We start from the raw sequence: 450,061 nt of genomic DNA, 5'->3' as shown, positions 1-450,061 counted from the left end.
TTGAAAATTCGAATGTGGTATATCGCTGTACAATAGAATTTTATGGTTTAAGCGTGAAGAACATGATATTTAATAAATAAAGGTAACACACAAAACGTTAAAAAACGCCCCTTTGGGCGTAATTTAAAATCTTAAAGCTTACAGTTTTTTTTTTAATTTTGCTGTGGTGTCAAAATCTTCATTTTCAAAATCAACTTGATACATGTGTAGCTTAAGCTAAGACATTAGATGAAAATCCAACTGACAAACAGAACTTAACTTCCTAAGTAAATTTGTGAATATTTAAATTGGAGAACAATGACTACCGACGAAACGGAGTTTCTAACTACGAAGACATTGTAAACCTAGAATATGTTTTTAAGATTTCGTTCTTTTAAAAAAAAAATGTTTCTTTATTAAGCAGTGTGGGCTTATTTCAAAGAACAAACAACACAGAAATATTCGATATTTAAATATTTCGAAAAAATTTATATTCTCTAACTAATTGGGTCTAATATGAAAGAAAAGTCAATTCTCTTGTAAGTAAGATTATTTTTTATCTAAGAGATATCATATTTAACAGTATTATCAAAAGCAATGGTAAACAGTAGACAAATTCAAAAATCTCAAATTAGAGAACTACGAAATTTAATTTTTGTAATGCGGATGCTGTCTCTCAAATATGTGTTATGCAATGGTACATTGCCTTCATAAATAATAATTGTAACGTTTAATCATGAATATGAAAAACTGTAGTCGAAAAACATTAGTCCGGTGCATTTCATTATTCATTTTCAGAGCATGGGGCTTCGTTCTCATACTGACAACAGTAGCAGGCTTTTTTCTCTTTGCCAATGCATGCATACGCCTTACGTCCTATATACATGCAAGTCTCTTTGCACGCTTGCATGTCTTCATAACAGGGTTTAATTTCTGCCTGGATGAAGCCTGTAAAATATTTCATCAAATTAAACTGATATCAAATTATCATAGAAAACAGGAAATCATCAACTGTTTTAGAAAAGACAGAGTAAGAAATGGAGTACATAATTAAAATTTAAAGATAAAATTCAAATCATATGATTTCATGGTAGTAACCTCTTTATTCAAAATAAGAAAACTCTAGAGATGAGGAATGAAATTCGTTCTAACTTCCTCTTCTTCAAGAGTACAAATATTTTCAAATATTGGTAATAAAACATCTAGACAAGCAAACAACCAGTATATAAAAAAATTAATCAGCGAAACAAGAGAGAAAACAAATGTATCGCCTAATTAAAAAATATTCCATAATTTCTGCCCACAAAAATTAAATACATGATTAACAGACCAGCAGTGATAAGTATGAAAGTTTTAAATAGCAAGCAACCGGATTTGGGGGCACGGTTTCTTTTGCCAGGGACAACTTAACAAACCTCGGATAGGAGAGGGATGAAAATGATCTATCAAAGTAAGAGCGGGAAGATATTGTTATTTTATGAAATGGTTGCAGTTTTCTTTACCTTTTTTCCTAACAAAACGTTCTTAAGACTTTCATGGCGTAAATTCTTAATTTGAGATTACTTATTTCTTCTTGACATCCTACATTTTTTCAGACCTTCATGTTTTATTCGATGTTTTTTCCGCTTAATTTCCTTTTTAGGTATTCTGTAGGTCTTATGAATCATTATTTAGAATCTTTTTTCATCAATGTTAATTTCATTTGCAATGTTTTCTATCTCTTTGTCGTCCTGATCTATTGATAAATTTCTTTTAATTTTATTTGCATTTTATGCTTTTTACCCCAAAAGGGTTAGTAACTTCGTTTTGGCATTTTGCGTTGATTCACTATAAATGTCGGTTCACTTTTCAAATTGTTGCCACCAAATATTATCGTCCTGTGTTATTTTTAAAGAAATTAAATAATGAAGAATCTGCATAAATGTATGTATGTTTCTCGCATTGTGATAAAACAACGGTACCTAGAGACATCAAATTTTGAATAACGTAATCTTCCATCCGAATATAGGCATCTGGTAGCCCAAATTTGGAATTTGGAAATTTTTTTATTATACATTTCATATTTTGTAAAACTTAACAAATTTTTGATTAACAAATTCAAAGATTCGAAAGCGAGCAATGGCAACGAAAGCGAGCCGGGGGGGGGAACATCTTTATCTCCAGGGCGCGAGATTGTGTATCGGAAATTCTAAAGATATGCTCATTTTAAAATTATTCTGCGATATTGCTGTCGAATTGAATTGTATGGTTTAAGTGCAAAGAACATGATATTTAGTACATAAAGGTAACATACAAAACGTTAAAAAAAGCCTCTTTGGGCCTAATGTAAAATCTGAAAGCTTTAGATTTATTTATGTTTAGTTTCTGGTAGACATTATTAATTTTAGAATGATAGCTAACACATATTTTCACGTATTATGCTATTGTTAGATGTATATTTAATATTTGCATTTCTTTTTTCCTTTAGCCGTATCTATTTTCTATTTAATTTTATGTTATGGTTTTTACTTTAATCTTGTTACTGGCAACATGCTTTATTTTATTATTGAGTTTGTGTGAATGGTAACATGTTGTTCCAACAGTTGTTCATGTTTATATTTTAGTAGAATAGCGTTCTTAGCCGCACTGTGCTTCAGGCAATTCTGAATATGGTTGCGTTCAGCCAGCGATTAAATGCTAAATCCTCTAAACATTGGTAGTTCGACCTGGTTTCAAATTCAGCTGAACAGGCTGACTGCATGGGAATATTTGCGGTTTAAGGTAAATACGATTTAGTTTCCTTAAAACATCCTGCACGAAGATAACCCTCCGCTTAGATAGACAGCCCTCGTATACTTTGCCGTGAACTAAATAATCTCTAATCAACATGGTTGCATTTTTATTGTTTAGTCATACTATTTCAGGTTACTTTTCCATTTGAAGAATCTGTCAGATTCTTTCAAGCGAAAAGCGTTTTTCTTAAAAGTGCTACTTGTGATAATAATCATGAAATGAAATTGTATTTCGGAGACGAAATTCAGTGGCGCTGCAACCTTTCGATTTGTCGCAGTTAGAAAAATATTCAGAAAGGCACATGGTTTGAGTAATCGAAATAGTTTCTTGAAGTGTGTGAGGTTTTTTTATGATTGGAGCGAAAAATTAACTTTAGTTAAATGGTGTGAAAAAGAGTCACTTGAAAACTGGTCACGGAGTAGTTGTCGACTGGAATAACTACATGCGTCAAGGTTTGTGGGAATTCTTTGCTTAAAAGTAAATAACGGAAAATAGGAGAATCTGATATGATCTTCGAAGTGAAAGGGGTCCACTTAACCGGCACCAGTTAGCCGACAGAACATTTAGCTGAAACGGGCATTTAGCCGACAGAACATTTAGCCGACAGGACAGTTAGCCAACATGGACTCTTAGCCGACAGGTCATTTAGCCGACACGAACATTTAGCCGATAGGGACACTTAACCAACAGGACATTTAGCCGACACGGACAGTTAGCCGACAGGGCATTTAGCCGACCCGGACAGTTCTTCGACAGGACATTTAGCCGACACGGAGAGTTAGGCGACAGGACATTTAGCCGACAAGGACACTTCGCCTACAGGACATTTAGCGGACACAGAGAGTTAGTTAGTCGTCAGGACATTTAGCTACGGTACATTTAACTGTCAAGGCATTTAGACAGCAGGTCACTATACATACAAACTTTACATTTGGGAAATATTTGTGTTTCGCTCTTTGTAAAACGTTTACGTCACACAGCTGTGCCTAAAATAAAAATATTATATGAAAATAAAGTAAATGATTTGACAAAAATGGGAATAAAATATTACCATGGTGTACAAAACAAATAAATACTTATACTTGACCATGAAATGTTATTATAGTACTTAAAACTGAAACGGACTTTAAAGATGAAGTATGCACTTCTAATTTATCAAAAATTTAAATATTTAATATTTAATTTATCAAATATATTTAAATATTTAATTTATTAAATAGTTAAAAGTTTCTTAATTTATCAAAAATAAAAGACATTGTAAAGATATATTTACGGTTTCGGTTACATACATCAATGATTATTTTTTAAATTAAAATTTTGAAGAATAATATCTTACCAATCATGGTTATAAAAAAGCATGCAAGAAATACAACGCTTAATTTCATCTTTTTCAAGGTATACGCAACTTTAGCAGACGTCTTCAATGCCAAGCAAGAAAGCTGAAATTAAAATTAAATAAATAAATAATCAAATAAACAGAAAATACAATTAGTTCGACTTTCTTCAAATATCACAAACAAGACAATAAACATATAATAACAACGAATTAAATTTCATTAACTTCAAAACGATATTCCTATAAAATGAAACATGAAAAGCAAAATATTTCTGCCATAAATCTCAGTATTTGTTGTCCAATGATATTTTACGCCCTCTGGATCTTGGAATGGCCTCTTTTTGGTATATACCTGTGATTAAAAAAAATATCGGAAATGATTCATTTAAAATGTGCATGTGGAAGAAACCGCTTCTGGAGTTTCTCAGAAGCTTCTACGACTTTTATTGACATCTAGTAACAATCCACGTTTCGTTTCCTTGCATTCTTTGCAAATATATTTGTTTCTAATGAGTAAACTATTTTTGCTTTGGAGATTTCTCAAAATGACAAAGATAATTTGAAATAAAATAAAAAAATACTCCATTAAAATTAGTTTCCTTACTTAAACTAAGAAAGATCATTTAAAATATATTTGCCACGGAAATGTTACTACAAAAGCATTTAAAACTTCAACAAAAAGTCAGCAAAGCTGGAATTAGAAATGAAAATTTTCAAATATAATCTAAAAACGTTCATATTGCCTAAAAGGATTTATTAGGAATTTAAACGTTGCCACAGAGCCCGTCACACAATATTTGATTCAACAGCAAAATCACAAAATATTTAAAAGCAGCATATCTTTAGAATTTCCGACAGACAGTTTCGCGCGCTGGAGATAAAAATATTTTATTCGTACAGTGTTGCCACTGTTTTCTATCAAATCTTTGAATTTGTTACTCAAAAATTCCTTAACGTTTTTCAAAATGTGAAATACAAAATTCAAAATTCGGATGTGCAGGTGCACATGTTCGGGTAACGCATAACGTTATTACAAATTTAATGGCTCTAGGTACCGTCGTTTTTTCACAATGCAAGGGAAATGCATACGTAATGCAGATTCTTAAATACTTAATTTCTTTAAAGATAATACAGTATTTGGTGACAAAAATCGATAAATAAATGTTAATCGATTGTCGTTTAATCGTTAGTGATGCTATTAAAATATTTCCATATTATTTGGATAAAAAAATTTAATATTTGGATAATATTTGGTTTAATAAATCGTTTTCAAAATTCATTTCACTATGTCGCTTTTCGAGCTGTTCCAAAATAAATGAACTTTTTTTTACAAAGAACAATAGCTCAAGAGGTCTGAACATACACAGGGTATCATTTATTAGGGAAAAATCACAAAAATGATGATTACTCAAGAAGTTACATAAAAATTTAAGAAAATTGAACCACAGTATACAACACATAGTAAGGTATGAAATAACATGAAACGAAATTAGCAAACAATTATGGTGTTATAAAATTTCCATGTGCATAAAATGAACAAATGAGATGCATCTTTCAAAAAAATTAAAGGATTACCACTGCCTGCTAAAACAGTGAACGATAGAACAGTCAAAATATATTCGGATATAACCAACCAGCAAGTAGATCTTAAATTGGTTTCAGCTTTATCAATAGCACTTGATAAGTATAGTGACATAAATGATGTAGCCCAAGTGTCACTTTTTGAATGATTTATTTCATCTACAGGTCCTAAAGAACTTTTAGGATTATTTCCACTTAAACGTTAAACACTCCGAGAAGTTATAGAAAATGTTGTGATTGGATGCATTAAAAAGCGCCATATTGTACTCAACAAATTTGTCTTAATTACAACGGATGGGAGAAAAATATTACTATCGTTAAAAAACGGGTTTGTTGACATTTTCAAAGAAAAAAATATGATGTGTACACCACATGACCTCCTTGCACGGAATATTAAATTATACGCATTTTTTCTTGCACTTCATTTAAACTTATTGGATTTAATTAAATCTGCTTCGTCGATGCAGTGCATAAACCACAATAAAATAAATGCACTCTTTAAAATTCACTATATTTGTTTACCATAACGCCAGTCTGGCGCTAAGTTAGCTTAACAGCGTTACATTTCGTTCATATTATAACTCAAAATGCATATAAATTTATATCATTTGAAGAACTATCTAATCGTTGGCACATGTTCTGTTCAAAAACTATAATAAATCTAAAACGATGTATAAAAGAAATTAAGCAAACAAAACAAAAAAGAAACAGTTTTTCACAGACGATTCAGTATTTCTCATTCAATTAATTCAGTTCTCACTTCCCGACAAGGCAAAAATGCACAAAAACTCAAAAAATCAATATTAAAAATTGCGAAGTAAATCTTAAACACTTATTTCTTCGAATAAATTCCAGAATGGATTAAACATGATTTAATTCGCAATAATAAAAGAAAGCGTTGTCTTTGTTGTTGCGAGCGTTAGGTTCTCTACATTGGCAACAAATCCGCTATTTTGCCAAATTTGAAATGTAAACCAACATGTCCACCATTGCAAAATTCATTAGGCTTAGCTGCACTTAAACAACTTTTAAATTGTTGATAACTCCACAAATATTGCATGCAGATTTACTAAAGGCATAAAAACCTTAACCGGAAGATAACAGCAACATAATTCAATCATTTTTAAAGCAAAAAATGCACAACTTACAAACATATAAGAGTAAGGAGACTGAGATCACTGAGCTGGTTAACAGAGTGGATATATATATCCATATATTTATATACGTTTGGTGCGGCCGATTGCAACCAAAATATGAGGCGCACATCTACATGTTATAGCAGTCCTCTATACAAAATTTCAACGTTCTGAGGCTACTCGTTTTTGAGTTATGCGAGATACGTACGTACGTATAGACGCCACGAAAAATTCTCTTCAGAATTCATTTTTAATTAGTTTATAATTCTGTGCGTGGAAAAGAGTCTTTTATCCTGTCCTTGTGTACAGATGTCATGCAAAACCATCATTAAATTGCATTCGATAGAAGTCAAAATGGATATTTTCGTTGAAGTTTGATGCCTCAAAATTTTCGCGATTACAATACTTCCTTTTTTACTTCGTACAAGGAAGTAAAAATCAGTCACGAGATCCTTACTTACCAGTATCTTTCATCAAGAGGTGCTTTGTGCCCAGAAAGAAATTTGCAAAATTAATGGAATTCTTGATAAAATTATTAACTCCATTATAGCTAAAGCTCTTTATCATCGTCTGTTTAAAGAATGTTTAGTTGAAATGGAGAGTGAGTATGCAGATCTTCTGCTGTATAATAAAGTACGTTGGTTATCGCGATACGTTTCGCGTTTCTTTAACAGAAATTAAAGCATTTCTCTTTGAAAAGGGTGTTTATGGTCCAGAACTAACAAACGATCAGTGGATCCAAAAATTTATTTCCTGGTAGACTTCCTTCTCATATAAGTCATCTTAATAAAACACTACAGGGTTTTTTTAGAAGAAGTTATTGCATTTGAAAACTCATTATCTCTTTTTGCTCAAAGATTTTGAAAGAGAAACTTTGATTTACTTTGAAAGCCTATTGAAAGATCCCCAAGAAAGCAATTCTGATATTGACATTTGCTATTTCAAAACAACAGTTTTAAATATGAGAGAAATTGTTCTCAGCAGGTTTCAGGAATTCAGAAACAACAAAGCGATGTTAGCCTTTGTTGGAAAAAAAAAAAAAAAAAAAAAAAAAAAAAAACCTTTTACTACTACTGCAACAGAATTAAATTTACTTCAATTAATATTGACACTGGCAACTTTGAAATGGGCTGGTTTGTGTTGAGCTGCCATCTACTATAAATAAAGAAGGTTCAGAGTAACCTATATTAATCTATAAATCCTTTTTCATTCAATTTTTCTGTGCATACAGAAAGAAATTTTTATATGTATTCAGACCGGACAAACTGTACTGCAAAAGGTTAAAGAAGCATACTTTTAAAGAAGTGCCTTCATTTGTTATTGAAAATAAATGAAAATTAACAAAGTATCTGTTTGTTTCGTTGACTGCAACAAAACTCACTACGCTATCTCTAAAAAATGCCATCAAGAACGTTTCAAGGATGTCTGGGTCAAGTCTTTATTATTTATGGAGAGAGGTAAGGAAACGCTAAAGTAGCTAGTCTACTCTTTGAAATTCGAATCCACATCGGTCTCCCAATATTCAACAGCTTTAATCATGCTACCACTAATAGGCACTATTTGGCAAAGATATAATAAATTATTGTAAGTAATGTTCCAAACATTGCTACTACATAAGCACTTCTTACCTTTCTTTTCAGTAAGGGACCAGATCTTAAAAAAGCATAAATTTTCTGCTTCTTCGTGAAGGCATTTCCAGTTTTATAGGACACTTCTTAGCTCCTTGCTATTCACTTCCTTATTAGATTGCATGAGTATTGCTTTTGAATAAAAAACTAGTCAATTTTTTATATTTCCTCAAATATTTTCGTCTTTTCTAGAATTTCGCATTATGAATAGTTCTTTATCTGATGTAATTTATCCTCCTCATGCTGTTTAATTAGAAGTTTTATGCATTATTAATTAGATTTGATGATAATCATTCTCCTAGAGAAACAAATAGCCATACTTTTAGTTAAAATTCGCGAATATGTGTGTTTTTAAATTATCATCATTGTAACGAGAGTTTCTTCAATGTGTTCTTCGATCAAACTGGATATATGCATGGAGGTTTTCATGATTTTTCTAGAGTGTAACGAAAAATAAAAGGCATTTTCACATAGGAATCCTCATAGCAGCAAACATCCACTTAGAAGGAAAATATATATATATATATATATATATATATATATATATGAAGTTACTCGCCTAGATATACATAATTATAAAAAGGTATCTGTTAATATTCCGTTGATAAGTAAAAATATTATTTGGCGACTTTCAGGGCTTTTGAAATGTGAGCACAAATATGTGGAAAATCGACAAGCTGATGGACTCAATTACGAAAATAATGAACAAAGGAAATGTAAAATAATGAACAAAGGCAAAAAATTAAAAGAAACATATTTTAGCCTTAAAAATACACAATTTCAAATGAAAAATTAAATACGTTACGTGTAAATTAAAATGTTAGGTTTAAATTACAAAAAAAAAAAGTTTGAAATCATTTTAGTCTAAAAAGATACCTTATACTTTTGATATTTTAGTATGAATACAAACTATATACATTTTGCATGATAAGAAATAATCTGACCAGATTTTCAATATATAGTACAATGAAATACGAGAAGAAATGATTAATGTAATAATCTGGTTTACGTCAGATGCAGTCAGCGAATTGAATAAAATTATAAAATTTAAGGCTTGAAAGTCCTCTAGCCGCTGAGAGGTAAGGAAACTGCATGTAGCTTATTCGATGAGAAGCCTGATCACTGTCATAGGCGCTGGTAATATGGGTGTTTTTGTGGTTTTCTTTATGGGTAATGTTAATAGTATCCCACTTCCGTTAAAAATCCCATCTTTCCTTTAAAGTAAAAATGCTATAAATTCTTCAGCTGCTTAGAATACATTACAAGTTGTCTATCTGAGATGTTTCGTGATCCTCTTTCATGTAAAAAGTGACTATGACCCAATTTCCTTCAGAAAATCTTTCAAGGTATTCCTTCTCATAGGCGGCTAGCCCCCGTCTGCTTTGACATAATCATGTAACCCATTTTATCCAAAAATAAAGCTCTACAATCATAGAGAAAGTTCCAGAGCATATGTTGGAAATGTGAAATTATTTAAAGATTTTAGAAATGATGCCACTGAAAATCATTTCCTAGCCTAAAATTTTATTCAGGTATCAGTAGTTAAAGTTATCATGAAACTACTAATTGATTCATGATCACGTAGTTAAACGTTTTTAGAAGACCCTTCAGGTAATATTTTATTCAGTGTAATAAATTTTCTCTTCAGAATTGAAGGCTGCCAATTTTCACTTATTGGATTACCCTTCGAGTTCATTAGGTCGATGTTATTTTTTTTACTCGGGACTCGAGACCCTAAGCGCTTAAAGGTTTTGAGCGCCCCCATATATACAGGGTGGTTATAATTAAAATTCCACATTCAAATGGTCATAAAAGGAAAACTACTGAACCAAACGGTTATCAAACTTGGTAATTATTTAAAGGAGGTTATGGGAATTTATTGCCCGCGGGAAAAAAGTTTAAAAACTCACCATCAGGGCCGAAATGATGATGTATGTAATATTGTTAAACAAAGTAAGGGTCAGAATGTAACTTAACCTTTTGTTACACGGGTTTAACATGTTGCATACCCTTAAGAAACATTGACCTAAACAAAACTACCATTTAAAGACGAAAACATACGAGTGTGCCATCCGTGTAACGGAGAAATTCGTCCGTGAGAAACCACAAATTAGCGATTAGAAAATGAGAGATGGCAAATCACTGGCAAAAGTGTGCAAATTCTGAAAATCGTTTTCTTAGATTAGAAAGATTTCTTAGATTTCTTAGAAACAGATCGCTAATTTTGTGATTTTTGAAGCCTGAATTCTGTTCTAAGACGTGAACATGTCGGTTTAAAACGTTTTTAATCGTTTCTAAAACGAAACTGTTTTTGGGGGTGAGGCAAAACCGCAATGGCTTGTAATTGGCTTAAGGCAGGAAGAAGTCAATGATCTATGCAAATAATATATACAAGTTACCGTAACTGAAAGATGCGATACACCGACATGTCTGTAACATTTGTCGTGATATGCTAAATGCTGCTATTGAGAATGTAGTAATACAACTTAATTGGCTTTCGGAAAATGGTGGACGCCATATTGAAGATGCTTTGTAACACGTTTCAGAAACGATTAAACACATTTTGAACCGTTTCTGAAAGTCAGTGCAGTCGTTTCCTAAACCCTTGTTGATCAGACAAAGGAGCCGTTGCTGTACAAAACTGAAAGCTCTACAAATATATATTTAGAGATTAGAAAATTATTCAAAATATACTGAATTCAAAAATTTATTTTAATCTTCTACGTTTTTAATAAAACATGTGAACCTGCAATTTGTTTTCTGTGCTCTAATTCTATTTTAGATTACTTCACTGCTAAATTTTCAGTTCTTGTGTGTGTATATATATATATGCAGGAATTGAAAATATGTATATATACATGAAGTGAAAATATATATGTAAGAAAAATAAAGAATATGTAAAATATTAAATTAGCAGAGAAATTTAATTCCCTTCTGTATTCTAAAAATAGTAACCTCTATTTGAACTGCGTCATTTCGAGAAAAATCTATGTCATATGACTCTTACATAATTCTGATGATATAAACGAAACTAAAACTCAAACAGCCAATAACAATTTTACAGCAATATTAATCATCCAATCAAAATGCATTGAGAACCAAAAACTAACACGGTCTAAATTAAGATTTCACTCTGAACATAACGCACTTGCTTTCAACGCTTTGGCCCAGCTGGACTGTAGTTTGTCCTTCTGTCTTCCTGCAAATTTATCTGAAATGTAACGTTTTTGGGATAGACACAATTAATGTTCCAACTTGATTGTGGCCACAACATGTTTACTGAAATAAAAGCTATACCTTGATTGCCAAATTTCTTATTCCTTGTGGATCGGCGTTTCAGCATTCTACGGAATCAAAATTCCAACTGTGCATTGTGGATACAACCACCTGCGTTCTACTACAAAATCTATTACATGTATATACATGAACTGAAAGAAAATTAATATACAATATTTTTAAATCAGAAAATTTCAATTTTGTATATTCATATAAATTTCATTTTCATTATGATAACAGCAATGTTTCAACAAAAGTTAGTACATAAATAAATAGTTTACATATTTAACACATATCGCGATAAATTTCATGCATACCTTTTGCATTTTCCACATAAAAACTATTTAAAAAAATCTTTTTTAGTCCAAAGGGATTTGAATCCCGAAGGACTATTAGTTTCGTTTTGGCATTTTGCGTCGGACTCATAAATGTCAGTTCACTTTTCAAACTGTTGTCACAAAATGTTAGAGTCCTGCATTATATTTGAAGAAATTAAATAATGAAAAATCTGCATAAATGTATGTATATTTCTCGTATTGTGATAAAACAACGGTACATAGAGTCATCGAATTTTGAATAACGTAATCCTCCAACGAATATGAGCATGTGGAAGACCAAATTTGAAATTTGAAATTTGTTTTATGATCGATTTCCTATTTTTTAAAACTTTGACGAATTTTTGATTAACAAACTCAAGGATTTCAAAGCGAGCAATGGCAACGTTGTGCAGAAAAAACATTTTTATCTCTAGTGCGTGAGTCTCTGTATCGGAAATTCTAAAGATATGCTCGTTTTAAAACTATTTTGCGATATTGCTGTTGCACTGGATCTTATGTTTTAAGAGCGAGGAACATGATATTTAATAAAGAAAGGTAACACACAAAATGTTAAAAAAACGCCCCTTTGGACGTAATTTAAAATCTGAAACATTTCAGATTTTTTTTTTTTTTTTTTTTGTTATTTTTTAATTAATTCTTTTTTTCAGGTTTTATGTAAAGTTTATGAATTAAGTAACAAATTATATTTACTTCTGTATTTTAATTAGCATATCATTTGCTTCATAGTGTTTCACAATAAAATTATAAATTCAATAAACTTCTTAATTAACATGCTGTAATATAGAGAGAGCATAAAGTTTGTTTTCTGTTGTCACATGTTTATTTTACTTTATTACCGTTTTCTGAATTAAAAGTTTTGCTTTCAGTTTAAACATGAACCAGAGACGAGATTTTATTATTTGGCTCATAATTCAATTAAATTCATTCCTTGGTATAAATTATAAAGTCATCTGTCCGCAGACGAGAACGGAAAGTTGTAGAGTTGAGTTTGCTTTGAGAGCATAAATTAGCTTCAAACTCCTAACAGACGCAAGAGTATTATCCCTGTGCCTGAAATTAATTAAAAGTTTTAGAAAGGCTTTAAATAAACCTTTGTTTTTAAAATTTAAATACAAGCTTTTACTTTAAATGCATTTTCTCGTGCTAATAGAATAAAACACGACATGTAGCGATGCATCTAAAATAAGAGTGAAATTCAAATTTAAAAGTAGTCCAGTAGTTAAAGACTACACAATTACGGTGAGCGCAGGAATTATTCGTATAAGAGTGGTTTTGCGAAAGAAACTATTGTTTCGACATGCTAATTCTCTCCAAACGTCTTCAAACTGCAATAACTTATAAAACGCGTTTACCAAAACAAATGGTAAAAACAGTACGGAAGATTTTTGAATTAGGTTTTTAATATATTCGATATTAAAAATACTCTTTACGTTATTTACATTTCTCATTACATTTACAATTTCAGGCTTTTACACTGATTTATATATTTTGTATATTTTAATTTTATAACAGTTATTTTAATTTAGATAACTTTTCCTATCAATCCTTGTTCCCCACTTACAATATGCTACCAGAATGAGTTTTTAGAATCGCGTTGAATGCAAATGAGTAATGTCCTAATCACATTATCTTTCGGCTACTAGAGACTCGACGTCAAAAGGGACAATTCTCAGAACCCGCCTATTTCCAGAAAACCCACATAGCTAGGTTACCATTTTCACTTACTACAAAGCCCATTTTCACTTACTCACAAGGACTATTTTCACTTATTACAGAGACTTGAACGGCAAATAGTAATTTATTGTCACCCAGATTAGGATCACGTGATCCTTCAGAAGCAAAACTTTCGTCTCATTGGTTGATCGCTACGCGAGTCAGAGCTGCAGCCAAAACATTTTCGGCGAGGTTTCAAAAATTCCCGCGTAGCTGGTACATTGTTTACGTAGCTAGGCGGGACTTCGCTTCCAGCGGGGTTCTTTTTTTCTAGGCACCCTCCCGTTTAAACTAGTGCTCCCAAAATCTCGTTTCTCAGGAAAGTCCCTTCTAGCAGGGATCGTCGCTAGATGTGACAAACTCTCAATCACATTATGTTTCGTCTGCGCAAGACTTGACGTCGAAAGGGACAATTCTCAGAACCCACCCAATTCGAGGAAACCGACGTAGCTTGGTTACCATTTTCACTTATTACAAAGACTTGAACGCCAAACACTAATCGATTATCGCTCAAATTGGGATCACGTGAGGCTTCAGAAGCAGAACTTTCGCCTGATTAGTTGTCATTACCCGGGACTGAGGTCCAGCCGAGACATTTTCGGTGAGGTTTGAAAAACTCCTGCTTAGCCGCAAAATTGTTTCCGTAGCTACTCGGGACTTCGCTTCAGGCGGGGCTCTTTTTTCTAGGAATCCTCCCGTTTAAACCGGTGCTACCAGAATCTCGTTTCTCAGAAAAGTCCCGTCTAGCAGGGACTGTAGCCATGTGTGATAACCTCTTTAGAAGTAGTATTTAAGGAAGGTTCAACTTCGAGAGAGAGGGTTAGGAATCCTGACTAGCGCATGTCTGCCTTCGGGCTAAAACTCTCTCGAAGCTGTTATGCTAGGCTCTAAATTACGTGCCTTTTGATATTCACCGGCTAGTTTAAATTACGTTACTACGTTACATTTGGGTTAACTTTGGCTAACTCTCTTTTAGTCAGTCCTAAGTTAGATCTTATCTCTTATTTTTCAGTTTAAGCCCAAGTGGAGGCTTTGTTGTAAGCCTAAGAAAGGGGCCCGACTGTTCATCTTATTTTGAGCGAAATAACGGGTAGTTAACACTACTTGAGTGTACGTCTTAGTTATTTGAATTCAGCTATAAGTCGCTAACAGGTTCACTAGGCTCCTCAACGTTCATTTTAGTACAAAAAGAGTGATGAACTCTATAACATATACATGAGAAAAATAAGCAGAAGTTATAGCAAAGGCTGAAATTATAAATAACTGGTTAATTTAAATAATAACCTTATGAAATCATAATAATATAAAGAGAAAAATTGAATATATCTGATGGAGAGTTTAAAAAAAATTAGGTCCTCATAAAAATAATGTTGGAAATAATTTCACTCCAAAATGTTGTCTCATATTTTATTCATTTACCCGGGATGCAAATAATATAATTTTATGTGACAATAAATAATCTGATTACTTTCTGAACGTTGTAAGGTTATATCCTAATTTTATAACAGCTGTTTTAAGTTTATCAACCTATACTATCTCTTCCAGCTTCAGCTTACAATTCCTTACCAGAATGAGTTTTTAGAATCGCATTAAATGCAAATGAAAAGTAGAAAGTATTTAAGTCAACGTTTTACTGATTTCGAGAGAGAGAGAGAGGTACATTTTAAGTTAGTGGAGCTTTAGCTATACGCCCTGAGAAAGGGCCGTCTGTATATTTTTATTGGGAGGGGGAAAAAAAAAGATAATTAACCCTTCTTGAGTTTACGTTTCTGTTCTTGGACTTAAGTGATTATTCGCTTAGTAGTTCAGTACGCTTAGTTTAGCAGAATAAAAGGGAGGAACACTACAACATATAATACAGCAAAGTACAAGAAGAAATTATCAAAGTAATAATCTTCTTCACATCAGATGCAATTAGCAAAAAGGAAAGGGAAACATAAAATTACTATTCTATGATTTTTTCGCTGATTGGCCTTTTTTGGCCCCGTTTGAGGATACTTCATCAAAGAATTTCTAAAATAGTAGAATTTATTTTACTTTTGTGACACTATTCGATTCGTTTTTAATTTCGTAGCTTTTAAAGGTTTTAATTTCATGGAAATTCTTTTTAATACTTCGAAGAGGTACTCTTGCTTCTGTTAGAAAAAAAAGTATGCCTATTTCAATCTGTGATGCGTACGAACTTTCAATTTTCTTTCTGCTTTGTTCATTATCACAAAATTATTCACTCGAAATTAAAATATGGATGAATTTCTTAATACCATTTTTAAATAGTTAATATTTTAAAAGATAATTTTCATATATGAAATATAATTTCATTATCTTACAATGGGTTCGATTGCAAAATTCCTAATTCTGCTTCTTTTCGACATGATTGTCTTGTATCTAAATAAAATCTAATGGTTTTGGTGAAATTTCGCAATAACGTAGAATTTTAAACCTGTATATATATTATTATGATAAAAAAGTTTCCAGAATGTTTTATTTAATATATGTGCGAGTATATAACCACTAGTAAATATTTTTCAGAATTTCGAAGAAATTAATTACAACTTTCATCGACATTTGGTAACAATCCCTAGTTACTTTCTTTATCGTCTGCAAATAAATTCCTTTTTAATTAATGAAGAATGTTTCCTTCCGTTAAATCTTAAAATGGCAAATGTAATTAAACATGCGGTATATTTTGCTTCTGTAATGAAGAAACGAAATTTCTGGTAAAAAGGGTCCTAAATCTTGAAAAACGCTCTTTAGGACGAAACTGTTGTAAAATTAATTTTGTTGGAAATGACCAGGTTTCATTCTAAATGATTCACAACCTTGTTCAGCGGTGTGAAGATTGTCAGATGCTTTACCAAAGAACAATCATGGAAGAAAAGAAGTAATGACTACGGCAATTAATATTACTGCCCAGAAACTTCATTTAGTTTTCTTGAACGGTGCTTGCATAATACATCATATAAATTACGCAACTAATGATTACGTATTCGATATCATTTCTAATTTCGCTATTTTAAAGCGGCGAATTATGTGATGATCATTGTCCTCAAAACTGCTTCCTAATTGAAGTAACTTCGATTATGTCGTCGCATGATTAAGGTCTGTTAATGAAAATCTAGTCAGCGTTTATATAAATCGACTGAATATATTTATGAGGAATCGGTTTTATATTTTTAGTTTTGTTTTACATTGTAAGTTTGATCATGTGTCGTTATATAAATAGGAAATGGGAGCAATAATTAGGCATTTAAAACTAACTAATGCTGCTGATAATAATAATATGACTATGCATTATGCGAAACAGATTATGTGTGTGTGTGTGTGAGTATGGCAAAGCCTCGAGGGCTATCAAAAAAACAGATTATGAATTTCGAATAATAGAAATATAATTATATATCATGGACATATGCTATCATGGACATATATTTATAATATCATGGACAGCTTTGTTTTGAGATTCAGTAATTGCATTTACCGTTTTAAAGGAAGAAAATTCAAAATAAGGAAATATTGCAATAAGGTAACCATTAAAATTTAATTAAAATCACCTGAATAGGCAGGCAATCTTTTTTAGAAAGTATGCTTCCATTTAAACTAGTATTCTTATTTTTATAGTATTTTGAAACAGGTGTCTTGATTTTATAATTAAGATATAAAATTGTGTCCTTAAAAAATAAAATGCGCATATTACGAGGCATCATCATGCCTCGTAAATTATCATTAAATCTACAGTGATAGCAAGCAACCAGTAGTAGCTTTTGTCAAAGGTTACCTTTTGCGAATGTTGCGAACAAAAGACATTGATCTCTCGCCAGCCCCAGATCATAATATGTTCTCAGAGTTCTCCTTCGGCAAAAAATAAAATCTTTATTGTACACTGCGAAAAAAAAATTGCACAGTTTTACGACTCCTGTTCTACTGGGCCGATTGGCGAAATTCAACTTGTGTTTTTCATGTCTCGAAAGCGCGACTTAGGATATAAATTAGATTTGTATGTAACATTGTTCTAGCATTAGTATTTTGACACAAAATTGGACTTTTTCTGAAATAAAATACCAATTATTTTTCCATATTTCGATACTACGACTTAAATTATGACTACATATTAAACTTTGTCATTTTTGGTGAGAAATTTATGGAGAAATTTAAAAATTTATCTTGGCGCATTTTTTTTTCAGTTTGCGCCATACTTGGCGCAAACTGAAAAAACTTGGCGAACTTGGCGAACTTCTTAATTTAAAACACCCCATTCTCTTTTCCGTTTTTTCATTGTAAAGGAGCGGGAAAAGTCATCCTTCATACTTTCAAGTAACTTTAACACAATGCCTAAACAATATTTGGCGTTATTATCGCTTATAAAAAACATGTTAAATTTCAAAACGCGCCAATGTGTAAATTCAGGTATATCTTAGGAAATTTTGAATAAAAAACTCTAATTTTTTGTAGGTATGCTTAGAAATACATCTACTTTAAGATGATGGTAAAAATTTGATAGATTGTAATTCAAAATGTTTTTGGAAAAATTTATTAAAATTATTTAAAAATACAAATTTAAAAAATAAATCATAAAAAATGGATGAATTTTATTTGGAATAAACCTAAATTTTCATATGTGAAAGGAATAATCAATTAAGTTAAAAAAAAAAACAGAGATTAATAAATATATACCAAATTTAATTAACATTGAGGAGCTAAAATTTTGAGAGCTAATTTTCTAAAAACTACTCGTGCGATTTTTACAAAACTTGGTAGTTTGGCGTGACTTGAGTCCTAGAATCGAAATATGGAAAAAATGGGTATGTTATTTCAGAAACAGTCCGATTTTGTGTCAAAAAACCTATATTAGATCGATGCTATATATAAATCTAATACATATCCTACGTCGCGCTTTCGAGACATGAAAAACGCAAGTTGAATTTCGTCAATCGGCCGAGGAGATATAGAACTGGCCCATTTTTTTGTGCACTGTACATTTCAGAGCACGTAAATTTTTGATAGAACCTTCAGTCACTGCACGTATATTCTTCGCTACTGGTAAAAGTAATGTTCTGAAGCCTTATTTTTAGTCATATAGTGTTACTAACACCTTAAAAGTCTGTTTGATCACCACTAGTTTCGACGACGCCCAAAGCAATGCAGAAAGTCATGAAAGGCCAATGCTCTGACCGACATTGAAGGAGGTGAGGCACCTAGGAAGGTGCAGACCACACAGGTTTGTTATGAGGAAGGGCTTCGGAAGAGCCTTAAGTTTTTATGTATATGTACCTATATGTAAGAATATAAAAGAGAGACTTTTATTCTGGGAGGATAATTAAGTGTGCCTTATTCATGTCAGAAGCGCTGATGCTACTTATCAGATACGAGCAGAGCAGTTTCGCAGCTACTTAGTGATGCACCCGCCCTTATATGGCTGCCTGGTCGGTAGATATGGCTTTCTTTATGTGCAGAATGCGAATAAGTAAGCATGTGTCAAAATACTGTTACAAGTTGAGCAAGTTTAATAATCTTCCCCTATATTTAAGGAGAAGTTAGACGTTTACAGCGATGGCTCGCTATCAATGTAAGCCTTTGTAAAGGATGGTCGAACATCGAATCTGCATTACCCAGTCATCGCAAAACTGTCTGAGTAGATACTGAAGCAGTGAATACGGCATATTCAATTTCAAAAATGTCACTAGTTGTGAATTGTCTCTTTTTGCCACAACTAGAGACATTTCTCCAGAGCCAGCGTGACGTCGTCGTATGTAGAGTGTAATGCGCTTGACTTCTTGCTCTGGTCGTCCAACTATGCTGCAAATTTTCTTCTTTGGTGTATTTTCGTCAAATCCAGCCATCAACTATGGCAACAAGCTGCGTTTTATCGTATTATGGTGCAAAGACCCAAGAGTGGTACTGACGCATAATGTGTGGGTTGTTATTGAGTTACTTCGCTTGATGATGCTGAGTGCGGCAGCGTTCTTAAAGATATTGGCTTACCTTCTTCCCTTACCAGATCCTTATTATCGAAAAGAGATAAAAACCTTCCCTATTATAGCCCTGACAATACCGAAATTGACGTCTTTAGGCCTTGTTTTGGTGCTTTTATCATGCGTGCTAATCATCTAATTGGACAATCATTGCACAATTGGACAATAATGCAATCATTGCATAATTTGTATGCGTAAACGTTCTCGGAAATCTGCATGGGCAATCCGTTTATTTCTTCGTTGTGTAACATTTCTTTGTTAGGCAGTATATATATTGCTTCAAAAAGAATGAAGTTAAATTTAATTTTAAATAATTCTCTTGCGCCATTGCTCAAAGGACTGAAATTTGAATTTATTTGTTTGCATTAAATTTTCTTTTAAATTTATTAACTTTAAATTTGCTTTCTACGAATAGAGTTTGTTAAATATATTTCATTCATTTATATATATATATACATAAATATATATATATATATATATATATAAATGATTATATATTCAAATGAATGAAATATACCGAAAAGGTTTACCGAATTTTGGTTTTCTTCGGAAAAAAATAGCATATTATGTAAAAGGTGCCTTTCCTTTGCTTATACATTTTACTGAAATTTGATAAAAGAACATATTTTGCCGTTTGTTTTATAGAAAATACTTCAGTTCGAAAGTTTGTAGTTTTTTTTTTTTTCTTTCACAGGCCAAACGAATGTGGTATTTCAAAGAAAATAAGCTCATATTCGGGTTACATATGGGGAAAAACCACGGAAATATTCATGCCGCTAGCCCGTTCTCAGGAATTCGAATGGGTCGAACTGCTTTTATTCAGCAGTCTTATATTGTTGTTCACTGGACGGCACAGACTTCACTATTTGGAATTTAAGAAACATCAGTGCTTCAGATATTGGAATATTGGCTGATACTAACTTACATTTGAGTACTGTTTATTGTCTTCTAGCAGCAGTAACAGAGGAATGAATCTAAGTTATGGTTTCTGGCTTTAGTGTATATCAGTTTTTTTTTTTTTTTTGTCTTTAGTGTATATCAGTTAGTAATGAATAATGATTTAATGTTTGAATTTTGGAAATAAGAATTTAATAGTATTTATTTTAGACTTACCTACAGTTTTTGCAAACTCCTATTCAGTACAATGAAGAAATCTCTTATTTTTTCTGTTGAAGAGATCCTTAGATTGCACATGCATTTCCAGAAACATAGAAGATTTGCTTCCGTTTTCGTTGACTTCAGATTTATGAAAAACACTAAATATTTCAACTCATTCAATTTTTATAAAATAATAATGCATTTCTGCTACAACATTTTCCTTCTATTCCCCCCAACCTTCTTCTAACACCTTCGACGACAAAAAATAATAAATATATAAGATATTTCTCCTGCAGTCTTAGCATGCCTTCGTAGTGTAGTGGTCAGCACGCTGGGCGCGTATTTCAGAGTTCCGTTTCAGAGGTCTTCGACATCTTAACAACCATGCCGTGGGCAAAAGGTAAATTTAGTAATAAAGCTTAAACATTATTTAAACAATAACATTGAATCAGGAAGAAAAATATTACAGTTTAAAAATGTGTCATCTGTAACGTAGATATATCGGATAGACACGTAATATACATAATTAGACGTATTTAAAGAGGTATTGCTACAAACGAGGACGAAGTGATAAGACCCACTAACAAAGGTACAACTAATACACGATATCAATGAGTCTCATACAGATGCATCTGGCAACACATTCATCGGTGAATGGCGTAATAAAATTGCGAATAGTTGGTTAATTTATTTTTACTTGCTTACCAAAAATTACAGGGAAGTCAAAACCAGACGGTACATGAAAGACTATCCGGACATTGCTTGATAATAACTGCTACTCTGGACAAAATGTTTGATAAAACATAGTATTATCAGATACAAAGAGAAGTGGTAAACCAAAAGGTGACTTCTGAATTATATTCTCAGCCCAGCGGAAGCCACAAGCTTATGATATATTTCTGAAATCTGTATCTTTGTGTTTCTTATTCTGTGTGCATTTTCTTATTCTGTGTGCATCTTTGTGTTTCTTATTATGTGTGCATTCTTATGTGCATTCTTTAGGAATTTTCCAAATAAATTTTCTTTACTCATGATAGGACTATTTCTTCTCAACCCACTACGCCTTAATTATTGCCATGTGTGATATAAATACAAAATCGTTCTCATTAAAATGTCTTCCACGAAACTTCCTTCGCATCATGTATGTAACCTTCAAGTTCTTTAGTTAGACAAAAAGGTAAACGAAAACTATTCAGTTAAACAAAAACTATTCTTTGGCCGTGCCTCTCCGAAATGTGTAAAATGAGGTGCTTTATTAGGCCCTGATCTCTGTTTGGCCTGTATGGTGCTTTATGAGATCGGAAGACTGTCTTAATCTCATGTGGTTTCTATATCTTTGTGTATCATAGAGCAATAAACACTTCCCGTTTTGAATAAAAGTTCTTCATCCACCTTCCTCAATTCTTTTTCAAACATTTCGATGCCGTCTAGAGTTTACAGAGCACAAGAAAACTTTTTGCTTTTTTTAAACATCTCCATTTTTTGAGATAGTCTAGTCAGTGGAAGTATATGGCATTCAGTTCCTTTAATTTCATTGCACGCGAAACTGTGAAAAAAACCTTTTAAAAAGTTTTACTCCTGCATATTTCGCCTTTATATTAAAACGTTTAGTTTAGTTTCATATCGTAAAACACCTTCACTTGTGCTACAGAAGTCGTTTCGTTGAAACGACAAAGAACATCATTTCTGCAGCTTTATTTCACGTCTCAGTCTTAGACAGTCAAACTTCTCTTAATTATTCAATAATTTCCAGTTTAATATTGCCCAGCTTCTTAAAATATATTTATTCAGCCATTGGAATAAAAAGAAAGTCTTCCCAAACTTTATGATAATTTATCCAAACAATTAACCCATTAAGTGTCATCTATTTGGACTGAAGAGAACTTTTCTTTTATTATTAACGTTTCTTTTATTCTTAGAAAAATTGGAAATTAAGTTCATGATATAGTCCAATGAACACGAATTTCTGCTGTGCAAGATGTATCAAGTATGTGCTCTGATCTTCCTAGAAATCCCTGGATTAAAGTCGAAACGCAAATGAAATGTGAAGGCGAAAATAATAGAACTTTTCCGCCTTCACTAAATGGACAGATATTTATATCTAGATTACTAAATTTAATATATCTATATTATTAACTTTAATATGCGTATTTATATCTAGATTACTAACGTTAATATGGATTGCTTTAAGGATTGATTAGACGTGAATATGGATTACTTTAAGAGTTCTTTAGAAGTTAATATGAATTATTTTAAGATTTGTTTAGAACTTAATATGGATTACTTTAAAAGTTGCTTAGAAGTTAATATGAATTATAAGAGTTGTTTAGAAGCTAATATGGATTACTTTAAGTATTGTTGTAAAATATATTACGATACGGGATTCGTTATAAAAGATTTTGATAGTATACGCTTCCTGTAATATGAAGTATATTAAACTAATATGTATTTATGATTTTTACGAATATGCTTTATGTCTCTAATGGTATCTAATACTTTGGTAATGCAGAAATTTGATTTTCGCATGTGTTTTACAAAAGAGAGGAGGGGATAACAGCGCAAAATTATTTTCATGATTTAATTCAAAGAGTCGAATGATTGCTTAAAAAAATTTCATCGGTGATCCTAATGGGTGAATGAATACCAAGAATTCTTATTTAAGTAAGTGCTATTATGGATTTTAGATAATCAACACAATATTAATTTCTGCTGCGCATTAAACAAAGGATAATAGCTAATAAATATTGCCTGCTTAAATTCTGTAAAAATATTGAATTAAAATTATTTACTTTGAATTTTGGGAATAGTACAATAAATATGTGAAATTATCTTAATATTTGTTTAAAATTTTACAAAACATTTTTTCTTGAAAAAAAGGGTCTTTTTCCCTTTTTCTTCAGTAATCGTAAAAGAAAATTTTATGCGCGATGGTAAACTATGGTCTTTAACATTTACAATGCAAAAAAAAAATGTTCTTTTAATAATAATAATAATTCGAAATATAAAAAATTACAAGAATTTTCAAGAAATCTATTTTGTAATAAGCTGTAAAGTATTCATTTATTTTGATTAACCAGTTATTTTATGTTAATTAGCTATCCTGTCCTGCGTTTCCCGCTTTCCATTTTCCTGCCAGATTGCGTATTCAAATGAGCTAGAAAGAGATGGTGTTTAAAGGAAAGCTTTGAATGCTAGAAACAGAGCGTGTTCCGCCTGCTGAAGACTACGTTTGCTACTTGATTCTCTTGAGAGCAGTTTATCTACGGCTTTGCGTTATTCTCACCATTAACGTCGTCATGCCGATATTAGGTCAGATCCAACCTGCGCGTTTTCTGTCTATGAATCCTTTGGGCTAACTTACGTTTTATTCAGTTAAATTTGAATTCATTACGTTTTTGATTTACGCCATAAATGCAAGCTTTCTCTGTGAGCACTGGCAGTGCCTTCGGTTAACTTTTATCGGATTTAAATAAAAGGCTCTTTTACACCCTTCACAGGCTCTGCTGTAATTTCCAAGACATGGCGGTAAGTCGCTTGTGTCTTATATAGATTTCTCATATTTTATGTTACCAAACGACTAAGACTCTATAAAGAGATAGTAAGTAATCTTTGTTGTAAGCGATTACTTACTTTTTGCAACAGTTCAATACCTAGTGTAACGTTTGTCTATTGACAATTAGGAAAAAATTTCCTAAATGATCTTTTACGGTAAAACGATCACCTAACTAAAAGTGACATAATAACACATACATACAACTACATACTAACCGTGATAGATGATCTGTATCTGTCTATATTACACTGTGGTAAAGTGAACACTGCTCTCATAAATTATTGCTTTCGACTTCCAAAAGCACATTATTTGCAGCTTGCTTAGCAGTAAATCTTTGAAAAAATTTACTGTATTTTGTGATTGATAATTTGTGTGTTAAAAATGCAATATACGTTGAAACATTTGCAAAGTTTTTAATAGCATTGTAACACGTTTTCTACTGAAGTAATTCACAACGAATAGTGATCGTTTCATATGTGAAGGAAATTCGAATGCTGGTCACATTTATATGTCCACTCACATTAGAACTGCGCTGCAGACCACCTCCAACAGAATCATAACAAATGAAAATAACTGACTAGAATAGGTCTCCTCAGTATGAAAATAATAAATAATATGAGACAAATTACTTCCGTGAGCAGCAACACTTTGTAATGGGAAATCTAGCAGCTAAATGAATTGATTTTAGAGACTCTTAACCTAGTACGCTTCACAGAAATAAGCATCCTAATTCGCAACCTATCCTGTCCATTTTTAGTGGATTCCTGTTGCATTGAAATGTCATAATCAAATATTTTATTTCTCACCGTGAAATGGATTATTTCATACAAACATCACTAACGTACTCACTGCACAGAACTTCCTACACATTTGTTTAGACTATTCCATGAACTCTCCTCTTCTAAATAGATAGTTCTAGGGAGCAAACATGAGAGGTTTATATTCGACGATAAATGGTACAGATTTGGTGCCCTACGCCTGTTAAAATCAACATTACATCGTTTTTAAACACATATTTTAAATAAGAATTTTCTGCAAGTACTGTCAGATTAATTAAATGAAACCCATACTCTAAAGCAAAAATGATCCCAGCATCACCTATTGTATCACAAGCATATGCTCAATGGATTAATGCCATCTGCCAAACAATAAAAACGTATGTAAATAAAATGTGTTAATAAAAAATTGTATTTCTAAATGGGCTCAATCCACTTCTTATCGACCTTAAAGATGTATAGACGTGCAAATTAGAGGCCGTGGCCCAACAAACTCTCCATCCATATTTTTCTCTGTAGAAAATTTGATGCAATCAATTTAAGTTATAATAATGACTAGTTTTTAACTTTTTTGTTGCAACTTAAATCATCTGAATAAGCTATACGCAAATTTTTGTTCACTAAGTCATCTTGGACTAAGCAATTTCACTAACTAAAGTTAAATTCTAAGGAATGATTGCATATAAATATTTGAAGGCAAAATGTTCTTTATTTCATAATGATATTAATTAGTTTGGTGTGATAAGTGTGTTAGTGTATAAGTGTATAATTAGTGTCTCAAGTGAAATTTTTACAGTTTTTATTTCATTAATAAGCATTTACTGAAACGAAAGAAATGTTACCAAAGGAGAACTGCAACATTTTATGGGCCTTATATTAAGCTTTTTTTAGCAACGGGGAATTTAAATCAAAGATCCTTGGTCATTTAATATCTGAGATACATAACGGCTTTTAACTTTTTAAATTAAAAGAAAATTAACCGACTAACAAACTTATGTTTTAACTGTTTGATTAAAAATATAACTTAAAATTACAGATTAATGAATTGAAAAGCCTAATGGATAAATGATAACTTCTTATATTACTAAATTGTTACTAATTAAGGTTTTTACATTTCCTTCTTCCTTCTTGTCTTCTTTAAAAATAATTCATACATTTCCAAAATTTATCATAATCTCAAGTATGCAAATGTAGGCTTAAATATTGCTGTTTGCTAATTTATACTGGATTCAAATGAGATTCAGACTTTATGAAGGGTGCTTGTCACTTTTAGAAGTTTGCTTTTTTTAGAATGTCGGAGGCTAAGAGGTAATTTTAAATTACTCATTTATAATGTTTCTAAGTATTTCTTCTTTTGAAAAATGTTAAATTAAATGATATTAAATTATTTTAAATTAGATCAAACATTCAAATAAAACTTTTATTATTGTTAATTCAGATATGCTGTAAATTCGTTTTTCTCCTAATAGAAATAAACTATTTTTGTAATTCGTTAGCCTAGTTTCTCAAAATAATCATTACAGTACTGTATTAAATTTTTATATCAGATTACTCAAAAGATGCGGAACTCAAAATATCATAGAACACACATTTAAAAAATGGCAACTGAATGGAGACCTCGTATTTTGTTTCCATAACAATATATTCTTTCGCAACTCTAAGGATGCATTATCTGCCACGAGCATACGTTTTAAATGCGCAAGCGCTAACAATACTTATGTAACGAAAAATTGATCATCGGTGAAAGTCACGTTGACAATAAGAATTTAAGAGCTAGATTATTTCTAATTTGATTAGCAGAAACGATTATTCGACATAAAATACAATTTTTCTCTCTGTTGTGATTTTTGTGTTTAATGCAGCCTTCTAGTAAGTTGAAGAATCCTAGCGAATTTTCCAATTTCTCGCTCTGAAAAGGTCTGATAATCTTCATCAAGTACTTTCCAAGAAGCCGAAAATTTATCGAATTTTACATGTTTTATCATCAAATTTTAAGAACATTAAGTCATATTACATTAAATACACATTATCCAACTGCGGTATATTACACTGACGAGAAAAATTAGAGAAAAAGCTGTAAAAAAGACCTTTTTGTTAATTCTTTTAAATGTAGTCCAACGATAGTTGGCTAGTAACGCAAAGTCATCACGTAGTCCAATGTAATTTACCTTCGTCACACATAAATTTCCAAATTTTTACATCTGTTATTTTGGCAGATGATATAATTTAAGCTCTAATTTCAAGAACTGTACATACCTCTAAGAAAGGTTTAAAGACACTGGTGACGTATGCCAGGTATTGCCAGCTTTTCAGCCAGGTTAAGATCGAAAATGTTTTGCTGCAGATTTTCAGGATCTTTATTTGGAAACTATTGCTAAACAAAGCAAACAATTGACGTGAGATCAGTTTGCTGCAGCTTCCGAAATCCAATTATCCACATATATGATCATGGTGTGGGTGGACGACCATTTTGAATGACCGCACTGCATGCTGTATATATTGAAATTTATAGAGATGTGATCGTAGATGCTTATCTTCAAGAGTTGTTTAGGGATGCAGTCGGTAATCATTTCATCCTCATAAACGAAAACGCTCATTGCTGTTGCGTTGTATTAGTGACCAATTATCTTGAAGGTAAAGGAAACTTCGTCTGGAGTGGTGGCATTCTCTGTAGATTCAAATTGCATATAATATTGGTGTGGTACGAATAAGGATGCCGACTCGTTTCACTGCAGCCCCTTCTTCACCTAGTTGTAACTTCAGGAACTTCAAGATGTTATTCATCGTGAATGCATTTTATTACCACAGAACTCATCGATAATATTTCTAAATCACATGGAAAGTTGATGTAAAGCTTGTATTTGTTTCAAGGATGTCTGCAACTTTTTTCTACGTGTTTCTAAAATGTAGTAACACCAACGTTTCCGTACCCCACTTTGTGTCATATTTCCTGTTTACTTTTTCAAATTTATCTTTTGCAGAAATAGGCAGTTCTGCATTTTAAAGATATTTTAGCATGCCGAAATAAAAATCATATGCGAGTGTTCCGTGTTAATAGCTGCAAAATTACTCAAGTTATGTGAGTTTTTTTATATTTGCTCTGTTAAGTTTTTCGAAAACGTATTTTCTTTTCTTATGTGTTCACTGAATATTTAGAGACATTTTTGTTATAAATGTTGATTGAAGCATTTTGAGATCTGCCTACATGCACGTTAATTATGTTAAATCTTTTTACTTATTGTCCTTTTTGTTGTTTACTTTAATCAGTAAAAAGTGTAAGACAATTTACAGAAAAAACATTTGATTGTTAAACGGTTAAGAAAAGAGGAATAATTTTAGCCATCAAAACTGTTTATTCTTTTAATGAAAATCTTTCGCCATGTCAGAGGTAAAAAAATATAAGTATAAATATCGATTTTTATAATATAATTTGGCATTTGAAAGACTACCAACCTGAAATATTTGAAGGCAAAATATTCGTAATTGCATAATGGTATTAATTAGTTTGACAAGTAAAATTTTATGGTTTTGATTTCATAAATAAGCGCTAACCGAAACGAATAAAATGTTGGGAAGTTACAACATTTTTATGAGCCTTAAATTAAGCTTTTTTTAGCGACTGAATCTTTGTTACAAGTAAAATGTATATCAAAGTTCCTCAATCATTTAATATCTGCGATACATAATGTTTTTTAAATTTTAAAGTAAAACTTTAAAACATTTTGTATGTAAATGTGTATATATGAATTTAGAAGACTAACGGACAAAACATGACTTCTTATTTAGTTAATCTCTAACTAATTAAATTTTTTGCATTTTCCTGTTTCTTCTTGATTGCTTTAACAAAAATACATACATTTCATGTAAAGGGGATTTAAATAGTAATAAGCGTGCAATGAAAGGTTTAAATAGTAATAAGCAACATACTTCCCGGTATTTTGATTTTCGTCACGGCCTACTACCCGAAGGATGGAGGAATGACCAAAGGGTATTCAATCTAAGAATTACAATTCTTTTGATTATTATATACATTGATACTACTGGTATTTTTTTCAATTAATAACCAGCGGAAATTTTCCGAATATATCTTATATTTGAGATCATGTGTTCCAATTTTGATTAGTCATTCATCTGTTTAAATCATTCCACAATTCAAAGCCATTCAAGTAAAGTAAATTTCCTTATATACTCATTGATTGACTGATAATGTTATCGCTTACTAGTCGCTACGCGGCCAGCCTTCGTCTGGTTTTTAAATGTACCGTAAAAATGCCTAAAGGGAACACCAAACATTAAATTTAAAACCTGCATAGAATCTCACTCTGCAGAACAACTTTATCAGAAGAAATTTCAATAAAAATATATCACATATTAAAAAAATTACAATGAAATAAGCAATATCCCTTAATACAAATATTAATTATTCTAAAGGATAAATTAACCAACTTCCCGTTGCAAAATCTTATGAATTCAAATGGTATAAAGGAAGTTAAGAACATTTTTCCTAAAATAAATCATGAAAAACGTTTTATATAATTACAATTATATATAATTAAAACATAATTAAAAAATTACAATGAAATAAGTCTCATATTTTCAGGAGAAGACAGTCAGCAGTCTAGTATCCAAAGCAATGAAGGAAAAACTGTTGCCATTTATGTTTCTTTGTATTTTATTTTTTGCCATCATTGCTCATTATTGGACGTTTCATTTCATGTATCTTAAGTTATTATCATTGGCTATACATTTAATTGTGACTGCAAATTTTTAAATCATTTGCAATTTTTTACTTCTATTGTCTGATTTTCAAAAGTATGTAAATGTGTATATATGCTTTGACTTTAATAAGTAATTCATAGCCTTTCTGATTCTGATTTGCATATTCAACTTGTTTTATTTAAATTTATAATGTGTTTCTCAAAATCATTTATTTATTTGTTTTTCTTTCTGTTTATTAATGTTATTTAGATTTGCTTGAATTTCTTTAAGTGATTTTGAATCTATTAGCTGAAAGTTCCTTTTTTCTTTATTTTCTTTTACTTATTCAATTCTTTTTATTCGCATTTAATTAATTTATTTCTATCTTAGCTATGCTAAGAATTTCAAATAAAATTTCGGTTTTTATGTTACATATACTATGTTTCATTTATGTTTTTAGGTTCTATCTTTAACATTAAAAATCTGCTTGAAAAACTGTAGTCTAAACCGTAGTCTTGAAATCATTTCCCGATTTAAAAGAAAATGCTAGTGTTGAGCCACACTGTAAGAACGAAAGCATTTTATTTTCTTCGGTACAGACTTAATCGAATTGGAAGAGATAATTTTATACGATGTTTTTTATTTTGTATTCGATGTATAATTATTTCATCCAGATTACATTGTCTGGCATTTGAGACAGAACGTCATGAGTATTAATACGAGATTATTTTAGCAACTCTTGATTAACTGTACGATTCGCTAATATGGTCTTTTAATTATAAGGGACCGAAATAACATGCATATTTGCTTGTAACAACAAATTCATTCTTTCTAGTTGGTTTTAATATTCTTATCGTATTGTCTTCTACTTTTTTTACTGAAATGTAATGTGATGCCGCCTCCATTGCCTAGTATTTAGAGTAAGTTAAGTTACGTTTATTTCACAGAAAAAAACTACATACGTACTACGGTTTTACTGTAAACCTCAAACAGATTTATTACAAAAATGAATGATAAATAAATTAAAAATCACTGTTTTCCATTTCTGTAGAATAAATGTATCTTATTTCGACTTTGATAAATAAGGTTCAAACTCTATGACTGACGCATAGCCAAAGATGAATCGAGAAATGAAATATTTCGCATGACATGGTCCTGAATTTTTATTGCAGTGGGGTGTCTAGGCGCATATCGATTTTAATACGGAATTTTCAGATTTCCATTTCAAAAAGGGGGGAAATATTATCCTTTCCGATTAACCGATTTAAGTCTAATGTTCGGGATTAGTTTGTGGCACTCTGTTTTATTCTTTATACATGCTGGGTATTCAAAAAGGATGCTACAAGCGGCTTGCAGAATTTTATGACAATATTTCTAAAGCTGTAGGTAGAAGTATTATAAAAAATTAAAGCTAAGTGTTATAAGATGTCTGCAAAGTAAACTTTCCATTTCATAAAAATATCTGTTGCACTTATTTAAAAGCAAAAATCTTTACTTTTTTTATACTAAAAAATTTACGATGTTCGTAAGATTTTAAACTGGAATGGCATTCATTTAATTATAAATACTTTTTCTTTAAGACTGATTCATTAATCGTCAAAACAGTGTCTGCCGCTCGATCGGGATAATGGTTAATGACTCTTACCAACTGTACCAATGGGCCCGTGTTTGAATCCTGGAGAAGGCATGGATTTTGTAAATGTAGCGTTTTTGCGGCACTCTAAATATATGGTGAGGCGAAAGTCCACTCGTGTGGTTTGGTTGTAGTGGAAGAGAGGTGGAAGAGCCTCCGACTCACTCTCCAGTGTGCTTTTTCTCAAAATTGGGGTAGAACTGGACAAAAGAGTTCAGGCACCTATATGTTGCCCAACGATAGACGTAGTTCTTGCCCGAGAAATTTCGTGGATTTGTTCTGATTAAGTCAGACAAGTGAGATTAGTGTCACAAACAACAACAATAAAAAAAGTATCTTCTTTTTTTTTTTTTTTTTTTTTTTTGCTTGCTTGCTTGCAAATGTTCCTTACATTTTCTCTCAAATTCTTGAATTTATTTACATAAATCGAAAAGAAAAAATGATTTAATTTGCTCTCGAGTATTCCCATGGCGTTTGTACAATAAGATAAAAGGGAAGTTTTGTTTTTTGTTCTTCAAAATATCTTGAATATTTCTTTAAGTGAATTTTTTGCGAAGAACATATTTGATTTTACTTTACCTACAATGTTTTCATTAATGCTATGTAAAATACAGAAATTAAGTTTATTCTAAAATATTTTTATCAGCAGTTAAACACATGTATGTTATAAGCCAACTTTTTCGAACGCAGTGCATATAATATAAACTACATATAAATATGCTGACAAACTTAGTTTTTATTACGAACAAGAAAAGATCGGATTCAAGGAATGATAAAAGTGTGCATCTGTTTTCAGGTATTTATAGTAGCTCTTAGATTTGAGAGGTTAGCAGCACCTGATTAAAAAAAAAATATGACCTTTCCTAGCGGCAATGGTTGCGTTGCACTATCTGTCGATATTCAACACCAGATTAAAAAACAGTTCTTTTTGTAAGAGTTCCCATTCTTCAACGAGTATCTGTTTCAGTTTTCTGGTGTTCTCCGTAAAGTAAGATAAAGTAAGGATTCCTGACACATTCTGTAGAGACATTAGGTTATTTCGAAGCAGGAGATGTGAAAAATGAGCAATGCCCTCACCGGGACTCGAACCATCGACCTCTCGAATACGCTTCCAGGCTGCTGACCAATGCACTACGAAGGTATGCTAAAAAGGCGAGAGAAATGCCTTATATACTTACTCCTTTAAAGGATGACTGGGGATTAGGGGGCCCTATCGCCAAATCTTGGGAGTGAAGAATCATCATCCACCACCCTTTTAGTTCGGGCGCCACTATAGAGAAATTATGTTATTTGGAAGCAGGACAGATGAAAAATGAGCAACGCCTTCGCCGGGACTCGAGCCACGGACCTCTCGAATTCGCGTCGAGACTGCTGACCACTACATCACGAAGGCATGCTAAGAAGGCGGGGGAAATACCTTATATACTCCCCCTTTTTTAAAGGGTGACTGGGGTTTTAGGGGACCCAGTAGTCAAATCCTGGTGGTGAAAAATCGTCATTCACCATCTTTTTAGTTCGGACACCGCTATAGAGATATTAGGTATTTTGGAAGCAGGAGTCATGAAAAATGAGCAACTCTTTCGCCGGGACTCGAACAACGGACCTTTCGAATACGCGCCGAGCGTGCTGACCAGTACACTACGAAGGAATGCTAAGAAGGCGGGAGAAACACCTTATAGCTGAATTTTATTAATTACACTTAATTTCTATTAGTAGTCAAGCATCGGGTTAAACTCAGAAAAAGTGTCTCCACTCCATTCTTTATTCTATATTAGCCTCTTTGGAATGATTTTGATTGCGTGAATCAAGTAATAATATAAAACAAATTCTAAGGCCGGAAATTACTCTCTCACGTAAGCTCACTATTTATTTATTTAAGAGGTTATTTAATGGAGTTATTGCTAAGTCTGACATCCAGACCTAAGCCATATAGAAGATATTTGGGACGGTCTTGGGAGAGCTACTATAACTCGCCATCTCCTTCCAGAACCTGAAAACATCGTTGCTGTAGCATTGGCTGCCATAAGGACTCAAAAACTGCTTCATTTCCATTTCAGCAAGTTTTGAATGTTTTGATTTTCAGTGTGAAGTCTCTATCTGACAGCGGTGTGACAGTTAGATGGGGTCATACCTTCTATTTGAAACCTTTTTTGCTCGATTTTGTAACGCCCCAATGAGACTCAAGCACGATAATGTGCGTGCATTAACCACATACTCTTATACGGCATATTTTATTGTCATATACGGTTATATAATGCATTTTCTTGTATTATATTAACCCAAGCCTATACCATATTTCATTAAAACCTATCTATCAGTTCTATAGATAATGGACGAACTATGTAAATTCTTTTAACTTTGAACACCGTTATAGATGAGTAAATTGAAATTAAACATATCACTCGAAAACTTCAATCCTGAAAATAAATTCTAGTGAAAATTTCCGAGATGCTTTGAGACGCCAAGGTTACTAAGATACCTCTAGCCTTTTCTCCGGAGCAGTGAGGGAATATAAATCCTGTTGGATTTCATTATAACTCCTGTAGGATCTCACTCTAATTAATTTTATGGGTATACATTAGGATGTCCACATGTCAGTGTGTAATGACCACATGACGTAGTAACTAAATCTGTCTAGTTTATTTGGAAATATCATGATTTATATTTTTAATCATTATTTCCTCTTTAGGGTTTGCTTTCAAATAATAGAAACAGCATATTATGCCGTTATCAGTAATTTTTAAAAGAACAAAAGTTTCCTTTTCATACATCCTAAGCAAGATTGTAGAAACATAAGATTATTTCGTAAATGAAGAATGTGCAATGCCCTCCCCGGGACTCGAAACTCGGACCTCTCGAATACGCACCGAGCGTGCTGACCATTACATCACGAAGGCATGTTAAGAAGACGGAGGAAATACCTTATAGGATAATCGAAATTCCGAAATACGATGTCATCTATGTTTATATTGTAACTGCTACATAAAGTAATGTAATTCTCTTAAATCTTGTTCTTTCATTTCTCGTGTTCTTTGCACAGTTGTTCATTTGTTCATCACAATGATGTTTCCGATCCTGCATTGCTATCTCATCCAGATTCGTTTTTCAACAACATACCCCTCCCAGACGTTTGTACACGCAGTAGCAAATCTCCATGCAAATCATAGAAGGATAGATAAAGTGTAAAATAAAAGCAAAATACACTATTAAACAGGAAAAAAAAACGACGCACCAAGAAGGAGTTATCTGAATGGGACGAAAATCGGCAGAAGTGATGTACATATACAGAAAAACAAATGATTACAGTTTGAGAAAAATTGGATGATTTATTGAAGTGATAGAGCTTCACAAAGTGAAAAAGTCAGTAACGCGTTTGTCCACCGCACCCTTATGCAAGTAGTTATTCGTCTTGGTATCGACTGATAGAGGTTGCGGATGTCCTCCTGAGGGATATCGTGCCAAATTCTGTCCAACTGGCGCGTTAGATCGTCAGCATCCCGAGCTGGTTCGAGGGCCCTGCCCATAATGCTCCAAACGTGCTCAATAGGCGAGAGATCCGTTGACCTTGCTGGTCAAGGTAATGTTCGACAATCACTAAGGCAAGCTGTAGAAACATGTGCAGTGTGGGGATGGGCATTATGTTGCTGAAATGTAAGCCCAGGGTGGCGTGACATGAAGGGTAACACAACGGGCCTTAGAACTTCGTCGACATACCGCTGTGCTGTAAGGTTGCGACGGATGACAACCAAAGGGGACCTACTATGAAATGAAATGGCACCCCAGACCATCACTCCTTGTTGTCGGCCTGTCTGCCGGAAGGCAGTCAGGTTGGTATCACACCGCTGTCCGGGGCGTCTCCAGACTCGCCTTCGCTGGTCATCGGGGCTCATTTCAAAGCGGGACTAATCAAGAAGACTATTCTACTCCAGTCAATGACATTTCAGTGCGAATGAGCCCGACACCATTGCAAACAGGCTTGACGTTGTACAGAGGTCAATGGTAGTAGGCGCAAGGGGTGCCGTGACCTCAGCTCCCTTTCTGTGAGCCGTCTGTGAATAGTCCTTACAGTCACTGAAGCACTAGTTGCACGTACAATCAATGATAATGATGCATCTGGGGCTGTGAGTGCCACTCTCACGATTGCTCGGTCTTCACGTTCTGTCGTTTCTCTAGGCTTAAAGCTTCCTTCTTGACGCTGAGTGCGGCCATAGTTCACCCATTCCTGAAAACATCGTCTAATAGTGGCATCACTCCTGCTCAAATGTCGAGCTATTCGCCGATAAGAACAACTGGATGCTTTGAGTCCAATTACACGACCTCTCTCATATTCTGACTTCTGCGCATATCGTTCGCGCACCTGTATGCGAGGCATAGATACTGTTTACCAGAGTACATGGAATGAAATTCGTAAAGAATTTATGACCTGGAATCGTAATTTCTCCTCTTAAATATCCTGCCAGTTGCGCAGATCAGATGCGCTGTATCGACAACCGTTCATTCACTGGCAGCCAAAATGTAAAATTTTGCATTTTCCGTCGAAACCTGTATGAGATCAATTTGTGTCCAATTTGCTTTATATTTTCTCGGTGCGTCGTGGTGGGACATTTTTTTTTTTTTTTTACTCTAAGAGTGTATATAGAACTACTATGAAGATAAAAAATATCCGATAAAATATAAGCAAATAATAAATTTGCAAAACTATTGCAGTTATCCTATTGTGGCTGCAAAAATAAGTGGAATGGTATTGAATTTAAAAAAAAAAAAATCTGCTGAAATGGTATTCAAAACATTTTAAGCAAATCCCGCATCCCCTTTGATATGTAGGTAAATTTGTTTGGTTACATATCAGAAATTTCAAAACAATTTTACTGTACAACAGAATAAATAGAGCCATTCTGAAAGTTCTAAACATATCGTGTAATGGAAAAACGTAAGCAATGTTTTCTAAGAATAAGTGATATTGTCCCGTTCCCCGTTTGTAATATTTATTTTATCTACTTGAATTCCAAACGATATCACTAGAGAGCTAAAAAATAATAATAGTATTTTTTTTTACCTGTAAGAAAATACTTTCCACGGTATTATCAAATTTTTTTGGAATATCTATCCTCCTAAAGAATAATACTCAACAATAGATTTTTTTCAGAAATACCTAACTCTCAAAAACTAATACCTTTTCAAAAGCGAATTTCGAAAAAAGGAAAGAAAGTGTTTTCTTTTTATTTGGTCAGGCGTTTTGCCAATAGTATTTGCAGCGGTGTTGTCTTTTTTTATACGAAATCAATTCAGTCAATATTTGTGGAACGACAAATATTTATTCCTGCGAGTTCTCTAGACTTTGGGTTTTATAAATTTCTACTCTATAAAATTCTTTGGTTAAGATTTTTTTCCCTTACTCAAAGGGCTGAGTAAAATAGAGTTTAGTGCCCCGTAAATGGTTTTCTATAACAATTTCTTTAATAGTTTAGATAGAGAATCATCTCCAATATTTGCGCTCAGTTTAAAGTATAAAAATGCCTGATCCGCTGTTTATATTTTAACTAACTAAAACCATGTTAAATAAATTTTCCCTTTATTTTATTATGTAAACGTGCACTGTTATTCCCATCATCCAATTCCGATCAACCAATGCCCAACATTATTCAAAGCGAGTGTGTAACATTCATTTACCAATTCATTGAAAGGTTTCCCTTGAAAACGTTATAGAGAACATAAAGGTTCCATGTTAGTTTCTCTACTCAGATTAAAGTACTACCAAAACGTGAGTTTTGCTTTACAACTGTTTGAATATATTACAGGGATAACTGCTAACCAAAAGAACATACTACAGGGGGATTCTAAATTACTTTTACAAATTAAGAGGGGTGATAGTACTCATCCAGGTGAGTAATAATTACCATAGAACATAGAGTCGCATTCCACTCTGAGAGGCAGATAAGAATATTAGAATTCCAATCTGAACCTACAACAGTGTTGGGAGAGCGAATGGCGAATGAACGAGACCAAATGTTGCGCAGCCAGTTTAGTGACAAACTCACAGAAAGTGCGCAAAACGGATAAAACAGAAAACTTGGCGTTCGAGCTCTGATTTTGATAGCAAACACTCAAATGCACATCTTTGGTTGGCAAGGTCTTAACTTCGCAAACGATGCAACAAGTTAATTATCTAATCAAGGGCAGAATATTATCAACTAGCTCCAACATCCGCTGCATGCCGAGATTAGCATGCAAATTTCATGCTGCGTTCCGGATGTCAGAACTTCGTGTCCCATAGAAGGGCGCTTCAGGTAGAATGAGCGCAGCAGAGTAAGTCCAGGAAGACAGGATAGAAGACGGCAAAGAGGGGAAAAAAAAACTACTACCTTGGTACTTGATGTCAAGGTAGTTTCCCCCCCCCGAACAGATAATTTTCCCTTAATAATTTAGATAATACCTTGTTGCAATCATTTGCGAGGTTGAGACCTTGCCAACCAAAGATGTGCATTTGAGTATTAGCCATCAAAGCCTTAGCTCTAATTAACACTCGAACGTCAAGTTTTCGGTTTATCCGTTTTGTGCACTCTCTGTGAGTTTGTCACTAAACTGTATGTGCAACTTTTGGTCTCGTTCATTCACTTTCCCAACACTGTTATAAGTTCGGATTGGAATTCTAAAATTCTTCTTTTCTGCCTGTCAGAGTGGAAAGCGACCCTATGTTCTATGGTAATTATTGCTCATCTGGATGACTTCTATCACCCCTCTTAATTTGTAAAAGTAATTTAGAATCACCTTGTATATCTCATCACTCAGCGACCTGTATGTTAATTTGTTAGAGTGGCTTGTATGTTAATTAGTTAAAGTTCTTGCTGTGGTGAATTACTGCAGATAATCGTTCCTTTACTAGAAAATAAAATTTTGTGAAATTCAAACAGAACAAAGACAATATTTATAATTATTTATTAAGTAACTTTTATTGTTGTGGTCAGCAAAAGGATATAATATCAACCAGATATACAGGGTGGGCCAAAATTATTGAGGGCATTTCACATTTGAAATACGTGCCACACATAAACCTCATGTAAAAGTTATTTAATGTTTATAATTTGTGTCAAACTATTTTAAATTGCCTTTCCAAAAAAACAATAAATATCTACGCACTTCATTTTGTTCTATTTTTCCCAACATGAAATGCGCTCAATAACTTTGGACCACCCTTTATTAAACTGAATACATAAAACCTATTTGCTAAAACTCTTGCAAATAGTCTAACGATAATTGTCAGGATTAAAAACCATCACTTCCAAAACCTCTTACTCTAAAATACAAAGCCAAGTGAAACATAGTAACATATATTTTAAATGCACTTTAGAGAACTGAAACTAAGTGCTAGATATGAGTGATGTCACGAAGCACTACCTGTTGATCACGTGAGCATCATGACCGCTATCTTGGTAAATTTTTCCGAAGGGTAAACGGACATACGATGCAGCAATTTTATCAAGAACTCTATCACAAGTAGAATGGGGTATTTTGTTTCCCGACGTATTTATTTATAAGGACACAATGATGAATGAATTTGGAATTAAAGTAATATTAATGATTGTAATTTCTTTAATCTAAATAATCCAGGATGGCACTGATCATTCAAAAACGAATTGAGAATGGCTAGAAAGACCTCTTTTGCTGTTTCTGAGGATTTAAACCTTTACCTCAACCGAGTTAGCGTTATTCATAGCGCTGCAGCCAAATTATAAAATTCGTAGAAAAATTTGTTAGAAACCGTATCTGAGCATGGCAAAACCACAGTAAACGCCGACTAGTGCAACAGCCAAAGCACCTTAAGGCTACTTTTGTGACGAATTATCAATGACGAAGTCGTCCGATGTTTTGGGGAACAAGTTTCGGCTAAAACCGGTTTTAGTCTTGCAATGCACGAATTAAGTGATATCCATGCAGCTTTCACCGAGTCCACAAATTAAAAGGACATGACAACAGAAGAAGTTTTCAATTCGTAAAACAGATTGAGGAAAGAAATCTTTCAAACGAAGGATTCCAGTATATGGGACTATTTCTTCATTTCACTGTGTAGAGACATTAGGTATTTTTTTTAAAGCAAGAGAGATTGAAAACTGAGCAACGCCTTCGCCGAGAATAGAACCGTGGACCTCTGGAATACGCGCCGAGCGTGCAGACCACTACACCACGAAGACACGCTAAGAAGGCTGGAGAAATACCTTATGTACTCCCCTTTTAAAGGGCGGCTGGGGATTAGAAGACCCAATTGCGAAATCCTGGGTGTGGAGAATCAGCATCCACCACCCTTTTAGTTCGGACGCCAGTGTAGAGACGTTAGGTATTTTTCTGAAAGCAAGCGAGATTGAAAATGAGCAATGCCTTAGCCAGGAATTGAACAGCAGACTAAAAAGGCGTGAGAAATACCTTATGACTGTTAATGAAGTTATCAAACAGAAATTCAGTTAACAAAAGAAACAGATATTATTAGATTAAAATTCTATATCAACAAATTCACCAAAAGTGCTAATAATGCGAAACTCATCCAATGGAACTTTCTCCACAACTCATTAAGACGACAGTAGCTTCCTGGATTTTCAGTATCGAGATGGGTAGCTTCAAATAAGAGAAAAGATTATTAATAATTAACTTTCATCATTTTCACATATATATTCCTAATAAATAAAAATATTAAAAAAGTAAATGAACCATTGCATTTTAAGACAATTTTATAATAAATCCATTACTACATGCTTTCTTTCTATAATTCTAGCAAGATTTTAATAAATCTCTTATTATCTGTGTTCTGTTATGTTGTGACATATTTCACTTGTCTGACAGCAACATCAAGATTTCGCACCCTTCTTCCACAATCACCAACCCCTCGACAAGATTTTCGGGCCGCCGCATACTTAGAGGACCACTCTGCCGCACAGACACTATACATTTACAAATATCTATGCCTTCTCTGGGATTCAAACCCTAGCCCTTTGGTACGGCAGTCAGCGTCGCTAATCTTTATTCCGGTTGGGCGGCTCGTACTATTCTAGACTACTGTACCTGTCAACTCCTAGAATCGCACAGAAAGACAGACAATTCGTCTTCCCGTCATAAATTCTGAAGTACAGTAAACATTAACTCAGGTGAGGGTTTAAAATAAACCTCTTCATTAGCACGTTAGCGTTATCGTTACATAAGCTATAACTAACAGGAACTTAAAGCTGCTACATGCAAAGTAACACGCACCTACTAAGTTTATAAGGTATTTCTCCAGCCTTCTTAGCGTGCCTTCGTGGTTTAGTGGTCTGCATGCTGGGCGCGTATTCCAGAGGTCCGTGGTTCAATTTCCAGCGAAGGCGTTGGTCATTTTTCATCTTACCGGTTTCCAAAAATCCTAATAGCTCTACATTGGCGCCCGAAGTAAAAGGGTGTAGGATGATGATTCTTCCGGCTTTCAAAAAATCCTAATATCTCTACAAGTTTCATGAAATAAAAAGCAGCTAGCTTAACTAAAGCCGATAAATACTGTAGTAATAGGAAGGTGTAACAGAGTAACCGGTCTAATAGACGAAATTTGAAGTAATAGTAGGATCTAAAATAATAATAATATTGGGTTAATTAACATAACACCTTATTACACTTATTAGTAAAAAAATGGTACAGGAACTCTACGATAGAAAGTCCGCTAATAAAGGTCAAAGAAGCTATTAAAAAACTCGTTTTCGGGAAGGATAGCCATCCCGAATGTATAAAATTATCATATAATATATAAAGTTAGCACTGGAAATACAAAGTTAACCTTTTTACATTGCTTACATTATTATGTGCAAAAAATACTTCTGTGGTCCGTAATATGAAAAATTATGGAAAATAGCCAAACTGTGTTGCTTTGATTACGTTACCGGATGAACAAAGATTGCGCAAAACTGAATTATGTGAAATAAAAAATTTAGATCTTAAGCATATCTACAAGTAGTAATTTGAAAAAAATAATTCTGAAATAAAATTTATGTAACTTAAAAAGCATCTCTAAGAATTACGTATTTAGAAAGTTAACATATATTTCTATCTTTAATAATCGTTTCTAACTTAAAACGCATCTCTAAGAAATACGCATTTAGAAAGGTAATATCTATCTTTAATAATATGTTTTTAACTTAAAAATATCTCTAGTAAATACGCATTTTGAAAGGTAATATCTATCTTTAATAATATGTTTTTAACTTAAAAGTATCTCTAGTAAATACGCATTTTGAAAGGTAATATCTATCTTTAATAATATGTTTTTAATTTAAAAAACATCTTTCAGAAATACGTATCTAGAAAGGTAGCATATATTTCTGCCTTTAATAATACGTTTCTAAATTAAAGGACATCTCTAAGAAATATCTATTTAGAAAGGTAACATATATTTATATCTTTAATAATGCGTTTCTAACTTAAGAAACATCCCTAAAAATACGTATTTATAAAGTTAATATATATCTTTAATAATACGTTTTTAACTTAAAAAAAATCTCTTCAGAAATACGTATTTAGAAAGGTAACATATGTTTCTGCTTTTAATAATACATTTCGAACTTAAAAATCATCTCTAAGAATACGTATTTAGAAAGGTAACATATATTTCTGTCTTTAATAATAAAGCATCTCTAAGAAATATGTATTTAGAAAGGTAACACGTGTTTCTGTCTTTAAATAATATGTTTATACGGTGTTTTGAAATTTTAATCAAGGATGCAGCGAATACGTTTGAACATTTGAATATTGAATTTGTTTTTCGGATTTGACAAATGCTATTTAAAATTTTGATATCGGGTACTTTCAAAGGGTCAAATGATTAATTTCTTAAACTAGAATCATGATTATGCGACTAACTGTTCAGAAGAAAAATTCGGAAAAAAAAAAAAACACTCGAAAACTCTAATTGTTATTGTAATAAAAACTACATTGCAATTATATAGCCCATATACATTCACAGCAGAAATAGGCAACTAAAAAATATTTTAGTGTAATAAAAATTACAGTGCAATTATATAGTTCGTATACATTCGCAGCAGAAACAGGCTGCTAACAAAGCAGATTGATTTGTTATTGGAATAAAAATTACAGTTCAATGATATAGTTTGTATGGATTCACAGCAGAAATAGGCTACTAACGAAGTATATGGCATTGTTATTGTAATAAAGATTACAGTGAAATTATATAACTTGCATACATTCACAGCAGAAACAGGCTACTACAAAGCAAATTGCATTGTTATTGTAATAAAATTTACAATGCAATGATATAGTTCATATACAGTCACAGCAGAAACAGGCTACAAACAAAGCAGATGGCAAAGCAGATGGATAGTAAAAAAGCAACATTTTTTCTCATGGTACATCTGCTCTACTATTGAAGTGATTCATAGCAAGTTTCCAAAAATATAAAACTTTACATTCAACATATTTTCTCCCTAAAGTTCTGGTAGAGACGTCTACATTTTTATTGCAGTTTCTTGCCAAATCAATATTTAAAAAGTAACATTTTTCTTTATGTATATAAAATGTAAGCAATAAAAAAATGGCTGAATATTTGTTTTCGGTCGTTTTTTATTCCATTAGTCCAATGCGTATACTTTATGAATCTCCGATCAAACATGCTAATTATTATGTGCCAGTCTCATGACTATTATTTTTCGGAAGAAATTCCACTAAATTAAAATTGTATTTCAAATGTTCTGTGTATAGAAATAATACTTTCGTTTAGGTTAAAATTTTCAAGTCGCTTATAATCAAAATTGCACATTTGAAGCCACTTAAGATGCAGGACTACTGAATAAAGAAAACAGACAACGAGCAGATAAAAGTAAACAAATAAGAAAAGATATCCAAAAGTTTAAAACATCAAAATAAATTCTTCTTATAAATGTTTACACGTCTGGTATTATTTCACAATCTTTTCGTAATTATGCTTCAACAACAAATTATTCCTTCTTAATTTAGGAAAAAAATTAATATTAGAGCGCAGTTTTCTGAAATTGATAATTTATGCATAGACACAATATGTAATTACCTAGAAACAAGCTATATCTTTATAAAAAAACTCCTCGCGATCTTCGAAAAGATAATGAAAAATGTTAAATTAGCTATGAAATGTAAAATTAACTGAAAGAAGACTTTAGTGGCATTAGTGAACACTAGTCAAATTATATCATAAACGCGCATAAACTGGAAGTCAAATTGCTGATGTTTTTCTTTTAATGGAAGAAGAATAAATAACACATTTTAGAAAATACTAATCTTTTCGCGAAAGATTAAAAACTTAATGATTACTTTAGATAATACTTCATGAATAATTAATTGTTCTGACAAAGAAATTAATGAAATAACTGAGAAATAAATATTTGATCAAGAAAATTTTGCCGTCAAAAAGCACTGTGATCGAGATTAAAAAAAGACCTGATTTAATTTTATTCTCCTAAAATTCGAGAGCTTTATTTTCAGAACATATTAATAAAACAGAACTTTACTGGTTCTGAAAACATATCAAAGTGCTTAAGCCAAATATCAAAGCTTCTGCAGCGATATTTAAATATAATGTCGCCTGTTGACAGTGCAAGAGGAGATTACAGCATTAGCATCGCCTTAATACTGATATGGAATCCTAAATGAAAAAATTTATATTTTTGAAGTACAATAAAAAGTTATATAGGTATGAATTTAAAAGAGAATTTTAAATCCCACTTTGTACTTTTCAGTTAAAATGTTATGCCAGTAAAAGTAATAAATAAAAAAAAGTAAACAGTATAATGTCTAGTTAATGTAAACATATGTGGCCGCACAAAAAACCTTGCTTAACGCGGATTCGATGTGCACGGATTTGGGTTTATTGGATAATATTCAGTAGGGTTATCTGTTCATGGGGAAGAACCCTTCGTGTAGGAATGTTTAAGAGAAATCATCTGACATCCACATAACGCATGGGAAATCGCGAAAATTCTCATGCAATCAGCTCATTCAATCGCAAACCTGAAAACCAAATAAATAAATAAAATTACTTATTTCAATTTGCAGCAAAATAATGTGTAGTAATAAATTATAACACAAAAGTGAGAGACATGTGCCGAATGCATTACTGAGTTCCCAAATTTATGGTACCAAGAGCAGGTAACCAGTACGAGTAAGTGCGTTGTTTCAGTCTTTGTGAGAACTTCCTCGGGATTTCTGCCTTGGGACCAAGTGATTTATGAGGGTAAAACAATAGTTTAGGACAGTACCGATCTTAGACATGTGGCCGCCCACATGGAAATTAAAATTCGCCGCCCCTTTTTACAGTATTATAAATATGCTTGATAATCATTTCGCCGCCCACGTGCTGTACACCATCTCGGTCCCCGCTAGGATCGGCCTTGGTTTAGGGAACGATGAATGCGGAAGTAAAGATAATATTTAAGCCATTCTCCTCTTGCCGACAAAGTGGGAATTTCGATGTTCTCCTGCTACAAGATCCGAGTTTTCATGTCCTTCATGTAAATGTCCTTCATGAAAAGTCATGTCCTTCAGGAAATCTCTTCGGTTACTGGGAAGTACTGCTATCATGCAGTAGAAGCCCAGTATAATCACCCAACTATCTAAGAACAAAGCGGTGAACAATACATGCAGAAATAACTGATCTCCTGGTGGTTTATTATTTGCTTTAGTTCTGTTATATATGTTGTATATATGTTTGATTTATGTTTTATGTTTGAGTTCATAGATACAAAGATAATTTTCTGGGAAAAAAAGAAATAAGGTTATGAAGAGAAACTTTGCAGAATATAAATTTTTACATTAAAAGTCTGCGAACAATAATAGTTGGTCCAAGATTCATCAATGCAAAAGCTGTGCTTTAACATTATTGTTGCGTGCGTGTGGGATCTTAATAGATTGAATGTACACAGCCCTGATGATAGGTTGATAAGTTTTATTTTGTCAAATGAAACTCTTCAGAGATTTGGAACTTTCCACAAAGAGAATCCACCAGTTCTTCGCAATATCATAAAGCAAAATCAATAGTTACACTTCAAACTGCTATGAACGTTAAACACAACGCGATGCAAAGCGCACCTCTAGAGAATGCCACCCGGAGATATTTCAGTACTCCGAATTCACGCTGAGCTAACAGCTAACAACAACTGAGAGCAGATGCTCTCTCCGGCCTTATATAGTTTTCCCCCGATCACCGAGATATTTCTAGTAATTTCTGCTTCTCGAAATTACTGGAAGATAATATGAGGGTCAAATTACGATTACAGCTAATATGGTGATTAATTACATTTATTCGAGTACAATACCTATTACGGTGATACAAGGACCGGACCAAAATGTTGCCAAGTGATTGCCAAATTGGCGATAAAAATTAGTTGCCGAAACAGTTGCCCACTTGGCGATATCTCGCCAAATTACCGAGATACCCATTTACTGAAAGTTAAATAGACTTACCCCTGTATTCTTACTTTTCCGGCATAGCTAGTCATTTAAGAGTTTTCTCGTTGCATTAAGCAAAAAAATAGTAAAACTTCACATATAACTGCGCTAAAATCATCCATCTATGTACAGAATTAGTAACGTTATTTGTCTTCTACGCTTAGGATTTCGAGAATTTTACATGCCTTTTGTTGCTCTCTCTTTGTGTGTGCGAATATCAATGCCATGTAAACAAACTTAAATTTTTAGCATGTCTTCAAAAAGGAAATCAATTCAAAAGAAATCATTGGAATTGATAATCATTTAGATATTTTGGTCCCCTTACAAAATATCGAAGGCAAGTTAAATGAAACTGGTTACGAATACTAAGTTCTCATACCAGTCAGAATGACAGTTGCTTGAAAGTAAAAAAAAAATGTACTTTCTGGTAAGCAATTTCGATTTCACCGTGATTTATAAATCAAGTCAAATAATAACTTTGATGGTAACCTCACTGTAAAAATTACAGAAATCTTTTGAGCATTCTTTTCTGAAAAATAGTTAAGCAAATAATTTAATAACACACTTCCTAATTCAGTAGCCGCACGATTTAAATTACAATTAATAGCTCTAAAAATAAGATTTTAAAATATATGAAATTTAAGTAAAATAGTTACTTAAATATCACGGATATAGAATTATAATTACAGCAGTAATATAGTTAATTACTTATAAATAGTTGCTGATTAAAATGAATTAAATATTTTAAATTCAATACAATGTTATTGCATTTGAAATCATTATGTGTGGATTTATTATTCAAAGTGTCTATTTATTATGCAGTTTTTATTACCATTTTTCTATTCTAGGATCTATTTAATGTTTTTCTTTACATCTTAGCAGCTTTAGTGTTATGAATCCCGAAATAAGATAATAGAACATCGTGTTTCCTTGAGAAATTTTCAGTGTCAGAAATCATATTAGCAGTCCATATTAACCGGATATGATTGTAGTTTCTTTAACATAATTTTCTATTTATTTGCCACCTTTATTTATATATTTTGATCGCTTCTCGTTAAGTCTATTATTAAAAAAATGAATTTAATAGTTAAATAACATTTTCTTGAAGGAGTAACTTAAAATAATACATTAAGTATTCAATTTTTTTCAATATCCAACAATTTCAGTGTAACGCAGATGATCTCATAAACCCTGACTTAATTTTACCTCCACGCTGTAATAATCTTTCGAAACATTATTTGCTTTAAATCTCTCTATTTGGAACATGTGACTGCTTGAGAATAGTTTTTTAATAAGTCTGAAGCTTATTTAGAAAAGGGCTGTCTTTCAGAATGCAAACAATGGAATAAACATTTCGTCACTGTAATATCTGCTACTTTCACTACATACAAATTGACATTGATGGACAAAAGGAAAAAAACATTCTTGGAGTAATTTGGAAACTTTCCATGTTTAGTCAATAATACCACAACTAAGTAGTCCAAGTCATCAGTCTCTCTTAGAGAAATTTCTGGACAAACACCAAATGTGGAGCGTAACTTCGGAACCAGGACTTTAGTTCGAAGAGTTACAGTGTCATTGATTAAGTTACTAAGCATTATAAACATTTCGCAATAGGAATGTGAGTTTCACGTTGCAATACATTCCTAACAATAATCCAAAATTTATAATTACTGTTTAAAATATTACAACTCTATATAACCTTGAAAAGTGTGATCGTAATTACTTATTTTAGAAATTATTCATTTTAGAATGCATTCTTTATTTTTATTCGGAACAAACTAAAGCTCGGTTGTTTGATATGTTAATCGTTATTCTGTCTTTAAACAGTCAATGCATTTCCTTTAAAAATTAAAAGCTATCGTCTTTAAAAATCTCGCCGCTATTCTGTTTTATATTTTATGCAGTACTCTTTACTTTAAATTTTTAAAAAAAATGTTACACTATCTTACACAGAAAATACAACACTGTGAAATAGAAGTAAGAATGTGACACACTTACGGAGAGCCCATTTTTAAACAGCTGATTTAGATTCCAAGTATGAATGATGGATCAGTAGAGGCTTCATTCAATTGCGATAGTGCAGGATCCTAGGATGATCTGGGAAATAGAGCCACATTTTTCGAAGTGATATAAGCAGCAACTCTTTATTATGCAAGTTCAATCAGCCTTTAGATATTATTGAGGCTTGAATTGGCTTCCACTATTGTGGGTAGTTCGTATTCCATTTGAAGCTGTAAAATATTGAAACGAGAGCCAATTATGTCGTATAGATGTTTCACTGGAGACGGATTTGAAGATTACGATGGCTAAGAAAGCATATGGAGTTTTTAGAAAGCATGCATGCTGTTCCTTGCTGTGTTTTATTGCAATTAGATTTATAGGCTGTCAATGCTTATGTCACCTTAAACCACGATCCCATGTTGATTAACAGGCTCGTATTCAACAATCATAGTAGGATTCAACAGTGTGCAGGTAGCATCCAGACTTTCACTCAATAACTACACATTTAAGTGATGCTTCTCGTTTAGGAAGGCATAAATGAGAAGCATTACTATACACTGCTCTGTGATATTCATTACACTAAGAGGGCTCGATGGTCCAGTATCGCCATTGTGTCGGTGGTATAGTATCAAAGGTCATTTTCACAAAGTATGGTTCAACTGAAAGTCGCTTTCAACTGGTCTTGGAGAAAATTGTTCTCGCTGATAGTGGAACATCCAAAGCTCCCTCGAATGCTACGCAGAATGTCTACAATAGTGGATTGTAAGCCATCAATTTATGTCTAAGAATGCATTCTCGCAAAGCCTTCTGAGGTTCTTCTAGATGCATCTATACCTCTCTAATGATTCATATATCCTTCTTCACTACATCATCTTTAAATCTTGTGCTCCGTAGAACATACTGGAGTGTTACTGCAGCGGTGCGACATTATGTCAAACCACCAGTACGTAGGCCTAAAATGAAACTCTCTTGTGAAATCGTCAGGTTGACGAAAATTTTTTAGTCGTCGTCTCTTGGATATCTCTTTACTTCAGCTAGTATAAAAAGAAAAACTGTTCAAAATGGCTTTCCTCGGGCGAGATAAAATGACAAGTGTATGCTCCTCTGGTTTTTTTTTCCTTACCTTTGGTTGTTAATTATGTGACCAACTTGAATTTTAAATTATTGCCATGAAATCGTGGGCATGCGCAGTTTTATCATTTTTCAAATGTAAAGGGAAAATCTTCGGGTTTATCTGGTTCAATATAATTTCGCATTTTATATATCAGGTTATAGATTATCAAATGCAAGAAAAACATTTTTATTTTATTAACTTTCATTATCACGTTCAAGTGGAATTAACATCACTTGTCAGGTTATAGGTCTTTCCGATTTTAAGAAAGTAAAATGTCCCTGTAAATTTTTCTCAATCCAAAATAGCGTAAAATGAGGAAACAATTGCCATTAATTTATACGCTTTTCAATAATTGGCATAAATCACACTGTTTGGCGTTAATTTCACTGTCTACAGGATAATGAGTAAATACCAAAAAATGCTAAAAATGGAGAGATTAAAGAAGAAATTGCAATCTGACCTTCCTGGGCATATTTCGGTTTAATTTCTGAAATAATTTTCATCTCAACACTTGATGTAGTCCTGTTAATTTTAAAATTAGTCCCCAAAATTTATTTATAGATATAACGGGCGATTGAAAATCTGCTGAATTCTAAAGAGGGGTTATGGGGATCAAAATAAGCATTTTTTACTGTAGAATGTTGTGTCTGGAAATGACGCCTTGAAACGCGAATAGATGGCAAAAGTTATGACAATTCAAAAGCAGAATCTGGTTCCTGCATGTTAGTACACCCGCATTTTTTAGAACTGATGTCAAGAATTACTGAACGTTAGGTATACAGACCGTCGGGTTGAAACTGTTCGTTGGCTACCACTATCACGAGATTTGTTATGCCCGGATATTTCTTGCAGAGTATTTGAAAATTTCCTTGTTCGTTACCTCCAGTGACTTCGAATGAAATCTCGTCCACAGACTGTTTGCTGCCGCTAAATATTAGGGACAAGCCTAGAATGTTTGAAAATGTACGACATCCATGTGTCGATGCTGCGAAGCATGTGTTTGTGTTCGTGTTGGTGGTCATTCATCTGAGCATGTGTTCTGGAACATAACTCATTAAACTGGATGTTAAATTTCTTAATAATTTAATTCTGCATAAAATAGCCAGTCATTTTTTTTTTTTTTTTTTTTTTTTTCATTTTTCACATCTCTCTTCATTATCAAAGCCATCATTTCTGGACAGGCATTCTATTTCAAAAACATGCAAATTTTGTTCCCCTGTACCACCCTTTAACAATTTACCACGTATTTTCTAAGCACCCTGTAGAATATAAAATCTTATACGTCCACACAAAATGAATTGTTCAAAATGAAACCAAAGGTAACAAAACTTAAGGGGATTTTGCCTTATTATTTCATTGTAAATTAATACCACTCAAGGACTTACCAACTTATTTAATAAACAAAAGCTTTATTAAAGAACTTTCCTGTTAATTTATTTTTCGGGATCTCCTTCGCACACAGCTTGCAATAAATATTTTCGTCAAGTCGCAATACTTTTGTTTTTGATAGTGCAAGAAACCTGGGGATTGAACGTAATAAATACCTCGGGTTTAAAAATGTCAATAGAATAACTAATTATTGAGTTATCTAGCTAATAAAATATCAAGTTTTAGTACATTTTCGAGTTTTTATTTTAAATAAAGTGAAAAAATTTAAGTATAACAGAATTTCTGCACTCCTTGTTTTTATTTATCAGATAAACGTGATCTTCACTTGATTCTACGAAATACTCTTTTCCCATTATAAATGTGCGTTAGGTAATAAGATGACGCATAGAAAGAAAGAAGAAATTCTAGATCTTAGTTTCCAGTGTTTGTTAACAATATCTGCTTTCGAATGGTAAAACAAAGAAAGTTGACTTAAGCTGAATGTTTAATGAATGTTTTGAACGCATTTTTGAGAACAACTTTCCCGAGAAACTACTCAATTATCTTTAACATACAAAAGGAGGATTACATTGAAGAATAGAGGTGTGAAATCTTTTAAGCTTGAACAGGGAAGTTCCGAACTACTTAAGTGAAGACTTGGCCTGCTTAATTTCTAAAGCAGCAAAGCCAATTGTTGGAACAAAAGAATTTTTTTAATCTCAAAATATATCATAGAGTTTGCCAAATAGCGCTTGCTAATCTCAACTCGGTTTCTGTTCATAGGTTTGCTCTTAAAGGAAGTTTTCAATACTGTAAGAATAGAAAATAATTTATTTCTTGGATTAAAAGAAAGATGTCACATGTCGAATAAGTGAATAGATTTTATCGAAGAAACGCTTGTCTATCCTGCAAAATTTCTCCTAAAATTTGCTTTAAATTTGAACAGCTTTCTATCTACAAAACTGGAAGCTCAAGTACCGTTCCTAATAAAACAGATGCCACTGATACGTATTATGTATATTTCATGTAAATTACATTTCCTATAAATTACTTCGTGAGATAATCTTATAACTCGACACTTTTTATTCAGAATTATTTAAATGCAAATGTACTTTTAACCGATGGTATGCTTGTTATGTATATTATTTATATTCTCCTAATTATGTACATTATCGATATTAGGTATATTATATTTTCATGGTTCCACTGAGTCTTGTATAAAACAGATACACAATTCAAAACAAAATCCGAATAGTTTAATGAAACATTATTAATTTTATTAAAACTTTAATTAAATTACATAGATAAAAACCAAATTAATACAAATAAGTTTTTCATTAATTCTTTAATCAAGTTTATCAATAAAATGTAAGAGATAAAACAATTTACTTTCATACGTTAAAACGTTCTTTCACTTCGTAGATCATTCCGTGGTATTTTAAGTCCTAGCCATCATTAAAATTAATTCTGAAACTGTTTAAAAACATATCATCTCGTTCATCCTAAATCGTATTTTAATAATCTACACTTTCAATTGAAAACAAATTGCGGTTCTTTTTCTTATTTTTCAATAATTAGTTCGAATAGAGGATACTTCAGCAAATTGAGTATTCTAATATTCAGTTAAAAAATAATTTTCTTTATTTTTCAATGATTAAATAATAATAATTAATTCGAATGAAAATACTTTAGCAAAATGAGTATTCTAATAAAGAAAGTTCATTACAGAAATATTTTTTATTTTTCAAATATTAAATAATAATAACTGTAAAGACATTAGGTAATTTTGGAAGCCGGAGAGATGAAAATTATGCAACTGCCTTCGCCGGAAATCGAACCACGGATCACTGGAATACTGGCCCAATGTGCACAACCACTACACCACAAGAGCACGTTAGGAAGGTGAGAGAAATATCTTATATACTCCCCCTTTTAAAGGGCGATTGGGGTTTTTAGGGAAGCCAATCGCCAAATCCTGGGTGGGGAGAAATCATCACCCAACACCCTTTTAGTTCGAGCGCCACTATAGAGACATTAGGTATTTTACTATAGAGACATTAGGTACGAGAATTTGGAGGTTCTCTAAGAATTGTAGGCTCGATCCCCTCGGAAATCCTTTGAAGCTTTAGGAACATGTTCATTAGTGTTTGAATAGATAAGACACTTAAGCATTAGGATTTTTCAGTCCATTAAATTCAAAATAATGAGCAGGACATAAATGAGCAGGACATTTAAAATAATGGACAGTTTTCAGTCCGTTAAATTCAAAATAATGAGCCACGAATACAAAAAAAAAGCATGTGTACCCAACTGATACTCTTCTTTCACAACGAAAAAATTCTTTAAAAGTGGCACCATGTTTCTTTCCACAAACAAAAAAAAAACATTTAATGCTCTTCAGAGACATCCCGCTTCTAATCATTACACTTTTACTCCCAGCAACGGTGTAGTTGCGACAACTTCCCGGAGACTCAATTTGTGCGCATAATTTAAGGCTAGAATGGTTTTTCTAATGAAACGTCATGTAGAAATGTTCTACATCGACTCAAATCATACCACAGGATCACGAACATGTAACAATACGGGCCACATGAGCAATATCATCAAAACAAGGAACCAAAAAGATTAAAAGGCATTTTACGAAAAAGGTAGCTCCGAGCATAACCGGACAGAAGACAACAAAGTCCGTGTGATAAGTGCCCGTGAAAAGCAGTATCCATTTTCAGAAAGGGGTGTGATCAACCCTGACTGGAATTACAGTCTCTGTCTAGCCTGAGGAGTAGGTTGTCAAGGAGCTGCCAAACCAACACTTCCATTTCTCTTGTAGCTTAAATTTCAGCTGCGAAGTAGCTGCTGGTGGCTAGACATGTACTGCCAAGCTTCTCCTGAGAAGTCTACTTGTGTCTTCTTACTACTTTTACTTGGGTCTTAAAGTGGGATATCGGACATAGAGTAGCCTGTTGCATGGGCTTTGTGATTTTTCCCGTTGTCTGTCACTTGTTTCTTCTCACCTGGTCCCTTCCTGCCGTTGCTGCTCGTAAACGGTCACTGCTGAACGCTCGGACAGCTGTTCCTGCAGTGTGAGCGATCCAGAACTCCTCCGCCATAGTTGTCACACTCCGACATTCTTCCAGCTTCCCTATCAAGCTACCTCGGATAAAGTCATCTAGATGATGTTTCCTGGATTATCTGTTCACCATATCACACGGCAGTAGCAACTCGACATCGTTGAAATCATTCTTTACTGTGCAATAGGTTTTACCAAATTGCTGAGCGAGCACCGGCCGTGTACTTTATAACCTTCCGACATACCTCCCCTAGGTCATGTACCATTTATGCGCATGTCCTCCTATGTACTATCTATCTCCTGATTGGCCTTTCGATCCGTTCTGTTGGCTTGCTTCTCTTTTTTATGCTAATTTCTCTGCCTCAATGTTAAGCTGGTCTACTACCACTACACATACGAGTTGAAGAAGAGGCGGCCAGACAGATTATACTGCAACTCAAAAAGCCAACTGTGTTTGACGAGGAATGCTTCCATCCGGAAGAATATGAAGTCATTGATCGACCACTGCATGTCCACCCAGCGAGCAAAGGAACTGGTGTCAAAGTCACCATCAACCCGTCTACGACTAATTCCCCAACACTATTTAACATCTTCACCGACGGCTCCAAAATCGATGAAAAAGCGGGATGCTCATACATAGTCATGCGACATGATACAATTCAAGCAAGATGGAAGGCACAACTGCGGCAGCATAACAGTGTTTTTCAAGGAGAAGCGATAGCAATTGCCCAAGCAGTTAACTATTTGCTCTCCTCTAACATCCATAATGCCACCATCAAAACCGACAGTTTGTCGTCGTTGCATGCCATCATGAACCCCAACCATGTCAGTAAAATAATACAGGGCATTCAAGCAAATCTGCGCCAATGCAACCTGCACATCAAGCTTGAATGGATCAAAGCACATGCGGGTCATCTCGGAAACGAGATGGCGGACCAACTTGCCAAAGAAGCGGCGTTAGGCCCGACAGACTTGCAGTTCAATATCCCATGGCCGGTCACATTTCTAAAGAAGTCACTACGACTTAAAGCCATTGGCAAGTGGCAACAAGAATGGGATGACAGTACCGCTGGAAGACGTGTCCACTACCACATCAGCTATGTGGACACAGAACGGAACATTGCCAATACACAGCTGGTTAGGTACATTTCGGGACATGGACCTTTTCCTGTATACTTCTACCGATTTAGCATCTGTTCCTCAGATCAATGTACGTGTGGACACACAGGCTCCCCGGAGCACTACCTAACTTCTTGTCCACTCACAGAGGGACAACATGTTCCTATACCAACGACTAACAGACAGTCATTTTGTAAATTCCTTATTAAGCAGCGCCACTTAATCCAAAAAATTGGACGTATGATGGATAAGCTGGCAGACCTAAACACAGACTTATGCCAAATATAGCAGTCCGCGCAGCCTAAGCACACTTGCATATACTCAATGCAATATGAACTGCATAACGTTACAACAGTTACAGTGAAATTTGTAATGAATGGACGCCTAAACTCTGCGTCTGATTTTACACCCAATATGCAAACCACATAGGCACATGTAATATTAAAACGCAATAGTATCTGTAAGTTTGTTCCATATGTAATCTGCAAATTGCAAACTGTGCGTATGTGTGTCTAAGACAAAATGTGCTATACTACAGTTCAAATATATTGATGTAACTCCAACATAGTAAGCGAAGCTATAATGTAACCAGTGTTCAAGTCATTGATTTATATGTAACGTGTGTTTAATGTAAATATAGTGTCTAAACTATTGATTGTACTCAGCATATGTTTTTTTTATATTTATGATATTTGTGTATGTTTTTTATATTTTAGCATGGTTTCTTCATATAACTGTCCAATGGTTTATTGTACCGATTTTATGTAACATATGCTTACTGTACCCATGATATCAGGGACTGTATTCTGTATTGTAGCATGCTCCCACATATGGTTATCCTATGCAATTTTGTGTAACTGTCTTCCATGCTTTACCCCTGTATGTATATAACTATGTTCCATAGCATATTCTAACACGCACCTGTGAGGCGCAGTAAGTGAAGTTTTAACGCAACCAGAGTTTCAGTCCTTGATATATATATATATATATATATATATAATGTTTGTTTAATGTAGACAAACTCAGTCATTGATTTTCATGTAATGTATGTGTAATGTATATATGATATCAGTGTTTGTATTTTATATTTAAGCATGTCTCTACATATGACTGTATCATGCATTAATATGTAATTGTTTTTCATGTTTTACCCCTGCATGTACATGGCTATGTACCATGGAATATTTTAACATGCTCCAGAGTAGCGCAATAGCATCTGAGTCTTTGATATATGTCAGGTTAATGTAAACATAGTATCTCAGTCACTATTTTTTATGTAACATATGTTTAGTGTTTATATAATATTGTTTCCATAATCGTTATGTAACTCTCCACAAGTTTCATCCCTGCATGTAAATAACTATGTACATAGATTATTTTAACGTGCCCCTGTGTGGTTCAGTTAAGTGAAGATTTAATGCAACCAGTGCCTTCATGTTTTGATATTTAGGCTACGCCTTTTTAATGTAGATATAGTATTTTAGACATTAAATTTCATGTAACGTGTGTGTAATGTATGTGTAATGTATCTAGATGTTTCCATGTAATGTATGTGTAATGTATCTATGATATCTGTGTTTGTATCTTATAATTCAGCATGTCTCCACATATGATTGTCTTATGCATTATTATCTAACTGTTTTCTATGCCTTACTTACCCCTGCACATATATAACCTTGTACCATAGAATACTTTAATATGTGGCTGTGTAGCGCAATAAGAGAAGCTTAAAGCACAGCGTCTGAGTCTGTGATATCCATACAATGTCTGTCCAATGTAAACATAGTATCCAAGTCATTAATGTTTACGTAACAAAAGTTTAATGTATTTAGGATATTGGGTGTTAATAATTGTTAAATAACTTTCTCCACAAGTTTCATCCCTGCATGTAAATAACTATGTACCATAGAATATTTTAACGCGCCCCTGTGTGGAGTAGTAAGTGAAATTTTAATGCAACTAGTGCCTCAGTCCTTGATATTTAGGTAATGTTTGATTAATGTAGGTATAATAGTATGTTAGTTATTGATTTTTATGTAACATATGTTTAATGTATCTATGATATCTGTGTTGGTATGTTATATTTCAGCATATCTCCACATATAATTGTTTTATGCATTATCATCTTACTGTTTCCATATCCTACCCCTGCATGCATATAACCTTGTACAGTAGAACATTTTATCTTACGCCAGTCAGGCGCAATAAGTGAAATCTAATGCACCTAGGCGTCCGAGTCCTTGATATTTATATTGACACTGGGCAACAGGCATTTCTATAGCTAAATTGTCAGTTTTCCTAGTCACTCAATTACTGCTTTCATAATAGACCTTTATGCTATTATTACGATTCGCTCATACAATAAAGTACTTTATCTCATCTAATTTGTAGATCTGACTAGAACTATGATTTCGCTCAATCAACATATCGGAGCGGGCTTTGGCTGAGTGTAAGTTTACCTTAGTTAGGAATTACACTGTGCAAAGAAAAGGGGGGACAGTTCTACATCTCCCGTTCTACTGAGTCGATTGACGAAATTCAACTTACATTTTTCATGCCTCGAAAGCGCGACTTAGGACATTTATTAGATTTTTATATAGCATTGTTCTAATATAGGCATTTTGACACAAAAATCGGACCTTTTTCTGAAATGGCATGACAATTTTTTTGTTTCATATTTCGATTCTACGACTCAAATTATGCCAAACTGCCAAGTATTATAAAAATCGTGCGAGTAGTTTTTCAAAAATTAGCTCTAAAATTTTAGCTCCTCAGTGTTAATTGAGTTTGGTATATATTTATTAATATCTCTTTTTTTACTAAACTCATTTGATTCTTCCTTTCATATTTCGAAATTTAGGTTCATTCCAAATAAAATTCGCCCATTTTTTATGATTTAATTTTAGAATTTGTAGTTTTAAACAAATTTTATAAATTTTTTGAAAACCTTTTTTATTAAAATCTATAAAATTTTTACTATCATCTTAAAGTAGATGTATGTCTAAGCATACCTGCAAAAAATTAAAAATTTTTATTCAAAATTTCCGAAGATATACATGGATTTATATATTGGCGCGTTTTGAAATTTGGCATATTAGTTGAAAGCGAAAATAACATCAGATGTGGTTTAGGCACTTTCTTAAAATTATTTGAAAGGAGAACGATGTGATTTTTTTCCTAGTCCTTCACAATGGAACGGAAAGAAAAATGGGTTGCCATGTATTAAGAAGTTTGCCAAGTGAATTATTCTTGGCGCAAACTGAAAAAAAGACGCCAAGATAAATGTTTGAATTTCTCTGTAAGTTTCTTACCAAATTTTGTAAAATTTAACAGTTAGGCATAATTTGAGTCGTAGAATCAAAATATGGAAAAAATCAATATGTCATTTTGACAAAATACCTATTTTTGTATAGTGCTATATTAAATCTAATCCAGATCCTAAATCTCGATTCCGAGATATGAAAAGCACAAGTTCAATTTTACCAATTAGCCAGGAGATATAGAACTGTCCCTTTTTTCCTTCTCTCTCTCTCTCTCTTTTTTTTTTTTTTTTTTTTTTTTTTTTTTAGAGTTTACAAACCATACACTGAGGCGCAATTTTCCAATTTCATATGATTTTTTAAAATGTGCCGGTATTGAAAATGTCTTGTGTATCTCAGTTTATTAATAAAAAGACTGTCACACAAGAAGAAAAAATAAGAATTTATTCATAATATCATATACTCAGAGTCTTACTGCAGTTTCTTATATTTTAGTTATAAAAAGTTTAAGCTTTATTAATACACGAGGTTGCAGGTTGCGTATTAAAGCAGCTTAGAAGGTTTATGGATATTACATGCTTTCAAACAAGCTTAACTAACCGTATCCTTCTTTTGTCGAAGAATAAGGAAATAAATAGTTCCCCATTGGATGTCGTCAATAATTCTACGAGCGGTATTTTAAAGAGGGAAAAATAAAATTCCGCTGTTTATTGTCTTTTTATTCTTTTTCACCTCGCCTTTTCAATTTATTGCAGACCTTCAAGAAAGCTTTAATAAAATCAATATATCTCTTTGATCTTTCAAAGCTTTTATCTTAGTTAAATGCATGTACCTTTTATCAACACGTAGATCAATGATGTATCAAATTTTATCTCCAATAGAGTAAAATTTTGGATAAAAGGCTAACAGAAAAACATTTATCAAAACACATCCCTCCTGGATTTCCTTTGTCTCTCTGTCTTTCTCAAGAAAAATAAGACAATGAAAGCAGAGAAAGTGATTCTTTTTTCGAAGTATGATAATGCTGCGAATATCTATAATTATCAGTTATCTATAATTATCAGTTATCTATAATTATCAGTTAGCTGTATTATAAGTGAATGTATCTTAAATTATATTATTCAGATGTATTATCAGATGGTTGAAATGAAGATATAAATTGTTAAGAAATGTGTTTATTGTTCAGTTTGTTAAGCGGTACAGTTATAATTTTCTAGATAAACTGAACGCTTTATGCCCCAGACGCTATTTTAAGAACTGGCTATTTGTTGGGTGACGTGGGATATAAATTAAAGGTCTTACGTTTCGAAGAACAGCAAAATTTGCAAGTCCGCAAGAATATTGAATGCTAGAATAACATAACATAAATTGAGAGCCCAAAACTGGATAAATAAAAGAACGAAATGTTCAGAAAGTCTTTATATGGTGTTATTACTTCTATTTTGGTCGCCTGCATATATTAAATAAATAACGTGTAAATAACTTAAATTTAATAAATAACATAGCAGTTTCCGTCTATCTATAAGAGTAGTCTTACGATATTTCACTTATATTCTGAACTATATAACAGTGCATTGAATAACAATGGCACAACGGAAATTACTTAAATGTTGTTTGCGCTATTAGCAATGTTTTGATATTTTTCGGTTTATGCCATTTTACGTATAAAATAAAAAAAACTCTCTAAAATGTGTTTGAACATTTTAAAGCTGCTTACTTCTATATCTGTATATGTTTTGTTTCTTATTAGAGAAATGTATGTAATGACTGTACCTTTGTGTCCTCTTGATTACGGTGACTTCTGTGTATATCTTGAACTGACAAGAAAACTGGTAACAGTAAGATCCCCTCACTGCCCGGATCAGAGACATTGCTTATGAAACTATTTAGAGAAGATATGTCAGTAATTGTCTGGACCCATGTTTCCTAGATGTATCCATGATTGAGCGAGGTACTGGAGCTGATGCAGGAATCTAGTGTAACCATTTTGCATTCTATAAGGCAGTGGGAAGAGATACTACCATTTTTGGTGGTAAATAAGAGGTTAAATTATTTCTCTGAATCAATTAAAAGCTCGGAAACGTAATTTCGCTCTGGCTCTTACTTTGCCCGATAGCAAAGCCGCTTTTCAGGCTATCTTCAACGATAAATTTTGCACTTTCGAACGAATTTACGAATGTAGGAAGATTCTCAACACTCTGGCAGACTCAAATGTCTGCTCATTGTGGCATCGAGGGAAATAAAAGAGCAGATTTCTTGGCAAAGAAAGGGACGACTACTCTACAAACCACTCATAACCATAAGATTTTTAATTCTGCAAAATTCCTAATAAAATTAGAATTTAAGATAAGGTTCGCCTACTACCTATCAAATGAAGCTAAAGGAAAGTCCTAAGAATGTCTCGCTAGTTCAAAGCCAGTTATTCCAGATTTCCTCGTCCTGTAGCGGTGGCGTATTTCCGCCTTTTGACGGGGCACGATTGTCTGAATGCCCATCTTTTTAAAATTCGACTTAAGGACTCTTCTGTCTGTACTTTTTGTAACTCTGGACAGTCCGTTTATAAGGAGCACATTGAAGAATTCACTGCCTTATTATATTTTAATTCTATTGTTTTTTAAGTTTTGGGAAGCAAGATCAAGGCTAACGGTTTAGTGGCAAAATGGCTGGCATTTGTATAAATAAATAAATACATGTAGAATGCGCTACCCAAATCGGTGCAGTGGTTAGCGATTTTGGCTGTCGTGTCGTTGGGCCCTGGCAAGAACTTCAGAAAAAGCTTGGGCTGGTAAGCATATAGTGTCTGTGTGACATGGAGGTACTTAAAATTCTGGCGAGCCAAAAGTCCTCTCAAAAGGCTTGGTCGAACGTGTTGGGAGACCCTCGATCCGTATCCTGGGACATTCGGTTTCAAAATTAAGACACAATCTCCGTCCTTCTGAACGTAAAATCGGTACCCTCTTTGTGGTACACTTTGAGCAAAGTTCTCTATAAAATGGCTATATGATTGAGGAGTATTGGTCATTCACGATGAAAGCAAATTGCAAATATCCGGCTATTTAAAACAACAGTATGTATCAATGATGTTGCAGGAAGTCATCGGTAATTTTTTTTTAGTTGCAACCTTAGGTCACAAATGCTTTGGGCAACTCCATTTATGAACAAATTTCTTAAACGAAAAGTGTCTTCGGTGGTAAACAATATCTTGAGATATCAACAAGTGAGCGGCAAAAAGTGATACTCCAAAATCCAATTAATGCGATAGAGGAAATGTCTTCAGAAGAAGAAGACGGAAGTGAGGATGTTCCTAATTAATTGACTCGCGAAATTTGTGAAACATGGAGGTAAGGTGCAAAGATTCACAGGATGCTATTATCTTGATCAAGCAGTGCCATAATGTTTGCAATGACAATGCATTCTTTAAGAAACATTTTAAATAAATCACACTGAACAAATTTTTAATGAGAGAAAGTTTCAGCGCTTCCGAATTAGAGGTTAGCGGTGTTCAAGAGAAAGAAGGAAGAAAACAGAAAGACAGCAATTACCTCATATTTTTAAATAACAGGATTTTCCTTCCAAACAGTGATATTTTTTCTTCTATCGTTTCTTTTTACGCCCTCAACTTCCTTTCGCAGAGATAAGGTAATTTTTAATTTAAGTTTTCCTGTTTTTTATATGCTTAATATTGTGTTCAGTATTGTGTTTATATTAATATTGTGTATGTGACAGATTTAATAATTTACATTAGTTTTGCATTAAGAATTTATATACGAAATATTTTTTGATCAATTATTTTGGAATCCGGGAAATGATTAGTACATTCTACGTTAAATCCTATGAAGGAAATTGTTTCGGCTTACGAATATTTTTTCCCCAATGACGGGCCCTCAGCCGCCTTCGGCTTGGCTACAACTAAGGACAGAAGTAGTGGTCACTATGGAGGCACATAATAGGTGGTCTCTTTGTTCCCTATAAAGGGACGGATAGTTATACCCATGCATCCTTCGGGATTCGAACCCGGGCCCTTTGGTATCGCAGTCAGCGCTCCTAACCACTATACCGTCTGGGCGGCGGCTTACGAATATTAAAGGCGACGAAATGTATTCAGGAATAAATTAATTTCGTGATCAAAGTTTTCATTGTACTACTATTGCTTTTTCGCTTTTAATTTCAGGTTCAATAACTGTAAAAAAAATTATTTTTTCCGAATAATATTTTAGTCTTAGTAGATTACTAAATATTTAAATGTATTTCCCTTGAATTTCATGACAATGAAACTTATATTAGTTCACAAAAGTGTTGACATATTTTTAATGGATTTCTGGTTTTATTTAAAGAATTTTACTATCCAAAACGAGTTTCAATAGGTATATTTCATTTCATTGCCTCCACTGCAATATTCTATGTCGGAAATCTTTCAGGATCATAACTGCAAAATAATCCAAAATGCTACATGATCTAGGGCATTATGAACATTAATCTAACATATGCAAGCCAAGGTTAATAATGATATGCACTGAATCATTATTTCATTGTTTTTTTTTATATTACTGCAGTTATTAATTCTTTCTGACGAAAGTGCTTGCAATTATCAGAGATTTCTTATAGTAGAAAATAAGCAATAATAGACAGAAGAAGTAAAAAAGCCATATCCTTTGCTAAGATAATTAAAAATGTCTAAATAGAAGCCTCCAAAAGTGAAAATTAAGTAACATAGAAATGGCAACCGTATCTGAACAACTCCGTAAAACCATTCCGAAAATAATTGCCAAAATAAATATCTGCAGATTAATTTAATATTTCCTTTTAAAAACAATTATACGTAAAGCGCATTTGCGAAAACATTAGATGGGAAAGAAATGGGAACTATTTAATTAATTTAATGTTTCCATTCACAAGGGAGAACTTAAATTAAATCTATTATTTTAAGATTCTTCTTCTATCTCTTTAGTAATTAAATCCACATTTAGTTCTATTTCTTTTCAGGTATTCCTTCTGTGTCTTCCAATTCACGAAGTGCTCTCTCTTGGTATTAAAATTCTTAAGAATGTCTTTAATCTTTTTTAATGCTGGAAAACTTCTTTCTACCTCACTTGGAAACCCAATAAAAAGTATAAAATATTGAAAACATTTGAGAAAATTTCTTAGGTATAGTAATAGAGCTTTTCTTTAAATGATTTGCGTTGAATTGAATGACAATTTTATGTTCCTTCTTTGTGACGAAGTATATTATGACCTGCACCTACTTTTTTGCAGCTGCAATTGCCAGAATAAAATTTAGGGGACTTTTTTAAGATAAAAATCTATTGTCGTTTTTGAAAAGAACGTATTATTTCAATTGTTAAAATTTTTCATCTAAAAGACTATGTTTATTTGCATCATCAACAGGAATAAAAGTAATATTTATTCCACATGTACTGCCAGCTTTCATTCCTTTTAGATATCAGTCATATTGAATATGAAATACAGTACTCTAGTATTATGACGCTCTCAATATACCGTTGTTTCCTCGAAGTATTTCAAAACGAAGATTTATGACTGATCACAGGAGTTATCAAGTTCGTTCCCACCCTTGTATGCAGTTTTTGACTGAATTGAGCCAGTTAAAAACTCCATAGAATAAACTCCATAAAGGATAGCAGTTATCCTTTATCAGAAATTAATCCTACTACAAATAATTCATGTTACAATGGAAACCTTGTAAGAAAATTGAAGACTCGAGATGGCTTTGTCGAGGATGCATTACAAGAGGAGAGAATGTTGCATTTGCTTTATATTCTTACTCTACCAGTTTTACCATGGGAACATCTAGATTTGAGAATAAAATTAGATCGTAATAAGAAAGTGAAAACTGCTAGATTATAATTACATCACTGTTGTGGAAGCTGTTGATGATCCTTTCTTCTCCAAAGACTGGCTTCACATACTTGTAGGTCCATACAGGACAGCTGTTGGGACGTTAATGCTGATGTACCCCCTGTAAACATTTTCAAGTCTATAACAGAACTTTTTCTACTGTATTTAATAATGAAGTGGAAGTTATTTCTGTAGCTATTTAGGAAATTTCTTTTAAACTGGATTCCTTTAACAAAACTGCTGTCTGACTCCAAATCTGCGTTGCAGACGGTTTTTTCAGAATTATGACTGTGTGAAAATGCATGAGAAGTTAACAGTCATGGACTGTTGACTTCTCATGCATTTTCCATTCAATATTTTTTCTTTTGCGTCCTGCGCACTACGGCATACACGATAATGACACTGAAGAACTTTGGACAAACCGGTGGCTTCATTGTCTCTGAGACCTTTTAGAAGCTTGTCTCTCCTCTCAATAAAATTAACAATAAATATAAAATTTGGAGGGATTCAAGACTAAATTATGCTATTGTCTAAGGACTTAATGATAAAGCTTCTGTTAATTCCTAATGTTCCTAGACGGGCTGTTTTTCCTACTTCAGATTTCTGACTAGACAAGAGTGTTGGCGAGTCCATCATTTTTCATTAGGACTGTATCTTATTCTTCGAAATATTTCACGAAGTTTTACATTTGCAAGCAGCATATGCTGCGTTTTTATATATTACAAGAGTACAGTCTAAATTCAAACGCTAACACTAATTCCATTCTGGAATAAAGCACAGACCTAGCAACAATGCAGTAATTTCTTCCACAATAGGATCTCTTTCAATAAATAACACTGCTTGATAATAAACTGCTATCTAGCAACAATGCATAAATTACTCAAGCGTTAGAATCTTTTTCTGCTGTGTATTATTGGGTGTTACTTTGGTAGACGGTTGCACGGATTTTGGCGATTTTTTGGCGATTTTTCTTTTGGCGAGTAATACGACTTATGGTAAACCCATTGCTGGATAAGTTATTTATGGTAACCGATACTTTGTTGACATTTTATTTAAAAAATAATGCGTGTTATTATGCATAAATTCCGTGTTTTAAATATTATTTATGGCTTCTAAATATTAAAAATCAATTTAATTTTGCATTTTTATTTGGAATAAAAATTTTATTCTTTATCATATTTTATGAAATTTTATGCTGTGGATGATGTAATCAGTGACATCACCTTACTTTAAAAGTAATTGGTTTTAATATCTATAAATTTAATCTAATGTTTTAAACATTATTTATGGCTGTCAAATATTAAAATACAATTTAATTTTGCATTTCTTTTTAAAAATGATTTTATTACGTATGATTATTTAAATAATTTTAATTCTAGACGTGATGTAATCAGCTCTCTGATTGGTTATATATAGAATATTTGTGCATTAATGAGCTGTAATCAGCTCCCTGATAGGTTGCTGAAACTTTGTGCATTACCGCGCCATTTTAAAATTTAATTCATATCTTCGAATTCCTTCAAAAATGTCTCCTTCAAAGATGAATGTTGTTTTTGATAAGTACCAAGAATTTTTGGTTTCGGAATCAAAAAATTGTCCTTTGAGACCTTATTTTCGCCAGCCTGGCTTTCCTAATCAAAGATTTATTTATAAATTCTTACAAGGGTCAGAGGAAATTTATTTTAAATTTTTGAAGGAAACGTCGTTAATTGTTTCTTCAATGAAGTGCGAAAATGTAGATCACAGATGAAGACCGTTAGAAGAGCCGATTCTGAGACGGCCGTATATGATATTGTGGTCATGTTGGAAGAAATAACCGCTGTAACGGTAAGAAAATTATTAGACATTCCTCCTTTTTTACAGACAATAAACTAATTGCTGTCATTTTAGCTCTAGTGTACGAAGCGTTCTTATTTACTTATTTTAAAGTATTTAATTTAAGTAATATTTTAATTCTTTTAAGCGTTGGTATGATGGTTTTTAATTCGATATTCAATTTACGTAATATTTTAATCCAATTAAACGTTGGCGCAATGTTTTTATAGTGGTATTTTTGTTCTATTTCTATGCTATATGAAAGTAATAATTTAACCTTTCTTTAGTATTTTATACTCGTAGTAAATGTATTTATTCTATAACGTATTTTAAAGTATTTAAATTTAATAATATTCTAATTCTTTGAAATGTTGGATGATGTTTTTTATTTCGATATTCAATTTCAATAATATTTTAATCTAATTAAACGTTGGCACAGCGTTTTTCAAGATGGCTGACGATTGTAAAAATCGCGCCAACAATTGCGCCAACGTAAATCGCCAAAAATCCGTGCAACCGTCAACCAAAGTAGCACCTATTATTGTTGTGACTTATCTCACTTGTCTGACAATAACATCAGATTAAGTCCACGAAATTCATCGTGCCAAAGAGTGCAAGCTTGTGGTTGTGGCTGTCGTTGGCAAGAACCTTGAGCACCATACAGTTAATAGTGAGTGAGCGAGTGCACCGCTATGGTGGCTTCCGACCGCGGACATGAACCAAACGGATTTATATACCATCACGGCGGGGGAAAACTCCAAAGTAACAAAGTTGGATATTACATACTAATAACAGTTCTATGGTTTGATAACTGCAGGCAGCAAGCGTTATTCTGATTATCTGCCTTAAATTCTGAACATTTGAAACATAATATTATTCACGGTTATTTCTGCTTACGCAATGTCTTGATATTTTCTCTATTTCATGAAGGGCTATTCTGTTTTTGAGTGTGTTAGACGTCCACATTGCCGAGGCGCGGTCCGCTGGTTTCTTTAAATGCCGGGTTCTTGTATGTATACAATGAAAGTAATAATGGTCCGTGTCGCCTTCCTCTCCGCATTCGCAAAAAGGAGTATCCCTAAATCTGAATCTGTTGCGGTATCTTGGGAATGGTCTATGACCTGTCAAGAGTTATGTTAGGTTAGCACGGTGGGTGTTTATTTCCAAGTTAACTTTTAGCAGTAAGCGATATGTCCTTCTTCCTACCTCAGTACGACTTTTCTCAGTTCCGCCCCCAATTTTGATGAAACGCACCTCAAGGGGACGGGTTCGAAGATTTCCAATCCCTCTTTCCTGCTAGCGACCTCTCGAGAGAACTTTCTTCTCGCCGCATATTTAGAGTGCCCCCATCCATACAGGCTGTATACGTTTAGAAACATGCATACCTTCTCCGGTATCTGAACCCGGCCCTTCGATACGGTAGTCAGCTTCGCTAACAACTATTGCCGTTGGACGGCTCTTTTCCTGTGAATAATACTGCCTGAAAGTAACGTACTTCCCAGCTTAGTAATTCAAAAAGTTGATTCCATTAAAACTGTGAATCATCCAGCGCGCTGCGCATTACGGATTAGTGTAAATATTATTCATGCATTAAGATTTGAACGTAAAACCGCAATCTGCAAAGTTTGGGGGTATTATGTTTATGTGTGTGTGTGATTATGGCAAAGCCTCCAGGGCTATCTGCCTAAGGGGAGGGATGCCTTCGGGGAGAACTTTCTAAGGGAAACTGGTTCATATACACGTTACACATAGGGAAAACCACGAAAGCGCCCATGCAGCCAGCCCGTTCGCGGGATTCGAACCTCGGACCGAACTACCAGTTATAATACTCAAGGTAATGTTCAGCGACTTTACCGCTCGGCCGCTGGTGGGCCTGCAAAGTTTGGGGGAAAAAATTACAAAATTACGTTTGTTATGTAAGTATTAAGAAACTATATATACTTTACTTTGTTTATTGCAAATGTTTCTTCCGTTACTTCTTTATTATGCAATTGCTCGACGAAATACATAATGTCGTTTGTAGGTTGCAATTAAAAATGCGTGCACATTGCCCTTTGAACATTATTTAACATGCATTTATTTATTTCGCAGAGGTATCTTTTACTTTCAAGATAACGCTGATGACCACGTACATAAGTGGATTTAAGCCCGTTTAACTCTGTATTATTAGTTTCTTTATAATGATGTAATCATGTACATTTGATTTCATTTCAGACGAATTCAGTTTGATTTATTTTAGTTTAAAATTTTAAGCATCTATACAAAAAAATTGTGCCCTTAGTTTTTCATCTTTTAACACCATACTTTTAAACATGATGAGTTTCCACAATTTTTAATGTTACTGTCTCAGCGTCTTCTTTAAAACCTCGCGCTTGTTAAACAAAACAGCATTTGTTAACATATCACTAAGATATGAAAAATAAATTAACCTTGCCAATGTGTTTTCGCTACTAGAGTGCAAAAATAAAACTAACTTCGGATAAATGAGTTGAGTATTAAGAAAATATTTTTCTGAAAGTTTTGACAAAACAAATATTCATTTCTTTATCTGCTTGTTAAAGAAAGTTCGAAATTGCCATTTAATATCGCAATCTTCATAGGCATTTCCCAAGTATTATTTAATGTAGTATTTCATACCCTGTGGATGATAGTATTTACAATGTTTTCAAAACCAACACTTTCGAAAGATAAAACCGAAAACAAAAACAATTATAATACTCAAGGTAATTCATTCATAGACGTAAAGAAATATATATTTATGAATAATCAAATAAGTTTATAAACCTTTTCTTACTTTATCTGGCCCATTAGTTGCTGATTAATTAAAACTGATAAATACCAATAGTTCGACTTGGATTCGAATCCCAGTGAATAGACTGGTTGTGTATATCTTTCTGGACTTTTTCATTAGATGTAATTTAAATACGAGCCAGTTCTCCTGAGAAAGCCTTCCGTAAAGGCATTCTTACTTCAGTTCATTTCAACTGACGACGAATGGAATACCTGGTCTTTACCAGCGATTAACAGTTTTATTTATTCATTAATTAGATTTATTTTAATGTTAAATAATAATGATCAAATTAATTACATTTTCCGTATTACAGTACATGGTTTAAAAGTATAATCTCGGATACATTTCATGAAAGAGGAATAAAAAACTAAAAATAAAATCCAAATCTAATTAAAATAAGATTCATAAAGACTACATTTCATGGAGTTCATAAAGATGAATCAAACGTTCAGAAAATCGATCGCACAAAAAATAATAATGTCTTAATTGAACCTTGAAACCTTATGCTCATAAAATACAGTTACTATTTGTAAGCTTATAAACAAAAATGATGAAACTTTAAAGAATAAGTAAATATGCTACTATTTTATGTTCATATTTTTAAGCGAAATGGCAAATACGTTTTCCCTCTGCCGAAAGTTGACTCATGATTTTACAAATTTTAAGAACAAGATATCTGTGCTGAAGAAAGAATATTTTGAATGAAATGACATTACCTATAGAAAATTTAAAATGGTATTGTTTCGTTCAAAGGCATTCCATTATATAAGTGCTCTGGAGATTCACGATCCATACAGACTTAATCGTCAGAATTAGTAAATGCATGTTTAAAATAAAACGTTACGATGGGGCTACGTCCTGTTATATACCTTGGTACCTGAGAAATCTGAAATTTGCGATCAAGGTCAGCTGTTGGTAGGTAATTAAAGGTGCACCTACCTTGATTACCTTTTCCTTAATGAGATTGTGAAGAGATATTTTTTAGGATATGATCTAGACCAAGGAATGAGAGCATATTCCGCGTTATAATTTTCAGCCACTTCTCTTGCTAACTGATTCATCAACTCATTGCATGTTATCTAGCATGAGCTTTTATCCAACAAATATTGACACGAATTCTTAACAATTGCTGAATCTTGTAAATTAATAGTGTCTATGAATACTTTAAAGTTGCAAAAATTACTGGCATACTGGCAATATAGGTATTTGAATGAACGGTATTAGTGTTTACAATATATTCAATTGCTATAGAGTTCAATTCTGCTTTGTCGAATTCGTGTGAATTAACAATTTTAATTTAAATAAATATATTGTTACGTTTTTCTTTCTTCTGACACCAGTTGTTTCTTCCTTCACGTTCGCACGGGTTTGTAGATTTGGAGTGAATAACGACGACATTTGATGAAGTATCGAAACACACTTTATTTAGCCAATATTAATCAGGGCAGCTCCAAAATCACGTTTACAGTCGTCGAACTGTTATAAACACGCTGACACGATCAACAACACAGCTTTCAGGTTATCAAGCTATCACGGTGGAGGCAGCTTCACTGCAAAGCACCAGAGTACAGCTCCCGACTCTGCTCGGTCGTTCTCGGAACTCCACGTACTCTCGAGACTCTCCACGCTACAACTCGCGATGCACTCGACGACACACAGAGCACGGCTCCCGACTCTTCGGTTCAATCGTTCCCGGAGCTTAACACGCTCTCTCGACGATGCACTAACCGCGATACACTAAGAGACTCTTCGATGCAATCGAGGACCCACTCGGCACTCGCTGCCCGTCTGTCAACTCGATCGCTCGAACAGACTAACTATCTCGCACTCGACGAGGCACACCAACTCGATACTAACTGACTGCGGACTAGCAGGGTTTATATGACTGGTGTTCGAGAACATTCTGGGCTAAATCGGTAAGAATTCGTTCCAGGGGGTTCTCCATCCGTCCATGGTATATCGCCAATTTTGTTGCCAAACGGGCGATTTCTCACCAAATGTGGAAACCCTGCCTTCCTTTGCCATTTTATGGCAAACCTAAAACTGCTTTGAGGGGAACCTATCTTACCGCTTCTGGACATTTCGTAACAATATTAATAATATATACTGCTGGCTATTACAATTGCTAAATTATGAAGGAAAGCAATTTGCAGAGTCATATATAATTTACTAATGCATTATAACGGAAGGATGAAATGATTAAAATTTCAGATAATTTTGTGATGTAGAACATGCAGATATCAATAAATTCAGCATCCGCCTCTAGCAATAATAGTACCTTCGCTCTACGACTAGGCAGTCCGAATGAAAAATAAGGATTTTAGTTTCCCTTTTTTTACATACTCTTTCGAAGTATCATTACTCTTGCCTGCAATATGCGCGTGTCGTGAAATGTTAATCATTTCCGTACTCCTGCATATTCTGCTTTTCATGCAAGTATCAGATTTGTTGTTAAGTCCTACATTTACGGTGCAGTAGTTTTAATGGCTAGCAATATATATTATAATTTCAGAGAATATTCATATGCATAGAAATAATTAGTATTCAAATAAATAGTTAATAACAACTAGAAACATATTTTACTCGTGATATATTAACCCACGTCTATTCACATGATGAGCTCCCACCTTGGAAAGAAATTTATACCAAAAGCGTTGTAAATAGGCTTAGCTTTAAGGAGAAATTATTGAAGCTTTCAACTACTATTTATTTTTAAATAAAACTTCGGAATTAATAAACTAAAATTGTAATATGTAAATGTGTTGTTCATAAAGTAGTAACAGAAGACCTTAATTCGACCTTGACTGCACAAATCATCACAGAATCTAAGTAAAATCTGTAAGAACTCTTACTTCTAGTAGTCGCGGTAATTCACGAAATTGAAATACAGAAGCTCGTGATTTCTTTCCAGTAAATCAAAAGAATTTGCGCTCGGAAGTCATATTAGTTCTGCAGACAAAATGAAATGAGTTTGCAAATGCTCTCCTGCTAATCAAATTAAACTATCAGTCAATCCTATCATTTCATCGAAATTATTAACAGTTATATTTCAGTGCTCACTCTAACGAAATTATGAAGCAAGCGAGTAGAATAGACGGGAAGCTGAAAGACTGAAATGTCGCAGAAATTATGAAACCAAATGATTGTATACCAGGTACGTAAAGTATATAACACTGCGAACGTAATTTATTCATTACGGCAATTTATTTTAATTTACATTAGGCCCACCAGCGGCCGAGCGGTAAAGTCGCTGAACACTGGTAGTTCGGTCCGAGGTTCGAATCCCGCGAACGGGCTGGCTGCATGGGCGTTTTCGTGGTTTTCCCCATGTGTAACGTGTATACGAGCCAGTTTCCCTTAGAAAGCCCTCCACGAAGGCATCCCTCCTCTTAGGCAGATAGCCCTCGTGGCTTTGCCATAATCATACACACACACACATTAATTTACATCAATTAGACATGTTATAAAAATAAAACCAAAGCTAAGATTATTTAATAAATGCGTTAATTACTTTTAAATAGCTTAATTTATTAAGCAGTTACAGATTGATTCATTAAAAAGATAAACTACGAATTTTGAGGCAATTCTTTAAATAAACTACGAATTTTGAGGCAATTCTTTAAATAAACTACGAATTTTGAGGCAACTCTTTAAATAAAGATAAACTACGAATTTTGCGGCACTTAACCAGTTCTCAACTGAGAACTGGTTAACTGCAAGACGAACTTGAGAAATACGCATTTTTATTATTATTAGTCCAAAGGGATTTTGTCCCTGAAAGACTATTGTTTTCGTTTTGCTATTTTGTGTTGAATCACTATAAACGGCGAATCACTTTTCAAAATGTTGCCACCAAATGTTTGAGTCCTGCATTATATTTGAAGAAATTAAATAATGAAAAATCTGCATAAATGTATGTCTATTTCTCGCAGTGTGATAAAACAACGGTACATAGAGCCATCGAATTTTGAATGACGAAATCCTACTACGAATATGGGCATGTGGAAGACCAAATTTGAAATTTGGAATTTGTTTTATTATAGATTTCATATTTTGTCAAACTTTAACGAATTCTTGAGTAACAAACTCAACGATTTAAAAGCAAGTAATGGCAACACAGTACGGGGGCGGGAACCTTTTTATCTCCAGCGCGCGGACTGTGTATCGGAAATTCTAAAGACAGGCTCATTTTAAAATTTTTTTGCGATATTGCTACTGAACCGAATTTTATGGTTTAAGTGCAAAGGACATGATATTTAATAAATAACGGTGACACACAAAATATTAAAAAAAGAACGCCCCTTTGGACGTAATTTAAAATCTGAAACCTTTCAGATTTTTTTTAAATCTTTTTTTTATATATAATTGCATTTATTTATTTATTTAATATATTTTGTGGGCTAATTTCACGTTACCTATTGCGCATTTTGTTTGATATCATCTTTGTAGCCATTTAGATTGCTAATCTGTTGTTCATATATTATTTTATATGTTAAAGACATTTTATTTATATTTCGAATGACGTTTGAATGTAATAATAACACAAGCAGAACGGAAGGTAAAACAACGGAGTGAAAATTTCTTATTCCCCTTGGTCAAGTTAGTGACATTTGGAGATTTCTCGCCTATTTGGCGACATTTTGAAAGGTTTAAGATATTATTTTTTCATAGCCTAGGTTGAACTTTCTCAATGCTTCCAAAAGTGCTTATCCTTCCTTTGAGCAAGGAGTGGCATTCGGTCAATCAGTTGAATAGTTCGTTTTAGATTTACGCGACTATACCCAGTTTCTGCTCAATGATTACTGCTGTGAATTTTGCTTTATGAGTGATTCTGGTCATTTGCGATATTCTCGCACCTTTTCTCCTTGGTTACTCACTGGTAGTTCGGTTCGAGGTTCGAATTCCGCGAACGGGTTGGCTTCATGGGCGTTCTCGTGGTTTTCCTCATGTGTAACGTGTATACGAGCCAGTTCCCCTTAGAAAGTCCTCCACGAAGGCATCCCTCCCCTTAGGCAGATAGGTGCTTTGCCATAATTAAGTAAACCAAACCAAACCTTGGTTACTTATAGAATTATCTTTCTCTAACAAATGTTATTTATCTCAATAAAGATTCGAGTTTTCTTATTCATCTGGTAGAATTATTTAAAGAGCTTTCTATGAACCAGTATCAAGCAATAATAAAGATTCTTCTGATATGAAAACACGGAAATGAGCGTTCGTACGAAATACTAAATGTTGTAATAGTAATATGAGATAAAGTAATACATTTTTTTTTTTTATTTCGAGAAACATGTATGTTTTCTTCGAGATCACAGATGATCTCTCGGTCCCGAATTTTTTAAATCAAAATATAAAAGTCGCTTTCAGTTAGCTTATAGCATTGCTCCTAAGTGCAGAACAACTTTCCACTAATCAAGTTAGAGCGCTATCGACGAATTACATAAAATGGCGCCGGAAAACTATATTTTCAAAATGAATGCCTGGAGATGCAACAATTGACTGAGAGGGCATAAGATTTTCATGCACAAAAAAAGCCAGTATCTGTGAAATTATATTCCAAAATAAGCTATTAGCAAAATAAGAAAATCTCAAAAGTAAGTTCTCTTTCTTAAGAAATTTTCTAAGAAACTAACTATGCTTCATTTTTAAAATTTGTAATATTGTAATTGGCAAAAGATAATTACAGCAAATGCAAGTAGAAATCTGGCATAAGACCTTTACTACGAATAATCGGAAAATATATATCAGGTTAATTCTAACTTACCGAAATTCAAACAAAAAAAATTATTTCTATTTGAATTACTTCGTTTACTTTACTTAAGCTTACTTTGTTTCGAGTTTCGTTTTTTGTCCATTCGGAATTCGATGTATAATAATTTATTTCCTAACTCGCATTCAAAGGTATGAAAACACTTTATAGTTTCGTCAACAATATGAAAACATTTGTCTAGTAACCGTTGGCTTGGAAACACTTGAGTGAATATAAGAAAAGAAAGATTTTTTGATCAATAATACATATAGGAGAAGACCGGTACTTTCAAAAGAATGAATTACCCATTTTGGACAGTAGGTGCAAAAGATTAGTAATTGTTGGGTGCGTAACGGGGGGACGTAAAAGATTGAATGCCCACAGAAACGACGATAGTTTGATAAAATTTATTTTACTCGAAAGAAGGACTTCACAGTTCTCGAACTTTCCACAAAAATATTCGTACATCTCTTCACAGTATCACAGAGTACTATCAGTAGTTACACTTCGAACTAGTAAGAGTGTTAAACCAAAGAATCTCTAAGGAGTAAAACCAAAGAATCTCTAAGGATGTAAAATCCAAGCCCAAGCATACAGCATTTTTAGAATTATTATATGTATAGTGAAGGTGGAAAGTAGGAATTTTTTTTAATTGCTACTTAAAAGAATTAAGTTCTAATTTCATAATTTAAAATAATCTTCATCAGGATGAGCTGCAACAATATTTATTTGATTCAGTGGATTATTTACAAAACTTCTTAATACCTATAGGTTTGATTTTCAAGTTAAGTATTTAATCTTATATTAATAAATGTGAGAAGTATTGAATATTTTATGAACCAAAAGAATGGAATTAGTTACTTTAATAATTTTTGTGCAACTTTTATAAGACTTTTTTAATGTAATCTTGTATTTGTTAATTTAAGTGAAATGCTTTTGACTCTTGGTTTTCATAATGGTCATTCCAAATAATTAAAATTACTTGGTATTTTTTTTTTTTTTTAGTTGAGGTCAGATAATTATAATGAATTCAGTGTTTTCAATTTATTTAGGGGTACTTGTAATTGTTTTTAATCTTTTTTTTTTTTTTTTGTTTCAGTTAGTTATTCTGCAAATTTTGCTTGTAAAATTTTAAATATGGAGTTATAAAAATTTATTATGAATTGTATGGTATGTGTTTTTTCTTTTTTAAGCATACAGAATTAAATGTACTCATTGGTCGAATAATTCGGGATTAAATAGATTTTTGCAAAATTAAAATATGATATGTAAAATCCAAGCTACAGCATTTTTAGAATTATTATATGTATAGTGAAGATGGAAAATAGTCATTTTTGTAATTGCTATTTAAAAAAATCAATTTCTAATTTCATAATTTGAAATAATCTTCATCAGGATGAGCTGCAACAATATTTATTTGATTCAGAGGATTATTTATAAAATTTCTTCCCAGGTTTTAATAACACCTGGAAGGTTTGATTTTCAAGTTCAGTATTTAATCTTATATTAATAAATGTAAGAAGTATTGAATATTTTATGAAAAAATAATGAAATCACTTATTTTAATAATTTATGTGAAATTCTTTAAAAGCCCTTTTAAGTGTAATTTTGTATTTGTTAATTTAAGTGAAATGCTTTTGGTTCTTGGCTGCAAAATTTGCTCATTGTTTTCATAATGGTCATTCCAAATAATTGTCTAAAAACTTTCTTGGTATTTGTGAAGATGCTTAAAATTATTTTGCATATGTATATTCAAAAACTTGAGAAATGTCAATAAAAATAATTTTTTTACCTCAAATGTGTTATTCTTTGTTTGAATATTTAATAATATGCTTGATATGAAAAGATTTACATTTTCATAAAAATATGAAACGATTTACATTTTTATGCAATTAATTACATAATTTATTTTAAAAAATAGCGTTATTTATGTAATTAATTGCAGATTTGTTAGAAATCTAACATGACGGCAGTAGTTAATTTTGTTTTCTATTAATTCTGATGTTAGTTATAAATTAATGCTAGATATTATATCAAAAGAATAACAATTATGTGAGTTTACAGAAAGAAGGGTTAAGGGGAAAAAATAAGGAATATAAAAATAATAAAATTTATTTTTTTATTCATCTTTTTTTCATTTATTTTGCAATTGAATTTTAGGATGTTCTATGCGAAACATCTAGACGATTAAAGATTAGAAGATAAAAGATCAGCTACACAATTTATCTGAAATGTATGAAAATAAAACATTTTGAGGAATTTATGACAGTATCACAGAGTACTATCAGTAGTTACACTTCGAACTAGTAAGAGTGTTAAACCAAAGAATCTCTAAGGAGTAAAACCAAAGAATCTCTAAGGATGTAAAATCCAAGCCCAAGCATACAGCATTTTTAGAATTATTATATGTATAGTGAAGGTGGAAAGTAGGAATTTTTTGTAATTGCTACTTAAAAGAATTAAGTTCTAATTTCATAATTTAAGTAAAAAAAAATTACTATCTCCTCGGACTGCGCTATTTAAATTCCACCCTGCGCTGCTGTTTCACTGCATAGCCGTGGCTCCTCGATATAGCGGCGCAGAGGCGAAACAGGTTTACATTGCGTCTATGGAAGCTTTCATTCTTTCCATAGAGATTCTTTGGTTAAACACAACGAAATAGAAAGCCGTCTAAAGAGCGAAGCTAACACAGAGAATTATCAATACTCAGAACTCACGCTGAAATAAACAACAGCTGATAAACTGATGCTCTCTCCGGTCTTATATAGCTTTCCCCCCCCACCGCCTAGTATTGTCTAGTACCTTCCTTCTTTCTCGAGATTACTGGAAGGCATATGAAGGCCGGATACGGCTACCGTTACATATAGAGATCAATTAAAGCTATTCAGTTAGGATACCAATTATACGGGAGCAGGACCCAAATGACGCCAAATAATGGCCAAGTTTGGTGACTCTTGGCTATTTCTTGCGAAATTTGGCGATAAAAATTAATCGCCAAAACCGTCACGAGCTTGGCGATATCGCGCCAATTTAGTAAGGCAGCCAACAAGAATACAGAGGCAAGTCTATTTACTCAATGTTAAATAAACATGCCACTGCATTCTCATTTTTCGGGCAGAGCATCTTCTCATTGAACCACTTCATTATTACATTATACAAAAAATATTGCAATTTCATATTTAATTTCACTAAAATTATTTACATATGTACAAAATTCGTAACAATGTTAATGAATGATCAAATGTACTCCAGTTAAAGGCCAAGGGGCTACATATTTAGTTGAATAATCATATACTAGGAAAGGCGAACAGAGAAAAATGTGTGTGGCGTCGAGTTACTCAGCTATTTAATGCTTAGTAATGCTACTCATCTGATCACTTTTTAACAATATTTTTATCCTAAACTGTGCACTGTAAAGTTCTTGATTAATTTCATGAGTTGCTCATTGCTGCACAAAGTTTGAGCTATGTTCCAAAATAAAACAATAAAGTAATTTATCCATCTTCTTTTAATCTTTATTTAATATTACTTATTTATTATTTAATTTCATTTCATCTTATCGCTAAGTCTCAAAATGTATATAAAACTTTAAATTTAGATTTGTTCTCTACTTTTTAATTCTCCCATTTTTATTCACATTCAGCCCACCAACGCAGAGCGGTAAAATCGCTGAACACTGTTACTTCCGTCTTGGATTCGATTCCAGGAGAACGGGTTGGTTTCACGGGCGTTTTTGCGGTTTTCGCCATGTGTAACGTGTTACCAGCCACTTTCACTTAGTAAGTCCTCCACGAAGTCATCATTGCTCTTAGGTAGATCGCCCTAGTGTGCTTTGCCTTAATCTATCAAACCAAAAACAAAACAAACAAAAAAAAAAAAACATTCTCATTCAATCATACCCTTAAAGAGTTTCACGCATTCGCTTATTGCATTCATTAGAGAATCAGACCGCCCAACTGGTATATTGCCTAGCGTCGCTGATTGCGCTGCCGAAGGCGTAATGTCAAACCGCACATTGAGTTGATCAATGTTAACGAATTTCGCTTAGTGCACATGCTCAGTAACGTACTATTGGCGTGGGAAGAAATAAATACTGGCGACTAAGCATAAGTCTGTTTGCCATGTAGATCTTATCGACTGTTTATAATACTATGAAAATTTGTTTCTGTTTATTTCATTTGCTTTCTACTATTATACCATATATTTTTAACTGCGAAACAAATGCAAGTTTAAACGTAAGCAACATGCACGAAGATTTAGTGTCACAAGAATAATAGAAGCTCATTGGTCCATTTTCGAAACCCCTCCCTCAGTGGCTACTCTGATGTGCACTTGTGAAATATGCATCCCGGAGAAGGCATGGATGTTTTTAAATGTATAGTGTCGATGCGGCATGGCGGCACTTCTAAATATGCGTCGAGCAGAAAGTCCTCTCGTGTGGTTTGGTGGAAGATAAGAGTGGTGGAAGACCCTCGAACCCTTCCCCCAGGGGTGCTTTCCTTCAAAATTGGGGGCGGAACTGAGCTAAATCGTACTGTCACATGAATGGTGCTCCAGGCTGTTGCCAATGGCAGGCGTAATGTAGCGCTTCTTGCCATGAGGAATTTCGTGGGAACAACATTAGGGAATCGGAGGTGAGATGGATTTATTAGTTTGTATTGATCTGCTGCAGCAATATGCTGCGCAAGATTAATTTTATTTAAAAGAAGAAGGAAAACGAAATATATAATGTAATATATAGATATGGATGAAAGCATAAACGATTTCTTATTACTCACAAAAGATAAATTTCACAAAACTGAGATTATAAAGATCAACAAAAAAGTTCTGCACCGAAAAGAAATAAAAACACTCTCTCAGAATCGTGATACATGTTACAAGTAAACGTGGTGCAATATACCAGCTAACCGAAACAGAAGGAAAAAACACAAACCACAGATATTTTCTAAGAAAGGGCAAATACACAGAAGGTTCTTTTTACGGATAATTGATTTCTGTGCTGGACATCTTATCCAGTTGCTGAATAAAATACAGTCGGATAATGGTAGAGAGGCGCATCTAATTTATGAATTAGAATCAGAAGAGGAATGCCTTGGGCAGTTATTGATTTTTGTTATTGTAAAATACAGCTTAAATTAAACGAAATTCAAAAAGTTAATCCTTTATATAATTGAAAATGCACGAAATAAAATAACTAATTTAAAATCGGTATTTTTTATGCGTGAACGTAACTTATTGCACATGAGATGGTAAACAGAACAACGCATTTTACCCTAGAACTGTTCTATCCCATATTGAAATTAACTTATGCAAATATATTTGTAAATATTAAACGTGAGTCACGGCAAACATACGCAATCGATAATTTCCAAACCTTTCCATTATTTTTTTTTTTTTTAAGACAGAAAACTTGCAGTTTGATTTTTAGATATTTTCTATCACTAACTAAAATTACTTTTTTAATTTAGATTGATTTCCTCACATATTATTTAACTTTATTAATCATTATGTATTATTTTATTTATTTCAGTTTCTTTACCACTCCTAGCAGCTTTCTAGACTTCTAATTTTAGAGATTTCTAATTTTAGAAAGTGAACCGTGTCTAAACGTGACCAGCATATCCGAGACATAAGCATTTGTTTTAAATATCACCGAATAATCATGTTCCCTAAAGCAGCTATTTCCACAAAGGCAGTATGAAATCATTTGAACTATGGCTGCTCATCTCAGGCAGGTTTACGTGCCTAAAACTTTTTTTTCTTTCCAGTATACCAGATAAAAATAGAAAAATCTAAAGAAAGAAGGACAGGGGAATTGATGACTGAAGAGGGCTTGCAAATTGGTCTGGTTCTGGAACCTGATGGATTCAACTCGACAAACATAATGAACTCACCCGATAATGATTTCAAATTAGTTAACTAAAGCATAATGCTTCATGATCAGAATGGTTTCTGCTTCTCTTATTCTACCACCAGCCTATCCACAAGAATTCGAGATCCATAGATTTTCAGTGGCCCCTTTCTACAAACATGATATGAGCGGTAGTCTGTTGTCATCAAACATACATCTCATCTTCGATTTAAATCCGAGCGCAATTAAAAGTAGCCATCTTTTTCTAATCGCTTCGTTACTTATTACTTTGCATATAAGGTAAAAAAATAAAAGTATCTGATCGTAACTTAAAGAATATCGTTATCTCAGTATTTTGTTTTAATAGCAAAGAAAGGTATCTAATATTGTAAAACAAACAGTATCATTTTTAAGTTTTTTAAAATAATTACTTGCTTATTTTAGAAGTTAAAAATACCTATGGACTTTTAATTCTCCCCATCACATAACTTCACACTGAGGCATCAGCATTCCCAATTAACTGACAAATCACCGTCAATCAAATCTGCTATTCATTAAGGCATAAGATCTTTTATTTATGGTTAAATTTACAGGACTTAGCAACGAAAAAAAAAAAAAAAGAGTTTTTAAAACTATATATGTAATTTTACGTATTTTATTTTATATTCTATAAGAGATATTTTTGTAAGTCCTTTTACTATTAGCGTAACTAATAAAAGATATTTCTTACATTTTGTACATGGGCTACAAAATAATAGCTTGCGCTTTACCTAGCATCAAATTTGCTCCATTTTTTACTTCCTTTTACGAAGTTAAGGAAGTATTGTAATCACGAAAAATTCCGATATTCATATTTCAACAAAAATATCCATTCGGACAGCTATCGAATGCAATTTAATTGTTTTTCCAGGACATCTGTACGTAAGCAAAGAATAAAGGTCTCTTCCCCCTCCCCAAACGAATTATAAAACTAATTTAAAATGGATTCTGAACTGAGTTTTTCTTGGCGTCTGTACGTACGTACGTATGTATGTATGTATCTCGCATATCTCAGAAAGGAGTAGCCTCAGAACATTGAAATTTTGTATGTAGTAAAATGTAGTTGTGCACCTCTCATTTGAGATGCCATCGGCCGCACCGAAAAGTACATATATACCTACTCTGTTATTCTGCTGGGGGAGCTCAAGTTTTTTTCTTCTTATATGTCGGCAAACTGCGCATTTTTTGGCTTTAAAAATGATTGAATTATGTTGTTCTTATCTTCCGCTTAAGGTTTTTATGCTTTTAGTATATCTGCATGCAATTGCTATAGAATTATCGGCAATTTGAAAGTTGTTTAGGAGCGGCTAAGCCTAATTTTTTTCTTAAAACCATAGTATCCATATTTGTTTATATTTGAAACTTAGCAAAATAGTGAATTGCTTGTTTATGCGAAGAAACTGCAATTTTCTTTTCTAATTGTATTTGTTGTTTTATATCTCTCAAATTTAATGACGTTTAAATTTTTATGCATTTGTGCCTTGCCACGAAGTGAGAACTGAATTAATTGAATGAGAAATCTATCTCTAATGAAAAGGAAATAGATGAAGTAAATGAATGGAATAAGGAAATGAAATAAAAATGAATGAAATAAATTTAAATGAAATGCAGGAAAAAATGCGTATAATTTAATATTCCGTACTGGGAAGTCATGTGGTATACACATCAGATTTTCTCTTATGATAGGAGATTAATGATGAGAACATAAGAACGTTTTGATAAAATTCGAATCAAACTACTTTTTTATTTCTTCGTGCCATACAAATTCCAGTTTATCACGGTTTATTATTTATTTCGGTTTAAAAAGCAATCTTCGAAAAAAATATGACTTATCGAGTATTTGAATTAATCGAAGTTAAATTTTCTATTTATCTAGAAAACTCAATTTTAATATATTCCGTCTTAAAGGGGCATCCATTTATGAAAGTTTTGAATTATCAAAGCTTTAGAATAATCATATAATGTGGAAAGTAAAAGAAAGGTTTTATTGTAAACGCTTTGGCATCAATTTTCTATTTGCCTGGAAAGACTGTTCTGAGCAAAGTACCAGTTTTAGATGTTAATAATTTGAAAAATAAATACTGGTAAAAATCTAAGGTATTAGGATAATGTTTCTCAAAGCTGCATTTTCGTAAAGCGGAAGTAAATTATGTTATTTTTTTTTTAAATGTAGATTAGTTTGTTGACATAACAGATAGAAATCTTCTTTATTCTGAGTTGTGAAAAAAAAATGTCTTGTAACGAGGAAAAAAAATATTTCAGTATTTAATTTATAAAATGTAAGTAATCAGAATTTCGTGTTAGTTGCTTTGATTATACTTTACGTAGTTCTTCTAGTACTACGTTTAATAAATTTGCCTCTTAGAGAATAAATTATTATTAAATTATGCAGATTTTTCTCAAAAACCTTAAATGAAACATTTTGACGATATGGAATTGAAAGAAAATTTGTTTATAAAGTGGTTTTACTTGGAAAATATTTCTGCTTTCAGAAAAGAATAATTTGTTGTTGACACATAATTGCAAATCCGTAGTTATGCATGGTTATCATCCTCCATTTATATGCGCAGCACTAGTAATTAATTATTCTTCCTACCACTTCAGGGCGAGTGTTTGTCGTAATGCGACCATCATTAGGTGGCATCTATTAATCCACTGTCCCCCGTCACAAGAGGTGCGGTCTGTCTCTAAACAGAACGCGAACCAAAAAGTAATATTAGCAGTTCCTGCTCTCTGTCAAGATGACAAACTGTTCTTTAGATTGGAACTCATCCCTGGAAGCTAACGATGCTCTTCCGCTGCTGGCCAGCGGAAATTGCCTGCCTTCTTCTGATCCAGTTTTATATCTTCCACCGTCCACTTCCACCTACCACCGTTTCTCCCGGGGTTATTAGTGCTTTTGTTGTTTCGTCTTCCCCCCTTCTGTCACTTCTGCTGAGAAACTCGATTTCAAAAGCTGGATAACTTCTAACAAACCGACTGCCGGCAGACGGGTGAGTGGCGGGATCTCACCACTCTGGAGATGCCCCGGTGGTGGGCTGTCCATTAACGGAATGTCGAATGATAGTGATCCGCCGAAATAAGGGAGCTGCTCGAGTGACGGTATTTGGAAAAAGGTATTTATTAACCTTCTCTTAGGTGCCTGTCTGACGCAGAAACTGCCTTTTCTTAGCAGACACAAGTCGCTTTTTATGCTTTCCTAGAGGAATTCAAGTACAGGTAGTTTCTGTAAAAGGCCGTCATTAGGTTCCTAAAATGTGCATTTCGTTGTTCAAGGGTTCCTATTCGGTCCGTTTTCGAGACAGTATTGGTTTTTGATAAAATGCTCTGGTTTCCCGAATTTATTTCAAAATTATCTTTTACATTTATTAAAATAAATGGTTTTAGTATAATAAGGTTAGTATATATAAATGGTTTAATTTTATCTGCGTGGCTTTCTTATCTGGGTTGTTACTAGTTGGGTTGGGTCGAATCTTGAAATACACGTTTTAACCATTTTTGCGGAAAAAAATTTCCTGAATATTTCCTCACGTGTTTACTTCCGATGAAAATAGAATGTTTCAGAGAGGCTTTTTTAAACGTTCTGCGTAGATTTCCTTTATTTAATAATGATTTTAGATGAAAACCGCATATTTCTCACTTTTTTTTTATAAAAATGTAACGTAAAATTATTTTATTTCAAATTTATTATATTCTTTCATAATATTTATTATTTTATTTCATAATATTTCTCCTTCTTCCAAAATTCGATGCACATTTACTTTATTTAATAATGATTTCGGGTGAAAATATAATATTTGACAAAGCCATTTTCAAAAATACGTCGTAGAGTTACTATATTTAACAACGATGTCCTACGAAAATAAAATATTTTCACTTCATAATAAAGTAATTGTTCATGTAATTAAGACACAATAACACGCCGAATAAATACTAATTCAGAAGTCAAACAATAAAAATCAGCGTTATATATTTTTAAAATTTTTACATTTCAAAATTCTGTGAAAATTTTGAAAATATAACGCTGATTTTTGTTGTTTGACTTCTGAATTATTAATTGTTCATGTATTTTCATTTACACCTTAGCTTAACAATCAAATGAATCTTCGAAAGGTTTCGACCCAATGTTCTTTGGCATACTGCCAAAAGCGAAACAGAGTTAGGTTTAGTTGTTCTGTTCCGGAACATACTCCCACCCCATCAGGTATTAGTCCTGATATATGGGCAAAAGAGCTAATTTATGAATGTTTCTTTTAAAAATAGAGTTTTTGGTTTTAACCGTGGTAGACGCGGACTAGTCCATCTGTACCATGACGAAGTTCGACCACTTGTCCTAGTGGCCAGGAACCTGGAAGATGAACATCATCTAGCAGCTGGACTATGTCTCCAATTTTCATATTCAGCTGAGTGTCCTTCCATTTCTTTTTGGTTTACAGAGAGGATAAATAGGCTTTAGTCCATGATTTGCAGAAGTCCTTCCGTATCTTTTGAAGGAGACCCCACCTATTTCGTATATAGGCAGGACTAGTAAGAGGTATTTCAGGAGGGGATAGGATCACGTCTCCTGTAATAAAGTGTGAAGGAGTGAGAATATTAATGCAATCAATGTAAGTATTGTTTACACTATATAACGGACGAGAATTTAAAATGGCTTCTACCTGAGCCAATAGAGTTGTCAATTCTTCGAAAGTAAGTAGAGTTTCACCGATTACTCTTTTACAGTGATATTTGGTTGCTTTAATTGCGGTCTCCCAAATTCCTCCGAAATGAGGAGATGCTGAAGGTATAAAGTGCCATTCTATTGATTCTTCAGTTAAATGATGAGCAACGGCTTCGTTCTTAGGAAGTGAAGCCCACAATCGTTGTATTTCACTGAGCTTTCGATTAGCCCCAACGAAGTTTGTTGCATTGTCGCTGTAAATGTGACTTAAAGCTTCTCATCTAGCATTGAAGCGACGCAAAGCAGTTAAGAATGCATCAGCGATTAAATCGCTGACTGCCTCGATTTGCAGCGCCTTAGTAGCAAGACAAATAAATAGAGCAATGTAACCCTTGGTTGATTTCCGCTCCACGACCCTTGTTGAATTTGATTGAAATAGGACCGGCATAGTCCACTCCGCAGTTGAAGAAAGGCCTCTCGAGTGTTACTCGATGCTTAGGCTGATTACCCATAAGCTGGTAGATGCTTTTAAATTTGAAGCATTTGATGCATCTGTGAACACACTTATTAATCAGCTTTTTTCCACCTAGGATCCAATTGATTGCTTCATAATGTGGGACAGTAATGAAGGACCAGCATATAAATAAGTCACATGCTTTTCGTTTACGATGAGCTCACTCATCCTGTGTTTAGCAAGTAGAATCATTGGGTGCTTTTGATTAAAAGACAATTCTGAATTTTGTAAACGCCCTCCCACCCGTAAAAGACTCTTTTCATCTATAAACGGATTGAGGGAGTGTAGCTGACTTTTTTTAGGCAATGATTTTTTTATTTTTAATGCATTTTAGGTCCTCATTAAAGCAATTGTTCTGAACCAACCAAATTACAATTACTTCTGCATTTTTAATTTCTATGTAAGTGAGTGGAGAAAAGGAATCAGTTATAAGTGGTTGACTTTTGTTATTGGTTTTGCACTTATTGATGAATCTTAAACAATATGCTAAAATGCGTATAATCTCAGAAAATCTTGAATATTTTTAAAATAAATCACTATAGAATTTATTTGATGTAGGACTATAAAATAAAAATATAGGACCAGATCTTTGTTCAGCTTTAATTAGATCCTTGATTTCTTTGGAAGCGGATTCCTCTTTCGGTTTGTGAGACGAATCCAAAAGAAGCCAACTTGGGCCATTCCACCACAAGTTGCAATCAGGAAGACACTTGGAATCAATACCACGTGAAGCGATATCTGCTGGGTTCTCTTTCGAGGAGACATGCCTCCAGTAATTTGTAGGAAGTACTTGGATTATTTGAGAAGTTTTGTTTGCTACGAAGGTTTTCCATTTATGGGGATGCGCCGAAAGCCAGGAAAGTACGACTTTGGAGTCCGTCCAAGAGTAAACACCAAACTTGTATTTTTTGAGTGTGTTCATGACTGCACGACATAACTTTGAAAGCAAATGAGCACTGCATAATTCCAATTTAGGAACAGATACTTGTTTGATCGGTGCGACGTTAGTTTTAGAAACTAAGAGAGAAACCTTTGTTTCATTTCCGTGTGTTTGTTTGCAATAAATTGCAGCGGCGTAAGCAACTGTTGAAGCGTCGCAAAGGCCGTGCAATTCAAACGTGTCAGAGGAACTAAGCGTGAAGCCTCTAGGAGGGAAAAATGTTCAACTTCCTTCAAAAATTTCTGAAATTTAAACAAATCCTCAGCAAGACTTTGTGGAATAGGGAAGGCCCAGTCCCTGTATATTGGACGTAACCGTCCTAAATATTGGACGTAAACTTACTTTTCATAGTACATTGAGATTATTTTAACATTTTTACCCTATCTTCATATTTTTAATTTCCCATTATAAGGGAATCCTGCGACAGTCATGAACCCCTTATTGAAACTTGTTTTGCATTCACAGAATCAGGTTTGTATACTTTTTCTCTTCGTTTTCAATAATAAATAAACCTTCTGTTGTTGTAGTCACTTCAATAAATCCATGCTTCATCAAGAGTCCGAATGTATTTCCATTTATCTTCCTCTAAATAATTTTCTGTGTTCTGCAATTTGTTATGCATTAAGCCACATGCATCGCCAGAAGCTTAGCTTTTTAAATTGTAAATCTTGGTTTATTGTTTTAATTATTGTTGCCACAGATATAGACTTTGCAAAGGAATTCTGCGTCGGCAAATTCTCTCTTATCACCAAGGATTTAACTTTAGAAACATTAGAAACGATAAGTGCCTTTTCCGAGTATTTTAAATCTTCTTTCCATATAAAAGTAATGACTGATGGCTTTTCCATTTAAAAATGTTGCTTATTTTACACAAAGAAATTTTTATACCATTAATTTCACAACTGTTTTGAATTATGAAATATAAACATTTCTTTTCGGAAAGCGCAAAAATAAATCCTTCAATTCACATTTTGTTTACATACGACATTTTAAAAGAAGAATAACTTTAAGTATAGCAGACGATTTTCCTGATTTCAAGAATAAGCTGTTGACAGAAATTTTTATTCCAAAGCATTTGCTTTTTTTTAATTCTTTATGAAAATCGTTCTAAAAATATATAGACTGCCTCCGTATTTCAGTGCTTTTGTGAATCAATATATATAACTTCCTCGTAAATCAAGTAATAATAAAAATTATATTTTTTATTCCCAGAAACAGATTTCTTGTTTTCAGATAAAGAATATTACGTATTATTGTTTATTCTGCTGCAGTATTGTAAAATGGACGCTTTTTAACATAATTAAGACTAAAACTTCGAAGCTCAGTAATTAATCAATTAAGCCTCATGACCGTTTGCTAGCTTCTCAGAATTCTTAATGATTTGCCCCACAGACGATATAATTTTTTCGTGAAGAGAAGCAAAGAAAGTAAGAGGGAATGGATTTTAGCCTTTTATTGATCTGTAATATTATCACAAATTATTTTAATGAATTTCTTACCATTATATTCTTTATCGTTAATTTAAGTGTAGCTTTTAGTGAATCTTGGTTAAAGGTAGTTTCATTTTGCTTAGTTTTTCGCTTAATTATTGACTATGTTTGTACATGTTTACATTATAGAGGATACAAATTTATTTTTGAAAGTTGCTTCTTTTAATATTAAGGTGTTTCTTTTGTGTTACATTTGACAGAGTGATTTATTTTAATAATAGCTGCCGATTTCTTGAAAATATCATTAAAATAAACAGGCGGCTCTTTGAGAATGTTAATGTTCCTGATAGTACGTTGAGCTGATTTTAACATTTTTCTTAATTTTAATTTCCCATTGCAAAGGAATACTGCGACAATCATAAACCACTTACTTAGCTTTCGCTACCCCATTGATTGAACCAGGTTTATACATTTTTCTCTTCTTTTTCGGTAATAAATAGAAAATTTTTATGCAGTCGTGTACGTTAACCCATGCTTTATCAAGGGTCACAATGTCTTTCAATTTAGCTCCTGCTAAACAGTTTGCATACAAGGTTCTAAAATTGTTCTGCGTTGAGTGACATACCTCTGCAAAAGCTGGCAAGCATTATGTTTTATAGCCTTTTTAAACTGTAAATCTATATAAAGACTCTGCAATTGACTTCTGCTTCATTGAATTTTCTCTTATTACCAACATTAGAAGAATTTTCTCTTATTACCAACATTAGAAGAATTTTCTCTTATTAGGAATTTTCTCTTATTTTTTCTCTTATTTGAATTTTTTCTTATTAGGAACATTAGAAGGAATGCGTACCTTTTCCGGATATTCGTTTGGTGTCTTCTCTCCATGTTTAACAATCAAAGTTTTCCCTTTTCAATTAATAATGTTTATTTTGCAGTTCGAAATTTTAATACCATTCTTTCCAAAACTTTATGGAATTATGAAATAAGAATATTTCTCTTCAAAAAGCGTAAACACATATCCTTCTATCCACAGCTTATTTACATGCGACTTTCTGAAAGAAGAATAAATATAAAATTAGCAAACGATATTTCTTATTTCAAATAGTTGCTGTTTCCAAAACATTTGTTTTGTTTTTTATTTTTTATCGAAATCGTTCTAAAATGATTAAATACCACTTACATAATCGTCCAGTGTCTAATTAAAAGGAACGGATGCACACCTATCAATTAAATTAAAAAGCTGGACCTGCTCATCTTACAGAAAAAGATACACTGAGCGCCGACGTATGCCCTAAGCTAAATTCTTCTTAGATCAAAACGATTAGTCGAGTCATGAACGCAGAGCTGTCGATGGAAATTAAAAAAGTTACTTCAACAGAAAAAAAAAAAAAAAAACACGAAGATGGCAGAACAGCGGAATAGCTTTGTAGCTTTATAACCTAAAGATAGTACTATGTTAATATAGCTTTCTACGTGCTGAAAATTCATACGACACGTTTTAGAATGCTAATTGTTTTTATTGTGTTGGACTGGAACAGAATCTGCAATAACTAATTATAATAGCCGCATATATACCGATGATCAAATGTAATAACTACAGAGGTAATCAAATGTTATTCACTATTATGGTATTACGATATGTTACCACTTTTTTAATGGAAATTTAATCGCCAAGCTTTTCTTTGTTTATTCAAAGCGAGTTTTCCATTATAAATTATTTCTTCTACATCTGAAAATAAAACGATGTTGATGATTAAAAATGTCATTACTTCTAGAAAAAGAAATGACATGTTTATCGAACAAAATTCCAAATTCTACTTCAGTTAGCGTTGCTTACTTAAAAGAACTATTTTTCCAATAATTACCAAAGAAAATTGATTTTATATTGGCAAAAAGACTCTTTTTATCAATATTGCAACATGTTTTTGTGTATTTTATGACTTTTGAGTGTTTTATTTGACAAGTTAGTAGTAAATTATCTTCTCGGTCTTATTTTAGAGCCTCCAAGGTCTTAAATTTATGAAAAGAAGATAAGGCAGTACTAGTAATGAAGGATTTAACAGACATGTTGAAATGTTGCCATCATTAATTACCTTTTGTTATTGTTTCAGTCGTATTTATTCTTATTTCTTAGCTTTAAAACATAATTTTCTTCTTATAAAAATGAATTCATATCATAATTAAGAAAAGAAAAGATATTTATAAAACATATTGCAAGACTAAATATATATTGACCAAAGAAGTAATATTTCAGTTTAAAAATAAATTGAATATGATAGTCTTTCAATTTTTGACGATCTGGACATCATAAAATGAGTTATCGCATTTTTTTGCATCCTTTTTCGCATCCATTTGGAAGAGTGTATCAATAATGCCTCAAATTTTTTTTAAATCTTTGAATACAAAAATTATAAAATCAAAAAGAAATTGTCAAAATTGTTATCTCATCTTGTATGCAAGTTTCATTTTAACACCTGAAATAATTTTATGTTAAACAGCTATGAAGGGCCTATTAATTTATGAGTTAGTTTCCTCTGAGAAAAAAAGTTGTAGTTCTAGTAAATTTCTACTTAGAATGAAGTAAAATATTATCAGCTTAGAATAAAGATGTAGAATTCAACTCAGAATAAATATACAGATGGGTAAGTGCGTTCGTGTTTGATTCGTACTGATTAAGGACTTTGTCGAAGGCTAGTCCAATTGATCTATACTTTTGAAATTTAAATGTTGCGTATGCTATTTTTTTCTGTTGCATAGTATTAATTTGCAATGCAGGTTTCGGTACTGATTTGTATTCATATTGACTTGCATTATATTGATGTATATTTATTTGAACATTCATTATTAATATGTAATTTTGCTGTACTCTTAACAGAGTACAGGTAGGGTGTGCTGCAACATTACATCGTATGCTGCAGAAAAGAGAATTACGTTATGTAACAGGTATTGCGCAATTGCACTGCTGCTGTATTACTGTGATATTTCCTGATGTCTTTCATTAAAATATAAATGGACAATGTAGTCGGAGAACTGTGTTCATACCACATCAAGATCGACAATAGTAACCATATCAAGTCATTAAACTCAAGATAACATTTCAAATTCGAATACAAACTTTGGTACTGTAAGTAATTTGATCAGGTGCATACTGCACGTACATTCTTCCGTTGGAAAGCAGTTGTGTCTCAATTAGTTACAATTATGACGGACATAGTAACAGTATTAGTGACGTACATTCTTTAAAGATGTATGAGATATATCGCCGTAAAATAAAAGAGCCGCAGATTTTTCTTGCCAGTCCACTATCATTCTCTGAATATCAACTTTTTCCAAAACATGAAACCTCACTCGTTGTGTTAAAGGAAATTCTATGTGTTAAGTACTTAAATAATCGAAGTAAGATTTACTTGTGAATTTAAATGCATCAACAAATAGCATAAATGCAGAGTGGACATGAAGAATGAATGTAAAGTGATGTAATAGTCCATACAGTCAAATTTAGCATAATTAAATAAATTATTGCCAGAATATTAGGTACCTAAAATATTGTTACGAATTTTGTATAGATTATATGGTATTCCTCCCGCCTTCTTAGCTTGCCTTCGTAGTGTAGTGGTCAGCACGCTCGGCGCGTATTCGAGAGGTCCGCTGTTCGAGTCCCGGCGAGCGCATTGCTCATTTTCCATCTTTCCTGCTTTCAAAAAATTGTAATGTCTCTACAGTGGCACCCGAACTAAAAAGGTTGTGGATGATGATTCTCTGCCACCAGGATTTGGCGATTGGGTCCCCTAATCCCCAGTCGCCCTTTAAAAGGGGGAGTATATAAGGTATTTCTCCCGCATTCTTATCTGGCCTTCATAGCTCGGCGCGTATTCGAGAGGCCCGTGGTTCAAGTCACGGCGAAGGCGTTGCTCATAATTTATTTCCTCTGCTTCCAAAAAAAAATCCTAGTGACTCTACAAGATGGACATAATTTTAGTAGAATTATATGTAAATTTTAGTGTCTCTTTGAAAATATAATACGAAAGGCCAAAAGAATGCAAAGTTTTGAAGGAAAAATAAGGTTACAAGAGCAAGTTCCTTCAGCATTGAGGTAAATTCAAGGTGGCAATGGTTTAGGCGAATAATTTTTGTCCCCATATTTAGCGATAAATTGCCAAAAAACGCCAAATTTTGAGACCATTTGGCGACATTTTTATGCGATTCCTGTATAGCTATAATTGATCCTATTCCTATGTAACTGTAACCGGGTATGCCTTGCAGCAATTTCGAGAAATCGTCCAAGGTACTGGAAATTTCTAAGTGGATGTGGGAAAACTACAATAAGAACAGAGCCACCACCAGTTTAGTTTCCACCTCCACGAGAAAACCTTCCCTTCAGGCGTTTTCATTGTCAGACCTATATGGGATTAGATCAGAAACTGGCAAGAGCAGCATAAATTTTCCCTGCTAAAAGCCAGTATAGCCACGAAGTTCCAAAATTCCAGTTTAGTTTTGTTTAGAGTTTAGCTCAGAGTATTGAGAGATGACTGTGCGAGCTTACGCAGGGGGGCATTTTATATTGTTTTGTTATCAGCTTTCGTAACTGTTTGAAGTGGTTTCGCAGCTGTTTGAAGTGGTTTATGCTTCATCATACTCAGAAGAACTGCATGAGTACTTTTCTTTGAAAATTCTAGAACTGTAAAGCGTTTCATTGGAAAAAATAAATATTATCAAACTTCAACTATGGTCGGTTTCTGTGTGTAATCAACCCCGTTCGAATCCGTATGCACTTAACAATATATAATTATTACCATAAAGAGTTCATATTTTTCTGAAAATATCATGCAGTCTGTTAGATCATTGATCAATGTAATGATTTTAATTGCACTGCATAGCATGAAAAGTTTACGCTAAAACTGTTTAGCTAATTCTTCGCAAGAAAAATAAATGAAAGGAATTGAATCGTAGTTCGAATGACAACAACACTGGTTTAACAATTAAATTTAGTTTAGCTTAATTTTATTCAACTGAAAATATCTAAGATCTTCTTCAGTATAAGATACTGCGCACCAAATAATTTTCCCTTGAAAGATAGAAGCGCCACCTTGATATTTCCGGTGAAGAAACATGCCTTCATCATCAGCTCATTCCAACTGTTAGAAAATTATTCTAAACACAAAAAAATATACTTCTCTAGACTAATAATTTCAATACACAAAGACTTAGAATAACACACTTTAAAACTTTTCATTGGTAATAATTTAAATAATTACTTCGAAACCAAAAACACTATTATAAGATTAAAGAATGACATATTTAATTTAACGGTAATTAGCAGGGAAATTCAGCACATATAAACTTTCCGTAGAAAATTGTTTGGGCCTTGCTTCTTGCGAAAAGATGCAATCCCTATTTTAATATCTCCAAAATCCCACTTTAATATATTTTCTTTATGGTTTCATAATTACAAAAATTTACAAATGCCTCCTATTTAAAATTTAACGCTGTATATCTTCCGAAAAACATTATTAAAAGTCGAATGTTTCTAAAACACTCATAAGTAAAAGAAAATAATTTATTTTGAAGACTTAAAAATGTACAGGTGTTGACGACTGATTAGTTAGCTATATAACTTTTAATAGTTTTTAAGAACTGAAAAATCATTACCAAGAAGTTTTCGTACACAGTATATACAAATATAACACCAAAATAGCATTTAATTAATTCAAATCAACGAAACATCTAATTACTACCAAAGAAATGATAACAAACTTTAGAAAGAATCTTCTTCTTATAATTAATTCCTTTGTGGCTACATTTTGTGATCTAGTTTTATTTTTTTTAATTTATGTATAATTCATTGGCGAAAAGCTGCAGATTCTTTTAAAATCATCATCATCATCATCATCATAGCAGCCTAATTACATCTGCTTGTGAACGAAATTCCTCCCCCCCTCCCGAAAAAAAGGAGTTTAGTTAATTACAATTTTTAATGATGAATATCGAATCACTGCACCTGCGACTGACACCGTGAAAAGAAAACAATCTCAAAAAAATATAAAACTAATTTTTTGAAGGCTGTTTTTGTAACAAAAGCTAGTTTAGATACCACATCTTTCTAACAGCCCAAATTTCGGACCATGCATTTTCTTTCAAGTCGCCGATCTCGCGAGAGAGCGATTTTTACTTGACTATAAAAAAATGTTGCTTGAAAATAATTAAATTATGAGAACCGTTTAGAGCTGACAAAATGTTAATTCAATTTTGGGTTGTTTTTAAGTCCCGTTTATTTAAATCCAAGATTATAAAAAGAAAATTATCCTCGCACAAAAAGGCTTAATAAAATTTGTCTGTAAAGGAAGGGCTGATGTTTTTGGTTTCATCAATTATCAGTTATTGATTACAAAGCTCTACAATGGGTTTTTACAGTGCGTCCACATACTACCAATTATACCTGATTCCACATCCAGTAAAAACGGTGTCTAAACACCAGGCAGGCTGAGCACAAGGCTCTAACCCCATGTAGAACATGTTACAAAACTGCGAATGTTATAACCTTAAAAACCAAAAGTTTTTTTTTTTTAATTTAAAGAAAATGTGCGCTAAGACAATAGAGAATATGCTAATTGGAATAGCTATAGTAGCAATCTAATATTGAAAGCCCATGAGCCGTCGAACTGGTGAGCCGTGAAAGGTGGTAAAAGGTAAGGCAAAAATCTGGTAATTCGAATTCGTTACATAAAATATATACATAAGTTATAACAGAGAACACATTAGTAGATGATGTACATTAACTAGAAGAAAAGGTCATGTCATGGAGGAGTAGAAAATGAAGTAATAAGTTTCATACTAAATTACATAATCCAAACATTAAGTTGGGCCAGATGCCTGTCTGTATTAGCAAGGTTGTTATAATCATAGTTACATTACCTTTATTATAGGGTTAACAATTGCTGCATGTCGTTCATGAAATGTTTTCGCTAATTTATTGTAATGGGTGGGCAACTGCTCTACACCCAATTCTTTATGTATTCGATAACCGATTCCTTTGTCACAGGTTGTTTTATTATGCCAAAAGGTGTTGATCGGATAAGTAACCCCAGACATCCTTTTAAGACCCGGCAAAATGCACTGCAGATGTAACAAAACAATTTTTAGCAAGTCTCGTTTTAATAATTAATCAAAACATATTTTAAGCATGTGATTAAAATTAAATCATGCCTTGTAATTAATGATAATTTTTTTAATCAAAAATTCTCAAAGAAAAATATTAAAGTGAATAAAATTACTCATATGTAGACAGATCATCTACAAAATTTTAGGAACTATTTTTTTAAATCATCTGCTTATGCGACAAATCTTCTATGGAATATTATTATTATTATTATTATTTAAATTCAGTAAACGTCTGCTGCGTTGGATTTGAAAACTGAGCAAAGAACAGAAATAAAACTTTGCTGTAGAGCGGGAATTAATCCTGATGTTTTTGAATAAATTACAGCTGAAGACGAAATTTGGTGCTTTGTTTTATGATCCTAAGACTGTTCTAAACCCCTCCACCGAAGCAGATGGTTGCCGATGAAACCTCTTCTGTAACGATTCACCACCGTAACAAGAAGCTTCAGTTTTAAAGGTCTTGAGCAAACACTGTATCTGTAATCGTTTTTGATTGGAAAAGGATAGCTCATAATGAATTTATTCCTTAAAGACAGATGGTGAACCCCATACGTTGTAAAGACATAATATTAGATTACTGAAAAAAATTTATCTGCTTAGGCCTAAGACACATCAATTGAATAACTGGTTTTTACTGCTTGCCAATTAGAGGTCACATAATTCCAATCTCATTCAAAACGTTTTAGGCAAAGGAAAGTTTTAATATGCCCATCTACTCCCCTTATTCACCAGACATGGCAGCAATAGACTACTTTCCTTTCCTAAAATTGAAATCTCACCTCGTAGGCTATTACTAGCCCAAAACAGTTACTAGTTTCGAAACGCGATTTTGCTTTCTTTCACTTTTTATTCAAGTCTCTTTCTATTCGGAAAAGTGCTATTTTGCTTTCAAATTTAATCTGTCCGTTATTGGTGAAAAAACTAAGTTATTTAAAAGCAACGGATGCATTCCTTCAGAACAGTATTTTTTAATTTTGAATATGATTCAATTAGCTAAGATTGCATTTAATTCATGATATAGTATCTATAAATATTTTTACAGAAACACGTTATATATTTTTTCACTTTCCAAATATTTTATTTTTCACTTTTAATGCGTAGTTTTCCTTTTTATTCGAGATTGTTGCCATTCAGGAAAACGTAAGCTACCGTTCTTTCATATTTAATTTGTCTCTTATTAATTAACAAATAAACTATTTAAATATAAAAGATTCATTTCTTAAAAATATAATTTTTCTAAAATTTTTATCTGATTGATTGAAATAAAAATTCATTTAATTCAAGTTACATTTAATTTAAAACATTAAGTATTTTCATAGAATTACATTACACATTTTTTTCACTTTTTAAATATACAGAAGATAGATAGTGTTCCCATGTTAGTCTAAATGTTAAATAATATTAAATATATTCATCTACTATTCTGTTAAATGTCTCTCGATTCTACCTGGGCTATAATCTCTACTGATAAACTATATTAAAAATTAAAAGAGCTCTTTAGGCGATTATTAAAATTTGAACTTTTCAGGTCTTTTTCTTCTTTTTCTGAATAATTTCTTTTATTACTAGAATCGAAATGATTCAGAAAACCGTGACCATAGACTTAAAACAATATTCCAAAGGTCGAGTTTCACGAAGGAATCAATTTTTTATTGAAGGCTTAGAAATAAGAATGATGTTTTGTTCAGCTTTTAATTTTGTATGAGCGTGACGCAATAGCTGAAATCCCACAATAGCTGAAAGATAACATTTACTACGTTTTACTGAAATTATATAGCTATTAATATAAGCTTAATTTCAAATGACCATTTCCTTCCTTTCCTCTAATAAACACTTTTGCAACAATTCTATTTTCGGAAGATCTCTTTCATCTCTCCTCTAAATTTATCCTTCATCCTTAACAATAAACTTCCGAGAAACGTCAGCACTGTATTTTACGCAAAGTGCGTCTATTTCTGGAGAAAATACTGCCCATCTTCAAAAATTGCCTTCATCTCCTGTTCCCTACGGACCATTTTGGGAGATTCGCCTCTTCAAGAGGCTCTTTGCTCTTTGAGTTTCACTTTTATTTTATCCCAAAAAGAGAAATCAACTTTGTATCACTCATTAAGAATTACCTTTATCTTAACATGTCAGAAAAGGATTCTTTATCTAAATATAGGTTCAGCGTTTCTGTTTTAAAAATGCCTCACCTCGTTATCAAAGATCTCTAAAAGTGTCAAGATGGAAGATAATGTCCATTTATTTCTTCCCTTAAAATGAATTGCTTTATCTGAATTTCCAGATATATTAAACCTGGTTTTCACTGGAAGTGAGAAAGCGATTTATAGTCTCTTGATTTTATCGGTATTTGCGAAATTATTTTGACACGGGAGAGTGGGAACGAGTGAGAATAGATTGGATTATAGAAATAGTGTTGCTACAGTTTTGATGCATAAAAATAAGCAATTGATGTCTAACCTTTTTTTTCTTCTTTTATCTAAACTTCTGATTCTCTTCAACTGATTTCATTACGTATAAGATAGAGTAACTTCTTTTGTACCTTTTTATTTATAGGTATTTTGAACATATCTTAGAAACCCTCTTTCTGGGTAGCAAGACTTATGAAAAATGCCTTAATGGTTTTCTAAATACCTTAATGGGGAGGATTAATGCTTCTACATATTAAATCTAAATATTGCATTTTCTCATCTTCGCATTATCAAGAACAAAATCCATGCTTCCCCTTCCCATTCATTCGCACAATCTTCCTATTGCCAAAGATAATCTGGAAAATGTCTTTCTCTAAACACATAAAAGCAAGTAGCACCTATTTATTCTTCATTTCAGAGAGCTAATCATCACCTATTTTACACTAAACTGGTATTCTTATTACCTAATTTATCGCTCATAAATTTTTCTTCCTTTTCAGGCAATTCATCTACAATATTTTTTCAGTTCTAATTGTTTTTCCGATGTATACATCTCTAAATCCGAACGTATCTTAGAATTTCTACTCAGTTTTTGTTTTGAATTTTACCTGCCCTTTAGACACAGCTCACATAATATGTTTAATTCCGTTTTGCTATTAAAAACTTCACTTAAAATTTAAAAGATTTGAAATATATTATCTTACCAGAGTTCTCGATAAATTAGAAAAGAAAATGTGGTAGTATAATATCATCACATCCCCTGTGTTTCGCCCCCCCCCTCCGGGAAAGGGTATGCTGCTTTATTCACAGAACACTAAAACTAGTTTGTTTCTAGTTTTAAATAACTACGTTTCTATGATTTTGTTTCAGTGATGCGACAACTCGCGATTTGTTTTTCTTATAACTGTGTTCTAAAGACGTAACTTTCAGTTGTGCTTGCATTTTTGTATGTTGGAACAAAGTAAAATTTATGTTGATTTTAGTGCATATTTACTGGAAAAACATTGTTAACTCATTATATTAACTCAAGAAGACATCACATCTACATCTGCAATGGCTCACTTAACTTTTTCTGTGTGAAGTTTGACTTCCGTCCTCCTGTACAAAGATGTGAACATACTTTTTGATGTGAGAAGCGGGGAATGATGTGTGTAATGTGCGGGAGTGTTGCACGGAAATCGGAAGTGAAAATTTGTGGTTCCATTTTGGGGATAGTGGTGAGTAATAATTTTTTTTTTATATAAGGTTTAGAGTTAAATGCTGTTGCTTAGTTCTGTGTATTTAAGTGTTCTGATCTGACAATGTTGAGTTTGATGGGGCTATTTTATACTCATTCTGTTTGTTAATTTAAGGTTTTTTTAACTAAGATAAGCCTTAAGTCGCTTAATTCATTAAAGAATGATGAGCTGACGAGTTAGGATTAATAATTCCCAATAGAGCAAACATAGTTGCTTTGAAAACTTTAATAGAAAGTTAAGAAGTTCATGCAAGTGATAATGAACTCGTACAATATGTAATTAATAATATTCCAGAGGAAACGAAAATACAAATGTAGTGACACAAATCAGAAAACGAATTTAGATTACAGTTAGAGGAACTAAACTGTCTCAGTTAGAGGCGGAATTAGCATTAGCTAATTCTAGGAAAACCTTGCCACAAAATCAAAATGTTGAAATAGGAAAAGTTCACTAATTTAATATTTATGTGACGGAAGAAGATATAAATGATTACGATAAACTCAAGATTTATGATTTTAACGGAATTTGAGGCATCAAGAGTACTTATATTACTTTCGTTCTGCGCGAAAAAAAAAATGTCATCTGAGAACTGTACAGTTCGCGTCAAGGTTTAGAGCAGATTTTAAATATTACTGTCAGTTGAGTAAGGTGAAAGATTTTAAATCATTAGGTGACCTTACGGTTTCGGGAAAGGTATTTGGTGAACATGATCATAAAAGTCCCATACGGCAGTTAAACAGTGAGAAATTGTTGTCGAACACCAAACTTTAGGTCGTGAAAACGATATTTATGTATCATCAAAAGGTAAGCGGAAACCGGAATCCATTTTTGCAAAATCATTTTCAGATGCCTATAATAACAAAGATGAAGAAAACTATGTTAATAAATGTCGTAATTATAATTACAGAAATGTATCAAATTGTTATGCCGCCTTTTAAGGAGACATCCACACACAAATTAAATTTTTTTAAAAACCTAACCTAACCATTCTTAACATTGCGTTGTGATTAATATATCCGAACAATCCTTATTTCTAATTAAAATAAGAACTGGTGAATGTCAAGTGTAATAATACAAAGTATGAGAAATAAACACATCACGTAATTCATCCAATAGTAAAAATATGAATTTATTTTTTTTTTCAATGGTAGTATTCCATCAATTGGGTTCAATATTTAGAGCATACTACGGCTATTATAATTAATTAAAGAAAACCTTCCCCAGGGAGATAAAACCAGTTAACCAATTTCGTTAACATACATTTAATAATCAATAATTATATTAACACAGGATATTTATGAATACCTTCAGATTTAGAAGCAATTAATTAAAACACAATTTTCTAAGAACATATTACTGCCAGGATGACCGGATGAAAATTAGAGTATAGAATTTAATAAGCAGAAAATCATTCTAACAAAAGTTTCTATGTGCTATTAATTGTACAATAACCGGAAGGGATATGATGTATAAATTTTCTATCGCACAAATTTATTCCTTCCTTAAAATTTTACGTCATCACAAAAAGAGAACGGAAACAACTATCTCTGAACGATACTAGATTTTAAGAACATTAACTAAATTTTATTTTTTTAAAAAAAGAGGAAAAAAAAATTTTTTAGTTAACTCAAAAATTTTCTTCTGGAAATGGAAAAGGAATATTTAAGCCTTAGAAACGCTGGATTTACCAGTTAAATGAAATAAACACAAGTATTAATTAATTGATAGCTATAACTTATCTGTGGAAGAATTCGGACATCAGCACGAAGCAGGAACAATTAGAACGATGCAGGGGGTGTGAACAGTTCGAGAAACCGATGAAGGCAGATGAACCACATCTCCACTATAAATGTAGAGCTCATAGCAGGATCAGGTGAGGATAACCCAACTTCCATAGGATGACGCGCAGTCGCTCCCTGGTGATATTGAAAGCTGAGATATAATGCTGAAGTTGCGACGAAGATTAACGTCTAAGAGGAGAAAATTCTTTAACTCGGAATTTATGATACTAAATATAAATCTTCATTTTTAAGTGGAAGCTGATTAGTTGCCATTTTTTTCTGCTCCGAAAGCCAAACATCTGAATTATCATGAAGATGGCGTCTTGACTGCAGCCAGCGGTAGGAAATCTCATTTATAAGCCGAAAAAGGAATCATTAGGTCAGTACAGTCCTCCGGTAAGTTTGGTGCTTTCCAGTCGGAAAATACCTGTAGATCGACCTTCATTTTTCTCACCTTTAAAGAAACTTACTTTCTCACCTTAAAGTTTAGTAAACGATTCATCGCCTAAGCGACCGACGTTAAAACAAGCACATCTCGCTAGACAAGTGAGAGTCAAAAAGTCGAGCATAAAAATCCATTCACCCTGAAATCATCCCATTTTATTAAGCAAGGTTACCACCGACGCCAATCTACGCTAAAAATTGTGACAAAACCAGCTTTTACAACGACCGCCTCACGCTCTGCAAAATTTCTCCTTTTTTCCCAAATGTTAAACTAAACAAAAATTTAAACATTGCCAAAGTCTCAGAAATTTGGAACAGCTGCGAAGCCCGAGCTGGCAAACATAAACTAACCCCACCGAAAATTCCCTAACTGCATATGCAAGAGAACTAAAATCTTAGAAACTGCGTTTTCTATCGCTTCCTCCCCCATTATTTTCCACACAGTGCAAAATGGAAATTTCATCTAAATAATTCACTGTATCTTAAAATCTGTTAAGGCTTGAAAGTGATCTTAAATTAAGGAGCTAATTTTTCTGCTTCTAGTGGCATAAATTACTAATAGTTAAACTTAAATTAAGTTGTATAAAATCAAGATTATTACGTAGAAAATCACCTGATTCCGTTGTGTGTTTCAGTGCGTTTACAAGTAAGGAGTGAAAGAAACGTACCAATTCTTTCGTACAAAACTCCCAATTAAAATTAAACAAATTAGAACAGTTATTAAATAAAATGCACGTTGCGTAGCATAAATTTAGAATATTAATAAATTAATTTATAATAAGTTGTAATTTAAATAATTAAGTGAATTTGCTACGCAACAAAATGTATATGTATCTGGAGTAAAAAATCATACATGTAATGTGGTATCCGTAAGTGCAACACAGCCACCAGAGGGCCTCACCTATGTGCCAGCAGCGAGAGCGAGGTCAAAGAAAGTCTATGTCTAACAATACATATCCTTTGGCGAGGTGAAAGAGGAGTATGAGATGGACAATCTTCTATCCCACGCGTAGGTGGTAAGATGTCTCCACGAGAAGGTGGTAAGACGTAGGTCTACAAGTGAAGGTGTTAAATAATGACCTGTATGTTTCCACGAGGAAGGTGGTAACTTGACTGCATATACGACAGCTAGTGCGAGTAGGCAATAAGCCAGTGGTTTCCAACCTTTTTGTACCGGCCCCTCCCCTTTTAAAAAAAAAATTGGTGCGCCCTCCTTTAAAAAACAAATTATTGCGTCCCGTTAATTTATCTTAAAATCAAATTTCATAAATACTCAACTGATATTATAATTTATTTAATGGGCTACAAAATAATATACAATATTATGTAAAAATATAATATATTTATTATAAGAAATATAATAACAAAACAAAAAAGAATATGTAATTAATACTACAACAACATAGAAATTTAATGCGACGGTTGAGCTTGTTTTTCGGCACAAATTTTCTCAAACCGTGGTATCATTGAAGAAATCGCGGTTCTCAGTTCCTTTTCAATCATTAAGCGAGATCGATACTTTGTTTTTAAGACAGCTACTGTAGAAAAACCAGTTTCACATAGGTAAGATGTTACAAATGGCAATAAAATTTCTAAAGCTTTGTTTGTCAAATTAGGAAAATCGTCCTTTACTCGTAGCCAAAACGTAACAATATTATTTTCATCTCGAAACATCTGCTTTAATGTGCTATCACTAGATAAGTCAATTATCATTTCCTGCTCTGCTGTCATAAGGCCAAAATCATCATATTTTTCAATCACAAATGGGTTTCTAATCCATTCATATTTGGACATATCAAGATCTCTAAAGTACAACAAGAATTGCTTCCATAGATTGGTCAAATGATTATTAATAAGAACTTTACTTTCTTCTATTTCATCAGCAAGACAGGTAATTTTAAAAGTGGGAAACATGTCAAAGTTATTATTTTTCAAACTTATTATCTACAGTTCCAATTTTTTCATAAATGCAGTAATCTTGTCTTTCTGCGTAAAAGCATGAATTTGAGCCCCTTGCATTGATTTATTTAAAATACTGAATCTTTGAAAAATATCAACTAAATACGCAAGTTTTACAAGTTATAAGTTCGAAAAAATAGACTGAACCATTATTTGCGTGCCAACGATTTTTGGTTTTGCTTTACAAAGAAATCAAGATATTTACAACATTAGTGTTAAGAGTGCAGTGCCAGAGAAATGTTTTTAGCTGCTTCAGGTGTTTAAAGAATTGTGGGAGATCGATGCTTTAGAAATTAAAGAAATGGAAGACTTAACTGATGTTATTAAATCGTTGATAGATGAATTTAAGAAAAATTTAAAATTTGTGAATGAGAGATATGAAACTGATTTATTATGGAAGTTTAGTAACGATGAATACGAAATAATTATTTATTGACTAAAAGCGGTTTCATAAGTCAGGAAAAATGATTGGGTTGCTTAATGTGTATTGAGAAATAATAAAAGTCGAGTTGTTAGGAAATGTGAGAGAGATTGAGTACGTATATTTTATGCCTTATAGAGCCATTGTTAGCAAAAGTAAAGAAACAACCGAAGTTCGAATAGCCTTTAATTGCAGTTCAAATTCTAAAGATCCTTCTCTGAACGTTTGTTTGGAAACTGGACCAAAATTAAATTCAGATATTCTTCATTCGATTCAATTTTTTTTTATACCTAAACTCGCATATTTTTATAATGTTTTATTCGTATCCTGAATTATATATTTCTAAGACAATAATAAACATTATAACTTGAAGTTGGGTCAGAATATCGAAAGCATTTCCTTTGGTTAAGAAATTATTTTAATTTTCAATTCTAGTATTTAAAATCAATAAAAATATAACCTTTATTAGACGTTTATTCATATATTTTAAAATAAGTTCTCCATGCAAAAAAAATATTTCATAAAGAAATAGATATACTGAATAAACACACAAAAATTTTATGTTACGCTAAAATGCTTAAGTATGACAGGTGTACATATAAATTTTGCCCCGTAAAATATAACAGTGAGTGAAAAACAAATTCATTTAAGAAAATCTTTCCAAAAAAAGTCTGAAAGGATTCAGATTGTAGAGTTGCACCAAAGGGTTTACTGAGGTATTTTTATGCTTTTGCCGAGCATCGCAGGTTACCAATCAATTCTTGGACTCGCTCCTGAATAACACATTTTTTTTTTTTTTTTTTTTTTTTTTTTGTCTGCTTAGATTTATTATTAAGCTTCGCATTTACATCCCATACAGTTCAACAGTAAAAACACAACATTTTTAAAAGCAGCATGGCAATATATGTTTAGAATTCCCGATACAGTGTTAAGCGTCGGCATACCGTTCTCAATTTTTTTCAGTCTTTTCTCAGTTCATCATAGCAATGTTCAGTTTTCTTACTAAGATGACTTACAGAATTTTGTGTTTTTATTATTAATTTTTGTGCGTTTATTTATAACATATGACATTCTTCCTACTCACACCACATAAAATCCAACAGCAAAATCATAAAATATTTAAAAACAGCATATCTTTAGAATTCTCGATACAATGTTAGGGTTTATCGTACATTATTTTTTTTTATATTTGCTATATTATTTCCTTGAAAACTAGCAGCTCAAGAGGCTAACCGTCTAAAAGAATTATCATAAAGCCCGCCAGCGGCCGAGCGGTAAAGTCGCTGAACACTGGTAGTTCGGTCCGAGGTTCGAATCCCGCGAACGGGCTGGCTGCATGGGCGTTTTCGTGGTTTTCCCCATGTGTAACGTGTATACGAGCCAGTTTCCATTAGAAAGTCCTCCACGAAGGCATACCTCCTCTTAGGCAGATAGCCCTCAAGGCTTTGCCATAATCACACACACACACACAGAATTATCATAAAAAAAGAAAAAGATACATAATTATTTAATGACTGCAGTAATGTTATTTCATAAAAATATTTAATATTTCTAATTACAGATCTATTGATTCAAATGCACTTTTATTTAAATCAATAAATTTAAAAAGTAAAAAAGTATTTTTAAGAAATGCATTTATTGTTTTTCAAATCACTTGGTTTACTGCTCAGTGACAGAAAGATTAAATTTGAAAGTTAAATATACTGAATAGTAACACGCTGGTTCGTGAGGATAATAAGTATTTTATTTGAGGCAGTGGCAACACATTGCTTTCAAATGTCAAAATTTGTGGATTGAAATTGAAAGAAAATATCTTACATATTGCGGAATGGCAACATTCTGGCGACCTGGCGATAAAAATATTACGTTTCGAACAATGTTTCCACTAAGCTTTTCCAAATCGCTGATTTAGTTAAACAAAAATTCGTTAAATTTTTATCTCTACATATAATAAAAGAAAGAGTCTGTCTGTGTGTGTGTGCTTTTCGTTTGCGCAGCACGTAAGCTAATAGACCCATTGCTACAAAATTTGGTACATAGGTGCATCTAGACAAGAGCCAGTGCACCTCGAAGCGATTTTTTCGAAATTCGAATTAGAATTTTCTTTATTTCATGTTTTGTGAGGAAATCGCCTCATTTTGAGACATAATGGGCTGTAGGAAAGCGAGATTTTACTCTACACACTCCATTTTCACATCGTCATGAAACGTAGGTACTTAGCTATTTTAAGAACTTAAAATAAATTTCGTGTTTTGATAAATCGATTAAATACAAATTAATTTATCAAAGTTAGCTTAACACCTTTTCAATGGGATTTTTTCTCTAAAAATGTTTATTTTTAAAAAGGTACAGTTTATTTTTCTTTGATTTTTGGACACGTTAAACTTTCATCTTTGCGACTGCTTTTACAAAAAGAATTTTGGAAAAATGATAATATTTTGTATTTTTAAAAAAATTTTTAAATCAAGCTTCCGAGTACACTTTTGACATCTCACATCTTTAAAAATGTGATTTTGGCAACAATTTTCCTTTCTTATTTTTGTTGATAGATTTTTGATGAAATCGCATCATTTTGAATAGTTTCATTCTTTTAGAAATACGGGTTTGGCAACAATTTTTCATCGTATTTCTTATGTCACTGTTTTTAAGAGATTGGCATATTTCCTTTTCATTTTTTATATATATAATACATTTTATTTATTTATTTATTTATTTATTTTTATTTATTTATTTATTTATGTATTTTTGATAAAGTTGTTCTGCAGAGTAAAATTGTGCGCGGAATTTTTTGTTTTTTGAGTTTCTTTCATGTTATTTTTTGCTTATTTCACTGTTTGTAAGATATTGAAAAGTTTTGCATGATTCTTTTTCTTCAACGGAAAGTTGGTTAATTTTTTATTAGGATAATTAATATTTGTATTAAAGGATATAAGTTATTTCATTGTAATTTTCTTTTGTCTTGAAAATATAAGATAAAATATCATTAATTATACTTTGCTTTTCAGAATTTTTTGTTTTTTGTATTCTTTTATGTTATTTATTGCTCAATACACTGTTTTTAAGATACTGAAAAGTTTTGATTGATTTTTTTAGGGAACAAAGTTTTTAACCTCCTTTATACCATTCGAGTTCTTAAGATTTTGCAAAGGGAAGTTGGTTAATTTATTTATTAGGATAATTAATATTTGTATTAAGGGATATTGCTTATTTCATTGTAATTTTGTTACACGTAATAACTTTTTTTATGAAGTTGTTCTGCAGAGTAAAATTCTACGCAGTTTTCAAATTTAATGTTTGGTGTTCCCTTCAGCCATTTTTTCAGTACATTTAAAAGCCAGACGAAGGCTGGCAGCGAAGCTGCTAGTATGAAATAAATTTAAAATAAACTCAAATTCAAAATTTGAGCTATGAGGTGCCAATGTTTGGGTGAAGGATTACGCGCATTAAAACTTCGGTGGCTCTTAGTTGAGTCGTTTTTACAGAATGTAAAGAAAGAACATGCATGCATACAGATTTTAGTTATTTATTCTTTAATAATGCATCGGGATAATATTTGGTGGCAATAATTCAGTATCATTTTTCTATCTGAATTCATCTTATCATGAATTTCTATCTTGATTCAGATAGAAAAATGATTCAGATAGAAAAATGATACAAAAAAAAGTGAGTCGAGATTAATTATTACACTATGTTCTACAATTCTAATACAATTATATGAACAGTTCCATACCATAATGTAATAAAATTAACAATAACTTTAATTGTCAATGTTAAACTTCATATTTAACAATGTTTCTTTCACAAACTAAACTTGTTTTTAATAGAGTATATCCTCCTCATCATCATTCGAAACTGTATCTGTCATATCACATATTTCATGTGTATTACAATTTTTAAACTTTGAGTTATAAGAAAGAAAAGGAAGGAAAATTAAGGGTACTGTTATGTTGTAAAAATACCTCGTGAAATATAAATTTCAATGTCGTATTTTCTGCAATACTTTTATGATACATATTTCTTAGTATCTTAAGTGACTTTTTAAGGGTTGGAAATGAAATCTCTTTTTAATAGATCTTGTTCTTCTACATAATGCAAACTTGGCTGATGAATTCTTGAAAATAAACAAACAATTTGGCCAGTTAGATTTTTTTTTTCTGAATTGAAGGACGGATGCGTAAATGAAGACAAACAACGCTTACTATTCTCGTTTTAGATACTCACTTCCAAATAAAATTGTTCAAACTTTTATTGAGATTTTGTTTATAACTACACAAAGAAGAGGTTTTAGAAATTTCCAAGCAATAATTATTCTAAAGACTGGTTTTATTGCTGAATAAATGGCCATTTTGAGTTGGTTCACATGTATAAATGCGCAACCATGCCTTTATTGAGACAAAAATTATACAAATAATAACGTATTTTCTCCCTCGTTTCAGTATGCCTTCGTAGCATAAAGGTAGCACACTTGGCGCGTATTCGAGAGGTCCAGGTTCGAATCCCGTAGAGAGCATTGCACATTTTTCACCAGCTTCAAAAGTAAAGCCTAATGACTCTAAAAAATTAGATATTTTTGTAATCAACAGAGCATCTTTAAGTTATAAACTGAGAAATGGGTTTTTGGAAGTAATTTTGTGTCTCAGCTCTCTTAACACTAATAGTTTTAAAGGCTTCACTTACATTTACAAATATTGCAAACTTTCTTATTTTGAAGAAAGCATACTGAAAATCTAAGGAACTTTTTTTTAAATATTTAAAAAAACAAATTCGTTTAACAAATTAAAAATTTTAAAAGGAAAGAAAATTAATACTTTATGGACGCATACATTAAATATCAGACTATCTGGCACACATATCCGATATATGAAATAAGACTACAAGCGTCTCATTCGGAAATAATCTGAAATGTTCGGTATATTTTTCGGGTCAGAATCATTATAGCTGAATGTCATGTAGCAAAATTCTTTTGAAATAGGGAAAGTAGAAATATTGATATTGATGATTGCTTACTCTGAATTTTTGAACTTGATGCAAAATGTTGTTTCAAATAATTCTGTAGTTGCACTTTTTGAGAATAATTCTGTAGTTGCACTTCTGTAGTTGCTTTCGGCCAGCTGTCTAAAATAATTAGTACAAGAAAGAAAAAAATATATATAATTGTTTCAATGAAGCCAGCTAGAAAAATTCCACGGTTCCGGCTAGTAATTAATAATAAAAAGAGGAAAAACTGCTTTAATGCTTTTAAAATCGCTTAGTTTGTCAACCAATAAGAGATAGATTAAATTTTAAAAAAAAACTATCTTACAATTTATTGAATGGCAACATGCTGGCAGGTAGAGGATAAAAATATTTTATTTTCGGCAGTGTCAACATATTTCATTCAAAAAGCTGAGCATGTTGATTAAAGATGAGAGACACTCGATAGGCATAAGTCTTAAAACCTAATCTAGATCTTAAAACCTAATCCTAGTTGTTAGAGGTCTTTTTGTCGTCTCGATGAAATTAACCATTTTTAGCTTCTTTAAAATAATGAATTCTAAGAGAATTTCTTCTTTAACTGCAGTATCTTGCCGTGTTCACCTCAAATATGGAGCTATTAATACATTTCGCATGTTGAAATTATTACTTGTAAATGAGTAATAATTTCCAACTGTTGACGAAATTTTATGATTTATTTTCATTTAAAAAAAGTGATGACGATAAACGTCGTCTGACAAAGCATCTCAACAAAACTTTCAAGTGTCCTAATTATAGTATATTATATGAATTATTATTTAACACTTTTTGAATAAAGTACAAAGAGTAAAATAAAGTATAAAAGAATATTTTCATGATATTTAATTTGCAACAATCTAGGCTTAAAATAGAGAAAAAATAGTTTATTAAAAAACTATTTTAGTCAAAAGATCCATGCAAATAACTTCCAATAACAGAAGTTTCCGAAAATAAATGCGAGCCTTGCATAAAATAAATGTAAACTGAAAGACAAGCAAAATGTTTTAAACCTTTTGTGAGTTAGAGAAATGTCATTTTCATATTCCATAACATTTATCTCTAGTAGTGAACTAATAATATAGTAAGGTAAAAGAGATAGAAAACAATATTGTTACGAATTTTAACATAGTTAGATGATTTTAGTGCAATTATATGTTAAAGTGTTGTATTTTTCTGTGTAATGGAAGGAGAAAAAAAAATTTAAGAGACAAGCTATAGCAAGAAATTAAGAATACAGGGGCAAGTGCATTTAGTATTAAGTAAATGGATATCTCGGTAATTTGGCGAGATATCGCCAAGCTGGCTTTTTGTCGCCAAATTTTCGCCATGTATTACCGTAATAAGTATTGTAACTGAATAAATATAGTTCATTACTATATTAGCTGCAATCGTAATTCGACCCTTATATTGTCTTGCAGTAATTTCGAGAAGCAGTGAGTACTAGAAATATCTCAACGGTCGGGTGAAAACTATATAAGGCCAGAGGGAGCATCTGCTGTTAGTTGTTATTATTGTTTTTGAGTTGTTAGTTTAGGGTGAACTGCGATATCTCCGGTTTAGCTTAATCTTTAAGTGCGTTTTACATTTCATTGTGTTTAACGTTCTTAGTACTTTGAAGTATAACTACAGCTTGTACTCTGTAATATTGTGAGCATCTGTACGAATATTTCTGGGGAATATTCCAAAACTTTGAAGTGTTTCATTTGATATAATTAAGCTTTATTAACCTCTCATCGCACCTGTATGCATTTAATTTATTACGAACCCGTACGTACGCAAAAAATATTTTTCTTCTAACTCTGAAATCTTACACAGATAAATCTTTCAGGCTTACATGCTAATAAAATAACCAAATACCTATTTTTAAACTTATTAAAATAGTGCGGAATAATAACTTCACTGCTAATTTATTTCTAACTTTTACCGCAAATACTGGAAAGAAATTACTTCGTCGTTGCCAACAGCCAAAAAAAATTTTTCCATTTCCACATTCGGATTTTATTTTCAAATATTATGAAAGAAACTAGATGAAGCATAACCTATTTTTCATAGCAATTTCTTAGACTTCTTTTTATTGCGTTAAAAGCCATCTCTTAAAAAAATAATCTTCTCGCCGCATTTAATGAAGTTATTTTGTGTAACGGTAAAATTCTTGGCTGCATACAAATGTAAAATTCGAATTAAAAAAGAGTGGAAGTTGAATTACTTTCCACAGGCAAGTCTGATAATTGCAAGAAAGATGTAAAAGGGCGCATTTTTAAATTATTTTCTAAATTTAGTTTTATTTAATTTTACAGAACTGAAATTCTGATTTATTTCTTTTAATAAAGTCTTTAAGGTTAACTAATAATTTTTTTCGTTACTGATTGTCTTCTGGATTCTAAAGTTGCAGTTTTAAAATAAGTAATAATATTTTCAAAAATACTGTTAAGACTGTAATTCCTGGAAGAATTATAGCATGAATTCTGCGTTTTATTTAGATAATGCGCACAGTTCTTCGCTGTTGTATATTATGTTAGATACAAATATATTTAAGCATACATTTTATGAATTTGAGATGTGTATATATATATATATATATATGTGGAAATCATACCGTCCAATGCTAAATGAGAATTGCCCGTTATGACGTCATCAGTATACCATCACAGCCCAGCGCAGTAAGAATCATCCCAGACAGCGCTGAGACGTGGTCGAGAGTGGAGGGCAGACGTGAGCAGACGGCTCACACGTCTTCAAGAGTTTATAAAAGGACTGTTGGTGCATCATTATGTTAACCCTGCATACCGTTAACTTCATCTTTATATACTTTTCTTTATATACTTTTATTTCTTTCTATTAAATAAACCATTTAAATATTACTTCGTGCTCTCATGCTGTGAATCAAGTCAAATTCTACAAAAAAATATGGCGACCAACCGTGCGGCCTCGAATTCCAAAATGTTCGAGTAGTAGAACTGTCCTTTGAACTACTGAGTGAAAGTTATTCGATTTATTGGATTACTCGTATAAAGTGTGGATTACCCAATTGACGACGATCATCTGTCGGGTGAGTACAAAACTTTCTTTCCAATATGAAGTTAGTAGAAATTCCAGAATTGGAAGCAGCTTTAAAGAACAGTAAAAGTTCTGAAATCAAAAGTTTGCATAAGCTTATTTTTAATACTGATGGAGATCGAAATAACCGGAAAAGATTACGTGAATTTTCTGGCTTTATATTTAAACCAGATTCTGAAGAATTTAATAAGAAAATAGATACAGTGCAGAATAGTTTTACTTTGAATGGGTTAATTAAAATTTGCAATGTACTGTGCATAAATTCAGAAGGTTTAAAGACGGAAGTCGTAACCCGAATTGTCTCTTACCTATGTGATTTATCTGTATTATTTGAAAATATTTTGCATGAAGAAAATAGTGATATTGAAGATGAAACTATTAATAAATTTTCTGAAGTAATGCTTGATGATAATCAAAGAGACAATCCTGGTTTTAATGAGTCTCAAGTAAACAACAGTATGCAGCTTCCAATTCAAGATCATTTTAAACCTCATCTTAGTTTTTCTGATATTGAAAGTATTGTTAATCCTTTTTCTGGTAATGCATATGAAAATGTTGATAAATGGATTGATGAATTTGAAGATGTTATAAATTCTTTGAAATTAAGTGATTTGCATAAATTAGTTTTTGCTAAAAGATCATTAAAAGGTAAAGCGAAACTATTTATTCAGAGTGAACCTAAAGTTAATGACTGGTGTAAGTTAAAAAAGCTTTTGAAATCTGAATATGGTAAAGCTTTTAATTCTGCTGAGTTGCATGAAATGTTATGTAAACGTAAATTAATGCCTAATGAATCTTTAGATGAGTATTTTTTGAAAATGAAAGAAATGTGTTCGTGAGGTAACATTGAAGATGCTTCATTAATTAAATATGTTATTGATGGTATTCCTGATTCGGTGGTTAGGAAAACTATACTATATGGTTGCGAAACAATATCTGAATTTAAACAAAGGCTTAAAATTTATGATAAAATGAGATCGGACAATGATAAGTTTAAAAATCCGAAAACGAAAGTAGACACTCAAGTTAAAGATAGAAATAAGCTTTCGTCATCAAACCGAAATCAATCTAACGTTAATAAGGTCAAATGTTTTAATTGCCAGGAATTTGGGCATTATTCTAAGCATTGTGTAAACAAATCAAAGGGTGTAAAATGTATAAAATCTAAGAAGTTCGGGCATTATTCAACGGACTGTCCAGATCAGACCCCCGAGACACATCAAGCAGCTTTATTACAACGAATTTGTGACAAGGATAGAATTATGAAGACTGTAGAAATAAATAATAATTTAGTTGATAGTTTAGTTGACACTGGTTCAGATGTAACGATATGCAGCGTAGAGTTATACAAGCAGATTGGTTCTCCTAATTTAAATTGTAGCGATATCACATTAAACGGAATTGAATCAAAGCAAACGTACCCCATCGGCTTTTTCATTTCTGATATTTCAATTGATAGTTTTTCACTGCGTACGAAAATTTATGTTGTTAAGTCATTATGTAATCAAATTGTATTAGGTTTAGATGTATTGAGTCAGTTTAACTTCTCTTTTACCGAGAATGGCCTTCAAATAATTTCTCATCGGAATAAAAGTAATGTAAACTTGATAACTGCTGAGTCATATCGAAATTCTAACGTTCGTTGCGTTATGGGAAATTTGAATATTGCTATCTCATTGAAGAATGCTTATGATCCTTCGCGATCGTCTGGCGTCTCTGTTAATGTAAACAAAAGTCCCGAAAGCGGAAGTAGCTCGACGTTTAATTACCTTTCACATCTGGTGAATGCTATTTCTGTCAACGAGATTGATTTATTGCATATTTCAAATGCAGAACATAAAGAAAGACTGTGTAATTTAATTAATTCGTACCAGCCTCGGAAAAATAGACAATCTGACTTCAAGATGCAAATAAATTTATGCGATGATATTCCTGTCTGTCAAAATAGAAGATACATGTCTTTCGCGGAACAAAAAATTGTTGACGATCAAATTAAGGAATGGTTGAAAGAGGGCATAATAAAGCCTAGCAATTCTAATTATTCGGCGCCTATTGTTTTGTGTAACAAGCGTAATAATTCGAAACGTTTATGCGTGGACTATCGGAAATTAAATAAGAAGATTATTAAAGACAAATTTCCACTACCTTTAATTCCGGAAGTACTTGATCGCTTAGAACAGTCCAAAGTCTTCACGACACTAGATTTGAAAAATGGCTTTTTCCATGTAGACATAGGCGAAAATTGCATCAAATATACCGCTTTTGTAACACATAATGGTATCTACGAATTTCTTAAAGCTCCTTTTGGTTTATGTATTAGTCCAAATGTTTTTCAAAGGTACATTTATTCAGTATTTCGTGACTTGCTAAATGAAGGTGTACTAATTATTTATATGGATGATATAGTCATACCGGCTAATGATGAAGTTGAATGTTTAGACAAATTAGAAAGAGTATTCAAAACTGCTTCGGAGTATGGATTACAAATAAATTTCAAAAAGTGCCAATTCTTAAAACGTAAAATTGAATTTTTGGGACATGTAATTGAAAACGGAACTATTCGACCATCACCTTCCAAAACTGCTGCTGTTCGAAACTTTCCACAACCGCGTAACTGTAAACAACTACAAAGCTTTTTAGGACTAACAGGTTATTTTCGTAAATTCATTCCTCAGTAAGCTAAAATAGCTAAACCTCTTAGTGACTTACTTAGAAAAGGTATTGGTTTTAAGTTCGATTCCGAACAACAGGAAGCTTTTTGCAGATTAAAAGAAATTCTCTCTCAGGCACCTGTTCTACACATATTTAGGCAAGGATATCCATTAGAACTTCATACTGATGCTAATAGTCAAGGCTTTGGTGCAGTATTTATTACTCCAATTGTCTGATGATGGTAATTATCACCCAATCCAGTATATGAGTAAGAAGACTTCACCGCAGCAAGAGAAACTCTGTAGTTACGAATTAGAAGCCCTTGCAGTAATAGAAGCTCTGAAGAAATTTCGAAACTATTTGTTAGGGACTAAATTCAAAATTGTAACTGATTGTAGCGCTTTTCAGAAAACTTTAGATAAGAAAGATTTAACTCCTAAAATTGCAAGATGGGCAATGTTTATTGAAGAATTCGATTACGAAATTGTACATCGTTCAGGAAGCCAAATGAAACATGCTGATGCTTTAAGTAGAAATGCTTTAATTTTAACATCATACACATCCGATGTAACTGAGAAGATTCGGTTAGTACAACAACAGAATGAAGATGAACATGTGAAATTAATCAAGAATTTAGTTGAGAAGGGAGAAGAAAATGGATTCTTCGTGAGAAATGATATTTTGTACAAATTTGAAAATGGTAAAGATCTTCTAGTAGTGCCAGAATCCTTACAGAACGAAATCATACAGAAGGTACATAAAAAAGGTCACTTTGCTGTAGATAAAACTGTGAATGCTGTAGAGCAAGAATTTTATATTCCCAGACTGAAATGCAAAGTTGAAAAAGTAATTGCTAACTGTATAGAATGTATACTGTACAACAAGAAGCAAGGAAAAGCAGAAGGATTTCTTCATACTGTACCAAAAGAAAACGTTCCTTTGAGTACGTATCATATCGACTTTATTGGACCTCTTCCATCGACGAACAAGAGATACCAACACATTCTAACTGTTGTCGACGCTTTTACGAAATTTACTTGGTTCTATCCAGTGAAATCACCAACTACGCAAGAAGTTATTTCAAAATTGAAGCAACAACAGACTGTATTTGGAAATCCAGCCAGAATCATTTCAGATCGAGGTAGTGCCTTTGCATCGAAAGAATTTTTAGCTTATTGTACTGAAGAAGGAATAGAACATGTCAAAATTACTACCGGTATTCCAAGAGGTAACGGACAAATTGAGCGAATTCATAGAATTTTGATTCCTGTTTTGTCAAAATTATCACATGAAGATTCAACGAAATGGTTTAAATATGTTTCAGATGTTCAGAGAATAATCAACAGTACAACTACGAGAAGTACAAAATATTCACCGTTTGAGCTTCTCATAGGCACGAAAATGAAGAATAAAGAAGATTTGAGAATTAGTGAGATATTGAACGAAGAATATCTAAAACAATTGATGCAAGAACGTGATGAAATGAGAGAAGATGCTAAAAACAACATTTTGAAGATACAAGAAGAGAATCGAAAACAATTCAACAAGAAACGTAAGAAACCGAAACTATACAAGATTGGCGACTTGGTAGCCATTCAGAGAACTCAATATGGGACTGGTTTGAAACTACGACCTAAGTTTCATGGACCGTATAAAATCATAGCTGTTCGATTAAATGATAGATATGAAGTCGAGAAAGTAGGATGCCATGAAGGACCAAATTTGACATCTACTGCGGCTGACCATATGAAGCCATGGTCAAATTGATTTGATGTGTGTATCAGCTCAAAACCTAAGGACCTGATACTCTTTTTTCTTTTTCTTTTTTTTTTATTATCTTTGCAGGTACATGATAGTGATGTCTATTCAACAGACATCGAGGACGATGCCTCTTCAGGCTGGCCGAAGCTGTGGAAATCATACCGTCCAATGCTGAATGAGAATTGCCCGTTATGACGTCATCAGTATACCATCACAGCCCAGCGCAGTAAGAATCATCCCAGACAGCGCTGAGACCTGGTCGAGAGTGGAGAGCAGACGGCTCACACGTCTTCAAGAGTTTATAAAAGGACTGTTGGTGCATCATTATGTTAACCCTGCATACCGTTAACTTCATCTTTATATACTTTTCTTTATATACTTTTATTTCTTTCTATTAAATAAACCATTTAAATATTACTTCGTGCTCTCATGCTGTGAATCAAGTCAAATTCTTCATATATATATATATATGTGTGTGTGTGTGTGTGTATACAGGGTACGTATATACATCTAATGTGTATATACATACGTATGTAGAGTCTATATATACTACATTTGATGTATACTACTGGCTGCTAAAATTACAACACCATGAAGGTAATGAAATAAAAAAAGATATTTATTGTACGTAAACAGTATGACATGAAGACAAAATGATTAAATTTGTAAGCACTTTGGATGTTTACATGGGTGTGAAATAAGTAGAAACAACTACCAACCCTGGCAGCTAGAACCGTCCTTACCCAGTTAAACATGGAGTCAAACTGGACTTGGATGACAGAAACGGGCAACTCACCCCATGCTGCTTCAAGTCGACGCCACACTTCATCAACCGTATTAACTGGAGAGGGATCGTGGGCCAGTCTCTCAGCAACCCATGACCAGATATTTTCAATGGGTGATGATCTGGAGACCGTTTAGGCCAGAGCAGCAATCGAATACTCTGTGTATCGAGGAAGTCAGAACAGTATGTGTGCAATATATGGTCTGGCATTTTCTTGTGTTGAAGATGGCGTTTGGCAGATCTCGAAGATAGTGCACAACCACTGGACGTAAGATATCAGAAATGTACTGCGTTGAAATTACCGTCGATCCGAACTAGACATATGCCTGTCGTGTATCAAATGGATACCCAAACCGTCACACCAGATGCAGAGCCCCTATGCCAATATCGAATGTATGCAGGCGACATGCGGTCTCCTCAGAGCTTCCAAACACGTATACGGCCATCAGAATACTGCACGCAGAACCCGGATTTGTCTGAAAAAAGGACATTGTGCCACTCCTGTATCTAGCTTTGTCTTTCGATGCACCAGAGTCGCCGTCTGTGCTGCAGTGTCATTTCCTGATTAATAGTCCGTTATGTGGTTGTACGGTTTTGCAGGGCTGACCTCACAATATGTCTGTCCTCTCCGGCGTTATTCATGGGAGGTCGTTGAGATTCTGCATGGCGTTCAGTAGGACCCTCAGCAATCCACTGATTCCATATTCGCATGTCAGTGGTTGGATGTCGACCAGTGCGACGGGCGATATCACGCAACGATAATACACAGACTCGATAGACGACGATCCTGCCTTTATCGAATTCCGACATTTGCAGGTAAGCATCTCTTCTTATTATTCGAAGCATAACACAATATTCTGAGCCAACTCGGACATTCGGACAAAGCGCTCTCCGAATGAGAAATCCATTACACAACTTTTCTTTTATGCAGTGCTTCAGATGTCGTTTATCCCTCCGGCGTCGTTTAAATGGGCTGAAATACTAATCGTTTGCATATCCCAACCTCTTATCCCTTTCATGTGATTCTGACATTCATCAGATCATTCTTTCCTGCTGTTATAATTTTAATGGCCAGCAGTGTATATATAGATATGACTGTTTAAAAAAATTTAATAAAAGTGTAAAGGTAGGTAAAAGGATCTAAGTAAAGCTGCTCTATTTCTAAACAATAAAAAGAGACGTTTCACTAAACGAGATATTTTATGAAAGAAAAATTGGAATTAGGAGAAAAACACACATACGTCCAGTGGTTGTGCCCTATCTTCGAGATCTGCCAAACGCCATCTTCCAACAAGAAAATGCCAGACCATATATTGCACACATACTGTTCTGACTTCCTAGATACACAGAGTATTCGATTGCTGCTCTGGCCTAAACGGTCTGCAGATTTGTCACCCATTGAAAACATCTGGTCATGTGTTGCTGAGAGACTGGCCCGCGATCCCTCTCCAGCTAATATGGTTGATGAAGTGTGGCGTAGACTTGAAGCAGCATGGGATGAGTTGCCCGTTTCTGTATACTCAAATGCATATATAATCAAATACATATATGGCATGTATATTTAAATTCATATATGGTTTTTAAATGCGCTCTGTAATTAGCTATTTTCCCTCGTATAACAATGCAACAGTTACAGCAATTCTACCGAATATTGAAACCGGAGTGTGGATAATCAGAATTTATTATTTAGATAATGTGCACAGTGCTTTGCTGTTTATGCTATGTTAGTTACAAATATATTTAATTATAAATTTTATGAATTTGAGATGTGTATATACATATGTATGCAGAGTGTGTGTATATACTTTGCATAATTACTTCTTTTATTTAAATAACAAATTATTCAAACTGGTAGACATTTGTGCATGGTAAGTTATAGATACTCGATGATTTATTAAACAAGTAATTTCCTTTCTAAGTTCTGGGTGCAAAAATTCAGATTTTGTATTGTTCGCACGTTTCTCGACAGGCGATTATTCATTAAAAAATCAAAACATATTGATTTTTTTTCTTATATTGTGTTTTTAACTTCTTTTAAACGGAACTTATAAAGGAATTTTATTCACATTTTTAAACTTAGAATTTAAAATAAGTATAAATAAAAAATAAAATCTGAAATCTTTCAGATTTTATATTGCCCTCAAAGGGGCATTTTGTTTTCATTTGCAGACATATACAAGTTTCGAGAGCATTTGCGCTAACCCCATTTTGGGCTAAAAATGTTTAAAATTGCATGTCATAAAAATTTCCGATAGACAGCCTCGTGGGCTGGAGATAAAAATATTTTATTCACTACAGTGTTATCAGTACTCGCTTTGAAACTGTTGAATTTTTTAATCAAAAATTCAATAAAGATTTACAAAATATGAAACAGACAATAAAACAAATTCCAAATTCGGTGTTCCTGTTGCCCATGTTCGGTTGGAGGCCTATCGTATTCAACATTTGATGCCTCTAGGTACTGTTGTTTTTTCGCGCTGCGAAAAACATACATACATTCATTCAGATTCTTCGTTATTTAGTTTCTTTAAATATAATACGGGGTGATAATATTTGGTGGCAACAATTTGAAAAGTGATACACCGTATTTAAGTGATTAGATGTAAAACGCAGTTTCGAGACTAATAGCGATGTAAACGCTGTTTCGAGATTAATAAAATTAAATTCGTTAAAAAATTAATTAAGATTATATTTGATGAAATGCTATTTCATTTTAGGTAAATGGAAAACAGCTTAGAATTATAAAATTCATATTAGATAATTATGTATTGCAAAAGGGAGGTAAAAATATGATGAAAATAACTAGATACCAGCTGAATACAGCAGGTCAAAAATTTTAAGATTTAGAATATTCGTTAATAAATTCTAAGCAAAAATTCGCACTTTCGAATTTGACAAGATTTACCAAATAAATTAAATTAAAAGTTTTAATAAGACAGGTAATTCTTGCCTTCACATTATGAAGTTTTTAATGTCTGTACATTTTACGATCACGTTTTTAGAATTTTTTCAAACCTTTTAATCAAAATCTTACCAGCCGCTCGGCGAAAATATATGAGATTCCAGTGTGTTGCTTTTAATGTTAGTTAAGAGCTTAACACTCAAGAGATATCAATGTGAGTTTTTTGTTTCCCTCATAATTCCTGAATTCCGCTGATAATGTTCGCTCTTAACTTAATCAGCCAGCCACCAAGCGGTAAAATTGCTGGAGACTACGAATTCAATTCGGGTTCAAATTTTGGCTGAGAGCATCGGGGTTTTCGTGGTTTTCCGCATATATAATTTGCATACGGACGAGATTCCCTTAGAAACACATCTACGAAGGCAGTCCTTTCCTTGGATAGACAGTCCTTGAGTGCTTAATTATAGTTTAAATAATTCAAATAATAATATTTTAGATTATTGGTCCAATGTATTGAAATTTTCGATTAGATTTAAATTCACAGATATGAGTTTTACCTGAAATCTATGAATTTAAATTGAAATAAGATGAAAGGAATTGAATATTTTGAAAAATTGCGTATTTTGAAGTTATAATGTATTTCTCCAGCCTTCTTAGCATCCCTTCATAGTGTAGTGGTCAGCATGCTCGACGTGTATTCGAGAGGTCCGTGGTTCGAGTTCCAGCGAGAGCATTGCTCATTTTTCTTCTCTTCTGCTTCGGAACAACCTAAAGTCTCTACAGTGGCGCTAACTAAAAAAAGTGGTGAATGATGATTCTATATCACCAGGATTTGCAATTGGATCCACTAAAATTCTCAGTCGCCGTTTAAAAGGGAGAGTATATAAGGTAATTCTCCCGCCTTCTTAGCATGCCTTCGTAGTGTAGTGGTCAACACTCTCGACGCGTATTCGAAAAGTCAGTGCTTCGAGTCCCGGCGAAGGCATTGCTCATCTTTCACATCTCCTGCTTTGAAACAAGCTAATGTCTCTACAAAGTGTGCTGAAGACAATGCTCGGCTATATCACCATCACTTATACCACTGTTATTTTGTTTCAGCGGCTCATATATCGGATCCGCCAGCAAATTTACCCAAAAAAACATAATACACAGTTGCATTCATGTAATTAATTATCCGTCTCTCTAAATGTATTTTTTTATTTTTAATTTAATTATGGCAAAGCACACTAGGGCTATCTGCCTAAGGGAAGGGATGCCTTCATGGAGGATTTTCTAAGGGACACTGGCTCGTATACCCTCACACATGGGGAAAACCACGAAAACGCCCATGCAGTCAGCCCATTCTCGGGATTCAAACCTCGGACCGAACTACCAGTGTTCAGCGACTTTACCGCTCGGCCGCTGGTGGGCCCACTCTCTAAATGATACCTATAAGTCAGTTCAACAGACATGAAACCGTCTTCTCTTTTCACTATCGGGATGGCCTTTCGATCATGGCTACTTTAAATAATGAATTAATAGTAGTAGTAGTAGCTTTTTTGGCACAAAACCTTAACGGTTACATGCACCGAACACATCAGAAAAATTTAAAACATTGATATAATTCATATAGATAGTGATATATTACCCATATAGACAAATAACAGTGACAGTGATGTATTACATATAGATAAATCGACAAAGAGACAAGCTTAAAAACACATGAAAAGTAAAATCCAAGGTAGCTGATTAAATGATACATGTTAAATTGAAGTTGTCTATAATTCATATAAAAATATGTGTGAGACAAATGTAAAATCTTAAAACATGAGCTTTATTAAAATATATATTGTTAAAACAATAAAACATCAAAAACAAATCAAATTAAATAATAGATACCTGTCTCTTTCAGGTATTGAAACAAATTGGGATTGTCCTCTTTCCCAGTTATATGTTCTAGAAGCAAGTCACATTTGTTAAAATGCTTGAAACAAAGTTTTTTTAAATATAGGCAGTCTATTAAAAAATGACGAACTGATATTACAGTATTACAATGTGAGCACACCGGTTCACTCTCCGCTTTTAATAAATAACTGTGAGTAAGTAATACGCGAGTGACCGATTCTCAGGTGAGTCAACAAGACTTCCTCTTTTCGGTTCCTCGTGGGGCATTTAATTAACATTTAATTTTATGTTTGATTCTTCTCAGCTTATTTTATAGCTAGAGATCCCAGAGTTGTTGCCATTTGATCGAAACTCTCTGCGTGATGACTTTACGGATGTAATTAAATAGAACCAACTGATCTGACATGTGAACTGCAGACTTCACTGTAATATCTGCTAGCTCATTCTCTTTTGCACCAAAACCCAACAGTGTAGAATGTCATACCCATGGAGCCATAATTTCAAATCAAACTTAAAATGTCAAAGATGATGGGATTTGGAGCATTATAATATGATTATAAAGATTTTAAAGCATTAAACGAGTCTTCATATATTATAAATTGTCTTCGACTTGGCAGAAATAAATGAAAGCGCATAATAAATGGCATTTAATTCTGAGATGAAGACTGAGCAGGCGTCATGCAGTCTTCTACCCTCCATATGGTTTTCAATAACAAAGAATGCACCAACATATCTATTGCTTTCGACCCATCCGTAAATACGGGAATGTAAGTAGTGTATTTGCAATTGTAATCAGAAAAACGTTGTTCTGTATACAAACTAGCTAATATCTCTTTTACCAAAATAGTGGAAAACATCAAGAAGCCATCTGAACATCTTCACAGAGTGAGATTTCGAAATGCTTTACTACCTGGGTATTGATATTTGTCGTGATCTAAAATATGAATTAATTGCTATCTAGTTATCTTTGACTTCGTTGAATTAATAAAAACTATTTGTTCTGATTATTTAATTCCCATTAACTTCATTTCACGTCGGTTAATTCCACGACTATTATAAAAAGTTATTATTTGTGGTTATATGCCGTAACCATAAATATTAATGTTTTATAACAACTTTCCTTCAAAGTGTAGGCATAAATTAGAAACATGAAAAATGACAGAAAAAAAATCGATCCCAGATTATTTTTGTTAGTTGAACTACGGGTCGATGTCAGTCTCTCTTGAATTGCATAGACATTTTCTACAAGACTAACGGCAATCTAAAATTGAATTTACCTTAAAAAAAGAGTACATTTGATTATATTGCAAAATTAAATATGATGGCTTTCATTACCTGCACAGTTTTCAGCAATGAACTCAAAAGATTAAATGTGTAGAAGTTCTCAACAAATAAAGCAAATCTGCAGAGACAAAAATAATTTTTCCAAAGGTAAAGCATCTCACATTAAATACAGAAAAAGCAAAAGATAGAGTCAGAGATAAGAAGATTTTAAACTATTAAATCTCTTTTTTTTTTCCTTAACCAAGTCCATAAAACCTTAAGTAGGAATTAAAGAAAGAAAAAAGTCTATAAAGGGGATAAGAGATGAAAAACAGAGAAAAGATTCTTCTCTTTCAAGAAAAATGGCTCTTTAGGCAAACAGTACATTAAAATCATAATCAGATAAATTTAAAGAACTGAACTTGTATTATCTAGGGTAATCGCATCATTTTAATCTCTGAAAGGAAAGGATTAAAGATGAATTTTTTTAAGGATCCTTGGAACATTAAAAGCTTATGCAGAATTCTTTTGTTTATAAATTTGAACTCTGTGCAGGTGAAATCCAGCATCACAATTTCAAGTAGTAGATACTACGTAGGATATACAATAAGAATCCTACGAGTAACAAAAAGAGGGGGAAAAAGGTATTTTTATTAGGAATGCACTTTGACTACCTTATAAAAGGATTAATTTTTTCGGAAAATGTACTATTTTGTTTCTCTTGCAAATGTGACTTACTAATTCAGCATGAGAAGAAATTATGAAGATAAAAAAAGATCTCTGGAGCCGAGATCTTGAAGATATCTCGATAATCGAACCTAAGTAAGAAAGTGTCTAAAGGATAATTAAAAATTTAATAAAAATTTTAAGGTTGAGCCACCCAACTGGAATAGTGGTTAGTGTGACTGCCGTACAGAAGAGTCCAGCGTCGAATCTCGGAGAAGAAATGGATGTCTGTAAGTATTTAGTGTGTGTGCGGCAGTGGGGAACTCTAAATATGCGACTAGCCGAAAGTCTTCTGGAGAGGTCGGAGGTAAGAAAAGAGGGGGGGAGACCCTCGAACCTGTTTCCTCGGGGTGCTGTCAATTAAATTAAGCCCGAAACTGAGTAAAGTCGTACTGTCACCTATATGGTGCTCAAGGCTCTTGCCAACGACGTGTGCAATCTTGCACTCCTTGCGGCGATAAATTCCGTGGGCTTCTTCTGATGTTACTATTAAACAAGTGAGATAAGCCACAACAACAACAGGTTTCACTTGAAGTGATAAAGCTAATTTTTCTCCAAAGCATAAAAGCTGTTAAGCGAATTATCGCTATGTCTGAAGCAATGCTAAGTCATCGAAAGGTTAAAAATAACCTTTTCATTTAAAGTGAATTTCGTACATAAAGACTCTCTCTTGTACTACTACAGTATAACCCACAACTCGTGATGATGCAACTAAATAGAGCAGTCAAATTTAAATCAAACGTTAAAGAGTAGTCAGGAAAACTAAACAATTAAATATTACTCGAATCTGATTCACTCTACCGGAGGGTCAGAATCAAAGTGCTAGCAACGATAGAACACAAAGCATAATTATATCTGTCACAGCTGGCAGAAAACTAACAACCGTAGCAAGCATGAGAAGCCAGAAACACCCTCTGTCTTAAAATAAAAAAACTTCAACTTAAGTACTGGCTACGCATTTACGTTCTACTGAGGAATACGGAAAGGAGAAATTATAGTAAAACCTAATTAACACAAAATTATTTAAAAACTGTTTTATTGGATTGAAGTAAATCTACTTCGTCGATAGCGCATAAACCACAACAGAATAAATGCGCTCTTTAAAATTCACTATATTTTTTTTTACCACAGCGACATTCTGGCGCTAGCTTCACTTAATAGCGTTATATTTCGTTCATATTATAAACACAGATCATCAGTTGTATAAGTAGCCTTCAGCCTCAACGGCTTTTGCTACTATATATCACTTCGAAAGTCTTTCATGGCTTCGTAAATTCCTGAGGTTTCTTAGTAAAAAACTCGATAAAACATCATTGGTCTATCTGGAGTCAGTTGTACTAAGGTTCAAAAGTACATAAATTCAAAATTTTCTAGATTAAATAAAAAAGCTTGTAAAAACACACTGTAACTTGCAATAAATAACAGAAAAATATAAGCAATAAGATTATGCACTGACATATATGATATTAGAAACAAAGCTCCTTGATTACAATAATGTTCTAAAGGCTCATAAAATTGAATAGATTATCAATTTGTTAAAGGAAAGATAAAATAATAAAAACGCTCTCTATAGCTTTAGACAATCTTTAACACAAGAAAGAGTAGCATTTGCTGCGCGCAGTTTTAATAAGTTGGCATTATTACATCAGTCAATCATCAATACTGATACACTTCAGAATCTTTGTTCCTAGTAAAGGAACTGGAATATTAATGTTAATAACTTCAATACTTCTTTCTTATTATTCAAAACAGGATTCATTAAAATCACTTTCTTTTGCACCGATCGATCTAGCAGCTTTGGTTCACCAACACAAAAATCGCACATATACAGCAGAAATTAAAAGCCGGACGAAAACGTCGAAGCCATAAAAGTGTAAATTTCTAACAAATTTATACCTGCTAGATTTGCTATTAAAGCATACGCTTAAGATTTAAATATTAAAAGTGTTATTATTGCTTTTAATTGGTTGAGTTTGCGAAGCAGAGTCGAAGATCTTACGCAATGTCGAATGGCAACACCATAGAAATGGCTATTTGTCGATCCGTGTGGATGATGAATGGTATGATAAGGTAATGTAAATGCAAAGTCATTTAACATTAATGCCCAAAAATTTAAAAAGGTGTTTCTGTCATAAAAGGTCATGCAATTTGACCTTGCTAATGAAACACGTATGTAATACATTTAAAGGAAATTTTTATCTCAAACAAAATTATTTAACTGTCTTTTATAATAATAGCTAATTTGAATATTTTCATGCAAATGAAACTACAAGGATGGCTATTTTTGATAGAAAGCAAACTTTTTGCGTAATTCAAACAATGCAAATAAAACAATGTTTTACTGTGCTAAACATTTGAACTCAGACGTCAAAAACATTACACCTTACTTCATGCATATAAATTTATTACGTAAAAGAAGCTATATAAAACCCAAATAAATTATGGCGGGGAGAGAGATTTCAGATTCTCGCAAAATGAGGAACCATCACAAAGTGGATAAGTGGATAATGCTGTGAAGCTTTAGATAAGCCAATCTGGCAGAGATTTTGAATTCTATCCAAATCCTAAAACTGACTACACTAGAAAGAGTTCGAACTCTTCGCATTTGGGAATCTGTAACATTAAATTCCCATCTAACATCCATAAAGTGAGTCTGATATCATTTTCTCGTGGCATAAAGTAACAAATTCCTTTTTCTCGAAGCAACGGCAAACTCGAAGTTCGCGCAAACATCTTTGTATCATTGACTAATGATCATCTTTTTCTACTTAGAAGCCCAGAATAATGTGAAGCAAGGCTTAGGCAGCGCCCGTAATGGCCACATGTCGTGACAACTTCCACGGAAAACAGTAAAGAAGTGATCTAAGATATCGGAAGACACGAGCTCAGCCAACTTATTGATGTCCCAACGCTCCATTGAGAATGAACTCCGTTTTGTTCTTTTACGTATTGGGGAAAGAAATAACTGTGCAGCTGGATTTTCGCTCAGAAGCAGATCTTTTTCTGAATTAGAGAGGCATCGCAAAAGTGGGTAATGTGTGAAATATCGCTTTAAAAGGATGAGTTATTTTTGCTTCTAAATACAAATAAAACATTTTTATCATGTCCAATAACAGTCCAAATGTGATGTTAGCAAATGGTGAATGTAATTATTTTCATGTAAGAAATAAACTTGGTGTTTCCGATTTCATGCCGATTGTTAAGCACTTAGGCATTCGCTAGGGCTTAGCGATTGGCCATTCGCTAGGGTAGGGTCAAACCTAGTGACTGTTTCCGTGGTATCTCTCGTAATGAACGGGTTAGTGCAGTATCATCATCAAGGACATTACCCAGATGCATAAACATTGTTCCTTGGTGTATACTTATATGGATGTCGCAATAAAGAGAAAGCCATTACAAATATTTGTGCTAAACTTTCATTCGAACCTGAGCTCAAGAACATCGTATTACGCGGTCTCCCCTGGATACCATATTTAATCACTTTAACTTGTTAATGTACAAATAATTTAACTGGTTAATGTGCAGATAATAAATATAGTTAATGGCAATGAAAGTAAATATAGTTAATGGCAATGAAAGTAAATAAATGGAATATGAAATATAGTTAATGGAAAATATGAATAGTTAATATGAAATATAGTTAACAATAAATATAATTAATGACAAAAATAAGTAAATAAATGGTTAATGTGGTTAGCAAATTTTGTAACCTACTTTTCGAAATAAAGATCATATCGGTCTCATATTGAAGAGTAGTTATCGCTTACTGTAAACATATTTCAGAGAACACATTTAGAGTTTTTTTTTTTCAAATATTTTCGAAACTCACCAAGCAATAATGACTTTATAAAGACATTAGGGGTATTTTTTTGAAAGCAAGAGAGAGAGATGAAAAATGAGAAATGAGCAATGCCCTTGCCGGGACTCGAACCACGGACCTCTCGAATACGCGCCGAGTGTGCTGACCACTACACCACGAAGGCATACTAAGAAGGCCGGAGAAATACCTTATAACTATTATATTGTACTTTAGATTTCAAATACAATTTTCTAAAAGTAAACGAAGGGTTTTTCGTTAATTAATTCCTTTTTCCTTACAACCATTCCGAGTTCAAATCTGATAGCTCCAAAATGTAAAAATTCTAAGAAGTAGCTGTAGCTAGAAAAACTCCAAAAGGATATGGAAGGAAAGAAATTAAATTCTCGTATATAAATTTGATACAATGATTAGATAGGTTTTTCTCAAAGAATGATAATTATTTCAAAATTTGTTTTCGGAAGTTGCGACTGGTATAAGAAACGGAATATGAATTGCACACGATGTTTAGAAAGTATTAGCACAGCATTTTTTTTAATATTGATCCTAATCTATTGCTTCTAAATACAATTTCTAACTACAAACTTCTAACTTAACGTTTGAGAACATTTTGAAAACGTTTCAGCACTGTGATTGGGGAGATTTCCTCCACTCAGTATCATTCCACAAAAATGTCATCATCATCATTATTATTATTATTACACTATATGTGTAACTTTAACAGCACTGTTAAGAACTACATATACTTTCTTAAATTACTCAGTTTGTTATAAGCAGCGAGCTACGTGTTATAATTTTGTTTCATTTATTTAATTATATCAAAGCACCCTTTTTTATACTTTTGTTAACAGCCAAGAATAAAACTTTTATTTCTCCAAATATTTCAACAAACGGCGATGAAAAGCAATTTAGCTAATTTGTTAGGCCCAGAGTGTTTTGTGCTGACATATGTTCAAAACTAGGGAAGCTGCTGATGTACTGTTTTCGTCTTTGTCAAAAAAGTTCGATGACAAAAAAGTTCGAAGAAGCTGTATGTTTAAAGCAGCCTTACAATCATTCTCATTCGGAATTGCTAGGGCCATTGAAAAGCATTTAAACGCACCAACGTATATCATCATAATTTTTGTGTGTGTGTTAATAAGTTCACAATTCGAAAAATAATTTACTATTCATTTGCTGCGGCTTCTAACGGCTTCTGAATATTATTATCTCCATTACAGTAGCTTTTTAATGTTAAACCATTTTAAAATGCTTTTTAAGAGAAAATATATTTATTGCACATGAAATAATTACTTACGATATGTTATTTCAGTTTGTTATTAGTTTGGATCATCAGTTCTGAAAATATTAGCACACATTATATAATTTCAAAACCTGACTAAATTATTAAACGATTACGGAGCAGGCAATTAAAAAATTAAAAGTGAATCTTCCCAGAATCATTTGAAAACTAACTCAAAAGTTTAACAAAATAAGACTAAAATAAATCATTAAATATTATACAATACTGAGATAAAGCCTATTTAAATACTCAAAAACATTACAACTTTGCAACGAAAATTGATTAAATCCTACTACATTATTAAATAACACTTAGCAAATAAATCTTTGCAGATATTATTTAATTCTCTTAAAACCGGTAACGAGAAATTTAATGTTGAATTTTATGGGTACTTAACTATCATCGAATCCTGTTGGCACAAATCCGGAGAACTACTAAATCTTAAAATTGCAATATGTCTTTTAACATTCCTTTTATTAAATTCTAATGACAGATATTGTTGCATAAAATACTCTTTGTAGCAAATATAATATCAAGCAGAGATTCTCTGCAATCTGGTTTTCAATTACCCTTCATATCTCGCGAGTTGGTAATTAATTACTTGGCAAACAAAAATCAGCGATGAATTCATCATTGTTGTTTGCCAAGCAATCTTCTGGCTTAAAATGCACGTAGAGAGGGAGGATATGAATTCAGAAGTTAAAAAGCGAGTATTTTTTTTCATCACCTCCCAACTATTTTTTTAATTGTGTTTTGACTGGGTACACAAAAAGTCAAGGTATATCTTCGCCGGCTGCTTTCTATAAAAACACAAGTCAACTATAATTAATGAAGTCTGTTTAAGTTAATTGGGACATATTCAAAGCCGTAGCAGTTTTTCCCTTAATTAATCGCTTGTTCCTGTTAACCGGAACCGGAATTTTAAGCTTTAAAACAACATACGAAGTGGTAACATAATATTTCAGAATGCTGCAAGTTATTTATTCTAATGAAAAATATAAAACAACTAAATATGTATTTATTATTTTTTTTATTTTTCTTTTTAAACATATTTGAAATATGCATCTGGATAGCAATAGTTACATATTCGTGCGATATCAAAATATAGACTTAACTACATATACGCGCATCTTTTAAAGGATGTATTTACTATAAAAATGATTCGTTCCATCCTCTTAAAATGAAATAGGGTCTTTGAAAAACAATTCAGGCAGCCAAAGTCCAGTTATGTGGACTCTAAATCTTCAGAACTCCAGTTAATCGTATGTTACTTTTGCTTCCCCAGACTAAGTAAAATAAGGCCTTTCTCAACCTATTCACATATTTAACCGTTTATTGATTTAAATGATGATAAAAAAACTAATATAATAAGATACATATTTCAATTTTGTATTAAATTAACCTGAAGAAATGTATAAGGTTTGGCTGCAATAGCTTACCTTATTCAGTGCATAAATAACATGTTAGCGTTAATGGAATGTCAGTTACGTGGAAAGCTATTATAAAGACTATGTAAAAATCAATAGAAAAACAGCTACAATAGGATGCGAATAGCTTACTGTGCATTTTTATAAGTATTTACTTCTATAGCCAAAAGAAAAGTCTTTTCCAAAAATAATTCAAATAAAATTACGTCATTTAGGACACGAAAAATTCAAATGATGATTGTCTGTATGAAATTTTCTAACAAAACAAAATTATTAAAGATATGAACAATATGTTGCAGCATATTAATACACGTTTAGGTATAGGATTTTACATTGCACAGATGGTGGAAATAATTACTTTGAGCATTACCCCATAATAAAATAACCGTCATCTTTCAGCTTGGACTGAGTTGAAAGGAAGAATTGTTAGGCCTAAGCTTTTAATTTACATTAATTATACAATATATAACAAATTAATTCTGGATTTATCTCTAACTGTTTTACAATTTTATTTTTAATATAGGACATATAGATTCGTTATAACAATGCTGCGTTTGCTGTCATTTCGTTTCTAATCGTTATTAAAACATATTTTGATAATTTAGAGGAATTAGAGATGTTAACAGGCAAGAATCTGGATAAAGTAGTGGGAATATATTACACGCTTCAGACGAAATGGAAGCAGAATGATGACCCAGGAAGCTAACTTATGCAAAAAAAAAAAAAAAAAAGGTGCTATTCATAAAATAAAAAAAATTTAAGTAAACAAGACATTGATACGTGCTTGCATTTGCTTCATTCTCTTTACGGCGTCTCAAAAATGGGTTGCTAAATTTGCATATGTCCAACAAATATAGAAAGAAAAATATCAAGACTTACACACTGAGGTCATCTATAATGCTCAGTGAAGAGTCTCTTGTTTATTTTATATGCTAGTTCATGTAAATATTTCATTTATTAAAAATGCTGATAACATACTTTACAAGATATTTTCTCCCTTCTCCCAACATGCCTTGGTGGTGTAACGGTTAGCACACGCAGCGCGTATTAGAGAGGTCCAAGTCCGAACGAGGGCAATGCACAGTTTTCACTTACCCCGCTTCAAAATAACCTAATAACTCTACAGTGGCGTCGGAACTAAAAGGGGGTGGATGATGATTCTTCACTACCAGGATTTGGCGATTGGGTCCCCTAATCCCCAGGCGTCCTTTAAAAGGTGGAGTACATAAATTTCCAATTTTATATGCACTTCCGAGTTTCTCTCTCCTCCCAGTATGTCTTCGTTGTGTAATAGTTAGCACACTCGGCGCATATTCGAGAGGTCCAGGTTCGATTCCCGGCGAGGGCATTGCATATTTTTTACGTATCCTGCTTCAAAATAACCTAATGTCTCTACAATTTGAGGTTATTCTTTTTCCTGTTCTTCATAGTTGTCTACTTCTATAAGATTACGAAACTTCGAAGCAAATGGTATTGTAATAAAAACCAACCTGAATTATGTATTTCAGAATTAACTATCGTTAAGCTTATGAATATAGCATCTCTGAAATTATTCGCTTGGCAACTCGGTTAAGAACTCCACGCAGATGCATAAGTGTTTCGTCTTAATGTCTTAATATCTATTTCTTGAACCTTCATTCTCATACAAACTCATTTCAAGAAAGCAGCCACTTTAGCTCTTAGATAGATGTTTTCGTATAAAGACGTCTAGATATACGATTCTATATTGTTCTCCATGTGATAAAAATAAGGTATGGCCTCCATGAACAGATTCTATAGCGCAGTTGGCACGCCAGCGGCCGGAGGTAAAGGAGTTGAACAGTGGAAGTTCTGCCGGGTTCGAAACGTAGAGTACAGGCTAGATGCTAAATGAAATTGTATTTGTATCTATAAACTTAAAACCGATATAAAATTAAAGTAATTAAAATTAGTTTTAAAAATATATTGGCATTGCATATGCTTAAAAAGTGCTTTCGAACCGGTTAAGAGTGTGTGTGTGTGATTATGGCAAAGCCTCAAGGGCTATCTGCCTAAGGGGAGGGATGCCTTCGTGGAGGACTTTCTAAGGGAAACTGGCTCGTATACATCGAACCGGTTAAGAACGAGGGGGTCAGCAACGCTAGTATAGAAGAATGAAAACGCGTTTTATTTATCGTACTAATGAAATGAGGCTAACGAAACCTTATTGCAAAATATTATTAAGCAGTACATATTGCTTCTGACAGTCTAATTTTGTTTGATAATGATGAACTATCTTCTCTTACAGTTTGGAGGACGAGTGAAAGATCTTACACAACACTGTTTTTTTCTCCCTTCTGACCGATTGTTTAGCCCTGATACGATCTAAACGAAGTTGCAACTGAAAACCTCTGCTAAAAAAGTAGCACTTCGAGACAAAAAATAAATAAAAAACCTATCCTTTTTTTTCGCAATATATAAGAAGTACTTCGAAACTTGGAAAGAAAGGACAGCCAAGCCTCCCTCCATCTATTGACCGCAGAGAAAAAAAGTGTTTCTTCTAACTTCCATACGTTATTTTCTCTGCATTTTCCTATATGCTTCTGTATACAGAAGGCCCTTTCTTTTCTCCTAACATGCATTATAATTAATAAGGAAATACGTTATTTTTATTATAGTCATTGACTTGAATCATTTGCAATTACTTCAATAAATTTAAAAAGAAAATTCCTTTGAAATCGATTATATATGCAGAAACTTATGATAGTACAAATGATATACTTTGTTCTGGTGTCATCTTCAAGGCAGATGTACTTTCAGGTAAGATACAATGCATCCTTTCCAATGCAGAACTGCCAGTTGCACAACTTCGCATGTGCAACATGGTGCATTTCGCGACTGTCGAGATGGATGACACGTAACTCACATATGGAATTGGCAATGGAAACAGAGAGCAGACGAATGTTTGTACAGCAAATAAACAGACTTGTTCTGAATTACTAAAGCGTGCATTGGTACCGGTACTGAATAACTGTGGAGAATTCCATGTAAATAAATGTACGTATAGTGTAAATGAACAGTTGTTGAAAAATGTAAAAGTACTTGTAAATAAAAGCGTTGTTCACAAATATTGTATTTCAGTTTCTTTCATTTTTTGCACTAACATCTTCCTCTAACACCACTGGGCCTGCTGATATATACAGTATTCATTAAAGTCAAAGCTCTATCTTAACTGACCTTATCTCTCGCTGAAGTCTATAAAAGAAGGTTCAAATCACTTTGTACATACTAGGTATTTCAAAGAGATTACGCACCTGATCATCTTTTGTACAGTTAATCATAAGCCTATGTTTCTAATATTAGAAACGAATAAAGTAGGGCAGAAAAAGAAATTTTGATATTAAGATACCTTTGAGCAAAAATTCATGAAATTCAAATTTGCATGAATTATCTTCAATGAATTAACGATATTTATCAAGTTGTTTCTCTTATAGATCTTTTAGAGGAAGAACATATAATTCGCCTTAAAGCTGCGAAAATTGTACAATGCAAAATACATTCACCAGAGGGAAAAGAAGCGCAAAATCATCGATTTATATCGATAGTAAAACTTCATCGAGTATAAAATTTCGAATTTTACCTTTGTACGAATGGTAATTTAAAATACAAAATGTATATTTTAGAAAACGGAATCAGGAGGAAACTTAGCATGTATAGTTTTCGTCAACAATATTTTACACTGAGGCTTCTAAAATTTTAATAGCTTAGGTATTTTGATTTCTGCCTTAACAAATTCAGTTAACTAAAACATTCCTTTTTTGCCTCGACAAGTTTTCTAACAGAACGTATTTAAAAATTTCTTCTCTAGGCATTTTTACTAAAATGTGCCTTCTTAGTCAAAACGTTTACATTATTTTATTAATTTTTTTAATACGGGTCTTGGTTTTACTGCCAACCATCGAAGAAATATTTCGTCCTCATACCCTTCTGAAATGTCTTGCCAAACATTACGAAAAATTCGGAAGACTGTGTCAGGTGTTACAAAGGTTCTCAAAAGGGACCATGACAGCTGCAATCCTTTCCCCTAAGTAATTTGAAAATATTTATATGCATTCAAAACGGGAGATTCTGTTAATCAGTCCATGCACTGAATATCTTAACTTCACAGAAATTGTTTCATAAATCCAGCCATAAATATAATGGCGTTATTATTTATAAGCATGTAACGGCTGAAATGATTTGCCCAAACACGTATTTCAGATATCTCGAGATGAAATTTATTTGCATTGCTCATTATGCTAAACCATCACTTTTTGCCGATGTCACGTTTGCTATTTCGAATGCCGCTGCAAGAACCATTCTTTGAAGGCGGTTGGGGAAAAGTCGTTTTGCATCACAAGTAAATGGGGTGTCTTTTCTCTAAATTATGGAGTCACCGCACGGTCAGTATTTTCGTTTCGTGTTTCAACTAAAAAATTCACACAGAAAACTCTATATAATTTAATTTTTATTTCTCAAATGAATCATGTTGAATTTCAAAGAAAATAGATAAGCGAAACCTGAAAACAAATTCTGATGTTATTTCACATTTCATTCAAAGTTTTGTAAATTTTTATTCCAGTTTTGGACAAATCTAAAACTTTTGACCAAATCAAATCATGAATTCTCCAGTTTCTGAACATCGCCTATTCTTGTAAGATGATGAAAATTATTTTAACTTAAAAGAAAAGGCAGGAAAGCTATTAATCTATATTACTATTATCTGGATCCGCCTTTCTTTTAAGAGCATTACAATGCCTCATGCTTTACTATTCTTCCAGCATATGCACCTCTTGAACTGTATGTGTCATAGTACGCTTGTTTTCATTTCTTCTCATACTTAATCTTTCAGCGTACGAAATCTTTTTTTTTTTTTTTTTCTGATCATATGCTCCAACAGCTCCTTCTAGAATCACTAAGAATAGGAATGTAGACTGATCACCGCTCGAGTTGGACTCCGACCGGAGTGTTAGCCATACGGGGTTTACATGCCAACTCGTCAGAAGACGAGTATCACAATGAGTTCTGTTGAACTGACAAAATGTAGTTTGAAATTTATTAAAGATGACAAGACACATTGATTAAAAGAAAGCTTGAGCACACGCATTACTTTGAGCAATCAGGAAAAGATAAACCTATAACAGCGTTTATATGAACAAAGTTAAATTGCAGCTAGGGCGTAAGCTAATATAGGAAGACATATCATTTAAACATAGGGCAGTTGATGAACAAATAATCAAACTGGAAATATACATATCAATGCTGAACTACGTACATAGTTGAATATGAACAACAGCTTTGAGTGTAGAGGGGGAGTTTGCTGCTGTACACTTATTGCTGCAGGAAACTTACATTGTGGACTCGTTTGGGACAAATTGCATATGACAACATGGCTGAGTAGGCCGTGGCATAATTTTTTTTTGTCAAAATCTGTTACTGTTAGTATTTAACAGCCTACGCTTACCAGTTTGTAGAAGCCGGTTTTATAAGGTGGTATTCTGAAATCTGTAGGAAGTGAAATAAGTAGTGGTCTGCTATTCCTTCCCTACCGCATACACAAAGATCTGTGTCGCTGCACTACAAAAGGTTCAAATGTGATGGAAATGGGCCGTGTTCACAGACGTGTTGTGTCAACGAAGAGGAGCTGCTCCGTAACTCTGTTGCCACCTTTGGAAACAAAAGTAACGCAGTGCGACCCATGGTGACAGTGAGCCATCTTTTCTATCACGTTTTGAACATGTGCTCCTGAGTAGAATGGTTAGCTTAAGACATGATGCTGGAAGGAAAGTTGAAATCACTTCATCTTAGGTGTTGTTTACTGCCTGTTTCGCCAGACCATTAGCCAATTGATTTTTTGTAATACTCATAATGTATAATTGATATTTATAGAGTAGCCATATTATTTCATTATTGCAGCGACTCAAATTAAAATCTTTACATTTTGCCATTCTCAAAATTGGGAACGATATTTCTACAAACCTATAATTTGCCGTAAATTACAAGATACGTTAATGTTACATATTAATATGTATTAAACACTCATATAAGTGCGATTTCAAATAGATTTTAGTATTATCTAAATCCAAACCTTCCTCTTAGCGATCTTCCATATTGGATCAATACCCACTCCCGCTTGTATCTCTATTGCTGCTTGGACACCATTTCATTTCCCTGTGCTCTCTTCCTATCGCAAGAGTATTCAAAGACGCAATTGTTCTGAAAATAGGCACGATTAGAACACCAATTGAATTGTGGCCACAAATGTGAATTTAAATAAAAATGGAATTTAACCTGCCTCAACTGTCAAGTTACTTATTCATTATGGATTAAGATTCTGTGCAATCGAAATCCTTCCTCTTCAATATGGATCTACTACGTTCTAAGATATCAAGTATCCGCGTAGTCAGTATTTATGCGGTTCTAAGTCTCAGTGTTTCTACTTAAGTACTTCTCAGTTTGCTCAGTTTGTTCTTGTGCTAACACCGGTACATTTATCAGATTTCGGTAGTAGAGTGGAAAGATGGGAAGAAGATGTTGACACAAACCAAGTTCAGCTAATTAACCATCTTTATTTCTAGGCACATTAGAATCGCTCTTCGTATAAAATATACTTTTTTATCATTAAGCAATTACAATAATGCACAGGTTAAAGGGGGCGACATCACCTTAGACGAGTACACATAGCAACGGGGAGATGTTCGGCAGTGGTAGAAACTAGGAAAAGTGATGACGTAATTATTTGAGAGCGGTATTTATACCTAGTAGGTGCAAAAGTACTCTAAGCTGTGATTGGTTAATTTTAGGTTATTATGTAACATGGAAAATTCTCGAGTTTGGGAGAACAGATGAATTTAGAGAAGAGAACGCCAAATCTAAAATAGTTAATTTTAAGATCGCCAAATACTTCTTAAAGCAGCCCTTGTATTTTGTTATATCTTGCATATATATATATATATATGTAATTTGATTTGATTTGATTTTTGTCCTTGCCGGAGTTTTAACTCAGAAACGTTAAGTTTCTCTGTAGTGCCACACTCCTGATCAAAGGTGTTTCAGCTGCTTTTTCCTCTCTGATAAATAATAAATGTTCAGAAGTGTTCAAACTTTTGAAATGAAGCATCAAAAATACCATCTTCTTAAATTATTCTTCACGATACGTTAGTGTCTACAATACATTATAAAATACCACACATACTTGCAATATACTCTTAGGAGACATACTATTTTATGAGGATACATAGATTTCACACTATTCATTCCACTCTGGGTATCTTTAATCATACTACCTTTATTTCTACTTCTGTCTACCTCTCTTAAACTACAACTAGGCAGCTTTTTTTTAACCTCGTTTAACTTGAGTCTTTTATTTATTTACTTTATTATTTATCGCCTCATCTTTTCTGCCAAGCCTTTAAAATCCGTGTAAAAAAATACAAGATTTCTTTTCTTAGTCTGAAATACGAAATTTTCTTTTATCTGTGTACCTTTCCCTTGCGCCTAAGATTGGTTTGTCGCCCTGCAGGCAGAAAGGTTTAGCGACTGCCAAACAAGACATGTGGCTATCTACAGTCTAGATATATAAAATGAATTGTTTGCTTGTGTGTGTGTCATTTATACAAATCTACACATTTATTCTGATCTGGATGAAATTTTTACACATCTGACTTTCAAAACAAGAGGAAGGTCACTGTCTATATAAGATTTCGAAAATCATTCCCACGGGGTCCACTTAGAGCGTGTATTAGAACACTTAGAGCGTGTATTAGAACTTGGCGCTCACGCCACATTTTAAGTTCACGTCACCGTTTCTGTGCTTCCCCTCTCAATTGTTACTAAAACTATTAGATAATGCCGTTTTCGTTTACACTTTAGAACAGTGTAGAATCTTTAAAGCAGAATTTAAATGCCTTTTCTTTTAATTTTTCGCGAATATTTCGGAAAGTTTGAAGAAATTGGCCAAAGTGAATTTTGGTTTTCCGAAAAACCATAATATATATAGCCAGTAATAAGGCAAGTATTACTAAAACCGTTACATGGCACCGTATTAGTTTTGCACTATTCCACAATTTCATTCGAGCTTGGTAAAGTCTACTGTGAACCAAAGTAGGAGGAAAATCGCGGTTTACCTGAGATTCAGAAAAAACTGGCCCCCACCCCTTTCAATAAAACCTGTTCACTATGCGTAAAGCCCGGGCAACGTCGAGTACAAGTATATTAAAAAACCAAGCGATTCTCTACTAGGTATATAATGTATGGCCACGAGAAACATCTTTTTAGTAGCAGTGCTGCATATACTTTAAATCACTTTTATTTAATACTTTATTTTAAGAAAATTAAGTCTTAAATTATTAAAAAATGTGTTAATTGCTTTTAAATTCGAGTTTTTTAAGTAATCACATCTGATAAATTTCGAAATATAAATTAAACATCTTATATTTCACCGAATGGCATTACTCTGAGTATTATCTAATGGCAAAGTTGTGCGTAAAATCAAATAAATATCTTATGTTTCCCGTAGTGGCAACTCTTTCCAAGGCTATGGAAATTCATTCAATACAGCCCAACGTAACGCAAATTACCGTTCCCAAAATTCTTAAAACTCCGCTGAAGACGTTTTTTAACATCAGTAAAAGTGAAATCCAGTATAAACAGACTTCAAAATAAAAACAAACTGCAACATTTGTTAGAAACTTGTATCACAGGAAAGAATGACGTCAAGGTGTTACCTATAGAGTCATTATGTCATTTACAATGACAGCATCGTAACGCTAAGCGCTTTCAAACTGGAAAGACGTAGTAAAACTTTAAATCTATCTTTAAGTTTTTAGTCAAAATTCTGTCTTCTGCAATTTTAATAAAAAGCCAAGGAGTACTACAATTTTTATTTTGATTTATTCTACTTCTCCCTTTTTCCATAGAGAAAAGCCATAACTGTAGGTGTTATTTAGTTCAAAAATAGTGATCGCAAAGAAAAAGCTATTTCAGATGCACCTTATAAAAAGAAAACCTCAAACCGCAGCAGGAAAGGAAATTACAAGACATCTATGCTTCAATTTTTCAGCCGATTATAGTCCGTGTTTGAGGTGTAAAGCAAATCTTGCAGTTACGGTTACAGCGGCATTTTATTATTTGTTACATTTTTTATTTCTTGAGCTCCCTTCGAGTCTTGATGGAGCACATTTTGAATACATAGCTCTAGTCGTATAATTTCAGTATATTTCTCAATTTATTTTTGTGAGTGATTTATGTTCAAGTCAGATATTTGCATTCCAGGGGGAAGAAAAAAGATAATAGCTTCATTTCTTGTGAAGCATAAAAATGTATGTTAAAATCCTAAAATTTTCTGTAAAGATAAAAGAGCTTTGGGGTAGTTTTTCTCTGAATAAATATTTACGATTACGATAACGTATGACGTGAAATTTCTTCATATAGGGCAATAGTACTGAAATGATAACGGTGACCACGAAATATTAACCAGCTGATCTCGGTTCGAAACACATTATGTGGCCTTTCTATGTTTGCATTTTATATTATTCATCTGAATACGTTTTTATAATATTATGTAAAATATTTTCAGGATGAGATTCCCTCCCCCCCCCCAAAAAAAAAAAAAAACTTTCTAATTCCAGCCTAACATTTGAAATGTACCGTAACTTCTAATCTAATTTAAATGTAATACTCCATTATTAAGGAAAAAAGTCAAAATCTATGTATTTTTCTCAAATAAGAAATACTTGATCGTATGTGCCCATGATATGTTAGTTAAATAAGAATAGCAAATAATCGGAATTCTATGAACCAAAACTTTCTGCATGTAAGTGCAGGCATAAGTGAGCGGGGGACCAGAATTTTACCATTGAACGTATGGGTATATACGTTCAATGGTGAAATGGTTCTGTGGTGATGAATGGTGAATGGTGAACTTTCAACGGTTCTGCACGCTGTCCTAAGTGGGCAGCTCCGTCTCCATTTTGATGGACAGCAGCTCGGAGATTGTCCGAAGATCTCCTACCCCTCTTTCCCTGCCACAAAACCACTCGAGAGATTTTTTTTTTTTTTTTTTTTTTTTTTTTTTTTGTGGTTCTTCAGCACTTTAAATGTCCTCATCACACCCAGGAGTGCACACAGTGTCCTCCTTCCGCGCTTACAAACATACACGCAGGATTCAAATACGAGCCAGTCTGTATGGCAGCCAACATCGCTAACCGCTGACGAAATCATATAAAGATTTCATACTTATTTGTAAATATTATAGTTTGTATTTGAGAAGGACATCAGTTATTAAAACTAATAATGATGAAACGTTTTAATACTTGTTCAATTCATTCTTCCTTACCTCCCATCTTTTTAATAAATGAGAATAAAAAAAATTAATAGGGTTAAAATGATTTAAAATAGCTGATCTGAGCTTGAGTTACACAAGATTTATTTCTGCTGCATGAAGTCTTTAGATACTCCTCTGTTTGAGAAACAAATTTCCAAAGCAGGAAAGGCAGTTATTTTCTCATATGCTTTCTAATTCAGCTCTCATATATTACTAGCTGACTGGAAGACTGAGGCCAAATTTCACACGATGCCTGTGATCGGGCGACCTTAGACACAACGGATGCAGTCCAAAGAACTATTACAACCGCTGGGTTAAATTCATTATTTTGGTATTGTTGGCAATTTTTCCCCATAGAAAAACAAAGTTTGACAGTTTGGAGTTCTATCTATAAATTCAAGTGCTTTGAAATTTCCGAAAGAAATGTTTCGTAAAATTTTGGTGGGCTAAACGCCCACAGAGGAAGAGCTTTGCCAATCAAGATGAACACTGGTGTGCAAAAATTAAGGACGAAGTCGAAAAATTAGCATACCAGCTGAACGAAGAGGCAGAGCGGACAGAAAGACCAATCAGGAGATGTACGGTAGCACATGCGCAGATATGCAGGTAGATGTAATGGGGGAGTGTCTGAGTAGTATAAAGCATGTTGTCGGTGTAAGATCAGTATTTCTGGCAAAGAGATTGCACGCCGTATAGCAGTTAAAATCACACCGAGTTGCTGCCTCAGCGAGAAATGGCGAATAATCAATCTGTTAGACGACATCTGGATGCTTTTACCCGAGGTCGAATCATTGGGAAATTGGAGGAAGGCCGCAGTGCAACAAGTGTGGCTGCAGAGTTCGGAATTGCTCACAGCATCGTTTCACGACTTTGGAGACAATTTCAAACTACAGGAACAGCTATCTGGGGGTTTAGTAGTGGTCGTCCACGAGGAACCACACCCGCAGATGATCGGTATATTCCCTTACAAGCCAGAAGAAACAGGCGGCAGACAGCGAGAGAAATCGCTAGACACACGACACAGGCGACTGGACGACCGATATCGCGTTTTACCGTGGCCAGAAGACTGCACGGTGGTGGTCTGTTTACACGACGCCCTGTACGGTGTGTACCTCTAACGCCTGCCCATCGGAGAAGGCGTTCTCTGTGGTGCCGGGAACGCCGGAATTGGAGAGACAATGAATAGGGACGAGTACTCTTTACAGATGAGAGCAGATTCAGTCTGAGTAGCGATTCTCATCGCATACTCATCTGGAGAGAGCGGGGAAGCCACAATCATCCCTCGAACATCATTGGAAGGGACAGGTATGGAGGTGGCGGTGTTCTCGTTTGGGGAGGCATCATGCCTGGTAGTCGTACAGACTTTCACATCCTCGACGCAGGTTCAGTCAACGGGACCCGTTATTGTAACGAGATTCTTCTTCCATATGTGCGTCTTTTTAGAGGCGCTATGGGTCCGCAGTTCCTTTTCATGGACGACAATGCACCATGTCATCGCACAGTAGCTGCCGAACAGCTCTTAGAGAGTGAGGATATTGAACGTATGGATTGGCCGGCACGATCTCCGGATCTCAATCCCATCGAGCATGTATGGGATTTTCTAGGCAGACGCTTGGCAGCTCGTACCTTACCACCAGTAACGATTCCGGAGCTTCGATTGGCGCTGCAAGACGAATGGGCAGTAATGCCTCAACAACTTATTGACACCCTCATTCTCAGCATGGGCAGACGCTGTGAAACCTGCCTAGCAGTCAGGGGAGATCATATCCCCTATTAAAGACCGGATGTTTCTTGCTGGGCACTCATCACAGGGATGTTTCGGCCTTCAGTCGCATTGCGCTCCATGCTACGTTTTCAATAAAGCTTCTTTTTATTCCTCTGATTTCTCTTTTAAGTGTTGCTTACATTACTCATGTCCTTACGTATTGGGGATCTTACGGTATTAAATGTGTTGATTTGGAAAGCTTTTGTAAAACGTTATATTGAAAAAAACCGTCTCGTCCTTAATTTTTGCACACCAGTGAATATCCAATAGTTCCCATTAAGAGACAGCGAAATGGGTCTTTAACGTCAGAAAAAGAAAGTCTCAGAGTTCAGAGTTTAAACAGTACAGTGAAAGAGCAATAACTTGGCAGTAAAGGCCCGGACCTCATAAAAAGAATTTCCTGTTAGAGAAGAGTTATCGAGCCAAACCGAACTCAGCCGGAACTTCATACTAAGGTGGCATAATAGCTTATTTTGTTAGAGGAGCAAAAATTCTATATTAGGTTGTAATCTAGACGTCTTCTGGAAACGGCGCGCTAGAGCTCTGATGAATTTCGTAATGTCATTGCATTTATTTTCATTGCTTCTTATGAAACATTGCATTGCAGCCCTTAACGAACTGTCATCACACCAGAGAAAGGAAATAACCACGCCAATAATTCAATATATGCTTCAGCTGCTGTGAAGTATCATTACCATTCAGTTTTCCCTATCAAATGGAGAATTAACTGTGAACCATCCGCGTTGCAGTTTTCATCCATCTCTGAACCATTCACTAGTCTAGCACTCATGGTCTGTTGCTCATGGCCTCACTCCGAACTTTCGAAAAGATCTGAAATACATCAGTTTGCATGCAACTTCACCAAACATAGCCCTTGGGAAGCCTGAAATCCAGGAAATTTAAAAGCAAAGATAGTTCCAGCGAGTCCACCTGTTAGACATGCTAACTCCGCCAGTGGATCGGGTGCCCTGCTGTCCGTGGAAAGAAAGAATGTTAATTCTGAAATAAAGCATCTTGTTTACTTCTTTAACAAATTAATTCCTTTTTTAATCTTCACGTGCAAATGCTATAAAAACTGTTGCGTAATCAAACTTTAAGAAAACAAATCTTGCAGACATGCTGACAGTTGTTGTGTCATCGCAAGATAAGATATGGATAATGTGTCCAGTATACAGTACGGGCTCAAAGCCAATGTACTAGTGTTGATGAAGGTTAGGTTTTTTATGTCTGTGAGATGCAATTATAAAATGTTTTGGAAAAAATAAATTTCGTCAAGCTACCATCGGTTATGTCTGCCATTACGAAGCCGTACGCAAGTAATAATAAGGGCAACAAAGTAGATGTATAAAATTTAACCTTTTCATGAATCAAATAAATACTGCATGTGGTCATTCCTAAGATGTCCGCTGAAGGTGACATCTCTGCCTGCTGTGGTGTCCAATGCAGATCTTCACAGCAGCCGTTGGGTGGCTGTGTTCAAGGATGTTAGTGGACCTGTGACTCACTGGAGACAGAGTGGGGATTGTTCCACTTTTTTTCTACCTTTACACAAAATTCAGTCTGAGAAACAGCATAAGTAATTAATATTGTGAACGTTTAACGCGCTTCAATGCAATTTAACGCGAAATTTAGTAAGATATTTCTAATATCGTTACATTGCTTCACTTAATAAGTCTACTCCTTTTTTCAGAATTTGGACTTATTTGTTTTAGTATAAAATTTCTTCTGTTTTATTAGCTAGCTCAGAAATCTTACGAAATAAAATACTGTTAAAATGCATTAAATTCCTTTTTATCCAATTCCTTAGTTTTAAACATTAAAAAACGTTTTAGAAATGTACATAGACAAGTATTTCCAAATATTTTTGCAGCGTTACGTAACGGGTTAAGTTACGTTACAGTATCATGGCTTTATCACCCAGTCTCCTTGACAAGTGTTGTTACTATTATAAGGTATTTCTCCCGCCTTCTTGGCATGCCTTCGTGGTGTGGTAGTCTGCATGCTGGGCGAGTATTCCAGAGGTTCTTGGTTCGATTCCCGGCAAGGGCGCTGATCATTTTTCATGTCTCTTGCTTCGAAAAATCCTAATGCCTCTACACTGTAAAGAATATAAGATACTCCGGTTCACATACAACTTCTTAAAGTGTTGGCATTCGGTACTCTTTGAGAACTAGCTCTACAATATTTTCTTCTAAGTAATTTGAAAAAATAGAGAGGTAGACAAATTTTTAAATCAACCCCCAGCCAACAAGCGGAAACTAAGCGATAAAAAATTGAATTATATAAACTTACAACAAACTCCGACTGTCTTCAAGTGGAAAAAATTGCAACTATAATAAAGAGAGAATGAGAAAGCCGATTTACGATTTTCGTTTCAAAGTCATTAGTAATGTCCCCAGCTAAGAAAACGATAGCACCCTAATTGCTTCCACTGTTAGTAAAAAGACCATAAACCAGGTGTCTCCTTGCAAACATTTCCTGTCTTTGTTACACCAACAGTTTCCAGATAAATAAGGCTTTTAGCAACTTAAGAATATTCGTTTTACCAGATTAAAATATACATGAGTACAAATAAAAAAATACTTAAAAAAGTAACTTAAAGCAAACATTAATATACTTAAAATTTGCGACATAGCAAAACCATAAAATCCAGTTCAAGAGCAATATGCAAAGTAGAGCATATCTTTAAAATATCCGATACACAGTCTCGCGCCCAGGAGATAAAAATGTTTTTTCTGTACAGCGTTGCCATTGCTCGCTTTGAAATCCTTGAGTTTGTTAATCAGAAATTCGTTAAAGTTTTACAAAATATGAAATCAATAATAAAACAAATTCTAAATTTCAAATTTGGGCTTCCAGATTTCATATTCGCAGGAGGATTACGTTATTCAAACTTTGATAGCTCTAGGTACCGTTGTTTTAACACAATGCGAGAAACATACATACATTTATGCAGATTCTTCATTATTTAATTTCTTTAAATGTAATACAGGGCAATAATATTTGGTGGCAATAATTTGAAAAGTGAAACAACGCTTGTAGTGAATCGTCACAAAATGCCAAAATGAAATTAACAGTCCTTCTCGGCAAATTAACCCTTGGACTAATAATCATACTTCCCAGTAATTTAAATCTATTTTATTTTTGTTTTTGATAATCCAACTAATTGATTAAAATTCATTTTATTTTTAAATAAGACAACCAATTGATAAAATTTTAAATATGTTTAATGCACAATATACTATACTCGTCACATTTATGAATATTTGTAGCATGACTGGAATAACTTATAGGAATTTCTAACGCAATATATTATGTATCTGGTGAACCTCGTTTGATTTTACTTTTAAATAATTTATATTTGAATAAATGAAATAATGTTACTAACTTAAATCCTATAAAACAAATCCACTCATTTTCAAGCCTGTTCCTCCAAAACCTTTTTTCAGTATCACTACAGAAGCATTCTATCATCCTCTTGCTGATTATTCTGCTAAAGAAGGGGATTTATCTCTCGAAATTCACAGAGAAGTTCTTTCATTTGAAATTGATATCATAGAAATAGCAACTATTTCTTCTTTCTACATATCAATTTTAATTGCTGATATTAATTTATTGATGATACTAATTGTCGAAGATTTTTACGAAGACATCGAAATGGAACTTCTATGCTCCGATTAATCCCATATGATGTTGCCATATCACAATTTTTTATCCTTTTATTTCCTTATCAGGAATTTTTCCTTATAAGTTTTTATTCGAATATAATGTTATCAGTGCGTATATTATCATACAAATTTTCTATTACAAGTGCGTATATTATCATACAAATTTTCTAACCTTAGTATTCACTTTGGATTAGGGAATCTTCCGGATTTTTAGATATTTAACAGAATAATTTTAACTGTAGATGCTTTTTATATGAAAACTTACTTTCGCTTCATTTATAAAACTATTAGCTGCGTAAATCCTGCAAATAATAACTGACAAGTATAAGTAACTTCTATCAATCCAATTTTCTTGAGATAAAGTACTAGAACTACTCTTCGATTTAATCCCGTATGATGTGTGATGACATATTTTCTTATCCTTTTATTTTCTAACGAAATATTTATTTCCGAACGTATAAATATTTACGTCTCCAAGGTAGCTTTTTTATTATTGACGCAAAGAATTAAGAAGAAAAACATTAACAAGCCATCACTGTTTATTGTCTCTGAGACATATTCCCTACTAAGTCTGATAAAAAGCGTTTCCTCTATAATAAAGAAAGACAAGAAATATCTTGCAGAAGATGATATCCTTTGCTGAAATCATAAGGAAAAGACGGTTTTTATTCTTTTAAGATGAAAAATATAGTATTATTTAGAGAGATATTAATTTAGTTTGTACTACATCTAATTGGTACAACAAAAATTGTTTTTTCTCTATATATTTTTCCTGTTCAAAAGAATTTGTGTATTAATAGTGTTGGGATAATTAATCAAAGTTTTAATGAAGGTTAAGCTTAATTTAATCACTGTCCTATGTTTGCTTTGATTCACGTCACAAATATTCGCTCAGACCAAAGAAACTATTTAAGCTGAATGTATAATAGAAGAATTTAAAATTTATTTAGGTTAACTGCCAGGTTATTTCTAACGAGTAAAAACAGCCATATTGTCTGTGAGACCTAGCAACAGCATATATTTTTAGTCGTAGAGTTTTCGCTTTCGTATTTGAGGTTGGTAAGTGCCTCTATAATGTTCAGCTGAGCAAAACAGTTAGGTGATTTGTTGAGAGAAATTGTCTTGGGTAATTTTAATACAGGTCTTCTAAGTTTAAAAAGGTTATAAGGTACCTGCATTTTCTTCCTCCTTTCCACGTGCCTTCGCGATGTAACTGAAAGCACGTTCGATACATATTCAGAAGTTCGATAGCTGAAATACCAGCCATGGCATTACGGATTTCTTCAGTCTCTTGACACAGAAAAATTTATAAATGATTGTAGAAGTGAGCCCGAACTAAAAGGTGGCGGCCGATAATTCCTCACCAACAGGATTTGGCGTTTGGGTTCTCTCATGCCCAGTCAGTATTGCATAACAATGATTTTATTGCCATTGCCAGTGGGTTTTTTGCTACAGTCATGGCTGTAGCCATCTTTCTGGTTAGAATGAGGATTTATTATTCAATGCGTGATCTATTGTTATTACTATATCTATGACCTTTTTAATTGAGTTCACTGCATTTATGAATATCAGTGTAATAATAGTTTATATTCTTTAAATACTTCTGCCTGAAAATAAGGGAAAATAATGAAATCATCCTTGTTGTTCCAAAAAAAAAGAATTAAATAATATAGTAGACTCTGATTAGCAATATCTCCTGCCCGAAACCGAGGCATATGTCAAACTCTAAAAATAAGATTCCGAATCTTTCATTTAAATTCAAATTTACTAATGTTTACACCTGAAACCAAAATGAAAGCTACAACTCAAAAACAAATTCATGAAACACAGATAACGTTGTTACATAAAAACAACTAATCATTAAAAGTCTTCAGAATTAATTTTCGTTTCCGACAGTGACGTCCTATTTCATGGAGCTCGTAATAATTTTTCCTTACAGTTGTTGTCATTCCAAAACATCAGAAAGTGTAGGGGTGATTACTTTAAATGCAAATATAAATTAAGGAAACACATTTATTGAATTAAATCCCTCAATGAATGTACTGCTTTAATTTGAAAGATAAGATTTTAACACCTGCTGTGGGTACTAGTAACTTTGCTAACTCAAATTTCAATGAAATGGAAGTGCTGATTAAATTCCAAAGAGAATGATCATCACAAGAATTTCCCTCTCTATGTAAATAGATACAAAAATAACAGAACTTTAAATTTACATTACCTCACTACTGGGATTACATTAAAATTCACAAACTCAGATTTACCACCCAGCTTGACTTGATGGCAATACAAGCTGTTTTCCACAATTTTAATGTAACCTGGATGACTAAAAATTTTACTTAGAGCGCCACAAATAATCAAACAAATAACTGACCTTACCTAATCCTATCTAACTTCATCCTAATCAAGACCAATATTGGAATCGCCAACAGACTTTATTTTAAACCGGTAAGAGCAGCGTGGATAGAAAGCATAATTCTCACACTCCTATTCGCAAATCTCTAGACTTTATAGTTAAACTGTTTGCCATTTAAATGCACATAAATTCGGCATGAGAGAATTTTGTGGCGAAAAGAGACCGGAAGGAAAGAAGTAAATTTAATAACATTTCATTAGTAAAACATGAATGAAAAAAAAGAGTTTTTATGTTGTTCTAAAAAGCAGCACCTCTAAGAGTTAGCAGCTGGATGGCTAAGAGGATAATAAGTGAAATATCTTTTTTTTTCTGAAAGAACGATAGCACTTGCTAAGACACGCTTAGGTTAAACGTGCCCTGGTAGCATTGTAGAGATATAGGTATTTTTGGAAACAAGCAATATGAAAAATGAGCAAACGCCTCCGCCGGGAATCGAACCATGGACCTCTGGAATACTAACCCAGTGTGCAGGACCACTACACGACGAAGGCACGTCAGGAAGGCGAGAGAAATACCTTATATACTCCCCCCTTTTAAAGGGCGACTGGCGTATTTAGGGGACCCAACCGTCAAATCCTGGGTATGGAGAATTCTTAACCAACACCCTTTTAGTTCGGGCGTCACTGTAGAGACATTAGGTATTTTTTGGAAGCAGGTAAGATGAAAAATTAGCAACCGCCTTCGCCAGGAATCGAACCGCGGACCTCTGGAATACCGGCCCAGCGTGCAGAACCACTACACCATTAAGGCACACTAGGAAAGTGGGAGAAATACCTTATAGCATAACATAACAAAAATCGGAATTGATAAGAGTTTTGAAATAAATAAATTGCTTAATTAAATTAAAAATACAAAATCTGATATGTACACCACACGACTTCCTTGTACGGAATCTTAAACTGTACGCATTTTTCCAGCATTTAATTTAAACTTATTTCTTCATATTTCATTAGAGATAGATTTCGCATTAAGTGAATTCAGTTCTCATTTTGCCGCAAGCTGAGTTTCCCACATAAAAACTCAAAATATCTTCATTAAAAATTGAAAGATGTAAAAAAACATAAAATACCAAACACAGTTAAAACAATTTAAAAAACAATTTTTACGATTAAAATTACAATCTCTACGCAGAAACAAGAAATTTAGAAAGAAGTAAGAAGGCAGATTTTTCGGTGCACAAAACTAAGAGTTTCCTTTTGGTCCCACTCGGCAAAAAGACACTGAAGGTCCAGACAAACATAATTCTGATAAGTTTAAAATTTAAACAAATCTCGTTGTTATGGAAAAAAATTAGGCTTAGCGGCACTTAACAACTTTTAAATTATTGATAATTCGACAACTATTGCATGCAGATTAATTAAAGGCAAAAAAATCTTAACAGGAAAATAAGAATAACATAATTCAATCATTTTTAAAACAAAAAAAAAATGCAATATATATATATATATCCTTTTGGTGCAGCCGATTGCAGCCAAAATAAGAGGTGCACAACTACATGGTATAGCATAGATACATGTTATAGCAGACCTATATACAAAATTGCAACACTCTGAGGCTACTTGTTTTCGAGTTATGCGTTATACATACGTACGTATAGACGAAACGAAAAAAAAAAGCTTTTCTGAATCCATTTTAAATCAATTCGTTTGAGGAAAAAGAGTGCTACGTACAAATGGTACACAAAAACATCGTTAAGTTGCATTCGATAGCGGTCAAAACGGATATTTTCGTTGAAACATGATACCCGGAATTTTTCGTGACTACGATACTTCCTTTACTTCGTACAACGTAAAAATAATTTTTTTTTTTTTAAATCTGAAAGCTTTCAGATTTCATATTATGCCCAAAGGAGCTTTTTTTTTTTTTTTTTTTTTTTTTTTCCATTTACACATACATAAACGTTTCAAGAGGATTTAGGTTAACGTCCCTCTGGGATAAGGAATTCTTAAAAGCAGCATATCATTAGAATTTCCGATAGACAGTCTCGCTCGCTGGAGATAAAAATATTTTATTCCAAACAGAGTGTTACCATTGGTCGCTCTGAAATTATTGAGTTTGTAGAGACATTAGATTATTTTAAAGCAGGATACATGAAAAATGAGTACTGCCGTTACACGACGAAGGCATGAAGAAAGGAGGGGGAGAATATCATATATATTCCCTCTTTTAATGGGGATTAGAGAACGCAATCGCCTAAACCTGATGGTAAAATATCATTATTCACTACCTTTTAGTTCGGGCACTACGGTAGAGTCATTAGGATTTTTGAAGTATGAAACACGAAAAATGAGTAATACCTACTCCTAGACTCAAATCTGGTCTTCTCAAATACGCGCCGAGTGTGCTACCGTTACACCACGAAGGCATGCAGAAAGGAAGGAGAAAACACCTTATAATTTTCTTAATCAAAAGTTCATTTAAATTTTAAAAATATGAAATAGATAATAAAACAAATCTGAAATTCAAAATTTGGGCTTGCAGGCGCCTATATTCAAGTGGAGGACTACATAATTCAAAATTTGATGGCTCTAGATATGATTGTTTTTTCACAATGCGAGAAACAGACATACATTCATGCACACTCTTCATTACTTAATTTCTTTAAATACAATACAGTGCGATAATACTTGGTGGGAACAACCCGAAAAGTAATGCAGCCGTTTATAGCGATTCAAAGCAAAATGTCGTTTGAGACTAATAACCCTTCTGGGCTAACAACCTTTGGGTTAAAAACGTAAATTGTTTCGCTTAAACCAAGCGAAATATCAAAGTCTAATTTATACCTACATAATAAATTACAATATGATATCAAAATCAGATATATGTTTATAAATAAATACACTTAATTAAGATACTCATTACCTCCGTGTGCTAAAGAAGTTACACTACAAATTTTCTTTTCAAATTACTTTACCGATTTCTTTTATTATTTCCTTCAAACTCTCATATTAGTTACAGACAAATTCACTAAACGAAATTTTCGATCGAATAAATTTTGCGGAAAATTACCATCAGAAGCAAAGTACTACCGGAGTGTGATAATTATTGTTTGGATTACATATTTCTCAAAGTTAATATTTCCATTAAAAAAGAAGAAGAAGAGCAAAACAAACAAAACAAAGCAAGTCCCCATTAACACTGAAGAGCATTTCCTGCCTACAATGAGAAGCAATTAATTAACAGGGGGAGAAAAGCAATTAATTAACAGGGGGAGAAAAGCTGTAGAATTAAAACGAAGTCATTACTCATGCATGAGACAATAAGCAAATAACAATAATAAGAGTATTTTCTGATATTGAACCATTTAGAATAGGTCGCTCTCCTAATTACCCCAATCAATAATACGTTTTCAGTTTTGTTTCAAGAAGAAATGACATCCTATTAATAAAGCGCGGGCTAGAATTAATGCTAACAATTAATTTAGGCGTTCTTCCAATAATGCAGTTTATTGTTGAGGGTCCTGTGTGGATATCTCTGTAAAGGAGAGTCGGTTGCGAGTTAAGTGGAAATCCGGCAAAGCCAAATTAGCTCCGATTATTAATTATTGGATTAATTAAATTAAATTATTAAAAGTTACACTGCAAACGGTAACGTCTGATAGAGTTAATTCAGAAAACTAGAAATGTATAAAAACTGATAGGAAAATGGGGTCTTCCAAAGATAGGATTAATGTATAATTATGATATGATAAGAGAGAGAATAGCCTTCGGAAGATCAATGTGTTCCGAATTTATGATCGGAAGTATCCAGGATTTTAGAACACATCTCCATGACGGCTCAATTTGAAACCATTAAGTTCCGCTAAGTCGTATTTTGATGAAAAAACAGCAGCGTGGAATCGTAAATTATTCAAATCTCTAACATCGACGTTTCTAAATGATGGTTAGGATGAAATCAAGAATGAAACATTTCTAAGTAAAGATCAGTTTTATGATAGATAACATTTAAATAAACCGTTTGTGTCATTGATATATCGAAATCAATAAAGACATAAAAAAATCAAATAGCGTTTGACTTCAAATAGCATTTGATCCTACATTTTCCTGTTGTGTATGGTAATGATCCTCAATGAGTGATATTAGTGCTTTAAACATTCATTATCTATCCAGAACTAAATGTTAAGTATATTTTAAAAAAGAACTAAAAATATCAAGCTTTAAGTAATTCTTAATCAAAAATGAGACTAAAATACTTTAACCTTTCCATGTTACCAGACTGGTATTAATACATTAATTTAGGTGTGGCCTACTTTTGTATATGTGTGATCGACTTTTTCTTCAAAATGTGTAACTATCTACCTACTAAAATCTTGGCATTCAAACCACTCGAATTTGTATCTTGTGTACCAATAAGTGACACTGGAAGAGACAGTATTAAGCAAATATGATAGTTTATTAAAAATATTTATTAGTTAAAAAGCAGTCACAGAGAAAATGCAGCTTAAATTTTATTTTATTTTTTTATCATTAAAAGGAAATCTGCATCTGCATGATTACAACCAAGCGATCATAATTTTGTGTATATCCAAGCACAGATAATGATAATGAATCTGCAATCAGTAAATAGGGAATGATCTTTAGTCTTCGTTATATAGAGAGACAGTGAGAGAGAGAGAGAGAGAGCTTCCAAAGAAGAGTAAACATTTGTCAGATATCAAGATACTTTTTCAACTTACGTATATCCAAAAATCTTCCTTGAGTTCTTTGGCTTATAAGGTTACAAGTAGAACAGTTTGTGGAGTTAACGTTTTAACTCATTTGTTTTCGGTATTAAACGTGTTAGATATGTTTGTGGCAGTATGTTTGTTTTACGGGTCTTGGTATTTATATATCCGGCCTAATAAAGAAAAAAAATTTTTATGATCGAAATTGCTTTATTTTTTTCTGAAATATTCTCCATGACGATCAATGCACTTTTACTTGCGTTTGAACTAATTTTCGAAGCACTTTTTCCACTACGATTGAGATAACTCCAAAACATGCGTTTTGAAGGCATCAACCGCTTCTTCAGGTGTCGCAAACCGCTGACCACGTAGATTATTTTTGATGTGCGGGAATAAAAAAAAGTCGTTGGGTGCCAAATTAGGGCTGTACGGCGGATGACCCATCAATTCGATATTTTGACCCGTTAAAAATTCCTTTGTTTGAGCCGATGTGTGAGAGCTCGCATTGTCATAATGAAGAACGATTCGCCTCTTGGCTTTTTTCTAATTTCTCCGATGACTTCTGGCACACGAATGGACGTGAATTATTCAGAATTGACTGTTCTACGTTGCTTTAACGCCACTGTTGCCACGTAACCGGTAACCCCGAAGGAACAGGCAACCATTTGCATCAATGTGCTTCTTCAGCGAACAACTTTTGTTGTATCTACCTCGTCTTGGAAGACCCATACAGTCGACTGCTGTTTTGTTTCGCGCTTATATGGAAAGACCCATGATTCGCCACCTGTGTATATTTTATACACATTTTTTGATTCACCTTGAAAGTAGTTTTCCAACATTTCCATGCACCAATCGACACAAACCTTCTTTTGAGCGTTTGTCATATTATGCAGGATCCAAAGCGAATAAATCGTTTTTACGACCAAACATTCAAGTAGTATCTTATTGATGCTTGCATAATAATTCCAAGGGAGATGCCTCAGTTTCACCGTATGTCACATGACGATTTTGCTTTATCAGTTCACGCACAGCATCGATATTTTGCTGGCAAAACAACCGATTTTGGACAACCTTCACGGAATTCATCCTGGAGCGAATGTCGACCATGATTGAATTCATTATACCAGTTTTTTACAATTCCGTGCTTTATCGCTGTATAAAGTATTAAGTTCACCGAAGCGCTCTTGTGTTGATAATCCACGTCGAAAGTTATGAAAAAATAATCACACGAAAATGTTCATTAGTCAATTCCATTTCCTGCCCGAGATAAATTTTTCAATTTACTGTAAACAACACAAATCATGCTAAAGGCAAAACGTTGTGAAGAAGTTATGGTTAAAAATATCAAACTTTCGATTGGCATCGTCTGCGGTCGCCTAGCAACACTTATTGTTTCCAAAGCCAGAAATATAGATACCAACCATCTTACTTTCAAGTCATTTTTAAAAAGGAAAAGGCAGACTACTGCACAATAACTTTAATTTTTTCAAAATAATAAAATCTGGCCTCAGAGTCTTCAATCACGCTTTTAAATTCTGCAACTTTTTTCCATTGCTATAATTAGAATTTTTGATGTTTTTATAGGTGATCGGACATATTTGGAAAGTGATTCAAATTGTTTTATTAAATATCTTCTAATAGCACTGTAACACCAGTACTGGGTTCAACTAAGCACACTTACAATCAAATCAAACTACTACAGAGACTCTGTGGAATGAATTATTACTACTAGAATTTCTAAACTCCTAAAACAAACAGATACAGAAATATGACCACCACTTGTAAGGATTAAATTAAAGATATACAACATAAAATAACCAGTCACCTGGATCTACTGTAAATTCAAACAATTTAACCAATTTCTACGAGAGGCTATAAACTTCGCCTACACTACCATAAGAATTCAGATGTATAACTTACCAACCTGACTCTATCCTGTCTCTTTAATAAATAACTCAAAACTAGCCTAGGAGTTTCGAAGAGAAATCGTAATTTGACATATTAAAGCGTTGAAGGCGGGCAGGCGAAAACTGTCACATATGATTAAGCGGAATGTTGTTGCGTTGTTGTTACTTATACTCACTTGTGTGACAGTAACAGCCCAAGCCTACAAAATCCCTCGTGGCAAGGAGCGCAGGATACGCCTGTCGTTGGCAACAGCCTTGAACACCTTACAGTGCCTTTAAACTCAGTTCTGCCCCCAATTATGATGAAAAGCACTCCGGGGGGGACGGGTCCGAGGGTCTCCCCCCTCTATTCCACCAAACCACATGAGAGGACTTTCGGTTCGCAGGCGCATTTAAAGTGCCTCCATGCCGCACCGACACTATACATTTACAAACATCCATGCTTTCTCCGGGATTCAAACTCGGGCCCTTCAAGTCAGCGACGCTAACCACTATACCGGTTGGGCGGCAAGCACAGTTATTCTAATTTTATAGTAAAACTGCTTCCCAGTCAAATCTACGTAGATTCTGGCGAGAAAGAGCCTCATGGCGAAATAAATCAAATCGAAAATAGGTAATTTTAATATATATATATATATATTGATAAAATTAAACAACACTTATTGTGAGAAGATGTTTCATAATGCATTTTCCGTTTAGTTTGGTTGACCAGAAAAACAGTAAACAGTAAGCGAGAGTCTAAGGCGAAGCATGTTGCATCTTTCAAAAGTAAGCTCGCTCGCTTTCAAGTTACACATGGAAAATATACGTAAGCACCCATGCAGCCTTTCGGTTTAGCATGAAATGGAATAAGTACAAATACACATGCACGAATCGAGCTATCATTTCATTACCTACGCAATGCCTTAAAGGAAAAGTTTAATTTTTATTGTTATGCCGTCCCTTCGCAATAATATACTGATACAGTAATTTTTATTTTCTTGATCACATCTTAAGTGATAAGATAAACTGTCAAAGCGCTTTACTATCATACACAAGACAATGAACGAATGAGAAATTTTACTGTAAATGTAAAATATATCATATACTTTACTTTCGTTGTCGTGTTATTTAATGTTCGTAAAATCTTTCTGTGTTTAATTTGTTTAATCAATTTATGAATAAATTCATTGTGAAATAAATTAAACACATTTACTCTTATTATATTAATGCTGCATTATATAGATAGATAGATAGATAGATAGATAGATAGATAGGTAGATGTTTGTGTGTGTAATAAAATATAAATACATGTAAGATAGAACAAAATACGATAGCTGCCTTAAATATAATTGGCGACCTCAAAATTAAGGATTCTAGATTTGGTGGGCTCCCGCTTAATTCATCTGTTCCCCCAAACTCGAGAAAGTTCTATGTTATATAACCACTTCAAATTAACGAACTGCAGATTAGCTGTACTTATACCTCAGATTTAGTATAAGCACGGCTTCGGTGTTGATTGCGTCATTCTTCCCTTCCCTAACTGCTGCTCTGTCATCCTCGTGCCGCTTCGCTTAACAGATGCCTGCGTCTTATTATTAAAAAAACCAATGTATATAGAGATTTAACATATTTAATGATGATTGCATAAGTGTCTGCCAATTTAATTGAACATGTGTGAGAATAAAGATTAGAGATTTATTGAAATCCAAGTCGTTACTTTCATTTGTATGCCTTAACCACGGCCATGATGGATATTGAAAGCTATTAAGAGTTGCAATATTCGGCTCGGCGTTCAAAATCATTGCATACATATATGTAATAAAAACAAATTTAGAAGTACTGATGTAGAAACACCGATACGTAGAAACGCAGAAAAACTTATGGCACAGCACAGCGGAGAACGTAGATCCACATGAAGACGAAGAACTCTAAATGTGTCGAATGCTAAAATGTTGACTAGGAAACGTGCCAGCCGAGTAAGATTAAATATTTCTTTTTGTTTCAATTGTCATTTGTAGCCACAATTCACTTGACATTCTAATCGTGACTATTTCGTAACATTTATATATTGTTGCAACAGAAAGAGAGCAGAAAGAAATAGTGTCCAAGCGGCACAGATGAAGAAGCAAAAGTGCTCAATTATCCAGTATGGAAGCTTATAAACAAAAGGTTTTGGTTTAGGTTTTCAATTCTCAAAATTTTGAGTTCAGATTGCAAATTATCTGCCTTACACGAGCCATTTTGTAAGAATTATGTTAATTTTATTAACAGTTAAATTTTAAGTTAAAGTTCCTTTCCTGTCAAATTCTTAACTTCATCTTACTACTTCCGGCCAGAACGTAGTTTTAGAATCAGGTCTGAATACATAATGAGGAAGAGCGGTATTTAACCGGGAAGTTCTTTGGTCTTAGAGAGAGAGAATCAGAGTTTCTGATTTACGCGCGTCTGCCTTTTGGCCACTCTCTCTCTCAAAGCTGTTATTACGCTCGGCCGTACTCAGGCCCTTGATAAGCTTCGTAGTCAAATAGAGTTAAGGGGCCAACTAGAGCAGAATCTTGATAGCTTCGGCTATATTTCTTTAATTAATGTTAGTTTTAGTTTAATTTTTAGTCTCTTAAGTTCAAGCCCAAGTGTCGGCTTTGTTTGTACATTCCCAGGCGGAGTTTTGTTAAATCTTATTGGAATAATAAAGGGTTAGTTACCCTTCCATCTTGTTGTTTCTTGTCACACAAACTTAAGCGATTATTCGCTAACTAGTTCTTAAGATTCGTCACTTTCTACAGCAACTGAGATTTACACTAGTGAGAATCTTACAATGTGACATAGGTTAATCTAGAAATGACGTAGTCCAGAAAAGTTATTGCTACTTTTAGAATACAGAGAGGAAATACCCAAACTAAAAATGAAGAATTAAAAGGTTATTGATAAATTAAATTACAAAGTTGATTCACATATTTATATTTATATATATATATGTGTGTGTGTGTGTGTGTGTGTGTGTGTGTGTATGTGTGTATGTAAGAAAAATAATGAATATGTGGAAAATTAAACTTAGAAACGTAAATTTCCCTTCTCAACCTAAAAATAATAACCTCTCTGCACTGCGTCGTTTCTAGATTAATCCATGTCATATGACTCTTACATAATTCGGGTGATGTGAATGGAACTAAAGCAGCCAATAGTAATTTTATAGCAATATTAACTATCCAATCAAAACGCACTAAGAATTGATATTAACTCAGCCTGAATTAAGATTTCACCCTGAACATAACGCACTTACTTTCAACGCTTTGGCCCAGCTGGGCTGCAGTATGTCTGCTTCTTCTATCTTATTGCAAATTTATCTAAAATGTAAACTTTTTGGAATAGGCACATTTAATGTGCCAACTTGTTTGTGGTCGCAACATGTTGCCGAAAATAAAAATTCTGATTTGTAGACCACATGACTTCCTTGTACGGAATATTAAATTATACGCATTTTTTCTTGCATTTCATTTAAACTTATTGGATTGAATTAAATCTACTTCGCCGACAGCGCATAAACCACAATAGAATAAATGCATTCTTTAAAATTCACTCTATTTGTTTACCATAGCGACACTCTGGCGCTAGGTTCACTTAACAGTATTATATTTCGTTCATATTATAACTCAGAATGCACAAAATTTATATCATTTAAAAAATCATCTAATTGGTGCCACATGTTCTAAACGATGTATAAAAGAAATTAAGCAAACAAAATAAAAAAAGAAACAGTTTTTCACAGACGATTGAGTATTTCTCATTCAATTAATTCAGTTCTCACTTCGCGACAAGGCAAAAATACATAAAAATTCAAAATATCTATATTAAAAATTACGAAGTAAATCTTAAACACTTATTTCCTCGAAAAAATTCCAGAAAGGATTAAACATGATTTAATTGGCAATAATAAATGAAGGCGTTATCTTTGTTGTTGCGAAGCTATGTTTCTCTACATTGGCAACAAATCCACTACTCTGCTGTTTCAAATGTAAACAAGCAATGGCCGCCATCAAAAAAATTATTAGGCTTAGCGGCACTTAAACGACTTTAAAATTGTTGATAATTCTAAGAATATTGCATACAGATTTAAAGGCATAAAACCCTTAACCGGAAGATAAGAAAAACATAATTCAATCATTTTTAAAGCACAAAATGTACAATTTACAAACATATAAGAGTAAAGAAACTGAGATCACTGAGCCGGGTAACAGAGTGGATATAATAGATAAATATATTTATATACGTTTGGTGCTGTCGATTGCAACCAAAATACGAGGTGTACATCTACATGTTAGAGCAGTCCTAGATACAAAATTTCAACGTTCTGAGGCTACTCGTTTTTGAGTTATGTGAGATACGTACGTACGTACGTACATACATACGTTCGTACAGACACCTCGAAAAATTCTTATCAGAATTCACTTTAAAGCAGTTTTATAATTTTTTTGGAGGAAAAGAGTCTTTTATTCTGTCCTTACGTACAGATGTCACGCAAAAACATCGTTAAATTACATTCGATAGCGGTCAAAATGGATATTTTCGTTGAAATATGCTGCCTGAAACTTTTCTCGATTACAATACTTCCTTTTTACTTCTTACAAGGAAGTAAAAATAAACAAGAGTAAAGAAGAGTAAAGAAACTTACAAGAGTAAAGAAACTTACTTCTTGTACTTCTTACAAGAGTAAACTTACTTCTTGTACTTCTTACAAGAGTAAAGAAACAGATCACTGAGCCGGGTAACAGAGTGGATATAATAGATAAATATATTTATATACGTTTGGTGCTGTCGATTGCAACCAAAATACGAGGTGTACATCTACATGTTATAGCAGTCCTATATACAAAATTTCAACGTTCTGAGGCTACTCGTTTTTGAGTTATGTGAGATACGTACGTACGTACGTACATACATACGTTCGTACAGACGCCTCGAAAAATTCTCTTCAGAATTCACTTTAAAGCAGTTTTATAATTTTTTTGGAGGAAAAGAGTCTTTTATTCTGTCCTTACGTACATATGTCACGCAAAAACATCGTTAAATTACATTCGATAGCGGTCAAATGGATATTTTCGTTGAAATATGCTGCCTGAAACTTTTCTTGATTACAATACTTCCTTTTTACTTCTTACAAGGAAGTAAAAATGAAGATTTAATCTGCCTCTGCCTCCAATTTCCTATTCATTATGGATCAACACTTCTGCGCCATCAGAATTTCTGTTAGTCATTACTTCTAAGTTTATTTTTATTACATATACATAATCTATATAGCTTTCCCTGTTACCCATTTAGGTTTCGCATAACCTCGTTAACAGTGAGTTAGAATCTTTTCCTTCTACTATAATTTTTAACAGTTCCTGTTACAAGAATACTATTTTAAAGTTTAAAAGAGTGTGTAAATCAATGCACAAGAAAATAAGAAACTCAAGCACACGGCAAACTCGAGCATATGTAAAGCATTTACTGTTTTTCAACAACAATGTGAAACATCGCTCAGACGAATGCCTAGAAATTTCACACTTCGAAGTAAGTAAAAATTAAAATAATAAACATTCTGCTTTTTTTTCCTTTATTTGTTTAATGCAGATGCCGCAGCATTTATTTCTAGATCAGCGAAGAAAACGGAAGATCTCTTACAATAAACTACAAAGCATCGGATGCAAACTGAGACAATTCTGGCGAATCTGAAGCAAGTAACTGCGACCCTTGATGTAAAATGCATGCGAGATTAGGCTCTAGATAGCTAAAATAATAAACTGGAGCGACGTACTCTTCTCCCTTACCACCCTACATACGTTATACAACCGGGCCTGGAGATTTCTTTTCGGTCTTCATTTCGATTGACTCCTTTACTCGGAGGAGTCTGAATATAAAATCAGAACAAAAACTATCAGAGCTAGTGTACCCGCCTTTTGATTTCGTTTTATTCATTTCCATTTTTTTTTTCTTTTTCTTTTTTAACTTCCATCTCCTTCTACTTACAGAGTGCGGGGAAGTTAGACATCGACGAAAAAGAATCTGAAACTTCAAGGACGAGAAGATGCACTGATGCTTAAAATGTGTATATCCATTCCAAAAATCCTCTCTTCGCTCTCGAACTTTTATTTTTTGAGACTGGAGGGGTGCAAGGGATGATTGGGCGGAGTCCCCGGAAAAAGAAAAATGACACGACTTTCCCATCATCTGTTACAGGAGATTTGAAAATCGTAGGAAGGTTCGGTATTTGAAAAGACGGTCTTGCCTGTCCGGGAGTGAGCCGGATAAAGACGGACGTCAAATTTTTTTTTTTTTTTTTTTTTTTTTGGAAATTTATGCGAGGAAGATGGCATCCGACCCACTTTTCCTGTTCATAGGAGCAAAATAAAACGATAAAAAGGGTACTTTTTGTCTGAAAAATGGTTTGGTTGCATGGGGGATATAGTATATAAGGAACTTCAAACTGAACTGAAAGGTAGTCATTGATAATTTATGCGGGATCTTTACCCTTATAATTTTTCGGCAGTTGAAAAGTAGGCATTATATCTTCAAAATCTTTGATGAAAATAGACACTTTCAAAAATTCCTAGCGTTCTTAAAAGAGTGGCTCTGAAACCGTAACTGTCGTTAGTTTTCAAAACCATACTATTTGGGTTAGAAATGCGAATTTCTGTACTTATTTTTTGGATTAATTTGATTACTACGCAAATAATTAACAAACAAAGTAATGGTAGAGAAAGACAAATAGTCCACAATTATAGTGCAATGATCTACTATTAACGTGGAAAATTTTGCTTAAAAGTCATTATTCAATGTTAAAGAAAAAAAAGGTGATAAAGCAAAAATAATTCGGATGCAAAAGTGAAGATTTTTTTATTTTCTATAAAAATCTGAGACTAAAGTTTTAGAAATATAAATAAAGGGATTACAGTATAGAAACGTTTCGATAGAAAACTCAGAATAAGATGAGCGTGTAGAAGTCTTCGAATGTACTTGTAGTGTGGAAGCAACTACTTCTAGAGGGAAGCCCTGTTTTGTTTATATTGTGAGTTTCAGGTTTTCTTCAGTTATTTAAATTAATATTTTTTTCAATAACTAACAACTACATTATACCTGGAAATGCTATGAATTGGTCTGCTTTTGTTTATTCGATTATGGCAAAGCACTCGAGAGCTGTATGCCTAAAGGGAAAGATGCCTTAGTGGAGGACGTTTTAATGGAAAGTTTTTCGTATACACGCTACACTTGCGGAAAACCACTAAAACACCCATGTAGCCAGCCTGTTTGCGGAAATTGAACCTCAGATCGAACTACTAGTACCGCTCGGCCGCTGATGGCCCGGATATGTTATAAAATCCTTAGGTTTGTCGAAGCAGGAAAAAAGGAAAAATGTGCAACGCCTTCATTGGATTGCAAACTCCGGACCTCCAGATTCTAACCAGACGAAATTCCAGTTACTCCACGAAGGCACGTGGTAAGGAGTTAGTAAATATCTTACATTCTTCCCCATTTAAAGGACACTGGTACGGGTGGCACTATAATAGACGTTTAGAATTTTTTTAACCCAGGAAACCGAAGAAACCCGAAGTGCCCTCACCTGGATTCGAACTCTGGTTTCCCGACTGTTCGCCGAATGTGCTTCCAATTACACCATGAAGACATGAGATGAGACTACTTTACGACATACATATGTATATAGCTAGTTTCCCACTGACAGAGGTTTTTAGTACAATGCAGAATACGTCATTATGGTTCTGATGGTGAACGAATCTGAGATGTTTTCCGTTTTGCTTTGGAAGGGAACTAAAAGGGGCCAATTTCTACTACATTTTCAAGCTTTTAAACCAAAATACGACAATATTTCATCTTTAAAAGAAATAACGCCCAAGGAAGTGGATTCGAAGGCACTTTAGTACAATTGGCAATAATCTGGCTATGAGATGAGACTACTTTACGACATACATATGTATATAGCTAGTTTCCCACTGACAGAGGTTTTTAGTACAATGCAGAATACGTCATTATGGTTCTGATGGTGAACGAATCTGAGATGTTTTCCGTTTTGCTTTGGAAGGGAACTAAAAGGGGCCAATTTCTACTACATTTTCAAGCTTTTAAACCAAAATACGACAATATTTCATCTTTAAAAGAAATAACGCCCAAGGAAGTGGATTCGAAGGCACTTTAGTACAATTGGCAATAATCTGGCTGACCAAAGCAGCAAAAATGCAACATTAAAAGAAGACACTGGCATAGATTTGCGAGCCTTGGAAAATGCTGTGGAAACTTATCTCAAAGCGAAAGTGATATATATGTGGCAAGAAAGATACTCACAACTGTCATGTTTCAGAACACAGGAGAAACGTGTTCCTTCATAGACTGTCGACTAAGCTTCAAAGATAAGTGTGAATCTTTTGGTATCCTCAATTCTGATGTAAAGTGTTCCACACAAATAATATTGCTAATAATGTATTTCTATGTATGCTAAAAGTGCTGAATCAGATTCATGCAATGTTAAAACTTATTACAATAATATCAACAAAAATTTTCATGTGGTCTCTGATATTAGTTATGTCAGTGTGGCAAAAGGTAGGACTGATAATAATATTGAAAATACGAATGTGCCTAATAAAGCTGTTCCAAATAATGGTAACGTGTAAAAATGAACTACTGATGTGGATATCAGTGCATGCACTGATATACTTAAATTCCTCGAACAACTGAATAGCATATTTAAAAGACTTTTTGTAACCAATATTATTTGTAAAATCTCGGATCAAATGCCTGAGCTGCATGCATCTGAGCATGCGATCGAAAAATTATTCATCCTATTCACAATGTTTGAAGAAATTTTCTGCTACAAGAATAACGTAGCAGGTACATAATCTATGCTAATGCAAGCGGCCTGTGGCCATTCTACATTGCCAACCAGACTATTTTGTACTTTTTCGCGGTGCTGTGTGTATGTGCTTCTCTGTTTTCTGCTGTGTCTTAGTTAATACTATATAAACTATGATAATCAAATCACTGTATCCAAAATTCTTTTTACTATAGCACACCTAAAGATTTGCACTTATTCTTCCTCATATATTAATCTATTTTTAGCCTGCAGGTTTTTCATCAGTTCGACAGCCCTTCTTGGCTATTCCAAATGGCATTTTCATGACCTTTTGAGTTCTTTTCACGACTCATCTATTCCTATTTACCTCTTTACTTAGTTCGCCTAATTATTTAAAAATTTATAAAAAAAGTATATAAATATAGATATAATATTTACATCATTCTTAATATCTCCTTTTCATTTATTTTACTGATATCATTCGAAAACTACTTACGCTATTCGATAAGGAGTAGGGTCTTGAATCCAGGCACCATGGTGCTACAGCAAAATTTTCATCATACAAAAAGTATGAGCTTAATTATGTAATTTAATTTTAAACCATTTTTGATGTTAAAGGACTGCAAGAACTAGTGACACTTACTGTAGACAATGAATATAAGATAATTGTTAACATATTACCTGTTAACCCTCATCTACGTGTATTATTGTCCTTTACGTCATATAGTTCTGTTGTATTACGTGTATTGTATCTTTGCTTTAGTACGTTACATTATATATAATATTTCTGTTACACATTTACGTTAAGTAGCTGTGTTATATTTAAATTTATATTACAGTAGTATTTATCATTGTGTACAATATAATTAATTGTTCAGGTCACGAAGGTTTCCGCCTGTAATGCTTTTAGTGTAAACACAGCAAGCAAAGATGATTGATTGGTTATCAACTTAATATTATCAGGCATTTACCACACGTTCTTAATTGATAATGGAATTTTTTATCTCGCTGACCGTTCTTAATTGAAAGGATTGTCCAGCAATAAATCACATATAGTAGATATTTAATAACTCATTCTTTCTAGTAACAAATATCAATAGCACCATTTTTGATTTTCTTCTTTCTCCTTTCATTTTAAGTTGTTTTTTCATCCTTTAGACGGAATGGTAGAAATCTATAGAAAAAAACATTGTTTGTTTATTGTATTAAACGTAACTTTTAAAGTGCTCTTGAAATCCAAAGGAAAATACTCATCTGCTCGTTTGTTTGAAGGAATGAAAGTATCCACCTTCTTCCAAACGGAACTTCAATAAAGAATCCACATAATATGGCTTCAGTTAGTTTATAAGGTATTTTCTTTCTTCTTCCAGCATGTGTTCGTGGTGTAACGGTAGCATACTCGGCGCGTATTCGGGAGATCCAGGTTCGAGTCCGAGCGAGGCATTGCTCGTTTTTCATGTCTCCAACTTCAAAAAACTTTACATGTTCGTAATGTGAGCATATGTACAATGAGCTTCGTTTTTTACTCAAATATTAACTCCATGATTATTTTCTTTCAGTAATACATGATATATAAAACTGTAATTTTTAAGACCCTTTTTCCGGTATAATCATGAATCGATTTACAGGAAATGTTCTTCTCCAATGAACATTCGTAAACCGAAGAAAATAAAATTTTTGTGGTTCAGCCTAACATCTTGGAAGGAAACAAAGCGATATAATTTGTTTCATATTTTATTTATAAGTTATATTTCTATTTATAAGTTCAACTAATTAATTAGCAATTTAAGATAATATACTTGATTTACAAAATTGAAATTCAGATCATTTTTATCACAGTTACAATAATTTTTGTCACGAAAAACTTCTTCTCTGTCTTACTGTCTATTACAGAGAAGTGATATCATGTTTGATAATATATATATATATATGTAATGATATTTTTAAATAAATTGATTAAATTAAATTCTATTAATATTGCTTAATAATGTGTTGGCGATTCTCTACCTAAATTGCATCCCTGTTCCTAAATTTTGGCGAAATCCTTTCTTTAGTATAAAATATATTAACCTGTTGGCGCCCGCCAAATCGCCAAACTCATAAATCTGTCATATTACATAAAGTACTTAAGAACACTCCTGATGAGAAGATAGCGTCACATCGTGATTTCAATTAATATCGCTGATTGGAGGAGCTTCGTGACGTACGCATATGTATAAGTAGGGCTTCTGCTCAAGGTACGAGGAGAACGCTTACGAGATGGATGCTAAAATAAACCTACCACTTTATATTCTAAAATTTGTCTCATTCCTGTTGCCCCGGCTGCACAAAACAAATAATGTGTGAGAAATTACATTTCATATATATATATAATATATATACTGCTTGGTTAGCTTAAAAATAATAAAAATAAATCAATAATATTTTCTTACATATTAACATTTGCAACAGCTTTCTTTATTCATTCCCTCTGAAACCAAACTGATAAGTTCTATTCTATTGTTTGAATTATATCATCATAAAGAGGTTTGAAGGCTCAGCTTAAATATCAATAGAGTGAAACTGAGAAGAATCTTCTTCGTTTGTTAAGCAAACTTAAAACTTATTCATAGAAGCATTTCTTAAAAGAGTAAGAATGCCATTCTTAAAAGAGTAAGAATGCCATCTTAAAAGAGTAAGAGTGCCATTTCATTGGGCCTGAGTTAATACTATCACAGTAGAAAATGGCGGGTGCCAAACACTCTCAACATTTTGGAGATTGTTTAGGGCTCCATGATTAGCTTCATTCGTGTTTACTTTTGAAATAATCCTATATTGCTTTGATTTTCAAAAATTTTCTTTGAGGTTCTAGAAAAATGTAAAGTATTTAAAATTACTCAAGCATATTATTCATTCAGAAAATGAACACTAAAATTTCAATCATTTAACTATGCATTTCTAATATTAAATTTCATTTATATCTTAATATGTACTGTAGGGATATTTAAAAAGCAATTTTTAGCTTTTTAGCTTTTTAAAAAGTTTTTTTTTTCATTAAATGGTGATCACAGATTTACCTTTGACTAAAAACGGTTAGAATTTCATCATCATATAAGAGTGTAAGGATCTTAAGTTTTACTCACGTTTATTTTATTTTAAATCTTTACTATCACTTCTTATTTTCTACTTCCGGCCAGAATTAAAAGCTTTAACTTATTTATGCAAATTTGTCTTGCGAACGCCAAGTACTTAAGTTGTGGCTTTTTGCCAAGCAAGAGGGAGGAAGGAGTGATTATGAGCGGGCCGCTTGCCATTGCAGTTTTACTCGGTTGCTGGTTGCCTTCAAGGCCAGAGGTTTAATCCTCTTGATAATTTTAAACGTATCGTAGTGTTAACAGTTCTCTGTACTACATACGGCCTTTCTGTTAATATACGGCCAATCTTCCAGTAGACACTTGTTTATTAAACCAAAGTTAGTTTAGTTAGATTTTAGTTAATATTTTTATATTCTTACGTTCAGACCACAAGTGGTTGGTCTCTGTATTCCGAAGTCCGGAAATCATTGTAAAGAGTGAAAAATAAAGGGTTTCGTATACCCTTCCTGTGTATCTTGTCTACTTCCCACATTTATTGAACATAGCTTTAGTAAGCTCCCTGTTCCGAGTCAGGTCATTGAATGTTCCCCAAGCAAGTAAGGAGGAACACTGAACCTGATAAGAGAAATTTGTGAAATTCGAGAATTTTTTTTAATTCGGATCAGATTCCAGAAATTCTACTATTTATTTCACTTATATTCTTATTATATGTTATTTAGTATATACGTATTAGTTATTAATATATATATTTTGAACGGTAGATATTGCACATGTTTTAGTACGGTGAAAGTTTTATTTTAGTGCAGTACTCTTTTATTTAGTTATAATCTAATGCATATTACTTTTTCGCATGAAACATAAAATACACTTCGGTGGTGGGATTCTAAATCTATTGTCTGAGAAAATTAAAGGCATTCCTTTTATTTCCGTTTGATGAGTAGTAGTTAGCAGATTTAGCTAACAAACTAAAAGTTCTGGGTTTAGTTTCTTGATGAAAGAACAGCTAATTTTTCAGAAATCTTTCTCCAAGAAACCTAATTCTACAACCAAAATTTGTCGCTTTTCTGAATTTCTATCATAACATTATAAGTGTAGAATATGTGAAATAATATTAACAGCGTATTTTAACTTCATGTGAAAATAATCAGACGCATGTGATTTAGTTAGAGTTTTAATTTAATTTTGTGATTATTTTACCTTTAATTAATTAGTTTTTCATTTAAAATGACTAATTATCTACTGACCATAAGCATGTTTTCAGTACTTCCTGTTTGAATTTCGATAATCTTTACCGATAGCTTACTGTATTAAGATCTTTAGTTTTACTCAAATGAAAAATACGTGACTGAATATGTAAAGGCATTTCTAATAGAAAAGGCTTGACACCGAAAAGGATTATTGTTGGTCCAATATATCCAATATTGTTAAGGAAAAAATTAATATTTACTGATTTATGAAAAACACGATGCATTTAACAGTTTCAGATAAAAAAAAAATAATGTATGCTTTTTTGCTAGTTCTTGATCTTCTAATTGTTTCACATACAATAATCCTTTATTTGACTATGATGTTACAATGTACGCAGTATATGTATAACATAATGACATATATTACAAGTTAATAAAATCAAAACTAACCAACTAAAGAAAGAAAGCCATTGCGCCTGCTTGAATCCAATCCATCTCGCACGAGATGCATTTAGCTGCATTAGCCCATTCCCCAATAAAATTCTAGATCAGGGATGGGCAAACTACGGCCCGCGGGAAAGCCCTATCCGGCCCGCGGATAGAATTTAAATTTGCCGTTCCGAGGTAAATTAAAAGAAATATCTATTTATATATTATATATTCATCTCCTTTTCTACTTTGTTTAAATATTATTTTTTTTTTCAAAGGACTTATGATCTTTTTACTTTCTCTATTTCTCTATTTTTGTCCTACAAAAAATAAATCGACGGAAATAGCAAACACAGATAGCTTTCAATCGGTAAAGTGTTAAAAGCAGAAGTTCTTTGTTAGTTATAACTGTAGATTGGCGTCAACAAGCGTTATGTCTTTCTCGGGGAGCAGACATATGGGAATCCAATATAAATGAATTAGACCTCACAATGTGGCAGACTGCGCATTTTAAGCTCCAGACAGCGGCGTTTTCTTTTGACGCGAGTTCTAATATTATTGATTGCGTGAGGAAAGATTGCGGACATATAGCATCATTGTGAATAGTGATGAAATTATTAAAAGTACAGCGTAGCTAGTGCTTCTTTGAGTTATTCGTAAAATATTTCAACCCCCAAATGGCTACTAAAAAACGTAAAGTTAATTCAGAGTGCCGTGCTTTCAATGATGAATGGACCTGGAAATATTTTTTACAGTTGTAAAAGATGAACCAGTATGTCCCATCTGCAATGAAGCTGTCAATGAAGCTGTCTTGAAAGAAAATAACATTTCTCGGCATTTCACATCTAAGCATAAGAATTCCAGTTACGAAGCAATGTCTGAATATGAAAGAAAACAAAATGCAGAAAGTCTTTGTAAAAAATTATCAGGCCAACAAATTTTTTAAGAAGGTAAACAGTATCCCAGAAGCAGCTGAACATGCAAGTTACATTCTAGCATACATTATTGCTAAAAATAATAAAGCTCTCAGTGATGGGGAGTTCGTTAAACATTGCATGCTCCACGTTTGTGATATCTTCTGTCCAAACAAGAAAAATAATTTTGAGACTGTAAGCTTACCTCGAAAAACGGTGACTTCTAGAATCGAAGACATCGATAAAAATTTGACATCACAATTAGAGTCAAAGATTGGCCAGTTTAAATTTTCCTCCATAGCTATGGATGAAAGCACTCATATAAATGATACTGCTCAATTAGTTTTATTTATAAGGAGTGTTGATGAGAACTTTGAAATTACCGAGGAACTAGCGAGCATGTGTTTTTTAAAGGGAACTACAAACGGGAATATTTTTGTGAATTTCTGGAAGGGCTTTTAACTTTGAAAGTACTTATAACAAATATATGTAATATTACGACCAATGGAGCACCAAATATGACAGCAAAAAATATCTGAACTCTTGGACTCTTTAATCAAAATTATCCCGGGAACAATGTATTTTTCTACATTGTGTTAGACATCAAGATGCTCTGTGTAAATCTGCAATTGAATATGAAATCCGTGCTTGATGAAGTCGTGAAGCTTGTAAATACTATTCGATCTCGTGGGCTTATTCAAAGCAATTTCGAGATTGTGTTCAGTCCGTGCAATCTGAATACTCTGATGTACTGTATTACAGGAAAGTAGGGTGGCTTAGTGCAGGATGTGTTTTCGAGCGAGTTTGGCAGCTGAAAGACAACATTGTGTCGTTCTTCCATGAGAAACAGAGTCCTGCGGAGTGCGAAATGTTAGAAGATACAGAATTGCTTTCGAACTTTGCATTTTTCACAAATCTTCTTTGTCATATGAGCAACTTGAATGTCAAGATGCTAGGGAAAAATCAAGTTATCGACCATATCTGGGCCCATCTCAAAGCTTTTAAACTAAGACTTAATCTGTTTTCTGGGCAGCTAGCTAAGAACGACTTCTCTCATTTCCCGACGTTACATTCAATGCCTTCAGTTAATGAAGAGAAGCTTAAGAATTATGAAGATGGCTTGAAAAAACTGCATTTTGAGTTCGAACGCAGATTTCAAGATTTCAATGCCATTCAAATAGAGCTGGATATTTTTACAATGCCTTTCGACGTAAATTGTGAAGCAGTGAGGTCAGATTTGCAGATTGAATCAATTGAGTTGCAATCTAACAGTCATCTCAGCCAGTTGCTTCTGTGGGAAATCATACCGTCCAATGCTGAATGAGAATTGCCCATTATTACGTCATCAGTACAGCATCACCCAGCGCAGTAAGAATCATCCCAGACAGCGCTGAGACCTGGTCGAGAGTGGAGGGCAGACGTGAGCAGACGGCTCACACGTCTTCAAGAGTTTATAAAAGGACTGTTGGTGCATCATTATGTTAACCCTGCATACCGTTAACTTCATCTTTATATACTTTTCTTTATATACTTTTATTTCTTTCTATTAAATAAACCATTTAAATATTACTTCGTGCTCTCATGCTGTGAATCAAGTCAAATTCTACAAAAAAATATGGCGACCAACCGTGCGGCCTCGAATTCCAAAATGTTCGAGTAGTAGAACTGTCCTTTGAACTACTGAGTGAAAGTTATTCGATTTATTGGATTACTCGTATAAAGTGTGGATTACCCAATTGACGACGATCATCTGTCGGGTGAGTACAAAACTTTCTTTCCAATATGAAGTTAGTAGAAATTCCAGAATTGGAAGCAGCTTTAAAGAACAGTAAAAGTTCTGAAATCAAAAGTTTGCATAAGCTTATTTTTAATACTGATGGAGATCGAAATAACCGGAAAAGATTACGTGAATTTTCTGGCTTTATATTTAAACCAGATTCTGAAGAATTTAATAAGAAAATAGATGCAGTGCAGAATAGTTTTACTTTGAATGAGTTAATTAAAATTTGCAATGTACTGTGCATAAATTCAGAAGGTTCAAAAACGGAAGTCGTAACCCGAATTGTCTCTTTCCTATGTGATTTATCTGTATTATTTGAAAATATTTTGCATGAAGAAAATAGTGATATTGAAGATGAAACTATTAATAAATTTTCTGAAGTAATGCTTGATGATAATCAAAGAGACAATCCTGGTTTTAACGAGTCTCAAGTAAATAACAGTATGCAGCTTCCAATTCAAGATCATTTTAAACCTCATCTTAGTTTTTCTGATATTGAAAGTATTGTTAATCCTTTTTCTGGTAATGCATATGAAAATGTTGATAAATGGATTGATGAATTTGAAGATGTTATAAACTCTTTGAAATTGAGTGATTTGCATAAATTAGTTTTTGCTAAAAGATCATTAAAAGGTAAAGCGAAACTATTTATTCAGAGTGAACCTAAAGTTAATGATTGGTGTAAGTTAAAAAAGCTTTTGAAATCTGAATATGGTAAAGCTTTTAATTCTGCTGAGTTGCATGAAATGTTATGTAAACGTAAATTAATGCCTAATGAATCCTTAGATGAGTATTTTTTGAAAATGAAAGAAATGTGTTCGCGAGGTAACATTGAAGATGCTTCATTAATTAAATATGTTATTGATGGTATTCCTGATTCTCTGGTTAGGAAAACTATACTATATGGTTGCGGAACAATATCTGAATTTAAACAAAGGCTTAAAATTTATGATAAAATGAGATCGGACAATGATAAGTTTAAAAATCCGAAACCGAAAGTAGACACTCAAGTTAAAGATAGAAGTAAGCTTTCGTCATCAAACCGAAATCAATCTAACGTTAATAAGGTCAAATGTTTTAATTGCCAGGAATTTGGGCATTATTCTAAGCATTGTGTAAACAAATCGAAGGGTGTAAAATGTAAGAAGTTCGGCCATTATTCAACGAACTGTCCAGAGCAGACCCCCGAGACACATCAAGCAGCTTTATTACAACGAATTTGTGACAAGGATAGAATTATGAAGACTGTAGAGATAAATAATCATTTAGTTGATAGTTTAGTTGACACTGGTTCAGATGTAACGATATGCAGCGTAGAGTTATACAAGCAGATTGGTTCTCCTAATTTAAATTGTAGTGATATCACATTAAACGGAATTGAATCAAAACAAACGTACCCTATCGGCTTTTTTATTTCTGATATTTCAATTGATAGTTTTTCACTGCGTACGAAAATTTATGTTGTTAAGTTATTATGTAATCAAATTGTATTAGGTTTGGATGTATTGAGTCAGTTTAACTTCTCTTTTACTGAGAATGGCCTTCAAATAATTTCTCATAGGAATAAAAGTAATGTAAACTTGATAACTGCTGAGTCATATCGAAATTCTAACGTTCGTTGCGTTATGGGAAATTTGAATATTGCTGTCTCATTGAAGAATGTTTATGATCCTTCGCGATCGTCTGGCGTCTCTGTTAATGTAAACAAAAGACCCGAAAGCGGAAGTAGCTTAATTACCTTTCACATCTGGTGAATGCTATTTCTGTCAACGAGATTGATTTATCGCATATTTCAAATGCAGAACATAAAGAAAGACTGTGTAATTTAATTAATTCGTACCAGCCACGGAAAAATAGACAATCTGACTTCAAGATGCAAATAAATTTATGCGATGATATTCCTGTCTGTCAAAATAGAAGATACATGTCTTTCGCGGAACAAAAAATTGTTGACGATCAAATTAAGGAATGGTTGAAAGAGGGCATAATAAAGCCTAGCAATTCTAATTATTCGGCGCCTATTGTTTTGTGTAACAAGCGTAATAATTCGAAACGTTTATGTATAGATTATCGGAAATTGAATAAGAAGATTATTAAAGACAAATTTCCACTGCCTTTAATTTCGGAAGTACTTGATCGCTTAGAACAGTCAAAAGTCTTCACGAAACTAGATTTGAGAAATGGCTTTTTCCATGTAGACATAGACGAAAATTGCACCAAATATACCGCATTTGTAACACATAATGGTATTTACGAATTTCTTAAAGCTCCTTTTGGTTTATGTATTAGTCCAAATGTTTTTCAAAGGTACATTTATTCAGTATTTCGTGACTTGCTAAATGAAGGTGTACTAATTATTTATATGGATGATATAGTCATACCGGCTAATGATGAAGTTGAATGTTTAGACAAATTAGAAAGAGTATTATTCAAAACTGCTTCGGAGTATGGATTACAAATAAATTTCAAAAAGTGCCAATTCTTAAAACGTAAAATTGAATTTTTGAGACATGTAATTGAAAACGGAACTATTCGACCATCACCTTCCAAAACTGCTGCTGTTCGAAACTTTCCACAACCGCGTAACTGTAAACAACTACAAAGCTTTTTAGGACTAACGGGATATTTTCGTAAATTCATTCCTCAGTATGCTAAAATAGCTAAACCTCTTAGTGACTTACTTGGAAAAGGTATTCGTTTTAAGTTCGATTCCGAACAACAGAAAGCTTTTTGCAGATTAAAAGAAATTCTCTCTCAGGCACCTGTTCTACACATATTTAGGCAAGGATATCCATTAGAACTTCATACTGATGCTAGTAGTCAAGGCTTTGGTGCGGTATTACTCCAATTATCTGATGATGGTAATTATCACCCAATCCAGTATATGAGTAAGAAGACTTCACCGCAGCAAGAGAAACTCTGTAGTTACGAATTAGAAGCCCTTGCAGTAATAGAAGCTCTGAAGAAATTTCGAAACTATTTGTTAGGGACTAAATTCAAAATTGTAACTGATTGTAGTGCTTTTCAGAAAACTTTAGATAAGAAAGATTTAACTCCTAAAATTGCAAGATGGGCAAAGTTTATTGAAGAAGGGCAATGTTTATTGAAGAATTCGATTACGAAATTGTACATCGTTCAGGAAGCCAAATGAAACATGCTGATGCTTTAAGTAGAAATGCTTTAATTTTAACATCATACACATCCGATGTAACTGAGAAGATTCGGTTAGTACAACAACAGAATGAAGATGAACATGTGAAATTAATCAAGAATTTAGTTGAGAAGGGAGAAGAAAATGGATTCTTCGTGAGAAATGATATTTTGTACAAATTTGAAAATGGTAAAGATCTTCTAGTAGTGCCAGAATCCTTACAGAACGAAATCATACAGAAGGTACATAAAAAAGGTCACTTTGCTGTAGATAAAACTGTGAATGCTGTAGAGCAAGAATTCTATATTCCCAGACTGAAATGCAAAGTTGAAAAAGTAATTGCTAACTGTATAGAATGTATACTGTACAACAAGAAGCAAGGAAAAGCAGAAGGATTTCTTCATACTGTACCAAAAGAAAACGTTCCTTTGAGTACGTATCATATCGACTTTATTGGACCTCTTCCATCGACGAACAAGAGATACCAACACATTCTAACTGTTGTCGACGCTTTTACGAAATTTACTTGGTTCTATCCAGTGAAATCACCAACTACGCAAGAAGTTATTTCAAAATTGAAGCAACAACAGACTGTATTTGGAAATCCAGCCAGAATCATTTCAGATCGAGGTAGTGCCTTTGCATCGAAAGAATTTTTAGCTTATTGTACTGAAGAAGGAATAGAACATGTCAAAATTACTACCGGTATTCCAAGAGGTAACGGACAAATTGAGCGAATTCATAGAATTTTGATTCCTGTTTTGTCAAAATTATCACATGAAGATTCAACGAAATGGTTTAAATATGTTTCAGATGTTCAGAGAATAATCAACAGTACAACTACGAGAAGTACAAAATATTCACCGTTTGAGCTTCTCATAGGCACGAAAATGAAGAATAAAGAAGATTTGAGAATTAGTGAGATATTGAACGAAGAATATCTAAAACAATTGATGCAAGAACGTGATGAAATGAGAGAAGATGCTAAAAACAACATTTTGAAGATACAAGAAGAGAATCGAAAACAATTCAACAAGAAACGTAAGAAACCGAAACTATACAAGATTGGCGACTTGGTAGCCATTCAGAGAACTCAATATGGGACTGGTTTGAAACTACGACCTAAGTTTCATGGACCGTATAAAATCATAGCTGTTCGATTAAATGATAGATATGAAGTCGAGAAAGTAGGATGCCATGAAGGACCAAATTTGACATCTACTGCGGCTGACCATATGAAGCCATGGTCAAATTGATTTGATGTGTGTATCAGCTCAAAACCTAAGGACCTGATACTCTTTTTTCTTTTTCTTTTTTTTTTTTATTATCTTTGCAGGTACATGATAGTGATGTCTATTCAACAGACATCGAGGACGATGCCTCTTCAGGCTGGCCGAAGCTGTGGAAATCATACCGTCCAATGCTGAATGAGAATTGCCCGTTATGACGTCATCAGTATACCATCACAGCCCAGCGCAGTAAGAATCATCCCAGACAGCGCTGAGACCTGGTCGAGAGTGGAGAGCAGACGGCTCACACGTCTTCAAGAGTTTATAAAAGGACTGTTGGTGCATCATTATGTTAACCCTGCATAGCGTTAACTTCATCTTTATATACTTTTTTTATTTACTTTTATTTCTTTCTATTAAATAAACCATTTAAATATTACTTCGTGATCTCATGCTGTGAATCAAATCAAATTCTACACTTCTAAGTATGCTATTGTTAGGGTTTTACAAAACATTACCAAAAATGAATTTCCTAAATTTAATAGCTCACGCTCAGCAAATCAGTGCTATGTTTGCTTCATCTTATATATGTGAACAAGCGCTTTCGACTATGAACCTTAGAAAGAATTATTTCAGAAGTAGAGCGACAGATGAGCATTTAGCTTCGTTCCTTAAAATCAGTACATATCACTTCGAATCTCAATATAAAGAACTTTTAAAAACGAAATCACAATTTCATTCATCTCATTAACATATTTAAATTGTAATACTTGTATATTGTTTTTAAAATTTTAGAAAACTTTATCTTGGCTCGCCAAACATTTTTTTTTTTTTTTCGATTTTTGGCCTGCGACCGAAAAGGTTTCCCCATAGAGCTAGGTCTATCTATGGGTTACCCACCCCTGGTCTAGATGAATCATCATCGCTTATAGGAACTGAAAAGCTTGGAATATATATTTACCTCAGTATCAATTAGTATCATTTTCTGTTTTTCGAAACGAGCTGATAACTTTGCTAAAGCTCATCTCATATACATTTTAGACATCTCATAGACCTCACTATATTCTTAAACATTGTACATCCAAAAGTCTTTTTAACGGAAAGTTTCTATCTGGATAGATAACTTTCCAAGCAAATTTTTCACTTGTCTTCTTATGATTTTCCAAAGCAGACTAAAGTACCATTTTGTCTTGCTTTGAGGAATGTGTTCACAAATGTCATTATAAAATGTGCTGCAGATGCCTCTCCCAACAAGTTTCCAGAAGTCTTGTAGAATTGTTTATGTAGTTAAATCAAGTGCAAATTTTAAAATGCTCAACACTTTTAATGCTTTATCTGGCTCCAACAATACGTGTCTTCTTCCTATGCTGAATGACTATTTATCCTCAGAAATGCTCAGAATACAATATCAGACGGAAGACTAAATGTTGACCGAACTCTGTGGGATTGCGAGTTCATTATCACAGATTACGAGCACGGTGACCATCTTGCCATCCAGCGGAGTTTATTATAGTTAACAAACTGCGCGCATCAACATCCCTGGAGCCACGTGCGGCATTTAATGGAACCCAGTATACACCCTTCATGACGGCATATACCTGGAGCCCTATACTCTGTTCCCGCTTTGAACTGTCAGTATAAACTCCTCAAAGAAGAATTTTGAATAATTCTATGATTTATACTCCTAGAGTGACTGCATTTTAATATGATATAGTCAGGAACTGATTTTACTAAAACAGTGAAAATGAATTTGACCCTGATTGTAATGCTACCTTCGTAGGAATTAAGTGTAAGCAAATAGTAACATCAAAGCATATAATAATTTCGTTTTATCCAAACTTACTTTTAATAATGAACTTCCTAAATCGCAATTGTTTTGCATTATTGGTAATCCTTGCGTATATTTTTAGAGCTGATTCAACTTTAGATAATTGTTTGCTTTCGTGAAATGCACTCTCAGACTATCCGCAAAATTCTTGCCAGTTTTCATATTCATTACTTGCCAATCCTCATACTTGTTAATTATTTATGTTAAATATTTATTTCATATTTGTTTGCTCTGCAGCTTTCTTTTATGATTTTCGACAATTTGACATCAGAATAATTTGTGTTTATCCTTTCTTCAGAAACCCTGGGCACGTCACTAGATACATCATTTATACATTCATTTTGATATTTTTGTTTAATATATTTATCTGCATTCCTGGCTAATATCCCTGGCTTTTTAAAGCATAATTTTCAAGCTTTTCTGAATTATCGTAAATAATTTCGATTTTAGAATCAAGCTGAAAAGATCTTATTCAAATTGTCAATTAAACGGTTTTTTAAAACTTTAAGCTTTTATCGTGAATTGTATACCCATTTCATGCATTATTTTAGTCATAACTTTTACGCACTAATTGTTTATGTTTTATTTGTTTAATTCCTCTTTGTCGATAAACCTTTCAATTATTTTAATGCGGAAGCCCTAAGAAGAGTTTTAAGAGTTTATAATTTGTTACCCTTGCATAAGTACAAGTTAAACAAGTATACAAATCTGGGCTATTTTAATTCACAATAGCTTCCGAGGAATGAGGACCCAATAAAATAATTCATGTGTGTTTTAGATTAAAATATAAATAATATAATTCCCGCCTATTCCTTTATCTTTTGAGCTTCTATAAACAGTAAAATAAAACGATTTTAAGATACATTAAACCTTTATTTGACAACAACGGCAAAATGAGGCAGTAAACCACTTGTAAGAATTTATTTATTTTTCCACACAGTTAATTTATAATCGAGATCTTTACTGTCATTCTCCTTTTCTGTTTTCTGCCAGAACGTAAATTTTAGTTCGCGCGCATTCAAATGAGGTAGAAAGAGATAGCATTAAAAGGAAGGTTTTAGATTGTTGAATCGCAGCATGTTCCACCTGCTGAAGGTCCCGTTACTAGTTGAATCTCTTCGATAGCTGTCTGCGGCGTTGCGTTATTCTCGCCATTAGGGCTTGTCATACCGTCATAGGTTTAAGCCAACTTGAGTATTATCATTCTATTTAGCCTTTGGCTAACTTAAATTACTTAGTTTTAATTTGAATTCATTACTTTGGGTTACACCATAAATGCTGGCTAGTTTTGCAAGCATAAGAAGTGCCTTTTGTAAATTATCTAAATTTAACAAAAGGGCCTTTTACAACCTTCTTGCGTTTCTCTGTTTTCGTCCGGAACATAGCGTAAGTCGCTCAGTATCCGCTTGAATCTCAGTTTAGTTTATGCTTCCAAACAACGTGAGACTACACATTTTACCTAAGTATATAAATTATGATCTAATGACGTCATTGGTTTTCGATAAAGCTTTTCTAGTGTTGAAGATTCATAGTATGAGTAAAACATCTCACTCTCGAAAGTTTAAAAATTCCGTAAATATAACACAGAAACATTCACGAATATATAAAAATCATCTAAGCCTACATAAAAGAAACAATAAAAATATCGAAAAATTCATAGAAAGAAATGTCGCTTTTTAGAATTCCAAAAGGTAAATTCTGTATAGAAGAAAAAGCTTGTTGCAAAAAGTTCTGTTTATTTTGTCGAAAGGCCAAAATTCCGGGAAGGAAAACTTTAAAATGTACACAGCGAGTCCAAAACAGAAAGCTGAATGTATTTTAAAATTTTTTCCATAATTGTCTTCTGGAAAAAGAAACGCCAAAAAGTGTCAGGAAAAGTTTTAAACGAATAGTTTCTTTTCGTAATATTTCCAGGAAACATTTTTTTTTTCAATGTAGCGTTAAAACTGATTAACTGAAATAATATTCCTTGGATTTCAGTTATTTTTACTTACTGTGTCTGTTGTTTCCTTTTTTTTAGAAAAAGAATATGCCAAGTATTTTTTCGTTTTCTAAAACTTTATAAAAAAGAGATATAATCTGATTTTTCAAATTTCAACTAGGTTATGGTATGCAGTATAAATAAAACTATTTGAAAAGAAACTAAATGTATTAAATATCTTATGTTATTTCTAGGAATCCAATTCTATGCACAGGGGCTTCTGTACTTGCTGAAAGTCTTCAGATACTGCTGTAAAATGCTGGCTAGGGAGTTAAAATTTATTTTGTCTTTTTTAATAACATCTTTATTCCATTCTTCAGAATATCAAGCATTAGAATACCATACATTTAAAATACTATCTATTTTTGTGAAAACAATAATTTAATAATTTAAAACTAAAACTTGACCAAATTATAAATTATATTTATTATTAGGTGAAGTGCAAAAAATACACATTGAAGCTACACTGAAGTCGAAAATGTCTTTTATAAGTACAGTAATGGTGCAAATATTTGTAAAAATCCATTTAATTGTTTATAAATCATGGGATTAACATATATTGAAATTTACATTTGTTGAAGATATGAATTATTTAGAAGTAAATACTTGTATATCGCTTTTAAATTGCTCAGTTATTTAAATATTATGCAATTTTAATTTGAAAAATTATTTAAAAATTTTACATAACAACAAAGGCAATAGATAGAATTTAATAGAGTTTATATGCTTTTCCAACACCTAATGCATGGACTGATTTTGTCAAGTTCTCTTTTAATTTGAACATTTTCAGTGATCCCTTTTACTTTTATAACGGTATAATTTATCTAGTCCTAATGTGATCACTTTATACAAAAATACAAATTTTCTCTTATTCACAGAGATGACTTCGCCTTAGTATTAAAAATGTCTATGTACTTGAATTTGAATGTACTTGAATTTGAAATAAAGACCTTAAAATTTTACTTTTCTTACAAATGCCCAATCCTCCTGAAAGATCATGATGTCCAATTGTAAAAAATTCAGTTGTATGAGAAAAGTGACAGTTTTACAAGAAAGTGGCATCTCAGACGTTTCATTAAATTATTCAGTATGTGAGTCATCTATTCCTTGAAAGTGGGTCATGAGTGTTTAATCATAAGTTCCTTGAAATTTTCAGAAGCACGGATCATTGAGCCTCCTAGGCAAACTTGCCTAGAAATGGACGACTGCTTTTTTTCCGCCTAAGAACTCGATGTTCTTCTTTGATTCAGTTTATAAGATTAAAAACAGAATAACATAGAAAATTCACATTTTTAGCAATTTCAGTAACAGATTTACTGCTTTGAAAACAAGAAAATAGCTAATAACTTATTTTCTAATTCCGCTTGATGCGTGATTAGCATACGGCGTGACAAAATTTCACGAAACACGCTGAAAAGAAATTTATTTGCAGAAAACATTTTCAAGACAGATAGCGTTTAAATTTTACATAAATTTTTAGTTTATGCATTTTGATTTTTTATATTTTCAAAAACAAGACAAAGAATCAACCCTATTTTTATGTTTTTGTTTCTCTTGAGTAATGAAGATTCTCTAAAGACTTCTGTGGATTATGTTTTTGACCAGTGGTTCTTTTTAATTTTTTCAAATTTGTTAATTTATTATTTGTTAAAAGTTATATAAGTTGGTTTATAAGTGTTTACTGAATTCACACGAATGTACTTTCATGACTCAAGTGCGTACTATTGATCTTCCAACAAGAAAGAGAAGGGCCGCGGTTCACAGCTTATTTTGTATTTTCTTTCTTTATTTTATATTCTCTATAGCCTTCATGAAAAGTTACTATTAAAGAATGCAAATTATTTGAACTTTTTACCTGCAATATTTACACATGTGTGTCACAAAATTTATAGGGGAATCCGCAGAATTTTACAAGTTCATCAATAACTCAGTACAATTGTGATCAAAGTTTTGAAGTCTTAAATGATTTTACTGTTGATTCACAAAATGTGAATGAGCGAAAAGTTATCATTGTTCCTTAGACAATGAGAGGCAATGAAGAGGAAACATTCGCTGGAAATTCTTGTGTAGCTTTCGTTGTATGTCACGAGCACAGTATAAGAAATCGTACTGTCATTTGAAAACCACATAGAGGAACAAGACCACTGAGTTGTACGTTTTCTATGCATATGATTGCTAATAGTTCAGGAAAAACGTAAGTGCAGTACCGCCTTGGTTATCACAAGGGAATGCAAGCAACGATGTGAAATGATATAAAATTCCAGGCTGGCGAAAAAACTGGCGAATTTACGCGAGTATAGGTATACCAAGTCAAATACATCGCAATATAGGGCTATCACGTTGTGCAATGGTAATAGTCGAAGATTCGGAGTTGCACGTTCATAAAAATCTAATACCTCTAAAACCTCTCACCACGAAAATGGCTGACACAAAAACATCTAACTGTTATCAAGTGTTTCATCAAATCAGGAGAAAAAAAAAGTTGTCTGAAGTTTGTGTACGTTGAACATTTCTTATCATAAGCCTATGTATATAAATATAGGTTTGGTAATTCGCGAAAGAGTTCGCATCATTGACATTCAATTATTGTTTTAGCCGCAAAATCTTCGAGGATTTAAAAGGCCGAGCTGTACGAATGAGGCTAGATTCTACAACGAGGTTGGGTCTTAAACATAGTAACGCGCAAACTCTCTTGTTAGCTGAATATGTGAAACAAAATTCCTTATACCTCAGCATAATCTCAATCTACATTTCGAGACATTTTTAGTTTTCATAAAGTTGAAATCTGTAATAGAGGTGACCCATTTGATGATCTTGAAGACATTCAGAGGAACACGACAACGGTTTTGTACCGAATAATTTTGGACGCCTTTCGCTCTGGGAAAAATTCATTGCTTTGAATTGCAAGATGATTAATGAAATAGAGTGTAGAATGATTTTCTGCTAATTTCTAATAAAATTATTCTATAAGCAAGTTCTCGTTATTTAATTATCATACCTCGCACGCATTGTCAAGAAATATGCCAACTAGATGTAGGAGCTTATCGATGCATTATTAAACGACTTCACCATTATGTTAGATGAATGCATTTGCAAGAGCATTTCGAATAAGATCAGCTTTGTCAGCCACTGGATACTTTGCACGACAAAGGATTCTATACTCAATAACCAGTAATAAATGATCCTACGTATAAAATGGTACAAATATAGATGAAACTGGGTATTTCGGTAAAGACCAGTTTTGTTTAGTGACAAGTTCTCTTCATGCCTTTACAAAATGAAGAGATCAGTTTTGTTTAGTAACAGGTCCTGTTTATGCCTTTGCAAAGTAAAGTTCTAAGATATAGAACACTACAATAAATATGTGATGAGGAAAAGTAACATCGGACAAACACTATACAGGTGGGGGATGGCATTTCACACAGTCCAATCACATATATAGAACATATTTCAGGCAATTTAATATCACGGCGCTAAATTTATTTAATTACTGATCTTATTAATAAATATTGGCCAAACCTTTTCATGCCCCGCACAGCTCGCGAAACCTCTCAGTTTAAAAGTTGAAGATTCCAGCTGTAGAAGCGTAGTTCAGATTCGAGTACAGCAGATAAAAACAGAGTATTTAGGCTGCCAACAGCACCATAGACGCTGAGTCCTCCTTAGGTCCTTCCGGTCAACTCTAATAGTCGAAGGGATTCCATAAGAGTGGTGAGGTCTAGTATAGTACCCGAGTTGATTCTACAAGAGAGCTGAGATCAAAACTAGTAGCACAGTGAATTCTGCAAAAGAACTAAGTTCAAGACTAGTAGCTGGGTGGATTCTACAAGCAGCGTGGCCTTATCCCAGAAAGACTGACCGAACTTCACGAGGAGCGAGTCGCTATGTTCCCCAACTACCAAGCAAAGTTCATCCATAGGACGCCATATGGTAACACTGACTATCTCAGGAAGTGAGGGATTGTACCAAGAGATGTCCAACTCCACCTAAGATTTTTTTGTTAACTTTTCTATGTTACATTTCCTACAATAAAGTTATTTGCAGCAATAAAACCGCATTTTGGTTCAATCTCTGGTGTTTCTTACAAAATTATGGATTTAAAATAAGGTGAATACAGTTTTCAAGAATGAAAGCAATAGCATTAACCCTCTGTGTTGCACCGCATCTAGGCTCTGGTATTGGAGACCTATATTTAAATAGCTTCTGTTAGCTAATTTTTTTTAATAAATTCTGTTTAATCTGCGCTTTCAGAAATAAAGATAGAAAGAAAGCAAACTATTTAAAATTATAATCTAATATTATAATTTTAAATGTCTCATGATGGATAAAAAGGCGGCTATGCCATTCAGAGGGTTAAGAGAGACTGAAGTCCAAAAATTAATATTTGTGGTACTACCATGTATTCAAATTTCGCCTTGACGTGTTGCCCAACAAGAAAGTTCCCTCGAGAGGCTTACGTTAAAAGACATGCACTCAATCTTGCCATGAGCTGCCCTGTTCTTAGATTTGTCACCGAAAGAAGATCTACGTCACCTTGTTGGGGCGATAGTTGCAGTATGATCCTGAAATAGCTCACCTAAACATTTCACATGTTTCAGTCGATGTTGCTTTCCGCAATATACTCCAAACAAAGCTTCGTTATTTTATTTATTTCGGATTTTTATTTGTCTCCAAGGATTTAACTTTGGAAACATTGGAAACGGTACCCTTTCAGGGTACTGAGTCTTCTTACCATGTAGAAGTAATGACTGATGGATCTTCCTATTTCAATTAATAATGTTGCTTACTTTGCACTGGGAAATTTTAATACAGTGGATTTCATAACGTTTTTAATTTAGGAATGGAAATATTTTTCTTGGAAAAGCGCAAAAACAAATCCTTAAACTCACAGTTTGTTTACATGCGACATTTTGTTTTCATGATAGCACTGCTGTCATGATAATGTTTAAATAGCGGAGTTTAAGACAAAAAGGAAACGAGAAAGAGAGGCAAAGAGCAGACAGCGAGATGGAACTTACTTTAGTCCTTTATTGATCTATAATATTATCACATTTTATTTTAATGAATTTGTCCTTCTATTCTTTATCGCTATTCCAAGAACAGCTTTTAGTGAATTTTGGCTAAAGATCATTTTATTTTGTCTGATTTTTCACTTAATTATTCATTATAACTGTACGTATTTATATAATACAAGACATAAATTTATTTTTTAAAGTTGCTTCGTTTATTATTAAGGTGTTCTTGTTTGTGTTATATTTGAGAGAGTGCTATTATTTTAATAATAGCTACCGATTTCTTCGAAATGTCATTAAAATAAAGCAGGCGGCTCTCTGAAGATGTTGATTATAAGTTCTTTGTTACTTAACAATAAATAATAAAAGTATGAATTTATTCAACAGAGTTATAAATTTACTATTATATGTTTGATTCACGAATTCGAATATTGGGATTTAGATTTTGAAATGTATTTATTATGTCAAAGTAGGACTTTCTACTTTGACATAATCAAATAAATCAAACCAAACAACATACAGTGAGGCATTTTTCTGGAGCAAAACACTGTTTCTTAAGTAAATTTGGACGTTCCTTTTTAATGGCTCTACGCAAATGACTTTCGAAACGTTTACATGGTAGTCACTATTCAGTCTCTATCGACGGGGGAAGCGCAATTTTGACAACCGTACTCGCAGTGGATAGTTTGTTATACCGTACGTTTTCAATCATTCCGGTAATCGCGTTGAAACATGTTTACATAATATCATTGACATATTGAATAATGGCTAAATATTTCGTCACTACATGCGTACAATGACATTTCGAATGCTTCGTTGGCATTCTTTCCGAATACGAATTCAACACAAAGTACATCTTTGCCGTATAGTTAAAAAGTAGTCTTACTCACCCGCCATGGCAAAGCGTACTAAATACTCTCATTTTCTGTGGCCAAATACTGAAGATCATAGCTATCTGGCTGCACAGTCAAGTACTTCGATTTATAGACTTCATAAACTTCAGAGTTTTCAATTTTTAATTCGAAAGAAAGATAAACATCCAAATTCTTTAACAGAAAATTGAATATCTGTTGGTATCTATCCAAAAGAAAGAGGCCAATCTATTCAACAGAAATATAGTAGAAAACTGCATTCTACAGATAGAAAAGTGAATATCCATACTATCCAACAGAATTTCAAATCGAACAGTAAGGTGAGTTAATCCAGTAGAATTGAAACTATAATTATCTGTTGGATCCTGCCAATAGAAAAGTACATATTTTCTGCAATAAAATCTATTCAAGAATATGGAAAGTTTCGCTAAGCTGCGAAATCATCTAATAAGTAATATTTTCTGTGCAATATTGTGCTCATCTGGGAAGAAGTTTCAGAGAGATCGCAATTCAAAATTCGTTTCTACAGAAAAACTCTCTTTCTTCCTTCCAGCTTCAAAGTTTAATATTTCAAATTTTTAAATTATGTGTTAGCCCGTTCCTTAGGTTTATAAAAATTTATATGTTTACCCTTTATTTTTCATATTAAAACAAAAGGAAAACTAAGATATTAAGATAATAAGTAACCAAAAATTCGATTAAACGAAAGTTCACAGTAAAATTATTGCACAATATGCACAATAAAAAATTGCAAACAATATTTAATGTTACAAAATACATAAAACCTAAATTGCAAATTTTTGTAACAGTATCTTGTTTTTCGACAACGGTGAAAATTTCAGCTCCAGAACGCCTTCGATACTAAAAAAGGAGCTGATAACCACTTTCGTTTCTGAAACTATATACAGTAAAAACTTGTCTAAGACGACCACCTTCAATTCTAGACGTCTGTGATCTAGAATTCTTGAATTTAGAGAATCGTTATTCGTAAGTTTTAGAGTACAACTTTATCAAAAATATTCAGTACCAGTGTTCGTTTATATTCTCAAGTATGATGGACACTTTCGGAAGTAATTGTCTACTGCATACGGTTGCCACGCAACGTTGCACAGCATCGAATATGACTGTCAGTTTTTGACAGCTAGTAGACATAGAAGTGATTTTCGAACTATAGTCAAACGAATGAAAGTTTACCTCAGTTCAACAATTTCATTTGATTCGTAATTGAGTATAGCACATTGATGCAGTATATTAACTTTGTGAAAAGGATTTTCAAATTAAGATGTAAACAAAAGTCTAGTCATTTAATAAAAGATAAAACTTATATCTAATAAAAAGTTTATCATTTGCACAACAATGAAAACAGCACTTCACCGTCGCAAAATATTAGTCGTCTATAACTAAATTGGAAATAAAAGTACTGTTGTGGCACAGTACTTTTATTTCCAATTTGGCAAGTCTTGTTAAATTGGAGAAAAATTTATATTTGAGATGCATAGAATGGTATCGCAGAAAGCGAAGATTTTGTGTTACGAATAAATTACTGCAGTATTTTGAAAAAACGTATTTTAAATTGGTACTTCTAGAATTCTGACGCTTTCCGAACGAATTCCGAGAAATATTTATTCTTCTCAAGAGTTTAGCTGTTTGATGGAATATTCTGCTCCTCCAATTTACAGAGAGCGAATGGTGTTCGTGCTCAAGTTTGAGAATGAGTCGGAAAGATGAATTCCTTCTTTTTAGAGTTCGATGACAAGATTTTTTACAAATGGCATTCACTCCTTACATATAAATTTACAGTTAAAAGGCAGAGGCAAATGAAATTATTTTTCAGAAATAATTCATGAATGTAGTTTAATAGGATACACAGAATGGGGAATTTCATAAACTGGCTAAATATTTAGCAAGTAAGTGATTCAGTTGCTAAGTCCATTTATGAATTATAATTTTATTTTCAAATTCAGTGCAATTACAATGAAAGATTAATTTTTGAGGAAAATAAACTTTTGTCGAGTTGCGAATTATTGTAATTCAGTAAAATAGCATATTTCTTATTTAATTTATTGGCATTTAATGCATAAAAATATATTTAATACTTTGTTATAACTATAACAGGTCAGTTCATCGTACTACCTGTTGACATCATTTACTTCCTGAGTTATTACTTCTATTTACAGTTGTCAAAAATGAAATTCATGAGTTTGATAGCACAGCAGCCAACAGAAGTTTGGCATTTGGCTTCAGCGTCAGAATTTATGTAAACTTTTTAATCACTATATAGCGTATATTTTCAGAACTGGATTAAATATTTAAAACTTAACCAAAAATTTAGAAAATTTCAAAATATAAAATTTTATACGTATGCTTTTTGTTTCAACAATCCAGCTTAATAATTTTCTTTTCACGAGTGTTCAGACGGAGACTTTAACTAAATGTTTAACTACTGTCCAGCTAAGAAGGTGCTAATTTAGGACGATAAGCAATTCTGATAAAGCAGAATCATAGCACTATTTGTTCGAAAGCCTTGGTGCTATATCAATATGTGCATTGTTCAAAATGAGAAATGACCTTGAACTAGTAATTTGCTTCTTGTAGTATTCCAACTAGTAATTTGCTTCTTTTTTTTTTTTTAGACTTTTAATGGTTGAAAATATGCGAAACGCATTGTATGATATAACAGGAAAACTGAAATGTTCTTTTGACTTATCTTTTCACTTATCTACATTAACATCAAATTAGTTCTATAAATTTTGCTTATGCTTGTTGGCTTAGTCTTTGGGCACCTTATAGGTAGGTAATTATGGGAATTTCCAAAGTCATTTCTCATTTTGAACAATGCACGTATTGATGTAGCACCAAGACTTTCGAACAAATACTGCTATGATTCAGCTTCATCAGAATTGCTTATCGTCCTAAATTAGCACCTTCTTAGCTGGACAGTAGTTCTTCACGCTGCAACACCGACTTTTCTACAACCGGATACTAAGTTACTGTTCGGTTAACTTACAATTCACAACACTTAACTAGCATTCTCGGTAATGGCTTAGCCTAATCTCATTTCTTCCATCTTCATTATGTTAGCTTCAGAAATGCTATGCACAATTTCAGCTTATCCTATTCAGGATGTAGCTATCGCCCAGGCGCATGTTCCAAGTGCTCCCATGCACTTAAGTCTTTCAGTTTTGAAGGAGAATCCGCCTGCTAAAAAATACAAGAGTCTCACATTCTCCTATATTTCAAGCAACCTCTTGAAAGAATTTCGGTACGACAATATTTTAATAAATACTCTCATACCATAAAGACAGTACACTCTTAGAAACATCCATGGTTTGTCCGGGATTCAAACCCAGCTCCAGGTCTATGATACTAGGCTTCCTACCACCATGGTATGTAGAGCCATATAATTGAAATGAGAAAGGTCACACTTACTTCTCTATGCATCATTTCATGCAAAATAAATGCATGGATAGTAACAGTGAGCTCTTAGATGAAGCTAAAGAAAAACTTCCTATGAGAATGTGATAAAGATATTCTTGAGAAGATGCGGTCTTCATGTAAAAATAACGATGGTTTAACGCTTTTAAAGTATTATTGTATTTACTTCCGTATTCTCCTAATTTTATTATACGAAAATCGACAGGGGAGAATTGTAGAGACATTGGGTATTTTTTTAAACCAGGCGATGAAAAATGAGCAATGCCCTCGCCGGTACTCGAAACTCTCATTTATGCGTCGAGCGCGTTGACCACTACACCACGAAGGCATGCAAAGAAGGCGGGAGAAATACCTTATAAAACTATGAGAACAATTTAATTTTAGGGTAACAACGTATCAAATGAGCAAGGATTCATGGATAAATTATTAGCAACTGTCACGATATTATTTACTTCTTAAAAAAAAACCTACATTCCACTAAGAAAACACAGAAATATTAACATTAAAATATTTAATAAGATATTTTCATTTCTACTTTCCTGTATCTTGAATACCTCCCACTCTAACGTTGTTTATTCTTACTCCCTAGCGCTCAAATCGTTCAGCTCTGCTGGAACTGCTATCTGTGTCGTCTGCTACAGCTTGCAAGTCATAGCCATTGTCGCCACTGTCCTAGTATTCATCATCGTACAGTCCGCCTTCCAACGTGCAATTATCTTAAGAACCAGCAAGAACATTAGGTATCCCCGTTTTCTTGAAGTCCTTCACTATTTTTACTTTATCAATCAGATCTCATACACTCAGAATACACGAGCAAATCAAGTGGTAAAACCAAGTCAAACACTACAAGGAGGAATCAATTTCAAAATTCAGGGAAGCTCGCCTTTCTGAAATGCTTGAGAACGAGGATATCAAGCATTATATGATCAATTGAAAAAAAATTCAGAAACTTGAACTCAAAAGCTAAGGGTAAATTCAGGGATGAATAGCGTATTTAACATAATAAAAGAATTGCACTCAACTTGATCAAATCTGATCAATTTTTGAATATTGCTCGGTTTTAAAAAAATCATTAATTTTGAAATATGTAATTTAATTTATTTTTTAAATCCTTCACTAGTTAAGGATATGTATCAATGTATCACTGTAGGGGATAGTATCAAGTAGTTTTATGCAGCAAAATGAAATATGAAAATCATATAAAATATGCAAAATGATACGAGATATACAGTCCTTTTCTTTCTGCAGTTAATATAGGGCAAAGTCTATCAGTCGCTAGCGTGGTTACCTATACTTATATTTAAAAAACGTTTGTACTTCTTAGAAAAGAAAAAGAAAAAATTCTTGACTCGCGTTATAACAAAAATTGACCGAGATATTTGATTTCAAAATTTGGAACGTCATTTTCCACTTCCCTTGAGGAATCCGTTAATAAATAAATTAGAATAATTCTAAGTTGATTTTTCTCTTTAGCCGCCGAGACGGAAAAGTGGTTAGTAACACTGACTACCGTACCGAAGGGCCCAGGCTCGAATCCCGAAGAAGGCATGGATATAATTTACCTGCCCTTTCAGTGAGGCAACAGCGGCTCACCTATTAGGTGCCTCTATAATAAAATGACCACAGCTTCCGGCCGTAGTAGTGGCCACTGCCTATAAACGGCTAGAGCCCGCCATTGGGGAAAAACATTTTCCCCAAAAAATGCAATTAAACGATAATATTTGATTATTTACTAGTGTAGCATTCTTTAGTTTCCAGTTTTGTTATAATGATACGCCAAAAGAATTTTCACATAAGTAATTTATAGTTCTACAAAATGCTGCTAAAAATATGTTACTAATAAACTCATGAAGTTTAATTAATTTAGTATCATAATTTAATAATCGTACAAAATTTTCCTTTAACTGAAAATATTTTAATATATGTATATAATCTTATGAGTTGGCTATATGCCGATAGGAGCATGCCAGTGTTTTCTGAAATTCGAATTCTAGAAGATTCTATGAATAAGAACTCATTTTAAAAAAACTTCACATTCATCAATACTTTTCATGACAAAGCTGCTTAGAAATACCCATCCTTTAATTTCTCGATATCAGGAACTTTTTCTTAAACTCATTTTCTAAACGTAAATTATTTTATAGCAACGATAGTAAGTTTCCAATTCATATTCAGATTACCTGCGCATACCACATACCCTGTCTTAGGCTTTGAACTCATTTATCCTCAGCTTTGTTGCAAAGGACTTGGAAGGCATGTAAAAATGAAACATGATTTCTCTCCACAAAGCAGATACTATCTCAAATCTGCTACCACAGTGCAAACTTTAATTTGCGAAGTGGAAATGATTTTCTCAGAGACAGGAAAGCGTCACCAATCACTTCTGTGAAAATTGTGTACGAGAGTTTGAATTTATAATCTAAAATGTAGTCATAATTGACAAAAGCTTTAATTTCCTGATATTGCGAATTTTCAACACTTGGCGAGAAATTATGGGAGTTGCTAATTATGGACTCATTTATTAGGTGATAGTCAAATCTGTATGCAAAGTAGTATTCCGTTTATACCGCTGAGCATTTGCTATTGTTACGAACATTTTGCTTTGAAGTTGCTGATTTTTATTCCGTGGATTGACACTGTACTGACTCAAAAAAGGTGTAGTAACTGAGGAGGGGCTTTTACAATTAAAGTTTTAATTGCTTTATTAATACTAGCCGCTTATGCAGCCAGCCGCCTAAAACAGTTATAGAAAGGAGAAAATATGCAATGATTTTAATGAATCCAGCTAATGTAGTTTCTCGTGTCCAGCTGGAAATTAATAATAATCGAAATGAATTCGTTAATTGCTTTTAAGTCGCTTGGTTTGTTATTTAGTAACAGAATAAAATTGAAAGAAAAATAAAATATTACCTTAACGCTTTGCTGAACGACAATACACCCTTAGGAAGATAAAATATTTTATCTTCCTAAGTATCTTCCTAAGATAAAAATATTTTATCTTCCTAAATATTTTATCTGCCAGTGGCAACACATTTCTTTTAAAACACTCAGTTTCGTGATTAAATTTGAAAAATTAAATTCGAAAATTAATTAGAAATATGATTAAATTCGAAATATGCATTTTGTCGAATGATAGCATAAAAGTTTCTTATCGCTCAGTTTCAATCATAAGACAATTAAATTTGCTCAAAATACGACATATATAAATAGCAAATTCGAAATTCAAAATTCAGGCTTTGAGGTGCACATCCTCGAGTGGAGGACTTCGTTTGTGTTCAAAATTTAGTCACTGAACGTGCCGTCTTTTTCTGCAGTGTGATTAAATTCAGAAAACAAATATATTGAGTTTTGCTAAGTGGCAACACACTTCTTTTGTATTGCTGATTTTTCTAATTAAATTTGAAACATAAATATCTTTCTCGAAACAGAGTGGAAACACGAAGGGTTTAAATCTCTGAGCTTTTAATCAAACGTTAATTGAATTCGCATAAAATAGAAAATAAATTATAAGCAAATTCAAAATTTTGGGCCTAGAGTGCACATATTCGAGTGGAGAACTATTTATGTCCGAAATTTGTCGGTTCTGTATGCCTCTGTTTTTCCACAGTGCGAGAAACATACATACATACATTTTTCTCCCTCCTTTCTGTATGCCTTCGTGGTGTAACGGTAGCACACTCGGAGCGTATTCGAGAGGTCCACGTTCGAGTCCCGTCGAGGGCATTGCTCATTTTTCACGTATCCTGCTTCAAAATAACCTCATGATTCTGCAAATGGTAACAATGATCTCAAGAATTAAGTTTAAGAGTCGATGATTATTCAATGGCGTTTATTTGTACGTGTAAGCAAACTGAACTGTTTCAGGAACAATTTATTTTTTTAACCCAGGTGTGAAGCGAATCATTGAAGGCGCGATTTATTAAGAGTTAGAAGATTTGATTTTCAAGTTAAATGAGAAAATCGAGAAGTTTCTTACTCCCTCCATAGTTCTTCATATGGTAATTGCTTTGAAAAATGCATATATCTTATTATATCTCGAAAGACTGCACATGAAAACATGGCTCCGAATATAACGAAAAAAATAAATTTTTCAATGTGGTTTTTAGTCACAGCGCATGTTTCGGTAAAAATGCATAAAACTTTAAATTCTATACGGACCTCGTAGAAATGTGTCTGTAGCACAAATGTTTTTATTAGCTGAATTAGTCAAAAAGTGTCATATAATCAAAATTATTCGATTTCTAACTGATTAGAATTTTTTGAAACCTTCTGTAAAATTATTAAAATTGACGACACATGCATTTCTTTTATCAGCATCAGCATCAGTACAAAACCTCAGTTATACTTTCCTTACTAATCAGAATTTAACAGTAACTTAGCAGACTGCTAGTATATAAATTTTAATTTTACGTGATTACACTAGATGTCATACGACCGCATTGTCTTATCTTCAAAACTTATCTTATTTGATTTATTTCTCGAAACATAGCCATAGCTCTACAATCAAAATAGAAGATTTTTATTCAAAGAAATATTTAATTTGGAAATCTTATTTAATTCTCCGTATATAATTCTGTATTCTGCTTTATAAACTTCCCTGTCACCGGCAGCGAAATATCGTGTGTTTAAATCTAAAAATTCCTGTTATAAAGTAAACCTTATTTTCCGAGAATGTAAGTTGCAGTAAGAGAAGAGTGTATTTGTTTTACAGAATTAACAAAATCTAGTGCCTGAATTGAAATTTTAGTTCTCAGATCATAGCTATTAACTAATTATGAAATGATCTTCGTTACTATTTGAAGCATTAGCTTATTAAAAACCTAACAACCATTAAAGTTAATTAAAAGAGTTAGAAATATATGCAAGTAATTATGAACTGGAGAATTTATTCTGTAAAAAGAAGAAACTCAAGAATTCGGCATTTGGAAAGTGTCCAAGACAGACAATTTATTACACACGCGAATCAAGTTACTTCTTATTTTCTTACGGTGTTACTTGTTTTATGCAGTATATGGTTAATTAGCTTTTAAAACCTCAACAGATTAATTTTAATCATCTTTTTTTTTTTTTTTTTTTTTTTTTGTTTGTTTGTTTGTTTGTAAAGTCAACTTCTTCTTTCAGACGATGAGACGAAAAGTATGCATCCAATACAGGATACTGTTTTCTTATTCTGCAGAAATAAAAATGAATCTCATTTCAAATGATTATTTGATGATGCACATAATCCTCCATCCGAATATTTGCAGCTTGAAGCACGAATTTTGAATTTGTTTTTTTATTATTATTATTAGCTCAAAGGGCAATAGCTCAGAAAGTCTATTAAAATTTCGTTTTGGCATTTGCGTCGAAAACTTTAAATGCCCGTTTCACTTTTCAATCTGTTGCCACCAAATTTTAGAGTCCTGCATTATATTTAAAGAAATTAAATAATGAAGAATCTGCATAAATGTAGCTATGTTTCTCGCATTGTGATAAAACAACGGTACCTAGAGCCATGTAGCTTTGAATAGCGTAATCCTCCGACGAATATGGGCGTATGGAAGCCTAATTTGGAATTTGTTCAATTATCGATTTCATATTTTGTATCACTTAACGAATTTTTGATTAGCAAACTCAACGATTTCAAAGCGAGCAATGGCAACACTGTACGAAAAAAAAATATTTTTATCTCTAACGAAAGAGACTGTGTACCGGAAATTCTGAAGATATGCTCATTTTAAAATTATTCTGTGATATTGCTGTCAAATGGAATTTTATGGTTTAAGTGCGAAGAACATCATATTTAATAAATAAAGATAACACACAAAACGTTAAAAAAAGTCCTTTTGTGCGTAATGTAAAATCTGAAGGCTTTCAGATATTTTTTTAATTTCATACTTCGTAGAATCAATTAAATTTCTGATTAACAAACTCGCCGATTTAAAACTGAGCAGTGGCCAAAACGTAAAATATTTAACTTTCAACTTTAAACAACAAACTTGCTATTTCAAATTAAAATACTTTTATATTCCGCTTGCCGCGTGTTGCCATTCAGTATATCATAAGCTTTTAACTTTCAAATTTAATCAATCTATTATTGATCAACAAACTAAACAGTTTAAAAACAATAAACGCAGTTTCTAAGAATGTTTTTGTACTTTTTAATCTGATTTATTTAAATCAAAATGTACTAAATCATGAAATATCTAATCAGAAATATAAAATACTTTGATGAAATTACACCAGCTGAACTTAATTAATTATTATATATCTTTTCAGCTTTATAATTACTATTTTAGCCTGTTAATCGCGCAAGGGACTGGTATTAAAATACCAAAGGTAAAAAACAGCACAATTGAGAATACAATGAAAATGGCTCTGCAAAGAACAGGTGAGCAGAAAAAGAGAGTTTGATGGGAGAATTATTACTTTTAAACATTTTAGCTCTTTGAGCGTTGTTATTTACAAGAAAGAAAATAATAACTTATGCTAACATATAAATGTAAAATGATTGACAAAATGATTATTATGTCAATCATTTTAACGTCTGTATTGTATAAAATTTTATAATTTTCTTACAAATATTTATAAATCTAAAATTCTATTTTAGATGCTCCATGGACCATTTTTGTCATTCGCAGAGATTTCTATTCTTTTTGCTTTTGAATGTGAAAGATGAAATAATAACAGTTACACATACTTATCTGTTAAAAGCAAGAGTATTGAAATATTTAAAATTATCATTGTTTAAAAACGAAACTCAACTGAAGTTTTTTTCAGGACTGAAGCTTTACTTTTCCTGGAGTCATTTGCTAAGTAAGATTTCAATATTTTAACTTTATGATGGCCACTTACTATAGAATTCAAAATGGTACAGTTATAGAAAAGCACTGTTGTATTTTAAGTATAATCAAAAGTACGTAAAAACCTTATTCTGATGAGTTATATACACTGCTCGACATTGAAAATGCAACATCAAGAAGGAGTGGTCAGAACTTTATGCAAATATTAGAGTAGACGCACGTTAGAGTTATGCGAATGATGTGAAATGCGCAGCTTTCCGACGCACGTGAAGTAAGATATAAGGGAAGGAATGGGAATGGGCAATATTCGTGTCGTTATTTCTGCCAGACGAATTATCGAAGAAATTTGGTTTTTGTCCCGGATGATACGTGTAACAGGAGAGAATGCCAGGCCGCCGTCAACGAAGGCACTTCCAGCAGATAGACGATTTTACGAGGGGTAAGGTGATCGGACTGAGAAAGGCGGGTTGGTTCTTACGTTAAATCGCAGCTGATACCCACATGGATGCGAGCACGGTGCATCGGCTATGGCGAACGTGGTTGGAACAAGGAAATGTGGGAAGAAGGAGGGGTGCAGGTTCAGCCAGAGTGACATCAGCGCGTGTGGATCGACGCATCCGCCGACAAGCTGTGGCGGTCCCGCAAATCACTTGTACCGCGATTCTGCAGCATGTGAAAGATACCCTGGATGTTCTTGTGTCGACCAGAACCATTTCCCGTCGATTGGTTGAACATGGCCTGCACTCACAGCATCCGTTAAGAAGACTGTCATTGACCCCACAGCATAGACGCCAAAGTTTAGACTGGTGCCGGACTGGAGCGATGTGGATGACAGAATGGCGAAATGTCGTGTTCTCAGATGAGTCACGCTTCTGTTTATCCAGTGACAGTCGCCGCATACCTGTGTGGCGTCGACGTGGAGTCAGATCTAATCCGGCAGTAGCTGTGGAACGCCTCACCGCGCTGCAACGTGGCATAATGGTTTAGGGCGCTATTGCCTGCGATTCCAGGTCACCTCTAGTTCGTATTCACGGCACTATGACGGCCCAACGATACTTGGATAATGTACTGCGGCGGTTGGCAGTCCCCCTATATTCAGGGGCTGCCTAATGCAATTTTTCAGCAGGATAACGCCTGACCACACAATGCTCGCATCTGCCAACATGCTCTGTAAGGTATACAGATGCTTTCCTGGCCACCGTACTCTCCTGACCTGTCACCAATCAAACATGTGTAGGATGTGATTGGACGCCGTTTGCAGACTCTGCCCCTGCCTCGTTCATATCACGAACTGTGGCAAATGGTTGAAAGGGAATGGAGAGCCATCTCTCAGGACACCATCCGCACTCTTATTAACTTTATGCCTAGACGTGTTTCTTCGTGCATCGTTGTCCCCGGTGGTCCTACATGCTACTGAGCCGACGCCATTCTCTTTCTTCTGACTATCATTTTGAAATAAAGATCACTTATTGTTTCTTGCTGTCTCTGCCTTTTTTCAAAATTTCATCACATTCTGACCACTCCTTCTTGGTGTTGCATTTTCAATGTCGAGCAGTGTATAATTAATTTATTTACGTATAGTATTGCTGCACATTTTATAGAACTAAAATTCTGTTACATACAAAGAAGAAGGAATTTTGTTACTTACATCCAAACTTAAGTTCACATTTCGAAGATCATACATTTCCACAAGTGATGAGCCTGTGAATTATGAATTCCACATTCAGAGAAATAAAATAAATTTAATAATTTATAGTTTGCAATGCTTAATTCCAAACAAATTCCAAATAACAAATGCTTTAATTCCAAACCATTTATTCACGCAGTGATGCTATTTTCATTCCAGTGCCAGATTTCGTGATTAACTTGCTAAATTTAATAAAATTCCAGCACGCATTTCCATAAGAATGAAAAAATGTTTTTAATTAATTAAGAAAACTGAAACATTATTTTACAAAATTCAAAGAATTTTTCTGAAACAGAGCAAACAAATTTTAAGTTTAAATTTTTCGTGCTTTTAAAAACAGAGTTTGATAACTCACTGTTACATTTCTCCTCTAACAGAAGTCAGAAATTAAAGTTATTTCAATACAACCTCACCCAAACGACTCTTATTGTTGTAACGAAGCAGAAACATAAATCACAAATGACTCTTTGCTTGTAATTTTATCAGACTTAATAATAAGCTATCAATTTCATTTAAATTTCTTACGATATTCATTCGTGAAAACGCTAAGAATGAGAATAATAAAATTTATGCGGTGTAAAAAAGCCGATCCTAATTTTATTCTTTTAACATGAAACCGAACGAAATATCTAATCCATCATTGTTTAAATAAAGGAAATAGAAAGCTTCTGGAATATCTTTCAATCTGGAAACATGATTTCCTGTGCAGCTGTTTTATTTTATGCTTTATTTTGAATAAATTTCGAATTAAAAGGACTCCTTTGTTCTAGCTTTCTTACTTTGTACAATTTGCTTTAATTTTTAAGAACATGAAAAGTGCTTGATGATCATTTCGCCTTTTTTCAATAAAATTAATTCATTTAGAAGTTAAAATTCTGAATACTTCGCAAATAGAGCAGAAATGATTTTTCATTAATTTATCTCCGATTTTATTCATTTTAGGTTGCTTTATTTGTTCTGATAAAACAAGCAGTAGAACTGCTACTGCATTTTTTAGTTACTATCATTAATATTTGCAATTTAAATCCTCAGAATTTTAACAAAAGTATTATGGAAAATGAAGCACAGTTTTCCCTTGCGGTTTTTCTTCAGCGCTCTATATGTGAACAGACAATTCGCTTAAGCTAAACAGAGAAATTCTAGAAATGTCATTTTTATATAATAAATGCTATCAGTTATTAATTATTTGTTCTCAGATTGGAAAATAAATAGAAATGTCAGAATAAATGTCACTTCTGATTTATGTGGTGTCTTTAATCTTACAAAATTATTTGTCATAATGTATGAATATAAATTGGGTGAAAAGCTGTTTAATATTTTATTTTAAAAGTTTCTTCTTCTGCAAGTAAGGAGAATTGCGAAGTGCTTTCCATGTTTGTTAATTATCACTAAGACCTTTTAGCTTTAATTTTTCTGTTTTCCTAATATTGATGTTTGTTGCCCAAGGTGAAAGAAGTAAAGTTTTTAAAAATCATCTGTGTAAACAGTCTTTATTAACTCAGCTAAATAAACAGAAGAAAAGCTCATAAATTTTACTTAAGGAATACTTGCATAACAACCATGCGATATCTAACACTTGCACTGTTTCCTGGAACAAATTCGCATTTTGGAGACATTAAAAAGGTTGAATACCCATTTTTTTAGTCTAGCTATGAAGATCGATTGCTTATATTTCCTGGAACTTGTTTGTTATCTGCTTGTTTCTTGGATCTGTAAATCTTGGATCTGTAAATTTCTTGGATCTGCCTTGAAAGTAGGCATTCTATAGAATACCTACTTTGTCTTTGAGCTAAAACGCAAAAACATTCTGATAATTTCTATTTGAAATAATGACAGTATACGAAGGATTATTTAGTGATTAATATTCGACGCAAATGTAGTTTCATTAGGTATTATGAAGAGCAGAACGTATTTTGGTCAAGTGCAATGTAGGCTAGAAATTACTAAGGTTACTGCAAAGGGTTTTTCCTCCACCAACAGAACCATTTTTTGCCCTAGGTGCAAAGCTTTGTTTTGAAATAGGAAAAATAAGTTTGGGTTTGGTTTTTGGTTTTGGGGGAGGGGTACAAGAAAGTTTTAATCTTCTGGCTTAAGAAACGCAAATATGCTTATAATAAGGACCATTATATATTTGTTTCACTATCAGAATGAGCGTACTATTGTGGGGCACGCATTTGTTATGAAATTATAGATTAAGATGGCTTAGTAAAGATGTTTGGGAAAGAAAACGCAAAACAAAAGTTATGTTGTAGAAACATTAGGTGTTGTTTTTTGAAAGCAGAAAAGAAGAAAAATAGCAAACGCCTTCGCCGGGAATCGAACCACCGACCTCTGGAATACCGGCTCAGCTTGAAGAACCACTACACCACGAAGGACGCTAGGAAAGTGGGAGAAATACCCCATAATGTTACCAGATTCGGAAAAATTCGAAATTATGAATAGTTTTTTGTATCAACAAAGACAGACACTTTCTTCGGTAACCGAGTAATCTTTACAGACATCCTCCAATTTGACCCTTTTCGAAATTTTGTATTTGTATTTGTAATGTGTGGAAATAGAAATATGTAAGACTCTTCATAAAACTTAGACAGTAACTTCAGTGAAGCAACCTGGATAATTTCTGAGGCATGCTGAAGAAGAAATATAATAGCATGGAGAATCCCGTTCGAGTGTTCTTAGATGTCAGTAACTTATATACTACCTGACATTGAAAATGCAACATGAAGAAGGAGTGGCCGAAAATTATGCAAGTTTCAGAGCAGACGCACGTCACCGAGTTATGCTAATGATGTGAATTGTGCAGCTCTCCATCGCACGTTGAATAAGATATAAGGAAAGGAACCTGCAGAAGGTTCAATTTTCGTGCCGTCATTTCTGCTAGAAAAATCATCGTAGAAAATTTGTTCTTGTCTCAGAGAACGCGTGTAATAGCAGAGAACGTCAAGTCGTCGTCAGCGGAGGCAGTTCCAGCAACGAGGGACATGGTAATGGGACTGAGAAGGGCAGGTTCGTCCGTACGGCAAATCTCAGTTGATCGTATTCAGGGCACTATGACGGCCCAAAGATGGATGAGGTGCTACCGGCTGGTGACACTCCCTTATCTTCAGCAAGTGCCCAATGCTCTGTATCTGTAAGATAACGCCTGACCACACACTGCTCGCATCGGCCAACGTTTTTTGTAAGGTATGCAGGTGTTTCCCTGGATACCGTTCTCTTCTGATCGCTCACCAATCGAACACATTAGGGATGTGATTGGACTCTATATGCATACCCTGCCATTGCTGCTTTCAGAAGATGAACTGTGGCAAATGGTTGATATGGAATGGAGAGCCTTTCCTCAGGACAACCCCGTAGTCTTGTTGATTCGTACTTAGACGTGTTGCTTCGTGTATCGCCTTCCAAGCTGGTCCTACAACCTACTAAGCCGACGTTCTTCTCCCTTTGTATAATGTATGTTATTTTGAAGTAAAGATCACTTATTGTTCGTTGCCGTCTCTCTCTGTTTGACGTGTTTTATTACTTTATGACCACTCCTTCTCGGTGTTGCATTTTCAATGTCGGGTAGTGTATTTTCAGCACTTTTTTGACTGATTCTACATTTCATCGTACTAGAGTTCATTGTGAACTAAATGCCGTGTCCATTAAAGAATGTTTCAGATTATGGTTGATCTTTGATGGGGGTCCCCAACCCTTTGAAATACTGTATATTTTCAGTCGGGAGCCAGATATCCGGATTTCAACCAATATTCAAATTCAGAACCCTCTCTTTGCATTACAGGCACTCCACAACTGGCTACGTGAAGTTTGATTACTATCATCGGATCATTTCTATAATAGTTTCCAAAAATCAAGTAACAAAAGGAAAGTTGATGATAACTCAAAATGTGTGCAAGCAAAGTGGGAGAAACCTTCTGATAATAGTTATTGTACCTCTTGTAACTTAATATTAAACAGAATATTTACATATTGTGATATCAATATCAGCATAAAATCCCCTAAATTCAGACATACAAATTAATTACAGAAAGTTTCTTATTAGAGAGTTTGGTCATCCCGAACAGGAATGCAGGCCTGACAGCATTGTATTGTGCTATTTATGATATTATCAAAGAAATGCAAGAATATGAATGCCCATTGATTGCGTAAAGCAAATCTAAACGTATCTAAAGTTTGGGAAGGAAATTAGATTACAGTAACACGCCACCTGAGAGCGTCTTGGAGATTAAGATTAAGGCTGAGAGAGCTTCCTGGGCCTTCAATTTGTAGCATAGTTTCTTCTTTAATAAATTGGTGAGTAGTGTGAGGAGGGGCATTATCTGCTTGCAAAATGAAGATGCTGCCGATTACGGAAGTATGCCGAAAAACACTATAAAACCCAGTATGTCGTCTTTGTACTGCCGGAGACTCAGAGTTCCGTGTGACAGCACATAAATTGCGCGCCCACCTAAAGATTCTCCTCTCCGTACAAGAACACTACCTCTTACGTCGATATCTTTTTCTCGTATTTTAGAATGAAGATGTCAAGTATTTGCTTCTCTGTGTATGGTAAATGCGTCAAGAATCAATCTGCAAAACTAAGCGGGGCTGATCAGTGAACAGAACTGATCTCCACCAATTTTTAGTCCAGTTGTAAGATCTATCTCTACTTGTCCACATACACTTAGATTCTACAATGAACCTGGCGAATTCTCGCACAGGCGTCTAAGAGATGGACTCTCAGAAATCTAACCGGCGTGATACTAAACGGATATGGCGAAGAGGCTTACTAGCGTGACCGCGAAATAACAACGAAACGTGCGCTAGGCTAGCGAAATACGCTCTGAATAAACTGAGATAATCACACGTTTAAATAGCACTTCACTTAACTTTAAATTTACATCCTGGCGAGAGAATGTGAGGGAAAGTTTGATAAGTTGAGAACAGGAAAACTTAAAATAAATTTGTTATGCAAATTAAAAAAACCCTACAATGTTTACATCAATACGTGCCCAATTTAAACGCTCCCTCCGGTGATAGGAGGTAAGCGCGACACACAAATTCGGTCGCCTAGCATAGACCTCTTTCGTGCAGTCCTCTGCCTACTATCGTGGCTGATACTGTCTTTCCTGTAGTAAACATAAGTGTAGATCTGAGCTGAGATGGAGTTACAGTCCTGTTGCGACGTGCACTAAAACGCGAATACAGGTCATCTGCAGAAGTGATAATTCTTGACCTACCTTTGGTAGGTCCTCGAAAGGCTGAAACAGTAGTTAGAAAGTGGTTTCAAAACCGGCATCATAGAATATTTAGTGATCTAATATTCTATGATGTCAGACTGTCTTTGACATGCTTCTATTCAGTCTGTGGCTTCATAACCCCATTCTGCTGGCAAATATCGCCTAGATTTCATATTTATACAAAGTGTCGAAAATTTTAGTATATCGTCTTTCGCTGACGTATTTACATAAAAAGATAAGCAACGCTACTTTTTGCCTAATGCTACTCAATTCAGCTTCCTTTTGTTTGTAACATATCTAGATTTTAAGAGTGTCGTACTTTAACCGATGTATCGTGTTTTTTCAAGTTGTTTGTCAACTTCTGGAAACCAGTGCACTTGAAACGATAAATGGTAACTGAGAAATCCTTCAGAACAGCTGGCAAATGATTTACCGTCCCGCTGATATAATGTTTAGTGACGTTAACTACCGTATCCATGGGCTCGGGTTCGAATTCCATAGACATCATGGATGTTTGAAACTATGCAGTGTCTGTGCAGGGGCACTGAAAATACACGGTGAGCCGAAAGTTCTCTTTACAGACTGGCGGTAGGAAAAAAGGGAGTAAAAGAACTGAGGGTTGCTCCCTGGGTGTTTCCTTCAACACTGAGCTCAAAACCGCATAGTTAGTGCGACACGCGACAATGCCTGTATGACCACTGATAAAATGCAGATGTCCCCATATCAAATGATTCTGCTCTTAACGCTATTACCAAATGATGTGGTTATACCAGGCATTCTTCTTGCAAGACTCAGGTGCTATGCACGTGTAATATCAGGTGCCCGGATTAGAACCGCATCCTGTGTAGAACTAAGTAAGAATCGACATAGCTTTCTTGACATAACGTGCAAGAAGCCCATATGCGAGAAATAAATTCCCGTGCGTAATGCGTAGATTCAAGTCTTCGTATCTCATCACTCTGCTAACAATGCCGTGGTGATAATGGCAATTTGCTGCTGTATCAGAAAATATTTTAAAATGTAATTTGCTGCTGTAAAATATTGGCATAACGAGAATTCTTCTTGCAAGTGCATTATTAATAAAGTTTTCAGTCTTATTTTTTGGAACAGAAATTTTTTTTTATAAATTAGGGTGAAAACAAAATATTTAAAAATATTAACCTAATTGAAAATTATTTCTGATATTTCAAAAAGTTGTTGATAGCAGAAAACATGTAATCATTTACAAAATATTTTCATGCACATGTAAAAGTTGCATGAATATGCATGTAGCGTTACAAGTGAGAGAAACGTAAAAGTACAATAGAAAGCAAAGAAAAAAAATATTAAAAAAATTCAAATTATTCTCTTCCAGCTTTTTTCATCGTTGTGAGGAAATGAGGAAATTTGAATATGCAATCCCGGATTCAAGAGATCGTGCAAGCGAATTCTCTGGTGAATAAATGAAATCACGTACCAAAGCAAAATTTTCTGTCTAAAAGCATTTCTTTCTAACTTGCATTTAATGCGCTTTTTCCGCGCGTTTTATTTTAGGCAATCTTGATAATATTATTATTTAAGGAATATAAATAAAATAATCAATGTAAAGTAGTGGAGGATTTGTTTCTCTAACTGAAAACTTAGCAAAAGTCAATAATTAACAATTAGACGTAAATTCTCCCCCTCCATAAACAAATTTCTCATTGATATCATCTAAAAACACAATACTTGAGCAAGCATCATTTAGAACAACCAAATAAAAGTATTTGCCTCTGGAGCTTCGTTTACCGTAATAAGTACGGAATATATCCGTTTTGTTAACCTTCATAAATATTTTATCTAAACATTTATGTAAGAGCTGGAGAATGCACGATTTTGTTTGTCACTCTCAAATATGAAATCGGCCTTTCAATTCGTGACATAAACAGAGTATTTTAAAGTCAATTTAAATCAAATTAAAATCAAGAAGGCCTTTATGTGTAGTAATGAAATGATATTAATCGAGAAGAAGCTAGTTCGCATTATCGCGATGTATTGAATGAAATATTCATTTTATTAAATATACTTGTAAGAAAAATTTTAAAAATAGCTCTTCATTACACAAATGATACCTGAAATCGTAAACATATATGTAAACTTGGATCCAAGCCCTATCCAAGCTCTTCCCTTTCTCCCTCTCTCTGTCAATATTTTGATTCATCTCAATTTATTAAAACAAAGGATTTATCTAATTCCAGGAGATCATATTTTTATGGCAAGGCGCCTTAGTAAACTCATATATGAAATAACTGCACAGATAAGATATACATGTCATGCAACAGTTAGTAACTATTTAAATATGCTTTAAAGCAAATGAAAACACTGAAGCCAGTGGTCTCAAACTTGTGGGCCGTATTAGAGTCTTTTACGTAATTTTCATCACAATTAAAAGCAAATGCCAGAAATGCCTTTGAAATCTACAAATGCAGTTTTTTAATTTACACTGTGATATAAATATCATTCAAAGATTTGAAGATACAGATTTGATGAACCTTTTTCCGGACTTGGCCAAAAGATAAATACCCACAGTTACGAATTTTTGCAATCAGAATAAGCGCTTTGTTTGGGAATACATTTACGTGAATAATGTTTTTCGCAGTGGAAAATTAATAAGTTTAAAAAATAAACTGACGAGTGAGCATCAACAATTCATCTATTGACGATTAGTTCTTGTTTTAGTTTTCTATTTTCTTTTATTGCTTCTTGTAGGATTGCGAGTTCATCCTTTTTAGAGACTTCAATTGGGATTCTTCCCTTGCAGATCTTTTTAACGTTGTTAATGCCTACTTTGAGTTTAGAAAGTTATTTCATTTGTTTGTTTTTAATTTCTTCTGAGGTTTTCTCATGGTATGGGTTTATAGTAACCAGTGTCATTCATTTATGACGAACAGTGTTCTTCAGTTTCATTTAATTTTAGCAATTTATTTAAATTCATTGCACTTCCATATATCGTTGATTTCACTCGCTGGCTTCTGTAACCACAAGCCACTCGTAACCTAATAATTAGTTAATCATGAATAGCTGTTTCAACGGGAACCTGTAAACTTCAATCTAGTAGTATTCTTAAAATTTATTTAAATTAATTTTACTTTCTCACACTGGTGACCTATACAGTTAATCTCTTACTCCATAATATAAATTCCCATACCATTGAACCAATTTAGTCTACCGCCTCACACCGGTAACCCACTGGTTGACATCAAGTGGCACACAGCTTCGAAATCGTTGATAATCATCAGCCTTGATAGGGACCGTTATTCTTCCATTTAACTTTTATTCTAAAATATATCTAGATTCTCTGCACTGCGCCACTCTACAGGCGTGCATAGGGACACCTTTAATTAGAAAGAATATGTTTCATTTTAATTTTAATTTAAAATTTATCTCAAACTGCTCTGTTGCTTCCTAACATTGGCCCAGACTTGCCTTCCAGTAATACACAACCTGTAGTTCATCAGCGACAAACCTTAATGGTTACTGACGTATTCAGTTTAATTTACACATTCCAAGGCTTTCGAAGTAAAATTCCGAGGTGAAAACAACGCAGGGCGAAAATGTCGTGGTACAAAACATTGTGCTAAAAAATAAAGCAAAGAGAAAGCATCGCAGTTTTAAAAACACGTGGTACAAAATATCGTCGTCGAAATTAAAGCGGTACAAAAACTTCGCAGGTTAAAAACATCGTCGTCGAAAATATCGTGGCAAAAAATAAAGCACATGCAAATCATCGCATGACGATAACATCGCACAAATACGTTTTTTAGGTTTTAAAAGTTGTAAATACATATTCGCATAAAGATTTGGAAGCGCAAGAAATGTTAACGACACTTTAAGAATAAACGGAAACAAAACCAGCTATAATTTTCAACAAAATAACAGGTTAACAAACGTGGAAGAAAGTAATTTTATAATTAACTAAGCAATTTTTATAGATGTAACCTCAGTTGTTTATCTTCGTTTTCTAAGCATTTTAGGCTGTATTTTTCAGGAAACATAATGAGCAAAACTTTCTAAGAAAAGATAATTTATCAATCACCTTTGTTAGTTAACTATGTAAATTTAAAATTCTAATAACGGTTATAAATTGCATTAGTTTTCTACTCATTTAAAATTTTTAAAATGCTTAAGTTTTCTTACTACTATTTCATCAAAAATTTTAAGTTTACTCAAAGATATAAAATATAAAAGTAAAAATACCCCTCTTTCCTTCTTGCGCTCACAAATCATTATGCGAAAATGCATTTACAACTTTTAAAACCTGAAAAACGCATATGTGCGATATTATCGTCATGGGGTCATTTATAGGTATTTTATTTTTTACCACTACATTTTTAATGACAATGTTTTTAAACTGCAAAAATTTGGAACCGCTAAATTTTCGACGACGATATTTTGTACCAATATGTTTTAGAACTGCGATGTTTTCTCTTTGCTTTCTTTTCTCCCACGATGCTTTGCACCACGACGTTTTCGCTTTGCGTTGTTTTCTCCGCGACCTTTCGCCCGCGATGTTTTCGGCGGACAACATTTGTTACACATGAAAAATTCTGAAAATTGTCGACGGATCCGATTTCGGCTTGGATGCATGCTGGAAGGAAAGGTACAAAAGAGGGAGACTCATTTTGAAATTATAGTAAAAGAAATTCCACTTACTCACGGCATTTTGGGGAATTTCAGAATTTTAGGGCAAAATCCTAAACACCAAATTGTTTTTAAATGGTATCAGCTTAGTGCACATCTTTATACGCCTGTTTGTTGACCATAAATTCTGTTCAACCTATAGGTAACTGGTGACCACCTACCTCCCTTGATAATCAGTTTTGTTTAATTTTATTTTAATAATCTATCTGAATAATATATTTTTAAAAATATGTTACATTCAACTTATAATCTTTATTAACATTTTCAGCATCATTTTAAAGTATAAAATGTTCCCAACACCAAATATTTTATACCTGCCGCGCAATCGTTTTTTGTATTTATTCTCTGAACTGTTATCAAATTTTTAAAAAGTTTACCTTCAGCGGGACAAAATCTTTATTATCCATTTTAGATATGAGTTTCAGAGAGATTTGCTTATTTCATGCAACAAATTCATCAAACATGAGTTTATGGAAAGAAGCATTTGCACAAAAGTCTTCAAATGCAATTTTATGCTTATTATATATATATATATATATATATATATATACAACAAATTATATCGCAGGCTTCCGTATATGCTCTTGTAGGTCTTCTAGGTTAATGTTTAGCTCGTTCAGCTAGCAACTCGGAAATCGATGATTCGAAGCTCTCGATTACCTAATCTACGCTACTAATACTCTTTACTGATTTATTTTATAATACAATTTACTGATATGAACATTTAGCCTTGCATTTTAACACGCTTCTTTTAAATATACCATAGTTATTATTTTACTAAAAATCAATCTCATTATTAGAAAATAACTCAAAATGATTCGGAAATCATTTCTTTATAAATTCTAGGACATATTTTCACTTCCTAAATCTCTAGTTCTTAGTTATTCAGTAATTTTCTATTTAGTAGAAAAGGCATATGAGAAAGAATATACATACTTCTGATATCAGCATGGCTTATAAATTTGCTGATATCATTCTTGATATTACAAGAATATTTTTATTTGCACTTTAAATCAAAATTGTAAGAATAAGTTCATTGAAGTCCTCAACATCACACCAGATCAGTTCATTGTAATTTGCATCAAGTCATTGAGAAACATACGGAAGCCAACTGTAATTGATTGATTAATGTGCCCAAGTGAGAGTAATCAATCAAGCAAAATTCTTTCTTCTGTATGCGTCAATCTTTGAACACTTCTGTGCCAGCGGCCTTCTCTTTCGTTCACTCTGAAGCTTTAGTGGTTAAATAGGAACCAAAGGCTATATAAATCAATAAAAAATAATCTAATTTTTTGTAATAATCTTTTAAGCCATTTCTTATTTCATTTAAGACAGAAACTGGTAGAAACTCACTAGTGATAGAATGGATAAAATCGATGAACTTTCGATCTTTTGAAGAAGAAAACCAACGCTGTTGTGAAATCGTTTGTAAAATGTCGCATTTTAATTCTTTGGATGGAGAGAGAGAAATGATTAATTTTGCTGGATAGTGAAAGTGGAGTTTGCGATAATTCAAATACAGCATTGGACCCACAGAACGATGCAAAAGCAGCTGCAGTCGATAAAAAGAAAGTTGATGGATATTCCATTTCAGGTGATGGTATTAATTAGATCTGTGTCACTGATTTTAAGATTTGAAGATCAACGGTTTTATCTGCAAAAAAAATATTTTTTTAACATGCAACATGTATTTATCAGTATTACTTTCTCCTTCATAAAATTTGCATGGAATAATACTTACTTTTCACATTTACGTGCAAAAAATATTTTTCTTTGACTTAATAAATCTTTTGATATGATAAATATAAATAATCACATGTATTAAACATAGTTATTATTAAACATAGTTATTAACTTCGTTAGCGAATGTAAACAGACGTCGTTATTAGCCCAAAGGGGCAACTTGCCCAGAAGGGCTATTAATTTCGTTTTGGCATTTTCCGTTGGTTCACTATAAACGGGGTTTTATTTTTCAAATTATTGCCACCAGATATTATCATCCCACGTTATATTTACAGAAACTAAATAATGAAGTATCTGCATGAATGTGTATATGTTTTTCGCACTGTAATAAAACAACGGTACCTAGAGCCATCCAGTATTGAATAGCCTAATTCTCCGCCGAATATGGGCATTTGGAAGCTTAATTTGGAATTTGTTTTATTATCGATTTCATATTTTGTAACACTTTAACTAATTTTTGATTAACAAACTCAACTATTTCAAAGCGAGCAATGACAACACTGTACGAAGGAAAAAAAATCTGAAAGTTTCAGACTTTAAATTACGTCTAAAGGCGCGTTTTTTTTTAACGTTTTGTGTGTTACCTTTATTTATTAAATATCATATTCTTCGCACTTAAATCATAAAATTCAGTTCAATAGCAATGTCGCAAAATAATTTTTAAATGAGCATATCTTTAGAATTTCCGATACACAGTTCCGCGCTCTGGAAAAAAAGGTTTTTCCCCCCTGTAAAATGTTGCCATTGCTCGCTTTGAAATCGTTGAGTATGTTATTCAAAAATTCGTTAAAGTTTTACAAAATATAAAATCGGTAATAAAACAAATTCCAAATTTCAAATTTGGTCTTCCATATGCCTATATTCGTAGGAGGATTGCCTTATTCAAAATTCGATGACTCTATGTACCGTTGTTTTACCACAATGCGAGAAATATATACATATATTTATGCAGATTTTTCATTATTTAATTTCTTCAAATATGCAAATGCAGGACTCTAACATTTGGTGGCAACAGTTTGAAAAGTGATTCGCCATTTATAGTGATTCAACGCAAAATCGAAAACGAAAACAATTGTCCTTCAGGAACAAAGCCCCTTTAGATTAAAACGAACATTTTTATCTCTAGCGCGCGAGATTGTGTACCGGAAATTCTTAACATATGCTCTTTTTAAATTATTTTGTGATAGTGTTGTTGAATTGAATTTCACGGTTTAACTGCGAATAACATGATATTTAATAAAAAAAAGGTAACGCATGAAACCTTAAAAGAAATATAAAATCTGAATCCCTTTGGGCGTAATATAAAATCTGAAAGCTTTCAGATTTTTACTTTTTTAATTTTTCTACGTTGCTACTCGAAGTATTCGATTAGATAGTTTGAGAAGTATTTTTCGGGGCGGGCTTACTAGAAAATATGGTAGAAAGGTACCGAATGCTGTTTTTATTTATTTCTATGTTTTCGAAAAAAATATCTAATTAAAAAAGACTGAATCAGAAGTTATATTTACTATAAGTGCATAAACTGTAGCGATGGGATGCATAATGTACACTGCCCTCCAAAAGTGAGGGAACAGCATAATTTTGAAGGCTCACCATGTCAGTAAAATTTAAATTCACAGTTTACTTCGTGACGCATGATAGTAACGAAGTTTAAAGAAAAATATGCAAAAACAATAGCTACCACTTTTACTTTGTAGAGACATTATGTTATTTAGAAGCAGGAGAAATGAAAAATGAGCAGTGCCCTCGCCGGGAATCAAACCACGGACCTCTCGAATACGCGCCAAATGTGCAGACCACTATACTATGAAGGCGGAAGAAATGCCCTATAACTTTATAGAAAGGAATACTTATATAGGACTTGGAGAAAAAAGTAAAAAATTGTAAGTTCTATTCACGAGTCATCTTCAGTTGTTATTAGCAGTTTCGTTGACAATATCAAGGAGAGTCTATCAATGTCCAGAAGAAGTCGTTTGCCCGATTCGTTGAAGTGGTAGGCGATCGGATGGATGAAAATGGGGATGCCACAAGCTAATGCTGCTAGACATCTCAATGTCTCTCCGTAGGGTGGTCCACCGACTATGGAATCAGTTTGAATCCGAGGATTCCGTGTCTAGAAGACATGTTCCCGGCAGACCTAGAGTCCCAACACCTGCGGGAGACCGTTATTTGGCTCTTTTGGCCCGAAGGAGGAGTAACATTATTCTGCCTCAGCTCATGACAGATCATTTAATGGCAACAGGATCAAGAATCTCAGCTACTACAGTTAGCAAACGCCTGCACAATACAGATCTATATGCAAGATGACCAGTTGTTTGTCTGCCCTTGATCTGAGGACACAGAGGCTCCCGTTTATGTTAGGCAAGAGAACAGGTCTCCTGGACCAATCACAAACGGGTGTCTGTTCTCTTCACAGACGAATTGAGTTTCACATTGGAGAGTGATTCAGCTCGTCAGCTGATCTGGAGGGAACAACGCATCAGTTACAACGAATCCCACATTGTGGAAAGATACAGTTACAGAGGTGATGGAATGATGGTTTGGGCTGGGATCTTTGGGCGGATGGAATGACCAGCTCAGTCCCCAGACCTGAATCCGAAAGAGCGTCTTTGGGACTACCTTAGGAGACAGGTTGCTTGTTTAAGTCCTCCTCCAAGGTCGTTAGATGAGCCTGAAGATGGATTACTCCGTGTCTATTCGTTGCTTCCCATTTTATTTCCCGACAACTTAATTAACAGCATGGAACGTCGCTGCCGCGAATGCATTACAGCTAGGAGTGAACACATTCCTTATTAAAACCCATTTTTGTAATGTTACCACCCCATTTTTCCTAAAAAATCTGTGGTTTATGTTTCTCGAAGGTTCGATTTCTCTGCCAAGAGTGCAATTTTTTGTTGTAATTCATGCTTGTGAACTTAAACATTCTATGTTGAATTCATTAAAGACCTGTTTAGTGAATATGTTCTCTCAATTTCTGGCTTCATTCTCAAATTGGACACAAAAACATGATGGTCCTTAACTTTTGGAGGGCAGTGCCTATGAAAATATTATGCATCAAGAAGCTTGATCAATAACTTGACATAACTGTACTTATAATCCGGCAATAATTCTCATCTTAGATATGAAAAAGCACAAAATTATCAAAACTGGGAAGTAAGCAATCACGCAGGTGGTATCGTATCAATATACATGCGAGGCATAAAAAATTACATTTCATTTTTAAGTTGTTTATGTTTATTTTTAATAACATTCCACTTTATAACTTGGAACTTACTTTGAATATTTTCATATAAAATTGTTCTAGTGTTAATGTATGAACTATACAAATAATTATGTAAATACGAATTACTAAAAACAAACAGTTTTGGTAAGTTGGATTCTGCCTTTGCAGTACTTTCATATTACAAATGAAAACAATACTTGACAAAAAAAAACTAAAAACTCACTTTTCTTTTAATGCATTTTTATAAAATTTTGCTTTACATAGTTATAATATAAATAGCCAAGCACTAAAAACTAACTTCTTTAAATTTATAGAAATACTTTAGTAATTTATGATAAACTTTGTAAAAGTAGTATTTAAAGATTTGTAGATAAATAAAATGAAAGGTCTATTATATTGCTTTAAACAATATATGTTGTCATTTAACTTTATAGTATAAAAATTCTTTTTTGTATCCTTGATGCTTTTTAACAAAAGCTACCCGCATTATTTTTTTAACCCTGTGAAATGTTCGCATGGGTCTGTATGCTGTAGCAGACTGAGAATGAAAACTGATTAACTGCTTGGCAGAGCAGAGTTTATTTTAAGCGCAGTCTCTCATAAAATGACCCATAACATTTTTGCCTTTATGAAGAGAGACCTTTATATAACACTCTCGAAATGCATAGTACTTTGTTGTAAAAATCGTGAAATTGGAATTAAATTTTGCCTAATATAGTAAGTAAAAAAGGAAGGTTTCGAATAAAGCAAAATTTTTATTTGTTCCAATAAAATTCATTTCAGTTAGGGATTTTAAAATCTTTACTAAGCTATAAAAGATTTCTACTTAAATACGAAATACATCAATTCAAAATTCAAAGCCAAACAGACAGTCATAATAAATACGAATTTAACGTTTCCCATCAGCTTAATCATATTTATTAACCAAATATTATTTTCTGAAAATGTAAAAAAAAAATTCAAAACATATATTAGCCTTCTAAAATAAAAAAAGTCTTTTATTCAGAAAAATCTTTCAACAATAATTAAGAGCCTTTAAATGATAAACATCAATTACTTAGATTATTTCATTGCATTGCACGCCATTTTTCAGCATTTATTATGATAGCTTTTATTGAATATATGTTTATATATCTAGAAAGTATATATATATACATATATATGTATATATAAAGTTCACTACTGTTTGCTTAAGAAAAATGTTAACTAGATTAGTTTGGTTTAATTGCTTGTTTCAGAATCGTTTAAATATTAATATTTCATTAATAAAACAAAAAAATTCGTTATTGGAATTTCAAATCCAAAATTATTCTTTATGTTTTATGAATTATAAATCATCAAATAGAAAAAAATCTTTCCTAGAACGTAACCGATATTTGCTTAAATCTGAATATCAATGTCGGCGATAAAATGTTGAAAAGATAATTTAAAATTCATTTCCGAATAAATAGTAAATCTGCATAAGAAATGTTGAAAAATATATTACGGATCGATAACTTCCGAGCTTCGTATGTTAGATTTCTAAGAATCTTTGTGTATCGTAAGATTTCAAATTAATATTACATAAGCAGAGAAGTTCTTTCAATAAGCTTTTAGAAGATTAAAAGATTTGTCTGTACGTCATATGAAGTCGATTTTAAAAGGGTATTAAATTTATAAGATTAAGGACATACAATAATGAAAAATTCTGATTCATTTACGAAAGGTGTTCTTAAAATCTTTCACTAATATTCATGATTCTAAGAATTTTTTATGAGCTGAAGACTGTTCCGGTGATGGGATTGTCGCTTGTGACATGAAGGTATTAAATAAATCTAAGAATGGAGATTACAGAATAATAGTAATCTTCGTTTAATTTTAGCTACGAGTTCCAAAAGGGTGAAAATCTGCTTTATCAATTTGGGTTCAATTTATTTAACACAACGAGTGCTACGAAATATAATAGATAGAACTAAATATCACATGGTACTGCAAAAATTAAAAATAAATTAAGAGTATATTAAGGCCTGAAATGTTTCTGGGTTGTTTCCAAAGTTTTGAGAATGGTTCTCACAATCAGAATCAGACAACTTTACAACCCCTGCGTTATTTTTCAAATTAGAGACCGTCATACTTTTGTGTGCGTTCGTAATAGATTGAATGAACAAGTATGATAATAGGTTAATGAAATTTATTCGTATCAAAAGAAATACATCATAACTCTGGAATTTTCCTCGGAGATATTCGTACAAGTGTTCACAATATCACGGCGTATAATCAGTAGTTATACTTCAAAACTACTAAAAAAATTAAAATACAACGAAGCGCATCTAAAGAGAAAGCTAACTCTGAATATCTCAATTCACGCGAAACTAAACAACTCGTAAAAACAGTAACTAAGCAACTGAACTCAGACGCTCTCTCTCCGGCATTTTATAGCTTTCAAGCGATCGCGAGACATTTCTAGTACTTTCCGTTTCTCTAAATTCCTGGAAAGCAATAGAAGGATGGAATTGCGGTTACTGCTAACATAGGGGTCAATTACATTTATACAGTTTCAATACAAATTACCGAGATATCCATTTACTCAATGCTAAATGCACGTGCCCCTGTATTCTTACTTTTTTGGTATAGCTTTCTCTTAAAATTTGTCTCGCGCTGCATTGCAAGGAGAAATATAAAAATTTTAATTCGAGTTCTACTAAAATTATCTGTTCAAATACAAAATTCGTAACAATATTGAATGATACTTAACAGCGTTTTCTAAATGATTCATAAACCGACAGTAAGCTATTTTATGATATCCTTTGTAATAAATACTCCGGGCTTGGTTTTTTTTTTCACTTTGTCAAACTAAGAAAACCTCTTCTCGAGTAATTACGTTTTTAATGTTGAAAACGCCCAAACATCGCATGTCGTTCAGTCCAAGGTTAGTATACTACGATGTTTGCTCTCCTTCACCAGAAATCTTTGAAAGTATGACGTCACTGACTCGTAATTTGCTCCAAAAAGAAAAGATCAGAACTAAAATTTGGAAGGTGAACTATAAAAGGCGCAACATTTTGGAAGGAAAATGGGAGCACGGGGGAATGGGAAATGGGAGCACTGGGGAATGGGAAATGGGAGCTTCAGATATTATAAATAATTACATACATATATATGTACAATCACTATTAAAATGCATTAACTAGTTCAAATAAATATGGTTATGCAGGCACTCCTAATACAAATACGAAAGTACTCCGCTTATGTTACAGGCACGATAAATTTGTAGATAAATACATGTATTTACGTAAGAATCACTAAAAAAATAAACTAGTCAGGCTATTCTGTTGAGGGAAAAACCCCTTGTCTAGTTATTGTTGTTGTGACTAATCTTGCTTGTCTGATATCTGAACAAGTCCACGAAACTCATCGTGGCAAGAAGGCGAGACTGGGCTTGTCGTTAGCAAGAGCCTTGAGCATCATACAGGTGACAATACGACTTGATTCAGTTCCGCCCCCCCCCTCAATTTTGAAGGACAGCACCCGGGATGACGGGTCCGAGTGTCTCCCACTCCCCTTCCTCTATCACCAACAACTTGAGAGACGTTTCGGTTAGCCGCATATTTAGAATACAACCATGCCACACAGACACTATACATTAACAAACATCCATACCTTCTCCTGTATTTGAAGCGCTGCTCTTCGGAATGACAGTCAGAGTTGCTAACCTCTTTACCGATTGTGCGTCCTAGTACAGTTATACAGATATTGCTTGCACTATAGTCATATAGCATATGAATATAGATATGAATTCAATAAGTGTGTACAAGTTGGGTAAATGTGTACTGATAATAACACTGTAAGTATAATGACACTGATATAATATGGACATATGTAATATCAACATGTATACATTTGTGTACACGTATATGTGGACATATGTATACATGTGTTCCAGTGTGGGAATAATAAGATATAAATTCCTATTACAAATAAGCAAATAAGTAAGTACCGCCATACTAATATAGTTCTATATAAATACCGGAAATTCAGAAAACAGCATGACATACATCTATGACACTACAGTGGGTATTGTATTATGGTTTTCTAAATTGTTGGAAATCAAGCGTGAAATATTGGCGCATTTCGTAATACGCTTAATAATATGTGGAATATTAAAACTGCTTTTAGCCCAAACGTATTCATTATCTCATATCCCAAGGTGAAATCTAGCTGTTTACAGGGAATCGAAGACATAGTGATCTGCGTCCGCAGCGGTTTCGCGTATACATTGATTACTCTCACGAAGCAGTTCAAGTAACTCATGTAAGGGCTTGTGAGAAACTGAGTTAACTCCGATGCTCCGCTTTTGAGCTTCATGCTGACTCTAGGTATATATTTTAACACACTTCTCAGTGTTAAGTTCTCATTCCAGCAATTCTGCTACTGTTCCATCAGCTGAAAGTTTGCTGCGGTCATCATATGCGAGCTCCGAGCTTGCATGAAGAGAGCTCTAGTTTTTGAGTCTGTAGTTGTTTGTTTTGCTATTTCATCAACTCTTTCATTACTGAAAACTCCAGTATGTGCAAAATATAACTGTTCACTCTCTTCCTATAACGTGAAATTTTGACATTCGTAACCACAGTGGATGGCATACACGATAGCATGTTATTGCTTTGGAACGCCTTTGGCACTGAAACACTAAATCGTGGCTATATGTTTTATCATCATATGCATTATAACATTCCAGTGATTTATTGCCACTTTTCTCAAGTTTAACATAAATTCAAATTCATCACTGGCCTCTAGTTATAAAAACGTTTTCTTCGCCAGCACCACAAAACATACTAGGTATTTCCACTCGTTGTGATTAAATACTGAAGGCCATGACTATCCAACTACAATTTTAAACACACCAATATTAACAAACTCCATCACAGGACTGCGACGTTTAACATCGAGAAAAAGAAAGAGAAATAGTCTCGAAATTTTCCAATCAATTCTGTGAAGTACTATGTGGTTTTATAACCTCTGGAGATGAGAAGAGTTTTGATGCGAGGGATCGTAGGAAACGAACCTTACCCTTCTCTCAATATAACTCGTAATTAACAGATTATCTTATCGAGGTACACTGTTGGCCATTAAAAGTGTTACATCAGCGAGGAAAGCAAATAGCAGAATCTTACTTATTGTGCATATATAGTATAATGGGAGAAAGGCCCGATTCAATTTGCAGATAGTTTGACAAACACAACATGCAGAATTCAGTGTACAAAGCTGCCATCTCTGACATCAGCAATGACTGTATTCCAGTTGAGCATCGAGTCAAACTGAGCTTGGATAAGAGATGGCTTGGATAACAGATGGTACTTCATTCTCTGCAGCTTCAACTCTGTGCTATAGCTCAAAAGTTTAAAACATGGTGACTAGAAAGTGGTGACGTATCTATCTCTCAGCAACTCATGATCAGGTATTATCAAGGGTGAGATATCTTGAGAATGTGCTGACCAGGCCAAAAGTAGAATACACTGAGTACCGAAGAAAATCAGGTCAACACGGGCAACAAGATGTGACCGGAATATGTATGCAATGGCAACTATACCAGCATGCTAAGTGCTGGCTCCATATGGCGATGACGAATGTAAGCTGTCAGCATTCATTCCCCTCGGTACCTTCGCAAAAGGATACGTCCATCATGATGTTATATGCAGAATAGGAATTCGTTTTAAAAGCAGGCGTGCTGCCGCTTCTGTACCCAGTATTGTCTTTCGCGTCCAGTTTTGTCTTCTGTGTCCAACATTGTTTTCTGAGACCACTGCAGGCGCGCCTGTCTCTGCTGCAGTGTCAAGGGAACCCGCCATAATGGTAGCAGTGCTGACAGTCCGTAGTGATTTAAACGTCACTACACTGTCAGCGAGGATACTTATCGTTCTGGTTCAGGATGCGAAGTGACAAGGTTGAGAGAACAATATGTCTGTCCTTTCGGGCACTAGGGCTGCGGGGCAGCTGAGATCTTGCATCGTGTTCAATATGGTCATTCTGGACACATAAATTCCATATTCGTCTGACAGTTCAGGGATTCCGACCAAAACAGATACCAATGTAACGAAATTATGAACCGCAGTTGCAACAGGCCCCGATCCTGCGTCAGTCGAATTCCGAACCATGATAGCAGTTTTTTTTCTTCTTACATTAGACGTAGCACTACCGTTACACAAACAACCAACGTTCAAATGCGATTTCTAAATAGAAATCCCGTTTAACACAATACAGCAGATAGCGTTATTCATACCTGCTTTGTGCCCATGCACTGGAATGCCAGTCATTTTCATATCCCAGCACACAGTACCTTTTATGCAAATTTGATGTTTTTTTGCAAGTTGTAGCATTTTAATGGCCAATGCATTTACTCAAGAATACAAGGCGAAATGCTTCTAAATGGTTATATTTAAGAGTATCTTGATATCCCAAATGGATCTTTTCATTTGAATGATCATTATGTTTTTCATATTCAAGTATAGAAATGTTTATTAAAAATATCAAAGCTTGATTTTCTAAAACCAAATTCCTTTGCAAAAAAGGTATATGCTGTATCAAATGCAGAATTAGACAAAAATCAATAATGAATTTGCGTAGGTTTCATAGAAAACGTTAATGATTTCGAAGGTAACAGGTACGTAGTTCCTTATTTTCAAGGATTAAAAATATTCTTTGCGAGGCTTAAATTAATTGTTCTTTAAATAAGCGAAAGGAAGCTAAAAGTACGTTTTATGAACTATTTGGTAACACAGAGATCAAAAGAAATGTATTGAATTTTAAAAGTTTTTCGAAACATTAGATTAGAATGTATATTAATACCCGAAGTTGTAGGTTGTTATAAATATGTAAGGATTCCGGTTAATATTATTCCCCAACTGAAGACTTAAATAACGAGAAAAATTTGACGGCACTATAATCAAAAGTAATTTAAAGTCCTCCATGGAGGATATCTTTTAAACTGACATAGGATTTGTGCCTCTCAATGCAGAAATTTTAATTGTCCAATAAAGGCTGACAACAAATGTTATAAATTTTCGAAGACTTAAATTCATGAATTAAACTCACAAACAAAATATTTAGAGACCAAAAAAAGCTTTATTAACTAAAAAGAAAATGATTTAAAAATTGTGTTTGTAAAGAGAAGTAAATATTCTTTAATAATTACAGAAACCAGTCGACATTCAGACATGGAAACCTCGTCAGGATTAAAACTACGAATCTTTTCCTCACTAGCTGGTTGTTTTCATCACATACACCGTAAGAACATGGACGGGAAAATGCGATAATTCCTTTAAAAATAAACAGAAAGTAAAAGAGGTTATAATAAATTATGGTAGTTGAATTTAATGAAACAATGTCTTTTACTATGGTAAGAAAAAAATATTTTGAAAATTTAGTCGACTAGCAGCTTGCGGGGTCAGCCATCTGAAATAATAGTTATTAAAATATATATAGAGAGAGAAAGATAGAAAGAATGATTGTAAAGAGTCCAGCTAATATCACTTCAAAAGATATTTCATATTTCTAATCAGATATACTACTAATTCAATGAATTTTTATTTGAAAAATCGATCAAATTAAAAATTTAAAAAATATTCTTAAAAATTGGTTTTATTGCTTTATATTTACTGCCTTTGTTGCTGTGTTTATCTCTTGGATTTTTAATCAATAACAAATAGATTAAATTTTTAAATTAAATATCTTATGGTTCGTCGAATGGCAAAACGCTAGCGCATGGAAAGTAAAAGCATTTTATTTTAGGCTGTGACTTAGTTTATTTAATTATGGCGAAACACTTCGAGGGCTATCTTCCTAACAGAAGGGATGTCTTATTGGAGGACTTTCTAAGCGAAACTGAGTCATATACGCATTACACAGACGGAAAGCACGAAAATACAGATACAGTCAATCCGTTTGCCAGGATTTGAAACACGAGATCGAACTACCAACATTCGGTGAATTTACTGCTCGGCCGCTCTTCAGGCAGTGGCAACGCATTGCTCAGCTTCTAAACACCCGATTAAATTTGAAAGCTAAATATCTTATGTTTTGCAGAATGGAAACTTAACTGCGTTCAAAAGATAAAAATGTTTTAGTTTGAGCAGTGTTGATATTTCTCGCCTTTAAATCGCTGAGCTAGTTAATTAAATATTCATTAAATTCGTAAAACATTAAAAAAAATTAATCCGAAATTCAATTTTCGGGCTTCGAGTGTAGAGCTACGCATGTTTAAAATTTGGTGGCTGTAGATTCCCTCCATTTTTCCACAATGTGAAATAACCTGCATGTTCTTCCTTATTTAATAATAGAGATAACAATGATATAAAAATCTGTAAAAACGTATTGCAAATATACGAGTTCCTAAGTAAGAAAAGAAAGATAATGAAGAATAAACTTGAAAATTACAATAAACATAAGAATTAAAAGATATCTTTATCTGTGAATGATAAGATTTCCTGTGGAAGTAAACAGAAAAACATTTACAACAAACTGTAACATTTGAAATCAAAGTTATTTTGTGCATATCAATGAAAGGAAGGGAGTTGAGAGATTCAGTTTCAAGTGCAAATTGAATGGCCGGATCAATAGAATTCGAAATATGTAACGCAGATATTAAATACTCTTTAATCTGTATACGAAGAGTGCCAGTGTTTTTTTTTTTTTTTTTTTTTTTTTTTTTTTTTTTTCATACAAATAAATCTACATCTTTCTACCTTTCTTGTTGAAACTTGACACAACCTACAAAATAAGAGAATGACCTTTGTCTACACATTTCTCAAAAACCGCCCTATGGGATCCGCATATTTCATATAGTACATATACTTTACGTTAATTTAACAAACTTTGGATTAAAACCATATTTAAAAGCTTGTAGAGTTCCTCACTTTGTAAATCTAAGTTAATGTTGGAAGTGAAGAATCTTAAGAAATGATAAGCGAATAATCGCTTAAGTTTGGGCGACAAGAAACAACAAGATAGAAGTGTAACTAACCCTTTATTATTCCAATAAGATTTAACAAAACTCCGCCTGGGAGTGTACAAACAAAGCCTTCACTCGGGCTTGAACTTAAGAGACTAAGAATTAAACTAAAACTAAGATTAACTAAAGAAATATAGCCGAAGCTATCAAGATTCAAATCGAGTTGGCCCCTTAACTTATTTGACTACGAAGCTTAGCAAGGGCCTGAGTACGGCCGAGCGTAATAACAGCTTTGAGAGAGAGAGTGGCCAAAAAGGCAGACGCGCGTAAATCAGAAACTCTGATTCTCTCTGACTCAGTAAGTAACTTCGTGGTTTAAATACCGCTCCTCGTCATTAAATATTCATCAAGATTCCAAAACTACGTTCTGGCCGGAAGTAGTAAGTTGAAGTTAAGAATTTGACAGGAAAGGAACTTAAAATTTAACTGTTAATAATATTAACATAATCCTTACAAGCTTTGTGTTGCCACTTTGCAAAGCTGAGACAGTTATAAATATATTATTATAGACAGTTATAATATATTATAAATAGACAGTTATAATATATTATAAATATATTAAATAACTGAGACAGTTATTTAATCGAAAAACTCAACTGTATGAAAGAAGTGTGTTGCCGTTCAGAAAAACGCAATAAGTTTATTTGTCTTAAGAATTTAATAAACGAACTCGGGGATTTAAGAGAAATAGGTTGTCATTTCCCGAATTAAAACGTTTTTATATTCAATACAAAAGTGCTTTGTCGTTCACCAAAGTGAAAAGTACTTAACTTTTCTTTCAAAACTTTTCTGTTATTAATTAACAAAGTTAGCGATTTTAAAACAGTAAATGCAGATTCCTTTTCAATTATTATAAATTACTAGCTGTATACAGCTAGTAATTTATATTAGTAATATATTAGTAATTTCAGTGTAATTTCACGAGTATACTCGTATACCCGCACGAGTATACTCGTGAAATTACACTGGCTGAATTCATTAAAATCATATATATCTATATATGCAAATAAAAGTGCATATTTGTCTGTGTGTGTGTAATTTATGCAAATCTACAGTTTTATTCCAAGCTTTATGAAATTTCGTACATTTGACCTTCAAAACAAGAGGAATATCACTGTTTATATAAGATTTCGAAAACTCACGCCATGGGGTCCCCACTGAGGTCATTTATACTAGAACACTGCGCTCACTACACCTATCTTAGAGTCACGTCGCCATAGTTGCTTTCCCGCTATCTGTGGTAGTCATACATACTTAACAAGGACTTTGTTATTATTTTAATGAAGGTTAATATGTCTGCAGAGTTTCATTTCTGTAATCACGTTCACCTATTTTAGTTTCATGTCACCGTTGTTGGGCTCCCTCTAGCAGTTCTTACTAAAACCGTTAGACGGCGCCATGTTTGTTTACTCTTTAGAATAGTATATAACCTTCAAAGAGGAATTTAAATGCCCTCTTTATCAATTTTCCTCGAATATTTCGAAATCGGTAAAGAGATGGATGAAGCTGGACGATGAATTTCGAAAAGCTCATTTCCGAGAAAAGATATAATTAGTCTATGTATTATATTCAATAAGATATAACCAATTACAAATAAAGTATCAGCTCTTACTAAAACTGTTACAAGGCTCAAGGTCAGTAATTAGTTTTACAGTCTTCTGCAGTCTTATTCGAGCTTGGTAAAATTTTGCACATATCTGTCTAAATCAAAATGGATGAAAATCACTGCCTGAGGTTTCATAAAAGTACCTCTCTCCGCTTAAATAAAGCCTCTTCAATCTGCGTAAATCCCAGCCAGCGTCATGTACTTCAGTTAACACTAATAATAAAATTAAGTTAATCACTTTTATAGCGTTATTTTATTTACTTTAGTTTCTCTATTTCATTGAGTCAAATTTTGAAATTAATTTTAACTCCTTTTTAACGCTTCGATTTTCTTGAAAATTTTCCGCATATCTAATTGCGAAGAACAATAACATATTCGGCAGAAACCTTTTTCAAAATTCGGTATAGATATTTTTTATTCAAGGTTGAATGTTTTTCAGAATATCTTCTTTATCGGTAAACTTAACTGTTACAGAATTTTGATCTTTACATATTCGGGTATAAACAAATATGGTCTTGCAAATGAAAGATTTCTTCAAAACGGTTCAGTGTAATTTGCTGAGTTTTGGTGGTTTTTCAAAGACTACTCGAATTTTGTAGCTATTATGCTGTTGTCAAAAATGATCCCACATAGCACAAAAACATCCTTGGGATATCCCAAGGATGTTGCTCGCGGGATATGCGCACATCCTCAGGACATCCCGAAATATCCCGCGAACCTCCTAAACACCTCCTCCCGAGTGCTTAATGTCACATCCCGGGATATCCTCAGGACATCCTAACCAAGTCCCATCGACAGCGTGCGGGATGTTATTAGGATATGAACTCCTACTTACTACATCCTCAGGACATCCCACAAACCTCCTAAGCACATCCCATTATATCCTAAAAACATCCTATCTATGTCCCGTCGACAGCATATGGGATGTTATTAGGATTTAAAGTCATACTTACTACATCCTCAGGACATCCCGTAATAGCCCAATTTCCTCCTAAACTCATCCTCCTGAGCGCTTAATGTCACATCCCAGTACATCCTATCTACGTCCCACCGACAGCGTATGGGATGTTATCAGGATTTGAAACACTAGTTACAATATCCCTTTAACCTCTTAAATACATACTCTCAACTGCTTAGTGTCACATCCCAATATATATACAGAGGAAAATTCCAGTGAAAGTATGTGAAGGTGTGATGATCTAAAACCTACTTTTCTTTACACAGATAGTCTCAAATTGTTCTCCTATGGTTACTATGGAAAAATCAGAAATGTTGAAAATATTTATACAACTTTATTTTGTTTTTAAATCTGAATTTGTGAATATATTGAAACTGAGCAAGGAAATTAAAATGAATTATTAATACAAAATATTAAAACTGAAAATTTTGCTTTTATTTTTAAGATATTAAAAATCTTTTGATCATTTTTAAACATCCAATAGCCCCCAAATTGAATTATTCATAATTAAATTATTTTACAAAATCAGTTTCTAATTTCAGTTAATTTGTATTAAAATTGAATAATAAAATTACCCATTTAATAATCTTTACATAAATGAATCATCTTTCTTTAAAACATGTAAGGAATTTATAGTGTTTTGATGACACTGTTGGGAATTGTTAAAAGGAATAAATTGTATTTTTAAAACTAAATCAATTCCTAGCCTCAGAATAAATAAATATGTTTTCATAACATATTTATTTATTATATGTTTATTATATATTATATGTTTTCATAAAATCAGTTTCTAATTTCAGTTAATTTGTATTAAAATTGAATAATAAAATTACCCATTTAATAATCTTTACATAAATGAATCATCTTTCTTTAAAACATGTAAGGAATTTATAGTGTTTTGATGACACTGTTGGGAATTGTTAAAAGGAATAAATTGTATTTTTAAAACTAAATCAATTCCTAGCCTCAGAATAAATAAATATGTTTTCATAACATGAGAATGCTGCAGGCTTTTTTATATATTTAATATTTAGTTGTAAAAATTTGACATTATGTTAACAATTCTTTATATCATTCAAAAGGTAACTCAAGAAGCTCTTCTAAAATTCTATCTTTCTGCTCACACAATTAAAAAAAATCTGAAAGGCCTCAGATTTTAGCAGTCACTCAAAGAGGCTAAAAGTTTATGAATGCATAGATTATCAATACAGATGGGGCAGTGGAAATAGCAAAACATTTTATAAGATACTGACACCAGAAAGTTATATTTGAAAAATGAAGAAATATATCATGTAATTATGTAGAAATATTAAAATGTTTTCAATTAGATATATCAAGAATTAAATGCATTTTAAATCAATCAGATTAAAAATTAAAAAAAAAAAGCATTGTTAAGAACTGTGTGTAATGCTTTTAAATAGCTTGGCTTGTTAGTCAATAATATATTAGATTTTAAAGGTAAATATGTTAAATTTTGCCAAACGGCAAGACTTGAATGAAAAGCGAAACAAGTTTACGACTGACGATATGAAGTCACATTTCAAAACTAATAGCCTTTTTAGATTAAAAAAAAAGTTCTGAAAATAATTTGCAATGGTTCACTGGTATTATTTTACGCAAAATTCAGTAAAATGAAATTTACCCGTTGAAATCAGCACCAAATTAAACTTTGTAAATTCTAGCGCATGTTAAAGGTTGTTTCATCCAGAATTTTATTACTAACCATTCATTTCAGAGCAAAATAAAACAGTAATTGCCATTTATATGACAATCAATATCAAAAATTTAAATCTGCATTTTACGCAACATAGAAAAACTTCAAAAGATCTACTGTTTACCATGCAATTAAGACATTTTATTCTGCTATCAACTCTACCAATTATTAATTCCATTAAGTATATTCAGTTTACTCTTTCTGCTCAATATATGCAATGTAAAATTTTCCATAAACTTATTAATTCATTTTATTTTGAGGTGAGCTTTTATTCAACTCTCAATGTCAAGGAGAATGTTTAGTTCATTTTTTATTCGGTCTCAAAAGAGAAAACAAAATACGTGGATTTATGAATCAAAATACATGAGAAATCACAGTGAGAAAAGCACTGCTACCTTAAACTGTGATTATATATAACAAATGCAGTGAATTATAGTTAAAAAATAGTGAAAATATTTATATTTCTGAACTATTTCATATATAACATTTTCAGTTTTGCATATGTGGCAATTTAAGAACTTTTTTACGTATACCAATTTTTTGAAATATCTGCAAATTTTTGTATCTTCAAGGAAAGCTTATTCTTTCACCTTTAGTATATAAATAATGGTAATTTACCAGATAAAATTACTTAATGGGGAATACAGAAAAATATCTAACCACTTACCTTTGTGACTTCATCTGCAAAGATACTAAAAAAGTAGTTCAGCTAAATCTGCTATAATAAATATTTATAATAATGCTAAATTATGCAATATCTATTAATATGACAAATTTTTGTAAAGCTATTTATTTGGATAAAAAATAAACACATTCAGAAATTTATGGCACTATATTATGATTAACAGAGGAAAAACACTTTTCAAAATTCAAAATAGTTTTTATTAATCCAATTTATCACATTTTATTTGAATTCATGAAAAACAATCTTATATCCATGTATTCGTATGTATATAAGAACTCTTGATAAATTGGATCTCTGTCATTGCCTTTCACAGCACCTAAAATAAAAAAAAACACTCACAATTACTATATGTGAATATAATTCATAATTAAATTTAAACATATGACTATTAGAATGCAAATTAAAGGAAGCATTTAAAACAGAGTAGCAATTATTTGATTTTTCGATTATAGTAAAATAAACATGGGGGATGCCTTTTAAAATTTTTTATGTCAGAAAATAAACTCAAACCACCAGCTGAACATATGAGTAGTTTTATCAATCAGCCACTGGTAGGTAACTTGGATACTGAATCAACATATAAAGTTGCCAAGATAAAGAGAGAAACAAAATTATGATAATCACATCTTACCTATTCATAAAACTATTTTAAATTTAATGTGTAGGCAAGTCCAAAAAGAGTGAGAATATTTTGCAACACAAAGTAAAGTCTTGCAGGAGCAAAAAAAACCTGTCTCATGAGATTGGCAAGTAAAAATAATTAACTGCATCTGGTAACATTTATCTGACAACACATAAGTAATTGTTAGCTACGTGCAGAAAATAAAATCTGATCAGGGGCGTAGCTAGAGGGGGGCATCTGTCCCCGGGTGCAGAATCCAAGGGGCGCCAAACTGATGTTAGAACATTTTAGAATTAAATGTTTTCCATCCTTGGCAAGCAGTAGGAGGCACGAAATCTTCAGTTGTCCCTGAGTGCTGAAAACCGTAGCTATGACTCTGAATCTGATCATGTTAATGCAATTTTAAACTTTTGAATTTAACCGCAGAAATTTACCAAAGAAGTACTTGTAACAGTAGTAAATGAAGATGTGGCTAATCTTTACTGTATGGTACACCTTGGTTTCTGTCTGAAAAAAAATCGCAAAGTGGTATTGGTTGTTTGTGAAATGTGGAAGCCCATTGCGTCAAATAAGTTTTCGGTAACCCTAATGTTGATAATGTTGGCGAAAGTAGCCTTTGGGAAAAAAAAAAAACTTTTTTTTGTCAATAAAAAGGAATTATTTTTGCAAATATTGCCAACGTGCTGTGATAAATTTAGTTTTGGGCTACTTTTTTTAATAGTAAACCTTTTGTACGGTCCCAGGTTTTTGGTTCTTACCATTCTTTTCAATTGCTGTGTTTGGTTGCACGGAAGTGGTATGGTCTTGTATTTTGAACATGCTATTTATTATTTTGGTGTGGGTACCATCGTTTGAGTATGTCTGAGGTGACTAAGAGACGAAAAATTTAATTGAATTGCTTACCTGGAGGATGGTGGTGGGAAGCCTAAACATATGCATGTGAAAAAAAAGGTATGTTAATAAAATGACGTTTCATTTATTTTTTTGTCTCTGTGTGTTAATTTTTGTTAGAAGATTTGTTGTTTAATGTTTTTATGTTAGGAAATATGTATTTTTGGTAACTTATTCCTCTCTGTTTGTGTATTTTTGGTTGTCTGTGTGTTAAGACAGTGGCGAATTTTTTCTGGTAACTATGATATTTTTAACTTTCTGATTTTCTTAAAGTGAAAATAGATCAACGTGTACATGGACAAAGTTAAGGCAGTGCACAATTCCCAGTTTGTGCAGTTCTCTGTTTTAATAGGTCAATGTGTACATGGACACAGAGTTTGTGTATGTCTTTGACTTCTTATTTTGGTTTTGTGTAGTGGCCACCTTGAAATTGGTGCCGATCATCTTAGGTGACGATCTTGATATAAAAAAAAGAAACTAGTTACAGTAGAGTAAATTTTTACCAAAGATGTTCTACCATAATCACCATTTCAGTGGTTTAAACACTAGTGGAGCAGTATGCAGAGATGAAGATTTGAGTACACAGCATGATGGTTTAGGCACTCCAGCCATTACAGTGAACAAAATTATAATAAACATAGCCACAATAATTGTCTATAAATATTGATGTATAACACTGCATTAACTAATATATTTCTTATGCTAGTATATACAGAATCCTTAATCGAAGGGAAAATCAGAAGACTGTGCATGCATTTTCCTTTAACTGAAACATGGATTTGACCATACAAATCTCAGTCTTACGGGACATGCCACACTATGCAGATAGACAGTAAAAAGAGCTTGTGTTGTTTTTATTTGTTAGAGGTATGAAATAAATATACTTCTAGATTTTAATTTTTTCTTTTCTTGTTTTACATTTGGATTACCTATCAAAAAGTAAGGAATTTTGATATTATTACAATATCGGAGTTAAAATAACAATTATTGGACATGTTAAAGTAATGAAAATTTTAAATTAGGTTAAAAAGTAACCCTTAATGTGGCATATTTTTGAATTAAACTCTATCGACATTAAAAACAACAAAATGTCCCTCTTTATTAAGGACTTTAATTAACTAATTTTAAATACGGAGCTATGAATGAATTTTTTCCCTTGCATGTTATAATAACTGAAACAAAATTACTCTGATACAGTCAAAATTCCTAAATGCAAGTACATAAAATTTACTTTAGCAATTTAAAGAGATGAGACACACTGAACACATGAATAAATTTCTATCAAAGAATAATTTATTAAATTTGGCCCGTTCCATAGTAAACTTTAACCATTAGATTACATTATTACACCATGTTATCAGTTTGAAAAGCAAGTCATATGCCAGATCTTGGATGTAAAAGAAATGCACAAAATAATATACAGATTATTGAAAAATGATGTATACCAATGTTTATAGATATGATTAAATGTAACAGAAAATTTACTGTCACAACCACATTTTTAAGTGAAATGTATTATTTTAACATTTTACAATATTTAAGGTATGGCATTAAATGCAACATTATGTGCCTGGATATAAGTTAGTAAATTAAAAAAAAAATAATAATAATAATCAAAGAATGAATGTCATGAAAAATTTCAGAAACAAGCAGAATTTAATTTAGAAGACCTTTAGACACTTATGATAAATAAATTTGAGAATTCTTCACCCAAAATTAAATTATAATTAACTAAAACCAGTTTGACTGACCTTCTACAAAATCCTTCAGCTGCAATTTTTTCTAGCTTGAAAACCAAATTCTTCTCCACATGGTAATAACATCTTAACCAGTTGAAATTCCTGCAGAAAGTTTGATAACACAGTAATAGAATTAACAGAATAGAAAAATTAACACAAAAGTATAGAACATCATTTAAACTTAACATTATTACAAATTTTGATGCTTTCTGACTATCTGCAAAGCTGCGAAAATTGGCAAAATGGTTAGTTTATGGTTCATATCTACTGCTCTGTTCACAAGTAGTAATTCAAATAAGCACTTTATAAGAAACAAGAAATTTTAGGATGCACACACACAAAAATATATACATTGGGTCAATATTCACATATTTTTCATCCAATGGAATATTATTCAGAAATAAAGATTAAATATAAAGCATGTAAATACATGTGTGTGGTATGCATATTCATAGTTTGCTATTATCGTGTGCATACTCTTGCTGTTTTAGCATAAGTTGAAGCTGTGAGGGCAGATGAAAATATAAAGTATCAGAATTTTTCATGTATAAGAAAAGATTGCCCTGACAATAGTATCTCAATTGTTTAGCACTGACATTTACATAGTGCATTAGAAATATATAGTAATATATGTATAATAAAAAGATAATTGCATATTATTAATTCATTTTTTTAAATGCCAAACTTTAACAATTCTTTCACATGAACATCTAAAATCCATTCTTAACTAAAGATAATAAAACCATGTAAATTTTATCAAGCCCATCATTTCCGAAATGTCTACTTCTGAAAGTTCCCAGCATTTCTCAATATATTATTAAATTACTAAACTAAGCATCAATGATCGTCATGTTCGCTAATGTGGCAATATCTTTCACACTTCTTTGTTACCACAAGTAACAAGTAGGCTTCAATAAATCTTTAACTGTTACATGCTACTTTTGAATCTAAAATTTATACAAATAATAAAATTAAATGAGCTCTTTATAATATGCTCAAAGAAATAATTTTGTATGAAAATTTGTATGTTATATATTGGCCTGATTAACGATTCAGGAAATAATTCGGGTTTTCAAAGTGCTTCCAATAATTCAAATTTCAGCTTGTGTCAAAATAAAATCTATAACACAAAGATAGGCAAATTTCCTTATGAACAATGCATTTTAACATTATTCAATCACTGGCAATCACACAGTACTGATTGCTTCAATAAACATTACTGCAACTGTGTTATTTAAAAGACTGTAATGTTGTAATTATTTCCTTAATTAAAACATTACAGTCTTTCCCTCCTTCTAACACCAAAAGAAAACCCAGATAAGAAATATAAAAATATCAGTAAAAATAAATTATATTATTGAATGACACTTTACATTAATTACACTTATGCATATATTATTTTATTATAAATTATTTCAAAATCAAAGAAGAGAAGGGGGAGGGAGAAACTTTAATATTGACATTTCTAAAATGATATAAACATTAATCATTTAGTACAGTTTGTTATTTCAGGCAAAAAGAATTCACTTTTCTGGATAGCATTTATATTTCCATCTCACTTTCAATGAAACATTAAGAGAAATGCATATCATTTAAACACCAGTTTATTTTATTTATCAGACAGATTATGTCAACTTGAAAAAACCTATCAGTAAAATTCGGTAGTAATAATTCTGAATGTTAGGCAACTTGCAAGATTCAACAAAAATTATCAATACTTTTATTATAATGACAATACTACAGTAACATGAACATAAAATTAAACTGCATATAACTATAAAATAAGCCAGCATATAATAATGGTGCATTGGTTTCTAAAACAATGGGCTCGATGAAAAAATACATGTATTATGGTAGCTATTCATATTCTTCGGCTTTCCTAATATTCTCATGTTCACTTTACATAACTAAAGTATCTAAAATACAATAAAAATGCAAACAATATTTATGAGAAAATGTTAAAAGCAATCATAAGCATTTGATTGAATGACCATATTTTGTCTTCTTGCAAGTCGAATCTTAAAATGATATGCAGTTTGAAAAATGCTTAATCCTTTTATAAAATATTCAAAAAGATTAAAAAAAGGTACTGTTCTGTTATCAGGACCGGGTTCAGAATTGTATTTATGTATGCTTGTATATTTGTGTGTCTACATATACACATCTATGCACATACTTACGAACACAGGTTCATACATTTCGATTCTAGTCCCAATAACAGAACAGTACCCCCAAAAAAACTTGAATTACAAACTAGATTAAGATAATGTTTCAACCATACATATTTTGGACAAAACAATGCAAACTCTTATTTTTATACAATTGTTCAAACTATTTAACATAATTTTATTGCTGCAATAAAATAATAAGCAATCTGATCACACATATTATTTTGAAACTGAATGCATAAACTAGACTAAAAAAAATTCAGTCATAAGCATTTGGATAGCAGGGCAAATTAGATATTTGAAAAGACAGCCAGCCATTGAGATACACGTAATTCACGACAGAATGGTAACAATTCATAAAGCTGTGAAACATTTAACTGTCAAAATGACATAAATAACATAAATTCGAAAAGCAAAAAAAGTAAACATACAAGTATTGCAACTGAACTTACCTTTCATGCAACAAAAAATATCCATACAAGTTAACCTCATGGCGCAGCCATTTTGGATTTCGTTTCAAATCAGACAGATGTTTAGGATTTGCGGAAGAATACGAGGAACTAGTAGTTTGCCGGATACAATGTGCAATGACGCGAAAGAATATAGTTCTGTAGAACTTCCTACATTATTCCGTAGTAAACAGTACTATTTCCTAATTTTTTCTTTATCTAATTAATTAATTAATAGGAAAATAGTTAAATAATGCCGAATTCATTTTTAATGAAATGTAAAATTTTGCATGTATGGGACGACCACCTTCCATCCAATATTTCTGAGAATATAAACAAATTTTGGAATCTGAGAGTATCGGTAAATAAATATATAGAATATCGCCTCTCAAACGACAACTTCTGAAAGTGACCAATAGTTCTGAGATTATAAATAAATATTGATATTAAGCATTATTTCTATAAGACGACCATCTCTATATAAGACCAAAGTTTCTAGAATCTTGGATAGTCATCAGAGATGTATCTTTACTGCGAAATTATCGCACGACTGTAATTCAATATCAATAACAGATCGCGCGATTGAAAAACATTTTCTGTCCTGTAATTAGAGGAAAAAAATTTTCCTTGTGAGGTATTTCTCCCGCTTTCCTAGCGTGCCTTCGTGGTGTAATAGTTCTGCACGCTGGGCCGGTATTTCAGAGGTCCGTGGTTCGATACACGGCGAAGGCGGTTTCTAATTTTTCATCTCTACGGCTTCCCAAAAAAATCCTAATGTCTCTACAGTGGCGCCCGAACTAAAAAGGTGTTGGATGAGGTATATCCACACCCAGGATTTAGTGATTGGATCCCCTTAAAAAAAAGTCGCCCTTTAAAAAGGGAAGTAATATAAGGTATTTCTCCCGCTTTCCTAGCGTGTCTTCGGCCCACCAGCTGCCGAGCGGTAAAGACGCTGAGCACTGGTAGTTCGGTCTGAAGTTCGAATCCCGCGAACGGGCTGGCTGCATGGGTGTTTTCGTGGTTTTCCCCACGTGTAACGTGTATACGAGCCAGTTTCCCTTAGAAAGTCCTCCACGAAGACATCCTCCCCTTAGGCAGATAGCCCTAGTGTGCTTTGCCATAATTAAATACACCACCACCACACCTAACGTGTCTTCGTGGTGTAGTGGTTCTGCACACTGGGCCGGTATTCCAGAGGTCCGTCCTTCGATTCCCGGCGAAGGCAGTTGCTAATTTTTCATATTTCCTGCTTCCAAAAAAATACCTAATGTCTCTATACCCAAATTTAAAAAAAAAAATTCGTTTCCGTAATTAAATATATCTATATCTAATTTTACCTGTATTTGTAGTAGGGTTTGTAATCTGTAAGTAATTATACATGTAATTTATACATTTTTTATAAAAAAAATATGTGTTATTTAGAATTTTGCAAATATTCTAGAAAATGCTAATCCATTGAAAAAAATCTTTTCCATGACTAAATAAATTTTTAAAAACGTCAGAAAAAATAGCAGTTAAAATTAATAACAAAATAACAAGAATAAATCATCAATCATATCAATATTTTTAATGTACAGCATTTAGAAACAACTTAGTAAAATACATATGAAAAATAAAATAATGTGCAAGTTTCAGATGTGCACTGTCAAAAAATTAAAACTGGTAAATTTGAGAACAAATATCCTCAAAATGTTTGACAACGAAAGTCCTCCGGACAATGCAGAATGAATGTCCTCAGGATGTGAAATTGGTGAACTCCTCAGGACATATGAGAATCAACATCTTCAGGACATCCTGTCATATCCCGGGACATAGCGACTTAAATAAGACATCCTCAGGATGTTAAATTACGATCTCCTCAGGACATCTGAGAATCAACATCCTTAGGACATCCTAAGTATGTCCCGGGATATTGCGACTTAAATAGGACATCCTGAGGATGTTTTGTGCTATGGGGGATAGGTTTTTATAAGAAAAGATTTAACCTTTCATTATTAGCAGATTTATTTTAAGGGTTGATGATATTCGATTGTTTAGTAAAATAAAAATTTGAATGAATTAGATGTAATCATACACCAGATTAGAACGAATGATTTCCCCTTTTAAAGGCAGTGATTTTCTTACAATTCTTCTCTCTATAGAACAAAAAATAAAAAACGCATCTGTAAAAAGCATTTGTAGACTGACTACACGGTATTAATTAAATACACTAAAATGTAAAAAATAGTTTTTTTTAGTATCAAAATGTCTTTAGTCATATGTGATTGAAAGTAAAATCGTAGTACTCCTAAATATAAATTGTATACGGATATAAACAGAATATTTGAGAAACCATAGAAGCGAACATTCCTATATATTATAGGAATGATATATGTAAAAAGTAATGCCGTTACGTAATGCCTCTTACGTTTTTTTGACATTTTAATTTGACTAGCCTTTTACACGGTCAGCCACCTTAAACTGTTATTATAAGAAAAGGAAAACATGAAATATAAAGGGGTGCAACTAGTGTAATTTCAACTGGCAATTATTAATTGGATGGAAGTAAAAAACTTTGAAACTCACTCACATTATTTATCGATATTAGACAGATTATGAAATTTTAAAGAAAGATGAAATATCTTACGCTTTTCTGAACGGCAACACGCTGGAGTTTCTAGCTAGCACTAACAAATATTTTATCAAAAAAAGAATACAATACAAATATTTTAACACATTTCTTTTAAATCGCAGAGTTTGTGTTTAAATTTGAAAAGCCGACAAATACTCTGCGCTTTGTCGACTGGCAACACATTTCTTCTGAGTTTTCTGATTAAATTTGAAACATGTATATATTACGTTTTGCCTAATGCCAAAATATAGTTTATAAAGTATTCGACTTTTTAATAGAAAATTCCTTAAATTCACTCAAAATAAGAAATAAGGAAAAAATGAATTCGAAATTCAAAATTCGAGTTTCGAGGTGCCCATTTTCGTGTGGAGAACTATATGTAATAAAAATTTGCTGACTCTAGGTACCTCCGTTTTGCCATTGTTTAATAATATATAGATATCAGTCATTGTCTGAGGCCTTATGGTTTTATTTTCAGTCACATATAAACAAGAATATTATGATGGCGAAAAAATTATATTTTAACTTTTAATGCATTTAAACAAAACTGTGTAATTTACAAAGGTAATTTATGTTTATTTTACATTTATTTGTAGTTAGTTAGAACTGACGAAGGGGAATTAACAAATATCTGATTTACTACAAATTCTATTGATTTATAAACATCGTTATCTAACTTCTGTACTTTGCTTGACCTTTTTTAATTTCCTTTTGCTTCAGTAGTGTGAGTAACTCATAGCCTGCAAATGTTAAGGAAAAGCTTAAATGTTAAAAAGAAAAAAAAAATTTTACCACAGCGCTGTCACGCAATTTATCGATTCCTTATTGCTTTCCGATATGATAAGTAACTTTTTCCCCAGACATTAGTATTTTCTTTGCTATTTTTTAAAAACATCAGCCATTAAGAAAAACTCAAAACTCAACTTCATTTTTTTTATATCCATACATCAGATACACGGCAATGGGAGAAATTGTAATAATTCAACTTAGTTTGGAGAATATCATTTGAAACAGAAATGATTAAGGGGCATATTACCACGCAAGTCCCGTGGGATAAGAATTTAATCATTCGAGTCTTGTATCTTGAAAAAAGTAATCAGCAGTTCTTTTCTAGGTGGAATATTCTCCTAAAAGAGAATATTCTATGATAGTTTAAAAATGGTTGTTTAAAGATGGTTGCCACTTTGAGACTGTAATTTTAATGAATGTGTTCTGAAATGGCAAAAATTCTAGTTTGTGCTTCAGAACATTGTTGTTTTCATACCGGACTAAAAGCTAAGAGTATAAAATAACAAAAATAATAGAAAATTTTGGGAATGGAACCCTTTTTTCACTGAAAGAACAAAATCAAGGTGAATAGTTTAAATTCCTAGTTAACTTTAATTTCCATCATAATATCCAAAAATATTTTTTGTTCTTTTTTAAGGATACGTTTCTAATCCGAATAACTTATAGAAGTAACTATTGTTTAGCTTTCAGTTCAACGACCACGACCAAGAATGAATTAATGACTAAAAGAGAGCATAAGTGTTCCGTCTCAGTTCGGATGCAAGTGATTCGGTGGGTGGGTTGTACAGTAAGACCTCCTGTTAATGCTGCTCCGCTTAATGCTGTTTCAGTATTACGCGGTATTACTGGGATTCCCAGAAATCGCACGTGGTACCGGTATTGCTGGACTGATTTGGAATTTGTTTATTGTTTCAAATCACCTACACCACTAATTTAGGAATCCAATCAAAAATCTTCCAATCAAAATCACTGTAACAATTTTTGAGAATTTGTTTACCTGATTATTAACCGTCTGTTAAACACTATTGCGAATTTAAAAGAAAACTAGAACAGAAAGCTTTACTGCCCTAAGCCAATCAACACATTTATTAATACATTTATCAACACATTAGCCATACAGCAATCACATATTTATCCCCACATCAGTCAGCACATATATCAGCACAATCAACACATCACATACAGAACAGCATACGTTCCAGTAGAACAGTCGCCCCCGCCAAACCCACCTTCATTAATCTAACCAATGGATTAAAGCATAATTTCAAATTTTAAAGCTTTATTTATGGCAGACATTTTAACAACTGATTGATAAAACTGATGGAGAAAATAAAACAATAATAAAACTGATGGAGAAAATAAAAAATCCATCAAAGATTTTTAGCACAACTGCAATATCTTGGATGCTCCAGACAACATCAATGCTTGAAATCAGAATGCAAGAATGTATGACCGCAGTAAGTAAGGATGTTAACGCATTTCGTTTTCAAGCTAACTAAAGAAACCGAGTTGGATAATATAAACGGGCATGATATTAAAGAATTATTTCAAGTTACAAATGGTGAAAGTCTTTCAAACGGCGTTCTAAAAAAATTAGTCGAATATCAAGAGAATGAAAAAGATTAAATTAGCATTTCTGAAGATGAGAAGCAAAAAGAACTTACAACGCATTTTCTAAAAAAAAAAAAAAAAAAAAAACGCTTAGCCACTATAAGAAAAATTATGGGTTACTTTATATAAAATGGCTCTAGTGTAGAATTGGGTACCCCATCGATTAGCGACAATTTTTTGAAAACTTTTGGCGATGAAATTTCATTTCTGGTTACCATGATAGTTTAACTTTAGTCTCCTGATTACTAGCTGTCTACTAGCTTTAGTCTCCTGATTTTTTTTTTTAAATAAAAGTAGATTGATGTGTACATGGTCAAATTTAAAGCAGTGCACAATGCCTAGTTTGTGCAATTCTGGGATGTTTCTTTAAGTGAAAACAGATCGATGTGTACATGGACACAGAGTTTATGCAATTCTTTGACTTCTTATTTTGGTTTTGTGTAGCGGCCATCTTGAAATTGTGTCTTCCTGGCGCCGATCTTGGCGTCAAAAAAGAATCACCAAAAAACAAGGGGCAACCCAATTGTAAACTTTTACCTATAAAATCATTTAAATTTTGATAGAAATTAAAAGGCAAGACGAAGTGTCATTGATGAAGTCTTGCCATCGATAACCAATTCCTGAACGGAAGTGACAAACGACGCCAAATGACTTCAAGACAAAAAATTAGGAAGAACCTTCCTCATCACAAACATGACATTTTAACTCTTTTTACTTCCTTGTACGAAGTAAAAAGTAAGTATTGTAATCGCAAAAAATGTCGGGTATCATATTTCAACGAAAATATCCATTTTGACCGCTACCGAATGCAATTTAACGATGTTTTTGCGTGACATCTGTCAGTAAGGACAGAATAAATGACTATTTTTCTTATAAAACTGAAAAAAATCTCGTAGCCATCTGTACGTACGTACGTACGTACGTATGTATGTATGTATGTATGTATCTCGCGTAACTCAAAAACTAGTAGCCTCAGAATGTTTAAATTTTGTATATAGGACTGCTATAACGTGTAGATATGCACCTCCCCTTTTGGTTACAATCTGTCGCACCAAAAGTATATATATATATATATATATGTCAACTCTGTTACTCAGCTGAGCTCAGTTTCTTTATTATTTATATGTTTGTAAATTGTGCCTTTTTTACTTTAAGAATGATTGAATTATGTTGTTCTTATCTTCCTGTTAAGATTTTTATGCCTTTAGTTAACCTGCGTGCAATTATTGTGGAATTATCAACAATTTAAAAGTTTTTTTAAGTGCGGCTAAGCCTAATTTTTGATTTCCATAGCAGCCATATTTGTTTACATTTGAATCTTAGCAGAATAGTAATTTTTTGCCAGTCTAAGCTTCGCAACAACAAAGTAACGTCTTCTTTTATTATTGTGAATTAAATTATGCTTAATTCATTCTGAAATTATCATTTAAGTTGTTAGCTTGCTTTTCCGTAGAAACTGTAATTTTAATTGTAATTTTTTTTAATTGCTTTAACTGTACATGGTGTTTTATGTTTTTCTATATCTTTCAAATTTTAATGAAAATATTTTGAATTTTTATGCGTTTTTGCCTTGCCGCGAAGTGAGAACTGAATTAATTAGTAGCCTATACACATTAGGTAAGAAGCGCTGAATCGTCTGTGAAAAACTGTTTCTTTTTTATTTGCTTAATTCCTTTTATTGTTTAATTTCTTAAATTAATTTGTTTTATTCGTTTTAATTTTGTAAAAATTTTGTGTAAAATGTAAATTGTAAAATTTTGTGCGAAATTCACGAAGAAATTCAAAAATTTAACTTAAGGAATTTTTTTCAGTTTGCGCCAAGAATAATTCACTTGGCTATGTGCTGCACAAGGATTTAAAATTTTCAATTAAAAAAAAACAGAAAAAAAAGAACTTCTTAATGCATGGCAACACACTTTCCTATACCTTCCATTGTGCGGGAGCGTAAAAAAGTGTCATTGTTCAGTCCATTTTACATTGTGCATGAGCGGAAAAAAAGCCACATCATTCCTACTTTCAAATAATTTTAAGAAAGTGCGTAAACTACATTATATGTTATTATCACTTTCAACAAATATGCCAAATTTCAAAACGCGCCAACATATTGTAAGAATTATGTTAATTTTATTAACAGTTAAATTTTAAGTTAAAGTTCCTTTCCTGTCAAATTCTTAACTTCAACTTACTACTTCCGGCCAGAACGTAGGTTTGGAATTTGCTGAATATTTAATGAGAAGGAGCGGTATTTAAACCACGAAGTTACTTACTGAGACAGAGAGAGAATCAGAGTTTCTGAACTACGCGTGTCTGCCTTTTTGGCCGCTCTCTCTCTCAAAGCTGTTTTTACGCTCGGCCGTACTCAGGCCCTTGCTAAGCTTCGTAGTAAAATAAGTCAAGGGGCCAACTCTAATTGAACCTTGATAGCTTTGGCTATACTTATTTAGTTAATCTTAGTTTTAGTTTAATTCTTAATCTTTTAAGTTCAAGTCCAAAGTGCGAGCTTTACTTGTACACTCCCAGGGGGAGTTTTGTTAAATCTTATTAGTATAATAAAGGGTTAGTTACCCTTCTATCTTGTTGTTTCTTATTACCGAACCCAAGCGATTATTTGCTTATCAGTTCTTAGATTCCTCACTTCCAACATTAACTTAGAATTCCAAAGTGAGGTACCTTACAATTGGCGCCCGAAAAGAATTCTAAACGGACCATGTAGTTAGAATCCGGGAAGTTTACGTTGACCCCTCCGACCTTTCAGGTCCCTACAACATCCACGAATCCAATAGAAGGGTTTGGGTTCCTCGTGGGAACGTTGCATGCAGCTATGAAACCAACCGCCACTTTTGATGGCAAGGGCTCAGTCCTGACATTTTTGGAGCAACTGGACCTACTTTTCACCTTACACCCTGTGAATCAGCTACAAAAAGGGATCATCGCTACTACAGCCTTAAAAGGTCAAGCCCTTAGCTGGCAGAAGAGTATAGAAAAGTTCTTATTAGAGTACCCAAGATCTGAATCATATAACTGGGAAAATTTCAAATCGGCATTAATAAAAGCATTTCCAGTTGTTAAAGATTGTGCGAAGCTTGAATCAGAATCATATAGCAAATACCAAGGCGGTTTCGAGGATTTGACGGAGTTCATTTTAAGAAAAGTTCATATTTTTAATCTATTATACGGGAAAAAGCCCGATAAAGAAATTATTGAAATAATTCTGCGACGTCTTCTACCGTCAGCGCAAGATTTTCTCGAAGTGCGTAATCCGCAAACATTGGAAATTCTATTTCAGTTTGCAATGAAATTTCAAAGTAGAAGAAACTCGGAGAAAGCGCGTGCAAGTCCGTTTGGCCAGTACTCAAGATTTACTCCCGAAAAGAAACCACAAATTCAGTACAAGGCTTATCGGCAGACGGTAAAAAGTGATAAGTTCAATAACAAGAGCGCAGATAAATCTAAGGGCGGTGGATATAAAAATCAGCGAAAAGAGGCGACAGGTAACCAGAATTTAAACGCAAACTGGTGATCGAGAAGGGACAACGGTCACCGACTGGGACAGAAGACCCTCAGAAATTTGTTTAAATACAGTAGTAGTACAAAATCTTGCTATGCCGGAGGTACAGATTTTGGTAAATAATGTACCAACCACTGCACTCCTGGACACAGGGGCACAATGTTCATTCCTATTGGGAAATTTTTTCAAAAAACATTTTCGTCGTTACAGACTGTTTAAAGCCACGGGACAGGAAGTAATTGTATTGTAAGGCAAACAGTGCGTATGTTTGGGGAAAACCGCACTGCATGTTCAGATTAAAAACGAAGTCCTAAAAATTAAATTTTTAGTCGTGAAAAATTTACTCACGTCTGTGACATTGGGGTCGATTTTTTTACGCGCATTCGGCGCAAATCTTAATTTTCAGAATTCTACGTTTCAGGTGCGCATGGACCCGGTAGAAGAAGATGAAGTTTCCATGCCGGAATTGCATCTACAACATTTGAACCTGAAAGAGAAAAAGAAGATTGAAGGATTGGTAAGGAAATTTAATTCGCTATTTAACGACAAACCTGGTTTTTGTCAGGTAGTTAGTCATTCCATAGACACTGGGAATGCCCCTTCAGTCCGGTCGAAACCATACAGATATGATAAAACTAAAGAAAAAATTATAGAGAAGCATATTGAAAAAATGCTACAAAACAAAATAATCGTGCCTAGCACGAGTTCGTACGCGCAAGTCTAGTATTCCTTTGTAAAAAAAAAAAGAACGGACTACCGCCTGAACACCCAGACGCATATAGGTTTGCAGTTGATTATCGTAAATTGAACAGTATAACAAATTAAATTATCCCACATATTCCCTACCAATAATTGACGAAATAATTAGAAACATTCGCTCGACTAAATTCATGGCAACCCTAGACCTCACGTCGGGTTACTTTCAAATCGCTCTTAAGCCGGAGGATGTCCAGAAGACCGCGTTTATAACAAAGTCAGGCGTCTATGCCTTTTTAAGAATGCCCTTTGGTTTGAGCGGAGCGCCAGCTACGTTCCAAAAAGGTATGGACATAGTCTTAAAGCCAGTTTTAGGTAAAAGTACAATTATTTATCTTGACGATATCATAGTTACCAGCGAAACATTAGAGGAACATTTGAAACATTCGGAAGAAGTTTTTGCCTTACTTAACGAGGCCGGTTTCAAAATAAATGCAAGAAAATGCAAGTTCGCGGCGAAGGAATTACGATACCTCGGGTACAAAATCTCTAATAAGGGAATAGAGACTGATGATTCAAAAATGAAGTCAATTAAAAGTTATCCTACCCCAAATACGGCTAAGAAATTGTCTTTTCATTTTTGGGCTTATGTTCCTATTATAGAATGTTCATAAAGGACTTTGCGAAAATAGTTGAGCCTCTTCTAGTACTAAAAAGAAAGCAAAGTAGATTTTCTTGGACAGCCGAGGCGAACACCGCGTTTGAACAACTAAAGAATGGCCTAATCAATGCCCCAGTCCTTAAATTCCCAGAAGGCGAGCAAGGTCTAGAAATTTCAGCGGATGCATCCGATTATGCAGTTGGAGCGGTGCTCTCTCAAAATGGGCAACCTATAGCTTTCTTTTCGAAAACATTGAATGCTACTCAAAGGAACTATTCCGCTACTGAGCGAGAAACGCTCGCTGTGTTATTAGCAGTTCAGAAGTTTCGTGTCTACTCCGGAAGTTCACCGATAACGGTCTACTCAGATCATGCGGCAGTGGATCGCTTGTATTCAGGAAAAAATTTATCGCCTTGCTTGATACGTTGGACTTTAAAATTACAAGAGTTCAACTTAATTATAAAACACACTCCGGGAAAGGAAAACTTGGTCGCCGATGCCCTTTCGCGAATAAAAATTGATGAAGAGGGAAACACATTCAAGTGTGCTATGCTCACCTCAAGAGTTATTGAGTCCCGTGAAACAATAATCGAAGAATTAAAAAAGGATGCGGAGTTTAAAGATACTTACGCATACCTCGTAGACCCTGAAAAATTTGAACATATAGATTTAACGGCTATTCGCAATAGGGTACAGCATTACGAAATAATTGACAAATTGTTATTTTACACAAAGGTAACTAATGAAAATCAGGAATACCGACCAGTAATCCCAGCGAGTCTACGTTTAAGTATCTTAGAGGAGTTGCACGATCTACCTTCTGCAACACATTTCGGAATACGAAAAACACTAAAGAGGGTACGCGAAGCGGTTTATTTTCCGCAGTTACAGAAAGTTGTTACGGCGTATGTTAAGTCGTGTCATATGTGCCAATTAATAAACGATGTTAATTACAGCCCGGCCGGGTGTTTAAAAAACATAAAGACCACTTTTCCAAACGAAATAGTTGGAATAGATTTGCTAGGACCCTACCCTAGGACAAAAATAAATAAAAACAGATATCTTTTAACAATCGTTGACCATTTTTCAAAATGGGTAGAAATAGTTCCTCTTAAACGAGCTTCAGCTAAAATAGTCGCAGATTCGTTCTTAAATAAATATATATTAAAATACGGGGCCCCACTAAAAGTAATATCAGATAACGGAAAACAGTTTGTTAGTAGTATATTTAAAAATTTGTGCACAGGACTTGGTATACGCCATCTAAAAATGGTACCATATAGACCGCAGTCTAATATAGCGGAACGCGTAAGTAAGAATATTGTAAAAATTATCAGGGGATATGTGAACAATTTTCATGACCGCTGGGACAGCTGTATCAATGAGTTAGATTTTGCCTTGAGAACCGCAAAGCACGATACTACACAGAAAACCCCCGCGGAGTTATTTTTAGAAAGAAAAATCATAACGCCGTTGGATAAGCTGTTCTTTGTACAACAGAGACAAGAAGAATTCAAGTTAAAAGACGTTCAAAAAATTATTGACGAAGCAATTAAAAGTTCTGATATAGCAAGACAAAAACAAAAAGTTTATTACGATAGAAATAGAAGGGAATTGGAATATAAAGTGGGACAAAAAGTTCTTAAGTTGAAATATTCGTTATCGTCGGCACCAGAAAACAGAGTTGCGAAGTTTGAGCCCAGGTTTGAAGAGCCGTATATGGTGGAAAGAATAAAAAAAAAAAGAAAGCCACGTTTTATTTAAAGGCCGAAAATGGCCAACAACTGGTGGCAAATATCGATCAGTTGAAACCTTATTACAGCCGCACTGACTTTAAAATATTGCAGGATTTATTACAGGATCCTGGAAGTAAGTAGAGAAGGCCGCCAGCTCAGGAGTACAGCTGAAGTCCCCCAACACAAAAAAGAAAGCAGAGCCAGCAAACTTCGACCAGAGAAACCCATACCAGTAATGCTACAAGCGCACAAAAAAGGAGAAAGTTAGCACCGACAGATCAACGAGTCAGAACCGATGATGCTGCAAAAACTCAAGTGCCATCGACCACAAGAGGAAGGCCTGTTGACAAGGTTCCAGGAAAGGAGAAAATTCAACGACGAATTAAAACTAGACGTAAAGCACAGTTTCCAGCATCAACAACTACAAGGGAGATCCAAGGAGAACCAGCGTGGAGACCGAAAAGCCAGAAAAGACCAGTAGACACAACTGTGCCGGAGCAACAAGTTAGAAGGACGAATAGCCCCACCGGAGCAAAAAAGGAAATTGGCATTCCAGAATCCACAACCTGCTCGCAAGAGTCCCAGATTCCTACATAAGGGGACAAAAAGGAAAACACTGGAACTAAACGGAACGGAACATCAAACATCGAGAAGAAGATTGGAGGTCATCAGGTTTTCTACATTTGAACAGTTCTGTAATGACAGGATGTAGGAATACAGAAAAAGATAAGTGAAAATTTCTTTGCTAATTTTTCTTTGAATTTCAAATTATATCATCTTGTTATAAGTTGCTAAATATGTTTAGAAAAGTTAAATCGCAGATAGCGAAATTTTGATTGTAAATGTTCGTAAGCATAGATTTTTATGTTAGTAATTTGGCGAGAAGCTACTAGAGTTAAATACTTTTGTTAAGAACTCGCAAGTTGCGAGAAGTAAATTGTGAATAAGTTTAGTCGGAAGACTATTGGAATACTATAATCTGTTAACGTAAAGTTAAGATTTCGTGTAAATATTGATAAAGTGTAATTAAGCAACTATGACTGTTGATGTAAAATGAATTCAAAAGTGGTGTGTAAATATTTAAATGTGCATGTTCATGTAGAAATGTTTGATCTTTGTGTTGAAATATCGTAAAGATTAAAATGACATAGAAAATAAATTTTTATTTCTGTGTATGGGAATTATGGAAGAATGGAATGTTTATATATATGTGTTTAATGTTAGGCTCTCCAGTTAACACGTTTAAAAGTAAAATATAAGCTTTTGCTTACTACATTAGGAAACAGTTTTCGTGTAGGGAGTCTTAGAAGGTCTAGTGTGTCAAATTTAACAAAGTTAGGTATTATGTAGTGGTAGTTTTGTTCGCGGTAACACAACATAGAAGACCCTAAGTACATTTCAGTACATTTGCTGGAGAGCATGGAGAGCATTTGCTGTAGTATGAATGAAAGTGCATAAGGGTCAAATCATGAATTAAAAGCGTAAAGTTAGGATTTAAAGAAAAGTTTTGTAAAATGCCATTTCCTTCCAGATATGGAAGGATCAAGACCTGACATAAGTCTAGCAGAATAAAGAGTCTATGTATGAAAATGTATGTCAAGATATAATGTCCAGAAAGCATCAATTGTAAATTTTATTTTTCCTAGCTTTAGTCTAGCTTTTAGAATTGTTGTAAAGTTGGCCCTAAAAACGAAACTTTAAAGTCATTTAGTTAATTTAAAAGTTGGGAGAGTGTAGTTAACGTACGTTTTCAGACTTTAAAGTCTTAAACAAGGTAGTTTTGAGACCTTATTTTTCGAGTATTTAAAGTCTGGTCGAAAGCTATGTAAGAATTATGTTAATTTTATTAACAGTTAAATTTTAAGTTAAAGTTCCTTTCCTGTCAAATTCTTAACTTCAACTTACTACTTCCGGTCAGAACGTAGTTTTGGAATTTGCTGAATATTTAATGAGAAGGAGCGGTATTTAAACCACGAAGTTACTTACTGAGGCAGAGAGAGAATCAGAATTTCTGAACTACGCGCGTCTGCCTTTTTGGCCGCTCTCTCTCTCAAAGCTGTTTTTACGCTCGGCAGTACTCAGGCCCTTGCTAAGCTTCGTAGTAAAATAAGTTAAGGGACCAACTCTAATTGAACCTTGATAGCTTTGGCTATACTTATTTAGTTAATCTTAGTTTTAGTTTAATTCTTAGTCTTTTAAGTTCAAGTCCAAAGTGCGGGCTTTACTTGTACACTCCCAGGCAGAGTTTTGTTAAATCTTATCGAAATAATAAAGGGTTAGTTACTCTTCTCTCTTGTTGTTTCTTGTCATCGAACTCTAGCGATTATTCGCTTATCAGTTCTTAGGTTCCTCACTTCCAACATTAACTTAGAATTCCAAAGTGAGGTACCTTACAATATAAATTCACGTAGATCTTCGAAAATTTTGAATAAAAAGCTCTAATTTTTTTAAGGTATACCTAGAAATACATCCACTTTCAGTTGATGGTAAAACTTTTATAGGTTATAAATCAATATTTTTTCAGAAATTTATGAAAATTATTTTAAAATAAATCACAAAAAATAAGTGAATTTTATTTGGAGTGAACCTAAATTTCGAACTGTGAACGAAGGAATTAAGTAAGTGTAATAAAAAAGAGGTATTAATATATATATATATATATATATATATATATGTGTGTGTGTGTGTGTGTGTGTGTGTGTGTGTGTGTGTGTGTATGTATATACCAAATTGAATTAACATTGAGAAGCTAAAATTTTGAGAGCTTAATTTTTTAAAAACTACTCTATCGATTTTTACAAAACTTGGCAGTTTGACATAGTTTGAGTCAAAGAATCGAAATGTGGTAAAAACTTAGCATGTCATTTCAGAAAAAGTCTGATTTTGTATCAAAATACCTATATTAGAACAACGCTATATATAAATCTAATACATATCTTAAGTCACGCTTTTTGAAGTGCAGTTTGAATTTCGTCAATCGGCACAGTAGAACGAGACAAATAAATCTGTCTGATTATTTTTACCTTATATTCAAGCACCTTATATTCAAGCTGAGGTCTTTTGAAGAGTTCAGTGACTAATTCGAAATTGTAAATTGACTAATTTCGAAATGGCATTTAGGTACTGATACTCTCTCTATTTGGCACATTAAGAATGATACGGGAAAATATGTTTCCAGAATATTTAACCTGTAAATAATCTTTATAATTGCAGAGACATTAGGTATTTTTTGGAAGCAGGCAAGATGAAAAATGAGCAGTCGCCTTAGCCGGGAACCGAGCCACGGACCTCTGGAATACCGGCCCAGCTTGCAGGACCACTACACCAAGAAGGCACGCTAGGAAGGCGGGAAAAATACCTTATATAATGAACCCATATTTTCTATTATAATTACCAGATGAAAATTCTTTATCAGGAATTATTAAAATGAATGTAATTTTTCCTTCCAAATTGAGCATATTTAATTTTATCTCCTGACTACCCAGATAAACCCAGATACAGAAACATTATATTTACCCAGCTTTTGCGTAGATGAATACAGCTGTAGGCTAAAATAATGTCTGCAAAAGTCATAAAAAATTTAATGAAAAGCTGCTATTAAAGCATGTTAGTAAATGATCACTTGTTTTTTAGTTGAGAATCGCGAAAGCTTTGCGCGGTTTTATCAAAAGCCAGTGGATTGAATTAAGGCATTTTCAAAAGAGAAAAACTTGTGGAATGTTCATACAGCAGTAAGAAATGCATAAAACCTGGAGAAAGGAATCATGAGACGTCGATAAAGAAGTATACTTCAAGTATGAAAGAATATTATCCAATTTGATGCGAATAAACAGAAGAGATATTTAGCGTCAATTCTATTGTAATTTTAGGATCGCTCACAATAGTAAAAGCGTCATAATGTATGACACATTGAAACCAGTTAAAGGCCACATCTAGTTCTCACGCTAACCACAATTAACTACTGAAAGCACCAACACAGTATCTCAAACTTTTAGGATAGACCTTAAATAATTTAAGTAGATCATTTAGTGTTCCTCATCTGAATCTCCGTTCTTGCTGTATAGTGGGAGCGACGAGGCATGTAATCTCCGTTACTTATGGAAATACTGGCCAAAGATGAAGAACGATTTGGTGAATACCACTTATCCGAACATCCCGGAAGAATAGATGCATTCTTTTTCAGAACAGTACTCCATCTTTTAGCAAGACGTTTATGAAGAAGTCCTGTTATCAAAAACACACATCATAAGTTATTGTTCAAATAGTTTGGAAACGGTTCTTGGTTCATGAGCACAAATTCTAGATAAGCAGGGGCTCCAGATTATCAACTATCAATCCAGTTGAAAGTATAGGTAAAGCAGAATGTTGAACAAGGTCAAAAATCAGTTCAAAGCAACTCAAACACATATACTAAATGATTTGAAAATAGGATCAGTTGATAACAAAATGGCACCCAGATGCACCAAACTTTACACGGTGTATGTTTACTAGGTAAGAAATATTTAGACATCCTATGAAGGATCAGTATTTATTAGGTATAATCAATATTTTTTTAGCTCTTCGGTGTATATTCTGGGATTCCTAATTTGAAACCTAGAGGGTAAACATATGTTCCGGTTTTCTTTTTCAACCTTTAAACTTTCTTAATATTTTAGCTAGCTTGACTTTAACATTATCACCATAGCATACATGGAGCGTTACACCCTCTTTCAATAAAACTTGGTAACAGCTGCTTATTGTTATCGTGGTTTTAAGTCACGAAAGAGCTGTGTCAAAATGTTTTATTTCTGCAGCCCGTCGTCAGTATGCTTTTCACGTCAAGCCTTAGTAAATTCATTTAATTAACTTGGGTTCGTAAAATGATAATGGTCTTTCTAACATAAGTACTTATCAATTCCAATAACATTTGATTAATATTTTATAGTTTGTATTTCTACTCTCATGATTCTTGCTATTTTTGGAAATTTAGCTTCAATATTTAAAAAACGTTTTAATTAATTTGTATAGTCCATTGTAAAGGTATTAAATATATTTTTCTTGCAGTCGCAAAAAATAAATAAGTAAGTAAATAAACAAGATATAAACAATACTTTTGATTGATGAAAGTGAATTTTTTTTTACTGGAAGTTAAAAAAAAAATAAGGTACTTTTATGTATCTAAATAAAAGTTTACGCTTTTCGCTCTCTTAAAGAAAAGAATATTTTCCATTTAAAAACAAACTTAAAGATGGCTGCCACGTGGACAGAGTTTTGTTAAATTTTAATGAGTCACTACTAGATGAATAAAAAAGAGAAAGAAAAGAAAGAAAATTGAGACTAAAGGTATTTTTTTTACTGCTGTCACGAAATCCTATTAATGCAAGCATGTAGCTGATGGTAGATACGACTTCAAGATTTAAAAAAATTAGTACTAGTCTCGTGGTGTCAAAAGTTGTGAGCCAATTTTCTCGGGCATCTTTCTCCAAGGGAAAAAAAGAATAAAACACGCAGGGACTTTTACCGTGAAGGTGGACGGAAAAAAATTGATAAGCGAGCAGTGATAAGTGGAGAAAGTGCTGATTTGGCACGTGTCGTAGCAAAGTAATTGCGTTCGCTTGAGTGGAGCTACAACATTTTTAAAACAAAAATATTTACTCCATTAGTTTTGGGGGAAGGTATTTGCTAGCTGCCTTCTCGGCAAACTGCCGTGTCCTCTTTTTTCTTCATTCTCCTTTGTTAAATCTATATTCACTTCGCTCATTCTCTTTTGTCAAACAAAATATGTAACCAAGAGATTACATATGCAATGTGCCATAATACGGCCTAAACGTAATGAACAGTAAGTAACTTCTTAAATGAAAGCATTTTACCTACTGAGACCAAAAATAGGTGAAATGTTCAAGAGAGGCAGATTGAAAAATGTCACATTTAAATTTGTTTTTCGATTAACACTGTAATTCTTATGCAAACTGGTTGTTAATCTACAATCCAACTGCCAAAACTGGGAAACAGCATCGGATAGTCTGCCTTAAGTAGTAAACAAAATTTAATTTACAGCCAAAGAAAGCTATTGAGAAACAAATTTTGATGCATGTACGCTCATGCCTAGTGACGTAGCAGGAGGGGGCAAAGGGATCTATCATGCCCCTCTGCCGCTCGCAGAAGGATGCCAAATGGCCCCCAAGACAAACAAGATTTTCAGGAAAATTTCAATTTTATTTTGATCGATTTCTTGGAAATAAATTTTAAATTAATAATTATTGTAATATATTTAATTATAGATTTTCCTCGTCCTATAGCCGTGCCGTTATTTACTCTTTTGACTGGGCACGATGGTCTGATTGCACATCTTTTTAAAATTCTACTTAAGACTCCTTAGTCTGTACTCTTTGTGTCTCTAGACAGTCTATAGATAAGGAGTATATTGACGAGAATACATTGCACTATTATCTTTTAATTCTATTGTTCTTAAGTATTGTGAAGCAAGGTCAAGACTAATGGCTTAGTGACCAAATGTCTGGCATTTGTATAAATAAATATAATTAATTATTTCCTTTCTTTATTTGTCTGATAAAATGTGTTATAAATAATGTTTACAGTAAATCAATTAAATATTTTCGTGTGCAAAACATTCTTTCTTCTTTTTTTCTAAACACTTTATTTTTCTAAAATGGTTAAATATTTTTATTTTTCTAAACGAAATGCACGTACAGCTCACGCTTGTTTCTTAAAACGATAACAAACAATACACTAAAGTCTTTTATTTTATGACCTTCGAACTTGAACTATTAGTTATTTGGCCCCCAAACAATAATAATCAAATAATAAGTGACATCAAAAGAAATAAATATTATGGACTTTCCTTTTATTCCACTTCTCATACGGTTCATCGAGAACAAATGTCGCAAATCTAAATATGTAGGTATTGATTTTACCATTGGAAATGTTTCTATCAAAGAATCTTTTGGGGAATTTATTGAAATGCATGCTAAAGATGGATCCTCCGTTGAAAATACAATTTTAGAAAAATTAAATTTCCATCAGATTTCATTGACAAACTGTAGATCACAATGTTAAGATAACGCAGCCGTCATGTCAGGTGATATATCTGGCGTTCAACAAAAAAATTCTGGAAAAAAAGCAATGAATCATATTTGTAAACTTTGATAACCACTGACTAAATTTAGCAGGAGTTAGGGCAACTAAGCCAGTTGTAGTTGTTGCAACGTAATTTGGAATAATTGGAAAAATATATCTTTCTTCCTTGCGTTCAACAATGGAAATTAAAAAATGCTTTAAAGAAAACTGTTAAACATGAATCTGAAACAAGATGGAGTGCTAAAGAAAAAATGGTTAGTGTTACTGTCAATGGCTGGAAGAATTAGTAGAGCTACTAGAAAAATTAGCAGAGGGCAGTTCTACCACGAATGACACCAAAAATGAAGCTACAATTTTATTGCAAAGTAGACTGAATTTTAATTTCGTAACTTAAGTCCATTTCTAGCATGAACTTTTGAGGAGAACTGATCGTGCGCAGCTTAGATTACAAGATCCTAAAAAGAATTTCAGAGAATCAGCTTAAATCATTAGCGACTGGACTCCAGATGAGATCTATGAAGAGGCAATAATAAAAGCTAAGTCTCTTTGTGAAAAATGGGGTACTGATACAACAATTCGCGTCAGAGGACGCCGAAAAATGCCGGGAAAATTAGCTAGAGATGTTGTCCTTTCCACAGAAATTTTCCAAGAAACTAAAATTTCTCGGGTGATAGAAAATATTCCTAATCATCTGTAGCAGGAACAATGCAGGATTTACACGACTAAGTGATTTTAATTCCAAATTTGGATATTTACTGGACGTTGAAAATTTATTAAACAATGCTCATAACGTAGAAGAATTGTAAAGAATTTGGATGAACATAGATGAATATAGATTTTAATGGAACAGAACTCTAAGTCGAAATATGTGACTGCAAGATGTTATTTGGCAGTAGAGAAGAAACTGAACATGAAACTCTATTAGAGCTTATTACCTTTATAATCTCGTGTGAGAAAATCTTTTCCAAACCTGAGAGTCGAGCTTCAAATACTCCTTACAATTTTAGTGCTAGCTGTGAATGTTCGTTCAGCAAATCAAAATTAATTTTCGCGCATCTGCGATCAACGATGGAACAAGATCACTTAAGTGAGCCTAGCATTTTCAAATGTGAAAAGAGAAAAATTTTAAAAAAAAATCTGAAATTTTTCAGATTTTAAATTACGTCCAAAGGGGCGTTTTTTTAACGTTTTGAGTGTTACCTTTATTGATTAAATATCATGTTCTTTGCACTTAAACCATAAAATTCAGTTCAAGAGCAATATCGCAAAATAATGTTAAATTAAGCATATCTTTAGAATTTCCGATATACACAGTCTCGCGAGCTGGAGATAAAAGTATTTTTTTTTATATATAACGTTGCCATTTCTCGATTTTAAAGCATTGAGTTTGTAAATCAAAAATTCGTTAAAGTTTTACAAAATATAAAATCTATAATAAAACAAATTCCAAATTTGGGATTTCAGATGCCCATATTCGCAATAGGATTTCGTCATTCAAAATTCGATGTCTCTATGTACCATTGTTTTATCACAATGCGAGAAATAGACAATCGTTTATGCAGATTTTTCATTATTTAATTTCTTCAAATATAATGCAGGACTCTAACATTTTGTGGCAACAGTTTGAAAAGTGAACCGACGTTTATGAGTCCGACGCAAAATGCCAAAACGAAAGCAATAGTCCTTCGGGACTGAAATCCCTTTGGACTAATGATCGACTTTGTTAAAGTAATTGATAGATTTACTTCATCAAAGGTGAGAAAAAATGTATACATAAGTAATTTAAAGTATTAACGTAAAATAGTATTATATTATTATTAATAAATGTATAGACTTATATATAACATATAAACTTTCTATTGTTTAAAAGGTGTATTTTTTTAAAACAATTACATAACTATGTAAAATAAATAATATGTTTTTAAATAATCCTAGACGAGAGTATGTCTGATTTTTCTGCTGACACAGACACATTTCCTAATGCAGTCCTAGCCTTGATTTTTTAACTACATTTTTTGTCTCAAATTTAAAGCCTAACGAGCCTGTTATCCTGAAAAACTGTTTACCATTTAGCCCGAAAAAGTGTATCGCATTTTGTCGACGTTTAGTTATTCGTAATGACAGTGCATTTTATCATCATTCCAAAGGGATTTGAGTCCCGAAGGACTATTACTTTCGTTTTGGCATTTTGCGTCGGACTCCTATAAATGTCGGTTCACTTTTCAAACTGTTGCCACAAAATGTTAGAGTCCTGCATTATGTTTGAAGAAATTAAAAAATTAAAAATCTGCATAAATGTATGTATATTTCTCGCATTGTGATAAAACAACGGTATCTAGAGCCATCCAGTTTTGAATGACATAATCCTTCTGCGAATATGGGCATCTGAAATCCCAAATTTGAAATTTGGAATTTGTTATATTATCGATTTCATATTTTGTAAAACTTTAACGAATTTTTGATTAACAAACTTAAGGATTTCAAAGCCAGCAATGGCAATGTTGTACAGAAAAAACATTTTTATCTCCAGCGCGTGAGTCTCTTTATCAGAAATTCTAAAGATATGCTCATTTCCAAACTATTTTATGATATTGCTGTTGAACTGAATTTTATGGTTTAAGTGCAAAGAACGTGATATTTAATAAATAAATTTTAAAAAAACGCCCCTTTGGAAGTAACTTAAAATCTGAAACATTTCAGATTTTTTTTTTTTAATTTGTATTTCATGTTTACATTACGATTATATTCTATATATTATATTATACTATCTTTTTTCGGGAGAGGGCACTAAAAAGGTATCGTGTCCCGGGCTCCAGTTATGCTTGCTACGCCGCTGCTCATGCCTTGAAAAATTCCAGATTTAGGTCTCCATTGTCCTATAATGAACACATGTGACTGCAATGTGAGTTTTTATCATTTCTTGAAGATATGTTCCATACAGTCCATTTTGAAAACTATAGTTTGGCTTAACAGTGTTATTAATGGAGGGTGTTATAAAAGTAAATGATAAAGAATATATTTCGCAACTGATTTGTTTAATTATGAATCACAACTAAACTCTTCGGAGAAAAGAGGAAATCTGAATCTTGAATTTTGAATCCTTACGGAGATAAAATATTTGGAAAAGTTTATGGAGATAAAATGTTTGGCTGCAAAATTGCTGGAAATTATTTTGATGATAAAAAGTGATTTCACTCATAACTAATCTGAATGGAAAATACTACTATTGTTGGTATATTATCGAAAATACTATTAATTAGCGATATGCCATGGACGGATGGAGAACATTCTGGGCTAAACCAGTACGAATTCGTTCCAGAAGTTTCTCCATCCGTCTGTGGCATATCGCCAATTTTCTCGCCAAATGTGGCAACCCTGTCTTCTTTTGCCATTTTCTGGCAACCCTAAACCTGCTTTGAGGGGAAGCTATCTTATCGTACCTGTACATTTCGAAACAGTATTTTTGCAAAAACGAACTCTTGGGGAGAGAGGATGGAAATGGTATATATTATTATTTATTACTTCAAAGAATAATCCATCATTAAAAATATTAAATTTTAACAATATTGAAACACATTCAAGCATTTCGCTACACCTTTTAAGAAATGTCTGCTGTTACTACCTCGTGAAAACTAAATTTTTATTGAATGAATAAAATTAAAACTTAATTCATAGAAGGAATTCAGTTTTAAGAGGCCCCCCAAATTTTTCTTGTACTTCGTTTTAACTTAAATGGCGTAGATAGAAAATTGTTTTTCAAGTATAAAATGCTACAGAAAACTGTCAAAATTTTTTTAAAAACTAAATAACCGTTTGAATAAAATTAAAATTGAAATGCGTATAAAGAGTTGCAATTTATTCTTTACTTAAAAATTTGATCATCACAATTCGGTTTTAGTTTGATGACTGTGTACAGAATTTCTGCATATTACAGATTATTAGAAACATATTTTGTTCACCCCGCTTACGACTAAAATAAACTCCTCCGATCGTACAACGGTAAGCATTGCTGGTTACCATATTATTGAGCCCAGGTTCTAAATTCGAAGATAACCTCCATGTTTGTTGTAGTTTCTGTAAGACATGGGAGCACTTAAAGTAAAGGAAAGCCGGAAAGCCTCTCGAAAGGTTTGGTGATAGAAAAGAACGGATGCAACCCCTGTGTTTTGTGGACAACGGAGACGAAGCTTCCCCGTTGCCATGTCTGTAAAATTAGTCGCTTCCTGTGACTTTTCCTGACGAATGCATTAAGTTACAAGTTTCCGGCCATTTGAAACAAAAACAATATAAATCAAAATGACTGTGGAATTATTTAGAAATTAATTAAAGGATACACCGTCTTCTCTTGATGAGCAATACACTTATAAAATACTGAAGGCCCATGAAGAAGCTTATACGTCGTCGATTGGCGATAACAATCCTTTACCTAATTATGTAGGTTCCCCAGATATAATCTAACGTTTTTAAGCATTAACAGAAAATCAGATTTGGAGTCTTTTAGAACTTTTCAACGTCAGGAAACTGAAGAAATCCTCAATGCCCTGGCCGGGATTCGAACTCCGGTCCTCATTAATATACGTCGAGGAAAGGAGGAAGAAAATATCTTATATATTCCGCTTTTAAAGGGCGACTCGGGATTACTGACCAAATCCTGGTGGTGTCGAATTATCGTCCCCCACCTTTTAGTTCGGGCTTATAGAATAAATTATTATATTTTAAGAATTCTTTTGAATATGTTTTTTGAAATATTCAAGTTTTGAAAACGATAAACAAGAGTATATATATGAGGGTAAAATTTTAAATCAATTCATTTATATCTATTGTTGTAGACGTCTTTTGAAAATAAGTGTTCCGAAAAACAAATAGAAACCACAATGTATAGAGGTTTCTGCATTCATATATTTCTAACGCTTATGTTTCACACCATGTAAATATCAGCTTTAATATATTTTAAAATGTTTAACTGCAATCTAAATAATAAAATTACTGAAAGCACTTCTCCCTTGATTAGCTGAAGGAAACAATATACTTTTTTAAACTTTCCTGTGTATTTTATTTTTTTAACTTTCTAAATGATACACGAAGAACTACTGTGCAATATTCTCTTTTCATTCAGTGCCCTAAATAAACCTAAACTGAATCAAATTCTCTTATAACGTTTTTCAAAATGATAAGAACATCTTTTGAAGCATATCAATTGCTTTGTACAGACCAGAAACTTTCTTCTTCAAAATGAACAACCCATTAAATACTTCCAGAACACTTAAACCCTTGTTGGCACGAGCTAAAGATAAAACAAATGAAACTCTTCTAAGCTTTGAAGAGAATCTTGAACAAGAAACGAAGAAGAACTTATGAGTAAAACAAATCCATCTCATGTTAGAAAAAGAATTAAGCCTACTTTGAAGGAGGATTACATCTTCTGTTCTAATGGCTTGTAACCGCAGGTGAACATGACTGCCACGAACGAACGGAATTCCGAAGCCTAGGAAACGCCAGCGAAGAGAAGTTTTTGTGAGATTAGATTATATGGCTGGGCTGCCAAGGCAATGAAGGTTTTGCTGGAGTGCCCAGATAATGAACTTACGCTGTATCTTCAGTGATTTTTTTTTTTTTTACAGGACGAAGTATTCTAACTCAGCTCAATATCCATTAGCTCAAAAATATTCCACCATCAATATACTTTCGGTCGTTTGGCTTAACTCGCCGTTCGGTGAACTGGGCAATTGTTTTAATCGCGAAAACATTTAATCTTCTCTATTTATTATAGAAAAGAAAGTGTTATTTCCATGTAAAAAATAATCGAATAGCATTCAAATAAAATACGAACTTCGCAAAGGAAAATGAAAGAGACTTGCCGAATTGCCATTTCGGAGAAGCTAAATCTTTTACTTTCGATTAAAGCAGTTAAAGCAGAAAGTTAAAAGGCAGAAATGGAATAAATAATTAGTACTCAATCCACTGAAAAATTAATTTTCAATTTTATTTGCTCAATTTTTATCGTTGTGTTATTTTAATTTCTGAAGTTATAATTATTTTTAATTGATTTTCTAAACCAGAGATTTCAATTTTGATTAAAAACTAATATTTGGTTAAAATGAGCTGCAGCTTTTATAAATATGAGACGAAGTTCATAATTATTTCTGATGTTTTCAACGAACGTTAAAAAATTAATTAGCAAGACTTAAAAAAATACTATTTAGCAATATAAAAAAAAACTTTTTAGAAGCCTGAATGCTTTATTTTCTTAATATGGAATATGGGGAAAATATTAGATGGTATTAAAAGCAAACAATTATTCGCAAATTATTTCCGCTCTTGCGTTTTCAGAAAAATCGCTTTGTTTGCGTCAGCCAGTGGATGAGTTTCTTCTGCAAGATAGGCACACTTATTCAAAATGTTTCAAAGAAGAAAAATTCTTAAAATATTTTTATAGCCTCACAGAATCCATATATGAAAACACATGATAAATTAAACCTATGATATTTTAAATTAACTAATTCAACTTTTTAATTTAATAGTCATATTACGCAGTCATTTTAAATTATTCATCGGGTTTTGAAATTCTTTTATTTCCAAGTTATGAATAAATATTCTTGATATATATACGGTGGTGGCTCACAAAAATTATCGGACACTCATAATTTTTTAATTCTTTAATGAACATAAAAACTAAAATAAATTAAAACAAAAAGAAAGGCTTTTATTTTTATTATATATCACTTCAATATTTTGTTTGTAGTAAATAAATTTTCAAAAAGATGAAAATTAAATTCGAAAATCAATATCGTTTGTTCAGTGAGAAAAAATATTCTCACAAAAATAATCGAACACTTTTAGTAACAGCCAAAAATGACAAAAACTTGAATTGTTTTTGCTTCTTAATATCTTGTGGGATTACCTATACACTTGATCACTTCATTTAATCTTTTGGGCACTGACTCCACAAGTTTATTTTTTAACTTATTTTATGCCATTCCTCTTGAATCACTGCTTTCAGTTGCTTCAACAAAGATATGCTCTGTTTTCGAATTTTCGATTCTAGTCCTGCCAAAAGTGTTCAATAGGATTAAGATCTGACGATTGCGGTGGTGCCTTAATTACTTCTGGACACTTATATAACAGCCAGAGTCTAACACTATGCACAGTACGCTTAGGATCATTGTCCTTGTAGAATTTAAAATTATTTTGTATATCAAATTTTTGTGCTGGCGATGCCAAATTTCACTTCAAGATCTCAAGGCACTTATACTGACTGATCTATAATACCATCTAACCATCTATAAACTCTATATATTACCAACACCAGAATGTGTCATAGATCCCCATACCATAAAGCCTCCTACACCGTGTTTAACACTTGGTACTAAGTTTTGCTTCCTAAATTCTTCTTTAGATTTTCTCCACACCAGCACTCGTCCATTTCAGCCGAAGATGTTAAATTTGCTTTCATCAAAAAACAACACATTTCTTCCAGTATTCGAGTGTCTTTTTGTTTCATCGATTCTGCGAAACCGAGTCGAATTTTTCGGGTTTTATTCTTACAATTTCTGCATTTACACATATTCCATATAATTCACGAAGTTTCGAACCAAATTTAGATGCACTTAATTTCGGATTATTTTTAATATTCCTTAGAATAAAGCGTTTCATTCCATTAGATAACTTAGATGATCTTTCAGGTCTTCTTTTGTTTTAAATATGATTTTGTTTCTTATAACGCTTAATAATACCAAAAACTGTAGAATTACTTAAATCAAATAAAAAGGGAATTTTTTCCAATAGATTTCCTTTTTGTTTGATAGAAATAAATCAGCAACTTATCTATGGGTTTCTAACGTTGTTTCCTTTTGTGACCGAGGCATTGAAAGAAAACAAACGATTTTTAGATTTTTGCCTAGCTTCTTTATCCAAGTTAATTCCACAAAATTTTGTTTTTTATTTATTTCAGACGATTTTAGTTAGAAATTATGGAAATTTCCGATTAATTTTGTGGTATCTTTTTTCATCCATTTCAGCCTAAAACGTTATTTTTTAAATTTATTGTTTAATTTTTTTCAAATTTATTTAGTACATAAGAAAGCTAAAATATGCATTCAAAGAAAAAATATTCTTTATTATTTTATTTTAAAGCTTTTCTCTTATTACTTAAAAAAAATAAAGGAATTATAGTGGCTGATCATTTTTGTGAGGTATTCTATATAAGTAAATACATTTCTGTCAGTAATTTCTATCATTTCTATAAGACTTTCGCAGATTTCTTGGAATGGCAGGGTCATGTAGATAAGTCATAGCAGTTAAAATTGTAAATTTTAAGATTTTTAACTTCTTCAATGATTTTTAAGATATCATAAATAATTCAGCAGAAGTTTTTGTCTTCTTTATCTTGCTCAAAAACTACGTTACAAACTTAAGTAAATTGGAAAAAATATTATAAAAATTCTTCTTGAAGTTTCTCGTAAAATTAGCGATAAATCTAAATTTTACAGGATATTTATGAAATTTTGGTAAGGCATAAAAGATTGGCAAATCTATTATTTGTAGTGAAAAGAGAAATTGTCATTTTTTGTGAAAGGCAGAATTTTTGTTAATAACAGTTCTTTCTTTATTTTTGCAGATACTCTAGTTGGTAGAATTTGGAAGTTCATTTTTAATTATATCATTGTAGAATTTTTTTCATAAAATACTGAAATTATTGTTTGCTTTATCAATTTTATTTATGTTAAATTGCTTTTTTAATTGTGAAAACTTTAAAAGTAAATTTTTCCAGCTTTTAATTCCTTGGATTTTCTCAATTTTCTTTTTGCTCTGAGTAATAATTTCATTTTTCCATTCTTTATATAGATGTAAAGGCAAACTAAGTTGAGAACTAACTTTCAAGATGAAATTATCAATATATGTATATAAGGTATTTTCCCCGCTTTTCTAGCGTGCCTTCGTGTTGTAGTGGTTCTGCATGCTGGGCCAGAGGTCCGTGGTTCGATTCCCGGCGAAGCCAATTGCTCATTTTCCTCTTTCCTGCTTCCAAAAAATCCTAATTTCTCTACAAGTAGAAACACTTTCTATGCAATGTAATTTAGGAATGAATTTAATAGCTCTAAACTTTGTTCCATTTTTCAAAAGTACTCTTTTATCTCGATTGATATCTAGATTTCCTGTTATAATATGCTTGTGCTTTTCGTCAACAAATGGTAGAAATTTTTCTTCATCACATAATCATGTTGCTGCAAAATCTTCTTCATTATGGTTAGAAATGAAACTACTTGGTTTTTTGTTGTACTTGAAGCAAACCGAAATTTTTGAATTTATTGAAGGAAATTTTTGTTGTGCTTGTTTAAAAATCTTGTGAAGATAATCATAATTTTTGTGTAGAAAGTTAATGATACAGAATTTTTTTTTAATTTTTGGAAGAAGCACAGTTGAATTTGAATTTTATGAAATCAAGTACAAATTTTTAATGAGCTTATTTCCTTCGAATTTATCTTTGACAAAATTTTGAATGATAATAAGATGTCTATGAGGTAGTGAATGAAGGTAATTAAGAATATTTTTCTTGAAATGTTGTTCTTCAAATAAATCGGGAAATTTTGACTGCATAATATTAGTATTAAGAGAAATTTTAACTTTTTTGCTATTTCTTCTGGTACTTCTTTGTTTTCTTTTACTTAAAGGACTGAATTGTTCGTAAACTGTAGCATAAAAGGCAGATTTAGTATTAAGACAAGAGTTTAATCCATAGGGATAAAGCGTTTTTAACTGCAAAACATATAGAGATTCTTTAAAAAGCCTATTATTAAGATTAGGTACTATATCTAAAATTTTGATAGTAATATTGTTAAAGTCGGGAATTTTAAAATGTACTACTTCTTTGGTAGTGGAATTATTACTATATTTGCTGTTTGAATTTTTTTTTAATGTGAGACGTATGGTTGTTAATTCTAATATTAAGATTATTCTTAGTTTGTCCTATGTAATATCCATTCTGTTACTCGGCTCAATGAGCTCAGTTTCTTTATTCTTATATGTTTGTAAATTGTGCCATTTATTTTATTAAAAATTATTGAATTTTGTTGTTTTCTTATCTTCCGATTTTTATTCCTCTAGTTAACCTGCATGCTATAATTTACAGCAATTTAAAAGTGGTCTAACTGCGGCTAAGCCTTTTTTTTTTTTTTTTTTTTTTTTGCCATAGCAGCCATATTTGTTTATATTTGAAACTTAGCAGAATAGTGGATTTGTTGCCAATCTAGAGAAACTAAGCATCACAACAAAAACGTAACGTCTTTTTTTATTATTGCGAATTAAATTATGATTAACCTATTCTGGAATTAACATTTAAGTTATTAAATTATCTCATATATTGACTCAGCATAGCATCCACAACAAATTCAGTGAGTTTCTACGCCTTCAGTGCCTTTTTGTCGAGTGAGACTTAAAGTAAACTTTAAGTTTTGTGCACGGAAAAATCTGCCCTCTTGCCCGCTGGTCGAATTGCTTGTTTTTGCGTAGAAACTGTAATTTTAATTATAATTTTTTTAAACTCTTTTAACTGTATTTGGTGTTTTATGTTTTTCTATCTCTTTAAATTTTTAATATAGATATTTTGAGTTTTTATGAACTGTTCTTACCTTGTCGCGAGTGAGAACTGAATTAATTGAAGGAGAAATATATCTGTAATGAAATTCGAGAAATAAGTTTAAATAAATGCAGGGGAAAATGCGTATAATTTAATATTCCGTACTAGGAAGTCGTGTGGTGTACACATCAGATTTTTTAGTTTTGTTTTGTTGCATTTGTTTTCAGTCTTTAGCTTCTCCTTTTGTTCCAATTACTACTGCATTACAAGGTTTATTTTTTGTCTGAACGGTTGTTTCAGATTGCTTTTTTCAAAAACATAACAAAGTTCTGAGTAGCAACTTCTTTTACAGAATTGGCAGTATTAGCATATGACACATTATGACATGAAGAGTGTCTCCTACTAACTTTCTTGTACAAGCATGTGTTAGATTTTTCTGTGACTTTAGCTATTCTCAAATTCCATGAGGAGCAGCGGTACAGTATTCGCTTTCGTGGCCCACTAGAACTCAACGAGCACATGTGGGAGTTCCATGGCAAGCAGCTTTCGAATGCCTAGCGTCCTGAGATTAGAGGCAGCGCAATGGATTTCAAATATATGGCCTCACTGGGAAGTTTAGATAGCTGCATTTTAGGAATTTTGGTAACTCTGGATAACTAAAAACAAGAACAACCAATTTAGTGTTTATCACTACTCAATCACGTCGGATTTGAATACATTTAGCTTTGCACACATTCTGATCGCTTAGTTCATCAACAGATCTTCTGGTATTGACATTAGATATATTTCAGAGACAAACCTCAGAATCTTATGTAAACTTCAGAATCTTATGTATAGTTACGTTAGTGGCTGCCGATATCCCGCATTGGTCGTTTTAAGTAAGGAATCTAACTAGGAAACTATAGCAATTTCAATGAGTATGCGTTTTGGATGGAGCCTTTTCATATGCTTGGATTCACCATCATAAACGTTTACGTAATTATGCAAGGAGAAAGAACACACCTTTTGAATTTCAACTGATGCAGAAGTTACTACTAGATATATTGCTACAAGACTTGTTTGATTTTCATCATTTGCAGTTACAACTGTTCGTGCTTTCCTTAGTGTGAGTACAACTGGATTCGAATTTATATTTGAAGTATACATGTATTCGAATCCGGAGGCCCTACCCACTACAAAGAACAGAAAGGGACGCAAATTTCTAAGTCAGGGCTAACCGGGTCTATACGCTAATTGAAGCCCCACAATCGGCTTTCCCGAAAGCAGGGAATCCCAAAAGCTTATCCCCAAGCCGCCGACACACCAGTCGGAAGACCAGCCGATTTACACCCTTGAGGACAACAAAGTGCTTCCCAGTTAGCTGAAGCAGAGGCGAAAGCAGTGTGTTGGGAACAATACTTCGCCTCTCAACTACAAGACCCTTCTTTTCAGCTATATGGGTCTTCCCGCACGACTACACATTTCGAAACAAAAGAAAAGAGCTGTAAGAACTTGTCATGACGCCTTCCAATTTCTGAAGAGGAAACCAGCAAGGAAGGAATAGAATCAAAAAGTTAAAGAGGGGAAGAAACTGAAGACAGGACAGATAACTAGGAGATAATGACGCCCACATTATGAGGACGATAATCATCTGAAGAGCTAGGTTACCTCGAGATTGCCGCAGCGTACTCACAGAGTGACCCTGTGAGTGTCTGGCCATGTTAAGATACATCAGGAAAGTGTTCGTGTGAATGAAAGATAGATAGAACAAACAGTGTTATATTATATCTGATTGCAAAAGAAAAGTGATGATTATTGACAAATATGAAACTGGACTGCTTCAGGTGACAATTACCAAATAGGATGCTCTAACTGCTTTCTTAATGTTTTAAGAATTATTATTGAAACTATAATTTCAGCTTATTATATTCAATTACTTATAATTTCAGCCTCTACTATAACTTCTCCTTTCTATTTCCTTACCAGAATGTAAATTGAGTTAGATCGTATTTAAGTTGAGGTTTTGGGATTGTAAGACAAAGCGTGACTCCCCTCGTGACTACGTTACCTAGTTAATGCAGATCTGATAAGTTTGCAATTATTAGGCTTTACGGTTTGCTGCCGATATTTGAATCTGATACTCCGGTTTGAGTTTTGAGCCAGCTTAGTCTTTGACTACTAGTTTACGTTTTAAATTTGAATTTACACTAAATTTTAATTTAGTTACATTGTTTTAATGTTACTTTAGTTACATCGCCACAAGTGGTGGGTGATTTTGTTGGCACAAAAAGTGCATTTATGTTCATAGTTCGGGTAAAAAAAAGGTTGTTTAAATGAAAGCAGAAGAGAAATACGCTTCATAAACATAAAAGTGAAACATAAAATTAGTAACAGAACAACAGTGAGTTTGGTGTAGATTTAAGTTAAGATCTCAACTTGATCTTGACATAAAACTACGCCAAACTTAAGGTTGTTGTGTTACTAATTTTAGGTTATTTAAACCTTTTTAATTCTCTATAGTCACTTCAGACACGACGATAATTCACTTTATGTCTGTTAGGAGTTTGGAACTAGTTTATGCTCTCAAAGCAAGCCAAACACTACAACTGTCACACGAATAAAATTACGAATCATGTCTCAGGACAAGACAGCATTTAGTCTGCCCCTCCCATACGACTGCAAGCTCCACCAGAACCAAGAACTCCGATGAAAGGTTTTTAGGTTCACCGTGGATACTATGTGAGAGTCATTGAAACCCGCATTTACTTTTAATGACAAAGTCCGTAAGAACCTTTCTCGAAGAACTGGATTTTTATTTTTTGCTTTAGCTGTCTGCGGAAATACAGAAGATCAGCATTGCAACCGCCACACTGCGAAGACAGGCAATAAGCTGATACAAAGAAGTCCGTAAAAATAATGGGATGTATAAGTTTTAAGTGTTGAAAACCGCCCTTGTAAAAGCATTCCCCACGATGAATGATAGAGCAAAATTAAAAGAAAAACTCTTTAGTAGATATCAAAACTAAGGTCGAAGATTTTACGGATTTTAAATTGATGAAAGTACAACTGATAAACCGATTGCATGGGAAAAAACCTGATGCGGATGTTATCCAAATAATATTGCCAAGATTGTTGCCCCAAATTCAAGATTTTGTTGAATTACGAAACTCGAGTACGCTAGAACAGTTGTTTGAACTCGCGATGAAATTTGAAAGAAGGCGAATATCCGTAAGTACAGGCACAGCGGGATATGACTAGAGGAGGGTCGAATGGATATTTTCGTAGACTAATAGTGCAAGGAAGCCCTCTCCTGACAGTGATAATCGTTTTGATAATAGGAAGAAATTTCCACCTGCTAGTGGTAGTAATAAAACCCATCAACCTGCAAGCAAAAAAAGGAAAATCCAACACACATAGTACAAAATAAAGAAATAGTTATTCAAAGCAAACCAAAAAATGACCCTGAAAAATCAATTAAGAAAAATAAAAGTCCCAGCAGTAGTTCTGTAGATGAAATGATTTCTGAATCGGGAGATTCAGATAGCATGGAAGTGGAAGAGGGTATGGAAATTCCCAAACATCTGCTTCCGCGCAAAACTAAAAAGCAACACAGAACTAACAAACATCAAACATAATGGCCACCCTCGTCTCATGGAACTGTCGCGGATTCCACCGAAATTTCCCTGACATCAAAGCTATGATCAATGATTATCAGCCTGTGTGCTTGGCAGTACAGGAAACAAATCTGAAACCAGCTCAACATGCAAAACTTCGGAGGTTTTCTTTCGTCAGGAAGGATTACCTTGCAGGTGAACGTGCGTGTGGAGGTGTAGGTCTCCTCACCTCAGTCGACTATCCCTCAAGTTCCCTTCCTTTGATGACATCCCTCCAAGTTGTCGCTGTACAAATCAATTTTCATATTGTAGTTTCAGTCGTTTCTCTTTATTTGCCTCCTAACGAGCGCATTGATCAACAAGATTTAAATGGTCTTATAGAGCAGCTGCCTGAGCCTTTTATAATAATAGGAGATTTTAACGGCCATAGTCCGCTCTGGGGTAGTAATGATACAAATTGCCGAGGAAGACAAATTGAGCAAATGATCGAAGATCATAGCCTTTGTCTCCTGAATAATGGGCAAGATACGTACTTCCATGAGCCTTCAAGGACTTTCCACGCTCTCGACCTTGCCATCTGTTCACCATCTCTATTGCCATTTTGCACGTTTAGTGTGGGAAATGATCTTTATAACAGCGATCACTATCCCATTTTTATATCTCTTGCACGAAGAATGGCAAACCCCATGTCGAGATCCCCTCGATTCATACTCGATAGGGCAGACTGGGAACTCTTCTCTTCCATTGCAGAGCTCACAGATCAAATGGTAGAAGATGCGCATATCGATGATGCTGTTGAAGCTGTTACAAATACTATTATTGAGGCAGCTATGCTTTCCATTCCTAGAACATCAGGAAAAATACTGAAATATTCGAAACCGTGGTGGAATCGCGATTGTCATGAAGCACTGAAAAAACAGAAAAAAGCATGGGGTATTTTCCGTAGATATCCTACTCTGCGAAACCTCATTGCATTTAAAAGAGCCAAAGCAAACGCACGAAAAGTAAGGAGGCAGAGCCAAAGGAATTCTTGGATTTCCTATGTGTCCTCAATTACATCCTCTACGCCTAGTAAGCGGGTTTGGGAAAGAGTTCGAAAAGCATGCGGAATATATAAAGACCACTCACTTTCCTTTTTGGAAAAAGATGGTCGAGTGATCAGCTCCTTAGAAGAAATTGCGAATACTATCGGTGAGACATTTGCTGCCGTTTCTTCCAGCAGAAACTATTCACCTGCATTTCTCTCTATCAAGCAGCACTCTGAAATAAATCCCATTGCATTCAACTCGTCCAAATCTGAGCCTTACAATAGAGCATTTACTATGCTGGAATTAAAGAGAGCTTTATTGCAGACACATAGGTCTTCTCCGGGTCTTGATGGCGTGAATTACGAAATGCTAAAACATCTTTCCTATAAGTCACTGACTGCCCTCCTCACTCTTTACAATAGAGTGTGGAAGGAGCGTATTTTTCCCAGTGCGTGGAGGAGAGCTGTTGTAATTCCTATTGCTAAGCCAGGGAAAGATCCAGGGAATCCATTGAACTATCGGCCAATTGCCCTTACGAGTTGCGTATGCAAACTGTTTGAAAAGATGGTAAACAGCCGTCTAGTCTACTTCTTGGAAAAGAATGATATTATATCGCCTTATCAGAGTGGTTTTCGAAAGGGAAGAACAACTGTAGATAACATGCTACTCTTAGAGACATCTATTCGAAAAGCATTTGTAAGAAGAAGCCACCTTGTCTCGATATTCTTCGACATTGGAAAAGCTTATGATAAGGCATGGAGATACGGTATACTCCGGGATCTTCACGAGAGTGGCTTGCGCGGCAACCTACCAATTTTCATTCAAAATTTCTTGAACACTAGAACTTTTCAAGTAAGAATTGGCTCTGTTTTTTCGGATGTTTTTGAACAGGAAGAGGGTTTGCCTCAAGGCTGTGTGCTCAGTGTAACCCTGTTTAGTTTAAAAATAAATTCTGTACTAAAAGAACTTCCTCCCACCATCTTGGGATCTCTATATGTTGATGATCTGCAGATTAGCTGTCGAGGAGCAGACATGAGATATGTAGAGAGGCAACTGCAGATGGCTCTGAATAAGATCCAAGAATGGTCAGACAAACAGGGATTTACATTTTCGAAACAGAAAACTGTGTGCGTGCACTTTTGTAGGAAGCGTGGTCTCCATCCTGAACCTGAGTTGTATTTGAATGGTACAATTATTCCAGTTGCGCCTGAACTAAAATTTTTAGGAGTGACGTTCGACCGGAAATTGACTTTCCTTTCTCATGTTTTAAACCTGAGAAAGAAGTGTCTAAAAACACTAAATATTTTAAAAGTGTTGGCGAACACCTCCTGGGGTGCAGAGCGTTGCTCCATGCTTCGCATTTACAGAGCGCTCGTCCGCTCTAAACTGGACTATGGCTCAGTTGTTTATGGATCCGCTCGGTCATCTGTTTTGTTAAAACTGGATCCTGTTCACCATCAAGGTCTGCGGATTTGTTCAGGAGCTTTCAGGACTTCTCCTGTGCAGAGCCTATATGTTGACTGTAACGAACCATCACTTTATCTGAGGCGTGAGCAATTGTCCCTTTTGCAATATTTTAATACTCTATCTCAACCTGAACATCCCAATAAGCTGTGCTTACTTGATAATGAGTATAACACATTATTTGAAACACGTCCATCCTGTGTTCCTACTTTCCCTTTAAGAGTTCGCCCTGTCATTGAGGAACTCTCCCTCTCTGATATGCACCCCCAAGCAGTACAGAATTTTGAAATTCCACCTTGGGAAAATTCACGGATCCAGCTTCTTGATGTTTTTAAACATCACGTAAAGGCGAGCACTAACGAGATCGTTTACAGACAACTTTTCGCTGAGCACAGGCACAAATATAGCAGTTATCATCCGATATACACAGATGGATCAATGTCAAATGATCATGTCGGGATGGCTTTTGTATTTGAAGATTACATTGAGAGCAAATGCCTGCACCATGCTTTCTCAGTCCTAACATCTGAACTATCTGCTATATATTATGGTCTTTTTTACATCTCAAAGCTCTGCCACGAAAAGTTCATAGTTTATACAGACTCGTATAGTGCTCTTAAATCCTTGGAAGCTTTTCCCAACACTCAGAATCCTGTGGTAGTGGATGTTCTCAAAATTCATAGAAATTTAACGATACGAGGATATGAAATCCTGTACTGCTGGGTTCCCGGGCATACGGGAATAAAGGGAAACGAGCTTGCAGACATCGCGGCAAAATCTGCTGTTGAACTATCCAGTCGCCTTATCCCTTTTAGAGACATCTGCTGTGTCATCAAGGGAAAGATACGAAAAAAATGTCAGCAAATTTGGGATGATCAGCATCACAACAAGTTGAGAAACGTCAAGCCTAGAATTGAGCATTGGGATTTTGCTGGAAATCGTAAAGAGGACGTTCTTTTGACTCGACTCAGAATTGGTCACACCAGAGTTACACATAACTATCTTCTCAAAGCTGAAAATGAGCCTGTTTGTTTTAATTGTAATGTTTGTTTATCTGTTCGTCATATTTTAATTGAGTGTCCATGTTTTAATAGTCTTCGCCAGAAATATTTTAACAGCTGTGACTTACCTCTCGACCGTTTAATCGGAAGAGAGGTCAATTGTAATTTATTTTATTATTTAAAAGAGATTGGCTTTTATTACCAAATGTAATTTGTTTTGAAGACTGTGTCTTGAATTTTAATATGTGTTTTTAACTTGTTTTTATATGACTTCATCCTCTGGATTTGGTACATTTATCTACTTGTTTTTATTTATTGAATTTTAATGTCATCAATTGTAATCATCTCATCTTTTGTTTGGCGCGTCATAATCATCTCTGATTTTTGCGCCATAATCACTCACTCACTCACTCACTCACCCCACCTGCTAGTGGCGACCGCCGAAATAAATCACAAAAGAGACTGCAGTCACTCAAAAAATAAAAATAAAAATTCCTCTGAAATTCACTTAAATATTGTAATTATAAAAGATTTGTTCCTTCCAGTCGTTCAAATTCTATTAAACTACGTACAAATCCTTTGTAGTACAAATTGGATACAAGGGCGCCAAGTAGTTTTTGGCAGAAAATTTTCTCGAAAGAGCTTTAAACTGTACAGAATGTTCGATGTTGAAGGAACGAGAGTTACCTACCGCTTAAGGTAAACAGTATGAATGCATGGGAAAGTCACATCGCACGTACAAGTAAAAAGCGAGAACCAGAAGGTGGGTTGCTTTGTTGTCAAAAATCTGCACGCACAGGTAATATTAGAAATATACTTTTTAAAGGTGGCGAGACGAAAATTCATTTTCAGGAAGCTGCAGCTCAGTTGAACATGAATAAACTGGAAGAAAAAGAAGCGCAGCCTCTGGCCTTGGACTTAAAAGAATTTAAATCGGACAAAAATCTGAAGTTGGAACAGCTGGTAAGAAAATTTTAAATTTTATTTGACCAGGTCTTACTGTTAACACAAATCGTAAACTACAGTGCACGAAATTAACCCCCCCCCCGCCGAGCACAGTCCTTCCGCTGTGAAAGTTAAAGCAGAAATCATCGAAAATTATACTGAAGGACTTTTACAAAAATGAAACTATAATTCCCATCAGTAGCCTTCATGCTAGCCAGGCAGTGCTGTGGCAAAAAAATAATCTTTCAGCGACGAATTTTAAAGCATGATGTTTACAACTTATTATAGAAAACTAAACAGCATAACAAAATATCCAGTTTATCCATTAAAGAGTAACTAAAGAAATATTTGAAAAATTAAATCCACAATATACATTACCACCCCAGATATCCCCTTTGCATATTTTTTATATGTGCGAAATAAATGCAGCCAAATAAAAATGATAATTTTGGGCTAAAGAACTTTTTACTTGAGCTATAAATTTCAAAAGAGAAGAGAGATGGAAGATTTCAAAATTTTCCGTCTACAAAAAAATACAAAATTGTCCTCCACCTAATACAGCAAAGACGTTTTGCCTCATTTTTGGGCTCATTCAGGGCTTAACTTTTTGGCAGGGCATTGCTCTGACAATGTTGTATGATTTAATGTAATAATCTGGTAATATAATAAACGTAGGTGTATATATATATATATATATGGGATGAGGTTAGGATTAAAATAGAGGAAGGCAGTAACACTTTAAAGGTATTTAATGATGAAAGAATAAACATGATTATGGTATGTACAGAGTGAAAGGAAGTAAGATAAAACGTTTAGCTCCATAGCATAGGGTGGCATCACAATAGTGGTAATCCTCACACCAAATGGGAATGTTTTTAAAGTCTCTTGCTACCACGTAATAGTTTTTAGAATCCGTTCACCACGTTGCCGTCGCAGCATCTCTCAGAAGTGCAGAAGTCAACTTATCACACAGCTTCGAGAATCATCTAGTTGCTGATGCGGTTGCCAGGTGCAGGAAGGAGAAACGTGGATACGTTGTAAGATCGAATGTCCACACGGCCATTCTGCCTTGCTGGGCGTCCTCGCCTGGGGGTTGATCTGAAAAGAAAGAAAAAAAAAAACAAAAAGCAGAAAAAGAGAAAAACAATCAATGTCCAGGTGGCAAATGTTAGCTTTGTGCACCACCAGTTCATCTTATTAGCACAGGTTGACATCATAAAGGGGCCATCATGGCGTATCTTTCGTACTTCATAACAATCAGAGGGATGAACTGTCTCATAAGGACCGAATAATTTGGGACGTAGTTTAAGTCCAAGTTTAAGTTCAAGTCGAAGATTCAGTCCAAGTGGAAGTTTCATTTCAGGCTGGATTGGCATTTGGTGTCCAAGTTTATATTTGCAGGCAGGTTTGCGACGTTTCTTATACTGTCGTATATGTGCTTGCTGTAAACGGAGGAGGTTCCGTTGAGCTTCAATGCATAATGCAGCTTTTCCATCATCATGCTGTGCCAGCAATTTCATTGTCTTTGAAGTTCGTTTAAATTTTCTTCGTTTATACTTCCAGGCTCTCTTCTTGCGTATCTTTGGGTGTGAAGCGGATAAAGTGTATGAAACAGTAATTTTTCGCCCAAGTATTTCAGCATTCTGTATTGCATTGCCTCAAAGCCTTCAACTGGAATGCCAGAGACAAGTTGTTTCCTTAGACTATTTTTCTGTTCTTTGGGAATTTCTGCACTTTTAGCAGGTGTTTTGTCGTTTGCTTGATCAGCACATGCTTGTTCAAACTGATTCAGTTTATTTTCCACAGTTTCTTCGGTATTCTGCACGCTTGGATCATTATCGACATCATCATTAGCTTCATGACTGTCATCATCATAATCTGCGTTGTCATCAACATCATCTTCATTGACATGATCTTCAGCAACAACAGCAACGTCATCTTGATCAACATCACTATCACCATCTTCATTAGCTTCATGAGTGCCATCATCATCATCAGCACCATTAGCGTTATGATTGTCGTCATCACCAATATCATGATCTTGATCCATGTCGTCATCACCATTTTCATCAACATCATCATCATGAGCTCCATGATTGGTATCAGCATCATCTTTGTCATCAGGATCATCCAAATCGTCGTCATCTAAATCGAATTCCGAATCGTCATTTGTATCATCATCATTTTCCTTACTTGTTTTCTTAAACTGATTTTCACTTTCTGTTATTTTCTGAAAATCTTCCATAGCAGTGTTAACTTCATGTGGTTTGTGAGGAGTAATGATATGTTGAACTTCCTCGCGAATTTCTGATTTTGAGACTTTTAAAAGATCAGGTGTAAATGTCTGATCATCAGTAACATTAGCAACATTAACAAAAATTTGATCATTATTATTGTTGCATAAATGTATACCATCTTTATCAAATGTAAATCGAGTTTGTTGCAAAAAGTCTATTCCAATAATGGCATCAAGAGGAATCATATAGGTTTTTACTACATGGATTTTAGCAGGTAAAATAGTGTTTTGAATTTGAATATAGTCCTAAAAGAATCCAATGCTTTGAACTGTGTCTCAGCCAAGACCTGAGAATGTAATTCTGGAAGAATGTAATGGTGGAGAACCAATTTTGCGGTATGTTTTCTCCGTAATAAGTGTTGCTTGTGATCCAGTGTCATAGAGACCAGTTAACTGAGTTCCTTTAAGTTGAATATCAACATGCATAGGATTTTTAGAAAAATTTTGAGCAGAAAGTGCATTTACAGTACTATCACATGTAGAACAATTAGCAGATTCCGTGGTAGAACTACCAGAACGTTTGGGACAGTTGGAATGAATGTGACCATAATTTTGGCAGCCATAACAGAATTCGCTATTAGATTTATTAGGACAAGTATTGCTTTTGTGACCTTTTAAACCACAAGAATAACATACTGGCTGTGTATTTGATGTACTTTTATTATCAATTTTAACATTGGGAAGGGAATTTGTAAATTTCTTTGGAGTATTCTGTTTCGAATGTCTTGAATTGTTAAAGAGTTTTTCATAAATCTTCAGTTTTTCTTTAAATTCAGGAATGGATTTACAACCGTATAAAATTCTTTTGTTGTTTGATGAATCAGGAATACCGTTTATAACATAATCAATCAAAGAAGAATCATCCATAGAACCTTTGTGTGTGAGGTCTCTCATAGCTAAAAAATATTCTTGTAAGGTTTCAAATGGTTTCATGTGACGAGATTCCATTATTTTATGTAATTGAAGGCTATTAATTTTTTCCGAAAATTCATCTAATAAATGGTGTTTTAATTGTTCCCAATTAGTAATTCCACGAATTGATCTAATTAATGTTAAAGCTGGACCGGTAAGACATTTTTTAACCTTCGAGCGGGCGCGCGTATGTGTGACATACACTAGATTTTAATTTCGCATTTTTTTCGTAGGCCAGAAGGCGCCATGACCGCGTGTTCTTGGCTATTCTCTCCTCTTCGTTCGCCCTTCTTTCAGTCGTCTGCTGGATTTCGAGGGGTTAATGCGAGTCTGCAGATTTACTATTTGTATTCCAGAAATACGCACGACCGTTGAAGTAAGTTTTTGCTATATCTAATATCCTTTTTTATTATAGAAAATCTTTATTCTTTTGCATCTAAATCTTATAATTTTGTATAATTTGTGTGCATAATTACTTTTAATGATAAAATAGAAGCACTGTATGCGTCACATACGCGCGACCATGTATGATATTTTTGTTCTTTTCTTTTCAGTTATGGCGAATAAAAGTAAAATACTCGACATGAATGATCCGAAGGATCTTGAGATTATAAAAAATATGCTTTTATGTGACAGTGATGACGATGAGGACATTATTTTAGATGAAAGCATTACAGATGAAGAAGAGAGAATTTCAGAAAAAGGTGATTCAGAATCGGAGATAAGTGCAGAGGGCAATTCTGAAGAGGGAAATAATGATGATAATTCTTCCGAAATGTATATAGTTCATAAAACAGAAAAGTCGCCGATTCTTGGACATGGCATAAAAAGAAAACTAAACGAGCGCCTCGTAACATATGTGTTCCTGTTTCTGGAGTCATCGGTGAAGCTAAATATCTAACAGATATTTTGGATATATGGAAATGCTTCTTTACTGATAGTTTGATAGAAATCATCGCTGAAGATACGAATAAGTTTATTTCTTCTGTGAAGTCTAATTATTCTCGTATAAGGGACAGCAGAGAAACGAATGGGCAGAAATAAGCTTTTTTGGGCTTACTTTACTTAGCTGGTATTTATCATGGTAACAGAGTTCTGGAATCTTGAGGAACTGTGGAGAATGGAGGAATTTAAAGTAGTAATGAACTTGAAGAGATTTTTGTTTTTACTAAGAGCTTTACAAGAGCAGAACGAAGAGAAGTCGACCGCTTGGCTCCAATAAGAAACATTTTTGAAAAGTTTGTCTCTAATTGCCAGAAGTGCTATTCACTTGGAGAGAATGTCACAACCGATGAGAAATTAGAAGGATTTTGAGGAAGATGTGGTGCCATTCAATACATTACCAAAAAAACCAAACAAATATGGCATAAAAATTAATGCCATGGTAGACGCTCGTATGTTTTACACATACACTATGGACATTTATGTTGGAGCGCAGCCAGATTGTCTTTTTACGTAAGCAACAAACCACAAGATGTACAAAGGCTGACAGAACCTATTGATAACACTGGAAGAAATGTAAGCGCAGACAACTGGTTTTCAAGTTTTGAGTTAGTACGAGAAATAGATGAAAAAAATTGTCATTTCTAGGTACTTTGAAAAACAATAAACCTCAAATTCCGGATCAGTTCAAGCTGGCGAAAACTCGGGAACCCAATATGAGTCTTTTTGGATTTAGAAAAAATATGACACTTCTCTCCTATGTACCCAAACGTTATAGAAACGTCATATTGATTTCAAATCTTCATGATGACGTAGCAATAGATGAAAATACCCAAGACCAAAAAAAGCCTGAGATTATCACATTTTACAATCGTACCAAAGGAGGTGTGGACTCTTGTAGTTTTCTTCTCTATGCTGAATATAGCAGCAATCAACAGCTACATAATTCATTCAACGAATAATAGTGAAAAATTACTTAGAAGATAATATCTGCGAAAGCTAGCAAATGCTCTTGTGAAGGAAAACGTTGAAAGAAGAATCCCTAACTCTCTTCAAAGTGAGCTGAAATTTAAATTGTTGAAACGAAAAGAAGAATTAGCTGTTGTTGAAGAAATGACTTCAGGAAAAAAAAGATACAGACCTTGCCAAAGTGACAAGCATACTGGAATTACGAGGTTCAGCTGTGAGATTTGTTTAAAATTAATTTGTCTAGAGCACTGTAAACATATTTGTTCAGACTGCACCTATGCAATGAAGTGACTATGAAATTGATTTGTTATGTAATATTTAATGTGTTTTTTCACTTACTGATTAAAAATATAAAAGTTCAATTGAAATATTGGCAGTTTAATTTTGTTTTACTTTCAAGTTAGTTTGATAAGTCTTTAGTCCATTTTATATATTTTTTTCTTTATACTTATTTTATTTTCCTTAATTTAAAGTTAATATTGTTTAACTCAATTGTACTTATTAACATTTAACTATTTACAAACTAATTTTAATATTTTTGCTCTGGAAAATTTATTTTTTATAATAGCGTATCTAAGAAATACGCGCGACCTTTTTTGTTGGTGCAGAAGGCGCGCCCACTGGAAGGTTAACAAAAATTACTTGGTGTACAGGATTCGTGATTTCATAGAGATTAAGAATGTCATCAATGTCAGAAATAAAAGTTTCAATGCTGTAATTATCCCGAGAGGAAAGGGGTTTGATCAAATCAACAATGTCTTTTAAGCCAAAACATTGAAACGGAACAGTCTGCGTTTGCGGGTTACTTGATGCCAATAAATTTGCAGGCACACTTTCAAGAGAGATTTTTGCCTCCATTTGTTTACATAAAGCGTCATCTGGAGTGTGATTAATTGCTGTTTGGGCGACGCTACGCGTCGAAGGTGAACTTTGCACCAAAGCTTCTTCTTCAAGGTCGCTGTACTCAGCGGAATCTGATTTTATTAACGATACATCAGCAAGATTCGTAAGAATATTGTTAGCACAGTTTTCAATATCGGTGGAAAATTCTAAATGCAGTACGCTACATATGGCAATTAAATCTGTGAGGGAAAATTCTTTGATAATTTTTTGTTTCGTATCTTCAAAGTTAAATGGTTTGGGAAAACCAGAAAAATTACGTAACCTAGCACGATTCTGCCGATCACCATCTGAGCCAAAAACTAAACGATGTAAAAGCTTGATGTGCTTTGTACTGGCAGTGTTTAATGACTGTGCAATGTTTGGGATAATCGTTAAGTGTAGCCATTATTTATCGGTTTTGTTTTTACCAAATATGAAATTCCACAAAATATGTATGTTTCGATTTCATCAAATATTATTTATCTGGTTTTAGAAATTAATATACCAAAATATATTCTTAATTTTTCGTATTATTCTTCAAAATAATATTAATTCTTCTTAGTATTAACTATGAAGAACTGTAATGTTAAAACACTCAAAATTATAAATGAAATTGTGAACATATGATTCAAACAAATGGTAAAATATATCGTCAAACAAATCTTCTTATAAAACTATGTTAAGAATGGAAAATATAATTTCACGTTAAGATATGATATCAAAATTAATAACTTCGATTAATATTGTACAGTCCTTGTAAAATATAGGCATCACAAGAAATAAGAAATTTATGCACCAAATTCGAAAACGAAAGTAATTCTTCAAAGTAACTTTTTTAATATATCACAATTCTGTAAATAGTCAGTAATGTATTTCCATCAAAATCAAATACCTTTAGTTTATTCAATTAAACTTCATCAAAACTGTTTAATTAATTATCATAAACATCAAATTCGAAAACGGAAGTGTTAATTCTTCAAAGTAATAAGCAGTGTGAAAAGTCGAAGCCTATTTTCAGACAACATAATGGTTACTGCTTTTCCAGTTTATGTCTTCAGCTTCAAAAATGTTTTACAACAATGTCCAGCTTTCATAAAATGGTAAATTCCATTTCTTTAATTGAAAGGAAATGTTAACGTACCGCTTTTTAATTAAAAAGTAATAGTGATGTTTTATCTTTTACATACAAATTTAATTTCAGAAAAAAAAATGAAACTAGTGCAAGAACTTTTGAAATAATTTTTAAGAGATTTTTAATTTTATTTTACAGAAAATTTCGTTTACGAGGTGGCAATAGAAAATTTTTTTCCCGAAGATAATCAGCGAAATATTTATGAGGTACTTTATATTTAATATATTTTTAATGGTGAATTCTTCTTTGGGGAGTTGGACTCTAATCCGAAATGCTCCGAATGAATGGATTTTATCCACGCTGATCAAAACAGATAAATAAATAAGTCGCAACAATACACAATTCTGATCGTCGTCATCATATTCATGTTTGATAAAAATAATTTAGATAGGGTAAAAGGGTTTTCGGATTAAATTCTCTATTTTATATTCTCCAACACTTTACAGCACTTTCATTCTTCATAGTAACCGAAAGAGAAGGCAGATTTGTGCGTATGAAATGCCAGTTTGATTTATTATAGCTATCTCCTTTGCAGACTTGATTTAATGCTGCATAAAAATTATTATCGTAACAATTTACATTTATGAGGTAAAGGAAAAGTCAGGCATGTATAAAAAGGGCAAGCATTTCAAAATAATAATAACTATAAATTTCTCCAGGACGCTAAAACAGAAATAGCCTTATCTTTGCTATGAAAACTATTTCCTTTTGCGTGTAAACGAGTGAAGCCAACAATCATCATCTATCATGACCACAGTAAAGGAATTCCATTTCCTAGACTGAATTGCGTTTTTCAAAAGTAATTGCAGCAATAAAGTGTTCTCCACTTTACGAAATTTCGTTTCGTCCAACTTTGTTTTCATAAGCCTTTGTTGAAACGTAATATGTTATTTACCCTGATCTGAATATAATATACATCAGGTCTACGAATTTATCAAAGTCAAGACGAAGGATGGAGTTTTGTCGTTGGTCATGTCCTTGGGTACTTTATAGACGGCGGTGTTTTGCCTAGTTTTGTGCTAATTTAGCTCAAGAACAAACACCCCAGAGAACGGGTCTAAGGGTGTTCTAGATTTCTTTCTCTGCCACCAACATCTAAACGTGTACACAACTATTATAAATATGCATTCCTCTTCGGTATTTGAGCTCGGTTCGACGTTTATAGTAGTTGGTACCGCTAAACACCATACCATTAGAGCAGCCTTCTTGAATACATTTTATTCTTACCTGCAGTAACCAGCTGTCCCGCATTAGAATATATTCTGTAAATAGTATTAGATTTTGTAAATAATCAAATGAATTTTATAAGTGACGTTTTGTATTCTTATGGCGATAATATAAAAATTTTATCATCTTTAAAATTTTTAGATCACTAAATAGATAAGTGAAAATTCACTTACCTTCTAAAGGGCTGCCCTGAACTGCCTTGCTTTCCTTTCGATATCCATATCTATGCTGAAATTCTATTCACAGCGGAACATTGCTATAAACTTTTTTAAGAAGTTTTAATTAACATGTAAAACGTATTTACATACTTTTTACAAGTTACAATCAATGCAAACATTATGTTTCTAATATGTACGGACATGGTCTATCGTTTCGACTTCTGTTAGAAGCGTCACTCGTTCAACTAACTACTTTTTGTCTCTTCCGCCAAACGGCATTCGCGGAAGCTGAGTTTTAGTACACAAACGCGACACTGCCACCTTGAGGCCCAGTATCTGCAGAGGATGGACCTAAACTGGCATGTAGTTCAAATCTTTTGAGATTTGTCCATACGTCGAGTTCTGTACCTCACTTTTATATCCGACTCAGGTGTAAAGTTGAGTTCAAGAGTTATGAGGTTCTTAGTAGGTCTTAAAATCTCCTCTTGTGCAGTTTTCAGTTTCACTAATCTAATGTATCCGTCGTGAGATGGAAAAACTTCCAAGATTCTAGCTAAGGGCCAGTTTATCCTCTTTTCGTTGTTGGACACAATTACAAGATCACCAACTTTCACAGACGATGGTTCGCGGATGAATTTTGAGCTTTGTTTTAGTTGCCCTAAATATTCTGATCGAAATCTTTTTCGTAAGTCTTTTCTCAGTTTGGCTCTGTAAAGCTATCTCTTATTGCTGGATTTAGAATCCAAAAGATCTAATTCAGGAACTCCAGTTTCTGGAATTTCTGTTAGAAACATTGCCGGGGTGAGAGCTCTCAAATCTTTTATGTCTTCTGACAAATACGTGAGAGGACGGTTGTTCATAATGCTCTCGCAGTCACATATGATTGTCAACAACTCTTCGTAATTCAGAGAAGATTTTCCTACTACCTTTCGAAGAATTCTCTTTAGTACTCCAATTAATCTTTCCCACCACTCTCCCCACCACAGTTGGGAAGGGGGTAAATTTCCATTCAATTTTTTTGTTAGCTTTGTATTTAAATGTAGTTATTCTTTCACGATATTCGTCAACACCGTTTAATTCCTGGTCTAGATCCTTTATGTCTATTAATTTTTCCATATCGGCATCTATTTGTTTTAACTCGTTCGATTTTTCATTTAAGAGTTCTAAGGAAATTTCTAGTTCCTCTGCGTTCACTTCTGTTTTTGATAATTCAGTTTCAATTCGGAAAATTGCTTTTGTAACGGCAGCCTTTATGCGGCCGCGTTTCCTTTTCAATGTATCGATTAATTCCGTCATTGTTTAATATTCAATAATTCAACAAGTATCAGCAATTCACTAATTTTTTATGCTTATGTATTATCTATACTACTGAATATCACTTTAGACAATTTCAGTAGTTAATTTAAGGAAAACAGCGTTAAGAGACGAAAAATGTGTTCAATAATAAAATAATCGGGCCTTCTGAAAGTATATTTATAGTGTCATAAAAAAGTTGATCAGCCACTATAATTGTTTTATTTTTTCTAAGTAATAAGAGAAAAGCTTTAAAATAAAATAATAAAGAATATTTTCCCTTTGAATGCATATTTTCTTAGCTCTCTCTTTGTACTAAATAAATTTGAAAAAAAATTATAGACATTTTTTCCTGAAATACTTAAGATACTTGATCTACAAAAGTGAAAAGAATCTGCATTTTCCACTGTACAATAACTATATTAAACATTCAAACTTTCTTTACCTGCAAACACAAGGAATTCCAATGGGAATTTCAAATTCCACTCATATTTTGTTACCTATTTCTATTTTCTAAAGAATTTAAATTCCTTAAAAGCCTTTCTGATAACGATTTCAGTAAATTTGAACACACTTGTAGATAGATTGATGACTTCCAACAATTTTTATCTCATCGAAAACAGCAGCATCTACCCAAATTGTCTAAAACTAAATTAAACCAATAAAAACAATACAGAAATAGTTTAGCTTGATCTAAGTATTCATAAACTAAAGGAAATTGAACTTTTTGATAAAAGAAACTATTTTAATTTTTCTACTAAATAACTTATTAATCGGAATTCAAACTATCTAAAAAGTTATTGCTAACACTACTTTTAATCAAATTAGTAGAATTAAAAAAGGCTGTTGTACAGAAAAAACATTTTCATCTCCAGAACGCGAGACTGTGTATCGGAGATTCTAAAGATATGCTCTTTTAAATATTTTGTGATATTGCTCTTGAATTGAAGTTTATGGTTTAAGTGCGAAGAACATAATAAAAAAAGGTAACACACAAAACGTTAAAAAAAACTCTCCTTTGGGCGTAATATAAAATCTGAAAGCTTTCAGATTTTTTTGCGAAATTTATAAACAAATCGCGTTTTTAGAAAATTAGAATAAATGAAAAAAAATATAGAAAGATCATGAGTTATGAAAAGAGAGTGCGCTTTGAAGGAATGGCAATATCAGAATCAATTATTATGAAGACTTGAAATAGAAAATCGTACTAGTAAACTGCTGTAGACAGCGCAGTTTATATTTTTATTTTTTTTTAATCATGTAAATTGACTGCTTTCTGTTACAGGCGTTTAAATGTAAGCATGTTCCATTTACAGGCTCAACAAATTTCCATTTTTCACATCATTAAATAGTCTCATGTTTTACCATGCTCGGAATAAAAAGGCATTTAACATGTAAACATTTTTTTTTTTTTTTTTTTTTTTTTTTTTTTTTTTTTTTTTTAGTCCAAAGGGGCTTTGTCCCTGAAGGACTATTGTTTCCGTTTTGCGATTTTGCGTCGGACTCATAAACGTCGGTTCACTTTTCAAACTGTTGCCACAAAATGTTAGAGTCCTGCATTATATTTGAAGAAATTAAATAATGAAAAATCTGCATAAATGATTGTCTATTTCTCGCATTGTGATAAAACAATGGTACATAGAGCCATCGAATTTTGAATGACGAAATCCTACTGCGAATATGGGCATCTGAAATCCCAAATTTGGAATTTGTTTTATTATAGATTTTATATTTTGTAAAACTTTAACGAATTTTTGATTTACAAACTCAATGCTTTAAAAGCGAGAAATGGCAACGTTATATAGAAAAAAAATACTTTTATCTCCAGCTCGCGAGACTGTATATCGGAAATTCTAAAGATATGCTTAATTTAACATTATTTTGCGATATTGCTCTTGAACTGAATTTTATGGTTTAAGTGCAAAGAACATGATATTTAATAAATAAAGGTAACACTCAAAACGTTAAAAAAACGCCCCTTGGACGTAATTTAAAATCTGAAACACTTCAGGTTTTTTTTTTTTTTTTTTGTTTATTGTTTCCTTTAAAAAGGTAGCTGATAAAAGCACCCGTTCAGAAGCATAGATTCAGTGTTTGAAATGTCTTATTTTTCAGATAAATATTTGACGTTTCATTTTCGTTAAAAAACCAGCGATTGGCATTTCTTCCTTTGTATGAACGATATTTTTTATTGTGCCGTTAGATATCTTTATTTTAAGATTCTTACACTATTTTTGTATTAAAAAAAAAAAGAATATTTTTCTTCGGGTAAGTACCAAAACGTAAACTTGTATTTAAAATGCACTCGTATAAAATTTTAATCAGTAGCGAACTATAACTCTTTTCTCCCTGTAAAAGTTGTTACTAAATAAGTTCCTATAGTTTGTTAGTTTCAGTTAATTTTCAAACAACTATTTCAGAAATGCGCAAAAAATGTCCGCATTATTCGTTTCCATTTTCTTTTAGTTTAATAATTCGTATAAAAATTGTTTTATTTCGTAACATGAGCGTTAGATGGCAGCACCAGCTATTCCAGAAAAGCCATCAATGATTTTTGTTTTTGTATCTTGAATAACTACTTACTGCAGATAGAGATTAAGAAAGTTCGTAAAGAAATTAACAAGGATTAAAATATTCTAAGTTTTCCCTGCAGATGCTTGCAGATTTTCATTAAGAATATTTGTGTAGTTTTACTGAACCATTTTATTTTGTATAAAACTTCCCATTCCAAAATCGGAAAAGCATCCTCAAATCATTTGACCTCAAATCAAATCAAATCATTTGAACCTCAAATCTTTAATAGAGGACGAACGTATTCTGTCAGTCGATTCAACAATCGCGTAATGAGTTTTGAACTTTTGAATTATTTTACTCTTCGTAGCCTTTTTCCCCCTTTTTTATTCACCACGTAATAGTATTACAGTCTAAGAATCATTGCTTAAATAACCTGCCTTAATCAAAAATATTTGATGAGATTTAGAGATGGCTGCCAGATTCTAGTAGTTCGACTGCTTCAAATCCGTTCGAAAGAAACTGACGCTCCGAGACGGTACAATGGTTAGGGAAGCCTACTGTGATATAAAAGAATCATTGCAGAAATAACTTGCCTTAATTAAAAATATTTGTAGAGCTTTAGAGATGATTGAGTGCGTAAGACTGCCATATTCTAGTAGTTCGACTCTGCTTCAAATCCCTTTGAACGAAACTGACGCCGCCGAGACGGTACAATGGTTAGGGGAGCCTACTGTGATACCGAAAGGTTCGGGTTCGAATCTCGGAGAAAACATGGATGTTTGTAAATGTATAGTGTCTTTGCGGCATGGGAACACTCTAAATACATGGCCAGTCGAAAGTCCTCTCGAGAGGTTGCTAGTAGAGGAAGAGGGGTGACCCTCGGCCTCCTTACCCGAGGATTCTTTCTACCAAAATAGGGGCGTAACTGAATGAAGTCGTAATGTCACCTGTATGGTGGTCAAGGCTCTAGCCAACGGCAGGCGCAATCTTGCTGTCCTTGCCACGATGAATTTTCCTGGGCTTGTTCTGATGTTACTCCCAGACAAATGAGATAAGTGAAAACAACAGCAATAACAACAACGAAACTAACTGCAAGAGGGTTTTCGTGATTTTTCTTCACGTGTCACTTGAATACGAACCAGTTCCCCTTACAAATCCTCCATCCGCCCTCACTTCCCCTTAAAAATCCTCACCCCTTAAAAATCCTCACATCGTTATAGTAGAACAAGTGAGGTATCCGCCCTCACTTGTTCTACTATAACAATTCGGGAAATCTATATCAGTCAACCGTGTTTGCGATTGTAATGTCTCTCCGAAATTAAGGGATTTAAATCCACCATATGCGAATTCTTCCTGAAGAGTTGGTAGCAGGGTTAGAGTGATGCCAGAGATTATCGTATTGGGTCACTCTGTCGGTATTCTGAATCAAAATTGAGACAGAACTGAGGTAGTTATCATGTTGCCTTAATTAAATAATCAAATCCATTTAATCGTATTAATTATCACCACAATTTCCGTTAGGAAGGCTATGTTTCAAAGTAATGGTTAAAGTCTTTGTTATTTATAATAAATAATTATAATGGAGTTGCAGGCAGATTGTCCTCTTGTGCTTCGAAAAATACATAGGCTTGTGCAAATAATCATCACAACTTTTACTAAATAGTGCTACCTTTTCTTTAATAAATTCAAGTATTGGAAAATAATTGTAATCTCATTGTAATTAACAAGCTAATTGAAGGTATTTTTAAAGCTGAGGGAAGAAACAAAGATTAGCGATTACGTTTTCAGTAGTTGATATGTTATGACAAAATTCCCAACCCTATGTCCATGGGCACCATGGCGCCCGCCAATTACTTAACGTGTACCCGCCCTTGTGCGATCACAATAAAAATGTTTCAGTTTTCAATAAAATTCTATATGAAAGTTTTCTCATTTTTTAATTAAATAGAAATGGCGGGCAGCACAGATACCAGCACAAAGCGAAATGCGACCGATCTCTTTTTTTTATGTCCATGTATTGTTAACTCTATGCAACTATAAATAAGTAAATAGTGCCCACCATCCAACAGATATTCTGAAATGTGCTCTTAGGGACAAAAAGGTTGGAAACCCTTTGATACAGATAAAAATAAATGGGACAATTTCTTTGGAAATCTTGATACGTCTCAAATTTCAGTTCCGAAAATTGCAAAATCTGATCGGAACGAGCCAATCGCATCAGATCAATTCATCACATGGGGCAAATTTTGCAGTCTAACAAATATTGTTAACATTATGGCAGAAGAACTGGTACTCCTTCGCAGAATCCGATTTTCATTCCTTATAAATTATTTATTTAATTATTCCTTAACCTTTTTTAACCTTGAAATTATTATAAGCCATGTGCGCAAAAATCCTTCAGCGGCCTTTTTTACTCAACCGTTGCAAGAGTGTTTTAAATGATGCAAAGATTTATGTTTTTGTATCACTAAATTTTAAAAAAATTAATTTTGTATAAAATACGAAATCTAACTTTTTCACATTACTCTGGTCTCTATACTTATATTTAGAAAAAGTTTGTACTCTTTATCAGAGCTTAATTTCTAAGATTAGAAGTGCCGGAGCCCTATGGAAAACCGTCAGCAAAGAGGAACAAGACTAATTAAATAATTAAAATGACTATTAAACTCATTAATAATTTTTAAATTAAATAGTTAATTATTATCAAATTAATTAATAGCTATTTAATCAATGATTATAAATTGTTATTTAATCAATAATTATTATATAATTAATTCATTATAATTTAATTGATAATTATTAGATAATTAATTATTATTCATTGAAATGATTAAATAACTAAAATTAAATAAAATGTAAAGAGATAAATTGAAATTTAATAAGCGATTTTTAATATAATTTTATTGTTAAAATAAAATTTTCGGGATAAAAATTTCTACTGAATTTGTTATTCAATTACATAAAAGAAGTGCTGCAGCCTTCTTATTCAGGGCTCCGGTGCGTTTCGGCTAGAATTAGGATTTAGTACAAAAACTAAGAAGCACCGGAGCCGAGATCCGGTGGGCTCCAGACCAATTTAAGCTCTGATCGTAGGGGGAGGGGTTCTTTTATCATCACAAAAATTAAATATACTTAAAGTGTAGCTGATGGAAATTCCAGTGCGAAACAGAATGAGGGTATGAGCGGGTGGAAACACGAAATGAGGGGAATCTAGGCGAGAGAGAACGTTCTCTTTGACCACGGCTCTCGGCTGATATAGCCATCGAGCAGATGTGTGTCAGAGGTAAAATGAGTTCTGAATCCGACTCCTAAGGATGAATGTAAAGTTGCTGGTTACGCTTACCCCCCCCACCCCCATTATTATATACTGTGGGAAGACGATGTATAAGACGTGCTTGAGCAGTTTATCTCAGTATTTCACTCTTATTGTACTCGCTGTCACTCAACGCACATTTAAGAACACAAATTGTCCTTCCTGCGAGGATAACTAACCATCGATAACAATAAACTAGATACGATGGCATGGCGAGAAATTTACGCGTTCCTAAACAAACTCCCCCAAATTTATTGCCCTTCGTAAAGAGAAAGGTTTCCGCATGTGAGTGAGGGGACTTTACTTGAACGTTCTCATGAGTTCTTATTTCTAGGGAAACAGAGTATTGCAAGGTCTGCTTTTTGTTAAACTAAAACGTTAGGAATTCTAATTTTTTTCCCCTTTAAATTGTGGTTCAGTTTTATAAAAAGAAGTACCGGATATCATCTTATTCAGGGCTCCGGTGCGCTCCGGCTAGAATTGTAATCTATCTTAAAAATTGAGAAGTACTGGAGCCGGGCTCCGACGCAATTTAAGCACTGCTCTTTATCTATATAAAGAAGAAAGTTTGTTTGTTTCTCCTCTAATAACTCAGTCACTACTATAGCTATCGTCACCAAACTTTTTACGATTCTTTCCTGGGTCCTGGAAAAGTTCGACGTCCACTTTTTTCCAAAAAAAGTAGCTAAAATTAAGGATAATCATTAAAAACTAGGAAAAACGACAATTTTCGCCCTCATTTTTTCTAGTGGCAACAGTCTCGCAAGCTGGAGATGAAAATCTGCTTTATATCGAAATTTATTGCCACTGCTCGCTTTCAAATCCTAGAGTTTGTTAATAAAAAAATTCTAAGTTTTACGATGAAATAAAAATAGCATTGCCGAACATTAAATACATTATGTCTGATTCCAAATATTCGTGAGAAGCCATTTCGACTGCGTACGGCTTTAACCAGCCGAGATATTAATTAAAAAACTCCGAAAACATTAATCTTCGCACTCATTTTTCCGAGTGGCAACAGTCTCGCGCGTTGGAGATAAAAATGCTTTATTTCGAAAAGTGTTGCTACTGCTCGCTTTCACATAGTAGAGTCTGTTAATCAAAAATTTGTAAGTTTTACAAAATCTATACATGTAAGGAAAAATGCATGTTTTTGTGCTTGTTTGTTTGTTCGTATTATTAATTTCTGGTGAAAAAATGAAAAGTGGCAAAATGATCAATTATGAAAATTTTAGGTGAATTTATTTATAGGTGAAATATTGGATAGAACTTGAGCTTTTACGACCATTTGATTAAACAGACGAAAATCATTAAAAACTGCGTGCCGTTGCTGCTGATATAATGAGAGAGAATTAGTTTATTTTTCTATCGAAATATTTTATGTAGGTTCCATATCGCATCAGAGTGAAAAATGTATGACTATGAATAGTATTTTTTGCATCGTTATTAGAGAAGGATTACAGCGGTATCGTTCTCTCTCTTGTTAGATCCATACTCTCAACTGGCATCGGGTACTTCCGCTAGTAAGAAAATAGAACACAAAATATTCGACTCCAGTTATTACAAAAATTGACTTGGTATCTGATATTGAAATCGACACGCATGTTGAAGAACAATATGTTAATGCACTTAAAACTAAAATTTTCAGTATTACCACATAATATCAAGCTTCAAGTATTGGCAGATAGCCAACTCGTAATGTTATTTGTATTAATTAGAAAGAAAAAATATTTGTACTTTAAAGAATTATTTGTACGATTACCAGTAAGTGATTCAAAAGTAATAATAAAAACTAAAAAGTAATAAATTCAAAAATAATATTATATTATTAAATAATAATAATTATTAAATAATATAATTATTATTAAATAATAATATAATAATAACGCAATTTTTGACTTCCAAAACATATAACTTATTTGCGTAAAAATTCTTTCGGCATACCAAATGCAATAAAATTATAAATTTAAGTAAGTAAGTAAAATCACAAAAAATTATCATTGAATATCATTTAAAGAGGGAAATGAACACGATTTATTCTAATTTATTTATTAATCAGATCCAGAAGGGAACTTGAATATAACGTCAAAAAATCACAGATTTTGAAATTAAATATCTCTGTCAATTTGTGTCGTACAGGATTCAAACTTTTTTGTGTTATTTTTTTATAACGAGTACAAAATTTTCCTAAACATGAATATAGGACCTGAGGAATGTGTAAAATGTTCGTAATTTTTATAAAATCGCTTTCTTTAAATTTAGAAATGCCAGAGTATGAATGTTTGAGTCATTTAAAGTACTTTTGTAACAGAAAGTATTATGTCTACGACAAACGGTGCGAAAATAATGGCCATGTAAGGATTTTCGTAACTACCCATAATCGATTTTGCGAATTAAACAGTCTTTAATGCTCGAGTCGAGGGTTTCATTGCTCCATCGTCAGCAATTATTAACATGCCATTAAGGAGAAATTGAGTGTCCTCCGAAACAAAATATTTGCGACATTAGAAAAACCCTCGAACTTTTGTTTAATAAAATAGGACTATTCAATTATGGCAAAGCACACGAGGGCTATCTGCCTAAAGGGAGGGATGCCTTCGTGGAGGACTTTCTAAGGGGAACTGGCTCGTATACACGTTACACATGGGGAAAACCACGAAAACGCCCATGCAGCCAGCCCGTTCGCGGGATTCGAATCTCGGACCGAACTACCAGTGTCCAGCACCTTTACCTCTCGGCCGCTGGTGGGCTGTTTAACAAAAATAATATAATTATGAATGAAAAAGCAATGAATACCTGAAAGCAAGCGTCAAAGAATTATTATTGCGTGAGAATAAAAATGTTTGAAAATGCTAGGACGTTGAACTAGATGGAGAAGGCGGCGAGAGAAGAATGAAAACTGAATAAATAATACTAGTTTCTCCAAAAAATTCAAAACCATTTTTAACAGTTTAAATAATTTTTTAAGCATACAAACACTACATTTTTCAGATAGATCTTGTAATTGTAAATATATTAAATAACAGGAAGACGGAAAATTGAATAAACATACAGTTTTCCAAAAAATTCGAACTAATTTTAACCGTTTAAATAAATTTGGGGGATGTAAACGAGGTGTTTTTCAATTAGATATTGTAATTTTAAAATATATTGAATAATGAGATGTTTTAACATTTTATTTTTATATATTTATTTATTCAATACCTCGAAGACAACATCAAAACAGTAAATACTTCTGAAACATCAAAATATCAAACTGACAAGCGTAAACATTTCTTAAAGCTGTTTACTGTTTCTGTTTCATAGATTTCGGTTCTGGAATAGATATTTTGATAGAAACTGACATTTTTATTCAGTTTTCCTTCTTCCCCACCGCCTTCCCCTCTGATTCAACACCCTAATATTTTACCAAAAATTTCTATTCGCATGCAACAATAATTCATTCGCGCATGCTTTCAGGCTTTCCTTGCCTTTTACATTTATAATTGTATTGTTTTCATTAAACAAAAAGTGCTTTTATCTCTGAATTCATGGAAATTTCGCAATCATTTTAAAGGCCTGTGTTAGATTTGTGATACTTTTGCAGAATTTTTTCCAGGGGAAAATTATCCTCCGTTTTGATATGCATTTATTTTTTATAGAGATTTTACTCTCCTGGTATGTTAGTTTATGAAACTCGTTGTTTTTATTTTTTAGGAAATAAAAGGAATTTAGATATTACAAATTATTGAAAATAATAATAAAATACACTTATCCTGAGTTTCTTTTATGCTAATTTGAGCTTTATTTAAGCATAAAAATATAACTGTTTCCTGGAATTCAATGTTAATATATTACAGTTTGCGGACTATAAAAATATAATACTAAATGAAAAAACACTCGTTTTTTTCCCTTTTTAATTTATTTATTTAACTGAAAAGATAGATAGATATTTTGGCGACAATATTTGGCGTCGAATGTAGAATGCCAATATTATTAAAGGAAAATTCCGCTATTAAAATTTAATAATAATGCAATTATAACTTATTTAAGTAATTTTTTAATATAATAGAATAATAACTCACTGAATTTTTAAGGATTATTCAAGGGATATGCAAATCGACAAAATTTTACACATTTGTTTAAATTTTCTAATGGGAAAAGTTGAATTTCTGTATCATTTTCGTAAATCGTATCTTATACTACACTGATTAATTTTCAGTCAAACTTGATCAAACTGCAGTTAAAATTATGATTGATTTCCATTTGTGAATTTGTATACGTCTCACAATTTTTAAATCTAGTTAGAAATCTAAAATAATAGTTAATTTCCAGTAATTCGCATTAATTAAAAATATTTAATTTAAGAAATTTAATTAGTTCTTTGACCCATGAAAATAGAAAAAATAAAAATAGTTAGTAATTGGTTTATAATTCCAGGCATAAGAAGCTAAAACGTTTTCTAATTATTTTGCTTCCTAATTAAGAAAAAGTAAATAAAAATGCGCTGTTAAAATACTGTAATGCAATAAGGGCAAAATAACTGTTTAATCTGAACAATTATAAAAATGAAATATCATACAGTTTTTTTATCATTGCTTTCTGTAAAAGTATTTAATTATTTCCTTTAGCAAACGTCTGTCTGTTTATTTTTAAAGATTAATTTTTCTTTTATAGTAAAATTAATTTGCATTTGTATACATTCTAAAATTCTATTCTGTGTATGCATATTCGTATATGTGTATATATAAGGGTTGCCCAAATGAAAAGTGGACACGTACGATAACGTCAGAATGAATGCATAGCAGCGCCACTACGCAAGTATATAAAGGGCGGTATGATGTATGCATCTCTTATTACTTGTATGATTTCTCTCTGTTATTTATTGCAACAACACAGACATGCACCACAGTAATCCTCACAGCTCCTTGATCTGCTCATCTTGTATTCTGGCTTTTCTAAGACTAAGTGATTGCACGGTCATCCCCTTCTTACCATCCTTTTGACTTTGCCGATTTGTCAAGAAAACTTAACGTCTTGTGCCCACTGGGCATTGTTTCATGAGCCGGACACGTCGCGCCTTGCGCGATACTTCCAAGATCCGCGAATGATCCAAGGTAATCGAAGGGTTACGACCCGTGAAATTAGTCACGAACTCAACCTGAGTAAAGGAACGATTAACACCATTATCCACAAACATCTGGGGTACAGCAAAGTGTGTGCGGCATGGGTACCAAAATACCTGACCCTTGATCATCAGAAACCACGAATGGGCTTCTGTCTCCAGCACTTGATCCGTTATGAGAAAAATCTCGCATTTCTGGATCGTATCGTTGCGGACGACGAGACCTGGTGCCACCACTATACACCCGAATCCAAGAAAACAAGTATGCAATGGAAACACAGCTCATCTCCTCCACCACGGAAATCGAAAGCAACGATAACTGCACGGAAAGTGATGCTTTCATTTTTCTTCGATTGTCGTGGAACACTTTTAATCGAGTTCCAGCCCCAAGGAAGCACTATCAGTTCCGCACAATATTGCAGTATTCTGACGAAACTTTGACAAGCAATAAAAAACAAACGGCCGGGCCTTCTCACACAAGGAGTGATCCTTCTGCATGACAATACCCGCCCACACGTCTCCCAGAAAACCCAGAGGACCTTAAACACATTCCGTTGGGAGGTTTTGGAGCACTCCCCGTACAGTCCGGAATGTCACCCTGTGACTTTCACATCTTTGGGCCACTTAAGAGAACCTTACAGGGGAAACGTTTCCATTCGGACGATGGAGTGAAGGAAACGTGCAGGACTTCCTCAGGAATCAGCCCCAATCTTTCTACAGCAAAGGCATCGAGCTGCTGCCGCAACGCTGAGACTTGTGTTTCAACGCCTATGGCGATTTCTTTTGATTTACAATAAAGGTGTTATTTTTCTTCAACCTGTCCAATTTTCATTTGGGCAACCCTTATATAAGCAACTTATATAATGTTATTTATATTTCTGGCCTTGGCAACAGTAAGTGTTGCTAGGCGACCGCAGACGATTCCAATCGAAAGTTTGATATTTTTAACCATAACTTCTTCAGAACATTTTGTCATTTTAGAGTGATTTGTATCCTTTACAGTAAATTGAAAAATTCATCTCGAGCGAAAAATGGAATTGAATCGTGAAAATTTTGTGCGATTATTTTTCATACCTTTCGACGTGGATTATGAAGACAAGAGTGCTTCGATGAACTTAATTCTTTATACAGCAATAAAACATCATCCTTCAGCACTGTAAAAAAATATATTTAAGGAATTAAATCGTTCGCTCCAGGAATTCCGTGAAAGTCGTCCAAAACCGGCTATTTTGACAGAAAATATCGATGCTGTGAGTGAATTGATAAAGCAAGATTGTCATGTGACATACCTTGAGATTGAGGCATCTTTGGGCTTTAATATGGCAAGCGTCTTTAATATGGTAAGCGTCTATAAGATAACATCAATAAGATAAACATGAACATTTGCCTGCAAAAAAAGATTTGTTCGCGTTGGATCCTGCATATTCTGACAAACGTTCAAAGGAGGTTCATTTCAGTTGGTGCAAGGAAATGTTGGAAAAATACGTTCAAGGTGCAAAAGCTATATAACATCTACGCATGTGACGAATCATGGATCTATGCATATGGAACCCGAAATAAAACAGCAGTCGACTGTATGGGTCTTCCAAGACGAGCCAAATCCAACAAAGTTGTTCGCAGAAGAAGCACGTTGAAGCAAATGGTTGCCTATTTCTTCGGTATTACAGGTCACGTGGAGACAGTTATAGCAATGCAGGATGGACGATTCCGAATAGTACACGACCATTTGTTTGCTAGACGTCATCAGAGAAATTCGAAAAACGCAGAAGAGGCGAATAATTTTTCATCATGACAATGAGAGCTCTCATACATCGGCTCAAACAAAGAAATTTCGGACGGGTCAAAACATAGAATTGATGGGTCATCCGCCGTACAGCCCTGATTTGATTTGGCACCCAGTGACTTTTATATCCCCGCACATCCTATTTGCGACACCCGAAGAAGCGGTTGATGCATTCAAAACGCATGTTCTGAAGTTACCTCAATCGGAGTGGAAAAAGTGCTTCGAAAATTATTCAAACGCGTGAATAAGTGTATTGATCTTCATGGAGAATATTTTAAAAACAAATAAAAGCAAAATCGATCATAAATATTTGTGCTCATTATTAGGCCAGAAATATAAATAGCAACCCTCGTATAATAATTAGAACATAAAATAGTAATATTCATATATTATTACTTATATATACTTTTGTTTTTTCCAAAAGCCTGTTATTTAAGTATTTCTGAATAAAATCATACAAGCATTAATTTCAAAGCAGTTCTCTTCCTAAGTGAGATATATTTTAAATGTAATTTTTTTTTTCTGTTTCATATATTTTCATCTAAAAAAATCTGTCGCTTTAAGATAACTATATCTAATAATTCCTCTTTTTTATTCTAATATTAGGTTCCATTTTTTTCTCTTTCTACGTAGTCTAAACTTATTTAAAAAAAACTGCATCCGGCATGACTTTTTGAGCCTCTTAATAAATCACACTCAGGTCCGTTGTTTGTAAGATTGACACTACCTTGATTGAAATAATAGATGTTACGATTTATGAGATAAGATAAATGACTGCAATAAATAAAGCTTTTCTTTTCGTGAACATTCTTATCTGGGTTAGTGTAATGAATCATATATAATTTAAGCCTAAATATTCGTTTAGAAGAGTAATTTAAATGTAGCGATGGAATTATGTTTATTCTAAAATGTATACGATGATACATTGGTATATATCCGCTTTGAAGTATGTCCAATTTGCTGTTTTGTTTGGTACATGATATTTGTTTGCAATACGACTCCAGTTCGATAAATCACGATTGTACGCCCTATACCTGTTTACGTAGACTTGTGTAACGATGCTAGGAGGCTAGGACTAGCCATGAGCATAATAGGCCTGTTTCTATTATTCAGTATACAATCCATGCTATAACTCTTAATTTTTATGTTATTTTGTATTCTTTTGAGTAAATATTTTGCAAATTCATTAACAACTGAAATTTAAGAAAGTTAATGAAATTAAGAATTTTTTATACAGATAGATTATATTAGTGCAATTATATGTAAAACTGTTGTATTTTTCCCTGTATAATGTAACATGAAAATCTAGAGGGAGGAAGTGTTGCTGAAAAAACTGAAAATACAGGGCTAAATCTATTTAACATTAAGTAAACGGTGCATATCACCAAGCTGGCAACGATTTTGGTGACTAATTTTTGTCGCCAAATTCGGGGAGAAATCGCCGAAAGTTTCTAAACTTTACAAGCATTTGGCGACATTTTGGTTCGGTCCCTGTATCACCGTAATAGGTGTTCCAACTGAATAATTGTAACTGCTTTAAGATGCTTTTAATTTTATTCAGCCTGCCTTCCAGTAATTTCGAGAAGCAAAAAGTACTAGAAATATCTCTGCGTCCAGATGAAAACTATGTAAGACTGGAGGGAGCATGTGCTCGTAGTTGTTGTTAGTTGTTAGTTCAGAGTACTGTGATATCTCCGGGTTAGCTTTGCTCTTTAAATGCGCTTTGCCTTGCATTGTGTTTAACGTCATTAGTAGTTTAAAGTCTGTAAGAGTATTCTGGGAAAAGTTACAGAATTCTGAAGTGTTTATTTTGATAGAGTAAATTTTATCAACCTATCATCGGACCTGTGTGCATTCAATCTGTTACGAACCCGCACACACTCAACAATATTTCTCAAGGGAAAACTAAATTAGCAATAATATATTTTAGATCTGGTTTCGGCAACAGTAAGTTAATTATTTCATTAATGACATATTAATCTGGAACCGCTCTAACACAAAAGTTTAAAAACGTTTTTAATATGAGAAAGGTACTATAAAATAATTAATTAATTAATGTCAGTTAGTATTTCTCTTGTTCATTAAAGGCCTAGCAATGTAATCCAAACATATACAAGAATTATAAAACCAAACATATACAAAATTATAAAACCGAGAAAAATAAAAAATGAATATTTGTACATTGATTACTTTGTAGAGAAAATGTTATTATGCTAAATTAATTAAATATATAATTTTTAATTGCTCGTCATTGTAAAAAGATTTCAGCTGTTATCATGAATGAAGTACCGCGAATGGAAATGAATAAAAATTATAATTACATATTAACCGAGACTTAAACCTGAAAAAATATTCCACCACAAAGCAAGGTAAGATGTTACTCTAAAAATTTCGTTGCTATGACAGATCTGTTAATAATTATAATTGCCGTAAGTAACAAAAGTGAAATCGTTGTCATATTCTTTTATACGACGCCAAATAAGGTGATAGAAAACATTACTGGATTATGAAATCATGAATCACTAACGTTCAAACAGTGTTTGCAGGGTTGCCTCTTAAAGAATATTCATTTCGCGCATTGCAATTAATCTGGTTTCGAAACAACTTGTGAAGGAATATTCTTGATTTCATACCAGTGATCTGTTGCCTTCTGCACTTTATTCACAAGAAGTGATAGACCAGCTTTAAAACTATGAATATTCTTATTTCAAAAAAGGTACGAATGTATACCAGAAAGGATACATATGCTAGAAAAGGACTATTAAGCCTACCTAAAAGTTTCCAGAGGAATGGAAGGAGGTAAATATCTGTCATTTTATTAAAACTTCTGATTTTGTTAATTGCATTTGGGAGAATGGAAGTTGAACAACTTCTACTTTATATAGGATAACATTTCGAAGAACTCTGTTAATAGTTCCGTTTCAAATAGAGTAAATCATTAACAGCAATATCGTAAACAGAAATTTTGGACCCAAGCCTATATACAACAGGGGTTCTCAACTGGGGGGGAATTCCCCTAGGAGGAATTTCAGGGAAGATGCGGTCCGTCTGATTCCACCAGCTTCCTGTTGTGCCATTAAAAAAAAATGCAAGTCTAAATAAGGTACTAAGGGACGGGGGAATGATCTTCTAGCAGTGGTGAAAGAGGTGCATGGGTAAAAAGATAGTTGAGAACAACTGATATATATGATACACATATGTATATTTCTATATGCATGTAATTAAGATATTATAATTGTGTAATATTCTTATATTGTTTCTATATGCATTGATACTTTTAAAATTTCCAACAATTTTATAAGTCTTTTTGTAAGTATGTTCGTTTTGAGAGCTTCTGGGAATTACCTTCGTGTTTGGAAATCATTAATTACTCATTTAACCACAAATTTTATATATTAGTTTTTCACGATTAAAAGAATTCATTCTTAAATTACTGCGGATTTGGGGGGGAGGGCTGATTTCCCTTGATAAATCAACCCTCTTCCGAAAACTCAGCAATAATTTACTTGCTTTTTGATATATGTAATGTCCTACCTTATTTTTACGTATGCACTATTACTTTTCTTCTTTAAAAAGCACGATTTTAATGCATATCTTTACAAACTTTAAATTCCTTTTAAGTTTATTAAAAAGTTTTCGATAGTTTTAACGCAGTCCTATTAAGTACTTGTATTAACATTTCCAAGTTTCAATCTGCAATACTTATGCATTTCCTTTCTTAGGTGATAATTATAAATAGAAAATTAATGAAAATCCACTTTAGTCAAATAATTGAATTTAATGTTTTTAAGCAGTTCAAGATTATTTCAATAATAAATTAAATTTTATTAACAACACAACCACACACAAGCAATCTTAATAAACATAATAACTAAAACAGAAGAAAAACTACTAATTAAGTTACATTCGCAATAATAAATGGATTTACGAAATACATAATCACAGCGGTCCTTTGTGTCCTTTCTTTGTCCTTTGTTTTTTCAAGTTTATTTTATTTGCCTCTTCATCGTGCTCGATGGCAAGAAACGAAAGATAGTGTTTGTGAAGTTGTATTTCTTCTGTAATCTTTAATGATTTTTAGCTTTCAAAACGATCCTTTTACTCTAGCAACAGGTAACAGGAATCGTAAGAAAACCGTATGCATTTCACAGAAGCTGCTTTCCAGCATCGCCTTCATAGAAATCACTTTCGTTTTTAACTTGAAGTTTCCAAATTCTTGAAAAGTCATCTTTACACAGCTCTAGTGCATTTTTAAAATTGTAAAGTAAATTCCGAAGACAATATTTCGGAATTAGTATCTACTAAATTGTTATATTTTTGTACTAATTCAATTTCCTTACCATGGATCATATAACAAGTTTCCAAAAAACCAAATCGATCATTTATTAGCGTTAAAATGATGTCAGAAACACAGTAAGATACATTCACTTTAAAATGTTCTTCATAAGACTGAAATTGAATGATGTATCAACAACTTGCCAAAGTGAGATTTGTGTTATTTTTTCTCTTGGATTTTAACTTCTGAAGCAATACCCAATTTTCGGCCGTTTGTTTCGAAAGTTCTATAAGGTATTTCTCCTGCCTTCCTTTCGTGGTACAGTGGTTCTGCACGCTGGGCCGGTATCCAGAGGTCCGAGGTTCGATTCCCGGCAAAGGCGCTTGCTCATTTTTCATCTTGCCTACCTCCAAAAAATGCCTCTACAGTTCAAATTCGTTCTATAATTTCTTTGTATTTATGTAGGCGTTATTTAAACATTACCTAGCTGTATCTAGTATATAAACGTTTTCTGTAGTTTTTTTTAACATAATTAATTTCATTCAATAATTTGTGAGTAACTATATTAATACCAATAAATTCAAAATATGCTCTATTCTTTTTTATTTGCAGTGCTTTTCCCGTTTCTCTTTTTTATTGCTTTTAAGGCGGATTTCAGTTAAAGATTTAATAATGTCATCATCAAGCTGTTTTACTGCATTACTCCTAACTGACCAAAGCGTCAAATTTATTTATTTATTTATTTATTTTTTTTTTCATTTATCATTCGGGGAGATATTTTTCATTCGGCTGCAAAATCTGTTAACAAATCCCACCGGTTCATACTTTTGCCACAGAATGAATATATATTTTATAATGTATAAGAAAACGATGTAATTTCTTTGCAATCACATGCATGTAAACAGATAAAAGTGCGTGAGTCACAGGGACTTAATTAGAAATTCGCAAGTACACGCCCATCCCTCGATTTACACGGAAGATAGGTTCCGCACAAAACCGTGTAAATCGAAATCTTGGATTTTGCTATGTAAAACCGTGTAAAACGAAAAAAACACTATGCATAATTTAGTTATTCATTTACATAAAACAAAAGTAAAACATCTTAAAATAAATAGTTATACTTCGTTCATAAAATAACAAATATGCTTGTATGTAGAAAATAAAAGTACATATTTAATTTATTTTACAGTAGGTAAATGTAGGAATACCATCCAGGTACTATTCCGTTTTGAGAACCATAAAAAATTGCAGCGAAAATGTATGAGCAAAAGCGCCAAATCTCTAGCAAAGGCGCCCATTTAACAGCGCGCTAAATCTAGCGTACACGCTGATTTCAAATTGCGTAAGTTTAGATAGTTCTATATTTCTTAAGACGCCATTTAAATACTAGTTTAATTTTAAATCTAGCGTACACGCTGATTTCAAATTGCGTAAGTTTAGATAGTTCTATATTTCTTAAGACGCCATTTAAATACTAGTTTAATTTTAAATCCTTTTTTGATATCCTATGGATTTAACAATTTGGGAATTGCCCATGACGAAAAGTCTGCAATATAATTTTTTCAAAGAAAGGCATCATTCATTATAGAAAATTATGTTTGAACAACCAACGAGATGAAATTATGCTTTAGCGATAACTCGGTAGCAAAATAACGATGCAGGAATCCATTCAGTTATGTTTAGCCTTTTTTTATATAAATTATAATAATGATTTGAAATAGTTATTTACTCTTATGCTTCCATTCAGTTATGCTTAGCCTTTTTTATATAAATTATAATAATGAAAAAGTATTATTTGAAATTAACCTTTCATATAAATAATAGATAATAATCTTTAGAATAGTTATTTAATATTGTACTTCCTTTCTTGCGTTAGGGTTTCCGCAATTATTTTTGGCAGCACTGGCATCAACAATAGTTTGGCGATTTTTTACGGTCCTCAAAACGGAATAGTACCGAAATCCCTTTTTACTTAAATAATTTTTTACATCTGGGACAAACATGTTATGAAACTATTCATTGAAAGCTATGCCGGTGACCCGTGCCTTCTCATTAGCCATTCAAATAAAAGGGAAGGTTATTTGTGTTTGGTCCTTTAAATGAGTACGGTGTTTTTGATTTGTTGATAACCAATGGTTTCATTATATAATCGTCTGAAGAGTTGCAACAGATAAGAATTGTTATACGACTTTTCGTTACCTTACAGAGTTGCCAACTCTCCTGATTTAGGCGGGAGACTCCCGATTTTCGACCGCTCTCCCACCAACCCGATTTACAATATATTTCTCCCGACTTTTTCTTATTCTTAAAATTTCTCACGATTTTTATGGAACTTGGCTTAATACTTTGTTATATGGAAAAAAAAAGAAAAAAAAAAAAAAAAAAGATTTTTGGATGTCTGAAAGCAAATGAATTTTCTCTAGTATCTAAAACAAAACCTTGCGAGTTAGATAACTTCTGCTTTGTGAGTGAGAGCATATATGTATCCAGAAACGTCGTTCTCCAGTTCTCCAATGGGCATCGTGCTGCACTGCATGTCATCTGGCATTTATTAGCCAATGACGACAAAGCAAGCTGTTATTTGGATGTTCTTTAGTTATTTTGGTCATTTTGTTCAGAGTTGTGTGAGTAATACGTGCCTTCGGAAAATAGTTTTAGAAATTATCATCTTTTGTTATGTCTGCGACAAAGGTGAAATACTCGTGTACATTTCAAAAATCGTACACAGTTGACTTTCCTTCCATTATTTCCTCGAGGAAATGTAATAAATTTTCGATTTTGCAATGTGAAAGGGCGGATGTTCTCAAACATGTGCGTACACAAAAACAACGTGAGTTGTTTTGAAAAAAAAAAAAAAAAAAAAAAAAAAAAAACGAAGTATCAAATTTTTCTTCGGAAACAAAGGACCAAAAAGTTATTAATGCAGAATGTCTGTTCTCTGTCTTTTTACTGGAGCACAACCTGCCACTGTGCCACAGCTGAAAAGGTTGCTTCTTTACCAATAAATGTGAATGAATACATTGTTGATATTTATTATCTTGAAAGGAGTTCTAAAAGGAAGGAAAAATTGAAACAGTTCCAACAGCTGCATAACAGCAATTAGAAAACTTGGATGAAGTTATAAAATCTGCTAGAATTGACACCCTGTGGAGTTTAATTGGAAAACTGAAAGATGCTGATGGAATTTTAAGATACAGTGAACTGTCTAGAATTACGTTGGCCATCTTGACAGTTTCCCCATAGTAATCCAGAGTGTGAGAGGATTTTTAGTGTTGTTGCGAAAATGAGGACTAAATTTAGATCTAACATTAGTGATGTTACATTAGAAAAACTTTTATTAGTGAAAGCAGGCCTATGTGGCAATTGCTATGAACAAAATTATGAAGTTTCTTTCTTAAAGAAAGCAAAATCTGCCACTGTTTATAACATTTGTACAAAAACTGATTAAAGTGTTTTTTTGTTTTCATAAACGATGCAAGGAATAAAAAATGTTTTTTATGTGTAAGGTATTTTTATGTTGCTTGCATTTGAGAATTAGTTACTATTCAAAGTTAATTCATTATTAAAAACTATATTTTCATCATTTAAAAAGTCTTTTTAACATTGTAAAATATCTCCCGATTTCTTAAAAAAATCTCCTGATTTTTGAGTGTCATAGGTTGGCAAGTATGCCGTATGACCACTTCCTGATTTGCAAGCTTTAGCTAAATAGGTTCTTTTAGGCAGTTTTTTCCAGAACAACCCGGACTCGTCAGCATTGAAGATCTAATCAGAAATGTAGGTGTATTGCATCTGAATCAGCAAATGCACTTTCTCCTTTTAATCTTAGATTATGTAAAGAATGTCTGTTTAAATCTCTCAAACCAACCATGACTTGCGGAAAAAGAACTTTTTTTCATCTGATGAAGTCGATGGTGACTGATTCGTAAGTGCTTTATAAATCTTTACAACCTTATTTGTGTAATGTGTGCATTAGTATGAATTGGAATCCGTTTTTGATTTTGGTCTTCTATCCATATCACTAATGTCTTTTCCATATTTTCCATTGCATCATCTCTTGCACATGAAATTGTGATCTTACTGCTGCAAGTTCCAGTTGCTACACTTTTTCTAATAGAGACTTCATTTTTTATTGTGGCTTCATTCATGGGGTAAAATTTAGCAATATCTGTAACTCATTCTCTATTACGTAGATGATCTAATATTTTAATTTTTGTATCTAAAGAAATAACTTTTATTTTTATTTCATTTTCTTCAAATATTTTGGTATTACAAAACATTAAAAAATTTACGTAAATTATAAAAATGCCGCAAATAATATGAATGTTGAAAACTTACCAGTCAACATTCAAATATGCAGATAAAAATGATGTAAGCTCTGCTGCTAAAATACTGATACAGCGCTAGTTCACATGAACCAAATAGTTTTACTGTTGTGAAATACATATACATACTACGGGGATTCTCCTTTTACAAAACACGGGGAATCCCCATCCTTGTTGTTGCCAACAATGTTACCAAAGAGCATGTTCAAAGAATCTAAAGAAAGTTTTTTGATGGGATTTTGTGATTCTTGCTGGTTTCTGATATAACGACAAATAAAAATTAAAGAGAATGCAAAAAACTGTTAAGGTCAATCCTACATATTATTAGGAATATATTTTATACCCAATTTTCAAATATACCCACAGTGCCATCAATTAGTATAGCTGCGTCAAGACAAAACAAGTAGCCGTACGTCAAAGTCCACTGTTAATTTCCTGGAAACGAAAATGGAACAAGAAGCGAGTATCAAGGCCATACTCTTCACTGGTATCCCTACTAAATCTCCTGATGTATCATCCACGGATTTCTGCGCTTTTAGACTTTTAAAAAGCGAATTATCCAAACGTCCACCTACAACCCTCTTTGGACTTTGGAAAGTTGTTCAGGAGGAATGAGATAAAATACCACTTTTAATACTAAAAAAGTCTCTATTGGCTTCGAAATTATGCTGTAAAAAGAGAGTGAAGAATAAGAGTTGCCAAATGGAACACTTAAAACACAAAACTTTTAGATGAAATAATTTAATAACTACAATGAAAATCGTCTAAAAAATGTGTGAACAGCTTCTGTACTAGCCAGTTAGAGTTTGATACTCCAGTTAAAATTGCCTAAAGTTCGATGGTTGTAGATGTTGGATAAAACAAAACCGCGGACGCGTAGCTGCTCCAAAGGGATCGGAAGTAAATTTACTGTATGGTCTTACTCCTCAAGGAGTACTGAAATTATGCATTGAAGTTGTTAAATTTGCAGATAACAAAATATTAACATAAAATAAAGTAAAGTTAGGTAGCACGAACTGTTGAGTATACTCATTGCAAGATTGGATAATGTATCGACAATAGTACACAATGGAGATGATACTTTGGATATCGTTGCACTGAAATGTTTACATTTTTATGCAAGTAGATAAACAAATGGGGTTTGATTTTGTTAATTTATTGGAATGTCTCGTTCTTGTTATGTGAGGATATTTGTTATAAGTAAGATTATATATTGTATACTTGTTACAGGTAAGGCTAAACTAATAAGGAAGTTACAAGACAGTTTGTTACAGGTAAGGCTGAGCCCAGATCTTCTAGTCCATCATCCAAAGTTCATAAATAAAGCTGATGGGCTCAGCTTAGTACGTGTGGTATTTTGAAGAATTATGAAGATTGCTGATATTGTTTGAAATCAGCTACTGGGGTTGTATCCTTGTCATTGCTCTCTCAGCTTTTCCGTTTTTGCTTCTAAGATATGATTTTTCATATATCTAGTCCTAAACCTTTTGATGCATTTTCATGGTTTTTGTATATAGGTGGCGTTGAGATATCACCAGTCTTTTGAAATTAAGGCATCGACTCTTGGGCTTCCGGATGTGCAGGTTATTTGTAAGAGGAAAGAAGAATAGGAAATGGTTTGCGTCTCCTTTGGCTTTGCAATTGTCGCTATCGAGAGGTTTCTTTTAAGAAAATAATCTGGAAAGGGGCCATGACCAGTGAGATATTATGTTAGGAAGTACCTTGAGCTTTTGATTTCGGTGGTGATTTAGTGGAAGAACTGGTTCGTTGTGTCGATCTGTTGCGTCCTTCTTCCGCTCTTGCGTATCTGCAATTACGGAAGCTTGATGTTCAGGAACTCTCCTCCTTGGGAAAGAGCTACTTCTTTTGCAAGATTATCAATACTCTCCGTGCCAACGTTGATGCTGTGTCATTTGATCCAAGTTATGGTTATTTCAGTATTGATATCTTTAGAGATTTAGTAAATTTTATGGGCTAGGGAGAATGGTTGTCGGGATTTCGGGTGGAGAGTATGACTTCTTGGCTGTGTGAATTAATGGATATTTTAGAAAAGTTGTTTATTTATGGAATGTTGATGGTAGCTTTTATGTCTGAGAGGTCCACTTGATGTATCTTATTGTAGTTGTTTAAGTATCCTTTCCATTTTATTTCAGAGACCAGATAACTATGGATTGGAAAGAATGCTACACGTCTGACTTTTCCTTCTGTTTTTGATCCGTCATTGTATGCTTCAATTCTTTTGTTTCTTGGGTAGATGCTCTTTCGGATTTTTATTTTTATACGGGAATCGAACTAAATAGCACCTATCAAACTTATTATCTGTAGTTCACCTGCTGGTTCCGACTCCAAGAAAATTGAGACAGAACGTATTGTCAAAGGAAGGTAAATGTTTAAGAGGAAAATTCAAAAAACCGGGACGAAGTTTTTTTTCTTTTTGTTTCTTCGGGGGAAAGAGTGGATAAAGGCAGAAACATCTACTCGCAGAAAATGGATTTGGATCTGCATGTCAAAACTAGACGTTACAGAGCGGGTAAAAATGTCATGATTTTTTTCCGTTGTGAGAGATTTGGCCAGGTCATATCTGCAACAATGCACCCAGATGCTTGCAATGTAATCAGCGTCACCTGACCCCTATACATGTATTCTTCCTAAGAAAGAGAGGCCATCTGAGTTCATTGTCAGCTGGGTCCCTCCCGTGGCCTCATCGAAGAAATCTGAATTTTATTTCAAAATTCGAACCAAGGGAAAAAATAAAGTTTTCTAGGAAACCAAAGAAATCTACTGACAATGATACTAAGAATCATATTATCCTAGCACTAAAGAAAATATCACTGCGTAGGTGCAATGTTCGCTGCAACATTAACAGACTAAAACTCCAAAAAACCTGGAGATTAACATGGATAAAATTTCTTCTGCAATTAACCTGGAAATAATTCCTCCTGCAAACTAATACATATTCTTGTGTCAAATGTTTTTGATGGCCAAGATCATTACAAAGAAACAGGACAACTTTTAGTAGCAAAGTTTTGTGTATCAGATAGTTTTTGACATGGGACATGTAATCATAATAAAAACCTCTACAGTCATCTACTGTATGAGAATTGATTGATATGTTGGTTAGAAATTGCTTGATTTAGAAATTGACTTTCTGGTTCGATCTCCATAAGACAAACAGCATTGAGTAATAACATTCTGTTTTTCAAAATGTGTGAGATTCTATGACTGATAAAATAACTGATGTTTCAGCATCAGATCTAACAGATTCGATCTATCTTTCAAATCTGTCATTGTGCCTTTCACAAAATTGCACCAGGCAAATTGCTTTCATCCTCTAAGTTCTATAGTACATTATTCTTTCTTTCTATAGAACTCCTATTGTTCTCTTCTATTGTATTTCTTTATAAGTTCTATTGTACATCTTTCTCCAGAACGTCACTCGTACAGTTCATTAGGCATAATTCATAGCGCGAGATATTTTTCAGCTGGTGTGCGAGTTCGTTGCTGGTATTCCTTCTGCCAGACATTTGTTAAAACCTGAAGATTAAATATGAGACTGAGCAGGAAACAATCAAGATTCTTGACGTCCTGTGTCTACCATAAAAAGCATTCTGTAGCGAGGTGCAAAGACAAGAATTAGTGTAACAGCATCCAAATTCGAACTCTGGATGAAGGGCTGCTTTATTTGGAAGAAATTTAATTCTGTTTTTAATTTCCATATTAAGTATGCTAACACTAGATTTGCGTGTTAATCAAAATTTAAATCTTAGTTTTCTGAAGAATTCAAATCCTTCGTGTTACAGTTTATAAAGAGTTTTATCATACAATTCATAAAAACTTTTATTCTTGTTACAGTTATCTTTATTCTTATCTTTTCATGTATCACCAGCTGTACTGGTATTTCATGCTACAATTTATTATAAATGATAAGATATGTAACAAGAATTGAATTGTAGTTCTTCTCGAAATTTATCATGATGATTTTTATCATATGTCTTATACTTCACATCTTGTAATCAGTATATTTATGTTAATAAAATTATATCCTCTAAAGTTGCTGATGTGATAACGGGATACAGATGTATCGGAAACACGCTGCTAGTGATAGGTACGTTTAATTTCTATTTGTTTTGATTAATCTAGTGTCAAATCATTAATTCTCAAAAAATTTCAGAGTAGGCTTTCATAGAAAGCATTTTGTGAAATTTGTTAAAAAGTATTAGTTTTCAAAATCGTTTTGAACTGAAGTTTTCTTTAATCTAATGGAAAAGGAGGGGGAAAAAGATAAATGAAACCAAAAAGCTTTATTCTGATTGTGTATCATCATTGCTCGTTACGTATTGTGTGCGATTAGCATTTAAACATTAGCTTTAGCGATTATTAATATTTATATTTATCATTATTATTCAGACTTATAAACATAACTCTTGAATTAATTTTTAGGTTTTAAAATGGTTTTTAACATAAGAACACATTTTGTAATTCTGAAGATTTTTGCAACTCAGGAATATTAAATTATGATTGCTGCACAATGAAATAAACACATCAATTATTATATTAGTCAGCAATGTTATTTACAGTTAGGGAATTAATTGCTTCAAAGGATTCTGCACTGAATCCCAAAGTACAAAGTACCTCTCTTATTCTGTCAACAGGCAAGACTAATTCCGAGTTATACACTTAAAGGTTAGGTTAGATTTGTGTATGGCAAAGCTCACGAAGGCTATCTGCCTAAGGAAAGGGATGCTCTAATGGAGGACTTCCGAAGGAAAATTGGCTCTTATTCACCTTGCACTTGAAGCAGACAACGAAAAACGCCCGTGCAAGCAGCCCGTTTACCTCAGTTCGAACCCAGATTGAGCTAACGACCTGTTACCAGCGTTCTTAACCATTCTGACATTGGGAGCGTTATAAGTTTAAGGGAATCTTCTAACTTCATCTTATGTTTAGAACAAAGATGACTGTTGACCTGCACGGAAGTGTATTATATAGTCATACTAAAATAAGACATTTATTTCTTAAGGAATGATTGATATAGATTGAATACTACAAACTCTTTTACCTTTTATGTACTTCCAATTAAGGGTGACGTTTAAACTGAGTCATATGCGCGAAAACAATGTTACAGATAAATCCATTATTGTACCTTTATCTCAACATAACTTGCCCATTTTCTTATTAGGCTTTTGCCAGATTCAGAGATTGGCATTTGCGTGCATCTACTTTGCAAGTGAATCTTATCTAGACTTGAATGTAACATACAGATTTGCACAGGTTATTTCTCACTAGTAGGGATGTAATGCAAGCACTTGAAAACAATGTAAGGTTATTTGCTATTTGCACACCGTGATGTCTCACATTTCTCACTTCAGGCTTTCTAAAGATAGCAATAAAAACATTCCAGTTTAGAATTTTTTTTTTTCCGGTGTTTGGGATAAGGACCTCAAACATCATGTCTTTCAAACTTTTCTTCTATCCCCCTTTAATGCAATTCGTAGGGAAGGAAATGTATGCGAGTAACAATGGGTATTTAAAGAAAAAATGTGATGCATTTAACAGGCGTTTGAGTACTTATTTTAAGGCGTTTTAGTACACTATCCTCTATTTAGCACAGTTTTATTAAAGAATCATAAGTTAAAATAGCAATGAAATTTTTATTTAATCAGTTAAAGAGTCTGCTTAACGCAGATGGAATACATATCAAAGTTAACAGTTTTCATTAACATTTAAATCAAAGCATTGAAATAAAAGAACTTACAAGGGATTCATTTATAAGTTTTAAATAGCTTCAGACTTACCTATTAAGCAATATTATCAGGAGTATATTCTATAAAAGAAGGTAACATGCTGAAAACAATGAAGTATAAATGCAATGCAAGTACGCAATTTTTTTTAAACTTTTGCTTCAGAACAGAAGTAGAATCCTCTCTCGCCAGTATATATATATGTGTGTGTAATAATGAAATTCCATAGTCAAGAATACACTTAAAGTTCTAACTGTATGTTCTTTTCATTTTTAATGGCGACGTTCTCTTATTTGAAAGTACGTGGAATTAAATTCACAGACCCGTAGGGTGTCCGCCGATAACATCGCGGCAAAAACATCGCGGACGAAAACGTCGCGGAGAAAACAACGCAAGGCGAAAACGTCGTGCTACGAAACATCGTGGGAGAAAACATCGCAAAGAGAAAACATCGCAGTCCTAAAACATCGTGGTACAAAACATCGTCGTCGAAAATAAAGCGGTTCAAAAACTTCGCAGTTTAAAAACATCGTCGTCGAAAATATCGTGGTAAAAAATAAAGTATCTACAAATCATCGCATGACGATAACATCGCAGACATGCTCTTTCCATACATGCTTTAATAACTGTAAATGAATATTCCCATAAAGATTTGTGAGCGCAAAATGTAAAGAAGGATAATTTTTACTTTCACATTTTTTATTAACTAATAAGTTTTTGCTGAAAAAGTAAGAAGGAAACTTGAGCATAGAAAATTAAATGCAACTTATAGATTATACTTTTCATGAAAAATTACCAGTAAAAACTTTATAAAAATGATTTATTAATGGCCTTTGTTAGTTAACTATGTCGGTTTAAAATTCTATTAATTGCTATAAGTTGCATTAATTTGCTATGCTTAAGTTTCCTTCTTACTTTTTCAGAAAAAATTTATTAGTGAATAAAAAATGTGAAAGTAAAAATTATCCTTCTTTACATTTTTCGCTCAAAATCATTATGGGAATATCGATTTACAGTTATTAACGCATGCTTGCGAAAAGCATGTATGAAAAAAGCATGTCTGCGATGTTATCGTCATGCGATGATTTGTGGATACTTTATTTTTTACCACGATATTTTCGACGACGATGTTTTTAAATTGCGAAGTTTTTGAACTGCTTTATTTTCGACGACGATGTTTTGTACCACGATGTTTTAGGACTGCGATGTTTTCTCTTTGCGATGTTTTCTCCCACGATGTTTTGTAGCACGACGTTTTCGCCTTGCGTTGTTTTCTCTGCGACGTTTTCGTTCGCGATGTTTTTGCCGCGATGTTTTCAGCTGTAACCGACCCGTAGTCAAGTTGTTTTTCCCGCCTTTTCTACATGTACAGTTTTAGAATGTTCTGGAGGTATTTAAAGCGAACTGGATTGGCTGATGAGGCTGACGTCATTTTTTGGAAGCTCCGCCTTTCCAGAGGCTTTAAAAGGACTATTTTGCTTCGGATATCTGCTTTTTGTAACTGCTATTTGTCCTGAATAATAATAAATGGATCCTGTTTTTAAACTTATCGTCTGATTATTTAAGCTACAACTAAAGCTGATACATCACATATATATATATCGTTTGACGCTCATTTGTTTTTGACGTTGACTTATGTAAAATTGACACTAACTTTTTCTAACAAAAAGGCTAGACGAAATCGTAACAAGTGATTTACCATCTATTATTATTTCATAAAAAAAGTTCAGCCTTTATTACTCGTAGATTTCATCGACAGTTCATACATACTGCTTTATGATGTATTCATACTGTATGAGGTATCACGAAGTTTGTATCAAAATGTATTTGAACAGGAAAACGAAGTGTCATTCATAATATTTTACTGTTGCATTCCATCGAAGTTTGCTTTAATATGGATTTTGAATGGAAAGATTTAAATGGAAACCTATCCCATAGTAAAAATGTTATTGAACATTTTAAATTTTAATAATTACATTAATATTTAATAATAATTAAACTACATTAATATTTAAATAATAACTGTTCCAAACAATTTTTCCGCCTATTTTATTACTGAAAGAGATGTTCTCATTTTTTTTTTCTCCCTTACAAGTTGCAAATTGTCCGTTTTTCAATCAATGAGCTATTATCAAAGGTTACTTTTGGTAGTCCCCATGTTTAAATGGAGTACCATTTTTCCTCTTACATGGTAACCCAAAGGTTATCCTTGGTGACTGGCTATTTTATGTCATGTCATCCGCAATCAGTTACTTTAAAATAGTTATTCTTCTGCAATGTTTTTAGTGTTACAGCTCATGGAGGCTAAAATGGGTCGATTGAATAACAATCATGCCTCAGCTGGAAAAGCTTTAAGTAATGCATAATATTGTACGCTGCAAATAAAAAGATTTTCTTTGACTCACTCTCCAGTTCTGTTGCAATGTTTTCATTGAGAATTTTCGACAGTCTTATTTTCGATACTGCCAGCTGATTTATATCTACCGGTGACATAACAAATAATGTCTGTAGTAATTTTGAAGTGTTTCATTTTTCTTATTCACAGTTATATCACTAATGAAAATAGTCAGCTCATAATGCATTCCGGCAAATTTACGAACAGAAAGGTTCAAAACTAATTGAATACTACAGAGCAAACTAGAATAAACTATGATTCTTCTAATTGTTTCTTGAGTATGTCTTATCAAAGAATTATAAACGTTGTATCTGTGCAGCGTTTATGACGAGTTGTTCGAATACTTGACCAAAAATTTTCATATTTTATTTTTTACTTATACAATACGGTCATTACGTTTTAATGTTTGCAAAAGCTATCGTGAAATATTTATTCAATGAAGGGTTAGTTACTTTTCGCTCATTCGCAATAAAGTGGTTGTAAGGTAGTTAGGTATGGCGCGGTTCACCCTCCTGGCAAGCGCAAGATTAGCGCAAGATCGCATTATGGCTTTACTAGACCGGCCACGAAAGAAAAACATATAGAACAACACAACATAAATAATCTGGCATTTCAAATCTGCTTAAAATCTTTTTAGAATGAAAGTATACAAGCTCTGAACAATAATAACAGGTATTATATCTATATAGTTTAGTTTAAATAATAAATTCCTCACATTAATAACATTACCAACAGTTAATAAAGTATACATTTTACTATGTTATGTAATGCCCTAATGACTAAAATGATAAAGATATTTGGAATATTACAATTTCTCCTATTCGTAGCAGAATCATTCGAAGAAATCGCTTAATCTGAAATTAGCAAGTCAAATCTTAAAACTTATTGTTGCGTTTTTCTTTTCTGACACCAGTTGTTGCGTTATTTTCTTCCTTCACGTTCGTAGGGATTTGGAGTGAATAACGACAACACTTGATAAAGTATCGAAACACACTTTATTTTACCAATATTGTCAGGACAGCTCCAAAACACGTTTACAGTCGTCGATGAACTACAATAAACACACTGACAGGATCAGCGACACAGCCTTCTGGTTATCAGGCTATCACGGTGGAGACAGCTTCACTGCAAAGCACCAGAGTACAGCTCCCGAATCTGCTCGGTCGTTCTCGGAACTCCACGTACTCTCGAGACTCTCCACGCTACAACTCGCGATGCACTCTACGGCACACAGAGCACGGCTCCCGCCTCTTCGGTTCAGTCGTTCCCGGAGCTCAACACGCTCTCTCGACGATGCACTAACCGCGATACACTAAGAGACTCCTTTGGTGAACTCGACGACCCACTCGGCACTCGGTGCCCGGCTACTCGGGGGATCATCGACTCCGCAGGGATTGACTCGCTAGACGAGACACTAACTGGATACTGACTATCTCGCACTCCAGACGAGGCACTCTCACTCGCCCTCTCGACGAGGCACACTCAGTACTAACTCTCCGCGTACCCGCAGGGTTTATATAGCTTTTGGCTGGTGTTCGAGAACATTCTGGGCTAAACCGTTAAGAACTCTAGAAGGTTCTCCAGAAGGTTCTCTATCCGTCCATGGCATATCGCCAATTTTGTCGTCAAATGGGCGATTTTTCGCCAAATGTGGCAACCCTGCCTTCCTTTTCCATTTTATGGCAACCCTAAAACTGCTTTGCGAGGAAGCCATCTTACCGCGCCTGTACATTTCGTAACATTTTAAATATCAATATTATTTTTTGTTCGTCGGTTTTCGTTTATTGATAGTTTTTTTTTTTTACCTTAGAAACATCTATAGCAGAATCTTTTTCAAAATTTTGGCCCGCTGTGGTATGTTTTCTACTACAGAATGTTTTATTCCTGTGACCTGAGACGCAGTTTTTTAAATTCCATGGACCTATCAACAACTGAACCATTAGATCGCCAGTGATTTCGGCGGATAGGATTCCTGTGTGTAACGTGAGTGCGAAAAATATTTAGGAATCATTCTTAATACGAAATTAACTTTCAAACCACACATAGATACACATTTTAAATGCATACGGTATTTACGTGCTATGCAAATTCATGCCGATCTCAATACAGAGCGGTATTAACCAGCACTGGTAAGTTCTTCCCCAGGGGTAAAATCTTGCAAAACAGCCGGAAGAATTAGATTTTTTTCGATTAAGGTGGAACAAAATAATTTTTGAATTTATTTACATTATTATATCTATGTTTTATTCGTATATTATCACTGGTATATTCCTAATTTAAACTCTTTCATTTTCCATGCAATTAATTTGCTTCATTTTTAGAATTGCTATAACACTTTTTTTGATAATTTTATATATACACATAATAGAGTATTTTCGCATACTTGCTACGAGATCTGCTTTCACATCCGTTAATTTAGATAAATTTAGAAACTGAATTTCATTCATATCATTAATAATAAAATATATATATATATAAAAATTTGAAAGGTTTTATATTTTAAATTATATCCAAAGGGGCTTTTTTTTTTTAACATTTTATCTTTTACCTTTATTTATTAAATGTCACGTTCTTCGCACTTAACCATAATATTCAGTTCAAGAGCAATGTCGCAAAAAAATTTTAAATTGAGTATATCTTTAGAATTTCCGATACAGTCTCGCGCACTGGAGATAAAAATGTTTTTTTCTGTACAACATTGCCATTGCTCGCTTTGAAATCCTTAAAGTTTTACGAAATATGAAATCGATAATAAAACAAAATTTCAAATCTGGGCTTCCACATGCCCATATTCGCAGTAGGATTACGTCATTCAAAATTCGATGGCTCTATCCACCGTTGTTTTATCACAATGCGAGAAATATACATACATTTATGCAGATTTTTCATTATTTAATTTCTTCACATCTAATGCAGAACAAAGCCCCTTTGGACAAATAATAATAATAATAATCATTTAGAAAAGCAAAATAGCTTTACAATTATTTTTAAAAAAATCAAATAAAATAGAATTAAGGAAAGAAAATTTTAATTATAGAATTGAATTTACATCATTGTAAACAATGTACTTTGCTATTGCATATGATACATGTTGTTGTTGTCGAGGCCGTATTTCATAGAATACTGGTTGCCAGATCAAGGAGGTTGGACTTCTACTTCCACCTGAGTTTTGAGGGAGAGCACCCTGGAGGATGGTCCAGGGGTCTTCCCCCACTCTCCCCTACCACCAAATCACACGAGAGGGCTTTCGACTCGCCATATATTTAGAGCGTCCCATGCCGCAAAGATACTATATATTTACAAACATCCTCGAAATTTGATAAAGAAACTTGTAGACGTGAGCGAATTCTTTTTTTTTTCCCCTATTTTTGGCACATATTTATCCAATGAGCCCTCTTGTAGCGCCCTGTTTTTAAAAAATTCTTACATCCGTACCGATAAACTTGTGAAATATATCATTAGAATAGCAAGAAGAAGAAGCAATTTGCCAGGTGCGAATCAGAAAGCGAAATGTGATTCATGTGAATGTGAGAGCATGGAAAAGAGAGTCAAAAACGTTCGGTTCATTTGTTGTTGTTGTGACTAACCACGCTTGCCTGACATCAGAAAGAGTCCACGAAATCCATCGTGGCTGCAGCAAGATTGCCCCTATCGTTTCAAAAGCCTTGGACACTATACAGGTGACAGTACGTCTTTACTCTTCCGCCCCCAATTTTGAAGGAGGGCACCACGGGGGATGTCCGAGGATCCCCCCCCTTCTTCTACCATCAACCTTTCGCGAGAGCTTTCACTCGCCGCATATTTTGAGTGTTCCCAACGCGCTCAGACATTATACATTTACAAACATCCATGCCTTGTCTGGGATTTGAACTCGGACCCTTCGGTACGGCAGTTAGAGTCACTAACCATTATCCCGGTTGGCGGCAGCTTGGCTCTAGTTTCCGCATTGCAACATTACGTAAGGTATTAATTTAAAAGTCAAACAACAAAAATCAGTGTTATATATGCAAATTTTCACAGGACTATTTTCGTTGGTTTTACAGAACCATCGTCCTTAGCTGCCTAAGTGCAAATGAACGACATAAGATATAGTGATAAGATACTAGCGTCTACATCTCAAAACGGCAGCCTATGAGACAGGCGATTCTATTATTTTCATCGGGGAGTAGGGAAGTTAGAATGGTTTTCTGAGGAACGCCAACGGCAGTGCACGATGTTTGCTTACATTAGGAAGTTCAGAAAATTGCAAAGGTGGATTACCTTAGTTTCTGCGGTTACTTTCAGAGAAATAGTAGGCAGTTTTTTTGGTTTGCTGATAGAGGGCAAATAGATAATTTACCTTTATAAAAAACAATACATCGATAATTAAAAATATTATTTATAGTTCATTATTAAAAACTTTTTATAAATGCATAGTTATCATATAATGAACAATTCATCCATGCATTATCTCATTATTTATTACAATTAGAAGAGATGATATTTTTTACAGTAATGTTTAAAAATTTGCTGTTGTCTTTTAAAAGATTTACAAGTCTTAAGATTGTGTTCTGTTGTGTTAAATATATTCGCTTCATCTTAAATCTTCTGAAGTTTAAATAGATAAACGCGGATTATAAATGTAAATTGTCTATTTGCCCTCTATCAGCAAACCGGGGAAAAACTGCCTAATATTTCCTTGTCAGTAACCGTAGAAACTAAGGCAATCCAAACAACATAAATAAACATAATTTCCTTAAAGGCTGAAAGTAAAGATGGATCGGAATTAGGGTCGTTAACTAGAACATAAAGATTTTTTTTAATGTGAAACGCTTCTCGAAAATATAATTCACCAATGGAAGATGTTTTTTGAATAATGCTAATATTTGAATTCAAAAACCATCTTCCATTGGTGTATAAGGTATTTCTCCCACCCTTTTAGAGTGCCTTCGTGGTGTAATGGTCAGCACTCCCGGCGTGTATTCGAGAGGTCCGTGGTTCGAGTCCCGGTGAGGGCTTTACTCATTTTTCAAGTCTTCTGCTTCAAAATAATTCTAATGTCTCTACAGGTGAATTTTATTTTCTAGAGGCGTTTCGCATTTAAAAAAAATCTTTCTGTTCTAGTTAACGAGCCTAATTCTAATCCATCTTTACCTTCAGCCATTAAGGAAATTATGTTTTAGATTTCTTGTTTCATCAATAGATGCCGCTAGTAACTTAACTCCTGTCCAGCCATTCTTATCTTATCTCGTTCATTTGCACTTTGGTAGCTGAAGGTGATGGTTCGGTAAAACCATCCAAGCTAGTATTGTTAAACTTTGCATATATAAGGCTGACTTTTGTTTTTCGACTTCTAAATTAATATTTGTTCGGCTTGTTATTTTTACCTAAATTACGTAAGGCTTTTATGAGGCGGATTAATTTTCAAATAATGCAGTTTAGTTTGATAGTGACAAATAGTTACTATTTTTGTACAGAAAGGAGAAGTATCCAAATTAAAATGAAGGATAAAGGAAAGTATTAAAATTAAAATTAGATGTTTGCTTTACATGCGTTTATCTTATATATATGTATTTTTTCGCTAAGCAATGAGATATGCTTTTATATCAGATACAGCTTCTTTTGCCAAGAGATGCTAATTAAATTTAAAAGGGGGAACAACTGAACAAAAAAAGTAAAACAAAGTATTGTGTAAATTATAGACACCTTTTAAATAATTGAAATATTCTCGAAAACCACTATTTCAGCTTGCACATTTATAAAAATCTTTCACTTCCACCTTTAAAAAAGTTTTTCAGTTCTAAATAATGACCCCATTTCTAATCTGTCCTTACTTTAACTTTTAAGGAAATTACTTCATAGTTGTTTTCATTTTTTATCAATCAGTAGCTTTGTTTTTCTGCTCTATTGTTATCGCATGAACACAAGCTTCTCATTTCTCAATTTGACTCCTGCAGCTGAAGCTGAAGGTTCTATTCAAACCCACTAAACTAGTCCTGCAGATGCATGCAACTACTCTGATTCTCTTGCTTCGGGATTTCCAGCATTTTGAAGCTTACTGAAAACATTTTTTTAACTCAATAATTTAGTTTTTGTTCGTGACTGTTTTAAAATTATTAAAAAATACAAGTAATCAAGTACTCAATGAATTAGTTTTGCAAATAAGTCCAGATGTTTCTTTTGTTCTTCCATAAATTAAATTTAAGAAAAAATTATGAATGCCATAGTAATTTATACTGACAACCTTATTCAAATTACGCTAATCTACACTAACAACCAAACTGCACTTTAGAACAATGAAAAAAGCATTGCTTAATTGCTTAAAGTGCAATGAAGGAAACCACTGGCGGTACATTTCTGAAGAACCACCGCTATCTCAATAAATAAAGGTGATTTAAATAATAAAATGTTAATTCACATATCAAAGATCTCTTTGTACACAGCATTTCTTGTGTAGATCTTTCCATCATTTTTAAGCTCGCTTTGCAGAGGACCATCAATTATTTTTAATTTTACGTCCGTTCTTTCGCGAACTCTTGAACAGGCAACATAAAGTTGACCGTTTCCAAATGTAGGCTCAGATAAAAAAAATGCCAACACGCTCAAGCGTTTGGCCCTGAGACTTATTGATGGTCATAACAAAGGCAAATTTTACAAGAAATTGCCTACGTCTCAATTGAAACGGCAACCCTGTGCCGTAGCAACTTCACTCCATTGGCTAGTACATTTACGCAAGCAACCAATGCACTATCGGCGACAAACAGACACTTAAGCCGCATAAAGTAAAGATATTTAATTATTTCATTTTGTTTTTTTACCGTTGCCGGTTTTTGCCAGTTCCATATATCTAAATTCTTATATATAGATGTTAAATTTATTTATTAATGTTAAATGCACGTGGTCTTGTATTTTTAAGTTTTCCGGCTTAGCTTTCTCATAATATTCGTCACTCGCTACACAGAACCGGGAATAAAACAATTTACAATTACGCAATCAACCAATAAACTATCGGCTACAAACCGCCGCTTATAAGCCGCTTATAATACATAGTAGAAAGCCCGGCGGTCATACGAAATGACCGCTGTTCTAGATATTATAAATTGTAATTAAAATGATTTGTGCAAAGGTGTCTGCTAATTTAAACTGCATTATCCAGGGCAGGCGGCGAGGACGCCCCTTTGCTTACTGCCCCACGGGGTTTCCCCCCTCTACTTGCTTAATTGCTTAAAGTAGAGTGCAATGAAGGAAACCACTGGCGGTACAATTCTTATGAGGCCCCCGCTAGCTCAATCAATAAAGATGATTTATATAATGAAATGTTAATTCACATGTCAAAGATCTCTTTGTACACAGCATTTCTTGTGTAGATCTTTCCATCATTTTTAAGCTCGCCTTGCAGAGGACCATCAATTATTTTTAATTTCTTTTACGTCCGTTCTTTCACGAACTCTTGAACAGGCAACATAAAGTTGACCGTGTGTCCAAATGCAGGCTGAAGTAAAAAAATGCCAACATGTTTAAGCGTTTGGCCCTGAGACCCCTTGCCTTTTCTATGATGGTTATAGAAAAAGCAAGTTTTACAGGAAATTGTCTACGTCTGAATTGAAACGGCAACCCTGTGCCGTGGCAACTTCACCCCATTGGCTAGTACAGTTACGCAAGCAACCAACAAACTATCGGCGACTAACAAACACTTAAGCTGCATATATATATGGGGTGAAGTAACATCATCTCCTCCGAAACGGCTGGCTCCCGGGATTAGCGAAACACACCGTTGGGTTCCGCAGGTCCATTTCACGCCCTTTTGACTATTCGCGTCTTCTTGGGACTTTAATTAGCCGAGGTATTAATTAAAAACTAATTTTCCCCTACATTTTCCACTTTCTTAAGTTTTCCCTATTAGAGGGATTTGGCTACGTGCCAAATTCTTTTTTCTCGAATATCTACGGAACGGCGCCAAGTTGAAATTCGAGACGCGTATCCTCGGATTCCAAGAAATTCTCTGAATCCATCGATACCGTTCTCATCTTCGTACGACTTTAATCGGCCGAGATATTAATTAAAAACTGTGGAAACGTTAATTTCCGTGCTCCTTTTTCCGAGTGGCAACAATAAACTATCCGCGAGACACACTTTAGCCGCTTATCTTTTTTTATATATAATAATAAAAGCAAGTGTAATGTGTCTGTCTGTCTGTCTGACCGAGCTCTCCAGCCAAATCTATCGCACGCAGGGACCTGGAATTTTTTATACGGAAGCACAAAGGGGCTGGCCACCAGACCTCGAAGCCCGATTTTCGATTTTTGAATTGGAAAAATTTTAAAAAAATTATTTATAATTAATTAATCACGGTTTTTTTGACTCACTGATATTATTATTTGTTTTCAAATAACGTTCGATTGTAACAATTGATTTCTTTATTCTAGCGTTAGTTTGCTGTTTTGACGATACATTAAATCGATTAATTACAATTCATTTCTTTTTTGTAGCTTGTGGGGGGGGAAGAGAGAGAGACAGTCTACATGTCCTACACTACTATTCCTGCGCTATTCACTTATCTGCATTTTCTAAATGCACGGGCAACGCCGGGCGGGTACACCTAGTATAATATAAAAGATAAATTATAAATTGCTGCAAAGCATTACTTGCTTGCATACAGGATTTATAAAACGCCTCTTGCACATTCATAGTTTTACATATGTGCCAATATGTTTATTTCGTGCGGTTTTTGAAAAAAATACGATGAAATGAATGAAATGTTCTCCTTAGAATGCAATTTAAGTCTGCTTCATCCCGAAAAATTTGGATTTCGGCAGAATAGATCTGCAAAGCAATGAAACCGCATTCAGGGGCGTAGCTAGAGGGGGGCAAGGGGGCATCTGTACCCGGGCGCTGAATCCAAGGGGCGCCAAACTGATGTTACGACATTTTAGAATTAAAAGTTTTCCATCCTTGGCAAGCAGTAGGGGGCGCGAAATCTTCAGTTGTCCCTGGGCTCTGTAAACCCTAGCTACGTCTCTGACCGCATTGCATGATTTACAGGACAGCAGTGAATAATAAGCAAAGGATTGCCTTCTTCATACTTAATGTGGCAATAGCTTTCGACCACATCAGGCGTGAACAGCTTATCTAGAATTCACTTGAATTACAAATGTGAAATTATTTTACTCATCTTTCCCTTTATCAAAAGTAGATATTTCTTTGTCTCCCAGTGAAATGCGTATTTTAATCAGAGCAGGTAGCTCCGCTGGGATTAAGACTAGTTCTTTCTTTTACATGTTTTGTGTTACTGATTTTCGTAAGCCAGACTTCAGTCAGCATTGGTTCAACATCTGCAGCCAAATCTGCAAGTATTATCCTGCAATAAAAAATGTCCGAGATCATATTCCATGCAGAGGTGGCTAGTGCTCACGTTAGCGAATTAACATCAAAGCACAAAACTCTTCATTAACATCTCATTATTCGTCGAAATAAGGGATCTCGAAAGTCCATACAAATCAATTTTATTTTGTTCAATGAAATTACTCCTACAGTAACGTGAATTATCTTGGTGTAACCATGAATAGTAATTGAGCATGATCGGATCACGTTAATAAAACTGTTGTCAAATCCGCTGCCTACTTTCAACCAAGGACCAAGGAAGGGTTCTATTACAGGGCTCTTAGGAATGTACACTGCTCAAAAAAAAATGGGACAGTCCTGTATCTCCCGATCTACTGGGCCGATTGACAAAATTCAAATTGCGTTCTTCATGTCTCGAAAGCGCGACTTAGAATATATATTAGATTTATATATATAGCACTATTCTAACATAGGTATTTTGACACAAAATCGGACTTTTTCTGAAATAACATACCAATTTTTTTACATATTTCGATTCTACGACTCAAATTACGCCTAAATATGAAATTTTGTAAAATTTGGAGCGAAATTTACGGAGAAATTCACAAATTTATGCTGGCACTTTTTTGTCAGTTTGCGCCAAGAATACTTCACTTGGCCAACTTCTTAATATATGGCAACCTAGTTTCCTTTCCCGTGAGAGGAAAAAAATTCACCATCGTTCCTTTTTTCCAAATAATATTCTTTATATTACATTTTTAATTATAACTTATTATTTTAAGTAATTTTTTTTTCGAATTTCATTTTAATTGTTTAAGTAGCACTCTTTTTTTTTTTTTTTTTTTTTTTTTTTTATTTAGAATAATTGTTTTAAAAATTTCTATTTACCTATTCGAACTGCGTAAATAAAGGTGCAGCGTTTATTTTTTTTCAAATAGTTTTCTTTATATATATTTTTCGTCATAGTTATTATTTTAGGTAATTTTTAAAATTTTATACTTTTATTTTAATTGTTTGTGTTGCATTGTCTCTTCAGATAATTGTTTTAAAATTTTCTTTTTAATCCTTTGAACTGAGCATTTTAAATATATTTATTAATATCAATTTTCCAGAATTTGATTTTATTTATTTGAACTGCGTTTCTTTCGGAAGAATACTTTGTAACCCAGACTACGATGAGTTTGAAAACTGCATACTATATTAAAAGAGAAAATACTGTAAAGCACAGTTTTACACGCCTTTCAATGTTCCGTTCAGAAAAGATATATATAAATAAGAGAGATGTATAACCGACATTTTAACTTAGGATGACTTGCATACACTGCTTTAAACAGTTTTATCATTCTGCCCATTGTTTTGCACAATTTTATCCTACATTTGGTTTCTTAAAATGTTATTCATATTTTAGTCAAATATTTTATTTTTGAAATCGCAAGAATCAAATATCATAAGATTGAAATGTTTTAAATTAAAAAAAAAATACAAATACTAAATTTTACGAAAAAATTTATTTTTCTTCTCTTTTTCTTTAAGCATTCTGAAAGTATATTAAAAACTATCCAACTTTTCGAAACATTTTGGTATTTCTGACAATCATTTTAAAGTTATCGCCTTCCATTTCATAAAGGCCCACAAACGGCCGAGCGGTAAAGACTCTGATCACTGGTAGTTCGGTCCGAGGTTCGAATCCCGCAAACGGGATGGTTGCATGGGCGTTTTCTTGGTTTTCCTGATGTGTAACGTGTATACGAGCCAGTTTTCCTTAGAAAGTCCTCCACGAAGGCATCCCTCCCTTTAGGCAGATAGCCCTCGCGTGCTTTGCCATAATTAAATAATCCAATCCAATCCAATCCTTAATTAAATATAATTGATTTGTAACTTCTACTAGAACTGACGTTAAGAATTGGTGCAAATAAATAATATCGTGCGCAATCTTGATTAATATAAAATTAAAAATATTTGCACAGAAAAATATTTACATTCAGACAGAAATTTTTTTGAAATATTTGCAATTACTTTATAAGAAGGATTTATTAATAACCGTAATAATTACTTATTATATTACTGATGATTAGAAATCAGTTCTTGACAATTACATTCTAAATTAGAATTTTAAGAATTATTAGAATTTTAAATTAGAATAATGAAAATACGCTACGCACAAAAATACATTTTAGGATAAAAAATGAGTTGATTTTTTATGTTTTAAAACTTCTTGATTTCATTTAATAAACATCGTATCCTAGTTGTTAATTGAATTCAGAATGTTGGGTGTCGTTTATATAATTATTCTTACTTGTCCACGGAATCTGCTGACTTATCCAGCGATTAAGTAGCTGCAGATCATTTCTACATAACCATTGAACTTCCATTAATTCATTCTCTAGAGGGTTGTATATTTATATCATAATTTGACTTTTATAAAAGTGATTATTCTAAATCTTATGTTTCTATAAAAATATACTGTGCTTTAAAAATATGGATGATAGTACCAGCCGCTCTTTCAGCCACTTCAAAAGCATCAGTTTGTTTAGAAATAAATTGTGCAGTTAATGTCGTAAAATTCAAATAAACATCAAACGAAAATTCTCAGTTTTAGACAATTCGATTTAAACGAAGTAAAGTAGCAGACGATAAAAAGCCGAAGGTAAAAATTTACTCTTACAAAAATTTACTCTTATTAAAAAAAAAAAAAAAAAAAGATAGAGAGAAATTTAAAAAAAATATTAAAATTTTATTTAAAAAAATAGCTTTTCATATAGTATTAATGAATATTTATTACGCATCATCGAGGGAAAAAATGTCATATAATTAATTCTTCGTAAAATTTTACTTGAAATTTAAGGTTAAAAATAGCTGTGGCAATACAGTGTAACAAAAATCCATAGACCACATTTGGCGTTATTATCGCTCAAAAAAAAGATGCCAAATTTCAAAACGCGAAAATATGTAAATTTGTGTGTAACTTAGAAAATTTTGAATAAAAAAGTCTAATTTTTTGCAGATATGCTTAAAAATATACCTACTTTAAGATGATGGTAAAAATTTTATAGGTTATAATTCAAAATTTTTTTCATAAAATTTATAAAAATTATTTAAAAATAGAAATTTAAGAAATAAAACACAAAAAATGGGTAAATTTTATTTGGAATGAACCTAAATTTCGAAATGTGAGAGAAAAAATCAAAAAAGTTTAATAAAAAAAGAGATATAAATAAATATTTGCCAAATTCAATTAACATTGAGGAGCTAAAATTTTGAGAGCTAATATTTCAAAAACTACTCGTACGATTTTTACAAAACTTGGTATTCTGGCATAGTTTGAGTCGTAGAATCGAAATATGTAAAAAAATTGATATGTTATTTCAGAAAAAGTCCGATTTTGTGTCAAAATACCTATGTTAGAATAGTGCTATATATAAATCTAATATATATCCTAAGTCGCGCTTTCGAGACATGAAGAACGCAATTTGAATTTCGTGAATCGCACCAGTAGAACGCGAGATATAGCACTGTCTTTTTTTTTTTTTTTTTTTTTTTTTTTGGAGCAGTGTACCCTTTATCCCGACATCGTCAAAAAATTATCTTTATCGCCAAAAAGAGGGTTCCGCAAAGAGATAATTTAAAGCCCTTCTACACGACGCGATTTCCTCGGCCGACTTTCTCGTTGAGCTACTATTTTACCAATAAGATTGCTTTGAGTGATCACGTGCTTTTCTCCTCATTTGGAGTAATAAACATGGCTGCATTTCGTTGGAACAAAACTCAACTAATATATTTCTATAGAGAAAATATTGTGTTGTGGGACACGAGTAATGTAAATTTAAAAAATAAAAAATTAAGGGATTATCTTATTTTGGTAAGCTTTGTCTTCCCCATTACTTTATATATTCAAATATTTTCTATTCTGGGTGAAAATTATTTTAACTCCCCCAAAAAAAGTTTCAAAAACTATTAATGATGCCATGTAATGGTACTAGATGAAAATATTCAGAAACTACTTGAAACTGTGGTCGCACTTATTGAAAAAAATTCAGAAAGCAAAATCTCCAGTCGAGAATAAAGCAGCGCAGAGACTCATTGACTTCGCCGAAAATAGGAGTTAAATCAGGTGACGAAGTACATGGCTTTTCCGACACCTCCTACGCGAGCGACCATAGCCCAGTGGGAAAGAGCAGACCAGGTTTTCTTCGTAGATCGAGATCATGGGTTCGATTTCCCAACCTTAATTTTGGACTTTCTGCGCCTGGAAGAACTTTTTAATTTAGTTTCTCCATCATTAGATTCGAACTGGATGACTTAAAAGTCACGTTTTATTTTTTTGCCTATGGGTGGAGTTTTTATTGAATTTTAACGCCTTTCTTTTTATTTTTCGAATGGCCGTTGGCACGCGTTTTAGATCTACTGCTCAAAAGAAAGTCACAAACTCAGTTTTGTGTTAATTGAGTTTTGCGAAAGCAAATTACAGCCCAATTTAATACAATATTGCTAAATTTTATTCGCTGATTAACTGATAGTCATACGATCATAGTTTTTAGACTGTATTAATTATTTAATTATGCTGATATTAGTTTTTTAATGTTCAATAAGTATACTACTTAAGAATTTGAACCTTTATGATATTTCTTATTTGAAATTTTTGCACTGAAATTACACTGTTGCTTTGTAATGTGGCTTTTTTCTTTATTACTACTTTTTACTCATCCTGGTTTGATATTCATGACATTATTGTCTATTTATTTATTAATAAAGATTTTATTTTAAAGCACAGTAGTTACTTATTTTTCTGAAGCATGGTTATTTTATTATTTCAAGATTTAAATGCTCAAATAGGAGTGCCAGAAAGTGAAATTTAAAAATAAATAAATAAAATAAAAAAATTTCTGGTCCAAACGCATTTTTTCCTCTAGAAGTAGCTAAGTTCAAAATTGTAGCTGTATCTATAGTAGCAATTTAAAATAGTCATCCATTATTTTGACTATTTGACAACACCGTAAGCTTTGTTTACAAATCGTAGACAGTGTGACGCTGTAAAGGGCGGGAACACTTCCTTTCATAGTGATTGGCTGAGTGAATTCCTGTACTAACGAGAAATTCGTTCCGTGTGGACAGCTATCTCAGATATTGTCGACCAGCTATGTCGGCCGTGAAAATCGCTACCTGTAGACGGGCCTTTAGTGCCAAACAGCGTAATCTTTTAGCTTTCATATCAGTCAATCAGGATATCTGATTGGCTGACTTACATGAAGACCAGTTCTTTGGCTACGACCTAAGCAGGGGCGTAGCTAGAGGGGGGCATCTGTCCCCGGGCGCAGAATCCAAGGGGCGCCAAACTGATGTTACCACATTTTAGAATTAAATGTTTTCCATCCTTGGCAAGCAGTAGGGGGCGCGAAATCTTCAGTTGTCCCTGGGCGCTGAAAACCCTAGCTACGACTCTGGACCTAAGCGACACGCAATCGCAGCGAAGCATTTTTCCTCCAGAGAAACCCCGGGATATAGCGTTCAGCGAATATGTTTCAGCTAAAAATTTCCCTTTAACTATTGTTGAGAGAAACACGCTTCTCGGAAAAGTTCCTAATAGTGTCATGCATGTGATAACCCCTTAACGTTTGCAATAAAAAGAACAAGATTATAGATTGTGTATTATCAATAATCAGAAACCTATTAGGCAGATTCTTTGTTATGCATGAATTATAGCTTCCCAAAATTTTATTTCAGAACTTCCGAGACTAACTATTTGGTCAGAAATGAACGTAACACCGAAATTTCGCAATAAAACTCGTAATTGTTGCAATTTATTAAATTCAAGATTTTCTTAATTCCTTTAGAAAGACGGTAATTTTTATGACCAAGACCTCAGAGATCATGTGATTTATGTATAGCTAATGGAAAAAACAAGATCGTTCTTCTTCTCTTACAGAATGATATTCTTGCATTGAGATACAAATCATAAAATAATTTTATGCACTTTGTAATTTTCTTCAACTTTTTAAAAAAATAGTTTTGTATAAAAATTTTGCGGCTTTGTACCGTGTTCCTATTTGGGGCGGGAGACTATTGGAATTAAACTGAAGAAGGCGCAAGGCGCCAAAGGGAAGCCAAGCTTCAAGAACAAGAAGAAGAAGTAAACTGAGGAATAAACTTTAGTTTTAATCGATATCATTTCATTTCCCCGGATTTTCTGTTATGGAGTCTCTCGAGTTATAGCGTTTTAATAGCGTGTGATGTATCATTGTTATTTTATTAATTAATTAGTAATGTGTTTGAGTTTTAATTTATATTTTTTAGATACGCTTTTATTAAAATCAAAAGAAGGTGTAATATAGTTTAAGTGTATAATTTTCTTTTTATATTTTTCCTTTTTAAATGTCAGTTGCAAATATGTAAATATAATAAAGTGTCTGAAAACAGGTATTACGTCTTTTTTTATTGAGCGTAAGTATTTACTTTTTCATTATCAAAGGTATTCATTTCGTGTCATTCATATTTTATTTCTGTAACAGAAAGTGTGCAAATAGCCGGCCACGGAAGAAAATACATGTTTATTGTAAGATTTCATCTTTGAATCCAGAGGTGTCAGGGGATTGTCGTTTGTTTTCTAAAATGCAAGCAATGCCCTCTTAATCTTATTGGTCTTTAAGTCCATATAGTTTTTGTGTTCCTAAAACTTTCCATTGAACCTCAGTATGTACTGTTTGCTAAAAGTGCTTTACAAAACTAGCTAACTAAATATGTATAATAAATGTACTTTACATAATTATTTATAATAAACATGATTTTTATAACATATGATAAACCTTCTTTACGAGGCTAATAAACTGTTAATTTGATCCATAAGAGCTGGGAGAAAAAAATACTGGGAAAATACAAAAGGCATAAAATACATTTAATTTAATATCTGTTCACAATTCCAATATGTTTAGTAAATACAATAAATATAGTATGAGTTTATATAGCCAGAAAAGGTCAGAAAAGAAAATTAAATTTGTAAATAAAATGAACTTTAATAAAATTATTTATGATTATATGCCTATTCCTATTTCATGCAAGATCAGAAAATTTCAATCCCCTCTCTATGTTCCATATTTATGAGGTAGCTCTTGGTCAGTACAGTTTTAGGTAAAATCCTAGTATACAGTACGGCTTCGGATCGATTTTAAAAATTGTCACCAAAACGACTCGTTTACTGCTCTTAAATAGTGTGTTTACTATTCATCGTAATGTTGCCAAATCTCATGTGTACCATATACTAGGATTAATCCCAGTTTTATGTATTTATTTCATGTTAGTCATAGTTTCATATGTATGCAAAGATGGAAAATTTTAAGATGTCGTATGATTCCAAGCAAACAGGCTGGCTGTATGGGTGTTTTCATGGTTTTTCCCATTAACATGGATATGAACAAGTTTCCATTAGAAAGTTCACTACAAAGGTGGCAAAGAGTGAGAAGGAAAATATTTTAAGCTTGAACAACCCATATATATCAACCCAAGTGTTTGAAACCAGTGAACATTGATAGTTCAACTTGAATTCAAATACCAGTTAATAGGTTGGCTGCATGGACCTTTTCCTGAATTTTTTTGTGTGTATATGGATATGAACCAATTTCCCCTTATAGTCCTATCTAATTTGTTGATTCAGTAAATAGAAAGGTCTGTAAAAAAAATCTGGATTATATTTTATTAGGCATAATTGCCCTTGTATTAAAAGTGGTTTTTCTAAATTTATATCAACATAATCAAATACTTGTCCCTTTATTTTATTTGATAGTCCAGTAGTGTATAATTTAATTAGTTTTTAATGAAAGGAAATTAAATGTTTATAGTTAAAATAAATGCTATGAAACAAATACCATATTTTCATTTTTTTACCTGTCTTATTTCTATAGTGTCAGTATCTCTAAATTAATTTTGATCTGCACAGATATCCCCTGATAATTAGGTATTGATAAAGTGTTGGTTAGTTTTTGGAACTATAGTTGAATAGTAAGTGCCATTTGTTCTGAGATCAGCAAGAAGTAAAGGAACTAGTGTTTTCAAATTTGCTATTTGCTCTTGTTCTTCATTATCATCAAAAGTGGAAAAGAATAATTACATTTTTTGGTAACATGCTTGCATTTGAAGCATTTTGAAGTTCTGCATATGAACTGCTTTATAAAATTGATTCTCTTCTATGGCTTGATATAAATAAATACCATATTTAGATATAATAGCAATATCTTTAATATGTGCTGCATTATTTCAAATTAAATTCTTATATCGATTTGATATATTTCCCACAAAAATCTGTTTAGAGTTCCAAGTAAAGAACCATCTCTGTGTTATAATATTGTATTAAAAATGTAATATGTTATTCTCAGCCATGACTCTATATTCATGGTATATGTATATATGAGTTTTGAATACCAAATATGAGAAGTTATGGATTGTATTGTAATATATTTTTTCACAGAAGTCTGTTCAGAGCTTGAAGTAAAGTATCACTTCTTGTTTATTAATTTTAGCTGAAATTTAGTATGTTATTTCGGTTGATCTTTACATTATGGTAACTTGGCGTTTTTTTGGCGAAAATTTGGCGACCAACTCTCCTACAGCAACCTTCTATTTTTTTTTCCCGCCGCCATTTTGTCTTCACGAAGTAAAGACATGTTTCTTTTCTTTTTATCTACTGAACACTTCTTCCAACAATCTACTAGCCGAATTACACTTATGCTAGAAATTTTATCTAACAAAAGTACTTAATCATGACAAATATTCACTGCAAAATTGGGAAAAAGTGCACAATACCATACTCCTTACGCGTTTTTCAAAATAACACATACACATAAACCATGTACACGCCGACTTATTTTTACTTAAAAAAACATCCCAGAATTGCACAAAAATGGCATTGCGCACACTCTTCACTATATCCATGTACACTGCTTTTTTCTCATAAATTAGAAAAATTTCACGAAAATACATGACAATTTTCTCAATATTTAAACCCGGTAAAAAGAACATATATGAAATTACCTGATCGCGAAAAAGTATTTACCCTTTCCAAATATGAACATTTCCACATATAAAATAAATAAAATATCCAAAAACTTTTACCTCTAAATCATCTATTACATTATACACGTCACCAACGAATTCATACCGCAAGCATTACAAATACTTAATATCAAATATTTAAATTATTTCCATGCACGTTTACTTCAACTTAAACGTATACCAAATTCCTACAAACATAAAATTCACAAAATAACTATCATTTAATTAAAATATCACTAAACCATGTACACGCCGACTTATTTTTAAAATTTTTAATGAAAATAAAAATTTTTAATGAAAAACTATATTAAAATATAATCAAAAACTTTTCAATTTTAGTAGTTAAAATATCTATATCAATGGAAATAACGGTTGATCTTTACAATATGGTAACTGGTAGTTTGGCGACATTTTGGAGGTGATAAAGGTTACTATACTTAAAAAAACTTAAAAAATTTTACTTAAAAAAACATCCCAGAATTGCACAAAAATGGCATTGCGCACACTCTTCACTATATCCATGTACACTGCTTTTTTCTCATAAATTCGAAAAATTTCACGAAAATACATGACAATTTTCTCAATCTTTAAACTCGGTAAAAAGAACATATATGAAATTACCTGATAACGTATACCAAATTCCTACAAACATAAAATTCACAAAATAACTATCATTTAATTAAAATATAATTAAATTCAAAAACACTACTTAAAATATAAATGAGCACATACATTAAATTAATACATACATAAATACCCATTTCGAATTCACTTTAGTTACGGCCATGGGATCCAAAAATTCACGAACACCGTTTCACACAACACAGAATAAACCAAATACAAAATTTCCAGATTTTTTCCCGATTTCCCCCCTTTTCCGATTCAAGAACCGTAATTCATCCATTAATATCACATGACATATCCCATGATCTCTCATTTCCATCACACAAAATAATGCGTAATCGGAACTGAGTACTGCTCACATTATTACCAAAGTGCCAGGTAGTAACCTTTATCACCTCCAAAATGTCGCCAAACTACCAGTTACCATATTGTAAAGATCAACCGTTATTTCCATTGATATAGATATTTTAACTACTAAAATTGAAAAGTTTTTGATTATATTTTAATATAGTTTTTCATTAAAAATTTTTATGTGCCTCGAATAAAGTATCACTTCCAATTGTCTGATTTTACCTAAAATCTTATGAAATCTTTGAATGCGTAAACTTAAATATGAAAAATATAAGTTTTTAAAAAATTTATGTAAGAGTTATTGCAGATGAAAATATCTTCACATACATATGCAGAGACAAGTTTCATTGTAAAAGTGTGTTCTGGAAACCTTCATTTGTGTGTCTTCAGTGAAAATTCACTATTGAATATTTGGACCAAAACCGTAACTCTCTATACCTATATACACAGGTAGGCTGAGGGTAAATTGATTTTAAAAAGCATCAAATTTGAAATCCTGGTCTACTCTTATATTTGCCCTAAGATACCAAGTGTGGCAATATATGTTCAGCGCTGGTTTTTGGCGCGGTTGCAGTGCTGTGGTTTCGGGGACGATGTTGTTTGTATGGCAACCCTTTTGATGTTGAAACTTAACTCTTTTCCTGCAATGGTTTAATTGCTCATTGGTTTGTGTTGAATGGCTTATGTTGCAATGATAGACATGGTGGCAAGATTTTAATCGCAAATTTTAGATTGTGTGGAAAGTAAATTTAGTATTAAAAGGTACGATGTTGAAGTTGTTAACGAGCCTTTTGTTCACATGTGTGTTTATGAGGATCGAAGTGTATTTTTGGAATTTATGTATGACCTTTTGAAACGGAGTCCGAAATGCGGAGCTGCTATGAGAACTCGGAGGAAGAAGGGCGCTTCTGATAGTTCTTGTGTGGATTTGCAGTCAAGTGCTTGCTGGTAAAGTATGTGGCTGTCAGCAGAGTTTAAGATTTGGATCATGGTTTTCATGTAGTAAGTTAACTTTGGAGGAAGTTTTTATCATTACTTTCGAAATTTTGAATCGCAGAAAGAGATGTGATATAGCAAAATCATGGCAGTTTTGTTCACAGACATTGTGTCACTGGGGAAATTTTATTAACGAATGTATTATGGTAAGTGCATTTTATTTTACGGTTTTTATTTTGTAGAATGTTATGTTCATTGTTTTTTTACAATGAATTTCTGATGTTATTGTTGTTTTTTGAATTGTTTGTTATTTTAGTTTATTTTGTTGATTTGTGCGCAATGCCTAGATTGTGCAATTTGTAGATGTTATTTTAAACAGGATGCTGTGTACGTGGTATTCTTTGAAATTTATTGTTGTTATGTTAATTTATTAAAGCGAGGTGTGCATAGTTCGTAGATTCGTTCGTTGCCTAGATTGTGCAACTCGTAGATTTATTATTTTTTTTTAAGGTAAAACGTATCGCTGTGTACATGGTTTCTTGTTAGATATTTTTGGTTAGAAACTTTACATTTTTGCTATCTAAATTTTTTGTTTTTGTTTTGGATTTTGAGCTTAAATTGTGTGTTCAAAACGTGTTTTTTGCATATGCGAAAACCGCGTTTTTGAAGACATTTTCTCACTGTTGGGATAGTTGATTTTTAATATTTTATTTGAGAAGCTGTTCCATTTTTATAGCTAAAAAACTAACCTCCTGTTCCAAATGTATTTACAATTAGAGGAAGCCAGAAAGCAAAACATGTGTTTTAAGAACTGTAAGCAATTTGGCTGTTATGGTAGTATGAAAAGAGTAAAGGTTAGTGGATATACTCAAATCATCTTTATCATTTAACAGAGGATATGTGTTTACTCAAAAGTAGATAGATGAAGCCTTACAACTTTATGTAAAAAATTTTTACTCATGCACGCAACTCTAGCTATACACTCTTGAAACAAATAACATTGAGCTTAAACAGACCAGCCTCAATCTTTGTAAAGAATTTAACTTCTTTAAGATAAGGTGATGAAGTTCAAAGTATTGAAAATATCGGTGTATTGAATACCATATCTGTAGATGAGTTTTATTTCCTTCCTCAAACTTTAACCATCTTAGTAATAGCATGAAGTCACATTGTGGTATGTATGTGTGAATTAGGATGCATCACATTTCCTATCAGTATTAAAAGTCTGTATTTGTTTTCAGTGTATTTTTTCCTAAAATTTCATTATCACATATTATTTCAATTTTCTTTTTTTCATAGCATTTATTGCTTTGTATTGTATGGGTTCATATGTGATTTTTCAGTTTGTATTTATGTGTTGTTATGTTGTACATTGCCTAAAATAAATTCACTCAATTTTATTCAACTGTTTTTGAGAAATCCATTTTTATGCACATGTAAACAGTTTCATATAACAATGTATATATTTATATATTATTTTTTACATCTTTACACATTTTACTTTTGTACATTTGTCCTTTTATCGTTTTAGAAATCACTTGAACAAAATGAGTTTTAGCAGTGATGAAGTAAATTTTCTTGTGTACCGTTATCTGCAAGAATCAGGTATATTATTTTTTGCATTGATTTTCCCCTTTTGAAAGTATTGTAACGTATTGTGTTTAGTATTCCATGCAACAAAAAATCAAATTTAATACAATTTTTCTTTATCTAAAATGTATAGTAACCAACTAACATTACAGTTATGTACACTTGTGACTCACTGTTCCAGTAACATTTTCACATAGATATTGATATATTATATTACATTCCTGTTACCCCTCCACATTTATAGGCAATGAAATTAGCAAACAGAGAAGGAAGTATCAGATTAATTTAACACTTTATTGACATCATGATAAAGATTAATGCTATGGTAGCAAAAAAAATACAGCAACAGGAAAGTTGGATTTCGCATATGCAATCTAGTCATGTTCAGTAACATGCCATACCACTTTATGTTGCAATACATGTTTCAATTCAATCCACAGCAGATTCATACATATGTGCATTTGTTGTCATACAGCAGAGAAGAATGATCTAAATCAGGATTTCTTAAACTGGGGGTCGCGGGACTTGCAGCAGTGGGTCGCAAAAAAATTGGGTACTATTCGGTTTCGAGGGCCGTAAAAAAACTGCAGCGAAAATGTACGCGCAAAAGCGCCAAATCTAGCAAACGCGTTCATTTAATAGCCCGCCAAATCTAGCGTACACGCTGATTTCAGATTGCGTAAGCTTATATAGTTCTATATTTCTTAAGACGCCATTAAAATACTAGTTTAATTTTTAAATCCTTTTCTGATTTTAAATCCTTTTTTGATATCCTATGGATTAACAATTTGGGAATTGCCTATGACGAAAACTCGGCAATAGAATTTTGGGTAAAGTGCAGAATCACCCACTGCTTGACGCGTTTTTAAGAATTGCACATACTCGGTATCCATGTGCACATCGACCCATTTTCACTTAAAAAAAATCCTAGAATTGCACAAAAATGGCACTGCGCACACCCTTGACTTTATCTATGTACATATCGACCTATTTTCACTTAAAAAGTAAAAGAAAATTGACAAAAATCCAATTGTTCTTACCCTTGTAAAAAGCGGCAAACAAGTGAGCGATTCTGCACTTTACAGAGAATATTTTCAAAGAAAAGTCATCATTTATTATAGAAAATTATGTTTGAACTACCAACGAGATGAAATTATGCTTTAGCGATAAGTCGGTAGCGAAATAGCGATGCAGGCATCCATTCAGTTATGTTTAGCAATTTTTATATAAATTATAATAACGATCTGAAATAGTTATTTACTCTTATGCTTCCATTCAGTCATGTTTAGACTTTTTCATATAAATTATAATAATAAAAGAGTATTATATGAAATTAACCTTTCATCTAAATTAAAACATCAATCTTAAATAGTTATTTACTATTATACTTCCTTTCTTGCCGCAATTATTAGGGTTGCCGCAATTATTTTTGGCAGCATTGGCATCAACAATAGTTTGGCGATTTTTTACGGCCCTCGAAACCGAATAGTACCAAAAATTGTAGCCATTTTGATGTTTCTTTAACTTATAATAATTTTACAATTACCAAATATTTTTATACAATATGCCTGAAAATAGATAAAGATAAGACAATACAGACAAAAAATGAAAACGTTTTGATGCATTCTTTTTATAATAAAAACGTTAATTTTCTTTGCTTTGCACGTGTGCTTATCCTGCAGAAAATACTGCACCTGAAATTTTAACTAGAAATGGAAATGCATTTCATATGTATATGTTAGGCTATCAATGTTCCATATCACTATTAAATCAAATTTGCTGCCCAGATTGTAATGCGTTCAGAGAGAAAATGTGCCATTTGGTAGTGAGGTGGGTTGTGTTATTAATAAGGGAACATAGTCACCCAGGTACATTATCATTTCATCTCAAAGTATAGCAGCATTCGTTGTTAAATGTCAGACATTGTCAGTCTTTGGTGTTTTATTTTGCTACTACCGTCACTGCAGATGAAATTTCCAGTGTTAAATATACCAGACATCAAGTACTATAGAAAAATCACTTCTTTGAGTAGGAGAAATGATTGTTGAATCTACTACATGAACCTGTGTTGTAGGCCTCATTGCCGTTTGATCCATATGTGCCTGGTATTTAATCCTTTGATCCTTTCTGCTGTTGGTCTTTAGGAGCCAACAGCCTTTGCAGTACCATTATGTCCATTGCTTCCAATCCATCAAACAGCATGGTCGGAACAATCCCATGCTAGGCAATATTTTGACCAACATGAGTTTTCATCTTTATGATAAGGCATTTCTTAAAGACTGTATGTTATGTAAAATCGATATTTTTGACACCAACCCAGCATTCTATTTTTTCCTGTCCTGTTGTTAGCATAAACTAGTGTTTTTCATGTTGTTGGAATATCGACTGCACAATGGTTAATACCACTGCATGTTTGCAATACCAATATAAGATGTGTGATTATGTGAATTGTATCAAATTTGGATTAGCATTATGCCAGCCTGCACTCACTTACCCATAAGTTCGTTATCTGTAAGTCACTGATTTTGCCCAAACACCCCCACAACTATAGGAAGTTTTGAAAGAAATGCATTTCTGTATATATTGTATGGTACACCTCTTAAAATTTTCATAATTTTCAAAGAATGCTTGCCAGTTATTTCTCACTCTGTTTGCCTAATCTTCTCTTTCCCTCCTTCAACCAATCTGCATAGTAGTGATAGCAATGTGACTACACTGAATCACTAACTCATTCACTGCATCCTATCTATTTGCTTTTGATATGTTATTTTGAGATATGCTGCCATCTATCTTGCATGTAGAACTTTTCTGTGACTACTGGTCTAACACGTGCTAAACCACTGATAGAAAATTTTGAACACCAGCAACCAGTGGGAACCCATTTTCACAACCATGTTCACTTAAGCTGTTGGAACGAAGACTGTTTTTATGCCATAGTATTGTAAATAATTCCAGTTCAGTTATCAGTAGCATTAAAAAAAAAGGATAATTTTCCGTCATGTTCAATAAACATCACATATATGTATGCATTGTCAAATGAACGTTTTTGGACTTCATGAGGAACTCAAATATTGAGCTTGCTTTGATATCCCAGGTTCTTTAGATGGTCTTGAATATTTGAATGATAGATGTCCAACATTTTTGCTAGTTCTCATGTCGTATAACATGGACTGAATTGATCATTGCCTTTATTTTGTTATCATTAACTTCAGCTGGCTTTCCTGACTGAGGAGCATTCCTAAGATTAAAATTTTTGCTACAGAATTTGATGAACCATTGTTAGCACTGACGTTCGTGTAGAGCATTGTCACTATAAACTTATCGAGCATTTTAAAAGCTTGATGCATCTTTCTAATAAAAGAGTAAAATATGACAAAAATGCACTGTTTTGTCTTTGATTTTCATCTTGTAAAATCTCCAAAATTCAAGCAAATTGAATTTTGAAGAAGAAGAAAGAACTGTCAGCTGCCCAGATGGCATAGCAGTAACATAGATGCAACTCACTGTAGTATTTTCAAATATGAATAAGCGATCTGTTGTAAAAATGTGCCATGACGTTTTGGACTACCTTTCATTCATCTTGTGGAACTTTATGTGATGCAGAATATGAGGGTTTATGTGAAAAGCTTTGCACATTTGCCTGAGTAATCTTTTAATAGTGTTTGTAAGATAAAAATATGAAAGCAAACTTCTAATTATAATTAGCAATATCTCCATTTTCCCTTCACTTTGATTTGAGTATTTCCCTTTCTGTCGTAAAAATAGTAGTAATTTATAATATATCAATTTAAACTGCATCATTTCAAAATTAATCAACATGGCAATTTCTTACATAACGCAGCAATGCAACTCCTGAATTGGATTTCAATTAAAAACTTTTAACTATATCTCATGCTTCTTCTGGCTAATACACCTTGCTGCTGTGTATCATTCATTGCTTTAAGATGAGCTAAGCTTTCAAAAATTGTGAAGTGTATACTGCATCCAATATTAAATTCTGTAGATGTGCTTTGAGAAAGGAAAGGAATTTATAGAAATTTCTATATCGTATAAAGAATATGATCCATGTCTGATGTTTAAAAAACTGTCTAATTTGAAGTGATTTATTTTTTACTTCTTTTTCTAGGATTCTCGCATTCTGCATATACATTTGGAATTGAAAGTCACATCAGTCAGTCCAATATTAATGGTGCATTAGTGCCACCAGCAGCTCTTCTGTCTATCATACAAAAGGGCCTGCAGTATACAGAAGCTGAAATAAGTATAGGCGAGGTAATTCTTTATGTATTTAAAAAAGAAAAAGAAAGCAGAACATACTTGGGTTGATCTTTACAATATGGTAACTGGTAGTTTGACGACATTTTGGAGGCGATAAAGGTTACTACCTGGGACTTTGGTAATAATGTGAGCAGTACTCAGTTCCGATTACGCATTATTTTGTGTGAAGGAAATGAGAGATCATGGGATATGTCATGTGATATTAATGGACGAATTACGGTTCTTTAATCGGAAAAGGGGGGAAATCGGGAAAAAATCTGGAAATTTTGTATTTGGCTTTATTCTGTGTTGTGTGAAACAGTGTTCGTGAATTTTTGGATCCCATGGCCGTAACTAAAGTGAATTCGAAATGGGTATTTATGTATGTATTAATTTAATGTATGTGCTCATTTATATTTTAAGTAGTGTTTTTGAATTTAATTATATTTTAATTAAATGATAGTTATTTTGTGAATTTTATGTTTGTAGGAATTTGGTATACGTTTTAGTTGAAGTAAACGTGCATGGAAATAATTTAAATATCTGACACTAAGTATTTGTAATGGTTGCGGTATGAATTCGTTGGTGACGTGTATAATGTAATAGATGATTTAGAGGTAAATGTTTTTGGATATTTTATTTATTTTATATGTGGAAATGTTCATATTTGGAAAGGGTAAATACTTTTTCGCGATCAGGTAATTTCATATATGTTCTTTTTACCAGGTTTAAAGATTGAGAAAATTGTCATGTATTTTCGTGAAATTTTTCTAATTTATGAGAAAAAAGCAGTGTACATGGATATAGTGAAGAGTGTGCGCAATGCCATTTTTGTGCAATTCTGGGATGTTTTTTTAAGTAAAAATAAGTCGGCGTGTACATGGTTTATGTGTATGTGTTATTTTGAAAAACGCGTAAGGAGTATGGTATTGTGCACTTTTTCCCAATTTTGCAGTGAATATTTGTCATGATTAAGCAGTTTTGTTAGATAAAATTTCTAGCATAAGTGTAATTCGGCTAGTAGATTGTTGGAAGAAGTGTTCAGTAGATAAAAAGAAAAGAAACATGTCTTTACTTCGTGAAGACAAAATGGCGGCGGGAAAAAAAAATAGAGGGTTGCTGTAGGAGAGTTGGTCGCCAAATTTTCGCCAAAAAAACGCCAAGTTACCATAATGTAAAGATCAAACCATACTTGTATTAATGTTTTATTTTAGATGGATATGCACAAAGTAATGATATGTTAATTTAATGATTCTTGCATATTCAGGCAACCACCTTAGTAATTTGGTGATTTTTTACAGAAGAAAGAGAATGTGATTTATAACAAAAGAACTCTACTACATACAATTTTTATATTATATTTCAATATTTTTGCTGAAAGTCGATCAGTAAACCTACATACAGGCATGTTGTTTTTCTTTAGTTTTTAATCTGATGGAAATTTCATGATTTGTGCAACTAGTTTTAAATGAATATTTGAGAATTATCCTGGATTCATATTTTGATGTTCTAGGTTTAAGAGCAAGGCATTGCTCAAGTTGTATGCTCTTAGATTAAATGCTGTCTGAAATACTATAATTTATCAACTTAACTATAATGGTGTTTTAGAATTTTTACGCTGAAAGAGCAGCATTGTGGTGTTTGTATCGCTGTATAACTTTTATCTGTCTGACCCTTATGCATCTAAGATAAAAAGCATGTAAAGCAGAATTCTAATTTTAATTTCCTATTTAATTTTTTTTGTTTCTCCTTTGTTATAATAATAACATATTTATGATAAATTGCTCAGCATTTCGTTATTTCAGAATTAATTCTTGCCACATAATCTTATGTAATGTTAACCTTCCAGCATGCACGTATGTGCAAAATTTACGACAAATTCAGTTTTTTAATGCACATTTTGCGCATATTGAAGCTGAGACGTCTGAATGTCATTTCTATTCCTCCTTTCTAACTTTCCCCACATCATGTAATGTGCCAACAGGAAGTCATTTGACTTTTTTTTTAACTGGGCATTTGTGCTATGTGGCAGCTTTTTCGTAAAAGTTACGACATGCACGTGTTCGTGGGTGAAAATATTTTTTTTCTCAAATATTTTGTGTTATTAATTGCTGTTTATTATTTTAATTTGAATACATTTGGCTCTGTAAATTTTATGTCAGTTTTTGTGGCAAAAAAAATATGTGCAACCAGCTGATTTTGCTTGCATTCTTCAAGAACTATCTGATGAAGGAAAGGTAAACAAGGAAACCTTTGATTGGAAGAAGAATAGTGATTTTCATTCCTTGTTTTCTTTCCATTCCTTAATTTCTTTTATTTCTATTTTTTAGAAATAAATAAAAATATAAAAGTTAGTTTAAAGTGTGTTTTTGTAACCAGTAAGAAGTAAATTTCCTTGCAGAAGTAAGTAATGCTAAATTTACTTTTTTTCTACCAAGATGATTTCCTTTTTTATTTGTCTATACTTGCCTTTGATAAATACTAAAATTAGCTTCGATTTTAAAATATAATTATTAACTAATAAATTTAAAATGTTCTGTAATGAAATACATCATTGCAATTCCATCACACTAACATAAGAACTTAAAAATAATTTATTTATATTTGAATGGGATATCGTTCATATTTTGCAATAATAAGGTTAATATTTTATTTCTTAACAAATTTATTATCAATATTCACTCATTTCTGTCATTTTTCGTGCCAAAAACTGTAAAATAACGGATGCCATAAAAAATGCGACATGCGCGATTTCATGTAAAATTGCCAAGCGTGTGTGCGGGAGGGTTAATGATGCATGTCCTTATCGAATGTCTCAGCAAAAAACTTCAGCAAATACGTGAAATCAGAATTGACTTATTCTTAACTGGGCCATTATACTGGAAATTGCATTAGCATAGTTTTTTTAAAGGCCAACAGACAAAGATGGATACTGTTATATCTTAATGTACTGTAAAACATGCAAAAGACTTTGCATATTGAGATTTGAATTAGATTGAATAAAAATTGACTAGAGTGATGTATGAAAAGTTAGATTTTATAATTGTCACAGAATTATTTTTTCCAAAGGCCGAGACATGAATATTAGGAATATTTAAAACATTTTTGTATTTGGAAGTGTATACAACAGCACTAACACAACTAACAGTTATGAGAATAAAAACCACTTAAGATATTTATGGGCACTGTGTGTATTTTCTTTCAAGTTTGTTCTCAGTTTAATGTTTTTTTTTTTTTTTTCATATTACATGTGTAGGATGGATCTGAAACTATGATAGAGTCTCTCTCTTTAATTGATGCTGTTATGCCAGATGTTGTTTTGTCAAGGCAGCAGCAAGCTCACAACACAAAGAATGCTGTTGTGAAAAGTGAAACGTCAAATGCTAATGGAGAAGATGGAGGAGGTAATGTTTCTAATTGATAGTTTTTTAAAACTTCAAAATAGCAAAAATAATTAAAACTTTTATGAATATAAAAATGCAGTTAGATTTTGTTGGTATTATCTCTTTATTTTTCAGTGTTTATTATTTTGTAATTACTTAAATATATTACTTTAAAACAAAATTGTTATGATATGATTTGCTCACAGAGATGTGAGATATTCTTTGCCTCAGTGATTATTTTTTTATATTTAAATTTGGTTCCTGGTATACTAGCTTGTACCCACTGACGCACCTCCAACAATTTATTGGTGTCTGTTGGCAATGAAATATGTTTTTGATTTTAGCAGATAAATGAATAGATAAATACTTTTTTTTTTTTTTTTTTAATTTCCATTGAGTATACTTTGTATTCAAAATCTCATCACATTGTTATTCTCCACATCTTATCTTTGCCACTTGCTATGTAAGCAAGGGACTCTCAAATCAATTCCGAGTTCTTATTCTAATACTTTGCTGGCTCTGATGACATTGCATTTACATCATACATCTTTTGTCATCTACAGTTTTATTGTGTGAACTTTGAAACACTTGGGATTTTTTTTTGGCAAAATATCATAATGAATTGCTTCTGTTTCGTTTTGCAGAAAGTCTATTAACACATGATGCAAAATTACTGAGGGAAAAAATTTTTCGGGATTTGCATGGGAAAAAAATCAAGATAATGATCCAGTGCAGATATGCACTTGCATTAACCCTCTGAGCGGCACAGGATTTTATATCCATCATGAAGACCAGTATTTAAACAGCATTTATTAATTGAGTTTTAGTCCGTATTTTCATAAACTTATATTCATTAAGATGATATTTACATTATTAAAGAAAGCAAGAAAGCAAAATATCTTAAATTATAAGCCAATATACGCCAAGTAGCAGAACTTTTGATGACCGGATAAAGGCATCATAACGTTCAGAGGGTTAATTGGTTTGAAGATGTTGGAGTGGCTTGGAGCAATTCTCATTCTTTCATAGCAGCCAAGGGGGAAAACTCCTTTTTTTTTTTTTTTTTTTAGAAGAATGATAGCACACCGGGTTGCTGAACACTTGCAGGATTCAGAATCAGATATATTATTTTTGGCCATGTATCAGCCTATACCCATGTACCAGAAGTTATTATTATGCTCATATATAATCAGAATCAAATATTTAGTTGGTTGCTTTTTTTTAAGTATACAAATACTATTTCTAGTATAAAGTATAATTATTTTTATAGAGTCATCTATTAATGTAATAGGTATTTTTATATTTTGATAAATTTCTAAAAATTTACTTATTTATTATCAAGTGTGTAATTTGTGTTTCTATTCTGTGTAATCTAAATCAGCTAATCATACAGAAGGTATGGATGTTGATGGAAGCATTGAAATTCCAAGCAGTCGAGCCACAATATTACGAGGCCATGAATCCGAAGTATTCATCTGTGCTTGGAATCCTACATCAGACTTACTGGCTTCTGGGTACTTTTTCCTTTTCTTTCTTACATATCACAGTGTATTTCTACTAAGAATTCTCAGTTTGAATTTAAAATAACTTTTTTAGCCAATTTTATGAATTAACTCATTAGCACTGTTTTTTTATGTGACTTAATCCAACTGTACATTAAGAATGGCATAAAAATTTTAAAATAATTATTCTTAGTTACTGTAATTTAAATTTATTTTTACATCATTTCAGTTTTAGAATTTAATTTGGCAGCATTTAAATGGATGAGAATAATGGAATGTTATATTAAGAATTTAATAATTTGCCGAGGCATCAAATTGGTTCACTAAATACCTTCACCTTCTAATTAAGAGTTAAACATAATGCAAGAACTGTTTATTATAAAACTATAAAATAAATAACCATATAACATGCTTACATTAACATAAGTTGGAATGAAATTAACATTTGTAATAAAAACAAGTTATTTGAATCCATGGGCTTAGGTTAAATTTTAAATATCATTAATAGATCTTCATAACTTAAACTAATTAACAGTTTTATCCTTCATAATTGTATTTAGCATGTCAAAATAAAAATTGGTCATTTTATTTCAATTATTTAATTGTTTTTTAGTGTTACCAGTGTTCAGAAACCTATTACTATAATTATAAATTGTATTTTTTTTTTTTTTTCTTCTCTAGTTCAGGTGATTCAACAGCTAGAATATGGAATATGAATGATAATTCTGCTAACAATAGTGGTAACCAATTAGTATTGAGACACTGTATTCAAAAAGGTGGCACTGAAGTACCTAGTAACAAGGATGTAACATCTCTTGACTGGAATGTAAGCTGCAAATTCAGTTTTTCTCTTGTTATTATAGCTGACATTTAAATTTAAAAATCAACTTCTTTGTTATTATATGTATTTGTTTAATTATTCTGCCTGAATTTTAAAATTCTAAGTATGCAATGGTTTTATTCAAATATTTTCCTTATTTGAAGTCTTCATTTTGTTTAATTTTTCACATCTTGATTTATTACTGATAGTTAGAATTATTACTTTGTAAATTTGAGATAACTGATATAAACGCAATCTGTTTCTAAATTTTTAGTCTGATGGTACTTTATTAGCAACTGGTTCATACGATGGATTTGCAAGAATATGGATGACAGATGGTAATTTATTAGTAATTTCATGGTAATCTAGATATTAATGCATTTAATGTATCCAAATATAAAAATGTTCCTTTTTCTGTGTAACAGGACGACTTGCAAGCACATTGGGTCAGCATAAAGGTCCCATATTTGCTTTGAAATGGAATAAAAAGGGGAATTACATTCTTAGTGCTGGAGTTGATAAGGTGAGGTTCTTTTGTTGTTAAATTATATTTAATTATATATATATATATATATATATATATATATATATATTCACTTATTTCCTCATAATGTTTTGAATTTAGTAATTTTGATAATTTTTAATATATCAAATTAAATATTTTTTTAACACTTATTTTAGTCCGGCATTGCTGTCAAGTTAAAAAATTCTAAAGAGCTTTTATTGCTTCAATTAGAAGTAATTATTCAGTTAGAAATAATAATATTAGTTTAAATTTTTGTTTCAAAAAGTTGATATAATATGGATTTTTGTTTGTTCTGTATGCTGTATTATTTTGTAATACTGAAAACTTTTTTGTGAATCATGTTTTCCTTTTTTGATAAGTTTTAAATATTATCAAGTTTAATTTTTTTGTAACTTGTTTATTTTTGTATGATATTAATTTGCTTATATATTATTCTGAAATATTTATTACAGACAACAATTATTTGGGATGCAAGCACTGGACAATGCACTCAACAGTTTGCTTTTCACATTGGTAACTATCCTTTGATAATGTAATTGTTTAATTAGTCAGTTTTGAAACTGTTGGTATTGATTTGAAAACACCTATATTTGTGCTTAATATTGTACATCATTATTTGCAAAATATATGCATTTTTATATGAATTGCATAAATTGATTTTTGCTGTTATAAGGTCTTTATTCCATATTTTAATATTAGATTAGGATTTGTTACAAAAAGTATTAAAATGTTGCTTCAAAGTTTCCTTGGTACTTGCATATTAACGTGACCACCTTGGTGCAGTATGGCAATCTGTTACAGATGAAAAGATAAAAATTACTTATCGGGTGCAAGTTAGTGGTTTTCTAGACTTCTCATAAAAATATTTCCAAACTATCGATATTTATAGCAAACATTATCAACTTATCAAAAGAAAAAGATTTTAAAATACAAATTTTAATTATTAAATAAGAAGTATATAGTACATTAAATGAAATAAAACACATTTTTCATGAAATTCCTTCTCTAATTTTTAAATGGTAATCTTATTCCCATATGCACAGTGATCTGTTTTTGCTTACAGATACATCACAGAATTAAACAAATTTGAGATTGCGCGTGCTATTGTTTTCCCGTGTACACAGCAATGTCTCAAATTTGGCATTGCTGCAGAAATTCATAGAATCTAGAATCACTTAGAAGTGCAGCTTCATGGAATGTGAATTTTTGCATTCTCTGCAGTTAGGCAAAACGTCATATTTCTGAAGAAATGAAATGCTTTATTTTTCATCAGATGGCAACATCCACAGTCCCATTACATTTCTTTACAAGGAAAAAAAAATACACTCAATGCAACAGAAACAAATACTATCAAATATGAAGGTGGAGATGTATGCGTCTCTGGGATGCTGGATATACATAATTTTGCTGCCACATACATTTTGGCAACATCTTGGCTGGCCTGTTTTGATGACATATCATTGGATGGTATTTTCAGGAGGGAAATCAACCCTGAATTATTCTAATTTATTTTTTATTAACCAACCCCATAAGGGAAATGTAAAATGACATCAGATATTCCAAATTTTGAAATTTAATATCCTGATCAGTTTTCATGATAAGGGAATCATTTTTTCCTTTATTTTTCATAATTAATTTAAAATTTCCCTGATGGTAAGTATAGGAACTGGGGAACCAAAAAGTTAGATTTCATAATTTTTATAATTGATGTTTTAATCGGTTGGGGATGAACAATGCGTCAGCAGCTCAGCTCAGCGCTGTGTCCTTCACAGCCTAATGCCTAAGGCCATAGCAAAGTTGCCTGCTACTTTTGGAACAAAATATTTACTAACAGATGGCATTACTAAGCCATGTTCAGTTCAAAAGATTGCTCTGATGCATTAGTATTTCTCTCTCTGATGTCAGAATGTCAAGTGTCTGATTTATTGGATTTTCGTGAATATAAGGAATGAAAAGGGAAACACGAACAGGTGGTAAAGAGCCTTTTAGCTCATTTTGAAGTGGTTGTTTATAGTTTCGATTCTATCTTAGGATTGGATTTTATGAGAGATACTCTAACATGGATTTCACCTTTAAATCCATTTGTGTAGCCATGGCTAAAAGCTTATGTTATCTTTCTGAGAAGGAAATATCTAAAGTTATGAATGATCCATCTATGATTCTTTCCCATCATAACGGTGAAAGAACTATAAATTATTGGAGTTCATATAGTAGTTCTGAATATTAATATAATAATGCAATGCTGGTCTCTGCATTGATCTGTGTTTTGATATTTTTCATATGGCTTTGAAATATTAATTATTAAAATATTTTTCAAATATTTCATAATGGTTAAGTGTAAATATTTTTAATGTGTTTTTATATTTTGTATCAACATTTAGTGTTCAATTTTAGGTACTTTTAGTTATAGTAAAATATAATATATTTATATTTTTATTATTGAATATCAATTATTTTAATTAAATTTTTTATGATTGAAATTATGAAATCTTTAATCACATATTTAAAAATGGTTTTATTTCTACGTAAAGTGTACATTTTATCCATTCTTATGTAATGCATATTTTCCGAAATTGAGTATTTGGCTTACTGTAAGCACACTCCGCATGTAACAGTTCCTGTCCTGAGGGAGCCATCCCAAATGGGTTAAAGCATAACCAGGGAAAATGACCGACTCTGACTCCCTCATATATATATATATATATAAATTAATAATAATTTATTTCCTAAACAGTATTGATTAATTGATTATATTATCTCCTAAGTTTAATTAAAGTAGAATTATTTTAAAAGTGTGAATCCATACTGGTAAGTTATATTTTGAAAGATGTTTTGAAGTAATTTGAAAGCAAAATGTTAATAATGTTTTAATGGGGACTGGAGTTAAATCATCATGAAGAATAAAAATTTCAATTGTAAAAGGAAAAATTAAAACATGTAATCATTGTCGTTGATCGGAAATTAGTTGACTTTTCAAGGGGAACAAACCAACTCCCACTCAATGAACAATAATTGATAAAAATATGTAAATACGAAAGTGTTTCATCTTTACTCGAGTTATAAGTAAAAGCCAAACCGGCAATTCTAGTCAGGCCAAATATTTCCGCGAATAGAAGGAATTATGAACCAATGCTGATACTCAAAGAACTTATTCTTATGAAGCATTTAGTCAATTCAATTTGGAGTAAAAATTAATTACTGTAGAGAAATTCTATTTAACTCGAGTAACCGTCCCCGACACTTTCATGTTTATGCATTTGAGTACTATATTATTTGTAGAAATTAAACATTGGAAATTGACATTATGAAATCGAATTCAAAGTAAGGTTGAAATAAACATAGAAGATTACAAAATAAGATAAATAATGCAAACTTTGTAAAAACAAAAAAATATAAAAAATAATATAGAAAATAATATAAATAAGATCAGTGAATGTACATGAAGATATAAAGGCCAGAAAAGGTATTAAGTAACTTACATTCTTTCTAGTGGGGGAGTTGGCATAGTGTTCTCTTCGTGTCTGACTCATAAGTGTAGGGTGTCCGAAAATTCTTAGCGGCAGTAGGGGCTTTGAATAATATCAGTCGGTAAGACTTGGGTGAAGTAATTTATGGTAGTGGGTGGGACTTGGAATTCTTGAGGGATGTATTTTGTGGAGTTCTTATCTGAGTGAGACTGTCTGTTAAGATTTTTTTGAAAATACTAGTGAATGGAAATTAATTAATTTCTGGCTAATTGTCGTGTCGCAATGATTAAGAATTTAAGAAAGGAAAAAGGAATTTTCACTGTCCAAGAGCTAATAGACAGACTAAAGGCATGAAATAGGCCCATTTTTTTAGTAACAGTATATGTCTGAAGACAATTAGCTTTTTACAATATGTACAATTGAGTAATTACACTATATACAAATCTTCCAACTGACAGTCATCCAACTTATACTGCCTTTTCAGGTTTAGGAACAAATTATCATATCCCTATCAGTTAAACGATTTAGAGTGAGTATTTAACGCCTGCTCTTTTAAGGCAATGGTTGATAAATTGAATGGGAATTAGATTATTTTTGAGAATTTTAATAAGGATCAAAATTTCGTGTTGTAAATCTATTGTATCTGTGCATATAGTTTTAATTTGTTGTATTTGATTAATTATAGTATTGTTAATCACATACACATGGGTTACAGCTTATTTTTTTAAATAAAAGAAATAATAGATGCTACAGAAAAAAAATTGATGCCATAGCAAATTATTTATATTAATTAGCATTTATTATGAAATGGAAAAACTGGTATTAGTTACTTCTAAGAAACAGTATAGCTTCGGCAAGATCTTTGTTGGAGGGCCATACATTGGATTTGATAAACTTCAGAGCTGAGAAGAGTCTTTCTGCACTAACTTAAGTAGGAGGAAGAGCTATTACTGTTAGAGCTACTTCTTTTAACTTTTCAGGATAGATTTTTATCAGTTCTAAAAGAGGTGTCTTGCAAGCGCAATCATATCTCTCTATTTCTTCAAAGGCCGTGCAGAAATCTTGTTTGTATTTTTTCATTTTTATATCTAAAGGCTCTTGGTTCTTTATTTTCATTCACTTTGTCTTAGCCTTTTCAATATTATCTAAAAATATTTCTCAAAATCTAATTCATCACTGGAAGAGGATGACAGAGACTCAATTAAAATGTCTTCAGTTTGACTGTCCTGATTCGAACTCTCCAATTATTCTGAGAATATTTTCATTCTTAATGAAAGCTCATATACGGCTTTCTTTACCTTTTTAATTTGTTCGTCATCCAAGAAAATTTGGTGTTTCGGTTCTACATATATTGAACCCAGCAAGATCTCATTATCTAGCAAACTAGTATCTCTTTTCTTCATTGAAGAAATGATTCCTTCTGTAATAAACCTTCCATTTCAGAAAGAGCAAACATCCCATTATCGCCTCCTGTCAATTCTTTAGATTGCAGCTTTTTTGTGGCTATATATAGTGTAGAAAGAAAAGTTTCCAATTCTGCAAGATCATTCTACAGTCTTTCTGTTAGTGAAACATTAGGGTTATCTACATCATCTAAAAAAGTTCTTAATTCTATAAACCTCTTTATCATCAAATATGTACTTCCTTATTGCGTTGCTTGATCAATAATTGCTCCTTTTTCTGCCCGCTTCCTAAGAATGGCATCAATTTTGGGAGTTTTCGCTGCTATTGCTGCTTACCTAAATTTACCAGTAAGATTTGATATTAAATGAATCAGTTCAATCACTAATGGCAAATATCACTTCCATCCTCCTCCCTTATATTTATTTATTAATATGTCAATAAAATGGAAAATAACTATTTATTAATGTATAAAGTCTATAAATAAAAATAACTCAGCTTGTTATTAATTTTTTCAATTTAATTTTAATTTCATTTCTAATTTCAACTGCCCAACAAAAACTGGAGTCAGAGTCGACCTGTTTTTAGCGACTGCAGCTCTGACTCCTTTTACCCCAAAATCTGCGTGACTCCACAGCCCTAGGTGTAACATAATTAACATTTTAATAATTTAAGTGTGAAAACATAATATTTGCATCATATGAAACATTTTTGTAAAGAAAGTATATGTCTGTGACCAACAGTCACGAAAAAAAGCCAGGTAAAGACTTTTGTGTACACTGTGTAGGTGTCCATGCATGCATGTATATATTGTCTTAAAAGTTCAATTTGTTTATCCATAATTGTCGTCTTAAAGAATGGGCTGAACAGAAGACTTATTATTTCACTTCTCAAAATAATATAGAGCTAAATATTCAAGTGCTCATTTTGTAAGCAAATAAGGTATTTTAATTTTATATGTGTTCATTGATGTGAATTATGTGGTGCTGCATGACGTTAAATTTTTTCTAGAAAAAGAAAACTGGATTAGAAATCCATTTTGTTCAAATGCACCTGAAATTTTATCTCTGAAGAAAAAAAAAAAAAAAAGTTGATAGCAATTTCCTGTGATCAAACTTTAACGGAAGATTTCAGAAATAACACACTTGTTAACTTTTAAGCTTTAACGGAAGATTTCAGAAATAACACACTTGTTAACTTTTGTCTGAACCGAAAAGTAGAATTTAAAGGCATTTCAAATAAAGCTATTAAATTTTTTTTACCATTTTGCACAACCTATTCGTTGTGAACAAGGATTTTCATCCATGCTATATTTGAAAAATAAATACAGAACAAAATTAAAAGTGGATCCTAATAATCATTGTAAAGGGTAGTGGTGGTGCTAAAGTTTTTCAATTTTTGTTTAGATGTTATGCATTAGTCAAAAGTTTGAGAGCTGCTATCTTATACCATTAAAGAAAAGTCATTTAATCCAAAGATTTGACTCTCACCATACCTGCTAAAAAGATATATAAATTTTTGTTTGAGCACTGAGTATTGTTTTCGAGGAAGTAAATTTTGAGAGAAAATTGAGCAATAAAAAGCAGGGAACTCAAAATAAACACAAATAGTGGATTTTCTCTCCAAAAAATAGAGATTAAAAAACTGCTGCAAGCTTCACATGCGCAAACTACTTGTACTGTCAAACTCTACTGTTTATGAAACATGTTTAAAAATACATGAAATGAGTAGTTGTAAAAGCGAAGAAAATGAAATCTCAATATTTAAATATTGCTTTTATTTTTAGCCATTGTAGTGTTGGTTTTAAAAGAAAAAAAAATGACCCCATGTATTAAGACATTAATAAAAGAAGTAAAAGGACCCCCCCTCCCACATACCACATCCACATATTTTTATCTCTCTCTTAGGTGTGAGAATTTTTATCAGTTTCGTTATCAAATCTCAAGAAAACATCACTTTTTAAATGTATTACATATAAAACAATAATTGGAAGTTGCAATAATACAAGGGGAAGACTTAAAAAAACTCTCATTTTAGTCATCTGTAACTAAACAAAATTTCTGAGATCCAAAATGTATGCTGTGAAACATTTAATAACTGTTTGTACATATAATCAATTAAAATAGCAAAAATTTTAATCCTGATCTGTAGATATTTTCTCTCTACGAACTGTACTTGACCAAAAGTATCTGAAAATACTTTTTTCGTATTTTTTAGCTCCTGCCTTGGATGTTGACTGGCAGACTAATACAAGTTTTGCATCTTGTTCAACTGACCAGTGCATTCATGTTTGCAAATTAGGTGTTGATAAACCCATAAAAACATTCACTGGTCATACTGTGAGTAAAATGTGATATTGTACTATTATACATTTTTGTTTAAAGCAATGTTAATTTATTTTATAATTTTGTGCATTTTAAAAATAATATAAAGCTATTTTCATTAAAACAATTTTTATATATTTTGTAATTTTTAAGAAATATATATGAAAGTACTTATCAATTAATTTCATATGAATTCATGTATTTCTTAAAAACGTGGTTTGAAACTTATATTTCATATTCCTTGCCCCCTTCTCCAAAATTAGTTGAAAACAAAAGACTGTGCTTAATTAGCTTTTTTACTGAAATATTGCATGGATATAGTATAAAATTATTAGAAGTTATAAGGTATTTCATGTTTTCATTCGCTCGTGCTTTTGTACTTTTTTCATTGGGTTGATGCTGTTTAGAGAATTGTTAAGGAATATGCTTACTTTAATTTTCATTATAATCATTTTGACTTGTTGTACAAATGTTTTATCATTTTGGAAGTATATTGATACCTTAAGGGGGGATTGTGCTACACAGTTGTGATTGAAGCCACTCATGCACTGTCTTCTTTACTGCTGCTTAACAAGTAAATCATAGGTTCGAAAATCTAAGCCGACACTTTTTAAAAACACCAACATTTGTTTTCACGCCATTTCTAATTCTACAAAATCTTAAATGCAACTAACTATCAAACAGAAAAGCAGACGTAGACGTAACGATGCATCATCTGGGCACGTGATCCTCGTGACAGATGAATTCTTTAGGGTTGCCACAGAAAGGCAGTGTGTCGCCACAATTCTCCCACCTTTTGAGTGGATGGCTATACACTCAAAACATAAAACTTACATCAATATAAATGATGGTTATGTAACAAAGAAAATTACTTAATACTTAAATCATATTACTTGAAAACAAAATTAATACTGAGCAATAATACAACAATAATAGCACAAAAATTAATCGTAATAACTCAAAGACATAAATTGCATTATTCGTGATTTTACAACTCTACCACTACTGGTGGTGAAAGGAACTTGCTCATTTTGAGTATTATCTATTATATTATCCAGTTCCAATCTAAACAATCTCTGTATTGGTCTCAAGAACTCTGAATTATTACTTTTTACAAGAGCAACATCCTATGTTGCCATCTCGACCAGCGATCACCCGAATAACGCGTGCTAAATTCCAATATGTACGGTTTTTATTTTGATCCTCCAGCAAGACAATTTCTCCTACAGAGAGAGGTTTATTTTTGTAATTTCTGGTAGACTGCTGTCTTAACTGCCCTAGATACTCAGAGCGAAATCTCACTCTTAACAATTCTCTCATTCTCTGGAGATACTTTGCTCTTCTACTCAATTTTTCTTTGTCCACGTTGTCAATATCAGGTACACCCGACTGTGGAGTTTCATGCAGAAATTTTTCTGGAGTTAAAGGCAAGGGATCTTCAATATCGTCAGACACGTACGTAAGTGGTCTTGAGTTGACAATTCTTTCACAATCACACAAGACAGTGAGTAACTCTTCATAACCAAGAGAAGCACGACCTAAAATTTTTCTTAATATTTGTTTTATAATTTGTATTAAACGCTTCCACCATCCACCCCACCAAGCGGCGGATGGAGGATTAAATTCCCATTGTATTCTCTTTTCAGCAGCCTTAGAGCGGAGGCTGTCCCAGTCAGTGGTTTGCAGAACTCTCTCTGCACCCACAAAATTTGTCCCGTTATAGGAATATATGGTGGTAGGCTGTCCACGACGGGCGATAAAACGCCTTAAAGCTTGAAAAAAGGATTCAGTTGTTAATGAGGTAACCAGTTCCATATGGATAGCACGATAAACCGCACAGGTGAAGAGCACAATATACGATTTTCGTCCATCCTTTAAATGCAAGGGTCCGGCAAGATCACACCCTACGATTTCAAAAATGGCTGAATCACGAACCCTATCATTTGGTAAAACGCCTGGGACTGTCTCACCTCTTTTAGCCTTAAATCTCTAACATGTTACACATTTTCTTATACAATTCCTTATAGTTTTACGTGATTTTAAGATCCAGTATCTTTCTCTTAAATGCGACATCAATAATGTAGTACCTGCATGCAACAAATCTTTGTGTGCACTTAATATCAATAATTTGACTACTGGATGCTCAGAAGGTAATATGATGGGGAACTTAAAGCTGCTAGAGTTGTTACGATAAGCAACATTAGACTTAGCTGATATTAGACCCTGACTATCGACAAATGGTCTGAGTCGTCTTAGCTTATCATCTGTTTCACCATTAAACAACTCTTTTTGTATTAATAACATTAAAGCTATTTCTCCCCTTTCAATTTCAGATACAGTCAAATCCTTAGAATGGTTGTTATTATTATTCTTACGTACATTATTATAAAATCTGAATATCCATGATAACATTCTTACAATTTTCTTAAATGATGAGGAATACTTATAGTACCATCCAATACAATTATCACTCTTTGCCAACGTAACAATAACTGTCTTACGTAATTCTGAATTAACCAAATCCTCATCTGGTTCATCATTAGATTTAGGCCAATTTGCCTCATCTTCCCGTAACCAATCAGGTCCCTCCCACCATTTTCGTTCTATTAATTGATCTGCATAACAACCTCTAGAAAGTAGGTCAGCAGGATTGAGACTACCAGAGACATGTCGCCATACAGTGGGGAAGGTCAACGACCTGATTTCCTGTACACGATTAAAAACGAATGCTCCCCAACGTTGATTTCGCCGTATCCAACTTAAAGCCGTCGAGGAGTCAGTCCAAACAATGAATACAAACTTCATGTAGGCCAATATCATTAATAACTGAAGACAATAACCTAGAACCAATATTACAAGCAAGAAGTTCTAATCGAGGAATCGTAATAGGTTTTAAAGGAGCTACTCTCGATCTTGCGTGTATCAAACTAACCTTCACCTTTTTGCCACTCTGTACTCTTAAAAAGACGCATGCACCATACGCACTTTTACTACTGTCACAAAATAGATGTATACTCACAGCTTCATTAATAGATTTGAGACCTACCCATCTAGATATTTGGATACTGGATAGCAAGTACAACTTTTTAAGCCAAAACCTAAACTTTTTGGTTAATTCATCGGGAAGAACATCATCCCATTTAAGCCTTAAATTCCAAGTTTCCTGTAAAATTAGTTTTGGAATCAACATTACAGGAGCCGTATGCCCTATAACATCAAACACCTGATGAGCTACTGCTAAAACTAGTCTTTTAGTAACTGGGTCATCCAATTTTATATCTTAACTTATTTTGCAAGATAAGGTATCTGTAACTGTATGCCATACATGGCCCAAAACAGACACACCTCCTTCCGTGGAGGAATCTTCCTCTGGCACAACACTTCTTATATTGTATTTCCAGAATCTTAAATTAAAATGACCCGAAGCCATAATTATTTGTGATTCATTTACAAACTTTCTCATTTCTATTTCTGAATCCATACTAGCCACACAGTTATCTACGTAAAAGGATGTTTTCAAAATCTCCGCTGTATGACTTAAGCTTTCGGGAACTACACTCAAATGATATTGTATTGTAGCGGCCAATAAATACGGACTACACGTAATACCAAAAACTACCCTTCGATGCCGATACAGTTTTACTTGTTCTTGATTATCCCTACTGAACCACATAAATTTCAAAAAGTCTCGATCTTTTTCCCTTATAGATATTTGCAAGAACGCTTTTTCTATATCTGAAGTGACACCAACATAATTCTTGCGAAACCGATTAAGAATCGAAGGTATAATTTCAATTAAATTTGGTCCAGTAGATAAACAATCGTTCAATGATGGGTAACCAGGCGAATGAGAACTTGCATTAAACACCGGTCTTATACTCATGCTACTATTTTCTTTAACAACCACTCTATGAGGTAAATAATGTACACCCTTATATTTATTCTTATCTGGTACTTTTTCAATTATCCCGAGTGCTAACCAGTTCTGGGAAACGTCTCCGTAAGCATCAAAATTTCCCGTAGTCTTTAATTTTCTTTTAGTACTTACAAGACATTTTTCTGCTATCCTTTTGTTTTCGGGTAAAAGCGAGCTATCCGACACCCAGGGTAATGCTACTTCGTACCTTCCCTCTGAATTTACCGTAAGAGTCTCTTCAAAATATTTTTGCGTATCCTCCTGTAACTGAGTTTTGGTTTTACTTACGGAAGGTTCACTAATACCCAAAACATCTAACTTCCAGATATCACTAATACATTGACCCTTCACTAACAGAGAAGATATTAGGAGGGATGCAGTATTTATCGTAGTTGGCTCAGTGCCAGTAAATTTACCCATAACAGTCCAGCCTAACTGCGTATGCACCGCACTGACACCGCACGTAAGAGGAACAATTTTTCCAGTTAGCAACTTACCAGCAAAATCCACACCAATTAGTAATTTTATCTCTTTATCGACATTACATGTACCATTTTCTAAATCACTTAATTTGATACCATGTGACTTAAGTTCGCGTAACCACGAACCAGATGGGAGTTGTTTAATTTCAGAACAAATTTTGTTTTGACCAAGTACCTCTAATTTACACTTATATTTACTATATATGTTGCTTACTTCAATAACATAGTTTTTATATACATTTTCTGAAGTCTCAACTCCACCAAAAAGAAATTGCTTAATTTTTGATTCACCAATACACTTACAATTTAACCTTTGAGCAACATCATTACATAAATATGATTTCATAGAACCACTATCATAAATTGCTCGTACAAACATTTCTTTAGAACCATTCTGAATTTTTACAATTAAAGTTTGAAGATATACATCTGATACCTTAACATAGTTATTAAGAATGCCTGTTTTGTTTTCTTCATTCCCTAACTTTGTGACACTTTTTGTTTTGTTAGAAGGCAAATCAGGACACATAATCACAAAATGTCGATTTTTACATAAGGTACACCTATGTTTAGCTGTGCACTGATTTGCTCTATGGTTTTTCTGAAGGCGCACAAAACAAACATTCTTTTTCTTAATAATATCTTTCTTACATTCTGAACTCATTAAAGATGCATCTTTCAGACAAATGGGATTTTTCACAAAAAATACAAGTATCAGACTTTTTATACTTTTGAAAATTATCATTACACTTACTACTATTTGCATTAATTAGTTCACATGCAGTTGGAACAACAGATTTTGTGTCAAAAAACTTATTTTTCTTATTACTTACTTTATCAGAACCCAAAACATCACAGGTAAGTTTAACTCTAAATTCGGTTTCTACTTGCCTTTTTAGAAAATCAATTAATGACTCTAAATCACTCTTACCTGTTGTTTCAGGAGACATACCTCGTTGTCTTTCCCAAATTTGTATTAAATCAGCAAGAAGTGCTGATTCCACTAAAGGAAATAAAACAACTGCAAATTTATCTTTAGTTAAACCGAGTGATTCCAATGTGCGTAGTTGAGTTTGCAACTTGTCATAAAGAGTTAATAAGTCTATCTTTTGTTTGTCATTGATTACCAGTTTTAATAGCTCTCTAATATAAATTTGAATTAAAACATTTTCATTTCCAAATCGTTCTTTTAGATACTCCACGGCTTTTTCGTAATTTTCTTCCGTAGCAGGAAAACTCTCCACTATTGCTCTAGGCGCAGTCTCAGGTTTCGTAGATTGTAGTAGATAATGAAACTTGTCTCTCTTGTCGATGCAAGTATCTTCATGTATTTTACTAAACCTCGTCCAAAATGTCAACCACTTTCGGGAGTCTCCATCGAACTTCACCAGTTCGATCTCTGGCAATTTCTATTTTGCGGCTGTAACTATTCCTGATGAAGAACCGCTATTCGTTGACCCAGTAGAAGGCTGTGAACACTTATCCTTTTTCCTGTTGGCTTTTACTTTCAACGTAGATAATTTATCGTAATATTCTTGAGCTGCACTAAATTCTCTTTCGTATTCTTCTTCAGTACAGCCTTTTTTCTGTAGAAGTTCAAAAAGAGTCATCCGTATTTCGTAAAGTTTTATACTTCTCTGAAATTTGATCTAAATAAATTTCTAAATCGTCCAAATCCGGAGAATCTGATCGTATCAGTTCATCTAACTTATTAGCTGTTTTCGTAAATACACTCCTAATTGCTTTCCGCTTCTGTTTTAGTGTTTCTAAATCATCCATATTTGCACCTAGCAACTTCTCTTATTTTCGTAAATTATCAAGTGCTGAAATCGATAATGTCACCCTGTGACATTCATCCTGGCTGGCTCGCCAAATTTGTTGCTTAACAAGTAAATCATAGGTTCGAAAATCTGAGCCGACACTTTTTAAAAACACTAACATTTATTTTCATACCATTTCTAATTCTGCAAAATCTTAAATGCAACTAACTATCAAACAGAAAAGCAGACGTAGACGTAACGATGCATCATCTGGGCACGTGATCCTCGTGACAGACGAATTCTTTAGGGTTGCCACAGAAAGGCAGTGTGTCGCCACATTTACCCTCATTGCCAAACTTGGAAGCATTGCCTCCCAATGTCTTCCCCTCTTTTTTTCAGCTATCTTAATGCATGGAAATTACTAAAGGCAAGATTTGGAAATTTTGATGGATATTAGGATACTCCTATTTTAAATCTCAGATAATTGCAATATAGGTTAAAACTTTTTTGTATTACAAAAAAATACATGTATTCAGAAATCCACATATGGATCTAACTGCAGGACACAGGAATTCTTGAGTAAATGTGCATATTTTGTTTTAGTGGCTATATTTCCTGTAAACAGATGTTGCTCCGAAATTAATTCTTTTCATTCACCCTCCAAAAATGTCAGCATAATCTTTGCCATCAATGTTTATACATGAAATATTTTTCAGTTTTGGCAACAAGCTATGGTACTTCTTAGCATTTTCCTTTGTTTTCCGGTTGATAGTAGTAAACCCATTTACCAGTTCTTCATAAAAATCCATCACCTTCCATTTAAAAGCACCACCAAATTTCCTTATATGCATCAACACATTATTTTATCAACTCCGCAGTGTGTTCATGGGGTACCCATTCCACATAAACTTAATTAAACTGTAAAAATAACTTGTGGAATAAAGTATACTGAGGCAACTTCATCTACTATAACATGCCAATTTTCTTCTCAAATTGGACAGTCGCCTGTCGTGTGACTGCTTAATGTGCTGACTTGTTAAGGAGAATTGATGCTGTTTGTAATGTTCCTAATCCATTTATACACTCTATACTGAACTTTCATTCTTTGATCAATTTTTATACTTTCACTAGTAATGAATAACATACTGCTGTTTAGTATATGATGTAAAGTAGAACTTTATCTAGACTGCAGCTGAGTTGTTATTTAGCATTCCTATAGCCTGCTGCCGTTAGCCACCTTATAACTTTTTACCATACTTATTACCAATTTCTGGAACTACTCAGTTTTTTTAATTTTTGTAACATTTTTAAGGCCTTCCATTTGATTTCTGTGCATGTTTCGTGGAATTATTAAATAGTTACAAAGGAATGGACAGGAAATATCAAGATGAGTTGCAAGTGTTTTCTGTTATAATTATGATTGATTTGATAGATTGTTGTTATTAAACCTATCAAGTATATGACTAATAGAAACAATGTTATTAAAAGTACTGAAATCCTCAAGGAGGATAAATTGTATTCTTGACGTAAGTGATAAAAGTTAATAATGATTATATAATATTATTGACTCTGGACATTTTGGTGTATAAATAATACAAATCATACTATTAAATATCTAATGTTAACATCTCATGACTTCCTTGTATGATCTATTAAATTGTACATATTTTTTTTTCTGCACTTCATTATAATTTATTTCCTTGAATTCCATTAGAAATCTATTTCTTATTCAGTCAATTTAGTTCTCACTTCATGGCAAGCCAAAAATGCATAAAAACTAAAACTTCATTAAAAATTTTAATATACAGAAAAACTAAAACACCAAATACAAGTAAAAACAGTTTTAAAAAAATTTCACAATTAGAATTTCTACACAAAAACCAGCAATTCAGTCAGCGGGCAGGAAGACAAAATTTTCTTTGCACAAAACTGAAAGTTAACTTTTCATCGAGTCCAAATTTTGGGATCTTACATTATAATTATATTCATGGATCTTTTTTAAAATTCTAAACAAAACAAAATTGCACACGTAAATGCAATTTTTATGATAATCTGTGTATTTGATATTATAATTTAACAGAAAAAATGGTTTTAATTATTTTTTATATATATGTTACATTACTTTATATTCAGAATTTTTATGGGGGTGTTGTATTTTGACTATGGCTAATAAGCTTTGAAAAACTGTCTTCCCACATTTTTTGGGAGGGGTGAAATACTAATAACTGAATGAATTGGTGGATTTTCAATCGTTAAAAACTGTATGAATGTATAAAATTGTTCTAGATCTCAGTTAGATAATATGCCCTAAAGAAATAATATTATTTTCTTGTCATATTTTTAATCTGTTTTTTTCCCCTCCCAGAATGAAGTGAATGCAATAAAATGGGATCCTCAGGGTGTCTTGCTTGCTTCTTGTTCTGATGACATGTCATTAAAGGTATCACTGATTTAAACATAATTAAACTTTTTTTTAGCTAAATAATCTCCTATTTTCTTTCAAGTGAGTTGATTTAATTATTCTAAATTTCAAAAAGTAAAAGTTATAAATATTTAGCAATGGTTTAAACGGTTTTCTTGGGTTTTTAAAAAAATCGGGCGTAATATTTTTCAGTGAGTATTTATATATTTAAACAGAAAACTAACTACCCAGTAAAAAAGGAAAGCTAAGTGAGTTTATCCAGCCTTTTGTTTGTTATAGCTCTTATTATTTGTTTTTCAGTGTCATTATTCATTTCTGGGTTCAGACTAATAGAATACTTGTGCAATTTACATGAATGCAATCAAACAGTTTGAAAGTACTATTATCTAATTCTGTTAAATAAAATAATACTAAATGTGCCATACATTCTAATATACTGTCCTTATGTTATACGTATTAAACTAAGGGTTCTGAACAAATGAGTGAAAAACGAGCAGATGTATGTTTATTGCTGTAGAACTTTAATATGCTGTTTCAAGGGATGGTAGAAAGAAAAAAAATCACTCTTTTCCTCCCTTAGAGCTGTTGGAAAAAATAAAAGTGGTAGGGAAGTTACTTAGAAATGAGTGGAACCAATTTTAATGAAGAAATATTGTATTATAGAATCATGTATTTCTTAGACCATTGAAAAACTCAAAATTGCGCAAATTTTTTAATGTTGGTTTAAATGTTACCTATAGCATATAATTTTCCCACTTTAAGTCCCATTATGCTGTTTTGCTTTGAGGCTGTATATATGGCTTATTGTCATTGTCCATGAGTTGTAATATCACTCATTTATCATCTATAAAACTTGGCAAATTACAGTTTTCACAAGTATTCTAGTGGTCAAATCTATCATTCAGATTGGAGCGCTACATTGTTTAACAAATGGAGCTATTCAAAAGCAATATGCAGTGTTTTTAGAAAAAAAAAAAATTAATTTTTAATGACATCTCTGATGTAATTTGTAATATATCCAGGTAATAGCTTTTGTGAAAATTTGCATCGCAAGTGTAGTAGAAATTATTTCTTTTATATATCTCGCTATGGGATATTTTTTTATAGTCTTGTATTTATACAAATAGCTAGGAAGAAGTCGGAATAACATATGTTGGAATGCAGATTTCTGAATAATGCACTGAATGGTTTGTGTTGTAGTATTATTGTCAAACTTTGCATAATTTTTTGTAGCTAAATTAAAGTTTAATTAATCTTTTAATTTGTATTGAATTATATGAATGTTGAGAAAAGTGTTCTACTTCTGTAAATTTTATAGATATGGAACATGAAGCAAGATACATGTGTTCATGATCTTCAAGCACACAATAAAGAAATATACACCATTAAATGGAGTCCCACAGGTCCTGGAACTAACAATCCCAACATGAATTTGATATTAGCAAGGTACGTTTCTTAAAAGTATTTCTAAAATTTCACTGTAACAGAATTATAATTTTTATCTTTAGTATTGCTTTTAAATTTTAAATAATTTTAAAAAACATATTTCTGTCATGTAAGAAAAGAAATGTAAAAAATTCATTGCCTTGAATACCAAAAATAATGATGGTTTTAAAGAGTATGAGAAGATAACATCAATACAGATTGTAAAAACATGATAAATCCATTGGTAACGTAAATTAGCCAAATGCTTCCTTTGTCTATCGTTTCTTATTCATTTAAAGTGTAAAAATTTAATTGAGTTCATATGTAAATGCAGTATGTAATTTGAGACTCTAACTAGTGAGATCCTGTAGATGAGCAGTTTTTTTAAAGGACCACATAATTTTTGTAAAAACAGTACAAAGTCCGTAATCCGGAATGATCTATAATCCGGACCTCAAAGCCACAATTATTATTATTATTTTTTTTTAAATGCTTTACGCATGCGCGTTTAATGTATAATGGACGGTATAAGCTAGGCTAAAATTATCTTTACTGATTCTAAGGCATTTCAGTTAATGTTGCAGATTGCACTGTTCCTTAATCTTCTAATTGGATTCTGCTTATTATTTTTTGCAGACTGTTAATGCAATTTTATAAAAATTAAGAAGTCAACTGTATATGACATAAGCAAAAAGAAAAAGGAACTTTTTGAATTTTTTGTGGATTCCGACACCCCACTTGCAATGAATAACAGAAAAAGGGTTTGTTATGCTTAAAGTGACGATCATGACAAAGTGATGATTGAATGGGTCAGACAGCGTCGCAGCGAGGGCATGCTATTGAGGGGTCCAATGCTAATGGCTCAAGCCAAAATATTTCATGAAGAAATGAACTTAAACACTGAGTGCACATATTCGACAGGTTGGTTAACCAAATTAAAAAATCGCCATGATATAAGACAATTAAAAATTTCAGGTGAAAACGTTTCAGCTGACACTGAAGCTGCTGAACAATTTGCAGATGAATTCATTGAACTTATTACTAGTGATTACAAATATCTCCAGAACAAATTTATAATGCTGATGAAACTGGTCTTTTCTGGCAATATGTATCGTGAAATACCTTGGCAACCTCTACAGAAAAGGCTCCAACTGCTGTCAAAGATTCCAAAGCGAGACTGGAAATTTTAGCATGCGCAAGTGCTGCAGGAAGGCATAAGCGCAAACTTTTCGTAATCGGAAAACATGCATGACCTTGAGCATTTAAAGGGCCCACCAGCGGCCGAGCGGTAAAGCCGCTGAACACTGGTAGTTCAGTCCGAGGTTCGAATCCCGCGAATGGGCTGGCTGCATGGGCGTTTTTGTGGTTTTCCCCATGTGTAATGTGCATATGAGACAGTTTTCCTTAGAAAGTCCTCCACGAAGGCATCCCTCCCCTTAGGCAGATAGCCCTAGTGTGCTTTGCCATAATTAAATACACCACACCACCTTGAGCATTTAAAGGAATATTGATTTTCCCCGTTATATATTGCACAAATAAAAGAGCATGGATGAACAATGGCAAGAGTATTCATGACTTTTTGAAATTTTTTAGCATAAAATCTGCTGTGTGGAGCATTGCAAGATTGTGGGAGGATGTGTCTCCAGGTACGTTAAAAAATGCTTGGCATAATATGTGGCCAGCTACCATATTTCACGGTGAGGACGATGAAGATGATAGCTGCAAATTTGAAGGTTTTCGGACATCGCAAACTAAAGGTGAAATTTTCCAGTTATTGGATTTTGTAAAGAAATGTGGAGAAGCTGTAATAAATGAAGATGATATAACAGAAGTTTTTCATTGCGACAACAATGCCCCAATCATCAATCAATTAATGGACGGCGAAATCTCTAGTATGGTTCTAGATCCAGAAAATACCGCTTCCGATAGTGAAGAAAGTGACAGAGAGGTTATCGAAAACGAAAGAATTTCGATTGACATGTTAGTCAGTATTCTCGACACAACAATTACAGGACTTGAACAGTGGAACTGAACAAGAAATTTATGTCTGTTTATAGAATTAAAGAGAAAGTATTAGCACAAAAAAACGAAGCAATTTGCATTGCAAGAAATGTTTAATAAAGTAAACAAATAAATATTAAGCTTTTTTTTTTTTTTTTTTTTTTTTTTTTTTTTTTTGATATCCTTTAGATCATAACTGCTCTTTATTTCATAAATTACAGTTTCATATTTTTAATTGTATAATTTATGCATGCCATCTTACCAGATTTAAATTGATGATCTATATTCCAGAAAAAACCCTAATCCGGAATCGCCAAAGTCCCGACGAGTCCGGATTATGGACTTTGTACTGCATTATGGAGTCCTGGGGTCGCGAAGAAATCTCAGTGATAAAAGAGAGTCACGACTGAAGAAAGTTTAAGAAACCCCGCATTAATGCATGATCCTCCATTCTTTTTAATGTATTTTAAATTTAATTTATAAACTATAGTAAAAGTTGTAAAATTGCTGTATGTTCTTATTTGTCAACTTCACTAACATTGATTTTTCATAATATTTATATTAAAAAAGTTTCCTTCTATTAAATAATTATATACATGGAAAATATATTCTAATTTATAACTGAGATGACAATTAGTTTAATATATTTTTTACCTTCAAAGATTTTATTCCAAAGTAATTTTTGTTCAGTATCACACATTCTATAAAAATATGAACTATCAATTGTGTATGTGTTATTGTATGTGAATTTATTCTTTGTAGTGCTTCTTTTGACTCCACTGTTCGACTGTGGGAAGTAGAGCGTGGTGCCTGTCTATATACCCTTACAAAGCATACAGAACCAGTATATAGTGTTGCCTTCAGTCCTGATGGAAAATATCTAGCCAGTGGTTCTTTTGATAAATGTGTTCATATATGGTCCACACAGGTTAGATTTTTTTAAGAGTTTTTGACAGTTTGATTTCCTTTTATTACCATCATAAGCCTGAATCTCGTCTAACACTTATTTTTGATATTTTCTCATGAAAACTGAGTTTTAAAAATTGTATTTAAAATGATGTAAACTTTTAACTGTAATTTATGTAAAAAAAAGTTTGCTAGTTTTTTTTTTTTTTTTTTTCTTTTTTTTTTTCCCTCTTTTGTGTTTGTTACTTTTAGCATAAATTTTGTCATTATTTCATATGACTGAAAATTGTGACAGTTGTTTAATTGACAACGAACTGTGAACACAGAATTCCATCTTTTTAGATATATATATATTTATTATAATATATTTAAACTCAGAAGCAATGACCAGGAAATTGGAGGTGAAGGCAGATTAAATCTTCAGTTTTATTTTCAGCAACATGTTGCAACTACACACAAGTTGGTATATTATATGTGATTGTTTCAAAAGGCTTACATTTTTTATAACTTTGTAGCAAGAAAGCAGCAGCAGACAGACAGCAATGTAGCTAGGCCAAAGCGTGGAAAGCAAGTGTGTAATGTTCAGGATGAAATCTTAAGTCAAACTGAATTAGTTTTGGTTTTCAAAGCATTTTGATTGAATAGTTAATATTGCTGTAAAATTATTATTGGCCGCTTGTGTTTTTGTTCAATTTACATCACCAAAATTATGCAAGAGTCATATGACATAGATTTTTCTCGAAAATGATGCAGTGCAAATAGATGTTGCTATTTTTAGAATAGAGAAGGGAAATTAATTTACGCTGCTATTTTAATCTTTTAACATATTCTTCATTTTTCTTACATATCCCCCCCTCCAAGAAGAAAAAGGTGTATCGACAGAGAAGCCTTTCCCCCCCTAGTTAAAGCACTAGCAAATGAAAAAAATAATAATCATAAATCATAAAATTTTGATCCTGTAAAGTATAATTTATAAATATCAATTTTTTAAAATAAATTTTAACTTTTAGTGTCCTATTGAATTTTTCAGAATTTCAGTCCAAAAGTCTTTTTGTTTGAGAGTTCACATAATCATAATTCTTCAGGGAAGGTTCTTGATATAACAGAATATCACAAAGTAAACTTTTACATAATCATTACTTATAATTAAATGTAATGCACATAAATATTTATCATACTTATTTCCATATTGATAAATTATATTTTAACACCATAAATATAGTAGGAGTAACAGTTTCAGAAATGGCTTCACCGTTATTATCTTTCATTTACAATTCCTGATTTTACCAAACTGGAAGGCCTCGCAATACACAAACATATGCATCAATAGGGCTGTCTTCTTGAGCCAACTAGTGTGTTCTCTGCACTGTTGGCTCAGACTTGGTAATGAATATTGATTTGCTTCTGAAATTGAAATATAGTAAAAATGTGCAATTACAACAAAAAGATGCTAAATCATCTTGTCTCATTGTTTGGATTTCACCTTGCACTCTGCAAAAGCAATGCCTGAACTTTGATGCCAAGCTTCATCAGGACTGCTGGAAAATATCACAGATATTTATTCAGACAGGATGAAATTCTGTGTGGAAAGAATTCTGTGGATTAATTTAATGTGCTTTCATCCTCTACAGCAGGTCAAAGACAGTTCGTCAATCATCTTCTGCCTGTGCTTTGCTTTTCCTCCGCTATGAAAATGAAGTGTTTTTCAAGTGTTCTGTGATTATCCGTTACACGTAAAGCGATTGGTGAAAAAAAATTATTAGTGCTTCAAAATTTTGTGTAAACTGATTATTCGTGCTTCAAAAATTATGAATACTAGATCCAAAACAATGGCAACAAGCACAGAATCAATAGCCACTGTCGATGCTGCAAGATTTCAATTTCCTATTTTTGACGGAACAAAAAGTAATTTTCCTATTGATAAATACATTCTGCTGTTTGAGCAAAAATGTGCTGCGCCAAAAATTTTCAGGATAAAGGTATAACCTTCATCTTTACGGAATGCTTAAAACGGGAAGCCCTGGCATACTACTTGAGAGACTGTTTAGAGAAAGATTGGAAAGTAGTGAAAGACAATTTCCAGACGTACTTTTCCAGTGCAGAGACAGTGACCTTTAATGATTTTGTGTCTATTACCTATGATAAACTCTGAAGCAATGACCAGGAAATTGGAGGCGAAGGCAGATTAAATCTTCAGTTTTATTTTCAGCAACATGTTGCAATAATACACAAGTCGGTATATTAAATACAACTGTTCCAAAAGGCTTACATTTTTGATAACTTTGTAGCAAGAAAGCAGCAGCAGACAGACAGCAGTGTAGCTAGGGCAAAGCGTGGAAAGCAAGTACGTAATGTTCAGGATGAAATCTTAAGTCAAACTGAATTAGTTTTGGTTCTCAAAGCATTTTGATTGGATAGTTAATATTGCTGTAAAATTATTATTGGCTGCTTGAGTTTTAGTTCAATTTACATCACCAGAATTACATAAGAGTTATATGACATAGATTTTTCTCAAAATGACGCAGTGCAAATAGATGTTGCTATTATTTTTAGAATAGAGAGGGGAAATTAATTTATGCTGCTAATTTAATCTTTAACATATTCTTCATTTTTCTTACATATATATATATAACATGTAGAACATATATAATATAACATGTAGAACATATATAATATAACATGTAGAACATATATAACATACATATATAACATGTAGAAGGGACATGTAAGTAATGCAAAATAAAAAAAGAAAAGTCCGAGATCTTGGACCATTCAAACAAGAAGCGCACAACAACCATTACAAGGCATAGTGGCAGTTCTTATTTCAAAGGTTAAGATGTTGGAATGAATTCTCAGCCGTCAGTCACTACTATAATTCCTGTTGAAGATTATAGGCATTTGTATGAGAACTTCCATGTGCAACTGTGACCTTTTTACAATCCTCGCCAATTTGGTACAGGAGGTGCCTTTGTTCTCGCTGGAATCGTAGGACACAGTATCATTGCAAACTCCTTAGTTAAGCATTTGTGGTGAGCTAAAAAAAAACATTGCCTGATCCCCACAACATCAAAATTAGCTTCATAGAAATAAGAAACATAAAATTTGAACACATAATACACAGCATATAAAGTGGTTTTAAAAAATTATCACCTTATTTCTGTCTGCAGATTTTCATAAAACCCATATTGTATGTGAAAAATACAAGAGGCTATAAATAGACATGAATTTTCTATCCTAGTCTTCATTTGTAAGTAAATGCACTAAGATGCAGTTTTTGGTTACTTTACACATGAAGAGGTAATTGTTGAATAGATAAATTTATTTTAGAGAGAAACTTTTTTTTTTCCTTTTCATTAAAAAAATTATATATTAAAAAAATATTTGGTTAGCTATTTTTTTAATATGTATTGATATTGCATTAGGTTGTGTTATCATCCACACAACTTTCTATTTATCACTCTTTGAAATTTTACTGTTGTATGAAATGTCTTTATTTTTATGCAGTTTGGCAGTTGTATTATCTTTTGTTGTAATTTATCTGTCTTCAATTGCTCAGCAGATGTAGAGAAACCAGAAATATATTTAATAATTTAATTCTATATGTGGTTAGCCTAAAATAAATAGACATTTACAGAAAAATGACTTTTAATAGCTCAAATACTTGAATCATTAGAAGAATGTGTCCGGAAGTTTACTTGGCTAAGTTACAAATGTTGTATCTATGAACTTGCAATACAACAGGTATTGATATGATAGTCAAGTTTTTCCCAAACATGTCTCAACATATTCATATCATCATTCACAGAAGCAATTGTGATACAGTGTTTAAGATTTTAAAGCTTGTACAAAGGGCAAGATAAAAAAATATAGTCCTAGTGTATGCCTACAGGAAGCAGTCACATGGTGTTAAATCATTATACATTTTGGTTAATAATTTCAGAAACACTCATTGGTTTTCTTAGGAATGAAATGAAATGCAATGAAATATGCCTGCTTAATTTTCTGCTTTGATTAATCACTTCCTTTTTTGAAACAGTTTAAAGTGAATTCGCAGTCTCATTGCTATCAAAGTCTATTGTACATTTCTGTCAATGTCCTACATTGGAAAGTAACTGTAACAGAAATATTAGATTAGTTGAGATTTTTATCTCGTTAATATAAATTTATGTTCACATTATTTTATGTTTTTCAAATTATTTGAGAATGTTGCTATAAAAACATCTTATTCAGAAGTTAATTAGACTATCATTCTGTTTCATGCATAGAACTACATAATATGAAGTAGCAATGGCAAAACTAAGAACTTCATAAGTTTTATTGGCACTGTTTTTGTAATCTACTTTCTACAGTTCAAATTCTTAATAAAACATTATTTTGTTCTCATTGCAAGACTCCTAATCCAAGATAATGTTTACTTAATTAGAATTTGCATTTTGCATTTTAGTAGCTTAATAAATAAAAAAAATTGCAAATGTTACTACTTTCTGAAGTTAGAAAATGAAATATATTACTAAGTGCCTTTTATTTGTATTAATCATTCTGTGTCTGAAAACTGGCTATACCGGCACTGGAATTTCATACTTAAATGTGTATAATTTTATCTGTTTTCTCTTTATAGACTGGCAGTTTAATCCATAGTTATAAAGGAACAGGTGGCATATTTGAAGTTTGCTGGAATTCTAGGGGAGATAAAGTTGGTGCTAGTGCTTCAGATGGAAGTGTAAGTTATTTCATTGCCAACAACCTGGTTTAATAATATTAGAAATATCCCTGTGAATTTGTTTTTGAAAGTTTTTAAGCTCATTATTTTTTCCCTTATCATTTTGATCACTTAGACGAATTTTTTCCCCCTTTAATAAATGTATTGCAAAATTCAGTCTTCCTTAATGTTTCAATAAAAAAGGAGGTTTTATGTGTGTTTTAGAAAAAAATATTGTTTAAAATATGAAAAAATTTCTCTTTTAATTACAATTTTGAGTAGTGATTGTAAAATCCACAGAGATTTAGTAGTAATTTAATTTGATGTGTGTGAAATATGAATATTATTATGTCCTGATGACTCAGTGACTGACTGACTTGATTATACTTGAGTGAATTCTGTAAGGTGGCCCAAGATAAACTGAACCAAAGCAAATGAAATCTCCTATGTCCTGTTTGGTTTATCTTGGGCCACCCAATAATATAAGCTGTTAATAAACCAAAATTGGCATTTTGTCATGTTAGGTGAAAGGTTTTTCCATCAACTGGTCATTTTCCAGTTACATTGTTAAAAACTGAATTGTACTGAAATGCTAACTGCTTGTACGGCCATTCTTCAGCAATTAGTTTTTCAGCCTTAATAAAATGAATGAATGAATAAAAAACTTAGCCTTCAAAAAAAGAAAGAACAAATGAAACAGTACATCTTGTGTAAACTGAATTTCTGTGATCACTTATTTGAGACAACAGGAGCTACATGTATGTGTTTGTATCGTTTTAAATGTAGTGAAATGTGTTTTGAATAGAAAGAAATATTTAAAGTAAATTAATGAGAATTTTATATTTTTTATTTGATTTATGTGAGAATAAATTTTAGAAAAGTCTCCTTTCTCCAGTTCTGCATTCAGAAAAATCTGTTTATATGACATGTGAATTTGAGATTATTGTACAAGGTAATTGAACACTAATAGACAGAAAACCTATGTGTTACATAAATTTTGTCTTCCATCCAGTTAACACTCAAACCTTGCTTATTGAGCAATGTTTCATGAGCGATACTTGTAATGAACAGAACAAAATGCAAAAATAATATTCCCTTAGTGAGCAGTTTTCGCAGAATGAATAACATGAAGACATCATAAGGTCACTTGTAGGATCCTGCCAGCATTTTGGCTAGAAGCTTTTGCCAACTAGTGTTGTCAAATGCAATACTGACCTGTGGAGCCTTTCATAAAATATATTATGGGCTAAAGGTGGATATAGCAATGATATCGATTAGCTAATGGAATAGCATAACCAGAAGCTGATCCTGGGTCATTGCAAGAAATTGTGGAAGAGATAACAGCCTTAGCAAAGCAACGCTTTCCGGTGAAATAGGGGAAATGCTAAAAGCATGAACTGCTACCTTGTAGGTTGAGAAGCATCAACTTAATAAGGCAGTAACTAAGCATGTTACAAATTTATTTAACGATAATGCTGTGCCTCATTTTCGCCAGATTCTGAAGTGTAGGTAAAAACATGACTTTAGACAACTTTCTTGTAAAAAAGGATATAGTATAAATAATAAATTACAGTATTATACTTTTTTGGGGGAGAATGGAATGCATTATCCTACTTTACATTAATTCCTGTAGGAAAAATTGTTTGGTATTACAAGTAAGATTTTTTAATGTATTTTTATGGGAAGAATAAAAATAAAAGAATAGCATAAGAGACAGGCAATAATGTGCACTGCAGATTCAAGGGGATTTTTTTTTTTTTTTTTTTACTAAAAATGATGCTTCAGATTTCCCCCCCCCCAACAATTAATACAAGGATTAACATATTGAGATCAAGCCTAGCTGTAAATAATTGAATTAATTCATTAGATGTGAAATAGATTTTCAATTCAATTTTGTTGTTATCTAAGGGTAGGACATAGCAATCCTCACATCTATAAATCATCAAAAAGATTTCAAATTGAGAAACTGAAATCCTAGTCCTTTGACATCATTTGTATCTTACATAAGAGTAGTTAGTAATTCTATGTATTAATTTATAAAGATTAGTGTTATTCTTTTTCATTAGTAGAGATGGAAGAAGAGAAATATATTTTTTCAATTTTCAAGTAATTGGTGCATTGCTCTTTCTCAAAACAAACTCTAGAATAATTTTAATAAATTGGGACATAGATAATTTATTACTTCGGGTACCAGATTTTGAAGCATATTTGTTACTCAAGTGCATTTGTCAAATTATGTTGAAAAAATTTAGCCTCAAGAATTTTAATTATTCAATTTCCTTTGTCTCGAAATTTTTAAATTCAGCCTTCCACTAATTTTTGCCAGTGCAAGAAGATTGCTATGCTTAATTACGTATTTGTAATTAAGCATAGCAATATTTGAGGTGCATCATCAGCACATCTTAATGCAATATATATAGTTCATTTAAAAAGTAATACACAAGGTAGCAGGGCTGTAGGGTGGGCATACAAATTAAATTAATGCCCTCCTTAAAACTCCAATTAGCAAGAATAATGAAGTTTCACAAATTAAGTATAAATGAATGACAGAACATATGTGATGATCAGTCATGTAAACTCACCCTTTTAATTCAGCCAGGATTTCTTTCAAAAGATGTATTTCAAATAGATATCTGAATTAAGTTTATTACTGATTGTTGATATTTTTCAATGTATTGGGTCAGTGCATAAGTTGATGCCGTTCTTCATTATATTGCCATTTTTACCATGCTTTTATTTTATTATAATAAAATACACTACAAAACAATACAATTATGCACTATGTCATAAATCAGTAATCACTCATTCACTTAGTAATAAGCATATTTGTCAATGACCACCTGCCAGTGCTCAGGTAAAATGTTAGTGCCTCTTCTGTAGAACTGTTATGGTGTCAAGTTGAGAAGTCTGTTAGCCAATAGCAATTGGCTAACAGACTTCATAAGAGAAGCATCATAATGAAACTCTTGTCCCTGAATGTTGTCAGAGAGAGATTGGAAAAGGTGGTAATCAGAAGGGACGATAAATGTGTTGGAAGTGTTCATTTTCTCTACTTGACATTACATACTAATTAGCTTTGAAAATGGCCAGTTAGCAACATACAAGCTCCTTTTCACAACAATCAAATTTCACACTGAAGAGAAATAATTGAATGACAAAAAACGAAGGCAGAACAATAATGCAGTGTTGCCAACCCAATGAAGAAAAGCATGGTCCTATGCACTGACCCAATATTATGTAAGATTAAGTAAAGTATATGTCTACATTGTGGGTCATATGATGTTACTAGTATCATTCTGAAAACTTTTCTCCGTTAAAGTGTGTGGAGAAACTATCTGCCTGCACTAATCTCAAATTGTAATCCCAAGCAATTTTAAGGTGTAGGCTATGCAAGATCGATGTCTAATGGAATTAAATACTTGTTAATTCACAAATGTTATGTGTTAGTTGAACAGTGAAGAATTAAACTTTTCATTTGTAAAATATGTATATTCTTTTACTGTATTGCACTACTTTTACTATATTATTTTATACAATATTCATCTACATCATACTTTTTGATAGATGTCTGTTTGATGTTGGATCAGGTGAAAGATTTAATTTTAAAATAGCAGAACAGGTTGTTTAAACATTTCTATTATTTTCCTGAGAAAAAAGTCACATTTGCGTTTTCTATAATGCAGCATTTTGAAGTGAAGTCTGTAAGCATCTGGGGTTTATAAATAACTGCAAGAATTCAGAGATCATACTTTAGATTTAAAAAAATTTGTGGCAAAACCCCAGCAGAATTTTACACTACAAAGATAAAACATAAAGTTCATATTGATCAGGCAATGAGGTATAGTACAATCTTTTTTGAGTTACTTGTATTCATGAAGAATGTGTCAGGATACTTCTATTTGTCTAAGGAAGAAATGAGATGGTCAAGCAACACCTAAGAAAATGACATAACCTACAATGATTCAACTAGATTAAGTATACCATATTTTGACAGAAGCTTTGCTTGGAAAAAAGGTTTGTGCCTGCTGGATCATTCACTGTTTGATGTAGTGTTATTGAAATGAAGATTTGGTGATAAATTTGAAAGATTTCTGTTTGAAATAATGAGTATCAGTGAACTTGCATTAAAGGCTTTTTTGAATTTCAAAAGAACCAAATTTAAAATCGCCATCAATTCAGAGGATAAATCCATTCTTTGCTTGACCTAAAAAATTTTGATATGTAGATCTATGGGTGAAGTAAATGATATTTGTTTGGGATATCAAAAAATCATCTCAAAAAGATAGGTTTCTGTAGGGGAAAATTGTGCCTACATCATACTGCTGTGGATTTAGGGATATGGACTTAGAGGTAATTCATTTTGAAAACTAATGCTTGAGAGAGAAGCTGCCAAAATATGAATGTGCGTTTAATCCTGATGCCATAAAGTGCATACAGAAGTCCATCAGACTTCAAATTCTTCCTAAAATTGCATGGACCGAATATTTCTTCTTGAAAAACGCTTCTTTAGTGATTACTGAAACCATGTTTCAGCCTCAGTCAAGGATTGAATAAAAGTAGTGCATTATAAGGATCAGCAATGGCATGGGATCTAATGAGCAGCAGGAGACTGCAATGAGAAACTAGCTAAAATTAAGCTGAGAGATTTAAAAGAAAAGAAAAAATTCAAGAATGCATTACTTTTTAATTATTTTCATATTTGTCTTTCTGCTATCTAGTTGACTATTACTGGCCCTAAAAGTAACATGGCTATGATAGTAACTTGCTAAAACAGCATTATATTCCATTTTGTTTGTTATTCTGGTTATAAGTGCACAGTAAAGAGTTAGAAATCAATTAAATTATTACACGCATTTTGAAATTTGAGAAATTAAATTTCTGATTAATAAAGAAGCATATTTTGTATGAATTTTAAAGGTGGTCAATGATGAATCAATAGGTCAACTGAGAATTGATAGCCGTATATGCTTCAGCAATTGTCTAGCATAATTAAGTTCCCATTGATGATAAAAAAAAAAAAAAAAATATTAGTAAAACTATATCATACAAAGTGAAGACTTACTTGAAACACATGAGTACACTTTAGAATTTAAGTCATCTGAGATATTCTCCCAAAAAATTATTATCAAACCAGCATCATTAACTTTTCCTTTTTCTAAATTAACAAATGAAAGCAGACTTTATTTAAGTCAATAATTTACTACAGAAAACTATACAGGTTAAGTATTTTTGAGTGAGGTGATTTATTGATCAAGTTAACCAGTTTTATGCCAAATATTCAAAAACTGCATTTAACATGCCAAGCCGCAACTGTCTCATTAACTCAAATCGATCTTTTGTAAAATTAGAATATGTGATTTTATCTCTAAAAACTTTTTCATAGTTGCACAATTAAAAATCTGAATAAAAAAAAAATATAACATAAATCTTATAAGCTTTCTTTTCTATGAAGCTTTTATTCATATCCTTAGTCTAATTGTTATTTTAAGTTATTTGTGTGCAATTATTTGTATTGCAATTATTCTATATGCTGTGTATTATATAAAAAAAATGTAAGGGAGTGTGAAGTAGAAAACCATTGTTTTAAAGAGGATCACTGCTAGAAAAGGGTTGGGAAATCCTGCCCTATGCTGTGGAATGAACTGGCATATGGATTCTTAATTTCATTTACAGAACCAATTACATGTGGATAGTTAATATGCACCATATTAGATTCTGTTAATAATTACTTTCATTTTGTATTTATTATTTTTGTTCATATTCTTTCTGTGCACTATAATATTATAATTTTTTTCATATTAATTCTTTTCCCCTTTTTTTCAGGTATTTGTGTTAGATTTAAGGAAGCTGTAACAATAAACATTTGCATGCAAGATCACTTCATCAATTGATCATTGTCTTGAGAGCTTACAAGTCAACTGTCTATCATTAGTAGAAGGAAATCTATTAGTGTCTTTCTTGGAATTACCATGATCTTGATATGGTGGTAGATTTGTTTCTGGAAAGTGTGCCTATGGATTATATGTACAGCAAGATTATTGACTCACGTGCTTTATTCAAATTATTCATCTCATCATTTTTTATATATGAATTAGCAATCACTGTATTTTTTAAGCATTTCCCTCATCCGTAGATTGTTTATTAAAAAAAAAAAAGGTTTCCTGTCTTCGTGTAAATGATGTTTAAAATAAACATATGGACTTTTAAAATTTTCTTTGAACATTAAAACAATTATTGCATGTATGGTGCAGAAGCTATCAAGGTTATATTGTAAAATGAAGAAATAAATGTATATTATTTATAAATCTGTGTAGAACAATTTTTTTTTCAAGCAGTATATGTAACAAATAAAAAGTCAGAATCCTGTTAATTTTGTACCAAATACCATTACAATACATGTGATAAAATGAGAAAATTGCATGAAAAATTTAATCCTCCATTGTTGAGAAGCCCAGAAGGCAAAAGAAAAAAAAATTAAAAAGTGAAAAATTGCAATGAATGAAAAAATATGGAAGGATCAAGTAAAATTGCAGCTCTTCATGAGACCCCATTTTCACATAATAATTGTCTTTGTGAATTTATTTCTGGAATTATTTTGAAAATTTTAATAAAAGTTTAGAACATTAATTCTAATAGTTGAAATAAAATTCATTCTAAGAACAAGTCTGCTTTAAAGCAGTATCAGCATATAATTACCAGAAAAAAAAATTAATAGGCAGAGGTTGGCAAAAGGTATGGAGAATCAAAATATTTATTTATAACAATAATGTACGAATTTATTTAAACCTTATTTCGAATAAATTCATTTAATAATAAAAATTATGAAAAAATCCTAAAGCAAAACAGTGCCACCATAGTTGCAGCTGAGAGAATAATGGAGTTTTAAGCTAAAAGAAATTTTAACAGTATAATAAAAAAATGTTTATTATCTGTGTAATCATGTGGTCTATTCCCGGACAAAGCATTATAATTTATTTGATCCATTTTTTGCATTAATTTCAGTCTTCATTTTAAATTTATTTATTATTATTTTATTTCTTTCTTGCCTCATAAGCTTTCTAACTCTAAAAGATAAATTTTCTTGCTGTATATCAGGTGAAGATTTTTTTTTTTTTTTTTGTCAAAAATTAGAAGCATGTTGATATTTGAAAACTTTCCTTTTCTGTTATTTACTGCAAAAAAGTAAAAATAGAAGCATACCAATATTCATTCTTCAAATTATTGTTCCTGTTCTCTGACCACAGCTACATAATTTTTACTTGCATCATTTGTTTACTTTCATGTCTGGAAAATTATCTTGGTCCATTGTTGATGTGCTGAGATTTTTAAGGCAAAGTAGAAAATAAATATGATGGATATATTTTATAGTCAATATTTTTAAGTGATGTAAGACAGAATTTAGTCTGTCTTTTATCAAAACTTAACACAATAATATATTTCGTTATTGTTTAAACAGGTTTGACAAGTAGTATATATATAATTATATATATATATTAGTTGATTTTAAAACTTTCCATTATCAAGTCAAAAAATTAACACAGTCATTTTTAAGTGATATAAGACAGAACTCATGACAAAAAATTTAGTCTGTCTTTATACCAAAATCTAAAACTATAATGCATTTCATTATAGGTTCAGGTTTGATAAGCATATTTCTTCTATTTTGTTTTCAGTTGGTGCTTTTTAAAGTATTCTATTCATTTCTATCATTTCTCACAAAGTCAGAATTTGTATGAATTATTTAATGAAAATGCTAATTCTTTTATGAACAAATTTATAATATTCTATTTTAATAAACTTCTTAATTATTAAAGTATACCATTTTGTTTTTAATAACTGAAGTAAGTTATCACTGTATAAATAGCTTTGACATTTAACTGAACTGTTATTATTTTAAAGAAAATGAAACATTATTAACCATGACAGTTTAAAAAATTTGTGTATTTATTGTCTCAATGTTTTTGGTGGGGGGCCCACAAGCGGCCGAGCGGTAAAGTTGCTGAACACTGGTAGTTCGGTCCGAGGTTCGAATCCCGCGAACGGGCTTTCTGCATGGGTGTTTTCGTGGTTTTCCCCATGTGTAACATGTATATGAACCAGTTTCCCTTAGAAAGTCCTCTCCCTTTAGGCAGATAGCCCTCGAGGCTTTGCCATAATCACACACACACACACACAATGTTGTTATTTCATTCTTGTCTAGGGCACACTTTAGTACAAATGATACGATCATAAAATTTAACTCGCTTTAATTAAACTTTTCTGAATATCAAACTATAAAAAATAATTCACTGTAAAACTGTAGATGGTTCTTTCTGATTATATACCTTTCCATGAAAATGATTCTCTAGACAACATGCTATGTTGCCAAAATAGGCAACCCATGACTCATCAAAATGCAGTTAGATGATAACTTGAGTATGTGCATGCATGAAGTTGATAAATGTGAAATTCCATCTTCAAATTTGAAAATCCTTATTTTTTATTTTATTTTATTTTATTTATTTTTTGTAAGAAATCATAATGGGACTGTGGAGTTTTCCAAATGGAAAATGTTGTATTTCTTCAGAAATATGGAATTTCTCCCAAGAGTCAAGTATGAAAAAATTCACATTCTGTGGAGTCATTCTGAATTGTTGCAACTGAATTTTAGCAAAATGCAGTGTGAAAGAGTTTATGCAAAGTATTAGAATGTGGGATGTCGAAGTGTAATTCTTTCAGTTTTTTAATCAAAAACAGATCACTACATGCACAGGGAGAACAGCTTATTCAATGCCAAGTTTGTGCAATTCTATTTTTTTAACAAAAATATACATGAACATGCACAGAACAGTGCAAAAAGGAAAAAAATGACAAAGATTTTTTTAAATGTGTTTTTTCGTAGTTTCTTGTATTTTAAATTTTATTTATTCATTTCCTTTTTTATGGAGTTCTTATTGTGTCACCAGTATCAAAATGATTGTTGCCTCTTATGAGTTAGTGTGATGAAAAATTAGTTCCCATTGAGTTGACAGCTTTTTAGAGAAAGGTGCAGATTATCAGAAAATACTCTTGCACTTTTTATTAAATGCAAAATAAGCTGTAGTGTAGAATCAATTACATTCATTTTAATTCCTGGTATGAGTTAAGCACCTGAGTGGCATGGCCGCCCTTATCTTGTAAATTGGAGGGGGGGTATATCAGCATATAATTTTAAAATATTTTTCTTTCTTAATTTCTTTAATGGTGTAAATATCATCTTAATGAATGTAAGTTTATGAAAATAGATAATAAGTAACTATACAAATTTATCTAATAAAACTGTTTAAATGCAGGTCTTCATGAGCAGTACCACTCAGATAGTTAATTACAAATTATGCAATTTTTCAAAGATTCATGTGTTTCAGTCCTGATATAAGCTCATTGCTTTACCAGAAAATGATAAAAATGTTAAATGTTTATGAATGATTGGTAATTTTTCATTACAGGAGATGTCAGTTCTCAACATTTCAGATACGAATTCCGAATGGCATGTGATAATATACGATGGGAAATCATCAAAACAATCTAGATCTGTATGCACTGTTTAAACAAGTTACTTGCATTTGCCTTCCTGAGCAAAGATACTCTGCAGGTCAAAGTACTGAGGTTGTGAACTCACTGGCACAGAAAGAATAATAGAAATCTGGAAAAAAAAAAAGAAAGGTGTTGCAAAATACATGTATCAACAGATGGGAATTTGTAGAAAATATATTTCCTCATAGAAATACAAATATTTTGTAATTTTTATTAGAATTTTTATGTAAATAAAACTTCTAATTATAAGCATGTATTACTTCATATAAAATTTGACTATGTTTGAACAAAAAGGGGGAGGGATAGTTTAAACACTTTCCTGGAAAATACTGTATGCTTTTGCCGTTATGAAACAATTTAAGATTATATTAAATCATCTGATATTTTCTGTAAAAAAGTGTCTCTTGATGCTGAGTAAAAGTATTTTCAAATTTTTTCACAGTGTGTATTCTTAACTAATGTTTGCACAAAATTTAAGTAAGAGAAGAGGTTCTCATCAATGTGTGAACTGCATAAGACTAAGAAACAATGGCAAAGTTTTCTATCCACCCATCTTAAAAGGCAATGGAAAATTCTGCAAAGAAAAGGCTAGAAAAACTGCTGACTGCAGGACTTTTCTTTTGCTTTTGTCTCTTTTCTTTGAACTGAAATTGACAAGAAGAATGTGATTGCAGCAAAAATATAATTTATCTTTAAAATAGGGTTTTTTGTTAATTAGGAACCTGTTTTCATCTTTCAGATATTTTACATATAAAACAAACATTAAAAAAAAAAACTTAATATGTTCTAAAATAAGAATGAATTATATTAGTGGCTCATATTATATTTTTATAATGTTTAAAATAATCATAATTAAAACTTGCAAATGTTATCCAGGGATTCAAAAACTTTAAGTTCTGATACATATACATACACATTTGTTTATTGTAATTCTATATAATTAATTTCTTTCCATGTAATAGCAGCATGGATTTTTTTTCTTTAATTAGAATTCAGAGCGTCATTTGGAATAAGATAGCATGCTGCATAGTTGTATAACTGTGTAGATATATTTAGTGCCATGAATGTACCAAAATTATTAAGATGTAAATAAGTGCAGAGCGAAAACATCCAAATTTCAGAATTCATAAAATGCTTGTGACAACACATATGACACTGGCTGAAAGAGATGCAATCCTATATTTATAGCACCCATATGTGAGCTTATGTTGCTATAACACCAGTGCGTATTCAAGTGTACCATGCATTTAGCAATAAAAAGATTCTTAAATTTGATGTTACAGCAGCGTATTCAGTGAATAACTTGACCGAATTACTAACCTTAGTTTCAGCATTCCACGGAGCAAACAAAGTATGCCTGAAGAAATCTGGGCCCGTTTCTGGTTCTAAAGATATGTCATTAGTTTTGAGGCCTTTCGCCTCAAGATGAACCTTTACTTTAATGGTATCTGCTTTACCAGCTATTGTCGGACCTTTTCTGTAATTTATAATGATACAAAAAGTATTACTCTTTGCTTTGATCGGCTTGCTGAAGTCTATATTAGCTTTTGAGCCTCCAGGAAGAGTCACACCTACGTACTTGCCTGAAAATTAGGAAATGTAAAGTAACTAATGCATACTCAGGATACAAGTAGTATTATTCAAAATGAATTTACCATGTAGAAGTACATTTCCATATTAACATAATGTGTCAAAAAACTCAGTTTTCAATATAGTATTAGATATACAGTAATATTTCTGCATCATGTCTCAGTTTTTCATTTTGCTCGTCTGTAGGAAAAATTGAAATTACGAATTCTTTTACTTGAATTAAAAAACAGCATTTTGCTTATTAATGAATTGATATCCTTAATATCAGTTAGAATATTGAAATAAAATTCATACATAAAATAGCTTCTAAGACATTTTATGTGCATAACACAATATAAAAAATTATTATTTGTGTTGATTAAAGACATTGAATGAAAGAAATGAATAATATTGTATAAGCTTCTTAGTTTTTTATGAAATGAACTTATATGGTTATTTATATCACATATCCCCCCAAAATTCGAATGTCTAGGTAATTAAGAATTACTAGTTAACAACATCAATGACGGTTAATTAATACCTATCAGTGGCCACTGACAGCTGATTTGCCAACAAAGAGGAAAAACATTTAATTCGTTTCTTGGCTACTGTGCACTAGCAATGATTTGGGGAAACTTTCAGGTACTGCTGAGCCTCTATTTCAGTTGATGTAAAAGTAAGTAAGTTGTGCGTGAAAAGGAAAAAAAAATCTCTCAAAAACTTAGAAGAATTAATCATCACACTTTTAATAAATAAAATTTGAAGACTTATTTAATAATTGATGTTGTAACCTGTTATTTCTTACCATAAAAAAGTTTCAGTCTTCATTAAAGTAATTTTACTTTCAAACGATTTTTGGCATTTAATGGAAAGAGACTTGCTTTAGAATTCTGTATTGTGAAATTTGTAAAAAGATGTCGTTATCATTAAATACAAGGTGCCTGAAATGGAACTATCACTACCAGATTGGACCCATCATTTACTTCCAGTTCTGATGCAAAAAGTCAGCTACAGAGTGTCACCAAATCATGTGTACAGATTTAGGTACTAATATAACACTATGAAGGTTTGGTACCGAAAGAGTTCAAAAACAAGGACTATGGCATTCAAGAAGCAGAGTGCTGTACCCGGCCTACTGATGTTGATGAAGCAGGCCTGCGAGAACTCATGGAAGATGATCAATATGCAACCATTCGAGAGTTTGCTGAGGAGTTAGATGTTGGTGCCATATCCATTAGTTGGCGCTATGCGTCGCATAAATTTAATGTGCAAGTTCAATCACTGGCTGCCGCATGTAATGGGTCAAGCAAATGACAGACGTGTTCGGGCCTGCACTAATCTGCTCGAATATCAACGCAAGGACAATATTCTGGACTGGATCGTCACTTGTGACGAAACGTGAATTTACTTCAACAACACAAGTGGAAAAGGAGGTCAGTCTGCGCCCAGTGAACCCATCAGCAGCGTCGCAAAGAGCATTTTGACTAAGATCATGCTTTGTGTCTGGTGGAAATGCCGTCGAATTAACCACAAAGAGTACCTAGAAAAAAGGTAAAACCCTCGACAGTAAGGTGTACAGCGAGATGTTAGTCCGGTTGACGCTGCTATCAAGGAAAAACGTCGAACTGAGTGTTTGCGCAAAAAAGTAAGGTTCCATGCGGATAATGCAAGATCACTTGTGTCTGCGTTCACCAGCTGGACTCTGTACGGACTCGAATGGGATCTTTTGCCACACTCATCATATAGCCCCGACATCGCTCTTTCGGACTTCTGCCTTTACACCTGCAGTTACATCTTCCTGGTGCTAACTTCCATTCTGCGCAGGACGTCTGAAATAAGGTTGATCTGATTTGGGACTCGCAGCCACCAAGTTTTCTGGGCCGAAGTCTTTGAAAAACTACCAAAACGTTGACAGAAAATCACAGATTTGTGTGGTGATTACTACCTGCACTAAAAGCACTGCTGTCGTGTCTCTCTCTCTCTCTCTCTCTTTTTTTTTTTTTTTTTTTTTCTAACTTTATTAAGAACTTTTTTTGGCGGAAAATTTTCGGTTACAACCAGATACTTTCTTTTTATTAATACTTCCTTTCTCTGTCTCTATTTTTCCTCATAAGGAAGGAAGGGGCAACTTCTTTCTTCTTTCTTACTGCAACATCAACTTTTAATGATTTACATTTAAGTGCATATCTGATTATCACTTATTTAGTAATCCTTTCCTCGCAGAAAATTCTCAAAATTCAAGAGAAATCCCGTACCTTCTTATTTAAAACAAAGTTCAACAAAACTTTCGCTACAACCAGATATTTCTGTATGGCCCATAGGCACGAATTTCTTATCGAAGCTAACTGATTTTGCATCATTGAAAATTTAGGCGTGGATGTCACGAAGCTTCCACAAAAGTTGCATCAATAAGCTTTGCATTTGAGTTTAGATGCGGCTAATAACATTCAGTAGAATTCCGTTTATCTGAACTAAAGTGTTGTTAACCGAAGTCTCATGATACAATCAAAAATTTGCTAGCATCGAGCCGTTTAGGAGCTTTTTTTATTTCGTCATGAAGATTAGATAATTGGTTTATAAATTGGTAATGAAAAAGAAATAGCTTCTTATGCACTCTAAGAAATATCTGCTTAGGGACACTTTTGAAGTAGACTTGAACATGGACTAAGTTTTAGAGAAACCGGCTGTCACTACACAAGTGGATATTCATGTAGCCTGTCTGTCTCATTGCCACGAATTGAACTTGGCATAAAACTCTTAGTGTTTGTTATTCGTATCTTCTGCCACTTTGTTAGAAGTGGACGAGACATAAGGAAGCAGTCCCAGATCTAGCGGAGGGCAAGCCGGGGTTCTTGCCCCGGGCGGCAACTTTTGAGGGCGGCAAATTCAAATATAACGCTGGATCGTTTTGGTATGTTGTTCGCTAAAACAGCTCTCTAATTTTAGAACAATGTTAATAGTTTTAAAGCCAAGTTTAAAAACCTCTTTTAAGAAGATTTATAATTAAATACTAAGAACCCTTTTAAAGGAACATGAGTTAAAATAAAGTACCGATTACAACTATAAATACAAGATCAGAAAGAGGCCAATAGAGGGACTCCAGGCGTTGCTGATAGAATCAGACTGATCCTAACAGTAACATCTTGAGTCCCTGCATCATTTGCTGTCTAGGCCGGGCGTATTCAAATAATAAATAGAACGATAGATAGAAGAAGTCACTTGGTTCCCATAGCAACGTCTGCTGGGTAATGGAGAAGCGTTGTAACTGTTTTTTAAAAGCTAACCCAAAAAATTAACTTTGGGCCATCCTGATTTATCGAGCATATACAAGACACAGATATTATGTCTTGAAGCTGAAGCAAGGCATTTAGATTTTTTTGCAGCCAGTTGGCAACTTAGGCTCACCTTTGGTTTGACTCGGACCGGTGGAACGCATGTTGGATTTTAAAGCTAGATTTATTATTTCTAAGGTGGTCGGGTGTTTTTTTTTTTTTTTTTTTTTTTTTTTTTTTTTTTTTTTTTAAGATATGCTTGCTTTTAATAGCCCGCACTATATTTAGCAACACATGACCATTTATTTAGGACTGTTCAGTGTAATTATGTCAATTCTTAGTTATTCTTATTAAAGCAATTGATAGTGAATTTCATTTAGATTAAAAGAAATCATCTGCGCGTCGAGAGGGATAAAAGCGGAATACAGAAAACGACCCAAAGATAAGGCCAAACAGAGAAAACAAATTTCAGCTAAGATGAAAAAATAACTTCACGGAAGAAGTAAACCGTCAGATCTTGCTGCAGTTCCGATTTTGCTGAGATTCTATAGGGAATTAATATTTCTTGCAATTTGTAGGACCAAACATGACGGCATATATCATCCCCAAACAATCTACAAGTCAGCATTTGAAAGAATAAACTTCTTCATCGACATCAAACGAATAGCTGGAGGACATGAAACCATGATATAAAGATCTCTTCATTGAGATGGGAGTGGGCAGCAGAAAGACGAAAAACTAAAAATTTTTGATTTGTTGGACGCATGCAGTTGGCTGGTCATAAAAAAAAAAAATTAACGGTCACCAACAATCTTTCTTAAGCAGTCAATCAGTATTATTAGCCGGTAAACATCCGGGAAAACGTAAACCTCTATCCCATTGAACGTCATGGCAGACATTTGACTTGTTATACAGAATATTAGTAAATAATAAAAAGCTTAGATATTGGTTTACATATTCTAAAAACAAGAATGCAATTTTTTGTACACCCTGCAAGATTTATCAGAAACATGGTGCTACCGTTACACCAAACAACAGGATTCATTAATTGGAAAAACGTTTTAGCAAGATTAACTGAGCGCGAAGCGTCTGGAATCCATAGAGGTGCATGATTAAGTGGAAAATTCGAATACAACAAATGAAATCGTGCCAAAGCATCGATCGACTCATTTATACGGAGACAGAAAAATGAATAAAATTCTGTATAGTCATGGATGCGGTACTATATCTTTCAAAAATCTGTCGTTCTTTTCTTGGGGCTGATGAAATCCCAAGTAGCCGATTCACAAAGTGTCCTCGACCTAGCGAAGGAAATTTTCTGAATGTAATCTCTCCACTTGCCAAACATAATTCAACTCTTAAGTACAAGCACCTAACAAAGGAATCTATTTACCCCATATGTGTCTCATACCGAAAAAAATGAACCAGGTGACTCAATACGTAAAAACGTGTGGTGATTGTGTGAGATAAAGGAAAATTTAATTGATTTTATAGAAGTTGGTGGAAAGATAGGAGAATGTATTTCTGAACGCATTGTAGAAAATTAGTGTCTTAATTAACACTTGATGGTTTATATATTGGACAATGTCGGTGTCAGTCTTACGACAAAGGGTCTAATATGGCTGGCATTTCTAAAACAGTACACGCTAGAATTACAGAAATAAATAAGCTGGATGAATTTGTGCCATGTATGGCTTACTCCTCGTATTTTGTCAGTATGCATTCTGCTTCTGCGTGCCCAAAAGCAGTTAATCTGTTTGGAATTACTCAGAAAATACTTCCCTTTTTTGACGGATGCACTACTCGACAGTATATTATTAAAAAATGTACAAAATACAACTTAAAAGGAAGCAGCTAGACGAGATGGTCGGAAAAATATGTGGCTGTGAAAGTCCTTCTAATGAATTTACCGGAAATATTCAAATATTTAAAAGAAATTAAAGATATTTCTCTTGATGCGGAATCAAAGCATGAGGTAGGACATCTGTTATATGCTGTGAAAAATTTGAATTTACTCAACCTGAAAATTTGAGCAAATACTTTCTAGAATTCAATCGAGTAAATATAGAAATTCAAAAAGAATTCCTCTTCCGCGATCTGTGTAGTTAACGAAAGAACTGACCAAAACTGAGGAATTATAAAAAATGAGAGAAAAATCCTATGGAATATTGGATACAAGAGTCTAAAACAGTAGACGAAAAAATTGCAGTTGAGTCTATTCTGACAAATAAAGAATTCAAAAGCACAAAAAGCAATCTGATGAGCTGTTTGAGGACGAACCACGAACACTTCAACCTGTTCAGATCGAAGTTTCAGCAAATTAAAACATATTAAAAAAATATCTCCGATCATCGGTGAGCAAGAGCGTTTATCAAGTCTCGCGATTCCGGCAACCGGAAATCAAACCGCAGATCTAATTATGACGATTCCATGCACTCATTTACAGAACAAAAGGCTTACAGTGTAAAATTTTAATTTTCGTTACTAATTCCGTGATATTTTAATAGCGTTAAGGCGGCAGGTAAGAACTTAAAATTACTTATTAAATAGAAAGTATGAAAAACAAGACAGGAAGCACGAATACTCTCAGTAATAGCCCATATTCTGTATAATCGTTTCAGAATACTTCCTTTCGGCAATAGCCCATATTTTATATGCAATGGTTCCATTAGTGGCTGAGCAATAAAAGCTGCTGAGCACTAGTAGTTCCGTCCGAGGGTTAAGTATAGGTGAATGGGCTGGCTGTATGAGTATTTCCGTAATTTTCGCCGTGTGTAACATAGATACAAGCCAGTTTTCCTTACAAAGTTGTTTCTATGGGATATTCCTCCTTTTCCATGCAGAGCCTAATGACGAAGCACATAGGTAATAATCAGACAAATGTCCTCAGCAGTGGCCGAGTGATTAAGATCGCTGTATACTGGTAGTTCGACCTTGCCTGGGTTCAAACCCAGGCGAACGGGCTGGCTACATGGTTTGTTTTCGTAGATTTCATCATGTGTAACGTGAATACGAGCCGGTTCCTTTAAAAAGTTCCTCCACGAAAGCATTTCTCCTATAAGCAGATACCAGTCAGTCTCCATAAAAATATTTTCCACAAGGCATTCCTCCCTTTCCATGCAGTGCCTAATGGCGAAACACATAGTAAATAATCAAACAAATGTCCTGAGCAGTGGCCGAGTGATTAAGACCGCTGAATACTGGTAGTTCGACCTTGCCTGGGTTCAAACCCAAAAGAACAGGCTGGCTGCATGGTTTCTCTTCGTGGATTTCCTCATGTGTAATGTGAATACGAGCCAGTTTCCTTTAAAACGTTCCTCCACGAAAGCACCTCTCCTCTAAGCAGGTAGCCCTCCTGTCTTTGCCATATTCATATAATCTAACCCAACCTAATTTAATCAGTAATGCAATAATACGGAATAGTGAGAAGCTTAGGGTTTGCCCGTTGTCTCTAGAACGGAAAACGAATGGTGGCGAAGACTGGAGGGTTAGAAGCATTCAGGATTAGAGTTAAGACAAGGCTTGAAACCGAAAGTAAGCTCACCAGAAAGGCGATTCTCCTAGGGAGAGGAAGAATTTCTAATTATGTAACTCTGTTACGTTTTTTTTTTTCCTTTATAGCCAAAAAAAAAATCTGATGTGTACACCACATGACTTCCTTGTACGGAATATTAAATTATACGCATTTTTTCTTGCATTTTATTTAAACTTATTAGATTGAATTAAACCTACTTCGCCGACAGCGCATAAACCACAATAGAATAAATGCATTCTTTAAAATTCACTTTGTTTACCATAGCAACACTCTGACGCTAGGTTTACTTAACAGTATTATATTTCGTTTATATTATAACTCAGAATTCACAAAATTTATATCATTTAAAGAATTATCTAATCGTTGCCACATGTTCTATTCAAATACTATAATAAAGTAAGAACTATGTATAAAAGAAATTAAGCAAGCAAAACAAAAAAGAAACAGTTTTTCACAGACGATTGAGTATTTCTCATTCAATTAATTCAGTTTACACTTCGCGACAAGGCAAAAATACATAAAAACTCAAAATATCTGTATTAAAAATTACGAAGTAAATCTTAGACGCTTATTTCCTCGAAAAAAATTCCAGAAAGGATTAAGCATGATTTAAATAATAAATGAAGGCGTTATCTTTGTTGTTGCGAAGCTAAGTTTCTCTAGATTGGCAACAAATCCGCTACTCAGCTGTTTCAAATGTAAACAAGAGCAATGGCCGCCATCAAATTAGGCTTAGCGGCACTTAAACAATTTTAAAATTGTTGATAATTCTAAAAATATTGCATACAGATTTACTAAAGGCATAAAACCCTTAACCGGAAGATAAAAACAACATAATTCAATCATTTTTAAAGCAAAAAATGTACAATTTACAAACATATAAGAGTATAGAAACTGAGATCACTGAGCCGGGTAACAGAGTGGATATATTTATAAATATATTTATATACGTTTGGCACGGCCGATTGAAACCAAAATATGAGGTGCGTATCTACATGTTATAGTAGCAAAATTTCAACGTTCTGAGGCTACTCGTTTTTGAGTTATGCGGGATACGTACGTACGTTCGTACAGACGCCACGAAAAATTCTCTTCAGAATTAATTTTAAAGCAGTTTTATAATTTTTTTGGAGGAAACGAGTCTTTTCTGTCCTTACGTACAGATATCACGCAAAAACATCGTTAAATTGCATTCAAAAGCTGTCGAAGTGGATATTTTCGTTGAAATATGCTGCCTGGAGCTTTTCGCGATTACAATACTTCCTTTTTACTTCGTACAAGGAAGTAAAAAGGGCACATTAAGAATTTAGTATAAAATGGAGGTTAGGTTTTTACCTCAAACCGTACCTATTTCTGTATTTATTAAAGAAATTAAAACTTTTTAGAGAAACTTAAAGGATGATGGGTGAAGGCGGCAGTTTTAGTTTTTGCCCCACATCAGAAAAATCAAAGATCCGGCGCTGTAAGGAAGAGGGTAGTCAACCAAGGAGCAGATAGTCATACACACTATTTCCACTTTCTGCGTTAATATTCAAATTAAAAATTTTTATTACTATAAACAGTTTCACCCAAAATGAAAATACTTATATAATTTTGGAAAAAAGAATAAGCTTTATTACCACTTAGTGTATTTCGGATGCTCCAACGATTACCCGGTGTTGTACTAAACTTGCAATCACCATCCAGAGACACGAATTTACAGGAAAACAAATATTTTCCTTCAGGTGGGTAGATGGGAGCTTCATATGGGTTTTTCATTTCTAAAAAAAGAGAAATTTAGAGTACATATATGGTTTATAACTTGAAGTACTGTATTTTGAAATCAGTTATTCTCTCCCCTGATTTATGGAAAAGTAAGTGTAAGAAGTTTGAAATAAACACATCACATTGTTACAAGACTATAAGTATTTGATATTAATTCTATAAATGTGTACTTACTTCTGTTTAGTGTTGAATTATACAAAATTTCGAGCAAAGTCCATTTTGTTCCGTGGAAGTTATTCTATTCTGCCATCGCATTTAAGGACTTAGCTGTAAAGTTTATTCTAAGTTTGTAACAGTTAATTTTAGTTAAAGCTACTTTTCTGTCTTTCCTAATTTCAGCTTACAATTTCCTACCACAATGTGTTTTAGAATCGCGTTTAATGCAAATGAGTAAGAGTGGCATTTAAGTCGAAGTTCCACTGACTTTGATAGCGCTCAAAGGATCAATACAATGTTACAATTGTTAAGAGTTTGGACATTCACAGGCCAACTGCTATAAACCAGTACTTCTGCGTAAAATGCATAAAAAAACGTAGGAGCAATATATGCCAGCTTCAACCAAACGAAAAACCTAAATGCATCTTCTTTTCAGAATCTTGCGTAAGTTCCTACCGTGGTTGTAAAGTTTATCAGTAGCGATTCCGAAAAATAAACCAAACAGAAAACAAATCATCTCCACCTAAAAAAGAAGACTTTCCTAATTTCACTATTCCATCTACTCCAGAAAATTTTACAAAATCTCTTACGGTGAAGCACTAAAGAAAAATAAATTCGAAGAAGAACAGGTTCCAGAAATTCCACAAATCATACAAATCTTTCAAGATCCTCAAGCTAATTAATAACATCTCCATTCTAGCTCATCAAATTAAAAATGCCAAAAATACTGCAGATAAACTTCTCGTCGCTTTCAGAACTGTAGAACTTATGCTGAATTTTGCTCAAGACGCCAAAATTGCTCGACGATTCATAGCCGAGTGGGTAAAGCCAAGTCTTTGAGATCATGAGATCGGGCTTAGCACGGCTCGCCGTCCGCCATTTGGGGCCTCAGCCAAGAATGGACGCTATTCTTCGCTGGTTTTTACTCCAGTTTTTTTATTCATTACTTATGCTTTTCCGTTTTAGGACAGAAATAAAGTGGTAAAGACCAGTTAGGTCGTACACCACTTACACAAGCGATGACCCAGGACTTCGATAGAGAACCTCAGAGTTTCTGACTAGCGCGAGTTCGCCTTCTGGCTACTTTCTCTAAGCTGTTACTACGCTCGGCCGTATTTCGGACCCTTGATCTAGCTTATTCGATATTTAGGGGCCAACTACTTAGAATTTTGATAGCTTCGGCTATATCTTTTTAGTTAAGTCTTAGTTCTTATTATTTTGAGTTCAAGCCCAAGTGGAGGCTTTGCTGTACACCCTGGGAAAGGGGTCGACTGTTTAACTCTTATTTTGAGAAGTAAAAGGTAATTAACCCTTCTCGAGTTCAAGTCTCTGTTCCTGAACTAAAGCGATTATTCGCTTAGCTGTTCATTAGGTTCCTCCACGCTTAGTTGCTAGTTAAAAGGATGGAACCCCACATAGCAATTTTCGAAAGGTTTGTCTGTAACTTTGCTGCTAATAAGGATAAACAATAGACACCAAGCATTCGAGTCTCCCTCTAGAGCATTACAACTTCTACTACGTGCATCATTGTATAGCAGCAATGTTTTGATGATGTTAACTAAACTCCCGTGAAATAGTACTCAGCCATAAATTTTTACTTAATTTCGCTAATTGTTATGTTAAATTTCTTTATCTGTTTATTAACTGAAATTTTGTATTTTTCAGAATAAGCCACACCATTGAGATTTTACTGCTAACAGTAGTCGAGTACTCCGTTTTTGACTAAAAGTATGTGCGCAAATATCATACAGAGTAAACAGAAACTCGTTATTTAAAAGCGAAAAAACTCGTGATACAAAGGGAGAATGTTGTAAGGCAGAAGTTCTAGCAAGACAACTTGTTAAAAAAAATAGCAGAATTTTAAAAATTCACCGGAGATGTGCGCAGCATTTTTGCGAGAGAATGAATTACGCAGGAGCTTCTGCGATGAACTATGACTTGAATTCCAAAGTTCTACAATAAACATTTTATGCTTATCTCGGGGCCAACTGTACTTCGGGTCTTGGGCTAAATATCTTTCGCACATTCCGCTAAAACCCCCAAATAACGAAATCATGACAGAAGAATGTTTTGCAAAGATGCTTGTTCCATACTTGCAACTTTATCGTTTGGCCGACGGAGCTTTTTCCCGTCGCAATTTTGTTATTGTGCATTTATTCCCAATGAAAAAACTGGAAAAAGTTTGTTGTTTTATTTATTATATTAATCTGTTAGATCTGGCAACATAAAAATAATGTAAATTTTTAGTTTTTGAGAATTGGAAACTGGCATATTCCAGGATTTTAAGAATGCTTCCTTACAAAATGTACTCTCTGTAATAATTGTTCCTATTCACTTCAAAATAAATAATTAAACTCAATCGCTAATAAGCGCATCTTGTTTCTGATTACGCTAACTACGCAAGCTATCTACGCACATTGTTTTTTATATTCTAAAACATTCAAATTATTCTACTCGGCGGCCTGGTCCTTCACCCTAAATTCCCTCGCCCACTTAAAACCACTACTTTCCTATAGTAACTTTAATGCTTATGACTGCATTAGCATCTCTGCATTTGTATTTTCTTTTTATTGTGGAAAATATGCAACTGTCTAAACGTTTTATTGTAATTAAAGCACATGTTATTCCCTGCTGATAATAAACAATGGAATTTAAGATTTCTATGGGAAGTATGCATATACTATATATGAGGACGGGTATCAGTTATAAGCAAGTTTCTCCTGTGATCGGCATTTGCTCAGATCATTATACCGAGATTAGCACGAACGAATTAAAATGCAGGAACAAAGCATGAAGGTGTTTAGAATTTATGTCTTTCACAATAGTAATTTAAGCCATAACGTGAACGAAAACTAAGGAATTAAACCACAAATGTTCCGAGAATACGACATTATATTCGAATTCTGAGAATCCCACATTTTGTTCGAATTTCATTTTGTCGAATTTCGAGAATTAGCAGAATCCGAGTTCTAGAATTTTGCATTACATTTGATTGCCAATGTCTATTCGTGAGTCTATTTTGTAAAATTTTTGCTTAAAGGAAAGAAAAGTATATTTTGAAATTATGATAGAAACCGAAGGAAGAGATTATTTCATAACTCCGCTCAGAGCTGTAGCTAGGGTTTTTAGCGCCAGGGAAGAACTGAAGATCTCATGCCCCTTCTGTTTGGAAAACATTCCTGTGAACTCCTGTGAATGGAAAATATTTCATTCTGAAAATTCGTAGCATCAGTTTGGCGCCCACTAGATCCTGCGCCGGGGGGGGGCAAATGTCTTCTCTTGTCCCCGACTAGCTATGCCTTGACTCCACTTAGTTTTTACATTTATGTAAGTAGAAATATAAAAATTAATATTTTGGATTCGTAAGTGCAAAAATTCTTTTTTTTTTTTTTTCCTCTCCTCCTCCTCTTCTTCGATCAAAGGTTTTTAAAACATTATCTTAAATAAAGATTATAATTCAAAGAACTTATTCAGCCATAGTCGTGGAAGAATACTATATAAAATAAAAACAAATACATCTGTGCAGATAAAAGAGGCTAGTTTATCCAGATATTAAGTTTTCAAATATATCGTAAGGTACACGTCCAATCATTCGAAGTTAATAAAAAAGGAAGTTCGAGACATTTAATGTACTGATATTTCGTTTGAAGTTTATTGAAAATATAAAGTTTAGATTCAATTATTTACTAAAGAAAAAGGAGAAAAAGTATTAAGCATTGATTTGTAACGAGAATGTATATCTAAGATCAATAAATATCTAATGTAATAAAGTTTGTTTTAGCAAAGCATTTTTTGTTATCTACAATTTACTTTTATTAGTTGAAATAGATCTGCACTGGGAATTAAAAATGTACCTACTCATTTCATCCCACCGTGTAATAACAGTAATATGAGATAGTGCTAATGGAAAGTGAAGTCTTCCAAGCCGCAATACCCACCAAACTCACTTTACCTCAGACTGCTCGCCATCTGATGCTTCCACACCTTTACTGATGCTGCTGCAGTGCTACTGAGAGTACCATTCATCAGATATATCTTGTAAGCAACCATTTTCTAGACTTCGGCAGCAGCAGTCTTGCATTAAAATCATGTCTGTTCATTCTCACTGCCTTACAGTCATTCTAGTATGCAATTACCCACAATCCTACTGAAACTTCTTGCTGCATTCAGCAGTATGCGTATAAGTTCGGGCAAATGGCTTTTATTTGATTACCTCCTCTTAAATGAAGTTTAAAGTTTAATAAACCATTTATCGTTTCGCTGTAGGACATACTGTAATATGATACCTCTCTGACTCACGTTAAAGAACGAGCAACGATTCTGAAGCTAAGATAACTAAGTTTATAGTAACTAAGTTTTTATTTTTACTAAGTTTAAGTCGAGCCTAGTCATAAATGTAGATAGTATGAAAGCAAATAATACTTATGCTATGAATGCTTCGATTGGAAATTTCATATTTGCTATTAAATACGATAATTTATTCCAGATTTTTGTATCCATACTGTTGTTATACATTGCCATTATATTTATTACTATTGGATGTAAAATGGGATGTTGAATTTTCAGAAACTTACGGCATAGACCTGGATAAACAACATGTTTGCATCCATAGCCACAGCAAGAGTTCGATGGGCAGCCAGTGCACGGTAATCCAGGTTTATACATAGGTTGATTTAGAATATTTCCTCTGAAAGAGTAGCGAACAAAATGAATTATTTTTTCAAGATTACCACTCTATAAATATTATTTAAGGATACAGTTACCAGTTTAAAAATATTTGGCTTCTAAAGCTGTTTGAAAGATTAGTCATCAATAGGCTCACTAAATTGGCTGAACACAATAATATTTTTAAGGAACATCAATTTGGATTTAGACATGGATTTAGCACCACCCAACAAGTTACAAGAATTACTGAAATCATCGGTGAAGCCTTTAATAAAAAAGAAACGGTTGCTGGCATCTTCATTGATATTGAAAAAGCGTTTGATAAGGTTTGGCACCCATGGCTCCTTATCAAACTTGTCGGAAACAAATTTCCACCTGAATTAATCCTACTAATTTCAAGTTTTTTGGAAAACAGAACTTTTCAAGTTCGTATTAAGAACGAGCTATCTAATATCAGTGTAATGAAAGCAGGTGTCCCTCAGGGCTCAAATTTTTCACCTTTTCTTTTAAACATCTACATAAATGATCTTCCCAGCCACAAAGATGCCATTATCTTATGCTATATTGCAGTATGCTGAGAATTGCAGTATCGTCTGCATAGCAGGCGATACTGAGAATTGCAATATCGCCTGCTATGCAGACGATACTGCAATTCTCAGCAAATCCATCAATCCGCAAAGACCATGCAAAACCTCCAAAATGCAATATACTATATCTTCCCATGGTTTAACGTTTGGAAAATTAAAATCAATGAAAGCAAATCCACTACAACATATTTCCAAAAGATTCCTTCCAGAAGACATCTCAACAATATCACAATTAATAATATCTCCATCCCAAATGAAAAATGTGTTAAATATTTAGGCGTTGATCTCGATCAAAAACTAACCTTCAAAAACCATATCGAAAATATCTGTAAAAAAGCCAACCAAGCAATAGGCAGTATCTATGCACTCATAGGGAGAAATTCTAAACTTAGTCTCGCTACAAAAAGAGTTATTTATCTGTAACCTATCCGCCCGATTTTACTGTATGCTTCCCCAGCGTGGGGTGCAACTGCAAGAACTCATCGCAAAAAAGTGCAAAGAATTCAAAACAAGGCCATCCGAATAATTACAAATGCGCTTTGGTTCATACAAAACAGCACTTCACAATGACTTAAAAATTAAACCCACGGATTCTGAAATTCTAAAAGCTTCTCACAACTTTTTTATGAAATGTGACAGTCATTCTAAGAATATCATCAAAAAACTAAAAAATTATGATTTCACAGTTGAGCAACGCTACACGAGACCCCGCACTATTCACCATAATAGTCGGTGGTAACGTATATATTTTTGTTTTCTTCCTATTTTAGCCAAGATTTTACTCCATTTTCTTTACATATAGATTTACTTATCAAATTACAATGCGCTATGGACTTTGTTCCTGCCAAAGCAGGTAAACTTTGTACGTAAATAGTTTTTACTCTTGTGAAACGTTTCAATGTACAGCAAATTGTGTTTTTCATCATTTCACTTTCCAATTATTGCTTATCAGAAGAATAATTTTTATGAAATTTTAAAAATGCCTTAGAATGCATCCTGCAAGAGATGGCGCAACCAGATCTCCAGTCAACTAAAATGCTTTTCATCCTTACTAATAGATGGCGCCACACGAGCGCCTCATTTGTTCAAGTTTACTTATTCTACAGATGGCGGCACAGGAGCCTAAGTCGCTAGTAATCTCTGAGTTCTAGCATAGCATGTGCACAAGTACTTCCATATTATTGGATACAACTTACTCGATTCCTCAAGCATTTAAAAGTCAAGCATAATACATTGGTAAAGGCCGTTAATGGTCGATTGCCTCTTACTAAGTGATAAGACATAGACACAGACATTTGGCTTCTATATATGTATATTATTTTACAGCCTTATTTATTTATGTATTTAATTTCTACTTCTAGTAATCATTGACTTTAAAAAAAAAAAATACGCATTTCCAAAGATAATACAGCCAGTTCGAATCATATATATTTCGACTAAAAGGGGATAAAACCTCTCTTTCATGGGTTCAGATCCTTCACTGAACTGAATCGGTTCCATTTTATGATTCACTACTCACTAGCAATACCTTGATGTATAAGATAAGAAAAGGAGAGTGAATCAAAATCGGTATGTGTGGATGGAGTGAAAAGCGAAAATTTAGAACGAGGTTTGGGATCGGAAAAATAGACTCAATCGAAGAACTAACTCCTTGAATTGATTTCTTTGAACTGTACTTTTAAGAATGCCTAAAACATCGTTTCTACATAGAACTAAGAATAAAATTTTGAAATAAAAATATGTTCGAAAAGCTGGGGATATGATAAAAATTAAACTGTCAACTTTCCCTTATCAAACTCACTTTTAACATGGGAACAGAACCATTCCTTTTTTCCCTAAAATGGAAATCGAACTTTCCTGGAGCGCTTTTAATAAGAACGCTTGAAGGAGCTACAGTTCTATTTTATCAAAGCATCTTTCGCTCAGTAAAATTAAGGTCCTTTGTATCAGTTAACGAGTGGATCGTATATTCCTAATTTTGAGTATCGTGAATTGATAATCTTCCCCAGATCTGGAGCAGCATAGTTATTATTAAGACTAAAAATTAGTTTGCCTAAGCTCTTTCTGTACATTATTCATCTACACAATCGAAAATTAATAACAACATAATCTCCCACATACGTACAGGATGTTCTGTTTAAAAGTGGGCCCTCTGTAGAAACAGTTATGTGTTCATTTACGATGTATCTTGTCTACAGCAGTGCTTCTCAACCTTTTTTGGTCCGCGGATCGGTAAAACTTACGAAACAACTTCGCGGACCGGTTGTTTTTCCCCCTCCCCTCCCCCCCAAAAAAATACTTTACGAAGTATTCCAGAATTACTATATAAGTTAATTGTAATATTCTTATTACCATTGGCCTATAATCATATTTAAATATAAAGATAAATAAATATTGTAATTATTCCATATCAGTATAATTATCATACATAAGTACATACACCTTTGAGAAAAATCCCACAATATTTACAAAAAATAATCACAAAAACCCTTGCATATAAAAAATGGTTCAGAGACGGTCCGGGACAGGCGAATGAGGATCCCTTATCTACCATACCTGAAGCGCCACTTGTCAACCTCTTCTCGTACTCAAGTGACAGCGACTGAAATAATCGGAATTCATAATAATGCTTTCGTTGGAAAGAACATCTCTACAAACAACACATTCAGGTTTTGGACAATTTTCTTCTGATGATTGTGGCCAAAGGACAGAACCATATGTCAAATAGTCTGCAATATAGTACCTTGCAAAGCTCTTTTTTTTTTTTTTTTTTTTTTTCCTGGCAGATTGTGGGCTATATTCACCTTCATCTGTATTCGAAGGGGCGGACGACATACTTGGTTTTGGAGAATCCTTTCTTTGAACGAAATTTAGTAATGTGCCTTTCGTTTATTTCTTACTTGTAGATCATCACTTGTTGAAAAGGTACATGACCCGAACCTGGTTATTGGTTTTTAATCTTCCTAAAGTTAAAGAAATAGTAGTTATTAGCACAGTGTTAAATTCAGCGGTTATTAAAAACTTACGCTGATATATACTTTTCAGTTGCCCAAGCGTGCAGAAGAACGTAAGCAAGATAAAAAGCGAAAACCTAACCTAAGACGCCTTAAACACTACGATAGATATTCAGCGTTCAAGTAATCAGCGATACTCAAGGCAGACAGGAACACACTAACTGGTGCACTGAGTGTACGGCAGGGCAATTTATGAAAGGCGATTAGGTACATAGTTGCCAGTTTGTTATATTTTTTATCAGCGATCATAATCAGGTTCTGTTGTAATATCGGTTGTCTGCTGATGACACTTTGGGTTTTGAACAGATAGCTGGATATTTCGCCGGACCGGCAAATATTTCTTGCGACCGGTGCCAGTCCGAGGACGGACGGTTGAGAAACACTGGTCTACAGTATTTGGTGGAAATTAAGTACCTCCATTTTAATGCCTTTTTTCCTACACCTTTGATCATATTTTGAATAACCTTGTAGGAATTAAAAATTCGAGAAATGTAAAAGTCGACAATACCGCCACCTCTGGGGGTGTCGACGTAGAGAACTCGTATATTCCTAATTTTGCTAATGAAGCTACTGGCTAGGATATGTACCTAGGCAGTCTCGGCCACGGGGATATAAAATCACGAGCTTGGCGGTCCAGAACCCCGAAGGAAGATAATTTATACGGTTTTACTGAGGGAGGGTTGGCGAAGACTACTGCCTTGTGAGGAGAGAGGTAAGAACTCTGTACTCTGCTTGGTGTGCTTGGCCCACAGGGATAAAGGCAAAGAATATGTATTGTTAGAAGTTTTTTTGGTTAGAAGTTCTTTGATTTTTTGTGGTTTTTTGGTACTTTGGTTCTTTGGTGAATTGTTTGGTCTAATGACGGAGCACATAGACAAGCATTATTATTGTTATACCGCCACCAGGACTCGAACTGTTGATCTTCCAGTTGACACATGGATGTCCTATTCATATACGTCACGTGACGCGAACTTGTTATGAATTTTAAATTAAATTAATTAAAGAAGAAAATTCTTTCTTTTCCTTCTTATCTTTTATGTGTACGTTACGAATATGTGAGAAAATATTACTGGGGACCATAGTTGCAGACGAAGAACTGCCTGTATGCGTTTCCATTCTTGTAAATAATGTAGCCACAGCCTATTTTCCATGTATCTGCCCAGACCATCTGAAAAAAATAAACTGCACCTAAGAAATAATAAAAATAATAAACTGTGCACTTAACATATAAAAACGTTGTCTGTACTTAATTAAGACAAAACAAAATTTTAAAAGAAAGCAATTATGAAAAATATCATACAGACCATTAGATTACATGTAACATTGCTAAATAAAATAATGCAAAGTATATTGTATATTATATTACACGCTATACATTTTCTTTCGTTCGTTTAAAAATAAGGTACCGTGATGTTTTAATTTAGTTCTCCGAAGATGATAGAAAAATGAAAAAGTGTAGTATCTGTAGTGCAAAATGTTATGCATCGTACACTGTGCAATGTAATAAATAATGCTGAATTCTTAGTCATCAACACTTCAAATATAAAAATATCTTTTTTCAGAATTATTTAGCAAACTGCGTATCATTCTTATCCTAGGTCTTTGAGACCATTAATATGGTAAATTAGAGTTCTCTGAGCTCGGAAACTGCGATAATCGGCCCTAATAGAAAGCGTGAGCTTATAAGAAAGCAGAATAGTGGTGAATTTGACGGAGCGTGGGAGTACGGAAACAAAGTAATGTGACTAAAATGCTGTCTGTGTCTGTCCCCGAAAAATCCTGACTCCTTTCTATTGTATTTACATCTCTCCAGCTAATATCTTATTTGTATTTAGCAGAAATGTGTGCTAGAGCGTACGTCTGAAAAGTTGGCTAGAAACTTGAAAGCACATGTGATGAACGACAAGAAACACACCCAGCTCTCTTCATTTGATCCAAACAGTATATACTGGTGTTCGTGATATGCTAGCTATGAGAAGACTGGGTTGGTCGTTATTGGACTATTCAAAATACAAGGTGATTCAAAGAAATCTAGGCAAATAGAGGAATGAATCCAAAATAAGCGAATTTTGCAATGGAATGTGTGTATGGAATTTGAGATGGCACTCTGCGCTGTTGAGATCGGTGGGTAAAAACGGTCCGTTTTCGTAAACCATCATTCCCCGTACAGATTTCGAAACTTATTATATTGTCACACGAATGTGGTGTCCGCCAATATATATTTTATATGTGGGGTTTGGGGATAGAAACGGAGTAGTTGCTCAAAACATATCCCCGGAAAAGTGTTCTCTGTATAGCTCTCTGTTCACTATAGTCTTTCGAGTAACTGCTCCGTTTCTGTCCGCAGCCCATGGATAAAATGCATCAAAATATCAAAATTCGCGTTCTTATAGCAATGCTTATGGCTTAAAATCCGCAAGAAAAATTACAGTTTATGCCAGAAGAAGGCTTTTGCCTGCAGTTCGAACTCTCAGTGCTATTTCAGCACACACGTTGCATTACATATTTTCCACCTGATTCCAAATATTCGTGTTGACAGAGAAAATAGTGTTGCTGCAACCGATACATTTTGGAATTTAATTACTAACTGTTAATACTCGTAAATTACATTTCTTCGAACTATATATGTTAATTCATTTGCTCTAGATGGTCTTCTCTTACATTTAAAGTATCTTAAAAAACTTTCGATGTATCTGAAACATTATTCTTAAAGTACATCACAGTTACGTACCATTGTGTGTTTAAAGCCATCCAGTCATGGTCATTTTTAAGCAGTACGAGCATGAAACTCGTCCAATATTTTGCGAAAGTATATTTCACTTGTTCAAAAGTGCAGAATAAGATCAAAATAAAAAATGATTGGAACTTTTCTCTTAAAATGTAACAAATCAATAAAAATAAAAAAAAAACTTCTTTCTCTCTATATAAATAGTCATAATAATAACAAAGTCATTAAAAATGAGATAAAAATAAAAATGAATACGAATGGGCGCCAGTTTGATATACAGGGTGAATCACCTAAAACTTGCACCACAATTATTTCCGAAATAAAATATACTATTGACGTGCTGATTTTACAGAATGAAAGTTTGGAGAAGGACTCATAATATGAGCCCATATACGTGTTTTTTAACAAAGTTACATTTTTTCCACCCAGAATTCATTATAGATTCAGTTTCCTGATTATTATTTTAGATTTCACAGAAAGCAAATAAATTGTCTCTGTGGACATCCAGCGACAAGGTCACATTGTACACTGAGGTAACAAATGTCATGGAATACGTACTAATATCGTGTCAGACCTCATTTTTCCCAGCGAAGTGAAGCAACTAGACGTGGCATGGACTCAACAAGTCTTTGGAAGTTCCCTGTAGTTGACCCGTGTTGCCTCTATAGACTTCTATAATTGCAAAAGTGTTGCCGGTGCAAGATTTTGTTCACGAACTGATCTCTTGATTATGTTCCATAAATGTTCGATGATACTCAAGCCAATCGCGAAGCCAACTACTTGTGGCTCGGTCATTAATAAAAATTCCACCGTTGTTTGGATATACGAAATCTATGAATGGCTGTTTTTCAAGTGATCGCTAAGTAGTTGATCCAGTCAATGATCGGTTCAGTTGGACCACAGGACCAAGGCCTTGCCATGAAAAAACAGCCCTCACCCTTATGGAGCCACCACCAGCTTCCTTGGTGGTTTGATGACAACTTGGGAACATGGCTTCGTGGGGTCTGCGTCATACTCGAACCCTACCATCAGCTCTTAGCAATAGATATCGTGACTCATCTGATCAAGCCACGGTTTTCCAGTCATCTAGGATTCAACTTATATGATCACGAGCCCACGAGAGGCGTTGCAAACAATGTCGTTCTGTTAGTAAAGGCACTCGTCTCGGTTTTCTGCTGCCATAGCCTCCTGCATAGTGAAATTTGGCCCATTAAAGCCAAATTTCACTACATTGTCTTACCAGACACGACCGTCATACGTCTTACATTGATATCTGTGGATATTTCACGCAGTGTTGCCTGTCTGTTAACACTGACGACTCTATGCACACGTCGCCGAACTTGGTCATTATGTGCAGGTGGTCGGCCACTGCGTTGTCTATGGTAGTAGGTTATGCCTGAAATTAGATATTTGCACTATGGACCTCGGAATATTGAATTCCCTAACGATTTTACGAAAAGGAATGTCCCATGCGTCCAGCTCCAACTACCATTCCGCGTTCAAAGTCTGATAATGACCATCGTGTGGCCATAATTACGTCAGAAACCTTTTCACATGAATAACTTGAATACAAATAAAAGCCCTGCCGGTATACTGCCCATTTATATATTTTGTACACGACCAACTACTGCCATCTGTATATTTGTATATCTAATGTTTTAGTTTGAGTTTAACTTTATCCTTATTGGCTAATTAAGTTTACATACGACATAGATTAATTTCGAAATGACGCAGTGTAAAGAAATTTATATAAGTATGTTACTATTTTTAGAAACAGAAAGCGACTAAATTAAAAAGGAAATGTAAAAAGCAATTCCTTACAAATAAAAATTAAATTACAATTACTACAAATTAAAATTAGGATTTATTTTACATATATAGAATAAGTGATAAATATATAAGTAAAAATGTATTATTACTACTGTGATGCTTGAATTTATGAAGGGAGACATCACAAGTGATTTAAGAAGAAATGTAAGTGCATCGGGCCATGGAGGAATACGATAGTAGTACTTTCTTTACTATCAAAATCAACATTTTAAAAATAAATGCTTGCCTATGAATAACGAGCATTTTAGAACCACAAGATATTCTCCTTTTGCAATAAATAATTCAGTTTATTTTGAGTATTTGCTGTTAATGATAGGCTAATGAACGTAAATTGTATTTACCTGAGTGAAATGACCATATTCACTTTGCCCAACAAATTGCATGTTGCTTAAAAAGCGTTTCGGGAAAATTGCGACTTCATCATAAAACAATTGTATTATGCCAGTCCAGTTTCGTTGAGGTATATCACATTTTCCACGAGAAGGACAATAATTCTCTATGTATCCAATGTTTTGCCCGACAGCGAAGTTTTCTGAAAAGACAAATGAAAAGTGTTTCTGCTTCCCAACTCCTGTCAATTATCAGATAGTAATTTTTTTTGCAAAAATTAAGCAAAATCAAACATGCTAAACTGATAAGCTTCTGACCACTGATTATAGAGTTCTTTATTGCATAGTTTATACATTGGGACTGATTTATAGAATTTCGTACTGATTAATTCTTGAAGTTCACAATTAATGAATACTAGCTTTAGGAAGCTTATCTTTTCACAAAAAAGACAATATTAAAAAACATTTTGAAACTAGGCAAAATAGAAACTTGCATGAGCATTAAGTTTAGAGAACTGCTGTATGTGTTTCCTAAATTTTGACCTGTATCGAATGCAATTTAATGATGTTTTTGCGTAACACCTGTATGTAAGAACAGAATATAGGACTCTTTTTCCCAAAACGGGTTGCAAAAGAGGACTTAAAATGGATTCAGAAGAGATTTTTTTTCGTGAAGTCTGTACGTACGTATGTATCTCGCATAACTCAAAAACGAGTAGCCTCAGAACGTTGAAAATTTGTATATAGGACTGCTATAACATGTAGTTGTACACCTGCCTTTTTGATTGCAGTGGGCTGCACCGAAAAGTACATAAATAAATATCTATATAACCCACTCTGTTACTCGGCTCCGTGAGTTCAATTATTTTTATTAATATGTTGAAAAATGTACATTTTTTTTTGCTTTAGAAAGGATTGAATTATGTTGTTCTTATCTTTCGGTCAAGACTTTTATGCCTTTAGTTGATCTCCATGCAATAGTTTTAGAATTATCAACAATTTAAAAGTTGTTTAAGTGCGGCTAAGCCTAGTTTATTTACCATAGTAGCAATATTTGTTTACATTTGAAACTTGGCAGAATAGTTAACTCTTTTTGCACCTTCAATGCCTTTTTGACGAATTTGGCCCCAAGCAAACTTTCAGTTTTGTGCACCGAAAACTTTGCCTTCTTGCCTGCTGCCCAAATTGCTTGTTTTACATAGAAATTCTAATTTTAATTGTAAAAATTGTTTCTTTAATTATTTTAACTGTATGTGGTGTTTTATATTTTTCTATATTTTTCAATTTTTATTAAAGATATTTTGAGGTTACATGCATTTTTGCCTTGCCGCGAAGTGAGAACTGAATTAATTGAATGAGAAATATATCTCTAATGAAATTCAAGGAAATAAGTTTAAATGAAATGCACCAAAAAATGCGTATAATCTAATATTCCGTACACGGAAATCGTGTGACGTACACATCAGATTTTTTTTTTTTTTTTTTTTTTTTTTTCTCTCAACGAGCAATGAATTCCAAAACTTTTCTCGAAGAATAGCTTATTTGCTAACACGTATTATAAATTCATTCTTAACTAGGTAAATCAGATTTCTTTTAAAGCTTTTCATTTTCATTAAAATCTCACAAATTTTAGTCTTTTCATTTTTCCTATTCAATTTCGCTCAATAGAAAAAACATCAAAATTAACAAAACACGTCAAAACACAAAAAGATTTTACTTTTGAAATAAGAAAAACAGTAAGATTGTCTAGCATCATTTTAAAGTTGAAACAAATTTAAATAATGTTAACTTTCGTGACTGCTAATAGGCATCTTCTCAAAGACGATCGTCTGCAAAAGACAGTATTTATCTTGAACCGCGGATATTCTCTTAGAAGGAGTATATTGTATGTAAACGTTTATTTATGTTAATTGCTATTACACGGGTTCGCCGATATTTTTAAATAATTAAAGTAATTTTAAGGCATCGTTTTAGCTTCAAGTGATAGTATCTAATTTTAAATGCAGATGATCAGACAGAAACCTTTCAAAGCGAACTGGAGTATATTTCTAATGCTCTTAGCACAAGACAAACATCGCAAGTTACAAAATATTTCGTCCATCATTGCTAAATTTACAGAATATGTTAATTCAGTAGCACATTAGTCTTAAAACTCCTGGCAACCTCTAATTTCTACCATATCCAAAAGACAGGCACTACAGGAATCTTCTAGAAAAATCAGTCATATGGATGTCGGCAGTGTATTATCTAAAATGCCTCCAGTTTGGCAAAAAACATCGGTAAATATTACTAAGGTGTGGTAAAATTTGCCACTAAAGCCCGGTAGATCTCAATAATATATATCTCATTTTCATTCAGTCAAAGTCATCCTAGTCAGAATTATAGCTATTATAAGATGATAAATGACTTATGAACACATAGAAATACAATAAACCTCAACAAATTAAAAAATGCACAAAATAAATTACCATGAAAATATTAAATTTGATGCATAAGTAAATAAAAATAAAATACAAAACAGTAAAAAATAAAAAATCAATGTACAACAAATGCATTTAAATTAGCACATGTATTCATATAAAATACAAAACTACCCCCCATATTTATATACATGTGAAAGTTTTCCATTCTCACAAGCAGGTTGTTTAAAAAAAATTATATGACTGAAATATATTTAAAATTGGTTCAGTCGGTCGTTTCAGTTTTTGAGAAATGAAACATATAAGGTAGGCTTTCAGATAGTGAAAAATTTCTATTTTCGGATAAAAATATTGGAAACTTAACTCTTTATATGGATATTGTATGGGAAAAAAAATCTTTGGGAGAAAATGTTTATCACGAATAAATAATTCGTACAAGGGGCAGGGAAAACTTTTTTTTTTTTTATGGTCAAATTAGACCATACAAAAACCATTGTTATTAGTTGAAAATTTTGGAGACTGTATACAAATAGTGCTTAATATAATTATGCACAGTTTTCAAACGCGGATTTCCCAAAACATAACTTTTGAATCAAAAAGCTTTAAAAAAATATTTGTGTTTCTTTCTTCATAATTTGATTTTTATGTATCTTCATCTTGTTAGGTGATTGTTTTTATCTATTTACTTACTTATTTACTTAATTAGTGCATGTTATCTACAGTATAATACACGTGCTTATTTCAAGTACTAGCTGAAGTAGCCGACATTGGCCGAGCCTTATGCATATTTGAAGAGGCTTCGTTTAGAGAAACAGACGGGCTTTTCAAAATCCCGATTTCGAGGTCAGAAAAAGCTGATTAGAGACACATTTAAGTTCTCCTGTAAAGGTTCCACACTATTCTAAAGATATAACTAACGCGTCGGCATCCAAATATTTTAGCAAGAACTGATACTAGTTTTGTAATCGGATGTTTTTTTTTTTTTTTTTTTTTTTTTTTGAAAATCATCATCCACTGTGGCCAATTTCTTCACCGTTTTCGGAGTATTCGCGAAAAACTAATGGAGAGCCCACCTAAAATCGGCTTTAAATGCTCTTACCCTCTTCTCAACAGTTAACGAACATGCGCCATCTATCGGTTTTTGTAAAAACTGGTAGGCCCACCAGCGGCTAAGCGGTAAAATCGATGAACTCTGGCAGTTCGAATCCCTGCGGTGTGGTGTATTTAATTATGGCAAAGCACACTAGGGCTATCTGCCTAAAGGGAGGGATACCTTCGTGGAGGACTTTCTAAGGGAAACTGGCTCGTATACACGTTACACATGGGGAAAACCACGAAAACACCCATGCAGTCAGCCCGTTCGCGGGATTCGAACCTCGGACCGAATTACCAGTGTTCAGCGACTTTACCGCTCGGCCGCTGGTGGGCCTCGAATCCCTGCGACTGGACTGACTGCATGAGCGTTTCTGTGGTTTTACCATGGGTAACGTGGATACTAGCCAGTTTCCCTTAGAAAGTCCTCCATGGAAGGCAAGTTCCTTAGACAGATAGCCCTCGAATGCTTTGCCATAATTAAATAAGCCAAACCAAACCTGTAAGAACTGATAGCGGGAATGCAGTGAACCTTAAATGGATGACATGATTCCAAAATTGAAATTACTCAGGAATATTAATACTTATTTTTTTGTAAAAAGCAATTATGAATTCCTCGCTTAACCTGTATGTCTTCCGCTGATAGCAGGAACGCAACAACGACGATGTGAACCTAAGATGGGTAATGTGTACGTAAGATGAGTGCCGTGAGTGCACAGTTCTCTCATAAGTGCGTTGAGTGTGAACCCGTGGCTTGGTTTTGATAAATCTTATGTAGACAGTGACCTTCTTCTTCAAGATCCCAAGATCGGAATAAAACTGCAGATCTGGATGAAAGACAAACACCCGGGCACTCTTCTTTATTTATATTAATTAAACTGTAGATCTTTTAATTTTGAGTCGATTGGCATTTGATTCCAAGAATAGCCAAAGTAAAACCGCACACATAAGCAGACACCTGATCGGTCTTAGAGACAGCTTTTGTCGCCAAGTTGGCGTCAAATTAGAATCTTTTGAAAAACACATTTTTGAAGCCGCATGAGTGATTTTTCTCGAAACTTCCAGATGTGCTTACCTGTCTTCTTGAGCAGTCATATAAATAGGAGATTGTGAACAGTTGTCAGTTAGTTAATTGAGTTCATACTATCGAGCTTCTGCTCAGTGATTATTGTTTCAGAGTTTGCTCTGAGAGCGATTTTAGCGATCTTCTATACTCTTTGTGTTTTAAGAATTTCGGCCCATTTCCTTTTCCCCCGTTTCTCCTACTTTCATTATTTATAGGTGTTATTTTGCTTCATTATTTATATTATTTATAGGTGATTTCTTTTCTATCTCAATAGTGATCCAAGTCTTTTTCCTCTAATGTGTAATTATTTAAAGAGATTTCTACAAACTCGCAACATGCATCCATAAAGTTTTCTTTATTGATCCCTAATAGAATAATAAACGATTTACTGATTGAAATCTTCTCTGAAAAGAGAAAGTTTAAAAACAAATTTTGATTATTTTGACTAATCGGTATACGCTTCCCAAAAAGTTGCGTAATCTGGATTTCTACCTTTTTTGATTCCTTTCTTAAATTGAAAACTCTTGTCTACGATCAACAGTTTAAGCATATTCGACCACATATTCTACATGGAACGCTTAGTATGCTTATTATTATAATGTTTTAATTTTGTAGGACGCCATTCGAGAAGTGCAGCCTAGATTTGAACGCATAATACTTCCATATTTCCATCTTAAAACATGGAAAGAATACATGATACAATGTCAGAACTGAGTATGATAAATATCATCAAACATAAGGATATTACTCCTTGTAAAATTAAAAGTAATGCATCAACTTACCCACTTTACGGCAGTCTGAACAATCGTGCTTGTAAATGCACTGTTTAGCCCAATTCGTTGCAACAGCTTCTAGTTCTTTGTCCCAGAACTTTAAAAATGTTTTAATTTATTAAATCAATATAACTAATGAAACTAGCATAAAATATGAGAATAACAAATGAAAAAGTCTTCAGATGCCTAAGTTCATGTTATGATTACTGAAATGTAAACATATGCATGAATGTACGTTTATATTGATTGCATTCATGTATAACATATACATATTCCTTAAATAATGTTATTTTTCTTTCAGTTATTATGAATAATTTTCTAGTGGCTTAGGCTTAAAAGATATTTAATAAAATTCATTTACATTTTGTCTTTTGCTTGTAGGGTTAATCACTCTTATTCTACTAAATGAACATTGAGGAAGCCAGTGAACTGTTAGCGAATTATTGCTTAGTTTAAATAACTAAAGATGTAGACTCAAGAAGGGTTAAACTACCCTTTATTTCATTCAAAGAAGAATAGCAGTTGGCCGCTTTCTCGGACTTACAAAAACTCAGACCTAAATTTTAACTAACTAAAAGATACTTAGCCGAAGCTAATATAAGTATCTAACGTAGTTGGCCCTTAATTTAAACTAGCCGGCGAATATCAAAATACATGTAATAAATACGGCCGAGCGTAACAGTTTCATGAGAGATTTAGGCAACCAAGCGCTACTCAGGATTCTTGGCTCTCTCTCAGGAAGTACGTTGAAACTTCCTTAAATACTACTTCTAACTCATTTGCATTCAACGTGATTCTAAAATTTAATTCTGGTAGGGAGTGGTATGTGGAAACAAGAATCAATAGGAAAAGCACTTTAAAATTAAAATAACTGTTATAGAATTAAAATATATCTTACATGCTTTTGCATTTAGTAAGGAGATTTTCGTAAATTGCTCACCGCACTACAGACTTGCAGTAACCTCTGGTATTCAGCACTTCCCACTTGATGAAAAGTCGTGATCAAGTGCACATATTATTCATATGACTATCATTCTAACTTAGTTCTTTATGACTGGCGTTTGAAAAAAATTTTAATTTTCAGAACCGGAAAGGTCATGTATTCAGTGATTGTAAGATTCATTTTGTTATGTGTACAGACAATTTATGAAAGTAAGAGTAAAATATTATTTGACAGTAGTATCTAATTTTTATTTTTATTTTTATTTATTTATTTATTTTTATGGCGGGCACTAGCCATTTTTAGGCTTTCGCCACTACTAAGGCTAGGCGTGGTGGTCATTTTTTTACGGAGGCACCTAACAGGCGGTCATCGTTACCCCCATAGGTCTAAGCGACTCGTAATAGCTAATAAAGCCACGTCTTTATTAATGCTTGTTTTGAAATATGATGGATATGGCTGCAAGGTCATTGAAGTCTTCAAAATTGTGACATTATTTCCGAGTCTTCAAGTTATTTTTAAAAAACCTCATTATTAACGCCATTCTGGCAATACCAAGCCACAGAAGATATTAGCTGCAGAGAACTGAGCTCTTTGTAGAAATTCACAATGTCAATCAGGACAGCTTATTTGATCACCAAAAATTGCTAATGCCACTACTGCACATTAAACTGCTGTCAGTAAAGAGATTTAAAATTTCCGACATAAAGTGTTTTACATTCAGACATCTTCAGGACACTTTCTTCTCAACTAGAACTGAGGTACGAAGGAGTCTTCTTTAGCACCGAATAAAGACATTAAGTGTAAGGAACTTCCGCAGACGTAGAGTTCGCTCAAAAAAAATTAGTTTTCTGACAAATTTGTTGTTATTGTTAACTAATGTAATTATAAAACTAAAAGGGTCTGTATGGAATTTTTAGAAAAGCTCGTTAACATTTTTACAAAAAGCATTTTACAAAATTTTATTTAAATTTTTACAAAAAGAAAAAAAAGGAAAAGAAAAGAACTAAATAGCTGTGTTCCTAAATTCCTAATAGCCTAAATTCCTAATAGCTGTCTTCAAGTTGCATACACTTAAAGAAAACTTTACATACACATTTAGAATAATAAGTTAAGCACTTATAATACAGCAAGTTGAACTTTATAAACATATTTCTCAAAGACAGTGGAGCGAAAATATAATTGAGATCATATCTGGCGGCATCTGGGTAAAAGCGATTTGCAGAAGAAAACAAGGTCTTAAAAATTTACGAATTTTTTCTATTCGTTGGTAGAAAAAAAATATTAATGGTTAAGCTTTTTTCAAACATGTATTTTCCGATTCATATTAAATTGTTTTTAATACAGTATACATTTATTTGTCGTATTATTACGTTTGTTGCGTCTTTATATCAATTTACCCATAAACGCTGCTTGATGCCTTGAAGAAATTAGATAAATTTGTAGATAAAATTACCTTAGTCATCAGAGTAAAGTTTGTGCGGTTTTAAAATATAACTAATATTTTTTTCTAATCTGTAGATCCAATAAGTAAAGAAATACCTATACTTAATCAAGAAATTTAAAATTTATTGTCTAATACTATTTTCCTTTGGGCTCTACTGCATATAATTGTTTTCTTGCCGTAGAACCTTTTTGGCATTACTTTTACTAATTTGTTTATTCATTTATTATTTAGTTTGTATATTTTATGAATTAAAAGTGACGCAATGGAAAAAAATCTCCTTAAAAGCATAGGCCACATTTAATTGGTCGTCGTTAATCTCAACTGACTAGGTGAGGGACAAGCTTTACAACTGCACATTATAATAGTGCTCATGAAAAAGTCGCCCCTTAACGGTTGAAAGCGTTTTGGAGTATATGTTAATTATTCAACCTCCAGTTTTTACGTAAGATTAAATCTAACCTCTTACAAAGGTGAGAAGCAAACATTAAAATACACATTGAAAGGTTAACATTTGGTGAGAAACATTTAGTTAATAATTCTTTCAAATTTTCTTTCTCCTTCCAGCATGCCTTCATGGTGTTAGCACACTCGGCGTGTATTCGAGAGGACCAGGTTCGAGTCCCGGAAAGGGCATTGCTCATTTTTCGTGTTTCCTACTTCAAAAATCCTAATGACTCTACAATGTCGCCCGAACTAAAAGATGGTGGATGATGATTATTCACTACCAGAACTGGGCAAATGGATAACCTAATCCCTAGTCGCGCTTTAAAAGGGGGAGTATATAAGGTATTTGCTCCCTCCTTCCGGCATGTCTTCGTGGCGTAACGGTTAGCACACTCGGCGCTATTCGACAGGTTCCTAGGCAAGCAACAGAAGTTTAGTTAATTACTTTTTTTAACAGGGAAGTTAACACTAAGTTTAGATATTATTGTACTTACCAACACGTTTGTTTGAGTTTTATCTCAATAATAAATTCTTCGAAATAGCTGAATGTTTACTAATATATGAGTGTCTCCGAGTGCAGTTTTTTCCCAATGCAAAATATAAGGAATTAAAATTAAAGGATACATTGTACATTTGCTTTTTTGTGAACATGAATGAACAATGACAAATTGTGGCTGCTCCCAAGGCATCCACAGAATCTTAAATTACTAATATAGCAATTTAAATTTATCATTAAAGTTGCTTTAGTAAAAACAATAAACAAACAAAAAGAAAAGAAAAAAAAAAAAAAAAGAGAGAGAGAGCTAAGTAGCTGTGTTCCTAATTGTTAAATTAAGTTTCTGCTGCTATAAATACTAACTAGTTATGTGAAATAATTTTTTGCATTGTTATACTTTCAGCTCTAAGAATCATCCACCTGTTTTAAATTTGTGAAACACGCGACGATTTGACGACCAACCAGTTTCTCACCAGAAAACTTAATAATTTATCTTAATACTTTTCTGAAGTTTTCTGTTGTGTTTCTAGACTGCTACTCAAGAACTATTTATTTGTTTTAAATGTCTAAAACCACAATGAGGTTCGTGCAAATCCGAATTTCTTGCTTTAAACTTGAATATTTATATAAATTTACCTAGTTAATTGCATTTTTGACAAAAACTCACTAAAAAACAATAAAAGATAGAAAATGGCTAGAGAAAACATAGCTAAATCTTTGTCATTTTTATTTTTGTATAGCTTTTGATGAAATTCTATTTACTTTTATGAAGGACTTATTAATAAATGTAGGTTTCGCGAAAAAAAGTCGAAGACAAACCCAAATAAAAATTACCATTGGTAAAAATAAAAAGCAATACAAAATTAGAAATAACATGCCATTTTTTGGAATTAAGGAAAAAATTACACGTTTATTAAAAGTTCATTTTAGAGAAATGTTTAGTCTCTTTCAGATAACAACTGTACGAAATGTAGGAAACGATTTACTCACCAGCTGCATCATATTGCTTGCTTTTGGTAGACCCCCACCTCTTTTTTCTAATCCTTGAGCTACTTTGCTTCTGTATTTATTGTGCAAATCCAATATGAGAGCCTTATCCTTATCTCTTACTCCTTCGATGACAATGGAACAAGTACGATTTTGTGGTTTGCAGAAAGAATGGTTTACACTGTATCTCTTATACCGATCTGGACACTGTTGGCATTTTATTGCAGCAAATATTGAGAGAATCAAAGAAAATCCAAACAAGAAAAGCATTTTGGAGAGCTTCTGCGTGGAAAGAAGACTAGTAATCAATCAGTAAATCATAAATAATCATTAGGATAAACAAAATAAATCTAATGCATTGTAACTTTTATGCGGAATCTTATTTAGAAAGTTGTTTAATACTGAGTGCTGTATATAAAACATAATAGTGTTCCAGCGATAGATCGCCCAAAATATGGATTCTAGTTAGGATCTGAATACAGAACTTCTTTCTCTCTCTCTCTCTCTCACACACACACACACACAAAAAAAAAAAAAAAAAAAAAAAAAATTTGTTAACGACTACTAAAGTACCGAAGTTGGCAATAAGCCTTGGATAAATTTTGCATAAGGGAAGAGATTCAGAACAGCGATTTTAACTTGAACTATTCACTTTGTCGTCCTTAAATTATGTAACTTTGTCGCCCTGCTGGCATGGCGGTAGACGTGCCGACTTATAGCCTTGGGCGTGGAGAAGGCAGGGGTGTTTGTAAATGTATGGAATTTTTGTGGCATGGAAGCCCTTAAAATACTCTCAAGCCGAAGGTCCTCTCGAGAGGTTTCTGACAGGGCAAAAGGTGAGGAAGACCCATAGATCTGTTCTCCTGCTGTGATAATAATCCCTTAAATCATAAGAAACACAACTATCTGCTGATAAACGTGGTTTTGATTGTTGCTATCTGGTTTAACTATTTGTGTGCTGTGAATTTTAAATTAGCTCTCTAGTTCGGTCTTCGACACCTTTCAGTTTATATTGATATTTCTCGGCTCGACTTTGCTGTGTGCAGTCGATTTAGAGTTAGTTTAAGCTAAGAAGCCAGTCATTAGAATTCTTAATTTACTAGTAATTTGTTGCATTCTTTTTTTCTGTTAATTTACTTGGCCACAAGTTCTGGTGACTTGTGAGCACGAAATGCCTGCATCTGTTTTAATTTAGTTAAATACAAAAGGTTATTTAAACCTTTCTTCCGCAGTATTTATTTTTAAAGACATAGCAAGCCGTCTTCAATATAAAGAATAATTTGTCTTCAGAGTCGACAGTTTATGATACCAAAGAGAACACGAAGACTCCGTAAATTAGGTTTGAACATAACGCAATAAGGCTAAGTTTTCCAAAGACTAATTTGAATTGTTTGATTGATTACGATAAAGCACATTAGGGCTATCTGCATTATATATACGTATAATATTTGGGAGGCATTTGCAGAGGATTTTCGAAGGGAAACTGGTTCGAACTCACGCTACACATAAAAAAAAAAAAAACACGGGCACGTCCACGAAGCCGACTCGCTCGCCGGAATTAGAATTCTGGTCGAATTAACAGTGTTTAGCGGTTTTAACCACTCGGCCACTAGTGGGCAAGTTTAGTAGGCAGCGGGAATATAATGAGTCACGTTTTAAATACTGAGAGTTTGGCGATATCGAAAAATAACAAGCTGAAGGTAAAAGGCTGCCCACCAGCGGCCGAGCGGTAAAAGCCGCTGACCACTGGTAGTTCCGGGGTTCGAGTCCCGGCGAACGGGCTGGCTGCATGGGCGTTTTCGAGGTTTTCCCCATATGTAACGTGGATACGAGCCAGTTTCCCTTAAAAAGACCTCCACGGGGCATCTCTCCCTTTCCGTGTAGTGCCTAAGGGCGGAGCACGTACTAAATAAAAAAAAATATAAAAAGAAGGTAAAAGGCTATCTATGTATTTAAATGCTTTATGCACACGATATCGAACTGCAGTTTTGATTGACATGAAAAGTATGTTAATTATTTAACGGATCCACTAGCGACCGAGTGGTTAAAGCCGCTGAATGCTGTAAGTTCTACCTGGGCACGATCCGAGACGATGGTTGGTTTCCATATTTTTCCCCAAGTGTAAACGTATACATATGAGGGTTGGAACTTTAATAGTGGCAACTATTTATTTACAAGGAATACAAAAGTGATTCATGTCACCATGTTTTACAATCCTTCAATATAGTCGCAGCATTGTGTACAACCCGTTTCCAACGATGTGGAAATCGCAGAATACCTGTAGCAGCGCCTGTTTTGTTGATAGTTTGAATGGACCGGTCTACTGCCGCAAGAATCTCAGGAACAGTTTGGAAGCGAGTGCCACGAAGTGATTCCTTCATCTTAGGAATTAAGTCCTAGTCACAAGGGCTTAGATCTGGGGAGTATGGTGGATGGTAAAGCACTTCCCAGCCCCATCGCTTGAACAAATCAGTCACAGCTTGCGCTGCATGCGGCCGAGCATTGTCATGCAAAATGAGAGGAGCGTTCTGCAGAAAGTATCGCCGCTTTTTTCTCAAAGCTGGTCGGAGATTGTGCTCCAAAAATGAGCAGCAATACTGCGCAGTGACGGTTTGCTGTGGGGGAACGGTATGCGTTAGGATGACACCATCACAGTCGTATATGAGAATCACCATAACTTTCACATTGCTGGGGTTCTGACGAAATTTCGAACGTCGTGGTGACTTGCGATGACGCCATTCGTTTGATTGGCGTTTCAGTTCTGGCTAGTACGATTGGGCCCAAGTCTCATCCAGCGTAATGATACGGCATAAAAACGCATCTCCTTCACGCTCATAACGCTGCAGGTGGGTTGGGCAGCATCGTATCGTAGCCATTTCTGCATTTCCGTCAATTGATGTGGAACCCATCGTGAAGCAATTTTTCTCATGGACAGGCGTTCCTTTAAGAATGTGCAGCACAGTCGTATGTGCTAATCCTGTTTGTCCGACCAGCTAACGAATCGTTTGGCGGCGATCACTGTCCATTAGTGCGGCAACAGCTTGCACGTCTGCATCGCTGACACTCGGACGACCTGGCCGCAGCATGTCTGCCACGTTTTGGCGTCCTTCATTGAATGCTTTCATCCATCTTGCTATGGTTCTGTAAGGCAATGCAGATTCCCCGCAAGCCTCTTGAAGACCTTGATGACACTGTCGTGCTGTACGACCTCTGGCACATTCAATTTTTATCCAACATCGTTGTTCTTGTTTTGAAAACATCCTGACAACATTTACTTTAGACCGCGAGCTAATACAAGGATTCGTTCTTCCCGTCACTCCGCATGCGCGTGACGTTGGTAGGACGAGTCTTTTTGCTGAGAGGTAAGGTAGGTATGTAGTTTAGGTGTGGTATACGCGATATTCTTTGGTTTTGTTGCGTAGCTTTTTTTCAGCTGTGTTGCCACTATTAAAGTTCCAACCCTCGTACATACAAGCCAGTTTCCCTTAGAAAGTTCTCCAAAAACACCCTTCCCTTCATTCAAATAGCCCTTGAGTACTTTGACGTATACAAATAATCTAATCTAACTATTTAGCTGGAAATTTGAAGTTACAAATGAAATGAATCTCAACAATAATGACGTGATTAGAACTGTTAATTTGTTTTTTGATTTTGATTGAAAAAAGCAAAATCAAAACAAAGTGATCTAGCACTGGCCACCATCACAAAATAGCTTGAAATATTTGTATCCAGATGAAGAGTGAAAATGTTAATGTAACAGAAGCTACTACTTCAGACTACAATGCAGCATCAAAATTTCTTACTGAATTACAAAAAATGATATAGATCAACAAAAGGAAACTTTTATTTCTCACCAGAAATAAAACTGTGTAAGAAATTATTGTCTTTCTCTTGTGCGTGCTGTTCATGGTGCAAGTGTTTATGACGTCCAGTAGCAGCTAGAAGTTCTTTAGTTGGAATCCCGGTGAAAAAAAGATAATTTTTCATGTTCCTTGCTCTGAAATCTTTATATTGATGACCGAATTAAAGTGTGGTGGATGGTCATTTATCCCCACCTCGATAATTTGCCCACTAAGTCTTGTGCCCCTTTCTGTTCGCCCTGTAAGTGGTGTCTTCCATTGGACCGATTGTTGTGGGATAAGTGGTTAGCACATCCAACTATACCCATTTATCCTTTCAACAACATCCACTTATCTTCCAGTTGCTGTGGTTAGCACATCCATCTGTGGAAACTAAGTGACTCAAATACCGAGAGCAAAGCTGATTTTCCCCACTTCGTTACTTTGAAGACTTAATAATCCCTACAATTAATCCCTCCCTTAAATTCAAAAATGCTATTCCTCACCTTCCATTATATACAATGTTTATGTTATAGGTTCTGTTACATATGAATAACGTAAATACGAGCGAGGTAAATTTAATTTCACTGGGGTTTATGACTACATGTATGTGCTTTTATGTATACATGGGTCCATTTTACACTTGGCATTGCTTTAGAAAGTTTTCGTATTAAGTTTTCTGGGTAATGGAATTTATTTGAAAAGAAGTGAAGGAATGAATTCATTTAAAGTCTAATTCTCCGATGAATAATCAGTATGTCTTCCAAAGAGACTACTATGAATAATGCCAGGGATGCGTTCAATATTCAGGCATAAAAAAGAATTGTTATTTGTAAAATCAAGGATTTCTGTTATGAATGCTGGAAAGAGAAATGGCATATTTCGTGAAAAAGGAAAGATAATTTGTTGAACTTTGAAGTTTCTAAAAATATGAGATTGATATATGATTTTGATTACAATCAAATAATTACTGGACGCAGGCGCTTCCCGGCGTGCCTGAAAAGATTTAATTTGCAAAATAATAATCTTTGTAATTTTCTTAATGCTGAAGGCAATGCACGACATTTCGTCGAAGACTGTGTATTATTGCGACCTGCTTAAGGTGTGTGTGTGTGTATAATTATGGCAAAGCCTCGAGGGCTATCTGCCTAAGAGGAGGGATGCCTTCGTGGAGGACTTTCAAGGAAAACTGGCTCTATACGCGTTACACATGGGGAAAACCACGAAAACGCCCATGCAGCCAGCCCGTTCGCGGGATTCGAACCTCGGACCGAACTACCAGTGTTCAGCGACTTTACCGCTCGGCCGCTGGTGGGCCCGACCTGCTTAAGAAAAAACATGGCAACATAAAGGAATTCTATTGTGCAGGAAAGAGTTTAGATTTGCAAAGGATTTGATGAACTTTATAAACAGCAATAGAACAATATTGGGAATTTTGATTTGATGTTTTTAACTATATTTTTGTTTTAATCTGTGTTGGGTGTGCTGCGTTAATTATGAAGCCCATTATTATTGGCCAGCAGCGTTGCAGCACACTCGCATACTACATTACATTACTCAGTACGTTCGGGTTTGGACAAACTTCCTCTTTCAGTAATTAGCAAATACAGAAATATCAAATGCTTGCTAAAAATGATGAAAAAATTACATATAACTTAAAGAAGCAACTCAAAATGTACATGACGGCAAATATTTTTGAGAAATGACTTAAGTTTTTCGGATAGATAAACAGCAAAAATCGCAGGAAAACAGGCATTGTAACAGACAACCGAACTGCCCATGGCGAAATCAAAGGTTTGAAGCCCATAAGAGTAGAATACTCATTTCAGACATTATACCCTCGATCCCTTACGTCCTTTAAGTTTGAAATGTAGTTACGAAAAATTGTTGATGAAAAAATCATTTCTTCGTTCGAAATTTAAATAATGAATTTTTTAAGAGTTTAGTATTTTCTCAAAGCAGTGTATAATGTATTTACGGAGAAATATCGTTAAAATTATTTTGGTCATGGTAGCTTTGTAAGGTCATCAGAAATTGTGGAATCTATTGATGGAATGTTATTTGTTGAAAGAATCGATGATGAAACTTCTGAAACATGTCATGAAGTTTCCGAGAAAACAAATTTGAGAGAAAAATGATTTTTTGGCAATTACGATTTGATCAACTGTGACATGGCATGTGTGAAAAATTGCTCCAAAATGATGAAAAAATTTCTCGCTAGTGCGTGCAATAAGAAATAGCATCGTCTTCAGATGACGAAATTAGTTTTGATGCCTAGCATACAGAATGTTACTGCAAATTTATGTTATTTTTTAACACAAGAAAATAGAGAAAACATCACCGTTAACAGAAATGTGAATTTGTTTATAGGAAAAAATATACTTCTAATTATTTTTGCATGACATAAATTTTATATAGAAAACATAGTAAATATACCGAAAAATTTTATGATTTCCATTTACTTTAGATTTTATTTTAAAAATAAATGTTGCTCTCTTACATTTGGCAGATACCAAAGTGGACAGTTATTTGTTATATGTCTATATAAATAAAATATAATGGTCCATTCTGAAGGTTATATATATTATTATCTTCAAGATGCACCACGTTTTGGAAGGCCTGTTGAAGCTGATGAAGACACAATAAAGGCATTAATTTATGAAAACCAGCGAATAAAACATCGTGAGATCGCTGAGAGATTAAACTTATCGAATTCGACCCTTCATGCTCATTTGAAATGGTTAGGTTTTAATCTCAAAGTTCGACATATGGGTTCCTCATGTTCTCATCTTCAAGATCAAATTGCCGGATCGAAATATTGCAAACCAGTTTTGGCAATAGCATTCTGTTAATACATCTTCTCCGTACACATAATATATATATATTTTTTTTTTCCCTTGCTTGAACAACATTTTTACCTTTTTGATAGTAAAAAAGTAAAATACGCCGTAAATGCTGCTTTTCACTTCAAAGGGCGCCAAACAAAAAGATAATTTTTCATGTTCCTTGCTCTGAAATCTTTATACTGATGACCGAATTAAAGTGTGGTGGACGGTCATTTATCCCCACCTCAATAATTTGTCCACTAAGTCTCGTGCCCCTTTCTGTTCGCTCTGTAAGTGGTGCCTTCCACTGGACCGATTGTCGTGGGATAAGTGGTTAGTACATCCAACTATACCCATTTATCCTTTCAACAACATCCACTTATCTTCCAGTTGCTGTGGTTAGCACATCCATCTGTGGAAACTAAGTGACTCAAATACCGAGAGCAAAGCTGATTTTCCACACTTCGTTGCTTTGTAGACCTAATAATCCCTACAATTAATCCCTCCCTTTACCGCGTAGAATAAATCGAACTTTTTTACAAACAAGTTATATCAGCTTATAAGATATTTCTCCCGCCTTCTTAGCATGTCTTCGAGAATAGAAAAACAAAAAATGAGTACCGTTTATACTTAAACTGAATCTTAAAATTTAAAAAGAAATTAGATTTTATTTACAATCAACCGGAAGTGATAAAGCTCTTTGCTGTTTCGCAAAATTGACGAAGGGTCATGTACTAACCACATCAGATTTTTACTTTCTAATCGCGAAGAATTTCGGGTATCGTTCTCTAAGGAAATATCCATTCTGGAATCCATTTCGACTAATTTTTTTACGTGATGTTTTTAGGTCTGCACGCTGTACGCGTCTTCCAGAGGTCCGGGGTTCGATTAACGGGGAGGGAGTTGCTCATTTTCATCTTCTCTGCTTTCAAAAAATAACCTGATATCTCTACAGTGGCGTCCGAACTAAAAGGGTGGTGGATGATGATTCTCTACACTCAGGATTTGGCGATTGGGTCTCCTAAAAGCCCCAGTCGCCCTTTAAAAGGTGGAGTCTATAAGGTATTTCTCCCGCCTTCTTAGCATGCCTTCGTAATGTAGTGGTCTGCACGCTGGACGCGTATTCCAGAGGTCTGTGGTTCAATTCCCGGCGAGGGCGTTGCTCATTTTTCATTTTCCCTGCTTTCAAAAAATAACCTAATGTTCCTACAAGCTGTCAAAATATATAATGGTTTTGCGGCTTAAGTGTGAAATCGATCGACAGTGAAAAAATACAATTAAGCCCTTTTGTGGGAAAAATCGAAATTAACTTTCCGAACAACCCACTAGATGTTACAAGAATCCCATATACAAAATTTCACCGTCTCAACTTTCTAATGGTATTTGAGTTATGCGAGATACATACCTAAAAACGTCACGTAAAACGTTAGTCGAAATGGATTCGAGAATGGATATTTCCTTAGAGTACGATACCCGAAATTCTTCACGATTACACAGTAAAACTCTGATGTGGTTAGTGCATGACCCTTCGTCAATTCTGCGAAACAGCAAAGAGCTTTATCATTTCCGGTTAATTGTTTGTAAATAAAATCTAAATTCTTTATAAATTTTAAGATTCAGTTTAATTATAAACGCTACTCATATTTTATTTTTCTATTCTCGAACATAATGCTCAACGATAATTATATATGATTATGTAAAGCATCTGTTCTCATATTTTGATTTGAAAACATTGCATCGATAGTAGTATATCCTCTGATCACAGAGTGCTTCGAATTCACAAATCAGTGACATAAGTTTTCGGGTACCATATGTCAACGGAAATATCTACTTTAACCGCTATCGAATGTAATTTAGCGATGTTTTTGCGTAACATCTGTACGTAAGAACAGGATTCTAAGGACTCTTTTTCTCAAAGCGAATTATGAAACTAATTTAACATGAATTCAAAAGAGATTATTTTCGTGGCGTCTGTACATACGTACATATGTAAGTATATATCTCGCATAGCTCAAAAAGGAGTAGCCTCAGTGTTCTGAGGCTACTCCTTTTTGAGTAATGAAATTTTGTCTATAGGACTGCTATACCATGTAGCTGTGCATCTCCATTTTGGGTGGCAATCGGCCGCACCAAAAGTATATATATATATATACTTTATGTTTTATGATCTTAATTTCACTTAGTGCGAAATCGAGTTATTCTACTACTTGCGCAATTGCTGCAAAGTAAGTTAATAATAATTTATTTACTAAAGAAATATTATGTTATCTCCTAAGATTATATACCCACTCTGTTACTCGGCTGATTGAGCTCAGATTATTATTCTTATATGTTAGTAAACTGTGCATTTTTGCTTTAAAAATAATTGAATTGTGTTGTTCTTATCTTCTGGTTAAGGATTTTATGCCTTGAGTTAAATTCCACGCAATAGTTATAGAATTATCAATAATTTAAAAATTGTTTAATTACGGCTAAGCCTAATTTTTTGACCATAATAGCCGTATTTGTTTACATTTGAAACTTAGCAGAATAGTGTATTTGCTGCCAATCTGAAGAAACTAAGCTTCGCATCAGCAAAGGTAACGTCTTCTTTTGTTATTGCGAATTAAATCATGCTTAATACATTCTGGAATTATCATTCAAGTTATTAAATTATGCCATATATTGACTCTTCATAGCATCCACAATAAATTAAGTCAGTTTCTACGCCTTCAACGTCTTTTCACCGAGTGAGACCAAAAGTAAACTTGCAGTTTTATGCACTAAAAAGCCTGCCTTCTGGCTGGCTGTCCGCTGGCCGAAGCATCATTTTCGGCTTATAAATTTTAGCCAAAATCTAATATATTCTTTCCTTTGATAGAAAAGTCTTAAAATGCTAAAATAGAAAAGTTTTGAATGGTATTTAAATATAGTTTGTCATAAAAAACTGTCATGGCCTTCAAGTAGAGTATCACGATAGGTTGTCCATTAAAGCCTGTTACGGACTTCATGTAAAATACCCCTTCTAAATTTCTCAATCTAAAATCAGTCTCTGCCCAAAAATCTAGTCAACCCTTTATATAAATTTAGTAAACTTTCTTGAATAGAAATAGAAATTTGGGAAATTTTCATATAAGAGTTATCGTGGATGACAAAATCGTCACACACGTATATGCATGCAGGCACACGGATATCACGGTAAAAATAATAAAAACATGTTGTGGGGGACACTAATTCGTGCTCATTTCCTGAAAAATCACTATCGAATTTATGGCCAAAAACATTACCCCCTTACCTACGTATACAGACTGGTGGGAAATAAAAACAGATAGGATTATAACTTTAGGAAAAACTTTTAAAACAGATTTATTTGAATTAGATACATTGTGTTTGCTACAGTGTGGCGCAGTAATTGTAAGCTGATTATCTTAAACCATATAGTTTGCCTACAAATCAATAAATGTTATCATTAGCTAGTTAAAAGAAAGCAAAATTAAAATTTGGCTCAGCAGAAATGGATCATGCGTTTTGCAATATCAAAAGGATGATGACCTGGTGTTCCAAAAGTTCTCTCTTGCATTCCCCAGCCTTTTAATATTTTGTATGATTAAGCTCTGAATCTAGAAGTATTTCTCTCACGTTGTATGCGAGTAATATTGTATTAATTAAACTGAAAATATATGTTATTAAAATATAATAAAAATAGTTATTTTAATAATTATTTATAATTTTAATAATTAATATTGATTCTTAAAATATTTATTTTAATAAATATAATTTTAATAATTAATATTAATTATTAAAGTAATTATTTTAATAATGAGATAAAGCTAATTATTTTAAAATTAATTTTAATAAATAATTATTTGAATAATTAAATAAATAATTATTAGCTCGATTATTAGCTTGAATATCATATTCTTCGCCCTTAAGTCATTAAATTCAATTCAGCAGCAGTATCACAAAAGATTTAAAAAGAGCGTATCTGTAGAATTTTCAATACACAGTCTCACGCGTTGGACACAATTCCCCCTCCCCGTACAGTGTTGCCATTGCTCGCTTTGAAATCGTTGAGTTTGCCGTTAAAGTTTTACAAAATATGGAATAAATAATAAAACAAATTCAAAATTCGGGCTACCATATGCGCATAAGCCAGAAAAGCTATTAATTTTGTTTTGGGATTTTGCGTCGTCCACTATAAAACGGCCTTTCACTTTTCAAATTGTTGCCACCAAATATTAGAGCCCTGCATTATATTTAAAGAAATTAAATAATAAAGAATCTGCCTCAATGTATATATGTTTCTAACATTGTGAAAAAACAACGGTACCTAGAGCCATCCAATTTTGAACTAACGTAGTCCTTCACTCGAATATGCGCATATGGTAGCCCGAATTTTGAATTTGGTTTATTATTTATTCCATATTTTGTAAAACTTTAACGGCAAACTCAACGATTTCAAAGCAAGCAATGGCAACACTGTACCGGGGGGGGGGGAATTGTGTCTAACGCGTGAGACTGTGTATTGGAAATTCTACAGATACGCTCTTTTTAAATCTTTTGTGATACTGCTGCTGAATTGAATTTAATGACTTAAGGGCGAAGAATATGATATTCAATAAATAAATGTAACACACAAAACGTTAAGAATGCCCCTCTGGGTATAATATAAAATCTGAATGCTTTCAGACTTTAATTAATAATTATTTTAATAATTAGCTTTCTTGACACCGTTAGCCGGGCACGAAAATAGCTTATCTAGCCCTGTCTCGAGATTATCTACATTGATAATAACATATTAATTCAGTTATCTAAATTTTATAAAGATTATAACAGTCATAGACCATAAAAAGTTCGGAATTGCAACCGTTTAAAATTAGGTAGACAGGAAATAACTTCGATTTCATATTACATAATTTCGGAAAGTTTTAGTAAGCCGTTTTACCAATGAAGATTTAATTCAAATAAATACGGGGAAGGAGATTCATTGGTTTGAATTCAGCATGTCAGTCACAAATTCACAAACTTCATAAGTTGTTTTCGGAATTTTTTCCCTTATATTGCAAAGAAATAAAAACTTAAATCATCGAAAACGTAAATTCAATACATGTTTGAAAGAATAAATCCTCTCTAAATTTTAAATTAATGCTACTTAACCTGACGTTTGGCAAACTAATGCTATTCACTTAAATTTTCTCACCATATTTAAAAATAAGTCTTTCATCACTATATACGTTTATTACTTAAAAATTAAGTCAAAATATTTAAGTAACAGATAGAAAAATTCAAAATTAGAGTTTTAAGTATTGATACAATGAAAAAATAAGAATGAACGAAAGCTACTTACGTAATAAGCAAATTTTTAAAAACTTTTAGTACAAAATTTTACTCTAAGAGTTTTTTTTTCGGAGACAATTCCTTCCCCTTTCCTTTCTTTACTTTTGATTTCTTTGCAACTAATTCGAGATAAATTCCGCCATTTTATACCCTTGAATACCAACTGCGTCATTTTTTTTTTTTTTTTTAAATTGACGGTATTCAAGCGGAGAACAATTGTGATGAGAAAACTCCGAACAAATAATAAATAAAAAAAATTTATCTCTTTTCCGTGCCTTTTGACGAGTGAAGTCACAAACACCGAATCCTAGCATAATGGTATAAATTTAAGATTCTTTCTTTGAGTGCTGAAAGATGTAAGAAAATTTATAGATTCATTACTGAACCATTGGTCTCTCTTCAATCTGCGTGCATGTTTTATTTTTTATATTTACAACCTATTGTTTTCTACTCTGGTAAGAGTTAGGGTGGTAAAAGTTAGGCTTATATAAGCCCTGGGCAACAAGTTTCCCATTTGCACCATGTAATTTAACAAACTCTTTCTTTATGTTGCTTACGTGACATTACTTCTCTTCGCTTGAAATCCGGCAATTGCAATTTTTTACGAAGATGCCTTGAAACACAATTTACAACCTACAAGTTTTATAACAGCATTTGTCTTAGCATTAGATCCGGCAATGGCGGAAGCTTTTATGAAACGCAAGCATTTCCCGCTTTGCGAAATTTCTCTTTATACCATTTCGCTTTTGCAAAAGACCTCTATAAGGATTTTTTTTTCCTTAACCGGAAGAAATACAAACAAAGAAAGTGAAAATATGCTTAAAAAATTAAACAGCAAACTGAAGAAATCGGATAAAATTAAAAATTTTATTATTCAAATTCATTGAAACTTTCAGAAATGATTAGGAGGTAAGACATTAATGTGGGGAAGTGCAAAGAAAATGGGCAATAAAAAATTAAATAATTGTTCTAATTAAAAACATAATACTTTTGTGGTCAATAAGTTCTTTGTTAAATGTCTGCAATATGTAGTGTGATGAGGTCATCACAAATGCAGTGTGATGAGGCATGCAGTGTGTCAATGCAGTGTGATGAGGCAGTGGAAACAAATGCGCCAGTTCTTATAAGGAATAAGACTATTCACTGTATTTGGGAGTACGTATGCCCATTCAGGGAATAGACATATTCTTAGCTTTTAAAGGTTCTGGGTAGAGCCATGGAAAGACATTTAGTATCTTCCAAGCATATTCCATACATGTTCAATGGAGATTTAAGTTAATTTAATTTTAATGTAGTACATTCTATGTGAAGCAGTAGTTCCGATTCTAAGTACTAGCCAACAACTCAGCCTTCTGAGCTCGAGCCAATAAATGGTATCAAGATGCATAACCGCAAGAAAGGGGTGAACATATTAAGCAAGGATGTGATCTCTAAACTGCAGTGCAGTCACAGTACCAAGAACAAAGATGTGGTGATTAGTGGGCCTGCCAACAACAATATATAGCCAACAAGTGAGCCTTATGAACTCGGGCCAAAAAATGATATCATTATGCACAGCTGCAAGAAAGGGGTGAGCATATTAAGCAAGAATGTGATCTTTACACTGCAATGCAGTCACTGTACCAAGAACGAAGATGTGGTGATTAGTTCACCTGCCATCAACAATATCCGATCTGCCAACCAAGTCACCGCCTCTGTATGCATCAATTTCGCAAATATTATTGTCCTGATTACGAGTTCCAAGCGTTCTCCAATCAATAACCATCAGGAGTTTGTCTATGGCTCATCCTCAAATAGCAGTGTGCTTTACTGATACTGTAGAATTCAATTAGTGTGATTTCGAGATCTGTTTAAGCGAACCCTTCTGTGCGAGGATGTCAGTAGGACATAAACAACTTGTCATTTTCCTCCACATGGCTCTTCTTGTCAGCACTGCAAGGTTGAAAGTAAGATAAAGTTTTCCAAAACATTCCATCTATCGAAAGTAAAAAATAGTGCAGTTATTATACACACCAAAAAAAAAAAAAAAATAAATAAATAAATAAATAAAACTATTGCTATCTTATATTTACTTACATCATTTAAAAAATGTGATGAGCGAGTAATATAAAATCCACATACACAGTGAAGTCTCGATTCATTTTAATAAGATAAGAAGGGATAAATGATGAACACAAACTATTAGACTTAAAATGAGAAACTGTTACACACTGTAAATGAGTGACAAATTACAAACAAATAGCATTTATTACTTTCAGTATAATATGCTACATTAAAATAATTACGTGTAAAAAATTCTCTATCACCCCTCCATTCTTGGCTAAATTTCGCCCCAGCTGAAAGTACCGCTTTTCCAGATAGCAAAATGTTTTCGCGCAACACTTTAAAGGTTTAAAAAAAATTATTGCCACTTGCAATGAAATGACATTTGGAAGTTACTTCGATGAAACGTAGAAGGTTGAGTTGAGGCAGATCACGTGAGAAGTTTCACTGCGCTGCCAAATATTTACAAAAGAAAAGATGACGCGTGTAGTAAATACACAAACTTGGCTTCACATTTTTATCCTAAACAATCAATGGGGGAATATTACTTAGGAATTTTATTTACAAACGATTAATGAGGTAAACTGATAGTTCAGGGACAGGGAATGGTGAAAACTGAAGCATATAAAGTTAATTAAAAATCTCGATGAAATGTGAAAAGGTTTCAGCCATCACACATAATTTTATGTTGATCACAATTTGGTATGCGATGTAGTATAACAGAAAGTATTCGGATTCCTTTAATTTATTTACTATTTCCTAGCAATTATTTCTGACATCATGTTAATTAATATACTTAAATATCAAGTACAGTATCAAACATAAGGGCAGTAAACTCCCTCATTTGGATTTTTTTAAAATTTTATTTTATGATTTTTTTAATAATTTTCAAACGAATTAAAGTAACTTTTTTTTTTCCTAAAGCTGGAAACATAAAAAATCAACTATGTCCTTGCCAAGATTCGAATAACAGATCGTCCATTGGTAATCAGGCGTACTATCTCTCACACCATGAGAGCACGCACTGATGAATGCGATAATTTCTTACATTTCTCGCCTACCAACAGCTGAGCGGAAGATTGGTAGCTCGGTCTGGCGTTCAAATCCGGCGAACGGGATAGCTGCATAGACGTTTTTGTGGTTTTCCCCATTTGTAACGTATGCAAGCAAGTTGCTAGTATTTGTAACGTACACTAGCAAGTTTTCCCTAGAAAGTCATCCACGAAGGCATCACTTCCCTTAGGCAGATAGCCCTCGAGTGCTTTGCCAAAATCAAATAAACCAAACCTTATATTTTCTTCTACTTAAAGGGCTACTGGAGTCCTTTAAGTGGCACGGGTACGAAACCAAATCCACTTAAACCAGAAAACGATGAATTATCGTCCACATTTTAGTTCAGCCACCATGTAAAGACATTTAGTTTTTTCGAGGAAAAAAAACATGAAAAACCTGTATTTTTGCCAGGATTGATTTATAAGCATGGATCTTCCAGTGTTATCTGGATGGTCTATCACTTACACCACAAAAGCAAGCATGGGAAAATGCAACCATTTCTTACACATGTGCAAAAGCAGCTTTCCAGTCCTTATACCTTCCTCACTGAGCAAAATGTGGCGTAAAATCTACCTTTTTCTTTTCAAATATTAATTTAATTTTAATTTAGCTAATTTGAAAAGATATCCAAATTAGAACTTAATTTTTCACAAACTAGTTGCGGGTCTGAAAGATTTTTTTTTTTTCTTTCTTTTTCTTATCACTATAAGCGTTTTAGTGTAAATTTGTGCACAAAATTATGTCCAGTTCTTCTTATTTCTGATAAAACAAATTACCAAAGTTAAATCAAACACTGTTCATTTTTTAAAATCACAAACAAGATTGCTGTCTTTCCTTCCATACGGAGTTTAATTGGAAGCACGTCTGGCTAACATCGAAAAATATGGAGTTTGAATCCCGATCGAAGACATGTTTCACGTTTCTTATACTGTAAATCTAATTACATAAGTACTAGACATTTTGGGGGTATTGTTAGTCAATGGAAAACAATATATTCCATTGTCCCAGGTCTGTTTTCGATTACTAATCTATTTTAGAAATTATTGTTAATTATGCCTAGCCAAAAATATGAATCTTTCAAAATGCACATTGTTTCTATAGCCAAAATTATAAATTCTGTATACAGGTATCAAATATATAACATCTTGAAATTGTGCTTACTCATGTTAAGGAATATTCTTTGATATCGCCAAGAGATGGCGTTAGGAGTCCATCTATTGGCTTACTTGACCTTTCCCCTTCTGAACACGTGACTTGAAAAAATATTCGTCTTCTTGAAGGTAGAATTTCGATGCACTACGCAATAGAATTCGATTGAGATTTTAGCTGGAACTATTCAGTTCTTACCTTTTGAGCATTAAATATTCGATTCAGGCATTTTAGCCTACATTGTATATATGTAAATATTAAGTTTAATTAAAATTTATAGAAAACCCTCCAGGCCATGCATCTCGTCTTTTGGATTATGAGTGATTCGACTTTGATCTAGAACTTTCGTTACATAATGGTGCATCGGCCCCAGAAAAAAATCTGATTAATTTGAAAATTTGTGTTTTTCGCCTTTTGGATTAGCTTTGTAAGCGAAGACTTCTCACGGTAAGTCTCCTTTGATAATTTATTAAAATGGAACAGAAGACACTAATTAAGAATCGAGCACATACACGTGCTTCTGTAACTCAAATTATTAAAAATGTAGATGAGTATTTAAAAGAAGAAAATCAAGAAGAGTTAGAAAATTGTTTGGAATTGTTAAATAGTAAAGAAACGGAACTACGTGATTTAAATGAAAAAATACAAAATTTGATTGAAGATGAATCAAAATTAGATTCAGATATTAACACTTCTATGGAATATAACGATAAAATAATAATAGCGAAATCTAAAATCAACCGTTATTTAAGGAAATGCAATACTCAAAATATCAACACGATTTTAAATAATTCATCTACAGAAGTTGAAACCAAAAGACAGATTGAAGGCAATGTGAAATTGCCCAAACTGTTAATTCACAAATTTTCCGCAGATTATAACGATTGGATGAATTTTTGGAATTCATTCAAGGTCACTATTCATGACAATGTTACACTTTCGAAGATAGAAAAATTTAATTATTTGAGAACTTATTTATGTGGAAACGCAGCATCAGCCATAGAAGGTCTCTCAATCTCAGAGGACTCTGCTATAGACATTCTTAAAAATAGATTCGGTCAAAGTGACCTTATTATCAATACACACATTTCTAATCTCTTAAATTTAAATCCCGTTCAAAGTTCAAGTGAAGTGGCAAAATTGCGAAAACTTTATGATGCAATTAACGTTCAAGTCAGAAGCCTTTTAGCATTCGGTGTGAAACCAGAAACATATTCCAACATGTTTATTCCAATTTTGATGAAAATTGTCCCGAACGATATAACTTTACAATTTCATCGTACAAATACTGAAAATCCTTCAACCTATGATTTAAACAAATTTCTAGACTTTCTACGATTAGAAATAGAATCGCGAGAAAAGATTAATTCGTTATCCTTTCCACCCAAGTCAAACCCGGAAATGAAAGGTATTAACAGATATCCACCGACGCCGAAACATAAACAAACTGTCACCACACATGAATTTATGGCAGCCGCGTCATCAAATGGAAACTGCATTTTTTGTTTTCAAAAGCATGACTCAGAGTCCTGTTTATGCCTTACAGTTAATGAGAAGAGAAATATTTTGAAAAATCAAGCGCGTTGTTTTCTTTGTTGTGCCCCTAAACACAAAATCTCACAGTGGCGACAACGCCAAACTAAAGTTTGTAAAATTTGCAAAGGTAAACATTCAGAAGCCATATGTTTTAAATCCAGTTCAATAGTTAAAAATACACCAAGTGATAAAAAGGATAGTATATTAATTTCGAAAAATGATACACAAACTAAGGAACAGAAAGAAGAAATTGTTTCGGCCGTTTCACATAATGCAAATAATACAATTCTTTTACAGACTTGCACGATAAAAGTTAAAACAGCTAAGGAAAAGGTGTTTGCCAGACTTCTCTTGGATAGTGGAAGTATGAAAAGTTTTTGTGCTCGCGAGTTAGCTGATAGGTTAAACCTCGAAGTCATAAGAAAAGAAAAATTGACTGTCTACACTTTTGGGAATACTTCTCCCATCCAAAAAAATTATGACGTAGTTAAATTAACTTTAGAACATAGAAGTTCTCTCGATTCTAGAATAGAAGTTGAATTATTAGTAACTGATCATATATCAGGTACAGATATTCCACCTCCTAAACCAGAAGAAATTAAGCAAAACAGACAATTAAAAAATTTGATGCTCGCAGATTTTCCCGATTGTAAAAAACCCATTGCCATTCTAATTGGTGCAGATTATTATTACAACATAGTAATGGGACACGTTAAATGCTTAAGCAAAAATCTTGTTGCAGTGGAAACTATTTTCGGCTGGTGCCTACATGGACGAAAAGGTGATCATGATGTCTCTTTAGCTTTCAATGTAGTTGTAGGGGAAGATTTGATTTCCAAACAAATTACAAAATTTTGGGACTTGGAAAACTCAGGGCTTATTGATAAGAGGGAAAACTTCAATTCAACTGAAAATGAAGTCGTCGAATATTTCGAATCAAATATAACATATGAAAATTCTCGCTATAAAGTTAGATTGCCTTGGAAACATGACACATCAAATCTAAATAATAATAGGGAAATCGCAGAACAAAGATTTCATCGACTTAGAAAACGATTTAAAAAAGATCCTAATCTATTTTCCGAATACAGGAACGTATTAAGAGATCAGTTAAATCAAAATATTATCGAACCAGTTTCAGAAATTTCAAATGAAGAGGATGTCGTGTTTTACTTGCCACATAGGGAAGTTATACGCGAGGATCGAGCTACAAGTAAATTACGTATTGTTTATGATGCATCATCGCATGCCCCAGGATCCATTTCTTTAAATGACTGTCTACATGTTGGGCCAAATTTATACCCTGAAATATTCGAAATATTGTTAAGATTTCGGTATAATCTAATAGCCTTCACCGCAGATATAAAACAAGCCTTTTTACAGATTCTCATACATGAAAAGGATCGAGACGTAACCAGGTTTCTGTTTTCCGATTTCCCTAATGATGAAACCATTTCTCCTGACACATATAGGTTCACTAGAGTTTTATTCGGAATAAATAGTAGTCCATTTCTATTAGCCGCTACCATTAAACATCATCTGAAAAAATATAATAAACTTTATCCTACAACGGTTAACTTTTTGAATGAGAACGTATATGTAGATGATGTGATTGGAAGCCAACCAACGATCAATGAAGCATTAACTACGAGTCTAGAATCGGTCCAAATATTTAAGGAAGCAAGCATGCAGCTTCACAAATGGCATAGTAACTCGAGACAATTACATGAATTGTGGGTAAAAAAGGGTATCGTTCCAGATGAAAATCCTGAAGATTTTAATAGAGAAAATTTCTCATTTAAAGTCTTAGGTATGGCATGGGATAATTCAAAGGACTTACTGTATTTTGATGTTGGGAACTTATTGTCTTTCACATCTAAACCAATAGAAACAAAACGATTTCTTCTACAAGTGTTGGGTCGGATATTCGATCGGATTGGAATTTTAGGACCTTTCACTGTTAGAATAAAGTGCTTAATACAGAAGATTTGGTTGTCACAAATAGATTGGGATGAACCGTTACCTGAAGATTTGTCCTCTGAATGGAGAAGGTGGTGTGAAGAGCTACCTCAAATGGCTGAATTCTCCATCTCTCGTTACCTTTTCATGCACTCGAACATTAATGTCGAAAATCTCGAACTACATTGCTTTTCAGATGCAAGTGTAAAAGCCTATGGTACAGTCGCATATTTACGTTTCACGACAGAAAATAAAGAAATCAAAACGGCCTTTGTCTCTTCTAAAAATAGGGTAGCCCCACTAAAATCCCTTACCTTACCGAGGTTAGAATTAATGGGGGCATTGTTATCAGTTAAGTTAGTCAGCAATATTCTGAAAGCACTGAAATTGAGAATTCCGTGCTATTTTTGGACAGACTCAACAATTACTTATTTTTGGATCCAGAAACAACCTGAAGCCTTCAAACCCTTTGTCAGGAATCGTGTCGAAGAAATACAAAAATTGAGTTCACCTCAAGATTGGCATTATTGCCCAGGTGTCGACAACCCTGCCGATCTCGTATCTTGGGGAACGAAGATTTCCAAGTTAATAAATGAGACCATTTGGACGCAAGGTCCCCAATGGCTTCAACTCCCTCACGAACTTTGGCCAAGATTAGATATTAAAGAAACAATAGATGAAAACAAGCTGGAATACCGAAAGAGATCCAGTGATATACATCAACTTGAATGTACAATCGAAAAAAGTGCAGATGATCTTTTCGACATATCAAAATATAGCAAATTAGAGAAGGTGTTGAGAGTCACTGCTTGGACAACACGTTTCATTAGAAAATTAAGAAAAACTAGCGACATTCAAGGAACTCTCACAGCTGAAGAGTTACAAGAAGCAGAAAATTTCTGGATAAGATCAGAGCAAAAGAAGTTTTTTGCCGAAGAATATAAATCCCTCAAAGAAGGTAATTCAGTTGGAAAAAATTCTCCTTTGTATAATTTTCTTCCTTACATTGATGAAAAGGAAATCATGAGGTTGAGAGGAAGACTGGAATTTTCTGACTTCTCACTAGATAATAAACATCCAATAATCTTACCTAAAAATTCTCGACTAACGATTTTGATTGTATGCAAAGAACATGAGAAGATAATGCATGGAGGAATTGCTACGACTTTAGCTAAAGTCAGATCACGCTTCTGGGTTCCTAAAGGACGACAGTTAGTCAAAAAAGCGTTAAAAGGTTGTATAATTTGCCAAAAATATTTAGCTAAACCAGCAGACCAGATGACAGCACCCTTACCAAAGGATAGAATCCAAGAATCGCCTCCATTTGCAGTCTGTGGAATTTATTTCGCCGGACCAGTTTACGTAAAGAGTTCTAAAGACATTCGAAAATCCTATATTGTTTTGTTCGTTTGTGCAGTAACCCGAGCTGTACACTTAGAACTTGTATCATATATGTCAACAGAATCCTTTTTACTTGCATTTCGCAGATATTTGAGCAGAAGAGGAAACTGCGTAATCATCTACTCTGACAACGTTAAGACCTTTAAGAGGACAAAGAAAGAACTTGAGAATTTTTCAAAAGTTTTAAAAGATGACAAATTCAAGAATTTCATTGCCAAAGAAAGAATCCATTGGAAATTTATAATCGAACGAGCCCCATGGTGGGGAGGGTTTTATGAGAGAATTGTTAGATCTGTTAAAGAATGTTTAAGAAAAATCGTAGGAAAAGCATTGTTGACTTTCGAAGAAATGTCTACACTACTTGTCGAAGTGGAGTCAGTTCTTAATTCACGACCTCTAAGTTACGTTTACAACGACAATTATGAGCCACAACCGTTGACTCCAATGCACTTCTTAAACATTGGACAAACTGATTTGAAGTATCCTTTGACTTTTGCTAGAATCATCGGTAGCGAAACGACAAGAGAAACGCTGTTAAAAAGAAAGCGTTATCAAGAATTGCTGTTAAAACAGTTGTGGTGGAAATGGAAACAACAATATTTATTAGATCTTAGAACTGCCCATTTATTGAAGAATCCGCAACTTCAACCAGAACTAAAAGTAGGAGATGTTGTTTTAGTCGAAGGAGATAATAAAAACAAACTCTTATGGAAACTTGGTAGAATCATAAAAATTATTCCTGGACTTGATGGTAAAGTCCGATCATTCGAATTAAAAACTGGTAATGGGACTTTAAAACGTACTGTTCAACATCTATATCCTCTTGAACTTTAGATATTTTGAACTTTAACGATTTAGTTATGCTTTTTTCTTTTTTTGTCTATTAATGATTAAATTGAATATCCTTAGTTAAGTTTGTTCAGTTAAGTGGAAAATATTTTAAAATTTAGTTCATTTATTAGTTATAACATTTATTATTTGATACCTGTATTGGAATTGAAGTGTTTGACTAATTAGTATTTTTTTAATATTTTTACAGAATAGTGATTTATGTACTTGATTGTATGTATAACTGAGTTAGATGAACTCTTGTCAGAGTTCAGGTGGGGAACTCTTGTCAGAGTTCAGAGTGTTAAGGAATATTCTTTGATATCGCCAAGAGATGGCGTTAGGAGTCCATCTATTGGCTTACTTGACCTTTCCCCTTCTGAACACGTGACTTGAAAAAATATTCGTCTTCTTGAAGGTAGAATTTCGATGCACTACGCAATAGAATTCGATTGAGATTTTAGCTGGAACTATTCAGTTCTTACCTTTTGAGCATTAAATATTCGATTCAGGCATTTTAGCCTACATTGTATATATGTAAATATTAAGTTTAATTAAAATTTATGGAAAACCCTCCAGGCCATGCATCTCGTCTTTTGGATTATGAGTGATTCAACTTTGATCTAGAACTTTCGTTACACTCAGAATGCAGACGACATCCGCGGTAATTTCAAACTCACAATTAATCAAAGGGTAATCACAAAATAATAGAAAGAGGAATAGCATTAACAGAAATATACTATTAAAAAATTACCTGTATTTTCAAAGAACTTAACAAGTTAATTTGGTTATGGAAATTTATTCCATATTCAAAACGAAAAAAAAAAAAAAACTCTTTGTAAATAACAGAAGAATAAACATCATTCGAAAGGAAGAAACTAAGCAGTAAATGGCACTGAAGACAACTTTTTACAATTGTGTGATTAAATTACAAACTCAAGTAAAAAAATCGGTTAGAACTTTTCGTTTTATGCCACAGTGCTAGCAAACATTAACATTAATAGTTATCACTGATCACGTTCACTTTTATTTTCCTTTCTGTGTCTTTCGTAAACAGAGTTGTTTTAAGCTCATGGTTTTGGTAATGAATTTTCACTAGTCCTAGAACTGAATAAACGAAATTAAGACAGGGCTTTATTGATCAGAAACTCAGTAAATCGTGAGTTTCTACGCAAGAAAAATAGATCATCTTATCCTGTTAACTCGAACTCAGGCTGCGTTCGCCTATCCAGGAAACTGTAAATTATAATTTTATTTTGTTAGCATTGAACTAATATTTAATTTTCTACACGTACCACTTCATAAAGTGCAAAGGTAAGAGAAATCGAGTGATAAGTTAATATTAATTTGCGTTCACTAATATAACGATGTTATAAAAAAGGAACGAAAGAAAGAAAAAAAACGTGAGTAATAATTAAGAGAAAAACACGATTTTTCATATTTATATCTTTATATAAACATTGAAATGTGAAACTTGGCGTAAATAAAATTTACTATGAATTTCGAACTTGAAACTGAAAAAAAGCTTAGATTCTCATTTAATAATAAATTTTAAGAAAAATACAAAATTTCATCAAAAAAGTACTTACTTTAGAGACAGTGTTTTAATAATTCACAGATTGTACGAAAACTTTTTTTAAAAAAATCAAAGATTTATATGTATGTATACATAATACTTTATCCGAAGCAAAAAGAAGGTTGTGTTTGTAACCATCTGACGGTAAAAGAACGGAATAAGCGTTTCGTACAGCAAGCTATTCTTTGTTTCCGGCCATAAATAAATACCTTTGTGTTTGAGTATATAGGAGAGAGGCATATCTGATTCATTCTATCACACGCGGTTGAATCATCTTATCACACAGTATGTGAAGGATTATTAGCTCTTTAATAAGAAAAGTTCTGAACATTTATACAAAAGAGTATTATTCCATGTGAGATAAATATAATGTATATTAGTGCTTTAACGCTTTTTCTTTAAAAAGGCTATGTCTATGTCTATGTCATAACACAATTAAGAGGCAACCGGCCTAGTGCGGCCTTTACCAATATATTATAAGTAGGGTGTCTTTAATGATAGTAGTAAAAAAGTAGGGTGTCTTCTTTTTTGCACCTAGTGCAGAGTCTCTAGAAGAGAAGTAAACGTGGCTCCACGATGTGAGAGGATCTGCAGCTTGAGGATTTCTGCCGCTCGGCTATGATTGTCTTGAGAGAAGCTGCGAATTAATCTTCATCTGCAAAATTCAAAATCATCTCAATGTCTTGAAAAGCTAGGCAAAGTTTCTGCATATTTGATTTAGCTGATTTAATTCTCTGAACTATTGTGGTTACTGATTTCATGAGATAAAATGTTTTCTGATCTTTGAAAATGTTATTGATTTCTGCTAAATTTTCCTGCGGGTTTTTCTGCTTAACTTTGTCACTGTAAAGGTTTTTAGGCATTTCTTGATTAGTTTGGGCTGAAGCTTGAATGAATTCGGGGAAGTCACCTTTAGTGGGAATTTCTTGTGGTTTTTCCATCCTCTCTAAATGATTGAATCTTTTTCTGTATACCTTACAACCACGATAAGAGGAAACATGATTTTCGTGACAATAAATGCAAGTTGTTTTTTCATCTGGTTTTAATTTATAGGTATTGGATCTGTGATTTTGTCCGTACTTACAGCATCTGACCTTTTTAAAGCAGTTATTTTGGGAGTGCCGAACTCCTGGCAATTGAAACATTGAATTGGGCGTTTTCTGGGCTGATATTTTTCTATTGTGATATTGAATTCGAACATATTGTTTAATTGATGAATTTTCTCTCCTGCAGAATTTCCTTTTAGTTCAAGGAAAAATATATGTAAACGGATAATTTGGTCTTCTGCTTTCTTCGTGAATTGCTTTACTTTAATTATAGGGAAGCTTCTGCGTTCTAAGTCTGCGTGAATTACTTGCTCTGTGTAGGGTTCTTGGGATATTCTTAAGTATAACTTTAATTGAAGAGGCTGAGGAAATTTGGTACGTATGAAAACTAATCTGTGCTTCCTGGAATTTATCAACTGTAGCCTTATAATCGGCTTCGGTGGTAGTGTAAAGGAAAATCTGTCTGGCTTTGATGTAACTTCAAATTCGTTTTTACATATTTCTTTGAGCATTTTGTCCATTTCAGGAGAATCAACATCGTTTTCTGGAATGACTAATGGAGGAATTTTCGGTTAATTTTCTGCGTTATTCTGTGTTGTAGTCATTTGCGTTTCATCTGTAACTTCCACAGCTTCATTATTTTCGTTAAGAGTTTCAAATCTGTTATTTTGCGGAATATCTGGTGGTGGGATAGACTCGGAATTTTTCACTGTTTTTCTTTGGAGTTTGCTAATCCTTCTGATTTATTGTTTTATCATCTGTTTTAGAATTTGCAAGCTTCGAGGTGTTCTGAATGCTTGCTAAAATGAACTGATTTTGTTGAATTTCTTCTTGCAACTTTAAACGCATTTCTATCGCTGGTGGGGAGGTTAATGTCTTCATAGAATCAATACAGTTTAATTTATCGGCGATTTCGTTTTCTAATTTGAGTGAGAGATTTTTTGGGTTAGTTGGAAGCTGAGTATTAAGATATTCTTGCGAGATAGCTTCTGTTAAATTAGGAAAAACTTTTCTGTGTTTGTTAACTACTGCTTCAAAATTTGAAGGGGAGGGTTTGAATTTCTTAGTATTGTCGGCTATTTTCTTAGGACTTCCTGCGGTTTTCTTTTCTTTTCTCTGGAATTTACTTTTCTTGGTAGAAATTAGAGTAGCAATTATACTTTGAAGCGCCGGGTCATCTGTAGCAATTACAGGCATCTCTTTGGATATAGTCGATTTTCTTGAATAATTCGAATAAATAGAATCATTATTGCTATCATAATCGCTGAAAGTAGCATGCCAAGGAATTTTGCCTCTATCTGGTGGTTCGCTATTACTGGCCATATCGAGGAGAACAAGCAAAAATCATATTTACCAAAAATCAAGAAGAGCAGTCGTTGTCGCATGAGAGAAACTCACATCTCATCCATGTCATTTTTTAACTCAGAATCCCATCATATTATAACTCAGAATCATTATATTATAACTCAGAATGCACAAAATTTATATCATCTAAAGAATTATCTAATCGTTGCCACATATTCTGTTTAAAAAGGCTTCTCTGTCCCTACGCCTTTTTCATCTTGAAGGGGGGGGGAATATGTAAGAAAAAGATTATGTAAAAGAATAAATTAGCAGCCTAAATTAATTTCCCTTCTCTATTCTAAAAATAGTAACCCTCTCTGCACTGCGTCATTTCGAGACTATTCTATGTCATATGATTCTTACGTAATTATGATGATGTAAATGGAACTTAACCAGCCAATAGTAATTTTAGAGCAATATTAACTATCCAATCAAAATGCTTTGAGAACCAAAACTAACTCAGTCTGACTTAAGATTTCATCCTGAACATTACGCACTTGCTTTCCACGCTTTGGCCTAGCTACACTGCTGTCTATCCGTTCTGCTTTCTTGCTACAAAATTATCAAAAGTGTAAGTCTTTTAGAACAGGCACATTTAATGTGCCGACTTGTGTGTAGCCGCAACATGTTGCCGAAAATAAAACTGAAGATTTAATCTGCATTCGCCTCCAATTTCCTGGTCATTGTTTCTGACCCTGAATAATATTACAACTGAATATTACATATATACCATTATAGCAAGCATAAAAATAAAGCATATTCATTAATTAATAATGTCTTATTTTACGTTTCGATTTTTACTGCTCTCCTAGCAAGGCCAGCCTGCACAATACCCGAATTATCTAAAATGCTGCAGCTCATTGTAATCATCTTTCATTCATTATTTATTATTTATATTATATTCATTTTATTATTATTCTTAAATTATTTCGTATGAATGATATATATTAATCGCATCAGTATTGTTTCTGCTGAACTGTAGTATTTTTTTAGGTTTTTATTTTTTTTTCAGCGTAATTTGGAAGGCTACTTTCTTCTGGCATAACAATGCTCAAATTTTCCCGTATAAATTAATGACAAATGATTCGCTTTTTTGTTATTCTGAAACCAAAGGTTGTAAAGTCATTAAGTGATTTTGAAGCAGGATACATGAAAAATGAGCAATGACCCTCGCCTGGAATAGAGCCTGGACCTCTCGAATACACGTCGAGTGTGTTAACAGTTATACCACAAAGGCATGCTGGAAGGAGGGAGAAAATACCTTTGATACTGGGGTATGCCTTGATCAACCAGATAACATTTCAAGGAAAAACCTGTGTACGTGCACATAAATTTTACATATATACATAAATTTTACACTGTGTACACACAAGCCTATTTTTAGCCTTTTCAACACCCTAGGCGATCCGTACACTTGAGGCCTTATATAAATTAAATACATTAATAAAGTAAAAAAATGACCCGCCGTACCTAAGATTCATCTATTGTAACAACATTTTCCTTTCTTATTGACAACATTATCTGTCGTTGCCAAGATACCGAAAAATCATGACTTTCACAGCACTTTTTAAAAATTATACACGAATAACTTTCTTCGGAAAGAACACAAACATAGCTTCCTTCCATTGCTTCTACAGAAGCGCCATTTTGCAGGAAAACAAAATTGTCAAATAGCAGACGATCATTTACACTTTCAAAAATATCGTTACGGTTAAAAAGAAATTTTCCAAAAAGGCGAATTTTTTTTATAACAAAGCAAAATCGTCTAAAAAAAAATGTGCGAACAGCCTCTCTAACCGAAAGAAAGCCAGAAAATAATAATCTCGCCAAAATATGAAACGAAAATAACAATGACAACAGAAATGCAGTATACACTTTTAATCAGACAAATAGAGAAAATACAGTGTTTCATTTATCGACAGCATCACTGTCCTCCTTGATCATTTGGTAGTATAGAATGTTATTAAAGAATTTTCGCGTGTGACTGATTCTCATTATTTAGTTTTCAAAGCAGAATATTTTTTAAATGCTTGTTAACATGCTGTGTATAACATTCCTGATACTCCTTATAGTTTTCTGCGGGGTTTCTTGAAATTTTTTGTTATTCCCTCTTGGCTGAACCCTTGAGTTTTTCAGTGACTTTTCTTAGGTTTTGAAATTTCCGTTCTCAGAGAGAATTATATCACGAGCGACCAGATCTGGTAAGCTTACATCCATACAATGACCATACTATAAAATCCGGCGCTATCGAAAGCGTTGCCTTTAAATTTGTATCTATAATATTGCAGTTACCCTCAATTTAGTTGCATCTTAGTATCTATCACAGTAAAAACAAATTTAAAATTAGAGCAATATATATATAGTCTAACCCCGCTATTACGAACCCTTCTAATAAAGAATCTCCAGATATAAAGAAACGGACTTTTTGGCTCCGTCCAATTTCTTATACGTCAATCTGATTTTATACTTCTATAGAAAATATCCAAATATATGAAAATCGGATTTAGCGAACTATGTGGATATCTTCGAATAAAACTTTTTTTTTTTTTTTTTTTTTTTTTTTCAGAATTTTTGCAAGATTAAATGAAGCATTTACTAACGTTTAAAATCATCCACATTTAGAATGTTAACAAACCACATTCCATCCGTATCCGTAAAAGAATACACTGATATGTTACTTTTCTTTTAACTTCAATCCCACTTTTCTCCGTGTTCTAAACAAAAGCTGAATAAAACCGGTGTACACCCAATTTTAGGAGAAAGAGGACACAATAAACATACCGTATACTGTAGAACACCATATTTTGTTAGTAACGATTGAATCAAAGAACATAAATGGGGTTATCTGATTTCATTCAAAAACATAACTCTCAGATGCTGCGATGGAAATTTTGAAAATTTGATTATTCGGGGAAAGAGGAAGTAGTCAATCATACTAGGTTGTACAGAGAATGTACAGTTGGATCGTCTTTTAAGAATGAAATTTTGAAACCTGTCGGTTTGTTTCGTTCCAGTATAAATGCTGTTCAAGTTACGTTCTTCGAATGAGGGAGTTTTCATTCTGTAGGTCTTTTGCAAAACACGGGATATTCTTTTTGAAAATTATGAATCTTTGATCTATAACCGTGGATAAAAATTTCTTGCAATCTGCGGTACATTAACAGAAAATTTCAGACTATTTTTGTACTCAGCTAAAGTTAAAGGTAAATTTTTCAATATTTTTTATTATTCTTTTTAATGTTTTTATATTATTATGGACAAAATAGTTGTCCATGTTTATAAATGGGTAATTTCGATAAAATAATGATATTTATGCTGAGTAATTTATGGTGTAAAATTGTTAACGTGTAGTGAAACTGGAAAAGGACAAACGACAAATTTAATAACTGCGCGAAATAAATAATTGTAATTAAATCTTAATTCGTTTTTAATTGGACTTATTATTTATTCATTTTCGTAGATCTGTCAATTACATTTGCCCCCCCCCTTGGAGAAAGAGAATTCATCATTCAATTTGTTGAGCGTTTTTGTGAGATAATAATCCATTCTTTTGTCATGTAACGAACTAAATTTTCGGACCCTTCGTTCGTTCAGCTGTATGTCCAAAATCTATCACGCTATCAACTGGGAAAAGAAATGGATACTATTTTTATAAGGATGGGATTTCTTGTAGAGATAATGTTTGTAAGCGTGTTTATTAGACCCTTGTATAGTCTTTATTATAACGCAAAGAACGAGAAAGTGTGTGTATGTCTGCAAAGACTGAGAAATTATGCATGATCAACTAAAGACCAAAATCGCCTGAAATTGTCAATGGTAACCTTAGAAAGACTTCTGTGCATTTAAATCTTACTTTATTCTTCTAATAAATTTGGGATCCTCGTTTTTCTTTAGGAAGCGTTCTTTAGGCAAAATTAAACAGCCTGAAAGTCAAATATGAAATTTCGGTCAGTTGGCTGTTTCATATTGTGCAATTTAAATTGCAAATTCATTCTTACCTTGGCGTGAGTGAAATACCTTTCAGTCTTAAGAAGAAAAAACCTTTATTTCATTTCTCTTGTTTGATGGTCATATAAGTTGCGCTTTAGTGATTTAGTGATCAGATATATATCTTATAGGGTAATTTTTCTAATTCCAGCATCTATTCGTGGTGTAACGGTAGCACAGTCGAAACGTATTCGAGAGGTTCATGTTCAGTCCCGGCGAGGGCACTGCAAAATTTTCTCATCTCCAACATAAAAAAAAAAAAAAAAAAAAAAAAAAAAAAAAAAAAAAACTCTACAGTCTAAAAATAAAATCCTTTTATTCGCCAAGATGAACATGCTTTACATACTGAACCAGCAGAAACAACTAACATTCGAAATATAAAACATGCTTCAAAAATGAGGGTTCTCCGTCAGAGAAATTTCAGTAGCATTTAGTGCTCAGTAGCACAGATATATGGGAAATTTTGAGACTAAAATAACTCAGGACATTCAAAAAAATATCTAACTGCACATTTAAATATCTTTGAAACTAACAGTGATATTCTGAAATAAAAACTCATAAAATAAAAACGGTTCATAACTAACAAGAAGCAGATTGTAAGTTTACTATAGCGCATGGTGTGGTGTGGTGGTGTATTTAATTATGGCAAAGCACACTAGGGCTATCTGCCTAAGGGAAGGGATGCCTTCGTGGATGACTTTCTAGGGGAAACTTATAATAACGGTATAGCCGTTTCAATAATAACTGCTGCATGCCTAGGGGTGTTACCCAGTTTTAGCTAGTATACGTTACAAATACTAGCAACTTGCTTGCATACGTTACAAATGTGTGTGTGTGATTATGGCAAAGCCTCGAGGGCTATCTGCCTAAAGGGAGAGGACTTTCTAAGGGAAATTGGCTCGTATACACGTTACACATGGGGAAAACCACGAAAACACCCATGCAGCCAACCCATTCGCGGGATTCGAACGATACGTTACAAATACTAGCAACTTGCTTGCATACGTTACAAATGTGTGTGTGTGATTATGGCAAAGCCTCGAGGGCTATCTGCCTAAAGGGAGAGGACTTTCTAAGGGAAACTGGCTCGTATACATGGGGTTACACATGGGAAAAACCACGAAAACACCCATGAAGCCAACCCGTTCGCGGGATTCGAACCTCGGACCGAACTACCAGTGTTCAGCGACTTTACCGCTCGGCCGCTGGTGGGCCTATAGCGCATATATTGAGCGTTTGTACTCTAGTGTAAGTCAACAAATTGGAGCTCCAAACATTAGATTTGGATTACGACAAAGCCTCACAAAGGCATTTTCCCACTCTCTTCAATATAATGATCAGTCATGCCCGATGCTACATTGCTGATCAAAGGTTCAAATACCAGAAATGGCACGGATATTCATAAATGTATAGTATCTTACGACATGAAGGTATTTAAAATGTCAAAAGTTCGCTTCGACGCCAGTGATAGGAAACAGAAATACGAGGCCCTTGAATTCTCACTCCAAACAGTTCTCGATTAAAATTCGGATGCGTATGAATAAAGACGTACTATCACTTATTAGGTGCCCAGACTTCGGTAACCAACAGGTGGCCTCTTTCTCTTGGCCCCAGCCCCACTAATTACCCAACGGTTAAAAACTATTGAATACTCGTTGTTCTTCTTGAATTCCATCCCAGGGGAATGGGCTGGCTGCATAGTTGGTTTTCCCCATGTGTACAGTGAATACGACCCAGTTTCCATTATAAAGTCCTCCAAAAAAGCATCCCTTTCCTTAGGCAGATAGCCCTTATATGCTTTGCAGCATTCAACTAACTTAATCTAACCTAACCTCTAGGCCACGATGAATTCGTCGATCTGATCTTGGTGGTGGCTACATCAGGAGAATAGGTAACAATAATAACGGCTGCATGCCTAGGGGTGTTACCCAGTTTTAGCTCGCTTTAGTTTATCAGTTGCTTGCATCTTACAGTCTAGTCACCTGAATGGTTTTACGCTGCATCGCCAAACAAGCTGGTTTTTTTTTTTTTTTTTTTTTTTTTTTTAATTTCCGATAAAAGGGAAAAACATTTTACTCATTCAGAATGGAGAAAAAGAGGGGAGGAATGGGATTTTCCATGGAGGTAGGAAAGGGAGGAGGGGCCATTCCGCGCTAGAAGTGAAGCACTGCTTTGAAGCTTGGGTCACCAGACGGGGTGTTCTTTGTTTACATTCAGAAGCTCGCTTGACAAGATTCTGATAGTATTTCGACACACGACAGTTCCATAGAAATCGAAAAAGGGACACTCTCGCATGAAAGAAACATTCATAGTGTAATGGATAATAGCAATTTGTATAGTTTACTGACATTTACGCAAAAATCACATCTTGGTTATTTTTCGATAACTAACAACAGCGATTTTGATTATGAATATTTTTTTATAAAATTCTAAGCAGTTGCACTACAAAAATATAGATTTTAAGAAAATTGCTAAAAGAGATCTGCCAAAATTTATTTTCTAGAAGATTTGAAAAGTTTGAAACTTGATGGCTAAATGTAAATATAAAATTATGTATGTTAAAATATTTGTAATTAGGCACATAGGTCAGATTAAGTTTTTATTAAATAGAGTAACGCATGCAAGGGCTATCTGCCTAAAGAGAAAGATGCCATCGTGGAGGAATTTTGAAGAAAAACTGACCTTTGAGTGGGTATTAAGAATAATACTTAATTTTTATTCAAATTATATTCATATATATTTTTTATGTAAAACTTTCGGGTGTATGCTAAATTAGTGTAAATTACTTTACACGAAAAATATAGTGAATGCACAGAAATTAAAGATTTGCACATGCCGGAAATGAAAAATAGGAAATATGTATGGGTATTTATGCATGTGCTTGAAAAAGCATGTATCTGCCTTTGACAAAGTACTTAAATATTCATTAAATTATTTATAAATGTATTTGAAATGAAGAATTTATTCACTTATAAACAACTGTGAAAGTACTGTGAAGAAATCTAATGATTAAATGTATCTAATTTATAATGATTATAAATGTTATCTAAATATATAATAACCTTAATATTGAATTGTAAACATAAATTGAAATCCTGTTGACAAATACGTTATAAAACTATTTAAGCAAGAATTGTTCGTATTGGAAAGCAATCTGTTAAAAGGTATTGTAAAGCAAATGCTATGAGATGCGCACTTAAGAACGTAATAAAGAGTTTTGGAATATGTATTGTTGAAATGAATTGTAAAAAAAAAATCTGATAAGTATAATTAAAAGAATTATTCCCCTTACATTTTATAATAACTCAGTTACAAGTTTTAAATAATACTTTAAAAAAATCTTATTTTATTCCCTTTCAGAAATGTTCAGAGAAAGTCAAATACTATTTAATACCTATTTAATTATTAGGAATTAGCGAAATACTTATTTAAAGTATTTCGCTAATTCCTAATTCTCTAATTTAAAATGAACCGAATAGAGCATTAATTATAAATTGACTTACATTTTTCGATTTAAAAGAAGCCAAAAAATCATGTCATATTTAAGAAAGTATTTTAGGAAGAAGCTCTATAAATAGAAAAGAAATAATGCATAATTTTAATAATTATAATACAATAAACTTTGATCTTAATTTTTGTACCTTAACCGAATAAAATCGAATTACCTTAATTTTTTTTTCTAATGTAATTAACGAAAACTTGTGAAAATATTTCATTCAAATTAAACCATTCTGAGAAAACTGTCCTGTGAAAAGTATAGCATTTAATTCCGTTCAGAATGAAATGTTGTTTAAAAATATGTTGTTTTCACATACTTAGGACTCTGAAGTGTTGTAGAAAAATAAAATATATACATTTATATGTACATTTGCGACGTAATTACAAAATATTTACACCCAAACGCGTCAAATCCCATAGAACTCAATGGTAAATGACCCAATGTTTTGGTCACCACGTAGGGATCGCCGGTGCTTCAGAGCAGGGCACGGAGAAACTTGTTTAGGGCGACTCCATCTTACTTCCTACCTCCATGGGATTTTCAATGGGGAAGTAGCTACAAATCTTCAAGCAGCGAGATCATCATCAAGGAACATGCGATAAATTCACAAAAAAACTTTGGCTATTCAGTTTCGAAACTGAACATGATTGCAAACAATGAACACGCAATAGCAGAAGCGGTGAATGAAAATGGACCATACTATAATAAGATAGAATAATTTCATCCTGAAACTAGAGAATTGTTAAGTAAACTGTTATCTGTACTATAATTTTATGCTAAGGTCTTAATTACAGACTTATTAAAATTTAAGTTGATTTTATTCAATGTTCCTGTCTGCATGAACTTTGACATTTCACTTTCATCACGAAAACTCGTGTAAGGCATTTATTGGCACTTAATAATTACAATTCATACAGCTAGTTGTAAACTTACAATCCAAGCAACCTCAAATCTAATATAGGTGCCATAAGTCATCTAGTCATCATGGAAAAGGCATTGAGTTTGATGCAAGAAAAGGAGTCAACCTCTTTTAAAGTATTAGTATTTGATGCTCTACATTACACTGAAACACATCAAAGCAAGCTAAGGAAATCACAGTCTCCAGTTGTTTCTTGAAAGCTGGCTTCTTCGGAGTTAAGTGAAGAAGAAAGTAGAGTGAAGGATGAAGACAATGAACCTTACCTCTAATTGAGAGAAGTTATAGACTGATTGCTCAAAAGGTAGTTTTTTTCTGCTTCGACGCTGAAGTTGTCATCGTTGAAACAGCGTCGGTGGAATCACATACACAAGATGCAGTGCGTGAAGAAACTGATAATGAAGATGATTGTGAAAATAATAAGATGACCTCTCATGCAATGGTAACTGCAGTGATAAATATCATCAGGATATATATTACTGTTTCTGATGGAATAGTGACAGTTTTGATAACGAATTAGAAAACAGATCGAGATGATCCGTAAAAAAGCGCTAAGCAAAAAACAGTGTTGGGCTTTTTGGACAAAAGTAGGCTGTGAAGTGTTTGTGTAAGGAAATGCATACCGAAATTGCGTACTAATATAGTGTTGCGAGCGTACGGGTTCGCAAGAGATTGAATGCACACAGGTCCGATGATAGGTTGATAAAATTTATTTTATCAAAAGAAACACTTCAAAGTTCTGGAACTTTCCACAGAAATAATCGTACAGATGTTCACAGTATCACAGCGTACAATTAGTAAGTACTCTAAACTACTAAGAACGTTAAACATAATACAATGCAAAGCGCATCTAAAAGGCGAAGCTTTCAATACTCTGAACTCACTCGGAAACAACTAACAGCAGACGCTTTTCCCGGTCTTATTGTTTTCACACCGCCATCGTAATATTTCTAGTTCTGCGTCTCGAGATTACTGGAAGGCATATGAGGGCCGAATTACGTTTGCAGCTAAACAGAATTCCAATTGCAGTTATTCAACTACTATGCCTATTACGGTGATACAGGGACCGGATGAAAATGTCGTCAAATAGACGCCAAATTTCCCCCAACCACACCTCGTCTCCTTCGTTGAATCGATGTCCAGTAGCTCTCGTGTCATATCGGGTCTTCATCTTCTCCGTTGTCGAGCTGACTCGCTCGCGTACAAAATTGTGCATCGCTTCAAACCGTGCCGAGAGATGTTGAATGTACTCCTTCAGGAGATGAAGGCGCATCCGGAGGACAACCAAACAAGAGATCACAAGGCAGACGAAGGTCACGACTAAAAAGCATCTTGCACGGGGAATAGCCGGTAGTCTCGTGGACAGCCCTGCAATAGGCCACTAAAAACGGAAATAACTTCTTGTCCCAGTCCTGTTGATTTCTGGAGACCACCAATAAGAGGTTATTAAGGATAGTTAGATTAAACCTCCCTAACCATTCCGTCTGACGGGAGATTTAAAGGTGTCATTTTGGATTTGTCTATGCCAAGTAGCAGCACAGTTCTTTAATGACAGCCGACATAAAATTTCTTCCTTGATCGTAATGAAACCGAAAAGGCGCTCCTGGAGATCCAATGCTCCATCATTACCTTTGCTACCCTGGCAGCCTTTTGATCAGAAATAGGATACGCTTCAGGCCACTTAGTGAAGTAATCAATGACAACCAAGATACATTCGTTGCCATCAGCAGGTCGTGGCAGAAGTTCCGGGATGTCAAAGGCGATGCGTTCAAAAGGCGCTCCTACAATGTAACGTTGTAGCTTCCCTCGGGTGCGTTTCTTCAGTTTTTTCCAATCTGCACACAAACCCAAGATTGGCACCATTTTGCACATCATGCCTTGCATTACTATAGTAAAAACGATCTCGAACTCTGTGTAAGTCTTCATTATTCCGAAGCATCCTGTTGGAATGCTATGTAATTCTTTAAGGACATCCGGAATCCGGGATATTGAAAGTATCAATTGCTTCAGAAAGTCTTTACATCATCCGCGAACTTCTGGTATGTTACCGTCTGCTAACTGGTCTTCTCTGATTTCTTCATCCCTCCATGGGTCTCGATCAGCCAATGCTGAAGTTGTAACTTGTCGTGCGTCCGGATTAAGCAGCTCGTATTTCATTTCGACCCTGGAACAGTATCGGCAGTTTTCCGGGCAGGGCCTTCTAGACAGGGCGTCGACATTTCCATGTAGTGATCCCTCCGGGTGACGGACAGTGGTGTCATATTCCTGGAATTTCTGTATCCACCTCGCTATTTGACCCTCGGGATTTTTGAAATTTAACAGCCAGATCAACGATACATGATCTGTGAGGAGCAGGAATTTTCTAAGATAATACGATGGAAATATTCTACGGCTTTAATTACGGCGAGCAACTCTTTCCTGGTGACACAGTAATCTTTCTCCAGTTCAGATAGACACTTGCCCTCCAGTATGGCAGAATGCGTTTTTGACCGTTTATTTCTTGGGACAAAACAGCACCGACACTACCATTGCTTGCATCCGTGTCGAGAATAAATGATTAGTCGAGCTGAAGGTATGTCAAGATTGGAGCATGTGTTAAAACCTCCTTCATTTTGTTAAGTGCATTCTCACATTCTTTTGTGCACAAGAACTTTTGCTTGCTCTCTGTTAGCTTATGAAGGGTTCTTGCGATGGAAGAAAAGTCCTTCACAAATCTCCTATATTAGGTACAAAACCTAGGAAACTTATCTGATAAGCATTTTTTCTGGGCGTCTCCAGTCTTTAAATGTTGATATTTTTTTAAACTGTACACGCACCTTCGGCAGAGATGGCACGTCCCAGGTAAGTCGTTTCCTGTCTGAATAATTTACATTTGGCGGAACTTTAGACAGGCTTCTTTCAGTATCTGAAGCACCTTTCTAAGATTTTTTTAAATGTTATTCAAAACTTCCTGATGATGATGATGTCATCCAAGTATATCAGACAGCCTTCGTAGGAGAGACCTCTCAACACGGTATCCATGAGGCGATCTAATGTTGTCGGCGCATTACATAATCCGAACGATCCACCTTAAAACTGTCCTCGTCGAGTAGTAAAAGCCGTCTTTTCTCCGTCATCAGGATATATCTCTACCTACCAATATCCACTCTATAAATCAAGTATCGAAAACTACTTGCTTCCAGAAAGACTGTCCAGAACGTCGTCAGTTCCAGGAAAAGGATAGCTGTCATGTTTCGTAACCTTTTTCAACTGGCGATAGTCAACGCAAAATCTAGTTGAATAGTTGTCCTTTCTGATGAGGACGATGGGAGATGCCCATGGACTTGCTGAAGGCTCGATGGCATCGCTTTCTTGAATGTCCTTTAGAAGTTTTCTTACCTCTTCCTGTTTAGCAATCGATAGACGTCTTGGAGGTTGCTTGATTGGTGGAAGATCCCCGATATCAATTCTACGCTATGTGAAACTGGTTCGACCTACGTCAGAAGAGGAGAGCGGGAGAGAACATCTTTAAATTCTTAATCACACGTTCGGCAGCTCTCCACTCTTCATCGCTTAGTCGTGCATTCTCCATAACTCCGCTATTAGGGTCTACGAAGACGGAGGGATTCGCATTCTATTGACTTGTTTAACCCTTAGCGCTCCGTTCGCTCCAACAATTACGCAAAAAGAATAAAGAAATATCTAGTAATTCTATTTGGAAAACACGGCGTGCGGTGGAAGAGGATGAGTTTTGGGCTTTTATTGGAGTTATTATCAGTATGGGTACGATACCCATGGCGAATATGCAGGATTATTGGTCAGTTAAGGAGAATACTCACATCCCTTTCTTTGGTAAAATATTTACAAGAAAGAGATTTATGCAGATATTCTGGATGCTGCCAGTGGCGTAGCGAGGGGAGGGGGCAAAAGGGTGTATGATGCCCCGGGCGCCGCTCGCAGAGGGGCACCAAATGGTCTCCAAACAAGATTTTCATCATATCACTTTATTCTTTTTCGGGGAAGGGGGGCGCCAAAAAAGTATTTTGCTCCGGGCGCCAGTTATGCTCGCTACTCCACTGGATGCTGCATTGAGCTGAGAAAATGTGCCGGAGTTGCTGGTGGGCAGTGGTACAAACACATGCGGAGCGCTAAGGGTTAATACAGGTCACTGGAGTACATGCTGCAACCACTTACCTTTCCTAATGTTTTTTTGGTCTATCACTGACGTTTGCACCTCTCATCGGAATAACTGTCCTCGATATGATGAGTAATGCCGAGAATACAAGTACTCCTTGCGGGATGTTACAGTTCTTCGGATATTCCATTACACCGTACCGGAAATTTCCGTTTTCGGCTATAATTCCAGGAACTAAAAATTATGCTCTTTCTGTAACTGTGATATCATGAGCTATGATTTGGTGGAAAGATTTAAGTTCTTCATCCTTAACTGCGCATTTAAAGTAATTCGACGAAAAATGCCGTTTCGAGACTAACAGCCCCTCTGGGCTAACGCTCATTTGGGCTAAAAAGGAAACCAATACAGTATATATTTTAAAGCTGTTATTAAATTAATTTAGACATGTGCATCACGTGTATATTAGATGGCAATAAAAAATAATTTATTTTAACTGAACAAATATGTTATACACATTCATCTCGATAATATGTCACCAGATATTTCCTTGCAAATAAATAGATTTTCAGCAATATGTCTGCAATAATACCTGATAAATAAACAACTTATAAATATAGGGAGGTTATAAATGAATTGTGTGGTTTTAAAAATTAATAATAAATCGTTGTATAAACTTACCCCGGTATAAAACCTATACCGTTAAACATTGTTGGAAACTGTCCAAGTTTCCCATATGCTACCTGCTGTTTGTCATGCTTACTGCGCAGCCGCAGCGTCAGTTTCCGAGGTGTCACTGCAACAGGAAAGGGCTTTGTGCATGCTCAGTTTAGAGGTGTCCACATTTGTGGTTCCGTGCACTTTTTCTGTGCGATGCCCCGCGAGGAAGTGCACGGCCTATTTTTCTTCCAATATGAAGCTGTGATCGGTGACTCATTTCTAGACATGTTGGGAACCTGATTGTTACTCTAGCTGAACACCAATTAAGATGATTATATTTTGCAAATGGACTAAGCCTCGCCCCATTTTCATAGGAATTAATGAGAGCTTGTTAATCGTGTTCTTCACCAGCGGTGATTTGGACTGGCTGTAAGAGCAGACCACAACCTTCTCCCCTTTGCCAAATTTAACGCTTTTTGGGGGTGTTGTTAAAGGCCGAGTTTATTTACCGCCAAAGCCTGTGTCCCTTGAGGAAGTTTCTGGTCGGATAAAGCATGCACTGCAGACCGTCACGGCGGACATGTCATACCGAGTATAGGAAGAATTTGGTTATCATGTAGATGTGTGTCGTGTGACCAATAATGCACATTGTGAAGGATTGAGATTAATGCATCAAAAATGTGAACAGTTTCCCGCAGATTATGCTGTAAGGTTTTCCCATATAAAGAAATACATCGCTTTATTATTAATTTTGAAAACCGCACCATTCATTTATAAACACCCTGTACAGTACAACCCTGATTATCCAAGCTAATATGGGCAAGGACTAACTCGGATAATACGCACTGATTGAAACAAAATTTTAATATTACAGTCTTATTGTACATACTGTAGGGAGATAGCACACAGGATTCACACAAGTACATAGCGATATTAAATATATGTAGGTTCAAATGCCCAGATATACACGTAGAACTAAATATGATACACATTATAAACTTGAAAGCTTGTAATACACAAGGGATGCTATCTAATATATATAGCATATCACACTGTTACTGATTTAAAAAAAAAAAAAAAAAACTGTTACCGAGAGCCTTCTGTATCATTCGGCTAATCTCGTTTCTTGCCGTCGTATCGCGTAGATTGTCGCAACATCATAATGTCAGTTAGTGATGCCTCGTCTTGCTGTTCAGCATACAGCAGTGTCTTTTTTATCGCATTCAATTGCCTATGTGACTGATTGCGTTCAACCGCCTGATGAACTGTGTGACGCGTCGTCTTGCTGTTCAGCATACAGCAGTGTATTTTCGGTCACGTTCAACCGCCCGTGTGACTGATCTTGGTTTGAATAATTTCCCTGTCTTTGCATAAGAACTTTCATTAAGCATAACTTTATTTAAAAGAGCCTCAACACACAGTTCAAATTGCACATCATTTTGCATCTCATCATTCACACTGCCTCTGTAATTTCTAGTTGATCTAAGATAGCCAGTAGATTGTTTCACATTGTTCCACGATTCTCCCCTGCAACAAATGACACCTTTCAAATTAACTTGTTTTAGACTTTCAACAACTGTTTCATTATTTTCTAGATCGCATATTATTATTAATAAATGCTTCAATAGGCTGCGCCAATATTTTAGTTTTAGGTTTTCTAAAACACAGTGTAACACTAGGCGGTAAAAAAATAGCCCAAATCTCTCCACTAAACAGCTGAAGCGGTGTGAAAACTAAAAACCAAATGATTTTTCACACAAAGCCAGAAAGAATCAAAGCTGCAGAGCTCAAACGTGATAAGATGGGCTTTTTATCTTTACGATTTGAATTACTGCCAACACAAGGTAAACAATTTACAAGTCTACAAATTGTTTACCATTTGAGTGAGGCTATTTACGACTTTTTTTTTTAATTACATTGGGCTTGGATAACGCAGAATCTCGGTTAATCAGGATACTGTATTAGTAAAAAAAATAATAATACATTGTTCTTTTGTTACTACAAAAACCACAGTTTAGACATATTGTTTTTGATTTTAAAACACAGTATGTTACACACAGAGATAAGAGCAGAGCCCAGGCAGCAGACCAATTCAGCAAAAACAGATCAAAGACCAAACTATTTAAGTTACACAGGCACTTGTGGGCTCCTCCATGCAAAATATTCTTATTTTGCGATATCCAGCACAACTGCAGTTACTTCCTATCAGCCTTTTAATCAAGTAATTTTTTTTATAGGATTCTTATTCTCCAGGACAAAATGTCACTATTCCCTGCCTTTTCAGCCATATAATCTTTCATTAAAATACAACAAATACTAATGTTTGTGCAAACTGCAACACCATGAAGGAATTAAGCAAATTGAACTAAACTTACAGGAAATATAAAGTGAGGTAAGGCATGCAAATGATTAGAATTAAAAAGCGATTGTGCATGCGTAGAATGAGAAACGGCCGCTAGTTCCATGTATATAAATACTGCACAAACGCCTGGCATCATGGTGCGGGAAGCTATTGAGTATAACTGCCGATCCCGTCTAGTGCAGACTGCGGGCAACTCAACAGTGATCGCTACATAAGGGAAGTTGTGCTACGTGGAGCCATTAAGTTCTTCCCATTCTTTGATGCAATCCGGGCGCTTATTTCAGTAGAATAATGCCCATGCACGTTTCTCCGACTTCCTTAGGGCACAACAGGTTTTGCTTCTCCCAGGGCTTGCTTATTCCCCAGATATGTCATCCATCAAGCATATTTGGGATTTCATCATTCGGCACCTCGCTCATAAAGTTGATCAGGGGCACACTAAGGGAAATGGCTTGCATATAGCCTCCTGAGAAATGGCACTGCATATAGCTTCGATTTCAGGCCAAAACTTTGGCCTCAAGTCGAAGCTATATGCAATGCCATTTCCCAGGATTACATTCAAAAACTGTATGCTTCAATGGCAGGACATGTATGGGTTCTCATCGCACAGCATGGCAGATACACAAAGTACCGATTTCTGACGTTTGTTTTGCTTTTTTGACTTGTAAATTTGATTCTTTATTTGTACCACTATCAATAATATGTGGATTACATTTCATTCATTTCAGACAATTCCTTCATGGTATTGCATTTTTCACACACATTAGTATAAATTATATGCATTTTCCAGTTATGCATCAAGCCTATTGTTTCCATTTAATGCAGATACTTGCATATCTAATATACTTTAGTAGCATTACAATAAAATGTTTTTTTACCACTGCACAGAAATACGGAAAATTTATCTGAGAAATAAATTTTGAAAGCACAATGAACTTTTTCAAATTGATATTCTGTTAAAAGCTGTTTTTTCAAAAGTGATGGAAGATAACATGATTTGGTGTGACAGAACTTCATTACAAAATTTTAATGTGCTCAAATTTTTATGCAGCAAAAATATTTAATTTTACTTTATATATCCTTCACTATAAAAATTAATTTCATCATTTGTTTTAATATATTTCAAAGAACAATTCCTAATTTTTAATAATCAGCTAGCTCTTCAACCTACTGCTAAAAATATTAATTTAGGAAAGACA

At 33.3% G+C, this 450,061-nt stretch overlaps 3 protein-coding genes and 1 long non-coding RNA gene across 7 annotated transcripts; 1 reads left to right on the top strand and 3 right to left on the bottom strand.

Moving 5' to 3' along the window:
• Nucleotides 1–511: 511 nt before the first annotated feature.
• On the bottom strand, nt 512–255,227 carry LOC118184652 (uncharacterized). Its single transcript, XM_085822584.1, has 4 exons — nt 255,127–255,227; nt 196,342–196,394; nt 4,088–4,190; nt 512–927 (listed from the first exon to the last, which is right to left on the bottom strand). Exons 2-4 carry the CDS (start codon nt 196,375–196,377, stop codon nt 764–766), a joined length of 303 nt encoding a protein of 100 aa, XP_085678710.1. The 5' UTR covers nt 196,378–196,394; nt 255,127–255,227; the 3' UTR covers nt 512–763.
• Nucleotides 225,342–231,096, bottom strand: LOC146995999 (uncharacterized). The gene is made up of 2 exons (XR_015042899.1): nt 228,432–231,096; nt 225,342–225,483 (listed from the first exon to the last, which is right to left on the bottom strand). It is a non-coding gene; the product is annotated as an uncharacterized LOC146995999 (long non-coding RNA).
• Nucleotides 255,228–293,478: 38,251 nt separating the features above from the next.
• On the top strand, nt 293,479–371,051 carry ebi (transducin beta like ebi). Of its 4 annotated transcripts, none has more exons than XM_035354353.2 (15): nt 293,479–293,656; nt 329,397–329,470; nt 333,582–333,727; nt 336,969–337,116; nt 338,489–338,609; nt 339,279–339,423; nt 339,692–339,755; nt 339,843–339,940; nt 340,396–340,456; nt 347,029–347,150; nt 355,659–355,733; nt 357,034–357,161; nt 359,904–360,069; nt 364,666–364,767; nt 370,570–371,051. In XM_035354353.2, the coding sequence occupies exons 1-15, from the start codon at nt 293,550–293,552 to the stop codon at nt 370,597–370,599; spliced, it is 1,587 nt and encodes a 528-aa protein (XP_035210244.1). In that variant the 5' UTR covers nt 293,479–293,549; the 3' UTR covers nt 370,600–371,051. The 4 variants fall into 4 exon arrangements, with proteins under 4 accessions (XP_035210244.1, XP_035210243.1, XP_035210245.1 ...); XM_035354352.2 differs by having other exon boundaries at nt 293,481–293,656; nt 338,477–338,609; XM_035354354.2 differs by lacking the exon at nt 293,479–293,656 and adding an exon at nt 303,493–303,563 and having other exon boundaries at nt 338,477–338,609.
• Nucleotides 371,052–373,789: 2,738 nt separating this feature from the next.
• Nucleotides 373,790–419,541, bottom strand: LOC118184656 (CRISP/Allergen/PR-1-like). The gene is made up of 9 exons (XM_035354356.2): nt 419,403–419,541; nt 407,416–407,694; nt 403,108–403,195; nt 397,760–397,950; nt 393,931–394,028; nt 389,169–389,281; nt 384,294–384,434; nt 375,619–375,881; nt 373,790–374,407 (listed from the first exon to the last, which is right to left on the bottom strand). Exons 2-9 carry the CDS (start codon nt 407,680–407,682, stop codon nt 374,318–374,320), a joined length of 1,251 nt encoding a protein of 416 aa, XP_035210247.1. The 5' UTR covers nt 407,683–407,694; nt 419,403–419,541; the 3' UTR covers nt 373,790–374,317.
• Nucleotides 419,542–450,061: the final 30,520 nt, after the last annotated feature.

Source organism: Stegodyphus dumicola, chromosome 8 (genome assembly GCF_044657685.1).
Source record: "Stegodyphus dumicola isolate Sdum_Otavi_A_Nest chromosome 8, ASM4465768v1".
In the NCBI taxonomy this organism is placed as follows: Eukaryota; Metazoa; Arthropoda; class Arachnida; order Araneae; family Eresidae; genus Stegodyphus; species Stegodyphus dumicola.
This window is presented reverse-complemented; position numbering and strand designations above follow the sequence as displayed.

Bases quoted from the DNA above. Each gene is read 5' to 3' on its own strand.
- ebi (XM_035354352.2), top strand. From the start codon at position 293,550: ATGAATATTCTTATTTCAAAAAAGGTACGAATGTATACCAGAAAGGAT. The intron at 329,471-333,581 runs GTATATTATTTT...TTCTTTTTCTAG, and splicing joins CCGTTATCTGCAAGAATCAG to GATTCTCGCATTCTGCATAT. The intron at 339,424-339,691 runs GTAAGCTGCAAA...CTAAATTTTTAG, and splicing joins TAACATCTCTTGACTGGAAT to TCTGATGGTACTTTATTAGC.
- LOC118184652 (XM_085822584.1), bottom strand. From the start codon at position 196,377: ATGTATGATCTTCGAAATGTGAACTTAAGTTTGGAT. The intron at 4,191-196,341 runs GTAAGTAACAAA...TTTTAATTTCAG, and splicing joins ATGTGAACTTAAGTTTGGAT to CTTTCTTGCTTGGCATTGAA. The intron at 928-4,087 runs GTAAGATATTAT...AATATTTTACAG, and splicing joins CTTTTTTATAACCATGATTG to GCTTCATCCAGGCAGAAATT.
- LOC118184656 (XM_035354356.2), bottom strand. From the start codon at position 407,682: ATGCTTTTCTTGTTTGGATTTTCTTTGATTCTCTCAATATTTGCTGCA. The intron at 397,951-403,107 runs GTAAGTTGATGC...TTGTCTTTTCAG, and splicing joins TTCAGACTGCCGTAAAGTGG to AAAACTTCGCTGTCGGGCAA. The intron at 384,435-389,168 runs GTAAGTTTCTGA...CTCTTTTTTTAG, and splicing joins TGTTTATCCAGGTCTATGCC to AAATGAAAAACCCATATGAA.